This window comes from Diceros bicornis, chromosome 12, assembly GCF_020826845.1.
Source record: "Diceros bicornis minor isolate mBicDic1 chromosome 12, mDicBic1.mat.cur, whole genome shotgun sequence".
NCBI lineage: Eukaryota > Metazoa > Chordata > Mammalia > Perissodactyla > Rhinocerotidae > Diceros > Diceros bicornis.
Genome location: NC_080751.1, coordinates 32,007,734 through 32,524,585, shown reverse-complemented (window position 1 = coordinate 32,524,585; position 516,852 = coordinate 32,007,734). Strand labels below are relative to the sequence as shown.

At 38.5% G+C, this 516,852-nt stretch overlaps 5 protein-coding genes and 1 long non-coding RNA gene across 10 annotated transcripts; 3 read left to right on the top strand and 3 right to left on the bottom strand.

Moving 5' to 3' along the window:
- Nucleotides 1-17,319: 17,319 nt before the first annotated feature.
- GPR75 (G protein-coupled receptor 75) lies at nucleotides 17,320-27,957 on the bottom strand. Of its 3 annotated transcripts, XM_058551246.1 has the most exons (3): nucleotides 27,798-27,957; nucleotides 21,638-21,788; nucleotides 17,320-21,552 (listed from the first exon to the last, which is right to left on the bottom strand). In XM_058551246.1, exons 1-3 carry the CDS (start codon nucleotides 27,918-27,920, stop codon nucleotides 20,141-20,143), a joined length of 1,686 nt encoding a protein of 561 aa, XP_058407229.1. In that variant the 5' UTR covers nucleotides 27,921-27,957; the 3' UTR covers nucleotides 17,320-20,140. The 3 variants fall into 3 exon arrangements, with proteins under 3 accessions (XP_058407229.1, XP_058407228.1, XP_058407230.1); XM_058551245.1 differs by having other exon boundaries at nucleotides 17,320-21,788; nucleotides 27,798-27,932; XM_058551247.1 differs by having other exon boundaries at nucleotides 17,320-21,861; nucleotides 27,798-27,859.
- A 3,317-nt stretch (nucleotides 27,958-31,274) lies between these two features.
- Nucleotides 31,275-119,722, bottom strand: PSME4 (proteasome activator subunit 4). Of its 2 annotated transcripts, none has more exons than XM_058551242.1 (47): nucleotides 119,479-119,722; nucleotides 101,728-101,868; nucleotides 100,886-101,002; nucleotides 91,923-91,967; nucleotides 89,523-89,672; nucleotides 88,280-88,343; nucleotides 87,384-87,458; nucleotides 86,079-86,201; nucleotides 84,100-84,192; nucleotides 83,290-83,555; nucleotides 80,552-80,738; nucleotides 79,684-79,773; nucleotides 78,883-78,947; nucleotides 78,460-78,610; nucleotides 76,470-76,568; nucleotides 76,179-76,248; nucleotides 75,290-75,357; nucleotides 74,161-74,376; nucleotides 73,295-73,452; nucleotides 71,685-71,780; nucleotides 64,463-64,518; nucleotides 63,554-63,610; nucleotides 63,280-63,335; nucleotides 63,088-63,186; nucleotides 61,652-61,714; nucleotides 61,208-61,303; nucleotides 60,082-60,213; nucleotides 57,534-57,743; nucleotides 56,324-56,460; nucleotides 55,187-55,240; nucleotides 54,749-54,878; nucleotides 53,986-54,067; nucleotides 52,102-52,255; nucleotides 51,484-51,553; nucleotides 50,418-50,543; nucleotides 49,731-49,883; nucleotides 47,795-47,899; nucleotides 47,151-47,242; nucleotides 46,253-46,384; nucleotides 45,461-45,669; nucleotides 43,546-43,631; nucleotides 40,328-40,456; nucleotides 39,266-39,421; nucleotides 36,182-36,344; nucleotides 34,655-34,788; nucleotides 33,549-33,687; nucleotides 31,275-32,796 (listed from the first exon to the last, which is right to left on the bottom strand). In XM_058551242.1, exons 1-46 carry the CDS (start codon nucleotides 119,718-119,720, stop codon nucleotides 33,553-33,555), a joined length of 5,532 nt encoding a protein of 1,843 aa, XP_058407225.1. In that variant the 5' UTR covers nucleotides 119,721-119,722; the 3' UTR covers nucleotides 31,275-32,796; nucleotides 33,549-33,552. The 2 variants fall into 2 exon arrangements, with proteins under 2 accessions (XP_058407225.1, XP_058407226.1); XM_058551243.1 differs by lacking the exon at nucleotides 119,479-119,722 and adding an exon at nucleotides 116,555-116,720.
- A 351-nt stretch (nucleotides 119,723-120,073) lies between these two features.
- On the top strand, nucleotides 120,074-185,337 carry LOC131411971 (uncharacterized). 2 transcript variants are annotated; one of them, XR_009221680.1, is made up of 5 exons: nucleotides 120,074-121,203; nucleotides 122,317-122,426; nucleotides 131,231-131,339; nucleotides 160,431-160,614; nucleotides 184,903-185,337. It is a non-coding gene; the product is annotated as an uncharacterized LOC131411971 (long non-coding RNA). The 2 variants fall into 2 exon arrangements; XR_009221679.1 differs by having other exon boundaries at nucleotides 120,074-122,426.
- A 50,887-nt stretch (nucleotides 185,338-236,224) lies between these two features.
- ACYP2 (acylphosphatase 2) lies at nucleotides 236,225-413,898 on the top strand. Its single transcript, XM_058551252.1, has 4 exons — nucleotides 236,225-236,513; nucleotides 251,351-251,367; nucleotides 254,504-254,613; nucleotides 413,448-413,898. The coding sequence occupies exons 1-4, from the start codon at nucleotides 236,372-236,374 to the stop codon at nucleotides 413,560-413,562; spliced, it is 384 nt and encodes a 127-aa protein (XP_058407235.1). The 5' UTR covers nucleotides 236,225-236,371; the 3' UTR covers nucleotides 413,563-413,898.
- On the bottom strand, nucleotides 354,116-356,576 carry TSPYL6 (TSPY like 6). Its single transcript, XM_058551891.1, is given in 7 exon segments — nucleotides 354,116-355,281; nucleotides 355,284-355,378; nucleotides 355,381-355,432; nucleotides 355,435-355,901; nucleotides 355,904-355,985; nucleotides 355,987-356,437; nucleotides 356,518-356,576. Coding segments are annotated over 7 exon segments (1,383 nt in total). The 3' UTR covers nucleotides 354,116-355,104.
- A 17,906-nt stretch (nucleotides 413,899-431,804) lies between the features above and the next one.
- On the top strand, nucleotides 431,805-460,864 carry C12H2orf73 (chromosome 12 C2orf73 homolog). Its single transcript, XM_058550662.1, has 5 exons — nucleotides 431,805-431,830; nucleotides 435,376-435,586; nucleotides 442,001-442,154; nucleotides 459,425-459,540; nucleotides 460,349-460,864. The coding sequence occupies exons 1-5, from the start codon at nucleotides 431,805-431,807 to the stop codon at nucleotides 460,715-460,717; spliced, it is 876 nt and encodes a 291-aa protein (XP_058406645.1). The 3' UTR covers nucleotides 460,718-460,864.
- The last annotated feature ends 55,988 nt before the right edge of the window (nucleotides 460,865-516,852 follow it).

Sequence of the window (516,852 nt, the reverse complement as noted above, 5' to 3'; positions counted from 1 at the left end):
ATATTTATTATATCAATGAATTAGGAGAAACAGAATTACCCTCACATTTAGATTATATGTATAGGAGGGGAGGGAGTTAGAATTGTGAAAGGTTAGTGGCAGAAGACACTTTAAGAATATTTAGGCCAGGGGCCAGCCCTGTGGCGTAGCGGTTAAGCGCGCGGGCTCCGCTACTGGCAACCCAGGTTCGGAACCCTCGGCACGCACCGATGCACCGCTTGTCAGGCCGTGCTGTGGCGGCGTCCCATATAAAGTGGAGGAAGACGGCCACAGATGTTAGCCCAGGGCCAGTCTTCCTCAGCAAAAAGAGGAGGATTGGCATGGATGTTAGCTCAGGGCTGATCTTCCTCACAAAAAAAAAAAGGAATATTTAGGCCAAATCCTTTCTCATAAGAGAAAAAAAATTCTAAAAATCTGTATTGGAATAGTTTACTACAGATTCTTAAAAATAGAAGTCATAATTATTTCAAAATGTTTTTTAAAAAAAGTCAGCCTTCTGTCTTGGCTAACAGCTTCGACTTCTTTGAGGGGAGGGCTAGGCCAGGTATTTCCGTATCCCTTCTAAATCTTGAGTCTCCTATCAATAGTTGATGAAATCTCATTTGATCTCTGAACTGTTTGCTGCTACCTCTACTGTGCAGCCATTCTTCTATGTAAGTAGGCTGACTTCCTAAAAGGCACGGGAAGGGCTCCGCTACAATATGCCTAATGCACTTTGAGAAGTCTGTCTCAAAGTGGAGTCTCTCTCTATTAAGGTGGGTGCTGTCCCAGACCTACTAAACCAGATTCTTTAGGGCAGAGCCTAAGAATCTGCATTTTAAATATGCTTTCTGAGTCTTTTTATTTTAAATTCTCCGGTGATTGGGAATCACTGACTTAGGAACTTCACTTTTAACAACTGCAATCATACTAACCCTCCTGATTAGGGTTTTAGGGAAATAACTAGTAGCTCATCTTGATGGGAAGATTATGACATGGAGACATTTTTTTCCTTTTTCAGCTTTACCTGCTTGTCTTTGAGACACCACTAGATGGGGCCTGTAGCCCAGCTCTAGTTTTTATCCTTATATCCTTGATTAAAGAGACTTTGGCAACAACAAACAAATTATCCCAGCTAAACTGAGTAGTAAGCTTTGTGTACAGTCCCTGGTGAACTATCCTTTTCAGTCAGTCTGATGTACAAAGGCCTGACCTGGTTTCCAACAGTGCTTAAACTTGTACATAATCAGACCAAATTATTGTACCAGTAGCACCACAGATCTAACATAAAAGGGCTTAAGCTAAACAGGAAAATAAAGATTTAAATTTTGAATAAATAGGATTTGCAATCAGAGTTTTAAATGAAAATAAAATATCGGCTATCCTAGAATCTGATTTTAAACTTCCTAGTGTTGGGTGATTAGAAATAGAACCATCTTTCATATATATGTATGTTATAATGAGCTGTTGAGGTAGAAGTTTTCAAAATATGTTGGCATGGTGACATGGCTTAAAAGAAAATCCATTTCTCCATTTCTTTTTTCAGTTGTTTGGCAGGAGTGGTAGGGACACCATGGACCACTACATACCCAAGGGCATGCCTTATTTCATATGCTAGTAGTCTCAAAGTAGGTTGTACAAGCAGGCGAGATGATCCAGTGGATTATGGGAAGAAAATATTAGAAATTTTAATTTTTCATCTGCAAAAGAGGAATTAAGCTTCACTAATATTTAATAGGTGGACTGACACTGGTGTACACAGTCATTCATAAATCAGATTTTGTGTAATAAAACACAAAACATCCTGAGGAAAAGAATGGGCACTACATGTGTAGAGGAGTTGATGTGGATACCATCGTTATTCTTCATTTTTACTATGTTACAACATTGTAGATTACATTAATGCCTCCATCACCTTTCAGAAAATGGAATTGTCACTTTAAATATTAGCATCAAGACCACACATTATTAGGTATATAACCAATCACAATTAAGGTTAGACGTTAACAGGCTACTTTCACCAGCCGTAGCTCCAATCCTTGGGATCCTGGTGTCTTACAAGCCTTCTTGATTAGAAATAACACAGTATACTAATGTGTTTTTGCAGTGACTAGGAAGAATGAGCATGTTTTCTTCAGTGGCAGTTAGAAGAAACTACGGTTTGAAGATGACTGGAATTCCACTCTTTAACACGTAGAGAAAATAAAGGCAGGCCTGACAGTCTCAAAACTTACAAAATGGAAGAAAGGCAAAATTATTTACATCCACATCTATTTGTAAATTTTTAAACATTTTAGTATTTTTTATATTTAAAACAAAAAGTCTTCACCAGAAGCAAGTAAATCAAGCAGAACTTCTGAAAATGGTAACCATCTCAACTATCGAAGACATTTGTGAGACCGTAAGATCGTGCTAAACGTCTCAAGTCCAATCATGTCCTACATTATTTCAAATCTATTAAATTGCTTTCCAGTACCTTTCAATAGAATAAATTGTGCTTTGCCTTGAATTTAAGAAAAAACATAGCTTCCTATATATTTTTCTGAAACAAATACAATTTTCATTTTGTAAATATATAATACTAAAAATCAAACTTCCGGGGGCTGGCCAGGTGGTCTCGTGGTTAAGTTCGCACGTTCCGCTTCCGCAGCCTGGGGTCTGCAGGTTCGGATTCTGGGCGCTGACCAACGGCACTGCTTATCAAGCCATGCTGTGGCTTATCTCCCCATATAAAGTAGAAGAAAATGGGCACGGATGTTAGCCCAGGGCCAATCTTCCTCAGCAAAAAGAGGAGGATTGGCATCAATTGTTAGCTCAGGGCTAATCTTCCTCACAAAAAAAAAAAAAAATCAAACTTCCTTGAAAATTCAGCAACTTAAGAGTTTAAACCCAATAAGTCAAATCTACTGGCTAAATTCACTCAGTAATATAGCCAAACATAGTGAAATTTGTTAGGTTCTAACAGCTTCTGTGTCCTCAATAAAATACTAGTTTGCAAATTAGTCAACAGTGGTCCTTAATAGCAATAAAAACTAACTTACTCATTTAAGAATTCTATCAGAGCTCCAAATATTATCCCACAGATTAGAAAATGTTAATAGTTGGTAAAGGAAATTGGAAGTTGTTTTCCCCCTGGATTAGTTTTCCATACTTATAGTTATTAATATTCTTAAGCCATGTTGAAAGAAATTATTTGTAGGTAAATCTTTCATCAACCACCTCCAAGAAAGTGTTTCACCCCCAAAAAGCCAGTTGTGAACAATCTTGAGTCACTATTCCTTGAATTTCAGATGACAGGCTACCCCAGACTCTGCTTTTATAAATGATAAAAGTGATAGCTGCCACTTACTGAACATTTATTAAATACCAGGCACTATGCTAAACATTTCAGATAGCCTATGATCACATCCCTATGAGGTAGGTTTACTATTTCTAACTCACAGATAAGGAAAATGAGGCTCAAATTGTTGAACTAAGCTACATATAGGTGGCTGAGCCAGCATTTGAATCAATTCAGATTCTAGAGTCCATGTTTGTAAATAATATGGTATAGTGCTTTCTATTTGAGAAACATCTTCCAACCCATGAACCACTCTCTGTTATCTCCCACCTGAGAGAACATACCAAAGGACTCAGCAAAATGTCCTGTAAAATGAGGGAAATGATTGATTTTTGTCCTAGTAATGTATGACACATTTTTTTTCCAAATTTGTATCATGGAACACCACTAACTTTTCTGAAGCTAATGCAATCCACAAATCTGGCAAATAAAAATTCACTAGTAAGATTAAAGTGTCACCTTAGGAATTCTGGCTTGGTTAAATGCCATCAAACCCTCCCTTCATTGATAATCTTTTTGTGATGGTAAACAATGCAAGTGCAGTAGCAATTTATCGAGATCCAGATTGTATTTATGATTTAAATGGTAAAAATAATTCCTTCATCTTTTATTTATTGGAGTAAAGAATATACCTTATTTTTGTTTCTCCTCAGACCTTGCATGAAATTGACACTCAACAAATACTTGCTGAATAAATGAGTGAACCCTCATCCTCTCTCACCCACACCTTATAGAATCTTCCCCAACTACTCCAATTCCCATGGGTTTCCTACTAGTCCTCATTTTTCAGTGTTTGGTGCCTTGAGGAGATAAATATTTTCCTTAGTTTTACAATGGTTGGGAAAGAAAAAGGAGTAGAATAATCGCCTCATTCGGTCTGTATTCCTTTTCTTTTTTTTTTATTTTTTTTATTTATTTATTTTTCCCCTAAAGCCCCAAGCGATAGTTGTAAGTCATAGTTGCACATTCTTCTAGTTGCTGTATGTGGGACGCGGCCTCAGCATGGCCGGAGAAGCAGTGCGTCTGTGCGCGTCCGGGATACGAACTCGGGCAGCCTGCATCGGAGCGCACGCACTTAACCGCTAAGCCACGGGGCCGGCCCTGTATTTCTTTTCACTCAGATTCCACACCACATCATTTAATTAACTTTTTACTGACACTGCTTTCTCATGGTTCCATAGGTTGCTTGTCCTCCCTAATAAGAGTACAGTGTCTGTGTCTCCTCCTGTTTTATTTTCCCCACTTGCGGGCAGTGACTGAAGTGAAGTGCCTGATCTCTAAGGTCAAGAAAACAATTGAATTTTCAGTCTCCAACTCCATAAGCTGAAAACATTCCAGTTCTGAGGCTCAGAACTGCTCAAAGAAAGAGTCAAACATGGTTCTCTGTGAAGAACATAATTCCCAGTCATGTCTTTCCTCAGAGTAATATTCATAAAATCAGTTCTCACAATTTCTTTGACATACTTTGTTGCTAAAGCCAAACAAATGAGCAAGAAGCTTTCATAAGCCTTTGCTAACGTCAGATATGAAATGTGTTGAATCTGAAGCACTTACAGGTCATGAAACTTTAGTGCCATGGCCCCAGAAGACAGGCATAAAGCACTCTTTGTGAATTGCTCTGCTTTTTAAGGCCTATCTGGCCTCTGAACAAGCTACATTTTGCAAAACATCAGGCTTTGCATGAAAATCAAGATTCCCACATTGGGAGTCAATTGGAAGATCTACTCATCAGCATGCTACTGGCAGCTGAAGGTTCAGGAAAGTGTCAAAAGGGCAACCTTCACATAAATGGAACTCAGAAACAAACAGAACTCATCTTGGCACCAGCTAAGTGCATTTATTAAAAAAAACAGAATTATCTGTTTACTGAGGTAGAGGAGGGAAAATTCACTGATTTGTCCATAAGCAATGAAGTGATATTTTCACTTTCGTAAAATTAATCTCAAAGGCATTGGACCTAAAGAGACTGCCTGTTAACGATCTCTTATCAAAAGCAAAATTTCACTATATCTGCACCTTTATTCAAATTGTCATATACTTTAAAGAATTGATATCCTCCCTTCTATCCCTCCAAGACTAATAACCCCTTTTCTCCTTTAACTCCTGTGTAGTTGCTGAAGAGTTTACTTCCATCTTCAGCGTCCTCGGGCTTCATAATGAGCCAAGAAATTCCAATGAGAATGAATGCAAGTTGTCTGGCAGCTCCTGGGCAGCCAGGGTGGTCCCTTGGGAAAAGATGCCCTCAAAGCTGGTCCCCTAAGTCAGTAAACAGTTAAAAACAAGGCCTTTGGTCCTCCTAAACCAACACCCCTGTTCCCTTTCATTAGAGTCCTGCTGATAATCGTCCTGGGAATATAAAGAGGGATATGAAAAATAACAAACATGGGGAAATTGTAAGTCACCCAGCCCAGAGATCACTTCCAGGCTTCCTCCACTCAATCACTTATTACTCAATTCATTTATTCAACAGTTATGCACTGAAAGCCCAATAGGGCCAAGGACTGATATGATGCTGAACAAAATAGACAGTCTTTGCCCTGTTAAAGCCTTATTCTAGTGAGGAGACAGCATCAACAATTATATGTAACTGTTATGGACTGAATTATGTCCACCGCCCCCCCAATTCATATTTGAAGCTCTAACCCCCAACATGACTGTATTTGGAGATAAAGCCTTTAAGGAGGTAATTAAGGTTAACTGAGGTCCTAAGTGTGGAGCTCTAATCAGACGGGATTGGTATCCTTATAAGAAGAGGGAGAGAAGCAGAGAGCTCTCTCTCTCTCTCTCTATGCACACACAGAGAAGAGGCCATGTGATGACAAAACTAGAAGGCAGCCTTCTACAGGCCAGGAAAAGAGGCCTCACAAGAAACCAAACCTGATGGCCTCTTGATCTTGGACTTCTAGCCTCCAGAATTGTGAGAAAATAAATTTCTGTTATTTAAGCCACCTAGTCTGTGGTATTTTGTTATGGCAGCCTGAGCAGACTTATACAGTAGCATAATGTTGGGTAATGATAAGAACCATGAAGAAAATAAAGTACGGCATAGAGATAGATAATAACAGAGTGGAGAGCAATGTTGAATATGGTGACTAGGAAAGGCCACTGGGGAAGACCATTCCAGGCTGAAATATTTCTGGGGGAATTAATTCCCTAACATAGGAACAAAACTGAGACATGAGAAATAGCCAGAAAGCCTGTGCAGCCCAAGCACATTAGGCAGGGTACAAAGAAAAGGAAATGGAAACAGAGAGGAAACCAGGGGCCAGATCATTAGGGCAATGCAGGCCATGGCAAGGACTTCAGATTTTGGTCTAAGTGGGATGGAAAGCCACTAGAAGGTTTTAAGCAGGAGAGTGACAAATATGATTTACCTTAAGAGGGTCACAGTCACACAGGAAGGAGACTATAGAAGAGAAAGATTGGAAGCTGGGAAAACAGTTATGAGGCTGGTTTAATACTCCAGGTGAAAGATGATGGGGGCATGGGCTAGAGGGGATGAGGATGGAAGAGGTGAGAAACAGTTGGATTCAGAGTATATTTTCAAGATAATTCAGGATTTGTCAATAGATTGGAAGTGGTGTGCAAGAGAAAAAAAACAGCCAAGGACACCAAACTCAGCTGTGCAACTGGGAAATTGTGGTGCCATTCACTGAGATGATGAAACAGCAGGAGGCACGAGTTTGGTGGGGAGCAGGGTTGAATCAAGAGTTCAGTTTTGTGCGTGTTAAAATCTGAGATGCCTGTTAGACAGCCAAGTGGAGATGCTGAATAGGCAATTGGATAGCCCAGCATGGAGTTCAGGGAGAGGTTAGGATTAGAGATGTAAAATTGAGTGTCATTAGCATTTAAATGGTATTGAAGGCCAGAAGACTAAATATCATCATAATTACTGCCAGCATCTGCTTCTCAATTTACAGATCCATCTTTAGGGGTGGGGGAGGAAGTAGGGAGCTATTTTCCTATCTTTTTGCTCCTCCTTTCCCATTTTCACCCCCTCCAAGATTACCCCATCTGGCTTCAAGCGGACATTGTCTTCGATCCTGGAAGGGACTTTGGCTCTTCTGCATCTCATCACTTTGGGGCCGGTGCAGCTGGACTGGTGCACACTGAAGCACATTCTCCAGCTGTCTGCCAAGGCAGAGTCCTCCCACCGGTGGAGCTTGGCTGCTTTGCCCGTGGTTCTAAGTTCAGTCTATGCCTGGCCTCTCTATAAAGCCTGGATTCCTGATGGAGATGAGCAGCCCCCCACCCAACCCATGGCAATTTGCTTGCCTCTCTTCTCACCATCCCACAGGCCTGGTGTCTTCACTGACTCTTAGCCTTCCTTCTTCAACTCCAGAAGGAGAGCAGTGGGGCAAGTCTCTTTTAAGGACCATAGGCCTCTTTCCTTAATGGAAAATAAAACAACTGGTTTTAGAGAATAAGGGAGAAAAAGCATGTCTCTCTGGCAGTCAGAACTCCCACTATTGTTTCCATGTATACGGTGCCACTGAACTGTGAATGAAGAGAATGGCCTTGAAAGGGGAGACTCCACAACCTGGCCTGGCTAGATTATAAAAACTTATTTAAGAATGAGGTGTAACCACAAACCAGATCTGGAGGGAACCTGAGACTGCCAGCACCCAAGAAGTGCTACTGGTGGCCTGGAGGAGAGATCTGCAAACAGGTGTGAGTATCCAGAGCGTGAAAAAGGGAAGTGGTTTACAGATGCTCATTTTCAGGTCCCTAACACTGAGCTGTTTGAGAACGCTACTGTGCCTTCCTCTTCAGGACCGCATGCCGCTTTTTCTTTGCCGCTGCCGTTTCATTTCTGCCCCCTTCCCACTTTAGAAAAGAATTCCCACCTGGAATCTTATGAGGCCATTGCTCCTGATGTAAAGACTTGCTAACCAAGGAACTATTCAAAATATTCGTTTCAAAGAAGGATCCTTAAATTATTTATTAAGGGACCATAATTTGTGTCTTTCCCTAGCTTATACACACCATGTATCACCAATGCTAAGATATTCATTTTTTTCACATTGTAACCTCTCTGAAATTGGTATATGTTACCATCGTGTAAGCCCAGTGGTGTTCTCATTACCTGCACATGTGCAATATCAACAGCACCACAAGCAAACCTTGTGGAAAGGGTGTCAGCATATTGGAGCTAAGAGTGGAGCACTCTTATCTCCTAAGAAGCAGAGGTGTGGGGAGAAGGTAGAGAGGGGGTGATGAATCAGATGAGGTTAACAATGTTCCTAAAGCAGGAGACCAAAGAGGACTAGCTCTCTAGGTCACGCAGATGAGTTTCTAAATTTAAACCTACAACCCAGGGATACACTCCTTGTTGCCAATTCACTTTTGACTCCTACAAAGGCTTCTGTGAGGGCAGTCTGTACGGAAACACTTTCTTCCCAGCTCTGTTCCTTGTTTGCTAGGTTGCCTTGAGGCACTCTTCCTCTACATTGCTTCCCTTGAACAGATAGAGGTTTGGGAATAATTACAACAGTATTTATAAAATGAATCTGCTCTTCAAACGTTTGATGATGTGATCATTTCAACAGAAAAAAATAAAAGGTAAAACATGTCCCTTCTGATTATATCTATGTACAAATGCATGTTTATATAGTAATCAAGTTCAGAAATGAATTTTGAGTAATATCAACAATCTTCTTTTTTTTTTTTTTTGTGAGGGAGATCAGCCCTGAGCTAACATCTGTGCTAATCCTCCTCTTTTTGCTGAGGAAGACCCGCTCTGAGCTAACATCTGTTGCCAATCCTCCTCCTTTTTTTTCCCCCCCCAAAGCCCCAGCGGATAGTTGTATGTCATAGTTGCACATCCTTCTAGTTGCTGTATGTGGGACACAGCCTCAGCATGGCCGGAGAAGCGGTGCGTCGGTGCGCGCCCGGGATCCGAACCCGGGCTGCCAGTAGCGGAGCACGCGCACTTAACTGCTAAGCCACGGGGCTGGCCCCTCAACAATCTTCTTTATTGAATTTTTAAAAATACTCCCATAGAAACTCTCCTAACTAACCTCCACTTTAACAATCCAGCAACCAACAAGTTCTCTCTTCCTTCTGTAAACTATTCTGCAGAGTGCCCATGCTCACTGCATGCCAGTGGACTACTCTCTATGTAAAAGCACTTTTGCTGCCATCTCTCGCAGGATCAATCAGACAAAAAATATCAGTAAAGATATCAATTTGAAGTGCACAATCCATAGGCTTAAAATAATGGAACTATAGTGAACATTTTACCCAACAGTTAGAAAATATACATTCTTCTCAAGTACACTCAGATCATTTACACAAACTGTCCATACACTGGAGCATAAAGCAAATCTCAAATAATTTTCAAGGGTCAGAATCATAGGTCTCACTTTCTGGCCACAATGTCATTAAGTTAGAAATCAATAACTGATATATAATTTTTGGAGAGAATTACTTCTTAAAAATTTGTGGATCCAAAGAAAAAATAATAATGGAAATTTGAGAATACTTAGAACTAAATTATAAAATAATACTGTAGTAATACTGTAATACTGTAGTAAATGATACCATAGAAAATAATACTGTAGTAAATTGTATTATTGTTCCCAAAAGTTTCATCTCCACTCTGTGAAAGAATTACACATGCCAGCCCATTGTCATGATCTTGCAGTGCCCAGCCTGTGAGAAGATTTATATTTCCCAAGCAGTGACATCATGCTTGGCCATCTGACTTGCTTTGGCCAGTGAAATGTGAGTGGAGTGAGGAATGCCACTTCTGAGCAAAAGTCTTTAAGAGTCACTGCTTCATTCCTTCTGCCACAGATTGCATAACAAAGGTAACCACCACTTCAGCCTGGATTCCAGAATGGAGCAGAGTCACAGTTCACAGTCAACATGTAAGAGATAGGTTTTTGTTGTGGTAATCCACAGAAATTGAGTTGAAATTGCTTCTTACCACAGCACAATTTAGCTCCAGCTAACTAATACAAATGCTTATCAAAATCTGTGGGTTGGAGGCAAAGCTTCTCTTCAAGGGAAATTTATAGACTTTACAGACTTACATGTTTATATTAGAAAAGAAGAAAACTGAGGGCCGGCCCCGTGGCTTAGTGGTTAAGTGCGCGCGCTCCACTGCTGGCGGCCCGGGGTTCAGATCCCGGGTGCGCAACGACCCACCGCTTCTCCGGCCATGCTGAGGCCGAGTCCCACATACAGCAACTAGAAGGATGTGCAACTATGACATACAACTATCTACTGGGGCTTTGGGGGAAAAACATAAATAAATAAAATTAAAAAAAAAAAAGAAAACTAAAAATTAATGAGTTAGGTATCAAACTTTAAGTTAGAAAAACAAAAATAGAATGAACCCAAAGGAAGTAGAAGGAAGGAAATAATTTGACTAGAAATTAGTGAAAGAAAACAAATATACATAAAAGGGATCAATTAAACCAAAAGTTGGTTCTTTACAAAGACTAATAAAATTGTTGATATTTGGTAAGATGGACCAAGAAAAGGAGAGAGAAGGCATAAATAAATAATACAGGAAATGAAAAAGGTGACATAACTCAGATGCTGTAGAGAATAAACAGACAATATAGAGTATTGTGAATAACTTTATGCCCAGAAATTTGAAACTTAGGTAAAATGGGAAAAATTCTTGGAAAAATGTAATTAATAATATAATATTACTATATTGCATTATATATAGTAATATGAATATCACATCACATAAAATATAAGTGAACTTAAGATGAAATAGAGGGGCCAGCCCCATGGCATAGTGGTTAATTTTGGCATGCTCTGCTTCGGCAGCCCAGGTTCATGGGTTCGGATCCCAGGCGAGGACCTATACCACTGTCAGCCATACTGTGATGGCAACCCACATACAAAATAGAGGAAGATTGGCAACAAATGTTAGCTCTGGGCGAAGCTTCCCCAGCAGAAAAAAAAAAAAATGCAATTAAAAAACTGGGTAAGTTGTAAAACCATTATAGAGATTGAACCGGTACATTAAAATGTCCCCCCAAAGCAAACTATAGCACAGGTTGTTACAGGAGCATTCTATCAAGCATTCAAGGAAAAAAAATTCCAATCTTACACAAACTATTCTATAATGCAGAAAAAGAAATAATATTGCCCATGCATTTTATGAAAATAGCATAACCAGACAAGAAAAGTACAAGAAAGGAAAATTGCAAGGTCACTTCATTATGAGCATAGATGCAAAAATCCCAGAATATTAGCAAACTCATCCAGCAATATTTAAAAACCATAAACATCCTGACCAACTTGGACATATCCCAGGAATGCAATTGTTAACATTAGAAAATCAATTAATATATTACCATATGAAAAGATTAAATGAAAAAAATCATATGATTATCTCAATAGATTCAGGAGAATCATTCCATAAAATGTAACCCTTTCTCATAATAAAAACTCTTAACAAACTAGGAACAGAAGGGAATCTCCTTAACCTGATAAGTGTATCTAACGAAACCCTACAACAATCACTGTCCAAGATGCTAAAAATTTCAAATCAAGAACCAGAATGGGATGCCTGCCATTAACACTCTAGTTCAATATCGCACTGAACTTCCTAGCCAAGCACGCAAGACAAGAAAACGAGATGGTGTAAGGTTTAGAAAACAAGAAATAAAACCACAATTATTTGTAGATAACATTGCTGTCTACATAGAAAACCCAAAATATTCTTAGATAAATGATCAGAAAAAGGAGAGTTTAGCAAAGTGATTAGATATAAAATTGGCATAAAATTTACATAAAGTATTGCATTCCTATGCCTCAACAATAAACAGAAAATTAAATTTAAAAAAATAATTACAATAGCAAATAAATAAATACAGTTCCTAGAATTACATCTAACAAAAGATCTGCAAGACCTGTAATGAAAAATCATAAAATTTTATTGCAAGATATTTAAAAATATCTAAATGAGAGATATAAAAATGTTTATATATTATATTTGATTTTCATAAAAATGTCAATTCTCCTGGAATTGATCAATAAGTTCAATGAAATTCTCATCAAAGTTTGAGGAACTTGAAAAGCTTATGTTTAAATACATAGAGAAGAGCAAAGTCTTATTATCTACAACATTTTTGAAGAAGAATATGGTGGGTGAGGGAGAATAATATTGGTGCAGGAAAAGAAAAATGACCAGTGGAACAGAATAGAGAGCCCGGAGACCTGTGTATATAGGGAAACTGGATAAATAAAAGAGATGGAATTGCAAATAAATAAGGAAATTGGCTATCCATATGGAATAAATGAAAATGAATCCATCTGTTATACCATATGTTAAAAGTCAATTCTCCATGAATTAAAGACTTAAATGTGAAGGGCCAAACTTCCAAGTTTTTCATAGAAAATGTAGGATATTTTTATGACTTTAAGACAGAGAAGTATTTCTTAAGCAAGTTGCAAAGAGATCACACTAAATACCATTATCATCTCAATTTTACCTATAGGAAACTGAGGCTTAGAGAGGTTAAATAACTTGTCTAGAGTCACACAGCTAATATTCAAACCCAGGATACCCAATGTGGGGGCTGGCATTCTTACCCTCAGTGAGGTACAGACTCTTACTATGTGTTCCATACATCAGTTCCCACCACCCACACACATACCTTTTTTTTTCCCCCAAAGAAAATTCGCCCTGAGCTAAGATCTGTGCCAATCTTCCTCTATTTTGTATGTGGGTTGCCATCACAGAATGGCTGATGAATGGTGTAGGTCCACACCTGGGATCTGAACTGGCAAACTGGGGCCACTGACGCAGAGTGCGCTGAACCACTACACATGGGGCCAGCCTCACATACACCTTTTTAATCAAGCCTTACCTCTCACTCAGAATAAACTGTTCCCTCTGGTAGCATTTTATACTCCTCTTATAGCATTTATTTTGTATCTTGAATTATTTTGTTGGGTTTATAGTAGTCCCCCCTTATCCAAGGGGCATACATTCCACAACCCCCACTGGATGCCTGAAACTGTGGAAAGTACCGAACCATACGTATACTATGTTTTTTCCTTTACTAAGCACTTCTCACACACTGTGGTTGTAACTTCTGCAGTTTGAGGTGCAACAGCAAAACTAGCACGACTTTCTTTTTCCTTCTTCACAATTTCATGGATAGAAGATTCATTCTTACCATAGATCTGAGCAACCTCAGCATACCATTTTTTTCGTTACTTATTAAGTCAAGAACTTTCACCTTTTCACTTAAAGAAAGCATTTTACGGCTTTTCTTGGGCATATCGAATTGCCAGCATCACCACTCTTGTGCTTTGAGACCATTATTAAGTATAATAAGGATTATCTGAATACAAGCACCTGTGATACCATGACAGTAGAGCTGATAACCGAGATGGCTACTAAGTGACTAACAGTCAGTAACATATACAGCATGGATGCACTGGACAAAGGGAGGATTCACATCCCAGGTGTGATGGAGCGCGAAAGTGTGAGATCATCTCATCATGCTACTTAGAACAGCACGTGCAATTTAAAACTTATGAATTGCTTATTTCTAGACTTTTTCACTAATATTTTCAGACCTTAGTTGACTATGGGTAACTAAAACTGCGGAAAGTGAAACCACGGATGCAGGGGACAACTGTATTTACATGTGTATTTGAATATGCATAGAATAGGTCTGGAAATAAGCAGGAAATGTAAACAACTATTGGCTCTTCAGAGAGGATCAGAAAGTCTGGGGTTCAGAAACAAGAAGACTTTTCATTGTACATTCTTCTACTCTAGTTTTTTTCCCCCATGTTTGTATTATTTTTTCAAAAACAATTTTAAAATATTAAAAAATAAAATTACAGATGTCCTCACCCACATCAACAATTCGCTGTCATTTCATCTAGGATCTGAGATTGTTTTTCTGTAAGTTCTAACAAACGCTATAAGTTCTGTTTTGTTTTTGTTTTTTAATCATGAGTCTGTAAAAGCAGTCTTCACGTTGTAACCTTTAGGGTTATTCAAATAATTGCTGCTGAAGAGCATAAAATATTTAAGTGCAGCTTTTGTAATAACAAGAAGCAATATATTATTTTTCTCTGGAAAGATGTAACAAAACATTAATTGTAGAACACCGGTAGTGGATATACGGATGTTCACTGTATTTGTCCTTCAACTTTTCTGTATATTTGAATATTTTCATAATAAAATGTTGAAGGTGGGGTTAAAAAGAAACAAATACCCTAGACAAAAATAATTTAGGATAGCAGTGATTATGTAACCATCATAGACCACTTCCCACTGGCCCCATTGTATCCTATTGTATCAATAATGAAATATCAATCAAAGTTGTCTTGTAGGGGCAAGGGGCAAAAATTGCCAAGTCATACAGCTGGAGCATGCTCAGAAGATGGAAACCTTATCCTCAGACGACCCTGAGCTGCCCAGGAACCAAAAGTTCCCTAACTGCAGAACTCAACGTGAAGAGAAAGTGGAACAGGGAACCCAATAAGAAGTGAGGGGTCCCTTGATCTGTAGCACACTGGACTTATAAAACTGTTACACTCCCACTCTTCAATCAGATTCTGCCCAGTTACCATTTTGGTTTTTTTTGTTTGTTTTTTTGTGAGAAGATCAGCCCTGAGCTAACATCCATGCCAATCCTCCTCTTCGTGCTGAGGAAGACTGGCCCTGGGCTAACATCCATTCCCATCTTCCTCCACTTTACGTGGGATGCTGCCACAGCATGGCCTGACTGGTGGTGTGTCGGTGCGCACCTGGGATCCAAACCCGGGCCGCCAGCAGCGGAGGGTGTGCACTTAACTGCTACGCCACGGGGCCGGCCCCCTGGTTACCATTTTGTATAACTATTCCCAACTCCTTAAAAGTCTGTCCCTGTTTCAGCTGCAGGAGACAGATTTGAGCTTTGCCTCCTGTTTCCTTGCTGGTCAACCATTCAATAAAACTCTTTCTTCTCTCAAAAGTTGGTGCTGTAGTTTTAGCTTCTATATGCATCGGGTAGTGAGCCCTTGCTCTGTAACAATTACCTCTAGCAGTAGTGGGGCTGGGGTGGAGGGAGGAGCATGTGATTAGGGGTGAAAATAATAAACTTTTTAATATTAATAAAAAACTATATGCTTCATTCTGAGAAAATATACATAAAAATTCATTTCCAAAGGAAAAATGAAGGGTTGCAAGTTCCACTCTCAGTGCTGGTAGAATAGCTCATATTGGACCAACCTCTCTGCTGATAACTCTGGATAAAACACAAAAGGTTCTGGAAAGTAACAGAAGCAGCAGAAATTGGAGGGGAATTGACACTTGAAGGAAGCCCAGTGCACTGGGTGAGTTTCCCACTTTTTTTTCATGGCTTATAGCCTGAGGACAGGCCCCTATTAGAGCTGCATCAAGGCTAAAACTTGAAATAGAATCCTGCAGTTTTACCAGTTGAGAAATCAGAGGATGGAGAGTTCAGGGCACCCAGAACAGCTATTAAAATGAGAGAGAAGATTCTGACAAGGACATAGTCACAGAGAGGAAGCCTTAAACTCTGCATATAAATTCTGCCCAAATCCTTGGCTGATCCATGAACCACTGAGGCCAAGGGCAACTTCAAGGAACCCAGCTAAGGCTAAAGAACTGAACAGAAACTTCAGCTGCTTCCCTCCATTACTTTATAAAAGTTACTTATTTTTCTCAAACTATATAATACACTAGCTGAGGGCAAAGGGATAGGAAACAGGAAGTGGAGGAAAGAAGTTATAAATACCAACCACAGCTTCCTGATCAGGTACAGAAACAAGCAAGGACTGCATTAGCTCCCATATTTTTTTCCCTATCTTGTTACACACACACACGTGGTGTGTGTGTGTGTCCAGGAAACATTTCAACCACTTTCCTATTCTTACCCTCTCTGTTTTCCCTGCTACTTTCTGTAAGATGTGTTTGTTGGTGGTAAACTATATAATTTAGTCCTTAGGTTACAGAATATCAAGTTGAGATTTTTGACTGAACTGGAAGAGTAAAGAACATCACAGAGAAACAGATAGAGTGGTTGATCAGACTTTGCATCCTTCCTCTTCAGGAGAGGAGGCATGTTTTTGTTTAAATGAGAGAAGTTGCATTATTTCAAGTGGGAGTACGGCATTGTTGCTACTGCTGTTGTTCGCAAGTATGGCTAGAGGTGTAGATATAAATGTTGAGTACAAAAATGGTGGACCATTGTGAACAGAGTGGATTGGAACTCAGGATCTGTTCCGAACCTCCTTTCAGTTTACCTTTTTAGTATAATGGCACTTTCCAAAGTCGCCAGAAGCTAGGGTTTTAAATGCAAATTGGGTTCTGCCAACTAAATTTTTTCTGCAGCAGTGTTTTCATGTTCAGGAACTTGCTTTGGAGGTGTCAAGAAGGTTTGTTGTACAGGCAGTGGCATGAGAAGCAGCTTTCTGATGTCTACTTCAACAGGGTGTCCTTGAAGTCAAAAGTCCAAGGAGGCCTCCTGACGCCCTCCCTTCCTAGTTGTAGCAGAAGTAGCAGCTCTCTGGCTGGTCAGGCTGGTAGTGGTTGTTGTAGAATCTTTCCTGGAGACCCATAGAGCCCTGACTTTCTAATGATTTAGTAGACATCTGACTTCCTATATTCAATCCTTTTCTGCTTAAATTAATGTTTTCTGATTCTTAAAACCAAACCCTGATTGATAGATAAACTAAAAATTCCAAAATTCCATATCTTTTTCCAGATTAATCTCATTTTTAAAAAGTTTTTGAAATGTTTAGTCAGGTCTTTTCCTGCTGGGTGAGAAACTTAGTAAATAATTAACCTTCGGAGTTAATTATTCTTGGTTAGTCTGAGCATACATGCATGCTACAAAATGTGGTCAAACAAGTTACTTTGTCTCTTAAGGAAAGAACTCTCTCTGAAATTCAACCCATTGTTACCCATCATGGAATAATGATCACTGCTATTCCCTCATGGTTTTTAAATGATTGAACAGGAAAGTCATAGTATTGCAAACTGATGTTCAGAAATGTTAGGATTTTCAATGTTTTTATTTTCCAAACATTATTTTAAAAGAACATTAAAAGCATCAGAAGTACAAATCTGGCCTAATGGTTAACATCAGAACAATTATAAAATGTTTGAAATACATCACATACTTTGCATCACAGTAAAGCATTAAGAGAACTAATTATTATACCCTGCTAATTAGTCATAGTCAACTGAATTCTCATTACTTTTAGTTCTCATTTTAGCCCTTATGAAGAGAGAAGTTACATATGTCTATCTATAGCTATATCTTCATATAGCTATAGATAGCCATATAAAACTTATGAAGAGACAAGTTTTATCTATCTATATCTACATATAGATATAGACATGGAAGAGGGCTAAGAATCTAGCCCACCATGTATTTCATGCAAGTTAAATCAGTAATTTCTTGATGAGCATAAAGAGACTGAACACCACATATGCACATGCTTAGTTTTCTTTATGCTATAATTTTTACCTCCCAAAGATGGGTCAAGTTGTCTCAAACTCAAAAGTCACACAGAAAACCTGTCATTTTTAATTTTACAAGTAGAAATTACTTTTAAAAAATTCTTTTATTGAATCACATTTGAAATGCCTGGCCAAAAAAGAGATAGATACCTTAAAAAGTATGAAATATCTTCCTGATTAATGTTATTAATTATAAAGCTATTTGGCTTATGGGAATAAATATCAGGTTCTCAATTTAGACAAAAGTCTAATTCATAATTTGCCACAATTCCTCAAATGATCTTTGGAGAGGATATTAGATTTCTTAATTATTTGTTAAAAAGAGGTAATATACTAACCTATCTCATGAGAGTATTAATAAATGAAAACAGTGTTGTATTAAAAATATAAAAGCACAATTGAAATAGTCATAGTGACTTCCAAAAATAGCATTCAATTACAAAAAAAATGTGAGAAAGTGAATATTTTCTCTTCTGTTATAAAATTTAATAGCAAAAATAAAGGAAGAAAGAAAGGGAGAGAATGAAGGGAAGAAAGTTCTAAAAGGTGGCTTTAATGACAAATTAAAACCCATATGTCATACTTAAATCTCAGAACTAGAAATGACTGGTTGATGTTGGAAGGTAAGAGTTGTTAGCTGAGGCTGAGCAGAGTTCTAGTGGAGTAATTGCTCTGTCTTCTCCATGCCTCTCATGACCTCTGTATTTGGAAACATCCCGGGAGAGGATGCTACAAATTGAATACTTATCAAAGGAACAAAGTGCCTTGCAATCTGCAATAACAGTTCTTGAACATAATTTATAAAGATAGGTTTTGTATCGTGATGCTCATCTTGTGTCTAGCAGTTAGAGTTCCAAAACTGTAGTGAATATAAATGCTGTTTAATGAAAATATTTTTACATTAAAATATGAGTTTACAGTTGTTATGCTAGGAATCACAGAGTATGTGATAAAATTAGTTTTAGGTATAGAAATACTTAATCTGTTTTTCCTTACTGCCCATTTCCAGTTTAAGATTAATGGGAAAGAAATAACAACTAGTTTGAAAACAGCTTATCTTGAGAATTTTTCTACCATAGTAATACATAAACAAAGACAAAAAAATTTATTCCTCAATAGTTATGTGGATACTCTTTGCCAGGTTGTTAACAAACCATTCTCACACAGAAGGGAAGCATAAATCAGAACACTCCTAATCGCATCCTTATGTCTTCCTAAGCAATAATAAAGATCGTCAATCGCATACTTATGTCTTCTTAAGCAATAATAAAGATCGTCTAACACACCACAGCAGTCTAGATTGCTTCCCACATAACAACACCCGGACTGAGATGACCACAGTTAGCACCTACTCTTCCAGGAACAGCATACCTCTACCTTAGATGCAGTCCTCCTCACTAGGATTCTTGGGTAAGATCATTCTGAAATAGAATAATTCATTTTTAGCAAGCAAAAACATCTCTCTGTTTATAAAAGAACTACATAGCTACTCAATTTACACAAAATAATAAATGTCTAATAAGAAATGGTAGGGCCGGCCCCATGGCTTAGCGGTTAAGTGCGCGCGCTCCGCTGCTGGCAGCCCAGGTTCGGATCCCGGGCGCGCATCGACGCACCGCTTCTCCGGCCATGCTGAGGCCGCGTCCCACATACAGCAACTAGAAGGATGTGCAGCTATGATATACAACTATCTACTGGGGCTTTGGGGGGAAAATAAATAAATAAAATCTTAAAAAAAAAAAAAGAAATGGTAATAATCATAATATTATATTCTTGGTTGACTGCCTTATAAAAGGAAAGGTACCTAATGCCTGTGTATTTTTGGTAAGGATAGTTATAGATAATATATTTCTGATTTTCTGCTTTAACAATGTATTATTTATTCAAATAAGCCTGCTACCAAAAAAGCATATTGTTCCCCATTTCAACACTTCAAAGAATCAAAATTTATAATTGAATTAATACAAATAATACCTCAGGAAAGATCATATCTTAACATTCTTTAAAAAATCCAGCTCATATATACTTTGAAGACCCACAACACTGACTCAAATGATCATAATCAGTTCATTCTCTAACATAGTAGCATGATCATTCCTGGCATCTATTTAAAAATTTAGTACAAAAGATTGGAGCACAAGTCAGGGTAAAAATCTAAAGAATAAACTTTTACATCAAATCTTAAAATGTCAGAGAAAATCAACAGATGCTAATACTTCAGACAAAAGAAAATCATAAATGCCAACTGTTTCACTAAATCTTTGCTTTGATCTACCACTGGTCTCACAAAAGTGAAAAAAAATCAATTAGTATCAGAAACAAAAACAGTTTACACCATTTCTCCAGCCTCCATGACTCTAAACAGAGGGGACTGGAATGTGCTTGGCTGAAGTGCTGTCATATTCTTGCATTAAATCATTAGTGGTGTGATAATGCATGGCAACATATGAATTGGCAAATCCAAAAGAGTTTACTGGCTGCAAGTTACATGGGATGCTCTCTTCTTGGGATGGGCTGCTGTTGTAGATGCTGTAGTATGGTTCAATCCGAGTGTTGATAGGGGTAGAGCTGCTCTGACCATAGTGTTGATGTCCCGCAGAGATCTTGGGACTGACCACGCTTTCCCTCGAATGACTTGGGCCACACGCCTGGTCCACAAATTTCTTCTGGGGCTTTGGAGACAACATGTAAGCAGAGTTTGTTTCATGATGAGAGGATTTGTTTCTATTGACTTCGAGGTTCCCTTTTCCCATGGCTCGAAGTCGAGTCTTTTGTTTGCAGCAGAAAAAACCCAGGCCTATGTATTGGAGGCACCAGAGCACTTTCCTTCTCAGCCCTGCACTGTTCCGAGAATACATAAAAGGGTTTAATCCTGACTTGAAAAATATAAGGGTAAATCCGAACAGTTCAAACTGGTAAAGGATGAAGCTCCCATTGCTGGACAGAACCACCTGCACCAAGGAAATCCCCAGTGGAAGACAGCACACCAGGACTGACAGCACAATGATCACACAGGTGACCACCGCTCTGGAATCCTTAGCTGTGGAGAGGTTGACAGCTGATACCAGCTGGAGCCGGCTGGCTGCAGGGGTTGGCAGCTGGTTGGGACACTTGGTGTATCCATGGGTCTGAACATGCTGAAGTTTGTTGTAATTCTGGTTCCTGTAGAGAGCTGGCATAGTCCCCTGGATGGGATCTCCACCTCCCTTCACAGAGGCTCCCATGAAAGGCTGTGGTCTGGAAGCATCAACTGTGATGACGGGGGGGCATTTTCTGACTCGAGCATTTTTCCGCAGGGTCTGAGCAATCATGATGTAAGAGACAGAGACCACGGCAACACAAAAGGTGAAGTCAACCACATAGAGAGACAGAATGGCCTTCCCCTCTCCCGCAATCAGACTGGACATGGGAAGGCAGAGGTGGGACTTGCTGGTTTTCAGGGTGGCCAAGGTGGCGAGGGTGAAGCTGGTGGCCCAGAGAAGCAGAGTGAGGAGCAAGGTACAGGGAAAGGAGGCCGTGCGATTGGGCTGCTTCCCCAACACCATGCGCAGCCGGTGCAGTGCAATCACTGCCACCGTCTTGAGGGACATGATGATGAAGCCTGAACTGGTGAGATGGAAGGTGAAGCAGAAAGCATCCGGTATGCTACTGGCTAAGCTGAAGAATAACACAAAGATGAACATGGGGGCCGTCACTCCACAAATGAAGAGGTCACAGAAGGACAGGTTTAGGATCATGAAATCAAAGTTGGTTCTGAATTTCCTGAAGGCTGGATCAAAGAAGGACAAGAAGACAATGAAGTTGCCATAAGAGCCCAGGCAGAAGACAACCGTGAGTAGAAAAGTACAGGTTACCAGGGTGGCTGTGTGGATGAGATCCTGGAGGTCCTCCTGGAGAGCAGTGCTGTTTCCTCCCTGGGAGCGAGGCACATGTAGCAAGGTGGTGTTGGGAGCATCCTGAAGGTGGTCCGTGGAGTTCATCTTCAGAGAGAAATGACTCTTCCTTCTGTGGGAAGGGAGTCAGGGCCTCAACTCACAGATGAGCGATATGTGGCAAAAGAGGCCCAAGGCAGGAAAGCCTGCACACAGAAATGCACATCCAGAAACAGAAAGGAATTAATGTAGAAAGTGGAGTCATCTCATGATCTTCTACAAAAGCACTAGAATTTTTCAGCTCTGACCCAATGCATAGAAAGCATTTCTCCTCTCAAAGCTCAACACAGAAAAGACACAGACACCTCAAAATACATTCACCCAGCTAATTTTAGATTTTATGACAGTGGTTTTTAAACTAGTTTAAGTATCACCTGGAGAGAGGGTTAAAAAAAGCAGATTCCTGGGAAAACTGGACAGCCACATGCAAAAGAATGAAAGTGGACCATCTGCTATCGCCATTCACAAAAATTAACTCAAAATGGATAAAAGACCTGAAGGTGAGACCTGCAACTATAAAAAACATAGAAGAAAATATAGGCAACACACTATTTGACATTGGTCATAAAGGAATCTTTTCGGATGGCACGCCTACCCAGACTAGAGAAACTAAAGAAAAAATAAACAAGTGGGACTTTATCAGATTAAAGAGCTTCTACAAGACAAACGAAACCAGAATCAAGATGAACAGACAGGGCCGGCCCTGTGGGCTTCGCGGTTGAGTACGCGCGCTCCGCTGCTGGCGGCCCGGGTTCGGATTCTGGGCGCGCACCGATACACCGCTTCTCTGGCTATGCTGGGGCCGTGTCCCACATGCAGCAACTAGAAGGATGTGCAGCTATGACATACAACTGTCTACTGGGCCTTTGGGGGGAAAAAAGAAAAGATGAACAGATAACCCACCAGCTGGGAGAGAATATTTGCAAAACATACATCTGACAAGGGGTTGATCTCCATAATATATAAAGAACTCACACAACTGAACAACAAAAAAACAAACAACCTGATCAAAAAATGGGCAGAGGAAATGAACAGACACTTCTCCAAAGAAGAGATACAGATGGCCAATAGGCACATGAAAAGATGTTCAACATCATTAATCATCAGGGAAATGCAAATCAAAACAACACTAAGATATCACCTCATGCCCGTTAGAATGGCTATAATCACCAAGACAAAAAAGAACAAATGTTGGAGAGGATGTGGAGAAACAGGAACCCTCATACACAGCTGGGGGGAATGCAAACTGGTGCAGCCTCTATGGAAAACGGTATGGAGATTCCTCAAAAAATTAAAAATAGAGATACCCTATGATCCAGCCATCCCACTACTGGGAATCTATCCAACGAACCTGAAATCAACAATCCAAAGAGGGTTATGCACCCCTATGTTCATTGCAGCATTATTCACTATAGCCAAGGAGTGGAAGCAACCTAAGTGTCCCTTGACTGAACACTGGATCAAGAAAATGTGGTATATATATACAATGGAATACTACTCAGCCATAAAAAAAGACAAAATTGTCCCATTTGCAACAACATGGATGGGCCTGGAGGGTATTATGTTAAGTGAAGTAAGCCAGAAAGAGAAAGACAAACACTGTATGATCTCACTCATATGTGGAATATAAACCAACACATGGACAGAGAAAACTGTATTGTGGTTACCAGGGGCAAGGGGGGTAGGGGGTGGGCACAAGGGGTGAAGGGAGACATATATTTGGTGATGGACAAACAAAAATGTACAACCCAAAATTTCACAATGTTAAAAACTATTAAAACATCAATAAAAAAAAAAAAAAAAGCAGATTCCTGAGCCTCACTCTTTAAGAATCGGATGGAAGGGTGTGCAGATGTTACTTTTAGAAACACTCTGGTGCCAGACACCAAAGACACAAGAATATAACCTCTCCACCAAAGAGATCACAATCTAGTTGAAGGAGATCAACTTACCTATGTAATTACTGCCTAATACGGTAAGTCAGATGATAGCAGGGTGCTCTGGAAGTAAGAGAAAGGGAACCTAGTCCAACCCAGGGTGGAGGCTGAGAGAGGCTGAAAGGAGTCTTGGTGAGGAGGAGCTAGCCAGGGGAAAGGTGAGGGGCAAGGAGGAGGGGATAGATAGGCTGGGAGAAGGGGAGTAGGTCTTTGCAGCAGAAGGACTTGAGGGGAGAAAGAGCATGTGCTTGAAATTTAAGCAAGAGAGTATCACTGAAGTATCCTGGGCTCCTTTACATAACTCCCACAAATTACTAACAAATCCTTTCTTTCTCTTGGAAGGATCCTTTATTTTCCATTATTTATAATTTCTTCCTGCTGATTTCTTGGCCAACTCCATACCCTCCTTTGGAAAAAACTTTGTGTAGGACTACATTTGAGAGGGAAAAATGAAAGTAATAATTATATTTGAGATTTACAATGTGCAAAGCATCACTTTGTAAACTCCAAATTGCTATATAAATGTGAGTTATCATTACTTCAACAAGAATATCCTCATGATGAATCAGGAGGCATGTAGCTATTCATGCATTCACTCACTCAGTTTACATTTATCATGTGCATAGTCTATGCCAGCTTTATGCTAGGTCCCCTGGGTACAAAGATGAGGAAGACACAGCCTCTACTTTATTTTTTCTTTTATTTTTATTTTTTAAGATTTTATTTATTTTTTCCCCCCAAAGCCCCAGTAGATAGTTGTATGTCATAGCTGCACATCCTTCTAGTTGCTATATGTGGGACTCGGCCTCAGGATGGCCGGAGAAGTGGTGCGTCGGTGCGCGCCCTGGATCCGAACCTGGGCCACCAGCAGCGGAGCGCTTGCACTTAACCGCCAAGCCATGGGGCCGGCCCCAACACAGCCTCTACTTTAAAAGAATAACTTCTTTTTCTTCTTGCTCTTTTATTTTCTTAACCTTTTTTTTTTTCTATTTTGCAATGAGATTTAAAGTACACTCACACAAATCTCCTGTTGTTCCAAATCCCAAAGCCCTCTGTGGCCTGGTGCCCACCCTGCTCCCAAAGGTGTTTCTAGTGGGACAGCTGACGTTGTTCCTTGGAGACTGGTGTAATACTCTTGACAACTGAAAAGTACTTGCTTTAATCCAGCATTTTATGAATAACCAATGACACTGGGGAGGTCCGGGGGTGATGTTCAGAGTATTTAACCCCCAGCTCAAGTTGGGTCCCAGAGGCCTCCAGCTGTGCCAGGGGTTAACCCTTTAGTTGCTGGATCATGGGGTGCAGAAGAAGGGGCCATGTCAGTGAGGGCTATGGGCCACCCAATATAAATGTCTCTCAGCATTCAATAACAGGTATGGCTGTGCCAGCGAGCATCAGACAAATTTCAGTCCTGGGGAGATCTATACAACTGGTGTCCTTCATGAAGGAAGAAGATAACCTATTCTAATTCTCAATGGTCATATAGTGCAGATCATGACAATATGATGAATTTCTCTACTGGGAAGCTAGACCAACTTTTCTGTACTTTGCTTATAAAAGTTCTGTGAGAGAGAAGAATATGAATCCTGACCTTTGTTTCTTGATAATTAGAATTTAAAAAAAAATAATAATGGATTGCTTATTGTTTTCACTAAAAGATTGTGTGCCTGTTTCTGAACCCTTTTTGATACTCATGTAGTGAAAAACACAACCTTTTACTGTTTGTTTTTTTAATTGTTAATTGGAGGATTGGAGTTAACTGATGAAAAGAGGAGAAGAGAAAAACTTGGAGGAGGCAGGAGGAGCAGAGAGGTGATACTGTTGATAACAGCAAATCTCCCTGCCCCCATAGGCTTTCCTCTTTGGAAGTAGGGAAATGAACAGGGGTGAAGAGGGAAGCAGGAATTTGGTTTAGGGAAATTAGAAGGATGAAGAGTCTGGAACTAGGGTGCTAAGAGAAATGTCAAGTAAGTGGGTAATAATGAAGAAGTCGGATGATGGAACCCAAGAAGACCCCAGGCTAGGAGATGTTTGGAAAGCGAGTTGTCAAGGGGAAGATGGGGTGATGAGGCACCAACATTAGTCAAGGAGAAGGGGCAGGAGGAAAAAAGATTTGGAGTGGTTGAGGGGCAACTTTCTCTGTACAGTTATTTTTTTCAATAAATTTAAATTTTTTCAATAGATTAAAAAAAAGGAGAATTCTAGGTCAGGAATATAATTATCAGGAATATAATTACCACTATGCTAAACAGAACAGCAAAGAGTTCAAGGGAGGGATCTCCAGGTCAGAAGATAGTTACTGGAGCTATAATTTATTGGGTGGTTATTATATGCCAGGCCCCTATACTAGAAGCTTTACATAAGTTACCAAACTTTATTTCATTCTCAATATAATCCTATTAAGTAGGTATTGCAATCCCTTCCCAACTCAAAGTTCCCGGAACCCTAAATTTGAATACACACACACACACACACACACACACACACACACACACTTCTGTGTACCCTTTTGGCAAGGTTGATAATTATGGTTCTGGCATAAAGTAACTATAAATCACTCCTATTGGAATAATTAGGAAAAAAAAAGGAAGGAATCAGAGGCTGAGGAGAAAAGTGAGGAAAAGCAGGAGACAGAAGTAAAGGTTTTGGCAGAGAAACTTTAGGAGCTATAAACTAAATACAGGGAAAGTAAACCCAGGTCTCAGGACTCACTTCTGGGACTTTAAGAAAAAGGAGGCCGAGATCACATTTTGGAACAAAGTTATGACAGCCAAACTACAAAACCCAGTGATTTGGGGGAGGGCGGCCGTAAATGAATATCTACTTGCTACTCCTAAATATTAAATAAAGGTTACCAATGTTCTTTTTTTTTTTTTTTAATATTTTATTTATTTATTTTTTCCCCCAAAGCCCCAGCAGATAGTTGTTATGTCATAGCTGCACATCCCTCTAGTTGCTGCATGTGGGACGCGGCCTCAGCATGGCCAGAGAAGCGGTGCGTCGGTGCACGCCCGGGATCCGAACCCGGGCCGCCAGCAGCGGAGCGCGTGCACTTAACCGCTAAGCCACCGGGCCGGCCCACCAACGCTCTTTCAATGCAAGCACACAAGCTACTCTTTATCTCTGGGACCATAAATACATCCTGGAAGAAGATGTGATTAAAGTCATAAAATCAGAATAATTTTAAGTTGGAACACCAGCCTTGAGCAGGCAGGCATATTAGCCACAATAAGACGGAATGAACTCCTATCATATGCATCTTGTTACAACTGAGGAGGAGGGATCTTAAAGTAACTAGCAAGCAAGGCATAGAAAATGCAAAATGATTGTATAGTGGCAATGATTTGTCATTAAGATGGGTGAAAAGCCTTTGATAATCTAGTGTGCTATCTTAATATTTTAGTACACAAAATCTGAGCTTTTACAAGTCAACTCATGACCTGGATTCTTCCAACTCATTTTTTTTCCCTCACAAAGCCTTAAATTCCTCGAGGGCAGACATTTTCAGAGTGTAACCCTCACAGAGAGCAAGGTTCTGTATTATTATTCTCCCTATTGTATTTGTATTGATCAGGAAAACCTCAGGGAAGTTAGATGACTTGCCCAAGGTCACTAAGATTCAAGCCAGATTTATCTGATTTCAGAGCCCAGGCTCTTTCTCCCCAATTGAACTACCTCTGGAAGCCCAGAGCACCTGATGGGGTGGAGGAGGGTCAGTAGATGAGGGAGATGCGGAGGCCGTGGAGCTCCTAGTCTGGAGATGGGGATGGAGACTGCGGGGAGGAGGTCGACCTCGGCCAGGGGCTGGCGATGGGTAAGAGCTCCCCGGGGTGGTGCAGGTTATGGTAAGGAGGGCCTAGGCCGGGCCAGGGAAGCTAGTAAAAGCAGCGGCAGAGGGTTGGTGGAGTGAGGAGGACTCAGCCAGGGCACGGGCGGCGGGGGAGGGGTCCACGGCCCGGCGGAGCCCGGGAGCGGGCCGGGCAGGGGCGAGATAGCTTCCCCGCAGGCCGCGCCGGGAGCGCAGGTGCGCGACGGCCGGGCCTGGACCAGCGCAGCCGCGCTCCTCGCCATCACGCCGGCTTCCCGGGGCCCGGCCCTCCCCGTCCCCGCGGGGCTGTCCTCCTTGGGGGCCCGCGGCCTCTCACCTGCCAGGTGGCCGCAGCGCCGCCCCTCCTCCTCCATCTCGCAGCCCGGACCGTAGCTCCGGCCGCCGCCCGGGAGGATGCAGGGCTAGAGGCATCATCGCCATCGCCGCCGCCTCCGCGCATCCCGGGAGTCGCGGCAGACGGGGGCGCGGAGCGCAGTCACAGGGACGCGGAGGGCGCCGCCCCCTCGCCGGACACTCGGGTCTCGGCGCCCCGCCCGCCTCCCCGCACCCCCAGCGCCTCGGGGGCCCCTCGTGCCCGCGCCGCGCGGGTTCTCAGGCTCGCGGTTGTGCTGTTTCGGGAGCCGGGTTACCTGAGGTTGAGAGTAAGAAGGGGCAAGCGGCCTGGGTGGAAAGGTGGGGTCACCGATGGCACACAGCGACCCGCGGGGGCCTTGGCCTTAGAGGGAGGGGACCGTGGAGCGGGGCGGGTCCGTGGGCCCCCATGGGCTTCTCGCCCGGCCCGCTGCCCACCTCCCCCCATTCCCGGCACTTTCCAGCCAGCCTGCCTAGCTGCTCTCCAGGCTGCAGCTAATACTTTTTCTCCTAGATTACACTGGCGTCATCGTCCAGTTTGGTACTTGGAGACACAGAATTTGTAAATCAAGTCATTCTAACAGTTCTTAAATCAAACGAACTTGAACTTAATGTAAAATAAAAGAACCACACATTTTTTTTTTCTCTCAGCTCTCTGAAAGTATTAATGGATTTACTGAGGGAACTCAGCAAGAGGAATAACTACTAGGAAACGAATGCAAAATAAACTACCCATGCAAATAAAATAACCAAGCCAGGAAATCATGGACATTATCTAATACTGTGTTGAATGTAAAAAACCTTGAAATGCAATGGTGCTATGTATGCAACTAGGTTAATTTTAGTAAGCAAGAACACCAAACTACCATCCTCTCATTCTTCTAAAGTCCACATGTCCAAAATAATGAACTCATAAAATGATTTTAGTTTCAGAGCCATCAAGTAACATTCCTAAGTGTCCCAACCTGAGTAATTAGGATCTTATTACTTTTCTAACCTTCTCAGGGGTACTATTTAGAAATAATTAAAGAATGCTGTTTGAATGTCCTTTCCTTCACCCCGGTACCAGAAAACCAGAAAATTAATGCCATTCAAGTGAAATACCTAGAATAGTGCTATTGAAATCCCTATGTTAGCTAATAGTTTATCTTTTTAAAGAAAACAGTTTGGTACCAACAAGTACCAAAGACTTTGATTTATGCATATAACTTATCTTTCCCAGTTCCAGGTGCTTTCATCAAGAGAAAAACAAGAGGATTGGATAATTTATGAGGTAGACATTCAGTCCAGAAGTTGACTATGCTTTCAGAATTCTGTTTAGAAATAACTTCAAAATTTTCCAGTTCCCACGTAATGCTCCACTCCCCAACCACTTGCAATAGAGCAGTTCTAATCTATGTTGTCAGTAATAGTGACGTTGGCCCCAAACATAATCAACTTAGAAAAAGACGACTCCTTAGTTTTTAGAGTTAGCATTTAAAGTGGAAACTAACGGAAGATACATTCCTCTCCATATGAATTAGCTACCACATAAACGACTGCAGCTTATTTCCAGGCATTTGGCCATGTGACAGATAACAATAGGTTTGGGCTGGAATGCCGCCACTGGAGTTACACCTAGGGGAGAAATTATCCCATACTGAAGAAAAACCCAAAACAAAACAAAAAACCCAATTCACAAGTTGTAAAGGATTCTAGAGATCTAGAAGAGGAAATCAGGAACCACCCAAGTTCCTGAACTAGTTAGTACCATCAGCAAGACTAAAGCTATAGTAATCACGTCTAAAAAAACCACCAGCAAAATATGCCAAATTGGAAAGAACATTGGCTTAGTAGTCAAAAAATGGAAAATTTGCAAATAAACAAGCAGGGCTAACCATAAATGTTAAAATATGAATGGGCTATCAATTTGCAGGGAAACCAGCATTCTAACATACACTATCATTGGCAATGCAAATTGATGTGTGTGCACTTTGAGGAAAACAACGTATTAGAGCCATTAAAATGTTTACATTCTTGACCTAAAAATCTCACTACTTGGAATTTATCCTAAGGAAATACTTGAAAGGTCTAATCATGAAAGTATGAAAATGTTCACTGCAGTGTAATTTGTAGTGGAGACAACTGAAAACAACCTTGATGTTCAACAATGGGGGAATACTCAAAAACAATTACATGAGCAAGACAAATGCTCTTTGTCCATAAAAATAACTATGAAGACTATGTAGAAAAAGTTAATTTTTTCAGTAAAACAAAATTCCTCACTGGTCCTTTCTGTCCACACTACTATCAAAATTGGCCTGCAACCTAAAAGACTTGGCAGTGCCAAGTATTCTGAATATTTGAAAACAGCTTTCTCATCTTTTTTTTTTTTGCACCAAAACTTTTGGTCAAACACATTAAGAAGATAGGTGGGTACTTTCCTCCTAAATTTTGAAACAATTTGCAAAGTGTTTGTTTTTTAAAGGATCTGTTCAGAAACTAAACATTATTTATGAGCTCTCACAACCTCAAAGAAGATACAGGCTTTCTCTTCCCCTCACTTTTTACCACTTACCCCTCTCCCACCTAGAAACTTACCTTGACTCTCTCTTCCACGCCCTGAAATCAGCAGTGACTTCTGAACATCAGTCTGCTTCCCCCCCACCCCAAAATTTTTATTGTCTCCCTTAACACTATTCCTGCTCTGTCCTTCTCCATTCTCTTTAATGCAACATACATTTAAGAACCATCTTAGACAACAGTAGCCATTCAACCCCTTTTCTCTCCCTCCTCACTTTCATTCTTGAGGCCACTGGTAGAAAATTTAAGGAATTAAATAGTTCATGGTAGTAAGCAACTTCTAAATCTGGTATCAGAATCCCATGGGGCACATGTTAGAAACACAGATTAAGGTACCCGGTTTTTAAGTCGAGAGTGCGCCTTACCTTAGGAGTCTTCTCTAGTGGTTCTCAATCTTGGCTACACAACTGAAGCACTGTGGAGCTTTTCAACAATGCTGATGCCTGAGCCCCAACCAGAGAAATTCTGATTGAGGAACACAGTGGGTGCCCAGTATCTTACTTTTTTAAAGTTCCCACTTGAGGAACTTGCTAAGGCAGAGTTCTATACAGCTTAGTTAGAAAAAGCTGAAGTGGTCAATATGCTATAAAGCCTTGCTACTCCAAGTGTGGTCTCAGGACCAGGGATCGATATCATGAACTGGGAGCATGAATTAAAAATCATATCTTACAGAGGAAGACCGGCACTCAGGGCGAATCTTCCTCATCAAAATAAAATAAATAGTCACACGTGGCTATTAGCTACTGCACTGGACAGGTCTGATCTAGACAATTCACTTTGGTCAGAGGGTATGAATTTATGGGGCCAGATCCATGGATGCAAAAGGAATTCAGTGCCTATAGAACTGTCTTTTCCTCATAATGAAGACAAAAGCCAGGTGTTAAAAACAATTCATTTATTGGGTTTTAAACTAGTTACACAATTCAAATAATGAGTTTGGCACTACTCTATACAGAGATTACGCCTGTGTATGCTGACACTTAAATACTGTACCAGGACCTCTGCTGTGATTAGGTCTGCACTGAGTCATTCAGCAAGTAGATACTAAAAAATATACTGTAGTGTTCCTTTAAGGAAGACTGTACAGGGTGTGCTGCAAGATGACATTCACCAACTTGTGAATTACTTTAACCTAGAAGATACCTTGCATTCTATAAACTTGTCATAGGCAAACATGTGGTGTTCGCATTTAGAGATGCTCACACAGAAGTTACATAAAAATTCAGACATTCTAACGATAAATGAACTTGAACTCAAACCCCACACCTCAGCTTCTGTAACAGGAAAAGATAAAAGAAAATAATTTAAAAACAAAAAATGGCATTCAATTGGTACAAAAGCCAAAAATCACTATAATAAAGAGCTACATGTGAATCTTTACAAGTTAATTACACAATGGTGTGTAAAAGGTTGCATCTGTACAAAGTCTTGCCAATGCTATCTCTATAGTTTATACAGTCTTTTACATCTATATAACATTTATTAAACAAGTCAATTAAATATCAAGTCTTATTAGTCTCTCAACGATTCTGCAGGCAAAAAAAGAGAAGAAAACAAAAAGAAAAAAAAATTACAGATTTTTCACAAACACAGCAGTCTTTCATTAGGTGAACTGTGACAGTTTTTAAAGAGGGTCAAACAGTATTTGTAAAGAATTCAGGTAAAAATCAACCAGTCAGGGTTTTTATTGTTGTTGCTGTTTATTTTAAAATCACACATTGTAAAACACACACAACAATCAATCAAAAATTTATTCACCAAATCCCTAGTTTTTCAGCAACTGCTCTTCTATTCAGCACCAAAAACTCCAGTCTGTGGGAAGCACATGGACACAGATTCACTTCTGTGTCTTGGTCGAGCAATCCATCAGGTCCTTGGTTAGGTTCAAGACTTGCCCTCTTTTCCTTCCCTCTTCATGGCTCTCCAGACCCAAGGCTCTCAAGGCTTCAGATATATGGCCCACAGCCCTACTATCATCGAAACCCAACAGCCATTTGGAAAGAATTCAAAATAATTTGAGATGAATGAAATGACAGGACCTGTATTACAGATGGGTATTCTCCATTCCAAGTAAACTGTTTCTTAACGAGTTCCCAGACTCTGTCCAGTCTTGGATGCCATGATCATATTGGGTTAATTATTTCTAGTCTGAGCCATTGTGGCTTTGTCAGATGCCTCAAAGAAAAAGTGATCAATATTCTGGAAACACTCTGGACAAGTTAGGAAATCGAATGGCAGCTGAGAACCTGTGGAACGCAGACTAATGAGACCAAACACAGAAACCACCAAAATGATGAGAGCTCAACAGAGGCAGAGTTTGAAAACCTGCAGAGAGCCACCACAGATGGTACCTGAGGATCTGGAATTTTTGATGAAAAGAGCTTGAAGTGAGGACTACTCATCTGTATCAGGGAGAAAAAAATTTCAGTTAGACAATAGGACATCCAAATCTAAAAGCCCCATAAATAAAATTTTCTTTATTACTCCTATCTCAGTTAGAAAGGCTTCTGGGTCCTCCCTCTTTAATACAAAATGGATAATAAATACTTAAGAATCCAGAGGAAATGTTCTCACAACTGTAGAGAACCTAGAGTCCTCAGGGCAACTTAAAATGCCCAGACCGCACTCAGAAGGCAACTAAGAATAAGATTTCTTTTCTTTTATCTAACCATTCCCAGGCTACTAAGCCTACTCATTTTAAAGATTCCCCCCTGCCCCAAAGCCCCAGTAGATAGTTGTCTGTCATAGCTGCACATCCTTCTAGTTGCTGTATGTGGGACACGGCCTCAGCATGGCCGGAGAAGCGGCGCGTCGGTGCGCGCCCGGGATCCGAACCCCGGCCGCCAGCAGTGGAGCGCGCGCACTTAACCGCTAAGCCACGGGGCCGGCCCAGCCTACTCATTTTAAAGGTCCAAAGGGAGTCACGTCAATTCTCTGCTTAATACCTGAAGCAGAGAAGCAAGGAAAAACTCTCCGGGAACTTACCTTCACTGGCCATAGCAAAAGTTATGTTAAAAAAAATTTTTTAAACAATGACATCTAAGAATGTCAGCAAAAAGAAAAAACTTAGGAACACCCACTTGTCAGTCATCAAACCAACGACATTTGCCTGAGGATGTCAGACATTTTTCAACTCAGAACCTTGCTGTCTTACCTTTCTATGCATAATAGCATGGTGACACAAGGAGATCGGTGAGAACAAGCAGCTGGTCATCAGTGAATTGCTGTTTGTGTTCTTGCCAGTTGTCATGGTGTGTCCTTCGGAAATTGGATAAGGTCTTTTTTACGGTCATCTGTGGAGTAAGCAACCCACAGACATTTTATTTTAACCTCTCTGAACAACTAGGGTTACATTTAGGATACCTTTAGCTAAGTAACACCGAGTTTTATAGCACCGAGTGCTATAAAACTAATAAGCCAACCGTACTTTGCAAAGCCACCAAGCTCACTTCTCTAGAATTACTAGCTGCACTTTAGGACAAGCTACTGGAACTTACACCACATTATTATTTTTTTGTTTTGTTTTGTTTTTTTTTGTGAGGAGGACCAGCCCTGAGCTAACATCCAATGCCAATCCTCCTCTTTTTTGCTGAGAAAGACTGGCCCTGGGCTAACATCCGTGCCCATCTTCCTCTACTTTATATGGGATGCCGCCACAGCATGGCTTGACAAGCGGTGCGTCGGTGCGTGCCCGGGATCCGAACCGGCAAACCCCGGGCCGCCACAGCAGAGCGTGCACACTTAACCGCTTGCGCCACCTGGCCGGCCCCTACACCACGTTATTAAACCGGTTTCAATGTACCCTTACGTCTATTTACAAAGGTGAAAAGAACAAAGTCACTGGTCTTCTGAGTTGTTTAATTTAGGAACATAGGTGTTCACTAAATAACATCATCACAATTGCCTATTAAATATTAGCTCCCAGTTAGACACTTCCTAGATATAAAATGCTAGTAAAATAGAAGTATAAAATTTAACTATCCTCAAAACATTGATAATACTTTACTTCCATTGGACTGGGAAGGACAGAAGCTATAATAATTTCCTTGCTACCAAAAGATCTCAAATATACATGAGAGCAAGGTCTCTGCAAGATTTTAATAGTTATTGATTGGAAGACTTGGCCCTGGCAGGGGTAGTAGTAGTAGCTTTATCCAAGCAGAAAGTCCAGAGTATATAGAAAATTATTAGTATAAATGGTTTTTTACAAAACATCACTGATAACAGGTGTGCAAAGAAACTAACAAGGAAGAATTTTACCTCTATAGGCTGAGGATCGTTCAGATGTGCACTGAGATTCATAAGGAGCTGGGGCATCCAGGTGGGAACATCATAAGGACTAGAAAGAACACATGCACCAAGTCCTAGCACCCCAGCATGGCGTTTGACCAACTCTGCAAAGAAAACAGCAATATACATGCAAATATTTATAGGACTCGACTGCACTTGTTACAGTAAAATAAATTAGTTTTTCATTATGCTAGTTGTTTTCAATGTGTAAATTTCTGCATTTAAAATGAATCTGTATGCACACATGTCAAAAACATGATTTGGAGGCTGAACTAAAGACAACCTATACCTGTCCCTCAATGACAGCATAATTATATCTAGGTCAGAAATGTGTCATATACTTGCTAAAATTAACATAGTAATGGCTTTTTTGACCAATTCTTATCATATGCAAAAGTGCAATCCCTGATCCTAAAACAATCTCCAATCAATCAGACCCTACTTCTCTGGGTGTGACTACCTCCGACAGAATGCATCAGTTCATTAGGTAAACACACCATGTATGAGGAATGTCTGTATTTCTCAAAACAGAATTGCAACGTGTCTATATTCTACAGGCCTCTATTCTCTCTTTAGTGATAGAATGTGTGTATAGGTTTGTTAGTGCATTACATGTATATACATGAAACATGGTGGATAGGGAGTTGAAGCTAAGAATAAAGGAATTTGTAGTAGTCAGAATTGTAAACAATGCAATTTGGTATAACTAAGACTTAAACTGCTTTGGTACTTAATCATTAAAAAATACAGTTCTCAAGCAAAGAAATGAGAATATGCATTGGTATTTTATTGGAAATTGCTATGAGGTAACTATATAACATAATTAAGACCCTACTATAATCAGCACTTAAGAGCTTCATATTCCAAGCACTTCCTGCAAATTCAGTAAGCTTCCTGCTGACTAATGACCTTTCTGTGTATTTTCCAGTATTCTTGTGACTGTAGTTAGCAGTGGCAAGATCAGATGCTTCTTTGCAATCACATTTAAATTTCTCTTTAAACATGACATAGCGGTCAGATCTTACTCTCTTATCTTTATGCTCAATGAGAGTGGAAGCTCCTGTAGAGTAAGGCTCTTCTCACTCTCTCACCAAATACCTAGTGAAGTACTCAATAGTCCCCTCTCCAAATAAAAGCAAGGCTTGTTTCTTTCGTTTGCTTAGTTTTTTCTCTTAGCACATCTACACATAAGTTTATAAATTCTAAAAACAGGTATTTTAGACCCTCCAAAATAACTAATTCTGGATACTTCTCTTTATAAGGCGATTTCAGGTGGGTGGGTACAGACTTGATTTACTATAATAGTTATATGCAGCAGTGTACAGGTTCCTCTGTATCTATCTCAATTTTAGCTTTCATATTCCAGGTCTTGCCTTCTATATGCGCAGGGACAACTATTCCCAGTACCTAGTACAGACCCAGGCACATGAAAGGATTCACTGAGTAAGCCTGGTTAATTCCCAAAAGGATAAGCGTGTTTTCTACCAGCATTGTTACCTGCAGAAGGAATCGTATCTCCTAAGGAACCAGGGTCTCGCTTTCTTTTCTTCGGTAGTTTTGTTTTGCAAAGTTGCTCAAAATGAATCTGCATAGGACTGTCCATGGTAAGGAAGTTACACTGCAGCAACCCACTTAAGGTGGTAGCAGCCATTTCTCGAACCTGTAGAGATAATCACTTCTGTTAGAGCTGAGATCCTAAGCCTGGTGGAATGATGGAGGCTAGGAGGGTGGTATGGGATCTGGGGTGGGGACTTTCCCTGACATTTGTATGCCAATTAATTGTGTAAATGCCCTTTTGCAGTTCCTTAATAGAGATTTCATCAGATTCTCAAAGGGTCTGTGGCCTCAAAATGGATGAAAGCCACTATATTAGAGTTACAGAAAGTAAATGCTTAACTCTTTTATACAAAATTAAAGTTCTCTATAAATTATTTTCCCACTGACTGATAGTTCTCCTTATAAGGGCTACAACTGTAAAAGCAGTGCCAGAGCCTGACATTAAGAGAAATTTTTCCTAGACTCTACAACTCCTAAAACTACTGCTGCTGTTGTTTTTGCTGGTAACAAAGATAAAATGGACAACCAATTTCTATAACTGGCATATATCATAGAGATTTATATCCAGCTTACTTTTTATGAATTGCACAGGCTATTGTCAGGCTATAAACACGGTTTGTAGAAGTACCAAATGAAAGTGGAATGGGAACTCAAGTTTTGGGAAGACACAAAAAGCAATAAAGTTATCATCTCATATAATTCACAAAAATTTGTTCCAAATATTCACAAAGATAGGCCATAATAATTTGGAAAAAACCTCCAAAAAACACATGTTTTACTATGTATTCCTTCAAAAAGTTTTTCCTTAAATTTTTCCTTGTCACAGTTTTTGGGTACTTAACATTTTCCTTGCTCCTTTCATTACACTATTATAGGAAATACATTTTACCACTTCATATTTGGTTGCATTATTTCCTTTCATACCACAATTTATTTTTATACTCAACTACTGATTAGAATGCTTTCAACTTCTCACTAGCATGCTACAAAATATTATTAATTTATATAATTTTTCAATATTACAATATATTTTCTTAGGATAGATTCTAAGAATCGGGACTATTAAATTTCAATGTATGAACAATTTCACTGTTAATTTGGCTATCAGTTGCTTTTCAAAGAGCCAGTGCTAACATACTATGACACAAAACTAATGTGCAGTACTAGTTATATCTTACCAACACTGGTTATCATCATCATACATTTTTGTTTGAGGGTGGAGAGAACACTAAATTCAGAGTAGGTGAAAAATGTCTCCTTGTTTTAAGTTTGCAGTTCTCTGATCATTAGGAGGGGTTTGACTTTTCACTGCTGATTGCTTGTGTTGTTTTCATCTATACATATGTTATACCACCATCACTACCTACTCCACAAGGTCTTAACGATTTTCTTATGCTACAATGTTTTTCTCTAGTTTGAAGCTTGATCATTTAAATTGATGAGTTTCTAATATTCTTGTAGTCAGATTTGTCACATCTATTAACTTAAAGGCTTTTAAAGTCATCTCTGCTTGAAATTCATATAAATATCCAAATTCATTTCTCCTACTTTCTCTAATTAAAAGAAGGGGGGAGTGTATTTATTTACTATATCTGGAAGATATTTTAGTGTGAGATGTTCTAATTGATTTTTCTTTTTCTTCAAACTGCTAACAAATTACTCGAACACTTCCAACTGAATTATTCTCTTTCCCATTAGTAGGGTCTAGTTTTGGGATATTTTGTTCCAAGGGTCAATCTGTACATGTCTCTAATCAATTTTATAAGGTGACTAGTATTTAGCCTTTTTATCCATAAACATACTATTTCCCATCATTTCTAAAAATTTTTCTTTAAATCTAATGAAGTTTTCTTTAAATATTTCTCATTTAGATTATTACAGTTTTTTTCAATATCATCAATAGCTATAGTTAATTATACCAATATTCAGCATCACGTGTTTAAAAAATGATACAGTAGTTTTAATAAATGTCATGGTTATATTTATATTAACAGCTACGTTTGAGCCTAGCACATGGAAGAAAATTAAAATAATCTATAAAAATGTTCTAAAACAAGGTCCAGAAAAGAGTAAATTTTAATGTGATTGCTATAATAAAGTTAGGAAACACTGACTTTCAAGATTTCCATCTTTCCATTTCCACTCCTTTAGTTGAAAAAAATTTCTAGATAGCTGTAAATATTTTAATTGAAGCCTGTTGGAGTTGTTATAAGGACTGTGTGAGTACCCTAAGAAATAGACAATATCTGCTCCCAACCACGAGAAAGCTAGATTACAAAATGAATAGGTTCATTAGGGAGGAGGAAAAATTTCCATTCCCAGTTTCCTATGGATACAATCTATTTTCAGTGCTCTCAAATAAAATCTATAATTACTGGGAGTGCTCTATGACATGGAAAACCTATCAGGTCCACAAAATATAACAAAAATCTCAGTTACGTTCTCTTTACCTAAGGCCAATTTAGAAAGTTCTATCTTATTCCATATTTATTACAACATGCTTTTCACACATTAGGCTATCTGAAATAATAGATTTATCTTTTTGTAAAAATATTAACATAACCTCACACAAGTTGCCTTTAATTTCTCTACCAAGGAAAATAAAAAAAGGAACAAGAATCTTAAGACTACTGGATAAATAGCATCTATGTGTAGATTTTCATTCTCTTTTAACTGTCTTCATGCACATTCCTATTAGCCCTTTAAAAATCAGTAAGATAAGTAGGGTATTATCACCTGCAATTTCATAGATAAGAAAACTTTGGTTCGCAAATATTATCTGCCCAACTGCAAAGAGAAGCCAGAATGAGGATATGCCCAGTGTTTGTTTCCATTTGTACTATAGGAAACCATGATTAGAGGATCAAATCTAATCACAGAGGGCTTTATTAAAATTAAAGTTACTTTCAAAATTTACGCTTTAATAAAACACCTCTCATCAGTGTGTGAATACTTCTTAAAAGGGGAGCCATGATGCTTTCTTTAAATTTATTAAATTTTGATCTGTTATAACTTAAATTTTACCTCTAGCTGTTCATCCTCCAAAAGACTTATAACCAGCCACCTGATGTCTTTAACTGCATCTTCATTGTTTAGGAAAACAAAGAGGTTATAAAATACCATGGTCTGGAGGTAGGTCAATACTGTGTATCTAGCATGCCAAGAACTGCTTCTTGCTGTCTGTGAATGAGACATAAGTAGAAACAATGAAAACAGTGCTGACAAGAACATGAGATGACAGTGAAATTACACACAAATGATACAATATTCTAACATAATTCTACTTTTATAGGTATAGTTAGAGCAAGTGTGTTTTCTATTTCCTTCTATACAAAAGGTTGCACAAGCTATTTCAGGGAGAGTTAGTTATTCAGAACGTATGAATGGTTGAGAGTAAGGGAAAGGAACACAGACAAAAGTCTATTTAAAAGAGAGAATTATTTATAATTAATGATTCTAAATCCTTGAAATACACATTATTTCATTTTACTTTTGACAGTAGCAGGTTGGGTACTGAAAGCACAAAAGATTGAGAACTACTAAATTCCACTACAAAAAAAAATAACATTTTGGGTTGTTCAAAATATTTTTCAGTGATAATCAAACTTAAACATCTGAAAACCATGGGAACATGTCCATTTTTTTATATTACATAACACACACATGACCTGAATAAAGCTGAGCACATAGTATACTAAAACCACAGCCAGAAAATACACAATCACTTGGTCTTTCTACCACAGGTCAGGAAATAAATAAAATAAAGGGGAAATGTTAAAAAGGAATGACCATCCTCCTCCCTCATAAGCCCTCTGTATCCAAGGTGGTTCCATAATCAGCTCTTTGTGTATAAAGAAAATCTGAGGGTTGAGTGACCTGCCCAAGGTCACAGAATTTGGTGGCAGAACCAGGTACAGAATCTGGGTCTGTTTCTTTGGTCAACATATATCTTCTCTCAAACTAAAAGAAAATTCAAAATGAAAATAAATATCAGGTATCCTGTGCCCTGCAGTTGACTCTGAAATTCTCAGAATGGTAAACAAAAAATCTAACCAAAAGATAAAAACACTTGTTATACACTCTTACTTGTTTTAGCACCTGAAGTACCAAAGGCACTTGATGAGGGTAAAGCAACCCCTGAGACATTAGTGATAAACATAACTTTGCATCTCTTTTCAGTTCATCGTAGCTATTGTCATTTTCCACTGGGGCAATCTGGAGAGCAATAAAACAAACCAAAGACATGAATTGAAAAATAATAGCCAGGAAGTACAAAGGCATCCTTACATGAAAGAGATCACATTTTTACTTTTAACAATTTCTCTGGAAAATTTCAAACATATACAAAATTACAGAATAGTATAATGAATCCTCATGAACCAATCACCTCTTCAACAGTGGCAAACTCATAATACTTTCCTTTTTTGCTTCCTCCTTGGTTCCCCCTCCCCCAATTAAATTATTTGAACAAATCTCAGACATATTTCATCCATAATATTTTATTATGTATCCCTAAAAGGTAAAATCTCTTAAAAAAAATCTTTAATGACAGCACACATAAAAATTCATTACAGTTAAAATATAAAATATTCAGTAGTGCTCAAATTTCCCCAATCATTTCATACATGTGTTATTATTACAAATGGTTTTTTGGAATCTGGTTCAACAAAATGACCACACACTGCATCTGGTTGGTATCTCTCTCAAATTTGAAAGATTCTATTAAAAAAAATTTAAAAAGAAGCTATAAATTCCTCTCACTCTCTTTTAAAATTCTTTTTTTTCTTTTTGACAAGGCGGGGCATTAAACTGTTAACTTGTAGAAAGCTGCTCATTTAGTTAGCAATGGAAATATTTTACAGGGTCTTCCTCTCCTCTAATTATTGAGAAAAATAATTTTTCTGAAGAAATGCCATCCACAGCATGTAACCTTGTAAAAATTATCACAACATCTGCAAATTTTTCTCTAAGTTTGACATATGCAAAACTATTATTCTACAGTGGTGAGTTCTGATGAGCATTTAGTGAAGTTTGAAACTCAGGATAAAACACGTCCCCCCTCTCTCCCTGACCACCACCATTTGAGCTCTTGATAGTCCAAATTAAAATTCAGTTAAAGACTAGTAACAAAAATAATTAAGGTGCATATTTCACACTGTGCCCCCTGCTTTACAAGGCATTATCTCATTTCATCCTTGTTACAACTCTGTGAGGGATACTGATAACATCCCACACTTTACACATAGAGACAGTCTTTGAAGTTCAGCAGCTGTGCAAGGTCACAAAACAAGCACCTGTCACAGACAGGATTTTAAACTCGGTCTCTATTTACTCCAAAGCCAGTGCTCTGAAAACTATTCTGGGTTGGAAATCCTCTTCCCTTAACCTTGAGTAATATGGAGACTCTTAGACTAGAACACACAAATAACTGAAACTTTCACTTTGATAAATATTTCAAGGTTTTTTTTTGGATTGACATAAAATTGCTTTCTATGGTATAGGATAAATAAATAATACTTCATTTAAAATCTAATAAGCATCTCAAATATGTTCAAAATGGAATTTCTCATCTCATCTCCCACTATTTCTGTGCTCCTCCTAGAGTTTAGTAAACAACAACTTACTTTTAGACACCTCTCTTTCTCCTCACTCTACACATCTGATCTGTCTGCAAAGTAACTGTGTTCATCTGTGTTGCGGTGCCTTTGTACTCCACATCCCGTTCACCGTCGTGGCCTTAAAGTACACTCTCAACCTCAGTATTTGTCTATTTAGGTGAAATGTTAGGCCTGTCACTAGCAACTTACGCAACACAGCTTTCTAATGATTTATGTTGTTCATAAATTTCAAGTGGATTCAAATCATCCCTTCTATAAATTTCACTCTCATATATTTGCTTTGTGAACTTTTTTTTTTGAGTGAAAGAAAAGGAGTGGAATTGCAGCTATCCCAACATTCATTGCACATCACCCATTTATGAACATGAGATCACATTGTGTATCCACTGCATGTGGCAGCAGAAAAGATTTTAAGCACTACTGCCCTAAAGACAAACCCTATCTACACCAAGGACCTACAAAGTAACAAGGACCTATACATTAACAGCTACTGTTCACTTTACATCCCGAAAGATCTCAGAGGTATCCAGCGGTATCAGGCCCTACACAGCATTCTTAAAAATATTTAGTAGTGAATCCTTTGAAACTTACTAGTAGTGTTATCTTTTTGAAATTTCCTAAGGGCAAAGTATACTGAAACAAATCAAAAGTTTAGCATGCCATTTGCTAATCAATAATAAGGGCCCTCCTTCTTGGGGGAGGGGGTGGTGGTGGTGAGAGAGATTGGCCCTGAGCCAACATCTGTTGCCAATCCTCCTCTTTTTGCTGAGGAAGATTGGCCCTGGGCTAACATCTGTGCCCATCTTCCTCTACTTTTATATACGGGAAGCCTGCCGCAGCATGGCTTGATAAGTGGTGTGTAGGTCGGCACCTGGGATCTGAACCTGCGAGCCCCAGGCCGCTGAAGCAGAGCGCATGAACTTAACCACTATGCCACCAGGCTGTCCCCATGGGGCCTCCATCTTAAATGATAATAATTGTACTGACCAATAATTGTCAAGTAGTGGTGATGTTTTGTGCCAAGCCTTCCAAATGTACAGTGAGACTACACTGGTTTCCTAACCACAGCCAACCATAGTATGATTGCAAACTATAATTTTGGAAACTAATATATCAATCTGTGACTTTAGTTTTATTAGCTTCATCCTCCGACTAGATGAGTAATTAAAACCACCTCAGGTTATACCTTTTTATCAAATAAAATTTCAGTGTCATTATATGATTATCTGAGATAAGTTACTGCCTGCAGCTATTTGTTAGAATCAACTACAGTGCCATTTAACATTATAAAATAAATACAATATACTGAACATTTTGATCTTCAGATTTATTACACACTGAATAAAAAAGTCAGAAATAGCTATATTTAAACATTTCATTGTGGCTTTTCTTTTGGCTATCAGTGTTTTCTTAAATTATTACTTGGAAATTGGCTATCCATGAAACAATGTTCTGTCTGTACTCTTTTCATGTATCTGCCAAAATCCTAGTCTTACTTAACATTAGAAAGATATTTTAACAAATATTAAACCACTATCACTTCATGATTTTCCTGTGAGTATTCTACTTCTTAGAGATCCAACCAAATCATACAACGTCTGAAAACCTACCAACCACCAGATGATAAACAAAATTCCTTTTGAACGTCAGAAGGGGATGCATTCTTAATTTCAGCCATAAACTTACCTTAAAAAACAAAGGTAGAAGCTGAAGTTGTTCTTTGACTGCTGTAGAGAAGGATCTTCCCGCACTCGCCATAAGCCATTTCAATACTATTTGGAAACAAGCATGCAGAATCAGTCTTTGCTATCCAGGCAGTGACCACAAAGTAGAATAATAAAGTAATGCTAGTGTCAGACAGCCACTCTGATCACTCTTCAATGTTAAGAAAGAAATCATCTATGTTACTCCATAAATAAATTAAATACAAATCAGCAGTATGACAGGACCCACAATAAAGGGTGTCAACCAATCTAGGGTACTGAAGCCACTCTCAAAGAATGAATCAGCAAATTATTAACAGTCTACCAAATACCTACACTAAGTACAATTAAAACTAGCCTTCAATAATCCGTAAGTAGCAAAAGTGATAACAAAGTTAGTTGTTTGTACTTAGAATCCTTGAAGAATTTTTAGATATAAAAACAATAGGACACCTCCAATAACCAAGACAGTTTTGAAAAAGAACAGAGTTGGAGGACTCATACTTCTAGATTTCAAAACTTACTACAAAGCTACAGTAATCAAAACAGTGTGGTAATGACATAAGGACAGACATACAGACCAATGCAATAGACTAGAGAGCCCAGAAATAAACCCTCACATACATGGCCTATTAATTTTCAACAAGAGTGCCAAGACTATTCAATGAAGAAATGGCAGTCTTTCTAACAAACGGTGCTGGGAAAATGGATATCCACGAACAAAAGAATGAAGCTGGATCCCTATCTTACACCATACACAAAAATTAACTCAGAGTGGATTAAAGACCTAAACATAAGAGCTAAAACTATAAAACTCTCAGAAAAAAACTTATGGGAAAAACTTCATGATGCTGGATTTGGAGCAATGATTTCTTGGATGTGACACCAAAGGCAAAGGCAATGAAAAAAAACCAGATAAATTAGATTTCATCAAAATTAAAAACTTTTGTGCAAAAGACACTATCAAGACAGTAAAAAGACAACCCATGGAATGGGAGAATATATTTGCAAATCATATATCAGTAAGAGATTGATATCCAGAGTATATAAAGAACTACAACTCAACAACAACAAAACAACCTAATTCAAAAATGGGCAAAGGACTTGAACAGACATTTCTCCAAAGAAGACACAAAAATGGTAAAAAAGTAAATGAAAAGATGTTCAACCATTAATGATTAGGGAAACACAAATCAAAACCACAAGATACCTTCTTCACACCCATTAGGATAGCTATAGTCATAAAAACCAACAACAGGTGTTGGCACGGATGTGGAAAAACTGAAACCCTTTTGCACTGCTGGGTGGAATGTAAAATTGTGCAGCCACTGTGGAAAATAGCTTGGTGGCGCCTCAAAAAGTTAAACACAGAATTACCATATGGTCTAGCAATTCCACTTTCAATACCCAAAAGAATTGAAAACAGGGACTTAGCCACTTCTACATCAATGCTCATATTAGTATTACTCACAAGAGCCAAAAGGTATAAACAATCTAAATGTCCATCGACAGATGAATGAATAAACATTGAAAACACTATGCAAAGTGAAAAAAGCCAGACATAAAAGGACAAATAGTATGATTCCACTTATACGAGGTACCTAGGATAGGCAAATTCAGAGATAGAAAGTAGAATGGTGGTTGCTAGGGGCTGGCAGAAGGGGAGAACGAAGAGTTATTGTTTAATAAGTACAGAGTTTCAGTTTTGTAAAATGAAAAGAGTAGTGAAGATGGATGATGGTGAATGTTGCACAATGGATGTATTTGATGCCAGTGAACTGTAAATTTTATATTATGTACATTTTACCACAATAAAAAATATAGGAGAAAAAAGCCAACCACACAATCCAAATAAATGTCCGTTTTTAGGTGAGTTTCTACTCATTTTAGCTACTCACTAGTTTTTAAGAGTTTAATGCCTTGAGTTCGTTCATCTTCTTCACCAATTCCATTTTCTTCCATAACATGGTTCTGAATTTCTTCATCCACATCCATGAGGGGTTTCAATTTCTCTAGAATTCGAGCAGTAAACTCAGGGACACGAGGGGACGCCGTTGGCGCAGTGTTTGGCAAAGAAACATCTATCATGAATATGTAGGTCAGCACGCTGTAAAATAAAACATGTATAGTAAGAAGAGATCCTACATTATCAATAAAACTAAAGTTCAAAAGTTATGACCCAACCAAAGTAAATCTTCCCAAGACAATTCCTAGAGAGAGTCTCTGGTGCCTGTGCCTGTAATTCTAAGGTATTAAAAACTGGGCTCTGGGGGCCGGCGCAGTGGCGTAGTGGTTAAGTTCGACATGCTCTGCTACAGCAGCCTTGGGATCACGGATTCAGAGCTCAGGTGTGGACCTATACCACTCATCAAGCCGTGCTGTGGCGGCAACCCACACACAAAATAGATGAAGACTGGCACAGATGTTAGCTCAGGGCCAATCTTCCTCACCAAAAAACAAAATCAAACTGGGCTGTAGTGACTGCTCACCTCTGGCTTATGAGCACACGGCTGTCCTATTTTACATTCAGAGCCTCTTGTCTAGTGTCTCACACAAAATATAAAACAGCATTTGAAGAGGAGGACACCATGAAACTCAATAGTAATATAACCAGTATGTATTATTAGATATTAAGATTTAACAAAAAGAATTCAAGAGCTGTACCATACCACAGAGAAAATTGTACCTACCTTCCTATTCTTTCCCTGACATTTTTGTAAACCTGGGTGAGTTTGGGTTCCAAGTACTTCAGTAGTCTGTGCAGTAGCTCAGGCACTCTCCACTCTTGCTGGGCAAGGCCACCTTGTAGTACGTAGAGTCGACTAAAATTAAAGCACAGGAGAGTTGTGCTACAGCCCCTCTCTGCCTTTATACATTCACGGTATAGATTAATGATGTCTGTATTCCACTTAAAATTGTTTCATTTTCTCACCTAATAAATAATAAAACTAACAATTCAAAATAGCTCCTTTATGAAGATTTTATTATTTTTCCTAAATCATTTTCTCTGTATTCTCATTTCACCTCTACCACTATACAATCAAAAGAAATACTAACTTTAGAATACTTATTGAATAAATTTCTTAAGTATCAGAAGTTTCCTCACTAATTAAGAATAATAATTGTTTTTCTTGTTAACGGGATTATCTACATTTCTTTCTCTTGTCCACAAATTTTTTTCCAGCTCCTTATGCCCTACCAAGTATATTTTCCCTTAAAAGGATTACTCTCTTCTTTCCTAATAGGAAAGAGTGAAATAGGAGAAGATGTAATAAAGAAGTTAATATTGTCATGGTACAAAAAAGCACTCCTGGTACAAAAGATTTGACAGCAGAGAAGGCTGAACCTAACTTATGTATGAATTGCCCAGGTTGCCTCCATTTCTCCTACTGTTCCCAATTGAGAAATAACTCTATGTAGTATCATATGTTGTATTGACTTGGATCACACCATCTCCCAGAAGAAAGCAGTTACATTATCTAGCCTTTAGGAGTACAGACAGTTCACTTCCATCACACATCAAAAATAAAGATGTTATGTTTTGTTGTAAAATCTTCTGTTGACCTCATTAGTTTTCTTTTTATTTACCATGCATCTACAAAGGATCCTCCTTCACCACTCAATGGTGATTCCAACAACAGCTCAAAAAGCCAATGAAGTTTCCGGGGATCTCTACTTTCCTGTGTTGAAAATATAAAGTAACAATTAAAATAGGGGTCCTACAATTCTGTAAATAAATCAGATCTCATTATTTTAGAAATATTATAAATAAACATAAGTATATAGGAAAAAAATCAAACTAAAATCATAGGTGAGTCAAATCCAAATGTATTATCATAGCTCATGTTAGAAAAACTAACAGTTAGAAAACTGTTGTTAGCTAAATGGACTGTCTATTTAAACCAAAGCATACAAGCTATGGCCATATTTAGTATCAAAAATAACACCTATAACCTTGTATCATGTGGCTTTTACTATATTTAAAAGTCACATTTCCAGACATATGATTAGACTTGTCATTCAACCTAAAAATGCATTACCATGGCAGAGAAAATATAATAATCACTTAAGAGTTATCCCTCAAGGCTTATCTGAAAGGCTAAATAGAACCATCTCTCATTATGTAAGATGACAAAACTATGAACCAAATTTCAAGATTCAAGAGTTATTAAGAGGAACAGGAAAATGCTTGAATAGACGAGTTAGACAGAAAAGGAAGTGGGAGAACTTACACAGGATGTTGCTATACAAGTTCCCCAGTCATTGTAAGTTTCTACCGTAATGTTGGACAATGCGGTTCTAAGCAGAGGACACAGAAGCTCCCAAAGCTTCTCTACCTACTCAAAACAAAATATAGGGGAAAAAGTTAATAGTACTCAGAACATTTTTCTTCAACTATCTTCTCCTAGAAACACACACATACAAATACACAAACTGGTACCTCATTTAAATTATGTCTTAGAATGCCCCAATAATCCAGGAAGTAACTTCACTATATTATCATTATACACACCCAGGTATAGGTGAATTTTTTTTCCAAAAACATTATTCAGAAAAGAGGAAACACCTTATATGGCCTTACAAAATCTCTCATACTACTGAAAAGTTCTCTTTTAAAAATTTTGAGGGCCGGCCCCGTGGCTTAGAGGTTAGGTGTGCGCGCTCCGCTGCTGGCGGCCTGGGTTCAGATCCCGGGCGCGCACCGAGGCACTGCTTCTCCGGCCATGCTGAGGCCGCGTCCCACATACAGCAACTAGAAGGATGTGCAGCTATGACATACAACTATCTACTGGGGCTTTGGTGGGAAAAAAAATAAATAAATAAAATCTTTAAAAAAAAAAAAAAATTTTGAGTAACATACTACACTGGGCTGAAACAAAACTTCAATCATTTCTAAGTTTTGCAATGCTTATTGAGGCCACTTGACTGAATCCTAATATAGGAAGCAATAACATTTTAATACAATTTAGTATTAGCCTGAAGTATAATCTTCAAATGCCAAGTTCTGGATGATTATAGCCTTTAAAAAGTGTTCAGTTATACAGAGACTGCAAACACATGTGCAAGGATGCTTCTCACAGTTTAATGAGAACACAAATCACCTTGAGATCTTGATAAAATGCAGATTCTGATTCATTAGATCAAGGTGGGACCTGAGATCCTACTTTTCTAACAAGCTCCCAAGTGATGCCCATGCTGCAGGTCCATGGACTGTACTTTAGTCAAAAGGACCTATATAGGACAAATGGGGAGGGAGGGCTTGGGATAAAATTTCCAGCGGTAGCACCAGGCATTGATTAAAAAGAAGACAAAGAAGAAAAAAAGCTTTATCTTAAACAACTTATGAGGAAAGGAGATGTATTCTAGAAAAGAGAAACTCAAAAATGACAGACAGGATGACAACGATACATGTGACATGTTTAAATAAAATTGTTTCATGATATGTGAGCAGGAAACAGGCAATATTGCAAATTAAGATACTTTTATTTAATAAGTGATTTGAATATATATAACTAAATTAATATATTAAAAAGTGTCCACAGTCCTCCTAAAATTACGTGTAATTACGTTTGCCAAAAATAATATTTGCGTCTTTTCTTTGAGGAAATGGTAGCCAATCTTATATTCAGGCATTCTGGACATTTTAGCAGGTTATTTTCAGTCTAGAGCATTTTGCTAAGAAACTAACCTTAGTGCAGGTATATAACACTAAACCCTACAATTAAAAACAGGGATACTCGATAAAAGGGTGTCAAACTCAAACTGCCTACAAGACCAAATGAGTAATGAAGATGAGTGAGGAGGCTAAGAGAAAGGATTCAATGAGAAGAGAGAGTGCCTGATGAACGGAGAAGCCCAGGCGCAGCACCAGGCAACTGACGCAGCGCAATAACGTGGGACCAGTGTTCCAGGATCTTCCCATTTTTCAAGAGAAACTGCAATCTTTTTTACATGACCTATCCTGATTTTTTCCCTAATGAGGGCAAATAATTCAAATTTTAAAAGATACTGAATGTCATCTACAGACCACTAGTTTGTGATCTATACTCAAAAGCAATATGGAATTGAACATTTCATATATTAAGTATTACTACCCAGTGTGCTGGGAATTGCTACATAAATGGATAATGTAGCTTGAACAGGGAATGTGCTGTACAAATACATCACCTTTTCAAATGTCCAATGCTTAGAGCCTCTGATTAAACCAGCTATAATTTCTGCTACACATCGCTGAGTGCTTTCATGTGAATCTGCAACCAAACGTTCTAAATGGGGCTTCAGAACTGGCAGAAAGGCATCATCAAAATTTCTGAATATACCCTATCAAATCAAAAAGAAAGTTCTTTAGTACTCAAATGATTATCATCTCCATTATAGTTACAATATGCTTGCATTTGTTCACTACGTTACTACAGTGCTTAAAAAACTCCAAGTATTCTCCCCTTCAGAACTTAACTGCTTTAACAATGTCTGTAAGTTAAAATGAGTACCATCATTTTGCATATCACATTAAAATATAATCAATGAAATCAAAATTAATAATCTTTCTGACCTTAAAAATATCACACACACCTCAAAAAAAAAATCAAAACATCAAATGCATATAATCTTGTGGGGTTTTCTTGCTTCTACTATTAACTACAAATATTAAAGACAAATACTAAAAAGCTTTTTTTTATACGAGTCCTAGACCCTAGGACAAGATCAATATGATTAGCACAACTTCTAGGGCCATTTCAGATTAAGACAGCAGATGACAAAACTCAAACTTTGATGAAATACTTTAAAATTTATGAACCTACAAAGTGACTGTCACTAAGCTTTATGAAGAAGGTATTTATATAACACAGTTACCTTAAAGAGGCAAAAACGTCGAGGATTAAATTTATCTTTTCCTTTTCTGTCTTCTAAAGATAGAAAAGTAATTAACTGTTCCACAAATTTAGGATCAGAAAAATGATCAAATATAATCTGTTCTGCCTATAAAGGTAAAAAAAAAGAACAACTTCAGGGTTTAAATTCTACTTAAAAACATGATTCTGAAAACATTAAAATTCAACTGTAAAGTTTCAATACTCAATAGTAGGTTGTTATTTTTATTCTACAGAACCTTTAGTTCTCATCGAGGCTTTCTAGAACCAAAATAACACTGTCTCCTAAAAATGCGAAATCCATAAGAATAGCTAAAAGTTTTCCTTCAGATCTTCAAGTTAGGATTCCATTGCTCAAACTGTGAATTAAAACCAACAAATATTCTGCTTGGGAAATGAAGATAATGTTATCGTGCCACCTTGTGTGCAATTTAGGAAAATCCTCTAAATTGTAAACCAAACCTGAGCAAATTATTTCCGTATTTATAAAACATCAGAAGTTGAAAGGGAAACTCTGTTCAGAATTAGAAAATAAAAGCTACACCACCATTAACTTAATTGAGGAAGACATAAACTTAAAAGTCCTTAGTTAACTTTCAAAATGATAAAGAAATAGCTTCTAGACAGATTAAGGAGTTTACACTTTAATCTACAAACATCTATTTATTGAGTACCCATCACTTATGTGCAATAAAAAGCTAAAAGCCAGTCATTATCTTTGTCTTCAAGAAGCTTGTTAAGCAGACAGAACTGATATAAGAAACAAGCAGATAACTACATAAAGCAGTACCCCAGTGAGTGCTAAGTGGGGCGGTAACTTGAAAGTAACCTTAGACACAAAAAGACTCATGCTGACTGGCCCTAACAGAATGGGGGGAGGCAGGACAGGGGGAGAGGAGTAAGGGAGTACACATTCACCAAGATTTACCCCGTGCTATACCCTAATACGTGAATTTGGAAAAAAACCATGAACTGAGTTTGGAATAAATCAGTGGCTACAAGTAAGACGCAGGGTAAGTGTGCACGCATGGTGGAAACGGCGTGCTTACCTCTGTCAGATCTGCCCTGCTTCTGCCGAGCTTAGGCTGCTCTTCCACACCAGCATAAACAACCATATTCCTACACAGGAAGAGTTCATATGTGGAACACACACAGAAAAACATATGAGTTTCATGGATAGAAAGCATTAGAAGGCACTTTTAATGAACTCTAATTAGACGCTAAGTTTGGGGATACAAGTACATTACTAACAGTCTCGGTCTTAAAAATCTATCAGACCTTTGTATCCTAATGATATAAATTATTGGAGTAAACAATAAGAGATAAGTAAGTATTTCTCTGGGCAGGTTTAGGCATGTGTAGTATTAATGGGTAGGAATATAATTCAGAGCCACTATTAACAAACTCCTCAGACATATAATAGTGGGACTAAGGAAGTCTAAGGGTTTCAGCAGAAAGACAAGGAGAAAGGCAGGATTGAAGCATAGCACTGCCAAGAGCAAAAGAAAAAGAAGAAGAGGGAAAAGGAAACAAGCTGGAGATTGTGTATCTTTGGTGGCAGAGTACCTCTAACTGCTTCAAGTGCCTCTGAACCTCCCCAGAAATCCAAAGATGATAAAACAAATTATATCAAAGATAAACTGGGTGCATGGCAAGGTGCAACTTACCGTGGCCAGGTGTAGTATCCCCAGTGAGTTTTTTCCACAAAATAACTTGATTCCCATTCTTTTTTAGTTCTTGGTATACTTTTGCTATCATAATGCAACCAATGATTATCAGGCCTATCACCAGCAAGAATTTGGGTGGGTTTAGGATATCCACCTAAGGAAAAGACAATTACATTTGATGAACTTAAAAATATCCATGCAATAATTATTCTCAACTTTCACTCAATAGTACTAGTGTGGCTTTGTCGTCATAATAGGAGTCTATTAAAATGCACTCCTCTGCTACTGGTGGCCCAGGTTCAGATCCCGGGCGCACACTGATGCATTGCTTGTCGGGCCATGCCGAGGTGGCGTCCCACATATAGCAACTAGCAGGATTTCCGACTATAACATACAACTGTCTATTGGGGCTTTGGGGAGAAAAAGGGGGGGGGGGAAGGAGGAGGATTGGCAATAGATGTTAGCTCAGGGCTGGTCTTTCTCAGCAAAAAGAGGAGGATGGGCACGGATGTTAGCTCAGGGCTGATCTTCCTCACCAAAAAAAAAAAAAAAAAATGCGCTCAAGGCAAGACAACATATATTATGAGGCATTTCATACCAGAGGGAAAAAGATGGGATTATCCACTAATGGCGTTGGGACAGTTATTTGTGGGGAGAAAATCAAGCATGATCCACACTTCATTCCTTTCACCAAAATTAAAAAGACTAATTTTGTCAAAACTTTCTAGGTATGAATTAATTTCAGACTTACAGAGCTCAAAAAATTCCCATATATTCTTCACCCAGATGCCCCAAATTTTAACATTTTGCCATGTGTACTTTGACACTCTCTCTCCAGACACATGCATGCGCACATACTTGTTTTTTGGAACCATTAAATATTCATTTAATATGAGACCTACAAACATGTGTTTCAAGTGAGGGTAAAACAAGATTAGTAGTAGGGAGTATAAGGAAAGTCTTTCCTACATTTAGTTGACACCATTTTATATTGTTCTAAAATAAAGACGGTGGTACATAGCTATGCGCCCCACCCAAAGGTGGGGGTGGGGGAGAACTGAAGACAGCTATTTAAATATCACACGAGTTATCAGAGATAAAAAATTTGGTAGCCAAAGGAATAAAAATGATATTTTTTCCTCCAAAATTAAATTTTTTTTTTTCTGTTTATATAAGATTACTGTTTAAAAACTCTGATAATACAGTAAGGTAATAAAGAAGAAAATTAACCTTTCCCCTAATTCTACCACCCAGAAAGAAACTTTTTTTTTTTTGAGGAAGATTAGCCCTGAGCTAACATCCATTGCCAATCCTCTTCTTTTTTGCTGAGGAAGATTGGTCCTGGGCTAACATCTGTGCCCATCTTCCTCTACTTCATATGGATGCAGCATGGCTTTGATAAGTGGTACGTAGGTCCACGCCCATGATCCGAACCTGTGAACCCCAGGCCTCTGAAGCGGAGTGCGCAAACTTAACCGCTACACCACTGGGCAGGCCCCCAGAGAGAAACATTTTACATAGTGATGTATTAATGGTAATAATATTTTAAGCCTTTGAATTACAGTTTGATAAATAACTAGTATAATTGCTTAGTTGGTGAGACAAAAAAGCAGTAGATGACATGTTTGCTCAGAGTGTGCAAGAGGTACATGTATTATGAAGACATAAAAGGTCAATCTATTTTTATAAATACTTTTTATCACTCATTTTTACTAAGTCAACTGTCTTCCCTTTCTATTATTTCATACTTTGTATTAAAATCTTTCTATACTTCTATACTTTGTATCGAAAAATATTTGAGATCAAGAACTATAATTTATACACCTCAAAGAAATTTTCCAGTTTGACTGAGAACCGCTATAAATTACATTTGGCAGTACTTACTGATTTCATAGGGGTTGATGGTCAGCTTTTTGTGGGTTCTTTTTAGCTGTTTAAGAATACCAGCAACAGCTGAGATCGCCATCTAGAAAAGAAACAGGTAAGGTACATATAACAAAAAGTTTAAATCTCTTAAATGGTTGCCTGCCTTGGTCAAAGCAGAAGCTAGATTCTGTTTCTTTCAAAAGTAGAGACACACCTCACCCATTGACATCTGGTGGCACGGCCACATGAGTGCTAAATCTGACTTGGAATGAGTCATTCACAATTCTGATTCTTGAACCTTCATCCATGCTAGTCTCTGCCTAGAAAACTTGGATCCTTTCTCTGTTAAACCAATACCTGCTCATTCTTCAAATCTCAGCCTAACCATTTCTCCCTAAGGGTTTTCTCCAATGTACTAGGCTAGGTCAGTCCCATCTTGCACCCTACCTCTAATACTTTGTGAGTAAAACAAAAAGTTACATCCTCAGATATCTTCCCCTTCCTGTAACACTTCATACCTATAAGTAATTTTTCAAAGTCAGTCTCTTCCACTAACCTATCAACTTATTTCCTGCTATACCCCCAGGGTTGAAATGCAGTGCCTGAGCACGTCATGTATTTGTTGGATGAATTATTATCACCTCTGAACCAAGAGATGTAGATTTGAAATCAATACAATTCAACATATTTATTAAGTGTGTCTTGTTTGTGAAGAATTTAAAGGCTTTGTGTGAGGTAAAAATTCTTTAACCCAAGATTGTAGCTAAAATAAGGTATCTACCTTTCGAACTACAATTGCATCATGGTTGAGATTCTCAACAAAAAAACGTATGGCACGAAGAGGTAACACTCGGTCATCTCTCAAGAGTAGAGACAGAAGCCCAATGCCTATATGTTCAAATTTCCAGGGCCTGAAAAGGAGAGGAACAAACAAACAAACAAACAAACAAAATCACAAAACATATCACTCATAAAACCACTTAAAAAAAAAAACAACACTCTATTTGAAACATTAATTTTAAGTTTCCCAAGAATTAAAATAGGTATATTGAAGAACACTGCTCCTATCATTAGCCCCAAACTTCTCCTCTTGGTCTTCTAAATTCACGAATCAGACTACAATTTTTTGTGACACATGCATTCATGGCCTATAATAGTAGAAACCTCCTATTTTATTTAAGATAAAAGCTTCAAGAACTAAAAAAAATTTTGCACTTACAGATTTCTCTGCTCCACACCATCTAGCAAACTGTTTACCAAATTTTCATAGTTCCTTAAGAACAAAAAAATTAAGGTGAGATATTGCTTTAATACAACACTAAGATGAACATCAAATAACATAATATAAATTCAAATTCTGGCCAGATTCACCCTCCCTTGACTTCTCATCACCAGACTGTAAAGGACCTGGTGAGGAGCAAGCCAGAGTGAAAGCAGATGCGTGAACAGCGACACTGGGAAAAGACCATGAAAGCAGAGAGAAAACAAAAAAAAGTGCTAAGTACATTGAGCAACTCAACTATTCCCAAGCGGACATTCAAAAGTAAATTTATGAGTAGTAATCAGTTAAGAGTGGTCTCCTTATATGGCACTCCAGGTATACATGAAGTAGGCTATAATAAGAGTTTATTATTTCTACAGACATGTTAGAAAAAAATTCATAAGTACATTCATAAGGCAAAGACAAAATCAAATGAGGAAGGCTCCTGCTTGCTTGAGTGTTATTACTGAACCCCTGATGTGCTTTGGTTCCAAAAATGTAAAAAGAGTTTACAAATATCCTGATACCAAATCTGCATAAATTTGATCAAAAAGTAATTATTCTAAGAGCTATGAAGAGATACATGTGTTGAACTTGAATTCAGGATTTAATCACTGATATGTGTACTAAAAAAAAAAACAAAGAGAATTCACATTGCGCCGGCTCCATGGCTTAGCGGTTAAGTGCACGCGCTCTGATCTGGCGGCCCGGGTTCGGATCCCGGGCACGCCCCAAGGCACCACTTCTCCGTCCAATGCGAGGCCGAGTCCCACGTACAGCAACTAGAAGGATGTGAACCTATGACATACAACTATCTACTGGGGCTTTGGGGGGAAAAAAATGAATAAATAAAAATCTTTAAAAAAAAAAAGAGAATTCACATTGAAAAAAAGACATGATATTAAGATAACTTTAAGATGGTATTTTCCAATTCCATAGCATCCGAACAATAATTATCTCCTAAGATTTTTGTATTTTTTTCAGAATCAATGTGTAAATTTCATTAGGTAGTTATGGTGCATCTATATTTTAGAGATATTTTAAACCTACTATCTATAACGTTACCCATCTTGACAAGCAGGCATTCATAATTACCTTAGGGCATCAGCATTCTTTTCTTGTTGGCGTTTAAGTCCTTCTTTAATTTCCTCTGAGCTAAGCATTACCTGGTTTGTAGAGGGGTTTTTTGATTGTTGAAGTAATTCTGCTGTTCCAACACATGACTTTGGAATCTTATTAAAAAGAAAAGCCAGGGGAAAAAATGAAGTGCTGACACATACTACAACATGGATGAATCTTGACAACATTATGCTCAGTGAAAGAAGCCACACACAAAAGGCCGCATATTGTATGATTCCATTTATATGAAATGTCTATAACAGGCAAATTCACAGAGAAAGAAAGTAGATTAGTGGTTTCCAGGGGCTAGGAATATGAGGGAATGGGTGCTGTTACTGGGTACAGGGTTTATTTTTGAGTGATAAAAATGTTCTGGAATTAGAGTAGTGATGGGTGCACAACCCTGTGAATATACTATTGACTACTGTGAATATATAAGCACACAACATTAAAAGGGTGAATTTTTTGGTATGTGAATTACATCTCAATTTTTAATTTTTTTTTAAAAAAAGAAAGCATAATCTCATGACAGTTGCGAATAGCAAGACTATGTTTTATAGAAAAGGAATACATTTTTAGAGCAGTAGTTTTTAAACCAGAGGATAGATGTCAAACATAATCACTTTAGAGAAGAGGGGGCTTCAACTGCACCCACATCTTTTACCTATCCCCATTCCGATGGGTGTGTAAATATGCATTTGAAAATTCTTAGATGATCTGCTCCATCTTTCCATTTAAGCACCACTGAACCTGATATTCTTTACTTTTTCATTTGCCAAATCATCCAATTTTAATTTGCTTCACTATAGATTTTGAACCCTGTGGTCAATCTTTTGTGACTTTGGCTAGTATGAGTGAACTCCTAAAATATAATCAACTCGTTGAAAAATGAGGCCACGGACATAACACGGGATAATGGTAAAGGCAACAATGTAATAACTCTCTCTGGCCTCTTGACAGAAAACAACCTCCCTCTCTCCTGGCCACACTCCAATTTCCTACTCTACCCTGCTATCCACAGTAATCATCACCAAAGTACAAAAAGGAAACAGAAACAAATGCTTTAAAAAAAAAAAACATTGGAATCAAATACCAAGAATATTATTACCTAAAACAGAAATATAAAAAGCATTTTAACAAGGCAGTATTTCCACTAAAATTTGAATAAAAAAATGGTTTTGCTTACTGTGAAGTCCAAGCCAATTGTTTCAAATTGCCGATGAATCTTTTCTGCAAGATCATCAAACAGTCTCACTATTGATGGCTTTTCCAGGGACATTGCTTTGCTAAGCCCAGAAGAAACAATTGCTGGCCAAGTTTGTACAATACAGTCCCAATCATGAAGGTTTGCCAAGCATACACCACTGTGATTTCCAAGGAGACAATACAAGGCACCCTGCAGGAAAAAAATGATTTATATGGGAAAAATAATAGGCACCATTTAATTGTAGTCAACCCCATTACACGTTATTTTTAAATTTACTAAACTTTAATTATTTAAATGCTTGATACTGGTTAGTAAAATAGGTTCACACATTTAACATGTTACTTTCAGAAACTTGAACTTATTTAATTGTCATCTAGTAATATTTTCTCTAAGTCATTTAATAGAAGGTTGGCTGAAAGTACGGCTAATTAAATAATATAGAAAAATAAGGATGTTGTTTTTAAGAACAAAGCTTCCATTCCAATTCTATTCTACTACGATTATATCATAAAGGCCACGATGCGCCGGCCCCGTGGCTTAGCGGTTAAGTGCTCGCACTCCGCTGCTGGCGGCCTGGGTTCGGATCCCGGGCACACATCAACATACCGCTTCTCCGGCCATGCTGAGGCCGCGTCCCACATACAGCAACTAGAAGGATGTGCAGCTATGACATACAACTATCCACTGCGGCTTTCGGGGGAAAATAAATAAATAAATAAAATCTTTAAAAAAAAAAAAAGGCCACGAAATGCGCCACTCAGCATGTTAGGGCATAATGTTTTGAATAATTTCTAAAATAGCAGTTAACATTGGGTTGCCAAGTATTTTCCTAGGTATATAAACAGTAGATTACTTAATTATACTGTGTACTTTTTACTCATAAAAATTCAATTAATCAGAATGATTCTGATGACAATAGGTACCCCTTTTTAAGGTACCCCATTTTAATGAAAAGAGCTATTAGTACCAAACTAATAGCTGCAATTTCCTGAACATTCACCCTAACTCAATTCCAATCAGGCTTCTCATCCACCCTGCTGCACTCCACAGCTCTTTACAGGTTCTTATAAGGTCACTGGTAACCTCGCTTTTACTGACCTTATAGACATTTTTCAATTTTGATCTTACTTGACCTGTCTGATTGTCCATTTAAACTGCACTCAACAAGGTAAAAAACATAGCACACAATGAGTTACACCTTCTACAACACTCATGAATTACAGCTATATTGGGGGTCAGCAAACGTTTCCTATAAAGGGTCAGATAGTAAATAGTTGGCAATACAGTCTCTGTTGCAACTACTCGTCTGTCATTGTAGCATGAAAGCAGCCAGACAATACATAAAGGAATGGACATGGCTGTGTTCCAATAAAACTTTCCTTACAAAAAGTTAGCAAATGAGCCCATGCTATAGTTTGTTGACCTGTCTTCCAAATAAGCTTCAAGGAACAAGTTTAGTTCTCATCTTAACTCTCTCCAGAAAGCAAATGACACTGCTGATTGACTTTTCCTTCTGGAAAGATCTCTCCTTGGCTTCTATAATTCCTTCTCGTGTTTTGGTATCTTTTTAATCTTTCCCTTCTCAGTAAGATCTTCTTGGACTTCTAATGGAGTTTTCTCAACACTTGTCCCCTGGTCCTGTTCTCTTCTCACTCTTCTCCTAGGCTCTCTTACCCATGCCCAGAGATCTGAATTATCATGAACACACACTGAAATGGTATCCTTCAGCTCCAAACTCAGATGTCTAACTGCCTACTTGAAAATGCCTCTTAGCTTATGGGAACCACTTCAAATTAAACTTGTCCAAACAAACTAATTCATCATCTATGCTCCATGTTCTCTCTCTCTCTGATGTACCAAACAACCAGTTGTACAATCCAGAACCTTAATAATTTTGATACCTTTTTTCAGTCCCCTCATATTTAACCACCAAGTCTTATCAATTCTCCCTTCTAAATCACCTTCAACCAACCCATTTCTACCTGATGGTATATTTCACTTATACTCTATTGCTTCCTTGTGGGATATAGTATTCTCATCTGTGTCATTCCCTTCCTTCTCTGATCTAATCAGAGAAGCTTTCACTCAGTTGCTCAAACTTACCATGCTTCTTCCTCTCTCAGGCCTTCCTTCATGCTGATCACACTCCTCTAAACTTTTGGTTTTCCATCCCCCTCTCCCATAAGGCCAGCCAGGCTACTCATTCACTGGCACTCAACTCAAAACTGCATCCTACATTTTCTACACCGTACCACCAATCATAAACACAGGTAAATAAATAAATAATTAGGGAGGAAAAAAGACTAAATCTGTTTAAAGGTTAAGTGTACTGATGTCTTCAACTTACTTTGAAATACATAAAAAAAATAAGATGGATGGAGAGATGGACAGATATGTGATAGCAAATATAGCAAAATATTAACACAGACTCTAAATGGTGAACATATAAGTATATACTGTAGAATTCTTTCAATTTTTCTGTATGTTGGAAAATTTTCACAGTAAAACAAAACAAAAAACCATATACCTTGAACTGCTGTTGCGTGACATCTTGTCTGTTGGGCCGTAAGAACTCCAAAACCAAGGGAATGATATCTCTGCAACAGAAGTTATATGCTCCCAAGGCAGCAAAAAATGTTTGCTGAGCCTTATTTCTGACCTGGAGAAAGTATTATTAACAGAGAACTTTTATTAAATGGTAGACAAACTAGAAAAACTTTTAAAATGAATTATCAAAAACAAACCCAGGGTCGGCCCGGTGGCGCAAGCAGTTAAGTGCGTGCACTCCACTGCGGCGGCCTGGGGTTTGCCGATTCGGATCCCTGGCGCACACCGACGCACCGCTTGTCAAGCCATGCAGTGGCGGCGTCCCATATGAAGTAGAGGAAGATGGGCATGGATGTTAGCCCAGGGCCAGTCTTCCTCAGCAAAAAAAAAGAGCAAGATTGGCAGATGTTAGCTCAGGGCCGATCTTCCTCACAAAAAAAATAAAAATAAAAAAAACCAGAAAAACCTGATGCTTGTTTAAATGCTGTAATAAGAGAAAAATATATTAAAGCATATGCGTTAACAAAAATGAGTAAGTTATTTTTATCAAAAGGAAAGCATATTACCAACCATGTCCATGGTTTAGGTTATATTGGTTCAAATATTTTTGATAAGGAGAAACTGAATGGAACTGATATGTATTTGTTAAGTAATATAATCAGCAGATTATACCAAAGTTTTCATTGAGTTACTTTTGATGAGAACTCGAGTCAGATTTTCTGTTGCGTCTATACAAGGAAAATTAGACTCTCCAAAACACAGAACAACTTAACCACAATTCACATGGTGGCAGTGTCCTGAAATCCAAGCATAACGCCTAGGAGCAATTATATGGCCCTCATAATGTGATTTAATTAAGTGGCAGCAACATCACACTTAGCACTTTCACCTTTGATTAAATTACTTTCAAAATTTAAGAAATAATTACAAACAGCACAAATAAACATTAAAAAAAGACTAGCAAAATTAGCTTGAATATATTTGCAATTTGAAAGATATTTTCTCCGCCAATAATTTATTTAAACTCTCTTGTTAAAACGAGGATATTTAGATTGCATGTAACAAAACGGGAGTGGGGGAGAGCAGAGTGTTTTGACTAGCCTTACCTGACTGTATGAACTTGTAGATAAACGAAGAAGATCTCTGATCATATCTTGATGTATCTTTTTGTATTCACAACCCTCAACAGTTAGTGTTCGTAGCTGCAAAAACAGTGTAAATCAAATCTCAAAGTTTTTACTAAAAGTTTATTTAATTATGAAGTTACACAAATAAATATTCATCTGGAAAACAGTCATTTAAAAAAGTCATCATGGGGGCCAGCCCCATGGCATAGTGGTTAAGTTCAGCACGCTCCACTCCAGCAGTCTGGGTTTGCGGGTTCGGATCCCGGGCATGGACCTACCATCAGCCACTCATCAGCCTCATCAGCCATGCTGAGGCGGTGACCCACATGCAAAGCAGAGCAAGATTGGCACAGATCTTAGCTCAGGGCTAATCTCCCTCACCAAAAAGGAAAAAAGTCATCATGATTTACAAAAGATATTTACCTCATGCTGCAACATTACTCTGTCAATCAATAATGCTCTGATATGTTGTTTTTTCCCATGGAGCTGAAAAACAAAGTAGCCAACACATCAACATTTTCCATAAATGACAACTCAACAACGGTTTCCTCTGAATCCCTTAATGTAAAATATACTATTTCAGTTAATTTTGTGGCTTATAGTAGAAATATCCCCTTTAAATGGCTCATTCAACAGCCTGTTTTTCTCTGATAGTTTATTAATGGATCCATGCATGGGAGAGCAACGAAGTTGCTCCTTATTCAGTCAAATACTAAAAGTACAAAAACCGCCTACTAAGAAAATTGCTTGACTCTGTTACATTTATAAATAGCCCTTTCTGGGTAATTGCGTATGTTTACTACAGAATATATCTTTTATTTTTCTAAAAATTATCTTTTCAGCTCTCCTCTACCCTCAATCTTCCATGCTGTCACTAAAGGCAGATATCTGGAACTCAAGGATTGTTTCTCTTTCATGTCTTTATCTCATTAATCATCTAGTCCCCATAATTCCTTCTTTTTCAAAACACTTATCTCCATCCCACTGTCAGTGACTTGATTCAGACTGTATTTTCCATCGGGACTATAAGAGTCTGCCCTCCCTGCTTCCAGTCTTAATCTCCTACTACTAATTTTTCACACAAGTGGCAGAGTTTTTCAAAATTCATAGACTTGAATATGGATCTTTCCAATATTTAAATCAGATCTACTTAAAAACTTTTAATGACTCCCCCATTGCTGAATATAAAACTGAAACACTTTCTTGGGACAAAACTATAAATGACTAGTTTATATTACCTTCTGCCACTGTTCCCTAAAGCATGCCATGTCTGTATATCTCCTGCCCTTTTACGTGCCATTCCCTCTGTCTAAAATATGTAGCATCCCTTGCCTAAACAATGAACTTATACAACCTTTTTAGACTCAATTTAAACAAAAGTCTCCTATAGAAGAACACTGCTATGAACATCAAATGGCTGACGTAAGTATTCTTTCTTCTGTGCCCCCAGATTAGCTTGTACTGACTTCTGGAGCACAAAATAAAATAAAAGATATATTTTTCTCAGATCTACATAAAGTGCAATGCTTTAAAGTCATGCGTGTGGACAATTCCTATCTTTTACTCCTTCAGGTTCTTACCTGAAGGCAGCCTGAATGCTGCTGCCAAGTTATCATACTCCAAATTCCCACTGAGAGTTCAGAGACTATCATGGAAACTGACATAAGAATTAGCATCAGGAAAATACATTTTTTTCTAGGATTCTTTTGATTATACCACAATTTAATATTTTAAAATCTACTATTTTTACTTATAGGGAAACTTTCTCTGTACGCTGAACAATCGCTAAATCAGGAGGTTATATCAATATTATACGCCTTTAAAAAAAGTAATTCAGAGTTTTAGGTGAAAATACTGACCCGATTTTCCATTGATTTCTTTACTAGGTTAAAGCTTTTCCAACGGGAGTCAAATTCATGTTTGTGAGATCCTTGGAACTGCAAAAGGTCTCCAATAATCTGTGTCAAAGAATTTCAAATTTTATATTTACAAGTCATCACGTCAAACATGGTCATATTAATAATTATGCAACTATTAAATAACAATTGTACCTTTATGATAAGAAACAAGGACTTGGTATCATCTTCTGAATTATTAAGTATGTGGTCTATAATAGGAGGAAAAAAAGGATTTTTGTTAAAGTGGTTTGAAATACTATAGGACCACTGATATATTAGTTAAAAATCTATTAGTTAAGGAAAAAAACACTACCTAATATTCTCACCATTTAGAATAAAAAAATGTTAAGTAAAAGCACATATGCTATAGAATAAAATTCCTAAATATTTATTAATAAAAATAAGTTAAATGCATATATGTACTTACTAAGAAGTTTCCTTATGACTCTAGCAATTGCTTCTCGGTGGTTCTCTCTGGATAGATCTATTTTTTGAAAAATGAGAAAAGGCATTTTAAACACATTGACTGCTCCCCAGACTGTTAAAAGTTTATGTCAAGAAGAGATAATCCAGGAAAAAAACCAAATGGATCTGCCTTTATCACAGTTGGATTAGTGGCTAGGCATGATACAGAGTAACTTTTAAAATCTTCACATTTACAACTTACCCATAAAACTTGACTCAGCAGGCAAGGAGGAGAGGGAAAAAGCCATCTTTGCCAATATTTCAAAGACACTATTCACTAATTAGAAACCATAAACGCATAGGATTCTCTAGTTAGTTAGGGGTGACCCAAATCAAGCAAACAGAAATTATATCCTAGCAAATTAACATATAGAACTAACTGCAGTGTTAATCTAGCAATAAAGAAATGTGCTCAAGTCCTATTGTTAGGTACAGAACATTAAATTAACATAATAAAATATGTTCTACATAAATATTTATATAAAATTTTACTATGATAGAAAAATATAAAGATAGATAGAATATATAAGGGTTATAGTATTCCCATTCACATCAAGTATAATATACCAGTTCTAAAGCAATTCTAAACATAAATGAACATTACGATATATCAGAGTCTGCCTCTGCCTCTGCAGACAGAAAGCACCCAAATATTTATTTACTGACCCAATTTCTTTTACTGGCTATTCTTTTATAATAATTTTCCAGTTTCTCCAGAAAATGCAAAGATAACTATCACGTAATTAATATTCATTTATATATAACAAAAGACTACAAAAATTTTAACTACAAAATTATTCTATATTAACTCTTGTAGAGTAATTGACAAAAATAGTCCACACAGATTTACTCAAGAGTAGGATTCACATACCATATTCAAGTCCCGTACACAACTTTGTCTCGTCCAAGGACACCATACTCGGTACCCTGTACAAAAACAAGAGTGCTTGTATTTATTAATAATACCAATAAGAAAGACTAAAGGGAAAAGTGTCACTGCTAGAATGTTTAGATCAAAACAAAGATGATGCTCTTTTAACAAACACAGATTTCCCATCTTTAATACTTTAATTCTTTACTATCCTTCTGAAGATTAACGCTATCTGTTTCAGTAAGGACAATATTATTCATCTTAAAGATAATGTTAATTAAATTTAATGACTGTAGGGGGTAAAATTCACCACCCAAATGAACATAATACTGATATTCGATATTCAAGGGTAAACAAGCTTAAATCTGATAACATTTATACGAAGAAAAGTCAGCTGCTTTATAACGGTATAATAAAGCTTAAAACTAGATACAAAACTCACAAATTTTACTCTAGAATATTATAGCAGACAAGCTTCGTTAGATAATCATTACCCTTCCTCTTAAAATGAGACAAACTGATCTCTCCTACCATTTGCAGTAAAATGCCACTACATTTGAAGAAGTTCAGATGTAAAAACACTGCATTTCCTAACTAAAGATCTGCCATAAAGAATTATGTTACCAGAACCAGACCCAGCTAAACTCATTAAATGGTTAAAAATCATTTTTTAGGTAGGTATGTAAGAACAGATCTTACTGGGGAATATAAACCTTTATATCTGAAATCTAAATCTTCTTCAATGAAAACTATACTTTAATTTTCAACGTTTTACTTCAAAATATGAGATTCAATTCAATAACTTTTTATAAACAAAGAGACAATACTTTCTAAGAGGATGAACATAGGGAAAAATGCCAAGGAAACAGGGAGTAAGCATTTCCAATATAGGGCCAATTAGTAATAAACATAAATTTTATAGTTATTATTCACCACCCATGAACTATATACAGCACTAGTAATGCAGACAACACTGTTTCTAAATCAACATACCCCCATCTACATTGTATTTTTTTAAAAATTAAGTAAGTTATCTCTACCTTAATATTTGGTAGCTATAAATCCTGGGATTTATCTAAACGAGTAATAACATTAAGATTACTAAAATGTCAATTATTTAACTATGTTCCTCGCCATAATCTAGTGCCTAGGATGGCAACAATACATCTCAAGTTTCAAAACCAAGCCTACAGAGTATAAACAAAGAATAGTAATATTTTATAATACAATATGCCGATTTGCTTCGTAGAGACTTTCAAGATCAAATTCAAATTCCTAAAACCTGGTTTTTATTTTATAAAGCTCCAACCTTTGGCAACAGCTTGCAAACTGAGCATTCTGTAAAATTGTGTACGGTTGTAAAATATATATGTATCCAGAATCTAGTCAGTAAAAAATAAAATCAGATTCCTTTATAATGAACTTCAAAGGAAATACAACATCTCTACTGAAATTAGATTTCACCTCCAAAGAGAAAAAAGTGCTGCGCTCAAACAGTAACAAGCATAAAGCATAAGACAGTCACCCCTCCCCCCTTCCCTGGTAGAGCATGGGGAGGTGCTCGTCACAAGCTATCACATGAGAGTACATGTCTCCTCGCTGTTGCTGCGAACGTAAGTAGTTTTCTAAAGTAGGAATACAATTGTACCTTACCCAGTCCGTACCTAGTACCAAATAATATTGAACCAAGCATGCATTTTAATTGTCACAAAATTACTCTTCAAACAACATAAAAGCAATCTCTATAGTAACTATTCTGAATAATTTTTACTGTATCAAAAAAAAAAACCTATCAAAAAAAGACTATTAGTTGAGAATTTGAAATGTTTTTCTTGTATGCATTTTGGACTCTAGTAACACCAATTATACTGTGATAACATTTAAAAATAAGTCTCATCTAAGAGCCCTGATGCTAATTTTTAAAATCCACGTGTCAGTCTGAATTGTTTCCATATCAGAAAATTTGAAGAACTATTATCACTTATTCCAATTATTTTAAAATATATCAACCTGTATGAGATTTTAAAATATTAAGTAGTACCTTTAAATAAAAATAGGTTAGGCTTTTACTTTTAAAACCTGAATTAAAACACAGCTTCCATATCTCAAGTGTATAGAGGCATCTGTTTAGATATACATTTCAGCTTTACTTTATTTCTTATCCATCACAAGTTCCTTTTATGCTTATTTATCTAAGATTCAGCTTTAACTGTTCTTTTCTTATCTAATTAATTAAACTCCAATTGGATTGTTTTACACTAAATGTTTCTCAGCAAGTGTAAACACATATTTATACTAAATAGTTCTTCTGATCTTAAGAAGAATAATTTTCTAAAAGAAATCTCTATCCATTACCTAAGTAAGACTTCATGATTGTATCTCTTTGTGGCCGCATTAAAAGTCTACCTGTGCCGGGTTGTACTCTCTGATACTTAAGTCTGCTCTTGTAACTTTTAGTTATGTACATCATCTTAGCTCAACAGACTTAAAGTGCTATCAACACTTACAGATCCAAGTTTTGATTAAAAGCTACAACAGCAATATACATCATTTAAATCAAATACCATCACTCCTCCACCCCAAGTGAAATTCATTCTACTCATTCACTGGTTCATTTTACAAACAGTAATATAATTTGACCTCAGGAACTATATAAAATCCTGGGAAATAATTTCAACACAATATACAATAAATAATACCATTTGTACAATAATAATAAGGTTCAATCAGCCTCATAGCAACTAGATAGTACCAGGCCACCTAATTTACAACAAAATGTGTTCAATATTTGTGCCACTAAAAAAAAAGACCTATAAGTTTTCCACAACTATGTTATTTGTACCACTAGGATGGCAATCTTCTTTAGATCTAATTAGAGCAGAACTATGAAAATAACCACTGGTGGGAAAGAAAGGATGATGAAAAAGAAATGATTAGAACAAAAACAAAATATACACTACAAATTAAATATGCAAACAAATGCTAGATGAATTGTTATGAAACAACTGCAAACAATAATTCTTTCTGTCTGTGAGGGAAAGAATAATCTTCCCTTCCCAATCTTCCCTCCCCTCTCAAATGAAAACAAACATAAAAGTACAAAACTAAGCCACTAGTAGATTTTTCTTCCATTCAAGGTTACAACTGTTTCACAAGAGACAACTGGCCTATTTCTGTGTTCTGTTATCCAATTCAATCCTAGGGATCAATAATAGCTATAAACACAAATGAAAAGCTGGCTCTTACTCTATCATGTGAACAAAAGGCTGCTAAGTAAAGAGAAATCTTACATACTGCTAGGTTTAAAATTAACTCTGAGCATAAGAACTATTTCCATGTCTGACACACAAGCTTTTAAAAATCAATGAAAACAGTCAGAAGGTGAAATAAGGAGAAAACAGGGTTACTCACCGTGGAGTAGTAACTGTTTCCTTTTCTGTGTGCAGCTCCCCCAGCAGAGCTGGGTAGTTTCCTGGAGGTGCCAAGAGAGGTTAGCTAGCCCTGCCCCTCAGCGCATAACAACACATCCTTTCACATATTAATGAAATGGTCTCAACTCTTAGACCTTAAGTATGAATTTTCTTTTTGAGTGAAAAGTTAGTAAAAGCTGAGATCCTAAAAATGATTTAACTAAGAATATCTTAACAGATCTATCAGAGGAAAGGGGGCACAAAGTAAAGAAGAAATATTTGAGATGAAAAATGATGACTCCTCTACCTTGAGTAACCCTGTTTTTATAGATGTTAGTTTTTTGCAACCTGTGATAGCTGGTTAGACCTAAAAGATTATAAAGAGTGTACTGCAAAAGGAGAAATTAATGACAATTTGAGGATTAAAGGCAAGTGTCCAAAATTCCTGTGTGACCCTGGAAAGACATAATCCAACTTCCACATCTATAAAGGTAGAACTATGAGTATAAACTATACCACAAATATTTCTATTAAATCATTAACTAAACGTTCCAAGAGCAAAATAGAGATTCCATTTTAAGATTAATTCAGCAACCTTGGGATCTGACAAAACTGCTAAAAATTAAAATTGTACTAAACTAAAAAAGTTTACCCTTAATTACCCTCAGGGGACCTTATTTTACCCATGGAAATAATAAAATTTATAGTATGCACAAAATATTTAGTAACCCTACCATCGTTAAAGGCCAAAAAGTACAATGCAGATGCCATTAGGTATATCATTTACTTTATACTTAGAACAATGAACTCATCTAAGCTTTTTATTTTTTGTCAGTCTGCAATCACATAGCACAGAAAATTGGTTTTCACATTTAGTAGCCATTTCCCTGAACAATGCCATTTTAAGACTCTCCTATATACTCTATTAGGAACTAAATTAGATTTTCTTACAGGAAAACTCAGAACTATACTAAATTTCCACTTTTTCATTACTACAATTTTCCTAGAAGACAAATACTACTAATATATGCACAAGGCAAACTTAATAATGAGTGATTTGACAAAAAAAAATTAAAGCAGCTAGAATATTATACCTAATTGAGATTTATAAGTTTAAATTTAAAAAAAGAATTGTCTGAGTTGCTATGTGCTTCCAAAAACTGGTCTGGTATTTCAGAAAATGCATAATGTCCCATAGTACCATAGCCAAATTGTTTGTTATTAACAAGTGACTTCCTCAGGCATCTTCGGCATTACACTAAAGCATTTGTCACAATTACATGTTTCTTTTTCTCCCCCACCCGGTAAATTTTTCTCTATTTCCTTATGAAGCAATTAATGTTCAAAGTATAGAGTTTTCTTTTCATCTACTAGTTTCAAATTGACCTGCTGATCGTAATCTCCAAAAATTATGCTACAGATATTCTTTCTTTACGAGGCAGTGTGATTTAATATCACAGAACAATGGCACTATCAAGTGCAATTATTGGATTAGTTTTTTCAAATCAGTTTACATTTAGAAGATTTTAACAATTATTGACCTATACTAGAATAAGCATTTTAGAAATTTAAAAGGCTAACTTTACTTTAGGATACTTTAGTGACAACTAATTTACTATCTGCAAAAAAGTCGAAATGTTACATAAAGAAAATAAATGTTAAAAAGTCACACATTGCCAAAATAAATTAAAATGGCAGATGAAAGTGATACCAGTTAGAAACTGGTTTTAATGGAAAGGATTCTGTTAAGACCTATTTAAAAGCCCAGGGAAGACTTTATAAATTCCCTCTTTTGGGCAATTCAAAGGCAAAGGGCTTCTCATTCATCTTTACTTCTACTTTGTATCATTATTATGCTGCATAGATGTACATAACTATAAAGAACCCTAAACATGTGTGTTGTTCAATGATTAAAACAACTGAAGTTTTCCATTTTTATATTTTATTATTACGTATTATTAAATATGCAAGAAAACATTTTATATTTACACTTTAAAATATGTAAACATTATATATCTACATTAAATATAATTTTGTATCACTTCATTTTGTTTTATTAAATTTTTACTCTAAAAGTGAAAATCCAAAAACAAAACTTTTCAGTCTAAATTATCTTTCCTTCTCAACTTTTCTGGGAAAGACCTATAAAGGATACTCAGGATCAATTTTATAGTTTATAATGTATAGAATGTAGGCTAACTATCTATTTATATTCCATGGCATTCATAAAATTCTTATAACATGGTATTCTTTTCCTTATGGAAAATGCATTTCATTATATACAAACCTAATTGTCTTTATAACAACTAAATACATGGGACTTTTGTCCTGATGCACATTTATTTCAAAGGATAGAGGCTTTGCTTCAATTCACTATTTACTATAATATGCACATAGCATGAATACGGCTACATGCTGATACGAACTGCAACTGAAACCTCTAAGCCTCCTGAGCTGACCCTTCAGGAGTACATCCTAATGATCACTTAACACTAAAAGTCTAATCATATACATGGAAGAGACATGCTTTTCCTCTTAAATAAATTATTGCATTAAATGACCACACTTCTCAATTGTCAACACATTCAAGCACACCTGGACTTACTGATGCAATAAATTTGTTATGTATGCAACAGCTTCTTAGCATGCCATAAAAGAGTTAAGTTCTTACTATATTACACACTATTAAGATCATGAGGAAAATCAAAACCATTTCTGTAGGTATATCATTTTAAAATATTATTTAAAAGTAATCTCAACAAAAATGAATTTTGGTAAAATTGCTCATAATTATATCAGACTATAAAAGTGATAAAAAGAAAAAAGTTCCTTAAAAGAATCCAGCCAATTCCTATGCAAGCTTAAAGCAGATTTCTTTACCTGAAATGACCCTACTTCTCCCTCTTCCATCTAATGAGCAATCTAAAGTTCAATGCCTAGAAACAGTTTTTTGAGTGAAATAAAGTGGGAATTTCGAAAAAGTATGACGCCAAACAATGATTATACAAAATATGGGAAAGACAATCTACATTTTAAAACCACTCCTTGAAGGTTCTTAAGATTTTTGCTTCAAAATCAACAAATAATTCTCCCCTTGGTGTTTTTTGAGGGGACGGAGTTACTTACTCATTTTTATGTGATTTGCATTAACTTGCTCAGCAACAAGATGTCGATGTTGAGAGAAAATGACCTAAGATGGTATACTGAAACTAGCATCTACCTACTTAATAACTGAGCTAAAGTTACATACTGCTGATTTCCTTTAAACTCAATTTTTTTCAATTTAAATGGTAGCACTAACACTGGACTAAAATCAAGACATTCGATCAAAATAATAACACTCTGAAAAGCACTTAAATTCATAAAAGCACTTGGTAGATCTAAAAAGTTCAAAATTAAAATGAATAGCATTCAACAATTTTTACTAAAAAACACCAAAGTTTTTTTGCTACAAAATCCTTAAGATTGACTGCTGACCCAAAAAAAGTACTTTTCTTTCCTTTTTAAAGAAGAGTATTTATCTTAATGAACACAGTAAACTAACAGATGAACTTAATATCTCCAAGTTGATATTTTTAATCTGCTTAACACTGAAAGTTATTCTACCCTGGTACCATATGAAAATCTGAATAAAACCTTAGAGTTTATAGACCTAAATTGTGCTTCAGGTATTTTTGGCCTAACAATGACAAAAAGGTTAAAGTGATACAGAAACAACACCAATAGCAAAACCAGTGACTCATTATGCGACTAAGACTTAAAATGCCAAATGACAAATCAGCAAAATATGTAAAGTAGTTATTTTTACTTACAAGTTAGTAACCGGCTCTCCTTTCAGTGGAGGTAGGAGGTTTCCTGAGCCAATTAAACAGTTGTGCACTATAGTGAGACTCTGCAGAACATCATCTCTAGAAAAGATAAAAGGTGTTTTCATATTTTAGAAGACTCCAAATCCCTATTTAACAGAAAGCCTTCTACAGTCCAGGGTGAAATACAAAAATTTTATCAAGTGGGGATATACAAAACTAAGGCAAAGAAATGGCAAATGTCTTCAGTTTACCCACTTAATAGTGTCACCGATTTTAGGTGCCCCGTGAAACTCAAAGGTGGGTTTGGAAGCAATTAACTGTTTTCCCAAGTTGTTTCTTTTCCTTTTGTATATTAAGAAGATGTAACTACCAGTCATCCTGAAACTGACCAAGCCTTACCACAAGAACTATGCCCATGACCTTTGCCTTATTTTTAATGCAAAGATCTTTCCAGGAGGAGCTTAGGCCTCATTATGTGCAAGCACGTTCTCCAACTGAGCCTGTGCAAGTGAATACCCACCTCTCCCTTTTGAATATTCATTCCTCAACCGAAATAAAAGTTCCTGCTTCCCTTTGTTTGGGGATGCCATGACTTTGGAAATGATTCCTCATGGCCTCCTATTTGCTGCAAATACACTTTACTTTGTGAGACAACTTTCACTGGTGTAGAGTCTTAACTCACCAAGGAGGTGAGCTCACTTGGTTCAGTAACAATAGTACAAGGTAATTAAACATATTTACTGGTAATACTAGACCTGCTTACATTTAAACGGCTCTAAATAATCACAAGCAACAACAATCGATTGCCCTTGGTGAAGCAATTCTGAATTTAATCACCTGTTTACCCAAAGATCAATACCACTAACAAAAATGAAAAACAGCATTACAGAGGATCTTCCATCTTTTAAAAATCGACTAGCTAAACATTTACTCCAAAAAGCAGTTCAGAGTACTATATACGTGACATAAGTCAATCATACTTCTTCCTCCTCCAAGGCATTTCCTACTGAATTTGCTTATTAAAATTTCCTGGTATTTGGCACATAATAATTTTCTTACTACTATTTTAGGAACTATCAAAGATTCAAACTATGAAAGTCTAATGGTCTCAAATAATTATTTATTGTTAAAGTCACTTGGGAGAGAAAAAACTAATCTCCCACAGAGATTTCTCTAAGTAACATTAAATTAGTCAATAATATGAATTACTAAAAAGAAACAACCCAATAAAATGCAAGCTGGATCTAGAAAAACAAGCATTTCCTTTCAAAGGGGGCACATCTACACACATTTCCCAAAAGATGCACAAGTGAAACTGCTAAGGAGAAGGCACTAAAAACAAACTAGAGCTTTTCTACTTAAAATGTTTAAATATTTTAAACATTTAATTAAAATGTTTAAATATTTTAAATTTTAAACATTTAATTATAAATATGACAAAATTTGTTATATAAGGCTATATTAAATGATTTTCTAATTACATTTATGGCAGATATTCAAAACACACTGAAAATTAACACATCAGATATGCCATAGACAGAGAGAGAAAAAAAGACACAAAAAGATTTAGCCTGCCATCATACAACAATAACTGACTGTAAAGGAAAACTAACCTAGACATTTCAAGTTCTCCATCCCCACATTGCTGGAGTTTGACGAGCTCAGGCCGAAGGAAGGAGTCCAAAAGATAGAAGGCAAAAGCCACTTCTTCAGAAGAAGGAACATGCCATTGGATTCCCAGATTCCACAAGTCCCCTGGTTTACCCCAGTCCTAGAAAAGAACAGCATTTGTTCAGCAAGTTGAACAGTAGAAATAAGAACATATACATATAATGACATGAAAACATCATATTACCCCTTCATTATCACTCCTGGAAAAGGTCTCCCTGAAGAGCCATTCAAATATGAGTTTACTGTTAAAAGTAACAGTAAGCTTATGTGAGGCTACTGAATTCCCCAATAAAATTATATAGAACTGTGGCAGTTAGATATGGCATACCAAATCATTTCACATACAAACAGAAAAGAATAAAACTAGTTAGCTCCAGCACTATGTTGCACTTTCCAGGTCTAAAACATTCCAATAATAGTTTTGTTTTTTTTTTCTATTTTTTTTGTGAGGACGATCAGCCCTGAGCTAATATCCATACCAATCCTCCTCTTTTTTGGCTGAGGAAGACTGGCCCTGGGCTAACATCCGTGCCCATCTTCCTCTACTTTACATGGGACGCCGCCACAGCATGGCCTGACAAGCGGTGTGTCAGTGCATGCCTGTGATCTGAACCCGGGCCGCCAGCAGGGGAGCTCGAGAACTTAACTGCTACCCCATGGGGCTGGCCCCTCCAATAATAGTTTTAATAATCTACTTCAAAAATAAAGAAGTGACACCTTTATGTACAAGAAAAAAAATCCACGCTTTGAATCCCTTAGAAAAATAACCCAATATATCCCTGAATCCTAAAATATTGAAAATGCTTGCCTTGATAGGAAAGTATTCAGAAGGAGGCTTGTCAAAGCCACCTGGCACACTGCAGTACTCTGTAGGGTAGATAAGTGTGGTAGAACGAAGGAGGTGATGCAAAAGGTTACAAGACAGAGTGTAACCCTGCTTACAGGTTAAATGTAGGGTTCTTTGGAGAATCTTTACAAGCTGCTCCCTATAAAGAAGCAACTTCTTCCCATCCACTCGAGTAATCTAAAAAGAAGAAAAAAAACAGTTGAAGATATTTTGGTTAAAAGATCAAAATCAATAATTAATGCAAAGGTCAATGTTTGACCACTAAAGTAGCCTAACAGTGTTTCTTAAAATGACTTTAATTCATTTTAGGATTATTTTAATTATATTCTTTTTAGGATTATTTTAATTATATTCTAACAATCAATTCTTTTTCAAAATCCAAACACATTTTCTGGGTTTAGGCTCTCACATGCCATAGTAACATTCTTTTCAAAAGAGCGTATCTCCTTAAAGAGACAAAAACTTACTTAATTGGATTTATCTGTTCTTTGGTTCCCAAACTAACCAATAAAGGAAAGTGAAGTTTCATTGATGGCCAAATTTAGAATGTAGGGGAAAAAAAAACTGCCATGTTTCAAGTAATGAGTTACTCATATTAGAATTCATCAGTAAAAAGTCAAGCACAGTGTTGAATGTGAAATAATCAACAATTACCACTCCTTTGCTAAGAAGAGAATGAGATCTGACTTTTTGCAGCTATATCAAGAAATTTCCAAAACTTAAGACTTTTTATTTTTTTATTTTTATTTATTTTTTAAATTTTTTGTTTATTGCAGTAACATTGGTTTATAACATCGTATAAATTTCAGGTGTACATCATTATACTTCTATTTCTGCATAGATTACATCACGTTCACCACCCAAATACTAATTACAACCCATTACCACACACATGTGCCGAATTATCCCTTTCGCCCTCCTCCCTCCCCCCTTCCGCTCTGGTAACCACTAATCCAATCTCTGTCTCTATGTGTGTGTTTGTTGTTGTTCTTTTTATGTTTTAAAGTCAATTTTTCAGAAGAAGGATAAATCCTAAAAATAAGTCAACATTTTCATAGTAATATCTTCTTATTCCAAAGATTTACAATACCTCAGACAAAAGTTGAAGATTCCATAGTAACTCCTTGTCTAGCTCTTCTTCATTTAATACATCATCATCTAAAAATGGCAAAACAGTATGGGGGAAAAATATGTATCCAACTAAATACATCGTTTTTAACATTTATATTTAAATGTATTTAATATTTATATTCAGCTATTTCTAATAGCTGAAAAAAAGTCTCTTTTACAGAGACTTTTCATTTCTTTTTTTTTTTTTTTGTGAGGAAGAACAGCCCTGAGCTAACATTCATGCCAATCCTCCTCTTTTTGCTGAGGAAGACTGACCCTGAGCTAACATCTATTGCCAACCCTCCTCCTTTTTTTTTCTCCCTTTTTCCCCCAAAGCCCCAGTAGACAGTTGTATGTCATAGCTGCACATCCTTCTAGTTGCTGTATGTGGGACGCGGCCTCAGCATGGCTGGACAAGCAGTGCATCGGTGCGTGCCCAGGATCTGAACCCGGGCCGCCAGTAGTGGAGCGAGTGCACTTAACCGCTAAGCCACGGGGCCGGCCCCATCATTTTTTATTCATAAAGCTGAACTTGCTCCAGAGAAGGTGGAAACTCAATTTTCAAGAAAATAAACATAACCAATCAGGACTTCTGCTCCTCCACATCTCACAAAACAACTGATATTTTTGAAGGCAACCTCTGGATGGTTCTTGTATGTACGAAAATATTAATTTAATAAAGTAAAACTTCTAAGCTACCTGTCAACCTAGATGATATATTGTTTTGAGCAATTTCCCCCAACACTGCAAAATTAAAATATTGCACAGCTTAAAGAATCTACTTTAACCAAGAGAATCACTAGAATCACAGAAACCAAGAAAAGATTTTATCTAAAACTGTAAAGACAGAATAATAACCTATGACTTACTCATTGTAAGCTGAGTTATAACACCACAGCAGTGGGGAACAAAGAGCTTCAAAGACTCCTCTGGGCAGCACTGAAAACACATTTGTACAAATAAGTTTTTTTGAAAGGCACAAATATTGAACAAGTCATAAAATATACACTAGCACTATTTTCAGTGGCAACTAAGGGCTATAAGCAGCTACCGGAAGAACTATGTATTTTAAGTATAACAAGCATGTCTAAAATAATTAACCACGTAAACTTGTTTGTTATTGCTTCATTAATTCATCAGTCCAAAAAAAACAAACTCACCTTTACAGCAGCACGGCACATGTCTGCCACCATGCGGCCTGCTACTCTTGTTTCAAATATATGTGAAACAGAAAAATTAAAAACCTTCTGAAGGGCCACCTGTTAAGATATGTAAGAAATGACAATGTCTAATCAGCACTTTTAAGAAAATTAAATCTCTTATGAAATATAAAAGAAAATGATACTCAAACTAAGTAGGAATTTTTAACCATTTGAATTTATAAGGATTATGCTTAATAATATTACATTCAGGTCTACAAACAATATTTCCACAAGGCCCTAATGTGAACAAAACATTTGAGGCACAACATTTTATTTGCTACAGAAACACTACAAACAAAATTATAGCTGCTGGAAGCAAAAGCAATTTAATTATCTTGTTGGCTAATCCAATATAACAAACGAAATTTTTTGGACTATCTAATATTTACAGTTTGTCATTCTGACTACAAACTATAAACATCTATCTCTACTCTAAAAGACTTATAGCAGTCTATTTGATTTTACAATCACGTCACAGAATTTTAACTTAATTGCTGAATGAAAGAACGAGCTCTAGATGTGGGTTAACAATGCTGAAAATCCATAAACTCCTTTCAAAAGAATTCGGTTAAACAAGAGATTATTCATGCTAATTTTTTTATACTAACATAATCTTAGTAAATATTTCATGCAGTTGTAAGGCAGTTTAGCTTTTAACTAGGATAAACATATTAACAGTGATAATCTCAGAAGAAGGGAGAAGAAACAGAAATGGAAATGAAGTGTGGTCTTAAATACCGTACTGCACATCACAGGTATCAACCAATATCAAATAGTATGAACCAATATGGAATATTTACAGAGTACCTTATGAGGACAAACTATTTCTAATCCATCATAGTTTGCCAGATAGTTATACTTAGAATTTAATTTCTATCATGTGATGGCATAAACAATTTCCAAAACTCTTCTCCCAAATAATATTTAGTTGTAAATTTAAAAAATACAGTCGAGGGCCGGCCCCGTGGCTTAGCGGTTAAGTTCACGTGCTTCGCTGATGGTGGCTCGGGTTCGGATGCCAGGCGCGCACCGACACACCGCTTCTCTGGCCATGCTGAGGCCGCGTCCCACATACAGCAACTAGAAGGATGTGCAACTATGACATACAACTATCTACTGGGGCTTTGGGGAAAAAAAAATAAATAAAATTATAAAAAATAAAAATAAAAAATACAGTTGATTCTTGTTATTTGTAGTAATGTTCTATAAAACTGCTGTGAGCACTGAATTAGCAAATACTGGACCACTGTTTCTAAGGGAAATGTAGGATTAAGTTCCTACGAGCCTCCATTCACATTTTCATCAATTGATGAACTGCCGAATATATAATTTTGTTTCATGTTTCTGTTTAAAGACACCTTATATAATATATATATATAGTTGATTCATTAACATTGAACTCACAGCCAACAGCCCTGTAATGCATGTCTGAACGAAGCTTACTTAATACATGTTTTTTTCTCGGTTAGGCACATCACAACTCTCTTATGCTTACAACACTAGACAGTGCTTCAGCACTACTCTTGGGGCCATTTTAAACAGCAAAATCACCAACGAACAGCACAATGTGAAAAACCTGGCACTAAACAGATGCAAAAATGACACGTTTATAGTATGAGAGCTGAAACAAGAAGGCAAAGCGTCATCATGTTCGACCTAAGCTGGAAATATATACCACTCAAATTTTTAGCCACTTTTACATATGTCCGCACAAAAGAGTTACAAGTATTGATTTTGGGGTTACAAATAAATTTTAGCAAGTAGGTGAATTTGAAAATATGGAATTTGCAAATAATGAGGATCAACTGTATATCTTTTTCAAATTTTAGGATGGAAAGAAAGGATAAACCGGCATGATATATACACAAAGTAACTTGAACTTCAATTTTAAAACATCAAACAAAACTACAAGATTGGAATTCAATTTTTTGCAGCAATGCACTCTTACCATAAATATTTCTTTGGAACACTGAGTGAGGATTGTACTAAATGTAGAAGACAGACCTAATTCGACCAAACTCTCCAAGTGAGTCATTTTCTCAGTTTCTGTCTCTTCTCTCGTCTGCTCCAATGTGCTACTTTCTATAAGTCCAAAGCATCTAAATAGTCCAAACAAAGTATAATTTTAGCAACTAAAAACTGGATTAACATTTTTGATGATGATTAAAGTCTATTGTCATAACTATTCAAGTGATAGCTACTGAATTTGTACATGGCTCACAAATCAATCCTCCTTTTGTAACTTCAGAAGTATCATCCTTGATTAGTACTTATACACAGGTTGCAACGCAGAGAGAGATTAAAGTTGCTGGGACAGGACAGCCATTTTTTTGAATGTCAGATAAAGGACAGGTCTGGGGTACATGCTCACCTGTCCATAAACTGTAAGACAAAATCTTCAAATTCAGCTGTGGCTGAACAAAGCTCTCGTTCCACCTATAACGTCAATGTGGACAAAAATTAAAATAGCCTTCGACTTTTTTTTCTGTGAACTAACAAAACTCAGTTATGGCCAACAAAACAGATCTAATGCTACATTATTATACCGTGTACTGTGAGACACAGCACCATAATCGCATATCAATTTAGAACAACTTGATCTAATACGTTCTGGGAACCAAAAATAAGAAGTAATTAACATATTTTGTAAGGGCAAAAAGAGAAGTCAAGTAGCCATCTTTATTATCAATTAGTTTTTAAACTGCTGGTGTGTATGTAAAGGATGATCTCTTACTACTTAAACATGCAAATGACACAACTAGTAAAATGCTTGCAATAAAGACTAGTTCTAAAAGAACAAGACAGTAAAGAAGAAGATTTCTCTTCATTAGATACTGATCCCCTCAACAGCATAAGATAGAAAATAAACCACCACCACCTTTGCTTAACAAAACACTGAAAAGTAACAAAAAAAATGGAAATACACCTCTAGACGTCAGCTGTTTACAAAAATGGCCTATTTTCAACACACCTCCGTTGGTGGGTACTCTGTAGACTATCTTAGCAATGATGACCTGGCCCTCCATTTATACCATTCTAGTCACAAAATAGTAATTTTAGTTTGTTAACACCTATCCAAAGTTGCTTTTAAACTATCAAATATTACTATGCATATACAATAAGAATTAGAACTCAGTTAAACAATTCTTTTACAACCAGAAAGCAGCCTTACTTCTGTGAGGTCATTTCTTTCTTGCAGTACAGATGAACAATCTACTAAAGGCACCAGAGTGGAAAATGTTGCTATAAACTGGAATGTGATCTGTGGGAAGATGCAAAACATTTAATAGTAATTAAATAATTCCAGTTCAAAAATATAAGTGTACCATAAGCTACAATAAAGTACTCAAATAAATTATCTTGAGGGAAATAACATGACAATCTTTCTGGAAATTTTTCACTTAGAATTCAACATTTTAAGATTCCTCACGATTAACTGGCTTTACTTTAGTAATGAAGTTATACTAAATTTATTTTCATATAGTTATTTCTTAGGTTTAAGCAGAAAGTTCTCCAACCTCTTGTCACTGAGAAGTTACTTTGCCTCCCAACTAAAAATGTGACATTAATTAAAGGTAAATAGAGAATGCTAATGCAGAAGCTAGAGACCAGGAAAAAGGGAACATGAGCAATGTTCTAAGTCAGGAGAAGATGTATGTATAAGGGAGATCTGGCATTTTTACAGCCAGTAACTTTTATCCTGCCCTCCTCACCAGTGCAGATGAAGGGAAGTGCAAATGATCATATGCTATGATTTTTAATCTCTCTGCTTAAGGAAAATAGTAAATATATAATGAGCTTTAAGACATCATATGATCATTACATGCATACAGGCTACGGCAAATTACTTATGAAGGAAGATGTTACACAGATCAAGTAACAGTCCCCAGAGCTAAACTTGGGCATCTACAGATATAATTCTGTTACAATTACCAAATTTTACATTGAACTATGTTCTAAAAAGTACGTGAAGAAAAATTAACAGGATGTCCATTTACACAATTATAACTTATACAAACAGAATCATATATATGGCTCACCATGCATTTACTAAAGTCATTTGGATCCACCCCAGGCAATGCTCTCATCAACAGAGGTAGCATGTGTGTTGGACCTTCAGGAAACCATTTGCCCCCTGATACCAAGCTGCGGGCTACTCCAATTACACAACTTAAAGTAGCTGTGAGCTGGTGAGGTTCTGTTAAAGTCTCTAGTGCAGGATATGTTCTACGGTTTGAAAACAGAATTTAAAAAAATTTCCATCACCAATAATCATACATAACGTATTAAATATACTAAATTCATAAATTGCATTTCAGCTTAAAGGTTTGTAGCTAGCAGAATATTTTGAGTGAATATTTGCTCTCAAAGGTAACAGAATCACAAAAATAAAGGAAAGGTACAGAGACTAGATTGCATGTTTCCCCAAACCCCCGCCACCTCCCCACCTTTCTCCATGCAAATTCCACAAGGAAAAAAAGAACATAAACTGGTAGATTTTGCATTATTTCAGCCATTTTAATCCACATTCCACATTCCACTAGGATTGCATCTAATATAATGGCCAGTGATTATTAGAATTCAGAAATAACAAGTTATAACTGCTCTACGCTTCCCTTTTACAGGAAAAACAATCTTATTAAAATGTTGAAATTTCTCCTATTTTATACTCTTAAAAAGACAAGTATTTTAAAATTGAAAATCTGCTATCAGAAACATGAGAATATTCCTGACACTGGAGTGAATAAATTAGGGGGAATAAGACAAATGTAATCTTTAATCACTAAGGAAGTATTTAAGAGCTGAGAACATTCATTCTTGGACTCAGTGATTTCACTTTTGAGAATCTATCCTGTAGGGGAAAAAAACTAAAATGCAGTGAAACTCCTCTTATGCGTAGGAAAAAAGGAGGATTTATAACTGGATAAAAAAGTAACTAAACCTATGTTTTTTCCAAAACATACCAAGCTCTTCAACAAAGGCTGTCTTTAGGAGACAAAACTAAGTGCCTAAAATTTTTTCTACCCTTTTACGTTTTTAAAGACCTTTGCTTTTAGAAAAGAAAAAAAAATCTTCAAAAAAAGGTAACCATGCCACTTCTAAAAAGGACAAAATTACAATTGAAAGAGTCTCAAAAAATGTCATTATATTGTCAATTAAATGTTTATCTTAGGGCCCGGCCCGGTGGCTTAGCGGTTAAGTGCGCGCCCCGCTGCTGGTGGCCCGGGTTCATTCCCCGGCGCGCACCGACGCACGGCTTCTCTGGCCGTGCTGAGGCCGGGTCCCACATACAGGAACTAGAAGGATGTGCAGCTATGACCTACAACTATCTGCTGGGGCTTTGGGGGAAAAAATAAATAAATAAAATTATTAAAAAAAAAAAATGTTTATCTTAGCCAAGCATACATCACTCAATATGCTGATAGTGAATTTTTCTAAAAATTGAGAAGAAAAACAGGATGGATAACTGTATTTGTATTTATAAACTTTGCTCCTTCTACTAAAAACTTATCTCACCATTCATAATTAATAAGCTGGAAAACACTGAAATAAGGCAAAACAAAGAGGAAGTTAAAGAAACACCAAAACGCCCCAAACCAAAATTTTACTATGCAAGCAGCTGAAACCCCATAGAGGCAAGTGTCTCCTTTCCAAGGAGCATCAAGAGACCTGCCACTGACTGTTACCTTCTACTACCACATGGAGTCAAGTAGCAAAGAACACTGGGGGTTGAGTACCGAGAGGAAAGTGTCTAACTTCCCCACTCCATTTCCTAATTAAGTTCTATGTGCTGGAAGAGTTTCAGTGCCCCAAGGTTGCACAACAAGATAGGAGAAGTTGGGAAAGTGAGGTACAACTTAACTTGAATATTTATGGCAAAAAGGACAGGGCAAGAGAGCATAAGGAACTCAATTTAACAGATAATAGAGTCTTGTTTTGGTCAAGATCTTAAACAGGATATCCTCCTCCAAGTAAATGTGACGAACAGTGAGTCAGAAAACAGGCTGTTATCTGCACTCTACCACTAAGGACCTTGGACAAATCTGAGTTGTATGGAACTCAAACTGTTATTCTTCTGGGCTCTAAAAACTGATCTTCTTCTTCTACTTTTGACAAAGACATTCAGAGAGATTATAAAGCTAAAGTTCAGCAACAGACGAATAACAGAAAGTTAAATGAATCTGCTCATGAACACTCACAACAACTGAGAGTAGCTCTCCCTTGGAAAGCACACCAGTCACTATGACAGTGACTTGGCAAATGGAGAACTATTTTTGTTACTCTTTCAACATACAAAACAAAGTGAATTCAATAAAATCAACACTGTGATAACAATACACCCAACATTATAAAATACATGAAAATAATAAATATAATCAAATTTTCTTCTGTATCACTGATTCTAAGGAATAACAGAAATCCAAAATCACTTTCACTACCATGTTCTCAATATTTAGTGACACTCCCATTTTGATGAAAAAACAGCCAGAGCTCAATTTATGAGCAAAAAACTTAAGAAACTAAAATGTGCAAATAATCCAAAATACTTATTCATTTCAATTTTCTTTTCTCTCCAATAAAACTTTATCAAGTTACCAATCATTAGGTTAAAATGTCTTGCTTCTCCTCTAGAAACAGGAAGAAGCACCAAGATAGAAAAAGACCAGTCACAGAAAAGAAAAGATACCCAAGCAGAATAGAAGAGTAGACGTAAGAGATAACTAGAACAGCCTAGCCGTGGCAGAGGCTTCAACAAAACATGTAAAGCTACCCTTACCTTTCAAGTACAGGGGGTATTACTAACTCAGGTCTCATGAGTGCAAGATTCTGCAGAGCTTGGGCTGCTTCTAAACTACCAGTTTTGCTAAACATAGCCAAGAGGACAGGTTGAATAATGCATTGTACAAAGTCTGTAACATCTTGATCAGTAAGCTTATGGCTATCAGGCACCGGGGTTAACCAAGAAGGCTTCTTGTATCTTTCACGATGCAATCTTCTAACAACACTGTTTGGCAACCGCTGAAGTAGTTTCATTAACTTGTTCTGGGGACACAGAAGCAAAAAGTCCTAGGTAGATTCTATTTCCCACATAGATATTCATGGTTCCTCTCTACCCACCCAGAATTTTTTAAATAACAGCTCTTATAATTTATTACAAAGACCTGCACAGCATAACTGGATAGAATAAAATACTCTTACCAATTAATTATTGATAATAATTAATAAAAATGTGTTTCAAAAGTCAATTTTAATTTCTAGCACAAGAATCTTCCATTACATGAATAGCCATTTTAACCAGGCAACTTAAACAAAAAAAACCTGACAATAAAACTGAAAAGATGATTCCATGATTTTGTGGCATTTTTGTTGCCAAAATGTGGCATTTTGTCACCAGTTACCACACCAATATTATCTTATTTCTATATGTTCCATGAACACAGTAAATTAATTTGAACTTAATCACTTTTATATAGTCAAAGCTTATATGAAGGACAGAAAATCTATTATAAGTTACACAATAAGAAAGTCACGAGTGACCATATCTTGAAAAAGTCCAAACCCTAGAGTGAAAAATGGACATACTCACCAGCCAGCGCCCATTATTTGAAGGATGGTAAAAAGATGTGATGCTGTTAAACAAACCAGCCAAGTGTTTTTGCACTAGCTTACTTGGTCCACCCTGTTCAGATAAAAGAGTAAAAATATCAGTACCTACATTATACTATAAAATTGAAGGGGTTAACAGGTCCAAGCCTACATATAAATCTCTAATGTGGTTCATATTCATCCCGCTGACAAAAATCAATTCTCCATCTAAATAAGAGTCATAAAAAATTTCCCAATGAACTTCACACAAATCAATTCAAAATATTCTACCAAATATAAGGGGCAACTTACTGAAACCAAATTAGAAAATTTGAAAGGTATCTTTATAATTTAGGATAACAGTATCTTTCACTGTTCTGCAGTCAAATAACTTTCGTCACTAAGATTATCATCTTAAAATAACCAAGAGTGGTAACAAAAGGCATAAAAAGCATTCTTTAAATGATTCAAGAAGTGAATTTCTCATTGCAGGAAATGGAGAAGTGAGATTTACATAAATGCATTCAACTATTTTATTATTATTTCTAAATGTTTTAAATGATTAAACTTGTTATATTTGACCACATATTGACTCAAAGGAAAAATATTTTTCTTAATCTTTTACCAAAACAAACACACAAAACACCAACGAAACAACATAACCTGGGGCAAAAATGAGGAAAAGCTAGCATTCATCTTCTCAAGCTGAACAGCCCTGGGGATAAAGGACTACAACTTGGCCTTGAAACCTATCTGTCTCCAGATGATCTTCTTTCAAGAAACAGCACAGACTTAAGGTAGAATGTCACATTACATTAGAAACAAGTCTTCCTGCTGAAAAGAAATCTAAGATCACATTTCCCAATACAGAATAGAGACCATAAGAATTATGGTCTTAAGACCATAGCACAAAGATCACTAAGAGACCATAATAATTTCATAGCAAAATACCCACAAAATTTTCAAAATTCTAAAATTATAATTAGGATTGTTTATTTATTATATTCAATATTCATACTTAACACAAAGCAAAGCTACCAATGAGAACACTGTGTAGCACCATTAATTAAAATAAGGCTGATACTAATCACTATTTAATTCTGTGGCTCCTAAAAAAACAAGTTCCAACTCATTGCTTATGTAAGACAACAAACATCCAAATGTTTTTGCTCTTATTGAATAGTAGCAAGAAAAATGGGTTTTTCCTCTCTGTTTAATAATGAAATAGCAAAAATAGGAGGAGCTTGAATTTTTTTCTTTTAATCTTACAACGAAATTTAAGACAAACTTCTCACAACCGTTCTGCCTTTTCCACAGAAAACACCAACACAAAAAAACCAACCAAACAACATAACCTAGGAGAAAATATCAAACACAAAATAATAACTCAAGGAGACAGCTGTAGAAGCAATATGAATGACAATCGAGAAAATTATAGCATGAAGTTGTTCTAATATTCTTATTTTAAAGATTACATTGAAACCCAAGTGTGTGACTATATTTTACTTTCCTTCAATGATGTCAGTAAAACAATCCTTCATACCTCCCCTTCACTAAGATTACTTTGTTAATAAGCTTTGTGTTCAGTGTAATGTTTTAGGTGAACGCTGACACAATGCATTAATATTGAGCATATGCAGAACCCCGAGTTCTCATCTCACCTTTATCATTATGAATTTGACCTTGGGAAAGTCCTTTTACCTATGAGCCTGGTTCCTGGTCTGTAACACTGTTCCAGATATTCTGAATCTCGCAAAATTTTGACTCAATTTTTATGGTCCTTTGGTTAAGGAAATTTATACATTGTACATATGACTTATTCTGGGTCTGATAAACATAAGGTTACCACATCAGAAAATATCCAGGAATCAAGTGACCAACTAAGCCACTAATACAGGCTTATGTGATTGTACAGAATTTTTGTATGGTTAACACAAAATTTAGATGAACTATATAGAACAAATATAATGTATGACAAACCATCATGGCGGTGATCCATATCACAGCATGTCCTATATCATAAGCATTTGTTAAAAATCTTGGGACTAACACTTGACTGCTTCCCACCGGGAGGTTCAAGCTTCTCAGAATTCTTGTAAATATCTTTAAGAAAAAAAGAATTAAAAATAAATATTTACAGGTATCAAATAATTCTTTCCTTAAATAACTTTAGGGTTTTATATTAGTATTATTGGATATACTCTCATCAGTTTTTAAGCAAAATTACATACTGTTTAGTAATCTTTTATTCTTTAAAAGTTATATAAAAATATCTATACATATTTTTTATGACACTTTGAGGTCACAAGCATATGGGTATAAAGTAGCTGTATCGTGTGCCCAAAAACACACAAATGAGATAGTCAGACATAAAAAGGTCAAAACGTAGATAACTGCAGTTACACATGAAATATCTTGACTCCTTTCTGTCTCTTAAATGCACATAAAATTATTTTTCCTATGCTTTCATTCCATGCCAAGGATGCACAAAATTGAAGTATCTTCTAGAGGATTACTTTCCCTCTCAAATTTTTAACAACGATTTGATTTTTTTCCCACTAAGAATTTGCATTTTAATCTGCCTTTTAGTAACTGCATTTTAATACAATTAAATTTTAAATTTATATTTTAAATCTGTTATTACTAACACATAGGGGGCCCAAAGATGGAAAAGAACTACTTATCTTCCTTAGTATCTATTGGCCAGCAAACAGAGGAAGACAGCACAGGCAAACAGAGCCATTTGTCTCATGCTGCTCCCCAGCCCTGCTCTACTGTCAGTCTGTGCGTCAGAATCACCTGCACGCCCCACGCCAGCCCTCCTTAAGCTCCACGGGTGACTCCACTGCAGGTAAAACAACACTGAAGATGCAATGCTAAGAACACTGCACCTAGAGACAGTCTAGGAAAATATATAATGTGATCTAAAAAGTGGGGAACACTCTAGAACAGCAATCAAATACAATATACAAAATCTGGTGGAAGATATGAATGTATGATACCCTGAATACTATACTTAGTACTTTCTAAATTACTCACTCTGAAACTTACAGTTCATGTTGTGTATAGGTAAGACAAAAATCACACACTTATGATACTTTGATATGATCCAATTACTTTTTGAAAATAAGTGATCTGTCCCTGTAAATTATACATGTTTTTACTAATGGTCAAAATATATTTTATGTGGTACTAGGTATTAGCATACAAAACACATTTCTCCTTAAAGACATAAAGTTGATGTCAGGGCTGTTGTATGTTTTATGTTCAAACGTTCTCAATTACCTTTGGTACATATGGATCCCAATCTATGTACCCTATATTATCCGTAGCCAATCGAGCAAAGAGATTTACTAATTGCTGAAAGTAAACAAAAAAAGAAAGTTCAGTAAGTACACTTATTGTTTTTTTTAAGTGTCACAGTAACACCCCTTATCCATTTGTTCTATTCAGCAATCATTATTAGCACAACTTAATATATGGTTTATGACTCAGCTTTTAAAAATCTCCAAATTTAAGTTCTGATTCTTGACATCCACTTAAAATCAACTGCAGGGCCTCCCGGTGGTACAGTGGTTAAGTGCATGTGCTCAACTTCGGCGGCCCGGGGTTTGCTGGTTCGGATCCCAGGCGAGCACTGTCAGGCCACGGTGTGGTGGCGTCCCGTATAAAGTAGAGGAAGATGGGCATAGATGTTAGCCCAGGGCCAATCTTCCTCAGCAGAAAAAAAAACGAGGAGGATTGGCATCGGATGTTAGCTCAGGGCTGATCTTCCTCACAAAAATAAAATAAAATAAAATAAAACCAACTGCAGCTGAAATGCTTATAAAAAGGAAAATGAAAAAGCATCATTCACAATGCAAACAGAAAAACAAATTTTAGTCCAATAAGCATACAGAAAACATCCATTATGCGCCCAGCCAGCACCATGCTAGTGAGGGTACAAAAGGAGACAAACAAGGTCTTAACACTTCATGCATTTCACAACACATGTGTGTACTTCCAGATATTAATCAAACCAAAATAATGAAATGTCTACTTCTGTTAGAATACAGCTAACAGTAATCTTATAAAACTGATTATAACATGGCTAATAGCCAATTCTAAGGAACTGAAGCTACTTATCAAATGATCTATTTATTTCCAAACTAAAAAGTACAGGAAAAAAATGAGATACTTACCCCCTCCCACTGTGGGAGATTCTGCACTGAAACCCAAAGGCCAATTAATTCATCAAACCAAAGTCTGAAGAAGAAAAATGCTGTTATAAATAGCAAGTGATTTACAGAAAGTAGTTCAAGGCCAGGGATCCTTTGTATTTTTTTTAATCTATTATTCTTACTGATAATTACATAATCTAGAAAAAATAATACTGAAAGTTAAAAACTCAATGGAACAAAGAACTAATTTTGTCTGAACATTCCCCTTCCAATTTATTTATGCTAAAAAGAGTAATGTCATCAAATTTCTATCTCACTAGTAAATAATTATTGTCCACCCCTAACATTCGTACAAGTTTTTTCTGCCTCTCCCTGCCTTTCTCCTTTAATATTCTCCTGTTACTACCTGTTCTTGCAACTCTTCCTTACTTTCTTTTCTTTAATAAGCCAATGAGTAATTATACCATTACTAGCACTATAGTAAATGCTCCACAAAAGAAATGAGCCACAAAGTGTTAGGTGCAATTAGTTTATTAAGTTTTAAATGATTAAACTAAATTAAAATTAGTTTAATTTTTTAATTAAAACTAAAATTTCATAAATATATGGCTATATATAAAATTTCTGATTTGACGAAAATAAAAGATTCGACATCTCACTGTAGAAAACACGGGGGGAAAAACTAAGCACGAACCCACAACAGTGATGATTACTATTATCCTTCTGGTCTTTTTTTATACTGTTTTCTTTTTTCATAAAAGTACAGTCTAAACATTTTTCATTCTAGGGTTTATTACATACCTACAGTCATATAGAAAAAAAATAGTTCTTAAAAGTGGTGCAAAAACTAAAACAAGTAAAAGAAAAAAATATTATTAAAAAAATCCAAAAAAACCTACATGTGATGAGGGTTAAATCCAAGTTTTAGGAAAACACTTTTCCTTTCCCTAAACTCCATGCAATTTAACATTTCTATCACTGCCTATTTATTGATATTTTCTACTTCTTTTTGCATTTATTATTCTTTTCCCTCTCAATTTCTTAAATTAAAACCCTCATCTTACTTGATGTGATATACAAGCATTAATCCTTTATTTATAATCCCATGTTTAACTGTTTTAGCCTTCACACACTTCAAGTATAATAAACATAACGGCTGAGTTAGTAAAAATTTTTTTTTTACTTATTATTGCTTTACTAGTTTGCTTATATATCTGTATTTCCTTCTGTATTCTAGAATTTGTCAAGATATGTATATACTTACTTAAAACCTTTATGATGAAGTTCTGGAGGAAGGGAGGTAGGAAGAAATATTTCAAAATAAGTGATGGCCTTTTGCATTGTTACATCAAAAGGGCACATTAAAGGCCGCCATTCTTCTAGCATCTCAGCTGTGGCATCTGCTGGAAAATATCTAATAAAGGAGAAGGTTTTCATGTATCTGAATCATTGTCTAAAAGCTCTACAACATCAATATATGACTGACAAAAAAGGGGAGGAGGGAAATGGATTTCATAAGATACATGACACACTACAAACGTCAAATTAGCCTATAAGAAACACACATTTTTACAACTCTAAAATACATACCCATCACACTTAGCATAAGGTAAATTTTCTTCTTGTCTATGGGACTTAGAAAAATGCTATAAAGTTCATAAAACTCAGATAAAACACAAAGTCACTCAAATCACCTGTAAACTTAAACATGGTCGTTGTATTTCTTCTTCCTGTGTGCTATGTAATAGCAACAGAAAAAAATCTTGTCATAGAGAATCCAGTCTATATAAGAAATGGATAATCAATGAAGTGAGAAAGAGAACATCAGCCCAGGAATCTCTAGGCACCTTTGGACAAACCATTTACCCTTACTGGACCACAGAGTCCTCCTGTATATAAGAGAGGACTGGACTAGATGATCTGGTCCTACAGGCTCTAACATTCTACAATTCTATGAAATGGGCAGGAGCATCCCTGGGGTAGAAAAGATTTACAAAATTAAAATCTGAAGTGTGCATATACACACAAAACGAAGGTAAATGGATAAAGTGGACCCATGTATAATTACCAAATTCTCAGTAAGGGGTTTAAAATAATAAAAAGCATGAGAAATTCTGATTTGGGTATGGCCCAAAAAGTCAGGAAACTCCTCCAGATACACTTTTAGGTCTGGCCTACACATCATATTATTAATCCTATTAGATCTTTATACATCTGTGTTAATTAGAATCACTTCATTCCCTTATGTGAAAAATAAAATTACATTTCTAGTAATACTTCTGTTGAGTTTATCAACCATTTATGTGCCAGGTCATTGTGCAACAGGTTAGAATTTAAAAAAAAAAAAAAAAGCAGACTGTATTTCACCTTCAAAGATCTTATACATCAATTCCCCCTCCTAATTTTTCAGAGTCAACTGTTACCCTAGTAATCCAAAATAAAAGCTTGGGTGAGCTATAAATTACCTAAGACCCTAAAAACCAGCAAGTACTTCAGTGATGATCAAGTTTCCAGTGAGGAAACACAGGCTAAGAGGATAACTGCCCAGCACAAAATGACACAGCTCATCAGTGGTATATGACTCAGATGAGATCTTAAGCCTGTTAAAAGGGAAACATTTTATATCCTGGGAAACATTTTATATCCTGAAAATCTATTTGCCCAAGACTGAGCAGTATAGTAGGTCAGCACAAATATCTGATTCATAAAATAACTTTAACTCATATTACAAGCATATGATAAATATAGGGATTTCCATTCAAAAGACTTCACTGCATTCTTTTCCACTCAAAAGAATTCACTTTATCCACAGCAGGATAAGTTGTCTTAGAACAGCTTGATTAACAAGAATGAGAAAATAGTTCAAGCCCATAGAACTGGACTTCAATTAATTAAAACTAAATTCTATTCATATTCATCTTTAAACATCAGAATATGGGATATTTAAAGTCAAATATTCTACCGAAAGAGAACATACTAGAAAAAAGTATGGACCACCTTCTTATTATTAATTATATTTTAATGCAATACCTACAATGCTCATTTTGGAAAATATTTTTGATCTGAGTAACAATACTCTAGGAAATCTTTCAAATAAAGACAATTATACATAAATTATGGCATTCTTACTTTATAATGGGCAACTGGCACACCACTTAAAAATTTCTAAATTTATAAAGAAAATCTGAAAAGATCAGTTCAAGAATTGGCAATGAGGGCCGGCCCCGTGGCTTAGCGGTTAAGTGCTCGCGCTCCGCTACTGGTGGCCCGGGGTTCAGATCCCGGGCGCACACCGACGCACTGCTTCTCCAGCCATGCTGAGGCCGTGTCCCACATACAGCAACTAGAAGGATGGGCAACTATGACATACAACTATCTGCTGGGGCTTTGCGGGGAAAAAAAAAAGGAGGAGGATTGGCAATAGATGTTAGCTCAGAGCCGGTCTTCCTCAGCAAAAAGAGGAGGATTAGCATGGATGTTAGCTCAGGGCTGATCTTCCTCACAAAAAAAAAAAAAAGAATTGGAAATGATATTTTGTGCCCCATGACTAACTACACAACATCAGAAACTATTTATACCTTTAATTTCCTCTTCAAAGCATACTAAAAATGAGGAAAAACTCATAGAAACAACAAGAGGCTTTATAAATTAAGAAGCTACTTACGGTCGGCAGCTTTTCACGAGTGTTTTGAGGACATTTTCTACAGAACTGGGGGGGAAAAAGCCATTTGATAAATTAGGTTGGTGTATTTTAAGAACACATCTAATTCAATTAATAAATATCTCCAAGATACACTCATTTAGATATTATATGTGTACATGCAATAACAAATCCTTTTCTTTCATACAGACAGAATTGCAAGGATTAATTACCTAAACTACGTAACCTACTCTTTCCTTTGCCCTCATTTTGCTCTTTCTCTGCTGTGAACTTCAGGGAAGTTCCTTTACAGAAGAAAATTGGGAAAAGGACAAATCATTTTCAATCTTTACAAAGTAGGCAGCAATGACCACACTTATGAACACATCAAAAGTATGCTCAGTGGCATAAAGCTTCAAATACTAACTTTTAATTTTTATTAAGGTGCTTTTACATCAAAACACAAACAGCAGACATACGTAAATCTGGTGTGCTTCTATCAGCAACTGCCAGAAATCAGTTTTCTGTAACCAACTGATGAGAGTTCTACAATCCTCCAAGGCACCTTATTGCCAGCACAATCATCAAAAGGAGCAACAGCCACCTTTTCGACTAGTTACTTAAAAAGTTAGTTGAATAACATTAAAAGCTATTACTTATTTTCCAACTTGTAGGTGGCTCAAGTGAGTATATGAAAACAACATAAATATTTGTATATGAATTTATAATAAACATTTCTGCTTTAATGAAAAGGCCAACGTACACTGGTTTAAACACACAGGACCAGAATGGAATACTTAAAATATTAACTAGACCATCATCAAAAGAGTTCAAATGCAAATAAACAAAACAAAGGGGCATTGGGTAATTTTGAACTGGAATTTTAAAATAAATCTGTGACAGCTTACAGTATGATGTGTATAAGCAAAAATAAAACAAGTCCCCAAATCTCAAGAAAACTTATGGGGGAAAGGGATAGCTTCCAGGCAGTGCTTCCACCTGACACTTTCTCATTAAGTTTCTTGAAATTCTTAAGTTCAGAAGTCTATCCAACTTCTCTGAAAGCTTAAGAACTAATCTGCAAAGAAATTCCAAGGAATAACACAAACCAAACTCAGCACAAGTAGTCAATATATTATATAACCAAGAGAGAACACTATAATTTCATTTCTTGAAGTTGTAGGAATCCCCTTTGATTTTGAAACTACTTAGAAAAAAGTTAACTGAAGAGGAAACCAGGCTACAACTCACGAGGTAATTCTAAAATAAAAAAGATGACCACATGGCCAGAGAGCCATCATGAAGTGTTTTCTCTGATTATCAGAGAGAGGTTTCACCTCTCTCACAAAAAAGCTAAGCAATTCAGAAACACAGAATTTAGTTTAGAAAACATATAAGTTTGCCTGGTAAAAAAAAAAAAACAGGCAAACTTCTCTCTAACTATGGTTAAAACTCCCTGAAGACCACAACTATGATTTTTACTTCTGGGCGTTTCCAAAGTGCTTATAACAAGGCTATGTGTTCATATATATTTACACATGTTTATATTTATCTATTTACAATGCTCAAGAAACATCTTCCATCAGGGCAACAAAGAGCACAGATCTTTGGATCTTCTTTCAGTTTGCACTAAACAACTCCATTTAGAAACAAATTATAGAATTAATAGGCAAGATTTAAAGAACCATCAGTTCCAAACTAAATAACAGATCAACTTAAATGCAAATTTTAAAAAGATCATTCTAAAATGGTAAACTTTCTGTCCAAGGAAATAAGCAGAAGACCTATAACTCTACCAGTTCCCAAAGTCTGTGTTCATGTTAACTTCACATTTACTTTACTGTTTCTGTGGGAGTACAACACAGAAAATCTGCTATCTTCAGTGAGTAACTTCTACATTCTACCAACAAACTTTCATATAATGTCAAAATGATTCTGGAAAGCAAGTCATAAAATGCCGCATAGCTACATGTTTTCTCCAGTTCCCTTCACTCTTCAGAAGAACAGGAGGTGGGCCGGCCCCGTGGCTTAGCGGTTAAGTGCGTGTGCTCTGCTGCTGGCGGCCCGGGGTTCGGATCCCGGGCGCTCACTGACGCACCGCTTCTCTGGCTATGCTGAGGCCGTGTCCCACATACAGTAACTAGAAGGATGTGCAGCTATGACATACAACTATCTGCTGGGGCTTTGGCGGAAAAAATAAATAAAATTAAAAAAAAAAAAAGAAGAATAGGAGGTTAATTATAATACTTGATAGCTGTTGCTTTGCTCATTAGAGGAAGAGGATATGAAGGAATGTGATTTAATTCCTCTAAATAGTCCATTTCAACCCCTCCTTATATATAAGGCCTGTGCCATTGTATTTATGTTCTTTATCCAGAAAAGGGTACAATCTCTCTAACCTGTGATATCTGTATAGTGACCTTTTGTGATTCTTGTAATCGCTCAAGATGAAGGGAACAATGTTTCTGTTTAAAAATAAAATAAAAGGTTAAGGCTAGATGCTACTAGACTATATTTCACTAATTTTTAGAAGGAGTGAATAATCACCACACACGTTTCCAATTGCTGGAAATTTATAATACTAAAGTGATAATTTCAAAACTTTTTTTTTTTTTAATCAAAAGGGATCTACAGAGGGACTAAGCTTTGGATGAGTTTTCTCATACTCTATTCCCTTTTAGAAAAGGCACGTTAAGTTGAAAAGAAAGCCATAGTTTACCACGGAATGGTTCATAGCTTGGGCTTAGCAGTCAGACAGATCTGAACTTGAATATCAGTTTGGCTACTTACTAGTAGTGCAATATCATAGCCTCAGTTTTTTCATCTATATAAGAGCAATAATATCTACTTCTCATAAGGCTGTGACAAATTAAATGGCATAATGTAAAGAAAGCAATTATCTGGCCCTTAATTAAGCAAAATAAATGTTAACTATCATTATCATTTCATATTTAGCCAAATAAATTATAGTTTCAATCTCCTTAAGAATTAAAATTTTGTGCTCATTTTGCTTTTACATTTATTCTACTGCCTCTGAGTAGCTATTAGTTCATGTTTTAGGAAATCACATCAAAATAGGAATTTCCTTCCCCAACTGCCACCCTATTTATTAGGGCAGAAAGTAAGTTCTTGTCCCAGTTCTTGAGCTCGTCTCAGTTTCAACAAACGACTGTGTGATTTTTCCTCTCTGGGCCACAATTTCCTTATGATGACATTCTTGATGATTCTTTATGATGACATTAATAAAGTAAATGCCAAATATGTAGCAGAGAAGCCTGAGGAAAGCCAAAGGCTTAGCCTCCAGTTACTAAGACAGTGGACTTACATAAACCGGGAGGGTTATGCTTCCTGACTCCTTGGCCTTACCTACCTATCAGGACAATATTCACTTCTAAACCAGAGAAATGTACAGCAAATGATATATTCAAGATGAGAGTAGTGTGGACTGCCCACAGCCAGAAGTACTTTCAGCTTCACCTGACAATTCCTCAACTAAAATTTAATTTCAAAATAATCATAGTTGCTTTGTCATAAATGAGCTGGGAAACTGTAACACTGGCATATTCCATATACCTCTGCTTTAAACTTATAATTTAATGATAATATGGCATTTTTTTCCTTAAGAATGTGCCTAACACTTCATCTAAAAGAATTGAGTTTTACCTGCTTTCTCTAAATCTAAACAAATCCACCACCAGTTAGTCAAACACTATCCATCTTATATCTAATCTTTCAAAATCTAATATTTCTTGGTTAAATTGGCAAGTAGTCATCTTTCACAGTCACTTCACACAAAATTAGGGTCAAGATAATTTTACCATAAGAAAAGTATAAATAAAATATAACATCTTCATCACTGATATTGCATTTAACACTGGTTTTTCACTATAATTACTTAAAGAAAAAAGTATGCCTCTATGGCAAGTATTAAGAAATTGCAGGGGCCGGCGTAGTGGTTAAGTTCACGTGCTCCACTTCAGTGGCCTGGGGTTTCCAGATTCAGATCCCAGGTGTGGACCTACACACTGCTCATCAAGCTGTGCTGTGGCGGTGTCCCACATACAAAAAATAGAGGAAGACTGGCAACAGATGTTAGCTCAGGGACAACCTTTTTCAAGCAAAAAGAGGAAGCTTGGCAACAGGTGTTAGCTCAGGGACAATCTTCCTCACCAGAATAAAAAAAAAGAGAGAAAAATTGTAATAATCCTAACCAATCAGGTAAAAAAAAGCATGCATAACTGCTTTAAGTGATGACAAGCCTGATCATTTTGAACTAAGTATTTTTCTAAATCGCTTTAGAAAGAGTAGTTTCTAAAGATCACTGTAGCACAGAGACAACTTTGGAAGAAACACTATCCAAGTCATTAATAAAAATCAACCACTTATTCTCTAATTTCCAAATAAAAGACAAAACTAAAAAAAGCAAACAGAATGTTCCTCAAATACCATGTTAAAAAATCATTGCAAATACAATATTAATAACCATTGTCTATTAACAAAATAACTGTAAACTATTTTAAATTGCGACAAGTCCTCAGAGAAATTACTCTCATTGTTTCCTTATCATTTTAAATTCTGTAGCTAGAGATCATTCCTGAGCTGTTGGTAGTAACTTAAGCTTAGAAATGTGGCCCCATGTGCCAGAAACCCCCCACAGAGGTTAAGAACATGCCATTTTCTTGGGGGGGTATTGAAGGGGGGAAGGAGGGGGAACAAAGGAATTAACTCTATCTTAAGGATAAGAGCACCAATTCAAATGGTCCTTTGATAGATCAATAGAGAAACAAATACCATCAAGAACAAGTACCAGAATAGGGAAATAACAAATTTCTCCAGAAGGAGATTAATATGAAAAATGAAAAAGTCTAACACTATATGATCCCCTTAGAACACTATATACAGGGCCAGCCCCGTGGCTTAGCGGTTAAGTGCGCACACTCCGCTGCTGGCGGCCCGGGTTCGGATCCCGGGCGCGCACCGACGCACCGCTTCTCAAGCCATGCTGAGGCCGCGTCCCACATACAGCAACTAGAAGGATGTACAGCTATGACATACAACTATCTACTGGGGCTTTGGGGGAAAAAATAAATAAATAAAATTTTAAAAAACATTAAAAAAAAAAAAGAACACTATATACAAAGGAAAACTAGATACTTAAACATTTTTTTAAAAAGTAAATGAGTTATCTAGCCCCAAGCTACTCATGATGCAAATATGCAAACCTTTAATACCAAACAACCCACAAAAACTAAAATGACAGTGATGACTAAAACAAATTTATACACATAGCAATTCAAATATGAATTGTCTATGCCCATTTGCAAAAGCTGGTCTATGCATAATTCCCCACATTTTGTTAGCAGCAATACCCTTCATTAGTGTGCTGCCTACATTTCTAACTTGCATATGCTACTCCAATTAAGTTTATGGCACATTGTTTTATGATTAAAACCATGCCCGGAAGTTCAAATGCTTCTTTTATGAAGTAAACTATAAGCAATTCTTATGTTGCTAGTATCAAAAGCTCACAACCACCAAGCTCCTTTCCAATTTTGATTTTTCTATTCAATAAAAAACCCTATAAATTCTTTCCCCAGTACAAAGTAGAAACAGATGAGAATGAAAAGGGTCTTTTGCTCCTGAGGCAAAAAGAAAGCAGGAGGGCCGGAAAGAGAAGGAGAGGAAAGGGGGAGGGAGAGAGAGGAAGATAAGGGAAAAGAGAAGAAAGTTGAATAATCCTTGCTCCAAACAACAGAACCAGCTTTTTAAATCATGCTGAAATGCATGGCACTCTAAGCAGTGGTTTCAATAAGGACAAACAAATAAGGCACATGAGTTTAAGACTTGAAAGACAAACAGTTAACAAATGAAGCAACTCTTCACTTTTGATTATAAAAATAGTACTCTAAAAATAGTATGAACACATGCAGTCAGCTGACAAAACTGTTTCAAAATGTGTCAGAATACATCTAAGATGAAAATACTCAAAACAAAATACCAATTCCAAAAGCATGCCACATTAAAGGGCTCTTGAAGGGGGTTTCTGAAATAAAATGTTTGTTAAAAGTCATAATTTTATCCCTTGACTATAAAAGTTTAAAACACTTGCCATACCAGTGTGCTAAATAGAATCTTAAGTAGAAAAGTAAATTTAAAAATGTTTTAAATGATTCCTTCTTAGCAATTCAGTGGACAGAGAATAGCTCTGAGGAACAAGAAAGTAAAAGTACCATTGTATGGCAAAGATTTCAGCAAAGACACAATGTCTCTTCAAAAGACCAAGAATAGCCATGGTGTAACTTTTAAGGAAGATTTCCACATGAGCAAGGATGAGGTGAAGCTGCAGGAAGAGACATGGTAATAATATCAAGACACAGGGAAAGAACGATAACCACTGACAAAATTTCCAGGAAAACAGCTGGTATCACTGAAGAGGAAAGCCACAGATATTTATTAAATGACTACACAGGAGACTTTAAAGGAAGCGGCTGCCTGTGCAAAGGCACGCCTGTCAGGGCAGGAAGTATGACGCTTGGTTATGAAGGAGCACGTAAAGGACATATTAAAGAAGAGGAAACTACTAAAGAAATTGCCTTCCCTGCCCTATCATTTACCTAAGACTTTCAGAGGCAACCAAAAACACAGCCAGAAAAATTTCAGAGAGATAACTGATTTTTTTTTTAATTTTTTTTTTCCCCCTCAAAGCCCCAGTAGATAGTTGTACGTCATAGTTGCACATCCTTCTAGTTGCTGTATGTGGGATGCGGCCCTCAGCATGGCCGGACAAGCGGTGCTTTGGTTCGCTGCCAGGATCCGAACCTAGGCCACCAGCAGCGGAGCGCGTGCACTTAACTGCTAAGCCCCGGGGCCGGCCCAAGAGAACTGATTTTGAACACAGTTTAAAGGTCCCTGAAATCTATGAAATGGTGATTCTAGTCAAAACTTCAATAGGCTCATATTTTAAGAAGGCCCAGTCAATCCAGTCTGTGCCATGCTCCTGCCAACAGAAATACACTCAAAAGGAATCGTTACAACAAAGCTTTTATGTTAAATTTGGGGTTTTCATAATAAACATGCGTAAGAACACATTTGTACATTGTACCATTTAGTTTCATGATGAATTCTGATATTTTTATGGTTGAAATGGGTCTCCTTGTTTTAAACACATGAAATCTTCAGGAAATAAATGATTTCTGACCACTCTAATTGTGACTATTGTACAAAAACCAATTAGGGTCTAAGTTCAGGATCACCTATAGTAAGGTGTTTTTTTTTAACTCTTTCCATTTACATTATTTCACTATTTACCTATGACCTGAAAATCTTCTCAAGTCTGCCATCTATAGTTGTTTTCAAAGAATTCTCTGGTAAAGGCATAACAAAGACTGCTGAATAAGTGAAGCCTGAGGATTAATTGTGGATTAAATGAACTGAATTGGGGAGGCTACAAGAAGTGACAAAATAACATAAACATGTCTAGGATTGAGAGAGAAACCACAGAAATAAATCTCGAAAGACTTAATTTATTTATAAAAGAAAAAAAGGAGGGGCCGGCCCCATGGCTTGGCAGTTGAGTGCCCACGCTCTGCTACTGGCTGCCCGAGTTCAGATCCCGGGTGCGCACCGACGCACCACTTGTCCAGCCATGCTGAGGCCGCGTCCCACATACAGCAACTAGAGGAATGTGCAACTATGACATACAACTATCTACTACTGGGGCTTTGGGGGAAAAAAAAGGAGGAGGTTGGCAATAGATGTTAGCTTAGGGCCAGTCTTCCTCAGCAAAAAGAGGAGGATTGGCATGGATGTTAGCTCAGGGCTGATCCTCCTCATGAAAAAAAAAAAAAAAGGAGAATAATACAGGCATATAAAATGGTGCTCTTCAGGAAATGAGTATATATGTATATGACAAACAACTCTAGATAATGAGAGGAAACAGCTATTAAATACTGAAGAAAAAAATCCCTGAAAATAAATCTCAATCACAAATAACTCAAGAGCATTTTAAGCCAAACATGCTAAGATTGAGAAAATTAAGAGCTAGATCACAACTGGACAAACCCTTGTTAACAGGTAGAGATGACATTTTGCCGTCAAGTCTGAAAATCACTATTAACCAAAAAGGAGAGATGATCATATTGTACTCTGTAAATTCAGAATAAAATACAAAACATACCAAAATTAGAGATCTGGAAGAAGAAGGATGTACATACAAGAAGCCATAATCAGCAAGAGATTTATAATCTTTGCATGTTTAAACATTACTAGGAAATATAAACCAAGGACTGTGCATTTGAATAGTCTGTGTTCTAAGAACAGTCAATCACTGAACCGGATTGCTTCTTTCACTGGCAGCGTGTGCCCTCTGGTATGTGCGTGCTCCCTGGAATATGCAAAGCTCCTCTTCTGGAAGCATTCACTTTAAGAATTGAAACACATGTGGATATATTATGAAGAATGCCAGATGTGCATTACATTTAATGACAAAATATTAGATTTCAAACAAAAATCTCTCGCTTTCTTAGGTGATGTTAGCTGTTAGAGACACCTTGGTGGGGACTGGCCCCGTGGCTTAGCGGTTGAGTGCTCGCGCTCCGCTGCTGGTGGCCCAGGGTTCGGATCCTGGGCGCGCACTGACGCGCCGCTTCTCTGGCCATGCTGAGGCCGCGTCCCACATGCAGCAACTAGAGGGATGTGCAGCTATGACATACAACTATCTACTGGGGCTTGGGGGAATAAATAAATAAATAAATAAAATTATTAAAAAAAAAAAAAAAGAGACACCTTGGTGGGAAATCTTAAGTGCAGCTTCGGACATAGTTTAAAGAGGGCAACAAATTGTTTTAGCAGTCAAGTTACACAGAAACGAGCACATTAAAATGTATATTTGCTTGCTTATCTCAAATAACCAAATTTCTCAATTATGATCAACCTCCTAAAAGCCCCTAAAGTGCTCCCAAAGAAGTACTTTAAATGGAAATACTTACTTAGGAAACCAATTTAATCCCAGGTGCTCTGTCTTGGAATATAATATTCTTTCCACCATGTCATAAAGTGGTCTCCAAGGTAACTCCAAATCATCTCTTGAAAGAAGTTCTTTTTTCCTAATTAAAAAAAAGGAAATAAGGCACAGATGTTAGCCCAGGGCCGTCTTCCTCAGCAAAAAAAAGAGGAGGCTTGGCGGATGTTAGCTCAGGGCTGATCTCCTCACAAAAAAAAAAAAAAAAAAAAAGGAAATACGTATGTATGTAATGTGTATACAGGTACCTACTACAGAGGCAGGACAGCTATTAAACGTTTCTGTCATCATACTAGGTTTTGCTTTTCCCATTCATACCCAACCACTGGCAGAACACAGTATTAGGAAGAACAATGCACCAGATTCTTGCTGCTGCTTAAACCTCAAAGAGCACCAGGTGAACAGGAACATTTAAATTTGTGCTACCATTATTGTACATCAATTTCATTCTTTGCCACACTATCTATGGAATTCTTAATGTTTCCAGCATTGTGCTGGGTGCCTTGGGATAAGCAAAAGAATAAATGATCCCTTTCCAAGAGTCTTACAACCTATATAAGGGAAGATAATTGGTACAAATGAAATAATCAGACAACATATAGTTCGAAGGCTTCATGCAGGAGATGGTTTTAATTAAAAGGTTAATTAACACATATAGTTAAACATATGATAAAGTTTTCTGCAATCTTTTTCCAAACTGGCAATTTGGGACTTGGTCTTCTTACCAAAGAATACTTAGCCCTTATTCTCTAAAACCTTGAAGAAACAAACCAAAAAAATCTTAGCAGAAATCATAGGAAATTGACTTACTTTAACAAGTTGATCAAGAGACGGGCAAATCCCTGCATCATGCTGATTTCCAGTTTTGGAATTGATACCAGCTCATATAATAACTTGATAAAAAGAACATGATCTTCTTTGCTAAATTTTCTCCCATAAAGTCGAATATATCTGCAAGAGAAAAATCAATATACCCTTTAAAAATAGGTATGGTGAAACACCACGTTTGCTGCGGCATTATTCACAATAGCCAAGGTGTGGAAGCAACATAAATGTCTACTGACTAATGAAAGTATAAAGAAAATGTGGTATATACATACGATGGATATTATTCAACCTTTAAAAAGAAGAAATTCTGTCAGATGCTACAACATGGATGAATCTTGAGGACACTATGCTAAATGAAATAAGCCAACAAAAAAAAGACAAATACTGCATGATTCTACTTCTATGAGGTATCTAAAGTAATCAAACTCATAGAAACAGTGTAGAATGTGGTTGCCAGGAGCGGGGGGCGGGGACAGGGACAGGGAATTGTTGTTCAGTGGGCACAGTTTGAGTTATGCAAGATGAAAAAGTTCTAGAGATGTGTCATACAACAATGTACATATAGTTAACAATACTGTACTACACACTTAAAAATTATTAAAAGGATAAATTTGTGGGTTTTGTCACAAGAAAAAAAACGTTGTGACACTTGAATTTCAAATGCCTTTGGACCGGCCCCGTGGCTTAGTGGTTAAGTGCGTGCGCTCCGCTGCTGGCGGCCGGGGTTCGGATCCCGGACGCGCACTGACGCACGGCTTCTCCGGCCATGCTGAGGCCGCGTCCCACATACAGCAACTAGAAGGATGTGCAGCTATGACATACAACTATCTACTGGGGCTTTGGGGGGAAAATAAATAAAAATAATTAAATAAATAAATAATAATTTCAAATGCCTTTGATGTTAAGCATTTTATTTCCACTCATCATTACACATGAAAGAATTATTCTGTATTTTAATTAAGAGATTACCAAATAAGTATTATAAACAAAAGGCTTATAACGATAACTGAATTCTCATCAACATTTAATGACCAAGTGAAAAACACTGCCACCTTATTGTTGTATGGTCTTAACTGGCCTCTGGTCATAAGTAACCTGAAAAGAATTCCTGTGCCCCTAATTCCTTTATTAAGCAAATGCTCATTCAAGATAATGATATACATATAACTCCTGGAAACTACTTAAAAACAGCATGTCACAACACAATTAAAGGTAAACAGAACAAAATACAGATATAGAAGTTTACTGTTTTAACCACAAGAATCTTTGAAGAATGCATATGGCTTACTTAGAATCTTGAAACAATCTGGCAAGTTACATAACTTGTACTACTTGTTTCTAAAACCTAATTCATAATTATAATAAAATTAAATTACTACCAAAAATAATATGTATTTTACCTCAAAAGCATACACTTTCAATTTTTTAACTTTAGAGAACCAATTTAATCAAAGCAAGAATGACTATCATAGCATATTTAAGGATTCAGAAGTAACTAAAACTAAGTTAACAAAACTTACTTAGAACAAATTACTGGATACTTAAAATCATAAACTCCTTTGAGGAACACCATCTTACAGAAAATTAAATACATAAATCAACAGAAAAAATAGCATTAACATTCCTTAAACGATTTTCAGCACTTCCCCAACAGCCAAGATCAAAACTTAACTTTTAAAATTAGGGTACCTAACTGCTTTTCTTTTCCCAGAAATACCTCAAAATTCTTGGTCCGCTAAGAACACTCTTTTTCATTTTCTTAGGCTGTGTGTATTTATTCAGCTTTTTTCTGTCATTTCAAAGTATAATCCCATGATCTCACGTTGGTATTATGCAATCGGACAGTATGAGGGGCAGAGCAATGAGACAAGCGTTATTGTTTTGCCTCTGCCAGTAATTACTGTGAAAGTTTCTTAACCACTCTGGGCTGGTAAAGCAAACGGATTGGTGAAGACAATATATAGAGACTAAGCCCAGGGCTGCCGGAGGCACTTCAGGCTGCTGAATAAACATGCTACAGCCTCTTGAAGCCTCCCTCAATTTCAACCTAAATTTAGGAGTAAAAACTAGAATCATTTAAATGGTACTTTCAAATGAAAATAAACTATATCCCTAAAATATGGCAGCCATTTTTAAGATAAAACAGAAGAGTTCAAAGAGCATTCCTTGCTTTCAGCGGCTACTTCAGGCCTTGCCAGGACTCCAGATACCCCTGGAGTTACGTACTCACTCTTCCCTGTGACTAGGATACTTCTGTGGAAAAACTGGAGAAACACTGCTCTTAGCCCCCGAAATAACTCAGCTACAGCAGCCCATTGCTTTTACTGCAGTAGAAAGACGACTGTGTACTGAACATCAGGGACATAAAATTCACAGAGCTCAAAACTTAGTACTATGAAAAGAAGATACCAACAGGGGGATTCCTAGAGGAGCTAGTACTGCTGACAACACTAGAGATTTTAGGGGGATTACTCAGAAACCTTCTATTTCACCCTGTCAACTAGCAAATAGGTCTTGACAACCAGAAAGTGGTTCTCGTCTCAGCATTTCTCAAAATGCAGTCCCAGAAGATTTCTTCTGAAGAGCACAAAAAGTACTAAGAGAAGAACATTAATAATTAGTCTTCATTAAAATTAAGAACTTTTATTCACAATAACACATCATTAAAAGTGAAAAGCCCAGTCAGATACTTGGAATACATATATCGATGCAACGAAGAACTCATATCCAAATTACATAAGAACTCCTTCAATTCAATAAGAAAAAGACACTACTCAATAAAAAATGGACAAAAGACTAGGTAGGCACTTCTCAAAGACAACATCCAGATGGCTAATAAGCATATGAAAAGATACTCAACATCATTACTCATCAATAAAAGCAAATTAAAACCACAAGAAAGTACCACTTCACACTCACGAAATCAGGTAAAATTAAAAAGCTTAACAACACCCAGTTTTGGTGACAATGTGGAGAAACTGGACCTTTCATGTGTTACTGGTGGGAATATAAAGTGGTATAGCGACTCTGGAAAAACTGCCTGACACTACCTAGTAAAACTAAACAAAGGTCTAGTCGATGACGCACCAATCTCACCACTAGATATATGCAATGAAATACATACACCAACCAAAGACATGTACAAAAATGTGTATAAATCTCACAATCACCATGCTGAGGAAAAGAAGCCAAACACAAAAGAATGCCTATCGTATGATTCCATTTTAAAGAATGGACAAAACTAATCAATGGTGTCAAAAGTGAGCAGTGGTTATCTCTGGAGAAGGAGTATTGGTAGGGACCAGAGAACTTTATAGGGTGCTGAAAATATTCTACATCTGTGTGATGGTTCCATGAGTGTATACACATAAAAATTCATCAAGTTCCACCTTTAAGACTAGTGCATTCAACACACTTTATTGAATGATGCTATACGTCAATTTTTAAAAAGAAAGATATAGATAAAATGAGACTAGAAACATGAATGGAGTATAAGTTTATCTTTAGGGGAAAAATGTGATCAAAAGATCACTATATCAGAATTATGTACAGTAGCTGAAATGTACATCTCTGGGCTCCATCTTAGTTCTAGTCCATCAAAAATATTGGGAGTGTTAAATGCAATAAACCTGTAAAGAAAAAGAAAATTTCTTTTTTAAAAAGAAATTTTAGAAATACTGAGTGGAGGCTAAGGATCTTCATGTTTTAAAACTACTCTAGTTGATTATTCTGTATCTTTATGTTCAAAAATCCTACTTTAGACCATATTTAGAGACAGTCCATTCCTTTTTTCTAATTTATTTTCATATTAAATTTTAGAACTAAAAATTACTATTAGATGTCTCAAAACCCTGGTAACAGTCATGATTGAACTTTTGAATAGAATACTTCTTAAACTATCCAGAATATATAGATGACAAGTCATTATGTTCCATCCTCCCACAGAGGGGGAAAAAACAATAGAAGATAACACAAAAGTACTTTTCAACAGCTTCCTCCTCAAAACCTTACAGTATATTAATCAAATGTTTTAATTTTTAATCTCGAGTAAAGAAAGAGTGGCACACTAGGAACAGTAACTATTTAATAAAATGTACAATACTGCCGAGGTTTTTTCTACTATACATCCTAAAGATAGTTTAGTATACATTACAAGGAAATTTTAAGTAAAATATAAAATTAAACAACACTACTGAAATAAACTAAGAATTAGACCTTGGCTAGAAACTAAAAATATTGGTTTTCAATAAGCTTTATCATTCATCAGGTATTTTTCTTCAAGGCAATCACTAGGTTTCTAAGGTTCTAACTATATCAATCAATCAAAATGAACATTATTTTCGAGCAACATTAAAACTATTTGTAATTATAAAACTTGAAAGACACTTAGCAATGATATTTAACCTTAAGTAAATGCTTTATTTTGGTTAGTCCTACTCAAAACACAAAAAAACGGAATTTTAGTTTGAAAATTTAAAAACCAGAATTGAACTAATTTCATTGAAAGCACTTAAAAGTGTTTACGGATCATTTTTTTTATATCCTACATCTAGCAATATATCCTAAGTAAAAATTCAGAATATCAAAGTCAAAATACCAAAAAGTTTTTCAATGCACATTTTTAATAATAAAAACTTCCTGAAAACGAAATCTGAAAGTCCAATATAAGAGAATGGTTTGTTAAATTGCAGTTTATGCCTATAGACTATAATGTAGTAATTTAAAATTATGTTTTCAAAGAAATTTTTGTGGATGTGGAATGGAACATCATATAAAAAAGCAGGATACAAAACATACAATATAACTGCAACTAAATAAAAATATATAATTATGCAGTAAGCTTAAAAGATAAAGCAAAGACCATACAATGTTACCTCTGAGTGGTAAAACTGAGTGATTTTCATGTTCTTCTATATACCCTTCAGTTTAACTTTTCTAAAGCAAATAAATATTATTTTTATAATTAAAATCAACATGTAAATTTTGGTTGTAAAATGCAAACAAGTTTAAAATCAGGTAATTAATATTTCTGCATTTCTACTATTATCTTAATAAAGTATCCCTTATCAAAGACTACTAAAGGTCCTATTTAAAAGAGCATGGGAGGCAAGTTGCATGGTTCTCACTAGCGAAAAATGACACCAAGAGAGCGTGAATGGATGTTTAAATCCATTGAGTTCATAATGATACTAAAAAATATAAATACAAACAAAAGAAAACCTCACAGATCACACCTTTGAAGAATGCTAGGGAACCAAGTCATTACCTTAAAAACTGGTAAATAAACAGAACCAATTAAGCATTTATCCTGCAAAGATATCACTACTTTGCAGTTTCTAATGTTAGGATGGCTACTAACATCACAAAAAGGAAGAACCAGGGACTATGCATCTCCTGATAACAGTATACAATACCACCTATTACATAGTCTTGAAAAAGAAAATGAAACTTTATGTGCTGAATAACAGCAACAAAAGTAATCACTCTGCATCTTTAACATTTCAACCTGACTTCGACTAAAAGTAATTAGAATTATATAATTAATAAAGCTGACTTTAAAAGACACACAGAAAAATTGTGAACTTACAGAATCTATGCTCTCTCTTCAATCTTCTGTGGAACACCTATAAGAACTGGTCATAAACTAGGCCACAAAGAAAACTCACTTAATTCTAACATGTGGACATTATTCTGGCCAAATTGTCTAAAAAATAAATTAGAAAATATTAACGAAGTATAATAAAAAGTAACCAAATCATTTAAACACACACATGAGTCTTAATTAAACAGCCAGTATCAGGCTTAAGACATTCCCCCTCCAAGAGGCACTTCCTTTAAAATCAGAGTCAGGACAATAATGATTACTCTTACCGTTATTATTTAGCATTATTCTGAATCTACAAAAATAGGGCAATTGTTTCAGGAAAGGTAGAATAGTATGGTGTCAATGCTAAGATTATATCTAAAACATCTGAAACAATCAACCAAAAAAATACTACTGCAGAATATGTTTTTTTTTTTCTTTTGCTAAGGAAGATTTGCTCTGAGCTAACACCTGTTCCAATCTTCCTCTATTTTTTAGTATGTGGGCCACCAGCACAGCATGGCTACTAACAAAGGTCTGCGCCTGGGAACTGAACCCGGGCCAAAGAAGCGGAGCAGGCTGAACTTAACCACTAGGCCACCAGGGCTGGCCCTCAGAATGTGTTTTAAAATCAGCAGCCTTCCTGTATGGTACCCAAATAAAAAATAATGGTGGTTGAAAGAAAATTGTTCCATTCATAATACCAACAAAAAGGTTAATTAGAAATTTTTATAAAAGAAATGTGTAGAAGTTACATTTTAAAACGTTACCAAAATATAAAATATTTGAGTAAATGGCGAGACATAAGAATTTTTTTAAACGTCTCAATACCTGACAGCTAGGGCTAAATACAGCAAGGAAAACTACCATGGCCAATAAAATCCCTGAACAAGTCCAAAATTTAATTTCAGACAGTAACTTCAACTTCTCCCTCTCCCAAAAAAAAAAAAAAAAACCACACTTTTCTGTAGCTATATCATAACTATATATAGCTGTAGCTATATTCCTTCTGTCCCTAAAGTCTCACCAAATAGAAAAAAAAGGGGAAAATTAGTAGAGAAAACCAGAGGACCAGGAACAAATTACTTTGACTTTATTCCAGAACTAAGTCGTCCATCATCACATATAATATTAAAAGTGCAGATACAACTTCTCACTGCTAAAAACAGTGAGTGAGGGCCGGCCCCGTGGCTTAGCGGTTAAGTGCGCGCACTCTGCTGCTGGCGGCCCGGGTTCGGATCCCGGACGCGCACCGATGCACCGCTTCTCCGGCCATGCTGAGGCCACGTCCCACATACAGCAACTAGAAGGATGTGCAACTATTATGTACAACTATCCCCTGGGACTTTGGGGGTTAAAAAAAAAAAAAACAGTGAGTGAACAAATAAAACAAAGTGGATTTCTCATAAACCCACCTCTCCTTTTCCTTTCACTCAATTACCTGTTTATTCAAAAAGCATTTCTAGAGCAAATGACATGTCCAGGATAAGAGTATGATTCAAATAGTCCCTTTAGGCCAAGAATTCACAATCAGATAGGAGGAAACATCACATGTGTATGGAAAACTATACAGAAGTAAGAGGGATAAATGAAGTATTATTAGAGTTTTGTGATTCATTTTTTTTTTTTAACCAAAGTTTCATCACATATAAGTGGTCATTGAACTGAATCTTGAAAGATTAGAAAACCGTCATCACTCTGAATAGGCAACACAAGGTCAAGATAATCTGAGCATTTGCAGGAAGAGGCACAGGAGACAGCTCTAGGTAGAGGAACAGAGCAAGAACAGGGTACTTCCGTGGCTAGAAAACACAACCGACAGAATGTTCCTTATTCTCCCATTTCCCCTCCAAAGAGGTCAAGCTGAGGATTAAGAAGAGGATACAATATCACAAACAAATAAATAATAAAGGATATTAATTCCAAGTGACTTGCAGGTATGGAACAAAGGCAAGTTAGGTGTTATCTAAAGTGGAGAATGTCTTATGTTTCCATACTAGCTTGCTTTGCAACTCTCAACATTACAACCAACGCTGGATAGATAGAATATTTGATTTCAACACAGCAGCCAAGCAAGCAGGAGAAGCATCGTTCTAACAAGTTTGCTGAGAATTCAAACAGCTTCTACGTCAGTCCCCTGGGCAAGTCATTTAATCTGTGTATTTGTAAAATCTGGGTTTCCTTACAAGGCTATGGTGATCGATAACTGATTAATATACATAAAAGACATTCTGATTTAATTGTTCTGGAGTGGGACCGCAGGTACTAGTTGCTTTTTATAAGTTCCCCAGATATTTCACTACATTTGAGAACACTGTACCTCAGCAGCCTGACTGGAGCACAATATATGCTTTTTAAAATCTATTTATTTATTTATTTTTTAAATTTTATTTATTCATTTTTCCCCCAAAGCCCCAGTAGACAGTTGTACGTCATAGATGCACATCCTTCTAGTTGCTGTATGTGGGACGCGGCCTCAGCATGGCCGGAGAAGCGGTGCGTCGGTGCACGCCCGGGCCCCGAACCCGGGCCCCGAACCCGGGCCGCCAGCAGCGGAGCACGCGCACTTAACCGCTAAGCCACGGGGCCGGCCCTAAAATCTATTTAAATCATTAAAAATGTAATGCTAATATAATATGTTTCAAACTATATTTCTTTAATTACTTATGAGGCTAAATATACCTTAAGATGTTTGCTTACTACATATTATAATTATTTTCTTGTGAATTATTTGTTCATATCCTTAGAAGCATAGCTGTCCTTTAAGACTTTTCCTTCATGAAGTCTTCCCTCATCCCCAACCAAAAGTGCTATCTCTGTCCTGTCTGCCCCTTAATAGCTTGTACCAAACATGAGTATTTTCCACATTCCATCTCATACTATAGTTATGTATGTATACATTATTGTATTTCTTTAGATAACTGAAAGCTACTTGGTGGCAGGGACCATGCCGCTACACCTATATAACCCTCAGCTCTAACCAGAGATGAAACAAGGTGGACATTATGAGAAACATTTTTTCAACTGATTGGACGTACACGTATATCTTGAGGAATATACTAGCTTACGTAATTCCAAACAGCTCACCAAGGCTAATTCTATTTTTAAAAAGAAAAAAAAAAACTTCAAACTAACAATAAATATTTGACCAAATTAAGCAATTTGGCTTTAAAACATTAAGAGTAGGTTTCCAAAACACACTAAACATCAGGTCTATCATCTTTACCAATTGATGAAGACTCCACACAGACAAGGAGATCTGAAGTATACAGTTCTCTTTATCCTCATCCACCAGATGTTGAACAAGACTCAGTGGAATTTCAGCATATTGTATTTCAGAGTTATATTTCTTATGACATTAAAACTGACATGACAATTTCAAGAGTAATAAAGTCATTCACTATTAACACCTAATAATGATGCCTTTATTCTTTTCCCAGTTGTTTCTCTCTTGACACATGGATAAAGAGCATTCATTTCATGAAATGCTTTGAGTGTCACTTAAGAGCCAGACATGGCAACGTGCAATGGAAACAAAACAAAAATAAGTAACAAATGGTCCTGGAGCATGCAGCCTAGAGAGGGAGACAGGTAACTGATTATTTCAAGATGATGCTCTGAATACAGACTTTAACTCCTATATGGTCAACTTGCTCATATCTCTGATTAAATGACTTGCTCTGAAGTCCTCCTTACCTAACTAAATCCTACCTCAAGAGTGGCTCTCCTTCCCTGAGCAGTCTTCCCAGGCTCTCTAGCCCTAGGCGCTTTCCTTCTTCTGGACTCAGACATGTGGTTAAGAGCAAGCGCTCTGTGGTCATCAGGCAACTCCGCTGTAACAGAACCTCACTAAGCCTCATTCTTTCCATAGTAAAACTGGGATAATCAATGTACCTTCAGTTCATAGGGTTGTTTGAGAAAAATCGAATGAAATAATGAATGTAAAGCACTTAACAAAGCGCTGGCACATTCTGAGCCCTCAAAACACGACAGGTAGTATCTATGCCACTCAACAATCTATTAATGCTCTCCTGTAAGATCCCTCAGGTTACTGATCTTCTTAAACTGTTGCAACTTTTCATTTGCATGCCTTGTATCTTTATATTTCAATAAGTAAGTGCTGATTATATGAGCTGAAGTATAGAAACAAACCTGTAAAATCAGTAGCTTTCAAACTTTTTGGCAACAACCCACAGTAATAAATATATAACTCAGTATACACATAAACATACACATGTAACTGAAACAAAGGTCATGAACATTCATCCTTATTACTTTCAAATTCACTCTAATAATTCTAGTCTAGTTCACCAACCAACCAACCAACCAACCAAAAACCCAAAAACAAAAACTGGTCAAGATCTACTAAACTGATTTCATATCCCTTTGGTCATAACCCACAATTTGGAAAATTCTCTATCAACACTTATAAATGAACACATAGATGAAAAATTGTGAGACCCCCCCCTAAAAAAAGCACCAAAAACAAAGTAGAAAAAGTCTTAAGATATGTCTGTTAAATTATAATTTTTTTTAAAAATTACATTTCTAAATCATCCCTGAACTTGTTAAATGGTAACTTTTTCCTGTCACACACAAAATAGGGACCTCTGTTTGGTATATGTTGACAGAAATTTGACATTTTATTGAGATCTTTGGAAGTAACCTACCCTCCCTTAGAACACAAACTACCCTGACTAAACTCTCCAGTAATCTGCCTAAAATATAAACACTCACATGCAAAAGATTACGTTCATAAAATTTCTTGCTCTAAGAACTTCGATTTCATCCTTGGCTTAAAAAAGAAAATTGTCATAAAATGAAATGAAACACCCACACTTAGCCCAGAGATTACTAACACATTCCATTTAGACTGTCTACCATTAGAAGATTATAAAGCATTTTTAATAATTCTTGAGCAACCTCCAACTTACTTGAACTACAATACTATTCTCAAACCCATTTCACAGCTGCAATGATGTTATTTCCTTAGAAAGGGAAAAAGCCTTTATTATATTGTTAAACTCTAAAATTCAGTGTCAATAAAGATTCTGTCAACTGGTTTGAAACTCAAGGATGGAATACAACATGACATAAAATAAGATCTGACCCTATAAACCACTAACGTTAGGAAACTGACAAAAGTATACAAAGGCCAGAAAACTAAAACCACGTGAGTCAATTAGCTTTACGTGAACATCATAAATTAAGTTCCAAGTTACATTTACAATACTGGGCACATGAGTGTTATTTACCTCTCTTTTTCTTTTCTTTCTTTCTTTGTTTTGTGTTTTGGCAGATTATAATTTCCAAAGCAAAAACAGTATTGGAGTTGTGGATTTACTTTTCTAGGTAACACAATACAGTTTTAAATTTAAATAATCAATTAATTAAAATTCAGGGTCAAGGTATTATGAAAACATCCAAATTAGCATGAAAAGATGATGACCACTACCAAATTTTACAGTTCCTCTACCAAAAAATTGTAATAACTATACTCTAATTTTTTAATACTAAATATTTAACTATAGAAATTATTATAGATTTTTAAATCAAAGTCTTGGACAAACTCCCTGATGCAACCAATATAATCTACTTTCTTCTCTAACTTCGCTAAACCCCATTCTCCTATCCCCCCCACCTTGGGCTATGAAACACACCATTCTCTTCCTTAACCAAAATGCTCCTTCCCTACACTTTGGTTAATATATACTTTCTTTTGAACTTAGTATTAAAATAGACCTCATCCCAGACTCATTTTCTCCATTTTAACTGTAAAAGTAACAATTCCTTAGAATTGCGTAATGCTTTTGTTTACAAAGAACAAAAGAGTTAATTCTAATATTATTGAGTACCTATGAATGTATACACCACTGTACTAAATGCTGGGAGGGAAAGAGAGGTAAATATGGAAAACACTGACCTCAAAACAGCTCACAGGAGAAGGAAGATATGTACACAAAGAATACAAAACCATGAACAAGGGATCAAAAGAGAATGCACTAAAAGAGAAGACATGCTAAGCGTAGGCCGAATATGGAAGTAGCCAACCTCGGGATTCCAAATGGGAATATTTATACTATGTGCTGCTTTTAACATTCCAGTGGCAGTCTCAATGAACGTAGGTTTTTTGTTGTCATTTGCTTGCTGTTGCTTTTATTACCATGCTCTCAGCTTGCTGTTGCTTTTATTACCATGCTCTCAGCTTGCTGTTCACACAGTATGAATGAGATTTTGATCTAATTTTCTACAAAGGTTAGAGGGAAACACAGATTTGGATTTTGTATTAAAAAGCGGGGGGCAGGGTGGGAGATTCACTAGTAACGAGTCTCACTTAATAGAAAAAAGTTAACTTTCGGGTTCCACAATGAGAAAAACTGGTTTAGAAGTTGTCTGCTTATTTACTAATAAATAAGCGTCCCTTAAAAAACAAGAATTTGCCTCCATTTCACTTCAATTAAGAACATGTATTTCAAAGACAATTTTATTTCACAACACTGCAGCAACACCACTTGGGAAAATTGTTTTTAAATGATATGTTCAGATCTCAGAAGAACAATGAATATTATTGTTTCACTAATTTTCTTTTCTAACTGCTTTTCTCAGTGCCTCAGTGTAGGGTGTTAAAACACACTGGTAAGAATGAGAATTTTTTTAAGTAAGGTACTTAGAATTTATATTTTCTTTCCCCAAATTTCTTCATGGAGCTACACCTTGCCTAGTCTGTCCCTAAAGGAACAAAAATGTGCACGAAAAGAAAAAGCACACTGGAACTTCCCCAAAGGGCAGAATCCTTCACAGACATAACCCAAGTCCCAAAAACAGTGCCTGGCCCATACGAGGCACTCAGAAAATAATTTGTTCAAAGACTCCTGCCTCTACTACTTTGCGTCAAACCATGCGTTAACCTATGAACCTCAGTGTCTTTGTTTTTAAAATGGAAATTCAAAGGAGTTCTAGTTACCCCATTGATTGATTCTATGTCTCCAACGTTAAAAGAGGGAAAAGAAAGATGTCATAATATAAAAATGTTCACTAATGAGCTATTTTTTAATCTCTGTCCATGAAGTCTGTTTGTAGTAGCCTTAAACAAAACAATACAAATGAAATGGAAACTCAGGTAAAATCACAAATTTTTTTTAAATAATTTTATTTATTTTATTATCCCCCCCGCCCAAAGCCCCAGTAGATAGTTGTATGGCATAGCTGCACATCCTTTTAATTGCTGTATGTGGGACGCGGCCTCAGCATGGCTGGAGAAGCGGTGCGTTGGTGCGCGCCCAGGATCCGAACCGGGCCACCAGCAGCGGAGCGCGCGCACTTAACCGCTAAGCCATGGGGCTGGCCCTAAAATCACAAATTTTGCTAAAAAGCAGAACTTCACAAGGTTGATCAAAGTGATAATGGATTACTGTTCACTTTTTACGTTTGATAATTGTATTGGTATTGATCTTTTGTTTGTTTAATTCTTTTCCCTTAGAGATAAACACTGGAAAGACTTATGAATGAAGTAATGTGCTTCAACTATAATAGGGGTGATGGTGGTGGAAGGAACATGATTAGCCAGGAGTTGATAACTGTTGAAGATGGGTGATGGGTACATGGAGTTCATTATACTTTTTTACTTTGTATATGTTTGATATTTTCCATAATAAAAAAATATTTAAAGCAAAACAAATAAAAAATACTAGACAACTGTTCAAATCACATTTATTGACTAATGAGATTTAGGCAGAAACAGCCAGTTAACTAGTGAGGAGAAAACTGAGTAGGTGTTTTAAAAGAATGATTAAGAGATGTCCCTGGAAAATGCGAAGGCCTCAAATATTTTTTAAAATGTTTGACATGGCTATGAAAACTGAAATGGGTACATCTGTGGGGACAGGAGGTATATGGGAACTCTGTACTTTCTGCTCAATTTTGCTCTGAACCTAAAACTGCCCTAAAAAGTCAAGTTTAATTAAAAAAAAAAAAATCAAACGTGAAGGATAGCTCATTATGCTATTACACAACTTAGGAAAATTCATGTCTCCAAAATCACTTACTTCATTCATTTTGTTTTTTCAATGAAAAGTTAACTTTCTCACCACAAGAAATTTCTCCCATTTTTACTGTGGTCACTTAATAACGAAGACAAACCTTTTCTACTACTTTCTCTAAATGGTTCTCACTGATGAATGTAGTAATTTGTCAAGATTTTAAGATTCTTTTACAAATAAAAAGCACTTGTATTTATTGTGAACTTCACAATTTCAATACTCAAACATTAAATACTCTATTAAGTACATCATGTTAATAGACAACTGAGATTCAGTGGCGAGCATTTTCTGCTTTCCTTCTCAACACAGAGACGATAAGAATTTGGGTGCTCTAGTGGTCACATTGTTACTTTCCACAAGAGGAGGTCACTGTATTTGATAACTCCTATCTTGACTAAACTTAAGTTTCCAGTGGTTACATAATCCAATTAAATACATTATGTGGTTTCAACTGGGATAATGCAATTCATATCCAGGAAGGACACACAATGTTAATAATAATTAAACAAAGGAGCTACAGTTCAATTAGCAAATGAAATGATGCCTCACTGTAATAACAGTCATTTCATTATAAAACAGCACAGAATAGAACATTTCCTTGTAACAAACAAGGCATCTAAATTTCCTTCATAATACACCAAGCCCACATACTTCATTAAAATCAAAATTTTGTTAAAAAAAAAAAAAAAACGAAAGATGATCAGGGATGGGGTAAGCTTGCAGGAAATAGTAGCCCATTCACTTGTTCTCCGTCCTTTTCCCCTTCCCTCAGACCAATTTAAAGGAACACAGAGCCATAAAAGCCCAGAGAGACTAGAGCAGTGATTTTTCAAACCATGTTCTGGAGCCCTGAGCAGATTTCAGGCGTTCTATTATCAATGAAGTGTTAAAGAGAAAAAAATCAGTGTGGTTTTAGTCGGCCCGAAGAGTCCAATTTTGTGTTTAAGATTTTGCTTTCATAAAACAGTCCACCGCTAAATTTTAAGTTTGAAAAACCATTAATAGTCTACATTCCCACTTTCCAAAAGAGGACTCTAAAGCTAAAAGAGATTAAGCAAGACCACGATGATAACGTCGGCAGCAAAACCAGGTACAGATAAACTGAGGTCTTCGGATTACACCTCACTCACTGCCTCTTATGAAAGGCCCAGAAGGGCAAGGGAGAAAAAGCAAGTTTCAGGATTACCTTTCTTCAACTCCCTTCATTCTCTACATAGGCCACCCAGTTATGGACTAATACCTTCCACTTAGTGTCCATGCGCTGTCTTGACTGCTGTTTTCCAGAGACCACTAGTTGCTGCCTCTCTAATTTGTTTCCTGCTTCTTAAAAACTGGCCCTGTGATGTATTACATCACACAATCTCTCTTGAACAGGCAGTCCTAATACTTTAAACTGTCTGTACAAAAGAGCTTGTATTACACCACAAGGCCAATTTTTAAAATTCAAAGAACTAACCTTTCTTCACAGAAATGCTAAACACACCTGCAAGTCTTGAAATGGATTGAAACAGAATTACAATAACTACTAAAATTACGTAAAACTCAAAAAAGGGGCGTCTGAGTACCTCCCAAACTAGAACTTGACGATACACAGACCCATGACACCCAGATTAGGGGATCCAGTCCCAGTGCCTCTAAATAGCATCTACACTCTGGTCTTCTTTAGGAATGTATTTGATTTATGCAACAATTTCCAATACTTTACAAAGTCCTCAAACAATCCTTGTAGAAAGACACACACTGGCTTGAGGCTCTACAAGATAAAAAATAAAATCATAAAATATCAGAGCAGGAATGTTTCTCAAGAATTACTTAATCCAACCCCATCGTTTCACCCACAAGAATTCTGAAATACACGATTAAAGTAACTTTCCCACAGTCACAGAGCTAGTGGCAGCAATTAGATTTTCATTACTACTTTCCATTCTTCTACAAAGTACTCAATATGATCACTACTCAGGTAACTGAAAGCTATCATCACATGTTTTGGCATCATTTAGATGTAAACTTGTGCAACCACACACAAGGCTTAAAAAACAAGCACATCTATAAACAGGTCACCTTAACATGACTTAGGAGAAAAAATACATCCAAGATCACAACATGTCCCACCAAGTTCAAAATGTCTCATAGCGCAATCCCAAGAATCAGTCTGCAGCATTTAACCACTGTTCCAAAATAAAATTCTATCTCACAGCATTTCTTGCTGGTTATTTAGATATAAATGGTTTGGGATTCCTAGATTATTAAGCCACATAACTGCAGTCTTGCCCTAAACACCACAGACCGTCGCCACTGTATTTTTAGCCCTTTCTAGGTAAAAACTACTTATACATAATAAACCAAAAATAATAAAACTCTAGGTGCTACTCCGCGAAACTTAGTAAGTAACAATAAATATGTCAGAAAACAATGCTTACCTATACCTGTGTAGACTCTAGATTCCTAAATCCAATCTAGATATGCATTCACACACTGGTACATTTATACACTGTGCATCTAAAAGGAACTGCTTATGTCCCCCCGCAAATGGTTATTCTCTAGCAAGTCGAATCCAGGTGATAAAAATGGGGAATTACTGGAATGACAAAGTAACTTTATTTTTACTGTGCCCGAGTAACACAAACACACCTAGGAGGCTCACTTAAAAAATCATTTGAATTTTAATCATTTATAAAACATTTTTCTGTTTTGACTAAAAGTGGTTCTTATCCCTGTTGCATTTCTTTTCTTCCCAAGTCTCCTATGGATCCCAACACCACAAACTTCTATACATTCAAATCAAGAGGGCCATTAACCTTGACATTTTATGGTCACTCTTTGAAAAGGGCAAATTACGTGTTTGAGTTCTGCTTTATTAATTAAAAAGCAATTATTATTCCCACCACCACCACCAAATGGAGATGAGAAACCTGTCAGAGACTCCTTCATAAACGGCAGATAAGAATCATCCTGTGAGGAAATGTGGAGAAGACTATTGCGTTACAAAACCCTGAGTCATCACCCAGTTCACTCAGCAGATTTGGGTAAACACTGGATAAGTGACTTATGTCTTACGTGTTCACCCACCCATACCCACATGCATGAACATACAATGTTACCAGATTTTATGTACAGTTAACCATACAAGATACAACAAAATCTTTTTTTAAAAAAGTTCTTCTGACACAATGAAGATTCCCACCTAGCAAAAAGTCTCTAAAATCTTCCCTCCCACCCAGCTGTATTTTTACTCGCCCTTTCCCCCTAATTTCAGTGGCACTACAGTTTGCAGCTAGTTTATACAAAAAAAAAGTAATAAAAAAAGAATAGAATCCTTGAAACTGATTTACGTAATCTATATTTATCTGAGCGACTCAAAAATTAACACAAGCCCGATACAAATAACACCCAGGACAACCTGACAGCTCTCCTCTTTTCCTTAACGCTGTACGTTTCCAAACGAAATGTCACAACAGGAGCAATATACATTTTGCCGAGGTTCTAAAACTCAACATTCTCAACATTAACGTCTAGTGAACAGTCCAAGAATGCGCTGAAGTCGGATCTTAAATCAATCTTTTCAATCAAATCCACAAAGACTGAGCAGGCCCCAAAAAAGCAGAACCTAGAAGTTCCCGACGGCCTCTTTCCCATTCAGAAAGTTACCAGAGGCCAATTGAGGGATAGGAAGAGGCGGGGACCGTAGGGGAGGAAAGAACCGGAGGAAGCACCAGAAGTCAAGAGTTGCTCCCCTCAAAGACGAATCCTCTGTGCCTCCCCTCCCCCACGGGCAAAGGTCCAAGGAGCCCCCTTGGGGGACCGCTCATCTCTTTCCCTGGGGGCCCCGCAGGTCGGAAAACAACCTGAATCCTTGGGGAGAAAAAGCAGGGGAGGACACTGAGGGCTGGTGAGGACCGGGGAGGTTCCGTAGGAAAGTGGCAGGGAGGAGGTCTAAGTGCTTCCAAGGCTTCTGCCGTGACCCTGAGACGACTGCACGGGGACCACCGGCTCGAGCCGGGGCAGAGGTAAGGGTCCTGCGGTCCAGTGGGACAAAGAGCCGTCCCCCACCCCCGACGTCCTCCTGTGAGCCTCTGCCCCGGGCCCATCCTGAGGCCCGGGCACACTTACGTGGAGAGTTTCCTGGTCCAGAAGAGGCCCCCGGGCCACAGCTCTTGGAGCTGCACGGCCCGGCCCAGGTTGCATTTGATCTGGGCCAGCTGCAAGTCGGACTCGGCGTCCAGCCGCTCGGCGTAGGGCAGCAGCTTGTTGTAGACGATCTCCTTCTGCGGGACGAAGCCCCGCGGCTCCGGCCCGGGACGCCCGCCCGGCTCCGGGGGATCCCGGCCGCCTGCCCGCTCGGCCGGCTCCATGAGCCCAGGGACACCCCCCCACCCTCCCACCCTAGCCCTCCCCGGCCCCCACCCCTCTCCGGGCTCCGCCTCCTCCGCGTCGTCGTCGCCCCGCGGCCGCCGGCGGCCCGTCGTCCTCGGCCCGACCGCCGGATCCCCTCCCCTGGCCGGCGCGCTGCTGGCCCCGCGCGGTGCCTGGTTCGTTGGCTGCGGCAGCGGCCGCTCCGCCCGCCCCGCACCGGCTCCGCTGGTGACGCTGCAGCCGCCGGGCCCGAGGTTCCGGACGGGCCTCAAGTCACTTCCGGGGCGGGGCGACGGCGTCGGAGGAGGCGGCGGCGACGACGGGAGCTCCGGGGGCCGCGCCTTCCTCGCCGTGGGGCAGGCTCGGAGCCCCAACCCGCGGGCCTCACCGGCCAGGCGCGATGCTGCCCCACCGGAAGCACGAGGCCGAATTCCAAGCGATTGTCCTTCCTTACCTGGGGTCGTGTGACCCCTGCGCCTGCTCTCCAGGGCCCGTAGTCGCCGTGGCCTGGGGCGAGGCAGTGGGCCTAGACCCCGCAGGCCGAGTTTGTGGGATAACCTAGGTACTCTGTATCCATGCCATTCGTTACGTATAGATTTTTTTACTCTGTCCGCTTTGAGCCCTCGTCTTTCTGGTATTCTCCTGACCGCCCTCTTTCCAAAAAGGAATAGTTATTCGTTCAACAAATATTAATTGAACTACTATTTTGTGTGTCAGCCGCTACTTTTAGGTACTTGAGATGGAAAGTTTAAGAGCACCTGGTTTCTGTCCTCCAGGGACTTAAAGTCAAGCGGAGCTGTAGACTAGGGAATAAGTAATTACAAGACAATACTCTTAATTGCTAGTTAAGTACATGATGCCTTGGGAACACCTAAAGCGGAGTTCAAACTGGAGGGGGGTCAGGAAGTTTCCTGAAAGTGATACAGATAGTTGAGCTTAAGGGTTGGTTAGAAAAAGAAGGGAAGAGACGGTGTATTTCAGCTGAGGGAACAGCTCAGAGGCTGCAAGCGTGCCGTCTAGGAATTCAGAGAAGTTCAGAATGGCTGAAGATTGCTTGCAAAAGGGGAGTGGAAAATTGAGACTGAGAAGGAAATGCTAGGGAGTTTTTAAAGCTTTATGCTAAAGGCAACAAGAAATTGAAAGATGTTGAGCATAGGAGTGGCACCATGCAATTTACATTTTTGAAAAATCACTCTGGCTTTGTATGGAGAGTGGATTAGAACAGACAAGATTGGTACCTAAAGGACCCCTTAAGAAATATGACATAATGATGGCCTGGATGTCAGCTGAAATGATTTGAGAGCTACTTCAGCAAGTACAATGGCCTAGGCTTGGAAGTTGATTGTATATAAAGAGTGAGAGAGAGAGAGAAGAAACGGGATGATGTCAGATTTCTGGTTTGGAAAGCCCGTTAGGTAGTGAAGCCCTTCACTGAGAGAACATGGCAGAAACAGCTTTGGAGACAGAATGCGTAATGGATGCGTAAGTATTTTGATGTATGGATCAAGGGGGTGATCTAAACTGGGATATAGATTAGCGTATTGGTGGATTGGAGGGAATGAGATATATAGAGTATTGCTAGAAGATAAACTGAGGCATATTAAAAATTTTAAGAGTGTTTGAGCAGAAGTCGATTGGAATTGGGCAGGGCCAAACCAGATGCAGTTAAGAGTGCCAACAGGAGCCAGGGGAAGGGCATATGCTAGAGGAGATGTGGCAGCCAGGAAAGGAAATTATACTCGTGTTGCTTAATGACGGGGATACATTCTGAGAAATGCGTCGTTAGGTCATTTCATCATTGTGTGAACATCGCAGAATGTATGTATACAAACCTAATGGTATAGCCTACTACACACTAGGCTATATGGTACTAATTGTGGAGGATGACATGAGTGGAGCCATATTAAAATAGATCCAGAGTAGCTGTTTCAGAGGAATTTCCTTGCACGTCTTATTTTCTTTATCTTCCAAACTGGACCAAACCACCGACAATCCAAGAAATCAGTAAGGACAAGAATATACTGTTTGTAAGGACTGATAAAACTGGACTTTGCTGGTGACCGAATTGCTAACCAATCAGTGAAGTACAAGTTTTAGCCTTTTGCCTGATGACCAAATCTTAAGCGAATCAATGAAGTACAAACTTAGCCTTACCTCGTCTAGCACCAATGAACTCTTCTTTAAAACAGCTCACCTCATCCTCCCTTTTTCCCATAAAAACCTTAAGACCCTCTCCTGTAATCAGAACACGTTTTGGGTTTCTACCTGAATCTGTGCCTCCCTAATTGCAATTCTAATTGCTCAAATAAATATCTGCTGTTTAAACAGTAGTGATTTTTTGTCGGTCAGCATAGTCTTATGGGACCACTGTCAAATATGCAGTCTCTCGTTGACTCTAAGGTCGTGTCATGCACATGACTGTATTTGATTGGCTATAGCTTAAAGCCAGTTGGTATTTGTGATTTGTTGTTCTTAGCATTTAGATTTTGTAATCTTGAGGCATTCATAGGCTTAGATTTTGGTTTGTTTACGTAGACTGCCAAGGCATTAGAGCCATCTCAGTCTAATGGCCTTCTTGTTTAATTAATTTCACAGTATGAAAAGAACAGGGTCCTTGACCACACTCTGAGGAACTGTATATTTAAGGATGGACAGAGAAAGAGGAGCGAGACCCCAAAGGATACTCACAAGAAGCAGTCAGAAAGGTAGGAGGAGTTCTAGGAAAGGGAGCATTCCTAAAAACAGTGTTTCACATGGAGAAAGTGATCAATGTACCAAAGGTGGCTGACAGGTCAAATGAAAGGAAACTTGAGAAGGAGTTATTGGAGTTATTGATAAAGCAGATAAGAACAGTTTCAGTGGAGTGTGGTAATGGAAACCAGATTACAATGACAAAGGATGAATGGGAAGTAAATAAATAGAGGCAGCTAATGTGGACAACCTTTTTTAAAAGTTTGAGTGGGAGGAACACAAGAGAGATGAGGTAGCTGGCATAAAAAGAACTTTTGAAGGTGGGATATATTTAAATATGTTTAAATATTGATGAGAAGGAGCCAATGAAGAGAGAGATTAAAGATAATGTGGGTGAGGATGACAGTGAGTGGGAGGGAATGTGGAGTCATTGGCCCTTAGCAGTAAACCAGACTGTGCTTCCATTGTCAGAGGAGGGAAGCAGGGGAGGATAGGTGCAATTGAAGAAAGGTTGGAGGATTTAGTGGCTGGAAGTTGGAGAAGTTCTTTCTGACGGTTTCTTTTTTTTCTGTGAAGCAAGAGAATGAGAATGAAGGGAGGAAGAGATGGGTAGGAGATTTAAGGAGATTGGAGAAGTTTTAGAGTAGTCTCAAATTTCAGAAGACTGATGAGAGAAACAGTAGAAATTGCTTGGCAGTTAAGGCTGGAAGCATGAATTTACTGTCGTCCGTGGGCAATTTAGTGATTTTCTTCAATAATTAGCAGCCGAGGATTGTATGACATACAGGCTGGTATGATAGAATGACAAAGGAACAAGAGAATGTTATGTATGTTATTGGTAGTGATAGAAGCGGTGTTGGCTACCATTTGCTGAGCACTTCTCTCTGCCGCTGCTTTACCTACATTATCTCATTGAATTCTCTTCTCTAAATAGAGATAATTGACTTGAGAGTATTTGAAAGAAAGTAGTTAACAACTAAGTTAGTTGAAGTCTAAGTGAAGAGAAAAGAGGGCTGATAAGCAGAGTAGAAGGGTTAAGAGACTCAGATCCTGTTAAGTACAAGGACAATATGAAAGGATTAGCCTGAGCAAGGGACCTGGAAGAACAGGAATGTTTGGATTCAGATTTCAAAGAAGCAGTTCCAGGTGATGTCAACTCTCCTGGGAGTGGATGTCTGGACCGGAAATGTCAAAAGAATTATTAAGCAAAAGACATGAAGTTTGTTTCTGTTATTCTATATGAAGTTTAATAGAAAACACTATTGAAACCCCTTCAGGTGAGAAAGTTGGGAGACCTTAAGTTTCTCTGAGTGCCGTAGTCTACTCATCATTGAAGACAGTAACCCAAAGTCTGAGGTCAGTTTTCTCCTCAGACCAACTCCCAAGCATTTTTTATCTCTTAGAGCTGCCAAAAGATAACAGCCCATTATCCTTTCAGTCATACCCTGAGGGAGACATTGGTTTATCAGACCCCTCTAGGAAGCAGACTGTAATTGCCCTTCTTGGAAGACCCAGAAAATGCAATAGCCCTTCGTGGAAGGGCTAAGAAAGAGGATTCTCCTTAAGCTGGAGGAATTGGCAGGGATAATTATCAATCAAATATTTATGTCTTTAATATACTTATTGGCCCACTACTTGATAATCCACTTATTAACAGTGAACAAAAATGACAGTTATTAGTTTCATGCCTTCCCCTGCCTTAGTTTCTTTCTATATATGATATGTTTGGAGCTGGGGATATTATTTGTAAGTGGATGAATCTCTGTTGCCAGAGCATAATCTTTAAAAGTTTTTAAATTAGTTAGAATACTCATTCTAATATAATCAAATATCCAGACACCCTCTGTTACAGTTATTAAAGGCACAAGATTATTGGGTCTGAGAAATGAGGATTTTTTTCTAGTTCCTGTATGATTTTTTTTTTTTTTAGTAATTTTATTTATTTATTTTTTCCCCAAAGCCCCAGTAGATAGCTGTATGTCATAGTTGCACATCCTTCTGGTTGCTGTGTGTGGGACGCGGCCTCAGCATGGCCAGAGAAGCGGTGCGTCGGTGCGCGCCCGGGATCCGAAGCCGGGCTGCCAGCAGCAGAGCGTGCGCACTTAACCGCCAAGCCACGGGCCGGCCCTCCTCCTATGCGATTTTTAAGTTTTGAATTTTTCATCCAGAAACCCTTCTCTTCTCATCCAGCCATAAGATCCATTCACTTCATTTGAACTGGAGTGTATTTGAAGTTCAATTTTTAATAAGAAGGAAATCACAGCTAAAGGAATGAATTTTTCTTTGATTTTTATACAATTTTTCTCTGTTAGGCATTTTGCCGTTTTACTACAATGTAGCTAGATGTGGACTTCTTTTTATTTATCTTGCAGGAGATTTGTGTTTCTTGAATCAAAAGATTCATATCATTCGTCAATCATGCAAAATTTTCAACTGTTGTCTTTTTACAATTTTTTTGTTCCCCTTCTCTCCTTGTAGAATTCCTATTAGACATATGTTATACCTTCTCATTCTAGTCTCCATATTTCTTACTTAGATTTTGCAGGTCTTTGTCTCTCTATCTCATTCTGAATAACTTTATGAGATCTATTTCTAGTTCTTAGAATTCTTCTTTCATCTTTATCTGATCTGCTATTTAATTTGTCCATTGATCTTCTAATTCCATGATTATATTTTTAATTTTAGAAGCTCTATTTAGTTTTTTTCCAAATCTGCCTATTCTGTTTTTCATTGAGTTTTGTTCTTTATGGTTCCAGTGACTTCTTTAATCATTTTAGAAATACTTATTTAATTATTTGAGATAATCATATTTAGACATATTTTCTATTATCTTAAATTCTTAGCAGTGCTATATGTTTGTTGACATTTGTTTGTGATGGATCATTTACTTGTGTTTTATAATTTTTATATTTTGAGATCATCTTCAGATAGCTTTTTTTCTCTTTGGGAGTCTCGTGTGACCCAGAACGATTTTTTGTTTGCTTGCACCAGATTCACAGAAGTGTCACAGACCTAGTACTGATAAATATTTATGTTCGTTTTTCAGCTAGTGTAAATTTGGATTTCTGTCCTGTGCAAGTTACAGGCCTGGGAATTCAACCCTTGGAGAGTTCTGTTTTTATGCACTATTTTACTTCCAACTGCCTTAGGTCCAAGGCTTCAATTTCTATCTCGGAGCAGATATTAAAACCCAACTCACTTGCTGTTTCCAGATTCAATAACTCTGCCCCAAAGCTGATTCAGAGTTAACACACACTTATCACTGTGACTTTCCTTTCCTCTTTGTTTCTGGCATCTGGAGATTTTCCTTTTCTGTGTGTGAGCTCATCTATGGTTATCATTTGTTGTTGTTATGTTTAATGAAGCATTCATGTATAAGAGAGATTCTGCATTAGCTCAGGCTGCCATGCCAGTGGAACTGGAGGACCCTTAAGGAATGAACTTCTTTTTATTTATTTATTTATTTATTTTATTTTTTTTTTCCCCCCCCAAAGCCCCACTAGATAGTTGTATGTCATAGCTGCACATCCTTCTAGTTGCTGTATGTGGGACGTGGCCTCAGCATGGCCGGAGAAGCAGTGCGCCCGGGCGCGCCCGGGATCCGAACCCGGGCCGCCAGCAGTGGAGTGCGCGCACTTAACCGCTAAGCCACAGGGCCGGCCCGAGGAATGAACTTCTAACTCTAAAATATTAGACATCATTGGGATCAAAAGGGAGTAATTGTGGGTGATTAGGAGCTTTTTTAGAGTCCTCATATCACATAGGTGGTCGTTGATGATGCCTATCCACCAAGTTATATTTATTTAATGATTAAAAAATAATTTATTATTTTTAAAGTACCTATTTGATATTTAAATGCAAAAAGAGTTTTTCAGCACCACTGAAGCTCTTTGTGTTTCTTCTTTTTGACAAGCTGTGAATAATGTAGGAGGTTACAGCTTCCCTCATAATTAAATATAGTAAAGAGATATATTTTTTAATGGTAGTTGAAGAAATTAACAATAGAGTCAGTGGAGAGATAATAACTAATGCACAAAGAAGATGTATACTCTTTCCACCTACCCCCAGTTTTTATATGTGTAAATAGAACAGGCCTTGCTCATAGGCAGACAATAGAGTTGTTTGCATGAATAATTTGAATAGCGAGCAAGACACTCATACTTTATCTGATGCTTGAAATACTACCCTTTGCAATCTGTTTCTTTGGAATAAGCAGAATCTCTTTTGAAATTTACAGACTCATAAGAGGGGTAATATATCAAATCCCTAATTCTCCAGAATGAATTATATGTTCATTAATTCAATAAACCTATATTGAGTGGCTCCTGAGTGCCAAGTTTGAGATCATAAAATGAATGACACAGTACTTGTCCTCAAGGAGTTCACTATCTAATGGACTGACAGACAAATAAACAAATAAATAAAAATTGTAACCAAATGTCAGCTAAGATCTTCCTACCTCTTAAGATCTCTAGATAAAACTAATAAGCCCCCTGGCTTAGCGGTTAAGTGCGCACGCTCCACTACTGGCGGCCCAGGTTCGGATCCGGCTGCGCACTGATGCACCACGTACAGCAACTAGAAGGATGTGCAACTATGACTTACAACTATCTACTGGGGCTTTGGGGAGAAAAAAGGAGAAGGATCGGCAATAGATGTTAGCTTAGGGCCCGTCTTCCTCAGCAAAAAGAGGAGGATTGGCATGGATGTTAGCTCAGGGCTAATCTTCCTCACACACACACAAAAAAACTAATTCAAACTCCCTTCCACAGACTATGAAGAATTCAATGCCTCATCCAATAGTTCTTTCAGTTTTAGAGGATGGGGACTTATGTTTTTATGTTCGCTCCCTACAATAAACTTTTGCTTCTGCTAAACTAGTTCTGTTGAGTGATCATCTTACCATGAGGCTCCATTGTCCCTGTTCCAGTACCACTTTAACCCAAACATGAAGCTTTTTCCCTTAATTTCCACAATTTCCATACAACATACCATTCACACAAGGGTTTTGTGCATGTGTTAAGAATAAAAAGTAACCAACAAAGGGATTTATGTGCTATAAATAAAACAACTTAAAATTTAACATAAAATATTTCTTTTCCTAAAAGATCCATTTCTGTGTGGTTCCTGATATTATGGAGCTTACTGTCTAGTGGAGCAGTCAGACATTAAACGACTTTTCTACAGGTATTTAATTACAATTTTGTTAAATGCTTTAATAGGAGAAAGGGCACTCTGTGTAGAATAGGGAGACTTGGCCTAGACTGGGAGACCTAGAAAGATTTCATTGAGGAAGTAGCATTTGATGAATAAGAAACTGGGGAGAATGGTAATTAGAAATAATCTGGCTAGGAAAACAGTATGAGTGGAGGCTTAAGGTAGGGGAAGAACTTGGCTTGTCTGAGAAGCTGAGAAAAGACCAGGGTGCTCAGGAAGAGATGATAAGAGTAGCAGATAAGGCTGAGAAGGTAAGCAGAGTAAGATCATGTAGGACCTTGTACGTTGGGTTAAGAATTTTGGATTTTATCCAAAAGCTATTTCAGATATATAAGTATAGTGCTGTGGGCAGTAATCAAATACTTGGGCAAGCTGAAGGGGTAACATTAGGGTCTTGAAGTCTTGAAGTCAAGTGGATAGGTGTCTCCCAGATAGAGGCATCAGTATGTAGAAAGGCCTGGAGTTTTCAGTGGGCCTACTTTGGCCAGGGAGCAATGAGTACAGTGTGGTAGAGCACAGAACATGTGGAGAATGGCAAGAGAAGAGACAAGAAGGTAAGCTGAAACCAGATTACAAATAGTCGTGTATGCCTTCCTAAGGTGTTTGAGGTTTATCCTATAAGCAGTGAGTCAGGAGCATGACACGAGGAGCCTTGGGTTTAGAAAGATAACTCTGGACATCATCATCATTGTCATAACAAAAATAACCAGTACATTGAAGGGGCAACGAGTGGTGAACAGTGAGATGCTTTAGAGGTAAATGATGAGGGCTAAAAAATGCCTTGGTAGTTGGCATTAGGAACAAGACCTAATTTAAACTTAACCCCAAAACTGAGTGAGGAAATTATAGACCAATCCGATTTGAACATAGATGGAAAAACGCTTAACAAAAATACTAACAAGCTGAATCCAGAAGTATATATTAAAAAATAATACATTGTGGGGCTAGCCTGGTGGCATAGCGGTTAAGTTCGCATGCTCTGCTTTGGTGGCCTGGGGGTGGCGGGTTTGGATCCTGGGCACGGACTGACGCACCACTTGTCAAGCCATGCTGTGGCAGTGTCCCATATAAAGTAGAGGAAGATGGGCACAGATGTTAGCCCAGGGCCAATCTTCCTCAGAAAAAAAGAGGAGGATTGGTAACAGATGTTAGCTCAGGGCTAATCTTCCTCACAAAAAAAAAAAGAAAAAAAATACATCAAGATCAAGTAGGCTTTATCTCAGGGACACAGGGCTGGTTCAGTGTTACAAAATCTATCAATAAAATTGAAAACATTAATACAGAAAAATAAACATCTTGACAAATGTTGCAGAATGGATGTAGAAAAACCATTCAGTGCAATTCACTTGTTCATGATAAAAATGCTTATCAAATTAGAAAATAAAAGGGAACTTCTTTAAACCTGATAAAATTTCTATCAATCTCAAAAACAGTGAAAGTTTAGAAGATCCATTAAAATCAGGAACAAGACAAGGATACTAGTTGTATCAATAAATTGGGCCAAGTTATGCTGTGTTAATAAACAATCCCAAATTCTCAGTGGCTTAAGATTTACTATATTCCACTTCAGGTCAAGAGGGAGCCCTGTTCCACGTTGTCCTCACTTTAGGATCCAGGCTGATAGAGCAGCCACTATCTGGAAAATAGAACAGAAGTGTGTATAGATATTCACCAAAAGACATTCACTTGAATATTCATAGCAGCAGTATTCAAGAGTCCAAAACAAGGAACTTTCCAAATGCCTATCAACAGTAGAATGGATAAATTGTGATATATTCGCACAATAAAATACTACATAGCAATAAGAATGAAAAATCCACAAATACATGCAATAATATGGGTGAATCTCAAAAACATAATGTTGGAGCAAAAGTTGACACAAAAGAGCATGTTCTGTATGATTCTGTTTGTATAAATTATAACAGGCCAAACTAATCTGTAGTGTTAGAAAGCAGAATAGGGCCGGCCCCGTCGCTTAGCAGTTAAGTGTGCACGCTCCGCTGCTGGCGGCCCGGGTCGGATCCGGGCGCCCACCGACGCACCGCTTCTCCGGCCATGCTGAGGCTGCGTCCCATATACAGCAACTAGAAGGATGTGCAGCTATGACATACAACCATCTACTGGGGCTTTGGGGGAAAAAATAAATAAATAAAATTATTAAAAAAAAAAAGAAAACAGAATAATGGTTACCCTTGAGGATCAGGTACGGAAAGGGGCTATGAAAGGAGCTTCTGGGGTACTGGTTATGCTCTATTTTTTCATCTGGGAGTTGGTTACATGGGTGTGTTTAGCATGTTAAAATTCTTTGCGCTGTACACTTTTGATATGTGCCCTTTTATATATGTGTATTAGGCTTTTATATATGTATACAAAATTAAAACAAAAAGCAGCAGCTTCATGCTTCTTTACAAAGTGTAGGCTCCTAATTCCCGTTTAGCTTAGAGAACAAGGTAGGTCCTTCCTCTCCCTGCCTACGGCCACTTCATCTTGGACCTGCGGATAGTCAGTGGCGGACACAAGCGTCTGCTATGGGGAAAACCCTCATCCCCACCCATAAAGAGTGGGCTGCCTTTCTGGACTTAGTACCTGAGTCATTCAGTTTTTCAGTTGTTGCTTTGTTTTGTTTTTAAAATTAATCTTTTTATTTTGAGATACTTGTAGATTCTCATGTAGTTGTAGAAATAATACAGAGAGGTCCCTTGTACCCTTTACCCAGCTTCCCAAAATTGGTATCATCTTGCAAAATTGGTTATCATCTGTATTCCAGATTCACAATCAGGATATTTACATTGACATAATCAAGATAAGAACATTTCCATCACCACAAAGATCCCTCCTGTTGCTCTTTATAGTCACATTCACTTCCCTAACCCTCTGCAAATTACTAATCTGTTCTCTTATTTCCACAATTTTATCATTTCAAGACTGTTATATAGGGCTGGCCCCGTGGCTTAGCGGTTAAGTGCGCGCGCTCTGCTACTGGCGGCCCAGGTTCGGATCCCGGGCGCGCACCGACGCACCGCTTCTCCGGCCATGCTGAGGCCGCGTCCCACATACAGCAACTAGAAGGATGTGCAACTATGACATACAACTATCTCCTGGGGCTTTGGGGGGGAAAAAAAAAAGAGGAGGATTGGCAATAGATGTTAGCTCAGAGCTGGTCTTCCTCAGCAAAAAGAGGAGGATTAGCACGGATGTTAGCTCAGGGCTGATCTCCTTCACAAAAAAAAAAAAAAAAAGACTGTTATATAAATGGAATCATACAGGATGTAACCTTTTGGGATTGGCTTATTTCTCTCAGCCTAATTTCCTAGAGATTCATCCAAGTTGTTGCGTGTGTGAATAGTTTGTTCCCTTTCATTGCTGAATAGCATTCCATGGTGTGGATGTACCATAGTTTGTTTAACCATTCACCCACTGAAGGACATTTGGGTTGTTTTTGGCAACTCCAAATAAAGCTGCTATGAACTGTTGTCTACAGGTTTTTGTATGAACATAAGTTTTAATTTCTCCGGGATAAAAGCCCAGGAGAGCAATTGCTGGGTCATGCCGAGTTGCACGTTTTGTTTTGTAAATAAAAACCCACCAAACTGTTTTCCAGAGTGGCTGTACCATTTTACATTCTCACCAGCAATTATAGGAGTAATCCAGTTTCTCTGCATCCTTGCCAACATTTGGTGTTGTCACTACTGTTTATTTCAACCATTCTGGTAAGTGTGTAGTGATATTTCATTGTGGATTTAATTTGCATTTCCCTAATGGCTATTGATGTCGACCATGTTTTCATGTGCTTATTTGCCACCTGCACTTCCTCTTTGGTGAAATGTCTGCTCGTGTTTTTTGCCTGCTTTCTAATTTGATTGCTTGGTTTTTTACTGTTGAGTTTCGAGAGTTCTTTAGATGTTCCAGATACCATTCTTTTGTTAGATATGTGGCTTGCAAATATTTTCTCCTTGTTTGTAGCTTGTCTTTTCATCCTTTTAATAGGGTCTTTTGCAGAGTAAAAGTTGTTAATTTTGATGAGGTCCAGTCTATCAATTTCTCCTTTTGTGGGTCAAACTTTTGGTGTCAAATCTAAGAACTCTGCCTAGTCCTAGATTCAAAGATTTTTTTTTCTAAAAGTTTTATAGTTTTATGTTTTGCGTTTGAGTCCATGATCCATTTTGAGTGAATTTTTATACGAGGTGTGACATTTAGGTCAAGGTTCATATTTTTGCCTATGAATGTCCAATTAATTTAGTTTTAAATAATACCGTTTAAAGGCCTCCAAGAGTCCGGCCAAAGTAGCGGTGTTCCAAACCCAGTCGTTTCATTTCACAGTCTTTACTCACATATGCAGTAGAAAGGCACATGCTGACACCATCCATTCCTATGATCCACTATGAGCCAATGCTTGAATGAAAAGAGAGATCTCTCAAGAACCAAGAGTAGGTTGTATGGACAGTTCTTAAGTCTTTAATAAGTAATACAAAGAATGTATTTGACTAATTCTGCTAGAACACGGTCCTGCTAAAAATACTAATTTTTAGCCTAATTTACTTTATTCAGAAGACTTACAATAGTCAGCATCTGTAATTGTTTTTGACTACTCAGCATCTGAACCTACTTGCTAGATTTGGGAAATCCCCCATTATCTAGGTCTTGGTGAGAAGCAGGCTCCTACCTCTAAGTTCAGAAGCCTAATGGGTGAGATTCACCCTCAACTCACTTCCCTGACAGGCTTGTGACCCAGATTTGGCTACTATGTACTTTAAATCTTGAGCAAGTGATGCCAAGATGAAGGGATGCTGGATGATATTGGATCTATGGTAGCTATGGTATAGGCAATCTCGCATCCGTGGCGGTGTTATCAGGAGCAGTGGCTGCCTACAGTGACCACTATGTCAAACAGAAGAGATGGTATGCATTGGTGGTGGCAGCAGCAGATTATTTCTGCTACCCTGACTCCTTTGGTTCTAGCCCATTAACTGAAGATGTTTCTTACCATTTCTCATCAATTCTCTGAGTTACCTGACAGTTTCCAATAAATTCATCTTCAATTTACGTTAGCCAGAGTTGGTTATTGATAATAAAGATAACGGACATATCAAGAACCCTCACTGATAGTTTTCACAGATTAGTCTAAAGCAGTGGTTTAGAGATCTCCCACCCCCAGAGTTTCTGATTCAGTAGTTCTGAAGTGGGGCCTGAGAATAGAATTTGCATTACTAGCAAATTCCCAGATGATGCTGATGCTGCTGGTCAAGTGACCACCCTTGATCTTCATCAAGGTTGGTGAGACTTGATAGTATTCTCTCAAACAACTGCTCATTAGCGTTCCTTGTTTGAATAGACCACAATTCGCTTATCCGTTAATCTGTTCATGGACATTTCAGTTATTTCCACTTTCTGGCTATTACAAATAAAGCTACTATAAATATTAATGTATAAGTCTTTGTATGGACATGTATTTCCTTTTCTCTTGGGTAAATACCTACAGAAGAATGGCTGGATCACATGGTAGGTAGATGTATAACTTTTTAAGAAACTGCAAGCTGTTTTCCAATGTGGTTATGCCATTTTACATTTTTACCAAAAGTGTAGGGGAGTTCTAGTTGTTCCACATCCTTGCCTGCTTGGTGTGGTCAGTCTTTTTAACTTTAGCCTTTCTAGTAGGAGTGTACTAGTATCTCACTGTGCTTCCACTTTGCATTTTCCTAATGACTAATAATGATGAGCATCTTTTTGAGTGCTGATTTAGCATCTGTATATCTTTTTTTGTCAAGTGTCTATGAAAATCTTTTGTCCCCTTTTTGGCGCCTTATTTGTTTTCTTATTATTGAGTTTTGAGAGTTCTTTATATATTCTGGGGATAAATCCTGTACTATATAAGTGACTTGCAAATATTTTCTCCCAGTCTGTGGCCTTTTTTTTTTCATTCTCTTAATAGGCAGAGAGTCATTTTTGCAAAAATTATCAGGAGACTCATCAATTTTCCTAATGATCTTCCTTAATTGCTTGGTATTCAGATTATTTCTTTTTGAAGCACATTCCTTTTCTATTTTCTCTGCTTCTATTGTTAATTTTTTTTTTTTTTTGTGAGGAGGATCAGCCCTGAGCTAACATCCATGCTAATCCCCCTCTTTTTTTGCTGAGGAAGACCGGCTCTGAGCTAACATCTATTGCCAATCCTCCTCCTTTTTTCCCCCAAAGCCCCAGTAGATAGTTGTACGTCATAGTTGCACATCCTTCTAGTTGCTGTATGTGGGACGCGGCCGCAGCATGGCCAGAGAAGCGGTGCGTCGGTGCAGGCCCGGGATCCGAACCCGGGCAGCCAGTAGCGGAGCGTGCGCACTTAACCGCTAAGCCACGGGGCCGGCCCTATTGTTAATTGATATAACTATAGAACCTCACTTGTCAACAGCGTTGTGTGTAATTTGAAGAGTTCTCTTTTTTTTTTTTGTGAGGAGATCAGCCCTGAGCTAACATCCGCCAATCCTCCCCTTTTTTTTTGCTGAGGAAGACGGCCCTGGGCTAACATCGGTGCCTATCTTCCTCCACTTTATATGGGACGCCGCCACAGCATGGCTTACCAAGCAGTGCGTCGGTGCTCGCCCGGGATCCCAACCAGCGAACCCCGGGCCGCCGCAGCGGAGCGCGCGCACTTAACAGCTTGCGCCACCGGGCCGGCCCCATGAAGAGTTCTCTAATATCACTTTCATCAACTTCATGAAATCTTGTACCTGTTGCAAAATCTGCAGTTAAATTATTTTTTATTTATTTGATTTGTATTTGATTGATATTTTTGGATGTTTACCACAATCTCAAACTTTCAGTCAATGAGGATGTCAACTGAGAGGCAACTGAATGAGATAGGGTGGGGACAATAAACACTAGTGTTTTATATGGAAAAATATTTGATAGGGACTCATTTTATAAATGATCAGTTCATTAGAGAACATTTTTGTGTTGTTATGGCTTTTGCTTCCATATGCCAGCACAGATTTGTATAATAAATACTTAAAAACAAGGCCCTGCAAGGAAAGACCTCTTCCTCTCTTAATATTTCATCTCATGTCTTGATTCCCCACTCATTCATTCTACTTCAGGTACTCTGACCATCTCTTAGTTTCTTGATCAAGCCAAGCTTTTTCACAGTGCAAGAGCACTTACTCTTTCTTCTAACCTAATAAGTGGACCAAGAATTTAGATTTACTCTAAGAGCAATGCAAACCAAGATAAATTTTTAATGAGAAAAATGATATCATTTGTTTTAAACTTTCAGCAGATCTCTCTGACTCTGAATGGAGAATAGATTATACAGGGGTAAAAAAGGAAGGGAGACTAATTAGGAGGCTATTTCAGCAGTCCAGTGAGAGGTGATGATGGCTTATATCAGGATGAGATGATAGAATATGGTGTGAGAGAAAGGGAAGAGTCACAGATGACTCCCAGATTTCTGCCTTTGGTAACAGTGTGTATGGTAGAATCATTCACTGAGATGGGGAAAACAGAGGCTAGGACCAGATTTGCAAAAAAGCAATCGTGAGTTCCATACTGTCCATATTAAATTTGCCTAAAAGATCCTAAGTGAAGATTCAAGTAGGCTTTCGGATTTCTAGTTTCTAGAGTTACTGGTAGGAACTAGGCTGGAGATACAAATTTAGAAGTTGTCAGCATATAGATGATATTATATTTAATGTTAAGGGACCAAATAAGATCACCTAGAAAACAGTATAGAGAAGAGAAGAGAGTAAAACCTTGAGGCTCCAAGTAGGACAGAGCAGGAGAAACCAACAAAGGAGTCTGAGAAAAAGAAAGCCAGAACAGGGGCTGCCCCGGTGGCATAGTGGTTAAGTGCCCTTGCGGCGCTTTGGTGGCCCGGGGTTCGCAGGTTCGGATCCCAGGCGCACACAGATGCACTGCTTGTCAAGCCATGCTGTGGAGGCGTCCCATATAAAGTAGAGGAGGATGGGCACGGATGTTAGCCCAGGGCCAATCTTCCTCAGCGAAAAACGGAGGAGGATTGGCATGGGTGTTAGCTCAGGGCTAATCTTCCTCACACACACAAAAACACAACAGAAAAAAGGAAAGCCAGAACAGAGTGGTGTTACGGGTCCTCAAGACAAGCTCCATGTTCAGATACTCACTAGGAGGCTCACTGAAATCAGCACAGTTTTTCTCACGGCTAAGATTTATCACAGTGATATAGTAAATACACAGTGCTGGATCATAAGGGAGAAAAACACAGGTCAAGTCTGGAGGAATCCATGGGCAGGCTTCCTTATGCCTTCTCTCTCCTGTGAGAGGTCATGCAGAGCACACTTTTCTCCCAGCAATGAAAATGCAGCAACATATGTGTGATGTTTATGCCTTGGTGAGGCCATTAGAGACTCAGTGCCCAAGATTTTTTATTGGAGTCTGGTCATATAGGCACCCTCTGCATAGAAAAATTCCAGATTCCCAGAAGGAAAGCAGGTGTTCAGCACAAACCACATTGTTTATACAGTCTAGGCACAGTGAGCCATCATTATCAGTTAGAGAACAATGGGAACACTTCTGAAAATCAAGTTTCCAAGTGCTAGCCAAGGGCCAACCTTGCAAGCCCCTTCAAAGGATAGCAATCTCAAGCCTGCTATGTTAACTCTTTTCTGCACAGAGTGGCATCACAGAAACTACAAGAGGAGAATGTTTCCAGGGAGAGAAATTCCAGGAAGAATCAAGTAAGATAAGGACCAAAGTGGCCCATAGATTTGTCAATATAGATATTATTGATGACCTTGCGAGGCACAATTTCAGAGGAATGGTGGGACAGGGAAGCTGGATTAGGGAGGGTTCAAGAGTGACTTGGTGAGGAAGTGGAGACAGCATGTAGAGACAGGATATTTCAAGTTTTCTATGAGGGGAGGCAAAAGAAGGAAAGGTAGCTTAAAGAGGATATAAGTCAAGAAAAGGTTTTTTTGTGTGTGAGGAAGATCAGCCCTGGGCTAACATCTGATGCCAATCTTCCTCTTTTTATTGTTGCCTAGGAAGATTGGCCCTGGGCTAACTTCCATGCCCATCTTCCTCTACTTTATATGGGACGCCGCCACAGCATGGCCTGACAAGCAGTACGTTGGTGCACGCATGGGATCCGGGCCTGCGAACCCTGGGCTGCCACAGCGGAGCTCGTGCACTTAATCACTGTGCCACCAGGCCGGCCCCAAGAAAAGATTTTTTACAGGTGAGAGATACTAGCACATGTTTGTTTGGGATCAGAATGATTTGTTAGAAAGGGAGAGATGATGATGTGGAGAGAGAGGGATTCGAGAGGGAGGGGAAATGAAATGGTAGGAGAAAAGACTCCCTCCATTGAAATGGGAGGGAAGAAAAAGAAAGTGTACAGGTGCAGGTAGAATCATAGATTTGGGAATCAGAAGATGAGCAACTTCTGATGGCTTCTGTTTCCTCAGAAAAGTCTGAGGCAATGTCCTCAGTTGAAAGTAGAGAGTTATGGAAAAGATGTGAAAGATATGAGGAAAAAGTTAGGAATTTGTAGAGTAAGGGGGAAAACAGTTTGGGAAAGAGAATGTCTAAGATGGGAATCTGGAAGTAGAGGGGTCATGCTAGGGGTTAAGGCGGACTGTGAAATTATTTTCTACATGTTTTATTAACGAGAGGTGATAATTTGAATTTATATCATTGAAGTGTTTCAACCTCTTCCAAGATCTACTTCAAAAGGAAACTATTGTATTGCGTAGCAGTTAAAAATAGGAATGACGTGGCTGGCCCATTGGCATAGTGGTTAAGTTCGTGCACTCCGCTGTGGCGGCCTGGGGTTCACAGGTTCGGATCCCGGGCACGGACCTACGCATCTCTTATCAAACCATGTTGTGGCAGGCATCATGCTATTGGCAGATCCCACATAAAGTAGAGGAAGATGGGAACAGATGTTAGCTGAGAGCCAATCTTCCTCAGCAAAAAGAGGGGGATTGGCAGTGGGATGTGAGCTAAGGACTAATCTTCCTCACCAAAAAAAAAAAAAAAAAGGAATGAAATGATTAGGCCTCCAACCAAATAGTTTTTTATTAGCTCAAAACTACTTTAGTGTAACAATTTCATTCCCAAATTACTCTACCACTGAGCAACTGAAACTCAATGACCAACTAATCTCCCCCAGCCTAATGCACACGAAAAAATATACCTCTAACATTACACTATAACTTCCCCCACCAAACAAAACAGGAAGAGTGGTTATGTTTAGCTGATAGTGTTAGATGGTCTGTCATGTAGAGTTTCCGTTACATTCTGAATATGAAGTTGGTGTATTATGTGACAGTCCTTTATACACACTTTTTTTCAACCCTGCCATGACAGGCGCATCTTTCCATTTTCACAGAAATGTCTCATGAACATAAGATGTAAAGTATATTCAAAAGAAGCTTCAAGAATCTTAGCTGTCTTAAGGACATATTTTTAGTGCATATGCTGACTCTCATATTTACTGAACCCCAGCTGCAGCACTTGTCTCAGAGAACTGCTCTGCTCCTCCCGTTTATCCCATTATTACTTTCAGTTGTGAGATGAAAAATGTTCTCTTTAAAATAAATTGGCTCCTCTAAATAAAGAAATGTCAAATAGCTACTTCAGTCTCTTATTTAATCTCAAGTTAAATCAGAGAAAAGATTTCAGCATGTAGAAAACTCGTTCAAACCTGCAATGACCTTGGTGTTTTTCTCAATATATAAATCATTATTATCACATTTCTTAGTTTTCTAGCGCATGAAATAAACTTAGAATATGCCTTTCCTAGACACAATTAGTTCACTGCTATCAATTTAACTTTTATTTATATGAATTTTATAATGTGTAACTTTTCATGTATTTCCAAAGTATTTTTATATTAGTTGGAGAGTGGAGTGTAACACCTATGAGTGATAAAGGGGGAGAAAGGAGGATTGAGTAGGGAAAGCCTTCAGACTTGGATGCTGATCTGACAACTGGTAAAAAAAGTGGGGAGGAGACAGGATCGGACAGGCTCAGACTTTGATGTAGATGTAGCAAAGTCTCAGCCAACCCAATGGAGAGCTCCAGAGCAAAGATTGCCTGTTAGAGAAGTGCTGCATTGGGTAGAAATGGCTAGGCCCTAGTAACGCTGCCATGCTCAGTCACTGGCAGGGAACTGCACGGGAAGATGATGGCCTCAGCTTGAATGCTGCTGTGGTAGGTCCCAAAGGTGCTGCAGCTGGAGGCTATTAGCTGACTGCATTCTTCCAGCTGAAGGGAGATCCAAGCAACGCATCTTCATGCCTGCTGTTTCAGCTGTGCCTGTTTTGCTCATGTTGCTCTCCTCAAACAGTTCAGTTCAGATCACGGTTTGTTGCACAATCTCCTAACTCCTTCTTTTGGCCAGTTCCGCACCTCTTTGTTAAACACTGTTAGCAGATTAATCTCCTAAAAACTCATTTTTATCCTATTAGTCCTTTGCTTAAAAATATTCAGTGTTGGGGCTGGCCCAGTGACGCAAGCAGTTCAGTGCGCGAGCTCCGGTTTGGCAGCCTGGAGTTTGCAGGTTCGGATCCTGGGCACACGCTGATGCACCGCTTGTCAAGCCATGCTGTGGCAGCGTCCCATATAAAGTAGAGGAAGATGAGCATGGATGTTAGCCCAGGGCCAATCTTCCTTAGCAAAAAGAGGAGGATTGGCAACGGATGTTAGCTCAGGGCTGATCTTCCTCACACACACACAAAAATTCAGTGTTGGGGCCAGCCCGGTGGTGTAGTAGTTAAATTTGCGTGCTCCGCTTCGGCCACCCAGAGTTCTCAGATTCAAATCCCGGGTTCGGACCTATGGGCACTGCTTGTCAACCTGTGCTGTGTCAGGCATCCCACATATAAAGTAGAGGAAGGTGGGCACGGATGTTAGCCCAGGGTCAATCTTCCTCAGCAAAAAAAGGAGGATTGGCAACAGATGTTAGCTCAGGGCTAATCTTCCTTACCAAAAAAAAAAAAAAATTCAGTGTCTCCCCATTATCCACGAAATAAAGCCTAGACTCTTTAACCTGGTACTCAAGGCTAACACAAGATTGTCCCCAACCTACCATTCTGTTTTTATCTAACTTTGTGTCCTCTCTGGTCAATCCATGTGGGGCCTACTTGTGATCTCCCTAAAATTTCATTTATATTTATATATTTCTTGTTGCTCACATAATACCTTCTATTCCACTTGACATACCATGGTCCCTTCTATCTGCCTATCAAAACTGAGCTCATCTTTCAAGGCCCAGTATACATTTCCACTCCTACAGAAAGCAGTGTCTAACACGTCCTCAGAAATATTTCAATATATTTCCTACTTATTCGTATTTTTTCTTATTTTATTACTCAAGTTTTAATGTGAGCATGTCTCTTTCCCAGCTATACTGTCATTTCCTTTGGGATAAGAGGAACACGGTGTTGTTTTTTACTCTGCAAATACTCCATGATTGAATGAAGAGAGAGATGAATGAGGGAATAGATGGTAAGAAGCCACTACAGAAATGCAAAAAGTAGAAGACAGACAAAACTTCAGGGTGATATAGGAAAATGCATTGGGAAGTGAAAGAATATTCCATGTGACTGTTTTGTGGGAATGGATGACCTTCTTCACTGTCTGTTTATTTTTTAGGTACAGACCAGGGCAGAATTCTTTATGGAGATGTTTAGGCTATTTAGGGATGGGCTTTGGGGGAGTGTGCTGATCAAATACTCTTTGAAACTTATGAAAATTTGTATACATATGTATGTGATTTTTCTGGGAATAATGTCCATAGCTTTCATCTGATTTTCAAAGGGGCCTGTGATCATAAAAAGATTTAAAACCACCTGATGAGACTTTGGGGCTTTGGTAGAAGAGAGGTTGAGCAGGATTGAGTATGATTTGGCAAGTAGGAGATCATTGATAATCTTAAAGAAAATAGTTTCTGAAGAATAAAGAAAGCAGGAGCCAGATCTCCAGGAATTAAGGAGTGAGTGGGTGGTGAGGAAGTGGAGGTAGCAAATATAGATTTTCCTTCCAGAAATGTATCAGTGAATGAGGAAGGAAATATATGATAATTTGAGAAACAGTAGGATCAGGAGAAGGTTTTTTTTTTTTTTGGATGGGAGATACTTGAGCATATTTACAGAGTAAGAGGTGAAAAGGAGATAATTAATAGAGTAAGTAGGTGGTAAAGTGTCTGGGTAGTGTGATTTATGCTGTAGCAGCAACCTCAAAGGAACAGTCACTTAAAACATTAAAGTTTATTTCTTGCTAATGCAAACTCTATTGTAGATTGCTGTCCTCAACACTAAGACCCATCTATCCAGGCTGCTTCAATCTTTGGGCGGTATGCTCATGACTGGAGGGGAAGAGAGAGACTAGGGAGTGATGCAGAGGGATCTCACTGCTACCACTGTTAAGTGACACATATTACTTCCACTGATGTTTCACTAGCCAGAACTAGTCGCATGATCATGCTTAATGGGGAGGTGGGGGTGGCAGGGAATGTAGAAGAAATATGAAGAGGTTTAGTGAGCATATAGTTATCTTTGCTACATGAAGGGATCAAGAAAAAAGCAAAGGGAATTCTGGGAAGTTGCAGTGGCATAGTTTTTTAATATCCCCATGTCTTCCTACAAAAACAGACCAAGTTGGATAACAAAACCTATAACCCATGAACATCAATAACAAGTTTTGGTAGCAAAGTACAAGCTCCTAAATATACACAGGTAGGGACACATCGTGATAGCAACAAAATTCACATGTGGGAGGAGGCCGAGGGAGCAAAAACAAAACAAAACAAAACAACCAAAGATGCCTCCAAAGAAAGAGTCGCATTTCGTGTGTGAAGCTTAGAGAGTTCATCTGAGAGTAGCAGTCAAAACTGGGGAGAATCTTTGTAGGCTCCATTTCACAGATGAACACAAGGGAACTGTCAGAAGATTGGATGGTGCTAGAATGGCCTAGGCTCTATGCATTTGCAAAACCAACCTGAATTCCCTTCCAGAACCAAGCCCTGCATGAGAGGAAAGCTGCTAGGACAAGACATAAAACAGGTCACATTTTATAATCATCACAAATAGTTTATTAATTATAGAAACTCCAAATATGAAAATTCATCCCTTCATCTATTTTCCATACCAATTATATTCAGTAACATTGTCTGATCTCACATATAAAAGGGCTTGCAATGAGATTACATGCACCATTAAGACACTTCAGCAGTCAACACAGAGACCCTCCAAATTTGACCATAAACTCTGTTCCGTTAGAAAATTTCCAGGGAAAATTCAAGTCTAAAGATTAAAACCCCTTACAAATTAAAGTCCAAAGAAATTAATGTCTGAAGTCAAATTCTCTTGCTCTTGAGATTTCAACTTCAAAGAAATTAATGTCCAGATTTATCCTTTCCACTTCATATTTCAGTCAATCTTAATTAGAGGGGTTCTTAAGGTTTAAATAGGGTTGGAATTTCTTCTAAGCAGTTGTAGCTTGGACAGAAATTGTATTAGTTTAATGTCAGGTCTCTCTTTGAGTTTCCAGAGAGTCCAAAAAGTCAATAAGACACACAAAATTATTACAGCACTATCTCTATATCCATCAAATTTAGAAAAAGCTATTCCCCAGTCTCTAGTATAGTTATTCCAGGCCAAATTATGTTCTCAAAGCTCATTAATTGGTGTTGTCAAATACCAGGTCAGACACTCTGGAGTCAGGGGTGAAAGGGAGAGAAATTCTGAGTTTTAGCTTTACCTAGATGGTTGATCTGATCTAGGCCTCTGGAATCCATGTGAACATAAACTTAATTAGGAAATGTTAAATTTGGCATTTGAGTCTTCCATTTCTAGGGGGAAAATTTACCTATCCATATTAACTCCTCTCAGAGAGTGACATTTGGGATATTGTTGTCTTCTTGTGAAGCTTAGAAATTTGTAGAGTTTGAAAACTGTATCAGTCAGGGCAGGCTGGGTTATGCTGCAATAACAACCTCAACATCTTAGTGGCTTGAAACAGCAGTTTATTTTTCACTCATACCACACATCTATCTCGTATTGGCAGGGAGTTCTGTTCATATTGCATTCACCTAAGGAACAAGGACGACACAATCTCCACGGGTTTTTCCATGATCACCACAAGAGGGACAAGGGAAAGTGACAAGTTATGCCCTGGCTTTTCAAATTTCTGCCCAGAAGTAGCATATCTCTTCCACTCACATCACTTCCATTCACATTCCATTGGCCAAGCATGTTATATGGCTTTCTAACCTTGAAGGGAACATGGAAGAATAAGTGTTTTCCCTTTCAGTGCTACCTTTAGAATGAGCTCTGTCTACTAATCCTGCTTGTGTAATATCAGGTGAGCTGACAATTTTAGTTCTTGGCCATCAGTTGCTGTGACTGCTTTCAGCTATAGACTAGCTTAAACCAGTGTTTTCCAAACTTGTCTGATCAAAATAATCACCTGGATGCTTATTTAAAAATGCTGATTCCTATATCCTATTCCTGAAGAATCCATATTTTAAAAAATACCCTCTGTTAGGCCAAGGAAACCTCCTTCCTTGCATAGATGGGCTTTTTTTAAAAAAAAATGAACTTATTTTTTTAGAGCATTTTTAAAGTTCACAGCAAAATTGAGTAGAAAGTACAGAGATTTCCAGTATACTCCCAGACCCCACACATACACAACCTGCCCCACTATCAACATCCTGCACCAGAGTGGTACATTTGTTACAACAGATGAACCTACATTGACACATCATTATTACGCAAAGTCCATAGTTTACCTTAGGGTTCATTCTTGGTGTTGTACATTCCATGGGTTTATACAAATATATAATGACATGTATCCACTATTAGAGTATCATACAGAATTGATTCACTGCTATAAAAATCCTCTGTGCTCCGTCTATTCATCTCTCTCTTCCCCCTAACCCTTGGCAACCATTGATCTTTTTACTGTCTCCATAGTTTTGCTTCTTCTAGAATGTCATATAATTGGAATCATATAATATGTAGCCTTTTCAGGTGGGCTTCTTTCACTTAGAATTATGCATTTAAGATTCCCCCATGTCTTTTCAAGGCTTGATAGCTTACTTCTTTTTAGTGCTGAATAATATTCCATTGACTGGATGTACCACAGTTTATTTATCCATTCACCTATTGTAGGACATTTTGCTTGCTTCCAAGTTTTCATAATTATGAACAAATCTGCTATAAATATCTGTGTGCAGGTTTTTGTGTAATTTGCCTTTGGATAAATACCAATACCAAGTGCGTTTGCTGGATCGTATGGTAGAGTATGTTTAGTTTTGTAAGAAACTGCCAAGCTGTCTTCCGAAATGGCTGTACTATTTTGTATTCCCACCAGCAATGAATGAGAGTTCCTGTTGCTCCACATCCTTGTCAGCATTTGGTGTTGTCAGTGTTCTGGATTTTGGCCATTCTAATAGGTATGTTGTGATATCTCGTTGCTTTAATTTACAATTTCCCAATGAAATATTACATTGAGAATCTTTTCATAAGCTTATTTGCCATCTGTTTTTTTTCCTTAGTGAGGTGTCTGTTCAGGTTTTTTGCCCATTTTTAATCAGCTTGTTCATTTTTCTTATTGTTGAGTTTTAAGAATTCTTTGTAAATTTTGGAAAACAGTCTTTTATCAGGTGTGTCTTCTGCGAGTATTTTCTCCCAGTCTGTAGCTTGTCTTCTCATTCTCTTGATAGTGTCTAACAAAGGAGCAGAAGTTTTTAACTTTAATGAAGTCCACCTTATCAATTACTTATTTCATGGATTGTGTCTTTGGTGTTGTATCTAAAAAGTCATCAACATACCCAAGGTCATCTAGGTTTTCTCTTATGTTATATTCTAGGAGTTTTATACTTTTGCATTTTACATTTAGGTTTATAATCCATTTTGAGTTAGTTTTTGTGAAAGGTATGAGGTCTGTCTCTAGATTCACTTTTTGCTTGTGAATATCCAGTTGTTCTGGCACTATTTTTTGAAAAAACGATCTTTTCTCCATTGTATTGTCTTTGCTCCTTTGTCAAAGATCAGTTGACTATATTATTGTGGGTCTATTTCTAGTTTCTCTATTCTGTTCCATTGGTTTATTTTTCTATTCTTTTGCCAGTACCAGACTGTCTTGATTATTGTAGCTTTATAGTAACTCTTAAAATTAAGTAGTGTCAGTCCTCTGACTTTGTTCTTCCCCGTCAATATTGTGTTGGCTATTCTGGGTCTTTTTCCTCCCCTATAAACTTTAGAATTAGTTTGTCAACATCCACAAAATAACATGCTGGGATTTTGATTTTGATTGTATTGAAGCTATAGATTAAGTTGGGAAGAACTGATACCTTGACAATATTGTGTCTTCCTACTATGCACATGGTATATCTCTCCATTTATTTAGTTCTTCTTTGATTTCTTTTTTTTTTTTTTTTTTGTTGAGGAGATCAGCCCTGTGCTAACATCTGCCAATCCTCCTCTTTTTTTGCTGAGGAAGACTGGCCCTGGGCTAACATCCATGCCCATCTTCCTCCACTTTATACGGGACGCCGCCACAGCATGGCTTGCCAAGCAGTGCATTGGTGCGCGCCCGGGATCCGAACCGGCAAACTCCGGGCCACCGCAGCGGAGCACGCGCACTTAACCGCTTGTGCCACCGGGCCAGCCCATTCTTTGATTTCTTTCATCAGAGTTTTGTAGTTTTCCTTGTATAGATCTTGTACATATTTTGTTAGGTTTAGACCTAAGTATTTCAAATTTTGAGAGATGCTAATGTAAATGATATTGTGTTTTTTTATTTCAAATTTCACTTTGTCATTGCTAGTAAATAGGAAAACAAGTGACTTTTGTATATTAACCTTGTATCCTGCAACTTAGCTATAATTGCTTACTAGTTCCAGGACATTTTTTGTCAATTCTTTCAGATTTTTCTACATGGACAATCATGTCATCTGTGAAAAAAGGCAGTTTTATTTCTTCCTTCTCAATCTATATACCTTTTATTTATTTATTTATTTTTTATCTTATTGCATTAGCTAGTACAACATTAAAAAGGAATGGTGAGCGGGACATCCTTGCCTTGTTCCTGATCTTAGTGGGAAAGCTTCTAGCTTCTCATCATTAAGGATGATGTTACCTGTAGGTTTGTTTGTAGATGTTCTTTATCGAGTTGAGGAAATTCTCTTCTATTCCTAGTTTGCTGAGACTAGCATAGGTTTTTCATCTTATTCTTGCATTTGTTTCAGCTGGAAAATCAGCAATGGAAGATTGTAAAACTGCTGTTCATATTTCTAAAGCCTGTACCTCTAAGACTCTAGACTTTAGTGAGGATCAATACCTTTGCCAGATACTCTATGAAACACTGTTTCCTCTGTTTTTAAATATCATAAACTTCTCAGGCATGTTCCCACAAGGCACAGAAATTCCTGCATGCCCATCTACAACCACCAAGTTGCCAGTAATTCTTAGGGTATTTTCTACACCTTGGTCTGTAGACAAGCCTAGTGCATTGAAGTTTAATCCCTTAAGTTTTGTCCTTTACCCTGAGTGCCAATAACAACTGAAAGTTAGAACTTGTTTTGTTTTCTGAAGGGCATCCAAAACTTGAGTTGTAGTTTTAAAAGCAACAAATGCCTAAAAGGATCTAATGCTGCCACCGCCCAGCCTTTGCAAGTGCACAGTGTTTGCCTGTTTGTTTGGCCTCACCTTCCAGAGGATGTGGAGACCACTCAAAGGTTATGTGCCTATGCCAAGGGTCTTGTGGCTCTTGAGCCTTTACTGAGGCCTGCCTTTATAAAAATACCCACTCAGTTGTGGGCCAAGCCACCACAAACTGCAGTCTGTCCCTATGGTTAGAGTACCACATGCTCTGAGGCTTACAGCCTCTTTCGCAGACTGCAGCTGCTAAAAGCCCATACAACTGCCAACATCAAAACATTCTGCCCAGAACACTAAAGTTCACTCACACCTCTAAATTTGTATAGCTCCTCTAAATTCCCAGTTTAGGCTTTGATTTTTCAATATTCTTCAACATCTGCCTGGTTAGAGGCCCTCAGATTTCAGAGTTACACTCCCTTTCCAAACTGCAGATTTCTTCATGCCCTCCAAGGGCAGAGCTGGCCTCCTGTGCACCTTATGGTCAGGGAGAGAGCAGCTGGTATAGGCTGTTCAGGCCAGCATGCTGCCAAGAGATCTAAAGGCTGGTCAGAGAATGCTGATTTATTCTGCACAAATTTACCAATCAGGTGAGTCACTTCACTTCCCCTAGGGTAGAGTGAGTACAGAGGCAGAGATGCCAAGAGTTACATTTATTGGGTTCCCTCTGCATGGGAAAAAACAAGGGTATAGGAGAAGTATTCTCGGCTAACAGGGTGGTCTCTGTCTTCCCAGTGAAGTAGGAGACAACCTTATGTCATAAAAATATTTCAGGCAGGGGAAGATTTGGGGACTTGAGGAAAGTAGAGGTGGTTCAGGATAGATGTTGTGGGGAATGGAATGAGGACTCAGAGAAAGATTAATTATAAAAACACTTCCTGAGTAACTTTGATGGTCTAGAGTTAGGGTCCAACTAGACCCAGGAAGTAATCAAGGTTTGAAGCAATCTAGGAGCTGAGATGAAAAAAGTGAACAATGGAAGGGACTAGTACCCACTGGAGTAAGAGAAAGCCAGGGTGACTGTGGTGACAAGGCTCCACAGAGGGCAAGTGTAGCCAAATGGAATGCTGATACCACTAGCTAACATTCATCACATATTTAATATGTGCCAGGTTTATGTGGATTATCTCATTTAACCTTCACAGGAAGCCTGTGAGAAATTCAGGGCATAAAGAGATTAAGTAACTTGTCCTTGGTCACTCAGCTAGTAAAGGGCAAGTTTAGGATTTAAACCCAGGCAGTTTGACTCTAAAATCTGTAGCCCTAACCACAACACTACTGATTGAGGGTTGATGGAATTTATGTTACCCTGAGGATAAACACCAGGTTCAGTAGAATGAGAGAAGTGAGAAGACAAGAGGTGATGACTATAAATGGGCGTTTCAGTTTAAAATCTTGGAGGTTGCGCAGATTCAATATCTGAGGAAGGTAGGTGGCAAGAAGTCAATAAGGCTGAGAAAATATGAGGTCAGGTTGTTGGAACGTCATGGACAGGGATGTTGAAGTGGTCAAGGATGATGTAATTAGAGAGAAAGTAGGAAACTCTGGAAGCTGTCAAGGAATATAAGGGATATCTCGAAGGCTAATAGATAAATTCAATAGGGAAGAGAAGAGGGTGCTGTAAACTTTTGGCCTAAATATCCAAGGAGAGTATGTAATCTACTGCAATAGTGCACTCTCTCTCTCTCTCTCCTTGGAGAGGACAACCTCCCTTTATTTTAATTAGGAGAAAAGTGAGGAACAAAGGTGAAGGGACAAGTTGCACTGCTAATAATCAAGGCTAGTTAGTGACAAAGTCAAATGGAAGGTCTCAATAAATTGCTAAATCTCTGTTGTTTGACTTGTCTCGTTTTAACATCGAGACTCAAGCTATTAAATACCTAAGTCATCACTTATGCGAGTATAAATAGTATAACATTTTTATTCCCAGAACAAAAATATAACACTTTTATTCCCAGACGCCGCTTTTCTGTTTTTCATTTCAAAATTTTGATGTAGCTGACACATGTCCCATTTAAATGTAATTTTATTTCCTGGGATATTCTTGAATAAATCATTCTCTCTCGTTCTGTTCCCTGTCAGAAATAACATTCATTGGCACTGTTTGATGACATTTCAAAAATATCGCCTGCTTCCTCCTTTCTCAGTTTTGTATTAAGTTATCCTTCATGAATATACAGCATTTTTTGTAGTTCTCTCTTTCTCTCTCTCTCTTTCATAATAGGGGAATACCTCTGCTATGCAGTTCTTAATCTCTTTTAAAGTCACATATATTTAATGCTATATTTTGCTTTTTTTTTTTTTTGAAGGAAGATTGGCCCTGCACTGACATCTATTGCCAATCTTCCTCTTTTTCTTTTTTCTCCCCAAAGCCCCAGTACATAGTTGTAGAGTTGTTGCTCTTCTATATGGGATGCCGCCTCTGCAGGGCTTGATGAGCGGTGTGTAGGTCTGTGCCCAGGATCCAAACCAGCAAACCCCGGGCCGCCAAAGCAGAACGCACGAACTTAAGCGCTATGCCACTGGGCCGGCCCCTATATTTTGCTTTTTTTGAGTTCCTTTTTATTTCTACTGATTTGTCTTCTCCTCTTGGGAAATTGTGTCATTTTGTCACTGAACCAAGTGGGTTGGCCTCCTGGTGAGTTAAATAAGGCGCTACACCAGTGGAGGTTGTCTCACAAAGATTATTTACAGCAAATAATAGACCATGAGGAGTCATTTCCAAAGTCATGGCGTCCCCAAACAAAAGGAAGCAAGGACCTTTTATTTTGGATGCGGAATAAATATTCAAAAGGGAGAGGCGGGTATTTGTTTGCATAGGCTCAGTTGGAGAACAGGCTTCCACATAATGAAGCCTAAGCTCCTCCTGGAGAGATCTTTGCACTAAAAATAAGGCAAAGGTCATGGGCATAGTTCTTGTGATGAGGCTTGGTCAGTTCAAGATGGGTGGATGGTTACATGTCCCTTGAGTTTCTTGCTTGGTCAGTTTCAGGATGGTTGGTGGTTACATCTCCTTAACATAAAAACGAAAAGAAACAACTTGGAAAAAGAGTTAGTTGTTTCCAAACCCAGCTTTAAGTTTCTACAGGCACCTATTCGGTGACAATGTCTCTCCTTGGCCCTTGAATGGCTTCCCATCTCATTCAGAGTACAAACCAAAGTCCTCACAGTAGCCTACAAGGCCTGAAGTGACTTGGCCTTTCTTCCCTCTCTGACCTCACCTCTCCCTCTGCTCTAGCTGCACTAATTACTTGCCATGCCTTGAATATGCCAAGATGCTCCTACTTCAAGACTGATACTGTCTCCGTCTGGAATGGTTTCCCCAGATATGTCTGCATGGCACGGGCCCTCACCTCTTTCAAGTCTTTGCTCAAAATGTCACCTTCTCAAGAAAGCCTTCTCTAACCCTCTATTTTATTTTATTTTATTTTTTAATTTTATTTATCTTTTTTCCCCCAAAGCCCCAGTAGATAGTTGTATGTCAAAGCTGCACATCCTTCTAGTTGCTGTATGTGGGATGCGGCCTCAGCATGGCCAGGGAAGCGGTGCAACGGTGCGCGCCCGGATCAAACCAGGGCCGCCAGCAGCAGATGCCAGCAGCGGAGCGCGTGCACTTAACGGCTAAGCCACGGGCTGGCCCTCTGACCCTCTATTTTAAATCCCATTCCCCCAAGAAATCTCTATTCCTTTTCTCTGCCATTTTTTGTTAATATAACATTTACCATCTGATATATTTTAATGGATGTATTAGTTATTACCTGCACTGCCACACACTCAAATATGAGTTCCATGAGGAGCTTATTGAATAGTGCCAGACACAGAGAAGACTCTGCAAGAAAAAAAAATTTAATGAATTAATTTAGCAGTTAGCATGAGAAATGAGAATGTTTACTAAACAAAGTAACACAGCTGGGACTCTAGATAAGAATCTGTGGTTACGATGGAGCCTTTGAGAAGCTTAGTGAAATCCCGGAGGGCAGGGCACAGCTGGGGAGTGCAAACCTTTTGTGGCTGACCTCCTTCTTCAGCTTCTGGGCTCCTGTGGGGAAGATAAGGGTGGGGCTGGAATCATGCTTATCTTCCCTTAGTTTAGCTAAACTGAATTGAGGCTGTAGGATTGCATTTTACCTGTTGATCTCAAAGTTTGTGATACTATTCAGCTAGCTTCTCCATTCTCCAAACTGTCATAATTTTTCGGTAGGAAATCTCCTGTGGCTTTTACAGAAGTAAGACTATTTATCTCCCTGTCCTTCATCTCCTGTCATTCTTTCTTGATTCGTAAATCCCTTTCCTAAAGGTCTACTTCATTGGAGCTTCTAGAGAGCTTTTTGTTGGGTTCTAAATCCCAAACAAAGCACACTTTCATCTCAAGAAACAAATAGAAGTTAAAAAACTAAAAGCTCTTTAACTCCAAGTTCTATTTTCAGGCTGTTAGACTATTCTCCAATTCATCAGTGCCTGGAATCTGCAACAGCCGTTGGGATGATATAATTTTGCATATGTAGCTGGTTTAAAGAACATGTTATGTTATCGCACAAAATCGGGGTTCTCTTGCCCGATGTGCATAAAAAAAGCCAATTATTATGGCATCAGCCTTTGAGAAAAGAAGCTTAATTTGCAAGATTGATCTGCAAGGAGACACAAGGCATATGCTCTCAGATCTGTCTCCTTGATCCAGGGCTTAGGGCACAATTTCTGGGATGAAGGACAGGGCAGTCTGAAGTGTGAAGATAGATGATTGGAGGTAAGAAGAAGTGAGGTAATTGATGATCTGCGCAAGTGTAGTCAAGCTTCATCCCTCTTCACTGGATGCATGTTCTCAAGATGGTGGTGTTAGCATGATGTGAGGGTGGAGTTCTCAGCCCTTTGACATCATAAAGGTCACTTATTGGGCATTTGCATAGGCCCAGATGATGGGTTGGTGGTCTCAACTGGCCTGAACTGGACAAGGGGTCTCAGTTCCTGAAAAACTACTCTTTTTTTTTTTTTTTTTAAGATTTTATTTATTTATTTTCCCCCCCAAAGCCCCAGTAGATAGTTATATGTCATAGCTGCACATCCTTCTAGTTGCTGTATGTGGGACTCGGCCTTAGGATGGACGGAGAAGTGGTGCCTCGGTGCGCGCCCGGGATCCGAACCCGGGCCACCAGCATCGGAGCGCGTGCACTTAACCACCAAGCCACGGGGCCGGCCCAGTGAAAAACTACTCTTAATTACTCTGTTGATAAGATAGGGTCAGTTGAACTGGTCCTAGAGGGCCCGTGGTTACAGTTGGACTTGGACCCCTCTTCCCCCATTCTCCATTACCAGCTCTGAAGATTAACCCTTCCCCACACCTTGGATAAAATCTTGGGCAGGTCTCATACCCTTCAAGTAATTCTTAGATAGTAAAAAGTCCAGTCCACCTTAGAGGTCCACATTTGAGATAGTGTTGCTCTTGAAATGGGCAGGGACCCTTGTAATACAGGCCAATTTCCTCCTGCAGGATCCCACTTAGTCCAAGTCCCACCCCCACCTCCATATCAGTGTAAATGCAGTTTACTCCTGGGACTGCATCTCTCTCTCCTTCTGTCCTTCCCTCCCTTCCTCTGCTCTGCCATCTCTGGCTGATGTAGCCATAGCCTTTCACTTTTAGACTTTTCAAAGTGAGACAACAATTCCCACGTACGCCCAAATTCCAGGGGACACAAGTCAATCTCTCCAGTGACTCTCTTGAAAAGTCCCTCATTTGAGGGATAAGAACTCGCCTCTCCAGTCTCATGCATGTGGGGTGGGGGGAGGGAATGCCCAGCAACACTCACCTCACCATCTGCTTCTTCACCCTCTGAGTTTTTCACCAACTCATGTAGTCTGGAGGTGGATGATAGCTTAAGGCTGACAGAACTGGTTTCTCAATGTTTTAATGTGTTCAGAAAAGCACTTGCCTTTAGAGCATGGGAAGTGCTTGACATCTATTGCTCAAGCAATAGAGGTCTCAGCTCAACCTGAGAGTCTCTCCCACCAGTCATTTTAGCAGATCTGTTGGTCAATTTGCCTGCCATGCCCAACTCTCCCTCTTCATTTTGTTACCGAACCAAGTGGGTTTGCCTCCTGGCAAGCTAAATAAGACTCTACACCAGTGGAAGTTGTCTCACCAAATAAAGTGTATTTGCAGCTGTCAGGGAAGAGGGAGAATCTCTCCCCACCCTTTCCCTTAAGGTTCTTATGGCTGGCCAAATAATTAAAAAGGCAAGTTAGCAGCAGAAAATAAAACAAAGTTTAATGACATGTATACATAGGAGAAACTCAGAAAATAAAAACTGAACAATTAGTCATTCTGACTAAGTTGCTCGCTTAAGTATACTCAGCTAAAGGCAAGGAGGGTGTTGGGGGGTAGTGTTTTGGGGTTTCAGTGGAGAAGAAGACAATTCACATGGCGATGGAAATGCAAATGTTTGTCAGACAGCTTTTTACTGGGCTACCTGTAGAGAATGTGGAGAGAGGCAGAATTTTTGATAAGATGGGCTTGTTGGTGCCTTTCTTATTGCATCTGTTTTACATTATACTACAGCTATCATATGGTAGTGGCTCCTTCCTGGAACTGGCCTTCTATGTTAAATTCTTTAGGCAGTTTGGGAGGGGAAGCTCAAATGTTCTTCCTGAGTCTTCTGAGCCTTTGTTGTCTTCGGCTTGAAGTAATGCACATACCAGAGTGGCGCATGTTGGGGCGGCCTGCCCTGAACACCATCACAGCAAATAGGAGACCGTGAGAAATCATTTTCAAATCATTTTCAAGAAAGGACCTTTATTTTGGATGGGGAATGAATATTCAAAAGGGAGAGGTGGGTATTCGCTTGTGCAGGCTCAGTTGGAAAACATGTTTCCACATACACTGATAAGGTCTAGCTCCTCCTGGAGAGATCTTAGCATTAAAAATAAGGCATAGGTAATGGATGTAGCTCTTGTGGTGAGGCTTGGTCTGGTTCAGGGTGGTTGGTGGTTCCATCTCTTTAACACAATGAAGGGGAAAAAAACGATTTGGAAAAACAGTTAAATGCTTCCAAACCCACCCTTGAGTTCCTCGGGACACCTAGCCGGTGACAATTTCACTCACAGTTCCTGAAATATTATATGCAAGACTGTCTGTCAGGAAACAGATGATTGAACCAGAGATGGACTCCTGATCCTGGACCAATCCAAAGACTAGTCCAATCTGGTTCTTCCCTGAGAATCTGAACTGAGATTTAAGAGCCTGCAGTAAAGATGGTGGTAGATGCTTGAACTGAAAGTTATTTAGGGTCAGGACTGAGAGTCCTAATGGACAAACGGATGAGTAAGCAAGAGAAGGGATACAGGAAAGCATATAGTTAGAGAGATGGAGAGAGCAAAGTCTGGTGCCTTTCCGTTTCCCGGAGACATTCTACCATACTCTCTGTGTTTGTTTCTGTAAGATTCTATGTTCTTTTTTCATAGCCTCCCTTTTTACTTCAGCTGTTGAGTGAGAAATGTCTGTTCCTTGCCAACAAATGAACAGACTAGAATAATAAATATGTAAAAAAATTTTTTTTCTTCTTATTTTTTTTTCCTGGTGAGGAAGATTAGTCCTGAGCTAACATCTGTTGCCAATCTTCCTCTTCTTGCTAGGAGACAACATCCATGCCCATCCTCCTCTATTTTGTATGTGGGATACTGCCACAGCATGGCTTGATGAGTGGTGCGTAGGTCCGTACCCAGGATCTGAACCTGCAAACCCAGGGCTGCTGAAGTGGAGTGCACGAACTTAACCACTAAGCCACTGGGCCTGCCCCTATTTTTTTCTTTATGGCATGCTTTCTCTTCCTATTTCAATATAATGCCTCAGTGGATATCTTGAATTTAGAAGCATACCCTAATCCCCCGCTACTCACAGGACTACCTGAGGACCAGCAGTCTGGGCATCACTGGAGTCTGTTAGAAATGCAGAATCTCAGCTTGCACCCCAGACCTACTGAATCAGAATCTGCATTTTCAAAGGATCCCAGGTGATTTCGTATGCATATCGTAGCTTGAGAAACCCCACTGTAATCTACTGTATACACTTAGTCAAATCAATCTACCTAAAATACTGATTTCATCACGTCCCTAGAATTTTAAATGGTTCCCCATTGATCTCAGAACAAGTCAAATGCCCCAGCCTAACATTTAAGACCACATAAAATGGACCTAATTTACCTCTCTTGATTGTCCTGTATAGATGTCCTACTCCAGCTGAATTGGTCTACTCAATTATTCTCCAAATGTGCCAAGTGAATTCAGGGTCTTTGCTCATGGCATTTGCCTGTCTGGAATTTTCATTCCCATCTCTTTACACAGACCAACATATTTCCACATCTGTTCGGAGGCTCCTGCTGCTCAACCTCAGCTCACACGGCTGTTTAATCCTCTGAACATCTGTAGCTCTTAACGGGCTGTCCCAGTGTCTTTTTTTTCCTTTTTAATTTGTAGCCTCTCCCCCCTCACTAATGCTTATCGCAATACAGTGAATGTAGTAGTGTTTTGATTCATTGGTTACATATTTATTTATTTATTTATTTATTGGGAGGAAGATCAGCCCTGAGATAACATCCGATGCTAATCCTCCTCTTTTTGCTGAGGAAGATTGGCCCTGAGCTAACATCCATGCCCATCTTCCTCTACTTTATATGGGATGCCGCCACAGCATGGCTGGACAGGCAGTGTGTCCCTGCACGCCCAGGATCCAAACCTGCGAACCCCAGGCGGCCAGAGCGGAGCGTGCGCACTTAACTGCTTGTGCCACCGGGCAGGCCCCACATCTTTATTTATTTTAAAAAGTGTTTTTTAATTTAGAAGAGACTTGTTCATTTATAGGGCTCTAATTTCTTTGACTAAGCAGGGGTTAAGGCCAAACAGAAAGAAACTGAAAGCCCTGTGCTCATGTGCTTCTGTATTTGGAGGTGAATTTTCATCACAATCTGAGAGTGCAGTTATTTCTGACATTTTATTCCCCATCTTTGTAGAAAGACGTGTTCCGTATAAGCAAATGTTCTATAAATGAAAGTTCTAATGGATCTCTTTTAAAAATATGCCTAAGAAATTATTGGAATTGATGTTATGCATACACATAGTTTAGGAGTCAATTGCTTTGTAATTCTTCTTATGGAATAGTATTCCTCCCCATCCCCAACCAGCACTGTTGGTCCTTGAGCTTTAGCTGAGTGGGGAAGTGTAGATGCCTCATGTGCTGCCATGTTAAGTCTACATATGGGTTAGGCGGTTGGTGATGAGCAGGAGGAGTAGCAGTTATGAGTATGGGCTTCCATTTGTAAGCCATCTTCACTCTTCTCTCCTTTAGATCTGAGCTAGTAGAACATGGGAAGGGTGAGGAGACTCCAGATGGACCTGTGCTGGGACCAGCAATTGAGAATATTGTTCTTTCTCTATTGCAGTAGCTACATAGGCATCTGCCTAGATGTAAACTAGTGGTTCTCAAACCTGTGTGTGGATCAGTATCACCTGGAGGGTTGTTACAGGGCCCCACCCCCAAAGTTTCTGATTCAGGAAGTCTGCTGTAAGGCCCAAGAATTTGTGTTTCTAACAGATTCCCAGAAATTCCCATTTCTAACAGATGTTGATGCTGCTGGTTCAAGGACTGCATCTGAGAATCACTAGTATAGTGGGGAGGAAAACATCAAAAGGAACAAAGCCCAATAAGTATGAGATCTTACTCCAGGTTCCTTTTGCTATCTTTTTTCTTTTGAAGGTGTGAAAATTGTAATCATTAACTCAAATAAATGTTTTTAAATTAACAAAGAGAAAAGAAAGGCACAGTCTGTTGAAATAGAACTATTTATGGTTTTTGCTCTTTACAAACATCAATCTCTATCTGAGAAAAGATTTTTAATTTTTTAAAATTTGTTAATGCCAAGGAAATTTGTTTTGTTTTCATGACAGTGAAATTAGTAAACAATGATAGAGTTACTCTGTAGACTGCTTTCATCTTGTGTTCTTTTTGATGTTTTGGATAAAGTGATTTTTTACCCACAAATTGTTGGTCACATTATCTTTTTTTTTTTTTTTTTTTTTTTTGTGAGGAGATCAGCCCTGTGCTAACATCCGCCAATCCTCCTCTTTTTTTTGCTGAGGAAGACGGCCCTGGGCTAACATCTGTGCCCATCTTCCTCCACTTTATATGGGATGCCGCCACAGCATGGCTTGCCAAGCAGGGCGTCTGTGCGCGCCCGGGATCCGAACCAGCGAACCCCGGGCCGCCGCAGCGGAGCGCGTGCACTTAACCGCTTGCGCCACCGGGCCGGCCCCGGTCACATTATCTTTTTGCTGCTGAATTTTTTATGTATGCTGTTTTATCTTTCTGGTTTTTTTCCCCTTTTTTACAAAAGATTATATTGATACTAAGGGAGCTGACCTCAGTTACTTCCTGAAGAATGGAGTCTACAGTGGTTCTCTTGGAACAGTGGGATAAAGCGCTGTGCTTTTATGTTTAATGATCATCTTAAAAATCAAAATACATCTCCTGCTGACTGATAAAATTATAATTGTGCTGTAATTGCTTCCCTCTGGGAGAGGAAGTATCAATACAACACTTCCTCAAATGCTGTTAAAAAATAATGCTTTTAAACAAGATTTTAAAATATCTTACTAGTGACTATAAAACAGGGGGTCAAAAAAAATTTTTTTAAGCCCCAAATTATATATCCTGGTAATTGCTGTCACTTTGGAAGGTTGTGTAGTTATTTCAGTTATTCTGTCATTACCTAAAACAGGGGTCGGCAAACCAGGGCCTGTGGGCCAAATGTGTTCTACAAACTGTTTTTGTAAATAAAATTTTATTGGAATACAGGTAAGCGCATTCATTTCAGTATTGTCTATGGCTGCTTTCACACTACAGCAGCACAGTTGATTGGTTGTGACCGAATCCGTATGATCCATAAAGCCTAAAATGTTTACTATTGACCATAAAGCCTAAAATGTTTACTATCTGAATCTTTACAGAAAAAGTTTGCCAACTCCTAGCCCAAAATAGTTTTGGAGTTCTTATTTTGTTTTTTATTTTAGAGTCATGGAAAGTTTTTTTGAATAGCATTTATGATAGCAAATTTTAATTCCTTGGGATAGACTTGACTTTTCAAAAATACCAATAGTCATTTGAGTTAAAGAATGGTAAATAAGTTGAGTGTTCACATCTTCTGATGCCATGTTGTCCAAAACAAAATGTGGATTATTTAAAATAACCACACTGATTTTATTAGGAGTTTCATAAATAGGCTCTGAAGCGCCAAAGTAGGATTCCAAAAATGTTTGAGCAATGGTAGGATTGTTGAAATAAACATAGAGGCTCCCAAGGGGACTATTCTTTTTTTTTTATTATTTTTATTTTATTTTTGTGTGTGTGCGTGTGAGGAAGATTAGCCCTGAGCTAACATCCGATGCCAATCCTCTTTTTGCTGAGGAAGACTGGCCCTAGGCTAACATCTGTGCCCATCTTCCTCTACTTTATATGGGTCGCTGCCACAGCGTGGCTTGACAAGCGGTGCGTTGGTGCACGCCCAGGATCCGAACCTGCGAACCGCGGGCTGCCGAAGAGGAGCGCGCGCACTTAACCGCTAAGCTACTGGGCTGGCCCCAGGGGACTATTCTTTTAAGTCAGAAATTAGTTGGCTTATCTTTATTGCCTACCCTGCCTTCTTTTAAAATTGATCCTGAATAAAAATGTCTACGTGATTCCAAAACCACTAGACAAATAAGTTGTGCATTAGCTAGAGTCATGGAGTACAAAAGAAGTTGCTAGATGGAGCTTTTTATTTTACAACTGGGTTGTACGACCCTTAGAGAAATTGCTATCATCTTACATGTGCTGTCACTGAGCTTGCTTTTCCCCGCAACTTTCTATTCTGAAAAATTTCAAACATGTAGAAAAGTTGCAAGAATAATACGACTCATATATTCTTCATCTTGATTCACCAATTTTTAGCATTTTGCCACATTTGCTTCTCATTCTCTCCTTCCTTCCTCCCTCCCTTCCTCCCTCCTTCTTCCTTCCTTCCCTCCCTCCTTCCTCCCTTCCTCCCTTCCTTCCTTCCATTCTTCCTTCTTTTTTTCTTTTGCTGAATCACTTGAGAATAAGTTGCAGACATCATGACATTTTCCTCCTAAATTTTTTAGCGTGTATAACCTAAGAACATAAACCTGTTATTTCAAAGAGTTTTCATGAATTTCTAAGTGACTATGCTTTTCTGTTGTTTTATTTTTGTGGTTGATGATATCATTTTGCATTTTATGTATGTATATATGTATGCATGTATGAACATATATTTTATTATTCTTGAGTAATTACCTAGGAGTGGAATTGCTGGATCTCGTGGAAAGTTTATGCTTAACTTATAAGAAATTGTCACTCTGTTTTTTAGAGCAACTGTATCATTTTGCATTCCCATAGTCAATGTTTGAGAACTTCAGTTGCTCTATATCCACATGAACACTTGATTTTGCCAGTCTTTTACATTCTAATGTGTCTGTAGTAATATTACATTTTGGCTTAATTTGCATTTGCCTTATGACTAAAGATGTTGAGAATATTTTCATGGGCTTATTGCATTTATACACCATTTTATTTTTGGTGCAGTGTCTATTTAAATGTTGTCCTTGTAAAAAAAATAATAACCTTTGTATTTTAGAACAGTTTTTGATTTAGGGAAAAATTGCAAAGATTGTGCAGAGAGTTACCATATACTCTGCACCCAGTTTCCCCGATTATTAACATCTTATATTAGCATGGTGCATTTGTTGCAATTAATGAAATATTGATACATTATTATTCATGAAAGTCTATATTTTATTCAGGTTTCCGTAGGTTTTGCCCAATGTCCTTTTCCTATTTCAGAATCTTATCTAGGATATCAGATTACATTTAGTCATCATGTCTTTTTAGGCTCTTCTTGGCTATGACAGTTTCTCAGACTTTTCTTGTTTTTGGTGACCTTGACAGTTTTGAGGAGTACTCCTCAAGTATTTTGCAGAATGCCCTTCATTTGGGATTTGTCTGATGTTTTCTTCTGATTAGACTGAGATTATGGGTTTTGGGGAGGAAAACTACAGAGGTAAAATGCCATTTTCATCATATCACATCAAGGGTGCATACCATCAACATGACTTATCACTGTTGATGTCAGCCTTAATAACCTGGGTGATGTAATGTTTGTCAGGTTTCTTACATTTTATTTTTTTCAAAATAAGTTTTGTATTATTTCATTTTTATACATTTCCAAAATAATGTGTTTCTAAAATATTATAGCTGACCGTAATACTCCCAACCTCATTATTTCCTTCCCAAAAGTGTCCTTCAGTAGAAATATAAGACAGTTTAGCTAAGTTACTCTTTGATGTTTTCCAACACTTTTTTCTTTTAACAAGTCATTATGAGTGCCAAGTCTGTGCCAACGATTCTGTGCTGTAACAGTGACCACAACACAGTCTATACCCTCAAGAAACTCGTTGTCCAGGGCGTGGCCAGAGAAGTAAAGAGATAATTGCAATGCAGTATGATGTGTGCTATACTAGAGGAAATTTCAGGACTCTGGAAAGATGCCGTGTCTCACTGGTGTCTCAGAGAAATCTTCCTGGAGGAAATTAATTCTAAGCAGAGACCTGAAAGAGAAGTAATTAGCCAGATAAAGCTGGAGAGAGGATAAGGAAGAGTTCCAGGCAGAGAAAGTGGCTTCTTCAAAGACCAGTAAGTGAGAGACCATTGTATGAAGGGGTATTCGGGTAGGTTATGAGGATTAAAGCCCAAAGCAAGCTGATTAGTGAGACTATTGGCTGGAGAGATGAGGAGAGTCCAGAGCACAAGAAATTTACAAGTCACATTAAAGAGTTTAGACCAGTGGTTGTCTGCAGAGGGTAGATGGTGGGGGGGAGGGCAGAACTGTCTCCACTATCCCAAAATTTATAGGTTTTTTTTTTCTTCTAATGTAATCATGGCCAAGCATTTTTTAAATTGAATTGATGTTGTTTATGTTAATTACTTTTATTTCTCCTTTATATTAAAGTTAGTGTTATATTAAAATTATTTTAAAATTGTATATATAGATAGCTTACTTTCTCTATGAATTTCCTTTCAGGATAGTAAGGGAGGGATAATAAAAATTATTTGTTATATAACATTTTGCCTAATAGATTGAGAAACACTGGTATAGACCATGCTGAAGGCAATGAAGAGTCCCTGAAAGGGTTTAAGCAGGAGTGATGTGATCAGATCTGCGTTTTGGGAAGATCATTCTGGCTGTAATGTGGAGAACAGATTGGAAGGAACCGTCCTGGAAATATGGAGATGAGTTGGATGGCTAGTGCAGTAATCCAGGTGAGAAATGATGGTGGCCTGAAATAAGGTATTGGTCACAGAGGTAGAAAGAACATGATGATTTCTCCCCCTGGATTCTCTAAAGAGTTAGTTTTACTTTTCTCAGTATATTGGCTTTCAAGACCAAAAGAATGTTTGAAATTTCAAGCATCCTGAAAAATAATGGGGAAATATTTTATAGCAGAAGCAATTCCCATATTTCTCAAATAATATCAATAGCGTAATGGTTAGGAGCCCAGGCTCCGGTTAAGAGATTTGAATCCTCACTCTGACATTTAATAGCCCTAACTTTGAGCAAATTGGTTAATTTCTCTATGCCTCAGTTTCTTCATCAGCAAAATGGGGATATTAATTATACCTACCATGTTGTAATTCCGTGAGCATAGATATTCACTTCACCTACTTGTTATACCAGCCCTGACTCTGGCTAAAAAGAATTTCAAAAGCAAATTGCACAGTTATCTTTCAAGTAGTGGTTTTGGATTTATATTCAACCATCTACATAAGCACATTTTGCTCCATTTGAGACAAATTTCAGACAATTCTAAGATTGGAATGGCTGGCCATGATTAGAGGCCATAGAAGAGAGTGAAACTTATCTGTTGGCACCAGGCTTTAACCCCAAGGCAGATGTTTCCCCTTTATAATTTGTTATCATCCTTTAGGGCCATGAAGAAGTACCTTCCAAGGACTTGTGAATAAGGAAATAAGATTGCCCTCTGAGAATAACTGTAGAATCATGGCAGAAAAACATACAATTATCTGAAAGAGACAGACTGACTCAGGCCAGCTGAAATGTCAATAACTTGATTGAAGATATATTCATATATCTAAAGATATTAGTCAAAAAAGGATTGATTAGCCTTCAACTCCTAGATAAAAAAACATATAGGCAAAACTAGCAGTACTCATCCAAGCTCAGAGTAAAGGAAAGGAAGTCTTAGCTTTCATGTTTCTGGTTCTGATGGAGATGGATGCAGGGGTGACAGCTAATGGATTATTGAGGACTTTGATTCTTTTTATAAGATAATCTCAACTGAGATTGATGCTGTGGCAGGTATTATAAATAGTCCTTATTATTTTTTCTCTTCTTTTTCCTTGGGAATAGGACCTTTATTTTTCACTGGCACAAAGTCACCCAGAATAAGGACTGTACTTCCCAGCTTCCTTTGAAACTAGGTTTGGCTATATGACCAAGTGTTTGTCTGTGGGATGCAAGCTGACGTGGTGTGTGCAACTTTCAATAATTTTTGTTATAAGGAAAGAGCATGCTTTCCTTTACTTTTTCCTTCTTTCTGCTGGTTAGAATGTGTATGTGATGGCTGGAGATTAAGCAGTTATCTTGTGTGTTAACCATGTGTTGAGGATGGCAGAGCAACAAGATGGAGGGAGCCTGAGTATCTGATAATGGTGGATCTGCTACATTAGTCTTGGACTGTTTAACCTAGACTTTATTTTTATGAGAGATCATAACTTGTTCAAGTATACCTTGTTCAAGTTACTGATATTTGGAGTTCTACCACTCATAGCTGAATCTATTCCTAACTAATACAGATACCTCAGAGTCAGTATTAGTTTCCTTTTGCTGCTATGATGAATTACCACAACCTAATGGCTTAAAATAATACAAATTTATTTTATTACAGTTTTGGAGGTCAGGAGTCTTACTGAGCTAAAATCAAGGTGTCAGCAGTGCTGTATTCCTTCTGGAGGCTTCAGAGGGAAATACATTTCCTTGCTCTTTTTGGCTTCTAGAGGCTGCCTGCATTCTTTGGTTTATAGCCCCCTCCTGGTATCACTCCAGTCTCTTGCTTCTGCCATCACACCCCCTCCTGCCAGCTTGGACCTTCTTGTCTCCCTCATATAGGGATGCTTGTGATTAAATTGGGCCCATGTCGATAATCCAGATAATCCTCCCATCTCAAGATCCTTAATGTAATCACACTCACAGAGGTAGCATATTCACAGGTTCTGAGTATTAGGACATGGACATCTTTGGGGGCCTTTATTCTGTCTGCCACATCGTCTTTTAGTCCAGTTCCATATATACAATTGTCTACCTTTATTCCTATTACTAAGCAATATTCTGATTATGATTTGCTTCCCATTTAGGCTCTCTGTAGGGAGCAAATGCACAGATCATACAGAAATTGAGGTTTCTGTCCCCATGACAGAGCTTTCTCATGGTAAATTAGTAAAGTGCCTTCTGAGTATGAATTTGCCTTTCTTTGACTTTCTCCTTGACGTCACGGAGAAAATACACTAATTATGCCATAAGAGCATTCTGGTCCATGTGAAAGTTTAGTTTCTCATTGTAAATGAATAAAGTGGCATTTGGGTGTCTCTCTGTCTCTCATGCATGAGTCAATATCTCCAGGCTTGCACCCAGGACATTGCTGGGAGTGAGTTTCTGAGCCAGATACTGAAAACTGGCCAGATCTAATTGTGGTGCTGTGATGCTTCCCGCCCAGATCCTGCTGCCTTCCCTGGATGACCCCTTGACTACTTCCCTGTAAGGTCCCTCTTCACTGATTACTAGATCATTTGCTTAAAAGAACTTAGTCAAAGGTGTGTGAAGTAATGTCCTTATATGATATTTTTTAATGTAGACAAAAAAGTCTCTTGGAAAGTATTTTAATGGACATTAGGGTTGTTTTATTTTTAAAGTAATTACTGATAATATTTCTGACAATGTAACAATAAATAAAACCTACCTCTAGTTAACTAATGAAATAAATGATTAAAACATATGGTAAAATTGAAATCAGAGGGCTTTTAATTTTTTATTATTGTTATTTTTTTGGTGAGGAAGATTAGCCCTGAGCTAACATGTTGCCAGTCCTCCTCTTTTTGCTGAGGAAGATTGGTCCTGAGCTAAAGTCTGTGCCCAGAGTGCTTTTTTTTTTTTTTTTTGTGAGGAAGATCAGCCCTGAGCTAACATCTGCCAATTCTCCTCTTTCTGCTGAGGAAGACTGGCCCTGGGCTAACATCCATGCCTATCCTCCTCCACTTTATACGGGATGCCGCCACAGCATGGCTTGACAAGTGGTGTGTCGGTGCCTGCCCGGGATCTGAACTGGCGAACCCCGGGCTGCCGCAGCAGAGCTCACGCACTTAATCGCTTGCGCCACCGGGCCGGCCCCCCAGAGTGCTTTTTAACAAATGAATTCTAATGTAACACTTTTAAGCAAAATGGTTATCAATGATCATATCAGCAGATAAGATATTGGAAATATCAATTAACTATAGGAAATTTGCAGATTCTTTCAAGAATATTAAGGTGACTTAGAGCTAGCAGATTCTTTTTACCAAGTGCATCAAACAGATTGGGATAAACATTTCCCTAGGGTGTAACAATCTCCAAAACTTTCTCTCCTACACAGTGAAATGACTATAATTTAATATTCATTGTTACCAACGCCTTCCCTTACATAATAAAGAAATTAAAGCACAAAGTGGGAAAAACAAGCTAGGTTTATTGGGACAACTCTGGATCATCACTTCCTGGAAGGTAGGAGGACAGATTTATTCTTACCTCTGAGCCTCCTGATTCACACATTTGTTCTTTGTCCTCAACCTGGAATGCCCTTCTTTTTTGGCCTAGTAAACACTTCTTCATTCTCCAAGATTCACGTTAAATATTGCCTTCTCTGTGAAGGCTTCCTTGACCCTAAGGGGAAATTGACCCTTCCCATCTTCTGTGCTACCACTGCAAACTCTGTACTTTTTGCAAATATGTTTTCCTCTCCACCATATGGGAGCTTCTTGAGGGCAGGAATATATATTTAGTTTACTTATGATAGCACCTGCTATAGTACTATACCAGGCACTATTCCAAGCACTACATAAATGTTCAGTCATTTAATCCCCACAAGGTCCCATGAGGTATATATTACCCCCATTTTATAGATGAGGAACCCAAAGTACAGAGTATTAAGTAACTTAGTTTTATTCATCTCTGTTTTGCTAGCACCTAAAGCTGATGATTTGCATACAGTAGGCATTTATTCATTTAATAAATATTTATCTAATGCTTCATATGTCAGGTACTCTTCTAGGTGCTAGGATATAGCAATGAAGAAAGCTGACAAGAAGCCTTACCTTGTGGAGCTTGCATTCTGGTTGGCAGATATAGGCCAAAAAGAAAAAAAAACATAAGTAAAATAAATCTCTGTTCTGATAGCAATAAATTCTGTAGAAAAAATAAAGCAGGGAAGGGAAAGTGAGAATATGTGGGAGTTGCAATTTTGGTGTATTAGTCAGGGTTTTCCAGAGAAATAGAACCAACAGACCACATATATATTTTATATATATATATATAAAATATTTTACATATAATGTAAATATAAATTATTTTATGTATAATTTTACATATATTTTACATATAATTTTACATATAATATATATGTAAAATTTCTTATAAAGAATTGGATCATGTGATTGTAGAGGCTGAGAAGTCCCAAGATCTGTAGTTGGCAAGCTGGAGACCCAGCAGAGCCAGTAGTGTAGTTCCAGTGTGAGTCTGAAGGCCTAAGAACCAAGAGAGCTGATGATGTTAAGTTCCAGTCTGGGCACAGAAGAAAATGGATGCCCCAGATCCAAGGCAGGCAGTTGAGGTTCCCTCTTACTCCAGCCTTTTCGTTCTATTCAAGTCTTCAATGGAAAGGATGAGGCCCACCTACATTCAGGAGGGCAATCTGCCTTACTCAGTCCACTGATTCAGATGTTCATCTCATCCAGAAACATCCTCACAGACACACCCAGAATAATGTTTGACCAAATGTCTGGGCACCCTGTGGCCCAGTCAAGTTGATACATAAAATGAACAATTGCAGATGGGTAAACAGGGAAGGGCTCACTGAGAAGGTGACATCTGAGGGAAGGAGGTGAGTGAGTCGTGTCTGGGGGAAGAACATCTCAGGAGCAGTGAGTACGAAGGCCTGGAGGTGCCTGGAAGGTTCAAGGAACAGCAAAGGGTGGGGAGAGTGTTGCTTGAATGGCAAAGGCAAGGGGGAAAGAAGCAAGGGATGAAGTTGGAGAGGGAATGGGCAGGGAGCAGAGCATGTAGGGCTTTAAAGGAATTCTAGGAGTAGAACTTTTACTAAAAATATCCTTGAGCAGAGGAGTGACCCTCTCTGATTTGTGCTTTATCAGTATCACTCTGGCTTCTGTGTTGAGAAGAGTCTGAATGGTGTCAAAGACAGAAGCTGGGAGACTAGTTAAGAGGCTCCTGCACTAATTTAGGTGAGAGAGAACAGTAGTAGTAGTGGAAGTAGTGAGAAGTGGTCACATTCCTGACATATGTTGAAGGTTAAGTTGACAGATCAGATCGGGAGTGTGAAAGAAAGAGAGGCGTGAGGGAGGATTTCATGGTTTTGGCCTGAGCAACTGGGGAAGAGTAGACGAGAAACAGGGTTTGATGGTAGAGCAGCAGGAAGAGAAGATCAGGAATTCAGTTTTAGACTTGTTAAATTTGAGATGTGTTTTAGTAGTCCAAGTGGAGATATTAAGAAGGCAGCTGGATATATGAGTCTAGAGTTCAGGGGAGAAATGCAGGCTAGACACAGCATATACTAGATGGTATTTAAAGCCATGAGACTAGATGAGATCACCAAATAAATGAGTGAAATAAAAAAGACAATTGGTCCAAGGACTGAATCTTGGAATACTCCAACTTTTGGAAGTCAGAGAGATGAAGAGAATCCAACAAAGAAGACTGAGAAGGAGCAGCCAGAGAGGTAGGAAGAAGACTAGGTAAGTCTGCTTCTAAAAGCCAAGTGGAAAAGTGATTCAAGGAGGAGAGAGTGATCTTATTCTACTAATTGATCAAGTAAGATGAAGATTGAGACTTGGCCATTGGGTCATTGGGTATAGCAAAAGGGAGGTCAAGGTGACTTTGATAAGGGCAATTTAATTGGAGTGGATTGGATAAATATCTGACTGTTTTAGGTTTAAGACAGAATGGGAAGGGAGATATGGGAGATGGTGAATATAGACAACCTGTAGAACAGAAAGAAATTGGGGAGGAAGTGGGGTCAACAGAGGGTTTTTCAAAGGCAGGAGAAATAATGTCTGTAGATTGTTGGAAAAGATCCAGTAATGGAAGAATTGAGAGGAAAATTACTGGAGTGATGTCCCTGAGTAGGTGATAGTCAGTGGCGTCTGGTCTACAAGTAGAGCAAGCGACCTTTTCTAGGGGCACAGTGTTCATTTACAGCTGTGGGAAAGAAGCCCAGGACATGGCACTGATGCAGGTGGTGGGTGTTTACATGAGCTCTCTTCTGATTCATTCTATTTCATCAGTGAAATAGAAAGCAAGGCTGTCAACAGAGAATGAAAATGAGTGTTGAGTAGGTATTTGAGGTTTGTGGACAGAGAAGGTATGAAATATCACCTGGGAGAGTGGGAGAATAAAAGAGCCAAGGAAGTATAGTGGGATTGCCAGCAGCAATAAGGGCCCACTTGAGGTTTATGATCATATTAAAATGGGCTCTCTCAACATGATTTGGTTCTTCGCCAGCCACATTTAGCTACACAGATGTAGGCATAGACCATGGGGAACGTTGCCTTTAACAAGGATCATTTTTAATCAAGTGAGTATCTCCAAGTGTCAGAGAAGTCAAGGGAGCTGAGGGCATAGGCAATGTAATATAAGTGAATTTAAGCTGAGTAAGGAATCAAGTGAATGCATACATGAATGAATGATTTCCCCATTTGGAATACATTTTTTCTTTCTCATCCATTGATTCAAACCCACTTTATTCATAGTGGTCCTCATAAGAATTGTACCACCCAGGAACTGACCATGAGGTTAAGCTGGTAAATGTGCTCTTGGATGAGAATAATTTAAGAGAGGCAAATGTTATATCATAGGTCATGGTATAGAGGGCTTTTGCTGTTTAAGTTTTCCCTTAGATTGTTTAGAACTCATCTTCCATTCAAATATAAGCTTATTCTGGCAGCAAAACACTGACCTCTGGTAAGTGCTGGAGGATGACTCACAGAAGTTTCCACAAACATACGACTTTTTTTTTTCCTTTTTCTATTTGGCCAGAACTCAGTATGTTTATAAGCGTCTGGTAAATATTTGGATTGATCCTAATTAGGGGTGTGTGTTAAGGGGCATGGTAGTGAGGGGACTCTTATTCCCTTTGGGTGCCTATTTGGCTTCAATTTTGTATTCAGCAGATAGAGAGGCAACTATTAGTACCTGCCCTTGGCCAGGAGAGAAATGTTTACAAAGCAGAGTCTCCTTTAGTTCAAGGTGAGGGTCAGAGAGAACCCCAAAACAAAGTGTAAAGCCAATCAGCCTTTCTTAGCAACCTACCACACTGACACACCCGTCATTTCCACCTCCCTAAATTTTAAATATGGCACAAAATAAATGCTCTTTCTACTTCACTCTACATAACCATCAGTCCATGCATAGCATGGCCACTCCTTGGCCAAAGCCCTTCATTCCACGTAGTCAGGGACCTTGGTGAATATAGGGTGTGTGTGGGTGTGTGTGTACTATTTTAAAACTCGTGGCCTAAAAATAGTTGTGTACAAATAGAAAATGCATGCTTGGTGAGTGTAGGCTTGCCAGGCCCTGGAACTCTTAGCCTGGGATAAGTGTTCTTGTCCTGTTACCTGGCCATCCTAACCAAGGAAAATCAAAAGGAATCCAATAGGCACTCTTCCTCGGACCAGTGGTTCTCAACAAGGTCTGTACCACCTGTTAGGGTGTGTTCTGGAAATTGTGGGTGCATTTTTGGTTATCACAATGATTGAAGGCATGCTAACTGGTATGTGGTGGCTGGGGGCCAGGATTGACAGATGTGTGGAATAGTTCCATAGAACAAAGACATTGTCCTGCCCAACTTTCAAATGTCCTTCAGGGCACTAATGTGGGTGAAAAGCCAATTTATAATTATTTGAAAATAAACCCTAACTCTAATTTTATTTCTCCTTCATATTGCACTTAGAGGATTATGTTAATTAAAAAATTTTTGTGTGTATCTGGGTAGGTTATATCACATATGAATTTTATTTCAGGGCGGTGAAGGGAATGTTTCATTATAAAAAGGGGATAGTGGGTCTGATATGATTGAGAACTGCTGTTCTAGAAACTTGCTTGTGCCTTATCCTTTTCATGGTAAGTTTATAAATTATCTATAATCTCATCCAACCTTATCCATAAGAGGTAGGGAGGCGTCAGTCCCAGGAGTCCACACTTAAGTCCTACAGTATGAAGAGTCTCAGCTGGGGGCTGCCTGTGATTCCTCCCTCCTTACTTCATATTAGGAAGAAATTAAAGATAGGAATAGCCAAAATTTCTCATGGAAAAGGAAATCACAGTGAAAAGTTATGTGAGGATGGGAAAGTCTGGGGCTAGGCACCAAAGTAGGCGAAAATCCCCACCAGAGGCAGAGTTCATGCCTTGTCTGTCTTTTGTCCTCCACCTCCAAACTCTCCCCCACCACAGATATACACACACAACCCATTCCTGTCCCTAGAAATGTAAACTGCATGTCCCAATTACTCTATACACACTGCAAACAGGCTTCCTTTGTTCTCAGGATATGTGTTGGACGGTAAAAGGTTTACACTAAAACATGCCGTCCACCAAGCTCCAGACATTCCAGCTGAATGAAGGTGCCAAGTGAAAGATTTGGAAAGATCTTCAAAAGAAGATCCAGAGAGGCAAAGGGTTCATTAATCAGGACCCTACGATTACAAGGATCTGAGGCCTTTTCCCATCATTAGAGTGAAGCAGCTGCTAATAATCACAGCGGGAAGGAGCAGTGTATGACACCGTGATGTTATATGCTTAAAATTGCAGTGAAAATGGCTCCAGTTATTATTTTTTTAAGAGAGAAACAGACTAATTAAAAGGGAGGTCTTAGGGACCAACCAAAGAGAAAGCTTGATATTCAAAACTCATAAAATTATGGGATACTTTCTGCTGTTGACCATAATGTGAAATCTCAGCAAGTAAAACGATTGACTGAGAAATAAATGTTGTTTGTCTCCAAACTGAACATATGTCTCTCATGAATCCATGCAGTACCTTGTACAGTGGAGTTGTGGCTTGGACAAAATATTTGAATTAGGTGAAGGCATGGGGATGAAGGACACGATGGAGGGAAGTGATATGGTTAAGAGCAGAGCCAGCTTCATGGGTGTACAACCTATGCAATCACACAGGGCCCTGTGCTTGTAAGAGCCCTGCCTGCGTTTAATGCCCTATTGTCACTGTGTTGAAATTATTAATCATTTTTGAACAAGGGCCCCCACATTTTCATTTTGCACTGGGATCTTCAAATTTTGTAGCCAGTCCTGGTCAAAAGAGTGAACATCTGAGTCCGAGAGACCTGGGTTCAAATCCAAGCTCTACCACTGGCTAGCTGTATGATCTTAGGCAATGTATTTACCTCTCTTCATCTGTAAAATAGGAACCATAATAGTACTGATCTCATGGGACTACTGTGAAGACTAAAAGAAACAACATAGCAGTAGTCAGTAGATATTATTAGTGTCATCATCAATGACAAAGATCTAGATGATGTGGCAAAGGCACCAAGGCACCAACCAGTGCTGGAGTAGAACTGTTTTCTAAACTCATTTTTGCTAACACATTTCTGCTTTGGATGTGTATATTGACGTCACCATCCTTGTGGCAAGACAGGCCAAGATAATTTTCTTAATTGCAGGCTTCACTGACACATTTTGTGCCAGAACCGAAGGAGAGTAGGTGTTATTTCAGATCTGTGAATCATCACACACACTCATGCATCGCATATTTCTTATAGATTTCAAAGGGTTGAACTCCAACCAAGATAATGGAGACATTATTTTAGAATGTAGAAATATGCCCATATAAAGGCAACTTGCTATTGAAAATACTTCCTTCGCTGCGTGGGCCTGCTGAGTCATTTTATTTGCCATACAGTTCTTTAATGAAATATTCCCAACCAAAGTAGGTGCAAATCAAAAAAATCACCAGATCCATTTTACCAGGACTACATACTAATTATCACCTTGTCATGAATAAATTGATTGTATTGTATTAGAATATGGTTTGGGCGAAGTGGGGAATGAAATGTGGATGTAAGGCCAAGTGGAAGCGTTTTCTTCCATTTTGACTGAGTACCCCCTATTATTCCTTGCTTGTACTATAATTAAAAATAGTCTTTGGAAGAACTTGTCCTTTGAAAATTATTTTTGAAGTTGAGAACAAATTTTTAAAATGTGAAATGGATTTTTTTTTAAAAGGTTCTAATATATTAAATATGTTATGACTATTCTGCTCAGTGGAAATACCTCAGCTACCATACTGTGATAAGGAACTGCTCCCAAAAAGTTGAGTCACAGTTCTGGAAGAAAAACTCTTCAATTACTAGGAAGACAAAATTGCCCTTGAGATGTGGAAAGTGAGTTCTTTCTCGCAACCAAGGCTAGTGCCAGGATTGCGTGTGAAGGGAAAGTTGATCTTCCCCCTCTTTCCAAACATTTTAGCCTTGGGCTTCACTCCATCACTTAGGTCATTAAAGATAATCTGATAAATGCAGCATTATGGATTTAGGGAAGACTCTCTCTAATTTTATATCTGGTTTTAAAAAAAACTTATTGTGGTAAAATCTACATAACATAAAATTTACCAATACAACCATTTTTTTTTATTGATGTTTTAATGGTTTCTAACATTGTGAAATTTTGGGTTGTACATTTTTGTTTGTCCATCACCCCATATATGACTCCCTTCACCCCTTGTGCCCACCCCCCACCCCCACTGCCCGGGTAACCACAGTCCAGTTTTCTCTGTCCATGTGTTGGTTTATATTCCACATATGAGTGAGATCATACAGTGTTTGTCTTTCTCTTTCTGGCTTATTTCACTTAACATAATACGCTCCAGGCCCATCCATGTTGTTGCAAATGGGACGATTTTGTCTTTTTTATGGCTGAGTAGTATTCCATTGTATATATATACCACATTTTCTTAATCCAATCGTCAGTCGAGGGACGCTTAGGTTGCTTCCACTTCTTGGCTATGGTGAATAATGCTGCAATGAACATAGGGGTGCATACGCCTCTTTGGATTGTTGATTTCAGGTACGTTGGATAGATTCCCAGTAGTGGGATGGCTGGATCATAGGGCATCTCTATTTTTAATTCTTTGAGGAATCTCCATACCGTTTTCCATAGAGGCTGCACCAATTTGCATTCCCACCAGCTGTGTATGAGGGTTCCTGTTTCTCCACATCCTCTCCAACATTTGTTGTTTTTTGTCTTGGTGATTATAGCCATTCTAACGGGCGTGAGGTGGTATCTTAGTGTTGTTTTGATTTGCATTTCCCTGATGATTAGTGATGTTGAGCATCTTTTCATGTGCCTATTGGCCATCTGTATATCTTCCTTGGAGAAGTGTCTGTTCATTTCCTCTGCCCATTTTTTGATCGGGTTGTTTGTTTTTTTGTTGTTCAATTGTGTGAGTTCTTTATATGTTATGGAGATCAACCCCTTGTCAGATGTATGTTTTGCAAATATTCTCTCCCAGCTGGTTGGTTGTTTGTTCATCTTGATTCTGGTTTCATTTGTCTTATAAAAGCTCTTTAATCTGATAAAGTCCCACTTGTTTATTTTTTCTTTAGTTTCCCTAGTCTGGGTAGGCATGTCATCCGAAAAGATTCCTTTAAACCCAATGTCAAATAGTGTGTTGCCTATATTTTCTTCTATGAGTTTTATAGTTTCAGGTCTCACTTTCAGGTCTTTGATCCATTTTGAGTTAATTTTTGTGAATGGCGATAGCACATGGTCCACTTTCATTCTTTTGCATGTGGCTGTCCAGTTTTCCCAACACCATTTATTGAAGAGACTTTCCTTTCTCCATTGCATGTTCTTAGCACCTTTGTCGAAAATTAGCTGTCCGTATATGTGTGGTTTTATTTCTGGGCTTTCAATTCTGTTCCATTGATCTGTGTGTCTGTTTTTGTACCAGTACCATGCTGTTTTGATTACTATTGCTTTGTAGTATGTTTTGAAGTCAGGAATTGTGATGCCTCCTGCTTTGTTCTTTTTCTTTAGGATTTCTTTAGCTATTCGGGGTCTTTTGTTGCCCCATATAAATTTTAGTATTCTTTTTTCTGTTTCTGTGAAGAATGTCATTGGGATTCTGATTGGGATTGCATTGAATCTGTAGATTGCTTTAGGTAATATAGACATTTTAACTATGTTTATTCTTCCAATCCACGTGCATGGGATATCTTTCCATTTCTTTGTGTCATCGTGGATTTCCCTCAATAATGTCTTGTAGTTCTCATTGTATAGGTCCTTCACCTCCTTGGTAAGATTTATTCCTAGGTATTTTATTCTTTTTGATGCAATTGTAAATGGTATTATCTTTTTGAGCTCTCTTTCTGTTAGTTCATTATTAGCATATAGAAATGCAACTGATTTTTGTAGATTGATTTTGTACCCTGCAACTTTGCTGTAGTTGTTGATTGTTTCTAACAGTTTTCCAACAGATTCTTTAGGGTTTTCTATATATACAATCATGTCATCTGCAAATAGTGAGAGTTTCACTTCTTCGTTACCTATTTGGATTCCTTTTATTCCTTTTTCTTGCCTAATTGCTCTGGCCAAAACCTCCAGTACTATGTTGAACAGGAGTGGTGAGAGTGGGCAGCCCTGCCTCGTTCCTGTTCTCAAAGGAATGGCTTTCAGTCTTTCCCCGTTGAGTATGATGTTAGCTGTGGGTTTGTCATATATGGCCTTTATTATGTTGAGGTACTTTCCTTCTATTCCCATTTTATTGAGAGTTTTTATCATAAATGGATGTTGTATCTTGTCAAATGCCTTCTCTGCGTCTATTGAGACGATCATGTGGTTTTTATTCTTTGTTTTGTTGATGTGATGTATCACGTTGATTGATTTGCGGATGTTGAACCATCCCTGTGTCTCTGGTATAAATCCCACTTGATCATGGTGTATGATCTTTTTGATATATTGTTGTATTCAGTTTGCCAATATTTTGTTGAGGATTTTTGCATCAATGTTCATCAGCGATATTGGCCTGTAATTTTCTTTCTTTGTATTGTCTTTGTCTGGTTTTGGTATCAGGGTGATGTTGGCCTCATAGAATGATTCAGGAAGTGTTCCATCTTCCTCTATTTTTTGGAATAGTTTGAGGAGGATGGGTATTAAATCTTCTTTGAATGTTTGGTAAAATTCACTGGAGAAGCCATCTGGTCCTGGACTTTTATTTTTTGGGAGGTTTTTGATTACTATTTCAATCTCTTTACTTGTTATTGGTCTATTCAGATTCTCCATTTCTTCTTGGTTCAATTTTGGGAGGTTGTATAAGTCTAAGAATTTATCCATTTCTTCTAGATTGTCCAATTTGTTGGCATATAATTTCTCATAGTATTCTCTTATAATCCTCTGTTTTTCCATGGTATCCGTTGTAATTTCTCCTCTTTCATTTCTAATTTTATTTACTTGAGCCTTTTCTCTTTTTTTCTTAGTAAGCCTGGCTAAGGGTTTGTCTATTTTGTTTATCTTCTCGAAGAACCAACTCTTTGTTTCATTAATCCTTTCTACTGTTTTTTTGGTCTCAATATCATTTATTGCTGCTCTGATTTTTATTATTTCTCTCCTGCTGGCTTTGGGCTTTGTTTGTTCTTCTTTTTCTAGTTCTGTTAGGTGTAATTTAAGGTTGCCTATTAGGGCTTTTTCTTGTTTGTTAAGGTGGGCTTGTATCGCTATGAGTTTCCCTCTCAGGACCGCTTTTGCTGCATCCCGTATGGTTTGATATGGCATGTTATCATTTTCGTTTGTTTCCAGATAGTTTTTGATTTCTCCTTTAATTTCATCAATGATCCATTGGTTGTTCAGTAGCATGTTGTTTAATCTCCACATTTTTGTCACTTTCCCAGTTTTTTTTTTCTGGTTCATTTCCAGTTTCATAGCCTTATGGTCTGAAAAGATGCTTGTTATGATTTCAATCTTCTTAAATTTATTGAGGCTTGCTTTGTTTCCCAACATATGGTCTATCCTAGAGAATGTTCCATGCGCACTTGAGAAGAATGTGTAGTCAGCTGTTTTTGGGTGGAGTGCTCTGTATATGTCTACTAGGTCCATCTCGTCCAGTTTTTCATTTAAGTCTAATATTTCTTTATTAACTTTTTGTCTGGATGATCTATCCATTGCTGTAAGTGGGGTGTTAAGATCCCCTACTATTATTGTGTTGTTGTTGATTTCTCCTTTTAGGTTTGTTAATAGTTGTTTTATGTACATTGGTGCTCCTATGTTGGGTGCATATATATTTATAAGTGATATGTCTTCTTGATGGAGTGTCCCTTTTATCATTATATATTTCCCTTCTTTGTCTTTCTTAACCTGTTTTATCTTGAAGTCTACTTTGTCTGATATGAGTATGGCAACACCTGCTTTCTTTTGTTTGCCATTAGCTTGGAGTATTGTCTTCCATCCTTTCACTCTGAGCCTGTGCTTGTCTTTAGTGCTAAGATGTGTTTCCTGAAGGCAGCATATTGTTGGGTCTTGCTTTTTAATCCATCCTGCCACTCTGTATCTTTTGATTGGAGAGTTCAATCCATTTACATTTAGGGTAATTATTGAAATATGAGGGCTGAATGTTGCTGTCTTGTCACTTATTTTCTGGTTCTTTTGCATTTCCTTTGTTTCTTGTCCCATTTGTTTTGGACTGCCAATTCAGTTTGGTTGTTCCGTCTTATGATTCTTCTAGTTTTCTCTTTGTTTATCATATGTGGTTTTAATTTGATTATTTGTTTAGTGGTTACCTTGAGGTTTGGGCAAAAAATCTTGTGTATGAGATAGTCCATTATCTGATAGCCTCCTATTTCCTTATACTAAGTCAATTCAGTCACTTTCCTCTTCCCCTTCTAAGTTGCTCTTGTTATACCTTATTCTATCTTGTGTTGTGGCTGTGTGTTTACAATGATGAGGTTAAATTTATTTTTGGTGAATTTCTTCCTTTGATCTTTGAGTTTAGTATTTTAGTGGTTGCTAACCTATTCCAGTAAAGATCTACTATTTCTCTGATTTTGTCTACCTACTTTTCTCCTTACTCCAAGCTTTGTGTTCCCTTTCTCTTCTTTTTTTCAGGCCTGAGGGCCTTCTTGAGTATTTCTTGTAGTGGGGGTCTCGTGGCCATGAACTCCCTTAGTTTTTGTTTATCTGGAAGAGTTACTATTTCTCCATCATATTTGAAGGATATTTTTGCTGGATAGAGTATTCTTGGCTGAAAGTTTTTGTCTTTTAGTATTTTGAATATATCATTCCAGTCTCTTCTAGCCTGAAAAGTTTCTGTTGAGAAATCCGCTGAGAGCCTGATGGGAGTTCCTTTGTACATTATTTTTTGTTTTTGTCTAGCTGCCCTTAATATTGTTTCTTTGTCGTTGACCCTGGCTAGCCTTACCACTAGGTGTCGTGGTGAAGGCCTTTGTCTGTTAATATATATAGGCGTCCTGTTGGCTTCGCTTACTGGTATTTCCTGCTCCTTCCCCAGATTTGGGAAATTTTCAGCTATTATTTCCTTGAATAGGCTCTCTGTTCCTCTTTCCCTCTCCTCTCCCTCAGGAATACCTATAATTCTTATGTTACATTTTCTAATAGAGTCCGATATTTCTCGGAGTCTTTCTTCATTTCTTTTTAGTCTTAGTTCTCTCTCTTCTTCCATCTGGAGTATATCTGTATTCCTATCCTCTAAAGTACTAATTCTTTCCTCCATATTGTCAGCTCTGTTCTTTAAAGATTCCAGATTCTCCTTTATCTCCTCCATTGTGTTCTTCATCTCCATCAGCACTGATTGGTTTTTCTTTATGATTTCAATCTCTTTTGTGAAGAAACTCCTAATCTCATTTAATTGTTTGTCTGTGTTGTCTCGTATTTCGTTGAGTGTTTTTATGATAGCTATTTTGAAATCTCTGTCATTTAGTTTATGGATTTCTGTGTCTTCGGGGTTAATTTCTGGGTGCTTGTCATTTTGTTTCTGGTCTGGTGATTTCATATATTTTTGCATTGTGGTTCGTGTGTTGGTTTTGATTTTCCTCATCCTGGAAGTCTCTGGTTGCAATTTCCACCTGCCGCCACTGTCTGGTGGTAAAGGGCTGTGTAGTCTAAGCCCCCTGCGCTCTGCCCCAGTTTTTCTGCTGCGATCCGCAGTTTTGTTTTGTTTTGTTTTGTTTTTTCCCCACTGCGATCCACGGGTCCAGTCCAGTTTGTTCAGGTCTGCCTCGGATCGCTAGGTCTGGTCGAGCTGCAGACTCCGGGTTGCGGGGAGGGGGGAGCTCTCTCTTTTGCCCTCTGGGTCCCTGACGTGGGAGGCTTCTCGTTTGCCCCTCTTTATCCGCTCTCTGGGGTGCTCAGATGTTGATGGTAGCCCTGTGGCTCCTCTGAGCCCTCTGTGCGGGAGTTTCCCACTGGCTGAGAGAGCCCGAAGAGCTACAGTTTCCCGCCGAGGGCCGCCCCTCCCCCATCTCTGGGAGCCGTGCGGACCAGGATCGCTGCTCTGATGGGGAGGGAGCGGAGTTCTCCTTACCTCTCCCCACTTCCTCCGGGGGCCCAGCACGGTCAGCTCTCAGATGTGCGGCAGTGTGAATCCCTCCGCTCTAGGTTTTCACTGTCTGGGATTCCGTTGTTGGTCTGTGGCTGTTGCTTTTGTTGTATCTTGTGGGGGAAGAATTCACAGGAAAGCTCACTCCGCCATGATGCTGACGTCACTCCCCAATACAACCATTTTTAAGTGTACAGTTCAGTGGAATTAAGTACATTCACATATCTTGCCTTTTTAAAGAGGGCTTCAGTGCCTAAATCTGCAGTTATTGCCAAATCTTTATAGATAATTAGTTTAGATACTGACAAAAGGAAGTGACAGACTTGCCTCTACAACTCCCAGGGAGTGCAGCTTTAAGGTTTATGAGCGAGCACCACGTGCCAGGCAAGGGTGGGTGCCCTTCAGGGCTTAGCAGGAAGCAAGAGGGGACCAGAGGTTTTCTGAGATCATGCATGTGTCAGTGCCTGTCCTGGGATAGGTGAGAAGTAATGAGCTGACTAGTACCGTCCCTGGTCCTTTGTACATTCTCCCAACAAACTATAAGATTGCCTAACCTTCTCAGACACTTGCCTTTATTATTTGTTTCTTTTTCTTCCCTATAGGTTTATCCTTTCCCTCTATTGACTTCCTGTCCACATGTAAATCCCCTAAGTGTCTCCCATTTTAATAAAACAAAGAAACCAACCAACCAAACAAGATCCTCTCTTGTCAAAGTCCTCCCTTGTTACCCCCACATTCTTCTTTTTCTATTTGATTGTTCTTCTTTATATTTATTTATTTTTTGTGAGGAATATCAGCCCTGAGCTAACATCCATGCTATTCCTCCTCTTTTTGCTGAGGAAGACCGGCTCTGAGCTAACATCTATTGCCAATCCTCCTCCTTTTTTTTTCCCCCCCAAAGCCCCAGTAGATAGTTGTATGTCATAGTTGCACAGCCTTCTAGTTGCTGTATGTGGGACGCGGCCTCAGCATGGCCGGAGAAGCGGTGTGTCGGTGCGCGCCCAGGATCCGAACCCAGGCTGCCAGTAGCGGAGCGCGTGCACTTAACCGCTAAGCCACAGGGATGGCCCCTGATTGTTCTTCTCAATGTTTTTGTTTTTTTTCCCTCAAAACTACGTAAGCCAACATGGACATGTTTTAAAGTGTCAAATTATTTTCCAAGGCCTTTGACAACAAACAGCAGCCCCTGCCCCTCTGTGGCTTCTTATTCCCCAGAAACAGCCACTTTCTACTCTTTAAATGATATATTTTTTTCAAAAATTCATCTCCACATCTCAGAATAACATTCTTGTTCAAATTTTTCCCGCTTTGGCCATTGGGAGCTCTTTCAGATTGGCTCGTGTCCCTTTTGTTGTCTAAGCACTCACTTCCTTACTTTCTGGCACTATACTCACTTTTCTCCAAGCTCATCTTGCATTTGCCCTTCCTGAGCCCTACAATCAGCCATTTCTCCAAGGAGCTCTGGTTCCTTCTATTGGAGAATGGTTTTTAGAAACCAAGATCCGAGCACAGGTGTGCTCATTGCTATTGGGAGCGGGGGAGGGCACTGCTTCTAGACTTTCTTGGTGGACAGTGCTGGGAAATATATGCACGTATTCCTGTGTATATGCACATATCTATATTTATCTATCTACCCAATGTATATTAAATTAAATGTGAGTTCATGCTGATGCCCCTAGCTCTAACTTAATATCACAGAGTTTATTCTGCTTATCCCCTTGTTTATTTGTTACTTTCTTCCCTGACTGTGAGGAAACTGGCTCCTATTATCTGTTATTTATCACTTGTTCAACCCTAGTATAGATGGAAAGTACTTTCAAAATTCCTAACCTGTATCCCTGTAAGAAACTAATTTACAGACTAGAGTACAGTGTTTACGTACAATTCTCTTTATTTTTCACTTTATAGTTTCCAGTCAAGATATCATTTGCCAAAGCTACTTTAGATCAGCTCTTTCCCCACCCCTTTCAAAAAGGTTATGTCAGGCCGGTCCCGTGGCTAAGCGGTTAAGTGCACGCGCTCCGCTACTGGTGGCCCGGGTTCGCATCCCGGGTGCGCACCGACGCACCACTTGTCTGGCCATGCTGAGGCCACGTGCCACATACAGCAACTAGAAGGATGTGCAACTATGACATACAACTATCTACTGGGGCTTTGGGGGAAAAAAGGAGGAGGATTGGCAATAGATGTTAGCTCAGAGCCGGTCTTCCTCAGCAAAAAGAGGAGGATTAGCATGGATGTTAGCTAAGGGCTGATCTTCCTCACAAAAAAAAAAAAAGGATTATGTCATGCATTTGTAATACAGTTAGATTCATTTCTCAGTTTGCATTCCATTCTGGGATCCTCTATCATTCTAGTTGATTTTTTAAAAATATGCATACATTAAAGTTCACTCTTTATAATGTACAGTTCTGTGGGCTTTGAAAAATGCATGAAGTCGTGTGTATACCACCCCAGTGTCATACAGAACAATCCCATCACTCTAAAAATTGCCTAATCTCTAATTCAACTTTGATTGCTTTTATTAAATTCCCTTAAAGAGCTGTGCAATACTGTATCTTCCACCAGAGGGCTCCACTGGCTCACAATTATGAGCCACCCTCAACAGAGGCAGTAGAGAGATTTCTGAGATAGCCAACTGTAAATGGCTAGGGGCACCAGTTAGATCACAGTTATTGGGGAGTTGATGGAAGCTGGTGGTACATGGGGACAAGATAAATTCTAGGGGACAGTAGAGACAGTGATTAACTGGGGAGGTCTGATTGTATGGATGACTTCAGCCAGAAGGGAGACTGTGCTGGTTGTTGATTTATTGCTTTGCAGCTCCCTTCATTGACTAATCCGTTAAAATGGGTCTGGGCCCTTTAAATATTTTTCCTTGGGCAACTGGCACAATGTTTTGTCTGTAGAAGGCACTGGAGAGAGACATTGAAGGAGAAAGGGGTTTTCCTTCTTGGTTGTGATGGCTTATTAGCCAGACTCCTGGAGAGCATGCTTTCTTTTCCACTGTGCAGCCCAGAGTTAAGTGCCTATAGGGTGTCGCTTTTGCTGTGTGCTTTCTTCAGCTCTTGTCTTAAACAGCAGCTGTGTTGTTCGGAGCCCCAGACAGCACAGCCTTCACCCCAGCTCAGGTTGTTGCTCTGCATGGGCATGCAAGGGCTCCCATTGGGCTGACTGTCTAGTGAGCTGGATGCTCAAGCTTTGTCCTGTTCAGTGGCTCAGAGCTGCTCTGGCCAAGGCCATATGCAGAGGTGCACTAGGTTCCTGCAGAGGGAGGCATCTCCAGGTCCCGATCCGAGCAGTGTCCACAGCAGCAGCCTTCTGTGCACCCACCCATTAGCTTCATCTCACCTGTGTCCCAAAGAATTGTTTCCCATGGCTGTCCTGACATGGGCACCGTGCATTCCAGGCCTCGCACCTGCAGAGGCTCTCTAACTCGATCTGCCCCCCTGACTCTCTGCACCTGTTTCCCTCTGCATGCCCAGCCTGCCCTCCAGCTCTGGCTAGCCTGTGCCCAGAGGGTTGTTTCTGCTTTCCTGGCAACTCTGGGCCATCTCTGGCCTAGGCAACTTCTCTGCCGTCAAGTAGGCTGTGACTATACCTTCAAGGAGCTTTAAAGTTTGACTTCCTCCAAGTTTGTCTTTTTTTGGTTCTTTGCCTCAGTTCTGAACTTCAGCACCCTTTAGAGCTCTCATTCCTTCTTTATTGTCACTCTCCTTTCATTGCTTGATAATTCGTTATATTAAGCTTCCCCTGTTTAAATTACTCTGTGGGTTCTGCTCTTGATTCACCTGTGACTAATTAACATCTACTCTCACGGGGAGAGGGCACAGGTGTTCTTGGTCTTTTGTTAAATCTCATTTCAAAAAAGAGAAGAGAGCAATTTCCTGTCAGGAAACTTGATGATGATACCGGCCTAGGCTCCCTGGGTAGAGGGTCAAGTCCACATAGAAACCTTAACCAGTAACTCAAGCTCCAGGCCCCAGATCCCGGCTTGTAGCTCAAGGTAGCATTCTGAGAAAGGGAGTCTCCCGTGTGATGAAGAGGCAGCTGCTGAGTACATGTCATAACCTGGAGCTGGTAAGGGTGCAAAACGTTTGTTAGGCTTCTGCCTGCAGTGGAATAAGATGAATTGTTCTGTGAACAGTATTACTGATAACTGAGATGTAAAATTCAGCTTCTTTTCATTGAACTTGACACTTAAAAATGGCATAATAGCCAGATAGTTTCCAGATCAGGCACATTTTAATTTAAAAAAAGTTCTTTCTTTGCTTCTTTCTGATGCCTGCCAACACTGCATTTCAAAGTTTCTCTTTTAAAGAAAATTTCCTGGGTGTGAAAAGGAACTTTGAAGTTCTTATGAGATTCTGCTGACAGACTGGTTTTACTTTAAATTTCTTGAGTGTTCTGTTTCTCTTATTCTGCAGATAAGGGTCATTTTAGTTTGTGGGTTTTACTTGGTTGTGGTTTGAACAGTCTTCTTAAGATAACAGTACTGTTTGTTAACCATGCTCTAATTAACGGGTGAAGCTGAGGTCCTCCGATGTTCTGTAAAGATTTCCTTGGTTAACTCTACCACATCTGCAAATCTCTGATGATTATATCTGTAGCAATCTTGCTCAGAACACAAGGTGTATAAACAAGGTGAGATGCTTGCTCACAACCGCACTCCTACAGAAGGAAGGAACAAATAACTCATCTCAATACAGAAGACTTTTGTTTAAAGGATTTGACATCTCTCCCATTGTTTTGCTGTATCTATCCTCATAGTAATCAAGTGAGGTAGGAATTACTTTAGAGACAAGAAAACCAAACTAAATATATTAGGGAGATTTGTCCAAGAAATTGTTAGTGTGAGCCCTCAGACTAGAAGTTGTATTTTAATTCTCTGGCTAGTAATCTTTATTTAAATATTTATTAACTTTATCTTTTCTTTAGTATAAGAAAGAGCTGGCTATGCAAAAACTAGTTTTTCTTTTTTTTTTGCTGAGGAAGAGTCGCCCTGAGCTAACATCCATTGCCAATCTTCCTCTCTTTTTGCTTGAGGAAGATTAGCCCTGAGCTAACATCTGTGCCAGTCTTCCTCTGCTTTGTATGTGGGTTGCCGCCACAGCATGGCTGATGAGTGGTGTAGATTCGTGCCGGGGATCCGAATCCATGAACCCAGGCTGCTGAAGCGGAGCGCACCGAACTTAACCACTATGCCACAGGGCCGGCACCATAACTAGTTTTTCTTTTTTTTTTCCCCCTGGAGGGATTCGCTTTTTACTTTATTTTATTTTTTATTATTATTTTTTTATTGTGAAATTTTTGTTGTACATTATTGTTTATCAGTGACCATATAAGTGCATCCCTCCACCCCTTGTGCCCACCCCCCACCTCCCTAGCCCCTGGTAACCACCAGTTACTAGTTTTTCTTGAATGAGATAATTTCTTTTTTTTCCCCTAAGTCATCTGTCAGGAAAAATAAAAAGTATTTTTTATAATAATTCCATTGTAATAATCATAATGACAATAAAGCAATAACTTATATTTGCATAGCATTCTATTGTTTATAAAGCACTTTGACATATATGTTATCCAATTTCAACCCCTCAAAAATCTTTGCTTGGGGCCCACCCAGTGGCTTAGCGGTTAAGTGCGTGCGCTCCACTACTGGCGGCCCAGGTTCGGATCCCGGGCACGCACGGAGGCACCGCTTCTCTGGCCATGCTGAGGCCGTGTCCCACATACAGCAACTAGAAGGATGTGCAACTATGACATACAACTATCTACTGGGGCTTTGGGGAAAAAAAGGAGGAGGATTGGCAATAGATGTTAGCTCGGAGCCGGTCTTCCTGAGCAAAAAGAAGAGGATTAGCACGGATGTTAGCTCAGGGCTGATCTCCCTCACCAAAAAAAAAAAAAAAAAAATCCTTGCTTGGTAGGTGGGAAAAGTACTATTCTATTTTACAAATGAAAAATAAAGGCTCAGAGAGGTTAATTGACTTGCCCAAGGACATACAGTATGTGTATGTGGTTAGTATGTGGTTGAATTTGAACTCAGATCTATCTGACGCCACAACCTGTTCTCCTAACCATTCTCTTCTGCATATAACATAATAGCCAAAGACATATTAAGCACATCTGTTGTTCAACAAATTATATGCATCCAGAGATCTAATATGGCAGAGAGAACAAAGTTTCCAAGTGTTCCAGGCATGAATCTAATTCTGAAGTCAAGTAGAGAAAGAGTGGACCCAAACTAAAATTAAATATGTGTTCTATAATGTGTATTGTGATAAACACACAGGCTTATAATGTAGATATAGTACCCTCAGATATAGTACCCCCATATATATAATGTAGATATTATTACTTTCCTCATTTTATAGATGTAGAAACTGAAGTTCAGAGAAGTAAAGTAATTATCTAAACCCAGATCCCTCTGGTTCCAAAATATGTGCTCTTTCTGGATTAATATAATTGACTTCAAGAGAGATCCCATTTGGGAAGGTTCTTCAGGGAATATGGAGAAAGAGCTGGCCCTCTTCCACCAGCTTGACCACAGAATGAGGCCCTGCTTTGAAAAGGATTAGTGTGTTGTTAGAGAGGGGAACCAGGCAAGCCCCTGGTGGAACTAGTCATCTGTTGATCTGATAGGCAGCGAAGAAGACATCACCACTCATGCCTGGTGATGTAGGCAATGCTTCTGACTTCTTTGCCCATGGTCAAGGATACCAATCAAATAGAATCATGTATTCTTTCCACAGATTTGTCAACCTCAGTAGACCAATTTAAGTTTGATCATGTCCATTAGCAAGGGCACTTGTTCATTGAGTTTAACAGAAGCATAATTGCCTGCACTATTTCCATTTCTATTGCTCTCTTTAAAAAAATCTTTTGTGCCATCCCTGGTAGCCTAGTGGTTAAGTTCAGTGTGCTCCACTTTGGTGGCCTGGGTTTAGTTCCTGGGCACAGACCTACACCACTTGTCTGTCACTGGCCATGCGGTGGTGGCAGCTCACAAACAAAAAGCGGAAGATTGGCAGCAAATGTTAGCTCAGTGCTAAACTTCCTCAGCAAAAAAAAAAAAAAAAATTTTTTTTGCTGAGAAATTAATGAATTCTAGATGGTTAAATGAGCATAAAATGGAACCTCATTGTATTCTTTGACTGAATGGTGTTTCTCCCCGTGTCTATAATGGTGTATATTTTCAATGACACATTCTGAATTTTCTAGGACAGTTCTGATTTCAAGTTATTTATTATTTTCCCTAAAAAGCATTTCTGCTTATCTGGGTCTAGATTTTTTATTCAGAAAATAGTAAGTATATTTTATGTTGTGCCTGAAGTCATGTTAGTTGCCATCTGTTACCTATACTTTAACAGTTTTCTACTATATTACCTGTTGATTCCTACTTTAAGAATATAACGGAGCAGTATATGATGAATAATTTACCAAAACCTTCCTTACACTGAAAAATTAATCCCATCTGCAAAATTAAATGGAAATTATAGCTATTATCCAAATAATGCATGTAAAATAGCTTTCTAGTGTGTTCCCCTCCCCCAAGTATATGGCTTGGTAGGGAAGGCATATGAATTTTGACTTGAACCATAAACTACACTGTCTAGATTAATTGATTTCATGAGATAACTATGCAACCTGCCTCTTGCGGTTTCTCAGTGATGAAATTTTTCTTACTGTTCTCACATTTTGTTTTCCAGCTATAAACCCATACAAGTACCAGAGTTTGTTTTTGGCCAAGTCATAATCGTGAGTGAAGAACCATGGATGGAGAACATTTTATTTGGTCTTCAACTGCTTTCTTAAAATCAGCAATTTGCTAAAGTGAGTCTTCAACATAAGTACTGAATTTTAATGACTATCTCCCCTTTATAGTTCCTCAGAAGCCTTTGGTATATAAAATTATACTCAATATGGTAGAATTTATCAGTTAGAAACATTTTGAGGAGAAAATGCCTGTGTAAAGAAATGAATATTAAGAAAAAGAAATGAATATTGAGGCTGTTTGATTAATTCAGTTCTAAGATAGTTGTTTACTGTCGCATAGTCACTGACAGACTTTGTTCCGTCTATCAGAAAAGTACATTTTATTATGCTAAAAGTGTATTTACTCTAAATTATTAATAAATTCTGAATTTATAAACTTCTTTACTGTAATATATATATTTGTTGTTAGCAAAAATATGTATAATACTGTTGTTTATAGAATACTGAATATTTGGCAATTTATAAGGTAAAACATTGTAATTACTCACATAAATAGGAGTTAGAGCAGAGAAGGCTCTGACTAATGTAATGGAGTTGTGATCTTAGATGGATTGAGGGAGAACCAAGCCAAGGCAGAGCAGAGCAAGGGAGGCTTTTCATTGCTTATCAAATGCCAAACAAGAGGTAGTTTAGTAAATATGGAGTATAAATGAACATTCAGAAAACAAATATTTTAAAATCATATTTCATGCTTTGGGATATTTACTAATCATACAGGAAATAGGAGAGAATGTTTTTCCCGTTGCGAGTAATTCTTTGAAAATTCAAATATTGGTCGCTGAGGGCATATGGAGCAATGAGCTTTTCCTAAATTCAGCAAATGTTGGATCTCTGAAGAGAATTTGAACTAAAGAGAGTGTTGGCGTTAATGCATAATACAAGCATAGACGTGAATAATCTCTGATTTATTCTTATTGGTTTTTTTCTTGGAGGGAGTGGTATAAAATTTTTAAGTCAAAGTTATACAAAATATTAAATACTACTCCAAAGCTTATTAAAAAAAAAAAACCAATGCTTCCTCCCGTCTCCCAGCTGAGGCCTTTAAATCTTTGGCAGTTTTTCCTGATATATTATGCCTGTAGCTATACTGCTGTTTCTTGATTTATAAATTTTAGACTTTATCTATTAACTCCACACACATATACTTCCCTTCCTCTATCCTTTTAATATAATTCTAACCTAATTTCTAGTTAATTCAGTATTTACTGTTTACATTATTATGCTAGTGTTGGTCATTGGTAAGCCAAGTAAGTATCCTTTGACCACTTTTCCGTTGTCATACAACTTTTTGTTTTCTTTGGAGTAAAGAATTGCTTAGTTTTTCATCTTATCAGTTTTCTGTCAATCTAATCAAATGTTTCATTAGATTTTCAGATGCTTATCAATACTACCTTTAACATTTCAGCTCATCTATTGATTACCTCTGTCTTCCTGCTCCTGTCTGGACTGGTTGCTGCCTAGATTGTCATCCCGGGACTGTCGTCCATTTACTAGTTCTATGTGTGACAGTCCCTGTTTTCCAGCTCCCAGGTTTTCTTCTTTTTGGTTAGGTCCTTCATTTTGGTGGGATCCATCCTTCAGTAGTTTCCTGAGGAAGAGCGCCTGCACATCTTTGCATATTTACCCTCATTGTTGATTGTCACTTAAAGAGAGGAATAGAATTCTAAGATGAAAATAGCTTCCCCTCGGAACTGGAAAGGCCTTGCTTCATTGTCTTCTGAACTCCATAGCTGACGAGAAGTTTGATGCCTATTCTGATTCCTGGTCATTTTTTTGTGATCACCTCCTCCCCTCTTCCCCTAGACATTTTAAGTCTATTCTTAGTATCCTGAAATTTCATTCTGTGACTTGGTGTAAGTCTTGTTTTATTCATTGGGCTGAGCATTTAGTGGGCCCTTTTGATCTGAAATGTCATGTTGTTTTTCAGCTCTGGGATATTTTCTTGTTTGATTTATTTGATGATTTCTTCCTATCAGGTTTTTTTTTGTTTTGTTTTGTTTTCTCTTTCTGGAAATCCTATCAATCAGAAGTAGGACATACTGGAATGATCCTTTAAGCGTCTTATTTTTCTCCTCGTGTTGTCCCTCTTTTTTATCTTTTGATTTTACTTTCTGGAAGATTTCCTTGCTTTCATCTTCTAACACTTTTATTGAATGTTTTTGTTTGTCTTAAGACCATATTTTTAATTTCCATAACCTTTTTCTTATTCTGATTATTCCTGTTTTAAAACAACCATCCTCCTCTTGTTTCATGTAATACCTTCTTTTATCTCTGTGGTGATATCAATTACAGTTTTAAATAAAGTTTTGTTCTATTTCTTGCATTATCTTTGTTTTCTCTGGGATTTGTTGTTGATGTTGGAGGTTTTCCTCAAATATCTTGTAGTCATTGGTTATCTACTTATATTTTTAATAATCTAATAATTTTCTCCAAAGGTAGGTAGGGTATATTAATTTATTAGTTTAAATATATTTTAAATGTTTACAAGACAGAATTTTATCAAATTCTTTATCCACTCACATTTAATAATGAGGCATGAAATGCTGCTTTTTATACATGGGAAGTACTCATGCTTCTAAGTCCTTAACCTTTCTGAATGTCTGCGGGGTAAGTTGGCTGCCTGCTTCTTGGTATCCACCTTAGGTTTAGGATACTTAGGTTTTAGCTTCTTTTGCTCAGCAATATCTGTTACCATTCTTCCATCTGTTTCCTAGCTTTCAAAAATGTGTTGTTTTTTGTCTGATGATGTTCATTTCCTATCTGCCCTTAAGGTTTATACTATTTTTTGGTGGAATTTCAGAAAAAAAGAGGAGACAAAGACATCTAGTTTATCTGCCATATTTAACTGAAAGTCCCTTATTGGTTTTTGATTTTGGCAATCTGGCTCATGGGTATGAAGATGTCTTTTATGTCTCCGAAATATTAAATTAATAAAAATATGTTGGTTTTGACTGGCCAGCATTATTTTCCTCCTTTCTCTGGTAAAAACTTTTGCCTTGTTACTTTGAGCAAACTGCTCCTTCCTCAATCTGTGTGGTTCTGGTGGGGCAGCCAATCACAAATCTTCAGCCTCGTGACCACAGGGGTGGGCCTGTGATTTAATCTGGAAAATTGGTTTTGGTCTCATGGGAATATGACTCCTGAGCAGAGGGAAATGGAGACCAAGGGTGCTGATAGTGCTGAGTTTCTTATGGGTGACCCATGAAGGGATGCTTAATGATTGTACTAGCCTGGGTCCTTTGTTGGACATAACAGAAACCAACTCTGATTAGCTTCAGCAGGAAAGGGATTTCATGGGAGCATATTGGATAGTTCATGAAATTTATGAGAAGGGTTTAGAATTAGGCTCAGAAAATAATCAATTAACAAGTGTATTAGTTTCCTACTGCAGCTATAACAAATTACCACAAACGTAGTGGTTTAAAACAACATACATTTATTTTCTTTTAGTTCTGGATGTCAGAAGTATAAAATCAAGATCTGTTCCTTCTAGAGGCTTCAGGGAAGAATCTGTTTCCTTGACTTTTTTCAGTTTCTAGAGGCTGACCCTTCCTCAAATCCCTCCAATCTCTTGCTTTTATCGACACATCTATTTCTCTCATCTCCTCCCTCCCTTTTCTGAGGACTCTTGTGATTACATTAGGCCCATCTGGATAATCCTGGATAATCTCCCCAACTCGGAGACTTAATTTGATCCATCTTCAAGGTTCCTTTTACCATGTAAGGTAACATATTCACAGGTTCCAGTGATTAGGACATAGACACCTTTGGGGAGCCATTAGTCAGCCCACCACACCAAGAAAGGCTAAACAGCCAAGAACACAGCTGGATTATAGCAGAGCATAGTCATAACCCCCTACTGCTACCAACGTTGAATATGCACAAGCAATATTGTCAGTTGAGACCCCAGAGCTGTCTTGAGTCCTCCTCTCCCCAAGTAGGGCACTCATTATTCATTTGTCATCCAATTCATTCTCTTCTCTTCTTTAGTAATAGAATTTTCAGCTGGTCATGTGGCCACCCAAAATAAACACATTCCCAGCCTTCCTGCAGCTAGGCAGGGCCATGTGACTAAGTTTTGGACAATGAGGTTTAAGTGGAATTGTCTTGTGGTAGCTTCTGAGAACCTTCTTTTAAAAGATAGTTGGGATTTGCCTGGTTCTTTGTTCTTTCTTGCATTCTGCTGCCATCTTAGACCATGAGGACCAGGGCCACACCGTTTTGTGAGGAAGATCAGCCCTGAGCTAACATCCGATGCCAATCCGCCTCTATTTTTTTTTTGCTGAGGAAGATTGGCCCTGAGCTAACATCCATGCTCATCTTCCTCTTACTTTATATGGGATACCACCACAGCATGGCTTGACAAGCGGTGTGTCGGTGCACACCCGGGATTCGAACCTGTGAACCCCGGGCCGCTGAAGCAGAGCGTGTGCACTTAACTGCTGCGCCACCGGGCTGGTCCAGGGCCACACCTTAAGGATGGTGGAGAGTGAGTAGAATGAGCCTGGGCCCCAGGGAACTTCATGGAGCAAAACTGCTATCTCAACTCTGGACCTCTCTCCTTCCGGCTCGGTTTACTTGAGAGAGAATTAAAATTCTATCTTGTTTAAGCCACTGTTATTTTGGGTTTTCTATCATGTTAGTGGAACTTAATCCTAAATGATACACTGAGGGTTTCTTGTTCAGCTCTTCCTTCAATTGGGTGAGCTGCTCCACTATCCTTTTCTTAAACTCTTTTTTTTTCTTAAGTTAGAAGGATTTTGTTTCTGGGCCTTTTGGAAAGAATTGTACCGGCCAAAGGAAAGTTTAGAATGTCACATACTGATAGCATCACAGCAGTTCTCAACAGAGGAGATACAATATACACTTGGGAGATTTTGGAAACTTATAGACCCATTTTGGCTTGTTAAACTGATTGGAGGATGCACTGGCATTTAGTGGGCTGGGGCCAGTGATGTACAAGACAAACCCATACATCAAAAAATTGTTCTGCGAATTGAGTGAGACTTTTGAACATCTTATAGGACTTTCATGTAGGTATAAGACTTATTTGCAATTATCTTTGCCTAGAACCCAACTCTATTTTATATAAAGTCCTAAGTAGTTTTTATATATTTTTAAGATCATTGAACTTTCCAGGAATGTAACTACTATGTAAGCCAAGAGAAGATTATACAGTGTTTGCTGGGGAAGTTTACAAAGAGGCGTTCGCTATTTTGAAAATGCATGTCCCTGACAACAATGCTGGTCATGGTGTTTGAGTCTCCAGTGAAACATGATACGCATTTGTGGTTGTTGCATTCACAGTGATTCTACCCATAGGTGTAAACTCTGAGTGCCTAAGAGTTTACATTCTGAAATATATGTTACTTTATTTTGTGTATTTTATTTATCCTTTATTTTATAGTTAGATCATTACACTGGTTTAAAAAATATTTTGTGTAAATTATCTGTGAATTCCATTTCAGGATAGCAGAGGAGGCATTACAAAATGTTTGTTAGAAAAAGTGGGCACTGGGCCTGGTAGAGCTCTGGGCAATAAAAACAAGCACAATCCACTAGTGGAAGTAACGTCTGGGGGATGCTGAGTCTGTTTCCTGCAGGTGGGTGTGAGTTCTTTGGACCTGGGGGAGAGCTGAGCCTTGAAGGACTCTCTTGATGAGGCTCAGCGGCTTCTCTAAATGTCTCTTATTAGCCCTCAACATTACCTTGACTCTGACCAGCCAGATCATAGATTACTCCTGTCTTTCTCCAGTGGATTATTTTGTAACTGACCTTGCACACCAGCCATCTCTGTTCAGCCTCTAGATCGTTCCCTTCGTGACATTGGAAATCAGTATTTTTAGATACTGAATCCAGATAAACCTACATAGAAAAAATAAATCTGGTTCCACTTTTACTTCCTGTACAGGATATCATTAGCATACTTTCCATATGAACAGGGACTGTCATGTACCATATGTTATTCACCATATGGCATTATGCCCGTTTCAAGGCATATTTTAATATAGCACGAAGGCAAAAAAGTTTAAACTGAAATGTTTGCTCTGCCTTGTGGTTTAAACTTTCTGGTTATCATGAAGTCTGAGTAAGTTAGCTTTCTACATACATGCCACAGAATGAGCTCTTAATAAATTACCTAGAAAAAATAACTGAGCAGGAGAAACTTTGGGCAAAACAAAAATAAATTATTAGAATTTTAGCTCAATCTAGGCAGGACCTCAGAGATTTTGAGACTACAGGCCATTTTACTAGGTGGACAAAGAAGAAACTAGGAGAGAGCCTGGCTGACAAGGAAGTAGGAAAGCATGATTTCCCTATTCTAGTCATTAAAGTCTCAAGAATTAGACTATTTAAAGCACAATATCCCATACTGAAGATGCTTTCATTAATTCAAGAAAGATTTATTGAGGCCCCTCTGTGTGTCAGGTACTATGCTAGTTCCTGGGGAAATAGTGCTAAGCAAAGACCAACACAATCTCTGACCTCGAGGAATTTAAAGTTATTAATGTTTATTAATCATAATTTTTAAAAAACTTAAGATTGTAAGAGATAAGTACTCTTAAGGAAAGGAACCTAAAACGAAGGACACTGACTACCCTGGATTTTTTCCATTAGCCCTTCCAGATCCACCCTCTATCTTTCTGACCCTGCTCTGTGCTCCAGGAGGTAACCTTGGTGGCCTCCATCAACAGGCAACTTGGCCCTCTGGCCTCAGGTTGAGTTTGGCCAATAAGAGGCATCAGCAAGAGGTTGGAGGGTAGAAGCAGAGTGAAATCAGGCTATCTACTCTCCCTTCCTGCTACTATAGATTGACTTCTATTCTTTGCTGAAGGCCACAGCTGTTCTCTCTAAGTTCCAAGAACCCCCATCCCTTACCCCTTTAGGTGTGGGGTGATGTGGCCTTCCTGTTGTTGCTAGTCCAGGATGCTTTGCTACAGCTGTTTGGCTTCTTTTAATGGGTCCCCTATCTTTGTAAATGATCTACTCTTGAACGCATCTATGAGTGTGCCTTCCTTTTCATAACAGTACCTGGACTGATACACTAGCCTAGACCAGAGTCAGGTGAGGCTGCTGGTGAAGAAAGGAGTATTCTAGGCAGAGGGAAGAGCCCTATAGCAGAAATGTTTGAAAGAAGGACAGTATAGCTGGATCATAGAGAGGGAGGGGGTGAGATGATGCTGGAGGGGGAGACAAGGGCCAGATCATAGATCATAGGCTATAGTAGATGTTTTTCTTTCTTTTTCTTTTCTTTCTTTCTCTTTATTTTGGCTGCTCAGCATTTGAAACTCCTTCTTGTGTTTGGGGAATTTCCCACTTTAAGAGTCTTGATGGAAGGTCACTGGCCTCCCACTACAGAAGCTCAGCTCCAGGTGGCTAGGTGTGGTCACATGACCCAGCCTCAGCCAATCAAGGGCACCCACCCAGTATTTGGATCTAGAGCCAGAAGCAGAACAGTGAAGAATTCTCTTTTCATCTTGGCAGGTGTGGCAGTGGCTCCAAGAGTGGTTTCCAGGGTGTTGGCAGTGCAAGCTGTGGTGTGGCATCCATTTCCTCAGCTTGGCCCCCAGCCTTCCAGGTGGCTCACATCTTTTATAAATTTCTTTCCTGTCTGAATGGGCCAGAGTCAATTTCTTCCTAGTAGCAATATCTTTTTAATAAGTTTCTTTGCTACTTAAATCAGCCAGAGTCAATTTCTGTTGTTGCTAACTAAGAGCTCTGATAACTGAATACACTGTGGTAACTAAGAACATTGTGCCTTAATAACCACACTAAGTGCTTTGACCTTTATCATAAGAATGAAAGGAAGCCATTTAAGGCTCTTAAGCAGCAGGAGTGGAGTGGTGGCAGCGACAGGACCAAGTTTGCATTTTAGAGAAATCTCTCAGACTGCATCGAAGAGGGTCAAGATTAAATGTAGGGAGACCAAGAAATAGGTGATGTTGGCTTAGACTAAGGGGTTGCAGTGGAGACAGAGAGACGTACATGGATGTAAGGGTTGTTTAGCAAGCGAACTTGATGTGATTGGGGGGTTAAGGAAAAGAGAGGCATGAAGGTTAGTGCTCAGTTTTTTGCTTCCTGAACCAGTGTTGACTACATGAATTTAATTACTTTGTTTAAAGCCTTGATTGCTACTGAGGACTTAATGGCTGATCAAAATGATTTTTCCATCCTTCTATACTTTATATACATGCATAAAATTATTGGAGTTGGATGACAAATTGCACATAAATTGTCTTCAGATCCAGACTCTGAATTCAGACCATGTTTTAATGCTTGGCGACCATCGATGAGGAGAAACACAGTTGGTCTCTGAGTCACACTGTGAAGTAGTATTCAGTGCTGAGGATTCATCTGCAGTACTTGCATCAACACATCCTTGGGCTCTTGAAAGTGGGAGGGAAACCGTTTTAGAGAAGCCAGAATTGGACTGCCATCTGTTGTGCATGGGCTTTGCTTCTTACACATAACTAGTGAATAAAACATTTAACAGGCAGTTGCTGGAAAGTGATATGCAGCAACTCCATTCATGAGAAAACTCTAAATTTTGTTTTCTGTTTAAGGACTTTGTTTAAACGTCCTTCTGGGCTTGTTTATGCATCCTCAGTTGAATGAATTATTGCCTAAAGCCCACTATCATCAGCATTTACACCATGACCTAACATCCGGAAATTGTGAAACTATTTGTTGCTCTTTGGTGTTCATAGCCTCCTCAATGAGAGTCAAGCCATGTTTAATACCTCTTCCAAACTTGATTTATTTACAACTTTCCCAACCAAAGACATAAAATTTCTATTTATTGTGCACTTATTTTGTAGAAATTATTCTGCCAACCACTAATAAATATACATTTATACACCCTCATGCACACCATATATTTATTTAATTCTCACTCTAACTATGTGAAATAGATATTGCTTCCCCTACTTTACACAGAAGAGAATTGAGGCCCACATTTAGAAATCCTAATCTGAACCTAGATACGTGTTACTGGGCCCACGCCAAACCACCATACCGCAAAATCATCTGACTTCATTTGTTCCTCTCCTTTATTCTGCGTTCCCTCAACTGGTATCAATCCAGAATGTATTATATTGTTTTAAAATTGAAGACATCATGTTATACATTCTCATAGAGATAAAAACATAGACAAATACATTAATGAATAAGTAGAGTAAGGAGTTAAAGAAGTAATTAAAGGAATTGAAAATTTAAGAGGTTAAAAGAGGTCATTAATCTATGATCAGTCCAAGAACGTTCGTTGAACACTTTTCAATGGATTCCTCCATATGACTCCAGTATTATAAGTTAGAGTGAGAAATAGGATCAGAAACTTTTTTTTTTTTTTGCTGAGGAAGATTCACCCTGAGCTAACATCTGTTGCCAGTCTTCCTCTATTTTGTATGTGGGCCGCACCACTTCATGGCCACCGACAAGTGGTGTAGGTCCATGCCCGGGAACCAAACCCAGGCCGCTGAAGCAGAGTGCGCCAAACTTAACCACCAGGCCACTGGGGCTGGCCCCAAAAGATTGTTTGAGGGAAAACACTGAACCTGGAGTGAAAAGACACGGTTTGAATCCCGGCTTTGAACCCTAGATTTATTACCAGTTGTGTGAACTTGGGCAAATTGCTTGACCTCTCAGAGCCTCTGTCTCCTCGGGGGGTAACAACTTTGTTATGTAACATTTGTGGATTAAATGAGCAACATTTACAGAAATTATTTATAAACTATAGAGCATTATACAAATGCAGATATTATTGTTAACTTACTTGAGGACCTAAATGTTGAATTTCTGGAAGTCAAGTCTAGAGCAAATGATGTCTGTCTTCCTATAAGCAGAGAAACCTTACTAACAGCAACACCAATCATTAGGCAATTTTTATATTTGCTCGATTTTCACACTGTATTTTCTTCTAACAGCGATGCTGTGGGGCACTGCCGTTGTATAAAATTTATAGAACAGGAAGCTGAAATGAGGAGTTCTCCAGTGTCAGAGAGAGCATCAGAAATAAAATCAGGATCTAATTCTACCTCACACTGTGCTCTTCCCCTCTTTAGAGTACCTTTGTTTAATACCATTTATGGAAAAAAAATGTAACTTAAGCATCTGTGGTTAAATTTAGCAGATAATGTTGAAAGATGAGACTAGGAGAATATATTTAGAGAGAGCGCCTACTTAACATGAATTGTTATCTGCTAGGAAAAAACATTGGGTTTCAGGTATTCCTAGAGCTCAGCCTAGCAAATTATTCATCACTAAGGGGGAAAGTCTGTGATAACTGTACCTAAAATTCTTTTTTAAACATCTCAACTTTGAATTTATATCTGAAAGTGATTTATTTTTTCCTATGCAAGATGTCCCATACTTATGGGATATGGCCACACAGTGGACTAGCAAACCCTCAGAGAAAAGTAAAACTTAACAAAACAACAGATAATTACCAGTTCAACGACTCTTTAAAGTTAACATTTAAATTGTTTGCCTTTTCCAAATAGAGGCTGTAGCGCACATTGTTTTATTATTAGCCTAAATGCTTTGGTTATCTTAAGCATGAAATATTTTTAGCTCTGTTTATATAACCCATAAGATTTAAGTAAAACATTGAGGAAGGGAGAGTGAGTGTACATTGTCTAGTGTGACATTTCATCTTACAGGTGTATTTTGGCATGGAGGTTCTCCAGTTGAACGTGTCACTGACAAGCTGGCTCAGCTTATTCTTACACTATAACTGATGTTTCTATGTGGGGGGACATTAATTTCTTTAACACTCTTGGGGTTTTCTCTGCCCCTTTAGTCACTTCATTCTGGGAGAGGAGGGATGACTTGTTGTTGAATTTGAGAGAGGAACTGGGTTTGCATAGTCTATCCATTTGTAGTAGACACTATTTGGTATGCTTTCTTAGCTTACAAAGAACCCCTTGAATACTTCCTTGCTCCCAGGGATGGGTTGCAGGCAGCAGGGTGCCCACCTCCAGTCACAGGAGATGGGCCATTTTGGGCCAATGAGACTTTCTCTCTAGGGATTTGAATAAAGAGAATCAGTCTGGCCATGATACATACGTAAACTCAGGAGTTTGGGCATGGCCATTGCTTTCCTCCTATGTGGATCAGGAAGAGAAAGCTATTCTGCAGAAAGAGAAACCTCAACTAGGTCCAAAAAAGAGAACTGCCTGGGTTCTAATGGCTTTGCAGTTCTTACTTCCTGTTCTTTTCTGAAGCCTGATTGAATTCCTGCCATTGGGTTTGATGACACACCCGTGTCCTTATAATAAATCCTCTTTTTGCTTTTGCTAGAGATAGCACTAGTTGTTTTCTGTTACATGTGCCCAAAGTATCTTAACTAATACATTATTGAGTTGTGGTTAATAAAATAAGTAATCTTACACAGCCTGTTTGAGAAAGAGGCTGCTGGTACATGTATTTATTGGTATTGCCATTTTAAATGGTGTAATGCAATTTTGTTTTAAATATCCTTGTTTGGTTCAATTTACAAAACATTAAAATATGCAAAGAGAGCATAAAATATGGCCATGTGGCTGGGGCATCTTTAAGCAAACCTGGCCAGTTTTAGTAAATAGGAATATATTTCTAACTAAAGAGGGTTTTGTTGGGGCTGGCCCAGTGGCGCAAGCAGTTAGGTGCGTGCGTTCTGCTGTGGCGGCCTGGGGTTCGCTGGTTTGGATCCCGGGCGTGCACCAACGCACTGCTTGGCAAGCCATGCTGTGGCGGCGTCCCATATAGAGTGGAGGAAGATGGGCACAGATGTTAGCCCAGGGCCAGTCTTCCTCAGCAAAACAAACAAACAAACAAGAAAACGAGGAGGATTGGCAGATGTTAGCACAGGGCTGATCTTCCTCACACACACACAAAAAAGAGGGTTTTGTTATTTGTGGAAGAAAATAATTGAGTTAGTGAAAACAATTAATGAAATATTGATAGATGGTACACTTTGGGGATCAGGAGTAATCTAGTCAACCTTGTCAGAGACATCTATGAAATTCTTAAAATTAAGAAATAAATGTGGTATTTAATAGTGGTTTTTCTTATTAGGTATGGATTTATGCAAAATGGCAATTCTTATTGTGTCAATAATATAACTTATTTTATGTTATAGACAAATAGGTGCCCTTTGTCTCTTTGTTCATTAACATGAGTTGTGTTTGTCCACGGAGTGTAGGGATCTCCAAGATGTAGTCCCTGCTGCAGAGTCACAGGGAACTTGTGAAATTGGAAATCAGCTACATTCTGATTTGAGATTCCATTTAGTTGTATTTGCCATTGCCAGCCTATAGAATCTCTGATACTAAATGGTCAGCATCAAAATATGCCCAATGACAGAAATCAGAGGGATGAAGTATTCATATAACCAAACCAGGAGATAATGTGAGTCAGTTTTGTTATATGTGGGGCTAATTTGCCTGATATTCTCTACCTCCCCTCAGTTTCCCAAGAACTTGCATAAATACCTTGTACTGCCCAAAACAAAGCAAAAAACAAAGGGATGAATGGAAAGATTCATGTGTTTTCACCATATTTAGAAGCACAATAAGGGTGCCCAGGTGATGAATATGCTAGTGGGCCAGAAAGTTTTTGAATCTGTGTGACTGACATAATTGTAGTTAGCAAGTTTTATGTGTTTAAAAACAGTGGTCACTGAAATATGCAGATTTGAATAAAAGAGCAAATTGTGCTGGGAATAATTAATTTAGAATACTTCTATGGGGTAAGTTAAAGCTCATGATGTTTTACTTCTTAGGAAAAAAACACATTTGGAGTCTGCTCTACAAGTCTTCAATCTTAACTGACAAAATGTCTTGTAATGAGGATTCTGAAATCCTAATTAGAGTTAAATCATTGCAGTGATTTAAATTGGAGTTGAATGTGAATTAAGTGGTTTCATGAGAATGAATCTTAAACTGAATCAGAGCACACGAGCTGCCACTCCTCTACATTATATATTGTGCTTCTAAAAGTCAGAATCTTTCTCCACTTAGCTCTTTTATGTAAGATCCCAGCATGATTTAACATATATTATTCCAGAATTGACAAAGACTGCACCGTTAAGCCCTCTGAGTCCCAGAGAAACCTTTCTTTATAACTCTAGATACTTTACAAACTATACTCTAATTTTAAGTGATATCTAAGTGAAAATAAAATATAATTCAAGTTACCTTCAAAAGCTATTCTTTACTCGACAAATCTGACACACTTTCATGATAAAACACTCAATGAACTAGGACTGGAAAGGAATTTCCTCAACCTAATAAACGACAGCTACAAAAAGCTAATATCATACATAATGGGGAAAGACTGAAAGCTTTACCTTAAGATTTGGAACAGGACAAGGATGTCCGCTCTCAATACTTTTATTCAACATTGTACTGGAGGTTCTAACCAGGGTGATTAGGCAAGAGAAAGAAATAAGAATCATCTAGACTGGAAAGGAAGAAGTAAAACTATCCCTGTTTACAGATGACATAATCTTGTGTGTAGAAAATTCAAAAGAACCTACAGAAACTCTTAGAGATAATAAACAAGTTCAGCAAGTTGTAGTATACAAGATCAACATGCAAAAATCAATTGTATTTCTATACACTAGCAATAAACAATCAAAAAATGATATTAAGAAAATAATTCCATTTACAATAGAATTAAAAAGAATAAAATAATTAGGAATAAATTTAACAAAAAATGCAAAATTTATACTCTGAAAACTACAAAACACTTGAAAGAAATTAAAGAAGACTCAAATAAAGGGAAAGACATCCCATGTTCATGGATCAGAAGATTTAATATTATTAAGATGGCGATACTTTCCAAATTGATTTACAGATTCAATACAATCCCTATCAAAATCCCAACTGTCTTTTTTTAAAATGAAAATTGAAGCTGATCCTAAAATTCTTATGGAAATAAAAGAGACCCAAACAATTTTGAAAAAGAACATAGTTGAAGGAGTCACACCTCTTGATTTCAGGGCTTACTCCAAAGCTACCTTAGTCAAAGACAGTGTGGTACTGGCAAAGGCTAGACATATAGATTGATGGAATAGAGTTGAGATTTCATAAATAAACTCTTACATATATGGTCAATTGATTATTGACAAGGGTCCCAAGACAATTCAATGGGGGAATATAGTCTTTTCAACAAGTGGTGCTGAGACAACTGGATATTCACATGCAAAAGAATGAAGTTGGACTTCTACCTCACATCATATACAAAAATTAATTCAAAATGGATCAAAGACATAACTATCACAGCTAAAAATATAAAACTCTTAGAAAAAAATGTAGATGTGACTCTTCTTGACCTTGGAATAGGCAATGGTTTCTTAGATGTGACACCAAAAGCACAAGCAACAAAAGAAAAAAATAAATACATTGGATTTCATGAAAATTAAAAACATTTGTGCTTCAAAGGACACCATCAAAAAATTGAAAAGATAACTTATGGAATGGGAGAAAACTTTTGTAAATCTCATATCTGGTAAGGAACTTGTATCTAGAATACATAAAGAAGGACAACTCAATAATAAAAAGACAAATAACCCCATTAAAAAATGGGCAAAAGATATGAATAGACATTTCTCCAAAGAAGTTATACAAATGGCCGATAAACATGTGAAAAGATGCTCAATGTCATTAGTCGTTAGGAAAATAAAAATCAAAACTACAGGGATACCACTTCACACCCACTGGGATGGCTATAATCAAAGTGATGGACAATAACAAGTGTTGGTGTGGATGTGGAGAAATTAGAACCCTCATACATTGTTGGTGGTAATGTAAAATGGTTTATATATCTGTATTAGTCAAGCTTCTCCAAAGAAATGGCTCACGTGCTTGTGGAGCCTGGCAAGTCCAAAATCTGCAGGGTGGGCCAGCAGGCTGGAGACCCAGGGATGAGCAGACATTGCAGTTAGTCTGAAGGCTGTCTACTGCATAATTTCCTCTTTCTCACTCAGAGAGTTCAGTCTTTTTTTTTATGCAGGTCTTCAACTGATTGGATGAGGCCCATCCACATTATGGAGGGTAATCTTTATTCAAAGTGCACCAATTTAAATCTTAATCTCATCCAAAAACACCCTCACAGAAATATCCAGAATAATGTTTGACCACATATCTGGGCACTATCGCCCAGTCAAGTTGACACATAAAGGCCCCCCAAAGGCCTATTCTTCCCAATTTCTCATTGGTCCCAGAGATTGGTTAACTTTAGGAAATGGCATTGTTAATTTGCCTAAAAAGCAGTTCTAGATATAGCTTGCTGTGCACAATAAAAGTTCAATGGACAGTGTGTGCCTGACAGACTAATTAAGCTATTAATAGAGTTAACAATGGGGGTGATAAAAATAATTCCTAAGAATAAAATGACATAATATCCACCTCTAGAAGTTTCCTTTTGCATAAACTTTTTACACAACTAACGGTTTTAAAATATGTCCCTCATGTTGACATTTCTCCTTTTTATTAACATTTATATTTTGTGAGTTTCTGGTATCAGATATTGTGGGTTTTGCATTTTAAAAAGTGTTTTGATTTTAGATTTAACATTGCTTCTCAAACATTCATTATGAAAATGTTCCCATCTGGAAAATCATACATTTGAACACAAGTTAAATTCTTATTTCTTTGCACAAAGGCTGCTTACTTTTTTATATGTAAAATATTAAATCTGGTAGGGAGCTTATGTAAATGCAAGAAAAGAGTTCTGGAAGAAGATACACCAAAGTGATAATAATGAGGAGCTGAAAAGTGGACTCGGATTGAGAGGATGGTAGGACAAGTCCAAAGCAGACTTCAAACTTATCCACATTATATTAAAAATTGATATGGAGAATAAATGCATCATATCACTTGTATAATTAGCAATGAAAAAATTATGTGTCTGGTATGAGTCCCTTATTTTGCAGATTGCAGAGTGGAGGCTTAGAGAGGTTGAGAGGCTCAAGGAAGGTCACACTGCTAGTTAGTGGTAGAGACAGGACTAGAAGCCAAGTCTCCTGTTGCCCAGTCCAATGCTCTATCAAAATAATCTACCCAGCCAGAAATGCACCAAAAAGATAAAAAATGGCTTTTTTACATATATTAACTAAGAAAATATTAGCTAGTCTAGAAGTTTAGTAGATTTTTGTATAGAAACTCAATTGGAAGATTTAAGTTGAATTTTATTTTCCAGAACCAGCAGAAAAAAAGATTGGAGTGGCTTGGAAAGGGGACTTTGAAGAACTGGTGGGCCTGGAGATGGGTCAGGGAGGGAGAGAATGAGGGTACAGCAGCCATGTGACTAGGCCTGGAGTGGAGGTGGTGGACAGACCAAGATCCCTTACGAGTGGTTAAATACGGCTCCCAGGGAGGTGAAAAAGATAGCACTTAGCAGTTGCCGGAGTCCTGAACGTTGTCTTAGTAATTTTACTTCTGTGAGCATGAAGATTTAACTATCTCTATAAACTATTTCAATTTAACTCTAAACCTGAACCTGGATTTTCAGGGTCTTCTAGATAAGTGTTATTCAGAAATAAAACAGTATTTAATTTTATTAAGCACACACACATACATGTATAAATCAGATTTTCAATAATATCCTTTTCTTTGTAGACAAAGCTAGTACAACCTATCCTCACTTTGAGTTACTTTTTGATACATTATATTCTGTATCTTTGTTTTCTTTCTTGTCAAAATTTAAGGCACATTTTCACAAAATAGAACAAAGTCAAAGCAGAATTAGAGATTTTTAGAGTTGGAGGAAGCCCTAGATTCACTTAAACTAACTTAGCTCACCCAAAGAATTTAAAGCACAAAAGACCTGAGTTTATGACTCCCCTCTACCAGTATAAGCTCCTTGGTAAATCTCTCCAGTGTGTGCTCCATGAGGGCAAACATTTTTTTGCTCAACATCTTATTCCTAACTCTGTGCCTCGCATGTAATAGGTGCTCAATAAATATTTGGGCAATGAATGAATCCAAAGGCTAAATGCAAAGCTAGTGATGGAGGTTAAAAAATTCTCAGTGCATGGAATGTTGCAGTGTGGCTGAATAGTTCTTGACAAGGGCACAACCAGCCAGTACAAGGAAGAGAGGCCTGAGCAAAGGAAGTGGTCACTACACAGAGGAATGACTTATGAGGATAGGACGACTGTTAGAGTGTCCACCAAAATGGTCCTGCAAGGTAAGCCAGCCTTCAAGGGGCCTAGAAGGTATAGAACAGGGGAATCATCTGAATAGGGGATCTGTCTATGTTCTGAGTAAACTAAAGCTCAGAAAGGTTGTGACTTTCCCAAAGTATCAGGTAAATTAGTAGCAGGGTTGGGAATAGAAACCAAGTCCAAGTCTTCTGGCTCCTAGACTAATATTCTTTCCATTGTACCACTTCACCGTCATTAGAGACTGAGACAAAGTCATGAAATGCTAAACTAGGACTGTTCTACCCAAACCCCCCTCAGCTTACTGAAGCAGTAACTATCGTGCTTTCTGTCTCATCTCTGACACAGGAGAGTATGTTGTCCTACAACAGAACTCAATACTGAGAGTAATACAGCAGGTCAAACTGCTTACTGGTATCTGCTTCCTATTTATCACCCAGATTGGGAGTAATCACTGATAACAAACCCTGGTTGAAAGTGAAAGTTCTAAAGTATACACTTTAGGCCAATGCCAGCCATCTACTTTCTCAGTAAGAAGTAATAGCTTCCTTAAAAAAAAATTTATATATACATGTATTATATATATGCAATAATATACATATTAATATATAATACATATTAATATATAATACATATATACAATTTTTTAAAAAACTCTTATAGCTTTATTATCTGTACAACTAATCAGAAGCTATTCTTCTGGATCATCTTGGATGATCTATCTTAGATCATATCTTCTTTTGCCATCTTGAATAGATATTTATTTATTTTAGCTATTTACACATTTTATCACTTAAATTTTTCACTTAATTCATTTCAATGAGCTTTTTAACTCCTGATATCATAAACTGCATTTTGCATCCCACTCCGTGATGAATATGCAGTAGGCATGTGTTAATTGTTTGTTTTTTGAATAAATGGAGACTTAAAAGTAGAATTTATTGCAGTTTCTAAATTCATTTTGTAGTAGTATTAGAATCAAATATCCCAAACCCCAAATGGTCTTTTAAAATGAAGAGCCTTAGGAGGAGCTGGGAGGTGTCTAGTTCTTCTTCATCTTTGAATAAGAATTCCCTAACACTTGACATGGAATTGAGTCCATGGTGTGTTCCAGGGAGATAGTTATTGAACCGATGAATAACCATCTCACCTTTCTCATATCTTCCCTCTGCTAGACATTGTGGTCATCTCCCCAGCATCCTTTTTATCTTCACTATGCACCAGCCAGGAGGTTTGGTGAGGAGATTGACCCCATTCCAGTAATTCCATCCACCTTGAAACAGTGAGTTGTTCAGGTAATCCAGGAATCCAATTCAGGCTAATAGGTAGGAGCTTCTGTTTAAGAAGGTTTCTCATCCTTCTGAGAGAACAATGCAAAGCCAGCTGTCACTCCCCTTCTATAATTTTTTATTTATTTATTTTCCCCCAAAGCCCCAGTAGATAGTTGTATGTCATAGCTGCACATCCTTCTAGTTGTTGTATGTGGGACACGGCCTCAGCATGGCCGGAGAAGCGGTGCGTTGGTGCACACCCGGGATCTGAACCCGGGCTGCCAGTAGCGGAGCGTGCGCACTTAACCGCTAAGCCACGGGGCCGGCCCTGTCACTCCCCTTCTAGATGGAGTGGAATACAGGTGAAAAGCTGGAACTGCTGCAGTCATTTTGTCACCATTAGGATGATGCTGACACCATAGATGTCAAAGCAGAGAGTTGGAAAGAAAGGAAATCTTTGATGACATTGTTGAGTCTATGTCAAGTGATTCCCGTCAAACTAACCTTGAAATCTGAACAGGGGCAGATCCAAGTTTAGGTCTGGAGTGGTTTGAAGGTTATACAATTTTGAGAGTTCTCTTTAAGAAAAAGAATACAAGATTACAAGTGCAAAATTAAGTACAAATGTGAATATTTAATTAGAACGAGAAAAAAAATCACACTAAACCGTGAATTTTGAAAAGCTGACAAATGTGACAAATATCCCCAAATCAACAATATTTCTGTTTTATTACCTGCCTGACACATTTTTATGGTGCTTTTTCCTCCTACTTTTCGGGATGCGTTTTCTTTAACGTCCTTTTCATAAGACAAGTGCTCTTCATAAGACAATAGCATTAGAGAGATTTTGTAATCTTGGAGAGAATCCAGTGTTTCCTCTTTCACGGTTGATCAAAATTTATGTTCTGTTTCGATAACTTAAAAAAGTTTATTTTAGTTTTACAGAATTTTTGTAATACCGTGCAACTTGTTCAGATTTGTCAAATTTGGGAAACCATCACATTTTATATGTGATTTATAAGATTTCAGGACATTTCAAATTTTCTTGAGCAATGATACTATTAAAGCTTAAATCTCAAAGTGTAAAACTTAATACACTTTGAGTTGATCACATGTACAGTCATGTGCCATATAACAATGTTCCCATCAATGATGGACTGCATATGCAACAGTGGTCCCATAAAATTATAACGGGGCTGAAAAATTCCTGTTGCCTAGCGCATCTGGAAGAAGACACTCAAGAGGTTCATCCGTGACTGCAAAGAATTTGCCAAGGATGAGGAGTTTCCAAAAATCAAAAAGGCTGTGATTGAGATGGCAGACAACTTTAACCTGGGTGTGGATGAGGATGACAGGGAGGAGCTCCTAGAGGTGGTTCCTGAGGAATTGACTAATAAGGAGTTGTCGGAACTGGAACAGGACAGCATAGCTGATGAAGAGACAAGACAAAAGGACACTGCGGGAGAAGAAAAAGAAGAACCTTCAAGAAAATTCACAGTGAAGGGTTTAGCAGAAGCTCTTGCAGACCTCAACAGGCTCCTTAAAAAGTTTGAAAACATGGACCCCAACACCAAAAGGTTTTCATTAACAGAGAGAAATGTTCATGGTGCATTATCTGCTTACAGGCAAATCTATGATGGAATAAACCAACAAACCAAGCAAACCACCATGGACATATTTCTGAAAAGAGTGACACCTCCTCAAGAAGAGCCTCAGGCAGGTCCTTGAGGAGGTATTCCAGAAGAATGCGTTGTTACCATAGGAGATGACAGCTCAGTGCGTGTTATTGCCCCTGAAGACCTTCTAGTGGGGCAAGATGTGGAGGTGGAAGACAGTAATATTGATCCTGACCCTGTGTAGACCTAGGCTAATGTGTATGTTTGTGTCTTAGTTTTTAACAAAAAAGTTTAAAAAGTAAAAAAAAATTAAAAAATAGAGAAAAGCTTATAGAATAAGGATATAAAGAAAGAAAATATTTTTGTACAGCTGTACAATTTGTGTTTTAAACTAAATGTTATTACAAAAGGGTCAAAAAGTTAAAAAAATTAAAAGATTTATAAAGTAAAAAAATTACAGTAAGCTAAGGTTAATTTATAACTGAAGAAAGAAAAACCTTTTTTTATAAATTTAGTGTAGCTTAAGTGTACAGTGTTTATAAAGTCTAGAGTAGTGTACGGTAATGTCCTAGGTCTTCACATTCACTCACCACTCACTGACTCACCCAGAGCAACTTCCGGTCCTGCAAGCTCCATTCATGGTAAGTGCTCTATACAGGTGTGCCATTTTTTATCTTTTATATTGTAGTTTTACTGCACCTTTCTATGTTTAGAAATATTTAGATACACAAATACTTACATTGTGTTACACTTGCCTACAGTATTCAGTACAGTAACATGCTGTACAGGTTTGTAGCCTCGGAGTAATAGGCTATACCATATAGTCTAGGTCTGTAGTAGACTGTACCATCTAGGTTTGTGTAAGTACACTTGATGATGTTTGCACAATGACGAAATCACCTAATGATGCATTTCTCAGAAGGTATCCTCGTCATTAAGTGACACATGACTGTAGTTACCAATTGTGCTCAATGTCCTCTTTGTAGTGGCAGATTATGAATTTTATGTTATCCTCATTGATATCAGTATCTGGGGGGCACTGCATACATGTGGCTTCCCTCGGTTCTATTCATAGTACTGCTATAATTTGTGCCTATAAGCACAGGAATTCTGATAAATTCTATCTCCAATGATTTCCATCAAAGAAGAAAAAAAAGCCTGGTGCATTTTGAGTTATCTATGCTGCATCATTGAGTATATACCTGACGGGAGAGAATTTCTATTTTGACTAGGTATCTGCTTACACTTTCACACATCTGATGATCTGATCAGCGACGTGGTTCCCCTGTCGGGAGTCAGCTCAGCTGATTTCACTCACCCATGTGTGGTCAACTGGCAGGTTGACTGGCCACTGGATGATCTGGGATGGCCTGACTGGAATGACTGGTGTTTGCCTGGCTATCAGCTGAGGCAATAGGGATGATTAGGCCATGTGTCTCTCATCTTCCAGGAAGCTCACCTGGGCTTCTTCATAGGGAGTCATAGTTCCAAGAACCGTAAGAAAGAGCAAGCCCTTTGCTTGCACAAATGCACAAGCACCTTTCAAGTGTCTGCTTGCTTCACAGACGGGACCACAAGAGCCTCGCTAACCCTTCCCAACACTCAAACCATGCCATGCACCGGCCTGAAGCTATTCTCCCTGAGTCCTAACCTGATCCAACAGGTGCATCACAGTAATGAGGTGCAGGGATATGACCTTCAAGGATCTCTAATGATGGAGCTGAATTTTGAAATATAAATCAGTTTTCATTATTCCTGTTTTATGTCAGAATACATAATTTATACACATATGCAATTCTTTTATAGTGAAAGTACTTTCTTTTTTTTTTTTAATTTTTATTTATTTATTTTTCCCCCAAAGCCCCAGTAGATAGTTGTATGTCATAGCTGCACATCCTCCTAGTTGCTGTATGTGGGACGCGGCCTCAGCATGGCCAGGGAAGCGGTGCGACGGTGCATGCCCGGGATCTGAACCTGGGCTGCCAGCAGCGGAGCACGCGCACCCAACCGCTAAGCCACGGGGCGGGCCCTGAAAGTACTTTCTTGCTAAAATAGGATTTTTTTTATTTTTTTATTTATTTTTTCCCCCCAAAGCCCCAGTAGATAGTTGTATGTCATAGTTGCACAGCCTTCTAGTTGCTGTACGTGGGACGTGGCCTCAACATGGCCGGAGAAGTGGTGCATGGGTGCGCGCCCAGGATCAGAACCTGGGCCGCCAGCAGCGGAGCACGCACTGAACCGCTAAGCCACAGGGCCGACCCCTAAAATAGGATGCTTTTGAGCCAGCCCTAATGGCCTAGTCGTTCAAGTTCGGTGCTCTCTCCACTTGGGTGGCCAGGGTTTGTTTCTGGTCATGGAACCACACCACCCGTCTGTCAGTTGCCATGCTGTGGTGGTGGCTCACATAGAAGACATAGAACGACTTACAACTAGGATATACAACCATGCACTGGGGTTTTGAGAAGGAAAAGAGGGAAAAAAAAAAGGAAGATTGGCAACAGATGTTAGCTCAGGGTGAATCTTTCCCTGAAAAAAAATAAAAGTAAAATACGGGGGCCAGCCCGCTGGTGTAGCAGTTAAGTTCATGTGCTCTGCTTCGGCGGCCCAGCATTCGCAGGTTCACATCCTGGGCGCGCAGCAACGCACCACTTATCAAGCTATGCTGTGGTGACGTCCCATATAAAAAAGTAGAGGGAGATGGGCAAGGATGTTAGCCCAGGGCCAATCTCCCTCAGCAAAAAGAGGAGGATTGGCAACGGATGTTAGCTCAGGGGTAATATTCCTCACAAAAAAATAAAAAATAAACAATAAAATAGGCTACTTTTCCTCCGATAATCAAGTTTGAAACCTAACGTTCTACGTTATCATTGCCTTTCATGTCTTTCAGCTTGTTTTATATAGTTTGCAACCTGAATCTAGACAAGATTTTCTGGGACTGATAAACTTTCAGTAATTGAATTATGGGTTAACATTCTCATCTTGTAGGCAAAACCCAAGATCATATGTAAGACTGGTAAGTAATTACTATCTTTTCAGGAAAATGACAAGGGAACTAGAGACTTGCATGCTGTGTTGTCAAGGCAACAGCTGCCCATGTCTTCCCAGCAACAGGATCTGTTCATACGGTTATTGAAGCTAACATAAATGTTCGTCTGCCACCACAGGCCAGGGGTCAGTTTGAGAAGATGTCTCGCTTGAGGACCAATCAATAACTACATTAGCTTCCCAGACAGAGACCACAACAATGGTAAGCCATCTGAAGCTGATGCATTATCTTAATTTCCCATTATATTTGAATCTCTGATGGCAGCTCATCTGTTTTTCTCTGTTCAATTACATTTATTTGTAAGCCGTAAAGGTTTTAAATCCTACAGCTGACCCAGAATATTCGACTGGGACAAGTCCCAATGGGTTCAAGAGAAATCAAAGTGCTAAGTTTACAGAGAATTGGTGGAGTGATCAATAGGAAACAGAGGGGTAGGAAAGAATAGTGTATCTGGGAGGATGAAAAGAACCAAACACTGTCCTAGAGAATGACTTTCTACATAAGCATATTAGGAGAGATTGGCCTGCTGTGAAGACGTTGACATGAAGCTCCAGGGTTCTCCTGATAATTATAAGCCCCCCACCCTCCCAAAAAAGGGGCACAATTTGGACAGAATATGCTCTCACATCCTCCTGGATCCTGGGCAAAAACATCTCTAAAAAAACAAAAACAATAAACAAATTCTACATTCTAGGTCAAAGGTGGACCCAATGAATAAGACTCTCCTACCGCAAAAATACAAGAATGGTTTCTATGCCAGCATCCATAAGAGCCTGGAGAATATATCCGTTTAAGAACTGTCTCCCCAAGGATTAGATCCAAATCTTAGTATTTGGTTTATATTTTAACTTATAAATGACGCAGATTTGATTTTCTTCTTCTTCTTTTTTTTTTTGTGAGGAAGATCAGCCCTGAGCTAGCATCCATGGTAATCCTCCTCTTTTTGCTGAGGAAGACCGGTTCTGAGCTAACATCTATTACCAATCCTCCTCCTTTTTTTTCCCCCCAAACCCCAGTAGATAGTTGTATGTCATAGCTGCACATCCTTCTAGATGCTGTATGTGGGACGTGGCCTCAGCATGGCTGGACAAGCGGTGCGGCGGTGCGCGCCCGGATCCCAACCCCGGGCCGCCAGTAGCAGAGCGCGTGCACTTAACCGCTAAGACACGGGGCCAGCCCTTGATTTTCTGCTTATGTGTTTGCTGAAAGTACAAGTAACAATCACACTCATTTAAGCAAGAATTTTGATTAGTGTTAACCATTTAATAGTATTACTTATTAGGAAAAGAATAGTATACGAGTCAGCAAAAATGGGCTCCAGCTTCGCGACACAGTCAGTTGCTTGCCTTGCGCTGCCCTCTTCCTGCCGTCCATGTCCACCCCGAGCAGGAAAGGACCTTGGAGGCAGGTGCTCAGAGAATCCCTTACTGGAAATTAGATGACTGTATATTAGATGACACTGTTAAGTTTATGTCAGTTTTCCTAGATGTGAATATGGTATTGTGACTATGTAGGTGAGTGTTCTTATTCTTAGATGAGGCACGTGGAATATTTTGGGGTGGAATTTTCTGATGTCTGCAACTTACTTTCAAAAAAACATATATGGAGAGAGCAAAAAAAGAGAGAGGTGGGAGGTGGAGGGAGACAGGCAAATGCTGCAGAAGTTAACAATTATTTGATCTCAGTGAAGAATGTATGGGTGTTAATTGTACCATTCTTTTCCCTTTTTAGGAGATTTGAAAATTTTCAAAATAAAATGTTGGGAAAAAATATATAAAAAGAGTATGTAGTCTCTGACCTCTAGTGACTCTAGAAGTTTCTTTGAATCACTTTTATGTTTTCTGCAGAACTGGAAGGCTGACAGTCATCAAGGCCTCTACACCAGGCATCTGATGGTCCAGGCATTAGTTAGTTCAGGCCTTGTTCCTCTGAAAAATAGAAAGTAAGAAGGCAGGAGAGTCACCTTCAGGGAACAGAGGGACAGCCTGGGATGGCTGTTCCATTGGCTCACTGGCCTCACGAGTGGACATGGGAGGAGGCTGGTTAAACACAAGGTATTACTCAAAGAGCATTAGGAGATTGATATAGTTCGCCTTTCTATATTTTGCCGCATCATTTATTATCGCTTCAGTCTAAGAACCAGATCTGTTTCCCTGGTTTCAATGAGCAACTTGTTACACCAAAGAGCAGGAAATGCCATCATAGGAGTTTCTGATGGGAGAGACATGGTGTGTGTGTGTGTGTGTGTGTGTGTGTGTGTGTGTGTGCGCGCCGCGCGCGCATCTGCAAGCATCTGCACGCGGGCACATTTGCTTGACATCTGAAGCAAGTGCAGACTGCTACAGGGTAATGGATAAAATCAGTGCTTCCTAAACTGTGTTCCCATTTTTTAAAAAAACAATTTTGTGGTCAAATAAGTTTGGAAACACTGCATATTATCTTCTTCAGATTCAAAGCACATTAGTTTATTAAAAATTCTGAGAAGTCTCTCAAAAAAGAAGCATATCTAAACAACTTAGCACAGGACTTTCCAAACTTACTGGGATAACTATAGAACATTATGCCATAGGACACCGGGTCTAAAGGCAACCAAGATGGGCCCGCCTGGTGGCTTAGCGGTTAAGTGCACGCGCTCCGTTGCTGGCGGCCGGGGTTCGGATCCCCGGCGCACGCCGATGTACTGCTTCTCCGGCCATGCTGAGGCCGCGTCTTCTCCGGCCATGCTGAGGCCGCGTCCCACATACAGCAACTAGAAGGATGTGCAACTATGACATACAACTATCTACTGGGGCTTTGGGGGAAAAAATAAATAAATAAAATTATAAAAAATAAATAAATAAAGGCAACCAAGAGACCTATTTATTTATTTTTTCTTCTTCTTCTTCTTTTTTTTTTTTTTGCTGAGGAAGACTGGCCCTGGGCTAACATCCGTGCCCATCTTTCCTCCACTTTATACGGGACGCCGCCACAGCGTGGCCTGACAAGTGGTGTGTCGGTGCATGCCTGGGATCCGAACCGGGAACCCTGGGCCGCCGCAGCAGAACACGCACGCTTAACCACTTGCGCCACCAGGCCGGCCCTCAAGAGAGCTATTTAAAACAATCATACATTAATGTTTTCTACCAGGTTCTATTGTTATTAAATGACAATCTAGAAACAATTATTTTCTTAGAAGCAGGCTCTGTGCACACTATGATATGTAAGGTACAAACAGAAATGGCCAATTAGAGTTCTGGGAACCAATGTGACACGAATATAAATCTTCACTGAAAATGCGGCATTTAAAAATTACAGTATTAATTCATGGGAAAGTCCAACTGAAGAAAACACACTTATTTTGAGACACACATATATTTTAGAAATCAAACTACGCTTCTGTTATTTTCCAATCAAAATATTCCTAATCTTATTGGTGTTAACATGCCAATTTCATTATTTAATACTTTTCTTTGTGCTATTTTCTCTCACTTTATTGTTGCCCCCAGTTCTTCCTTAAAAGTCTTGCCTAAGACATGTGGATGAGTGAATACGTGGATAAATGGATGGACAGATGGATGGATAGGTAGCAGGATATTGAAACTGAAGTTTCAACCAGGACATCAAGATAAAATAGATGTGAAATGCCAGAGACACAGTCCCATATGTAAAATTTACACTGGAAGTTTTTCAAGACTCTTAGACAAATGAAGGCTATAACAAGGGGTGGGAAAAAACAGTGGTCAGAATGTGGAAATGTGGAAGAACTTTTTGGAGGAGGAGGTCTTTGGAGAAGGCTGTGCTGTGAGACATATCCTCTTTCGCCAAGTAAGGGGTGCTTCCATTAGACTCTTTGGAAAGCTTAATATGTGACGCCTACAGTTGGGAGTCATTGTGCAATGGGGTCTGACTCCTGTCTGGAAAGGTGAGAAATGACTAGTCAACTGTTTTGGTGGAGCCAGAAGAGTACTGCTAGGGTAGAACCAGACTGTATTCCTGAAATTGTCAGGGCAAAGGGTGCATGTATTTCCCTGTGGATCAGAGGAGCTCACAAAGGAGAGAAAGCCAGCCTGAAGTCATCATGGTCATGTCCAATAGGATTATATAGAAGAGTGGAGGGACTTCACCTTCAAGAGTAGGAGGCAAATTGGATTACTGTGGAATGAGTCACAAGCCTGTCTGCCCCTGCTATGATGGGAGGGACCCTGCAGGGCATCTTCAAGAAGCCCAAGAAAGTGATCAACCAGAGAGTCAACTTAGGTGTCTGGCAGGGACTGAGAGCACCCAGCCTCCCCTTTACTGCACCCTCTCCACTCCCTTGGAGGGGTCAGAGACTGGGGGGCAAACTGAGGTTGGGGTGGAGGTTGAGGGAGAGAAGCCAACCACAGCCCCTTTTCTCAGCAGGCTTCCAGTCTGCAACAGGGCCAAGCTGGGTAGAGAGAAGCGTCAACCTACAAAAACACAAACCAGTTTAAGAGGCAAAGCATTTATTTGGGATCAAAGAATTGCAATTCAGGGTGCACAGTTTCAGGTAGAAACCCAACGAGAGTCCCAATTACAGGAGAGGAGCTCAGGGTTTTTATGGGAAAAAGGGAGGAAGATGAGTAAGTTGTATTAAAGAAGAGTTCATTGGTGCTAGATGAGGTAAGGTTAGGTTTTTTCATCAGGCAAGAGGCTAGACTTGTACTTCATTGATTGGTTAGTGATTCTGTCCTCAGCAAAAAGTCCAATTCCATCCATCCTTAAAGACAGGATATTCTTGTCCTTACTGACTTCTTGGAATGTTTGTGATTTGGTCCAGTTTGGAAGATAAAGAAATCAAGATGTGCAAGGCAATTTCTCTGAAATGGCTGTTCTGGCTCTATTTTAATATGGCTCCACTCATGTCATCTTTCACAGAAGAATCGCCTTTAAATCAAGTTCAGAATTCTGTTAAAATCTTGGACTGGACATAAATTATTGAACTGAGACTGTGACTTAAAATGACCATAGAATGGTCTGTTAATTAAGACTGAGCTGAAAAATTATGGAGTCTGCCAGTGTTTTCATTTCAGACCAGGGGAAATGTTGTCCCCACTTAATACATCATAAAGAGTAGATGGAAGACAAAAATAAAGTTATGTTTGATCACACACATCCCTATTGCTCAGCTCCAGTGGTCTCGATTCAACATTCTGTTCCGCCTGGAGTGGCATTATTCTGAGACCCTGCATCCCACGAGTTGTCCACTCAACTAACTGCTTAGAGTGTTAGATAAGATTGATAGATAAGAAAGTAAGAAAGATAATATGGTAAGAAAGATTGACTGATAAAGTGAATTAACAGAACTTCTACTCTAATAATTTAGATATTTCCAGAGAAAACTAGAGATGCCCTGGAATGATGCAAAATGGAGTTGAAAATGTTGGTAATATCATTAGACTATGAACTCCTTGCGGCAAAGGACTAGTTCTCATTCATCTATACTTCCCAGTATTTAGCTCAGTTACCAGAACACAGAAAGAACTGATGAACTATTCTAAATGGTTAATGTACCTTGAACAACAGTTACTAGTCAAATCAGTACTGTTGATTTATTAATTATATGTTTAGGTAATACTAATGCTATTGAGTTTATTACTGTTTTTTCATGTAAGAATTTAATCTTACTAGTAATATCACTTTAATGTGTTCATCAAATCACCTAATAATTCAGCTTTTTTTCCCCCACTGAATTGTAACTATAAAAAGTTTGTGCACCCCTGCATCATTGCTTAATAACCTTGAATAGAACCACATGACGGGAAAATGTCAGGAATTCTCTTCCTGGCATTCAAGTCTGTTTACACTCTGCTCTCACCCCGCCTTGCCCCCTGATCTCCTGCTGTTCTTCTCCATGAACCTCTTTTCCAGTCAAACTGGGTTACTCGGCATTCCTACAAACAGTGCTTCCTCCCTTCATGCCTTTGCTAATGAGATTTCCTCCTGCTTGGAGTGTCCTTCCTCTTTGTCTTTGCCCTTTGCCCCACCTACCCTTGCATCTTAATAGATCCCTCACAACCCTGTCTCACCTGTACAATGATGTCCTGGGCTAGCCCACAATACAAAAAGTCAGGGACTTTTTCCTCTGACTCTTGTGGAATCTACCAGGCTACATCACTCAGGAGGCATTTACTTGTTAACTTTTTGTGTGTATTTGCATGATTTCACCATCGAGATTTTGGTGTTTTGTGGGTAAAGGTTTCTGTTTCAGACATTCTGATTTTCCTCACATTGCCTTGGATGTAATGAGCACTGACAAAATTTGTTGATTGATTTAAAATTGACTTTTCTATTTTAAAATAAGCAGAGAATCAGTACTAACGTTTCTCAAAATGTGACACCCAGAAGAGGCAGCCTTCAATGATTGAAAGTATGAGTGTTATTATATACCCTGACAAATTTGCAAAGCAATTCAAAGGAGTATTTATTGGGTGAATAAATGAATAAAGCAAACACCAAATATTGATTTAGTAGATTTATAACATAACTATATTGGAGGATGGGGGAAAGAATGTGTATATTATTATGGAGGGCACAGAAAGAAAGCTAAATCTTCATCTTCCATAGTGGTAGACAGTAAATATATAATTTCTAAAATTGAAAAAAGTCAACAAAATAGCAGTATAAATATGTTATTTAGGATCACAAAAGTAAGTAACAGAAGAGGTAAAAAAGTACAAAAAAATGATTGCCTCTGTGGGAGATCAAAATTTGGCCACCCTGAAATATGTCTCTTTACCTTGATTATTTTCTCTGATGGACATTTGACCTCCCCCACTAACTGCCTAAAGGAATTTAACTTTGGGTATGGACAGACTGGCAGGGTCCTCACTAAGCCCATTCTTTTCAAAGGTCTGTTTACCAAATATTTACGTTTGTAAAGGTATCTCCCTCTGTGTAGTGGGAAGAGGGGGGGATGAGCTTATCTGTGAAAACTCTTATCAGGATGGAAGACGCGACTTAAAGGTACATACTCTTTTTTTTTTTTAATCAGTTTTATTTATTTATTTATTTTTCCCCCCAAAGCCCCAGTAGATAGTTGTATGTCATAGCTGCACATCCTTCTAGTTGCTGTATGTGGGATGCAGCCTCAGCATAGCCAGAGAAACGGTGGGTCGGTGCACACCTGGGATCCAAACCCGGGCCGCCAGCAGCAGAGTGCGCACACTTAACCGCTAAGCCACGGGGCCAGCCCTGTACATACTCTTGATTACTATAATTCCTGTCTCCGGCCACATTCTCTATAGGTGGCCCTGCAAAGCATTGTCTGGCAAACATTTACATTTCCCTCTTCATGTAAATTGTCTTCTTCCCCTCTGAAATCCCAAAACACCACCCACCCCCAGCATCCTCCTTTGTCTTTAACTAAAGATAGTATTTAAGATGAGAATCTCTGCTATTGTGTTGAGAAACTCAGTGTCCCTGATTTATCCCATGTATACGTGTTATTAATTGGTATTATTTTCTCCTGCTAACCTGTCTTGTTAATTATTTGGCCAGCCATAAGAACCTTAAGGGAAAGGGAAGAGGGGGATTGTCCTCCTTTCCCTGCCCTTCTGTAGACCTTTATCTCTTTTTCCTTTAAGCCCCTATGGGAGCACATCTAACTCTCTTGATTTTTTTTTTTTTTTTGGTGAGGAAGATTATGCCTGAGCTAACATCTGTGCCAATCTTCCTCACCTTTATATTTGGGATGCCGCCACAGCCTGGCTTGATGAGCGGTGCATAGGTCCACCCCCGGGGTTCTAAACCTGAAAACCCTGGGCTGCCGAAGCAGAGCGCGTGAACTTAACCACCATGCCACTGGGCCAGCCCCTCACTCTCTTGATTTTAAATAGGTACATTTCCAGTCCTGGATCTCTCTGTTTCTGTTTCTTTTTATGACTTTAGGATGTGTTCAGCTGCGTAAACAGCTTACAACTTAATTGTTTAAAAACTTAGCTCATTTCTCTCCCTTCTACCTTACTGACAAGGTTTCTATAACTTCTGCATCCCTCCCAGGGGCATCATTTGTTATTCCTTTCTCTTCTTTCTCTAGTCATTCAACAAATATTTATTGAATGTCTACCATATTTCAGCCACTGTGCTAGACCCTAGATAAGTAAGTAGTAGATAAGTAAGCTCTCATAATCAAGATGATTCTTTCTCTAATATTCCTTCAGTCTACTTGCTTTGTTTTGTTTTAATTTTTGTGATCCCTTCCCTAAAACAGATCACAACCATTGGTTCATTGCCCAGGGAGAACAGTTAGAATTGTGTGCATTCTTAGGCTATGAACATAAAATTTTGGCAGTCATGTTGAGGTCTGGCCAGAGAATACGGGTCAGTCGGCACACATCAGTCAACACTATTGGGAAACAATGCGAAGTACATGCTCAACTGCTGATAGTGGGTCAGTGCATCATGCTTTAAACAACATGTGTATATTTCATTCATTCATTTGACATTTTTTGGTTATCTACTGTTTCTAGGAATGTGAAAGTAATATAATACACTGAGATCACAACTGAATATAATACAAGACCATTGCAATTTAAAAAATATATTTTAGCCAATCATATGTGTAAGACAAATAAGTGAACATAATGTGATACCTGTCCTAATAAAGGTATGGAAGAATTGCATTGTGCCTATGGGGAAAGAAGCACCCAATCTTACCTACCAGGGAGAGTCGTAGATGGAGTGAAGTGAATGTCTGCCAGGAGACATGTGGGACAAGAGGAAGAGTGTGCAAAGGCAGGAAGGGGGCCTGTCATCTTTGGGCAGCCGCAAGTGACAAGTAGGTGCAGAGGGGGATGGAGGGGGAAGGAGTGGAGAAGTAGGGAGGGTCAAAGTTGTGAAGACCCTAAACATTAAGAGTTTTAAGCAGTGAAATGGCATGCCTTTTAGAAAGATGTGGTGTGATGTGGGTGGGAGGAGTATGGGGAGATGGGAGAAAGGAGAAACAATTGGGAGGTTTTTGTAATAGTCCAGGTGAGAAATGATGAGGCGCTGAATAAGGACAGTGACTGTAGAGAGGGAGAATGAAGATGAATTTAGAAGCTATTTAGCAGGCAGAATTTATAGAACTTGGTAACCAATACACAGGGTGAGGGAAGTGGAGGACTCGAAGATGAACCAAGTTTCCAGCACAGGAGCTGGATAGACGAAGGAGGAAGAACAGGTTTATGAGCGAGGAAAAAAATCAGTTTAGTTTTTGAAGGTATTGATCTTGCAGTGCTGGGGGACAATGGATTAGAGCTCTCTTATGGGCACTTGTGAGTATGAGAGAGGTGAAAGAGAGACAAGGGAAAGGAACCACACCGCGGCAGGAATAATGGATGCCGATCATCAGGAGACGATGGATTTCAGCTTCATGGTGGGGCAGGGAAGAATACATTTGGCACCCAGCTGATCCCCAGGGCATCCCTTCTTTCTCACCTGCCCAATTTTGGTGGTAAGTAGACAATGTAGCCAACCTAACCCGAGTAGGGCTTGGTGACCATAGACTCAGACTCTTCAGGGATGAAGATCAGGGTTCCCTCACCCCCACTCCAGCTAAGCCACCTAGACCAGCGGAAGTGCGAGCTGAGGGTGAAGGGAATCTGGAATTGGTAGTAGAGAAGGGAAATAGTGAGTTTCAGCCCTGCAGAGGCAAGGACTGTGATTTAGTTCACCAACATTCTTGTTAGGTTCTCCAAACAAAGGAACCAACCAGAAATCTGAGGGAGGGCCGGCCCCATGGCTTAGCGGTTAAGTGGCGTGCTCCGCTGCTGGCGGCCCGGGTTTGGATCCCGGGCGTGCACCGACGCACCGCTTCTCCGGCCATGCTGAGGCTGCGTCCCACTTACAGCAACTAGAAGGATGTGCAGCTATGACATACAACTATCTACTGGGGCTTTGGGGGAAAAAGGAGGAGGATTGGCAATAGATGTTAGCTCAGAGCCCGTCTTTCTCAGCAAAAAGAGGAGGATTGGCATGGATGTTAGCTCAGGGCTGATCTTCCTCACAAAAAAAAAAAAAATTCTTTGTAACAGAAATCTGAGGGAGTTAATCCCAAATAGGGTGAATTTACTATAGGAAGTAAGTGGATCTCAGCGGCACAGGGAGTGGACTACGGTGGATGCCATGGTGCTCTGCTCAGATTCCCACTTCAGGACCAAGACACTCATTCTCCAGTTGTCAGAAGTATCGGCTGCTGACAACTTACCTCTGAGTCCTTTTTCTGGAATTGTCAGCTGAGGAGAGGTACCTTGTCTAATTTTATGTCCCCCAGCTTGCATCCAATGACTGGTTGATTGTGGGGTTCAAAGGCCCAGCCCCCTTGTCTCAATTCAGGACAGTGGTGAAGGGCTATCTCGGCCCCGGAGCTCCTGCTACAGAAGTTGAAGCTTCTGTAGCAACTGCATAGCAGGTCAGCTCCTCCTGCAGCTCAGTCCTGCTGCCTTCACTCCTCCAGAGTTGTCCCCAAAGCCTCCTGCATGCAGGTCTCTACCTCAGAGTCAGGGTCCTGGGGAACCTAACCTAAGACATTAGGGCAATTCAAATGAGCTGAATCCTCCCCTTTTATGGGAGAAAGTGAGCAGATAGTATCTAAAAGTGGTAAGATCGATACATAAAGGTGTAAGCATATTATCTAGAGTTACGCAGACAACCACCAGAAGAACTAAAAATAGAAATGATGAAAAAATATTGTCCTTGGGCCGGCCCCGTGGCTTAGCGGTTAAGTGCGCGCGCTCTGCTGCTGGCGGCCTGGGTTCGGATCCCAGGCGCGCACCGACGCACCGCTTCTCTGGCCATGCTGAGGCCGCGTCCCACATACAGCAACTAGAAGAATGTGCAGCTATGACATACAACTATCTACTGGGGCTTGGGGGGGAAAATAAATAAATAAAATCTTAAAAAAAAAAATATTGTCCTTGTAGAGTGACTGGGGGTTGATTAGGTGGGAGACTTGCTTTTCCTCTGAAGATTTTCTGAACTACTTGATTTAATATCATATGCAAACAGCACTTTCATTGAAATCTAATTTTAACATAAAAAAGACCCTTCGAAACAACTAGTTATGGAGAGGTAGTGGAGGGATGTAGCGAAGTAATAATGTTTGTGTTCAGAGGATGTGATCTAGAATTCAGACTCCGTCTCTGCGTCTGGTTAACCTGGTGTGGGTCAGACCCTTAGCTTTCTCATCAGACGAGAGGGAATGATGACATTGAAATAAAAACCACTCAAAATTATCATGAGATATAAATAAAATAATGAAAGTGAAAATGCTTATTGAAGCTATGAAGAGCCATATCATATGGGAGAATGAAATATCTGCTAAGAGTTATTAGCGATGTACAAGAGAATGCAAAAGAGCAGTTAATTCTGGCTGCAGATGAAAAGATCTCATGAAAGCTGATCTCTTGAAATTGGCCTAAAGAATAAAAGAAGATTTTGGTAGGCAGAGAAGGAGGAGTGAGGAGGAGGGAGACTTTATTTTATTTCAATTTTTAAAGTAATCTTTTTCAATTCTTTTTATCAAAGTAATGCGTGGACATAGTTAAAAAGCAGCTATTCAGAAGGGTTTATAATCTCCTTCACCTCCTTCAAATCTTTATTCAAATGTCACATTTTTCAATGAGCTGTTCCCTGGCCACATAACCTAAAATTGCAACCTTGGCCCCACACCTGATCCCTCTTACTCTGCTTTATTCTTTCCTCATACCACTTATCCACTTCTAACATATTAAACCATTTATTATGTCTGTGGATTATTGTCTCTTTCCCCTCACTGGAATATGAATTCCACCAGAATGGGAATTTTGATCTATTCTGTTCTTATCGCAAAAGTGCCTAAACAGTGCCTCACACATTGCAGGGAGGCAATAAATATTCATTGAATAAATGAAAAATATAAAACAATCTTGCCGGCACTATTGTTCCGCAAATCTCATCTCACTTCTCAGAGGCACCTGCTTTTGAAAAAATAAATAAAACCCAAACAAAACAGTATATTATTTTGGAAATTTCCAAACATACATAAAAGCAGAGAGAATGGTACAGTGAACCCCATGAACCTAGCTTCCACAATGATCAACATCTGGCCAGTCTTGTTTCTCTCTCCCCCTATATTTGGGGATAGGAAGGGTTGGCACTGGAGTATTTTAAAGGCAAATCCAAAATATCATGTTATTTTACCTAGAAATACTTCATTATGGCTCTAACTACAAAAGATATTTTAAAATCTAACTTCTGTGCCATTATTATACCTAACAAAATTAACAATTTCTTATATCATCATCTTATATCAGGCTCAGAATCAAATTTGCCTAATTGTTTCAAAATTGTTCTAATAAGGATCCCAGATGAACTCTCCACATTGAATTCAATTGTTTGTCTCCTGTCATTTATTCTGTAACTCAATTATCCCCCCATACCATTGATGTGTTAGAGAAACTAGGTCAGTCATCTCATGGAATGTCCCATATTCTGGGTTTGACTGATTGCTTCCTCATGGTGTCCTTTTAACTTGTTCTCCGGAGGTAACTACTTTTAACGGTTTCTGTTTTTAGTTCTTTTTGTGATTACCTTGAGATCTCTAAATGCGTTTTCTTGATTTAGATATCATGATGGGTACAAAATTAGCTCACTTGCCCTGCCTCCCTCCTTCCCTCTCTCCCTCCTCCCAACACAATTTTGTCACTAATTTCTACTTCCTCTATCAATCACCTCTGCTTTCAGACAATAGCCTTGAACCTCTGTCTGCTGTTCCATCAACCAAGAGAGCATCTCTTGTTGAGGATATTTGTGCTCGGTGGTCCCCTTCACCTGCTCTTCTTCCCTTTTACTTCCCAACCTCTGTCAGCTGCAAATTTAGTTCTAAGTTGGATAACCTATTCTTTTCTGTAATCACGATTTAGTCTTCTGTGCTTTGTCTATGAGTTTATTCTAAAATTGTAACAAATAAAAATGAACATTTACATTATTATGGCTTTTCAGATTTAGTTCACTAGAGAGCCAAAAAATACCCTTTGGTTTCCTCTTTCTGGGGTCAATGTTAGAACCCCTGTGCTAGTCAAAGAAGAATGTCTCTAGTGTCATGTTAAAATAGATTCTCATTTTTTATACTCCACCAACTGTACAAAAGCATGCCACACTTTAACCTGCTTTATATTTGGTCTATGCCAGTCTTGATATTTGAAACTTGGTTTGAATTGACCCTTCTATCATCAGCCTATTCATAAGGGACTGTTTTTTGAACAATGATAGAGGATAGTACCTAGTGTTTTCAAAAAATAAAAAACAGCCCCCTTTGAATGGGAAATGAGCTTGAACAGTCAACTCAAACCACATAATGAAAAGCGTTGAATACATGCCAACAAGTTTGGACTTTGTAGGCCTAGGAGGCTCTTGAGCATTTTTAACAAGTGCAAGGTACTTGGGCTTAAGCCTCCTTGGAAGAAATCTCCCGAAGAGGATGACCTGCCAGGGCAAGGAACTTCACAAATTAGCGGTTGTGGGGAGTACCATGGGTTGCCCCAATACTGCTTACCACGTCAGAGGGCTCTGCAGTCACAGGGCCCCACAGGGACTCCAAGGAACCCACAAATGGTTCCGGGAAAGAGCCGGCATTCGAACCCCTGAAGCTCATCTCTGGACCTCTGTAAGAAGCCCTGATCAACATCATCATTCTCTAAGAATGCATGCGAATCATCATTTATTTAACTTTTTTTAAACTGATGAATATTTGAGTAGATTCCAATTCCAATTTTTACTATGACAAACAACTTTGCAGTGACTATTGTTTTATTTTTATCTTTACATCCTTGCCCAATTTTTTACCTTGGGAGAAATTTATAACAGCAGAACTGCTGGGTAAAGCATATGTAATTTGTTTTTCTTTCTTTCTTTTTAAATTAATAGACTTTATTTCTTAGAGCAGTTTTAGGTCAACAGAAAAATTGAGCAGAAATTATAAAGAGCTCGCATGTAAACCCCTGCTCCCACGTAGTTTCCCCTATTATTAACATCTTGCATTAGTGTGGTTACAATAGATGAATGAATATTGATACATTATTATTAACTAAAGTCCATGGTTTACATCAGGGTTCACCTTTGTATTGTACAGGTCTATGGATTTTGACAAATGTATAATGTCACGTATTCACCATACAGTATCATACAGAATACTTCCACTGCCCTAAAAATCCCTTGTGTTCTATCTATTCATCCCTTTCTCCCTCCTCCAAGTACGTGTAATTTTTAAGGCTTTTGGAGTCTATAGTCAAATTACCCTACAAAATGTTTGTGCCCAACATGAAAATCATGTGAGTCCCTCTTTTGGCACATCATCAATAACACTACTATTTTTGATAGTATTACTATTTTTGATTTTAGCAAAATTGATATCTCATTTATATTAGGACAAATACAAAAAAGATATCATTGTGTTAGGACTCTTGGTTACAATGACAGAGATTTAATATAAGCCATCTTAAGCAAAATCGGGATTTATTGCCTCATTCATCTGGATGCTGGCTTCAGGGTAGACTTGATTCAGGAAGCTAATTGACGTTAGAGAATGTGCTGTCCTCATTCCTCTTCTATAGCAGACAGGCTTTTTCCAAGGAGGGAGATATGGTTACAGGTAGTTGTAGGCTTCTATCATCTCACCCATGAGGTCTAGAGGAAAGAGAAATCTTTGCTCTCTTTTGATTTAATCCTACATTAATCAGAGCTCATTTGATTGCTTTGATAGAAACCCAATTTAAGCTGATTTAAGCAAAACATATGAATATATTGGCTCATATAACTGAAAAGTCTAGGAAAGAGTTCTGCTTTCAGGAACAGCTAGATCCAGGAGCTCAAACAATGTCATCAGGACTTGCTATTGATATTTTGTCTGGCTCTCCTCTTTGTTGTCTTCATTCTCAGGCAAGCCTTCCCTGCCTGTTGGCAAATTGGTTCCTGGCAGCTCCAGGCTTAAAAGACTCAGAAGTCTCATGAGTCTCAAAGGGAAGACCTAATTTCTGATGGTTCTAGCAAAGATTCAAAGGAAGACTTTGGTTGGCCTGGTTGGATATTGAGGCAGCGGGATGAGATAATCTGATTAGTTAGGATTCGGTCATGTGCCACCCCAATACAACGGTGGGAGAAGGTGTTAGCTCCACCAAAACCACAGGTGTGATAGGGAGGAGGAAGGTTTGTGAAAGAGAAAAAGGGAGAGTGCAAGCTGTGCCAGCAACAAAAATAAAAATAAAAAGACGTCTATTACAAGTATCATCAGCCCTCTCAGAACCACATAGCTGGAATTTGGGAGAAAGATGTTTTATATCAAAAGAAGAGGAGAAAGAATAATGCATAGAAAAAAGCAACAAATGTCTACCAAATCATTGTTTTAATTTGCATTCACTAATAAACATTAATTCATATTTTTTTGGCCATTGATATTTGTTTTTTTATGAGTTACCTGTCCATTTTGCTATTAGGGCAATACTTTCATCTTATTGATTTGCAAGATATTGATGTTAACCTTTATCAATTATACATGCTATGAATATTCTTCCCAGTTCGACATTTGTTTCTTAATTCTTACACAACAATACAATTTTAAATTGCATATAGATCTATGCGATGGTTATTATGCTTTTATTCATCCTAATTCTAGCACTAAAGAGTTCTATGACTCACTCTGATTAGGTTCTGTGACCTAGCTTCTTCATCTGTAAAATGGGCAATAACTCTTCTTCCTATGCTTATAACATTGTTATGACTATCAAAAAACATTAATTTATTTCAAAGTATAGACCTCAAGATAGTGGATATGAAATGTTAGAGAGTAATGCTCTGAGTCAATGTTGCCAGAGCATATTTAATGGTATCCCATAGGAAGTACCATGAGCGATCCATTTACAGCTTGAAGTTACTCTTCTCGCCAAATAGAGCAGAATAAATCCCTCCTGCCTTCCCCCAACCAGCCAGGGCAGGCAGCAGGTGGAGGAAATGCTTGCAGCTACAGAAAACACAGATGCCAGAGCTTGCAGGTTAAAGAGAGCTTCAAGGCTCCAGGGCTAAACAGACCAAAGCCGGCCCAGGTTGAACGAGAAAGCAGGCAGCCAGTATTTTCCTGAGTGTAACTGTGGGTACGTTGGTGGTGAAGACTTGGCATTTGAAACTAACTTTGAGCAGTTCCAAACATACAGATTAAGAACTCTCTGCAAGTAGAATTAGGATTCTGATAAAAGATGTATCCTCATGCAGTCTGCTGTGGGACGAGAGTACTTGACCCGTGGATTAAGCAAAGTCTTGGAGAACAGAATCAAGATGGGACGAGAAAAGAAACTATTCCTTTGATTACAATGACCAAGAGTTTTCATAAATTCCTTCATGAGGAAGAACTGGAAATTATTATCAGAGCCCCCCACTATGTACCTTTGCTAGTTTATCACATATTTTTATTTATTTATTTATTTGAAAACATAGAGATTTATTACTTACAAGACCTGGAAATTACACAGCATACCTGGGGCCATACAGCGACGTCACAGGTAGAGAGAGTAGATTCTGCCAGACTATTAGATGCAAGATTCTGGGACCCGAGTGGCAAACCAGATAAACGTTCAGTTCTCCTTGCAGACCACTGTTTTAGGTTTATTTCAGTTTGGGTATGCTGCAGTTTATAAAAATCACTTTGAAAAGTGGAAAGCATCACATAAATCATTAATCACAATCCCTTAGATCTGGGGTTCACAATGCTGGCTAAACGTTAGAACTACCCGAGCGGTTTTTAAGAAAATGCTAATGTCTGGCCTAACCCCATATTAATTAAATTAAAATCTCTGGAGGTAGAAAAACCTTCCCCAAGTGATTAGAATGTGCAGCTAGATAAAAAGTGCTGCTAGGACTTTGTATAAAAAGTGAGGTCTAAAGTTAGGTCTTAGAGAATACTTGCAAACGCAATGTAACATGCCAAGCTGAGGCATGGTGCATCATTCAAGCATTCTTTTCCAAACCCACACAGTTTGGGGCATATTAACTAGTTGTTTCTGGAAGAATTTTTTTTTTATTCAGATATTTTTTTTTTGTGAGGTAGATCAGCCCTGAGCTAACATCCATGCCAATCCTCCTCTTTTTGCTGAGGAAGACTGGCCCTGGGCTAACATCTGTGCCTATCTTCTGCCACTTTATGTGGGACGCCGCCACAGCATGGCCTGACAAGCCATGCATTGGTGCGTGCCTGGGATCTGAACCCTGGACGCCAGCAGTGGAGCATATGCACTTACGCTACACCACGGGGCCGGTCCGTATTCAGATATTTTTAAATGTTATTAAAAAAAACTATTCAGATGCTTTGCAGGTGTTGAGGTGAACTAAATTAGCAATGAGAGTGAAGAGAGGGCATTTAAAAATGGGAGAAATTCATATGGAATTGGATATCTCCAATGGAGATTTTATGTATTTTTTTTTTCTTTTCCCCCAAAGTTTGGCTGTGTTAAATTTATAACAATGCTCCTTTGCCCCTCCCTCTCTCTGTTGTACTTACTTGGCCATATTTCTCCATGCCTGTACCTGTACGCCCAAGTGTTTAAGTTTTGATTTCCCCCAGAAGCAGATACTGTAACAAGGATTTTTGTAAGCAGTCTATATGGGAAGTATAGATACACTGTATAGAAACGGGGAAGTAATAAAGGAAGAGAACATGTCTAGTAGAGGATGTACTACTAAGCTGCTATGGCAAGTAGTGTCTATGAGGAAACTCTGAGAAACAGTGCAAAACACACACCTCAGAATTGTCCTACCTTGGCCTTTATATACCATTTCCTGGGAATCGTTATTTGAAGCACTTTGGGCCTGTTGTGAGTCCAAGTAATCTGGCTTTTGACAGTTCTGGAAAAAAGAATTCTTTTTTTTTTTTGTGAGGAAGATCAGCCCTGAGCTAACATCTGATGCCAATCCTCCTCTTTTTTGCTGAGGAAGACTGGCCCTGGGCTAACATCCGTGCCCATCTTCCTCCACTTTATATGAGACGCCGCCATAGCATGGCTTGACAAGTGGTGCGTTGGTGCACGCCCGGAATCTGAACCTGCGAACTCCGGGGTGCTGAAGTGGAGCATGTGCACCTAACCGCTGTGCCACCAGGCAGGCCCATGGAATAAAGAATTCTTAAGCACAGGGCTGGAGATCCTGACTGTTAGAAGTGGGCTAAGACACATTGAAAGTCCAGGGGATAGGGCAGCATTGCTGGGGAGAAAAATCACATAACTGAGCAGATTGGTGATATAAATTCATGATTTTCAACCTCAAATAAACACTTATTATAGCTGGCAATCCCACAATATTTTTCTCATAAGCTCATGCTCCCACTCTTTGAAAACTCCACGTCTGATAACTGCAACATCTGGATTACTTGTGGGTCTGTTTCTACTGTCTATTTTTCTCCTGCTTTTCTGTCTTTCAGTCCTATTTCCTGGCATGGTATTATTTTTAATTCCAGAAAAAAAATTAAAGGCTCTGGTTGATGTTATCTTCCTCTAAAAGATTTAACTCTCTTTTTGTCAGCAGTTAGAGTGAGGCCAGATCATATTGATGCCACCAGGGACTGAGATCATCTTTGGCTGTTACAGGCTGTGTGAAAGTTGGTCTATTTCCATTTGCCCTTATTCCTAGAGTGTCTGAAGGAGAATCAACAGAAGGCTGGGGGGTTTATCAGGGCCCTTCTTCCTCGGTGGGCCCTGAACTATAATTTTTCTCTACCCAGTACCATGAAATTGCCTAAAGCTCTGCTTATCTTTTTTAGCAGATGATTTCTGCTTGGTTTCTTGCCTTTTCGCCATTCACAGTTTAAGAATTGGTAAATGTCCTAATGGCAAAAGCCACGTTAAATGTAGGACCCACTTCTCAAGTCCTGGCTGCGTATGTTTTTCTGAACTCCAATTTTTGTTTCCCTGGATCCATGGACTGCTGAGAGCTCTACTCTGTCATATGTGCTACAAGTTAGCAGTAGGTTTTGTGGATTTTATTTTCTCCTTGAGGGCTCAGTCAAGGTCATCAGTTGAGAGAATAAAGGACAAGAAAGGAGGTGAGACAGTTGAGGTTACTGAAGAAGTAATGAAATAATCTTTAGAGAAGTGAGAGAAGACTTTTGCTTCGGGTTAGCTTGTATCAGACCACTCACCAGCTGAGGACGACTATCAAAACTGAATAAAAAACAAAACTCCAGATATTTGAAGGCATTGGAAAGGAACTAAAGCATCCAGGACAGTTGATGCTGCTTTTTCCCCTCTCAGAGAACTTTCTGATTTGTGACATGAGGCTTAGAGACTGAGCACCCTTCACTGGCTTCCCACTCTACTGAGAACAGTGACCAGGCTCTTTACCGTGGCCTACATAACCTGGCACATATGGTTTCTCCTTGCCTGGACTGACAGCCATGTTTAACGCAACCTTCCACCCTTTTAACAGTGCTTCAGCCACACTGGCCTTCTTTCAATTCCTCTTGCGTGGGAAGCTCAGGTTTTTCCCATGCTATTTCCTCTGCCTGGATTAAGTTCTCCTTTCTTCCTGGCTCATTCCTATACATCCTTCAGATATCACTTCTTCAGAGACCTTCCATGACAACCTATGCCCTACCCCAGCCCCATCTCTAAATTAGACACTACCTTCTCCCCAGCACACACACATAGCACACAGTAAGCACTCAGTAGATATTCACTGAACAAGTGAATGAAAGACTGCTTGAAGGTAGTGTGGCATAGTGGAAAGAACGCTGAATTTTGTCTCAGAAGGCCAGATTCTAGATGGGGTCTGATTCCTGGGTGATCTTGGTCAATCCCTTAGATGTTCTGAGGCTATTTCCTTGTCTCTAAAATAGAGATACTACCTGCCATACTTAGTTCACAGGGTTTCTGTAAATATCAAATGGGAGCTGGTACATCTATAAAAGTGTCTTAATAATTGTAAAATGCTACTGCAAATGTAAATTAGTGTACTGTTCACTGACTCAAAAGGAAATCACGTATATTCAATCAGCAAAATATGTTTTAAGTGCTGAATTATTGACAATTTACTACATTAATCGTCATCAACCTTTTTAAGGCAAGACTTTATAAATGGTAGTGAAAAGTAAATAATTCTAGATGAAATTTTTCCATATTGCAAAAAGTTTTCTATGCCCAGATAATCACCATCTTATTTACATAACAAGATATCTCTGAAACACCTGATCTTTACAGAAGGCTAATTTTATTTTTATTTTTATTTTTTTTGTGACGAGATCAGCCCTGTGCTAACATCTGCCAATCCTCCTCTTTTTTTTTTTTTTTTGCTGAGGAAGACTGGCCCTGGGCTAACATCCATGCCCATCTTCCTCCACTTTATATGGGACGCCGCCACAGCATGGCTTGCCAAGCAGTGCGTTGGTGCGTGCCCAGGATCTGAACCGGTGAACCCTGGGCCGCTGCAGCGGAGCGTGTGCACTTCACCGCTTGCGCCACCGGGCCAGCCCCCAGAAGGCTAATTTTAAAGGATGCAGTAGACGAGTATACTGGAAACCAAAGCACCTAGTATATAGTAGGAGTTCAACCAGCATTTACTGAATGAATTTTCTTATAAGTTTTGCTTTTCCTATGACATCCATATCTAATAGTAATTCATGGTCAAGATACTTTCCCATATTTAAGTGATCTGTTGAGTGAAGAGCCCTACCAATACTTAAACTGCTTATCATTTAAGGGTTTAGCATGCAACTAAAAGTATTTTAGAATGTGACACTGAAATGAGAGAGAACTTGGGTGGTACTAACATTCCCGAAAGACCGGAATAGTAATCATATCCACAGACCTGCCTTGCCTTGGATAGTTGGTAGGTGGCAGCAACAGACTGGAAATTATAGTTCGTTTAAACAATCAGGGCATTAGAAGGGTTCTTTTTCATGTTATTATCTCTTTAATTTTTTTTCAAAATAAAACAGAGTTGCAAAGCAAGTAGACAATGAAATTGAATAAGCAGGATGTAACTAATTTTTAGAATATAAATTATCTAAGCCTTTATGCTATAATCTCTTAACAGCAACTTATTTTTCAAAACTCTAGGCTTAGTTTCATTTCCATTCTTGGCTCGTTTTTTCTTACCATCTTTATTTCTTCTCTTTGTAAGCTCTGACAATTTTAATGCTTCTTTATTGGAGAAGGATGGCATATTTGAACTTTCATTCTGCCTAAACTTTGATCTACTCCTATGGTGAAGATTCTGCCCCTAGGCATTGCATTGGTCCAGGTTCAGTTACAGAAAAAACAATCCATTCTAGACAGTTTAAACAGAAATGAATTTAACATTGGGTTTTAAATGGCTTATGGAGTTGTTGGAAGGGCTAATGAAAGAGTCTCTGGGTCAGTGGTTCTCAACCTTAGCTTTGTATCCCAAGCCTCTGGGTTGCTTTTAAGAATATAGATTCTGGAATCCACTGCAGACATATTGTATCAAAAGCTTTGGGCATGTGTATGTGTATAATTAATAAGTTCCCCCCGTGATTCTTATGTGCAGCCAGGGTTGAAAACCATTTTGAGGCTGAAGTTTCAGGATCGACTCTCCCTGCAGAACTGGGCCACCAAGGGTGCTACTGACTCTTCTGCAATCAGGAAACCATGTGCCAAACTGGGAAGCTGCTGGCTTTAAAACTTGACACCATCAGGAAGCTGCCATGCTCTGGAAACTGCCACATCCGGGAAGCTGCCACTCCAGAACCCACCACACTTGCTATGATGTTAACTAGGAAAAATTGATGTCCTGCATCGAGACAGCTTGGTGCTCGAGAAGCTACAGTCACGGAGACCTCAGTTAACAATGCCGCAGAAAAACTAAGCTTCTCCATGATTGTGCGTATCACAGAACCAGCAGCAGAGGGCCTCCTCCTCACTCATGCCCTCTCTCCACAGCTAGCATGGTGCTTCTGGTGTTGGATCCTCTCTTACATAAGGAATACTAAATGCAAGAATGCCTACGGGATATAGCTTTCAACTTTCTGGCTCTACAGAACAAGAAAACAAGTTAGAAAGAGATTGGAATGGATGTTGTATACCAATCCAGTGATCCACCAAAGGCATCATGAAACAGATTTGTTTTAAAGACAGGAGAACCTTTGATGTCACACTAGCTCAGATCTGAGGGTTAAATGTGATTCACACCTTTCAAGGAATAAGCATGAGTGTGTGTGTGTACGCTAAAGAGGAATCAGAAGAGATGTCTTCCCCAGATAGGCTCCTTGCTTCCATAGGAAAAGCAAACCTGAGACTGGCTGAACTCTGAGCATGGGAGGTATTAGGAAGGGAAGGGTCTATGTTGCCTACTTTGTTCTGAGTTAGTGTCTGTTCCTTTCTCCCCTTCCCTATCTTGGTGCTACAGCTCAGAGCCTGGCACCCTATGTTCAAAGCCTGGCTTTGCCATTCGTTGCCTCTGCGATGTGTCCAAGTAGCATTATCTGTGATTAGTCCCCTTTTTATCTAATCTTAACTTTATCCGTCCCTTGCTCAAGACTTACAGATGCATATTTCATGCTTTCTAAAGCACTCAGTGCTAAATATAATGATATTTTTCCATAGTTTCCTCATTTCTAGACACGTTCTCATGCATTTTATGTATTTTCTTCGTCTAGAAACGAACTGTTTCTGTAACACATTCTTTTCATTAATTGAGTTATTATTATATTTATCTATTTGTGCCTCTTTATATCAGTTAAGATCTGCTTTAGTGCTTTGAAAGTCCACTGTTTAATCCTATCTTAGCCTAAGTATGACCTAGGAGTTTACTAAAAATTTAAACCATGTGCCCCTATACTGAAATAATTAAAAAATATATATATATATATTTTTTATGAGGAAGATCAGCCCTGAGCTAACATCCGTGCTAATCCTCCTCTTTTTGCTGAAGAAGACCGGCTCTGAGCTAACATCTATTGCCAATCCTCCTCCTTTTTTTCCCCAAAGCCCGAGTAGATAGTTGTATGTCGTAGTTGCACATCCTTCTAGTTGCTGTATGTGGGACACGGCCTCAACATGGCCGGAGAAGCGGTGCATCGGTGTGCGCCCGGGATCCGAACCCGGGCCGCCAGTAGCGGAGCACGCACACTTAACCGCTAAGCCACGGGCCGGCCCTAAAAATATTTTTTAAACTAACAATGCTGTTCATGCACTACAGTGAGAAATTATTTTGAAATGTTATGAAAATATATAATAGGATATTAAAATTGACTTTTGAAAAGCAACCTTTTTATTTTAGAACAGTTTTAGATTTATAAAATTATTATGAAGGTATACAAAGAGTTCTCCTATACCCTATGCCTATTATTTCCCTATTATTAATTTCCCCTATTATTAATATCTTACATTAGTGTGGTACATATGTCACAGTTAATGAACTAACATTGCTACCTTACTATTAACTGAAGTCCATACTTTATTCAGATTTTCTCAGTTTTAACCTAAAGTCCTTTTTCTGTTCTAGAAATCCCATCCAGAATACACATTACATTTCATCATCATGTCTCCTTAGGCTTCTCTTGGTTATTTCTCAGGCTTTCTTTGTTTTTTATGACTTTGACAGTTTTGAGGATTATTGGTCACATATGTTTTAGAATGAAAATGGACTCTTTTAAATTTTTAATTTTATTTTTAACCTTTACATAGAAATTTCAAACATACACAAAATTAGAGAATAGTATAATGAATCCCCATGTACCCAGGACCCAGCTTCAATAACTATCACTAATTTACTAAGTTTATTCACCTAAACCGTCCTACCTCCAATCCCTGAGGATTTTAAAGATGTCCCAAATGTCATTTCATAGCACCCTTGTATGTTTCAGTATATACCTCTGAAAGGTAAGGCCCCCCTTTTTTTTTTGTAGTGAGGAAGATTGGCCCTGAGCTAACACCTGTTGCCAATCTTCCTCTTTTTGCTTGAGGAAGAGTGATCCTGAGCTAACATCTGTGCCCATCTTCCTCTATTTTGTATTTGGGACACTGCCACAGCATGGCTTTATGAGTGGTGTAGGTCTGTGCCCGGGATCCAAACCTGTGACCCCTGGGCTGCCGAAGCAGAGCTCACGAACTTAACCACTGAGCCACTGGGACGGCCCTAGGTAAGGTCTTTTAAAGAAGTACACCCACGATGCTATGATCACATGTAACAAGACTAAAGATAATTCTGTAATATTTACTAGTTAACCTGTGTTCACATTTCCCCAACGGTCTCAAAAATGTCTTGTTGAATTTATATATTCCAATGGTCTCAAAAAGTCTTGTTGAATTTATATTTTCAAATCAGGATCCATATGAGGTTTATATATTGAATTCTGTTGATTTGAAAAATGGGACTTTTGTCTCAGTTTCAACTGAGACCTGAGACTGAAAATAATAGTTACACCCACATTTCAAGATGTGGTGCTAGACTACCTATCCTGCAAAAGGGATGTTTAAGACCAGTTTTAAGATCCTTAGCCCCACACCTACCTCAGGCTCGAGAGGATTTCTTTGAGGAAAGATTTGGGAGACCTGTAGCTTTTCCCTGTTCTCCCCTTTCCCACTATGGGAGAGAGAAACAGGGGGTTTGCCCTTCACCACATGCCTAGTGAGAGGGTCTTTAAAAGAACCACTTCGAGAGCTTGGCATTTACTCCTTGGAGCTAGAAGGGACTGGTATTTGACCTGTACTTGACTCATACCCATATTGAGGAAAGTAAAGAGGAAAGGCTGAATATAATGCCTGCCAAGCAGAGCAAAAAGAGGTGGTCGAATTCAGAGCAAACTGCAACTTCTATCAGTGGTAGGGCAGAGATATGAGTCCCCACAATTAGATCTGGTCCAGTGGTCATTTTAAAAGGGATCCCACCCATGTAGTCTTCTTGCTGGGGGCTAGAAGCTGTCTCAGCTTCTTTCTGTCAGAGGTTGGAGGTGTAGCATTCAGTATGGAAGCTGGGATGGGGGTCTGAGTGCACAGCCAAAGTCCAGGCATTGTCTATCGAGGGAGCAAAAGTCAAGAATTCCTGGTGGGTAAAAGCTCTGAGTGCCCCCAGAAAGGATCCTGCAAAAGAACTAATCAGCTTTGAATATCTACCAATCCCGAGGGCCCAAACTAGGTTCTAAAAGTACCTGTTCCTTCCAATTCTCACCTGGGAAGGGGGAAACTAAGGCAAGGGGAGGAATCAACCATGCTCCCTCGCCCCCAGCCTAAGCAGTACCAAACTGGGAGAGGAAGCAGCTGTAATGTTAAATGCACTTCTGAGTTTTGAATATCAAACTGGACTGTGATAAAGAAAAATGATTTCAAACCTGGGACAGAATTTCCTTCTGGGAAGAAATATGCTTTCCTGATAAAATGCTTAAGCAATTTTCAGATAAACTATAATGAGATTAAAGCCTCTTCTGGGAAACTAGCTACTTCCTCAGCTAACAGATTGGTGTCTAATGATCTTGAATCAAGTTTAGCAATAATTATCTAACCATTTCTTCTCCTATAAAGTATTACTTCCATGAGGGAATCATTAAATTTGTTTGTTTAGGCCTCTTCAATTGTGGAAGTTAACAATTTGTATTCTAAGTCCTGCTTTTTCAACATAATGATTACAAAAATATTTCAGGGGTAGAGATATGTTGATGGATATAGTAATTTTGGTTGTCCCTGAAATCAATTATACCTTAATATCAAATTTCTGAGAAATCACTCTCAACTGACCATCTGTGGTGACAAATTAGAGGTTTATACCTCATCAGTTCAAATGTCATTTTCACAGTGACTGTATTGTTGGTCCCTATTTCACAGGTTCTGGGTCATTTTTTGACCCAGGCTCATTGACCAGGGTCATTTTTTACCACCATATTATATAGGCAGGATTTTCCTTTTCTATCTATTACCTTAAACAGGATCCCACGTCACACATAAATTGTTTTAAAGGGTTCATGGAAGGGAATGATTTGACTAGGTTTTAATTTCAACCAGCAGTAACACAAAGCCTTGTTATTTCAAAGCTATTGCTTAGGTTACAAAATGAAAACTTTTCATCTAATTTAATCATGTATTGTATATGAAGGGCCTGCTTACATTTGTTTGCATCAGAAGCCAAATAATCATACACTCACACAGTGTTGGTAGTGGTATATTTAAATTGGTACAGCCCTTTGAAAAATGATGGCAATATGTATCAATAACAATACATGCTATACCCTTTTATTTGGTATTCTTACCTCTATCCTAAATAATTTAAAAATATGGGAAGGAAGCTACATGCATGAATATTTCCTTCACAATATTTTTTATGATAGTTAAAAATTAGAAGCAACCTGAGTGTGTAACAACAGGGACTTAGTAAGTAAATTTATAGTTCTACCCACTTAATAGAATATCATGAAATTATTAAAATATTCATTGGAAAGATTATAACTTGGAAAAAAAGAAAATAAAAGTTGAATTTATACTATGATTTTTAACTACTTAAAACATATCTATATAGTGAATACACAAAAATGATAAAGGTTGTGTTAGGGTTATGGATGATTTTTTTCCTTCTGTTTTCAAAAATTTCTCTAATTATGCATAGACATTTCTGTTATTTAAAATTAGCTTAAATATTAGCAACATTTGCTTAAAATTCCAAAGTCTTAGAATCACATGTTATTGGCAATCCATGCTAAAATGGTACATAAAAATTTCCGTTTGCTAATGTTCTGCTGTTGGCAGACACAGTAAATTTTTTAGCTGAGCAAATGTCAATTGTTGCTATAGCACCTCTAAAATTACAATAAAGCTACATAATAATTGGCAAGGGTACTCTTGGGTAAATGTGGAGAAAAGTCAAAGATTGATTAAGACAAGGAAAATGTCAACTTTCCCAGTCAGTGACAGAATCAGTGATAGTGACAGGCTCTCAACCCAGTTTGAGACCTTACTAGCTGGAAGGCACAGTACCAGTGAGGAAGACACTAAATAATTAGGATAAAATCTGGTAAGTACTTGCACAGGCGACTGAACAGGATAAGGGAAGAGGGAATAGGAGGAGGTATTCCAGATAAAGTAGATCCAAGAGCAAAGATTTTTTTAAAAAAAGGTCAAGGTGTGTTCAGAAGCAGAATAACCCAAAGCGTCTTGATTATAAGTTTTCTATAAGCTATAGTATGGGAACAAGCAGTGGAGGCTGAAGACCTTCCGTTTTATTCTGAATGCAGTGTAGAGAATGGAGACTCTGAAGATGTCACTGAAATGAATGACATAAGATCTATGTTGATTCTAGAGTCCGTATGGAATGAACTGGAAGGGAAATGAGAGGAAGACATAAGTTGTGAAGTCTGCAATAAACCAGGGTCTTCATTACATAAAATTATCTGGACTAGTATTTCCAGAATATACTTTACTTTAAATGACTTAACCACATTCTAACCAAGTTTTAGATGACTTTTGGTGTTTCCTAATGGAATTGGCACATAATATTGAATCAGACTGCAGAGGATTATTTTAACTCCGTGGCCAGAGGCAGAGAAAGACGTAAAGCTATTGAAGCCAACAAATATGTTGAGAAATGCAAATTCTCACAAAGTAAAAGATTTGGAATTCTAGAAGGCAGCAGATTATCAATAGCTGTATCCAGATTCTTTGGATTAAGACTTCAGAATAGCTCACCAGGAAGTAAAATTTTCTAAGTATAACCTTCCAGGCAACTGGGATGTTGCTGAACAAGGATCAAGACCATTAGAAAGCTGTGTAAGTGAGCAGCAGACAAGATGACGACCATTTGTTTTGTTTCCACTAGCATAAAGGGGTCAGATTTTTAAAGTTTCTTGCCCCAGAAAATATCACAATCCATTTAGAATACAGATTCAGACCCAAAGCCTTTCTGACTCAATAGAAGAGACGAAGAGGATGCAGACATCACCTTAAGAATTTGCTCAAAATCGCCAGATAGATTTGGCAGTCGCCTAAACATTTAATAAAAATTAACTCACTAACCAAATACCCTCAACCACCAAGCTGGCAGGTCTTGCATTTGAAAAACAATCATTTTGAGGTACCAAACTACTGACATCCAGGCACAGCATCCGGCTTTTATTTACAAACATGGAAAGAGGTGCACCAGGGTTAATTAAATGGCACGAAGCGCGTAGCGGCGCATCCTTCCCCGGGAAGCCGGTCAGGTTCCACCAGGAGGAGGGGGAGGGAAAGGAGGCCCCGGGCGCCAGGGCCCGCGCGGCCTCTTCTCTCCAGGCGTCCCGAGCTGCCCTCGCTCCAGGCCCCGCCATCTCATTTGCCGCCTTCCGACGCGTGACCCCAGCGCGCTCGCGTCCCGGGCCGGTGACAGGCGCGGGGTGCGCCAAGCGGCTCCATGTGCCCCCTCCCTCTCGCGGCCGCCGCAGTCGCCGGGCCCCGAACCCAGCTCCGGCTCCTCGGCAGAGGGCTCGCCGCCGCCATGTCTACCGCCAGGCCCCTCAAATCCGTGGACTACGAGGTGTTCGGGAGAGTGCAAGGTAGGGCACCCCTCTACAGTGCGCGATCAAAGAACTGTTGGGGGAGGAATGGACAAAGCTGCGAGAAGAGCATCCCATCTTGGGAAGCCACTTCCCCGTGGCGGCCGGGACTTCCGCTGGGCCATGACACAGCAGCCGCGGGGGGAAGGAGGCGAAGCGCGCCTGCGCCGGAGAGCTGGGGGAGCTGGCGGGGGAAGAGAGCGGAGGGGGCGAGGGGAGGAGAGCGGAGGACGCGGGGGCACAGGGGACAGGGGACAGGAGAGGGAGGAGAGAGGGAGGAAGGAGGGACCGCGGGGCACCTGAGCCGGCGGGCTGAGGGGGTGCTGGGTGCTGACAGAGAGAGAGAGAATGAAGTTGGGTAGGAAAAGAAGAGAGGCCCTTGAGCTAGTGGTCCCCGTTACATGCCGCTGAAACTACTGGGCTTGACTTGAATTTCACGAAGGACACCTAGATGATGTTTGAGGCTTCACTTTGTCGGAGATTATATACTTTTTTCTTTTCCTGTGTAGCACTTAAAAGAATTACTGCCTTATGTAATTTTTGTTTCGCCATAAATGTAAATAGTTCCAAAGGACGTAATGTCTGGCTTATGGTAACTATTCTTATTTCTAAATTAAAATGTTGAATCACTCTGAAGTTTATCCAATGGAATATAAATATGGTAGTAATTTAATATTTACCATCATTCATTTAAAATAAAGCTTCTAACAGTGGGAAATTTTACCTCATATCTTTTCCTTTTTTTTTAATTTATTTTTTTGTGAGGAGGACTAGCCCTGAGCTAACATCCGGTGCCAATCCTCTCCTTTTTTTGCTGAGGAAGATTGGCCCTGGGCTAACGTCCATGCCCATCTTCCTCCACTTTATATGGGACACCGCCACAGCATGGCTGGACAAGCAGTGCGTCGGTGCGCGCCCTGGATCTGAACCTGCGAAGCCCAGGCCTTGAAGCGGTGTGAGCGCAGTTAACCGCTTGCGCCACAGGGCCAGCCCACTTTTTCCTTTTTGAATTTGATTTCCATTCCCCTTCCCCACAGAATTTTATCCTGTTGTTGTACTTGAGAGTTTTATTGATCACCCTATCAAACTTTTCTGCAATATGTATTTATAGTATGTATGTGTATATACATACATATATACATATGTTTTATTAATTTATTTTGACTATAAAGCTCTTAATTTTTTTCTTCTGGCTTGAGTTACTATTGCGATTATTATTAGAACACGATTGATGAAAATAATATAAATACATTTAAAAGTATGATAAATATTAAATTTAAAAGGTAAATTGGTATTGGAAGTTTATTTCTTAAGGAGAAAGCTGGGGGTGTTTATGGAACATTGATTAAAGGAAAGGTTGAATTATCTCCTTTTATTTTGGTACTCTAGAGGTTTTTACACTTTGGGGCAGTGTACCAGGGTAAGATTTAGGGTGAGTGAGAGTATGTGTTTTGTAAAGAGACGAGCCTTTCTTTCAAAGGGTGATTGTGAAAAGGGGTGTAGGAAAGGAGAACCTCGGCAGACCACAGGTGCCTTCTTAGGTCGGTTTTAGGAAAGAATACACGTGGAAGTTGAAGATCTGGAAACTGATTCCCTTAAAATTATCCATGGCTTTGTACCCTTTAGAAAGTTTTTGGGTACACCCAGGGGTATGGTACTCTGGATTGAAAACTGCCACAATAAGTCATTGAAACACATTACATAAAAAATGAAAACGATGGCAAAGATCACCTAATAGAGTATTTGGTCTACTGGACAGAGATGGCAGTAGTTAAGGAGTGCGTGTGTGTGTGTGTATGCACATGTGTGACATTTACTGAATGTGTTCCATGTGCTGAACATCTTACTGTTATTTACTTAATTCTCATCACAATTTTTTGATATATATGTCTTATTCCTATTTTAACAATGAGAAAATAAGGTCAAGAGAGGTTCAGTAACTTGGAAAAGCCCAGAGTCGACAAATGGGGTTTGACCCTGCATCTCTCTAACTGTAAAACCTGCACTTTTCCTTTATACAATGTTTTTTGTTAATTTATAGTGTATTTCTATTGATTTTAACTATATAATTACATTTTTGTGCATATGAAGGTGACATGGTATATGAAGATGGATTTTGGGCAACAGTACAATTATAGGAAAGAGAAATGTATGATACATAAACCGTGAGGTTTAAAAAATCAGCTTTAGGACAATACCTCCTATAGTTTGCAGTTTGTTCAATGGAAGAGAGTACACGCATACTATTGATTTATTAAGGCATAGTATGTGGGACAAATTCACAATCACATATTTGCACATATATACACTGATGTTTGCTGAGAACTTAGGATGTGCCAAGCTCTGTACTCAATATTTTACGTGCATTGTCTCATTTAATCCTCAACCTTGTGACCTCAGCCATTTTCCTCATTTAACAGATGGAGAAACTGAGGCATAGAGAAATAACTTTCCCAGGTTACACAGTAAGTTAAGTGGTGGCACTGGGATTCAAACCTTGACAGTCTGATACTGGAGCCTATGCTCTAAATCACTATAACCTATTGATTCTCTTCTAAGTACCCTTACTACCTTTATTTTGCCTTCCTCCTGATCAAAGCACCAAACACGTGTGCACTGATGCAGGACATTTGGACCCGGCCATTTGGACCATTCCAGATGACCCTGAGGATTTTTTGTGGTCCTTTTGGCTCCAAGGAAGTTTGACCTGGTCAGTAAGCAGTCAGCACACTCAAAAACTACAGACTCTGACCCTCTCTCTCTGTTGCTTGATGGCACTGTCACTATTTCTGTATATCAGTCTGTGTCTCACAAAACTGCTCACAATTTTCTTGTGGATTACCTAAGGAATAAATAGAAACCATTAGCCTTTTATCCGAGTCATAAATTCTACATAATGTTTATGTAGAAATTGACAATAAATAATAAAAAATAAAAATTTTAATTTTAATATAAAATGGGCAATAATTAAGGGAACGTTGTAAAATTCACTTTTAATTTAAAAGTATGGAATAGTAAAATCTTAGTGAATACTGGCTTGTTAGAAATAATGGCTAGAAAAGTAAATTTACAATGGAAGAAGCTATAATTAAGAACATTTAATATGGACATAATATAGATTGATAAATAAAATTGTCATTGAAATATTTAAATGGAAAATATTCCCAAAGAAAATAGTTTCAATGACATAAAAATGAAGGTAGAAAAAATGAAAAATGATTTAACTGTCCTGTCCTGATGGAAAATTGATCAATGAGTTAAATTGGCTTAATGGAGTTCATGACAGAAAATATTTTCCAACCCAAAACAAGGTATGTTGTTATACTTCTATTTAGAATATTTGAATTTAAAACATACTTGGTGACAAAATGGCAGTCAAAATGTTCTAGGGGTCAAATATACCCTACCCTGTTCTCAAAACACACACCCTAATTTACAAACAGATTATATTCCAAGAATTAGTTTATAAATTGGTTATTTGAAATTCAGGAAAATACATTTATAGAAGTAATATTACAAGTAGTGGATTAACGTCTCAGACTCATCTGTAAAGTCTCCATATAGGGCCTTAGGCTGCTGCTACTTTCCATTGCTGTTTCTTTTGGTGTACTTTTTTTTTTTTTTTTTTTTTTGTGAGGAGATCAGCCCTGAGCTAACATCCGCCAATCCTCCTCTTTTTTTGCTGAGGAAGACGGCCCTGGGCTAACATCGGTGCCTATCTTCCTCCACTTTATATGGGACGCCGCCACAGCATGGCTTACCAAGCAGTACTTCGGTGCGCGCCCGGGATCCGAACCAGCGAACCCCGGGCCGCCGCAGCGGAGCGCGCGCACTTAACCGCTTGCGCCACCGGGCCGGCCCCGGTGTACTTTTTTTTAAAATACATTTTTTGTTTTAGAATAGTTGTAGATTTATAGAAAAGTTGGAAAGGTACTATAGAGAGTTCCTATACACCCCACATCTAGTTTCCCCTTTTAACATCTTACGTAAGTATGGTACATTTGTCACAACTGGTGAGCCAATGTTGATACGTTATTATTAATGAAAGTCTATACTTTATTCAAATTTCCTTAGTTTTTACCTAAAGTCTTTTTTCTCTTCCATGATTCATCCAGGATATCACATTATGTTTAGTTATCGTGTCCCCTTAGGCTCCTTTATGCTGTGACAATTTCTCAGACTTGCCTTGTTTTCCATGACCTTGGCAGTTTTGAGGAGTACTTTGAGGTTAGGTACTTTGTAGAATGTAGAGTTGGGATTTGTCTGATATTTTTGTCATGATAAGACTGGGGTTACGGGTTGGAGGAAGACCACAGAGTAAAGTGCTGTTCTCATCCTACCATATCAAGGGTACATATTGTCAATGTGACTTACCACTGTTGATGTTGGCCTTAATAACCTGGCTGAGATAGTGCTTGTCACGTTTCTCCACTGTTAACTTTCTCTTTTTTTCCCTTCGCTTTCCATCTTCTACTTTTTTATCTCCGCATCTCAGGAAGCTCCATGTTTTATCCCCCCAACCTCTGTTGCCCTGGGGGCTTTGGGATGAAGGATAGGGGAGCAGGGGACCGAACTTCTGTGTTTTTCGAGTGTTTGTAAATATGACATGCTTATAATGTTTCTATAAATGTTTAATTACAGTTACATCTAGAATAATATAATCTGAAAATTTGAAAGGGAAATTGACTAAGCTGTGTATAGGTGCTTTGATGCTTTACCAGCTCTCAGGTGAATGCTAACGACACTCGTAGAAATGGATTGTGGCAATCTGTTGGTTTACCTGTGCTTTAGAAATTTAAGTTTGTTTTGACAGTATTAACTCAGATTTAGAATAGGAATAGCTTATCAAACTATAGAAATAATAGCAATTTTCTTTAAGATTGCTTAAAATGAAAATTGGGCTGAACTATTAAATAGCTTTGTCAGACACCACATGATTTAGGTGTACATGTTTTTCCTTACGTAGATAGGTAAATGGAAAAGCTGTATTTTAGAGGTTGAAATTTTTAGTATGTTGAAGTCAAGAAACATAAGTATGGTTAACTCTAATTCCCTCTCTCATCTTTGTTCCCATAGCATTTCATTTACAGTTCTTTTTTTTTTTTTTTATAATTTTATTTACTTATTTTTCCCCCAAAGCCCCAGTAGATAGTTGTATGTCATAGTTGCACATCCTTCTAGTTGCTGTACGTGGGACGCGGCCTCAGCATGGCCAGAGAAGCGGAGCATCAGTGCGCGCCTGGGATCCGAACCCGGGCAGCCAGCATCGGAGTGCGCGCACTTAACCGCTAAGCCACGGGGCCGGCCCTCATTTACAGCTCTGTTCCACGTGTTTTTACTTCTCTTTAATCCATTCTGCTTTCAACTGCAGTGATTTGTGTACACGTATCTGTCTCTCACTAGACAATAAGGATAGTATTTTGAAGGTCAAGCTGGTAGCTTGTTTTTATATCCTTTCCAGGCTATGCTTCTGGTGGGGACTTCATAAGTGTCTTGAATTAAATTGAAGTGCCTGGGGATAGTTGGCTTGAAGAAGAAACAGTGGTGTGATGACTGTTTTGACTCTTTGAAAGATGCCATGGTGTGTGGCTCCAGGGGACAGACCCTGGACTGATGGTGGAAGGTTAAAGTGAGGCAGAATTTTATTCTATATAAATAAAGCCTTTCTAACAATTAAAGATGTTTGAAATCATTAAGGGCTGCTTTGTAAGGTAGTGACTGTGTGACTTCCTGCATTCAAGATGAAGGGGTACATTATAATATGAAAATGTGATTTTGCATGAAAGGATGACATTTAAAATTCATCATATGGTTTCTTTAAATATCAATGTTTCTTTGTGGATTTAAAGTATGATTTGCTTTGCAAATATTCCCCTCAGAGTTTCTCACTGACACATCTTTCCACAAAGTGAGGTACAGTTGCAGCTGATTGAACCTTGACTGAGAAGCATATTGTGCTTGAGTCTCTCATAACTGAAGGCACTGATGTCTGTCCCAGTTTCCAGAGCAGTGTGTCTGTAAAAAACCCACGTGTGTCATATCAGCTTCCCTTCTCTTTAGCAAGAGAGGTGGAAGCAGTGCGGGGAGGCCATGAAAGCCCACAGGAGCATCTTCTCCAACACAAGCCCTGTCCCAGGAGGGCTCTGTTCCAGCCAGTGCTGATAAACTGCAGAAAATGTCTCCATGTTTGCCTTTTCTTTCTGTGTGGACCTCCCTCTGTTGCACTGTGTGCTTCAAACTAGGGATCAGAATTCAGAAAGATTCTGAGAAAATCCCAAGTGGATTATGGAGCTTTCCGTGGTTAATGCCTGCATGGTTCACTGCTTCACAAAATTAATGGGCTGGTGGTCCTGACACCTCTTGATGCACATTCCTTCTAAGGCTTTAAAATAAGGGTTTTGGTTGAGGGGCCCAATAAATAACACCCTTCTTCATTATGTGAGTTATTGGCAAGTAAGACAAAGAATAAAGCAGAGTTTTGGGGATGTGGTGTATATCTTCAAGTAAGTGGACTTTATAATAATCTGTACTGCGGAAGTAAACACACCCACCCAGGCACAGGCAGGGCTGCACTGGGGCAGGCTTCCCTGATGGGCAGAGCAGAAGGTATGATCCCTGTCGGTAACTAGCTCCCAGGAGAAGGAGGAAGAGGAACCACCTGGGCTATGCATGTTTCTCCTTCCAAACTTACCTGTTAGATAAGTCACTGCATGTCCCTGAGGGGGAGTCAGGGACAGAGTAGAGGGTGGCCAGGAGTGTCACACTAATGGATATTCCTCCTCACTGATGGGAACTGTCACGAGGGTGAAGAAACTTTCTTCTCCAGAAATGAGTTGTACAATCTAGGGGGAGCTCAACTGTTTAGTTCTGGTTGCAGTACTTCAAGATGCTCGTCACCGTAGGGTTTTCTGGTGTGGAGTGGTGAAAAGTCAGGGAGCTTGTATGGTGAGCAAAATTGGAGAATGACTGCCCTTATTCTACAGGGAGAGGGAGGAAGAACTACATCACAGTTCTGTTTTCTGCTTTCCATTCTTTTGGTGACATTTAAAAAATTGTGATATGATTAACATAACATTAAATTTACCCTTTTAAAGCGTTCAAAACATGCCAAGTATACAGTGGTTTTTAGTATATTCACAATGTTTTGCAACCATCACCGCTATCTACAGGCATACCTTGGAGCTATTGTGGGGTTTGGTTCCAGACCACCGCAATAAAGTGAATATCACGATAAAGCGAGTCACACGAATTTTTTGGTTTCCCAGTGCATATAAAAGTTGTTTACACTATACTGTAGTCTATTAAGTGTGCAATAGCATGATGTCTGAAAAAACAATGTACCTACCATAATTAAAAAATACTTTATTGCTAAAAAATGCTAACCACCATTTGAGCTTTCAGTGAGTCATAATATTTTTGCTGGTGGAGGATCTTGCTTTGATGTTGATGGCTGCTGACTGTTGATGGCTGGGTGGTGGTTGCTGAAGGCTGGGGTGGCTGTGGCAATTTCTTAAAATAAGAGAACAATGAAGTTTGCCGCATCGATAGACTCTTTCTTTCATGAACGATTTCCCTGTAGCGTGTGATGCTGTTTGATAGCTTTTTACCCACAGTAGAACTTCTTCCCAAACTGGAGTCAATGCTCTCAAACCCTGCTGCTGCTTTATCAACTAAGTTTATGTCATATTCTAAATCTTTTGTTGTCATTTCAACAGTCTTCACAGCATCTTCACCACGAGTAGATTCTATCTCAGCAAACCACTTTCTTTTCTCATCCATAAGAAGCAACTCCTCATCCCTTAAGTTTTATTGTGCGATTGCAGCAATTCAGTCACATCTTCAGGCTCCACTTCTAATTCTACTTCTCTTGCTATTTCCACCACATCTGCAGTTACTTCCTCCACTGAAGTCTTGAACCCCTTAAAGTCACCCGTGACGGTTGGTATCAACTTCTTCCAAATTCCTGTTAAGGTTGATATTTTGACCTCTTCCTGTGAATCACAAATGTTCTTAATGGTATCTAGAATGATGAATCCTTTCCAGAAGATTTTCAATTGGCATTGTCCAGACTGATGAGAGAAATCACGATCTATGGCAGCTATCGCCTTATGAAATGTATTTCTTAAATAATAAGACTTAAAAGTCAAAATTACTCCTTGGTTATTGGGCTGCAGAATGGGTGTTGTGTTAGCAGGCATGAAAACAACATTCATCTCGTTGTACATCTCCATCAGAGCTCTTGGGTGACCAGGTACATTGTCAATGAGAAGTAATATTTTGAAAGGAATCTTTTATTGTATGCAATAGGTCTCAACGGTGGGCTTAAAATATTCAGTAAACCATGTTGCAAACAGATATGCTGACATCCAGGTTTGTTGTTCCTTTTATAGAGCACGGGCAAAGTAGATTTAGCATCATTCTTAAGGGCCCTAGGATTTTCAGAATTTTAAATGAGCATTGGCTTCAACTTAAAGTTACCCGCTGCATTAGCCCTAACAAGAGAGTCAGCTTGTCCTTTGAAGCTTTGAAGCCAGGCATTGACTTCTCCTCTCTGGCTATGAAAGTCCTAGATGGCATCTTCTTCCAATATAAGGCTGTTTTGTCTACATTGTAAATCTGTTGTTTAGTGTAGCCACCTTCATTAATTATCCTAGCTAGATCTTCTGGATAACTTGCTGCAGCTTCTATATCAGCACTTGCTGCTTCCCCTTGCACGTTTATGTTGTGGAGATGGCATCTTTCCTTAAACCTCATGAACCAACCTCTGCTAGATTGAAATTTTCCTTCTCGTGCTTCTTTACCTCTCTCAGCCTTCATAGAATTAAAGAGAGTTAGGGCCTTGTTCTAGATTAGGTTTTGGCTTAAGGGACTGTTGTGGCTGGTTTGTTCTTCTATCCAGACCACTAAAACTTTCTCCATATCAGCAATAAGGCTGTTTTGTTTTCTTATCATTTGTGTGTTCACTGGAGTAAAACTTTTAATTTCCTTGAAGAATTTCTCCTTTGCATTTACAGCTGTATGGCACAAGAGGCCTAGCTTTCAGCCTGTCTTGGATTTTGACATGCCTTCCTCACTAAGCTTAATCATTTCTAGCTTTTGATTTAAAGGGAGAGATGTGTGACTCTTCCTTTCACTTGGACACTTAGAGGCCGTTGTAGGGTTATTAATTGGCCTAATTTCAATATTGTTGTGTCTCAGGGAATGGGGAGGCCTGAGGAGAGGGAGAGAGACAGGAGAACTGCCGGTTGGTGGAGTAGTCAGAACACACACATTTATTGATTGTTTGCTGTCTTATACGGGTGCTGTTTGTGGCGCCGCAAAACGATTACAATAGTAATATCAGAGATCACTGATCACAGATCACCATAACAAATATAATAATAATGAAAAAGTTTGAAATATTGTGAGAATTACCAAAATGTGACAAAGAGACTTGAAGTGAGCAAATATTGTGGGAAAAATGGCCCCGATAGACTTCCTCGATGCAGGATTGCCACAAACCTTCGTTTATATAAAAAATGCAATAAAGTGAAGTGCAATAAAATGAGGTACACCTATAACTCCAGAAGATTTCCATCACCCCAACAAGCACCCCCTCCCCCACAGTTCCCTTTAGCAGTCATTCCCTGTTCCCCACTCCCCCCGTCCCTCCGGGAAGTCACAGCCAAGGCCTCCATGACTTCCTTGGCCTTTCACTCATGGTTTCAAGATGGCTGCTGTAGCTGCGGTCATTATATTCACTCTACAGTCAGGAAGAGGGAGGGTGCAAGGGCGAAACCCCTGGCTGAGTCGGCCCTGTCAAAGAGCTTTCTTGAAAACGTCAAACAAAGACTTGGCTTACATCTCGCGGGCCACTCCTCATGTTGTTGCCCCAAGTAAAATCAGAGTTCTGTTAGAAAGGAAGAAGGGAAAAATGGATTTTATGTAGGCAACTAGCAGTGTCTGCCACAGATTTTCATATATTAAATAAATTTAACAACATAATTATTTTATTTGGTATTCTTTCCCAAGTAGTGACACAAAAGGACACATTACAGGAAGACTTTGATCTCCATGGTCTCAGCCTCCAAACATTAGATCTACAACCAAGGCAACCTTTATCTCAGTCTTATTTTTTTTTCCAACTATCACTGTCTAAAGTAATGGGTAACACTTGTATTATCTACCTAGTTTGTCAAGCAGAATGAACTTAGAGTAAAATCATGTCTCTTAAACTTAAATGACAATCCTTTAGCTCTACTGTTTTAAGATTTGTTAATAAATGTGTGTGTGCCCTTACCATTCATAGTTACAAATGCAGCCACCATATCCTGCTCCCATCTCTTGTCCCAAATCCTATAAATTCTGTAAGACAACCAATTTAACCATTTCTTTTTTCAGTTCATATGGTTATGTCTTTATCTATAAATAACATGCTTACATTAGTATATTTTGCTTTGTCAACTTAGGCATTTTCTAGTGACTTCTTGCTACCTTTTATAGTATATAGTATGAAATACATAATACATATATATACTCAAAAGTGTTGGGGCCGCCCTGATGGTGTAGTGGTTAAGTTTGCATGCTCTGCTTCAGTGGCCCGGTGTTCGCAGGTTCAGATCCTGAGCCCGGACCTATCCATTGCTTATCAAGCCATGCTGTGGCAGGCGTCCCACATATAAAGTAGAGGGCACGGTTGTTAGCCCAGGGCGCATCTTCCTCAGCAAAAAGAGGAGGATTGGCAAGAGATGTTAGCTCACGGCTAATGTTTCTCACACATACACACAAAGTGTTTATGTGATATTTAGGTAAAGTTCTGCTAGAATCAACACAAAATTCTTACAATTCTTTCCAGCTTCGAATGCAGTACATTTATCATCATCACTTTAAAATTAAACTAATTCTAATCAATATGGTTGTATGTATATTTGCAATGTTAATATAGTGCATTATTACAGGAGAATAAAACATTTTACTTAAATATTTATCAGCTGGTTTTTCTTTCATTCATTTATTCAACAACCGTGTGCCAAGCTCAGTTCTAGATGCTGGAGACACAGTGGTGAGCAAGACAGAAAAAATTCTGCCCTAATAGAATTTACAGTGAAGATAGGAAATTTTTAAGTAAACAAATAAATACATAATCATATCATATGGTAATCAGTACTGTACATATCCAGTACTATACATACACACCATATGGTGGTGCATTGCTGTTTGAGATAAATTGGTCAGGGAATATTTCTCTAAGGAGATGACTTTGGTGCAGGGAATGAATAATGAGAAGGAGACAGCCATGAGAAGATCCGGGGAGAGAAGAGCATTTCAGGCAGAGGGAATAGTAAATGCAAAGGCCATGAGGCAGGAATGTGCTTGGCATGTTGAGGAACACAAAGGAGGCCAATTTGGCCGGAATGGAGTGAGCAAAGAGGGTAGTCCTAAAATATGAGGTACAAGCATTAGGAAGGGGCCTGGAAGCCCTGATAACCAGGATACATTTTATTCAGAGTGTAATGTGGTTTTAAGCCACTAGAGGGTTTTAAGCTAGGGAAGGAAGTGATTTGATTTTATTTAAGGAAAGAAAACTACCTTGGCTGCTTTCTGGAGAATAAACTGTAGGATGGCATAACTAGAAGCAAGGAGACTAGTTAAGGGGGCTATTGTAGTAGATTAGTTGAGAGATTATGATAACTTCAACTAGGGTGTAAAAACATTATTACCCATTTTTCTAGAAACAGTTGGAACAGAATTAAACTATTTTTTAGTAAGTCTTAAATGAAGTTTGAGGCTAGAAATAATTTGTAAAATGAGTGCAATGACATGGCTTTAAATATTTAACTATGTGTGGTATCCAAATATGCCATAGTCTTGACTTTGGGCCTTTGCACATGCTCTTCCAGCTGTGATGATAGTCCACTCTCATCATACTCGTTTTTGCTCGTCACTGAAGTCTCAACTCTAAAACCCATTTGTCAACAAGCCTGCCCTAAAATTACCCAAGACTGGGTCATTTGTCTGTCCTGTGAACTCCCGTGTGCATCCTGGTTTATGCATTTTGCAACCCATAATTGTTCTGTGTTTTAATCGCCAGTTTACTTGTTTGTCTTCCCCACTAGGCTGTAAGCTCCTAGATGGCAAGGACTGTCTTATTTACTCATCCCATTCTTTGCACTTAGAGAATTAATAAATATTTGTTAAGTGAATAATCGGAATGTTTAATTGTGTGCTTATTAGATCTATCTGAGTTGCCTAATTCTTAGCCTATGTCTGTGTGAAAAGAATATTTCATCAGTAGACTGGAGTAGATGACTTCCTTAACTCTGCAACACGTGGAATATCTAACTCTGCAACATGTGGAATATCTAACTCTGCAACATGTGGAATATCTAACTCTGCAACATGTGGAATATCTGTGTTGGATACCTCTTTTAAGAATTTCTCAAACCCCATCACCTTAAGCAGAAAGTCTTTTTGTCATCAATAGATGCTGGAAGGGCTGCCTGGGATTCATAAATGTTGAAGGGACGTTGCTCTTCACTGGGGTGCATGTTGTCAACCCCCGCTCTCTGGGCAGCTCCCTTATTTCTGGCCGTGAGTAGTAAGGGTGGAGGGAGCAATCTAAGGGACAGGCTGCCTGCGCTGCTCCAACTCCAGGTCCAATTAGGGCACAGGAGAAGGGGCTTTTGCTTTTTCATTGTCCGTAGTTTCTTTCATGTAATGCTGCTGACTTGTAAAATATATGAGGCAGCACTGACATGCAAGTACATGATTTATTGCCAACTTGAACTTGAACAGCGTCAGTGGGAAATGCATCAGATCCGCAGTACCCTGCTTGATTTGGATTTTCCTCTTTGTGATGCACTTCTTGACCTGAAATTTAAATCCTTTTCAAATCTTTCCTAGACCTTCCTTTAAGGTGGACCCAACTGTTGGTTTTAAGCTTTAGTGGCCGTAAGAATCACCTGGAGAGCATGGTAAAAACAGATTCCTGGACTCCACCTGCAGAGTTTCTGTTTCTGTAGGTCTGGGGAGGGGCCGAGGATTTGATTTTCCAAAAAAACTCTCAGGTGATGCTGGTGCTGCTGGTTCTTGGACCGCTCTGAATAGGAAAGAGCTGGGCCGTATGTTTCTGATTTCTGTTTACTTCAGTTGCACGTGCTTTCTTTTCATAATGCTAACATCACGGGGGCTGTTCACTGTTGAAGAACTCAGAGCGGAATAAGCACAGTACAGGCTTGACTGAAACCTTCAACTCCACCTGGGCAGTGTCTTCTGGGACCCTCTCACTCTCGGGATAAAATGACTGCATACTTTTCCATAGTTCTGCCTCTTTTCTCTCCTGTTTTCTCTCTTCTGCAAGGCCTGGTTGACCGGAAGTTTGCCTTGAATTTTCTGCTCATTCCTGTTGTATCTACTAGCTAATGTCTTTCCCTCCATCTGTATAACAGATTGCCTCTCTGATTCCCCTTCAGATCAGTACTTTCCACTCAGCATTCCTCCACATTTTATATGTATCTCTTAAAATATTTTTATAGTCCGACTAAAATTCCATTTGTGATATTGTCCTATCTTTATTGCTTTACCACTCTTTTTCTTCATTTTCATTTGGTACTACAATACATTATCATCAGGGAACAAATGATACCCCTTAGTATTATAAATCCACTTACAAAATTACTTAAAATTACCTAGGCCACTGATCCCTTCTGTATCTTCTTAACCAGGCTCAAATGCTGTATCTAGAAGCAATATCTTTTGACCTCCCTGGAAATTGGTTTGATTTATCCCCTGTGATTTCCCAGTATATTTGTCTCTAATTTTTTTTCAATTGAGGTGTAATTTAAATTCAGTAATGTTCACCCACTTTAGTGTACAGTTCAATCAGTTTTGGCAAATGCATACGGTCACGTAACCACCACCATAATCAAAATTTAGAGCAGTCCAGTCCCATCACCCTAGAAATTCCCTCGTGCCCCTTTGCAACACTCCTCTTCCAACTCCCAGCCTTTGGCAACCACTGATCAGTTTCCTGTTCCTGTAGTTTTGGCTTTTCCAGAATGCGGAGTTAAAATAAAAACGGAAATGTTTTATGACATTTAAACTTGAATTTAGTCCTTGTATTTAAAGAAGTAGTGGTCTAGGGGTAAGATTTGGCACTTTCACTGCAGCGGCTTGGCTTTGTTTTCCGGTCAGGGAACCACACCCCCGTCTGGCAGTTGTCATACTCTGGTGGCTATATGTTGCTGTGATGCTGAAAGCTATACCACCAGTATTTCAAATACCAGCAGGGTCACCCAAGGTGGACAGGTTTCAGTGGAGCTTCCAGACTACACAGACTAGGAAGAAGGACCTGGCCACCCACTTCGGAAAAAATTGGCCTTGAAAACCCTATAAATCCCAGTGGAGTGTTGTCTGATATGGCACTGGAAGTAAGAGGATGATGCAAAAAGACTGAGCAGGGTTCTGCTTTGCAGTACACAGGGTGCTGGGAGTCGGAATCAACTCCAAGGCACTAACAAATTTAGAGAAGAAATTCTAAAAGCCAAGGATAGATAAATTTTATGCCAAATATACTTAACTGTCCTTGTAATAAGTATTTTGTTTTATTTAACATTTTAAAGTAGAATGAATATGCGGTTTGGTGTTTTGTTATACTTTAGTTTTAGGATATTATTATTTTTCTCCAAAAATAATCTTCCTTTTCTCTTAAGGACATTTTTGAATACATTCAGATATTAAAAGTTTGTTCATTTCACTGACTTGGTATTTAATAAAATATATGAAAGTTAAGTTAGGAAATATATAATTTTTTTAAAGGTAGACAAACTGACATTTCTTTTTATCTTTCTTTTATACAGGTGTCTGCTTCAGAATGGTAAGTCAATACAGTCTGTTTGTTCATTTATTTTTTCCCGCTGTTACTTCTATTCGCAGAGATAGAGCACTTTTCTACTTAGTGCTAGTCTGTTGTTTATTCCCGTCCTTGACAGCAAATGGAGAAATATTTGTATTTCTTCAAAATTACTGGTTAAGATTTTTATTAAAGCCATCTTTAAAAAGTAGTTAATATTCAAAATATATAAAGGACTTATACAACTTAATATCAAAAAAACAAACAAGCTGATTAGAAAATGGGCAGAAGACGTGAATAGACATTTTTCCAAAGAAGACATGCAGATGGCCAACAGGCACATGCAAAGGTGCTCAACATCACTAATTCCTAGGGAATGCAAATCAAAACCACACTGAGATGCCACCTCACACCTGTCAGAATGGCTGTTATCAGAAAGACAAAAATAAAGAGTGTTGGCAGGGATGTGGACGAAAGGGAACCCTCATACACTATTGGTGGGAATGTAAGTTGGTGCAGACACTATGGAAAAGAGTATGGAGGTTCCTAAAAACATTAAAAATAGAACTACCATATGATCCAGAATTTCCAATTCTGGGTATTTATCTGAAGAAAATGAAAACGCTAATTCAAAGAGATACATGCACCCCTATGTTCGTTGCAGCATTATTTGTAATAGCCAAGATTTGGAAGCAACCTAAGTGTCCATCGATAGATGAATGGATAAAGAAGATGTGGTACACACACACACACACACACACACACACACACACACACACATACAGGAATATTACTTAGCCATAAAAAAGAATGAAATCTTGCCATTTGTGACAACATGGATGGACCTAGAGGGTATTATGCTAAGTGAAATAAGTCAGACAGAGAAAGACAAATACCATATGATTTCATTTATATGTGGAATCTAAAAACCAAAACAAATGAACAAACAAAACAAAACAGAAACAGACTCATAGATACAGAAAACAAACTGGTGGTTACTAGAGGGGGAGGGGTTGGGGATAGGAGAAATAGGTGAAGGGGATTAAGAGGTAGAAACTTCCAGTTAAAAAATAAATAAGTCATGGGGATGTAATGTACTGCATAGGGAATATAGTCAATAATATAGTAATAACTTCATATCATGAAAAAAAGTAGTCTATTAAAAACTTTACAGCCTTCCTAGTTTTTAGTTAATGTTTTCTATGAATTTCAAAAGTACTTCTCTTGGGGTGATTGAATTAAACATTTGATTAGGCATATTGAATATAAAAGTATGAGATCTCCACTTGTTCTGGATGGAAGAAACCTTCCAGGCAAGGGAATATATCTCGAATTGCAAAATGAAAAATGCTCATGTTGCATAGGGAAGTGATTCCCAGGGTTTTAGAAGTTGAAACTCCTTGTTGCCTTTCAAATTTTTATTTTTTAACATATTCCTTTCCTAAAAGTTAAATGTGGCATGTATTTTCACCTATTATCTGGGCTGGCAGTCACTAGATTAGGTCTCTATTCTTGACCTCTGAGAGTTTTAACGTGTTCCCACCAGTCAAGTCTCCGCATTTTGAGATAGTTCCATCCCCTACAGTTCACATTGTCTCCTTTTTCATTATTACCTGTGAGAGCTTGACTTATTTTCAGAAGCAGCTCCTACATCACTCCTAGTTGTAACTATCTCAGTTTGTGTTGCTTCATTTTTATTGAGGCCGTGCAGAGTTGAGATCTTGGTCACTGTGGCCTCCAAACAGGAGAAGAGCTTGTTTTTAAAAAGTCCTAGTAGACTGGATCCACAAGAATTTTAGTATGATATAGTTGAAATAATTCAAAATCAAATGTTGCTAGTTTTTCACTTGTCAGTAGCATAACTGAATTTGGAACCAGGAAAAGGAATTTATTTTTTAAATTTTTATTTATTTTTATTTTTTATTTTTTTATTTTTTAAAGATTTTATTTATTTATTTTTCCCCCAAAGCCCCGGTAGATAGTTGTATGTCGTAGTTGCACATCCATTCTAGTTGCTGTATGTGGGACACGGCCTCAGCATGGCCGGAGAAGCGGCGCGTCGGTGCTCGCCCGGGATCCGAACCCGGGCCGCCAGCAGCGGAGCGCGCGCACTTAACCGCCAAGCCACGGGGCTGGCCCTATTTATTTTTATTTTTTATGTTTTTTTATTGATGTCATAATAGTTATAAGATTGTGAGATTCCAGTTTTACATTATTATTTGTCAGTCACCATATAAATGTGTCCCTTCGCCCCTTGTGCCCACCCCCCCCCAGCTTCCTTCCCCCCGTAACCACCAAACTGTTCTCTCTGTCTGTGTGTTAGTTTATATTCCACATATGAGTGAAATCATGTGGTGTTTGTCTTTCTCTGTCTGGCTTATTTTACTTAACATAATACCCTCCAGGTCCATCTATATTGTTGCAAATGGGATGATTTTGTCTTTTTTTATGGCTGAGTAGTATTCCATTGTATATATATACCACATCTTCTTTATCCAGTCATCTGTCGTTGGACACTTGGGTTGCTTCCACTTCTTGGCTATAGTGAATAATGCTGCAATGAACATAGGGGTGCATAAGCTTCTTTGGATTGTTGATTTCAAGTTCCAGGAAAAGGAATTTTAAAAATCTATTAAGGATAATAGGAGAAATAAATGTACTTGAAGACGATTATATAACATGTGGCAAGTCCAGAGCCAAAAGAAAACATCAGAATCTTTTAATCAAATACTTTATATTGATCATAACTGGATATCTTTCTTCAGTGATTGAGAATCTTGGAGTGATCATCATTTGCAACACAGATTAACAATGTAATTTAGTGTTAGCAGACATGGGGACAATGCTGCTGAATTTTATGGATCCCAAAACACATCATGGAAACTGTTTCTGAAGTAATTCCCACTATCATTTTATTTTCTCATAAAGTGCTTGTCTTTACTGTAAAACTGGAATTTAACAAAAAATACCATTGAAGTGAAGGTTCTTGTAAACAAAGGTATTAACCATAGGTCAGCTGCACAGTTTTTAGCATAGAGTATTTTTTAGAAAAAAAAAAGTTGTTATCAGTTTAGCAGTTTTTGAGTGTTAGAATAAAATATGTTATGAATTCAGACTTTTGATGTTGGACATTGTCTCTCTTGTTTTCTCCTGAAACCAGTACACGGAAGATGAAGCTAGAAAAATAGGAGTGGTTGGCTGGGTGAAGAATACCAGCAAAGGCACTGTGACAGGCCAAGTGCAAGGCCCCGAAGAGAAAGTCAATTCCATGTAAGTAATAAGACTAAGAACACACTCACACAATTTATGAACTTATTTTAATGTTTCATTGGACAATAAGAATCGTATTGATGAACCAAATTTAGTTTATGTATTATAACTCAACAAACATGCTTTAGGCAGACCAGCAAAGAAGTTCTCCGAGTTGAGAGTGAGATTTCTACATTTAGGAATGAATTTCCCACTTGGGCAGGCCCTCAAAAAGAGCAACAGCATCACTCTCAAATCTGTATGAAATATGTTGTGTTAAGTCTCCTCTAACATGGGGGCAACATCCAGGGCGCAAATATTTCTCATCTGAAGTGGTCATGACAGAAGCGCAGTGCCTTAGGATGGTTCTTAGAGTTCTTAAAGGAGTCCTCAAGGCAAAAAGATTGCCATCTCCTTTTTGTTGTTTAGTATGTTATTTATCTATTGGTAATTTTATTTTTACTGTCAATGAAAGTGTGTTTAATGGGCTGTGTGGTTACCATAACCTGAGTCCTTGCAGCCCAAAGGAGACCAGATTCAGTAATATGGGAAAATGTGCCCTCTGTAGACAATGTGCTTTTCAAAGGCCTTATCTTTTCAGCTTCAGTATTTCCACTGCTCTCTAGTCTTTTTTTTTTTTTAATAAAAAAATAGCTAACATTTATTGAGCATTTGCAACATGTTAGGCAGTATGCTAAACACTTTACATGGATTATCTCATTTAATCTTCATAACAGATCCTGTGAGGTAGGCAGGATTAATTATAGCTAATTTATTTTATTTTATGCTTTACAGTTTATCTTTATTCTCCTTACTTAATGTTTTCCGATTTAATAGGCAATACTTTTTTGCCTTTTGTAATAAGTGAAGTAATAAAATGCAGGGAGGCATAAGAACAAAGCTGGTAAAACCAAGCTTTGTTCTTATGCCTCCCTCTCAACTTCCCTCCCCTTTATGTAACCTGTGCCATTGGCCTTGTGAGTACTTTCCAAAGCTTTCTCTTTCACTTAAAAATACTCAAGCATATGGTGATGGACAAACAAAAATGTACAACCCAAAATTTCACAATGTTATAAACTATTAAAACATCAATAAAAAAAATACTCAAGCATACATTTATAATTAGGGATTTGCTTGTTTTTACTGAAATAGAATACTTTATGCATATTTTTCTGTAACTAGGTTTTTTGTTTTATGGACGTTCAACGTCAGTAAATATATAACTACTAACTTTCTGTTTTTTCTGATTTCTTTATGTATAGGTAGATACCTGTCTTTGTGTGTAAAACCACACCCCACTTGAAAATTTCATAAATTTGGGGGTAATAGTTAATGGAAAACATTTCATAAAATGTGGGGTAACAGTTAATGGAAAACAATATTTTTCAGTAGGATTGTCACAAAATGCACAAAAGAAAAGGTTGTGAGGCTTATGCTGTACAAAAACAATAGTTCAATGGATGAGAAAATGCCAAATGTCTATAAGGTGGTTTGAGAATGGAGACTATGTGGAGGATGGATGCTCATGCCAATCATGTTATATCCTAATCCATGTTGTAGCAGGTTTTTGATTAATTTCCTCAAAATCAATGTAATCATATCATACGTTCTGTCCATTTTTGCTTTCCAATGACTGCACACCCCTCCTCCCCCACACACCACCAATAATCTATGTTAGCAACCTGTGTGTTTTCTTCCGCGTTTGTTTCCATGTTCATCTTCTCATACACACACCTGGGGTACACATACATTTTTGGGTGGCGATCAACATTTGCTTTTTAAATATGGGATCATGGTGTATGCACTTCTCTGCATCTCACTGTTATCATTCAAAAATACATCCAGGAAAATCCGTCCAAGTCAAATGGTATAGCTCTAATTCATTTTTTTTTTCTTTCTTTTTTTCTCTCTTTTTTTTTTTGTGAGGAAGATCAGCTCTGAGCTAACATCCAGGCCAATCTTCCTCTTTTTGCTGAGGAAGACTGGCCCTGGGCTAACATCCATGCCCATCTTCCTCTACTTTATATGGGACGCCGCCACAGCATGGCCTGACAAATGGTGCATCAGTGCGCGCCCGAGATCCGAACCCGGGCCGCCAGCAGCAGAGCACAAGCACTTAACCACTATACCACGGGGCCGGCCCCTCTAATTCATTCTTTTTAATGGCTGCTTAATATTCTACAATATAGATGTACCATTATTTATTACGTTATTGCTGGGAACTCATATTGTTTCTTGTTGTTTTTTTTTTTTTTCAATAAGAGCAATGCTATCATAAACATTTCATTGGTGATTTTATTTTTATGGTGGAGATTCCCAGGAGTGTGATTTGTTGGTTGGAGTGTCTGTGTATTTTTCATTTAAAAATATTTGTCAGACTGCTTTTCAAAACAGCAGTTAACAGTTTACATTTTTTTTCTCTTCATCCCATCGGCAATTGGTCTTACTGCTCTCTAACTTTTCTTTTATCTGATTGGGTGTAGAGTGTCATATTATTTTTTACTGTAATTTGCATTTCTCTAATTACTAGTTTGAGCATCTTCATGCTTGTGACTATGTAGATTTGTTCTCGTGAACTCCCTTTTCACATCCTTTACCGTTTTGCCATTGGATTGCTGTCTCTAGCCAGTTTTTAAGAGCTCTTTGTGTACTGGTGATGATTACTAACTCATTATCTGTTATCTCTTTTGTGAGTATTTTCCCAAATCTATCATTTGCCTATTAATTTTGTTTATGATAGCTTTTGCAACATAAATTGTTGTTAATTTTCATAAACTCAAATATGGTTATCTTTTCTTTCTGGTTATGAAAGATTGTGTTGTTTCCTTGGTTTCTTTCTAATGTTTGATGCTTTATTTATTACATTAAGCAATTACTCCATCTGGAATTGTTTTTTATTTATAATATGAGATTGGGGACTATTTGCTATGAGATGCATAGCCAGTTGTGCCAGCACCATTTATTAAATAATCACTCTTTTCCCACTGAATTGAAATACATTTTTGTCACATATTAAAATCTCATATAAACTAGATTTTATTTCTGGATTCCTATACAATATTCCATATTGATTTAATTATAGTGGCTATATAGTATATTTCCTTTCATTATTTTTCTTCATTCATTTATTTGCTTTCTTGGGCATTTATTTTCCCTCTAAACTTTAAGATATTTTTATCTATTAATTGGAATTATATTTTTTTTTTTAAAATAACTTCTCTGATTACCTTACAAATTATGCTTTTTAAAATAAACTTTATTTTGTAGAACAGTTTTAGATTAACAAAAAAGTTGTGAAGATAGTACATATGTTACAATTAATGAATCAATATTGATGCATTAAATTAAAGTCCATATTTTATTCAGATTTTCTCACTTTTTACCTAATATCCTTTTTCTCTTTTAGGAACTCATTGTTTTACTTGCTTTTTAATTGTGCATTTTTATGATATCAAGAGAATTGATATTAAATCTTCCCATCTAATAATATGGATATCTTTTCATTTGCTCAGATTTTAAAATTTATCCTTCAATATGATTTTATGATTGTCATCATATAGGTTATGTGCTTTTCTTGCTAAGTTTATTCCTAACTATTTGTCTTAGTCAGTTTGAGCTGCTATAACAGAGTAACATAGACTGAGTGGTTTATAAACAATGGAAATTTATTTCTTAAAGTTCTGGAGGCTGGAAGTCCGAGATCAGACTGCCAGCACGGTCAGGTCTGGTGAGAGCCCTCTTCTGGGTTTCAGAGTACTGACTTCTCATTGTATCCTCACAGTGGAAAGAGAGCTTGCTAGCTCTCTGGCCTCTTCTTATAAGGACACTAATCCCATTCATGAGAATTTTGCCTTCATGACCTAATTACCTCCTACAGGCCCTACCCCCAAATACCATCACATTGGGGATTAGATATCAACATATTAATTTTGAGGGGGGCACAAACATTCGGTTCCATAACAATATTTTATTACCTTTTTCACTATTGTGTATGGAATATTTTTCTTGTTTCTGTTTCTGGGTACTTATGCTAGAAGAGGGAAAGCCTAATGACTTTTATATATTTATTTTATATCATAGAGTTATCTTATCAAATATTCTCATTAATTCTACTAGTTTTTGTTTTTTGCAAACTATAGTCTATTGGATTTTCTAAGTATACAATTATGTAATTAGCAAAAATGGTGTATCTTTTTCTCAGTGTTTATTTCATTTGCTAGATGCATCAAGCCAATGTTGAATAATAATACCAATAGTGGGCATCCCTGTCTGGTTTCTGATTTTATTTGAAATGGTTTTATTGTTTCACCAAGTAGAATGATAATTTGCTGTGATTTTTGGTAAATATACCTTGTGACATTGAATTTCACTCTTGCATTCCTTGATTTAAGCTCTGATTGATCATAGTATGATTTAAGCTCCGATTGGTCCTAGTTTTGAATCATTGCTAAATATTGCTTGCCACTATTTTATGTAGAATTTTTGCATCTATATTTATATGTAAGATTATGGTTTCCTATTTTTTTCCTGGTACTATATCAGGATTTGATGTTAAAGTTTTGGTGGCTTCATAAAATTGTTAGGAAGTTATCCATCCTTTCCTCCATTCTGGAATAATTTAAATAACATTGGAATTACTGTTCTTAGGTTCATGAAACAAGTTATGAAATCACTTGGTTAAGTTTTCTCTCTCCACTTCAGCGGCCTGGGGTTCGCAAGTTTGGATCCCGAGTGTGTACCTACCCACTGCTCATCAAGCTGTGCTGTGGCGGCATCCCACATACAAAATAGAGGAAAATTGGCATGGATGTTAGCTCAGGGACAATCTTCCTCAAGCAAAAAGAGGAGGATTGGCAAGAAATGTTAGCTTGGGGACAATCTTCCTCACCAAAAAAAAAAAAAAGAGGGTATATTCTTTTTCCGAGGCATATGAGATTTCATGTATACATATGTTTGAGTGTGTTGATTATATTATTCAATTCCACTATTTTTTGTCAACTGAATCCACTTAATTGTGAAAGAGGTGTATTGAAGCCTTTCTATATAACTGTATTTTTATCAAGTTATCCTTACAATTTAATTTTTCTTTACGTTTCTTTCTGTTATGTTGTTTGATGCATTCGGGTTTATGATTGTAATCTTCATAAACAGTGTCTTTTTATTACATAGTGTCTTTATACAGTTTAATGACATAAACTGTCTTTATATAGTTTAATGCTTTTAAATTTACATTCTGGGGCCGGCCCCGTGGCTTGGAGGTTAAGTGCGCGCACTCTGCTACTGGCGGCCTGTGTTTGGATCCCGGGCGCTCACCGACGCACTGCTTGTCTGGCCATGTTGAGGCGGCCTCCCACATACAGGAACTAGAAGGGTGTGCAACTATGACATACAACTATCTACTGGGGGCTTTGGGGAGAAAAAGGGAAAAAAAGGAGGAGGATTGGCGATAGATGTTAGCTCAGGGCCGGTCTTCCTCAGCAAAAAGAGGAGGATTGGCATGGATGTTAGCTCAGGGCTGATCTTCCTCTCACACACACACACACACACACACACACACACACACACACACAAATTACTTTCTATCCTGCTACTCCTTTCTTTCTCCTACATAAGTCCTGGCATCTGGCAGACAAGTTATTCAACTTATTCTTCATCAAGATTGCCTTGGCTATTCTAGTACCTTTTTTTTTTAGTATTCTAGTAACGTGTAAGTTTTAGATCAGGTTGTCAAGTTCCACAAAACAACCTGTTGAATTTTTACTGGGATTGCATTGAGTGTATAGATAAATGTAGGGAGAATTTATGTCCCAAATGTGATAAATCGCTCATGTATTTTATTCTTCTCTAATTCTCTTAATAGTATATTATAATTTTCTGCATAAAGGTCTTGCATATTTTCCCCCAGGTATTTGAAGTTTTTTTTTTTTTTTTTTTTTTTTTTTTTTTTTTTTGTGAGGAGATCAGCCCTGAGCTAACATCCGCCAATCCTCCTCTTTTTTTTGCTGAGGAAGACGGCCCTGGGCTAACATCTGTGCCCATCTTCCTCCACTTTATATGGGACGCCGCCACAGCATGGCTTACCAAGCAGTGCGTCGGTGCGCGCCCGGGATCCGAACCAGCGAACCCCGGGCCGCCACAGCGGAGCGCGCGCACTTAACCGCTTGCGCCACCGGGCCGGCCCCGGTATTTGAAGTTTTGATGCTGTTATAAATGCTATCTTTTAAAGCCTTTTTTTCTGTTTATTGCTAATATATACAAATACAATTGAATTTTGTATATTGCCTTATTTCCAGTGACTTTGCTAAACTCGTTGATTCTCATAATTTGCATATACTTTCTTTTGAATTTTCTATGTACATGAGTCTATATATCATCTGAAAAATAATGAGAGTTCTATTTTTTTCTTTCCTATTCTTTACCTTTTATTTCTTTTTCTTGCCTTGCTATACTGATTAGGACTTTGAGTACAATATTGAATAAAAGAGAAGTGATAACAGGCATCCATGTCTTGTTACTGATCTCAATCTTTCAACATTTTACCATTAAATAGTATACTTGGTATAAGTTTTTTTTGTAGATACTATTTATCAGATTATTAAAATTCCCTTCTATTTTTAGAATCACAAATTGATGCTGAATCCTATCAAATTCTTTCTCTGTATCTATCAAGATGATGATATGATTTTCCTCCTTTATTCTGTTATTGAGACAAATACTGATCAATATTCTAATGATAATCAACATTATATTCCTGGAATAAACTCAAATTAGTCATAATTGATTTTTCTTTTTATATATTGTTGAATATTGTTGCCCCTAGTTTGTTTAATATTTTTGCATTTATGTTCATGTGAGAGAGTGGTCTGTAATTTTCCTTTCTTATGATGTCAAAATTACACAGGTCTCAAATTTATATAGTATTGGTGTTATTGTTTAAATGGTAGAATTCATCAGCAATTCCTTCTGGGCCTAGAGTTTTCTTTGTGAAAATGTTCTTAATTACAGATTCAATGCCTTTCATGGTTATAGGACTATTCAAATTTTCTTCTCCTTTTGTCAATTTTGGTAAGTTGTATTTAAAAAAAAATTTGTCCATATTTTTAAAAATTTCCAATTTATTGGCATAAAATATTTTTATTATCTTTTTAGTGTTGTAGTATTTGTAGCATTTGTTCCCCTTTAGTTCCATCAGTTGTCTGTACTTTTTTTAGTCTTTTTCTCAGTAGGTCTTTATCAATATTATTAGTCTAAAAGAACCAGCTTCTGCCTTTGTTGATTCTTTCTATATGTTTCTTATTTCATTAATTTTGCTGTTACAATTTTGCTGCAATTATTTTCTTCCTTCTATTTTCTTTGTATTTATTTTGCTGCTCTTTTTATAACTTCTTGAGATGGATGCTTAGTACATTGATTTTTCAGCTTTTCTTTTTTCTAATATATATTTGAAAAGGCTGTAATTTTCTTTCTAAGCATTGTTTTAGCTGTATCCCATAAGGTTTTTTTTTTTTTTTTTTGGTGAGGAAGATCAGCCCTGAGCTAACATCCATGCCAATCCTCCTCTTTTTGCTGAGGAGGACTGGCCCTGAGCTAACATCTATTGCCAATCCTCCTTTTTTCCCCTTTTTCTCCCCAAAGCCCCAGTAGATAGTTGTATGTCATAGTTGCACATCCTTCTAGTTGCTGTATGTGGGATGCCGCCTCAGCATGGCTGGACAAGCGGTGCGTCGGTGTGCACCCGGGATCCAAAGCCGGGCTGCCAGTAGCGGAGCACGTGCACTTAACCACTAAGCAACGGGGCCGGCCCTCCCATAAGTTTTTGTATATAATTAAAAACTTATTTTGTTCAAAATATTTTTTAATTTTTAGTGTAATTTTCTCTTTGATCCATGAATTATTTAGAAATATATTGTTTCTGAATATATCCAGATTCTCTAGATATTTTTTTGTTATTGATTTTACCTTATAATCAGAGACTATCCTATATATAATTTCAATCTTTTGAAGTTTGTTGAGACTCTTTATGGCCCAGTCCAATCATTTTTATAAAAGTTGTCTATGCCTTGCAAAGAATATATATCTTGTAATCGTTGGATATAGTGTTCTATATATGTCCATTAGATCAAATTTGCTTAATCATATTGTTCAAAACCCTTATTGATTTATTTTGACTGCTTGTCCAATTGTGATTATGGACTTGCTTCTTTCTTCTGGTAGATTTGTCAATTTTTACTTTATATATTTTGAGTCCATATTATTTGGTACATGCAAATTTAGACCTGTTGTAGTCCCCTGATGACTTAAGCCTTTTATCATAATGAAGTGTCCCTCTCAATCTTTAATAATGCTTTTAGCCTTAAGGTTACTTTATCTAATATTAGTAGAGTTATACAAGCTTTATTTCTGTGTGTGTTTGCATAGAATATCTTTTATTTTCAATGTTTCTTTTTCATTGTGTTTTATATGTGTCCCTTGTAAATAGCATATAGTTGAGTTTTGTTTATGCAGCCATATAACCTTTGTTTTTAAATTAGAGTGTTTAGTGCATTTAAGCTTAATGGAATTACTGATATATTTAGAATTAAATTTACATCTTACTGTGTTCTTTCCACTTGTTTTATCAGTTCTATGTTCCTTTTCTTCTCCTTTATAACCTTCATTTGGATTGACTATTCATTATTATTATACTTTTTCCTTCTATTAGTTTAGAAATTGTATCTTTTATTTCTTTATCTTCTTTTATTTCTTTTACTAGTGTTTTCCCTAGAGATGCAATATACAACGATAACTGATCAAAGTTTGTTATTAATTTATACCTTTACTCTCTTTTGTAACAATACACCCTTTAAGTCTCTTCATCTCTCTATTTATTTAGATGCTATTGTTGTGTATTTCATTTGTCTATTTTAAACCCCACAAGACATTATTATTTTTTTCAAAGTCAAATTTGGGGGGGTTTTCTATATATTTGTCATTTTTGTTGCTTTTTTTTTCACTTACCAATTCTCTGGGCTTCTGTGTAGGAATATTTCCGTTCTGCCAAAAGAATGTTCTTTAATATTTTCTTTAATTTGGGCCTGCTGGTGATGTATTACCTCAGTTTTTGTTTGTCTCTACATGTTTTTATTTTACCTTTATTCTTGAAAAATATCTTTGCTGCATATAGAATTCTAACATGGCAGTTATTTTTTTTCCAGAACCCTGTGAAGACCATTACGGTGTTCTGGCTTCCATTGTTTTGTTGTGAAGTCAGCTGTCAGTTTTACACGTTGCTTCTTTAAAGTAATTTAGCTGCATATAAGATGGCAATAATAGTAAAATTGCCAGTTTATAATTTGCAATAATAAATTTAACATTAAGCCAGTCAGTTGGTTTAGGTGCTTTTCTCCAGTAATATTTAGTTCCCTGGATACAGATGCAGAGAAGAGTTGAGCTAGGGTTCATCCAGGTCTGGTTGTTGCCAGCTACAAAGAGCAGAAGTGAGAGAGCAAGGACTAGAGGGTGTTTCCAAGGATGTGAATAGAGTGATGAATCCTGGAATCTAGTTTGGACAAGAAAAGCAACGAGCTAGGAGGAACTGATGGGTAGTGAGAAATGATTGCTTTATTGGATTTTTGGATCTAAAGAATTATAATAGCTTTCAGGAGTACTGTTTTGTTGCACAATGCAGTGCTAGAATCAGTGGAGTTAATGCAGAAAGGAAGGGCTGGAATGGGGGTTGTGAAACATCCTGATGTTTCCTCCCCCGTTGTGATTGAAGGTCTAGTGTAGGTGGGTTGTTTCACTGACTTTTTTTTTCCGTGTCTAGTGGTTCTGTATCTAGACTTCATCTGAGCGTTGCTAAGTGGAAATTCCTCCTGGCGTCTGAAAGATTATTGAAATTTTGCACATTTTGGTGTTGTCATGATTTTCTCTTTTTACATTTTTTTATTATGGGATTTTCAAACATATACATGAGTAGAAAGAATGGGACAAGGACCCCCATGTGTCTCTTACCCAGTTTCAAGAACGATTAATTTCTGGCATTTTTGTTTCACATATTCCTCCAACTTTTGTTTTGTTATTGTTAGAGTATTTAAAGCAAATTTCCTGCATCATATTATTCTCCTGTAAGTTTGCTTGAACAATATGAAACTACCAATGTTTGACAAAATTTTGACCTATAAAACAGCAATTTCGCATTGTTTAATCTAATACTTTACCATTTTTCTCTAACAGAAACTCTGTATACCTAGCGATATATTTTTCTAAATCCCACAGCAGATCTACCTCTCAATGTCAAGTGCGTCCCATAACCTGTCAGTTACACTCTCCCTGGAAGCTTCTCTTCCTCCCAGTCTGGGTCTAGGCCTGCTGCACAGCTGTCATTCTGGCGCTTTTGTTTGCTCCTTTTCCTGGAGCAGTTCCTGTTTCCTTAATCACATGTTTTCATTTCCTTGATTTATTCCCTTTTTTTGTGGAAACAAAATTCTCCATAAGCTTCCCAAGGAAAGGTGCAAGAGAAACAAAAAGTTTGTATCCTTGCCTGCCTTTGTTTGCCCTCATACTTGATTGATTGAGTTATAAAATTCTACGCCAAAAATCATCTTCCACTCAGCATTTTGAAGGCATAGTCCCATGACTTTTTGTGTTGCTGTTGAGAGATTTGACGTCATTCTCATACAAAGGATTGGGAGGTACGCTTGTTTACTCCTCTCAGAAAGCTTTTTAGTTGTTCAATTTATCCCTGTTTGTCTGCATTTTCACAATTATCTGCCTTCATGCGTGTTTTAATTTCACTTTAAATGCTGGGCTCTTGGAGGAGGAGAATTGTCTTTCTTTGACAATTTCTTTTCCTCTCTCCTCTTGGTTCTCCTCTTTTGAAACTTCCATGTGAACTTGATCCTCTAATTTTCAACTTTTCTCACCTAGTTTCTAAAATTTATTATTTGGGAAATTGTCTCAACTTTGTCTTCCAACTTGCCTATTACTTTTTTCTTTGTTTCTGCTGCAACATTTTAATTATGTCTACTTTGTAGCACCTTGTTCTTGTTTCTTTCATGTCTCTCTGAGGATATCGTGTTTTTCTTTTTGTTTTTTTCTGCTTTTGCATTGTTTCTGTTTCGTCTAAGTTCCTTTTCTTTTCTTTCACCCCTCCGTGCCTTTCTTTTTCTGTTTGTTTTGGTTTACTCTTTCATACCACAGGCTTTCTTTACAATCATATTTTCAGTAACTTACTCATAAATATGAACAGCCAGCCAAGAATAAACAGACTTTTAAGGAAATTTTCCAACATGTAATTATAGACTTGTTGGCTTGAGGAATGGTGGTGACTGGTGGAGAGCTGGCCTTTTTGTTGGGGAACCTCCAAGTGTGAAATCTGTAGGTCTTGTCTTCTGCAGTCCCTGGTACCTCCAAATCGTGAGTCTTGTGTGGGTTCCATGAGGTAAGCTAACCTGCTTCTCATTGTTTTTGCTTCTGCAGGTGCTGGGGCTGTGGCCTCCTTTGTTTTTCTGCATAGTTACTCCTGCATCTGCTTTCCTTCTAATTTGTTGAAATCTCTTGTTCAGGTTATGGTTTTGTATCAGCTAGGAATAATTTCAGCTGCTAGTTAGTAGAAAACCAGACTTAAAATGGATAAAATAAATAGGGTTCATTTTTCTCAGTGACAAGAATTCTGGAGATAGATGGTTACTGGCCTTGGTTCAGTAGCTCAGTGATATCAGGGCCAACATCTTTGTGATTCTCTCAGCCTTTCCCTCAGGGTCAAAAAAGGAAAAGTGTAGCTGCACATAATATCCACCATTAAGGCAGGAAGAAGGCAGGAAGGCATAAAGATTGTGTTGCGGGGCCGGCCCCGTGGCTTAGTGGTTAAGTGTGCGCGCTCCGCTACTGGCGGCCCAGGTTCGGGTCCCGGGTGCGCCCCTACGCACTGCTTGTCCAGCCATGCTGAGGCCGCATCCCACATACAGCAACTAGAAGGATGTGCAACTATGACATACAACTATCTACTGGGGCTTTGGGGGAAAAAAAAAAAGGAGGAGGATTGGCAATAGATGTTAGCTCAGAGCCGGTCTTCCTCAGCAAAAAGAGGAGAATTAGCATGGATGTTAGCTCAGGGCTGATCTTCCTCACAAAAAAAAAAAAAAAAAGATTGTGTTGCTTTTTCTGCACTTCCCCAAACAGACATCTACTTGAGTTTCATTGGCTTGTATAGGGTCATCTGGGTTTTTTTGCTACAAAGAGGACTGGGAAAGTGGTTTGGCATATTGATGCGCTGAACAAAATTGGTGTTCTCTTGGCCAAGAAGAAAGGGAGGGGAATGGGTACTAGCTAGGCAATGCATGATGTCTGTTACATCTTTCATATTTTGATGTTATCATTTTTAATAAGGTTCCAGGTAAAAGGAGATAAACATTCCATGTTTAATTGCACCGTGAAGATTAAGTCAGAAAATCCACGTAAAGCACTTAGCACAGTGCCTGACACATAATAAGTAATTGATAGATGTTCACTATCATTATATGACCCATGGTGTTCCATCTTTGTGCATGTTGTTTTAGTGGCAGCTGGGCTGCCCAGGTGGAAATGCCACCAGGCTCTGAGGTAAATGGGTCGTCCCTACAGAGAAACTGGGCTTAGAGAAATGAATTTGGTTGTCATCGGTGTGTGGATAGTGTTTAAAGCCACATACATGCATGAGATTATCCAGGGAGAGCTTGTGTGATGACAAGCAAGCAGGAAGCAGACGCCAGAGAATGTAAATTAAGCTTAACAAACATTATAAATTGTGATGTCATTACAAATAAAAATATTTAGATTTTAAAGAATGAATTCATTCCTCTAGCATCTACTCTCTGCAATATACTGTTTAAGGTACTAAATTATGAAAAAGTAAACAGTTACAGAAGTAGGTTATAAGGTTGGACTAAATGTGGTACATTTTTAGCTATATGAATATTGCCTTATTTTCTTCTAGTTATTAAAAAAAGACTTTTTTTTAAAGAATGTTATGACAATAAGCCACGGAAATCAGAGTTAAATTGTCTTTAAAAACATGGGTGTGGTTTCTTCCCAAGTTATTGAAATGTGGCATACACCAGGGACCATCATTTAGAGGTGCCCTGGCTGTGATTGTGGCAGCCCTGCTCTGTTCTTGCTAAGCAGCCAGCAGCATCCAGGGACACACTGCAAGTGTGTGTGTGTTTTCTTCCCCTTCTGTCTTTCATTTTCTCAGAAAAAATGACTGATGGCTTTCTTTCGCAAATTGCACTGTATGATTCCAATTGTAGAGGTAAGTTCTGCCAACATTTTTTGATGTGTAGGAACCATTTAGAATCTCTTGTTTTATTAAACCTACTTTTTTTTTTTTGCAAAATTAAAAAGTATTTTCTATTTCTTGGTATCATTTCAGATTAATGTATGGAGTTATGACACTGGGCATAAACCTTTGACCAAATCTACAGAAAATACATTTTTCTTGAAGACTAAATGGTAATTTTGTTTCAAAAAACCCAAAAAACTAAAAACATTTGTATTTGGAGACAGTGAGCCAATTTCTAAAATTAAAATTACATGTTGATTGCTGCATATTTTTAAAACCATATGTCATGTATCTGTACTCTGCACTTCAAAGGATTGTTAATGGACTGGCGTATGTATACAAGCGGATGATCAAATAGTTACGTGGTCTGGAAAACTATGTCATAATGGGACGAATGCTTGAAGGCATTGGGGATATTTAGATTACAGAAAAGAATACTTGAGGGAATCCTGATAGTTTATTTCAAGAATTTGAAGGGCTGTTACACAGAAAAGGATAGATGTCCTCTATTGTTCCAGAAGGCAATAATTTTGGGTATAGCAATGGGTGAATTTACTTATTTCAGTTCGCTCTGACAAAGAATTTTCATATAAAGGCATCTTATGTGTCTAATGGGATTTTATTAACAACTAAAAGTAATCTGTATCAGGGGTTGGCACACTATGGCCTTCAGGCCATATCTGGCCTACTGCCTGTTTTGTAAATAAAGGTTCATTGGAGCACAGCCACACCCATTCATTCATGTTTTGTCTGCTGTTGCTTTTGTACTACAGTGGCAGGGTTGAGTATTTGCAACAGAGGCTAGATGGCCACAAAGCCTAAAATATTTACTATCTGGCCCTTTACGGAAAAAGTTTTCTGGCTCCTGGGGTAGATATCAGACCACTTGAGTGTTGTAGAAGGTCTAACTCATTGGGTGGTAAGTTAGTGTAGGTGACCTCTAAGGTCCTGTCCAACTAAGATTCTATGGTCTATACAAAGTTGATGATATATACTTAAAATGTGTTCAGTTTAAGAGTCAGAAGTAGAATAGACATATTCATCAATGTAGTTGTATTTATCTCTTCCACAGATATTTAGCATTTGTATGAAATGTGAAATTTTAATAGCATTCTGCTTTATGAAATGCCGTTGTTTTGAATTTCTAGCTATTACAGTGGTGGACTGGAATGAAGCAACGGATTTTGTGAACAATTAGGTAGTGTCAGATTCAAAGTTATTTAATATTTTTAAAAATAACTTTTCTCTGGCAGACGGTTAGTGGCTTGAATTTCTATGTAACCAGAGTTGGTAGTTTTTCCTAACTTTTTCATCTGAGAATCGCAAAGCACTTTGCTAATATTTTTATACCTCATTCATCAAGGTCCTTCTTAAACAAATGGATGAGGTTATTAAGAAGGTTCCATTGGAAGTTCTATTTGTGTGTGTGTGTGTATTTGTGTTTTCCATTAGATGTTCTATTGAAATATACAAGACTTGGACATTTTTCAGAAGAACGAAAATTCATTGAGAAGCTGTAATTTTGGGAAAAAAACTTTAGTATAACCTAATTGATATAAATTATTCTGATGGGAAACTAGAAATATGAAAAATACCTACAGTAGAGTTGGAGTTCTAACATCAAGTTTAGACCTCAAATACTAAATGCTGAGTCATTTATTTTCCTTTGGAATATAACATCTTTATTAAATTACTTAAATGCATGGTTATTGCTTTAAAGTTTGCATTTTAAATATGTGAATTTAGTAAGATAATCATATTTAATGAAAGAAATGCATAGAGCAGCACTAATTAATTTTTAAAAATTTAATAGACTTTATTTATTTATTTATTTATTTTCCCCCAAAGCCCCAGTAGATAGCTGTACGTCATAGCTGCACATCCTGCTAGTTGCTGTAGGTGGGACGCGGCCTCAGCGTGGCCAGAGAAGCAGACGTCAGTGTGTGCCCGGGATTTGAACCCGGGCCGCCAGTAGCGGAGCGCGCGCACTTAACCGCTAAGCCAAAGGGCCAGCCCTAGACTTTATTTTTTAGAGCAGTTTTGTTTCCTCTATTATTAAAATCTTGCATTAGCATGGTACATTTGTTACAATTGATGAGCCAATATCGATACACTATTATTAACTAAAGCCCACAGTTTACGTTAGGGTTCCTTCTTTGCGTTGTATATTCTATGGGTTTTGACAAATGTATAATGACATGTATCCACCAACAGTATCATACAGAATAGTTCCATTGCCCTAAAAATCCCCTGTGCTCCACCTATTCATCCCTCCCTCCTTATCCACTAACTCCTGGCACCGCTAATGTTTTTACTGTCTCCATCATTTTGCCTTTTACACAATGTCATCTAGTTGGAATCATACAGTATGTAGCCTTTCACATGGGCTTCTTTCACTTAGAAATATGCCTTTAAGATTCCTCCATGTCTTTTCATAACTTGATAGTTCGTTTCTTTTGTGTGTGTGTGTTTTGGAATTTCTTTTAAAAAACAGATTTCAGTTCGGTGATAATTGTATAGCTTGAGTTTTCAAAAGTTACAGAAACGTTTACTTTTTAAACATAATTTTAAGACTTTGCTTTCTTAGAGCAGTTTTAGGTTTACTGTAAAATTCAGAGGAAGGTTTAGATTTCCCATATACCCCCTGCCCCTACCTATACAGAGCCTCTCCTATTACCAACATCACTCATCAGAAAGGTACAGTTTATACCAAGGGTGAACCTACATTGACACATCATAATCACCCAAAGTCCATAGTTTACTTTAGGGTTCGCTCTTGGTGTTGTACATTCTATAGATTCAGCTCATTTCTTTTTTTTTTTTTTTTTTTTTTTTTTTTTTTTTTTTTGTGAGGAGATCCGCCCTGAGCTAACATCCGCCAATCCTCCTCTTTTTTCGCTGAGGAAGACGGCCCTGGGCTAACATCTGTGCCTATCTTCCTCTACTTTATATGGGACGCCGCCACAGCATGGCTCACCAAGCAGTGCGTCGGTGCGCGCCCGGGATCCGAACCAGCGAACCCCGGGCCGCCGCAGCGGAGCGCGCGCACTTAACCGCTTGCGCCACCAGGCCGGCCCCAGCTCATTTCTTTTTATTGCTGAATAATATTCCACTGTATGAATGTACTACAGTTAATGAATTTACCTATTGAAAGACATCTTGGTTGCTTCCAAGTTTTGGCAGTTATGGGACTAACTACTTTTTAAAAAGTTGATACTGTAAATAAAATATACTTTTTATTTTTATTTATTTACTTATTTATTTATTTTTTGGTGAAGAAGATTGGCAGTGAGCTAACATCCGTTGCCAACCTTCCTCTTTTTGCTTGAGGAAGATTTTCCCTGAGCTAACGTGTGCCAGTCCTCCTCTATTTTGATTGTAGGTCGCCACCACAGCATGGCTAACGAGTGGCGTAGGTCTGTGTCCGAGATCCAAACCTGTGAACCTGGGCCGCCAAAGCGGAATGTGCTGAACTTAACCACTATGCCACGGGGCCAGCCGCTAAAATATATGTTTTAGTATTTATTATTATAAATTTTAACCTACATATAAAAATGTGAGCATAAAATGTTTTTTAAAAAGATATCTCAATTTTCCAAAAGCTTGAATTCTATTTCAGTCTACCCACTACAAAAATGTGATAATTTTTTTTTAATTTGCAAAAGGTTTACATGGTTGTTCTAAAAATTCAAATGAAATAGAATTAGAGTAAAAGATGCAAGCCCTGCCTGTCCTCCTAATACCATAGTCCTATACATTTTTCCCCTATGTGTATAAAAACATGTATATATGTTAAAAATACATATAATCCTCTTATTGTAAAAAAAACCCACAAATACCCATATAGTTACATTTATCTCTTTATATTTACAAAGACAGGATCATGCTACACCTATTGTTCTGCAACTTTAAAAAATTTCACAGTCCTGTATATTGTGGATATCATTTTATGGTGGTAAATGTTTTTTTAAATCACTGCAGAGTATTCCATTATATGGATAAATCATAATTTATTTATCATGCATCTATTACTGGATGTTCAGGTTGTTATAGTTTTTTGCTATTATGAATCTTGTTGCAGTGAGCATCCTTGTGTGTATATATATATGTATATCTTTTTCATTTATTCCACAAATTATTTATTTGGTACCTATTATGTGTGCCAGGCACAGTTCCAGGTGCTGGGATTCAGCAGAGAGCCAGAGATAAGGTTCAATGTCTTGTGTGGGGAGACCCACAACAAACAAACAATAAATAAACTGGATATTTTCTGATAGAGATAGGTGCTGTGAAGGGGGTTGGTTTTCCTACTTTAGATGGGATGGTCAGGGAAGGGCTTTCCAAGGAGGTGACATCTGAGCTGAGAGCTGTGTGGCGAAGAGGAGTCTGCCAGTGCATTGAGTCTGGGTGGTGGGAGCATCTGCCCAGTGCAGGCAATAAGGGTGCATGTGTGTGGGGAACCTGAAAACAAGAAAACCAACTAAAATCGGTCCACTTTTTATTACAGCCACGTGCTAGCAGTTCTAACTGATAAAAGACTGCTCCCTGCTGCTCTCCCCAATCACAACGTTAACATTACGTGTGTGCTTTTCCTAATATTTTTAAAGTGTTGATTCTTGGACATGAGTCAAAGGCTGTGTCCATTTTAGATTTAAACTTGGTGATTCACTTTTAATTACAAAATTATGAAGTATTTTTCAAATAAATGAGAATAAACTAAGGACTCATGGGTGAGGAATTATTGTTCTCCTATGTACTTCTGTAAGTAAACAATTGTAGGGATTTAGGTAATTTAAGTGAATCAAGCCAATTATAAAAAATTAAGAAATGGAAATTAAATAAAATCACCCCAAACCCACTGTTTAAAAACAAATACGTATAATATTTTGATGCATAATAGAAGTTTCTATTTCTCTTTCTCTCTCTCTCTTTCTCTTTTGCTGGGGTGCTCAAATCAAACTCCTTGTGATTTTAAAAAGTACTCAAATCAGGAAATTGTAGAGCTGCCAGGCTTATCTAAGGTCACCTAATATTTTAACCCCAATAAGATTCTGTTGGAACAGGAATCTCATTCAGTCATGTACAGATAGCATACCTGGGTGGTGGTGGGAACCAATTGCAGAACTGGGTCTCAAAAATAGTAATAAATCAGCCCCCTTATTGGATTATGACTTTTTGGGATAATTTTTAATAGTTAAAATATTCTATCTTGATAATTTTTTTCATTCACAAATATTGAGTATGTGTCTTTCCATGTCCCTTTGCTGGGTGCAGGGGTACAAAGATGATTAAAGGTATTGTGAAAAGTCCACAGAGTCTAACTGGAGAAAAGAGGAAAACAGGTGAATTCAGTGCAGGCCGGAAAGTGCAGGTTGGAGGCTGGGATGGAGTGGCGACGGGTGCACAGTGGAAGGGTGCTCCCTCCTGCCTTGGGGAGCAGGGCAGGCCTTGCCTCTCTTTCCAGCCTCTTCTGCCGCTTTCCCTCTCGCTGGCCTTTCAGTCCCTCTGCTACACCACGCTCTTCCTCCCTTAGGACTTTTGCAGAAGCTCCTCCCTCTGCCTGGAATGGATGCCTGTTTTTGTCTCCAAGCCTCGCGGTTTGTCCCCCACACTCAGTTCCCCACTCACTGTGTTACACCCTCTCACCACACGCTCTGCTTCTTCACATCACTTAGCACAGCTGTTACGAAGACTTATTGCTTAATATCCCCTGCCTCCTTCCTGAGAGATGCTATAAGTAATATTATAAAGCAAATGGCTCAAACAAATGGGGGTTTAGTCTTCTCAGATATAAAGGGAACCAGAGGTCAGCGGACATTACGCTCAGTCAGCTGGTCATCAATGTCAGGACGTGGGTCTGTGGGACTCTCTTGTTCTTTCCCTCATGGTTGTAAAAGGATGGCCCCGGCTTCCAGCATCACACTCATGCTCAAGGCTGGAGGAAGGGATGGCTCTGGGTCTGTTCCCTTTTATCTGGAAAGCGAACTTTCCCAGAAACCTCCAGCACACTTCCATGTGTGTGCCATTGGCCATCTCGAGCTGTAATCAGCTTTTCCAGCCACTGGGAAGGACGGTGAGTGTTTTGTGTTCATTTATGAGACGGTTAGTCAGGTGCGGTCACAAGAAGAGATAGAGAGGCTCAGGAAAAAACAAGTTTATTCTACTCACAGGTTCTAGAGACAGACGGCGCAGCAATGCCGTGCAGAGTCACAGGGGAAACACCGGGGTGGTCAGGAGGGAGGGAGGGGAAGGTTTAGGCCAGAGCCTTTATTGGGGTGTCTGTGGGAAAGGCAAGGCTGGGCAGGGTGAACAGTGGCTAGTTTGAATAATTCTGGAGGGCTTTGGGCTATAGGGTGGTCCCTAGTTGCCTGGTACCTGGCCCTGGGATGTTTAAGGGAGAGGAATATTGCCTCCTGGGATGCACAGCCTTTTATCTCCAAGCCTCGCTGTTTGTCCCCCACTCTTTCAGTTCCCCACTGACCGTGTTACACCCTCTCACCACATGCTCTGCTTCACATCACTTAGCACAGCTGTTATGAAGAATTATGAAGAATAGGCCCCATAGAGGAGGTAGGGCTCTGGATTGGTTAGTTGCCATATTAAAGGCAGGCTCAGGGCTGAGCTCTTTGTGATCTCTAAGAATTGGCTAGCCCTCGAGAGGGGCAGCCTCTCCCCAGCCAGAAAGATTTTTTAAGATATCAAAACATCGTAATACAGTCATGCATTGCTTAATGAGTAGGATATGTTCTGAGAAGTATGTCTTTAGGCAATTTCATTGTTGTGCAACCATCATAGAGTGTACTTACACAAACCCAGTTGGTATAGCCTACTATACACGTAGGCTATGTGGTACTAATCTTATGGGACCACTGTCATATATGCGCTCCATTGTTGACTGAAACATTGTTATGTGATGCATGACTATATACAGAAAATAAGAAATATATACAATACAGTGAGGGAGAAAGGGGTAATTAAGACTGGTGTTGGGTTCACCACTCAATGTCTACCACACCTCTCAAGACTCCTTAAGGGAAAGGATTGTCTGTCCTGTACTTCCTTGAAGTTCCACTGCCTAGCACTGTACCTGGCACACAGAATGAATGGTGACCTATATGTCAGAAAGAGAAGGCAGGATAAGGACATTCCAGGAGAAGGGACTATCAGGTACAAATGCACTGAGCTGAAAGAGCCTCCGTTGTGTGTTTGGGGACAAGTGACTAGAGCATAGGCAAATGACAGGGACTATTGGAAATTGAGGCTAGAAAGGTAGTTTAGGGTGAAACTGTGAAAAGCCTTGCATGTCATGTTAGTTTGTCGTTTATTCTGTCAGCATTGAGGAGTCATTGAAAAGTTTTAGGCCAGGGAGTGACACAGGATTTGTGGGTTAGGATATTAATTGTGTTGGATAGTTTGGGCTAAGAACTGGAGGAAGAGAGATCAGAATCAGGGAGACTAATATTGTATTGTGGTTTGATAAAGTAGAGTAAGAATAACTTAGGGAATTTGGAAAATGTAATTTTGAGGTCATCATCTAAAACAGTGATTCTCATAGTCTGACCCTGGACCAGTAGCATCAGTATCATCTGGTAACTTGTTGGTAATGCAAATTTTTAAGCCCCTACTGAATCAGAAGCCCTGGAGGTGGGTCCTTCAGGTTTTAACAAGCCCAAGGTTTTAACAAGCCTTCCAGGTGACTCTAAAGTACCTAAAGCTTGAGAACCACTAACTGGAGCAATAGTCATGTGGGTGGACGAGATCATCTGATCTGATGCAGCCAATCTGCATATTAAAATCACTTGGGGAGCTTTTTCAACTAGGTTGGGGCCCACAGCAGAACAACTAAATCAGAATCTCTGGGGGTGGGATCCAGGAGGTGGGATCCAGGCATCGATTTATTTCTCTTGCTCCTGGGTGATTCCATTGTGCAGCCAGGTCTGAGAACCACTGATCTTGTTTTTTTTTTTTTTTTTTTTTTTTGTGAGGAGATCAGCCCTGTGCTAACATCTGCCAATCCTCCTCTTTTTGTGCTGAGGAAGACTGGCCCTGGGCTAGCATCCGTGCCCATCTTCCTCCACTTTATATGGGAGGCCACCACACCACGGTGTGCACGCCAAGCAGTGCGTCAGTGCGCGCCCGGGATCCGAACCGGCAAACCCCAGGCCGCTGCAGCGGAGTGCGCACACTTAACTGCTTGTGCCACCGGGCCAGCCCCCACTGATCTTGTTTAACTCCTATTGATGAGAAAACTCAGGGCTAGAAGATGAGTTGCTCAAGGTCATACAACAAGTTCAGTAAGAATCAGTTTTTAAGCTGTCTTCTCCATGATGCTTTAAACACTATCCCAACTTTTCAATAATTTTCATAATTAAGATAATGGCTTCTAAACCATTCACAGTGACAAGTATAACTGCTGAATTTTTTAGAAGCAAAACAGGTTACAGACAGCGTTATAAAAAACAATTCTCCTTTAATAACAGTATTTCACACTTTAGCAAGTTATCTTTTTAATGAAGATTTTGTAAAAATATATATTTTCAACATCAGCAAAAGTAGAGTATAGATAAGATATGGTTAAATAGTACTTTGTTGTTTGTATTGTGTGTGTGTAAATAATAAGAACCCTTTTTTCAAACTCTAGGTGGAGCTCTTTGATTTATATATACATTGTTTTGTTTATAATTTTGAGAGTCTTTGTTTTAAAAAAGGAGCTATTTGGGATTTAAAAACATTACAACTTTGTAATAAGTATTCTCAACATTTTTCAGCTCTCCTTCTGGTTTTAGATCCATATAGATAAAAACTCATATTTTTGTTTCACTGCTTGACCAAAGAATCCAAGTCCAAGCGTGAGAGAGTCATTTTCAAATCCATCTTTAATCTGTATTGGTATCTCACAGTGTTTAACGAATAGGATATATTTCTCATGGTTTTTGTTTCTAAGTCTCAATGTTGAAATAGAATTTCTATAAGATGGGTTTCCTTTTCTGAAGAATGTGGGTAGAGAAAAACCTTGTAGATAACACAGTTGTTGCTATAGTAATTTCTTCAGCTATTTTTACCCCATTGTGTACAAAGGAGTGTTAACAGCTACCTTCCTGTAACATAAATGAAACATTTGGTTGCCACTTCTTTTTGTCTTCCCTCCTTACTAGGCAATATTCTCCCTTCTGTTGGGAGTGCACTTGAAGCAAAATTCTCAAAATATGCAGCATGTTATTTTTAGATGGTGTAAGCCAGTAGTTGTGGTTTCTGGACCAGCAGCATCACCATTGGCATCACCTGGAAATTTGTTAGAAATGCAGATTCTCGGGTCCCACCCCAGACCTACTGAATCAGAAATGCTGGGGGTAGGGGCCAACAAGTGTTGAACCACTGGTGTAGCCTATTTTGAAAGGGTAAAAATCCTATACTCACTGGTGTCTACATAAAAAAAAACTCCTGTGCAATCAGCTTAGCCCATTTTGAGGTTGTCCAGTGCTCTTTATTTTTTAAAGATTTTATTTATTTATTTTTTCCCCCCAAAGCCCCAGTAGATAGTTGTATGTCATAGCTGCACATCCATCTAGTTGCTGTATGTGGGACGCGGCCTCAATGTGGCCGGAGAAGCAGTGTGTCCGTGCGCGCCCGGGATGCGAACCCGGGCCGCCAGCAGCGGAGCGCGCACACTTAACCGCTAAGCCACGGGGCCGGCCCCGTCCAGTGCTCTTTAAATCACCTAGTGGTTTTGTTAAAAGGCAGAATTCTCATTCAATAAGTTTGAGGTGGAGCCTGCTACTCTGCATTTCTAACAAGCTAACAAGCGATGTGGATTTTCCTTGTCCATGGATCACATTTTGAGTAGGGAGGATATTGACCAGCCAAATAACATATTGAGACTACCCATGCCCATGTATGAGAATTACCTATGATTTATGAGTATATACTTTTGGTTTAGTATGTCTAAAGTCAATGAGTTTTTCCTTTTCAATCGTAGTGGGAAGAGATAGTTTCTGAAATATAATCCTTTCTTCTCTAGTTTAAAATAACTCGCCCTTATTAAATGCCACAAAAGGGTATTGTTTACCAGGTTCACTCTCTGAGACCCTCTATTAATCAGCAGCGGGCACACTTGAGGATTGCATTATTTTTTTAATTGAGAAACTAACTCATTCACAGCATGATGAAGTTAGAGGGAACATCCTGAAGTTTGGTGGTGTTTTCAGACAAAATAATTTCAGACAAAAAGAAGTGGTTCACGAATGTTTGGAACCATTCATTGAGTGCTCCATATTTATTGAGCACCTGCCATGTGAAGCGTTATGCTAGAGACTTTGGGAAATTGAAAAAAAAATAGAATAAAGTCCTTGACCTTGAGGAGATTACAATCTACCTGAGGCAGTGAAACCTATGCCGGTGAAAGATAATTACCAGTATAGGGAGTATTCTGTCAAATGGTAAAGAAGTGTGGTAGAACCTCAAAAGACCACAGGATAGCTATTGGCTGGAGAGCTTAAAACTATGGCGCCTGGGCGTTAGGGGTGGGTAGAATTTGGATATTCAGAGGAGAATGAAGGAGGGGGATTCCATAAAAGGTGAGGTGTCATAGGCCAAGGTGTAGCTTCCGGAGTGAACCACAGAGCACATGGGAACAGCAGACTAGTTCAGATTACATAGAGTCGAGACTTCTTGTCTAGGAGAGATTATGAAAATGAGCCAGAGCCAGATTGGTAAGGATTTAACTGCCAGGCTTATGTTTTGACTTAGTTCCTTGTGCACCAAGGAGCCATTGAAGAAGGCTTTGAGCTGGAGGGCAAATGAGCCAATCATAGTGATGATTTAGGGAGAATCATTAATAGACTGTGCGGGATTAATTGAAATAACAAAGACTGGAGGCAGAAACACTTGTTGGAAGGCCATTGCAATGGGTGGCCTTGGCAGTAGGCATGAGAGAAGACTGCAGAAAATATAGTGAAGAAGAGATTTGGCAACGGGGCAATATAAACTGAAAATGTAAATGGATTAAAGAGAAGTTAAGATAAATTAATCTATATAAATGGAAACTAGGGGCATTTAGGACTAAATGTCTGTCCTTTTGAGGTCCCCTCATGGCAAACAGCCTTACTTTCCAACTAACCATCTTGGAGACAGTGTATAGACTGGACAGGTTAAATAGTAGTATTGCCTTTAATGGTTTGAAATTTATATATTTATTTCACTCATATTTATCTTTTTGGTTTTGTATCTCCCTTTATGGTCCTCTGCCTTATTTCCTGCAATAATGAATATGTTTTGAATACTGCTAGTCACAAATTCCAAAGCTGGAAATCCATTGTTAGGTAGTACTTTCAAAACAATCATCTTAAATTTTTAGATCTAGGAAGGACTTGAGAAGTCATCTAGTATCACACACACACACTCTTACACTTTAAAGACAACAAAAGTCCTCTAGGACTTGAGGCAGAAGGAAACTACACTTGAAGGCAATGCCAGGTATCACCATGCCCCGTGGTTCACAGAGCTGTGTCAGATCTGATCACGGGTGCCTCAGGCTGGAGAGGAGGCTTAGTACCAGGAGAGCATTCTAAACCAGTCTTCCAAAGAGTCTCCCTCCCTACCCTGGTACAAGGGAAAGTCAACGCACCTTGCACCCTGGATGAAGGAATCTTCTAGCAGGAAATCCAGGTGGCTCTTTATTGACAATTACTGGCCATTTTGCAGATTATCTCTCCAAAAATCCTTAGAACCCATTTAGGATACTGAGTCAGAACCACCCAGCCTAACTTGTTGTAGAAAACACGATGCCTTACTACACCAAAAGACACTCATATGGCCCTCTATTCTGAGAAGTTTGCAGCTTTACATTCTAGTTTAGAAGGTCATCCAGCAAAATTGGAGCCTGATCTATTGATCTAGTGATGCCTCATTACTGTCGTTCTTATCTGGGTGCAGCCTCAATTATTGACATCATGCTGTCTGATTAGCCAGCCAAGGAGACCAAGATGTGTATATTCCATGTGGCCATGGTATTGCCTTAGAGCATCCAGAGGGCTATGTAAAGTCTCTGATACATGAGCTGATGCATTGATTGTTGCCTGTATCCTGAAGGCAAGCATTCATTCATTCCACTAACATTATGAAGTATCTACTATATGTCAGGCAGAGTGTTGGGAACTGTGGATACAAAGGTGAATAATATAGTCTCTGCCTTCCATAACAATGGACACTTAAATCAAGATTCTATAGCTGTTTGGCTTTTGTACCCCTGTCCTCCATACCACTCCCTCTCCTTTCCTAGTTTCACATTTGCCATCCCAGTGCCCATGGTAATGTGTATCTGACAAAGCTGACAGATGCAGCTCACAGGCAGGGAGGGCATCAGCCTCTCTTAATTAGGGACCCTATTTTTATTTTGTTTTTGTTTTGTTTTTAATGCTTGCAACAATTCCATTTGCTCTAGCCATCACAAAAGCTAGGTGGTAATCCTTAGGTTCCTTCTTCATTACTACATCTATTGACCTATGACCTTCTGCTTCCAGCTCTTGTTGAACATAAAAATACATCCAATCTATCACTACTCATTTCCTTACCGGGCTTTATTATATTTAGTTTGTCAAAACACTTTTGGATCTTGATTCAGTTATTTAACACATTCATTATTCCTCCCAGCTCATCAATTGAGAAATATGATAAACATCTTTTCTAGATCATTGTCCAGATAATTGATGATACTATTGAACAGGACAGGGCTCAGTAGCATGATTTAGAAACTTTCCTCCTCTTTCGCATATATAGACATGTTTGCAAAGATGTAATTCTTTTGGACATTACATGAAACAAATTTTCAAATGCGCAGAAAAGTGAGAGAATAACATAATGAATACCTACATCTAGATTTCACAGTTGTAATATTTTACTATAGTTCAGTCACATATATAGACACTGACTGATTTCTTTTTTCCTGACTTGGACAAACCAGGTGTAAAAGACATTTGAGGGACTGTTGGGGGACATTTGAATATGGGTATTTGTAGCATCATGGTTATGTAGGAAAATGTCTTTATTTCTCACAGCTGTATGCTGAAGTATTGGGGTAAAATATCATGATGTCCATAATTTTATGTACCATACTTCAGACTGTCATGAAGAATCCAGTGGGAAGCGAGTTGGGTAGGAGATACCTAAAGAGAGACAGAGTAATGGCTAAATGGCCTTTTGCCAGTCTATACTGATGCAATTGTTTTGAATCTGGAATATTTTGATAAGTTCTAAGTAACAAGTCAACTTTAAAAAATTACCACATAATGTGCTAACAAGAAATCTTCATCCTGTTCTTGGGTTCCCATGCCATCCCCGAGCCTCACCCTATCCCATTTCTCCACGCCTAGTATCACTGTAATTTATAATAAAAATTGTTTCTATATTTTGATGTAGACTTCTCAAAACTATTTTGTCAAAATGTCCACTTTGCTCATTGGCTCCATCAAAACATGCCCCAGACAAAACCACCACCGTGTCAAATCTGCTGCATCAGAATGTCTAATAAAGGAAAAAAGCAACATGAATGGTGAATTAGGGATCATAAAAAGTAATTGGATATTACCAAGGGAAGCATTATTAATATAATTTTAGACACATTACTAGAATAATATTTAGACAGGTATAGTAGAGTCAATTATTTTAATATATCTGCTGAGTTATTTAAAAATACATATATGGTAACCATTGAATTAAACTAAGGAACTCAGTGAGTTTAATAAAGAGGAAGATCTGTAAAAATGAATATAAAGTATCTCTTAGGAAAATGTAAAATGGATAAGACACTAGTACTATGGACGATGATTATTATAGATAATGCAGTAATTGTAGCCTGGCTGTGTCTATAACTATTAGAAATAAAATTTTAAGTATTGCCATTTTCTCGATGGCTGAGAATGACAAAGGCAAAATTTGTATTGCATGCGTTCATTTAAATGGTGTATAAAATGAGCAACCAAGGTGAAACACTGGTAAGATGAGCCAAAGCTTTATTTTTGGCACCAATTTCTGTTCCTTTAAACTTATTCAGATTTGTAAAACTTGATTTTGCTGTTTGAAGAACCAATTAGGAATATTACAGAAGAATTTTTTTTACCTAAATCATTTTACATGGTATTCTTTCTAAAGCATATTACACTCATCCCTTAGTTTTTTTTTTTTTTTTCCAAAGTGTTAGAAGCTATTTAGCAGAGGTTAACCTTTTCTTGACAACTCTTGTCTATAATTTCAGCAATGAATCTTCCAGGGCCAATTAACATGTGTAGTGCCATTTGTGCCAACAACAAATGGCCACTGTGTTCTTGAGTTCTTGTGTGTCTGTATGTTATTCTTCTCTGCTTTGTTGGATCTGCCTGGTTTTTATTTGTTTCTGTAACTTTTGGGGCATGCCCATGAGAGCCTTCCCCTCCCCCTACCCACTTCAATTTCTAATCTATGGATATTACTGACCTACATACACATATACTCAGCTTTATTTGGTTCCCACATCAGAATACTCGATAAACAATCTTCAACATGTAGGAATTTGATTTAAGACCAGCTATGATCTACTAGCTATGTTCATGTTACTGGTAGACATCTTTGACAAACAGCACACAGGAAAGGTCCACAAAAATTATTAGTTTTTTTCCCCTAAAGAAAAATATTGCTTTCTATTTTTTCTGGTGAGGAACATTGGTCCTGAGCTAACATCTGCTGCCAGTCTTCCTCTTTTTGCTTGAGGAAGACTGTCATTGAACTAACATCTGTGCCAATCCTCTCCTATTTTGTATGTGGGATGCTGCCACAGCATGGCTTGATGAGCGATGTGGAGGTCCGCACCCGAGATCTGAACTGGTGAACCCCGGGCTGCCAAAGCGGAGTGCACAAACCCAACCGCTACACCACCAGGCCGGCCCCTGCCTTCTATTTTTATAGGTTAATTTTATTTTCTAAGAAAATAATACCTGTACATATTTAAAAAGTCAAATAATGCTTAAAAGTCCAATAGCAGCCTCCCCTTTCCAACCCATCCCATCCCACTCCTCAACAACTGTTTTAGTGATTTCTTTGGGCATTCCTCCCAATTTCAAAATAATATACTTAAACAAATATTTTATATATCATTATTTTAAGATATTATCTATTGACTTTCTATTATTTATTTATTTATTTTTTCCCCCAAAGCCCCAGTAGATAGTTGTATGTCATAGCTGCACATCCCTCTAGTTGCTGTATGTGGGATGCGGCCTCAGCAGGGCCGGAGAAGCGGTGCGTCGATGCGTGCCCGGGATCCGAACCGGGCCGCCAGTAGCGGAGCGCGCGCACTTAACCGCTAAGCCATGGGGCCGGCCCTGACTTTCTATTATGATAGATGAATCTATTGACTTTCTGTTGTGACCGATGAAGATGGAACTCTCTTACACTACTTGTATGACACTGTCCTTCCCTCATTTCCCCGGTATGGTTACATCTGACTTCTGAATCAGCAGTTGTTTTTTATATTCTCAGAACTGTGTGTTCACTGCTAAGCGAGGTAGTCTATATTCCCCAAGAACATGGCACTTATGAGGCTGCCTTTGCAGGGGCCTATGACTTGCCTCCCCTTCTCGTATTCTTTTAAAGCCTGGGGTGGGCGGGGAGGGGGATAGTGGGGGGAGGGGGGAGGGGGGAGGGGAGGGGTGCAGCTGCTCATCCTCCTCCTAAGAAGCCTCAAGGAGGAATCTGGCTCCAATCGTTCATTTCTTCTTTTAGAATTTGGTGATATTTAATGATACTTGGTTGTCAATATTAGGCAATAGGAAAACTTTTACCCCCAAATCCTGTTACACTTTATTTATTTATTTACTTTTTAATTTTTATTTATTTATTTTTCCCCCAAAGCCCCAGTAGATAGTTGTATGTCATAGCTGCACATCCTTCTAGTTGCTGTATGTGGGACGCGGCCTCAGCATGGCCGGAGAAGCAGTGTGTCGGTGCGCCCCTGGGATCCCAACGGGGTCGCCAGTAGCGGAGCGCGCGCTCTTAACCGCTAAGCCACGGGGCCGGCCCAGTTACACTTTATTAAAACTTTTTTTTTTATCACAGAATAGACATAATCTGTTAGATGGTTGGAAGCATGTTCATATCTCTGGCTAGACTGTGAAAAGTCTTGAGGACAGGGATTGTGAATATGGCTTCATAAAGAATAGGGAACTTGAAAAGGACAGGTTAGGATTTGGATAGGCAAAAGGAAGGAGGATATGCTTTATACTCTTGGTCTCTTGACCTTTTTATGTGAAGCCCTGGACCTCCTGGAATGGAACGTAGTTATGCAGTCAAAGGTGGGAGGAGGGTTTGTGCTCCTGGCTAATGTTTTACTGCCCTTCCTATAGCTTATCAGTGGGGGAAATGGTGGAGTACATGAGGCTGCACATGCTGGCTTTTGAGGTTCATGTGTTGATTGCATATTCCCAAAGTTTCCTGCTGGCCTTCCTTCATGTCTGCTCTGTCTAGCCCCAAATATGGACCTTTTCAATTTCGTAAAACTACTTAGATGGGCTTTAAAAATAAAGAAATACATGAGCTCAGTTTTCAGTCTGACGTTTCCTCCTGTACTGAGGATATCGAGTGGAATAAGGGAATGTTATAGAGGAATGAGTTAACTGTTGTTTTTCTACTAAGAGTTTTCATTCCTGATGACTGAATGACTACATATTTTTTATTAAATAAATTTAGCTGCCAGAAAGTTATTACTGGCACAAATTTAGCAGACTATCTTGGTGTCATTTGTGGTTATATAAGAATTACAATGTGTTGTTTGTTGCTAAATACATTATTAACCTGTTTGAGAACAACCTTGGCAGTTTCTTTGTTCATGAAGGCCAATTTTCACTAGTAGAAGAATTACAAACAAAATTAATTGGGGAACTTCATTTTATTTCATGTAAAAGCTTTTTTCACCCCTTAAATTAGTGATTCTAAAAATTTTGAACTGGAAAATTTAATAATAGAGTAAGTAGATCTAAGCTTCTTTGGAAGTTGTACTTGGCAGTTCTATTTTTGGTTTCTTAGGAAACAAGTTAAAAACAGGTTTTTAGATCTTAATACATTTCTAATTACATTTCTTTCTTCTCTTTTGAGAGGCTTGTTTTTCTTTAATAAGGTGCTGAGTTCTTTGCCTGTACTCATTGAAATATTGGTTTTAAAAATTCATGTTCCCTCCAACCATAGTCATAAAAAATATATATAAATGTTTGCAGAGGGATAAGACAAAAGTCAGATGCTTTGGGCAAAGCTTTTGAAATTGAAGTTGTTTAGTGTGATCACAAGCTTTTATGTGAACATATTTGTAGCAACTGAAGTGATGGCCTGGGTTGAATTTCTTTCATCTCCCTAAATCATCAACCACACAACATGGGCGTAGAACCCATGACAGTGAATGAGTGTGGAGACAAAGCTGGCTTCCATACCTGGAGTAGGAGCAGTATGAGGATGAGTGGAGAGGGGAGGTAAGGTGGGGCAATTGAACTGGGATGATCTCTCAGCTCCTATGTCTACAGTTTGTAGTTCATGGACCTTGCACTTTGCAAGGTTTACATGTTACCTTGACTGATTTCCACTCAGTTACTCACATCTTTTCTCAGATACTTTAGAGATGAAAAGTGGGAGGAGAGAGGGGAATTTTGCAGATTAATTGCTGCCTCTTCTGGGAGTGTGAACCAAGGGAAATGGTGCAATCTCTCAGCCTGTCTGCCCTTTGACGCTGTGTCTTTTACATTAACCAAGTGGTTATTAATGACTCTTCAGCTGCTGTCACCAAGTTCCAGGGAGATTCTTATTGTCCCTGACAAACTGTAGAAGCATGGAGAGTAAGTATACTTTTCTATCATTCTTCCTCCTAATACTCCAAGCTTGGGGAGTCCCCATCTTCACATGGCTCTCTCCTTGTCATTCAGTTCTCCACTCAGATATCACTTCCTCAGAGAAGACTTTGTTGGGCACTCCATCTAAGCAGGCCTGGTGTCACACCCTTACTTTCACCATAGCACTTATTTCCATTGGATATTTGGTGTTTATTTGTTTATTCTCTATCTTTCTCTGGAATCTAAGCTCCATGAGAATTGAGCCTATATCGAACCTGACTTGTTCAATGGTATATCTGCATCATCAAGAGAAGGGGTTCAGCAAATTTTTTTTCTGTAAAGGACCAGAAAACAAATACTTTAGACTTCATGGGCCAAATAGTCTCTGTCACAACTATTCAACTCTGCTGTCGTAGCACAAATGCAACCATAGACAATGTGTAAACAAATGAACAAAGCTGTGTTCCAAGGAGACTTTATTTATGGACACTGAAATCTAAATTTCCTACAATCTTCACGTGTCATGAATATTATTCTTTTCATTTTTCCTAACTATTTTAATATGTAAAAACCATTCTTAGCTTGTGGGCTGTACAAAAACAGATGGCAGGCCAGATTTTGCCTGCCGGCTATAGTTTGCTGACACCTGATGAAGAACATTGATTGGCTGACGCTACCAGTTTATTATAATGAATGAATTAATCAAGTAGAGTGAAAGGGAGGAATTTTTCCATGAAGAAATCAATATATTTACTCCTAAAAAATAGAATGAGAAAATATTCCTATAAATCAATTCTTAATAAATAGATTGTTCTGGAAGGATAAGAATAATATCCCCTCTTTTGATGTCCTCTGGATTTGGCCTGGCTAGCAGAGTGCATGTTGCAAATTGAGCCTAAGCCAGTTTAGACATGCGTGACTCTTAGGTTCTTTTTGGTGAATAATAATAGCTATCAAAGAGGAGGTATGATTAGCTGCTCTCTCACAAACTTGCTACCAGCTAATAATAAAAGCAGATTTCAGGCAAAATTTAGGCACACATACAGGTATTTATTAATCAAGGATTCATTAATAAGTAGCCCAAAGCAGTTGGCTCGACCTTTCTCTAAGCCCAATGGAATCCTACTGCTCTGCTCTTTTAAGTGCTTCTACTTCATCTTGTATGCAAAATTCATTGCAGACAGACATGACATTCTTGGGGCAAGGAAGACCATGCAGTCAGAACGCCTCTGAAACCAACAGCTGGATGTGGGACCAATTAGAGGATCAAACCCCTAATGTCATCCCTGATGGTACGGTGTTACAATTTGCTGGATTCTTATACTATGTTTGCATGAGGATTGAGGAGTGTTTCTAAATCATTTGAGCCAATCCACATATTTTCCATACCTTTAATTTCACCAGTGATAATATATTTTGAACATTTACTATGCCAATTAACAAGTCACTAATTCACCAATAAAAACCTATTTTTGACAGAATATCATACTTGTTAGCAAAATGTCATTTATTTATCTGAATGGCAGAAGGATTTGTAGAAGCTGCCTCTGGAATGTTGCCTTTTTTATATAATGCCAATTGACTGCTCTGGATTGTGATTTTGGTAGCAAGTTACCTGACCACCCTCAGCATTAAAAGTTAAACTAACTGGCACCTTAAATATCACACTGATTATTCTGAAGTGTTAACAGATATTATAACAGTAGCCTACAAGTTCAGTCCCTATACTGTTCTATGGAATGTATAGGCAAGGGCACTGACCTGACCTCACATGTATCTGCATCCCAGTGGGAGTTACAAGGGAGGAGAAAGATTTGTTCTAAGTCTTCTAGGAGTATGCAAATTACCAAACAACAACAACTATTTCTGTATTTTTTTTTTTACAGTAAATTTACTGATTATCAAACTAATACATATTGTGATATAGATTCCTAGTTATCTGAGAATAGACAACTTTCTTTATTAATAGAAGCCTTGAATTTAAATTGTACGCCTGGGCCCCTAGCTTAAAGACCATATTTCTCAGCCTTTTTGAAGTTAATGTGGCCATAGAAATGTTGATGCAAATAATCGATAATCAATCTATAAATCAAAATTGGGATGAGGTTATTATGAGCCAGGTTTGAGGACTATAGCATGGGGCCTTCCTTCCTCAAGGAAGGAAGGGCACCAAAGAAGTAGGTGTACAGAGTGGTTATATACTGTCTTGGAACAAGGAGCATACATCACATATGATAGGAATTTCCCTTTTACAATAGTCGCAAGATTGCTTTGCTGGCACAGAAGGCGAGTGGTCACAAGGTGAGCACAGCAGGTTGGTAATTAATCCTTAGTTTTTAGGAAGAGATGCTTATCCTTAAGGGAATGCTGATATGGGAGAAGCTACATCTCTATCTTTAAAGGCATCATTCTTGTCTTTGGGACATCGTAAATGTTTAAAGCAGATGTACAATGCATGCTCAACAGGTCACCTCAGGCCCTTTTGGAAAAACAAGGTGAGGCTGAATTAGTTTTAAACCAAGTGGCTTCCTCATATACTCCCTGTATATCCTGTTGCTTTTCATTTATTTATTAGAAATAAATCCAGGCAGGGCCGGCCCCGTGGCTTACTGTTTAAGTGCACGCACTCCGCTGCTGGCGGCCTGGGTTCGGATCCTGGGCGTGCACCGACGCACCACTTCTCCGGCTATGCTGCGGCCACGTCCCACATACAGCAACTAGAAGGATGTGCAACTACGACATACAACTAGCTACTGGGGCTTTGGGGAAAAAGAAATAAATAAATAAAATTATTAAAAAAAAAAAAAAATCCAGGCAAAGGGATGTGAATGAAAATAGTGTGTGCAGTGTCTAGGATGTGCCCTTAAAGGGAAGGAACATGCCTTCTACTGCCTTCTTTCCCTCTCCCTGCTGGAATGTGAATGTGAAGACAGGAGCTGGAGCAGCCATCTTGGACCATGAGATGGAAGCCATATGTTGAGGGTGGCAGAGCAACCAGATAGAAGGACCAAGTGTCCCTGAGAGTTGTTGAGTGGTCATACCAGCTGTACACTGCTTGTCTAGACTTTTGCAGGAAAGAGAAATAAACTCCAACTCATTTAAGCCACTATTTCTCTCTGCTATAGCATCTGAATTGCTCTGTACCCTAATTAATGCAATACTCATTTTAGACATTTGGTACAACAGAAAAGTATATAAAAAACAAAGCAGGGGGCCAGCCCAGTGGCTTAGTGGTTAAGTACGCGCGCTCCGCTACTGGCGGCTCGGGTTCGGATCCCGGGCGCGCACCGATGCACCACTTCTCCGGCCATGCTGAGGCTGCGTCCCACGTACAGCAACTAGAAGGATGTGCAGCTATGACATACAACTATCTACTGGGGCTTTGGGAAAAAAAAAGGAGGAGGATCAGCAATAGATGTTAGCTCAGAGCCGGTCTTCCTCAGCAAAAAGAGGAGGATTAGCATGGATGTTAGCTCAGGGCTGATCTTCCTCACCAAAAAAAAAGAAAACAAAACAAAGCAGGAAAAAACTCAACCATAATTCTATCGCCTAGGGTCAGCCATTGTTAACTGACATCTTACTGGACACTGTGGCGTGCCCCCCAGACACCCCTTCAGGATGATGCGCTCGGTTGCTCAGTGCCAGGAGTGTTAGCTGCCAATGGCTCTATCCAGGCATTGCCCTCGGCCTCATGGGGCAGCCTGCATCCAATAACTGGTTGTTGAGGGGGTACCAAAGCCTGGCCTTCTTGCCTCAATGGGGACAACTCTGAAGGGCCATCCCAACTCCAGAGCTCCATGTCGGAGTGGCCAAGGCCTCTGTTGAACTGTATTATAGTTCAACCTCTCCCTCTGCCAATCCTGCTTTCCTCCCCACTCAGAGGCACTGTTCCCAAGAGCACTCCACAACAAACTTCCTGCATGCAAATCTCAGTCTATTTGCCAGGGAACCTGACCTATGACATATGTGTATATATTATTTACAACTTTGCAATTATATTGTAATACTGTGTTGCAAGCTGATTCTTCACTAAATATTGTGCTAGATATTCTCCATTTGCCTCTCCAGATCCACACTCCACCATTCTCTATCCAGCTCTGTTCTGGAAGGTTGACCTTTATGGACGCCCTCAGTGGGCTCCCTGCCCTCTGCCTTCCAGTTGGGTTCTGCCAGTGGAAAGCACTGATAGGAGATGAGATGGTGGGAGGTTAGAAACACTTGGGTATTTATTCCCCAGATCCCTCCTTGCCAGGCTGTGGGTTGGAAGAGGCATCATTCCTCTACCTAAAGCCACAGCTCCTGCCCTGAGGCCTTCTTCTACAGCTACAAGTATTACTGGATTTTGCTCAGGTAATTGCTCTCTCCCTGCCCTTTCAAGCCTAGGAGTGGTAAGGACTCTCCAGTGTTGCTAGCCGTGGGGTGCTTCACCATCTCATGCTGGATAACGGACTAAATGACCCTTTTATATTCCTTGTGTGCTTGTAATCCTGGAAAAAATACAAAGCATTTAGTGGAAAGGATTCGAAAGAGAATATAATTTGATCACGATGTAGCTTGCATAAGAATAGCACCATAATTGAAAATAGTAAGAGTAGGGTTTTAATCAAGGAAGAAAGTAAGCATGAGCTCTTCAGTTCTGGGCTGCTAGTTCTCTTCATTACTCGGTGACCCTGTATAAGTTCTCTGTACTTACGTTAACCTTCCTCTAGTATAACAAAAAGCACTGGAGTTGGTTAGTTCATTTGTTCATTCAGTGCATTCAGTAAATATTTATTGAGCACCTTCTGTGTTCTAGGCACCAGGATATGGCTGTGAACAAGCTGGATAAATTACCTAATCTCATAGCACTAACATGTCTCAAGGGAGTCACATAATTAACAAGTAAACAAATAAAAAAGATAATCATGACTACTGACAAGTCCTAGAAGGAAATAAATAGGATGATGAAAGAGAGGAAATGAGGCAGGGCACTTTAGATTGGATGGTCAGGAATAAATACAACTCATTTATGTGTTTATGGAAGTGGAGTGAGGGAGTAGATTGGAAGCCCAGCTTCATGACCTTGTGCAAGTTCCTCAACCTCTCTGAACACTTTGTCAGGCTGAACATAGATCATGATGCCTACTACTTACAGCAGTTGTGGAATTAAATCAGAAAAAATTGCTAGCACTGTAAGCATTACTTTTTGCCAGGCCATAAATAAATATTAATTTCCTTGTTAACCTCTTAAAATTATATATAATCTGAATTCTGTAATACCCATTTTTCCAATGACCTAACTTCAGGAAACTGTTCTATACATCTTTGAATCAATTTAATTCATCAAATATTTACTGAGCACTCTCTTTGTGCCAGTCCATGGTGATGTATAACGGTGAATGAAATAGACACCATCCCTGCCTTATCAGAATTCACTTCATGACCTTATTTGGATGTGACTCACAAAGCCATCTCTTGCCACTGGTTCTCCTGAGCAGTAGCAACAACTTTTCACCCCATTGGTAAGCATATTTTATGTTAAAATTTTTTTGTTGTTTTGAAATAAAATAAACATGCACAAAAAGTGCATAAAACATAGGCTGTAAATCTTAAAATCTAATGAGCCCTCTCTCACAAGACCCTAAATGCTTATTTATGTGCCTGCTATAAATTTCTACTATTCCCCCACTAAAAATAACAAAGGAAGCAGAAAAATAGAAGATGAAATTTATGACCCCATTTGGTGTCTGGACAGGCTTGCTCCTGGATTGTCTTGGTCTTGGAGAAGTACAGCAGGGATTCAGTCATGCAAAGTCACACATTCGTGGTGACTCTGAATTTAGAGCAATTTGTTTATCCAATTGGGAGTTGTTTTTTTCTTGGCTTATTTGTGTACAGTAGCAGTGCCCACATTGGTGCAGACCCACTAAAACTTGTCAAAGAGAACTGGCTGTATAGTTGTGGAAAGACCTCACATGGAAAGGTCAAAGAATATCTATATTAAGCCAACATCAAAATGATATTTAATGATGAAATGCTAAAGGCAAATCCAATTCAAGCTAGGAATAAGATAAGGATATCTGCTGTCACCACCATTGAACCCTACTTTGAGAGTTGAAGGCAATACAATAAGAAAAACAAAAGAAATAATAAATAAATTTGTAAAGCAGGAGATAGGATTATCATTATTTGCATTTTATAGCATTGTCTACTTAGAAAACCCACAAAAACAACAGAAAAACTATTAGAATTAATAAGAGAGTTTGATAAGAGGGAAGATACAAAATGAATTTGCAGGCCGGCCCCGTGGCTTAGCAGTTAAGTGCGCGCGCTCTACTACTGGCGGCCCGGGTTCAGGTCCCGGGCGCGCACCGAGGCACTGCTTCTCCGGCCATACTGAGGCCACGTCCCACATACAGCAACTAGAAGGATGTGCAACTATGACATACAACTATCTACTGGGGCTTTGGGGAAAAAAACAAAAAGGAGGAGGATTGGCAATAGATGTTAGCTCAGAGCCGGTCTCCCTCAGCAAAAAGAGGAGGATTAGCATGGATGTTAGCTCAGGGCTGATCTTCCTCACAAAAAAAAAAAAAAAAGAATTTGCAAAATTAAGTACCTACCATAGGTTCCAATGTGATGGACTTAATTTGGTTAACTGCCAGCATCTTTTCTTTAGGGAATTGCCTGTTCTCCATTCCATGTGCCCCTACCAACTCCCAGATACAGGGGAGGGTATGATATGCTGTTGGTCTGGTCATGGCCCCACACTCCCTGGGTACCATGATTCGTCTGGGGGATGAGCAGGTGATCCAAGCAGGACTAATAAGAAACGCTGAGAGAAAGAAGGCTACTTTATACTAGGGTTTCTGGGCTGGGATATGACTGGACTGTCAGCAGCCATCCTACCCTAACAGTGTTCTTTGATCCCTGGATCCGGCCATGAATAGGCCACATAAAACTCAGGACCAGGTCCTCCCCTAATCATTGCAGGGTCTGGGTACGAGTGAAAATGGAGGCCCACAACCATATGTTTATATGTAGAGTTTTAAATTAAGCTGTTAAATAAAATATGTTCTATCCCTGACCTTGATAAATAAATCTTCCAGTACAACAAAATAAAAAATGTAAATCAAAATTGTAAAACTATGGTGTCTATATGACCGTAAGTTGGCAAAATATAAAATGATTAGCTTAAATAATTATCATGCAAACCTAGGTGTTCTGATGAGGGGCCAGAATTTTAGAATGAGTGGTAATATAAACTAGTGCATGAATTATAATTTATTCTATAAAACTTATTTTCCTTGCTTTTGTTTCAGCAAAATCACTAATATTATTATTCTAATCAAGATATTCACTTAATTTTTGTTCTATTCACAATGATCTAAAATATTTTAAAATGTACCTAATTTGAATATACTTCATCAAAAATGTAAATTCAAGCAATTGGAAAAATTTGAGAGATTAAATGTTCTAATATATTTTCTAAAGACGTTATATATCTTTTAAAATATTTAATATATTTTCTAAAGATGTTATATATCTTTTAAAATATTCAAAGATGAGCTACAAATTAGAATTAATGAATATCAAAAATTTTAATAAAATTAAATAAATTTGAAGATTTAAAATTTAATCTTCTGAAAATTTAATCTTATTATAATTTAACCTTGTTATATTTTCATGAAAATAAAATTATTCTTAATTTTAGCACTAAGTGATCATCTAGTTATCAACGTAAAGAACTGGTATCACACTTTGAGCATGTGACATTTATACCTACATGTTTACACATTTAAGAGTAATATGAGTTATTTCCCTAGAACCGCAAATTGGAAACCAAAGAGAAGCAAGATGATAGATGCTCAGCACTTCCAGAAAGATCCTTAATTATGCAAGAATTTACTGCATTCATTCTATCCAGGAGGAAGGATTTGACAACGTAATTAATTTGTCATTTCTTCCACCTAAACCTTTCCGCCACTTAGATCCTCCCAGCAGCTGGAAGCGGTCTCCAAGGTCACAGTAGTACAACGTGTACAAGCAGTAGTTTTTTATTTTGATGACACAGGGCGAGAAATGTGGAGAAACATTTTCCAGAGGCCTGAACAGTGTTAGTCATGAGAGTGGATGTTCAGCATCACAGGTTGCATCTGTCAGTTCTAAGTGCCACACCCTGGGTAACAGAGGCGCTCATGCATTCTTTAATAAGTTTGTATCTTTGTAAGTGGGAGCCCTATAGAGTGTGGGCCCAGGGCAGGGGGCCTCTTGCTGGGTCTGGGCCAGTACTGCCTAGGACTCCCCAGTTACGTAAACCAATAAACTTTCTTGCTTGTTTAAGCTAGTTTAAACTTAAAAAAAACCAAAACTCCTAAATTATACAACTAGGTAGAAAATAAGAAAGAAAATAAGATCCTGCTCATTATAGAACCCTAAATAAAAATTATCTATAATTCAATAGACTTATGGAATAAGTAGATACATGTGCAGAACATACATGAAGAAAACTACAAGTCCTTACTAAAATACGTGTTAGAAAAGCAGAAAACTTGAATAAATGGGGAGAGGTGCCATGTCTTTGGATAAAAAGATTCAATATTATCAAGATATCATTTCATTTCAAATTAATTAATGCATTTAAAGCAATTTCAATTGTAGTGAAAATTGTGATTGTCTCTCAGCATCCATTCCATGCCAGGTCTGTGGGTGCCCCTGATTAACCCAAGCAAATAATTTTGATCCTATCCTTTTTAGTTGTGATTGATAGGAGAATGGATAGGTGACAGGATTCAGGCTAATGACACACAAAAAATAGTTTACTGGTGGCTTCTAGTCTTCTGCTAGATGTGAATGAGGATGCAGTGGTCTGGGTTGCTTCCGGCAGCCATCCTACACTCATGAGGACACCTAGCTGTAGGATGAACTTGACATAATGGAGAGCAGAACTGGAAGATGGGAGATGGAAATACACAGGTTATTAATGACATCAGTGGGGGCTGGGCTGGTGGTGTAGTGGTTAGGTTCACATGCTCCACTTCGGTGGCCCGGGGTTCGTGGGTTTGGATCCTGGATGTGGACCTACACACTGCTCATCAAGCCATGCTGTGGTGGCATCCCACATACAGAATAGAGGAAGAGTGGCACAGATGTTAGCTCAGCAATGATCTTCCTCAAGCAAAAAGAGGAAGATTGGCAACAAATGTTAGCTGAGGGCCAATCTTCCTCACACACACACAAAAAAAACCCAATGGGCCATTTTTTAAGCAATCTTGAAATTTGATCTACCTTTAGACTCAGAGTTATGAAAACCAATGAGTTCCTTTAATTGTTTAAGCCTCTTTGAATTGTGCTTTCAGTTTTTTGCAGCCTAGAGCATCTTAACTAATACAGTAATCATTATCTCCCAGGGATTTTTTTGTGTGTGTGTGAGGAAGATTGGCCCTGAGCTAACATCTGCCAATCCTCCTCTTTTTCCTGAGGAAGACTGGCCCTGGGCTAACATCCATGCCCATCTTCCTCTACTTTATATGGGACGCTGCCACAGCATGGCTTGAAAGCACTGCGTCGGGGCGTGCCTGGGATCCAAACCAGCAAACCCCAGGCCGCTGCAGTGGAGCGCACGCACCTAACTGCTTGCGCCAGTGGGCCGGCCCCCCAGGGATGTTTTTTTAAAGAAACAACGAAATGCTTTTAAAACTTATCTAGAAATATGAAAAATTTAAAATCCTACAGTAATTTTAGCATTATAATACTAATACACATATAGGCCAGTTAGGTCAACGAAATAGAATAGAAAGTACAGAAAAAGACCCTAATCCATGTACTTACTATATGATAAAGATGGATTATTTAATAAACAATGCTGAGACCATTAGTAACTCTTTGGAAAAATAATGAGTTAGTTTCCTCCCTCCTACTAAATAAATCTGTCTAGATTAAGAGTTAAATGTAAAAGATTAAACCATTAAAGAACTAGAAAAATATATAGATACCAAATCTTGGAGTTAGTGAGGTTCTTGTAAGCTGAAAGTCAAATAAAATGTGAAGGAAATGTATTGAAGTCTTGAAGTATTTAAAAATTTATATGTCAAGGGATACCATAAACAAAATTTATGGTCAAAAGGTAAATTGTCAAAATATATAGTTGAATTAAGTATGTTGTCAGTATAATATTAAATATTTGAATAAAACACTGACAAAAAAATCCAAATAGAAAAAAATGGCCAAGTAGTTCACAAAAGAAGAAAAACCATTGATCAGCAAGTATATGAAAAATGTTTAATATCCCTAGTAGTTAAGGAAATTGAATTTTAATGAGAGAAATTTTTTCAACCATCAAATGGCAAAGATTAAAAAAAATACTAGCACAACATTGTGAATGTACTAAATGCCACTGAATTGTTCACTTTAAAATTGATTTTATGTTATGTGAAATTCATCTCAAATTTTAAAAAAGAGGGAAAAAAAGAATGATAACACACAGGGTGTGATAACACACAGGTGTGTGGGAAAATAGCCACTCTCAGTCACTGCAGTTTGTATTGAAAATCGGTATGAAATTTTCTGGAAGACAAACTAGCAGTATGTAGCCAAAACCTTTAAAACGTTCATGCCCTTTCCTTTCACTCTGTAATTCCACTTACAGGAATATAGACCTAGGAAATAATTAGATGTGCATAGATTTATATACAAATACAGTTATTTTTAATGGTGAAAATTCAATTACAGTGTTCAATTATAGAGAATTGTTTAAATAAATTATAATATAGCCATATAATGAAGTATTGTTCATTCATTAAAAATCACATAACCAAGTAATATTTTTGAGATACTACCCCATGGGAGGAGGAGGACAAAGGGACATTGTCCTGTTTTAAATTAGATTTTTTTTTAATCCATGGGGAAACAATAGTCTTAAAAACCAGGATTTGTTTCTTAATATAAATTCTTTTTTTTTTTTTTTTTGAGGAAGATCAGCCCTGAGCTAACATCCATGCCAATCCTCCTCTTTTTGCTGAGGAAGACTGGCCCTGAGCTAACATCTATTGCCAATCCTCCTCTTTTTTTTTTTCCCCTTTTCTCCCAAAAACCCCAGTAGATAGTTGTATGTCAGTTGCACATCCTTCCAGTTACTGTATGTGGGACGCAGCCTCAGCATGGCCGGAGAAACGGTGCGGCGGTGCACGCCCGGGATCTAACCCGGGCCGCCAGTAGCGGAGCGTGCGCACTTAACCGCTAAGCCACGGGGGCGGCCCCAGGCTTTGTTTCTAAATTCCAAAAGCTCCTCTTTACATGTCAAGAGGAAAATTTGGCAGTCTGAGTGTATGCTTTTGCTATAAGCCAGAATGTGGGGGACATGTGATCTGATGTTGGTACCCCTCCCCTTCCTAAGGAAGGAAGGAAGCCTTTTAGGTCACTCTGGGTACAGAGAGCATCAGGAGTTTATATTGGAGTGTGTCTCTATTGCCCTCTTGGCATTAAAAACTTCGAGGTCCTGGGAAATCGGAGAACATAGGACTGGTACTCTACTTCCCTGGCACAGTGCACACGGCTTGGGAGCGGCAGGGCAAGTGTCTAGATGTTCAGCCTGAGACAGCCCTCACCAAGGGCCCACAGCCTGGTGACATGGGCCCAGGGGCTGCATATGAAAGAGCTGAGAGAACAAGTAACAGAAAGAGACCTGGGGAAGGATGGGGAGGCCACAGACCAGAAGCAAATAGCAAAGTCCAAGGACATACATCACATACATCAGGGCTGGCATGCTCCCACGGAGACCTGGAATCAACTGCTCTACAGCGGGCAGCAGTGCATGGTGCCTAGTGAGCAGAAGGGACATGGCCTCTCCGTGGAGGCCAGTTAGGACGCAGAGGCCACACTGGGAGAAGATGCCTTCCACCTCTGTCACCAGGCCAAGCTCTCCCTTGCACCCAGATGCCATCTTGGGGAAAAAGGAGTGGGAAGGGGGCTTTTTGGAAGGAAGAAAATATCCTAATAGAGAGTTTGAACTGTAAAATGATAGCATATTTACCTAAAGCACACTCTTTCAAACCTTTTAAAAATATTTAAATGCCTTTTAAAAAAATGAGTAATATGTTTACTCACTGTAAAAAGTAACACTTCCCCCATCATTCTTAGGGATGGGAGCTGGAGAGCAAGATGTGGTTCAGTAGAGAAACTCAATAAAGTTTATATGTTTTTCCATATTGGTTTGTATATTTTGATCTCATTGAAATAATTATATTTAAAATGTTTAAGGAAATTAGAAGATGCTCATTATATTGTTAAAAAAGCAAGCAGTAGATACAATGGGATTCTGATTTTCTAAAATAATAGTAATTATTATTATACACATAAACATGTAAACATATTAAAAAGCCTGGGAAGATATACATCTAAATATTAACAGTGAATGTTTCTGGGTATAGAATTCTGGGAGCCTTGCTAACACCCAAGTGTGGTCCAGGGACCAGCAGTGTCATCATCACCTGGGAGCATGTTAGAAATGCAGATTCTTAGGCCCCACCCAGACCTCCTGAATTAGCATCTTCGTTTTGACAAGATCCCCAGGTGATATGTGCACACCAGCGGCACTAGTGTAGACGTCATACTCCCGCCACCAGCCCACCAGTGTCCATACCTGAACGCTCTCCTTTCTCCTGTTCCCACAGACAGCCTGTGCTCATCTCAAGGGCAGCCCCTCCATTTGTGCTCTGGATCTTAACCCATCTGCCTACTCAAGGATTTTCCTCTTGCAATTATCTCCTCTCTCTCCTCATGGATCATTCCCATCAGCAAACAAACATGCTGTGATATCTCTCATCTTAAAAAAAAAAACAAACCCAAAACACTTTCTGGACTTCGTATCTCCTTACAGATATTGCCTCATTTTTTCTACTTTTCTTTTTCCATTTACAGGAAAACTTGAAGGACTTGTCTGTTGCTCACCATCTCTTCTTTCTCTCTTCCCTCACTCTGCACTAACCCACTGAAACTGCTCTTGCTAAGGTCACTGATGACCTCCAAGTGTTAGGTCCAATGGCCAGTTCTCTGTCCTCACATCTCACTCTTTCCTCTCAGCAACATCTGCATAGTTGATGCCTCATTTCTTGAAACTCTCTCCCCTCCTTGGCTTCCAGAACACCCCAGTCTCATGGTTTTCCTCTTGCCTTACTGACAGCCTTCTCAGTCTTCTTTCTTGGTTCCTCCTCATCTCCTTTTCCTTGAGAGGTTGGAGCACCCCAGGATGCATCCTCTTCTCCATCTGCAGTCCCATGGCTTTAGTCTCATCTATAAACTGATACATCCCAGGTGTATAGAGCTAGACCCGAACTCCAGACTCACATGTCCAGCTGCTTCACATGGGTGTCTAACAGGCATATTAAACTTAGCATGTCCAAAACTGAACTCCTAATTTTCTCCCCCAACCTGTTCCTTACCCAGTTTCCCCTATTCGAGCAATGTCAGCTCCTTTCTTACAGTTGCGCAGGTCACAACCTTGAGATCATCCATGACTCCTCTGTTTCTCTCTCTCCCCATTCTCACATTCATTACCAGATTCTCTTCTACTTTCAAGATATATCCAGAATCTGACGACTTCTCATCACCTCCTTCTCCTCCCCACCCCAATGATCACCTTAGTCCAAACCACCATCATCTCTCTTCTGGGTAGCCTATGGCATTAGATGTCAGACTTGGCTCCTGGTTTCATCCATGCCCCCAAGAGTCTATTCTCTGCGTAGCAGCCAGAGTGATTCTTTTAAGATACGAATTGGATCTTGACTCTCTTCTGCTCAAAGTAGTTCAGTGGCTGCCCATCTCAGAATAAAACCCAAAGTCCTTACCATGTCGCTCAAGGCCCCATGTAAACTGCCCTCTGCTCTCCACTGCACCATCATCTCTCTGATCTGATCTTCTATCCCATCCCCCTTGTTCCTTCCACTCCAGCCATGCTGGCTCCTCTTGCTATTTCTTGAACAAGCCAAGCAAACACTCTACCACCTTAGGGTCGTTGTACTTGTTGTTCTCTCTGGTAGGCAATAGAGCCTGGTGACAGTGCTTAAGAGCAAGACTCTTTGGAGCCAGATTTTCTGGGTTCACAATTCGGCTCTGCTATTTACTAGCTGTGTGACTTGCACAAGTTACTTAACCTCTCTGAGCCTCAGTTTCCTCATCTGTAAAATGGGAGTAATAATTACCATACCTACATACAGTTATTAGGAGGATTAGACGAATTTACCTGTGTGAAGCAGTTGGAATAGTGACTGGCACAGCAGTAAATGCTTTATAACTATTAACCATTATTATTCCCACAGGTATCCAAATGACTCGCTCCCTCATTTTATTCAGATCTTTGCTCAAATGCCCCCTGGTTGAAGACTTCTCTGAATACCCTCCCTCCCATTCTATCACTCTCTGTCGTCTTAGACCTGCTTCATTTTTCTTCTTAGCACTGAAGAATACCTGAACATATGTCTGTTAATTTGTTTATTATCAGTCTCTACCCACTGGAATATGGGTTCTGATGAAACAGGGTCTTGTTCATGTTGATAGTGTCTGGCATATGTAATTAATGATATAAAATCTGAAATCTGTCAAATCTTGTTTGTGCTTGAATTGAAGATCCCCAAATTTAAATCCAAGAAGTACTTCATGGAGAAATGAGAAAAATTAGGATATACACACAGAGCATATATACATCAGTACAGGGAGGCCAGCTCTTCTTACTTGGGAAGGAACTTTTTTTTCTTAATCTGAAAGTATATCCTTCCTCTTATACTGTCAAAACATTCTTTCTTTAATTAAATGCTTTTAAAATGTGGAGATGTATATACACACACGTACATACATATATACAATGGAATATTATTCAGCCATGAAAAGAAGGAAATCTTGCTATTTGTGACAACATGCATGGACCTTGAGAGCATTATGCTAAGTGAAATAAATCAGACATAGAAAGAAAAATACTGTATGATCTCACTTATATGTGGAATCTTAAAAAAAATCCAAGCTCATAGGTATAGAGAACAGATTGGTGGTTGCCAGAGGTAGGGGGTGGGGGGGGTGGGCAAAATGGGTGAAAGGAGTCAAAAGGAACAAGCTTCCAGTTATAAAATAAATAAGTCCTGGATATGTAATGTATAGCGTGGTGACGATAGTTAATAGTACTGGATTGTGGGGGCCAGCTCCGTGGCGTAGTGGTTAAGTGTGTGCGCTTGGCTGCTGGCGGCCTGGGTTTGGATCCCGGGAGTGAACTGAGGCACTGCTTGTCACACCATGCTGTGGCGGCATCCCATATAAAGTAAAGGAAGATGGGCACAGATGTTAGCCCAGGGCCAGTCTTCCTCAGCAAAAAGAGGAGGATCAGCATGGATGTTAGCTCAGAGCTGATCTTACTAATAAATAAATAAATAAATAAATAAATAAATAAATAAATAAATACCTTAAAGAAAATAATAATACTGGATTGTGTATTTGAAAGTTGCTAAGAGAGTAGATCTTAAAAGTTCTCATCACAAGAAAAAAGAATTTGTAACTGTGTGTGGTGATGGATGTTAACTAGACTTATTGTGGTGCTCGTTTTGCAATATATACAAATATTGAATCATTATGTTGTACACTTGAAACTAATATAATGTTGTCAATTATATCTCAATAAAAGATAATTAAATGCCTTAGATAGTAGATGATAGTTTTAAACATTTTCCTAGTATCTCAGTTTTTTTTACTGTATTTAAAAGTATCTCTATTATCTATATTTTTAATTGTTTAAAAAGTTGAAATATAAAGAGTGTGTCAACCTTATGACATTTTTCAAAACTAAAAAAAAATTTACTGATCTGTGAAATCCAAAAGTTTCAGCTCTGCTCAAACTACAAATGTAGGTAAGATATCCACTTCTATTGATGTAAGGTTCTGACTCTAGCAAAAACCTGGGAAGTCAAGAAACTTTGGTGCCACTTTATTCATTGTATTTTGCCTCTTATAAAAATAATAGAGGATTGGAATATTTTTAAAATAGGAGAAGAAATCTGGGTTTCAATTAGTGGTCCTTATTTTGAATAATATTATAGATGTGACTTTAACATGAAAACAGAACTGATCAAAGCCTTTCCCAAAATCTACACTTGGTTTCAAGTTCAAGGACTTGGTTTAAATTGTTTTAAGACCTCTTGAGGTCTTAGCTGTCCTTTAAAGAGGAAAAGAGGTTTATATTCCCTGTTTATCAAATAATGCACTTTTTAAGCTTTATTATAACAATATAGAGGATAATGGCAATATAGAAATAATAATAGGTACCGTTTGCTGAATGCTTATGTATCTGTTATCAGATTAATACATTTATTATCTCGTTTAATTTTTACAGTAGCTCTACAGAATGATAATGAATTTTAAACTTTTTTAATGGTTGAGGAAAGGGAAGTTTAGGGAGGTTGGAGGAGCTTGTTCAACCAGATACCATTTATATATTTTTTTTGTTTATTGCGGTAACATTGGTTTATGACATTGTAAAAATTTCAGGTGTACATCATTGTACTTCGATTTCTGTATAGATTACATCATGTTCACCACCAAAATACTAATTACAACCCATCACCACACACATGTGCTGAATTATCCCTTTCACCCTCCTCCCTCCCCCCTTCCCCTCTGGTAACCACCAATCCAATCTCTGTCCCTATGTGTTTGTTTATTGTTGTTATTATCTACTACTTAATGAAGGAAATCATACGGTATTTGACCTTCTCCCTCTGAGTTATTTCACTTTGCATTATACCCTCAATGTCCATCCATGTTGTCACAAGTGGCTAGATTTCATCGTTTCTTATAGCTGAGTAGTATTCCATTGTGTATATATACCACATCTTCTTTATCCATTCGTCCCTTGATGGGCACTCAGGTTGCTTCCAAGTCTTGGCTATTGTGAATAACGCTGCAGTGAACACAGGGGTGCATGTACCTTTACAAATTGGTGTTTTCAAGTTCTTTGGATAAATACCCAGCAGTGGAATAGCTGGATCATATGGTATTTCTATCCTTGATTTTTTGAGGAATCTCCATACTGTTTTCCATAGTGGCTGCGCCAGTTTGCACTCCCACCAGCAGTGTATGAGAGTTCCCTTCTCTCCACATCCTCTCCAACACATGTTGTTTCCTGTCTTGTTAATTATAGCCATTCTGACGGGCGTGAGGTGATATCTCATTGTAGTTTTGATTTGCATTTCCCTGATAGTTAGTGATTTTGAACATCTTTTCATGTGTCTGTTGGCCATCTGTATATCTTCTTTGGAGAAATGTCTGTTCAGGTCTTTTGCCCATTTTTTAATTGGGTTGGTAGTTTTTTTGTTGTTGAGATGCATGAGTTCTTTATATATTTTGGAGATTAAGCCCTTATCAGATGTATGGTTTGCAAATATCTTCTCCCAATTGTTAGGTTGTCTTTTCGTTTTGTTGATGGTTTCCTTTGCTGTGCAGAAGCTTTTTAGTTTGATGTAGTCCCATTTGTTTATTTTTTCTATTGTTTCTCTTGCCCGGTCAGACGTGGTGCTTGAAAATATGTTGCTAAGACCGATGTCGAAGAGCGTACTGCCTATGTTTTCTTCTAGAAGTTTCATAGTTTCAGGTCTTACATTCAAGTCTTTAATCCATTTGGAGTTAATTTTTGTGTATGGTGTAAGGTAAGGGTCTACTTTCACTTTTTTGCATATGGCTATCCACTTTTCCCAACACCATTTGTTGAAGAGACTTTCTTTTCCCCATTGTATGTTCTTGGCTCCTTTGTCAAAGATTAGCTGTCCATAGATGTGTGGGTTTATTTCTGGGCTTTCGATTCTATTCCATTGATCTGTGTGTCTGTTTTTGTGCCAGTACCATGCTGTTTTGGTTACTATAGCTTTGTAGTATATTTTGAAATCAGGGAGTGTGATACCTCCAGCTTTGTTCTTTTTTCTCAGGATTCCTTTAGCTATTCGGGGTCTTTTGTTGTTCCATATAAATTTTAGGATTCTTTGTTCTATTTCTGTAAAAAATGTTGTTGGAACTTTGATAGGGATTGCATTGAATCTATAGATGGCTTTAGGAAGTATGGACATCTTAACTATGTTAATTCTTCCAATCCAAGAGCACGGAATCTCTTTCCATTTCTTTGTGTCTTCAGTTTCTTTCAGCAGTGTTTTATAGTTTTCGGGGTACACATCTTTCACCTCTTTGCTTAAGTTTATTCCTAGGTATTTTATTCTTTTTGTTGCAATTGCAAATGGGATGGTATTCTTAATTTCTCTTTCTGCTACTTCGTTGTTAGTGTACAGAAATGCAACTGATTTTTGTATGTTGATTTTGTATCCTGCAACTTTACCATTTTCGTTTATTACTTCTAAAAGTTTTCTGGTGGATTCTTTAGGGTTTTCTATATATAAAATCATGTCATCTGCAAATAGTGACAGTTTCACTTCTTCCTTTCCAATTTGGATCCCTTTTATTTCTTTCTCTTGCCTGATTGCTCTGGCTAGGACTTCCAGTACTATGTTAAATAGGAGTGGTGACAGTGGGCATCCTTGTCTGGTTCCTGTTCTTAGAGGGATGGCTTTCAGTTTTTCACCATTGAGGATGATATTAGCTGTGGGTTTCTCATATATGGTCTTTATTATGTTGAGATACTTTCCTTCTATACCCATTTTATTCAGAGTTTTTTATCATAAATGGATGCTGTATCTTGTCAAATGCTTTCTCTGCATCTATTGAGATGATCATGTGATTTTTATTCTTCATTTTATTAATGTGGTGTATTACGTTGATTGATTTGCGAATGTTAAACCATCCCTGCATCCCTGGAATAAATCCCACTTGATCCTGGTGTATAATCTTTTTAACATATTGTTGTATGCGATTTGCTAGTATTTTGTTGAGGATTTTTGCATCGATGTTCATCAGTGATATTGGCCTGTAATTTTCTTTTTTTTGTGTTGTCCTTGTCTGGTTTTGGTATCAGGGTAATGTCAGCTTCGTAGAATGAGTTAGGGAGCTTCCCCCCCTCCTCAATTTTTTGGAAGAGTTTGAGAAGGATAGGTATGAAGTCTTCTTTGAATGTTTGGTAGAATTCACCAGGGAAGCCGTCTGGTCCTGGACTTTTATTTTTGGGGAGGTTTTTGATTACTGTTTCGATCTCCTTACTGGTGATTGGTCTGTTCAAATTCTCTACTTCTTCTTGATCCAGTTTTGGAAGGTTGTATGATTCTAAGACTTTATCCATTTCTTCCAGATTGTCGAATTGGTTGGCATATAGCTTTTCATAGTATTCTCTTATAATCTTTTGTATTTCTGAGGTGTCTGTTGTAACCTCTCCTCTTTCACTTCTGATTTTACTTATTTGTGCCTTCTCTCTTTTTTTCTTGGTGAGTCTAGCTAAAGATTTGTCAATTTTGTTGACCTTTTCAAAGAACCAGCTCTTGGTTTTATTAATTTTTTCTATTGTTTTTTTGGTCTCTATTTCATTTATTTCTGCTCTGATTTTTATTATTTCCCTTCTTCTACTGATTTTGGGCTTTGTTTGTTCTTCTTTTTCTAGTTCCTTTAGGTGCATTGTTAGATTGTTTATTTGAGATTTTTCTTGTTTGTTGAGATAGGCCTGTATCGCTATAAACTGCCCTCTTAGAACTGCTTTTGCTGTATCCCATAAATTCTGGCATGTCGTATTTTCATTTTCGTCTCCAGGTATTTTTTGATTTCTTCTTTGATTTCTTCGTTAACCCAGTCGTTGTTCAGTAGCATTTTGTTTAATCTCCACGTATTTGTGGCTTTTCTGATTTTCTTCCTGTAGTTGATTTCTAGTTTCATACCGTTGTGGTCAGAAAAGATGCTTGGTATTATTTCAATCTTCTTAAATTTATGGAGACTTGTTTTGTGGCCTAATATGTGATCAATCCTGGAGAATCTTCCATGTGCATTTGAAAAGAACGTGTATTCTTCGGTTTTTGGATGGAATGCTCTGTATATATCTACTAGGTCTATCTGTTCTAGTGTGTCATTTAAGGCCAATGTTTCCTTATTGATCTTCTGTTTGGATGATCTATCCATTGGTGTAAGTAGAGTGTTAAAGTCCCCTACTATTATTGTGTTACTGTCTATTTCTGTTTTTGTGTCTGTTAATAATTGCTTTATATATTTAGGTGCACCTACATTGTGTGCGTAGATATTTACAAGTGTTATATCCTCTTGTTGGATTGTTCCCTTGATCATTATGTAATGCCCTTCTTTGTCTCTTTTTACAGTTTTTGTTTTAAAGTCTATTTTGTCTGATATGAGTACTGCTACCCCAGCTTTCTTTTCATTGCCATTTGCGTGGAGTATCTTTTTCCATCCCTTCACTTTCAGTTTGTGAGTGTCTTTAGGTCTGAAGTGTGTCTCTTGTATGCAGCATATAATGGGTCTTGTTCTTTTATCCAGTCAGCCACCCTATGCCTTTTAATTGGAGCATTTAGTCCATTGACGTTTAAAGTAGCTATTGATAAGTATGTACTTAGTGCCATTTTTTAACTTTTTTTTTTTCTCAGTGTTTTAGTAGTCCTTCTCTGTTCCTTTCTTCGTCTATACAGAATTGATGGTCACTTTAGTTTGACCTCTGTCTGAAAGCTGTACTCTTTAACTCCCCTCCTCCCTCCTTTTATGTTTTTGATATCATATCTAACCTCTTTTTTGTGTATTTGTATCCATTACTTTCTAATCATGGAAATAGATAATTTTTCCTATTTGTGGTCTTCTCTTTTCCCCTTAAATCAGTCCCTTTAACATTTCTTGTTGCACTGGTTTCTTGGTGACAAACTCCTTTAATTTTTGCTTATCTGGGAAAATTTTGATCTCTCCTTCCGTTTTGAATGATAACCTTGCTGGGTAGAGTGTTCTTGGCTGTAAGTTTTTTCCTTTTAGCACTTTAAATATATCGTGCCATTCTCTTCTAGCCTGTAAGGTTTCTGCTGAGAAGTCAGCTGATAGCCTTATGGGGTTTCCTTTGTATGTAACTTGACATTCTCTTGCGGCTTTTAGGATTCTCTCTTTATCTTTAATTCTGGGCATTTTGATTATGATGTGTCTTGGTGTGGGCCTCTTTGGGTTTATCTTGTTTGGGGCTCTCTGTGCTTCCTGTATCTGGATGTCTGTTTCCTTCCTTAGGTTAGGGAAGTTTTCATCTATTATTTCTTGAAATAGATTCTCTGCCCCCTTGTCTCGCTCTTCTCCTTCCGGGACACCTATAACACGGATGTTAGTGCGCTTGATGTTGTCCCAGAGGTCCCTTAGACTGTCCTCACTCTTTTTAATTCTTTTCTCTTTTGCCTGTTCACCTTGGGTAATTTCTTCTAGTCTTTCGTCCTGCTCACAGATCCGTTCTTCTGTATCCTCTACTCTGCTTTTGAGTCCCTCTAATGAATTTTTCATTCCCAGTATTGTATTCTTCATTTCTGATTGGTTCTTTTTTATATCTTCCATTTCTTTGTTGACATTCTCACTGAGTTCATCTATTCTTCTCCCCAGATCAGTGAGCATCCTTAACACTCTTAGTTTGAACTCTCTGTCGGGTAGGTTGCTCATTTCTGTTTCACTTAGTTCCTTTTCTGGGGTTTTGTCCTGTTCCCTTACTTGGAATGTATTCTTTTGCCTCCTCATTTTGCCTCTTTCCCGGTGCTTGTGTCTACGTATTAGGTAGGTCAGCTACGTCTCCTGCTCTTGGATAGGTGACCTTATGTAAGTGATGCCTTAGGAGGCTTCCAGTGTGCTTCCCTCAGTTCTCAATGTTCCAGGGGTGACCACTATGTGGGCTACGTGTGTCCTTCTGTTGTGGCCTGTTTGCTCTCTCTGTAGGAGCCCCGGGAGGCTGAGTTATGCTCCTGGCCAGCTGTTGTAATGCTCAGCTGCTTGTAGTTGTTGTGGGCCCTTCAGTCTCTTTATCAGGTGTGGGGAGCCCCAGCACAGTTGGCTGCAAGTTCTAATACCACATTTGTGTTGCAGTATTTCTTTTACGTGAGTAGACCCCCAGCGTGGCAGGTTGTTAGGCTCAGGGCCTTACAATTGCTGTAAGCCTCCAGCCTATTAGGTCTCTTGTCAGCTCTCTGAGGATTGCAGCTGGGTGGGGCTGGCCTCAGGCACAGGAGCACCCAATCGTTTCAGGCTTTGGAAGGTGGGGCAAACCTCCTATGTGGGTCTTTGAGAAGCACAAGTCTTCTGCAGCTGACAAACCCTGCCGCCCACAGGTCCACACACACAGTCAACACAGTCCTGCCCTGTGTGAGCGCCCCGACCTCCCGAAGCGGACCCAGTCTCTCCACGGCGGGAGCCCCACACACTCCGCCCGGCCCCACACTCTACACCCGCTCCTTGTGCACACCCTGCCCGGCTCAAGTCGGCTCAGTTGCCAGGCTGCAGAGAATCCAGTCACCAATCTATGCAGGCCCACAAGTTGCCTGAGGGCTTGTTGTTGGGTGGGGCCAGTCTCTAGGGTGGGCTGCCTGCCCTGGCTGAGCTAGATTAAATTGGTGCTCTAGCGGGTGGGGCAGACCCTGGGTTAGCAGGCCTCAGGGAGAACTCCAATGGCGAACCAGATACCATTTATAGATGATAGGGCTGGGATGAGCCCCCAGGACTGGCTCCATCATGGGTCTGAATCATGTACATAATTCCTGAACTGCCACACACTTAATCATGATAAATGCCCAAAGATAAAATGTATCAAATAAATGAAACTTTGTTTTCTTTCAAGTGAGTTCTTGTTTTGTTCAAAAGGCCAAATTTTCATTTAATAATAATGATATGAATTTACACTGATGATAAAAATCAACCTCATATTTTTTAGCTGGTAATGGAGGCTGGAATGTAGCCTAGAATGATTGACAACTATTATTACACAATAGCACATTTTGGCGGAACAATGGCAGCAATTTGTGTGTTTTGTAATTAGGACATTATTGTTGTCTTTATATCCGTAAGTGATAAGTAGTAATATATTAGAAAATAGTTGACATTATGAATTGGGAGAAAACAGAAACATTCCCATTTATGATTCATTTGAAATTTGCTTTAAAATTGTATTATAGAGTAAAATATTCCATTCATTTGATTTTATTTGTACTATGTTCAAAAAGATTAGAAACCAGAGTTTTAAATACGCATGATATATGAAACCTCAAGACTGATCATCTTTTGCCTCATCAGCATTTTCTTTTGGGAAAACTGTGTAATGGGTTTTAGTCAATATTAAAGGAAGCAAGACATCAATATTTGACATGAAAAAATTAACTACACACTTTTATTGAGTTGAAGCTTTTGTTCAGCCCAGCTTTTTCATCTGTGAGGCATGCTATTCAAATCTTAAATGTACTTATTGATTGATTTTTTTTCATTTATCGGGAAGTCCATATTATTATAGTATTATATGAACATACAGTACAAATCATATCTATAGAATAGTACCATCAACTTCAAATTCTTATTTTCTCAACACTTAATTTTGTTATTTCTTTTCTTTCTATATTTAATCCATTTACTAGTTCTGCTAACATTTTTTGTTTTTTTTTCCTGTTGCTTTGTAATGTTATGATCAATTTCGTTGTCAATGTAATGTTTGATATCCCACCTGGATATGAAAACTGTGTAGATGAGGAATGAATTATCTTCTTTCATCTCCTTTATGCCTTATTAAAATGCTATCTGCACGGTGGATGGCCACTTGACTGTGATGTTACTTAAAGCCTACATATTCACAGTTAGTATCACTAGTGAAAACTCTAGGAGCTCTTTTAAGATGTTTTGTTTTCTCATAATGAATATTCAAGTGGAAGTAGGAAAAGAGAGAACCATATGCATTTGCCTGTTTTTGAGATCTCCCCAAACTAAGTCAGAATAGAGACCTAAAAATCAGTAGCTAAACTGCATCTCTCTCTTTTTTTCGTTAAATTTTCAGTGGCAGATTTTGATCTTCACAGAACGTTGCAGGCATTTGCCTACGGGCTGGTGTTTCTCTTCTGTTAGCCTTATTAGCTCCTTTGGGAATGCTGCTGTTGTCAGAGGTGGAGTGTTACATTCCCGTAGTGCTTCCATCATGAAGGGCAGTGCCAGGCACAGGCCAATTCAGTCAGCCTCCTGGACCTCAGCAGACCTGATTCTTAGACTTCTTTGTTTTACATAATCAACTGAGAGATGATATTTTAGTTATATCTTCTTTGACATTCAGCCATCTTTCATGACTTTGGTTTATAGATTTAATCTCTTGAGTAGGTGTCAGGAATAGGTTTAGCTGCATGTCACAGAAAACCCAAGTAATATTGCCTGAAACAAAATATGTAAAAGAAGTCCTGAGATATGCAATTCAATGCTTGCATGGCAATTCCCTGGTCACAAGGATCCAAGACTCTATCTTCCAGGTCTCCCCATAGTTGCAAGATGGCCTCCACAGCTCCAGCTATAACATACACAGCCCAGGCAGCAAGAAGGAAGAAGGGGCAAAGGCAAAGGGCATGCTTCCTGGCTGGGTCAACTGCCTATAAAGCATTTCCTTAGGAGCCTCATATCATAACTTGTGCTGCGTTAGTCGCAAGAAAGGAGGATAAATAAATTGTTAGCTGGGCACATTGCCATGTCAATTAAAATTGGGGTTCTATTACTAAGGAAAAGAGGCTAAATGTGTACTAGATGGGCATCCAGAAACTTCTGTCACACTTTGATATTTAACCCACTTTATTTTTAAGATTTGTCATTTTTTGCCAAGTGAGCCATGGATTTATGTTTTATATTTCTATTTCTATGGTCAACATAAAGACATTTTGTCAAGACTTAATTTTCTTCTTCTTATGTGATTATTTCAAAAGTTTTTTTAAAGGTTTGACAAATTACATTAAATATTTATTAAGCTCCTATTGTAATCAGGATATTGTGCTACAGAGGGTTTCTCAACCAGGCGCTATTGGCATTTTGGGCCGATCATTCTTCATTGTGGGGGGCTGTGCTGTACACTGTAGGATGTTTAGCAGGACCCCTGGCCTCTATCAACTAGATGCCAGTAGCAACTCCCAGTTGTGACAACCAAAATTGTTTCCACACATTGCCACGTCTCCTTTGGGGGGCAAAACTGCCCCCACTGAAAACCACTGTGCTGGAAGATAACCCCACATTTATTTGAATTGGCTGTTTGGTTTCCTGTAAAAGTATATCACTGCAGATTAAGTGTTAAACTTTAAGTGTCACTCACCATTGGTGTTATGAACAAAGTAGTATTTGTTAAGTTTCTTACTGTGTGTCAGGCACCATGATGAGACCTTTACGTATATTACCTGATTTAATCCTCATGGCAGCACTGCGTTAGTAGAAGGTGCTAATGATATTAGATGGTATTATTAACCCCATGTTACAGATGAGGAAAATGAGGCTTAGAGGTTATTTTAGCTTGGATTTCCCTGAGAGCAGAGCCTGAGACTGAGGCTTGGGTGTGGGCGGTTTATTTGGGAGGTGATCCCAGGATGCAGAGTGATGGAGAATGGAGGGTCAAACAGGGAAGGAAGAAGAGCAAATGAAGGGGTTGATGTTGAGCTGGGATCTGGTTACCACAGGGCCACCCAGGCAGCATACCTCTGAGAACCCTGTGAAGAGCCATGAAGAATGCATCTCAGAATTATTTCCCTCTCCGCACTCCCTAGGATGGGAAGAAGCTGGGAAGCTTCTCCACTAACTCTCCCATTGGTTACCCCTGGGGCCATTAACCCCCCTTCCCTTCACTGATAAAAGTGGTGACCAATATTCACAAAGACCCAGCCACTTTTCCCTTGTCGAGTGTTAGTTTTCCATCACCATGTAACAAATTACTATAAACTCAGTGGCTTAAAACAATACCCATTTCTTAGCTTACAGTTTTGTAGGTCAGATGTCTGACATGGCATTGCTGGGTTCTCTGCTCAAGGTATCACAAGGCTGAAAACAAGATGTTGACTGAGCTGAGTACTCATCTGGAGGCGCTGGGGAAAAGTCCACCTCCAAGCCCTTTCGAGTTGTTCCCAGAATCCAGTTCCCTGTGGTTGTAGGACTGGGCTCCCTGCTTTTTTGCTGGCTGTTTTATGGGGGTCACTCTCAGCGACTAGGTGCCACATGGCATCCTCCATCTTTAAGCCACCAACCATGTATTGAATCCTTTTTGTGCTTCAAATCTCTGACTTCCTCTCCCGCTGCCACTTAAAGAAAACAATTCAATGGTTTTCTAGTATATTCACTAAATGTACTAACAGATTGTGCAACCATCACAACTATCTAATTCCAGAATATTTTCCCTCACCCCAAAAAGAAACCCCGTACCCATTAGTGGTCACTCCCCCTCCCCCTGTACCCTCAGCTCCTGGCAACCACTAACCTACCTTCTGTCTCTGCCTATTTTGAACATTTCATATAAATGATATCATACAATATGTGCCTATTGGTGTCTGGCTTCTTTCAGTTAACATGTTTTCATGGTTCATTCATGTTGTAGCATATATCAGTACTTCATTCCTTTTTCTGGTTGAATAATATTCCATTGTATGGATATACCACCTTTTGTATATCCATTCATCAGTTGATTAACATTTGGATTGTTTCCACTTTTGGCTATTATGAATAATTATGCTGTGAGCATTCATGTACGTGGTTTTTGTGAACATATGCTTTTAGTTCTCTTGGATATATTCCTAGGATTGGAATTGCTGGGTCATTTGGTAACTATGTTTAACATTTTGAGGAGCAGCCAGACTGTTTTCCAAAGTGACTGCACCATTTTACAAAGCAGTGTATGAGAGTTCTGATTTCTCCACATCCTCACCAACACTTGTTATTGTCGCTTTTATTATAGATATTCTAGTGGGTGTGAGTGGCATCTCATTGTGGTTTTGATTTTCATTTCCCTGGTGGCTAATGATGCCGAACATTTTTTCATGTGTTTATTAACCACTTTTGTATAGTCTTTGCAGAAATGTCTGTCCAAATCCTTTGCCCATTTTTAAAAAATTGACTTGTCTTTTCATTGTTGAGTTGTAACAGTTCTTTATATATTCTGGATCTAGATCCCTATCAGAATGTGCAAATATTTTCTCCCTTTCTATGGGCCCTTTACATTTTCTTGATGTCGTCCTTTGAAGCACAAAATTTTTTAATTTGATGATGTCCCTGTTTATTGCTCATGCTTTTGGTGTCATAATAAGAAACCTTGCTTAATCCAAAGTCATGAAGATTTATACCTATTTTTTTTCTTCTGAGAGTTTTATATTTTAAGCTCTTATATTTAGATCTTTGATCCATTTTGAGTTAATTTTTACATATAGTATAAAGTTATGGGTTCAACTTCATTCTTTTGCAGTTAGACATCCAGTTGTCCCGGCACCATTTGTTAAAGAGACTATTCTTTCTCCATTGAGTAATCTTGGTACTCTTGTAGAAAACAAGTTGACCGTAAATACATAGGTGTATTTCTGAACTCTCAATTTTATTCCATTGACCTATATATCTATCTGTATGCAGTACTAGACAGTCTTGATTACTGTAGAGTTATAGTAAGTTTTGAAGTTAGAAATTGTGAGTCCTCCAACTTAAGTCTTCTTTTTCAGGATTTTTGGGACTATTTGTGGTCCCTTGCAATTCCATATGAATTTGAGGATCAGCTTGTCCATTTCTGCAAAACAGGAAGTTGGAATTTTAATAGGAATTTCATTGAAACTGTAGATCAATTTTGGGAATATTGACATCTTAACAATATTAAGTCTTCCAATCCATGAACATGGGATGTCCTTCCATTTATTTAGGTCTTCTTTAATTTCTTTCAACAATGTTTTGTAGTTTCTAGTGCATAGTTTTGCACTTCTTTTGTTAAATTTATTCCTAAGTATTTTATTCCTTTTGATTCTATTGTGAATGGAATTGTTAATTTTATTTTCAGATTTTTCACTGCTAGTGTATAGAAATACAATTGATTTTTGTATTTGATTTTGCATCCTGCAACCTTGCTGAACGCATTTATTAGTTCTAATAGTTTTTAGTGGATTCCTTAGGATTGTCTATATACAAGATCATATCATCTGCAAACAGAGATAGTTTCACTTCTTCCTTTCCAATCTGGATGCCTTTTATTTCTTTTTCTTGTCTAATTGCCCTAACTAGGATCTCCAGTATGGTGTTGAATAGAAGTGTTACGAGTGGACATTCTTGTCTTGTTCCTAATGTTAAAGGGAAAGCTTTCAGTCTTTCACCACTAAGTGTGATGTTAGCTGCGGGTTTCTTGTAGATGCCCTTTGTTAGGTTGAGGAAGTTCCCGTGTATCCCTAGTGTGTTGAGTGGTTTTTAATCATGAAAGGGTGTTAGAATTTGTCAAATGTTTTTTCTGCATCTGCTGAATTGGTCAGATAGTTTGTTTTTCCTTCTTTTTTTTAACATGATGATTACATTGATTGATTTTTTTAATATGTTGAACCTGGAGTACTCTTCTAATACTCCTTTTTCCTTCAAAAAAGGGTAAATGAGTTATTTTCTGAATCCTTGTAAGTCTGAAATTTCTCTCATGCAAGTTATGGATTATATTTTGCCTGGAAATAGGAATGCAGTCCCTTTTTCTTTAAAGTCTCTGTATATCTTTTAGGTTCCAGTATGTGAAAGATCTGGTGGCAGTCTGATTATTTTTCCTTTGTAAGTATCCTATTCTCACTCTCTTGAAGTCTATAAGCTTGACCTTTATTCCTGAAGTTCAAAAACTTCACCATAATATGTCAGTAGTGTGCCTTTTTTTTTTCTCATTATAACTGCTTGGCATTTGGTGAGCTCCTTTGATCTGAAAACTCAATTCTTTCTTCAGCTCAGTGAAGTTTTCCTATTTGATCATTGCTTGTATTCTTTTCTCTCTTTCTGGAAATCCTGGTGTTTGCATATTAGGCCTCCTAGATCTGTCCTCCATGCCTCTTACATTTTCACCAATGATTTACATTTCTTGGTAATTTTTGTTTTATGATGTGATAGTTCCTTCATCTTCCAGTTTACTAGTTTGGTTTTCAATATTAGCCATTTTACTTTCTCTGTTGGAACTTTAACCCCAGATTTCATGTTTCTTTTAGCCCCTCCCCTGGAAATTTTTGTAGTTATTCTCTCTGTATCTCCTTAAACATTCTTATTACATTTTTATTGTTTGTTCCATTAACTCGGCATTGGTAGAAGCTGCCTATTCTGTCATTCTGGTTTCCCTAGTTTGAGCTGCTAAGTCCCTTAGATGTCTATGAAGTTGCTTTGCTTTCTTAGTCAGAGAGTGTGTTCTCCCAGGCACCTGTGTAGGTGTGGTGAGTGAAGTCTGTTGGGCCATGGTGGATGTTGCCAATAACCTGTGGGAGCTGAGCTCAAAAATTGTGAGACAGCATCTGGGCCTAGAGAGGCCATTTTAGTCAAAGGCAAGATGAAGAACCAGAGGAAACCAGTCAGCATTGAAGGGATAAGGCCCAGAAAGAATAGGCCATCTGGGAGGGAGAGAGGGCTCAGTTCTTGATAGGGAGGCCTGCTGTTTTGTTATTGTCCTTGGTTTCTAATAAAACCTTTGTATGTCCTCTTGTGATACACGTTATATATCTCTTCTCTCCACCAACTCCTACCATACACCCACCCTCCATCCCTTTCTTGACATGGCTTGAGTTGATCTCTCTTCTCACATCTGGCAGCAGTCACACCGTTGTTGCTGTGGGATGCTTCCATCTCCACACAGGGCTCAGGAGATGGTGGGAACCCATCTCCTCCACATTCTTTCTGTAGACTTAGATATACCTTACCAGGTTTCTCCTTTTTAGTAATCTCTTCCAAATAATTTCATTCCTTTCCTAAATCTCTTTTTCTGAAATTCTCCTTCACTCCCTGAAGTTTAGCTTTCTTCTTAGAGCCTTTAATCTGCACAGATTTACCAAAGTGTCTTACATAATTGGGTCAGAGATATTTGTCTGCAGCTAATTTTGCACTTTTCATACAGGTTTTGCTTTAGGGTTAAATATATATCAATAATTATGAGTAATGTACTTACCAGACAGAAAGCACTTTTTAGAATAAATATATTTTCTAGATATTTATGGCTATATTCTCTTTTACTAATTCATGTATTTACTGTTCTAATTTACTTCAGTTGTCTAGTTCAAAAATCACAAACTGGCAGCTGTTTGTTGAATTCTACCTGGGGCTGATGCGTTCTGCTGGGATGGAATACAGTTGCTATTGTGTTGTTTTAATGTAAGCTTACCTTTTGATGGGGCATGCACGCCCTGCCTCGCCACCCCTCTCTTATATCTGACACTTCCCAATTTTTGTTAACTCTTCTATCCTTGAAGGCATTGGATTTTAAGTTTGGGACCTTGGGTTCAAGATGTCATTGTCATTTATTTGCTTGCAAATAGTTTCTTAAATATTTATAATGGGTGATATTGTGGATTAGAGGTACATGTCATGAATTGCAATTTAGATTTGTTATTTACTGTCATTGCTGGCTGTGTGTAGAGAACAACTGTGAATTGTTTTCCTATCCAATTAAAAAGCATTTTTTTCAAGCCGTATGATGTTTCTAAAATGTTTCTATCCAAAACATGTTAGTATATATTTTCATTTAATTAGATTGCCTGTCACTTTCTACAGGTATAATTAGTAAGTAGTAACTCTATTGTGTTTGATTCAAAACTAATGTACTAAAAGGCACTTTGAAAATAAGATAATCTGTCCTCTATGCTTTGACAGACCTCAGACTTATAGTTTTCACAAATGACATCCTTTATTTATACCAGGTGCTTATTAGCATTATATAAATTCTCTGTGATATTGGTGTCTCTTCTTTGTTTCCCTGAAACAGGTGTACCAACCTGTTTCACTTTAGTTCAATCAAATCCTCTGTGTAATCTTTTCCATAACTGAAGAGTAAATGAAATTCACTTACTTGCTCCAAAATATAATTTAGAAATGCAAACTAAATGTTCCCCTGTAGGGGGTGCAATCTGTTTTAAACTCTTAATATGTGTAACAAAAGCTATAAGCCATAGAGGGAACACTCATAGGCTCTCTATGTATCAATGCAGGTTCTTTTAGTGATTTGAAAATCTTGTAAATTTGATGATAGCCAATGTTTTCTCAAGTTGAAAAATTTGAATGATGTTAGAATAAATGCAATAAATTTATTTTTTGTTATGGTTTTGGGCATTGTATTAATCAGGGTTCCCTAGAGAAGCAGAAACAATAGTATGTATCTATAGTATACTAATATATATACGTATACACACTATATATATATATACACACACTATATATATCTGTAGATACTATATATATATGGAGAGAGAGAGAGATTTATTATTGTGGGAGCTGGCAAGTATGAAATCTGTAGGGCAGACTGGCAGGCTGGAAATTCAGGTAAGAGTTGATGTTGCAGTCTTGAGTCAGAAGGCTGAAAACTGAGGCAAAATTTCTAAGTGCAGTCTAGAAAAGGAATTCATTCTTCTTTTGGAAACCTCCATCTTTGCTCTTAAGGCCTTCAACTGATTGGACGAGGCCCACTCACATTATGGAGGGTAATCTGCTTCACTTAAAGTTAATTGATTGTAAATGTTAATCACATCTAAAAAATACCTTTATAGCAACATCTAGACTAGTGTTTAACTGAACAACTGAGCACCATAGTCTAGCCAAGTTGACACATAAAATTAATCATCACTGGCATCTTGCATACATTTTTGTCAATGTAGGCATGAACCAAAATTAAAGGTAATGGTAGCTAGATTTTTTGTTAGCTTTGATTCAATATTTAGTACAACTGTTCAATAATAAAGATACCAATTTATACCTTAATACTCTAAAGTCAAGTGGGTGAGACATGAAACATATAAACTATAAACCATACTTCTTATCAGTTTGCTCTTTCCATAATATTTTTGGGGTCAATCTCCTATAATAGGATCGTTCCAGTTTGTTCTTTGAAACTTAGCTCTCAAGTTCTTTGTGTGCATTCAATGTTGGGCAATCTTGAACACATAATAAGAATAGTGGCCAAAATGTGGATTAGAGAGAGAAGGCTAATCAACTTGCTATCCTGTGGAATTTCTGAAATCCTAAAATTGTTACAACACAGAATTTTCCAGGACCTCACACAGATCCACAAAATGCATCTTCTGGGTTATGTTCCTCATGTGGTTTGTGTGTGCCTCCAGCTCAAGGAGATGTCAAGCTTGCTTTTCCTTTGACCTCACATGATGCAGTTGGAGGTCTTCTAGCTGCACTCACCCTGAATTTTTTTGGGGGGGGGTCTCTAAGTTTTTATTTGTCTTCTGTAGTTCAATTTACATTAAAAAAAAATCTTCGTCTTTCCCCATATAGTCCTAAAGTGGTTCTCCCCCTCTCTCTCCTCTCTCCTCTCTCTCTCTTTCAGTTCTGATCTTGATGTTAATATATACTATCCTTAACCTTGGATTTCTTATTTTCAACTTACATGGCAGTCTTCATCTGTATTTTTTACCTAATAAGGAATATAGAGAGCTTACTTTTTAAACCCTAAAATGGTGAACGGAGTGTGTGTGTAGGTGTGCGTGTGTGCGTGTCTTTTTAATTGTTGGAGCTTGATCTCTACATGACTTTCCGTTAACTTGGCATCATGTGACCCCCGGGGTTGGACAGGAAATTAGTTTTTGTTCAGAATAGCAGGATACAACAGAAATTATTTTCTTAGCTCCACAACCTCTTTTCTGCCGAAGCACAAATTGAAATAGTGGCTTAGTGATTGACTTAACTCATTAGACAGCCTACTGATAAGAATTTATGTTTAGACTTCGGAAGGAAAGGGAGATTTTTTTTTCAGGGCTTGGTGTAGGTCCCAGTCACAGAGAAAAGTAAGAAGAAAAACTGTTCCTTGCATATAGTACTGAGCAACAGTCTATGTCATAAATCAAATTTTATAGGATTAGTCATTTGTCAGATTGTGTCCTCACACCATGTCACCTGATTGTGTGTGTATGGGGGGACATATGTGTTCACGGAGGCAATCCTTAATATAAACTTTAATAGCTTTTACTTTGATTTTTTTCCTCATTAAAGAAAAGTATTGAGGAAATAACAAAAACAAGTTTTTGCTTTTATTTTTTTTGGCAAACTCAGCTTTTCAAGCTGTTTATTTTTCCAGATGTATTTCATCAGTTCTTAAGAATGAAGCTAGGAATGTTTGCTGGCTTCTAGGTTAGTACCACCCAGAAATTTTTTAAAAATCTGTTTTCTTAAAATATGATATCTAGGAGGAGGTAGGGAATCTTTTCATTTTGTGAACTAGTAGATTTAAAAAATATATTTAATGCATTTTTAATGCTGCTTTGTAATGCAGTGTTTATTTAATTCCACATTGGCTTTATTTTCTCTGGAAAATTTGAATATACTGTTCATGTCATCTTAGAATTGTTTCTTATCATTCAGAGAACTTCCTACAGAGGTTAGCCTCCAAAGATATTGATACTTACTAAATGATTGTGACTATTGATCAGTCTACAACAAGTACACTTCTTGTAGAGTATTTCTTATGTAGTTAAAATAACTATATTAAGACATTGTTCTGACGCATTTCTTTGAACCAGACTGGAGTAAGATGAGCTGAGAAAATGACCTGGAACGGTTCCTTCCTTCATCTGGCAAAGATTTATTAAGCCTCCCAGTTGTGACAGGCAATGACGCCGTCCTGTCTCTTCAGAAACTGAGACTTTAGTGGGAGACAAAAATGGAAGCAATTACAATTCCGTATAGTGACTGTTACAAAAGGGGTTCCTTTTCCTGATTGTGTCCTACCATTTCTGGCTGTCTTCAGATGGCCTGCTACTTTGAGCTTTGAAGTCAGGGATGCAGAGAAACTTACTTTGAAATCAAGAAGTAAAATTTAAGCTGCCAATAGAGAACCATGGTACTATTCTCCTTTTCTCTTAAATCCTGGGGAAAACTAATGTATGCCTTGTAGCAGAATTCCTCAAGCTGAAGGAATTCTCTTGAAGAAAAATAAGATCCCTGTGAATTTCCAGTGTTGACTGAAATTATTATAATATTACTTAAATTACTTAAATATTACTTAATATTACTTAAATTAATATTATAATATTAAATATTACCTTAAATTACTTAAATTAAATATTAAACTATTTTACTTATATTGCTTATGTTACTTAATATGCACAAACATAAAACTACATGTAATATTTTATGCTTATAACTCTTGTACTAAATAAAACTGAAACGAATTTACAAATTAAATGTAAGTAGGACTACAAAACCATTGCAATTCAAATGAACATTACAATTCAACTTCAATCAACACGGATTTAATAGGGTGAATGACACTGCTTTGCTGAAATAGCTTTTGATTTGGGGAATTATAGTAGAAAGATGTCACCACAAGTCTAGTTCTGTGGCTCATCTGTTTCTGTATTTGGATTTTGATAATACTTATTGAACAAATGCCTGTTTACATAAGTATGTTATTCAAAACAATATTAATACTTTTAAGTCTCTAATTGGAAGTTAGGCTAATCAAGCCTCATCTTTAATAAAACTCTGACAGTGAGTAGTCTTGAAAGAACGCATTAGAGATGTATCACTTGGCAACTCTGTAAAGCTTCATCACTTGAAGATAAAGTTAGCCTAACTGACGTCTTCGTTAAATAGGTATCTGATGCAATTATTGCTAGGATCAGGAATAGAAAAATTCTTTTTTGCATACTTATGACCGTATTTACTTCCGCTGGATTGATATGAGTTGGCACAGTCAAAAGTGATACTGGATTCTCCCACCACTCTGCTTATTTGGACCACAGGGCCTTCCAGTCATACAGCTTTCAAATGACATTTGAAATTGACATCGACTCATTATACATACAAACTACTGCATAAAAATCTTGTGGCAGTACGCAGTTGCATGGGTCATCCAAAAGATGCAGACTATCTTTGAATTCCTTTTTAAAAGATTATCATAAAAATTAAAACAAAAATATTTTTTAAAACATCACCAAGAATTTGAAGACCTTTAACAATATATCCATAGATCTTAGTTTGAGAAATACTGCAATAGAATACTCAACAGTTTCCTAATGGTGAAAAAAAGACTTTGGGCTCCCAATCCAAATTTCTGTCTATTTAAATATATTTGTGAATAGTTTCTCAATTCTAGATCCACTGTTAAAGTATAGCATTACAGTGATATGTAAATCTGGTATCAGGACCTGACATGAATTTTGTATTATAAAGAATTTAGATATGTCCTGGGTCTTCAGAGATGAACCTAGCTGCTGTTAGCCCTGGCTCTGCAGGCTATGAGCGTCTTGATCTCCTCAGCTGGGTTGAAGGACTCACCATGAAGCCCAGCTTTGGTGTCTTCTATGTCCATTCCTGGCTATAGGCAGTGTTGCTGGTTCTATGTTTGAGTATATATTTTTTATTTTATTTTACTTTGAGAATTAGGATGTTCAAATTTTCATGTATTACTGGTTACATTTAATTTCTAAATATTAGAAGAAGTGATTTATTTACCAAAGAATAAATTTAACTCTAGTCTCACCAATTTTCTCCCCTACCCTTTCTGTGTTTCAAATATCTAAATAGCATCTAACATTTCTCTATGTATTGCATTACAGTGCCTTCTTTCTTCTACAATTTTAAGACTCATTATTTCCATCTCTAATTGACCAGAAGGGTAGGACATAATCAGTGCTTGAAAATTCAAACAGGGCAAACCTGTATCCTTCATGATGCCAAGAACTCTGCTTTATTCCTTTTTTTTTTTTTTCTAATTTATTTTTAGCTAATTTATATCTGGCAGGATTTCAATCCGGGGTATAACATGTTTGTGTTTGATAAGGGGCTGATTGTAAGCTCCACCAACTGCCTGCCATAGTGCTTGGCACATAGTAGGCATTCATTGTAGGTGAATGAAAGAAAGAATGAATGAATGAATTTGGTGTAGTAGTAGTGGTGATGGTGTGGCCATGTTAGTTTTTTAGCAGAAGCACATTTTGGATTGTTTTCTATTTGAGGCTGGAGATTGCCTTACTGATCTTCATATTGCCTGAGCTTTTATTTATTTTTGGAGATGCAGGAATCTTTTGGAAAATTTGTTAATTCCTCTGGCTAATGCACTTAGGATGAGCATGATCTTTGGATGACTAAGTGGATGGATTGCCTTTCACATTACAGGTAACAGCCGTCATAGATCATACATCAAATTGCACATAGAATTTCTACTTTGTTTTGCTTTTTACTTTGAGTTTGAGTTCACCTGTCATCTTGGAACCTCAGATGTAATCAGCTTTCCCTGCACTGCTGACTAAGAATGCATTTCCCTGTGCTCTGCTGGAGCTGGAATAATAACCCAGTTAGGATCATATCAGTAGTGGTCTGTCTTGTAGGCCTCTAGTATCTGCTTCCCTGCTCCCAGCATGAAAATAGGAGTGAAAACACTAAAAGAATACAAAGAAAATGGCTTTATTTCTGACATTGCACACTTCTTATTACATGTGACCCAGACAATAAGAGTGTGGAACCAAGGAGCCCATGTGCATTCCTCATCAGTCAATTCACCCACTGGGTCAGCAAATTTTCTTTTATGAAGTGGTTGTGTAATTTGTAGCTGTGCAGTAGCCAGATGCATTTTAGAAATCAAGTTTATTGCATTTTGACTAAAAGAGTAAATATATTCCCGTACAAAAATATTCAAAAAGTTATGTAAAGAAGAAAACTTAAATCTCCTGTAATCCTACCACTTGGAAATAACCACATTTTAATAGAAGCTACCTTTCACTTTTTTTTAATGTCTTGACTATTTTCACCACAAGAACTTAGAAATACTTATTTATTAACCAAGTAATACATATTTACTTCTAGAAAAATTAGAAGATATAGATTAAATAAAAAGAAAAATACCTGTTATAATACCATCTAGACATAGCTGATATTAAGATTTTGGTATATATTCTTCCAGACTTTTAATTGCATGATAAATTATGTAAATTTATGACGAGATATATAATTTTTTGTAAAACTGAAATCACACCATGCATAGTTAGGTATAATCTTTTTTGTGAATATTTTTCCATGTGAGTAACTAGATATCCCCGTGATAATTACTAACGACTGTGTGACATTCCATTGTATTGATGTATAAAATAAATAAATTTATTTAACAAAGCTTATGATGATGAAAATTAGGTTATTTTAAAAAATTCTTTTATAACTGTTTATTGTGAGGTTTGTACCATACATAAGTTTTACATTTTTATGAATCCAATCTGTCAGTCTTGTTATGGTTTCTGCCTTTGGGATCATGCTTAGGAATTCCCTTCCAATACAAATATTTTAAAATTATTCAGCTATGTTTTCTTCTAGTACTTTGGTGGTTTCTATTTTAACACTGAAAACTTTAAACAATGTAGAATTTATCTTACATATTCTGAGAAAGGAATCTAACTTTGTTTTTTTCTAAAATCCTTTGTTAAATAATTCATCCCCCCACTAATTTGAAATGTCAGTTTTGTCATAAACAATAATCCATATAAATAATTGGATCCGTTCCTAGACTTTTACATTTGTTTCACTGATCTATTCTTGTGCAAGACTCATACTGTTTTAATTGCTGAGTGTTTATAATATTCTTCAATTGATGTCTGGTTGAGCAAAACCTCTTCTTAAAGTTTTTTGGCTAGTCTAACAGCTGGTCATTTTCCATTGAGAATAATTTGTCAAGTTGCAAAACTTTTTTGCAGCTTAAATTTTTTATTGGAATTATACTAAATGTAAAGATTAGTTTGGGGAGATTGACATATTTATAGTGTCTTTCCATCAAATAATATAAACTATAGTGATTATAGTTAACAATACTGTATTGTATACTTGAAAGTTGCTAAGAGTAGATCTTAAATATTCTCACCACACACAAAAAATGTAACTATGTGAAGTGGTGGATGTGTTAACCTTATTGTGGTAATCATTTCACAAGATATACATATATCAAATCATTGCTATGTACACCTTAAACTTACACAATGTTATATGTCAGTTATTTCTCAACAAATCTGAAAAAAAACATAATATGCAATATATCTCTTCGTCTTATTTTTTTTACCGCTTACTGACATTTTTTAGTTTTATTCATATAGCTATTGCACGTTCTTGTTCATTTATTTTTTTTTATTTTTTTTATTTTTAAAGATTTTATTTATTTTTATTTTTTCCCCCCAAAGCCCCAGTAGATAGTTGTATGTCATAGCTGCACATCCTTCTAGTTGCTGTATGTGGGACTCAGCCTCAGGATGGACGGAGAAGTGGTGCCTCGATGTGCACCCGGGATCCGAACCCGGGCCACCAGCATCGCAGCGCGCGCACTTAACCACCAAGCCACAGGGCCAGCCCCATTCTTGTTAATTTAATTTCAAAATATTTTATCCTTTGTTGCTATTGTGAATTGGGGCTTTTTCTCATATTTTCTGATTACTGCTACTACAAATATATGTGAATTTGATTATATTTGTTTTATATCCTAATTTTTAATCTTTTTTTTTTTGTTCTAGTAGATTTTTATTTTACTTTCCTGGGTTTTCCATAGAGACAATCATTCCTTTCCATTATTTATATCTCATTTCCCTTTCTTGACCCATTGTATAGGTTCAAACCTAGTCTAGAAAAGTGTGGGAAGTTGTGATGATAACAGGGCTTCTTTGCCTTATCCCTGACCTTCAAAGAGAAAGACTCTAGGTCATCACTGTCCAGTAGAACTTCCTGCAATTATGGGAGTATTCTCCCCTTGTCCAATACATGTGGCCACTGAACACTTAAAATGTGGCTAATGAGATTGAAAAACTGAATTTTAATTTGATTTGATTTTAATTAAATTCAAACAGCCATCGGGTTAGAGGCTGCTATATTGGACAGCACAACTCTAGGTTTTCATTGTTAATTATGCTGAGTATTTACTTCAGATGGATCTTTAACATATTAAAGCAAGCTTAGAGTAAAGATTATGGGGTAAAAGTGAAATTATCATGTAGATAATTGTCAAACACATGCCTTTAGCAGGATGTGAAAGCAAATACAGAATAGAATGATGAGTGAGATGAGGGCTGAAGGAAAGCTTATTTTCATGTGTTTGTTTTATTATTAAGACTAAATATGGTCCCAAATCCAACTCTTTATTTATCCTCCCATACATGTACCTTCTTCTATATTCCTTATTTCTGTTAATATTGCCACCATTGTCCTAGCCCAAAACTTTATCACTTTTTTTAGTTTTCTCTCTTCCTTGTCTCCTAATACCCAAACACTCCTTCACTCACCTCCATTTCCACAAGGCTACATTTTACCGGTTCTTCAAGGTCCTTCACAAGTGTACCTTCTGTATGAGAGAACCCTTTCTTGATCTCATCAATTAAAAGTAGTCTTGTCTTGGGGCCGGCCCGGTGGCGCAATTGGTTAAGTGCGTGTGCTCTGCTGCGGCGGCCCCGGGTTCGCCAGCCCGGATGCCCCGTGCGCACCAATGCACTGCTTGGCAAGCCATGCTGTGGCGGCGTCCCATGTAAAGTAGAGGGAGATGGGCACGGATGTTAGCCCAGGGCCGGTCTTCCTCAGCAAAAACAGAGGAGGACTGGCAGATGTTAGCTCAGGGCTGATCTTCCTCACACACACACAAAAAAAGTAGTCTTGTCTTTGTTGAAACTAGTATTTAATTTATGATTTCCTTTTGTAGCCCTTATCCTGCACATTGTCTTATAGCTATTTATCAACATATCTATCAGATACATATCTATATCTATTGTATAGACAGGTTTTACAATAGGTTTGTAAATATTACAACAGATATACATATCTATTGTAACCTCTTTGAGGAAATAGTCCTTGACTGATTTGCCTTGCTATCCTACAAGGTCCCTCTGCTGGTGTGCTGCACATATGTACATGTGCTCAGTAAATATTTAGTAAATATATCACAATCCAACTTGTATTAATAGTTCAAATTTTGTGTCTTTTCTTCAACTGATAATTTTGGAAAGCAAGGATCACATGTATTTATTTTTGTATTTTCTGCATACTAGCACAATGCTAAGCATTGAACAATTGGTAATTGTTTAAAAAATTTTATTCATAAAAATAGTGTTAAGATATATCAGTTAGGATTGCCATTTTGCTGTATATAATAGAAATCCAATTAAAGTAGCTTAACCAAATAGGAGTTATTTTTCTCGAATGACAAAAAGTCTGGAGGTAGATAATCTAGGGCTGGTACAGAGGTGTCATGATGTCATCAATATCCCAGGTTTTTTCTGTCCTTAACATATAGCTTTTGTCCTTGTGATCATATGAAGATCTTCTACCTCCAAGTATCATATTCATGTTTCTGTCCCTTTCTATCAGGAAAACAGTAGCATTTCTGGAGGTCTCTACAAATAGACTTCTGGTCTTATCTCTTTAGTCAGAACTAGGGTCACATGGGCATTTCCGCCTGCCAGGGAATTTGGGAAGATGAGTTGTTTTTTTTTTTTAAGTTCCCTGTGCCCAGGGGATTATGCTGCTTATGATTTTCTTCCTGTCAACCATTCTTTTCTTTTTTTTTTTTTGAGGAAGTTTGGTCCTGAGCTAACATCTTTTGCCGATGTTCCTTTTTTTCTTTTTTCTCCCCAAAGCCCCAGTACATAGTTGTATATCCTAGTTGTAGGTCCTTCTAGTTCTTCTACGTGGGATGCTGCCTTGTGGCTTGATGAGCAGTGAGTAGGTCCGTGCCTAGGATCAGAACCAGCGAACCCTGGGCCACTGAAGCAGAACATGCGAACTTAACCGCTACGCCACTGGGCCGCCCTGAAGATGAGTATTTTTAACTGGATGCATTGCCATTGAAGCAAAATTTTAATTCTATTCATAAGGAAGAAAAGGAGAATGAATCTTGGATGGGCAACCTGGAGTATGTATCCTGAATATAGAATTTACACTTAAAGCCATTAGAATCTACAAGGGAATGATAAGATACAAGTGATAAGTTCAACAATCCAAGACAATTATGTAATAAGTTCCATATGCACAGACAACAAATGCATCAAAGATTAGAGGTAGAAGAGCTCTCTGGAAGATGGAGTAGATTAGGAAATCTTCAATATAAGATGTGGGACTTGAGCAGAGACTTAAAAGATGGGTCAAATATTATACAGAAGCACTGGATGCCTGTTTGGCAAGTGAGGAATAACATGCTTAAGATGTGTTTTTGAATCACTGGACCAGCTTAGCAAGAGTAATGCACTCATATTATGGGGCAATAGAAAATAAGTTGGGACAATATAATGCAAGGTTTTGAATGCTACCACGAGGAGTTTGGATTTGAGACTTGTTCAGATCTGCAGGTCTATTGGAGGTTTCTGAAAAGAGGAATAATATGAGGAAGAAGAATAGAAATGATGATATGTTGGAGAGAGTTTAAAAGAACAATTCACAGATTAGTTCATTAGAATTAATTAATATCTAATGCTGTATCCCCTACCCAGTAGTTAAGATAGTTCATAACACTTTTGACCAAAGCAGTTGGTCCTAAGGGGTCTCCACTACCTAACAGATATTTGATATTGTTATATTTGAAGCCCTGAGTTATAGAACAATGGAGCTCTAGAAATCGAATTTTCCATTAAACTTATTTTTTTATATTGCCAAGGAATTCTTTGTTTCATCACCACATAGATTTTAAATATTATGTCAGCATATTTTATCATATTACTACCCAAGTGTAATCTTTATTAATTAAAATAATTTCTCTAAGCTTCACTGAATAATTTATAAAATGATTGAAAACAGATTGGTGCTCTTTTGACTAAATGTACTTTTTTCGTCTGTTATTTTCTCAACCTAGAATTTTAATTTTGTTGAAAATGCTTAAACTTCAAAGCACTTACGTTGACCTAATGTTTTATTTTCCTTTTTACATCAATCTTAATACATTTTGCAAAGTTTCTTTTAAATAAGTAAGGGGTGTTAGAGCTTTCTCCAGATACACTTATGAATTTTTTTAAATGACAGATATTTATTTAACTGTAAATCTCATAAAATACTAAGATGTGTTATTTTCTATTTTAATAATGATATCAGTTACTTTCAATGGTTTGACATAGCAGTTTGAGTAAAGAGACAGTCTGATTCAACCAAAACACATAAAAATGCTTGAAATTATTTCCTATATAATTATAAGTGAACATCTGAAGCTTGAGTTACCTCATTTATTTAGTAATTGGAATATCAGAAATCTTCATCTCCATTAGTGCCTCATCTCTCCAGAATCTCCTCCTTAATTACCATAAGATGTTTTTCTTTCAGAGTCTCATTAATATGAATTCAACGCCATGTAGAAATAACCAGCATATAATGCAATTACACCCAACTAGTTAATATTTTAGTATTCATTGTTGGGTACTTTTTGATTGTTATTCAGCTCCCGTCCCACTGATGTTGTGTTTGGCCATGAGCTTGCTTTGGTCAATGGAATGTTAGTGGATGTGACATAAAGCCTTAAATATGCCTGCCTGGTTTGCTTTTAGTTTTGTATACTGGGCATTTGCCATGAGAAGAACTTTCCCAGGGCAGCTCCTGCCTCTTCAGCTTGGGTCCCAGAATGAACACAGGTGGAGTAAACCTGAGCCCAACCCACAGTGTGAAGCAGAGCCACCCAGCCGAGCCCTACCCAGACCAGCCAAGTTTCAGTGAACATACAGACCCATGAGCATGAGAATAAATGCTTGTTATGAGCCAATGGGTTTGGGATGCTTTGTTCTGTAGGATTATTGTGGCAATAGCTGACTAATACAGTCTAAAAAAACAGGTCTCTATGTTTTCATTAAGAAAAACCATAATTATACATGGCTAAACTATCAGCTCGTTGCTTTAGTAGATGAAAAGTAATAGCACATAACACTAATTAATTGAAAGTTTCTTTTGGCTAGTGGCCATTGCAAGTTTTATTGGGTAAAATGCCTGAAATGGAATTTGAGGAATAAGTTGTTGAAGCACTTTTTAAAAATAAACCTGGCTGGTACTTTAAATAATCACAAAATGGAATGACATAGGAGCCATGGGTAATATTTGTTGAGGGCCTGGCCACACATGTGCTTAGCATTCATATCACATCTTCTTCTTGTGGCAAACCTGTCAGTCAGTCAACACATATTTATTGAACACTTACTATATGCTAGGTATTGCAAAGTGTCTATTATCCCATTTTTGTTGAATGAAGAAACTGAGGCTCAGAAAAGTTAAGTGACTAGTTCAAGTCTCACAGCTTGGAAATGGCAGAGGTAGGATTTGACTTGAGGTTGGTCTGACTCCAAAGATCACACTATTATTGTCATTGTGTTCTTCATGTTTGGAAGGGTGGAAGTAGGAGAAAAGATAGAATTTACAAACTGATTTACCTAACATTTGTTGGTGCGCTATCCCTAATAATCAGTTGCCATATAGTCCAGATGTCACCTGGAATTGCCTCAGCATTCAGAAATCTACATTAATTAGCTTGGACCCCAGTGTTTTTATAGCCCCTGAAAGTTTGAAGCTCTCCCCACAATTTCTATTTCCCAGGACTTACACGCTTGTGGTCCTCCTCCTGTGTCTCTGGAGGCCATCTGGATTTGCCATGTCAGTCTGGGTGTAAAGCTCCACCCTTGCCGGTTTCTACAGCGCACGTCTTCACCAAGGATTTTTGAGTTTTTGTCAGGATCCCATTGTAAAACACAAGGTCTTCACCATTCTTTCCCTCTCAGCCTTATCCATTAACTGCAATGCCCCGCCCCTCCCCAAATTCTTCTCCTGTTTTACAGAATAGCTTTCTTCTTCCTTTGAAGCCTTGATAGCCCAGGCACCATAACTTTGGGAGTCACATCTCAACCCCAACTGGAGGATCAATGTGTGCATTCCTGTCTCTATCTCATTAAAAGCAGAAATAATGAGATTGTCTTGGGAAGACAGCAAAAATTGGAATTAGTCCCATCAGTCTGATACCTCGCACTTAGCTCAATTTTAATTTTTTAAATTGAATTTCGTTGAACATCAACATCAACAATTTTGTTCAGCTAACCTTAAATGGTGAGAACTGAAAACATCTAATATAAGAAAGAGCTACTCTTTTCTTCTTAGATTAGAAATAACATACTTAACTTTACATAACTAAGAAAAATCCTATCTTTAGAATTTTACTTACTTCCTACTTCTTTCCAAAAATGTAATTTACAAAAATTGCAGAATAAATCTGGGTGTAAGCTTTTCTGTACTTTTATCCAGACCACTTTTCCTATTAGCTATTCAGAGTGAATTTCAGGAGTTTGAGAGCTTGGTTTGTTTATGAGCCCAGAATTTAGAAACTGGTATAAATTTAAATCGTCTGAAGTAGTTGCTTCTACAACACTGTGTTAGAAATGGTTGAAAAACTGCTTTCTGCTTCTGGATAAGCCCAGCCTACTGTCTTCTCTTGCATAATTTGCCACTAAAATTTTAATGCTTCTCAGAAATATTTTTAATGGGAGAAAGCTGAAAACCAGTTGACCGAAAGAACTTTAGTTCTCACTCAATTCTAATATAATTTTAATTGGTTCATCTTTAATTTAGGAAGCAATTTTATAGTAATTTGTCAGACATGAGTTCCTTTAAATAAAACCTTACCAAAGATACTGCCTTAATAGTTTTTGAGGAACTCATGTCTTCTTATATTCCATGATTATAGTGGTACTGTTTTTTAACAAACTTTATTTTCTTTATTAAACAAAGCATTGCCTTGGGGCATATTTCAAACTTGTAAGCAATAATAAAGAGAATGAGTGCAAGATGGGGCAGATCCTGAATGTGAGATGCATTGGGAAGTGGGATGTCTCAGGATTCCACATGGGACCATTCATGTTAAGATTCTGTTTCTGTTAGTCCGGTCTTAATACTAGGGTTGCATAAAGAGCATATTATCTTTGAGTGACCTTGACCAAATTCTTTAACCTTCCTAAACCTCTCATTCCTTATGTGTTACATGGGGATTATGTCTGCCTTACCTACCTCAAAAGGTTGTGATAAGGGTCAGATAAAAACAATATATGTGAACGTACTTTGTATTGTGTAGTACCGACAGACGTTAGTGATTATGTTTGTGGGGCAAAAAAGCAGGCAGGATGGAGGAGGAGAGGAAAGATTGCTCTTAAATTCATTCCTGCAGTGTGGTTGAAAATGGATAGTCCTCAAATCCTAAACAGTTGAAAGATGGCCTGGGAAGGGACTACCAGCCTGGGGGCACAGCAATGACAACGCCCTTTAACTGGCCCTAGTGAATGCCAATTCTAATCATTTCAGGTAATTTTTGAATGTCTGCAGTGTGCTGGGTGCCATGTTAGTTATGAGGGATACACACAATGACAAGATGCAGCCCTTGCCCTCCAGCAGTTCCCAGTCCAGCTGTGGACAATACAGCTGTGCGTCTCAAGCAGGAGTGAGCCGGGAGAAGCGCTGAGCAGGGTGAGATTGGAGCAGAAAAGAAGCTGGTTATTGTGACTGGGTCCTGCATCTTTTTTCCATCATTAAATAGGGTGATTTAAAAATAATCCACCATGTTTTTCACCGTTTAAATCACATAGACAAGAAAACTATTAAGGGTATTTTAAAAGGTTGGCTACAAACAAAATTCTGCAATAATGCTTTTTTTCTTTGAATGGATGAGTGACAAGACTAGCATCTTCTTTACAGTTTTGTCATGTTTCGGGTTTCTTATATGCTCTTTTTAGGTTTCAGGGACGTTGTTATCACAATGAGGTTCTACTCGATTGCTTGTTTGTGTTCTTGTTTTGGGGCACTAACTCTTCTGGCATCAGTTTTGGCTTCATCTTTTGCATTCAAAGTTAAATTGCTAATGATATTTATCTTTGAGAGTTTTTAAAGGAAAAAAGTGAATAAAACATTATTCATACTAATGAGAGGACCCGGTGACAAAGATTACCCCCAATTAATGGTAATCATTTTTGGCTCTGGAATGCCTTAAGGATTTCTTTCCTCCTTATTTCTTCCTTAGACAAATAATAAAGTAAGCGTTCACTTTCTGAGTATACAACAACAGGGAGGGGAGACATTCCAGAAGATGCCAAGTTGTCTAAGGAAGCTAACCTAGGATGAACAGATCACTGCAGAAAATCCAGGGGGTAGAGGACTCTCTGGTGTTGAATTAAATTCTCTACTGTATCTAACTCATGTTTTATTCCAAGAGAGTTGCTACTTTGGTGCCTACTTTAACTTAAATATTTAGAGGAAATATGGAAGAGTTTGTGAGAAAATGAAGTCTTGTATAAACATGCTGGTCTTAATCGTTTGTATTTACTGCAGAAATGGCACCAGTGTGGCCTGTGCGCTCACTTTACCATAAATTCACATGATGTCCTGGATGCTTTGGGAGGTAGTAGCCAACCCCACACTCAAAATTCAAGGCAAAAAATATTTAAATACCCAAGTGAGTAAAAACTGATTCTCCTGGATGAGTCTGGACCCATCTTTTAAAGATGTTGAGCGTCTGGAATTTTTATGTGCATTTGTGAGGCCGCAGTTTCCTCTAACAGACAATCCGTTGTTATTACTGGCTGTAGGCAGTAATAAAGGGCAGAGTCAGGAAGGACAAAGAATTTACAGAACTTTCAATAATGTGTTGATGTCAGGAAAAGAGTTGAGCCATTTCTGATATGAAAGAAGCGTTAATTTTAAACAGCTGTGAATGTACTGTCTGTGATCCACTTCTGGAAAGTCACAGCAGGGTAATTCATCGGCCGTGGGTCACAAGATGAGTTTGAGTAATCAGTCCTTGAGTAAAACCAAAGAGAGGAGAAGTAAATACTGCAAGAGGTGACAGAGTTCAGCCCCAGAGTGGAACACAGAGTCTTCCATGATTTGATGTTCTCGCCCCAGGTTTAAGGTTGGCAGCTGCTACTTCCCTCCTTTAAGCCCTCACCACGCCCTTCCCACTAGTGAATCAACACTTATCAGTAACTATGAAAGCACAGTATAAAAATTACTCCTCAATTAGAGTTTCAGAAATGACATTGAAAATTATACAGCATTCCTACCGCCCAGGCTAACTCTTACTAGCACATGCATTTTGATGCTTAAAGACATGTGATGTAATTTTTCTAAATCAGTTTAGAATTTTTATCAATACATTTGGCTGGAATAATGAAAAGCTGCCCAAGTCTATGAAATTTGGTAAGTGCTTGTTACTTTGGTGAAGGTACATATATTCTGAAGATCTGTCTGCAAGCCATTAGATACAAATATTGAATGTGAGTTGAATTTGGAAGTTGACTTTAGGGTTCCAAATTGGACCGTAGCATTAGGATATATTCAGGTTTAAATCCAGACTTAATACCTGTGTGTGTTTAGAGTATCTTTTTTCAAAGAATGCGTAACAAGTTTTTCTTTTTCCAAAGGCAGTGTAGCTAAGTATTAGAGGTTTAGGGACTGGAGTTCTTGTTCGACTCTTCTTTATAAGAGTGTGGAGCAAATCACTTACTTTTCCTATCTCTCATCTCTTTAACTGGACTTATAAAATATGCACACTAATTCTGGCTCGCTTGTTTCTGAAGGTGTCATGCATGTAACACTCTTTGTGATAAAGCCTTAAAATATCACAAATAAATGGTGGTAGTGTAAGACTTTATCAACCCAAGGTATTGTTACGTGTATGAATAGTGGTACCAACATTGCATAGAATAAGAACAGACTCGTGTAAATGAATACTATATCATTTTATCTTTATTCTTATTCATATTTAGTAAATATTTATATTTAGGCTTATTTTATAAAAATTCCACAAATATTTGGAACTATGAAATGAGATGCAAATGTCCATAAATGTCTATTTTCGGATTCCACCTCTCAGGTCACAGCTTAAAAATTCCAGGGTTGAGGATCTAAGTGGCCTTGTAGGAATGGACCAGGCCAGTACTCAAAGCTACCACCATTTTGTCTTGATTTGGCGAAACTTCCAAATCATCTGCTCAGAAAGTTAAACCCTAGCTGCTCTTCAAGATAAGACATGATGACAGAGTGTCTATAAAAGTAGCATCTTATAGACGTGGAGAAGTATGAACAAATTCATGCTGGTTGAACAATAGCCTCTTCCTCTTTGAAAGGAAAGGAAGATAGATTCAAGTAATGAATTTTAATCTCTCATTACTTTCTTTTGGGAAAGTGATCACATTTACTATAAATCAGAAAGGAGGAATTTACATACAAATATGGAAGCAGATGAGAAATGAGTAGACGTATGGTATCAGGCAGATCTTCAGCATGAAGCAAGGTCTAAACATAGTAATACAGCCTATAATTCTGTAGATGGGTAGATAGGAACCATAATAATAACAGCAACAGCTAACATTTATGGAGTTCTCATTATTTATTAGACACAGTAGTATATATTATCTATAGATTTTTCATGTGTGAAGCAGGTGCTGTCTTTATCTCATTTTGGAGATGACGAAATCAAAGTACACAAAGATTAAGAATCTTACTCAAAGTCATACATAGCTGTGCTAGCTTTCAGACCCAGGGAACCTGATTGCAGAAACCACACTCTGAACCGGTATGCCATACTGCCTCCCATGAATTTGAAGAGTAGATTCAGAGAGCATCAATTGGTGTTAGTGGGGGAGGGGATAGTGTGGACTGGTGGAATATGGCCCTAACAGAGGCCAAGTTATGAATTATTTAGAAAATGGCCCAAATACCCCAAATACCAAGTTAATCCTAAAAAAAAAAAAGAGAAAGGTCCATTCAATAGTCATTGGGTATTGGGTATTGTGGGAGTCTCTCATTAAGTATTAGGGACCCACAACAAGGAAATTGAGACTTCACAATAAGAAACCCAGCCATGGGAAACTGGGGTACAAGGCAAGGAACCCACTCACAGTGGACTGGAGTAAAATCAGATGAAAAATAATTCATAGCAGAGGCAGGAAGATCTTGACAAAGGATTTCTTATGTTATGCCCCCTGCTGAGGGCTGGAGTTGGCCCCAGAGTCAGATGCATAGCTTAAGTCAAGTTAATTTAATGGATTCAGCTCAAAGGAAAAGGGAAGCAAGGGCAGTAGCCAGGTAGGCCATTACAAATTAACTCAACTGGTCAGGCAAAAGGCTAGTTTTACTAACATTATTTCTACACCATGGCAGCCCCTGCATCTATGGGAGATGGTGGGAGATCATGTAGCAATGACATTAAATATCCAAAGACTGTGGAACAGGAAGATGAATCTTTATACCATAATTACAAAATTTAATAGCATCCTTTCACATATATCTTATGGCCCAATCTAAGTGGTTATTATCTTATTATTTTTCTAAAAAACCATAGTATGTTACATACTGTAATACATTGATTGTAGAGTTCACTAAGCCATTTGGGAGGTGATTAGGAAGAATAATTAGATATGAAATTGTTATTTAATTATTCATATCACTTGTTTATTCTGTCTTATAATAACTTTTGGAGAATGTATATGATTTGGGGAGCTCTTGTTTTGTGTCCTTAAAAGGTAGAGTAAACATTCAAGATAGTAGTACTTAGAAGAGTCATTTAAATACTTTTCATTTGCTAGTCCTGTCCTCTATTTTGTGGAAGAAAAAAATTTTTTCATTTTTTTCTTTCATGTAGTGTTTATTCAATTGCCTCTATATTTTATCTTATAACAGCTTGAAAGACTATACAATTATCTATTCTTTCTAAAGCTCATGATTTCCTAGAGCTACTTGTTAAGTACTGTTAAAAATCTCCCAAAAATGTTTGTAAGAACCCAGTTTAGTTTCATTTGTTTTAGGAAGCTGTTTTCCAGATGGCTGACATAATATATGGTTGTTTCTATCTAAAAATATTTTTCTTGCTTAATCTGTGCATTTGTCATGTTTGGTCCAGTAAATAGCTTTGTTATTATGAAATGGGTCTGAGATGTACAAAAGAAAAAATGCTAAGATATAGAATGCATCCAGGAAATGCAATTACTTTCTATTATGTAATATAGATATTATGTATATCTATAATTAGATATATGTATCTAATTATGTATTAGATAATTAGATAATTATGTATCTATGATACATAGATAATTATGTATCTAATTATGTATTAGATAATTAGATTAGATAATTAGATAATTACATGAATTATGTAGAATTCATGTGATCTTTGAGTCTTATCTCACATTAGGGAATCAGCCTGAGAAGGAGAATGAACATGATCTTGAGGTGGGACCTGTGGTAAAAGCAAGAATCACCACTGAACAAGCTGTTAAGTCAGCTCACGTCTCTGAGTTTGTTTTCTGATATGTCAGTTGGGAATAATACCTATCTTGCAGGGTCCTTATGAAAAAACAAATGTATATAAAGTTTTGTAGGTTTTCAGCAAAAGCTAACTGTTATTACTCATTGGTACCTGAACTTTAAGACTATCCACTCCAGAGAGTTATATAATTTCAAATTATAAGAAACTGCTTTTGGGGGCTGGCCTGGTGGCATAGTGGTTAAGTTCGTGCACTCTACTTTGGTGGCCTGGGGTTTGCAGGTTGGGATCCCGGGCGTGGACCTACGCACTGCTTATCAAGCCATGCTGTGGCGGCATCCCATATACAAAATAGAGGAAGATGGGCACAGATGTTACCTCAGGGCCAATCTTCCTCATAAAAAAAAAATGAAGAAGAAACTGCTTTGATGTAAGAGACTGTTTCCTGCCTCCCTGGGCACTCCACACAGCCTGCTACACCGTTAGCTGTTGCTATCTGCGGTTGATGATGATAACTTGGTGGCATCCAGCACTGTGCTAAGTGATGTACATATATTATTTCGTTTAATCAGAGCAATCCTTTCAGGATTTTCTTTCCGACTTTCTACCACAACTTTGAACTATGTGTATTGTCTGTTGGAACATGTATTCTTTTGGCTTTTGTCAGCCTTATTCTGTCCACTGCTTTGCACTAATTATGGTACTTTAGGCAACCAAACTATATTAGTTAGAAGGCTTTGGGATGCAAATAACAGAGAACCAGAACTGATCTGGCTCAAAAAATAAAGGGAATTTTTTTCACACACACAATTGAATAATTCTTCACTGGGATTTATTTCTCTGTGGTTCTCGTCACTGTGTCTTCCTCCAGGGCTCCCCTCATTGATTAGAAATGGCTGTAGCAGTTCCTGGTATGACATCTTTATGCTACACCCTCCATAGGAATGGAGAGCTTCTATTCTCCCAGGCAAAACCCTTGGCTTCCTTTGACTGTTGCATTTGACACAGTCACTGGGAGCAAGGGGTTGGAGTGCATTGACTAGCTTATCCCTGCCCTTCCCTGAACCAATCACTGGACAAGAGGAATGGTGTTAAACTGCTTAGTTCAAACCTAGACCTGAGGTTTGGTGACTGTTACCCAAATCATAGAGAGGCATAACGAAGCAGGAGGTGAAGTGGTACTGGGAAGACATCTTTGTCTTGTTCCCAATCTTACGTGGAAAGCTTTCACCATTTTACCTTGAATTATGATATTTTACCATAGGTTTTCTTTCTTTCTTTTTTTTTTTTCCCAAAGATATTCTTTTTAAGTTTAAGGAAATTACCTTCACAGGCAGCTACGACTTATTTAAAATCATGAATGGTAGTTGACTTTTATCAAATGTTTTTTCTAAATCTGTTGAGATGATCATGTGGATTCTTTCTTTATTCTGTTGTGATAATGATACTGATCAATTTTTAAAAGCAACTTTAATGAGGTATAATAGCATACAGTAAACTGCACATATTTGTAGTATATAGTTTGATCATTTTTCACATATTTGTGTACCTGTGAAACCATCACTGAAATCAAAATAATGAACATATTTATCACTCTCCTTCAAAAGTTTCCTCATGCCCCTCTGTGTCCCTTCCCTCACACCCACTCCTCCACACAGGCCCCCAGGCAATCACTGATCTATTTTCTGTCACTATGGATTAGTTGCAGTACTGATTGAATTTTTGAATGCTAAACTAACCATCCATTTCTGAAATAAACCCAGCCTAATCATAATATTGTAGCTCTCTTTCTTACATATTTCTGTATTCATTTAATCTAATATTCTGCTTAGGATTTTTGCATCTATGTTTATAAATGCAATTGGGCTATAATTTTTCTTTCTACTAATGCCCTAGTCCTATCGAGGTTATGTCCTACCAAGGTATCAAGGTTATGCTGGCCTCATAAAATGAGCTGGAGTGTGTTTTCTATTCTCTGAGAATTTGTATATTATGGATGTTATACTTCCTTAAGTATTTGATTTGAATCAACCAGTGAAACCAATTGGACCTAGAGTATTGTTTGTGGGAAAATTTTTAATTATTGATTCAATTTTAAAAATAGATACAGAATTGTTCCCATTTTGTTTCTTCTTGTCCTGTCAGTTTTTGTAAGATGCATGTTTTCTTGACTTTTTTATGGAATATAACAGAGACACAGTAATGTGCATAATAAGCATAAAGCTTGATGACTTTTTTTACAAATGCACAATTTATTGATGTAAAGTTCTTCATAATATTCTCTTATTTTTTAATATCTATAGGCTCTGTAATGATATCTCCTCTTTTCTTTCTTTCTTTTTTGTTTTTTTGTGAGGAAGATCAGCCCTGAGCTAACATCCATGCTAATTCTCCTCTTTTTGCTGAGGAAGACCGGCTCTGAGCTAATATCTATTGCCAATCCTCCTCCTTTTCTTTCCCCTAAAGCCCCAGTAGATAGTTCTATGTCATAGTTGCACATCCTTCTAGTTGCTGTATGTGGGACGTGGCCTCAGCATGGCCGGAGAAGTGGCGCGTCGGTGCGCACCCGGGATCCGAACCCAAGTCGCCAGTAGTGGAGCGTACACACTTAACCGCTAAGCCACGGGGCCGGCCCTTTTATTTCTGATATTGGTCATTTAAGCATACTCTCTGTATTTCTTGATTATTCTCCATGGTGGTAGGGGTGGGGGGGTGGTTATAAACATGTTTGTCTTTTTAAAGAACCAACTTTTATCTTTGCTGATCTTCTATTGTCTGTTTTCTATTTTGCTTGTTGCTGTTCTTACATTTTATTTCCGTCCTTTTATTTTTAGATTTAAGTTGTTCTTTATATGACTTTTTGTTATGGATGTTTAGCTCATTGCCTTTCAGCTTTCCTTCTTCTCTAATATATGTATTTGGGGACATAAATTTTTCCTCTTAAAATACTTTTAATGCATCATAAATTTCCATGAAGATTCACTTCAAAATATGTTTTAATTTCCATTGCAATTTCTTCTTTGACCCATGAGTTATTAGGAAGTATATTTCTTAGTTTACAAGCATTATGGATTTTCTAAGCATATTTTGATTTCTAGTCTAACTCCTGTGTGGTCAAAAAATTTACTTTGTATGAATTCGATTTGTTGTAATTTGCTTTCACCTATGGTTGATTTTTAAAATGATCCATGCAAATTTAAAAGCAATGTGTATTCTGCAGTTTGGGGGTACAGTGTGGTATATTGGGTCAAAAATATATATTGTGTTATTTAAATCTTGTATATCCTTATAAATTATTTTGTCTGATGTACCTGAGAGAGGAATGTTAAAATCTATGACTTTTTCATTTCTCTATTTTATTTTGTCAATATTTGTTTAATATATAATTTTGGGCTATGTTATTAGGTGCATAAAAATGTAGAATTATTATCTTTTACTAAAGAACTTAAACTTTTATCATTTTGAAGTATACCTGTTTCTAGTAATGATTTTTGCCTTCAAGTCTCCTTTGTCTGATACAAATATAGTTTATATGCTATTGTTGTCATGCATTTTCATTTTATAGATACTTAAAATCCCCTAATTTATTATTATACCTATTGCTATATTCAGTTAAAATTCATTTAGGTTCATCCACATTTGTCCTTTTCATTGTATTTTATTTTTTCCTGCATCTTTGTGCTCCCATTTGGGAGCTGAATACACCCTTTACTATTTTCTTTAGAGTAAACTGTTGGTGAAAAATTCTCTACATTTCCCCTCTGAAAAACGTCTGTTTTTTACTTCATTACTGAGGGGTAATTTCACTGGTAGGGAATTCTAGGTTTACCATTATGTTCTGTTAGCATTTTGAAGATACCATTCCATTTTCTGTTTTTTCTTGATTGTTTTGAGAAGTCAGCTGTCTTCTGTTTTCTAACAAATATGTGTTCCTTTGAAGTTAATCTTTTTTTTTCAGTTTTCTTTTAACTTTGATTTTCAACATTTTTACTATGACATGCCAGGGTGTGCTTTTCTTTATCTCGTTTTAGGTTTGGAGAGCTAGTTGACTTGGTGGCTTTTGTTGATTTGGGGAAAGTCTCAGCTGTTATCTTCCCAAATGTTGCTTGTTTCTCATTCTCTCTTGGCCCCTCCTGGGTACCCTCTCACTGTCTAACTTTCTCCGTATACATGAATGCACCTCTGGCAACCTATTTGACCCCCTCCCCTGCCACATTGTCTTGTTCACTTACTTGTGTCTAACTACCTTGCTGATTTCCCTGACAACCCAAGCATGCTCTTGCCTCAGGGCTTTTGAAAATGTTGCTTCCTTAAGCTGTTTTCCAGATATGTCCAAGATTCATTCCCTTGCATGATTTAGATCTCTGCTCAAGTCTGGCCTTATCAGAGAGGCTTTCCCTGATCAAAATGATCACCCAGACCCGTCCTCCCCACAGTGTACCGTAACCCCTTACCTGGTTTATGTTTCTTCCTAGCACTTATTACAATGTGACACACTATATTTTTAATATTTATTTGCTTATTCTCTGTCTCCCTCCATTAGAGTAGAAACTCCATGAGAGAAGAGAGTTTTTTTGCTCACAACTATATCCTAATCCCTAGAATAATGCCTGGAGCAGAGTGGATGCTCAATAAATATTTATGGGATGAATGAATGAATGATTAATAGATAATGGATATAAGAAGATAGAGTTCTCTATAGAAAGTGAAGAAAGCAGACAAGGAGAAATACACTAAGCAAGGCTTTTAATTTATATTTATATTTTGTCTTTTGTATGTAAAGATAGTATCATTGATCATATTTCTATCCATCATTGTTACCTAAAATAGCAAAATGAAACATTAATATGTTTGAAAATATTGCTTTTATTAGTATAAATTAACTGGCATCTCATCATTTAGTTTTGACATGTGCTCCACAAATTTTTGAAGACATTTAATTTTAATTTTTTAAAAATTAAGCCTACTGGGGCTGGCCCCATGGCGTAGCGGTTAAGTGCGAGCGCTCCGCTGCTGGCAGCCCGGGTTCGGATCCCGGGTGTGCACCAACGCACCGCTTGTCAGGCCATGCTATGGCGGTGTCCCACATAAAGTGGAGGAAGATTGGCACGGATGTTAGCTCAGGGCCAGTCTTCCTCAGCAAAAAAAAAAAAAAAAAAAGAGAGAATTGGCATGGATGTTAGCTCAGGGCTGATCTTCCTCACACACACACACACACACACACACACACACACACACACACAATTAAGCCTACTGTATTAGTCAGCTTAGACTGCCGTAACAAAATACCATTGACTGGGAGGCTTAAACAACAGAGATTTATTTTCTTACAGGTCTGGAGGTTAGAAATCTGAGATCTGGGTGCCAGCATGGTCAGGTTCTGGTGAGGGCCCTCTTTCTGGCTTGCAGATGGCTGCCTTCTTGCTGTGTCCTCTCATGGCAGAGAGAGAGCTCTGGTCTCTTTCCTCTTCTTATAAGGGCACTAATCCCATCATGAGGGCCCCACGCTCATGACCTCATCTAAACACAATTATCTCCCAAAGGCTCCCTCTCCAAATACTATCACATTGGAGTTAGGACTTCAACATATGAATTTTGGGGGGGCACACAATTCAGTGCTACCAAATATTCACCTACCAAATAAGATGCATTATGTCCCAGTGAATTAATGAATAGGTACATTCAAGGCGCAAGTGGTTTTCATAGTGTGAAATTACTGTGATTGCACATAAAAGTTTATTAAATTATTCTTGCAAATTATTGTGAGTGCTTATAAGTACAAAGGCTAAATTGGTCTGCACCTGGGTACTGCCTGCTCTATTTCTTTCATGGTTTGTAGGGATATCTATTTATTGTGTAGCTTTTTAGGGACTCACATGAATATATCTTTTTTGTGTGTGTGAGGAAGATTGGCCCTGAGCTAACATCTCTTGCCAATCTTCCTCTTTTTAATACGTCTTTTTTTTTTTTTTTTGGTGAGGAAGATCAGCCCTGAGCTAACATCCATGCTAATCCTCCTCTTTTTTTTTTTGCTAAGGAAGACTGGCTCTGAGCTAACATCTATTGCCAATCCTCCTCCTTTTTTTTTCTCCAAAGCCCCAGTAGATAGTTGTATGTCATAGTTGCACATCCTTCTAGTTGCTGTATGTGGGACGTGGCCTCAGCATGGCCGGAGAAGTGGTGCGTCGGTGCGCGCCCGGGATCCGAACCCGGGCTGCCAGTAGCAGAGTGTGTGCACTTAACCACTAAGCCATGGGGCCGGCCCAATACATCATTTTTTTATGGGCAAAAAAACCTAATTCTGATCTTCTAAATGTCTTTTGTAAATTTCTTTCCCTAAATAAATCATAAATCCACCTATAATGCCTAGACCTACACACAGTGTGCAGTCATTATAGCTACTCAGAAAAGATCTAAGGTGCAAGTCAAAGCTGCTTGGCTGGAGAGACTTGACTTCCCCAGTAGTAAAGTTTTTACCCCACTGGCACCCACAGTACTTTGCCAGATTGCCTGAGGTCAGCATGCTTTCCTGATGTTCATGGGCTGTGCTGCTTTTCCAGGAATGTCTCAAAGGGATCCTGAAAGAAGGATGCCATACTGTGACATTCACTGCTCATAAGGAGAGCAAGAATGGCCTCTGTCTTGTTCTTTTAGTCAGCTTAAACAAACTTTGCTAGCTTAAAAACAAGAATGGAACTGATAAAGTCATCAACTTAGAGCCTCCCTTCATTGCCCATGTATATTTTTAGACTAGAATGAAGCTAATGGTGTAAAGATATGGTTCCTGGAAAGGTTAAGGAGGAAAGCATCCAGCACCCCATTGCTATTCCCATTCCTCAGCCCTGAAATAGGGTTCTTAGCATCCGATATGAACTAGAGAAGTATTTGAGGCTGTGTCATATGACCCTGTTAGAAACACTGTGCTCATAATGACTAAGAAACTCCAAGTGTTGTCTAAGCCACCAAGGTTATAAAGGGCACAGCATTATCACAGCTGAACTAAAATTTAATCTAATTCTACTTTACCACCCATGGTGACCTAAGAAGGTGGTATGGCAGACAAACTAGAGAGGCTCAGTCAGGGCTCACCAAAAAGCCAAACATGCTGTTTTCATGGTGGAATAGGAAAGAAGAAATCGGTAAATATTTCTAAATGTCATATGTTTACATATGAATTTCTTTATTTATGGAAGTATAGAATTCTTCTCTTGAGAAAACTAAGTACTTAAAAAATAATCCCTAGATTTAAAGTATTTATAACAAAAATCATACATATACTCATCAATTAAAACTTGAGTGTTCCCTAGAAGGAAGTGTGACTCCAGTGGTCCAGAAGCTGAGAGTTCCATAATTTGAAGTGGGAATTTCTTCTCAGAATGAAATTAAAGATATTTCTCCCTGTGTGGATCACGTGGATGACTGAGAGGGATCCGGGGTTACTGTAATGAAGGTGGGTAGGACTGAGTGCCCCCAGGGGTGGCTGGGGATGGGAGAGGGAGTGTCACCATGATCTCAGTGCTGCATTCTAGAAACTAAATTTTAGGTGAGGAATGAAGTCACAATCCCTTAACTAAGAAGAGCATGATGATAAACTAGACATCGGTTTATTAATTAATAGTGGAAAACACACCTTATTCGGGAATCAGTCTGCATGTGTACCGAAACCTTCTTGGCAAGCAGAGAATCAAAAAAGAAAATGGCCTTTTTTCAAAAAAGAAAATTGCCTTTTTCCAAAGTGAAACACTCCAAACTTATGTGGCCTGGAGAACTCATTCTTCTCCAGTCTAGAAATGTTTCTTTTTCTGATTAATAACTTGAAAAGGTTTCTCTAATCAGAGCTCCTGTACCATACTTAAAGACATCAATAGCTTTCTCATTCTCCAACTTGTAGTTTTCCCATCTTTATGGTCCTCAGAACTTTGACATTGGAGCATCCCCTGCTGATTATCCTACCTGTGACAAGTTAAAATTTCCAAGACTGGGGCTTATAGCACAAAGGGTGCAATTGAGACCAGCAACTCTGATGAGATGAGCAGCTCTCCAACAGATGGGGTGAGGTACACAGTGATGTAGGAGTCAGAAGACCTGGAGGCTAGACCTAGGGCTTCTATTATCGAACAGCCTGACCTTGACTATGTTTTTCTGGCTTCAGTGGCTTAAGCTGCAAAATAAGGTTCCTTTCACTTTTAACATGTAACCCAGATCTGGCACTTTATTTTAGTAATTCTAGAAAGAAAGTGTTTAGGCTAAAGGGATGAATCTCTGTTCTCATTGAGGTAAAGAGGTTTTGTACCATTTTTTTCTTGGTAAAATCTTCACTTTTAGTCTGGCGGCCTTTATTTGTGTTCTTTTCTCTTCCTTTGGCTAGCTGGAGAGCACAAATGTCATTGACATGGTCCAAAGAGTATATTCTTTTCACCCTTGGAGCAAGGAGTACCAGAGTGGAGCACCCCATCCCCTCCCCAAATGCCTGTGAATGACAAGTAATGAAAAACATTTTTTAATTAAGTCAATTCAATTATTATAAATTGAATTAATCTGTAATTTAGACATGTCATGGGAAACTATAATATATGCCAGCTGACCCTTATCCAAATTTCCATGGAAATAGCAATCTTATTATACACTATGTTCTTGGACTGTTCTAAAATTGCCAGCTGCTTTAAGTGTGATATTGAACCTAAATAGGAAACCTTCTACTAACAGAAGGTATTTGAAGTATGTACTCAGGTGCTCAGGAGGTAGCTTAACTTGAAAAAATTCACTGAAAAGATTCAAGGTGCAATAACCCTGGGCTTTCTCTCAGACTTCTTTAATTGAAACCTCTGATATTGTTGTGTTGTTTCTATCTGATGTCAAACAGTGGAAGAGATTGTAAAAAAGTTTTGTAGTTTTATTCTTTTTTCCTCTGTAAGATAGAGATGTATCTATTTCAGGAGATCATATTCTTCTCTTGAATGATCAAATAAAGTTCTTGTTTAAGAAATAAACCATATTCCAATAGTACCAGATTTATTCATCAAATGTATTACTGTTAAGAGGATGAAAATATTTCAAATGAAATAATAGTACATGGGAGAAGTTAGCTATGTATTTATAACAGGCCTAGAATAAGTGCAGACGCCATGACTATATTTCATGCTTGGTGAAGGTAACAACAGGTTTGCCATCTTCTTAACAGTTGAGTTAATCTCTATAAACCCATGCACACCACTATAGAAATGACTTTCACGGTGCAGTCACTGCAGTCTGCAGCAATTACAACACAGCATCAAATAAGATGGAAGCGACCAGGCTTGATAAATAGAAAATATCCTCCCAGAATTTAGTAATCCTGAGGTGACCTTGCCCATCACTGATGTCCTGTGAGACCATTGCAGGACAAAATTGTCTTACTTGTTTTGCCCTAGTGGTGTTGTGGTTACTGGTTTCCTCCATTGAAATGGAAAATAGGATTATATTTGACAGAATAAACGTACACTTGGCACTTTAGGTAAAATAAATATATAATCTGAAGTTAGTTAGCATCCTTCTTTGGCAAATCTCTGGATCAGTGATTTGCAACCCTTTGGTCTCATCCTTTCTCACCATTCTGAGAATTTGCTTGATGTGAGTTTACGTATTCTAAGTTTGGCATTTTTCTTTTGATTTTCTTATGGAATGTTTTTTTTTTACCATGTAGATATTTTAAAAATTTCATGTAGTTGTATTTATCAATCTTTTCCTTTATGCCTCCAGATTTTAAATAATAGAAAGGCCTCCCCACTCCAAGTTAATAAAGAAATTCTCTCTTGTGTTCTTCTAGTATTTTCATGATTTCATTTTTTTAAATTTAAATCTTTGCTCCTTTGGAATTTATCTGGTGTACAGCATGAGGCATGAATCCAACTTAATTTTATTAAAAATGTCTCTCCAGTTGTGTAAAGACAATTTTTTGAGTTGTCCATCTTTTCCTCACTTATTCCAGATGCCATGTTTATCACACACCAAATTCTGCATGCATTGGGGTCTATTTCTAGAATTCCTGTTCCATTCCATTGATTCATCTATCTTGTGTCAGATCTACACTTTTAATTATTATAGCTTTAGATTATTTTATAATAAGTGTTAGGAATAGTCCCCCTCATTTCTATTTTTTTTGGAGGTTTCCTTGAAATTCTTATTTTGTTTATTCTTTAATATGTACTTTAGAATTTGCTTGTCTAATTCTCTCTCCCACCCCTCTTCAATTTTTGGACTTGTTATTATAATTACAAGAAATTTCTAAATTAGTTTAGGAAGAACTGAGAACTGTGAGGTTGAGTCTTATCTAAGAACTTGGTATGCTGTTCCCTTAGTACAAGTCTTTGTGTCCTTCAGGAATGCTTTAAAATTGTATTCATAAATTTTACACATTTCAAACGTTTTTTTCTTTCTTAGATATTTCATCTTTAACCTTTGTAAATGGAGCCTTCCCCCATTCCATCTTGTAACTTGCTATGTTTGTTCATCTGAAATTTATTGATATCTATATAGTAATTCTATATTATGTTACCTTACTAAATTTTCTTATCGTTTATAGAACTTTTTCAGTTGAATATCTCAGGTTTTCCATAACAATCACAAATTGTGATAGTTTTATTTCCTTCTCTAAATTTTTGTACCTGTAGTTTCTTTCTCATTAATTGTACTGTCTAACCTCCAGTACTGTTAAGTAATAGTGGTGACAAGTGAGCATCCTTCTTTGTTCCTGACTCTACTGGGTATGCCTCTGCTGTTGCCTCAGTAAGCACAACGGTCACTTTGGGACCAAGGTATATTTTATCAAGTTAAGAAGGTATCTATATATTTCTACTTTATTGAGTTTAACTATATTTCTAAATAATAGTAAAGCCCCAGGGCTATGTATCTGCAGCCTCCCTAGCATGATACCGTCCAAACTCTAAAAGGACACTTAAGACTTTCTAGTTCACCTCTCTCGCATATGAGTAATAAATTCCAACCACAGGGAGATTGCAATTCCCTCCAAAAGTCCCCAAATTAGATTAGAAAACAAGCTGGAAGTAAAAATCACTGTCTCTTAGGTCTCACACCAATGTTCTTTTGAGTATATAAAACTCACATTGAAAATTTCTCTTATGACTATTTTTCTCTTCCACTGTGCTTTCTCCTTAAGATTTTTCCATTTTATCCTTCTCTTTCCATCACATTTCTGGTACCTCACATATGCTGTTTGGCTGTGCATTCTTCCCCCAGCCTGCCACTACTGTGGAGCCAAGTTTATCAAAGATTTCTAGACAGTGACATAATTTCTTCCCCACCCTAGAAGACCTCTGCTATTGGTCTTCCTGGACAAAGTGCATTATCTTCCAAATGCTGCTGGTTACTTCTAGAATTAAAGCAAACAGCTTGTTGGAACCACTGAACACCTGAAAATATGCTTCAGCTGCGACGGTGCCTTTAGCAAAGTGATTTGAACCAACAGTAGATGTGTCATAAATGCCGCTGTATCTTATATTCATTTGTGAGTGGTATTCAGATCTCAAAAGAAATTAGGTCATAATATGTTTACAATCTTTAAAGGAAAAAATAATTACATATTATTAGTACTGTACTTCTGATTTTGCACTTATCTTTTGTGTCATAACGTTCATTAATAAACATCAAAATTAGTAAATTTTTTTTTTTTGGTGAAGAGGACTAGCCCTGAGCTAACATTCAATGCCAATCCTCCTCTTTTTTGCTGAGGAAGATTGGCCCTAGGCTAACATCCGTGCCCATCTTCCTCTACTTTTTATACAGGATGCTGCCACAGCATGGCTTAACAAGCAGTATGTTGGTGCACACCCGGGATCCGAATCTGTGAACCCTGGGCCACCGAAGCGGAGCACGAGCACTTAACTGCTTGCGCCACTGGGCCCGCCCCAGTTAATGTTTTTTTTTGTTTGTTTGTTTTTTTGGTGAGGGAGATCAGCCCTGAGCTAACATCCATGCTAACCCTCCTCTTTTTGCTGAGGAAGAGTGGCTCTGAGCTAACATCTATTGCCAATCCTCCTCCTTTTTTTTTTCTTCCCCAAAGCCCCAGTAGATAGTTGTACGTCATAGTTGCACATCCTTCTAGTTGCTGTATGTGGGACGCTGCCTCAGCATGGCCGGAGAAGCGGTGCGTGGGTGCGTGCCCGGGATCCCAACCCCGGGCCGCCAGTAGCAGAGCACGCCCACTTAACCGCTAAGCCACAGGGCCGGCCCCCCCAGTAAATGTTTTATAGGCTAAGAGAATCTATATACAAATGGGAAAAATCTAAGGCATTTGGCAAATTATTTTAATTAATAATTTTATACTACAAAAGATAGTATTTCTATCCATACATAGTTATCAGATTCCAGAGTCAGACTTGGGTTTGAATCTTGGCTTTACCACTGCCTGGCTGAGTGACTGGACATAAGTAACATAATCTCAACTGAGTCTCACTTTCCTCATCTGCAAAATGGGGACAGGAATACCTGTAGAGTTGTGTAAGAATTAAGAGAATAATGCACATTAAGTGCTTAGCACAATGTTACCGTGATGTAGGGCCTTAATTAATGAGAGCTATTATTAGTACAGCCTATTGTTAACGGCTGTAATAAAGCCTGTTGTTTTTAACTTATATGAATTTATAGATTAAGGAGCAAATATCACAGTTTTGACTCAATTTAGATCCATAATTGCAAAACAGCTCATTTATCCACATATCCTTCTTTCTGAGAGTTAGAACTAAGGTACTTGTAGGGATTTGACTGAAGTTTCTGCTCTGGCTCTTCTTTCTTAGGATTATTTGGGCAGCCATGCCAATTAACACTTATCCAAAACCTCAAGCCTAAAAATATGTTATTAACTTCTTAATTAGGTTTTCATTAGCCCATTTTTATTTATTGACCATGTGATAAGTAGAGTAAAAAAGTACTACAAAGTACTAATATGATTCATACTCTACACAGTTAGAGCTATAAAGGACTCGGGCATCTTTTATTTACACATTCATTAAGTAATTTTGGAGTGTCTATTTTGTGCTAGACACAATACTATGCTCTAGGGATACATAGATGAAAAGATAGATCCCTACTCTGAAGAAGCTTATAGTCTAGTATGGTGTCCACAATGGAACTTAAAAGCCACCTCTTACAACAATATAAGCCTTCCCTGATACTCCTAATCTTCAGATGGGGGAAATAGTCCCCTTATTTGGTCCCATAGCACACTAGGCTTGCACTTAATTTGGCATTTCTCACATTGTACATTAATTGTCTCCTATGCTAGACTGTAGGCTACTTGAGGACAGGAACTGTTTCTTATTCATCACAGAAGAAAAAATAACTAAATTGTGATTTCAGCCCTTAAATAACTTAAAAATTTAGTGACAAAAGCATATATAAACTGCTAATATATATAAAGAACTAACTTCAATATAAATTTTTATGAAATAAATGCTACAAAGTATATGCTACAAGAGGTAGGAGGCTTTGGAGGTAACTTAAAGGAGATGGCATTTGAATAGAATTTAGAAGAGATGGGAGGATTTCCATAGGTAAGGAGATGGAGAAGAGAATCCAAGATGAGGGAACATCATGAGCAAAGAAAGGCACAGATGCAGGACAATGCATAGGCTGCTTAAGGAATAGCAAGAAGTCCAATGTGAGTGGACTTCAGCAAGAATGTTAGGCAGGGGCTTGGTTGTAGCTGACTCTGAATGCAATAGTAGTGTGTTTGGACTTTCTTCTGCAGGCAGTGGTGTGTTAAGAAGGATATTTGTGCAAAAGGGATTTGATCACTTTGTCAACAGTGTGAATGATGGGAAGAGACAGAGCACATTTCACAAAGGGCAGTCTGGAGATTTCCAGTAAACAGGAGATGGGGAAGTAAAAATAGATATGGAAGGCCGGCCCCGTGGCTTAGTGGTTAAGTGCTTGCGCTCCGCTACTGGCAGCCTGGGGTTCAGATCTGGGCGCACACCTACACACTGCTTGTCCAGCCATGCTGAGGCCGCGTCCCACATAGAGCAACTAGAAGGATGTGCAACTATGACATACAACTATCTACTGGGGCTTTGGGGAGAAAAAGGGGAAAAAAAAAAGGAGGAGGATTCGCAATAGATGTTAGCTCAGGGCTGGTCTTCCTCAGCCAAAAGAGGAGGATTGGCATGGATGTTAGCTCAGGGCTGATCTTCCTCACAAAAAAAAGAAAATAGATATGGAAAGGAAGAGAGCAATTCTCGAAACATTGTGCAAATGGACATGTCAGACCCTGGTCTGGAGTAAGCATAGAGGTTCAGAAAAATATTGGGGTTTTGTTTATTTTTGTTTTTTCTTTGCTTACTTTGAATTTCTTTTTTAATTTTTTTCTTATGCAAGTATATTTTGTTAAAGTATAATATACTTATAGAAAAGTGTTTTACAAGTGTACAACTCAATGAAGTTTCACAACTTGAATACACTTTTGTATCTGGCACCCAGATCAAGACACACCAGCCCTTCAAAATCCACCCTTAGATTCCCTTCCAGTCAATAGCTACCCACCTCCTTACTCATTCCAATATGAGTCTTCATCTCAAAGATGATGGCAGAAGCTCTGGTAGTGGCTAAGTTCAGCCAGGAATAGTATAGAGAAAGCAAGCCAGGGGGAGACCACAGAACCTTGTGGAAAGCTTATATTTAAGGGGTAGGTAAATTTTCAGATTTAGAAGAAATGATGTTTCAAGTCTGTTATTAAAAATATGATGAAAACTGTGTCTTTGGAAATAAGTGATTTGCCTGCAGTTTAGGGCAGAGCCCCCTAGAACCCAGGTGCTCCAACTTGTAAGTCAGTGCACTATTAGTTTAATACTCTAGACTCTAGTTTAATGCTGAATTAGAAAATCCCACCTTCCACCTTTCCCATCCTCATCTATCTTGGTAAGACAGACTAAACTTGAATTTTGGATCCCTTTACATAAATCCAAGTATACTATATCTCTTATGCTTCTAGCTACCAATAGCAAAGAGGAAATTTTGCCACTGGAAAATACAGGGCAAGCCATCAATATGGATGCCATTTAAAATTATAATGTGTGATATGAATTGATAGTAGGAATTTTAAAAAGCCTAATTTAATCTACCTTATATTTCAAAGGCAATAAGTTAATCTTATACATTAAATGTTTTTATATCCTTTATGTAAAAAAACAAACTTGCTGCATTTTCAACACTGAATTATCCTTATTATCCCGAAATACCTTGTTATATACAGAAATGGAAAGATTTTGCTCAAATAAGCCAAGCAAAATTATTTCATTACAATTTTACAGAAGATTTTGTTGCTATTAATACTGCAGTCTTCTATTGCATATGCCAAAGGTGTGGTTTGAAATTCTGTTTTTAACTCTTAAGTATCAAGTGAAATATTTATACCTCAAAGAGGGAGGCCTGAAAAAAAAGGATATGAAACTTTGATATAGATCATTTTAGAAAGCAAGTATACGATGGGGCCAATCCTCAGAATAGCATCATCCTTGCTGAACAACAGCACTAAATAATATGCGGATCTTAACATTTATTTGGCTGAAAGAACTGAGCTTTGAAAATGAACCATCACAAGCCATAATTAATGAACTGTTTACAGCTAAAAAACTCTGATAAAATGAGTAAGAGTACTATAAATACTAAAAGTTGATGGCCCATACCTAGATAATTGAACATTTTTATTCTTAGAAAATGGATTTTAGTCATTTGAATGTGCCATAGTGAATGATCCTATTAGAATTCTCATATATGGGCTCATAGCCTACCCAAAAAGATTTGAAACACATTTTTAATTGACCAATCATTTTCTAGCATAGAGGTTCAGAAAAATATTGGGGTTTTGTTTATTTTTGTTTTTTCTTTGCTTACTTTGAATTTCTTTTTTAATTTTTTTCTTAAGCAAGTATATTTTGTTAAAGTATAATATACTTATAGAAAAGTGTTTTACAAGTGTACAACTCAATGAAGTTTCACAACTTGAATACACTTTTGTATCTGGCACCCAGATCAAGACACACCAGCCCTTCAAAATCCACCCTTAGATTCCCTTCCAGTCAATAGCTACCCACCCCCACCGCACCCCCAAGTGTTGGGAGACAATTCTCATGGGTCTCTGATGTTTCTGCACATCTTGTGAGCAGAGACACTGTCTTTGTTCAGATTATTTTTTCAAGGATATCTGTGAATAGCCTTGGAAGACAGATTGTATTTCCCTCCAGAGGAAAGGGCAGGTTTGCTTATAGCCTTGAAAAAATAAGAGATTGTGTCTCTTATGGAGCAAAGTACAGGTGTACTTATTGTTGAGTATAACAAAGATAATGACTCCTTTCAAAGCAAAGGGCAGGCATGCTTACTTCTCATTACAAAAGATTCAGGTTCCCTAAACTCAGAGTTCCTCTCTTGCAATGCAACCCACTGTGTGTGCAGGTGTCTGGCTTTCTTCATGTGTTGGAATTACAAATTAGGCCTCAAGAAGCTGGTGCAAATATGGACACTGGCTATTGACTTGTCCTTTGTAAGAGCCTTTGTTTCTGACTCAGTGTCCATTAACTAGGCAGGCTAACTTGTTAGTTTGTAAGCAGGATAAAATCTCAGACCCTTCACAGTTCTTGATAGTAACCACTATTCTGCCTTCTACCACCATAGATTAGTTTACTTAAACTTCATATATAAATGGAATTATATAGCATGTATTCTTGTGTTTGGCTTCTTTTATCCAACATCATGTTTGTGAGATTCGTTCACATTTTGCATATAGGCATAGTTCTTTACTTCTCATAGTATTTCACTGTGTGTATATTTAAAAATGTGTTTATTTTTTCTACTAGTGATGGATACTGGGGCAGTTCCCAGTGTTAGCTATTAGAGTTGTGCTGTTATAAACACTTCTATGCATGTCTTTGTGAATATATGTATGCATTACTGTTGGGTATATTCTCAGAGATGGATCAGAGGGTGTGCACAGATACTGCCAAATAATTTTCTGAAGTATTTGTACCAAGCTACTCTCCCACCAGCAGTATATGAGCATTCTGGTTTCTCTGTGTATTTTTTTTGCCCTTGTTATTTTCCATCTTTTTAATTTTGTTTTGTTTTTTCAGACTCACATGCTTTTATTTTACCATCATGCATACAAAGAAATATAAATATTACAATGGTACATCTCCAATTTTACAGAGCAATCTCACAAGTATTTTCCCTATTAAGAAAAGAGATATGTCAATTACTAAGTTGTTACCAGGGTAAATTGTCAAGACAATCAGAGCCACAAATTTTTTGTAGGCTATTTTTCCATGAAGATAACACTTTCCAAAATCTTCAGTCTAACAAGAACAAGTTATTCAAATTATATTTCTAAAGATACAGTTTTAGCAGAAACAAGTTGAAAACTTATGAATATGTGCATATGTCTCTATATTGTACAGGAAAGAGATTGATATTCTTCCAAATGTTCCCAATTGAAAGCAAAAGAAAACCTATACAGCTGAATCTTCCTGGTAGGCAGAGAGAAATTGGATTTTACTAAATACTAGTAAAATTAAGGGCACAGTATTAACATTCCACATAAATAAGGTCACATGAAAACGACAGAGAAAACACCCAAAGCTGCATTGTTTGTGTTTCTTTAAAGAACCCTTCTCATAGTTAGTACTTCAACCAACTTCAATTGTCCCACCCCCATCCTGAGAAAAGTATTTTTCCTCCCATCACTGCTGACAGTGAGTATCCCTTTCTCGTAAGCTCTCGGTCAATGTAGTCTTAGTTCTAGGCCCAATTTTCCCCTGGCTCATTAGTGCCTCTGGCCTTTTGTTCAGTTTTCCCTGTTCAGGGCACCCAACACAATCTCTTTAGTTCTTCCACCCATTTGACCTAAAAAACACCTTTCATTTCATCTAGATTTGTCTTCCTTTAAACCCTCTAGGTTTTGCTAAAGGGGGGTGAGGCGCTAGGAAGAGAACAAAGGGGGCAATAAGAACTCTGGTAGTCTCCTTTACAGGAAAACCTCTCTGCCTCTGGAAATGATAAAGCCACGTTAAACTAAAACACCTGTTTCTGCAGATGTTTCTGAGCTGCCACTTAAAAAAAAAAAAGAGATAAGAGAGAGTTGAAAGAGAGAGAACAGAGATGAGAGATGTGAGATAGAGAGGAAAAAGTGTACACCTACCCTGGCACTTCATCATATTCAGGATAAAGACAGGAGGCAAATAAAAGTACCTAAATTTTATATGAATTCACTGTGAGGCTGAGAAAGCCTGGTACTTGGCAAGGACACCACCATTATCCTTGCCATGCAGATAGGGTCTAAGTTGTCACCTCAACCATTTGCCTGACAGTCAGTAGGGTTCCTGAGTGATGGTGGTGGTAAGGAATTGAGGTCTTTTAAGGCAGGAATAGAAAGGTATTTTATGTGGTGACAGGAAACCTGGCTCCACCACCAGTTCTGAAGATCCTTATTTACCAAAATCCAGAGAGTGGAGCTGCCAGTGGTTTGGAAAATGTTCATCCAGCAGGCAGCAGCCTAAGCAGATGGGCATAGCCAGCTGCAGGCAGCAATAGATGACTAGAGGAGCAGGAAGAAAAACGGAGTTGCATAAATCACATAGACCAAATGATCCACTGCTGCTGTCCCTTGACTTTATTAATGTCCAGCAATTGTCCACAGGCTACCTGCAGAACAGAGTGGGTAAAATAGGCTCCTAAACGTAGCTACAAATCCAGGTGGTAGTAACCAGACCAGAGGCCCTGGGAACAGACAGGGTCCAAGCAGTGCAGATAAAGGCAGAGCAATCTACAGCATCATCTGTTTGGTTTAGAAGAGTGAGAACCATGGTCATGCAGCAGGTGATGTTAATGCAGAGCAGCATGAAGATCATGTGGAAGTGGAGTAGCATAGCCATGCAGGTCTCAATCTTGAAGTTGAGAGAACTGAATGTCCAGAGGAGGGAAGGTGCAGAAAGTTCAGCAGAAAAAAAGTAAAAGGCATACCCAATGCTATTGTCAAAGCACAGGCCCAGCAGGAGGTGGTAGGGGACCTTGTGTGGGAATATTCCCAAGGGCAAAAGTTAACCAGATTGGAACCCAAAGGGCCTGGGGATCTCCACTGGCTCCCTTATCTGGTGAAGTATAGCTCTCTGGGCCCCTTCATGCAATAGGTAGTATTGCGGTGGATTTGGCCAGACGTCCTCTTTGATCATCTTAGCAATCCTGTCAGATTCTGGAAGCCTGTGGTCTGAAAACCAGTGCAGAAGAAGCTGCAGACAACGTCTGGGTTCCTGCGAATGAAGGACTGGGGTTCTTGGCCCGGGTGCCATATAATTGGAGTGGAAAGAGACACCACCTGACCTCATATTCCTTGACAATCAGCTCGTTTCTGAAGTATGGGTTTCGGGTGGAAAGAAGAACTTGAACTTGCAGCCCATCCTAGGGTGTCTGAGCTCCTTCACCTCCAAATTGGTTATGTGCCTTTACATCTCTGCATCTTGGCCCCTAATCAGGGCGGACAGCTGTGGGTGGTTCCGAAAGGCGGTGCCCCAGAAGCTGAGGATGTTCTGAATGATGTGGCTCCTCTGCTGCAGGTAGCGCTGACGCATCCGCCCGAACCTGCGCTCCCGCTGGAGGAAGGCCCTGTCAGCCTGAGCATTCACAGCGTTCAGTTCCAGCTGGACGGCCTCCAGGGGGTTCATGCGGAGATCCCCGTCCAGGGCCCCGGGCCCCGCCTGGTCCTGCACCTGGTCTGCCACTCTGTTCTCCACCACTGCCATTTCTTCCCCTCCTGGCGTCTCCTCCACTTCAGCCCTCTCCTCTGCATCCCCTGCTACCGAGAGGATGGCGCACCTTTCGGTCTTTGCTTCCTGGGCCTGGCCCCAGCCATCCCCTCAGATCCTGACCTCCGTGCGCCACAGGTTTCTAGGGCCTTGTCCCCACCATGGCCGCGCGTCTTCACGCTGAAAGCCATTTTTCGGGCTGCTGTCAGTTGTCACAGAGGCAGAGGCTGCTTCCAGGCCCCCTGCGGGTGGCAGGGCCTCCTCCTGCCCCGCTTTGGCTGCTACCAGACTGTGACCCCCGTCGCCTAGGATCGGGGGAGTATGGCCACAGTCCGCGGGGTCCTGGGGTGCGCCCCCCACTGCTAGAAGCTGAGGCGGCAGGAGTGCGACGGTCTCCAAGCTGCCCTCGTCGTTCTCCGCCATCACCTGTGTCACCTGCATTTCCTCTCGGAGCTTCTTGCACTGGTGAGGGTCCAGGTCTCCCAGCGTATGGTGGGGAGTGGTGTGGCTGTGTTTTTGGGGGAGAGGGATGCTCTCGACCCCACCCAGGAAGCCGACTATAGGATTGTTAACGTCTCCTTTCCTCACAGAAGATGCACTCACGCAAACCAGCTGTCTATGCCACCTTAGTCTCGTGACAACCACGCGTCAGTCTCGCGACACTCACCCTTCAGTCTCGCGATACTCACCCTACAGTATTGTGAGGCTCACCCTTCAGTCTCCCGAGAGTATGTTTCCATGGCCTGTGCTGTCGCTTTTGTTGTTGCCATTCCGGTGGATGTGTGATGGTATCACGTGGTGGTTTAATTGGCATTTCTCTAATGTCTAACGAATGGAGAACCTTTTCATGTGTTTTTTGGTCATTTGGATATCCTCTTTTTGGGAAGTGTCCAAGTCTGCTCCCTAGTTTTCTATGGGGTAGTCTTTTTCATGTTGGTTTGTAGGAATCCTTATACATGCTAGATACAAGTCCTTCTTCAGATATGTGTATCGCAAATATCTTCTCCCTCCGTGAGTTGCTTTTTCACTACCTTAATGATGCCTTTTGATGAACAAAAGTTTTTAATCTTAATATATTCCAATTTATAATTTTCCCCTTTAGATTAGTGCTTTTGTGCCCTGTTTAAGAAATCTTGCCTCTCCAATATCTTTCACATTTATATCTGCAATCCATCTGGAATTGTTTTTTGTGAATGGTGTGATGGAGTCAAGATTCGTTTTTACCATATGAATATCTAATTGACCAAGCACTGTTTGCTGAAAAGACGATCCTCTTCCCATGGGTAGGTTTTTTTAAATGTTTCCATCAAAAGTGACATATGTCTGCTGGCCCCCTGGCTTAGCAGTTAAGTGCCTGCACTCCACTACTGGCGGCTGGGTTCGCATCCCAGGCGCCCACTGTCCCACCGCTTGCTGGGCAATGCTGAGGAGGCATCCCGCATACAGCAACTAGCAGGGTGTGCAACTATAATATACAACTATCTACTGGGGCTTTGGGGAGAAAAAGGGGCGAAAAAAAGAAAAAAAAGTGACATATGTCATTGGCCAGAGCTAGTCAGATGGTCTTGCCTAGCTTCAAGGGGTCAAGGAAGTGTCATCCTCTCCTGAGCCTGAGAGGAGAAGGAAACTGGAAATATTGATGAGTGCTGTATCAATCATCACAGAGGATAACTTGAATAATGTGTAAAAGACCAGCAGAGTTAAGTCAAAGAAAGTAGAGAGAAAAGGTAAAAGGTAATGGTAAATATAAGGGGAGAAATTAATGAAAGACAATAGAGAGTATCAATCAAAGACTAATAGTGAAAGGAGAAAGAATAAGTAATATTTGGAATGAAAAATATGGTCACAGTAGTGATTTAAAGAAATATAAGAGAGCATGTTGGAAAGCTTTATGCCAATACATTTTCAAACTTGGATGAAATATATGATTTTATGGAAATGTATAATTCATCAACTCTAACTGAAATGCAGTAAAAACCTAAATAGACATAGAAACAATAAATGAATCAAGAGTTTGAAAAAAAAGTCTTTGCACAAAGATAGCATGAGGTTCAAATGGTTTTGAGATAAATACTACCATGCTTTCAAGGAACACATAATCTATTTCTTATTTATTTATTTATTCACAAATATTTATTCTGTGCCTATAGTGTGCTTGGCACTATTCTAGACCCTTAGGATATACTGGTGAACAGAACAAAGATTTCTTCCTTCTTGTAGTTTCCAGCAGAGGAGAAAGATAATAAATAATAACAATAACAAGTAAACAATAAAACATTAGGAAGTGAAAAGTACTTTGGAAAAAAGCAATATGTAGAATAGAGTAAGAGGAATGAGAGTTCTGGAGGTAGGGAGTGGAGAGCAGATTGTAGTTTTAAATAGGGTGGTTAGAGGAAGGAATAGAGTGGCTCATTGAAATGGTAAAATTTTGGCAAAGATGCAAAGATGAGAGAGTTAGCTAAGTGGATATTTTGTAAAAGAGCATTCCAGGAAGAAAAAGCTAAGCAGAGGCCCTAAAACAGGAGCATGCCTAGGGTGTTCAAGGAATAACAAGGAGATCAGTGTGCCTGGAGAAGAGTGAATGAGAGAGGCTAGATCAAGTAGGGTCTTATATGATACTGTAATAAGTTTGGCTTTTATTCTTAGTAAAATGGGAAACCACTGCAGAATTTTGAACAGAGAATATGACTTGTATTTTGCATGGATCACTCTGGCTCCTGGGTGAAGAATAGACTGTGTAGGGACAATGGTAGATGTGGGGATAGATGTAGGGTAGATGTAGGAGGCTATCAGAGTAATCCAGGTGAAAGATGTTTCTCAGACCAGGTGGTAGCAATGGAGGAGGATGGTTGATATAGTATGATGGTAGAGCCAGCATGCTTTCTTGATGAATTGGATATGGAGCATAAGAGAAAGAGAAAAGTTGAGGATGACTCCATGGATTTTGGCCTGAGCAACTAGTAGGATGGAGTTGCCAGAAGCAGAGATGGGGAAGATGGTGATGGAGCAGATCTTTGTAGGAAAAGGTTTGCTTTTGGACATGTTAAATTTGAGATGACTGTTGGACAACAGAGTTGCAATACCAATTAGGCATTATGAATTGGAGCTCAGGAGAGGTCTGGGATGGGGATACATATTCGGGAATAATCAGCATACATGATATTTAAAGCCAGAGGGCTGGATGAAATCACCAAGGTTGTGAGTATTGATGGACTAGCTCTGGGGCCTCCAAAATTACAAGGGCAGGGAGAAGGGGAAGAACCTGCAAAGGAAACTAAGGAGAGACCAGTGAGGTAGAAGGGAATCTGAGAGAGTAAAATGTGCTGGAAGCCAAATGTGTAAAGGAAAGTGTTCAACTGTGTGACATGGTGCTGATAGGTCAAGTAAGATGAGATCTGAGAACTGACCATTGGATTTTACAACAAAAAAGTCACTAGAGCACTTTCAGTGGAGTCATGGGGGGTTGGAATAGGTTTTAAAGGGAATGGGAGGTAAGAAATTGGAGACAGTGAATATTGACAATTCTTTTGAGGAATTTGCTCCAATGGGAACTAAAGGAATGGGGCTATCACTTGATAAGAACAGTTTTGGTGGAATGGTAGGGTGACAGCTTGGCTGTAATGGATTTAAGAGAAAATGGGATGGGAGAAAGTGAAAACAGCAAGTATACATAAGGCTTGAGGAGTTTTGCTCCAAAGAAATGGGATGAAGGCTGGTAGAAAAATTGGATCAAAGAAAATGTTTTTAAAATGGGAGAAAAAGAAGTAAGTGTGCCTGCTGATGTGAATGATTCAGTAGGGAGCAAAAATCAAGGATGTAGGAGAAAGAAAGGAGAATCATTGGAGGGCTGTCAAGTAGGTGAGAGCAGAGGGAATCTGGTGCTTAAATGGAGGAGGAGGAGTTGGCTTTAGGTAGGAGCATGACAAGTTCACCTATGGGAACCAGCAGGAAGACAAAGTATGAGGGTGTGCATGCTGGTGGTGAGTAGAAGTGATGGTGGGCTCTATGAGATTCTCTTCTGATTGCTTCGGTGTTCTCAGTAAACTAGAAAGCAAGATTATCAAGTGAAAGTGAGGATGAGGCAAGAAGCAGTGGGATTCGAAGAGAGAGAAGAAGCTATGAAATAGTTGTCTGGAGAGTAGTAGAGTGATTGGACTATGACATAGCGTCTGATTGTCAAACAGCATGAAGGCTGTGAATTCGAAGTGAGGCACATCAGTGTGGTTGTGAATTTTTCTTCAGCCACATTCAGTTAACAGGTGCAGCATGAGTAAGCAGAGTTGGATTTAGTCAGAGCTGAAGCAAGAAGGGCAATAATGAATACAATAATTGATCTTAGAATTTAAGCTAGAGGAAGAGAGGATGTGTAGGGATGCGGGGCAGTGAAAAGGTGGTCTGATCAATGGATTGGAAGACCCAGGGAATTGAAGGGCCACTGGGGTCAAGTACCAGAGTGAACGAGAAGGATGAGAGATAGTGGTCTAAGACTGACCTGCAGGGGATTGGATAGAATCCTACTTATCCATCCAAGTTGGGCTCTAATGAGGCAAATTGAGGATGAGGTTATTGCAGGGGAGGAGGTCAATAAACTAACAGACAAGGGTGGGAAGGATCACCTATGTGTATATTGAAATCACTAAACGATAAGACCAAAGAGAAATGAGAATGAGCTAGGAGCTAAAATCTGGAGCTAAAATCCTTGAGAAATGAGGGGGAATGACATGGGGGTAGCAAGAATGCAGGATCATAGGTGATTTAAATTCATGACAGGAGATTCCTAGCTGGGTCTGTATTCTAGGTCCAAGCTTAATTATATGGCAATGCCACCCCTGGCTAAAATCAGTGGGAAGGCAGACATCATAAGAATTTCATATTACTTAGTGTCACAGACCCTGTATTATACTATTTTCTCTTTCTCAAAGTGCCTAGAAAAAGGTTATACATATATTAGCCTGACCAAAAATAGGGAACATATATGTTTTTTAAAATTGGAAAGTGAGTAGTGATAATATTCTTTGGGTTCAATGTGAAATGTTATTTTCTTTTGAGGTCTTCCATTCTGCTTGTGTCTTAAAGAATGGACTAGCAACTCTTGAAAAGAACAAAATATAATTTCAACTTGGGGCTTGAAACATTCTGGCTATAATTTTTTTTTAAAGGGAGAATAAAGAGAGCTCGTACAAAATCTCTGAAATATCTAGCCAACTGGAGGCAGAAATAGAGATAAGAAAAGAGAGAAAGAGGGAAGTGGAAGGGAGAGAAAGAGAGAAAAAAAAAGAAGGAAAGAAAAGAAAGAAGAAAATGAGTAAAGAAAAACGGATGGCTTCTTGGGGAGAGTACAGTTTAGCCACAAATCTGTACATCATAGAATCGTGAAGTATTTAAATTCTCTAGGAAACAGAAAAGCATGATGTTTTAAAAGATAAACTTAATATAAGATGAATGAAGAGAGGCTGTGAATTGTATAGTCTTATTTTGACTCTTCAAATATTGTTGTTCAGTTCTTACTTGTTTTGAAAGAGATCCCTCACTCTCTTTTTTTTTTTTTTGTGAGGAAGATCAGCCCTGAGCTAACATCCATGCTAATCCTCCTCTTTTTGCTAAGGAAGACCGGCTCTGAGCTAACATCTATTGCCAATCCTCCTCCTTTTTTTCCCCAAAGCCCCAGTAGATAGTTGTATGTCATAGTTGCACATCCTTCTAGTTGCTGTATGTGGGACGCAGCCTCAGCATGGCCGGAGAAGCGGTGCTTTGGTGTGTGCCCAGGATCCAAACCCCGGGCCGCCAGTAGCGGAGCACATGTACTTAACCGCTAAGCCACGGGGCCAGCCCAAGATCCCTCACTCTTAAATTCTTTTTTTAAAATGTTTAATTTTGTTTATTTATTTTTGAATAGGAAATATTTACATGGCTCAAAATTTTAAATTTCAAAAATCTTCCTCCCATTCCTGTCCCCCAGTTACCCACTTCCCCTTTCCAGAGGCAACTAATGCTGCCATTTTTTTTTTTCTTTCATTCTCACTTTCCACCTTTATTTTTATAGGTAGGTAATATAAAATCCACACTGTCCTGAAACTTGCTTTATTTTCTTGTCAATTGGTTTTGGTGATTGTTCCAATTTAGCACACATAGTATTCTAGTGTATGGAATTCTTTTTTAAGGCTGCATAGTATTCTAGTGTATGGAAATCACAGATTTAATCTAGTTCCCTATTGGTAAAAATCTAGATTGTTTGTAATCTTTTGTTATGACAAGCACCTTTGTAATGTTTAACCTGTAATTATGATGTTTCCCATGTGTGGAAGTATATTTGTATAATAAATTCCTAGAAGTGTTATCAATGAGTCAAAAGGTGGATACATTCATAATTGTTATAAATATTGCCAAACTGCCCTCCACCAAGGCCAACTCTGCATGCGTGCCCACATTGTATGAGACTATTTTCACAAGGCTTTGCCAACAGTGTTATTACAGTTTTTGATCTTTGTCCATCTAATAGGTGAAAAATGGTATTTTTGTGTATTTTAAATTTGCATCTCTATCTTGTTATGAGTGAAGCTGAGCATCTTTTCATATGTGCAAGAGTCATTTATATTTCCTTTGGCCATGTTTTCACTGAGTTGTTAGTCTTTTTCTTATTGATTATATACATTTAGAAAATTAGCTCTTTTTCTCTGATATGATTTGCAAATATGTTTTTCCCCAGTTTTTTGTTCATCTTTTGGCTTTGCTTATGGTGATTTTTTTTCATGCAAAAATGTTGATTTTTATAAGATTGAAATGACCAATCCTTTTATTCATGGCTCTGACTTCTTTGTTATACTTAGAAAGGCCAGTCTCACTTTGAAATTACAACAAAACCAAAACAAGCCAAACCATGGTTTCCTCTAGTATTTTGTGGTTTCATTTTTTCCATTTAAATATCTAATATGTCTAGAATTTACTTAGTAAAAGGTGTTAGGTATGGATGCACTTTTCCCCCTCAGGTGGCTAGCCAGTTCTCTAAAAATCATTTATTAAACAATCCTTTTTTTTTTTTTGAGGAAGATCAGCCCTGAGCTAACATACACGCCAATCCACCGCTTTTTGCTGAGGAAGACTGGCCCTGAGCTAACATCCGTGCTTCTTCCACTTTATGTGGGACTCTGCCACAGCATGGCCTGACAAGCGGTGCATCAGGATCTGAACCCGGGCTGCCAGTAGCGGAGCGCGCGCACTTAGCCACTTCACCACGGGACCAGCCCCTAAAAAATCCATTTTTTAATCTCACTGATTTGAAATGTCATCTTTATCATACAATACATTGCCATTTATATTTGGGTCTATTTCTGGACTCTCCATTCTGTTTCATGCTCTGTCTAGCCATACTCCAATATGGTACTGTTTGGACTCTTTTAGCTTTATAAAACACTTTGACAGGTGGTACATCTAGTCCTCCTTTATTATTCTTTTTTTTAAATTGATGTCATAATAGTTTATAACATTGTGAAATTTTAGTTGTACATTATTGTTTGTCAGTCACCATATAAATGCGTCCCTTCACCCCTTGTGCCCACCCTCCAACCTCCTTCCCTCTGGTAACCACCAAACTGTTCTCTCTGTCTGTGTTAGTTTATCTTCCACATATGGAAATCATATGGTGTTTGTCTTTCTCTCTCTGGCTTATTTTGCTTAACATAATACCCTCCAGGTCCATCCATGTTGTTGCAAATGGGAAGATTTTGACTTTTTCTGTGGCTGAGTAGTATTCCATTGTATATATATACCACATCTTCTTTTTTTTTTTTTTTTTTTTTTTTTTTTTTTTTTGCTTTTTATTATTATTTTTTTTTTTTTTTTTTATTGATATTTTAATGGTTTCTAACATTGTGAGATTTTGGGTTGTACATTTTTGTTTGTCCTTCACCCCATATATGACTCCCTTCACCCCTTGTGCCCACCCCCCACCCCCACTTCCCGGGTAACCACAGTCCAGTTTTCTCTGTCCATGTGTTGGTTTATATTCCACATATGAGTGAGATCATACAGTGCTTGTCTTTCTCTTTCTGGCTTATTTCACTTAACATAATACGCTCCAGGTCCATCCATGTTGTTGCAAATGGGACGATTTTGTCTTTTTTTATGGCTGAGTAGTATTCCATTGTATATATATACCACATTTTCTTAATCCAATCGTCAGTCGAGGGACACTTAGGTTGCTTCCACTTCTTGGCTATGGTGAATAATGCTGCAATGAACATAGGGGTGCATAAGCCTCTTTGGATTGTTGATTTCAGGTGCGTTGGATAGATTCCCAGTAGTGGGATGGCTGGATCATAGGGCATCTCTATTTTTAATTCTTTGAGGAATCTCCATACCGTTTTCCATAGAGGCTGCACCAATTTGCATTCCCATATACCACATCTTCTTTATCCAATCATCAGTCGAGGGACACTTGGGTTGCTTCCACTTCTTGGCTATAGTGAATAACGCTGCAATGAACATAGGGGTGCATAAGTCTCTTTGGATTGTTGATTTCAGGTTCGTTGGATAAATACCCAGTAGTGGGCTAACTGGATCATAAGGTATTTCTATTTTTAATTTTTTGAGGAATCTCCATACTGTTTTCCGTAGAGCCTGCACCAGTTTGTATTCCCAGCAGCACTGAATGTGAGGGTTCCCTTTTCTCCACAACCTCTCCAACATTTATTTTTTGTCTCGGTGATTATAGCCATTCTAATGGGTATGAGGTGATATCTTAGTGTAGTTTTGATTTGCATTTCCCTGATGATTAGTGATGTTGAACATCTTTTCATGTGCCTGTTGGCCATCTGTATATCTTCCTTGGAAATATGTCTGTTCCTATCCTCTGCCCATTTTTTTTTTTTTTTTTTTTTTTTTTTTTTTTGTGAGGAGATCAGCCCTGAGCTAACATCCGCCAATCCTCCTCTTTTTTTTGCTGAGGAAGACGGCCCTGGGCTAACATCGGTGCCCATCTTCCTCCACTTTATATGGGACGCCGCCACAGCATGGCTTACCAAGCAGTACTTCGGTGCGCGCCCGGGATCCGAACCAGCGAACCCCGGGCCGCCGCAGCGGAGCGCGCGCACTTAACCGCTTGCGCCACCGGGCCGGCCCCTCCTCTGCCCATTTTTTGATCAGGTTTTTTTTGTTGTTCAGTTGTGTGAGTTCTTTATATACTATGGAGGTTCACCCCTTGTTGGATATATGATTTGCAAGTATTTTCTCTCAGCTGGTGGGTTGTCTTTTCATCTTGATCCTAGTTTCATTTGCCTTGTAGAAGCTCTTTAGTCTGATGAAGTCCCACTTGTTTATTTTTTCTTTTGTTTCCCTTATCCAAGTAGACATGGAATTTGAAAAGATCCCTCTATCACTGATGTCAAAGACTGTACTGCCTATATTTTCTTCTAGGAGTTTTATAGTTTCAGGTCTTACCTTCAAGTCTTTGATCCATTCCTTTGTCGAAGATTAGCTGTCTACAGATGTGTGGTTTTACTTCTGGGCTTTCAATTCTGTTCCATTGATCTGTCTGTCTGGTTTTGTGCCAGTACCATGCTGTTTTAATTATTATAGCTTTATAGTATATTTTGAAGTCAGGGATTATGATGCCTCCAGCTTTGTTATTTTTCCTCAGGATTGCTTTAGCTATTCAGGGTCTTTTATTGCCCCATATGAATTTTAGTATTCTTTGTTCTATTTCTGTGAAGAATGTGATTGGGATTCTGATTGGGATTGCATTGAATCTGTAGATTGTTTTAGGTAGTATGGACATTTTAACTATGTTTATTCTTCCAATCCATGTTCATGGGATATCTTTCCATTTCTTTATGTCATCATCGATTTCTTTCAATAATGTCTTATAGTTTTTGTTGTATAGGTCTTACACCTCCTTGGTTAAGTTTATTCCTAGATATTTTATTCTTTTTGTTGCGATTATAAATGGGATTGTATTCTTGAGTTCTCTTTCTGTTAGTTCGTTATTAGAGTATAGAAATGCAACTGATTTTTGTAAGTTGATTTTGTACCCTGAAACTTTGCTGTAGTTGTTGATTATTTCTAATAGTTTTCCAGTGGAATCTTTAGGGTTTTCTATATATAAAATCTTGTTGTCTGCAAACAGCGAGAGTTTCGCTTCTTTGTTGCCTATTTGGATTCCTTTTATTCCTTTTTCTTGCCTAATTGCTCTGGCCAAAACCTCCAGTACTATGTTGAATAAGAGTGGTGAGAGTGGGCACCCTTGTCTTGTTCCTGTTCTCAGAGGAATGGCTTTCAGTTTTTCACCTTTGAGTATCATGTTGGCTGTGGGTTTGTCATATATGGCCTTTATTATGTTGAGGTACTTTCCTTCTATACCCATTTTGTGGAGAGTTTTTATCATAAATGGATGTTGGATCTTGTCAAATGCTTTCTCTGCATCTATTGAGATGATCATGTGGTTTTTATTCCTCGTTTTGTTAATGTGGTGTATCACATTGATTGATTTATGGATGTTGAACCATCTCTGTATCCCTGGTATAAATCCCACTTGATCATGGTGTATGATCTTGCTAATGTATTGCTGTATTTGGTTTGTCAATATTTTGTTGAGGATTTTTGCATCTATGTTCATCAGCGATATTGGCCTGTAATTTTCCTTCTTTGTATTGTCCTTGTCTGGCTTTGGTATCAGGGTGATGTTGGCCTCGTAGAATGTGTTAGGAAGGGTTCCATCTTCCTCTGTTTCTGGAATAGTTTGAGAAGGATAGGTATTAAATCTTCTTTGAATATTTGGTAAAATTCTCCAGAGAAGCCATCTGGCCCTGGACTTTTATTTTTTTGGGAGGTTTTTGATTACTGTTTCAATCTCTTTACTTGTGATTGGTCTATTCAGATTCTCTATTTCTTCTTGATTCAGTTTTGGGAGGTTGTATGAGTCTTAAGGATTTATCCATTTCTTCCAGATTGTCCAATTTGTTGGCATATAGTTTTTCATATTATTCTCTTGTAATCCTTTGTATTTCTGTGGTATCCATTATCTTTTCTCCTCTTTCATTTCTTTTTTTTTTTAGCTTTGCATTTTATTTATTTATTTATTCATTTATTCATTCATTCATTTTTTTTTAAACTTTTTGTTTATTGCAATAACAATGGTATATAACATTGTATAAATTTCAGGTGTACATCATTATACTTCTATTTCTGCATACATTACATCATGTTCACCACCCAAATACTAATTACAACCCATCACCACACACATGTGCCGAATTATCCCTTTCCCCCTCCTCCCTCCCCCCTTCCCCTCTGGTAACCACCAATCCAATCTCTGTCTCTATGTGTTTGTTAATTGTTGTTATTATCTACTACTTAATGAAGGAAATCATACGGTATTTGACCTTCTCCCTCTGACTCATTTCACTTTGCATAATACCCTCAATCTCCATCCATGTTGTCACAAATGGTTGGATTTCATCATTTCTTATGGCTGAATAGTATTCCATTGTGTATATATACCACATCTTCTTTATCCATTCATCCCTTGATGGCCAAGGTTGCTTCCAAGTCTTGGCTATTGTGAATAACGCTGCAATGAACACAGGGGTGCATGTATCTTTATGCATTGGTGTTTTCAAGTTCTTTGGATAAATACCCAGCAGTGGAATAGCTGGATCATATGGTAGTTCTATCCTTGATTTTTTGAGGAATCTCCATACTGTTTTCCATAGTGGCTGCGCCAGTTTGCACTCCCACCAGCAGTGTATGAGAGTTCCCTTCTCTCCACATCCTCTCCAACACTTGTTGTTTCCTGTCTTGTTAATTATAGCCATTCTGACAGGCGTGAGGTGATATCTCATTGTAGTTTAGATTTGCATTTCCCTGATAGTTAATGATTTTGAACATCTTTTCATGTGTCTGTTGGCCATCTGTATATCTTCTTTGGAGAAATGTCTGTTCAGGTCTTTTGCCCATTTTTTAATTGGGTTGGTAGTTTTTTTGTTGTTGAGATGCATGAGTTCTTTATATATTTTGGAGATTAAGCCCTTATCAGATGTATGGTTTGCAAATATCTTCTCCCAATTGTTAGGTTGTCTTTTCGTTTTGATGATGGTTTCCTTTGCTGTGCAGAAGCTTTTTAATTTGATATAGTCCCATTTGTTTATTTTTTCTATTGTTTCTCTTGCCCGGTCAGACGTGGTGCTTGAAAATATGTTGCTAAGACCGATGTTGAAGAGCGAACTGCCTATGTTTTCTTCTAGAAGTTTCATAGTTTCAGGTCTTACATTCAAGTCTTTAATCCATTTGGAGTTAATTTTTGTGTATGGTGTAAGGTAAGGGTCTACTTTCATTTTTTTGCATGTGGCTATCCAGTTTTCCCAACACCATTTGTTGAAGAGACTTTCTTTTCTCCATTGTATGTTCTTGTCTCCTTTGTCTGGTTTATTTCTGGGCTTTCGATTCTATTCCATTGATCTGTGTGTCTGTTTTTGTGCCAGTACCATGCTGTTTTGGTTACTATAGCTTTGTAGTATATTTTGAAATCAGGGAGTGTGATACCTCCAGCTTTGTTCTTTTTTCTCAGGATTCCTTTAGCTATTCGGGGTCTTTTGTTGTTCCATATAAATTTTAGGATTCTTTGTTCTATTTCTGTGAAAAATGTTGTTGGAACTTTGATAGGGATTGCATTGAATCTATAGATGGCTTTAGGAAGTATGGACATCTTAACTATGTTAATTCTTCCAATCCAAGAGCACGGAATATCTTTCCATTTCTTTGTGTCTTCTTCAATTTCTTTCAGCAATGTTTTATAGTTTTCGGGGTACACATCTTTCACCTCTTTGCTTAAGTTTATTCCTAGGTATTTTATTCTTTTTGTTGCAATTGCAAATGGGATGGTATTCTTAATTTCTCTTTCTGCTACTTCGTTGTTAGTGTACAGAAATGCAACTGATTTTTGTATGTTGATTTTGTATCCTGCAACTTTACCATATTCGTTTATTACTTCTAAAAGTTTTCTGGTGGATTCTTTAGGGTTTTCTATATATAAAATCATGTCATCTGCAAATAGTGACAGTTTCACTTCTTCCTTTCCAATTTGGATCCCTTTTATTTCTTTCTCTTGCCTGATTGCTCTGGCTAGGACTTCCAGTACTATGTTAAATAGGAGTGGTGACAGTGGGCATCCTTGTCTGGTTCCTGTTCTTAGAGGGATAGCTTTCAGTTTTTCACCATTGAGGATGATATTACCTGTGGGTTTGTCATATATGGTCTTTATTATGTTGAGGTACTTTCCTTCTATCCCCATTTTATTCAGAGTTTTTATCGTAAATGGATGCTGTATCTTGTCAAATGCTTTCTCTGCATCTATTGAGATGATCATGTGATTTTTATTCTTCATTTTATTAATGTGGTGTATTACGTTGATTGATTTGCGAATGTTAAACCATCCTTGCATACCTGGAATAAATCCCACTTGATCATCGTATATAATCTTTTTAACGTATTGTTGTATGCGATTTGCTAGTATTTTGTTGAGGATTTTTGCATTGATGTTGATCAGTGATACTGGCCTGTAATTTTCTTTTTTTGTGTTGTCCTTGTCTGGTTTTGGTATCAGGGTAATGTCAGCTTCGCAGAATGAGTTAGGGAGCTTCCCCCCCTCTTCAATTTTTTGGAAGAGTTTGAGAAGGATAGGTATTAAATCTTCTTTGAATGTTTGGTAGAATTCACCAGGGAAGCTGTCTGGTCCTGGACTTTTATTTTTGGGGAGGTTTTTGATTACTGTTTCGATCTCCTTACTGGTGATTGGTCTATTCAAATTCTCTACTTCTTCTTGATCCAGTTTTGGAAGGTTGTATGATTCTAAGAATTTATCCATTTCTTCCAGATTGTCGAATTGGTTGGCATATAGCTTTTCATAGTATTCTCTTATAATCTTTTGTATTTCTGAGGTGTCTGTTGTAACCTCTCCTCTTTCATTTCTGATTTTACTTATTTGTGCCTTCTCTCTTTTTTTCTTGGTGAGTCTAGCTAAATGTTTGTCAATTTTGTTGATCTTTTCAAAGAACCAGCTCTTGGTTTTATTAATTTTTTCTATTGTTTTTTTGGTCTCTATTTCATTTATTTCTGCTCTGATTTTTATTATTTCCCTTTTTCTACTGATTTGGGGCTTTGTTTGTTCTTCTTTTTCCAGTTCCTTTAGGTGCATTGTTAGATTGTTTATTTGAGATTTTTCTTGTTTGTTGAGATAGGCCTGTATCGCTATAAACTGCCCTCTTAGAACTGCTTTTGCTGTATCCCATAAATTCTGGCATGTCGTATTTTCATTTTCATTTGTCTCCAGGTATTTTTTGATTTCTTCTTTGATTTCTTCATTAACCCAGTCGTTGTTCAGTAGCATTTTGTTTAATCTCCATGTATTTGTGGTTTTTCTGATTTTCTTCCTATAGTTGATTTCTAGTTTCATACCGTTGTGGTCAGAAAAGATGCTTGGTATTATTTCAATCTTCTTAAATTTATGGAGACTTGTTTTGTGGCCTAATATGTGATCAATCCTGGAGAATGTTCCATGTGCATTTGAAAAGACCGTGTATTCTTCGGTGTTTGGATGGAATGCTCTGTATATATCTACTAGGTCCATCTGTTCTAGTGTGTCGTTTAAGGCCAATGTTTCCTTATTGATCTTCTGTTTGGATGATCTATCTGTTGGTGTAAGTAGAGTGTTCAAGTCCCCTACTATTATTGTGTTACTGTCTATTTCTGTTTTTATGTCTGTTAATAATTGCTTTATATATTTAGGTGCACCTACATTGTGTGCGTAGATATTTACAAGTGTTATATCCTCTTGTTGGATTGTTCCCTTGATCATTATGTAATGCCCTTCTTTGTCTCTTTTTACAGTTTTTGTTTTAAAGTCTATTTTGTCTGATATGAGTACTGCTACCCCAGCTTTCTTTTCATTGCCACTTGCGTGGAGTATCTTTTTCCATCCTTTCACTTTCAGTTTGTGAGTGTCTTTAGGTCTGAAGTGTGTCTCTTGTATGCAGCATATATATGGGTCTTGTTTTTTTATCCAGTCCACCACCCTATGCCTTTTAATTGGAGCATTTAATCCATTGACGTTTAAAGTTGCTATCGATAAGTATGTACTTAGTGCCATTTTTTAACTTTTTTTTTTTTTCTCAGTGTTTTAGTAGTCCTTCTCTGTTCCTTTCTTCTTCTATACAGAATTGATGGTCACTTTAGTTTGACCTCTGTCTGAAAGCTGAACTCTTTAACTCCCCTCCTCCCTCCTTTTATGTTTTTGATATCATATCTAACCTCTTTTTTGTGCATTTGTATCCATTACGTTCTTATCATGGAAATAGATAATTTTTCCTATTTGTGGTCTTCTCTTTTCCCCTTAAATCAGTCCCTTTAACATTTCTTGTAGCACTGGTTTCTTGGTGACAAACTCCTTTAATTTTTGCTTGTCTGGGAAATTTTTGATCTCTCCTTCCATTTTTTTTTTTTTTTTTTTTTTTTTTTTTTGTGAGGAGATCAGCCCTGAGCTAACATCCGCCAATCCTCCTCTTTTTTTTTTTTGCTGAGGAAGACGGCCCTGGGCTAACATCTGTGCCTATCTTCCTCCACTTTATATGGGACGCCGCCACAGCATGGCTTACCAAGCAGTGCGTCGGTGCGCGCCCGGGATCCGAACCAGTGAACCCCGGGCCGCCGCAGCGGAGCGCGCGCACTTAACCGCTTGCGCCACCGGGCTGGCCCCTCTCCTTCCATTTTGAATGATAGCCTTGCTGGGTAGAGTATTCTTGGCTGTAAGTTTTTTCCTTTTAGCACTTTAAATATATCGTGCCATTCTCTTCTAGCCTGTAAGGTTTCTGCTGAGAAGTCAGCTGATAGCCTTATGGGGTTTCCTTTGTATGTAACTTGACGTTCTCTTGCGGCTTTTAGGATTCTCTCTTTATCTTTAATTCTGGACATTTTGATTATGATGTGTCTTGGTGTGGGCCTCTTTGGGTTTATCTTGTTTGGGGCTCTCTGTGCTTCCTGTACCTGGATGTCTGTTTCCTTCCTTAGGTTAGGGAAGTTTTCATCTATTATTTCTTGAAATAGATTCTCTGCCCCCTTGTCTCGCTCTTCTCCTTCCGGGACACCTATAACACGGATGTTAGTGTGCTTGATGTTGTCCCAGAGGTCCCTTAGACTGTCCTCACTCTTTTTAATTCTTTTCTCTTTTGCCTGTTCACCTTGGGTAATTTCTTCTAGTCTTTCGTCCTGCTCACAGATCCGTTCTTCTGTATCCTCTACTCTGCTTTTGAGTCCCTCTAATGAATTTTTCATTCCCAGTGTTGTATTCTTCATTTCTGATTGGTTCTTTTTTATATCTTCCATTTCTTTGTTGACATTCTCACTGAGTTCATCTATTCTTCTCCCCAGATCAGTGAGCATCCTTAACACTCTTAGTTTGAACTCTCTGTCGGGTAGGTTGCTCATTTCTGTTTCACTTAGTTCCTTTTCTGGGGTTTTGTCCTGTTCCCTTACTTGGAATTTATTCTTTTGCCTCCTCATTTTGCCTCTTTCCCTGTGCTTGTGTCTACGTATTAGGTAGGTCAGCTACGTCTCCTGCTCTTGGATAGGTGACCATATGTAAGTGATGCCTTAGGAGGCTTCCAGTGTGCTTCCCTCAGTTCTCAATGTTCCAGGGGTGACCACTATGTGGGCTACGTGTGTCCTTCTGTTGTGGCCTGTTTGCTCTCCCTGTAAGCACCCAGGGAGGCCAAGTTATGCTCCTGGCCAGCTGTTGTAATGCTCAGCTGCTTGTAGTTGTTGTGGGCCCTTCAGTCTCTTTATCAGGTGTGGGGAGCCCCAGCACAGTTGGCTGCAAGTTCTAATACCACATTTGTGTTGCAGTATTTCTTTTAAGTGAGTAGGCCCCCAGTGTGGCAGGTTGTTAGGCTCAGGGTCTTACAATTGCTGTAAGCCTCTAGCCTATTATGTCTCTTCTCAGCTCTCTGAGGATTGCAGCTGGGTGGGGCTGGCCTCAGGCACAGGAGCACCCAATCGTTTCAGGCTTTGGAAGGTGGGGCAAACCCCCTATGTGGGTCTTTGAGAAGCACAAGTCTTCTGCAGCTGACAAGCCCTGTTGCCCACAGGTCCACACACACAGTCAACACAGTCCTGCCCCGTGTGCGTGCCCCAACCTCCCGAAGCGGACCCAGTCTCTCCACGGTGGGAGCCCCACACACTCTGCCACCACCCCACACTCTCCACCCGCTCCTTGTGCACACCCTGTCCCGCTAAAGTCAGCTCAGTTGCCAGGCTGCAGAGAATCCAGTCACCAATCTATGCAGGCCCACAAGTTGCCTGAGGGCTTGTTGTTGGGTGGGACCAGTCTCTAGGGTGGGCTACCTGCCCTGGCTGAGCTGGATTAAATCGGTGCTCTAGCGGGTGGCTCAGACCCTGGGCTAGCAGGCCCCAGGAAGAATTCCAATGGCGTCTGTGTCAGCACGCCCACACCGGGCCACAACAGGCCGCCGCCAATGTCCCAGTCCCTGGAGAGGTCTCACGTCTCACTGAGATGCACTCAGGGCCTATTAGGTGAGTCTCTTGTCACCAAAGCACTGTGCACCTTTCTTTCTGGTGATTTTAGGTTGCTTTCTGAAACGGGTGAGTTTGTGTGTGGGCCCTTTAAGAACCGGTTTTAATTTCTTTGTGAACCAGCTTTTCTGGGAGTACTCCCCAATGTTTCCGTAGCAGGCAAAGTCAGATATTATGCCACTTGCCTGGATTGTGCTGGGTCCACAAAATGCCCACAGCAGGGGCACTTCCTGGCTCAGGGCCCTGCGCCTGCAGGGAGGCTGCATACCTTTGGGCTGCTCCCGGCACCTGTGAAGCTGGCAGCTTGTGAAGGCGGCGTTTTTCCTCTCCAGAAGGGAGTTTCTGCCTCTTCCACCTCAATTAGGATTGTCCGTTGTTGCAGGAGTTCCTCGTATCCAGTTTTCAGTTCTATCTCAGGGGTAATTTTTCCACGAGTAGTTGTAAATTGGCTGTGTCTCCGGGAGGAGGTGAGTTGAGAGTCTGCCTACGCCGCCAGCTTGACTTCTAACCTCTCCTCTTTCATTTCTAATTTTATTATTTGAACCTTATTCCTTTTTTTCTTAGTGAGTCTGGCTAAAGGTTTGTCAATTTTGTTTATGTCCTCAATGAACCAGCTCTTTGTTTCATTGATCCTCTCTACAGTTTTTTTGGTTTCAATTTCATTTATTTCTGCTCTTATTTTTATTATTTCCCTCCTTCTGCTGACTTTGGGTTTTGTTTGTTCTTCTTTTTCTAATTCGGTTAGGTGTAGTTTAAGATTGCTTATTTGGGATTTTTCTTGTTTGTTAAGGTGGGCATGTATTGCTATGAGTTTCCCTCTCAGGACTCCTTTTGCTGCATCCCATTTGAGTTGGTATGGTGTATTTTCATTTTCATTTGTCTCCAGATATTTTTTGATTTCTCCTTTAATTTCTTCAGTGATCCATTGGTTGTTCAGTAGCATGTTGTTTAGTGTCCACATCTTTGTCACTTTCCCAGTTTTTTTCTTGTAGTTGATTTCTAGTTTCGTAGCATTATGGTCGGAAAAGATGCTTGTGATGATTTCAATCTTCTTAAATGTATAGAGGCTTGCCTTGTTTCCCAACATATGGTCTATCCTTGAGAATGTTCCATGCATGCTTGAGAAGAATGTGGAATCTGCTGTTTTTGGATGGAGTACTCTATATAAATCTATTAAGTCCATCTCGTCTAGTTTTTCATTTAAGTCCACTATTTCCTTATTGACTTTCTGTCTGGATGATCTATCCATTGATGCAAGTGAGGTGTTAAGATCCCCTACTATTATTGTGTTGTTGTTAATATCTCCTTTTATGTTTGTTAATAGTTGCTTTATGTACTTTGGTGCTCCTGTGTTGGGTGCGTATATATTTATAAGTGATATGTCTTGGTGGAGTGTCCCTTTTATCATTATATATTGCCCCTCTTTGTCTCTCATTACTTGTTTTATCTTGAAGTCTACTTTGTCTGATGTAAGTATGGCAACACATGCTTTCTTTTGTTTGCCATTAGCCTGGAGTATTGTCTTCCATCCTTTCACTCTAAACCTGTGTTTGTCTTTAGAGCTGAGATGTGTTTCCTGGAGGCAGCATATTGTTTGGTCTTGTTTTTTAATCCATCCCATCACTCTGTGTCTTTTGATTGGAGAATTCAATCCATTTACATTTCGAGTGATTATTGATATATGAGAGCTTAATGTTGCTGTTTTATCGCTCATTTTCCAGTTCTTCTTCATTTTGTTTGTTTCTTGTCCCATGTGTTTCAGCCTACCAATTTGGTTTGGTAGTTCTGTATGATGGTTTTCTTAGTTTTCTCTTTATTTATCATATGTGTCTCTGTTCTGATTATTTGGTTAATGGTTACCATGAGGTTTGTATAAAATATCTCGTAGATGAGACAGTCCATTTTCTTTTTTTTTTTTTTGTGAGGAGATCAGCCCTGTGCTAACATCTGCCAATCTTCCTCTTTTTTTGCCAAGGAGGACTGGCCCTGGGCTAACATCCATGCCTATCTTCCTCTACTTTATATGGGACGCCGCCACAGCATGGCCTGCCAAGCAGTGCATCGGTGCATGCCTGGGATCCGAACCGGTGAACCCGGGGCCACTGCAGCGGAGTGTGCGCACTTAACCGCTTGCACCACCGTGCCGGCCCAATAGTCCATTTTCTGATGGCCTCTAATTTCCTTAGACTAAGTCGATCCTGTCCCTTCCTCTTCCCCTTGTAAGTTATTATTGTCACAACTTATTCGGTCTTGGGTTGTGAGTTTGTGGTTAAAGTGATGAGGTTATATTTATTTTTGGTGTTTTCCTTCTCTTTATCTTTGATGTTATAATTGTTTGCTAACTATTCTAATAGAGAGCTACAATTTTTCTGATTATGTCTACCTACTTTTCTCCTTGCTCAAGGCTTTGTATCCCTTTTCTCTCTTTTTTTTTTCTTTCAGGCATGACCCTCTTTATTATTCTTTTAAGAGTTTATTTCCTATATAGTCCCACTTGTGTAGTTATCTCCATGAGTTTTACAATTAAAAAAACTCTTTTGGGGCCAGCCTGGTGATGCAAGTGGTTAGGTGAGTGTGCTCTGCTGTGGCAGCCCGGGGATCGCGGGTTCGGATCCCAGGTGGGCACTGATGCACTGCTTGTAGAGCCATGCTGTGGTGGCGTCCCATATAAAGTGGAGGAAGATGGGCACAGATGTTAGTTCAGGGCCAGTCTTCCTCAGCAAAAAGAGGAGGATTGGCATCAGATGTTAGCTCAGTGCTGATCTTACTCACCAAAAAAAAAACAAACACACACTCTTTTAAAATGGAAATGTTAAAAAGTTTTAAACACGCTTATCGAGTAGCATTGTTATAATGCTGTCTTGCATTATTGATGAGAGTGTAATTGGCACTTCTTTCTAGAGGGCAATTTTCCGTTTCAGAATTTATAATGAGTTTACCCTTTGTTTTAGCAATTTTATTTCTGCAACTTATCCTATAGAATTATTTGCAAAACTGTGCAAGAAAATATGTTCAAAGATGTTCACTATAGTGTTTTTTATAACTATAAAAATGGAGAAAATAAAAATATCCATGATGGGGTATTTAAGAGATGGCTCTATATGTAGTGACATATAAGGATGTCTAATTTTAGAACAGTACGTGGAGTGGATCTCATTTTTTTTTGGTAAAAATATCATATACATATACTTATATAGACATGAACACACAAACATTTATATTTGTTGTACATTAAAAGAACATATACCAGTGTGTGGTGATGGGTTGTAATTAGTATTTTGGTGGTGAACATGATGTAATCTATGCAGAAATAGAAGTACAATGATGTACACCTGAAATTTTTACAATGTCATAAACCAATGTCACTGCAATAAACAAAAAATTAAAAAAAAAAAAAAAAGAACATATACCAAACTGTCAATGATGGTAGGCCTTGAGGGTGATGATGAATAACTTTTACTTTTTACCTTATATATTTCTGTAATTTTGAAATTAAACAACTAAAAAAAAGTTGCTTTTGCACATCGCTCCCTCACTCTTCCCTTTGAATGCCCTATCCCCTTGGCCCCAGTGGTTAATTCAGGCATGTGCAAATGACCCAAGCCCTACCAATCTTGACTTAAATTCTTTAAACAACTGTGTTTGCATAGTGATTTAGCATATAGATCTATTTTTCTTTGGACTAGACCACCCAGTTTAGAAAGCTGAGGGCCTCAATACGTTACTTTCTTAAGACTCAAAGAATGTTGGTAGACAAGAGAAGGAGATGTACACTTTGTTAATTTCCTCTGTTTCCCATAGAAAGTCCATTAAACTGCGTTTGCAAAGGGAATGGTGAAAAAGAGGCTTTGAGTGATTAACCAAGTAGCTTTACAGCTGCAATCATCTCTATTGCCTCTTAAAAATAGCATATAAATATAGAGAAGTGGGGAGAAAATATTTGAGTTACTAGAGTGTGGGTAATGATTTACCCTGGGAAAGTTAATAGTTATGATTTAATTATTTCTACTAATATAGTGCTCATACAAAGAAAATATACATTATGGTGCCTGATGAAACTATAAGAGGTGAAAGGTGTGTGTACGGTGCTCACCTGGCAGACTGATCCCAGGGTGGTACAGCCAGATGGCAGTGGTGACCCAAATCAGCCAGGGGTGCACAGAGCCTTCACAAAAACTTAAAAATATAGTATAAAACATTATGTAAAATATGTTTATATCTAAACGTTAAACATAATAATCATTCTAGCCTGAGATAAAATTAAATTATTAAAAATAATGAAATCGTTGGGCCAGCCCCAGTGGCCTAGTGGCACACTCCACTTTGGCAGCCCGGGTTTGGTTCCTGGGTGCAGACCTACACCACTCGTCTGTCAGTGGCCATGCTGTGGTGGTGGCTCACACACACAAAAAAGAGGAAGATTGGCAGCAGATGTTAGCTCAGGGCGAATCTTTCTCAGCAAAAAAAAATAATAACAATAATGAAATTGATACTATATCAAATGAATAAAATTTAGTTAATTGAGAAAAATTGAAATGATATTATTAGATCTTTTAAAAAACAGTGTGATCTTAAACAAAGTGCATTGATGGTGTCCTCACTGCAATAAGAGCATATTTTTTGAGCAAATTTCTTCAGCCGCTTTAAAAACTATTTCAGACTTTACACTAGCGGCAGAATGGTGAACAGAGTTTTGCTCTAATTCCTAGGATTTTCTTCTCAGCTGTCATTTTAAAATAATCTTTCTTATTATTTTTTTCTTTAGAAACAGCAATATTTTACTGTTTTGGTGCATTACATCCTCACCACACTCTATGAACTAGGTACTATCATTAGCCTCATTTTATAGATATGGAAACTGAGGCATAGAAAGAATAAGTAATTTGCTCATGGACACCTAGTAAATGGCAAAGTCAAGAAATGAACCCAGGCAATCAAACCCCAAGGCTCTTCCTCTTAAACACGGTAGGTTACACTCTGAGCCTGTCTCAGCCTCAATTTTCTCATCTATAAAATAGGGTCCATAATTCTTATCTCTCTGGTGGTTGCAATAATTAAATAAAATGTGGCGCTTCGGCAAGGGAGGCATTGACGCTGTCTTTATCTGTTTCTGTATTGTTTCATTTCTTATAATGAATATGAATTATTCATGTATTATTTAATCAAGAAAAAAAATTTTAAGGCCTATAAGAGTGGCTGGCACAGGGAGGCACCCAATAAAGTCGTTGTTATTATGTCTGAAAGCAAAGTCAGAGTTTCCATTTGACTTAGGGATTTGTCAGCTCCGGAAGCTTGGGTGTGAAGAGAAGAAATAAGATAGGGCAATAGCTAGAGGAGAATTCAGGTTAGAGGTTTTTACTTTACAATGAGAGGGCCTTGTACATCCTCAAGTGAGGGATGGTAACCAGTGGGAGGGAGAGCGAGTTGGTTTAGGCGAGTGGGAATTAACCAATGGAGCAAAGTCCCAAGGAGTTTGGAGGGGGCAGTCCTAGAACCTTGGATGAATTAACTCATTTTGGGGAAGGATAATAGTGACTTCTAAGTGAATCTACTCTGTGAATTAGAATTAGAATTAGGAATTAGAATCTACTAAGTGAATTGTTAGTAGATAAGCCCATTTTATAAGCTCGCTGAGGTAACAAAAATATTAAGATCATTCTGGAAAATGAGAACGGAATTAAAAGAACTCTCTGGTTCTCTTTATTTATCTACCTGGTTCTGGGGGTGTGAGAATAGGTTTTCTGAAGAGGAGCCAACAGTTTATTTTTCCATTTGTGTGTTACAATGGTAAAATGATTGTTGGCAAAAGAACATCTTTTCAAGCGGCTTCCCTTGGTGTAGGTCAGAGGGGCAACAGAAGGAGTTATTTCTGCAGCTGGGAAAAAGGTTCAGAGCTGTCTTCCTGGAATCGGCTCTCATTTCAGAGTCTAAAATAGATTTGAAATACTGTGCTATTTGGGAATTGGGGCCTATTCATTCTAAGCACATCTGTTGGTAGCTGTTGAAATTCAAATAAATTCAAATAAAGTCCAAGTAATGCTCATATTACACTTACCAATTTCAAGGAGTGTTTAAAAAACATCTATACAGAAAGCCTTCCTGCCAGTCACGGACACTGCCTAAGACACGATATGGAAAGCCTTGATGATCTGCCAGCCATAGTTACTTTAGCCTGAGCCACAACATTTAATTCCTTCAAAATGCCTGTACCTTCCTACCTGAACTTTTCAACTGAGATTCATTTTCATTTTCAAAGTTTAAATATGAACTATATGAAATATTTGTGTATTTTGATTTTAATCATTCTGCAGCCTTCAGTAGTTGAAATGAGGTTGTCAGATTATTAAAGTCATAAAGCCAGGATCAAGTAAATGCATTTTTCTCTTTGTCTTTTCTCCAATTTTAGTAAATGAAAGTTTTCATTTAGGTGCTGTGATTAAGGGACTTAGTACATATTTATTTATACACAATTCCATTCTATAAAGGATTCAAGGCATCTTTAAAAACGCAAACAGCACAGAAGAATAAAGGAACTTCCCTTTTTTCATTTAAGCAATGACTCTCTTATAATGATATTTGATCTATCAAATGTATTGAAAGAAATAGAAGAACCATTTTAACATAGTGAGTTTTTCTTTTTTTCTTTATAGTTAAAATTTTGACTAGAGTTTCAAGTAACATATTCGTATGTCATTACCTGAGAGTTTACAATGTTCTAAGTAGGTACCACACCAAGTACATTGCATGAATTATCTCCTTTAGTTTAAACCTCATAATTACCCTATGAAGTATTATTATTTGCATCTTATAGATAAGTGTATCTGAGACTTACAAATAAGTAATTTGTCTGAAGTGCACAACTGAGTCAGGATTCGAACCCATGTCTGTAATTCTGTTATTAACTCCTAATCTAAATTATACCTTTTTATGGGAAGTAGTGAAGGAAAAGATAAAGGACCTTAAAAAGAATCAAAATATATTATGAATTACAAGAAAAAAATTCATGTGTAAAAGATGAAGACATTTGTCTAAATCCAGGCAAACTTTAAAACAAGTATTATGGTAAAAATAAAGAATCAGGAAGGAGGAAGGTAAACTGATGATACCAACAGCCCAGGCCAAGGCTCCATAGATAAAGGTGTGGCAAAAATGGCATACACATGATGACGTTTAGGGTGTTTTCCTTCCATTCCCCAGCGCCTTTGGGAACATGAGTGCTGTCTATAAGGTTCTGGCACGGTGAAAGATCTTTTACTCTAGCAGACCTAATAGCTTATCATCTGACACTAATATTCCTGGTTTCTTCTAAGTCTTTGCTTTCATTTATAGGTTGAAAAATACAATAGGTGTTAGAATCTATAATGTTCAACAACTACTACAGTTGTTTCCTTCTTCTGTCCCAGTTTTATTTACATAAAAAATATTATTCATGATTCCACTATTCTATGTCAATAGTGATTTTCATTTGTGTCTTTTTCAATGTGCACAATAAGTGGAATTATTATTGGGCTCCCCTCTACCATTAAATAATAACATTTTTTCCAGTTCCCATAATTATAATTTTAATGGTTACATAATAGTCTATTGAGTTGATATAGTGTAGTTTATATTGTGCATTTGTTTGTTTACAGTTTTTTGCTATTATAAATATCCTTCCAAGAAATTATTAATATATATAATTTATTTGCATTTTTTGTATGTGAATTATATGTTTATATCCTTTGACCATTTACTTCTTGAGGTTTTAATATTTTTGAAGATTTGAATACATTCTTTATATATCATATATACTACTTTTTTATCATAATCAATGTTTCTCTTCTTTTAATTTTGTTAGTTTTTTATGTTACAATCATTTTTTTCCTTGATGTTTTTGAGCTATTTATCTTTTTCTTTGTGATTTCCACTATTTCCATAAGCTTTTCAAAGATATATCCCTCTCAAGATTTCATAAATATTTGATTCTTTTTTCTCCTAGCTTTGCTAAGAGTTATAGCAAATATTTAACTTTTTAATCTACTAGCGGCTTACTCTGGTATGTGGTATAAGAGCTGATCTAAATCACTTTTTGTTTGGCTTTGTGTTTAATTGTTAGCCAGTTATCCTGGCAATTATTAAAGTATAATTAGGCAATTATTAAATAATTATTATTTTCCCTAATTTTATGATACTTACACATTAAATTTATTTCTATATCCCACACTGTTTTAATAATTAATAGACTTTATGTTTTAAGATTTCCTGGGAACTAGATCAACATCATAACTCCTGGTTTCTTTGTTAGTGTGGAATTTTAATATTTAACAAATAGTAAATAACTTTACTTGGTGAAATTTGTTTTTCTATATATTTCCTATATTTCCTATAATAACATGGTATATAGTTGTTCATTTTTGTTTTATATATTCCAATACAATTTTGTAGTTTTCTTTACATATGGCTCATAAAATTCTTTATAATTTTCTTTATAAATATTATAGACAATTCTAAGTTTATTCCCCTCCCCTTTTGTTTTATTTGCTATTTTTTTTTTTAAGATTTTTTTTTTTTTATTTATTCATTTTTTCCCCCCAAAGCCCCAGTAGATAGTTGTATGTCATAGGTTCACATCCTTCTAGTTGCTGTACGTGGGATTCGGCCTTGGGTTGGACAGAGAAGTGGTGCCTTGGGGCGTGCCCGGGATCCGAACCCGGGCCGCCAGCATCAGAGCTCGCGCACTTAACCGCTAAGCCACGGAGCCGGCCCCTTATTTGCTATTTTGAATGGAATCTCTTCCCTTTTTATTATATTATTAAGCTGGTGGTTACCATGATAAAGCAAGCCCTTAATTATGGTAAGTTCATTATAAACCTGGTCACTTTCATAAACTCATATAGGCTAATAAATTTAAACAGATTTCTTAGGATTTCTAGACATGCAATGCTTTCTGCAAGTAATCACAGTTTTATCTCTCCCTTTAATGTATCATTCCACTGGCACAAAGTGAATATCCACTAAATGGCAGTTGCCATTGTTTGTGTATTGAAAAGAGCATTAGGCTGGGGAATCAGGAAACTTGAATCCTTCTTTCAGGTCCTCAACTAAGAAAGCCAACTATGAAGCACTTTCTGTGGGTCAGGCACCATGCTAGGCACTTTACAGAGGCCATCTAAGGCTTAGAATAAGCCTACAGAGTATGCATATTATTAAATATCATAGGTGAGGAAACTGAAGTTTAGCAGGTACAGTAGGCGAAGGCTGGCCCATGCTAGGCCCAGAGAAGCGATAAGAAACGGAACACCAAAGATCCTAACTGTGGCAGTGGGCCTGTGGCTCTGGAACCCTTGACCTGGCAGGTTTATGAAAACAAGCTGACTGCCTGGGGGCTGCATTGACCACTGAACTTTGGCCAAGGGTCTGTGAGGAACTAGGGAGGCATCGAGAAGCTGCATCAGCTCACTTTCATTCCTGTCTTGTACATATGCTTCGCGCTTCCAGCTTCTGGATCACAGTCCATCTAAGAGAAAGCAGTCTGTTCTTGTTCTTACCAGCCTTTCAACCCAGATCAGCTCTGTGAGGTCTGGCTTAGCTCAGTGGGTGAAGTAATTTATCTAAGATCATATAAATAGTGAGTGATGGAGTAAGTGGCTTGCTTGACAGCCAGTGGTCTTTCCATTCTCCCAGGGATGTCTACACCAGCGATGTGGTTTGGGCAGGTCGTTTCACCTCTCTGTGCTGTAATTCCCTCATCTGTACAATGAAAGAGTCAGGTAAATAATCCAGTTTTGACAGGCTGACTCTGTTGTTGAATACACATTACACACTTCTTTTCTTCAAGACTGCAAAGACAGAGACTATGCTTTCCACATCCTTGACTCATTCATATTGCTTTGCACATAAGTGCTCAATGAATATTTGTTGATGCAGAATCGAATGAATGAATGAATGAAACAAAGAACATAGTCTTAATGCTTTTCTCACAAGAGATTTTCAGTACTAGAACACAAGCTCCTGTGGGGGACCCTAAAATCTCATTGGTTCACATTTCAAATGTGGAGTCTTAAAAAGACTGAATTTGTCTTGAGCCTTTTCACAAGAAGATGCTTATCAAGAGTCAGCTGGTTTTCAGCTGAAAAGAACAAAGAACTGAGGTTAGGAAAGCAGGAAGCCTAGAAAGGATCAAGATGTGGGAGCTGTGGTAGACTTTTCCCTAACAAAGCTGTTTGGGCTATTTTTATCTTCGTGCTGCTGTTATAGCAATAAAATGACAAAACTGTGACTATTCAAATTTAATAAAACTAGAGCCTGTCCACACCCAATTTTGAATAAATAACAAACTATGAGTAGCATGCCTTAACATCTCTGTTTGGGCATGCGATAGAGAACTACTAAATCTTATGTTCCTGTCTATAATTTAAACACATAATGTTTTAAATGCACCCTTAGAAGATATAATACACTTACTTGTGCATTATTTAATAGAGTGTTCTCTTTTTGTGCCAAAACAATCCAAGAGAAAGTACACAGCCCTTGGGAGGCATAGAATCTGTGGATTTTGTAATTACTGATTTTAAACTTAAAATCTCATTGAAGTCATTAGTTTACATTGCTAAACATTTATGTCTGAAAACTTTTGAGCAGATATCCCAACAACCTTCCTGCCCCCTCCGCCATCCCCAGCCAAAGTGGGGAGAGAGAGAAGACCTGCACTGCCAATAGTTACAAAGGTTATTTTTGGAATAAAAACAGGAATTTGCAGCATGCACAAGTGTCTGGTTTTATCTCTTGAGCTTCACAAAGACCAGCATCATATTGAGACTTTAAAATTATTGTTCTTTGAAACTAAGGAAAAATCTGGGGAAATGAAACCTTTTTGGCTGAAAATTACTTAAACTTAGAATGTCAAATTTTTTTTACTAAGTTTTTACATAAAAGAAAGCATGGAGGGAAAAGCCGTAAAGTCAAACTTTTTTAATAGCCAGATATTTGCAAGAAAAGAAAACATTACATAAACCAAGAACAGTTTCTCTAACATGGATACAAAGGAAGATGACGTAATGGCAGCAGCAGGTTTTGCTGCCACAGTGAAGATCATCAGTGGTGCTTTCCATATCCTTTAAATATACTGAAATAGCTGCATTCAGTTGCAACCTGACGGACAGGCAATCAAGTCACAAATGTCTTTACTTTCAAAAAATTTTTTAAGCACTTGGTAATAGTGTTTGGCATGATTATCCCAGAACAGGAAAAGGAAAACATCATGTTAATTAAATTTTGGCAATAACTTATTCATAGTGTGGATAATTTTTACATTCTCAATGTTATTTTAATTTGCAAGAGAAGGGACAGGGCTCAGTTATAGAAAACGCCATGGCAACCTGAACTAAGATGGTCCTGAATTCTCTAGACTGTGTTTCAGCCTTCCTAATATTATTTTAAAGTTCTGTGCAAGGTAAGATATGAAAAAAGAAGAAGAAAAAACCTCCTCACCTAAATAACCTTGGTCTTAATAAATGCTCCAATAGTTTATTTTGACGAGTTAAAATGATCCAGCTCTACTGAATGACTGTAAGGGGGCTGTTCTTCTATATTTCTTCTGCATTTATTCAAGTTAAATTTCACATAAGCCCTTAAGTTGTATGAATTCAACTATATTCTCTAAAAGACATCCAGACCAATGTGATCCAAGAACAGTTTTCCGGTAACATCCGACTACTTGGATCTCATTATCTGTCGTGTATCTCACTGTGTCACTCCCAACCACAGGAAACTGAGGATTAGCTCTGTGGGACTATTTGACAGAGGTGAAAAATCTCATAAATACATTTTCAACAGTTTTTAATTTTGAAAGGGAACTAGTACTGCTTGACTATTTCTACCTTCTGGTATTAGATCAGGAAAGAAAACCGTTTTTTAACCTTTTCCCCAAAATCTTGGCATATGATACAAATGGGGAAATCTTCTAGTACTTTCTTTCGGCAACCCCTGGGATGTACTTCATGCTTCCTGAGGCTCACTCAGGGAGAAACTGATAGCTCTCAGAATGTGGATTGGCTTTGTATTTAACAATCCTCTTTCTAAGGAGTATCAAGCTCCAAGAAATGATTAAGCAGATTTATAGAATCTAATATATATTAAGTGAATTCCATTTAGGTGAATTTGGAAGGTATTATTTTATGTATTATTTTATAATGTATTATTTTATATTGAACATCCAAGCCCTGCTTGATTTGCCTAATAGAGTATTTGATAAGGACAAAATAAGTTCTGATTTAATATAATTTCATATGTTAATATTTAGTCAAACAATAAAATACATTAAGCATATCCCTAACTATATATATTATAGTAATTTACATAGCAATTGCTATTGGCTTTATATTTATATGTCACATATCCTTTTCTGGAAAAAAAATTGAAACTTAAATAGTTTACATGTTTGCCCTTTCTATCCTTGTTAGGAGAAATTCCTTTAAAGAAATTATAATTGCCCCAGGTGTGCTCTCTGCTTTTAATTTTTACCCCCTCTAATCTATCCTCTGTGGACACCTGGAGTTTTCATTCTGAAATATACAACTCTGTCCACGTCTTTACAGAAAAAGTCCAAATCCTTAGCAAGCTGTTGAAGGCCCTTCACCATCCAGCTAGGTCCTCAATAACTTATTTTAATCCATAAGCATCTCCCACTCAAAATGTCTGGTGTCTCCACGTTGTTAGTTCAGGTATTTCAGTCACCATTCTCTCCTTTGTTAATTACACATCATAAATATGTTAGTCTAACAGTTTTCAATATTATAAAACTTATTTACACACAGAGGGGAAAAAATCACTCCTTGCATTACTATGATGGAGTTACTAAACTCATTGCAAGGACTTGATACCATTGGTAAAATACTAGATATTATTTAACTCTGGATGTCATTACCTCCCAGCAAGAGACATTGTCAATAAAATTTCAGCATTCATTGTACTAATTTTGACTTTGATCATAAAAAGCAAATTTTATATTACTTTGTGTTCAGATTATTCTTGCACACAGAAAAAGAAAATTATTGTTATTATCTTAAGCATTTTCTCAGACACTTTCATAGTCTTTTATTAATTTAAAATTGATACATATTTATTGGAGAAATTTGAAAATAAGCAAAGAAAAAAGGAAAGACAGAAACTACCCATATTTCAGGAGATAATTATTATTATCACTTTGGTACACATCTTTCAAATATTTTTCTGCCTGGTCTGAAAATATTAAATGGAAAATTCCAGAAATAATGCATAAGTTTTAAATTGCACATCAGTTCTGAGTAGCATGATGAAATCTCATGCCTCCCCGTCAGTCCCACTCGGGTCATGAATCATCCTTTTGTCCAGCGTATCCAGGCATATATGCTACCCGCCCCTTAGTCACTTAGTAGCCTTTTCGGTTATCAGATCAGTTATCAGATTGCCTGTTGCGGTATCACAGTACCCATGTTCAATAACCATTATTTTACTTAATAATGGCACCAAAGCACAAGAGTAGTGATGCTGGCAATTCAGATATGCCAAAGAGAAGCGATAAGGTGCTTTCTTTTCTTTCTTTTTCTTCTTTTTTGTGAGGAAAATTAGCCCTGTGCTAACACCCAATGCCAATCCTCCTCTTTTTGCTGAGGAAGATTGGCCCTGGGCTAACACCCATGCCCATCTTCCTCTACTTTATATGGGACGCTGCCACAGCATGGCTTGACAAGCAGTGCGGCAGTGGGGCAGGGGCACCCGGGATCTGAACCTGCAAACCAGGGGCTGCCAAAGCGGAGCACATGCACCTAACTGGTACGCCACCAGGACGGCCCATAAAGAGCTTTCTTTAAGTGAAAATGTGAAAGTTCTTGACTTAATAAAGAAAAAAACATCGTATGTTGAGGTTGCTCAGATCTATGGTAAGAATGAATCTTCTATCCGTGAAATTGTGAAGAAGGAAAAAGAAATTTGTGCTAGTTTTGCTGTCACGCTTCAAACAAATATGTATGGGAAAAAATATAGTATGTATAGGATTTGGCACTATCCGCAGTTTCAGACATCCACTGGGGGTCTTGGAATGGATTCCCCCGTGGATAAGAGGGGACTACTGTAATATAATGAAGCCCTAAGTACCCAACTAGTATGCACATTTTAAGGCTTTTTATAAACAATGCCAAGTTTTTCTCTATAAAAAGGTTTTATTGATTTATACTACTATCTGCTGTGTATGAGTTTTACACTATCTTCATTTTTGTATTGTTGAATTTTATAGCTGCTGCATCCAACGTTATACATATATTGGTGATAGGAACGGAAAATGATAGAAAAAATAAGGCCCAGTAACTTCTGTTGCAATATGACAATGGCTTTAATCTAGCATGGTAATGTCAACCAACTTGGTGTAGCTTCCTGGTTCAATGTGTTAGGGAGAAATATCTGGGCTCTGTGGGGAAAAGCGCTAGGATTGATTAGCAATGTCTACCATAGGAAAAGGAGGGAGGATTGTTGGCATCCATGCCATATAGTTTGCTGATTCTGCTTTAGCTTATGTGCATAACAGCATGCTTTTGTACCATTCTTTTGCTTAGTAGCCATAAAGACCAATTTGGTTTATTAAAAGGTGATGAGACATTTCTATTTACCTATAGATGCCCAATGCCTGCTATTATATTGACAACTTTTCTGGAAAATAAGTTACTCTTTTGAAATGAATTAAAAAATGTCGGTACATATGTACAGAGGATGCTGCTACACCATCATTAGGGGAGCATGTGTGGGTTGTGTTCTTAGGATCAGGAAAGGATGTCATTTGCCCAGTCCCACAGTTCTACTTCACTCCAAGCAGGACCATGAATTTGTTGAAGTCTATAGTGTGGTTTGTGGTCATGGAACAGAGAGAAGCTAAGTGACTCACAATAAATCAAACCCCAAATTTTATCATTTGTAATGCCATGTTTAAACTTACTAAGCTAACCAGCCACAAGAAAACTATATTTAAAAACCAACATAAAGTACATAAGTATTTAAGAACTGCTGTTTCGTGAACCAATGCAACAGTAAATCTGGAAGGCATCTGGGACCAGGGGTCAGCAAACTGCAATGCATAGGCCAAATCCAGCCACTGCCTGTTTTTGCCAATAAAGTTGTATTGGAATACAGCTAGGTCCATCTGCTTATGTATTGTCTATAGCTGCTTTTGCACTATGACAGCAGAATTGAATACTTGTGACAGTCTATGTGGACCACAAAGCCTAAAACACTTACTATCTGGCCCTTTATAGAAAAAGTTTGCCAACCCCTGATTTAAACCTTTTCATTTTAGAGATGTGGAGATTGAAAAACACATAAGTTGTGTAACTTGAGAAAACAGCTGGCAGAATTCCCCAAATCTCCAGTATCAGGATCCAGAGCTACAATCCCTGAAGTTTTCTACAAGATAGAGCAGATTTTCACATCTTCTGGAAGTCCCATGCTACCTTCTCAGGCAGGGTGTCATTCCCTCCTCCATCACTTTATATGCTTACTGCAATGAAGACAGAATGACAACTCTCTCCTGTGCTCATACAACACTGCATACATTCCTCCATCATTGCATTTATCATGCTGAATTGTGATCTTTTGCTTTTCCCACTAGACTGTAAATTCATGGGGGACAGGGACCATGCCATATTTGTCTTTGTAGCCCAGATGCCTAGCACAAATTACAGAATAGATCTCTAATAACTATTTGTTCAATGGTTTACATTTGCCACCTCATCTTCTGTGGCTATTTTAAGATAAACTTCAACTATTGTAAAGATAAAATGCCAATGTTGTAGTTTATAGTTTTCCATTCCTGGCCAAGATCCCCCACTGAGACCCAGCAATAGGAGATGTCCAGAGCCAAACACTGTGATAGGAAGGTAACAAATCTCAAATCTTGTCACTGAATCTGCTAAGTAATGGCCCCAAACCTCAGACCCAATCTTGACCTGTATTTCTGGCAAACAAACAAGAACCAAATTAAGTCAAGGGTAGTAAGGATGGAGAAGAAGGGATGAAAGATTGTGAGAATCAACAGGACATCACGGTTGATTAACTGTGCAGGGTTGTTGAGAATCTATGACTCCATAGATTCTGTCAAATTTCAGAATGCAAGAGGCACACTGGATGAGGGAGGTATGGGTGGACAGGGGGCAAAAGGGGTGGGTGGAGGTGGATATGGTGCAATCAAGTGGGGAGACTCAGTAGGCAGTGAAGTATATGAATGTGGAGCTTTTGTGCCAAATCTGAGTTTAGATGAAATCATTCAAAGAGTAGATAGAGATTAAGAGAGCAGAGGATTAAGAGCAGAAGCCTAGAGATCACCAAAAGTAAGGACTGAACAAAATAAGAGGAACTCCCACTGAGAAGGATCTTCTGCAGACATAGGAGGAAGACAAATTTGTGGTGTCCCAGAAGCCTAGGGCAGAGACAAGGAGAAATGTCAAGTAAGATGAGGGCAAAAAATGTATGATGCTTTGGATTTGGTGACTTGGAGGTCTCTGATAATGTTCCTGAGAGCAGTTTCAGTGCAGGGGTGGGCTTAGGAAGCCAGATTCAATGGGTTAAAGAGTTAAGGAGAGAGCCGGCCCCTTGGCTTAGCGGTTGGGTGTGCGCACTCCGCTACTGGTGGCCCGGGTTCGGATCCCGGGTGCGCACCGATGCACCGCTTCTCCGGCCATGCTGAGGCCGCGTCCCACATACAGCAACTAGAAGGATGTGCAACTATGACATACAACTATCTACTGGGGCTTTGGGGGAAAAAGAAGGAGGAGGATTGGCAATAGATGTTAGCTCAGAGCCGGTCTTCCTCAGCAAAAAGAGGAGGATTAGCACAGATGTTAGCTCAGGGCTGATCTTCCTCACCAAAAAAAAAAAGAAAAAAGAGTTCAGGAGAGGTAGAGAAGAGACATTGAGGAGATTTTACTCTTAAGAAGCTTCAATTGTGAAAAAGAAAGAGAAATGAGATAACTGGAAAGTGGGTTTATATTCCATTGAATGGTTAGCATCATTGATTATTAATTATCTGAAAGGAATCTACCAGGTGTCAGGATTATAGAGAGAAAGTGTATAAAAGTCAAGTGGAAACGGAGAGGGAGAGGAATTTCTCTCTCTGAACCTAGGTCTCTTCATTTGTAAATGGAAATAATAATACCTTCCTCAGAGAGATGTTGGGAGGTTTAAATGAAATAACATAATTAAAAACATTTTGGAAATAGCAAAGCACTATTCAGAAGTAGATTACTCTCTGTATTATCAACTCCAGTTTATTATCTTGACTCAATACCTGATTAGTCTGTCTTGGTGACTTAGCATTAGAATCTATTTATAATTAACCTTGCCATTGCAGCTCAGAAATCAGGACGCAAGTCCCTTTTCCCGACAATTGGATATATTTTGATGCTTTGGATGCCAGATACCTTTTTTTTTTTTTTACTGTGGTAAGAACACTTAACCTGAGATCTACCCTCTTAAATTTGTAATTGTACAATACCGTGTTGTTGAGTATAGGTACAATGTCATTCAGCAGATCTTTAGAACGTATTCATCTTGCTTAACTGAAACTTTATGCTGGTTGATTAGTAACTCTCTATTTTCTCTTCCCTCCAGCTCCTGACAACTACCATTCCACTCTTTGATTCTATGAATTTGACTATATTTTAGATACCTCAGATAGGTGGAATCATGTGGTATTCCATGTCATTCTCTGTGACTGGCTTATTTACTTAGCATAATGTCCTCAAGGTTCATCCATGTGGTTACATGTGTCAGAATTGCCTTCTTTTTAAGACCAAGTAATATTCCATTGTATGTATATATCACATATTCTTTATCCCTTTATCTGTCAACAGACATTTATGTTGTTTCCTTATCTTGGCTACTGTGAATAATGCTGCAATGAACATGGGAGTGCTAATATCTCCCTGAGATCTTGACTTCAATTCTTTTGGAGAAATACCCAGAAATAGGATTGCTGGATCATACCCAGATAACATTTAATTCAGTTTATCAAATAAGTACCATGTACAAAGTAAATTGAAGGTGCTACCAGAATGCATATATCCAAGGGCACTGTCAATGGATGTTATGTGAATCCAATGTCTCAATCAATAGGCTGAGAGGTGCAAGTTATTAGCTTAATGATGCCCAGGAAAGGTAAGGATGGGCTGATATTGGAGGCCAGAACAAACTTCAGTTGGTTAAGATTCCTCATCTCCTTGAAACTAGAGTAGCAAAGACATCCTATGACAGAAATCACCAGAGCTAGAGTTTGGTGAAACTCTTGTGCTCAATTTTTTGTGATGTGGGAATTAATTCTAGGCTCTGGTATTATGAAGTAAAATTAAAACGCCGAAATCATAACCATTCTTGAAATGAGAGTGCTATAACTCCTGGTGAGAGAGCCAGGAAGGGAATCTTGATTGTGGGGCCATTTTCTAAGGAGTTAAATATAGATTGAAGTGACATAGAACCTAGAAGATTATAGAAAATGCTTTATCAAGTTCAATTTTTTTCCCATTACACAAATTCAATTAAATCTGTTTGAACAAGAGTTATAAAAATAGTAATTATACCCTACCATAATTATTTTCTTCTTTAGAATGAATGAGTTATAAGAGAAGCAAGCAACACAATTAGCAAGCTTCATTACTGTTAATTTTAATTTTTTCATTTATACATTAACTTATTTATATCCTATCTCCTTCCACAAAGGAGCTGAAGTGTCTGTTGCTATTCATTTTTTTTTTTTTTTTTTTGAGGAAGCTCAGCCCTGAGCTAACATCCATGCTAATCCTCCTCTTTTTGCTGACGAAGACCGGCTCTGAGCTAACATCTATTGCCAATCCTCCTCCTTTTTTTTCCCCCCAAAGCTCCAGTAGATAGTTGTATGTCATAGTTGCACATCCTTCTAGTTGCTGTATGTGGGACGCGGCCTCAGCATGGCCGGAGAAGCAGTGCGTCGGTGCGTGCCTGGGATCCAAACCTGGGCCGCCAGTAGCAGAGCGCGCGCACTTAACCACTAAGCCACGGGGCCAGCCCCACTGTTGCTATTCATTTTATGTGGTTTTATTCGTAATTCATTACCCAGGAGACCCAAGTTCTCTTGGAAATGAAATTTATGTTAATTTGAGTATTTTGCCTTGAAAATTTGACTTAAATAGTAAATCAAAATCACTTATGAAAGAAGAACAGAAGAATATCATAGTTCTACAAATTCCTCACAGAATACAACTCTAAATGCCAAGATGAGTTACACTCCCATGTCTGTTGGGGTGGGGATCCAGGGCTTTAAATAAAACAACTAAAACAATAAATGACCAGCAAATCCCACCCTCAGGGACGATGGGAAACTAAAAATCAGTGTTAGCATTTTCAGACAATTCCCAACCCCTCTCCCAATCCCTCTTTGTGTCCTCTGCCCGCTCCAGCCTGTATTTTGCTCTGCTGTAAGCAGATCACCCTGTTTGTCGTCAACTTTCAAGATCCTGGAAATTAATTCTGAGCTGGAACACAATTCTGCCTGATTTGGTCTTGGTTCAGGTCATATGTTTCCCCCCATATATTCCTATGAATGTTTAAGAAAAAGCACGAAATAAATACTTACTTCCTTATTAACAGAACAAAAACATTGGCTTGCTTGTAAGTGATTAACCAACTACCCTGAGCCAGTCACTCCCAGTGATACCCTTGGAAATGAGCATTTGATGGATAAGAACACCAGACTGGTGACAAGCTTTTCTGATGGAAATTTCTTCAAGTTGGCTTTATTTGTTTTCAATATGAAAGTAGAGCAGCATTTTGTGACTTATAATCAGATGATGATTATTCTCTGTGTGGGTATACCCACATGTGGTTATGTGTATACTTGTGTTTGTATATGCGTAGGAAAGAGGTGGAAGAACACACCTTAGACAGTGGCACCATCTAAGAGTAGGGCTACGAGGTGGTGAGGGGGAGCTTTCCCTTTCTGCTTCCTAAACTTATATCCTGTAAAAATGTGAATTTTGTGTGTGTGTGTGTGTGTGTGTGAGGAAGACTGGCTCTGAGCTAACATGCATTGCCAATCCTCCTCTTTTTGCTGAGGAAGATTAGCTCTGAGCTAACATCTGTGCCCATCTTCCTCTATTTTGTATGTGGGATGCCACCATGGCATGGCTTGATGAGTGGTGTGTAGGCCCGCGCCTGGGATCCAAACCTGCAAACCCCAGGCCGCTGAAGCGGAGCGCATGAACTTAACCACTACGCCAAGGGGCCGACACAAAAATGTGCATTTTTACAATGGGCAGGTATTACTGTTTTAATTAATAATTTAAGGAATAAAATATGATTATTTCTAACAAACAATAGACCACCACTGATTTGAAATCTTTTTTAATATTTTTCACAGCGGTGTTTTCAATGAAATGATTTACGATACATTTTGGGTTTTGTCCTTCTACTGCATGAACGATTGAAAATAAACAAAAGAAAACATTTATTCAAATGATTCTTATATACAAATCCTCTGTTAAGTTTGTGCATCTTAGCTCAAGGTTCTGATTAAAGACTTATAATTTAGTCCTGTCTCTGTGACAGGATTATAGCCTTTTAATATTGTTACTGAAGATCTTGTACAAATCACTCATTCAACAAGCTTATTGAGCACCTTCTCCCTGTCAGCCCCTGGGCTGGGCACTGAGGATAGATGTGGGCAGGTACACAAGCTAACCTTTATTGCCTGCTTCCCATGCCCTAAGCACTCTGTTTAGTGCTTTATATGTCTTCTAACTCCTTTCATCTTCACAACACCCCTTTATGGTAGAAATATCATTAACCCCATTTTACAGATGAAGACACTGAGACACAGAGAGATTAAGTAACTTGCCCAAGGCTGCACAGCTAGGAACTAAGGTGGCAGTCATTTGAATCCCAGAGGGCTGGCTCCGGCTCTGACTCAACAGCCCATACTTTTAACCCACAACTTCATAGTGCCTTCCAGATCATAAGTTCAGTGTAATCTCGTAGGAGGAGTTTTACATGTAAATATTTAAGTATATTTTTAAAATTGGAACAACTTGAATTTCCAACAATAGGATGTTGATTAAATACAATATGGTCCACTCATACAATGCAAGACTTGAGGGACATTTAAAATGATGATGTAGATATTGATCTATTGACATAAAAGCAAATTCTCTTCATGTTATTAAGGAGAAAAGATTATAACAGAACTTACAGTGTGATTAAACTTTGTGAAAAACTGTATAATTAAAAGCCAAAGCTGGACTCATAAAAAGCATCCAGGTCTAAAGTAGGCCACTAAGTGGTTCAGGTCAGAATATTGGGGAACAATCACTGATCACTGTGTTCTCCCCCACTGAGCTGGATAAAGCCTCACCCATCTGCTCAACACAGAGCTCCCAGGCAGCCTCTACCAGTCAATCCCAGGTGGTCCCTCCAGATGAATCCTCTTTGTCTTTTGAGTACTTGCTATCCTTGATTCCACTGCCTGAATCTATTCACCAAGTATTTTTCCTTGATGGTTCCCATTCTTATCTCTTATCTCCTTCTCTTGTCTAAACTCTATCCTTTTTGTACATTCTTCCTGTCTCTCCACTTGTACATTGGATCCTGGTTTTCTACTGCAATTATTACTTTCTTCTACATCATCACCTTTTTCTTTTCTATTAGCTCGCTTCCACAAACATACAAATACGTTCCGATATCTACGATCGTTTTTTAAAAGGTTTTATTCCTCTCCAGCTCCTGCCCTTTATAGCACGTCTCCTGGATAAAGCTGTAGATACTGAACCCTAGTTCCTCTTCATCCCCTCCCAGCAGGTTTTGCTCTCCACCTGTCCACTGTAACCTGGCTCAACCAGGTCTCCTTGATCTCCATCTTACCAAATCCAGAGATCAATTCTCAGGCCTTGTGTTACTCAAACTCTCAGCAGCCTGTGAGACTGTTGAGACTCCGGTTTTCTTGAAATGCTTTCTTCACTGGGTTTCTATGACAACATAGTCTCCTGGTTTTCCTCTTGCCCCTTGTGCTGTTTTCTGAGCCTATTCTGCTGGCTGCTCCTCTTTCTGACCACTGCTCTTCTCTGTCTCCATTCATTCCCCATGTGTTGCCATCTAGCCCCGTGGTATTAACATCATCTATAGGCCAATGAGTTCCCAATTTATAACCCCAGGTTCAACGTCTTCCCTAAATTCCAGACTCATATATCCTGTTGTTCACTTGGGTATCTAAGAGATACCTCATGCTTAACATGTCCAAAACAGAACACTTGACTTCCACTCTGTGCCTGAGACTGCTAGCTGCCCTCAGTAACCATTGTCCCCTTCTTCTATTGTAATACAAGTGATTTTTACTGGGCATATAGCCACTCAGAATAAAGCTGACATTGCCTGCATTTCTCAACCTCTTTTGTAGCTGAGTTCTGGCCAGTGAGATGTAATCAGAAGTATTGTGTGGCAGCTTCTGGAAAACCTTCTTAAAATACTAGATGCACATTCTTTTTCTGTTCTTTGCCTTTCTTCCATCCTGCAGCCTAGAATACAGATGTGATGGTTGGAGCCCTGGAGTCCATTTTGGGTGATGAGGAATAAGACTAGCTGAGTGGTGAGCTGGAAAGGTCTCTGAGAGTCATGGAGCTGTCACGCCAGTCCTAGACTCCCCACCTCCAGGCTTCCTTTACATGACAGAGAAGTAAACCTCTGCCTTGTTCAAGCCACTATTACTATGTCTTGCAGCTGAATCTAACCCTAACCAATACATTCATCTAATACATTCATCTATGTCTTTCATATTTTATCTTTTATCTATTAGAAAACAATCCTTCTTTCATATACTCCACAATTTGAAATAATTTAGAAGTAAAGGAAACCTTTTCTTATATATCATTCACTAAAAGTATCAGCTTAGTAGAAAAGATGATTTGCTTTTACACAGATTTGTTCAACAAATAAATTTTCTAGAATATATTTGTATTGAATGAAGATTTATAGTACTTCCATTTTATCAGGTTTTTAATGAGTTCTAATAAAAACCCATTTATGCTGCTCAGATTATACTCCTCTCCAAATGGATGATTTGTCATCATCTGATATTTTGGGCTGGTTTGAGCACTTTCATATGACAGGCCTAAAATAAAATACAACCTTCTCAATGCATAAAATCATGTCCAAATGTGAGTTGCCTCAGGCTAGAATATCAAGAATCTAAAATAAAATAAAAAGGTCAAAAAGCAATGTCTATTTATTTTATGGTAAAAGCTCAATAAATAAATATTTGTTGAATGAATGAGTAAAGAAAGAAATGGTATAGTCTCCTATAATTCTTCAACTATATAAAGTTATTGTGGTGATTTTAAAACAAGTTCACTTGACACTCCTCTCACTAAAAGCAGGGTCTAATTCCCCTCCTCATGAAGTGACTGGCTTCGAAGGATAGAATGCGGGGGAGGTGACACTGAGTGGCTTCCGAGACTAGGTTAGAATAGACAATACAGCTTCTGCCTGGCTTTCTGCCTCTCTTTTGAACATGTGCCTTTGGATCCCTGAGCCGATACACATGGAAGTCCGGCTCCTCTGAAGCTGCCATGTTGGAGAGGCCGAGAAGGCATGAGACAGGTGCCTGAGAAGCCCCAGCTGTTCCAGACTCCAGCTGATTGAGTGTTCTCAGGATCACCTGCCACACCCGTGACAGCTGTCCAGTTATTCCAGTCCTCAGCCTTCGAGCTACCCTCTGCATGGAGTGTGGCAGAGATGAGCTCTCCCTGCCGAGCTCTGCCCTAATTTAGACTTGTAAGCAGGATAAATATTGGTTTAAGCCTCTAGATTTGAGAGTAGTTTGAACAGCAACCATAGTAATGGGAACATTCCCCATTAGCACATTGACTCCCTATGTTGCTGTGAGAATATTATGGCTTGATTGCCATGGAGAACATTATGACCCTTCAGCACATTCCCTTTCTGGCTAATTCTCTCTGTGGCAAGGGGGCATTCTCGCAGTCACCTACTACTCCTGTGGCCATTGGTTATAAAGGGCTTTACTTCCTTCACCTTTCCTGAATCTAGGGAGTATATCAGAAATGTTGCCTTCCAAAATCAAAACAAATAAAATCACCTCTTAGTGATTTTAGAGATTTTAGAAGAAAACTGCCTTAAGATATGGTTTATAAATATGTTACAGTAAGTGATAGGTTTTTCCTTGTCTCTGCCCTAGAAACAAGAACAGACTGGAATGTGTTTCAGTATAATCCAGGTGACCAGAGAGTATCCTCAGTACAGGAACAAACTAACCATAAAGAAAACCATAGCCTCATTAACCTCTCTGAGGCAATAAGGTATAAAGTGAAAATCAGTGGATGGTGTAGAGTTTGTAAAAAGATAATCCATATTACCACTTCAATGTTTTCACTTCAGTGTTTTCTAGGGAAGAAGGTACTATCATTATATATTCCCTAGGCTAAAATATGCCTAGACTGAAGAAAGAGCAATCTACATTCCATCTCATTAGCATGCTTCCTCAATTGGAAAATTCTTATATAAATGGATGATATATTTGACAAATATAGCACCCAATATAAATGAATACGTGGCGTTCTATTTTATAACTTGATCATTTCAGAGAAAGCTTTTAAGATCAATTTCCTAGACCACTGAAGACCACTGGCGTCTCCACCAATGTAATGATGCCTCATAGGAGTCTACAGGAAGCTGCTAGCTAGTTTCTTTCTTTGATGCAAGTTTAGCTATAGCAGGAAATAGTGTGTAATTAGAAGAGACTCCCAAACATTAATCCTCATCTAGATGATTGCCAGGTCCAAACAGCACTTTCTAGACCCAATGTCAGGGAGTCCAGTTTCTTCCACACTAGGACCCATCTTCTGGCTTTAGCTTTGTGGTTGTAACTTCTGAGACCTCAGACTTTTAATTATATTTAAATGCAAGCATATCACACTTGGTGAGTTTGGGTTTATATGCCCAGTTTGAGCACCCTCATCTAAAAGTCATTTGGAAAACTGAATATGACAACCATCTACTATATAAGTAGTTTTCAATTCAAAAGAGGGAGATGTAATATAATTAACTGCATTTTTATTCTGGTGACTAGACATTCTTTGGTCATTTTATTAATAGTGTCAGAGAAATTGAGCACATCATAGAATGCAATATTAAAATTATGTAAAATTTTACCTTAGAAGGGGGATCATTACACATCTCTCAACCTCTTCCATTAAATCTTTTTCTCTCTTCTCCCTTTCATCCTCTAATCTTTCCTTTTTTCACTGTGTCACCTCCCACTAGATAGGCAACTTGAGTATATTGATGATGTCCTTTTATTTGTCTAAGATTCAGTAAGCTGTGAAAGTTAGATTTCTTTATGAAAAATACAACAGTTTTAAGTCATTCAACAAGAACACCTATTTAAATTTTTTGTTACTAGGATGACAACAGTACACTCAATTTTAGTTTTCAAAGCTTAGGCAGAAACACATTTATTGGGATTTAGCAATGACTTTTTTTTACCACCTGCAAAAAAATAATTAATATTAGGAAGATACATATTTTTTTCTTCACCTTCTATTTTGTTCTTTATTTTTGTAAAAGAAGGAAATAAGCTGGCATGTATTTTTATGATTAAAAAAAGGAGAACATTTTGATAGGAAATGGCTATTTTCTGAATCTCTGTCTATATAACAGACTGAAATCTATGATCATTTAACACATTAGTGCTAAAAAAATATTCAGAGTATGATATTCAAGTACCATTTGCAACCACTTATGAACTGAAACATTACAATGGCATTCTTACCTCCTATCATGAGCCTCCCTAAGAACTGTGTCCCATACTTGGATTTAAAGATAAAATGCACTCCTAAGGGAAAATGAGAATCTAAAAAGAATAATTTTTTTAAACGCTGGGAGCTTCAAAAGTTAAGCCATTTCTCTAACTATGAGACATACCCATAAACAAGAGTTTCACTATTTTGATTTCATGTCAAATATTTAAAGGCATTCTGAAAGCCCCCATCTTCAGGGTTAACGACATAGGGCAATATGCTTTGTCATAGACGATCCCTTTAAAACACAGCCCAACAGTCTTCTTTCCGTTAAAATGTTTATTTCTGATTTTTCACCCATTGACTCTCTTGCTTTTCCAGTGGTTCTTGTGCCATTAACTGCCTCTCCATTCAGCCTTCAGACTATTCTTTTGATTCAATTCTGCACAAATTATTTTCAAAGTGATTGTCAGACGCTTCATGAATTTGTCTTTCTGGCCTGTGCACGCACCTCTGTCCAAGGCTTCCACGAGACTGGCCTGGCCGGGGAGAGCCGATGCTCTTTCTCCACCAGCAGCCGCAGGAAAGCGCTGAGCAGGTCGGAGCCTGCCGCCCGCCACTCAAGGGAACAATCCAGCCCGGAGCTGCCCTTGCCTGGGTGCCACTGAGAACTCTCAGTCCCGAAGTTCAAGAGTTCCAGGTCACCAACAGGATGGCGGTCCAGGGGACCTCTGCCCTGAAGTTACATGTTTCTATGACCTCAGAATGTTGCATGCCTCCCTTTAATGGAAAAGACAGCTGACAAAGTCAGTTGTACAGCAAAACTCCATAAATAAATCTCCCCCAATAATTTCCATTTTAAAATCAAAGAAACAGTATCAGCAAGAAGAAAAAAAAAAAACCTCACAGCTTTAGGTGCTTATACATCACTTTGTTACCAACATGATTTAAAGTGATTTGTAAGGATATGTAAAACTATAACAAGAGAGCATACATTTAAAAGTGAAAAAGGATAAAAAACAAGGGTGGGCACATAAAGTAGAGCCAGGAACAAGGCTTAAAAAAAAGTCTGAAAATAATGACCTCTGCCCTGGTGGGTCACAGTTTGGCTCTTGTAGCTCTCTATCAGCTAATGGCATCACCCCAAAAGCTCGATTTGCTTATGAGCATTTTGGAGAGAGGTCAGAGTGAGGGGTGAGAATTACAGGGTGATTATACTGGCCAACTCACTTTTCATGTGGCTTCATGTAGGAGTAGATTTTAATATATCTGGAATAGAAAAGGTCCTAGACTGTGTATCCTTAAAGCGGGCCTCTTCAAATATTGTTCTTCTGAGACAAGGCGCTCGTAAATATTGGAAGGCATTGACTTCAGAATCAAGGCAGGCTTGGCTTGCCAAGAACAGAACCTTAAAGATGTATAAAGCTGCTGTGTCTCTCCTCTCTTTCAGAGTCAGACAGCTCAAAGATTGATCTATTCTTGCTGTCTCCATTTCCTCACTTCCCCCTCACTCCTGAAACCATTCCAATCTGGCTTCCACCCCCCCACGCTTCACTGAAGCTGATCCTGCTAAGGTCCCCAAAGCACTTTTCAATTCATATTTTATTTGGGTCTCAGCAGCATTTGGAATTTGACTTCTCTCTCCTTCTTTGAATACTCTGTGCCTGTAGTTTTCCTAACACCACACTTGGTGGTTATCTCCCTCTTCTCTGGTCATTCCCTCTACCTGTCATCTGTCTGCTTCTCCCTTTCCACTTGACCCTTCCATGTTGGTGTTCCTTGGGATTCTGTTCTAGTGCCAAGACCTCCAGATCTGAAAGAGTCCACAACAGTGTTGCTATCATACAGACTAGCAAAAAGAATTTCTCATCTGTATCCCATATTGTAGAATGTCATGAAGTTCTTGTTAAGTGAGTACTAGCAGTGGTAGACATGGTATGTTGCCTTGCTCCACCTCTGTTTCAAGCTCCCTCGGGTGCCTTTCCTTTACTACAGACTCTGGAGAGCTAGGAGCTATGTTTCCCTGACTCCCTTGCAGCTAGGGTTTCAAATGTGATTTAGGTTTCATCAATCAGAAGTCCTCACGTGAAATTTGAATTTGGAACTGAGTTAGGTGGGGAGAGAAGCAGCAGTGCCTGAGTCATCCATTTAGCTGGTGTGAGGATCTAGCAGACATTGTGTAGCTCTGGAGCCGACAATTCTGGTGGGGGCTTTCTGGTGCCTGGACTGCAGTTAGGGTAATGTGTTCATAAGTGCAGCGATTTCAATGGCAGCTTCCTGATTCCCAGCAGTTTCCCTAATGGGCCTATCAGAAAAAAATTGTCCAAGGCTTGGAACTGGAGATTAGAGGGTGTCTTTCGGGGAAGCTCTGGGTATGGTCTAGTGGAACTTTCAGGAATTTTTTGATTCTATACGTATGCGCACCTTTGATCAATTTTCTATTGACTAGTCTGTTTTACAACTCTATAAGGTACAAATTTACTTGTAGCAAACCTGTAGAAATACAAATACTTCTTCTCCACAGCAAAGCAAATTAATTATTTTTTGGTAGGTATACAATTGACTTTTGCCCCGAAAAGTTAACCCCAAACATTATTCTTCTGTTGCCCTAAAACTACGTTAGTATGGGAGCCACTAGCCCCATGTGGTTATTGAGCACTTGTAATGTGGCAAGTGTGAATTGAGATATGTTGTAAGTATAAAATACACACCAGATTTCAAAGACTCAGTATAAAAAAGTATTGTAAAATATCTCATTAATTTTATTTATCATTTATATAGATTATATCTTGAAATAATATTTTGGATATATTGGACTAAATAAAATGTTAAAATTAATTTCACCTATTTATTTTTACTTTCTTTAATGTGGCTTCCAGAAAATTTTAAATTACACACGAGGCTCACATTGCAGTACTGGTGGACAGTGTTGCCCTATAGAATTTTAACCAGTTTTGCATCTATTAGCAAATTGAGTTCAGCATTCCTGATTATATGTATGTATATATGTATGTATACACATATACGCACACACTTGTCTAAATTCTCCTTTGAACCAGACATAACATCTTCCAGTTCCCTCATTAACTGTGCTTTGAATAGAAATCTTTGACACATGTCATCGTGTATTTGCATGGGAATCACAGTTTTAGCATTTTATACTTTAGCAGCCAATTCTACAGAGTTGTTCCAACAGGCCCAATCTAGATCTGTTCTTCCAGCCTTCCAGTGATTTTATAAGGACCTAATTCCCTATATTAAATTCCATTCTAAAATAGCTAAGGTGGTTTTCAATGAAAACAGCACCCTGACTGATACAATAGCTAAAAATTATTGAGTGTTCACTATTTTCTGGATACTGTGTTAAACACTTGACACAGATTATCTCATTTAATCTTCCTCAAAGCTCTATGAGGTAGGCAACATACTCTCCGTTTTACAGATGAGGCACTGAGGGTTTTAGAAACTTGCCCAGGATGACTAGTTAGAAAGTGGTAGCTGGATTCACACCCAAGCAGAATGATCCCGAAGTCCACTTCCGTGACCACTGTGTCAGCATCTATTTTCTTTCCACTAAATAAAACGGAAAGAAGAGGTATCTGTCACTTTGTTGACCTGGGAACTGTGGCACGGCAGAGCAGCTAGAGGTTTCAGTCATGCCTTCACTTCTTCTGCCTTCTCTGCTCCCAGGCCCTTTGATTCAGTTGGCTGGTTCTCAGAATCCTGGGCATAGCTCGTGCTTGGGTAGCTCTTCCAGACTCTTTCCCAACTGAGGAGGTTGAATGACACGCCATTTCTGACTGCAGCTGAGAAGCAGCTCTGCCAAGAGCAAGAGGTTTTACTAGCGGAACTGCACCAGAAGTGTGTCATGTTGAGGGTCACAGATCTTGCTAACCAGGCTGTCCACCATCTTTGGCAAAGTCAGAGAACAATTCCACTGCAGTAACTGCTATTCAGGGCCGACTGTGTGTCTGACATTGCATTAGGCAATGTATGTACATTCACTTTGATCCTTTCAATAACTCAGTGAGGTGAGTAATATTATCCCCATTTTAGAGATGAGGAATCTGGTCTCGGGTTAATTATGGATGTCCTGGGATTCCCTTGATTATCACTGATCTCTTCACTAATCATGGGCTATGTATCTGACAGAAATTTTAGACATTATATCAAAATACCATTAAAATGCTCATATTGATAATAAAGTAGTATATCATATTATTTGTCTACATGTAACTGAATAAGGAAACTTGCTAAAGAAAGGAGAATAGCAAAAAAAATTATGTACTGTGCTTCCATTATTAATGCTACTTGGAAAGCTTGAAATGGGGAGGCAACTCAGTATTTTCCAGTATGCACCACATTAGCTTTTAATTCATTAGCCGCCTTTTCCTACCATCTGCTTTCTTGCTATGGTCTACATTTTATACGGGTGCTGCAGAGATATCCAAAAAGCTTATGCCACCCCACTTTAGTCCCAGGAAATAGAACTGCTATGAATTATTAATAGTATTGGATTTCTAGTGCTTTAATTTCACCTCTTTGTTTCAGAGAAGGATATTAGTTAAATGGAATTTTTTATGTTAGCCCAGGAGCGTACTACATTTTGTAGGAAAGACTAACTTGAGTTATAGAAAAGACCATCTTATGTTGATTTCCACTTCTACATATGATGGATTCTCCACACATCCACTCCCCTGTATCCTTGCTCAGTGATAGGTCAATAGGGCAGTTTTCAAACTGAGCTCTTCAGAGCCCTTGAGATTCCCTTGAGGTGCTCGAGGTGCAGCCGGAGGGGAGAGAGGCCTGAGGGGGGTGGTTTCTGCACCCGGCGCCGCAACCATTCCCTTGCTTCCGAGAAGCACTTCACTTCTGCTATAAGCATTAAGCTTTCATGCAAGATTATGTTGGAAGAAAGGATTCTGCTCTTTAAAAAGCTTAAAAATCCTGAAATAATACACCAAATACAGTAGTAGGTGTTTGTACATCTTTGGGATACTACAAAAATTGTCTAAAGATTTTGATTTGATGATCACGATATCTCTGAGCATATACAATCAACCGTGCGCTGAACTTGACTGAGACGTGGCATATCTTATGACTAGGTTTGCAGGAGGGACTTGGCCCTCCTACAGTGTAGTAATAGTCACCCTGAACTCTGAGTGAAGTTGGTTACCATGCTTATTTATATAATGAGTAAACTCACAATCACAAGAAATGCAGTAAAATTTGGGGGCTAGCAAAAATAAGTGAACTGATTCCACAAATAAACTTTGGTTCACATGCTTATATTCAGGTTATTAGGTCAGATCCATAGGCCTCCAAGTTCCTTTAAGTGGATGAATATAGTCATTACTTGTGTTATTTCACAGGGGACAGCCATGAGTAAAATATTTTATCATTTTTTGTAATAAGAGCAACTATTTCTTTTCCTTTCAAAAATTGTTCCCTATGAGATAAAATCAGAGTTAAAACGTTGTTCTCAGAGTTCCTTTCAGTGTGTGGACTGTATAGGACCCTAGAAATGCCCGCTCCTGTCATGCATGGAAGCTGTAGACCTGAAGAAGGCAGGCAGGTGACAAAGACTCAGTCATTCAGCATATGTTTATCGAGTGCCCACTATCTCCGGGCATCATGCTAGATGCTGGGGATACAATAATGAGTAAGGCTCCAACCCTGCCTTCTTAGAATTTGCATTCTACTGTGGAGGAGGCACATAACGAATACATGAACAATTATATAAACATAGCAATTATAGAATGTGATCATTTCCATGATGCACTCCTAGGGTGGGGGTGGGGCCCTGTTTAGATAGAGGCACAGAAGGGTCTCTGGGAAGGCAAAACCTAAGTGCATCTTAGAAGGCCACAGCTGGCCTCTTTGCTGGCTGCCAAGGCCATAAATGTGTGGCACTTACTGTATTTGATAGCTAAATGTGTGCCATCTGCACCAAAGAATTAGCGAGAATGCTGTGGAAGCCCTGAGGGGACCAATAGTTGGTGATGGCCTGAATAGGAACAGGAAAACACAGCACAGTTAATTTATTAAACAAATAGATTTTTCCTTGGTCATTTAACATTTATCAGCACTGTGTTTTATTCATTTTTTTAATGCATGGATGGCCTGAAGAATACTTAAAAGTAATACATGCAAGATCATTGTCCTTTGCCATTCCCTAAAAGATTGTTTTCACAACGGTGTATAATCCTCATCAAACATGTAAGAAATGCATCCCTAATGAAATTCCTTCTTATGTTATTACTTTATAATTCTTAAAGGCAACATGATTTTGGTAAAAGAATTAAATTTGACAAAAATTAGTTTCCTTTTCAAAATCTCTACATAAGGCATTTAAAATATACTAGAGTGAAAGGAGAATATGGTTATGAAGTAACATGACTTCTGTTAGTAGATTTTCCAGTTTACATTCCTACTCTTTCATTTTTACTAGTTGAACCTTCTTATTTTTTGTTTTTTAAAGCTGATCAGTGGGTCACGTTTCTTAAATAAAAATATGTGAAAGATATACGCACACAAAGCAGATTCAGATGTACGGCAGAAATATTAGACTTCAGTCTCTTCCAAGCAAATATAATTCGCCCGTCCTTCCAACCATCCCTTCAATATTTATTGAGTCTACGAAACTAATAGGTAAAACATGCTGGAGCCAGAGCGTTGTGTTATGATCGTGCTGGCCCCCTGGCCTGGTGAAGACTGTGATTCTCTCTTTCTCTGCATAGTGACTGGAGCAATTCTCTGAAAGGCATGTAAGTAGCCAAAATGTGGCTAGATAGCCTAAGATAAAGAGGAATTTGAAATTATCCAGTCAATGTGATAAAAATTGACTAACAGAATGAATTCTGGAAAAATATATGGGGTGGTTTACATAGGAACCCCAAAGAAAAGAAAAGAAAAATGATTATACTATTAAGGAAGTTCAGTAAGGTATCTGATGACAACAGTAGAGATCACTAGTTTCCCTATATATCAGTTTAAAAACATGATGGTTAAAAGGCACCTTGTTAAAAATAGCAAGAAAAATAGAACATATCTAAGTATAAATGTATCAAGAAATATACAGGATCTGAATTAAGCAAACTACAGAATTTTAATGAGGAATATAAAGACTTGAACAAAAGTAAGAGAAAATTGTTACTCTTGATGACAAAATTAAATGTTGTTAGAATGTCAGTTCTTGCTGAATTATTTTAAGATTTAAAAGGATTTGAAGGGATTGGACAAAATTTTGCTAAAATCTAGTAGACTATTTGAGACAAACAAGGACAATTAGAAATAGAATAATGAGCTTGGGGGGAGTGTAGGGACCACTGGACATAAAAATATATTCTAGGAGCCGGCCCAGTGGCGCAAGCAGTTAAGTGTGCGCGCTCTGCTGTGGGGGCCCGGGGTTCGCCGGTTCAGATCCTGGGTGTGCACCGACACGCTGCTTGGCAAGCCATGCTGTGGTGGCGTCCCATATGAAGTGGAGGAAGATGGACACGGATGTTAGCCCAGGGCCAGTCTTCCTCAGCAAAAAAAGAGGAGGATTGGCAGATGTTAGCACAGGGCTGATCTCCTCACACACACACAAAAATATATATATATACACTAAGGCTATAATAATTAAAATAGTTTGGTACTGGTTTAGGGATTAACCAAAGATATCAATGGAGCCAAAAGAAATGTCTAGAAAAAAGATCCAAACATACACAGTCATGTGTCACTTAATGACACGGATATGTTCTGAGAAATGCATTGTTAGGTGATTTTGCCATTGTGCAAACATCATAAAGTATACTTACACAATCCTAGATGGTATAGCCTACTACACACCTAGGCTATATAGTACTAATCTTTTTTTTTTTTTTTTTTTTGCTGAGTAAGATTTGCCCCAAGCTAACATCTGTTGCCAACCCTCCTCTTTTTTTTCTTTTGGCTTGAGGAAGATTAGCCCTGAGCTGACATCTGTGCCAGTCTTCCTCTATTTTGTACGTAGGTCACCACCACAGCATGGCTGATGAGTGGTGTATGTCCCCACCCCAGATCTGAACCTGTGAACCCAGGCCACCAAAGCAGCACGCACCAAACTTAACCAGTACACCACGGGGCCAGCCCGTATATGGTACGAATCTTGACCACCGTTATATATGAGGTCCGTCATTGACAGAAACATCATTATGCAGGGCATGACTGTGCGTATATTTAGTATATGATAATAGTTATGCTGGGGAAAATGTTTAACCATTCAACATTAAGACATCTTTTTCATATAATACAATCACATAATTCCAGATGGATTAAAGATTTAAATATAAAGGATAAAGCCATACTTTCAGTTAAAGGTGTTACATTTTTAACGTATGCATTTACCTCTGTTCCCTTCTAAACCCCACTTAAGTATGAGTAAAACGGATTTTTTAAAAGGTTTAAACACCGGCAAGAACAAAGAATGAGAAAGAAAGCTACAGCAACAAAACTTTGGAAAGTAGAAAGCAGATGAGCTTGTGCTAACGAAGACCTGAACTGTAAGCCTTCAGTGGGGGAAGCAGAGAAATGGCCCGTTTAACACAGTGGAAACCCCCAAGGCTCAGGCTGATGGGAAGTGGGTGGAGAGGTGGGGTTAAAAATAGGAGGACTGAGGGGCCAGCCCGTGGCTTAGTGGTTAAGAGCCCGCGCTCTGCTACTGGCGGCCGGGTTCGGATCCTGGGTGCGCACTGACGCACCGCTTCTCGAGCCATGCTGAGGCCGTGTCCCACATACAGCAACTAGAAGTATGTGCAACTGCGACATACAACTATCTACTGGGGCTTTGGGGGAAAACAAAAGGATTAGCATGGATGTTAGCTCAGGGCTGATCTTCCTCACAAAAAAAAAAAGAAAAGGAGGACTGATTCAAAATGTGTTTAATAAGCAGTTATCCCCCACCCCACACTGGGGAGCAGCTCCCCTGCCTGCCCAGGCGGAAGCCGGAGTTTGACCCTCTGGAGAGGGTCTCATAGGCACAGTTGAAAAAAAGATATAGTGCTGAAATCAGAGAGATTCAGTGCAAGTTACACACTGAATGTTGAGGCCTTAATTTTCTTCCCAGAGTCCCAGGACACACATAGCCAGATTTATACACTCTAGGCAAGATGTTTGATGTGTCTTACCTGGAGGATCTGACAAGCCCCAGAGAAAAGATAAAGATCCCCAAATCACAGGCTCCTCAATGAAATAGTTTATTCAATTCACTCTACTAAACCTAAGACCAGCTCTGCAGATGGCCAAAGAAAAGTCCATTCCCGATTGGGGGATGGAGAGTCCCATATTCCATCGCTTACTTCAGGAAACCTCTGATTGAATTGTTCAGTCTGCCCCTCAGATGGATTGTCCCTATTGAGAAGCCTTTGGCCCAGGCATTGATCCCTGGCCCCACTGGTTCTGACCACGCTTGCAGGACAGGCGCCTAAAGAAGCACATTTGCATTGCAAGCAGACATGTTTGCAGCCTCCAGCCATCTAGTCTAACCTCAAGGGCTCTCATTGCTCATCAGCAATTCTTTCATTTCAGTCAACATTTGTTAACTCCAATAGCAATTATTAACAACTTTTTCACTTTAATCCCTCAACTCTATTTCATCTCCCTTAATTTTCTTTGTGCGCGTGTGTGTGTGTGTGTGTGTGTGTGTGTGTGTGTGTGTGAGGAAGATCAGCCCTGAACTAACATCCGTGCTAATCCTCCTCTTTTTGCTGAGGAAGACTGGCTCTGAGCTAACATCTATTGCCAATCCTCCTCCTTTTTTTCCCCCAAAGCCCCAGTAGATAGTTGTATGTCATAGGTGCACATCCTTCTAGTTGCTGTATGTGGGACGCAGCCTCAGCATGGCAGGAGAAGCGGTGCGTCGGTGCGCGCCCGGGATCTGAACCCGGGCCGCCAGTAGCGGAGCGCGCGCACTTAACTGCTAAGCCATGGGGCCGACCCCTAATTTTCAGTAAATTACCTCACCTCTTATTTTACTAAGAAAATGAAGGCTATCTCACGTGAATGCCTTCTCATATCCAAATTGCTCTCCAATTTTTTCAACCCATTATCTTCTCCTCTGTACGGAGAAGATGTGTCCTCTTTCTTTTCTAAACCTAATGAGTCTACCCAACTCATGATCCTGTTTCTTCCAACCTGCCCTGGGGCCTTGTCCCACCAATTATCATTGCTTTGTCTTGCAACTTCAATCCATTCCCTTTGCATATTTGTGAGAATATGTGTAGTGGACACTGTGATGTGCCACTCAGATGCCCTTTCAGGACCGAAAGACTTATTCCCCAGATGCTGGGAGTGCTCCTGGAAGGTGGCCCTCAGCTGTCAGCCCTCTTCAGGAATTGCCTTGGCAAAAGGAATTCACTGCACTAAAGGTCACACCTCCTTCTCTGGGCAGCTCTTCTCCAATGACTGGTTCACGTTGGGGATACAAAGACCTAGCCCTCTCACCTCAACTCGGGACAACTCTGAAGGGTCCTCCCAGTGTCAGAGCTCCTCGTGTGTTGGCTGAGGTCTTCGCTGAGACAGCATCTCTGTCCAACTTCTCCCTCGGTTCATTCTTGTCTCCCTTCCTTGCCTCACACAGTTAAACCTGAGAGTACTCCCTACATGCTAATCTCTGTTTCAGAGTCTGTATCCCAGGGTACTCTCTCTCTGACAGGATGTCTATAAGTTATGGACATTTAAAATTTTGATAGGTAGTAACATGTTGCCCTTCTAAAAAGCTGTACAAATTTGCATTCCCATCAACAGTGTATAAAAGTGCCTTTTTTTCCACACCCTAACTGCCGCTACTAGATATTATCAAACTTTCAAATCTTTGCCATTTCATAACAGATGGTGTCTCATTCTTGCTTTATTTGTATTTTTAAAATTATGAGTAAGAGTTAGAATATTTTCAGATATTTATTGGCCATTTTTATTTCTTTCCCTTTCATCTGCTTATGTTCTTTGTCCATTTTTCTATTGGATGGTCATCTTTTATATATTGTTTTTAAGTGCTCTTTGTATAGTAAAAAAAAAAATGCTAAAAAGTTTTCCAGTTTGCTGTTTGTTTTGGCTTTGCGTAAGACATTTTTTTGACCATTCAAAAGTTTTACATTTTTAATTAAAGTTATCAATATTTTCCCATGCTTCTTGGTATTCTGTCATGCTTAAATTGGCATTCCCCATTCGAAAATTTGAAAAATTCAATAATATTTTCTTTAAAACTTAGCTCAAATGCCATTGCTATCACAAAGATGTCCCTGAGTACCTTGAGCAGAAGTTAACCCTCCCAATTCCTCTCCCTCTTTATATAAATCATGTTGTACATCATATTCTGCCTTACATTATAGTTATTTTTATTATTCTCCAAACTCTTCTATTAGACTGTAAGTTACTGGAGGAAAGAACCCTATTTTAAATATCTGTGTATGCACTCCAGTATCTAGGATATGCCTTGCATACTGTGCTACTTAAATATTTATTGAATTAACTGGTACTGTTTGATTATGTGTTTGTTTTTCACACTAAGGGTGAGTGACTATATATATATATCTCCCATCTCAATCACATCCTCACTAATTAGATATAAATTTGTGTGAAACTTTGTGACTAGTTATTTTTTGGCTAAGAGAACTCGTAGTTCTGCCATCTCCAGACCTGAGCCATACCTATCAAGGACTGGCTGCAAGAGCTATACATGAAGAGTGAGGCCTTAGGGCTTGCAAAGTGATAGGTGACCAGAACATTCCTAAGTGAGTAAGCAAGTCAGTCAAGATGGTTCCTAGCAACAGGGGTGGCATGTGTGGAGCCGTGGCACAAAGTGGCTCTCCCCCTGACACACACACAGTGTAAACAGAGCTGAATCACCCAACAGTGTGACCATTCTGCCCCTACCAATGGCGTAGATTCCTCCTTGGCCATAGGTTTGGCCTGTGAAGAAGTTCTTGATGGTGTTTAAGACCAGCTACAGATAGGTAGTCAGGCTCTCAAGTAGTTAAATATATTAAGTTATCAGCTCAGGTGGATTAGTCATTGCAGCTCCCATGCCCACTAGTCCTAGTCCTGGATTCACTGGTTCCAGTTCCTCTCTGCTCATTCTCTCTTGAGCCCATTCAAATATGGCTTTCACTCCACCCAAACTGCTCTTGTCAAGGTCATCAGTGACCTTCATGTTGCTAAACGCAATGGTCAATTATTAGTCCTTACCTTACTTGACCTGCCAGCAGCATTGACCTGGTTGATCCCTCCCTGCTCCCTGAGGGCTTCATTTGACTCCCAGGACGTGATTCTTGCCCAGTTTTTCTACCTCACTGGATGCTTTCTTCTCTTCCTGTGCTGATTCTTCCTCTGCTTGCTGAGCTGTTAACATTGGGTGCCCTAAGGTACAGTCCTTGGACCTCTTCCCTTTTCTATCTATATTCCTTTTTTTTTGGTGATCCCATCCAATCTTATGGCTTTCAATACTATCTGCAGACAAATTCCAAACTTTATATCCTCCAGCAAGACTTATAGATCCAGTTGCCTACTCAACATCTCATTTAGATGTCTAATAAACATCTCAAACTCTCAAACTTAACCTTCCAAAACTGAACTTCTGATCTTTCCCCCAAATCTGCTCTTCTCACAGTCTCTGCATTTCAGTAAATGACAACCCCATCCAAGTAGTTTTTCAAACCAATAACCCTGGTGTCATCCTTCAGTCCTCTCTTTTTCTCACACCCACATCCAATCTGTCAGCAAATCTAGTGACTATATCTTTAAAATATATCCAGAATCTGATCACTTGTCACCACCACCACTGCAAGTTACTTAACTCTTCTGTGTCTCTCCTTCTTCATCAATAACTTAGGAGTAAAAACTGACTATAACTTACAGGGCTAATGTGTAGATTAAAAGTAGTACATGTAAAGAACTTAGCACAGTGCTGAGCAAACAGTTAGTGCTCAATAAATGTTAGCTTTTATTATTTCTGGCCTTTATTTTCTAGCAGTTTTCAAGGAGATTTGACTAGTCAAATTGAAGCCATCAGCTCCTTTTCATAATAACTGAATTTTATTCTTCAACACACGCAATTTCCATTTTTAAGATTTCAACTAAATGAGTTGAAGAAAATAAAATGTATTACTGTGCTCATGGCTTAGTTTCTGAAAAGGAAGAAAAATGAAAATTTACCTTACCCAATAAAATTGTCACAAATAAGAACCAAAGAAAGGGTTAAATAACGCAATGGCAATTTAAATCACTGGAATTCTTCGGTAGCCTGATTAAGAATAATTTTCAGCTAATCAAATGACTTTAGCCTAGAGAATATTTTTAAATCAAGGTTATATGAGATTGTTACATGTGATATTGCACAGCTGTATACAGCACTAGCTTCACAACCTGAAAGAACTTTAGGGATATGAGGAAACTCACAGAAATAACAGCCATCACTTATGTAAAACAGCCTCATATCGGTAACCTGTAGTCCAACTTACTCTGTCATCCCAACTAATTATCCATGGTAGAAAGACCACCGAAAATCCTTAACAGTATTATCTGAGGTGTCAGTAATATTACAATAAGCCTGAATTATGTAGGAAGCATCTCAGGTAAGTACCCAAATGCATGGATTAGATATATAGATATCACTAATAAATTAAGAAAAATCATTGCACTATATAAACAGAAAAGTAGTTTCAGAACATTTAACTTGTCTCTTTAATGCAGTCACTTTGCTAATATATGTGGTAATAAATGGTTTTTGAATAGATAAGACAAAATGTTCATCTTTTAATATTTTATGAATATTATTTTAATATTTATGAAAAATCACATTTATTCTTTATTCTTTCATTCTCTCTGCATATATATATATATATATATATATATATATATATATATATATAAATAAATAAAATATCTACCATGTGTTGGGTAATGAGAAAAAACAATGGTGAATTGTTTTTATTACTTACCTCTTTGTAAAAATATTTTTATCCTTTTGCATACAATAGCTAGGTAATAATGGCCTTGGATGTTTTAAGAGTACGAAAATAACCCCAATATGAAATCATCAGGAGTTGACTGTGCTTAATTTGTTATTAGCTTTTCTTTGTCCATATTTAATTATATTAAACTATAGTATTCTGATACATACATGGTATATACAATGTAAAAAAAGTTACAATTCACATTATATGCAAAAGTTACTTAGTAAAAATAAACTCCCATTGTTACCTATTGTGGGATCATTTTAGCTAGTCCATATATACTTTATATGCTAATTTTTGTTTCTTTGTTTATTTTTTGTAGGAAGTCCTGGCTGAGCAAGGTTGGAAGTCCTAGTTCTCGCATTGACCGCACGAACTTTTCTAATGAAAAAACCATCTCTAAACTTGAATACTCTAATTTTAGTGTTCGATACTAATAGAAGAGAAATAAAAACCGTAATGCTTATATTGCACAATAGACACTATATATTCTTAAGTCTATTTAGTAGAATAATAGTAGCAGAGTAAGGTAAAAAAAGAACTGTCTGTTCTGAAAGTTAAATTATATATGTTATTAAAAATGTCTGACACTGAAATAGTTTTATTCAACTATGTTTTTAACAAGCAAAAACTTAGTATTCTAAAGAAAAAATGTCATTACAAAATATTTAATATGAATATTTAAACTTGTCTCATAGAATCTTTAATTCTAATGAATATTATAGCATGCATGTTATTTGGCTAGACATAAAATAATAAAGTTAACCATTTAAACATTATTCTTAGGTACTGTTGTCTGAATTGAATTCTAAAAACTTCTGAATAATAATTTGTTATTAAAGTTGAGTAATTTGTTTAAACACAACAAAATGAACAGTAGTTAGATATAAATGTGTATGATGATCAGTATAACCATAAAATAACATCAATAGTTAATTTTTAAAATTCTGGTTAAATGAGAACATGATTCAATACTTAGGTTGGAGCTACTTAATGCTTTCTATGAACTATATTGTTCTGTATAGTGAACAGAGTAGTAATGGCGACTGATAAGAACAATTCAGGATAGCAAACAGCAAGATTTGTATCAACACCATCATAATGGATGTCCTATTAACCAGAAAAGGAACTGGGAGTCTAAATAAATCATACTATCCCCTAAACTTGGCCTATCATTTGGGGATTTTCATATGTAAATGATAATTAAGCAACAGAGTATTTAAGGGAAGGTTCGTTTCTATATCACAGAATTATGCTATTGAGAAAGGAAGACCTTTAACTCAAAATAGTGGAATTTCAAATGTTGTAGTATATACTTGCAAATATCTTTCAATGATTTCCAAATTTTTATAACAATGGAATCCTTCAATAAAACAAAAATTTACATGGAATTTAATACATAAAGCAAGTGAGAAAGCACAACTAATATGAGTGAAATGGGGATGGAGGTCCCTGGAACCCTGCACACTTGGTCTCACTTTCCCTCCCGCATCTTGTCCTCCTTGGACAATTGCACATCCGTTGGGAATACAGGTTAGAAACCATCATTCTGTCTATGGAATAAATCTCCATTGCTACACTCCATGGCCTGGAGAAAGAATTCAGGCCTCTCTCCTCTACCTGCTGCAAGATTAGAAGTGAGAGAAGGAGATAATGGTGGGCTGACTTTGTTCATTTGAAAGGTTAACTCTACGGATGATGATATTATTGATGTCAAATATATATAAGACAACACATTAGGGAATGACAAAAATATTTTTTAAAACTTTCCAAATACACTTAAAATAAAGGAATAAACAACTTTTCTATTATTTTAATACCATCATCCTGTAAAGTATCATATGTGTTGAATATTATACAGGAGAATCTATTGTGATACTCCTTTGAGTTTTGCTCCTACTCCTGGTTCAAGGAAGGTAGACAAGTCTTTGTGTTCCCTTACCTCAGGGAGGGTTTTGGCACCAGATCCCCTGAAGACAACTTTTCTTCCAAGATTTCATCTTGAAGAAGGCATTATGGTGTGAGTTGTGGAGAAAGACAAACACTAGGCCTTTAGTGAGTAAAAGAGAAGCAGAAGTGGCAAGAGCCCAGGGGACAAAGAGATTATCCAAGACTTTGGAAATGGACCAAAGGCCGTGGATTTCCTAAAAGATGGAGACCTACACCTTTCTCCCCAGCGGCACCTCTGAGGAATGGCTAAACCTGAGAGGGGAGCAGCTGTGGTGCACCCAGGGAAGTTGGATCTTAGGCCCAGGGGCTCCCAGCCCTAGCAAGATTCCTGTCCCCAAAAGTGCTGCAAAGCATCTTGACTATAAGGGACCGTGGTGGCTTGGACAGCAGTCATGGTAACTGGTATAGACTGGAGACCAGAGAAGTCTTTCTTGAATGTTCTCTCTGCATAAGACCCTTTACATGGTCCTTCTGAAAGAATACAAAGCACTAGGGATGACTCCTGACATCTCCCTGACAAGATGGGGCTTGAAGTAGACTCAATTTGATTTAGAGAAAATAAAATAGACATTTCTTGCACGCTCAATTTGGAAACAAAATCTGTATCTCTTTACACATAGAAAGACTAAGTGATTTTAGAAAAATGTGATCTCATAAGTGACACCAATATGTCATTTTTTATTACCCTGATAGCCTCTGGTAGTTCCGTTCCCAGCTCTCTTTATAAGAAAATCACACTTTGCTGGCACAATCTTCTAACTGCACAAAGTGAATCACATTAGTCAGGGTTGCTTAATGATTAATACATAACTACTGGATGAAAAATATTGTAGATAATGATTAAAAATAGATGTTCATGGATGGATAGAAAGCAAGAAAAAAAAAGTAAGGCAATTAAAAATGTATTATAGAGACCAGATACATCTTAACAGTAAACTTAATATGTCAAATTTCATATTGAACTTACACAGGGAATTTTTAATTTACATATCATATTTTAGATAATAACAAACCTTGATAGGTTTAGTTTTGTCAGAATTAGACATTTTAAAAACCAAGAAAAAAAAATTACCAAAGATGAGTATCTACTTCAGTGACCATCAACCAGGAGTCTCAACACTCCACATGCCCACACCCTCCTCAAGAAGCCATATATTAGAATTAGGAGGTCTGATCTGTAAAAGCATATTAACTATTATTTTTCATATTTATGTAAAAAAATGCCTATCTTTTTAAAAAGCTAAATCAAGAAGTAAAGCTCAATATGGCTGGAGGGAATATGCAAAAGACAGACTCTTTACCAAGTAGGGTGCATAGAAGCAACAAGGGTGTGGGAGAGACATGAGATTTTTCTATTAGGAAGGGTATGGGCGTCTAAGCTTGAGAAGAAGCAATCCAAGTTTCATCTGAGACTGGGAATCTCTAAGAACAGGGGAATACCCTGCAACCTGAAGAATGCTTGTGCTTCAAAAGTAGGTGCTCCTGTTAACAAAGGGCAGAGAAGCACTGAGGGAGGAGCTCATAGGCGAAGGGGGGTGTGGTGGATATGGCAACAACACCCACTAGTTTGACTTTGCTGGAAACCGGTCACCATTTTTATGACTAAATTTCTACCGAAGGAGTTTTTCAGAAGAATGTATCTCTAAAGTCATAATTAGAGACAACAGAAAAACAGAATCTACTTCCAAAAATTAGCTTGTATTGGGAAATACATATATAGTCCACAAATATATTTCATACGGTAGCTCATCCTGGCCTCTGTTAACATAGATATCAAAGAATATTCACTACGTGGCTAAAAGGAAAAGATTTTCATGTCTGGAACTAATTTCTGGAACTGAAAATAGGCAGCATGGTATGGTAGAGAATATTCTGGTCTAGGAATCAGAAGACCTGCATTCTGGGCCCAGCCCATCCATTAATTAGCTTTGTGCCTGGGGTGCCCTCAACTGCAAAGTCAAAAAACTGAGCTAAATCAGGACTTTCACAGGATTCCAGCAATCTAGACGCCTCCCAGGAGGTGGTACCAGGAGAGCTACAGAAGGGCAGTGAGAAAGACGAGCAGTGTGATCTCAGCCCACGGCTCCAATCAGAGCAGCCCTACTCTCCTCTCTCGCAAGCAGTAGGATTCCCTTATAAGACATCTTTGAGAAGAATTTTCCCTCAAACAAATAAACAAAATCAAAAAACAAGATAATGAATTTAGTATCTGGGGTCTTCTTTTCTAAATTTGTCTAAGGTGCTAAACTCAAATGCATTTTCTATTCTCTTGATGACTTCTGTCAAGCCAGTGTGGTATGTATACTTTACCTTTAGTCATTTTCATTGAAACATGCACAATTTGTGAAAAGTACTCTTGAAAATAAATTCTTATTTTTCATAGTGACCTCCATAAATGTCCATTGTAGCTGAAATATTTCTGAGATTGATTTTCTGTTGTCTTTTGTTTCTATTTTTTTGTTAACTATATATATATATATATATGCAAGAGGAGATACAAATATATATAATTACTGGCTTAATTAAAATGTGTCTGATAAGCATATCTTGGAGATTTTAGCCTAACATTTAGAATGAAGTATAAGAGGTAATTTTCCTTTTCTTAACTGGTTCAAATGGTTTTTAATAAAACTGAAATCTGATAAAAATTATAAATATCAGAATGTAAAAGTCTAATTACTGTGTGATCTCATTAGCAGGTTTTTCTATAGAAAGTGGGGTTTTCCCCCTTCTAAAGAGCATGATTTTTGCTTTCTCCTCTGCTAGAAAGTCAGCATACATTCTTGGTTGGATGTCTAAGATACTTCTTTCATCCTCAAACTGTTTTTCTTTTATTAGTTTTATTTTCCATGTTGGCACAACGGACTCCGCAAGTAGCAGTGGATACAAGCCTCTAATATGGCTTCTTTTTTTTTCCTTCTAATTTTTTACAAATACTAGAAGACATATAGAGAAAGAGAAGATGCAGGAAATTCATTCTATTGGAAAATGGAGTTTCTGTTTCAAAACAGTTCTAAAATGCAAGGATTATAGTCAGTCATTTAGCCATTTGCAAGCATCAGGCAGAATTTCTACAGAATTCAGTGCAGATTAATCTGGATTAAGAACATGCTTGCAATGCTTAACCAGGAAATTGGCATCAAGTGAGTAGACACTATGTACCATTATTTTTGAGATGTGGTATCTACAACAACCAGAAAAAATGGAGCAGAAATCCTTCTTCTCCTCAGGTACTATTTTCTGAAGTAGCAAAAGAAGAATCAATTCTTCTCTCTCTTCTCTGATTCCAACTACCACTCTTTCCCCCACTGATTGGGACAACATAAGTCCTACATCACAGCATGGGGGAAGAGAAGAATACAGGCAGTGGCATATTGGGTAGTCCTTTTACTTAAAGCATGGAAGTTGAGGCAAGGTAGCTTCATAAGTGTTCCTTTTATAATTATTTATACTCTGAATTATTTTATACATCCTTTAATATGTATGATGTATTTCATAATTTAAAAAAAAATTTAAGGCTCCTAGAAATCTCATAGCAAAACAACAACAAAATACTGGATTGGGGCATGTCAACCATTCTAAGGGTTTATACCTGACAGGGATACCCTCTGTCTGTTGGCAAACACCAGTACAGAACCAAACTCTCCTCAATAAAAGATGAATAAACAGGAAACCAAAATTAGCCTTAAAATTCAAAAAAGCACTACAGCCAAGGCAAAAAGAACATTATCCTTTATCAGGGGAAGTACCTATCTCTAAAAGATATATATTATAGGAAAAAATAAAATTCCAGGAAACGTCTGCTATGTCTTCAATAGCATGTAATGAAAGTTGATCTTTGAAAAAAAATGCAGGGAGCTATCGGGGAGAATATGTGCAGATTAAAATAAAATATATAGATTAAGGAAAATTAGTTGAGATATAAAAATCATATTCTGAAGAGCAGGCAACACACCCATACACCCACACACTTAAGCTATGGACTGATTATAGGAAACTCCAAGGGGAACAGGAGAATTGCAATCCATTCTGAAATTAGTAACCATCAAATTAGTGATGTAGAGCTGTGGTTGCCAAACTCAGCTGATTATCAGAATTACCTAGGGAGCATTTTAAGTAGACTTATTACTAGGCCCCACACCAGACCTAACGAATCAGGATCTTCCATGGGTTTTGTCCCTGAATCTGCATGTTTCAAAATATCCCCAGGTGATTTTGACAATCTGGCAGGTTTAGGAAATGCTGGTATAGAGAATAAATCTGAAAAGTTCATCAGGAAAGTAGAGGAAAGAACAGAGAAATGAAAGTGACAGAGAGAATGATTACTTCGGAGGAAAGAGAGCACATATCTAACCCATCAATAAATCAATGATAGAAGTTCGTGGGGAAAAAGCTGGAATAATTGAAACAGAAGGAAAAATCAGTTATAATGGAAGAAAACCTTCTTGAGTTAAAGTATATAGCTATAAATTGTACCGTATAAAGTTTACAGCTAGGAAGGACTTAAGTTTTAAGTAAAAATTACCGAAAAGAGGCCCATACATAAAGCCTAGCTAAAAAATAAATTAATTATTAAGATAAACAAAACTCCTCTAGCATTCACCTCAAGAAGAACCTAATTGCTGCCCAGGAATTGTTCTGTTTATTCCATTCCATCTCCCACCTTCCTAGACAACTATTTCATACTTACTTCTCACTCAGCAGTAGCTTTACTTCCTATTTCTGGCAGAAAAGAACTTCCACAAGCTCCCACCATTGATTTACCCATCTACCCACATTTGTGCCCAAGCACTTCCTCTGCTTTCCTGCCTATTACCATAGATAAACCAACTCTGCTCCCAGTTAAGGCGATGCCTGGACCCCATACCCTCAAGGATGCTGCTTCTGCAATTCTCACTCCTGCATCCTCAATTTTTGTGTGTGTGTGTGTGAGGAAGATCAGCCCTGAGCTAGCATCCATGCTAATCCTCCTCTTTTTGCTGAGGAAGACCGGCTCTGAGCTAACATCTATCACCAATCCTCCTCCTTTTTTTTTTTCCCCCAAAGCCCCAGTAAATAGTTGTATGTCATAGTTGCACATCCTTCTAGTTGCTGTATGTGGGACGCGGCCTCAGCATGGCCAGAGAAGTGGTGCATCCGTGCACGCCTGGGATCCGACCCTGGGCCGCCAGCAGTGGAGCGCGTGCACTTAACCACTGAGCCACAGGGCCGGCCCCTGCATCATCAATTTTTGATTCGTATTGAATGAATCTTTCGCATCGGTCTACAAACATGCTATTATTTCTCCCTCTGTTGACCCCTTACAGATAAACTTCTCCAAAAAAGTTGTCTATACTCGTTGTAATCCAATCCCTCCATTCTTCTTGAACCTGTTTCCATCATGCTTTTGGTCCCCCAGCCATCTACCAACACTCATCATATTACCTCTAATGATTTCATTCCATTGTTGCTAACTCCACTGGTCAATTCTCTGTCCTCTTCTTACTTAAACCAATAGCACTTTTTTCACTTGGCTTCCCGCACATCACACTCTTGATTTTCCTCTTACCTCATTATTCAGAACTTTTCTGTCTTCTTTGGTGATTCCTCCTCGTCTCTCTAACTTTGGAACATTGCAGGGTCCCTGAGCTCCGGCCCCGAACATCTTCTTTCCTTAATCTATATTCATCCCTTTGCCAATATTATCCAGTCTCATAACTTTAAATATCACGGATATGTTGACAACTCCAAAATTTATACTTCCTATCCAGGCTTATTCCCTCAATCTCCAGATTCATATAACCAACAGCCTACTCAACATTTCCAATTGGACTTCTATTAGGCCTCTCACATTTTAATGTCCCAAACTGAGTTCCTGTGCTGCCTAGGCCCAAATTTACTCCTCCCACAGACTTCCTCTACCTTGGCTGATTGTTCCTCCTACAGACTTCTCCACCTCCACTGATGGCAACACCACATTTTGAGATGCTCAGGGCAAAAAAAAAATATCTCCTTTACTTCTCTCATGCGTTCATGCCCCTGTTGTCTCTATCCTAAAATGTCCAGAATTTGCTTAAAAATAATCCAGTAGGAGGAAGGAAAGAGCAGAAAGTGGGTGGAAGTATAGATAAAACAAGATTAAACATGAGTTGACAACTACTAAAGCGGGGACACAGGGGTTTATTAGACCATTCCCTATCCTTTTGTTTATATTTTCCATAATAAAAATTTTAAAAATATATGCTCGAATCCAACCACTTCTCACTAACTCTAAGGAGCACCCCTGATCCCAGTCACCACCACGTGACTATAATAGCCTCCTAACCAAACTCCCTTCTTCAGTCTGTTCTCAACACAGCATCAAGTGATACTGTTAAATCAGATCATGTTACTACTCAGCTCAAAACCTTCCAATTGCTATCTATTTTACTCTAAGTAAAAGCTAGAATCATGACAGTGGCCTCCTGGGCCCTATACAATCTGGGGTCCCCTGTCTTTGAGCTCATCTCCTACTACTGCCACCTTGCTCACTCTGCTCCAGCCACGTGGAACTCCTTGCTGTTCCTTGAACATCTCAGGCATCCTCTGAGCCCAGGCCTTTCCACTTACCATTTTCTCTGACTTAAGTGCTCTTCTCTCAGACATCCACTGATATCACTCCCTCACTTCCTTCTGGTCTTTCGGCAAATGCGACTTTATCAATGAGTCCTTCCCTGATCACTCTATTTAAATTGTCAAACACTCACTCCCCAAACTCCCTATCTACTTCTTTACTTTCTTCATGGTGCTTATCACCATCTAACTAATATTCCATGTTTTACTTTTTTATAATATGAAAAATCTTCTTGAAAAAAAATTTATACATTAGATTCCCAATACCTATTTTGGAATGATAACTGGTGATTTCACCAGAAAATTTTTAGAATTAAACTCTAATAGTATAGAAACTGAATTAGCACTTTACCCTTAAAAGTAGTATTTATCTCTGGGTAGAAATTTCTCTGCCAACAGAGAGTTTAGCAATGGATATCTCATTTTAATTTAAGGAAATCAGTTTTAAGTTTTCATGTTAAAATGAAATCAGTAGTTACTTTACAACAATAATATTTTGTCTGCACTGCAATGGATCTAGATAGGATTATTTGAAAGAAATACAAATAAATTCTCCCTAGCACATCCTTTAGTACTAAAAGTTTTGCTGCAATTAAAAAATTAAATACATTCTATCTCAAAGACATAACGGATTACTTTGAAAATATAAAAAGCAGTTAAATGTTTAAACTTGCAATCATTTATCTAATTGTATATCATAATTTTAAAAGGAAAAAGCTTTGCATTTCTGGTTGCATACAATTTAACAAACATTTTAATAAAGTAGAAGACGAAATTAGTTTAATGGACTTAAAGTGAAATGAATAAAAGATTTAATATTAGATTTTTAGAAAATTGAGGGGATATACTGTAAATTCTTTCAATCTGTCTATGACCTCCTTACTATCTCTCCTTCATACCAATTTGCTTGAATTTAGCGACAAGATCTCTTAATGGGCCCCATTAGTGCCTACAATATGCAGTCTGAATAATACATTTGAGACATCAGCATTCTGGTATTTAGGCTGTAGCTTAACTCTGATTTTAAAAAGAATGCCAATGTCCTATTCATTTTATTGTTTCACCCACTGTTTGAAAACAGAGTGGGAAAAAAACACATTAGCTATTTTCAGATGTCAGCAAATGTGGGTAACTAAATGTTTAGAGCTGTCAATCCACAGCACATCACAGGGCTTTAATTCAGCAGGATGTGTATACGTGGGCACCGTTGCCAGCCATGAGTTCAAACTCCTTACTAATACACGTTTAAATTCTCCCTAGCACATCCTTTTAGTACTAAAAGCTTCACTTCATTTAAAAAATTAACCATGTCCAAAGACAAAACTTGGGTGTATTAAATGGTATTCATGTGATTAAATTTGAAAATATCACTTTGAGATATGACAGATCATTTTAAGGCAACTCATGTTTTTCCAAACCATAATGTACATTGTTTTTTAAGTGCTGGCTATCCTTGAGTAGCTCATAATTTGACTAGGAAACAAGACATTCACAAACACTCCTTTAGAGTAAAATTCCATGGTAATAACCAAATGATGTTATGGTACTATAGTCTGTGTGGTACAAGTCCTAAAATTAAGGTCTGACATTATGTGTCGCTTGACATCTGATGAAATAGGGAGAGCCTCAAATGGCCTAACTGCAAGTTCTCTTACCCATTCTGTGCCATAGAAAGGTCCCCCAGCCAAACAACCCTCCTTACAAGGGACTGGATACACTTCCTGCTTGTTCCTGAGGAGCAAGTTTCAGTTCCCTGCCAGCCTGCAAAATTATTCAAACAAGCCAATCACATCCTCCAGTGGAAACCAGGGGTGACTTCATCTTCTTGATACTACAAAGCCTGCCTCCCACAGCCTCTGGTTGTTCAATCTGTTCTCGAGTCCCCGTGTGGCTCTGCACAGTGTGGTGTCCTCCTTCCCTGGGCTGTGAGCATATGGGGCTAATAAACTGCAGCCAATCCCATCTGTCCAGTGTTGGGTGTCGTGTGTTCAGCCATCCCCATAACCCCAGGACAGGAATCCCTCCCTCATTGACAGGGTGAATAGGAGGTGATTAGAATAGGCTATATCTCTTAATACTGTAAAAGGTCAGTTTTAGAAAAAGATCCTTCTAGTGGCTGTCTAAAAAGGTTTTGTGAAGTAGGCTGGTCTGGATGGAGAATGGTGTTAAGGATTTGGTTTTGCATGAGGTTTTGGTTTTACTTTTGGCATTCTCTGCTGAAGGAGTATATATAGAGAGACAAGAAATGATAGCAAAATGGCAAACAAAGTACTGATTTCATTAACTGGACAAGGACTCAGTTCAACAATGGAGAACTCAAGTAAAAGCTAGATTATAGAAACTGATTCAGGGTAGGAGGCCAAAGTGAACTCTCTTATTTCCTATACCCTCTCCCTTGAACTCTATACCCTCTCCAAATAGCTGCAAGATGATGAGTGACTGGTCCATCAGTTCCATCCAGCTGCAGGTAGAATAGAGAGCGTTGAGATGGCCAGGCCAGCTGAGACAGACCTTGTCTGGCTTGTCCAATTCCTGGAGATAGGAAGTACAAGAGAAGGCAACGGTATGCACCATCCCTGAGCATTGACCTTTAGTACAATGACCCCACCCTCTAGTGAAATGGCACCAATCAATGTCCAGTTCTGACAGTCTGCTGGGCAAGTTTGTTCTCCAGTGCAACGGAAGTGGGTAGAGAGAAAGATGCCAGAAATGGAGCAACGGTTTCTTTCTAACCCACAAACTAAGGCAAAAATAAGTTACTTCCCCCAAATAGGAGGGAAAGCAGTCCAGATAAAAATAATTATCTCTGCAAAGAGAATAAAGCAGAAATGAGAATGGTTTGTGACAAAAGAACAGACTGTTTGGACCAGAGGATCCAAACTGTGTTGCTGTGAGACCAATGGCGCCAGAGTGAAGACAGAGATTCACGCCTTTTGAGAGTGTGAAGTCCAAAGTCAAAAAAGGGCTGAAAATATACTCAAGAAAATATATGCAGTCTGATTAAAAATATGAAATCTTTCTTGCCTAAACTCCAAGGTCTCAGGACACTCCAGGAGTCCAGTCTCTGGTACCCACAGCTCTCAGTGAAAATTTCCAGAGGCAGGGAGAAACCAGCAGGCTGGCAGAGAAAGAGCAGGGACTGTCTAAAACTTGCTGCCATTGATTCAGGGAATGTCTACTGAGAATCAGCCAGATGCCAAGCACTGTGACAGGGGTTGGGCACACAGAGAGGAATGTGGGACAATCTCAACTTTTAAGACATTTAGATTCTGATGGTAATGCTGACAGATAACAAGTGGCTGAGCACCTACCATATGTCAGACAGCATACTATGGACCATCTTATTTGAGCATCACAAAAACACTATTAGGAAGGCAGGTACGATAATTACTACCACTTTGTGATGAGGAAATTATGGTTCAGAAAGATAAAACTTGTTCAAAGTCATGTCGCTAAGAAGTGGTTCCAACTCCAGGGCACAGTTTGCGACCATTATGCTACATTCCTTCAAATACTGAATGAGAAGAAAAGAGAATATTAAAAATAGGAAGTAGAATTTCAGTTCTATCTATATTCAGTTCAGAAAAAGACCGTAATGGATCTAAGTGAAAAGTGTAAAAAATTTTCTTAGAGAAAGTAAAAAAAGTTTAAAGAGTAGTAATCATAAGAATAAAATCACGTCTCACATTACTATATATGAATAGAAAATAATAAGTTTGGGATATGACCCCATGAAGTATGCCTGAGATAAAATTATATGGTTTCTATATATTTTATTTTATGTAAACTCAAGCATTCATTAGGGAAATAACATACTAGAATCACTATGTTTCCCATTAGTGAGGTTTTCTGTTCTCATCCAATCTAATCAAACCATATTCAGTTAAAGCAAAAGTGTCAAGTTAATTATTTGGTCCTATCTTCTACACTATTGGAGCCCATCTTTAGAGACAGAAATATGAATTTGGAGCAGATTATCTTGTGGATGAGCTTCTCAGCCTAATACTCTTACACAGATGAAATGTAGCTTAAAATGAAGATTAATAACAGGCTTAACAAACAAGCAGAACCTAAAATATAAACAAAAAGCAAAAGTAAACACAAGTTTTGCAGGACAGGCTGTTACTAAAGTGCACACTGATGCAAACTGTACTTAATACATGGGAGTTGCCTTTCCTGTGAAACTAGCCCCAGGAGGGTGAGGTTAGGACACTAGCATAGCCCAGCTGATGCATTTAATAAAGATGACGCCTGGCACTTGTTAAGCAAAGGCAGTTTAACCAAGCTCTTTCGTATGCAACACCCCTTTCACCTCGCTGAGGCGGAGAGGGTAGATGTTGGTATCCCATGGTACAAAGAGACGGAGGCTCAGAGAGGTCAGACTTGCCCAATTTGGGTTTCCGACAGGAGAGCCCAGATCCTTGTTCACTGTGGAAGCTTGTTACCCTCACCAACAATGGCTCGCAAGCTTCCCTGAAGTCCCCATGAGGCTGACTAGCCGTGATCCAGAGAAAGGAAGGACTGTGATATTTCCCATATCTATTCTCCATATGGCAAAAAACTGCAGAAATCCCAGATTTCTGTCTAATGCTGCCTACATTCTCTTAAAATATAGGAAAATCCTACAAGATTTCTTTTCCTGAATCTTACAACCTATTATTAAAGCCTCAGAGGTTGGTAGAGAAAGCAAAAAAAAAAAGGGAAACTTAAATCAGGTAAATAGTTTGCTCCCAGGCTTACCATAAGAGGATAAAAAAACATGGCTAAGTTTCCAAACTCTTGAAAAGCTTATAAATACCAAAATAATTAACTACAACTTGAAGCACATAATGCCATTATAATTACATAATGGAAAAAGGATAGGTTAGAATAATAGTTTAAAAGTGATGACTTGTGAAATGTTTATTTGCCCTACTATTTTGAAAAGGATGGCATAGGTCTAGGAGGTATTTGAGGTAACCTAGCCCTTATTAATTAAGTGTTGCACTTTTCTATTTAAAACCTCAACTGTGATTTCTTTTTATGTATATGAACTTTTAGGTCAATTTTTTCTTTAAATGGAATCTTAAGTTATCTCCTAGCTCGTCACTTTTGCTACAGAAGGAAAGCATGTTTTAATTTATCATAGGTCTACCCATCCATATCAAAATATTTACCATTGTTTACCAGTTCATCGGCATAGTCTGAGATTGTGGCACCACGTAGTCATGAGTCGGAGTTGTGGTGGTATGTGATTGCGTACTTACTCTTGGATTGTTATTGTTTCTGTTGTACCGACCATTGAATCCAAACATCAGCTCTCACTGCTGCACATTTGTCAGAATGCATTGTGTATGGTGGCATTTTACAAGCAGAGGGCACAAACTTTCACCACCTCCCACCAATCACTGAATGGTTATCATGTACTCCTTCCCTCTCACAGCCCTCCTGTATCAAAGGCTTCCACTCACAGACTCCCAGTACTCTTTCTTTTATTTTTACCCACTCTCCTACCATAGTGACATTAGGAAGACCCTATTTAGAATTTTATGTTCAATTTTTATCACCATGGTTTAAAGCAAGAGGCAGAGAAGCTAGACAGAGGCAATGAGGGATAAAAAAAGAGAGACTGATCTAAAAATAAATCCTGACTCGATCACTTTCTAGCTGGGTGACCTTTGACAAAGGGTAAGCTAGGCGAGGGGGTGGAAAAGAATAATAACTGAGGGCCCACTTCACGCCAGATGCTTTACATGTATCTTATTCAATACAACAACGCTGCAAGAAAAGTTCTTTAATCCCTACTCTTTTGGGGTCTTGTTAATTTATTTTTCAAAGATTAACAAGAGATATATTCAAAATCTAAAGCTCAAAGAACTTAAATAATTTGCCCAGAGTCACAGAGCTTTAATAACAGAGCTGGGATTTAAACTCAGGTCTAACTCCGAAGTTCAAAAAGCATTAGTTCCCCTGCCCTAGGGAAAGTACAGAGAATAGCGATTTGTATCATCAAAGGTAGATTTTACGGGCAGAAGTTGAAGAACTTAAGTTGCTTAGCTTAAAAGGAAGTTTTACTTACCATTTTTTGTGGAGATTCTCTAAGGAATTTGGTGAACAATTATCTGTGTCCATAAAATCACTTAAAAATTAAAAGTAGTATATACGTTGTAGGATATAAGGAAGAATTTTTCTGGGTCAGTCTCATTCATAGGACCTATTGAAAGCCAGTTACTTTTCTAGGTGCCGAGAATCTCAAATAAATAAACCAAAATCTCATGGTCCAATGAGAATAGGCTCAATAATTAGACAATAAGACATGGTAATGACCTGCAAGGAAGATAATCACATCTCTGGGATTCTTCAAATAGAACAAGGAAAATAGCCTAAAAAAGATGCTAGAAGACATAGAAAACCATCAAAACTAGACAGCTTAGACTAGTGATTCCTAACTTTTTGAGAATGGTAACACCCAACCATGTTTCATTTTGCATTGTTTCTTCCTCAAGAAGTTATATGTCCATAGCTATTCATTCAACAGATCTTTACTACATGGTCACTCTATTTAAGACATCACTGTAGTAGTAAAATGGCCCTTTACTGTTTTTACACCTAAGACCAGCTTTTCATTCGTCCGTTGGCTGTCCAGCTTCTTTATGGGTGACCATAGTTGGATTTTTTCAAAAAGAACCTTGAATCATGAAATTACAGAGGGGGCTAGAACCCTCCAAATTTATAAAACACAGCTTTCTTCCTTCAATCGGGTGAATTTCCAAACTAGCGATTTCTAACGATTTTGGAGTAACCCAGGCTGTCTGTAATTGTTTCGGTTATTTCAAAAGATTTCACAAAAATTTTAAGGTTTTTATTATAAATATAAACATACCCATGTATATATCCAGGATCACTTATATCAGAGTGATCTATATGATTTAAACTAGAGATTTTTACCTTTTAGGAGATAGAATACCTACTACTTGTTTTGTAATCTCTCTCTGTCTTAAAAGTGTGATATAAATCAATTAGCTTTGAACCTAGTTGAGGGAAAAACTCAGGGTCCCTTCTATATCTGTAATTCATTTGAACCTATCTATCTTCAAGGATGGGCAAATCTAACACTAACATTTCTTATTCCTATTGCCCTCAAATCAACGTATATTTTGGTTTGATAAAATTCTTATAACCTAAGGTAATGAAATAAAGACAATATAATGCATGTACTTGATGAACTTTCTACCATTCTAATTATAATAGGAAGAACACTAACAGCCAACTTTTAATAAGTGCTTACTATGTGTCAGGATAAGTTTTCTGCATGTATTTTCTCATTTAATCCTACAACATATGTATATGAGGCAATTAAACTATTTTTTTAAAAAAGAATTAAAGGTAGCTTTGGTTTATGCCATATTCTTGAGATCCTCACCTATGTCACAAGTACATCACTGACGAAAGAACTGAGAGGAAGCTGGATCTTCCTGAGCCACAGCTTTCTTACCAGGTTATACAACTGTACTGTTCATTATTTTTGGCATTTTCATATGGTTTGAAAAAAATGTGTTGACAATTTTCTGCATCTATAACATTTTGGATGAGCAATTTCCATCCTATTGTGTTTCCTCACATATGGTGTTCTAGCTCAAATAGCACTGGTATTTTTAACCTGCACAATGTTAACAAACTACTTCGAATTATTCTTCACTGACAAATATCCGAACTATCTAACACAAATGAGAAAATTACACATATTGTTTAGGCTAGTGTGTTCATTGATTTTCAGACATAAATTTTCTAATAGAATCACTATATTTTATAGCTAGAAGGGATCATAAAGATTATCTAATCTGGCTACCTCCTTTTACAAGTGAGAAACTACAGCAGAGAGGTTGAAGTGTCTCAGCTAGTTAGTGGTAAAAATCACTAATAGTCTAATGCTTCTTCTATATAAAAAAGTCAATAATTACTACAAAATTCACATTATTTTTCAGTGCCCTGCAGAGGATGTATCAATAATAAATAACTGGGACATTTTTATAATACTGTATTATCATCGGTACTGACATTTAACACTTGTGACTATCAGTTAAATAATGCTGTTATATATCATTGCTGTTCACAGTTTTTACTTGTGTGTATGTCTTGTATCCGTAAGTAGGTTGTGACTTCCTGGTGGTAGGCACAATTTCTTTTTTTAATGTTTCTTGTATCCCTTAATAAATCTACACATAGACAAACTGCTTAACAGTTGGAGAGACATTGACATAAATATATTTATATTTTAGACTAATACTACACAATTCAAAATAGAACAAAACTGTCATCCTGCATGGATGCAGGTGAATTTGTTGTTTTGGGAGGGAGAAAGCTGAGAAAATTCCTCACTTCTTATCAAGCCCTCGAGATTGTCCTTGAGGATGAGTGATTTTAGGAGCTTTAAGAGATTGGTGAAGATTGGAATAGAAATTAGAGGGAATGACCAGAGAGTTGAATAAGCCTTAAGACATGTGGTAGCATATGCAGATCAAATTGCTCAATAAAAATAATAGCTAATAATGACCAAAGACTTACTAGTGTCTGGCACTCCTCTTAGTATTCTGCTTGTATTAAATAATCTACAGCTCACAACCACCTTCGGTATTCTTCCCATTTTGTAGAGGAAGAAATTGAGACTCAGAGAGGTTAGACCATTTGCCCAAGTGAACCAGCTCCCAAGTGGCGCAGCCAGAATTCAAACACTGACTGTCCCCAAGGCCTACGCTCCTAAACACAGTTTGACCGATAGGATAAAACCAAGTAAGTATGTGGTGTTGAATACAGTGCCTAACATGCCCGGCTCCCAAGCAAAAGCTCAATAAATGTTCATTGCCCTGCTTTCAGGTTTTCAGCGCACTCTCCCCACATTTATTAACCCATCCACTCCTTACTCCCCAAACACACATGCATAACCACACATTCACCCACGCTCCAGTTTGTTTTTTTTTCTTTACCAAAAAAGTCCACAGTCAGGTGTCTAGGTAACTAGGTATCAAACTTCTATTCACATACTCTTCTTCCTCATAAGACGTACACTCACATATCTACAATAAGTCTTAGGACCAACCTCCACTCTCCCACATTTCTCCAGGTAAATGTAAATATACACAAATACTGACTTTGGGTTACAAAACACGTGGACATGCATAGCCCATATATAGCAGAATTCAACTCAATAATGATTTTTCTTTTCCCATTATCTAGGGAAATGCATGAGTTACCATGAGAAGATGCCAAAGACATTGGGCTCTGGTAGTGGAAATTGGGAGGCAATGGTGAAATGAGGTAAGATATTCCAGGGCCAGAAGGTGGACGCAAGCCATCCACTGCTTTTCCCAGGATCTTCCTCTTTTTGGATAAGTGCTACAGGTACAAGCCCCAACCCGCCGCCATTGCCTACAGTCCTCTGCGGCCGATGCTGAACCCCGCTCAGGCTGGAGCAGATGCACACACCGCGGGGAGTCTAATTTGCAGGAGTTGAGTGTTCCCTTGCTCTATTTTAATGCTTGCCGCTGGGCCAGGGAAGGAGGATTTGTTTGAAATCGTGGAGAATAGCGACAGCCAAGCTTTCTCATGCAAAGACCAGGCAGACCTGGAGCAACGAATCATGACTTGCCTAGTATTTAATGGTTCACGGGAAAACAAGTTTCCCTGCAGCCTGCCCGCACTTTTGGAACCAGCTGTGGGCAGCGCCGGGGCGGCGACCTGCGGGGCTCGGCGTGGACGCGGGCAGCGCCGCCCCCGGCACCAGCGCCGACGGCCGCGGCGGAGGCTCGGGGAACCGCCCCTCGCTGATCCCCTAGGACCGAGTGGGCCCTGAAAAGTACCCCGCCCCGCCCGATAGCGGGAAGGCCAAATGCAAACGCTCGGCGTCCAGGCTGGGGCGGGTCTAGGAAGCTCGCAGAGAAACCCGCCCAGACGCCCGCGCACCCCGCCGCCGCGCCCGCGAGCTGCGGAGCCGACACGGTCACTGCGCCTGCGCGCTTCGGGGCTCGCTCTCCGAGGCCGCCGTCGCTTAGCAACGTACGAGTCACAGTCACGGCCCCCCGCGCGCCCCTTTCCTGGCAGGGCTTAGTCCCTGATCCTCCCGTGAGGCTCCACGCTGCCTCTTGTCAGGCCGTAGGAGCCCATGGAGGGAAAGGAGGATAAGCAGCAGTAAGTGCTGGGGTTTGGTTTCCTCTTTCCCCTTCCGAAAAATATTTTCTTCCTTCAGGGGGTGGGTCCTCAGGCCTTCAGGGCTTTTTCTCTTCCAGTCTCCTTCCTACCTCTCATTTCTAGTGGTTGAGCGCTTACAATAGTACTTTTTAAAACGCACCGTTTACTGGGCACATACTATGTATCAGGCACTTTACATGCATTGCCTGGCTTAAAATTCTTGAAGTCATGAAGAATCATCCATTCCTTCTCACACCCCACATCTAATTTATTAGCAAATTCGGTAGGCTCTGCCTTTAAAATATATCCAGCACCCCCCCGCCCCCCATTCATCACTTCCGCTATCATCCCCAGTCTGACCCAACTACCAGCGTCTCTTACCTGGATACTGCAATCGTCTTTGCTGCTCCCTCTGCAGCCTCCTCAACACAGCAGTCGGAGTGATAGTTTTACAACATAAGTTAGATCAGTGTTCTCCCTTGGCCATTGCACAGCAAAAGCTAAGGCTCCTATGGTGGCCTGTGGGGCCTACACAACATGCCCCTTTTCACTTACTTGGCCTTATCTGCTGCTTGCCCTCTGATGCAACTCTGCTCCAGCACACAGGCCTCCTTGCAATCCTCTGCAGTGATTCTCCAAGTGTGGTCCCCAGACCAGAATCAGCATCACCTGGGAACTTATTGGAAATGCAGATTCTTCCCATCTCCCCACCGCAGACATACTGAATCAGAAACTCTGGGAGCAGGCCACAATAATTGGGTTTTAACAAGGCCTCCAGGTGATTCTGATGTCCTCTAAATTTTGAGTACTATTGAATGAAGGTATTACAGCTTATTATGACCTGGAGCCAAGGGGTATCTGCTTCCAAAGCTTGTATTTTGGTCACTACAACAGTGGTTCTCAAACTTTAACATATATGAGAATCACCAAGGGAACTAGTTAAAACAATTTCCTGGGAACCTGCCTCAGAGATTATGATTTAGTATGAGGGATGAGCCCCGTGAATTTGAATTCCTAACAAGCTGGCAATTGATGTTGAGGCTGCTACTCTGGGGACCACGCTTTGAGAAGCACCATTCTAAGGACAGGTACACTTCTGCTGCAGAGCTTTGGCAATTACAGTCCACTTGGCTGGAATGCTCTTCCCTCAGATATCCACTTAGCTGTCTCCCCTCTTTCCTGCCTTTTTCCATTGTTACCTTCATAATGCAGCCTCCACTCTATCTAAAGATGCAACCTACCTCCAATATACATGCACTCCTTTTCCCCATTCCCTGCCTTATTGTTGTCCTTAGCACTTAACACCCTCTAACAGACTATATATTTTACTCGTTATTTTATTTCTAGTCTGCCCTCCCCCACTAGAATGTGAGCTCTGTGAGGGCAGGAATTTTTGTTTTTTCACTCCTGTATCTTCAGTTCATACAGCACCAGGCACATAGATCAGTAAGTATTTGTTAAAAGAATGAATTATTCAATGTTATTCTCACATCTCTCGCGATAGGTATTACTGTCCTTATCATGCAAATGAGGAAACCAAGGCTCAGATCGCAAATGGCAGAGCTGGGATTCCAACCCAGGTCTGACTTCCTTCAGAGCCCACTAGTGTTTTTAACTGTGCTTTCCTTCTAGTAAGAGATTACTACAGAATCATATATTTCACATTTATGTATCAGTCTATAGCTACTACCACAAGTACTTAATCAAATGAATGCATAAGTATGTAAGCAAATAGCCACAGTCCTTTCCCCCAAGGACTGATTCCAGTACAAGTGTATTGCTGGGTTACAGCTATGAGAAGCAGATGAAAACAACTGCTGTCAGAAGTCTACAGTGATAAATCAATCACAACCTTGGAATAAATACTTAAATCTCTGGAAAGGTAATAGAAAAAGCCTTAGAAGTTATTTACACGTTACCAGTTATCAGTTTTTCCAGATCCTTTATAGAGAACAATTTTTGTTAGGATGCAGGGAACCGGAACCCAAGGTACTGAATGTTGTTTGTATGTATATTGGAGTGAGGGTTGGGCATGCACAGCTGAAACAAAGCCAGAGTAAAAAACAATTCCAGCAGATTCACCAGAAATATATAAATGTTATCATGGCAATCCATTTCTCCGCAACGAACAGGGTACTCGTCTGGATGGTGGGTGCATGAGGAATGAAACACGATCTTCACCTTCCTGGAACTTATTGACTAGTAAAGGGTATTTGTAGTGCTTACCAAAAACAAGTAAAAAAACTAGGTACATAAATTATAAATTGTGGTAAGTGTTATGAAAGAAATGAACAAAGTATGAAAATAGAGGTGGGGTGAAGAGAGGAAAATCTAGGAAAAGCTTCTGAGGTGACTTTTAAGTTGAGGCTTAAATAGTAATGAGCCAGCTGTGCAGGGAGCTGGGGAAGAGCCAGTCCAGCCAGGCAAAGGGCACGTGCAAATGCCCTGAGGGGCAAAGAGACTGGTGTGTTCCAGGAACTGAAAGTAGGCAGGCTGGCTGGAGAAGTGAGGGGAGAGAGGCTTGAGTGCAGTTGAAGAGGTTAGCTGGAGCAGGGTCACACAGGGCCTGCGAGCTACAATAAGGAGGCAATATTTTACTGTAAATGCAATGGAAAGCCATTTCAGGGTTTTAATTGAAAATGACACGACAGAGGAGATGGACCTGGCTTTGGTTTGAAGTAAGGTAGGGGTTATATTTTAAAGGCCATGTATGAGGCTAAACAGAACTACTCACTTTCCCTGTAATTTTGGAATCATACTCACTCACCTTCCATGGGTCAGGGCTTTGATTTTAAAAACTTCTATGTAAAAAAGTATTCGAATTCATGCATTTCGTTCATTTATTTTTCAAGTATGTGAAATTTTAAAATACTACCTTTTATAATGTCTATTACTCCTTATTTAAAAGGAGAAAAATTCTATAAAGTATTTCTTTAATGTTTTTTAAAAAGGCAATAATTTTCATTTTTGTACCTACCGGTGTAGTTATTAGAAGCAAAAAGTGATAAGAAATTGAATTAATTGTTCTGATGCCTGCACAGGTCTTTTCTTGAAAAGATAAATAATAGAGGTCATTTGGTAGCTTTTGTCAGTTTGCCAGGTGAGTTTTTAAAATTAAATAGTTATCTTTGTCTAGATGGCTGAATTTACTTGGTAACTTTTTAAAAAGATGAGTTAAGATTAGCATGTAACTTAGCCACATGAATAGGTATTGCAAACATGATTTGTAAGCATGATCAGATCATATTCTTTCTTTACTCCAAGCAAATGAGAGTCTGTACACTGTACTGGTATATTGTCATGAATAATTGTTATTAACACAAATCCCTTTATCTCTTATATGATTTAGAATGAGAAGATACCTTCTCAAATTTTAATAGCACAAGCCCCTTATAACTTAATAAAGCCTAAATTGTCTTGACTGATACTTGAAATATATTTAAATCTTATTTTATGTAATTATGACTCTCTCAGTACTGAAATGTTCATTGGGATATGATTTGGAATCATATGGGAATGATTTGCTATTTACTTCTGTTTTTCAGACAGCATAAAATAGAAGATGCTGGTATAGTGTATATATCTGAAAAACAAGAAGAAATCAAATATGAAAAAAAACCTGGAAAAAGTATACAACATTCAAAACCGTGTGTCGGAAGAGGACGTGTATATTATGCTAAATTCATTAACACAAATGCAAGAACATGCAATGAACCAGTTCCCTACATAGATCCCAAAAAAGGCCCAGAAGAGCAGGTTGGACGGATGTTTGTTATATACAGATATAGATTTAGATTCAGAAGCTGTTTTGCAGGATAATTTGGTCACAGACTATTTAAAGGGTGTGACATATCTCAGACTAAAACTTTTTATAATCTGGCAGTTAAAAGCAGTAACCTGGAACTATTCTCACAGAAGACTTTTGCATACAAACAATATATATACATATAGGGAAGGAATCCAAATAATCATTTTTCTAGATTGGGTCAGATTATAGCTACTCAGTAGTGCTTGGGGGTTACTGAGGACATCTCTTCTTTAATATTGTATTTGTGACACATAGTCTAATATAAAAATTTCCCATGATACTCAGTAATTCAGATACTTTCTATAAAATAATAGCTACCACTTATTGAAAGTGTATGAAGTGCTAGGAATGAACTAAGTCTTTTATATAAGCTATATCCTTTAATCTGTGCAACAATTTCTAGGAGATATTATTGAAAATATTTTACAGATGATCACATACTCCAAAGAAGTAAATTAACTTATCTGGGCTTACATAGTAAGCAAATGTCGCAGCCATATTTCTGACCCAGGACTGTTGATTTAGCCAAACCCTACTTTCATTCACTATCATACTAAATATATTCCATTATCTTTTTTATCTTTGAAGTCAGATTTATTACAATATATTTATTGTATTAGTTTCCTATTGCTGCTGTTACAGCTTACCACAAACTTAAACACTGGTTTAAAGCCATAGAAATTTATTCTTTTACAGTTTTGGAGCTCAGAAGTCCAAAATTAGTCTCATTGGCCATTGGCAGGGCTGACTTCTTCTGGAGGCCCTAAGGGAGAATCTGTTTCCTTGCCAAAAAATCATGTTTGTAGACTCTAGAGGCTACCTGCATTCCTTGGCTCATGGCCCCTTCCTCTTCAAAGCCAGCGGCATAGCATCTTTAAATCTCTCTCTGACTGACTCTCCTGCCTCCCTCTTCTAAGGACCCTTGTGATTACATTGGGCCCGCACAGATAATTTCCCCTTCTCAAGATCCTTAATTTAATCACAACTACTAAATCCCGTTTGCCTTGTAAGGTGAGGTGTAGTGGTGAGTTATGTGTAGTTGTGATTTAACTTAACATTTAAATGGAGATTGCTTTTAGTGAGCTCTCTTTATACTGATAACATCCCCTGTTCTTGTCATAAACCAAATAGCACACCATGGTTGTGTGTGTGAATGTGAGATGTTCTTGGGGCAGGGATTCTTATAGTCAAATATCCTTTAATATTATCTAGTACAGGGAAGTTTTAAGGCTATTTTATTTTTAAACAAACAATTATTTGGGATTTAAATTATCAAATTTGATAGACCAGCCCTACACTGGAGAATAAATCTGGTACAGAAATCCAGGTTAGTGAAGTTCTCATATTTCTTACAAAAGTTAATGAACGACTCTCCTGAGCTCTAGTTCAGTGGTGAATTTAAATCAGACTGGTAACTGAACCCATCCTTCTCTTGGAGACACTAAGGAAAAGAAGCTGGTAAGAGAATAGAAATAAGAAATGTAAAAATTGCGAAATTTAATCCAACTAATTTTCTGTTACTCCTAGTTTGTAGGTGTCTTGAAAAAATAAATGAACAACACAAAATAAGAACAAAGTCTTGCTGTCAGCAAGACTGGGTGACAGAGTAGCAGTAGAGTCTTTGTTTATTAGTGCTAAAAGCTAAATGAGTCAGGGACCTTTCAGAGAGAGTGAAAGTAAGTTTGAGATGAAGTAAGAGGATAGATCAGAGAGGTTGATAGTGGATGTGCATGAGGAGTAACAAAGAAAGACCAAAGAGGCATCACAGAATTAAAAGCATGCTTGATTTGAGTGTGGACTGAAGGGAATGTTCACAAAAAACCCTTAAACTTACTCATTTCCAAGTACCCAAGGAGTAATAAAGAATGCTCATTTCACATATTTGTAAACTTTGTTCTTTTATTTAAGATGACAGGTTTCTTTTTAAAGGTTAGCTTGGTTAAAAAAAATTGACCTGTTTATAGTAATGCTGGCTTTAAAATAAGAGTAAAGAAAATAAAGTTGCCTAAATATTTAAATTGACATATCTATTGTCTAATGTATTTTGCCAAGATAATATCTTTAGAACCTAGCACCAAATTGATTAATTTTGTTTACAAGATTTTTAAATGAAATAATCACTTATACAGTTCTTCCTAGGGACATAAAATTGGGGGTGCTAAAATAAGTAAAAAGGTGCTTTAGCTCAGTCATTTCCAATGAAAATTAGTTGGGTTGTCTTGTCTTTTTAAATATTGGTATTTTAAAAGAGATTATACAAGGGTCAATATTTTCCAAAGTATATATATTTGGTGAGGAGGATTGGCCCTGACCTAATATCTGTGCCGATCTTTCTCTATTTTGTATGTGGGACGCCGCCATAGCATGGCTTGAGGAGTGGTGTGTAGATCTGCACCTAGGATCCAAACCCACCAACCCTGGGCCGCCAAAGTGGAGCACACAAACTTAACCACTACACCACTGGGCCAGCCCCCCAAAGTATATTTTTTAGAGTACTAACCCTTGCCTATGTGCTCAATGAAATAAAGTTCCAAAGTCAAATGTTTTGGAAAAGCTGTATTTTTATGTAGCACCCTTCTCAGAGCTTCACAATTCACATTCGTATGTAAAGGTTCTGAGAAATCCTGTGATAAACTTGCTTAACATGCTTATCTCAATATTTCCCAAATTTATTTAACTATGGAAACCTCTTTTATATAACACCTATTAATATGCTACAGAACTTGTGTCCCACAGAACACAGTTAAAGAATAACTGTTATTGGGGAGATTATGAATTACTGAAAAAGAGGTATTTTTCAGTACTCCTGGTATCCACAGCAAAAGAGAGAATTTAGATACAATGTAACTCTAGTGTTTATGACAGCACTTCAATTTTTTAAAGCCGCCGAGCTCTACTAATAAAATGTGATTATCTATGTGTAAGGTGTTGTCAGAAGTCCATATTGCCCTAAGAATCCCTAAAGTATGATTTTATGTTGCACAGATGACCACCACCACCACCAGCCATCGTGGCCAGGCTGCCACTGTGGAGCTCGGCTTACCACCTCTCGCATTCTCTTAACTGGTTTCTCCAGGACGCCCCAATTGCTTTTACTACTTCTCCCCCGAGGATTCTCCCTTAATTTCCCAAAGAATGGGAAATAAGTAACGTTTGCTAACACATTTCTGAAGGCTTAGGGAGAAGATAAGTATAACATAGAGCCTGCCTCACAGTGGTTTCCACATGTGGCTGAGAGGCTCCTAGTAAATGGCCGTCAGGCCTTCCAGAGACCGCGGGTTTGTGGGAGCCTCGTCATCAGGAATCTCCAGGCACCTGCGTACCATGGAGCCCCAGTGACTGTCATCCTGGGGCAGGAAAGGAAACAGGCCTTGGGCTGGAAGGGAAGATTTCCTCTTCTTTCTGGGTCCAAAGTTTTCTACTGGGAACAACTATGTCTTTTGGCAAAATCCCCTCCACAATCTGCAACATGTGGTCTGACCCCAGAAGCCCAGACAAAGCAGTCACACTAGAGGACTTTTCCCAGTGTGATTTATTTCGTCATAAATAACTCCATGTCAGCCCCTCACAATCTGATGTAAGTGATGGTACACAGAGCAGTAGATTTGTATTCTCAGTCTTTCCCTTCAGCATGAGGTGAAGGAAAAAACAAGTCTCCATCTATATCTTTAATCTATAATCTCTTATGAGCAAATGCTTGGACCAAAAAGGCATGCACATGTGCACGGGCCTGTGCACACTTTCACTTCCAGGAACAAACCAGACTTTTTAGGCATCGGGCAGACTATCCAGAAATAGAAAAGATAAAAACAACATTTTTTGAACTATAGGATTTTATTCTGCAGAAGTGAAGATTCATCCAATTTACAACACTAACCAGAACACTTTCACTAAGGGGTCTTAAAGTCTTCAATCACACTTTAAGAAAAATTGTTCATTATTCCTGTATATTTGTGAAACCAAAGAGACCACTTTGGTAAAATTCTACATTCAAAAGAAGTCTTGAAAGGTGAATTGATAACTCTAAGGATAGCTTTTGTGTTACACTCTTGTTTAAGAAAAAGTTGAAGTCTGCCAGGCATTTCCTAGTGGTTCACTTATTCCAAAGCCACTTCCAGTAACTTAGGGGTTAGCAAAGTAAGTTTCTGGTCAACAAAAGGAGATAATATAAAGTGTACTCCTTAAAACCTTATCATAGAAGATCTTTCTCAGGATACTTTCTTAGAGCCTCTTTATTTTGCTTTTGAAATAATTTAAATAAGTTTGTGCTTATCTGGCTTTGCATTCCACAGCAGATTTGATGTCGCAATGTAGCCCAGAAATTAGAGGCATGCACAGATAGGTGGGGGTTTGAATTGTGGCAGCTCTGCTGCCTGCTAGTGATATTCCTTGGAGAAGTTACTTAATCTCTCAGCAGTTTTCTCATCTATAAAGTGGGGTACCTACCTCACAGAATTGTGGTGAGAATGTCAGAGAAGGTCTATGAATCCTAGACTTTGGGGCACAATACGCACTATCGTAATCATGGAGTAGAGGAGAGCTGCAAGAAGCAGGCCTTCTGACAACAGTAAGACGTGACTATTTTGAGCCAAATAGTGAGAAGACACCATCTGTTTAGTAATCTGTTCTAGAATTCCTAGGATCTACATCAAGTACTCTTAATTTTCATAATTCACCTTTTATCCCATTCTGAAAAATGAGGCATTAGCAGATCTCTCCTATTCTCCAAAATTCCTGAGTTCCTAAATTTCTTTGATCTCTGCAAACATATTCATTACCCTTGGTTACAATTTGTCATTGGCCTGAAAGCTCACACTCATTTAAAGTTGCAAAGTGAAGTCTCTTTCTCCAACTATTCAATTTAGTTTCCTCTTTGTTCTATGTTCAGCCCATCTTTTTCAGTTTGAAGATAATTTCTCTCAATAAATAACCTAAAGTTGAACAGTTCTGACATTCAGCTCTGAACAGTGTACTCTTCTCCAAATTCTTAGCCTTTCCTTGATTTCTTACTACAACAAATTTTTTTGCCCCAGAAAACCCTATTTTTGCTGCTTTTGGCATATTTCATGAATTTCTTCTATGTAAGCTTCTTGACAATCTCCCGACAAGTTTACTCCATTAAATTATTTTTTTGAATTTGATATTGTGCACTTCTTTTATGTGTACCTGCCTGTCTTTTTAGAAACTAAGCTCATTTGAGAGCTGACTCCCTATGTGGCTACGTAGGGTTCTTTAGATGCCTCTTGCTTTTTATATCAATGTAGCTTCAAGTGCATTGTCAGAATTTTACTTATTAGAATCTCATATTCATCCCCCTTGAATCATATTTTTAAAGTGTCTGACTGTGGAATCATAGCTGATTTTTTAAAAGGCTGATCTCCTTCCTTAAAGCCCAAGGGAGGTGTTTGATTATACCCAAGGTTACTTTCATGCTCTAATAATATCCAAGAACTCCTAGATGTCACAGTTGCCTTCTCCTAAGGTTCTCTTACTTCTACCTATCAATCAGATTTTTAAAAAATTTTTGGTTAAAATTAAGTCGAGTAATAATTCCCCTCAATGCTTTCTCAACTTCTAAGAGATCAAATTGTCATATGTGCTAATGAAGAATCTATCAGTTCTCCCTTTTCTGCAGACTTAGGTCAGGTTTTACTATCAAAAATTTAGTAACATCAGAGACATTTCCCCTTAGAACATAGAAGTTTTGCAAACTGAGTCATTAGTGAGTTATAAACCAATGTGGGTTGCAACTAGCATTGTGAAATGAAATTGAAGAGAAAAGCAAAAAAATAGAATAGAAAATAGCCGAGTGCACTGCATGAATAAGTATTGTTTTGTAAAATTTTTAGTTTTATGTATGTGTATGCATTGTGTGCTTGTGCGTGACATACAATGTATTTCATGGTGTGAGTCATGGACTAAAAACTTTCAAAAACAACCATCTTAGATGATAATACATTATTTGTATTGCCGTAATGAAAAGTATAGAACACAATTTTTTGGATTAAATCATGTTTAATATATACATACACATGTGTACATGTGTATAATAAAATTGTAGGACAAAACATAGATGTATAACTATTTTGTTGATTTTTACCACTCCATCTGTTGATAGAAGGTAGTTTAATAATGTAGCAGCTGTATTTTAGCTAAAAATAAATGATAATTCATTTTTAGGTGCCTTTTAAGAAATTCAGTCTTTGTGAAAATATATTTATTCCTAGATTTCTGAACTCTGTTTAGTGCTAGAATATCTAATAACTTGTTAACTCAAATTACTGAACATTCATAGATATCAAGCAGCACATGAAAATGTCCTACAGTATCCAATTTTGTGTTTCCAATTTTTTTCCATAAAGGGTGACTGGTGGTCACATGGTAAAGGACTGGAACATCCCTTCCAACCACCTTATGACACCAAGAGCACCCAGAGAAGTGATTTTCAAAAACCAACATGTCCATTGGTTTTGCCAGTCAAACACAGCAAGTTGCAAAAGCCTTCTTGTGGAATAGGTAAGGTTAGCAGTATAAGACCTCTTCTCCATTATCTCAGGTTATTGCTATCAAATTAAGATGTATTAGATGTGTTGGCCCTTCCTGAGAAAATTACTTCTTTACAGGAGTTGAAAATACACATACAGCAAGTGCAGCCCTTGACAAGTTTGCTCTTTATTCCTTTCTGGTGGACAGCTTATCTCCAAACACGTTTAATGTAACATAATAAAAATTGTACTGCTCATTGATAGCACCAGCCTCCAAGTCAGAAACTTAGTAGTGTTCTACTCCTTATCGTTACCACTAAATTTAAAAAATTATAACTATTGGGGCCGACCCAGTGGTGTAGTGGTTAAGTTCTTGTGCTCTGCTTTGGTGGCCCAGGGTTCGTGGGTTTGGGTTTGGATCTCGGGGGTGGACCTACACATGGCTTATCAAGCCACGCTGTGGCGGCGTCTCATATATAAAGTAGAGGAAGATTGGCACAGATGTTAGCTCAGCGACAATCTTCCTTAAATGAAAAGAGGAGGATTGGCAACAGATGTTAGCTCAGGCCCAATCTTCCTCACCAAATAAATAAATAAAATAAATAAATAAATAAAAATTATAACTATTAAAATAGTAGGCAACCGTATATGGAAGTATTTCTTGAAGTGCACTCTGAGGGACACTAGTTTTTTATGATGTTTATAGATACTGCTCAAAAAAATAGGGGCAGTGGTCAAATAAGTTTTTCAAAAACTGAATTTATAAAGTTAAACAGATTTTGTTTTTACTACAGAACTCTTAAAAACCCTTATTCTAAGCATAAGCAAAATGAATTTCCAAGAAGGGGAATAAAGAATGCTGTGTTTCCCCCACTTATTGACCACCTTACCCTTTTTCAGGAGAGCATCTCACGTGACTGGTATCCCACAAACATAATTTAGGAAATACTGTTACATAGACTATTAAAACATTTTCAGATCTAAAATTTATTTTACCTGACAATGTCATTATAATAAACTAAGACTTTAACATTTATTCCAGTTGTATCTGTTTCTTCACCCATGTCCTAATCATCTCTCCCTCTGGAGTAGGATTTAGTAAGTCCTAGTCATCTCTCCCTCTGGAGTAGGATTTAGTAAGTCTGAAATAACTGCAGGATCAAGTCAAAACAAAAATGTATTTATTGAGTATCCACTCTGGTCCTCACACCATACAAAAGATCATAAGCTAAATTTCAAATAATTTTCTGAACACAACAGTAGACAACAAGGATTACTGTTAGAGGTCAACAGTCTCTCACTTTAGCCTTGAAACTTGACCTTTAGATTGAAGATCAGGACATTAGAAAATGGTCATGTTCGGCATGCTTTCCACCTCAAGGGTGGTAGTAATGGAGAGGGATAACATTAGATAATCTGTAACAATGGCCTCTCCTTTAGAAAGGTAATGAAGTTTCTACTTCTGATTCAGGATGGTAGACTGAGCACAAACATCTAAATCCCTTGTCTCCCAAGACCCTATTAAATGACAACAAAGCAATCGACCCATAAAGGTGAAGAGAATGGAAGGAAGAACTTTCTGGAATGTGGGAAGAAATGGAAGCCTGTTAATGGATAAAAGAAAGCAAAGAAGCAAATAGCCTAGAATACCTAGAAGGAGATGCAGTGAAGAAGAGACAATCTGTCTGACACACCCCCAAAATAGCTGTAGGCTCAGTCAGCAGGCATAGCAGAAGGCAAGAAGGAAAAGGGGAGAGCTTGGAATCAGCAGGTTACTTGAAAGTCTGTCTCTTAAATAACTGCTCCAGTCATGAGTACTCTACCACATCCTAGCATTAAGACCACTGGAGCCCAATGTCTTAGCTAGAAGTCAGCTACCATACCAGTTACTGTAGTAATTCAAGCTGGTCTCCTGTCTTATTCTTAATTTATGAATGAACATCCAAAGGTTAGAATTATGCCAATTTTTTTTTTTAAGGTTTGGAGGAATTCAAGGAAATATCACAGAGCATAAAACAAAACAAAAACCTAGAAAATATGAGAGAATAAAAGCAGAATGGAGAATCAGTCTGGGAGGTCCAACTTTTCTGGAGCTCTAGAAAAGAGAAGAGTAAAAAGGAAGGCAAGATAATTATCAAAATATAAGATTTATTGAGCACATACTATCTGCCAGGCACTTTGTAGAACTTCCTAAATATTTACTCATTTAATTCTCACACCAACTCTATGCAATATAATAGTATAGTAATACTATTAATATTCTCATTTTTCAGATAAGAAAGCAAGCACAGAGTTTAAATAGCTTGCCCAAGGCTACACAGTAAATAATTGATATTTGAACCCTGATACTCTGACTCTAGTACCTTTAATAATAACCAGTACTCTACATGGCCTCTAGAATAAGAAGAAGAAGAAAGTTTCCCAAAATAAAAGAGAAGCATTGAAAAGGTCTACTGAGTGCTCCCAAGTAGGAAGGGCAAAAAGATACCTACTCATCATTATGAAATTGCAAAACGACAATTATAAAGAGAAGATTCTAAAAGTTTCCATAAAGAGAAAGAAAAATAAGTCACCATCTGAGGAATAAGAATCAGTATTGAATCAAGCAGCATTGATACAAGAGCATGATGGATTATTGTCTTCAAAGTTCTCAGGGGAAATAATTTTTAACCTAGAAAAGAGAATTTATTTGACCTGGACACTAGAATCTTTTTTTTTTCCAAGTGGCACTGGGCATTGGACTCACTGAGAAATAAATATAGTCCTAGCACAATATTTGGCCCTTAAGTGAACAAAATTCATTAATTATATTATAAATGCTATTTAGTAGTTTTCAACTTTTAGCACTAATCTGTACACGTAATATGGAAAATTTAAATATTGTTACAGAACAGAATTATGTTATCAGCCTTAACAATAAAATTGACAGAGGATGGGAAGCAAAAGAGAAATGTGCTAATATCATTATTTAACATAGGGTACTCAAGAGATGCTACCCAAAGTAGATGAAACAAGGAACAGAACTTTAAGGTTGAAGTCAAAGGAACTAATAGAAGAACCAATTTCTCTCTCCAGCACTGGCCTGTTCGCTGAACTTCAAGCTCACATATCCAACCATCTACTTAACATCTCTTCTCCTTTTCAAACTTAATGTGGCTGGACTAGAACATTTAATTACCCCCACCTGAACCTATCCCCCCACCAGTCTTCCCCATCTCGATAAACGCCACTTCTTCCTTCCAGGTGCTCAAGTTTTGACAACCTAGAAGTCATTCCAAAACTCGCTACCCTCTACATCCAATCCATCCGTAAGTCTTGACATCTCTATCTCCAAAGTATATCCCAAATCTTCTTACCAATGTATAGCAGCCACTATTATCCTGCTTCCTTTCTTTCTCCTCCAGAATGTTTCTACACCGTCATCAGAAGGATCTTTTACAAACACAAATGATATCACTCTTTTCCTGTAGGTCCTCCAGTTACTCTCACTGTTCGTAGAATAAGTTTCAAATTCCTCACCATAGCCTACAAAGCCCTATTGATCTACTGAATCTACCTACTTTATCTCCTATTGCTCATGCAATCATGATATGGGGATTTAGAGAAGGGGCTTCTAATTCAGGTCAAGGAGGCAGAGAATGCTCTCTGAAAGTCATGCTTTGTTTTCAAACTGATTTATGCCTGTGTACTTGTTATTGTATTTCTATAACTTAACTACATATTCTTATTGATGTAAATGATCCATAATCAATCTATAAATCAAAATTAGGTGACTTTATTATGAGTCAGTTTGAGGACCATAGCCCAGGAGAACTTTTCCACCAAAGAAAGAAGCTCTCCAAAGAAGTGGCGTGTACAGAGTGGTTACATACAGTCTTGGAACAAAGAGCATAAATGGCATGTGACAGGAATATGCCTTTTACTGCTGTCACGAGAAGCTTAGCTAGCACAGCAGGTCAATGGTCACAAGGTGAGCACAGCAGGTGGGTGGTCAGCAGGTCAGTAGACACGAAATGAGTTAAAGCAGGTCAGTAATTAATCCTTAGTTTCTGGGAAGAAATGCTTATCCTTAAAGAAATGCTGACATGGGGGAGGCAACATCCCTATCTTCAAGGGCATCATTCTTGGCTTTGGGACATTGTAAATGTTTAAAGCAGATGTACAATGCATGCTCAATAGGCCACGTCAGGCCTTTCTGGAAAAACAAGGTCAGGCTGAATTAGTTTTAAACCAAATGGCTTCCTCATATACTCCAATATATCCTATTGCTTTCCATTTATTCATCATTCTTATAAATTAAAATCTGACTATGAAAGAAAGACAGTTGTTTCTATAAAACATTCCAAGTTGAACGCTTTGGAAAGACTTCCTGAAAGATCAATCACTAACTTTAAAAAATGCTAATTGGTGTGGGCAAATTAACTATAAAAGAGCTGGAGTGAATTTTTTAAATCTTGAAGGATTCTGCACTCATTTTGCTTCAAATATGTCTTTAAGTTTTCATTCTTTGTTAAAGAAACAGAAGCTAGAGAGGATGCATTTGAGGTGTGGTTTGTGCAAGAAACACAAAGTGGAATTCCAATCAATGGATACTTCCTCAAGGAAAATGTCTTGGCACTCCAATAAAAATCTGGCGAATGAACTGGTTAAAATAAAAAGCTAAGTATGGTATATATAATTATCTATGACTCTTTGCTTTAACTGACCCTTTTGGTTAACTAATCAGTCAGGTCCCAGTCCTTTCTCCTAAGGAGCAGTCGCTTCTACTCTAATTCATTAAGGGATGTGGTGGAAGATGAGACCAGAGATAGGCGTGGTTCTAGGACTAGGAGGCAGAGCCCAGCCATTTCATAAGGGATTCCCCAAAATCAGTGTCTGTAGGTCTGTTCTGTTGAGCTAGTCAATTTTCCCAGAGAAAAATCCTCCAAACCTCTACCTGGAGTGGGTACACACAAATCTGAGAGTCTCTCAAACAGTCCTCTATTTGCAACTTCACCTGGTACCACATCCATGCTCCCCGCCTCAGAGGTATCTAATACCTCCAATTTCTGAGCCTTACTGGAAAACTGTGGCATGAACTGGCTTGATTTTTACCAAACCCCATCCCCACAAGCACTTAGCTTCCAGTGTTCTGTGGTCTACTCAAGTCAGTTGCCACTTATCCATCTGCTTCCAGCTTCCAAATTCATTAATATCTTCACTCACATTTAGTTCTCTTTTTTTCTTAAGGATTTAAGCCGTTTAATTTCTTTACTATCATTGTAGTAGGGTTTGGGGAGGGAATGGGGGAAATGCACATGTTGAATTTGCCATCTTTAACTGGAAATTATGGTAACCTTGTCACCATCAACACTTAACACCCCTTGGAATTTAATATTGATTCAGCACATATAGTTGTTTGATCCTAAGCCCATCATGTAAATTTCATCATTTTGTTTTGCTCAATTTATGAAGTGGGAATAATAATCTCTACTTTGCAGGATTGTTATGAGAAATAAATGAAATAACATGTAAAGTGCCTACCACAGTGCTTGGTACATAGTAGACCACAAATGGTAGCTATTTCTATTATTAATTATTACACTGTACTAAGTTAGGTGTTGACTTGGAATTTAGCTTTGGAAACCTGGCATGAAGGTCTCTTTCCTCCTCCTCCTCCCCTTCTTCTCTCTCTCTCTCTGTTCTTTTATTGGTATTTCTTATTGCCAAGTTCATTATTGTATCCCAGATGCTAGTACAATGCCCAGACACAACAAACATTTATTGATTAGTTTAATAATAATTACATATTATTCAACAGATTATTTAAGTTAGTCATAATATAATTTAAACTAACATACACACCGCAGTATAGGCCTGCAATTTATTTATTTTAGATGGTGTTTGGGTACTAGATAAAAATGATTTTAAAAATAAAATATTTTAGTGTAACATTTTAGAATATGTATATCAACTAGTCTGTAGATGCCAGATTTTATATATGTATAGACATAGAAAATGTGTATACAAACATGCATTTATACCAATTAAAAGTCATCTCATAGTCATTCTGTTCCATCAGCCCACTTAATTACGCCTGGTCTTTGGCATTTCAGCAATGTCATCTTGTGCTGACAATGAAAGTGCCCTTTATGTCTTGTTCCACCACATAATTTCCTGGCTGCCATCCATGGTCAGTTTAACAAATGGCTATGCTCCATCATATCTGAGTCCCTTTGAGAATAAGTGATTTATATAATAAAACTTTATAAATTGGAAAGGCTGATCTAATGTCTGAGGGAGGTATTTCATACTTAAATGAAACTTTGGCTGTTTATCAACTACTTGGTATCTTAACGTTCTTTTGAATTGCAAATTCAGATACAGTGGTAAAAATAATTTTCTAAAATAGGTTTTAGTTTGTGTTGCTGCTTTGGCACCAAGGTGTAACATAACAGTAATTTCTTGCTATAGTTATGTTCACATTTCTTTTTTTATTGTATTTTGAAAATCTGTGCTATTATTTTTACATTAATAATCTATTTTTTGTGTGTGAGGAAGATCAGCCCTGAGCTAACATCCGATGCCAATCCTCCTCTTTTTTGTTTTTTGGACATCTGTGTCCATCTTCCTCTACTTTATATGGGACGCCGCCACAATGTGACTTGACAAGCGGTGTGTCGGTGCGCACCCGGGATCCGAACCTGCGAACACTCAGGCTGCTGAAGCGGAGCGCATGCACTTAACCGCTGCACCACTGGGCTGGCCCTTAATAATCTTTTTATATAAGATCAAAATACTATTTAGAAGAATGGAGTTTCTAATAGGAAAATATTACTGATGAATGTTTTTTAAGTGGACACAAATAAAAAGTTATGAAAAGAAAATTTTTCAAAGTAAAAGCTGCTAGGTTCCCACCAATATGAGGATCAAGTTGTGTGTTTGAATAGTTCCTGGCTTCGTTGATAAAATATAGATGGCTAGCCACCAACTTGTTTGGTGTATCCTTGTTTAGAAAATTTCTATTTTAATTAGATAAAGTTTGCAAGAAACAGAGAGTGGATTTCAAACATTCTTCATGAACTTTGCCTTATTTTTTGTAAGCCTCATCTAACAAGACTTCTTTTAAGTAATTTGGGTCCAATTTGAATTTGTAAGTAGAGTAACTACTAAGAACTTGAATATCTTCTTTGATGTTTTCCCACTTTGATGTTCTTCACTATTGTGGGCCTCTTTAAAGGTCTCATATATTTGCATAAATAAACAGGGTAGTTATATCTAATTTGAATAGGTATAATATCTGGATAAGAAATTTCTATAATAGCTTAGATTACCTTTCCTCTCCCTTTATTAGTCTCCATGAGGAAATTTTTTTAAGTTATTATTTTTGAGATTCTGGGATGTTCTAGATCACTATTTAAAAGATGATTCATTTTAATTGATTTAATTGACTTCCTTCTGAAGTATTTTTGTTTGTCTGCATAACAAGCCACTCCAAAATTTAGTTGCTTAAAACAACATTTTATTTGCTCATGATTCTGCAATCTGGGCTGGGCTCAGCTGGGCAGTTCTTTGGCTGGTCTTGCTGGTGAGCACTTGTGTGGTTGCACTCAGTTGGCAGGTCAGCTGAGGACTGGACTCAGCTAGGATGCTGGAATGACCAGGCTTCTCCTTTTCCATGTGGCCTCTCCATGTGGTTTCTTCAGCAGAGTAGCTGGACTTGTTATATGGCAGCTCAGGTCTCCCAAGAATGCAAAAGCAGAAGCTGCCAGGTTTACTTAAGGTTTATGCCTGGAACTGGCACAGTGTTACTTCTGCCACATTGTATTGGTTAAAGCTAATCACAGGGCCAGTCCCCATTCACAAGGAGGGGACTGTACAAGGATGTGAATACTGGAAGGCCTGATTCGTTGGGGCCACCAATGTAACAGACTACTCCAATGTCCTTAAATAGTTCTTTCCGTGTAAGTTTAGGAATAGCCAACTCTTTGCCTTTCTTTGTCTGAAAATGTCTTTATAGTGCCCTCACTCTTTAATGAATGAAAGTATAGCTGGGTATAGAATTCTGAGTTTACAGTTACTTACCTTTTATACTTAGAAGATATTATTCCATTGTCTTCTAGATTCTATTGTTATGTCAAGTCTGCAGGAAGTCCAATTGTTAATACTTTGAGGGTAATATGTTTCGGTATAAGATCTTTAATGTTCAAAGGGAGCCTTCATATATAGAAAGAGTTATTTATAATTACTTCTGATTTAAATTAATATTCCAATTTAACAATTACAAATTTTAAATTTTCTTTCTTTAAGCCTTTAATTTTTAAATATTATATAAGAATAGTAACTTTCACTTGTTTTTTGATTTTTAATTAACTCAGTTTGAACAAATGAAATATCCCTTAACAATGACTCATTTACAAATATAGTCAATCAAATTCCATTAAAATTTTATACTGCAAGTTTGTTGATTTAACTGTATTCTGTTTTTCTCTTAAATACTTTAAATACCCAATGAGGAAAATTTAAAACTTTGACTATCAGAACCTTCCCAAACACTCTAAAAAATCTTGTAAATCTAATAAATTAAACCTATGAATATAGTAAATCCAGAAATATCAAACATTTTAATACTGTTTATAAACTTAATCATATTTCCCTAAAACTGTCAGCACAACACTAGCAAACTATTAGATCAAATTTTCTTCTGATATATTAAATAACAATTTATAGATTTAATTTTATTTGCTTTGTCATCTCTGTATTTAATCCCAAGTCTTCCCAGAATCCAAAAGACTTATCAAACATTCATTTTAGAAGTAGTATGTTAGTTGGTAGACTATTGGTTTTGAATATTAGTAAAGTACTAAAGTATTTGTTTTGAAAAAAGCTACTCTGTGACCATTCTTTATTTGTTACCCTACAAGAAAAATTATGCAATATGCTATTTATACTAAATCTGGTTCATGGCTAAGTATTATTGTGAAGATTAGAGAGGGCTTTAATGATGATAGACATTTTGTTCTATGCATTTCTCTTACTAAAATATCAATATGGTAACTTAAATTCATCATATTTAAAGTTTTCCTTACAGTAGGTGGATGTGAACTGTGTTGTTTGAGTATTTTTCATGTGTGGAAAATCACTGGCATTGGATTTTAAGCCAGGTAGGAAGCATATAAGTTTCCAGTTTGGGACAGATTCTTGTTTGCCCCAGCCGTTATTGCCATCTTAGGCAGCTGCAATGTTAAATAATTGCCTTTGATTATTTTTGACAAATGCCTCTGGGGAAAATGCTATTAACACTAGAAGAGGTTTGAGTCATGTTGATAAAGACAAACCCTGTGAATGAAGTTTCCAGAGAACTGCCAGCGGGGTTAAATAATGACAGTTCTCTGAGTTGGTGTTTGTGGGATGTTCTAAACCCAGTGGCTCCTATGGTTTTTACAATAATTTGGGGACTATTGGTTTTCAAGGCTTCTGCAGAGCTGAGGAGAGGGGCATGCAAACTGGGCAAGTTAAAATGCCACAAGGCTTGCTTTTATTACAAGGTTAAGCCATTTTTCTTGAATAAATGCTCCTTGGATTGTTTCAAGTCTTTGGCTAATTTCCCTAGTTCTGAGAAAGTTGATTTTGATGATTTTTGCCAGTGTTCTCATTGCTTTTATGGAGGAGCAGTTTTTCAGAGGTTCTTACTGTGCCATTCCCACTGATGTCCTATCCCTTTTAGTTTTCATGTTACAAATACTTCCTCCCAATCTACCGTCTCTCTACTAGCTTTGCCCACGGTGTTGTTCACTGAACAGCAATCCTAAATTTTGATGTAATCAAGTGTATCAAGTTTTCACCTATGGTTTATGCATTGGTGTTTATGATGCGTTTTCCTACCCTTCGGTCACAAAAATATTCTCCTAGATTTTCTTCCATAATTTTACCTTCCATAATTATGTCTTTAATTCTACAGTCCATCTTTACGTGTAGTGTTATATAGGGGAACCTATTCCATTATTCTCCATGGAGTGAAGTTTTCTGGATACCATCTACTAAACAATCCACACTTTCCTCGTCGACTTGTGGGACCTCCTTAACTATATGTTAGGCTTCCCTGTATAAATGGGTCTGTCTTTGAGCTCTCTGTTATGTTCCTTAAGTTAATTTTCAGTTCTTGGATCAGTACTAAAATGTTTTAGCTATATGATTTTTTAGTTTGTTTTAATATGGAAATAGCTTGTCTGATATGGAAATTCTCCATTCTTTGCTCTTCCTTTTCATAGGTGACCTCTCTATTTATGGACCTTTATTTTTCCATTTAAACTTTGGAATTTATGACATTCCTCAAAATATCCACCTAGAATTTTGATTGGGTTGTGTTGACATTATAGATTAAATTAAGAAAATTTGTCACCTTTATAGTAACATACCATCCTATCCTATCTGAGAGTATGGAAAGTCTATTCAGTTCTACTTTTGTCTTTAAGAAAATTTAAAGTTCTTCTCTATAGAGGTCTTGTGAATTTTTCGTTAATTTCTAGAAACTTTATACTGTATAATTCTTATTCCTACAGAGACTATATCTCATTTTTCATTTTTTTTCTAGTAGGTTATCATTATTATAGTGAAATGCTTTTGATTTTTATACTCTTATCTGCTTACCTTGCCACACCCTTATTCTCATAATTTATTGATTCTAGTGGTTTTTCTATTCAGCTAATTATATTTCCTACAAATGATGACAGTTTTTTCTTTTCCTTTGTAATCATTATACTACTTTTTTCTTTTTTTATAATATTCACCAGACTCTTCAGTAGTATGTTAAACAGTAGAATTTTAGTTCTGAGTTGTTATGGGTATTATACTTATTTTTCTGTTCTTTAGTCTTTGTCTTTTTAAGGAAACAAAAAATTTTATTTTCTTCTATATACCTTAGGCACCCTCCTTGATTTATTTCTATTCTTATTTGAGTTCTGCCTCTAGGAATTTTTCAAAGTAGGTCTGTTTTATGGGGAGATCTTTTGAGGCCTTCTTTGCCTCCCAATATTTTTTATTTTGGCTTCATAGTTAAATGACAGTTTGGTTGGATATAAAAATTCTAGGCTTAAAGTTCTTTTCCCTTTAATATTTTAAAAATATTAATCAGTCATCATTGTGTCCAATGTTATTGCAAAATTTGATATAAATCTGCTTCTTACTCATTTTTAGATAATCTACCTCTCCTCTTTGAAAGTATGTAGAATTTTTTCTTTGTCTCAGATAACCTTAAATTTCTTTATAAAGTGTCTTAGATGTGAGTTTTTCTTTATCTACACCCTGCAGGATTGGGAGGAGAGTGAGGCAAGTGAGAGGCCGAGGGTACAAAATTTAAGGAGGCATTTACTCCCAGGATCACGCAAGTGCCTCCTTAAATTTTGCATCCCATGGGCCTCACTTGCCTCATCTTACACCTGGACCTGCTACCCTTTTGGTAGTTTGTGAGCCCTTTCAACCTGAAGTCTTTGATGTTTCTTTAATTCTTGGTTTTTATCATCATTATTTCTTCAAATATTTCCTTCTATTTCTTCTTCTCTGTCTCCTGAATTCTAGTATTGGTGCTTCTACCATCCATGTCTCTTAGCTTTTCTTTTATTTTTTTATTATTTTTTTAATGGATGTTTTCCTTTTGTAGTTATACATTTTTCATTTTTCCATAGTATACTCTTTTTTTTATGAACTCAGTTTACATTTACCACTATTTTTTTTTTTTTGAGGAAGATTGGCACTGAGCTAACATCTGTTGCTAATCTTCCTCTTTTTCTTTTTTCTTTTCCTCCCCAAAGCCCCAGTACATAGTTGTATATCCTAATTGTAGTTCCTTCTACTTCTTCTATGTGGGATGGCACCTCAGCATGGCTTGGTGAGTAGTGAGTAGGTCTGCACCCAGGATCCAAACCAGTGAACCCTGGGCTGCTGAAGCAGAACACGTGAACTCAACCGCTATGCCACCAGGCTGCCCCCTCTAACTTTTTCTTTTATATATTTATTTCTTTATCCTTTCCTGCTGCCTTCAGGGAGAGCTTCTCAGTCTGATTTTCTAGGTCATGAATCTTGTTATTTATCTCATCTTTTCTTTTTTATTTCAACTATTATATTTTTTCATTTCCAAAATTTTACATGACTTTTTTATGACCTCTTATTCTTGCTTCATATTAATAATATATTTTATATCTTTGAGGATATTTGTTATGCTTATTTTAAATCCTTGGTGCATAGGTTCTAATAATTCTGCTTCACATAGTGTACACATTTTAAATTTTGTTGTCTTTCTTTTACAGTGTCTGTCTAGTTTATCTTAGGTCACGTTCCCTGTGGGGAATCAGCAGCTCTGTGTGGGCAAAGGCTAAAGACCAGGTTCTGGCTTGTGTGCCTCCCAGTGAATTTAAGGAAAGAAAAGGAGGGTCAGGCTGCAGAGTTTCAGGCCCCACAAAACCAGTTTTGACTATCTCCATTTGTTGCCACTGTTCTAGACCAGTCCTCTAGTCAGGACTCCATCCCTATCCCTTTAAACTCTTAAAAAGAGGCATCATTGAGGGCCGGCCCCGTGGCTTAGCGGTTAAATGCGTGCGTTCCGATGCTGGCGGCCCGGGTTCGGGTCCTGGGCTCGCCCCGATGCACCGCTTCTCTGGCCATGCTGAGGCCGCGTCCCACATACAGCAACTAGAGGGATGTGCAACTATGACATACAACTATCTACTGGGGCTTTGGGGGAAAAATAAATAAATAAATAAATAAAAATTAAATTTAAAAAAAAAAAAAGAGGCATCATTGAGAGAAGGCAATCTCTTGATATTTTTAATCCACCATCACTGACGGTTGCTGGGGGAATGGTGGAGGACGAAATGCCCAAGGGGGCAGCATGCAACCATTTCCATCAGCTACTTACCCTGGAGGGACTTCTGTGCTGTTCCTATATTACTAAGTTGACAACAGATGGCTAGGCAGTTGCTGCCAGTTTCTGTGGCCCTCAGGCAAGCAATGATCTTCCTGAGGTGATGTGGGGACAAGTCAAGAGCAGATTTTAAAAGTTCTCCCCAACCTATTCTCTCTTGGCCGCATCTGACCTCCCTACCCTTCAAGATGCCACCAACCTTTCATACCAGTTCACTAAAGTTTTTGGTTTTCTCATAGTTTTTTGATTTTCTCATAGTTTTTTGATACTCATCAGATTCATGCTGCTTCTCCCTTCCATGGTTTCCCCTTTTGTTAGGATACAAAAGAGCTAGTCTCTTGCCTAACTTTGAAGACCCTCTCTCATTGGACCCCAGCATCCTAGAGAATTTATAAATATTGTCTTTAATCCTCATAATTCTAAAAGCAAATTATTATTATTCCCATTTTAGAGAGGAGGAAATTGATTCTCAATAAAGTTAAGTGATTTGTCCAAAGTCACACAGCTAAGAAGTGTTGGAAGAGCTGGAATTTGAAAACGAGCCCATGCTTTAGATACTCCATTAATGCAACCTAATTAATGCCCAAATTTAGAGCTGCTTCACTTTAGTCAAGAAGTTATCAAATTATGTTTCTGAAAACATTAATGTTCTGTGAGCTGGACAATGGCATTCACCCCAAAATTGGTAGTCTTTTCCCAATTGGTGGAAAAAAATGTAAGTTATAGTTAGAATTTTCTCAATGTCACAGTTGTTGTCCATAAATTTTTATTAAATCTTTGGCATCACTGTTCTTTTGCGTGCTAGAAAATCCTAAAAGAAAGGTAATGATTGAGTAGAACATGAGTTTTGAGTGTCTGATCTCAATTAGAAATCAAGAAAATGTTATCAATTAGTATTTTTTTCCTGCTAACTCGGAAAAGATTGCTATTTCATATCATGTAATATATAAATATTTGAATACTCATCATTCCTGCTAGTAAAATTAGTTTATATCAATGTCTGAATATTGAATTGGATTCATGAATGCTTAATAAATGTGAATTTACTAACATATTTCTCCTTCTTATATATCCTCCCTAATTTTAAAGGCATGGTTTTTAAAAATTAAATTTTGTTTTATTTTTTAATAGCTAATACATGCATATGGTACAAAATTCAAATGGTACAAAAGGATATACAGTAGAAGTGTATCCACCTCTCTCCACCTCTATCCTCCAGTCACCTAATTCTCTCCCCTACAGCAACCACTGTTATCAGTTTCTTGTATATCATTCCATAGATATAGTAGATGTACATAACCTCTTATGTACATGTTTTTTATTATAAAGGGAGACATTTTTTATTTTTTCCTTGACAGAATTTTATACTAAACTAGGAGTTACTCTGATTCCTTACATAACCTTGTGTGCTGAAAGTAAAAATAAAGTGAGTTTTAAAAATCATTAAAAATATTAAACATAGGGAGACAATATAACGAACCCTTATTTACCCATCACCCAGACTGAAAGATTATTTAAAAGTGACTTTTAGAGGGTTTAATACTCTTGCAAATTTTTAGAACCTCTGTCAATGGGAAATGAAAAGAATTATGTATTCAACTACAACTGCAGCAGCCCTGGAGTTTTCCTGTTTGTTCTGTCAGTGTGAGTTGGGAGCAACTTACGCGTAAATTGCTTATAGATTTTCTAGTAGTAAAAAATAAGTTAATAAATAAATTGTACTCATGCTTTTCCTAAAACTTTGGTTGGTATCTGTGCAAGAAGCAACTCTAATAGTAGATTGTTTTTCATTTCTTTTACATTTTTTTTATTGGGGTATAATTAACATGTAACATTAGTTTCAGGTGTACAACATGATGATTCAATATTTGTATATATTGCAAAATAATCATCACAAACAGTCTAGTTAACATGCATCACCATACATAGTTACAAAATTATTTTTGTGATGAGAACTTTTAAGATCTACTCTCTTAGCAACTTTCAAATATGCAAAATTGTATTATTAACTACAATCCACATGCTGTACATTACATCCCCATGACTTATTTATTTTATAATTGGAAGTATGTACCTTTTGACCCCTTCACTAATTTTGCCCACCTCTCACTCCTGCCTCTGGCAACCACCAATCAGTTTTCTGTATCTATGAGCTTAGTGGGTTTTTTTAATTTTTGTTTTTATTTTTTAGTTTCCACATATAAATGAGAGCCTACGGTATTTGTCTTTCTCTCTCTGACTTATTTCACTTAGCATATGCCCTCAAGGTCCATCCATGTTGTCACAAATGGCAAGATTTCATTCTTTTTTATGGCTGAATAATATTCTATTGTATATATATATACAACATTTTCTTTATCCATTCTTCTGTGGATGGACACAGGTTGTTTCCATCTCGTGGCTATTGTAAATAATGCTGCAATGAACATGAGGTGCATATATCTTTTTGAGTTAATATTTTCATTTTCTTCAGATAAATGCCCAGAAGGGGAATTGCTAGATCATATGGTAGTTCTATTTCTAATTTTTTGAGGAAACTCCATACTGTTTTTCATGGTGGCTGCACCAATTTACATTCTTACCAAGAGTGCACAAGAGTTCCCTTTTCTCTACATCCTTGCCAACACTTGTTATTTCTTGTCTTTTTGATAATGGCCATTCTAACAGGTGTGAGGTGATATCTCATTGTGGTTTCAATTTGCATTTCCCTGATGATTAGTGATGTTGAGCATCTTTTCACGTACCTGTTAGCCTTCTGTATGTTTTCTTTGGAAAAATGTCTATTCAAAGTCTTTGCTCATTTTTTAATTGAATTGTTTCGGGTTGTTTTTTTTTTTTCTTTTTTTTTTGCTATTGAGTTGTATGAGTTCTTTATGTATTTTGGATATTAACCCCTTATCTGATATATGATTTGCAAATATTTTCTCCTATTCAATAGGTTGCCTTTTCATTTTGTTGTTGTTTTCATTGCTGTGCAGAAGTTCTTTAGTTTGATGTTGCCCGGCTTGTTGTTTTTTGCTTTTGTTGCCTTTGCTTTTGGTGTCAGATGCAAAAAATTATCACCAAGACTGATGTCAAGGAGCTTACTACCTATGTTTTCTTCTAGAAGTTTTATGGCTTCAGGTCTTACCTTCAAATCTTTAATCAATTTTTGAGTTAATATTTGTATATGGTATAAGAAGACAGTGGTCCAGTTTTCCCAACAACATTTATTAAAGAGACTGTCCCTTCCCCATTGTATATTCTTGGCTCTTTTGTCATAATTTAATTGGCCATATATGTGTGGGTTTATTTCTGGGCTCTCTATTCTGTTCCACTGATCTGTGTGTCTGTTCTTACACCAATACCATACTGTTCTGATGAGGATAGCTTTGTAATATAGTTTGAAATCAGGGAATATGATGCTTCCAGCTTTGCTGTTCTTTTTCAAGATTGCTTTGGCTATTTGGGGTATTTTGAGGTTCCATACAAATTTTAGGATTGTTTGCTCTATTTCTTTGAAAAATGTCATTGGAATTTTGATAGAGATTGCATTGAGTCTGTAGATTACTTTGGGTAGTATGGACATTTTAACAATATTAATTCTCCCAATACATGGACATGGAATATCTTTTCATTTATTTGTATGTTCTTCACTTTCTTTCATCAATGTCTTATAGTTTTCAGTGTACAGGTCTTTTACCTCCTTGGTTAAGTTTATTCCTAGGTTTTCTTTCTTTCTTTCTTTCTTTTTTTTGATGCAATTGTAAATGGGATTGTTTTCTTAATTTCTCTTTCTCATAGTTCATTATTAGTGTATAGAAATGCAACAGATTTCTGTATATTGATTTTATATTCTGCAACTTTAGTGAATTCATTTATTAGTTCTAACAGTTTTTTGGTGGAGTCTTTAGGGTTCTTTATATATAATATCATGTCATCTTCAAATAGTGACAGTTTGACTTCTTCCTTTCCAATTTAGATGTGTTTTATTTCTTTTATTTGCCTAATTGCTCTGGCTAGGACTTCCAATACTATGTTGAATAAAAGTGGTGAGAGTGGGAGTCCTTGTCTTATTCCTGATCTCAGAGGAAAAGCTTTCAGCTTTTCACCATTGAGTATCATGTTAGCTGTGGGTATCAGTAGATTTTTAAAGCCATTATTCAATTAATATTAGTTTTAAAAATTACTAGTAATTCCACATTTGGGCTAATTTGGTTGTTTTGATTTGGTTCTTTTCATGGAGAAAGAATGATGAATCCATTACATTTATTATTTAGATGTGTATAAGCAACCTTGAATACTTCAAAGAATGCTTAGTTTCATTAGCATTTTTGATAAAGCATGAATATTATGAATACTGATTATATTTCCATATACAAATCTAATTTTTGTCCTGACTTCACAAAATCTCTTTTTCTTAGTTCCGCTTGCCTCTCCTGATGCATCAGCAGAACTTCAAAAGAATTTTATAGAACGCATCTCTTTTATGCATCAATATGATGCCAGGAAAACTCCCAATGAGCCCATCCGGGGAAAGGTGAGACTATATTTAGAATAAATTATTTAATACTTTAGGATGGTAGATTTATGGTAGAACTTTAAGCCTTTTCAAGTCATAATCATTTTTCTCAAAATCTATTCAAAGAAACTAACATGGTTATTAAGAGGATAAAATCTCAACTACGTTTCATAGTCAAAATAAGAAATGATGTCATAATTTTGGATCACAGTCTTTGAAATTTGGTTTAAATTATTAAAATAATTCACTTAAGGTAATATCAAAACAGTTTAACTTCAGATAAACTGTTTGATATGTTTTTATGTGTGTGTGGCAGGGGCTGCATATAAGTTTTATAAAGCCAAACGGAAATGTAATAGTTAATTGCTGGATTTTTCCAACTACAAATGTTTGTTTTCATATTTCGCTATAACTAAGTCTTTTGTTGGAACTAATAGATATTTGGGATGCAATCATAAATCCTGTGGTCTATGAACATAGTTTCTATTGTATCTATAAAGCAAGAAATGAAATTTGATATGAACAGTCTTATGCAATCCAAATGATAGAAAGGTCGAGAATAGGAGATAATGAGATAGATGCTGCTGCTTTGACTTTTTGCTTTTCCCTTCCTGGTCATTTTCTGGTGCACCTTATTTATAATTTGTTTAAAAGGTTCACCAATAATTATTATGCTGCTGTCTTTAGTTTTGGCCTAAGGTGACAGCCAATGATGAGGCAGATGCCTGCCTCACCAGACTTGATCTAACACATGAACTCAGTTTACAGCTGCATCTTCTGGCAACTTGTGTTCCCTGGTTAACATCAACTTTATTTTCCTTTCCAGCGACATGGAGTTTTTGTGCAGACAGAGATAAAACCAGGAAGTAGGCCAATAGTTCCTAAGGGAACAGAGGTATTACTGAATGCTCCAGGGTCATGCTGGTCAGAACAGTCCGAAAAAACAGAGAAAGGAAACTCAGCGGAAAGCAAAATGATCTCACCCAGTCTCTGCCGACAAAATTCCCTAGAGCTGTTAGAGACTAAAACTCACTTATCAGAAACAGACGTCAGAGAGGCAGCCAAGGCTTGCCCCAGAAGTCCTGAGACAAGGGAGAAGACTGCAGACGTCTTTCAAACAGCTGCAGTAAATGCTCTGCTCACCAGGCACGATCCTTTAAATCCACCAATAAAAAGTCAGGATAAATCAGGATAAATGACCTTCTTCAGATAAAAACAGAATCCTTGGAATGTAGAGAAATTTCAGAATCACCCTACAGGCCCTCGCGTTTGCTTTTTCTGTTATCAGTAACCTCAAAACATACAATTTACACAAATGGAAAAATGAAAAAAAGACAATTAAAATATACCAAAATTTTAAGAGTGGGCTCCAATGAGTGATGGATTATGAGACATATTTCTATGTCATATTATTTATAAACAACTTTGTTTTGCACAAAAGTAAGTGTAATTAATGATTATAAAACTTGTAGAGGAAAGCCCCTAATAGATAGTCATTAGTTATGGCTCTGGAATCAAGCTGGGGTTGGAATTTTGGCTCCACAATATATATGAGCTGTCTGTCTTTGGGTAAATTACTTAACCTCTCTAGACTTCAGTTTCATCTGTAAAATTAGGATGATAGCAACTTCATAAGGTTATTGAGAATGAGATTATGCACATTGATCAATCAGTGATCAATGTAGTCACATCATCACTATTACTATAATTAAAATTTCAATTTCAGGATAATGTTCTCCTATAAACTTAAATTTTCCTCCTTAATCTAAAACTTTGAACCCCTCTATATACAATTGAGAGTGTGCAAATCTAAAAACATTTCTCCCACTGCAAGATACACATACACACACACACTCTTAATTCAAAGATCTGGGTACCTAAGAATATCAAAATATTTTCTAAATTGTTTATTATTTTACTTAGATCATTTCCAGCACTAACTCAACCTTTGCTTTTTGGATGAGTTTGGCATGGTTAATTCCACTAGCTATTCTGTTTGGTACATTTGGTGTGCCAATGTATCTACTAGAAGCTATGTTGTGTTTCATACCAGTGAAAGTAGGTAGAGTATCCCTCTGCTGCAAAAAGAGGATTTACATGCCTATTTACAAGGCTAATAGTAAACCCCTTTCATTACAAACACCTTGAAATGCTGAATAAAATGGAACAACAACAAAGTACCTAACCAAGCACACAAAATAGAGAAAACTTCATGTTCCAAAATAAAGAACTTGTGTATTTGTGTATCAATATATATCTTGAAGATCTTTCCTTGTCAACACATGTAGACTACTTCTTTATGGTAATAGCTGCATAGTCTTCCATAGTATAGATACATTATATAATTGGAGCAATAAGAATGCAAGCTTTGGTGTGGGGTGGGGGAGAATGTGGTGAGAGTTGTTAGCAGATTTGGAGAGGTCTTAAAGGCTAGGACTTGAATTTTAATCCACTTTGAAACAGATATGGAACCTTATGGGCTCCAAAGTAGAGAGCTGGAACTGAAACCTGCATAAAGCTAGAATCCTCGAATAGCTGGCTTATCGGTACAAGGCAGACTAGAAGAACTCCACTCGTATAACCAGGCAGACAGCAAGAAAGTTTACCTCTGCCTAGAGCTATAGATAGTGAATAAAATCTTTGTGAGAAACTAAAACCTCAAGCTTTTGCCACATTCTAGTTTGGAATATGAATTTACATGCAGGACATCTCATAGGGGACAACATTAACATAAAAATTAATCCTGGCAGTGTTACCACTGAGGTGCCTGACAAAAGCAAATGCAAAGCTCTCTTGGAGAGATATTTCCACAATCCAGAGAAAAAAATGGTCCCTAATAAAGATAAGGTCACAAACAAAAATTACAAATCACACAAAGAAGAAAATCAAACTGAGCAAGAGTCTGCAGTACAACAAAGAGCATGTATAAAACTTCAGAACTGGAGATATAGAATTAAAACACTTTCAATTTGAAGACTTTTGTCTTTCTTCCATTCTGGAAAATTTTATTCTGTAGCCTTTCTATTATTTCCATTCCCTCCATTCTCTCTCGTCTCTCCTTCTGGACCATCTACTAGCTGAATGATGGAATACGTGGATTTATCTTCTGTGTCTCTTAACTTTTCTCTCATTGTCCTTCTCATGCTACTTTACCACTAAGTAATGCAAGAATCCCTTAACACTAGCTTTCTACTAACTAATTTGCTTTTCAGCCATGTCCATTGTTATGCCAGGCAATCTACTGAAATTAAATTTTTTTTTTAGTATTTTTAATTTCCAAGATCTATACATGCTTCCTTAGTACATAAGACTCTTCCTATATTATGGATGTGATAGTCTGTCTTATTCTTCTTAGAATATTATAATTATGCTTAAAGTGTTTTGTTTGCTCTTTTAATTCTGTTAGTTTTTGTTTGTTGAGTGTGATGCCTCACTTTCTTGGTACTGCACTTTTTTCTCAAATGTTTGGTGATTCTTAGTTGTATGCTCTTCATGATTATGAGATTTCCAGATCCCTATCAATGTAAACTGTTTCTGTCTATTAGAGCCTGACTTTGGGACAGGGTTGGGGTATGTAGTCAGATAGGATCTGGGGATGATTTGTCTGGTGGGCTCTTTGATCCTCCTGGGGGTCAGTAGCTACTGAGGCACTGCCCTGCTTTTCCAGCCCCAGTGCATGATTCAATTCATATCACAGCTGCCTATTGCTTAGCACAAGCAGAACAAGGAGGGGATAACTAATTTGCTGTTCCACATGCAGTTCCCCAATTTTTCAAATTGATAAATGCCCCAGAGCCCCTTCCACTTCTTAATATCCATTGACTCTGCATTTGTAGTTCTACCAGACCCTCCTCCATAGCAGTCATCTCTCCACATGTGTTGGCTTTTGTTCCATTTAGTTTTGTTCCTCCAAACATTTGTTCTCTGGTGTTATCTTTCAGAATTTTTTTAAAATGTATTTCTTCTGACAGTAAGTTTCCTTGTTTTCCAATGTTATTGACCTATATTTTGTTATCTATGTCTATTTACTTGTATCTTTATGAGATTTAGTGGGCAATAAGCGGTAGATGTGTATGATCAGTCTGCCATCTTGAGTCAGTCTCTAATTTTCTTTTAAGTAAATCATTTGCAAACAGTACTTTAACCATTAGGAAATTGCAAATTCTCTGCAGCAGCGCTCACAGTTGACTGACAAACATCATTGAGGATTGACCCAGTCCTTCTGTCTTAGAGAATATCTTTTAGTGAGAGACGGAGGGTTTGGAGCCAAAGAACCCAGTTAGTGGACTACTACCATAGGCTAGGTTGGTGGTTCTCAACGTTTGCAAATATGAGGACATCTTGGGCCGGCCCCGTGGCTTAGCGGTTGGGTGCACGCGCTCCGCTGCTGGTGGCCCAGGATTGGATCCCCGGCGCGCACCAACGCACCGCTTCTCCGGCCATGCTGAGGCTGCGTCCCACATACAGCAACTAGAAGGATGTGCAGCTATGACATACAACTATCTACTGGGGCTTTGGAGGAAAAAATAAATAAATAAAATTATTTAAAAAAAAATACATAAGGATATCTTTTCTGCATTAATAAAAGTTTATGGTTCCTCACAAAATAGTAAGTGAGGGGCCTGCCTGGTGGCATAGGGATTAAGTGTGCGTGCTCCACTTTCGGCGGCCTGGGGTTCGCAGGTTCGGATCCCTGGTGTGCACTGACGCACCACTTGTCAAGCCATGCTGTGGCGGCGTCCCATATAAAGTAGAGGAAGATGGACACGGATGTTAGCTCAGGGCCAATCTTCCTCAGCAAAAAGAGGAGGATTGGCATTGGATGTTAACTCAGGGCTAATCTTCCTCACTCACACACACAAAAATAGTAAGTGAACTTTCAGTATCCATGCTGGAGAAAATGCATAATAACAGAATGCAATGGTGACTTCCAGCTTTAGTTCTCTGTTTTTTAACTGCTAAGGGTGTGTCTCTCCACAATGAATTCCATAGTCTGTTAAAGTTATGACTACCTGTTAGTACAAACAGTGCTCTTAAATTTCACAAGAATATTTGAATGTTTTCAAGTAGTTCCCTTATTAGGTATTTTCATAGAATGACAGCTTTTACCAGGACACAAAATTTTTTTCGGGTTACCAAACCAAACCAAACTAAAAAAAATAATCCTTCATGCAACTTAATATTTTAAAAATATCTTAATGAATGTGCTAATAGTTTTCAACCCTTAACTTTGCTTTTAATAATACCATAAATTTGTATGATGCATGTTAAGCTTCAGAGCATTTTCAAATCCATTATCTCATTTGATCTTTGCAATAATCCTATGAAGCAGGGCAAATAATAGTATGCCAATTTTACAGCTAATAATAGGCTCAGAGAACGTAAGTAATGTCTCCAAGTTTGCAGTCAGCAAGCAACAAAGCCAGGACCAGAATCTAGGTTTCTCAATGCTCTGTCCCTTAATTCCCAAATGTCAACCCAGAGATCAATGCTGACTCATTACAAATGAAAAACAAGGATAGTGTATGTAGTATCAAAGCAAATAATTTCAACACTTTTATTGAGAGATTGTAATTTTACTGCTTTTTGGGATTTAAAATGCTCTTTGTTAGGCTTCTTATCACTATGATGGACTAAGTTGATGTGGGAAGCACCCATCATTCATAACACAGATAAATCTTGATAAAATATAATGAAAACATTTGAAATACACAACTAAGCACTAAAACAAGAATTGAAATGCTCAGGTGCCCGAAATGAAGAGAACACTAAAAAGTAGTGAGCAAGAGGTGAGGCTTCATAGACAGCTGGAGAAGTAGGATCAGAAATTGAACTTAGGGACTGGGAGCTGAGGCCCCATGTACAGTGGAGTTAGCTCTGAGCACAGAGCCAAGATCCTAGAAGAGCTTTGCTGCTGTGGAAAGGATTCTAGAATATCTCCTCCCATTAGGCTGAGAATTAGAGGAGAAAGCAGATTGATTACTACCCAGATGACATACCTCCCAAACTGAGCTGTGCACAGGAGTGGGGGCCAAACGAATATTCATGAGTAGCACAGGAAACCCAAACCAAGGTAGCAACAAAAAAACTGGCTTGAACCAGGGAAACCCCGATAGGACCATGATAGAGACAAATACAAAAGTGCCCCATAGTAACAGTTTACAATCCTGGATACATGAGACACCATGAAAAGAAATACTCAAGATGAGATGGGGGAAAAAAATCTACCTCTCTATGTATCTATCTATCTTCCAGGGGAGGAAGTTAGCAGAATCCATGACCCAAGAATTACAGACAATAGAGCAAAGAGACTATAAAATAAATATGCTTAAATGATTCAAGACATAAAAGAATAAAAACTATATAGAAAAACCAGAACAGCGTAAAAAAATAATAAGCATATTTTGGGGGAAAATCTATAGAAATTCTAAAGATAAAACATATATCTTTTTTTAAAAACTTAGTAGACTAAACATAGCTTAAAAGAAAATCAGTAAATTGGAAGATAGAGCTGAAGAAATCTCACAGAATGCAAGACAAAAATATGAAAAGAAATATTAAAAAGAAAGAAGCACGGAGAACAGAATATTAATAAGCATTCCAGAAGAACATAATAGAAGGACTATGAGAGAAATTTATAATAAAAAATGGCTATGATAGAGATTACTACTTGTTCCCAATAACTAATACCCCCTCCACCTTATTCACAGAATTGCCCATTTTTAGCTGGGACTTTGGCTGCCCAGAATAAAGACCATATTTCCTGGGTTCCCTTGTATCTGGATTCACCATATGACTATGTTCTGGGATGTAACCAAAACATCATGTACAATTTCTAGAAATGTCCTCAAAAGGAGGAGGTAGGCCCTTCTCTGTACTTTTTCCTTCCTGGTAACTAGAATGCAGATGTTATGGTTTAAGTTCGAGTAGAGAATCTACTTGCTGAGAATGGTGGAACAATACTATAGAAGGGTCCCTGAGCCCCTGACATCATCAAACGGCACCTGGATGGCCTAATTTATGTCAGAAAGAAATAAGCTTCTATCTTGTATAAACCACTCTGATTTAGAGTCTTTTTTAAATCACTTGCAGCAGAATCTAATCCTAACTTACACAACATCAAATGTAAAGAGAAAAACCTTAAAAGCAAATCAGAGAGAAAAGAGATTCTTACCTATAAAGGAAAAACAGTCATAATGGCAAAAGACTTCTCATCCACAACAATAGATGCAAGAAGATAGTAGAGTAATATCTTGAAAATGCTAAAGGCTATAATGGTCAACATAGATTCCATGTTTAACTAAACTATAATTCAAGAATGAGGACAAAATAAGGACATTTTCATACATAGACAGATTAATAATAATAGCAAGCGCTATATAATACAATTTTACAAGGTAGTGTTCTCAGTGCCTTACATATTTTAAGTCAGTAATCCCCACAACAACCCTCTGAGATAGATACTATTAATATTACTATATTAGAGATGATGAAACTAAGATACAGGGAGGTTAAGTAACTTGCCCAAGGTCACACAGTTAGTAAGTGTTCAAACCAGGATTTAAGTGCAGGCACTCTGCCCCAGATTCCATGGTTTCAATCACTCACAGTAACCGAGTTTGTTACTCACAAATCTTCACTGAAATTACTTCTCAAGGATTGATATTGAACCCAGACAGAAAAAGTAGGATGTAAGCAGAAAAACAAGACAAATAAATCAGTAAATCATATTGATTAACTTATATATCAACTACAAAAGTGTTCTTTCATGAAATGAACTCATATTGGATTCTAGGGGATTTTTTCCCCTTGTAATGTCTTTATTTGGCAAAAGCAAATATTTGACAATTCTATGTCAGTTCCCCCCAAAATTTTGGTAATTTTCCTAGTCTTTAATATCACAAAGTCTGGAAACTATTGGTTCAATCTATTGTGCAACAAAGGGTATTTTTTTTTTGAAAAAGCAAATTTGCAAGGTTAACTACTAATGTGTCATATAAAAAATAAATTTATTGGTAATGGGATATTTTGTTGGGTATTTGAATTCATGATGTAAGGAGGACAGGCTGCATGTAACCATTAGTGAGAATAGCTATTCTCTTAGAAACATGGCCCCAGCAAAGGGCATGCTCCAAATCAAAATGTAAAAAAACCCTTTTCACCACAGAAATTCATGGCTAACTTATTAAGGTTTATGGAGAGAATGCTTTTGATTGATAAATTATATCAAGATGATCTATAATATTTCAGCCAGGAAGGCAGAACCCAGTGCTGTTATATGCCCACCAAAGTCAAAGATGTTCACACTTCTGAAAGAGTGAATTTTGTGAGAAACAGAGAAAATGTTACTCTTTACTTACATATAATAATTAATTTGCTTATTATAAAATTTTCTTCAAATGACTTTGTAAACTATCTTTTTGTGCGTGTGTGAGGAAGATTAGTCCTGAGCTAACATCCAATGCCAATCCTCCTCTTTCTGCTGAGGAAGATTGGCCCGGGCCTAACATCCGTGCCCATCTTCCTCTACTCTATATGGGACGCTGCCACAGCATGGCTTGACAAGTGGTGCATATGTCCATGCCCAGGATTCGAACCTGTGAGCCCTGGGCCACCAAAGCAGAACACGCAAACTTAACCACTAGGCCACTGGGCCAGTCCCTAAACTATCTTTTTTAAATCTATAGATTGAGAATGCCTAATCGTATACTCTTAAATAACCCTATAGGTCACATAATTTCCTTATTCTCTAGTCAACTTTGCACTAGAAGGAGACACCCCAAAAATGGTCCTGAGAGTTCTTAGCTATTTGTTTCACAGTCATAAGCCAATGAGTTGAAGAAATGTATGACCTAATGCAGTTTTCATGGCTAGAATCTTAATTGTAGCTCTAACAGAAATTGAATTTCCAGATTAAATTCTTCTGTAAAAACATTTTCATTATGTAGGGTATTTTTGTTTGGTTGGTTTTGTGTTTGTTTCTTTTTTTTTAATTTTATTTATTTTTTCCCCCAAAGCCCCAGTAGATAGTTGTATGTCATAGCTGCACTTCCTTCTAGTTGCTGTATGTGGGACGCAGCCTCAGCATGGCCGGAGAAGCAGCGCGTCGGTGCGCGCCTGGGATCCGAACCCGGGCCGCCAGCAGCAGAGTGCGCGCACTTAACCGCTAAGCCACGGGGCCGGCCCTGTGTTTGTTTCTTTATAGCAGCAGTGGCTTATATATTTTGTTGTGGTGGGAGCTGGGAATAGTGAGAAGGAACTTTTTTTTGATGAGGAAGATTGGCCCTGAGCTAACATCTGTTGCCAATCCTCCTCTTTTTGCTCAGGAAGATTGGCCCTGGGCTAACATCTGTGCCCATCTTCCTCTACGTTATATGTGGGATGCCTGCCACAGCATGGCTTGATAAGCGGTGCATAGGTCCACGACCAGGATCTAAACCCGTGAACCCCAGGCTGCGGAGGCGGAATGCATGAACTTAACCACTATGCTACTGGGCTGGCCCCCATGAGAAGGTACTTTTAAAGGTCAAGTTGTAAAAAAGTCCCTTGAAAGTCCCTTACATAGCCCATGACATACAATATACAAAATTTGTGTACAGTAATTCTTATATACACTGAAATATCGCTGAGCTACAAAGACAAAGGAAAATCCCTATCAGATGTCTGCCTGCCTGCAGGATTTCCTTCATTCTGTTTTTATATTAGGATTCTATAACCCTAGTACATGCTTGTGTAGTAAAGGATTAAAATTTGCCCAAAGAGAGGTGTGGCCTTTGCCCTTAGCTCTTGTAAGGTAACCTCTAAGACCTTGGAATAGCCTGCCTGATGAGAGTGTCTTTGTTTACCTGGGGACCTTGGGCCACGCCAGATGGTCTATGCTAACAATGTGATTTATTGTGGGGAATCTTGGGCCATCAGTATTAGTTTGACCTCTGGAGGGACTGGAGACTAAGGATAGCCATGCGGGCAGTTAACCATGATTATATGACCAAGCTCAATAAAAACTGTGGACACCAAAACTCAGGCAAGCATCCTAGTGGGCAATATTCCATGTGTATCATCACGCATTATTGAGAGAAATTAGCACTGTCCACAACTCCATTGGGAGAGGACAACTGGAAGCTCATGCTTGGAACTGGACATGTGCCCTATGTGCCTCTCTTCTCCACTGATTTTAATGTGTATCCTTTCACTGTAACAAACTATAACTGTGAGTAGAAGAGCTTTTAGTGAGTTCTGTGAGTTCTTCTAGCAAATTATCAAACCTGAGGGTGATTTTGGGACTCTCAAACTTGCAGTGGTGTCAGAAGTGAGGATGGTCTTGAGGATACTCAGACTTTGCAATGCAATTTATTTGTCGTGAGGATTAAGCAAGATGATGAAGTCTATAGTGAAACTCCTTGGTAATGTGGAATCTCTCACTATATTAGATGGAGTTGGAATGTTTGAGAGAAGTTAATAAATTATATTTGTTTAGCTCTAAAAATGTTCCCAAGCACTTTCAATCAAGAAATTCTGAAATTTTTAAGGATAAAATATTGACTTTAGTATAATTAATCTCAGTAATGGTACTAAGAAATGGCCAAAAGAAGAACTCTACATCAATCACTAAAATTCTCATTTCTTTAATCAATCCTATTAAAGGTCCTTTATGCCTCAGAATAGTAATCACTATTTCTGGCCTATGGTATAGCACCTTCCTTTACTGACTTCCTTAAACTCTGCCCACAGCTTCCTAAATATTCCCTTTATTAAACTCTCCTCAGTTACCCCCCCCTAGTGGCCACGATTTCCTGGCCGGACCAGACCAATACAATGATTGGCACTAAGCACACATGTGATCGCAGAATCTTCTCAACACCGAGCTCCAGGTTATAACTATGGATTGATTACAGTTGACACTTGAAATACATTTGTCATTCCTAGATTTGAGATTTAATGATATTCCTCTTGGTTGGAGCCTCTACCAAGAATCATAAAAAAAAACATGCCTTATTATTGGACACTTCACTGCTCTCTCACTTCCAATTCACTGAGGAACAACTCCTAACACCTCAGTTATATCACTCTCAGTGGCCTCAGTGATGGGAATTTTGGCCCAATATATCTGTCTGTTAATATAACATATCTGTCTATTAATATAACTTTGACAGCCACCAAGATGCCCTGTGACTCAATGAACTTCTGTGTCACACCTCTCTGTGTCACCTGCCTCTATATCCCAAATGTCCTCAGAGACCAGGCAGGTAACCTAAATAAAGCAGTGGTATAAACAATAGGCAGTTTTGATTTCTAGTATGTCAGAGTAAAGACTTCCAAAAATCCACTCCTTCATAAAAGAAATGAGAACACTGGCAAAAATTGTCAAAATCAACTGTTTCAAAACTCTGGAAATTAACCAAAGGCTTACAATTGGAAGAGCATTTTTCAGTAAAAATGACTGAATCTCTGTGAGAACAGTGATCTTTGCGGTGTTTTAACTTCCCTCATACCCATCCCACTCTCAAAAAGAATAAAATACTTAGGAATAAATGTAACAAAAAAGTACAAGACTTTCACACTGAAAGCTACAAAATACTGTTGAAAGAAAATAAAGATCTAAATAAAGGAAAGACAGTGCATGTTCATGGATTGGAACAATTAATATTGTTAAAATGCCAACACTCCCCAAACTGGTTTAAAGAGTCAGCACAATACCTTTCAAAATCCCAGGTGCCTTTTTTGCAGAAATTGAAGCTGATCCTAAAATTCACATGGAAACTCAAGAGACCCAGAATAGCCAGACAATCTTGAAAAAGAACAAAATTGGAGGGATCACACCCCCAGTCTCAAAACTGACTACAGAGTTATACTAAATCAAGACAGTGTGGTACTGGCATAAAGATAGACAGATAAATGAAACAAAACTGAGATTCCAGAAATAAACTCATACATCTACAGTCAATTGATTTTCAACGAGGGTACCAAGACAATTCAATGGGGAAAGAATAGTCTTGTCAACAAATGGTGCTAGGCAACTGGATAACCACATGCTAAAAAACAAAGTTGAACTCCTTCTTTACATCTAACAAAAATTAACTCAAAATGGATCACCAATCTAAACGTAAGAGCAAAAACTATAAAACTCCTAAAAATAAAATATAGGTGTAAATCTTTATCCCCTTGGATTGGGCAATGGTTTCTTAGCTATGACACTAATAACACAAGAAACAAAAGAAAACATAGATAAGTTGGACTTTATCAAAATTTAAAACTTTTGTGCTTCAGAGAACACCACTAAAAAAGTGAAAAGTCAACTCACTGGAGAAAATATTTGCAGATCATATAAGAGACTTGTATCGAAAACATATAAACAACTCATAAACTCAACAATGAAAAAAATGCCCAATTAAAAAATGGACAAAGGATTTGAATAAACATTTCTCCAAAGAAGTTATACAAATGGCCAATAAACATACTAAAGATTCTCAACATCATGGGTCATTAGGGAAATTGAAGTCAAAACCACAATGAAAAACCACTTCACACCCCCTAGGATGGCAGAATCAAAAAGAAGACAAGTGTTGTTGAAGATGTAGAGAAATCGAAACCCTTCGTCATTGCTGGCTGGATTATAAAATGGTGCAGCCACTTTAAAAACAATTTGACATTTCTTCAAAAAGTTAAACACAGAGTTACCGTACGACTCAGCAATCCCACTCTTAGGTATATATGAAAGAAAATGGAAAACATATGTCCACACAAAAACTTGTATGCAAATGTTCACAGCCAGCATTATTTATAACAAGCAGAAAGCAGAAACAACCCAAATGTCCATCAATTTGTGAATGAATAAACAAAATGCAGTATACCCATACAATGGAAGCTTATTCAGCCATAACAAGGAATGAAGTACTGATACATGCTACAACATGGACAAACGTTGAAAATATTATGCTAAGTGAAAGAAGCCAGACACAAAAGGCCACAAGTTGCATGATTCCATTTATAGGAAATGTCCCAAACAGGCAAATCCATAGAGACACAAAGTAGATTAGTGGCTGCCAGGGGCTGGCGGTGGGAGAAGGGGAACAAGGAGTGACTGCTAATGGGTACGAAGTTTCTTTCTGAGGTGATGAAAATGTTCTGCAATGAGATAGTGGTGATCAATGCACAACCTTGTAATAAAAACCGCTGAATTCTACACTTTAGAATGGTGAATTTTTATTCCATGTGAATTTTATCTCAATAAAGTTGTTATTAAGAAAAAAACAGACAGTAGGCAGTGCTTGAACCTATAGCAAACTAGGGAGTCCAGGTTCCTTCTAAAGATATCGTAACTCAAAACCATTTTAAATACAGGGCTCATCAAATAAAATACAGACTCAGACCTCAGGGCCCAAAAATGCTTCCTCTAGGAAGGTCTTCATCTCTTCACACCAGCCTTCTTAGAGACATTGGCCTCCGACAGGGAAGGGGACAAGATGGAGGGGGCTTTCCCTCTGAAGTGGGCTATCACCCCCTTGGTCTCTGGCATCTAGGACCTGGTCGGGAGAGCACCAAGAGCGAGCCTGGGTGTTTCCCTAGCCATGCTACCGCCGTCTCTGGGCACCGTGCCTGACCTGGGAATACTGATTCCAACTCTACTTCCCCAGGGCCGCTCAATCAAGTCTAGCCCAACTGTCCTTCCAATTTTCTCAGAAATCTTGAATCCTCTCAAAACCAAGTCCCAGCTTCCCCAGGAGCTGCCCAATCACTCTAATGTTCCTTATTCACCTGTGGAGATACTTATCTTATGCACATGAAGCACACCTGGCCGCAAGAACCTTGAACCATCACACCGGGTCACAGAATAATATTCCTCTCATAACAAGCACTTAAATCCTCAGTTTACCAAAAAATAAAATAAAATAAAATTGACACAGACAAAACTTTCAAGAATTTGTGTGTGGGGTATGTGTGCGTGCGTGTGTGTCTGTCTGTCTGTCTGTCTGAGGTGAAATGATCCTAGATTATACACGTTTTGACTAATGTCATCTAACAGTATTCCCTTCTCAGGCAGCTAAAAAAATTCTGAAAATCTCTGGGAAGGCAGCTTGGACCAAACCTGAACCAAAAGCTCAAAAGTCTGATTTCTAACCCCACAGCAGGTCTTGGAGCAGGTCATCTCATCTATATAAACATCAATTTTCCAATCCGTGAAGTGAGAACAATCACATTCAGGTCTGCCTAAGTCACAGGTGATCTTAAGGATCAAATCTGAAACGAAAATTGATTTGAAAGTGCTTTAAAATTTGTAAAGCAACAGACAGATGTGGGCTTTCATTATCTTTGAAGTCATGGTCCTATGAAAATTTTAATAGGCAAATAAAAATGGGTTGTTTAAATAACTAGGATAATTCCTTGGTTACAGTGAAGTATTATTTTGAAGCGAGAAAAAAGAATACTACTGAGTGCATTTATTTTCATATATATTTTTTCTATATATATATAAAATATTTCCTTCCTAGGCTACAGGGTAGTTTGTAAATCAGTGTCATACTGACATTTCTCATCACACCAATCACACCAAAGTTGCTAGAGTTGTTAAAAGAGTTCAGTGATGACAATGAAGGGTGTCCCACTGCAGGATGGTCGAGTGGCATGTTGCTTTCTCTATCGTGCTTCTACCATTATTGACAGGAAATTCACACAGGACAAAAGACTTAGTAATTCTATCTTAGTTTATTCCTAAGATATGTTATATTTATGTGCATTATGAAATATGTTATATTTCAGTGCTGCCAGCCATTTAAAAAAAAACAGTCAAAAGTACATTTTCAGAGAAGGAAGAGGGAAAGGAGGTAAAAGTCGCTACCACCTTTACAAGAATGTTGTGGCAATCATGAGACGTTAATTATAAAAGATACTTTGCATATTCCTGTAAAAGTACATTACAAATATTAGTTATTATTTTAGTGCTTTAAAAAAAAAAACCTAAGTAAAGAAGTGTAGCAAGTTCGTTACCCAGATCTGTTGCTGCATAGCTGATGTAATGTTTTTGTGGTTTTGACATCCATGATCCCACCCTTCAGAATCTGAACTGGGCAGGAACCCAAATAACTTGTTGGAAACACACAAATCTGTGAGTAGTTCTGCCTGTGACTCTTCCTAAGCTGACCCTGGTCAGCTTAAACTGTGGCAAAAGGTGAAGTAGCCCCACTGGTCTTTAGAAAAAGAAAGTTCTCTTTCAGAGGCCGCTTCCCTTGTGATATGGGTGGAGAGGAGTCCTGGGTGGGAGGCTGGGCTGGGACCCACCAAGGCGAGACAGGGTTCCTGCCGTTCTTGGGAACACCCTGGAAGCCTTGAGAGGTGAGACACGAAATCTGGAGGGACAGTCTGCCGGCCAGCTTTGGCCCAACCCGGGGCCGCCTGCCAAGTGAGCTGTTTTTATTGTTAGCAAATGTCACTCCACCCAAGGCAGGATTTTCAAAGATTCCTTAGACGAGTGGGAACTTCTGGTTGCTCCTTGTTTTCTGAAGTGTGTTATGACAGGCATTTGATCTGTTCCTCCTTTGAAATTCAGGAAAAATTCCTCAGGGCCTAGAGGGTGACCTTTAACAGAGAGCAGTGGACACTGTTATTCCTTGCCAGGCAGTTTCAGGGTCTCTGCTGGGTTGACAGATTCATTTTCTCATAGACACGGCAATGTTTTAGGCTGTTCAAGGAGGAAGAGAAAACCATCACTGTTCTGAATCTCTCCTTGTTTGATTTTGAGCCCCCCAAACAGGACGATGGGGCGGGCTGAGATTGCGGCAAGTACTGAGCTTGGGCAGAGGCCCAGGGAGAGAGGCTGGGCCTGCAGGTACCACCCCCGTGGGCTGACAGCCTACACCAGGGTGCTGGCTTGTGCTGGATTTTTAGAGGAGAGGCGGGCCTGTCATTTGGTATTCCCCTTACAGCCATCTGAGCCTCTGCCTCTGGCCAGAAAAGGGGGCAGGAACATCTGGGCCTGGCATCTGCTCTGGGGCTGGGTCCCAAGGGAGCGGACGCTACATTGATGTGTCCAATCCAGGGTTCCGATTGGCTCTGGGGCAAGGGCTATACCCCACCCTACCCCCATTCCAGAGCAATTGCAACCGTTTGGAGATTTCAAGCAGGGAGGCCTACAGGAGTCACACCTGCTGTCACAGTTGTCTGCTTCTTGCTTCTATTAAATTTCAGACATGCCGGTGGTGGGCGAGGGCCAAGGCAGCCGCGGTGGCGTCTCCTGGGAGGACCACATCAGCGCCAGAAACACAGGGGCTTTGCCAGGAAGCTAATCTCACAGTGTGGGTGTGCGCAGGAGTGGGCCCGAGATGAGCCTGCTCCTGCCTGGGGAGCAGCTGCCTGCCTGGGTCTGGGGAAGCAGGAAAGCAGGTTTCCGAGTTCCAGCGCTATCCCCTTCCAGCTGTGTGACCTTGAGAATGTTACCTAACCTCTCAGGGTCATGTTCCTTCATCTGTTAAATGATGAGAATGCGAACAGCTACATCAGACAGTCCTAGTGACGAATAAATGAGATAATACGTGTGGAATGCTCTGTAAACAATCTTGGCTGCTAACATACATGGAGGGTGCTGTGTGCCTGGTACCGTTCCCTGAACTTCACGTGCCTTAACTAGAATCCTCACCAACTCTTTGAAGTAGGTTACTATTATTATACCCATTAAAATGGGGTAACAGGTAAGGAAAATGGGGCACAGAGATATTAAGTAACTTGCCTGTGGTCTAACTATTACTAGACAATGGAGCTGGTATGTAAACCCAGGTAGTCTGATTCCAAGGCTGCCCTCTTATCTGAGCAATAATACGACAATGTGGGAAATTTCAATGTGCATATTCATCTTTGAGGCTTCCTTCTTCCTTAACCTAATATTCAATCAGTTGCTGAGAGCTGTAGAGTCTACTAGTATCTCATATTTGTCCTCTTGTTTTTATTCTCTCAAACTCGTGTGGTGGTTTTAAAACATGGCCTGAAACTTTTTGACACTCCTCTTATTGAGAGGAGGAGTCTGTGTCCCCATTCCCTTGAATCTGGATGGGCTGGTGACTGCTTAGACCAATAGGCCAAGATAGAGGTGATGACGCCAGACTTCCGAGGCCAGGTCATAAAGGCCATCCTTCACTGGTACACTAAGCCACCGTGTAAGAAGTTTGACTTCCCCGAGACGGCCATGTAGGGAAGGCCACAGGTAGGCATTCCAACCAGCGGTCCTGGCTGAGCCCAGGCTTCCGGTCTTCTCCACCAAGGTGCCAGATATGTGAGTGAAAAAGTCATCTTGGAAGTGACTCCTGCAACTCCAGCTATTCCAGTCCCAGCCATGTGACTCACCTCCAGTCTTTCCAGCGGAGGCCCCCGAGTGGGGAGCAGAGACGAGCCATACCCACTGCATAAGAAAATGGTTATTGTCGCTTGCCACTAAGTGTGGGACATTTATTGTATTGCAGTAGAAAACTGGACACTCATTACATCCCAAACCACACTCGTCCCTACCGCCTATGGGTCCCCCTCCTTTATTTCTGCCTTTCAGTTAATGGCATCGTAAGTCACCCAATGGGTCAGAAACTTTCACATTCCATCTCCAATTAGTCACCAAGTTCTGTTTCTTCCATCTGTTTCCCGTTTCAACTGCTTCTTATTCAGGACCTTACCACTCCACCCATCAACAGGCAACAGTCTCCTAACTGACTGTCTCCTCGAGCTCTCACCCCCTGTCTGTTCTCTGCAGTGCCGCTGGAACTGGTCTCTGCAGATTCATCTAGGTCTGATCAGTCTCAGTCTTGCTGAAAACTCTTTAAAGGCTCCCCAGTCCTGCCAGAAGGACTCACAAGACCTTCACAGTCAGGCAGCCTCTCTCCAGCCAGGCATATCCCCAGCCCAATGCCCTGTGCTCACACCTGGAGCTACTCACTCTTTCCAGAACATGCCAGGCACATTTATGCTTCTGTACCTTTATACATGCTGTTCCCTCTGCCTCGACTGCCCAAGCCTTCATACCTCCCTTGTGTAACATGTTTTTATTCCTCCAAGGCCTAGCTCAGACATCACCCTCTTTCAAGCTCCCCCTCCACCAACCCCAAGCAGAACAAATCGTTCCTTTCTGTACATCGCATTGTTTCCCACTTTCCCTGTCACTTTTGTAGCACTTACTTGTGGCTTATTTGTCTTTAACTCTGCTTCTCCAGGGAGGTGGAGTACCATGTAGCAAAACCTGAATTTTGCTGTACAACACGCATCTACTATGGAGGCTGCCTGGCATCCAATATGTACTCTATCAGTACTTCTAGGATTTCCACTGCTGCTGCTCTAATTCACAGAACAGTCTCCACCCTAATATAATTTGTCTTCTTAAAATACAGCCCCCAACAGGTCACCTCCCTTTCCAAAATCTAGGTGGCTCTGCAGTGAATGAAGACGGAAATCCTTAGCATGACGTCCATGACCTACACCTATGACTTTGGGCTGAAGGAGACTTGGAGTAATGATCAAACAGTTGAAGTTGCCCAATAAGTTGGGTGGGTTAGTGTATTGCCCACTTCTGTGGTGCTTCTGACCCTCTCTCCTCTTGTCTGTATCCAGATATTCTCCAGCATGTCACTGTCTTCAGTTTTTTAATTTCTACTCAGATATTTATCTTCTTAATAGTCTCTTTCTCTAGACAAAGTTTATTCTTCCATTCCTGTATTCTGTCATTGAGTCTCTGCATCAAGTCTCAGGAATGCCTGTGAGGTCATCTTTATTTCTGGGTGTTAGAGAGCAAGTTCACTTTCTTTATTGCCCATCACCTGGGCAATGACATATAGACACCTGAGATCAGAAGTATTGTTTCTTTCCTCCTTTCCAATGATCTTAACCAAAATTTTGCTGTGCAACATGCCTCCTGCAATGCTCCTTTCTCTCTTATACTCAATACTCTCCACAGTAACTGGTTTTACAGTTTTATCAGAGTATTTCTTGCTCTACACTATAATTCTTACAGACGGAATCCTAAAATGCTGAAAATCGGTCTTTTTTTCCTTTTCTTTCATTCTGTTACGAGATATTTCAAGCAATTATATACCCGTGTACTGGGAATCCTATTTAAAACAAGGTAATTGTGTAATTAAATTTGAGTTATCTGGTTGAGGAATGATATTTAATAACTGTTTGGACATTCACAGTTCCTTTGGTCATCGATGGCATTTAAAGTAAAAAGAAAAACTATCTCAGGGCAAAAGGAGCGTATGGATTTTAATATTTTAGGTAAAGGCAAAATAATGCTTAGAGAACCAACAAATATATCTTAAGTTTCTCAGAGAATAACTAATTGCTTCCAATATAACAGCATAGTTTGTTTCCATTTAAAGAACTTAAACATCAACCAGTTCACATGTTGGTCCTTTTAGAGGAATGTTATACACATGATCTAAAACGTATGTTAGAAAGAGAAAATTGGGATAAGCCCGAGTTTGAAAGTAGTGGTCACTTTTCAAACACAGAGCACTTGACAGATTTCTAATTCTTTTTCTTTTCTTTTTATGTGGCAAATAAAGACAGAATAAGCCAGTGCTAAATTTTGGCTCCAGAGCAATGATGAAATGTGCACGTCAAGACACCCTATCCGTTTCCCGTTTGGCTCGCTCACTCCATTCCCTGCATGTCTGCACGCACAGAAAGCTCAGGGCAGCTTTCTACTTTGCATTTTCCTCCCTGATCTCTAAAACGCATTTATTAATCTTATTGGAAAAACATTTTTTTTTGTTTTGCTTCCACACTAGATAATAACATATCTAGTAAAGTATTAACAAAAAATGCTAGCTATCTTTTTATGCTATCTTTATGCTATCTTTTAGCTATCTTTAACTAATCAGTTAAACTTTTAAGGCTTCTTTTTTTCCTTAAGGCTTTCTATTTACCTTATCAGCATTTCAAAATATCCAAAACAAGACCTTAAACCCAGAAGCCACGCAGGAACAGATCAGATTTATCTACAAAAGAATGTAAAATCTTAATGTGGCCAAAATATAACTTTAACAAAGTTAAAAGATAAATGGAAAAGTAAGGGAAAATATTTGCAGCACATAAAAAAATATTAATATCCCTAATATATATATAAAGATATAAAAAAGCTATATATAAAGAGCTCATACAAATCAATAAAATAAAGTCAATGAAATTAATAGGAAAATGAGCAAAGAGCATGAACAGGCAATTCAAAGAAATACAAAAAACGAGTCAAGTAATCGCAAAATAAGAACAAGATACAAGCTTTCACCTGAGATGGGCCAAAATTTAAGATTGTTCATACAAAATGTTGGTAAGGATGGGGGGAGGGAATAGGTACTTTACCATAATATTGTGAAAGTATAAATAGATACAACTTTTTGAAGGTCAATTTAACAAAATCAAAATTGTAAATGCACATACATTTTTACCCTACAATTTTATTCTTTGATAGCTATCCTACAGAAATACCTATATAAGTAAACAAGAGCATATAGGTAAGGATGTTTATTTACTATATTATTTTAGTTGCAAATAATTGAAGAAAACTTCAATGTTCTTCAATAGAGAGCTCTTTAAATACATTATGGTACATCGGCACAATGGAATTCTCTATTGTTCATTCAAAGTATGGGCTGGATCTTCTCCAAGATATATTGTGAACAGAGTAAATCACAAAACTATTTACATAGATAGTGCGATCCAATTTTTTACCTAAAAATTTTCAAACCATGAAGATGCGTGTGTGCGTGTACGTGTGTGTATGAAGTTCTGGAAGGATACATACCACCGTGTGATTATCCCTGGAAAGTAGGGATGAAAAGGCAACTCCCTTTTCAGCTTTATACTCTTGAATATTGTTTAAAATTGTGACATGAATTGCTTTCTAAATTTTTAATGAAAACAATTGAAGAGAAACAATATCCAAAGAAATCCTAACCTTAACTACATTTCTCTCATGAGTATCAACCCACCAAGATTTGAGGATCCCTAAAAGACCATATTTACCTTAAAATGTCAAGTTTACTTTATGGCCCTTTCTCTTGGCACTAGAATAGAGACATATGATTTTACATTTGAGGCCACGAGTTTCACTTCTGACTCTCTTCCCAATTACTCTGTCTTACTCATTTCCAGATACTTTATTCCTATGGAGGTAAATCTGACCCTTGATGAAGGTCGCCCAGAATAAACCAGCGTACACTCACTGGGGCAATGGGCTGGCAGTGCCCGGAATCAGGAGTCATACAGAGTGAGTTAAAGAATGCCAGCCAGACACCATGTCCCACAACCAGCTGTGAATGTGTGTTCACACACCTCACCAGCCAGGGCTGCCATCTCTTGGCCATTAACATGAAGGCCCAGCAAGCAGAGTATTCTGAGAAAAGCATTAGCCACACTGCAGGGCTTCTGTCACTGTAAGCACAAGAAATCAGGCTTGGTTTTCCTTGAGGGCAAAGGCGCTACCTTCCAGGATCACTGCCAAGCTAACACAAGAGTCTGTGTGCCACAATTTTGTGAGTCACCGAGTGTTCTTCTGATGTAAGGAGTCTTTACTACTCACTTTACCAATGTTCAACAGAGTTTCCATTTTCCCGACTTCCTGGCCAAGTCTCTATTGAGTGGATAGCACTATTGGGCTTACAGAAGATATTCATTAGTCCTTGTGAACTGTTGATTTCCTTATAAAGACAATTCATGACAATATCTTATGGAGATAGACCAGTGTTGTGTTGGTGAATGTTTAACAACTGGCTCTCCTGGAGAAACTATGCCCTGGTTTGTAATATTTACCGATTTCCATAGTGTGGCTACAACTCCCATGGCCAATTTCAAACTACCAACAAAATTACACTGACAATTACAACTGAATTACACAATTGGAAAGAGACGCACATAATAGCATACCATTATATCGTATTACTACCTCAAGAGCAGAGGTAATAGAAAAGTATAATAAAATAATTAGAAAGTGATGAGTTGTATGTAGACATTTGTTTTTAATATATTTAATCATAAGTTTATATAATTTAATTTCTCATAATGAATGGGTTTAACAACTGGCTCGCACAATTCCTGAAAATTTAACATCTGACTCTTGCAGGCCAATACAAGCCGGCTCCGACACACCCCTGAGACTACCACACTGCAAGATATTATGGATATTCATTTTACTGGAAAAATCACAGTCATTATTTCCTTAATGGGAACTCAAATCACCCTATGTTTTGGACAATACAAATGTCTGTTTGTATGTAGGGACATTGATGCGTATGTCTGTATTCACGCTTCCTTGGCCTTGGCGTCAGGGTTGGATGGTGTAGTAGAACGGAAAGGCATGGATATTGTAGTCGAATAGGTTAGTACTGCTCTGTGTCATGTGCAATTTAATTAACCTTAAATTGCCTCTTAATTTAGTAATGTGTATTACCTATGAGATTGTTGCAAAAAGAAAGAGGTAAAGAATATACTTAAACACAGAGCAAGTATAAGGTTTAAGGATTGACATATGTAAAACACTTGGCACATAACAGGAGCTCAATACACTTGAGCACCTTTTCTCTTGAACAAGCATCTCCACAGGTCCCCGGGTAACTGATCGGAGCTATTTAGAGAGAGCTGCAGAGCTGGGCAGCATCAGGACACAGCAGGCTGAACCCGGCTCTCCTTTTCATTTTACCTGATTTGGGAATCAGGCTGGGAAAACACTGACTTTATCATTCTGATGCCTGGCAACGGTATGTAGTTTAATCCTGCCAATTAGAGTTGCCATTGTGGGGCAGAAAATTCTAGATATAGAACTGTCCAGGATTTGTGGTGATAATATTGCTTTGGGTCACCAAGGTTGGATAACCAGTGCTACTCATTCTTGGGAACAGTCTTGGCCTCACACAGCTTAGCAGCCTCATGAGCTTATGGAGGAGGCTAGGCCTGCACCTAAGTGAGTCGGAACTGAGTTAAAAAAAGTTTTTAAACAGGAAAACTATGTAATGCAACAATTTGAATTCTTCCCTAATTAACTGATCAAATCACATGCTTTATACATGTTAATGGATTTTTTAGAACACCAGAAATTTAATCTAAAATGTATTTCAAACAATATTACCTGAAACTATGAAACTTCTAGAAGAAAACATAGGCAGTATGCTCTTCGACATCGGTCTTAGCAACATATATTCAAGCACCATGTCTGACCGGGCAAGAGAAACAATAGAAAAAATAAACAAATGGGATTACATCAAACTAAAAAGCTTCTGCACAGCAAAGGAAACCATCAACAAAACGAAAAGACAACCTAACAATTGGGAGAAGATATTTACAAACTATACATCTGTTAAGGGCTTAATCTCCAAAATATATAAAGAACTCATGCATCTCAACAACAAAAAAACTAACAACCCAATTAAAAAATGGGCAAAAGACCTGAACAGACATTTCTCCAAAGAAGATATACAGATAGCCAACAGACACATGAAAAGATGTTCAAAATCTTTAACTATCAGGGAAATGCAAATCAAAACTACAATGAGATATCACTTCATGCCCGTCAGAATGGCTGTAATTAACAAGACAGGAAACAACATGTGTTGGAGAGGATGTGGAGAGAAGGGAACTCTCATATACTGCTGGTGGGAGTGCAAACTGGTGCAGCCACTATGGAAAACAGTATGGAGATTCCTCAAAAAATCAAGGATAGAACTACCGTATGATCCAGCTATTCCACTGCTGGGTATTTATCCAAAGAACTTGAAAACACCAATGCATAAAGATACATGTACCTCTGTGTTCATTGCAGCGTTATTCACAATAGCCAAGACTGGGAAGCAACCTAAGTGCCCATCAAGGGATGAATGGATAAAAAAGATGTGGTATATATACACAATGGAATACTACTCAGCCATAAGAAACGATGAAATCCAGCCATTTGCGGCAACATGGATGGACATTAAGGGTACTATGCAAAGTGAAATAAGTCAGAGGGAGAAGGTCAAATACCGTATGAGTTCCTTCATTAAGTAGTAGATAATAACAACAATAAACAAACACATAGAGACAGAGATTGGATTGGTGGTTACCAGAGGGGAAGGGCGGAGGGAGGAGGGCAAAAGGGATAATTCGGCACATGTGTGTGGTGATGGGTTGTAATTAGTATTTGGGTGGTGAACATGATGTAATCCATGTAGAAATAGAAGTATAATGATGTACACCTGAAATTTATACAATGTTATAAACCAATGTTACTGCAATAAACAAAAAATTAAAAATAAATAAAAATAAAAATAAAAAAAATAAATAAAATTGGGCAAACGATCTGAACAGACATTGCTCCAAAGGAGATATACAAACGACCAGTAAGCATATGAAAAGATGTTTAATACCATTAGCCATTTAAAACATGTAAATTGGAAAACACTGGCAATTCTCAAAAAGTAAAACATAGAATTACAATATGATCTTGCAATTCCTCTCTTATGTATATATTCATGAGAAATGAAAACACAAGTCCACATAAAAACTAGGACATGAATGTTTGTAACATTATTATTCACAATAGCTAAAAAATGTAAACAACCCAAATATCTAGCAACTGAGGAATAAATAAATAGAATATGGTATGACCACACAATGGAATATTAGTCAGCCATAAAAATGGATGATGTACTAATAGCGTTATAACACGGATGAACATTGCAACATTATGCTAATCGAAAAAGGCTAGTCTTAAAAGAAAACATATTGTACTCCATTTATTGCATTTAATTGTCCAGAATAGACAAATCTTAAAGAAAGTAGATTAGTTGTTGCCCAGTGCAGGTGGGATTAGGGAGAAGCAGGAATTGACTACTAAAGGATATGGGATTTTGATGGGTAATGAAAATAATGTAAAATTAATTGTGGTGATGGTTGCACAATTCTGTGAATATATTAAAAGCATTGTACACTTTAATGGGTGAATTATATAACATGTGAGTCATGTCTCAATAAAGCTATTTTAAAATGCAAAAAAATAAATAAATAAAATAAAAAATACATAAACAAACAAAAAAAGTTTTTAAACAGGAAAACTATGTAATGCAGCAATTTGAATTCTTTCCTAATTAACTGATCAAATCACACGCTTTATACATGTTAATGGATTTTTTAGAACCCCAGAAATTTAATCTAAAATGTATTTCAAACAATATTCAGGAGAAATTACAAATATGCAGAAATAAAGAAATACAAAGTGTGCCCAGCTTTCCCAGGAAATAGAGCATATTATAATTAACAATAAAGTGCAGAGGTACTGGTTTGAACAACAACAAAACTTAGTAACACATCTAAAAACAGACTAAAGCATATATAACAATTCACAAAACAAGATATATAGCAATTCACAAAACGACAAATAAAAAAGAAGGATTCAATATAGGAGGAAAGCTGGGATGCCCTGCCCTCGCTGGACCTATTCAAATCAAACTCCCTTTTCACGTCCCAGCCCAGTTCCCAAAGGCTTCAGTAAACATTTTTGGGTCCACATCTTCCAAATTCCCACAACTATACAACCTGTTATCTCTACCACTCAGTTTGTACATTTGTCATATTCTGGACTGTTCTCCTTTGCAGAGATTCAAATTGTCATACCTTAACATCTGTTTCTGAGGGCAGAGAACATGTACTGTAATTTCATGTAAGCTTAACGTAACAGGCACTCAGTTCATGAATGAACACATGAGCCAGTGAAGCAACAAATGAATAAACAACTCTGGATCTGGGCAAAGCACAATCTCTGAGGTGCTCGGTTTCCTCATCTGGGCTTCCACAAGGAGAACACATTGATTCAACTTAAACATGGGGCTTTGGATGAATTGGAGGAAGGTGGTCAAAAGGTACAAACTTCCAGTTATAAGATAACTAAGTGTTGGAGATGTAATGTACAACATGATGACTATAGTTCACACTGCTCTATGATATATTTGAAAGCTGCTAAGAAAGCAGATCCTAAAAGTGCTCACCACAAGGAAAAAAACATTTTTTTGGTAACCATATGAAGTGATGAATGTTAACTAAACTTATTGTGGGTATCATTTCACAATATATGCATGTCAAGTCATTATGCTGTGTACCTTAAACTTATACAGTACTATATGTCAATTATATCTCAATCAAACTGGGAAAAAAAACCTGAGGCTTTTGCTATAAATGTTGTTTATTGGCCTGGGGCCACTGGGACTGACATCTCTGACAATGATCTGGCTGCTCCTAACAACTCCTCCTCATCCACCTGGATAATAAAATAGCCAAGAAAAGACCCCCAGTATTCATCTGAGATCTTATCCTTTGACTTCTATTTTTTTCTCTAGTTCATAACTCCTCTAGGACAGTGTTTTTCAGTGTGTGGTTGTTGAATCACCTCATCAGATCATGCGTGGCCCTGGGTAAATACGCAGATTCCGGGGCCCCATTTGCAAGCTATTGGATCAGATTCTTGAGGGTGAGGCGAGATGCATCTCCCAGATGACTCACGCACTCTAAAGTTTGAGAATCTCTTATTTAGAAGAGAAGAGAGGGAAGGCAAATAAATGTGTTGCATGCTCCCATATGCCATGGCGTTGTATTTAAGATGCCTCCTTTGATTTCACAACACCACTGAAGTTAGATTTTATCATTTTCTTTCAGTGATAAGTCTCAGACACCAATGTATTGATGAGACAAATTGCCAAAGGCCCCACAGTGAGTTAATACTAAGGCTGGATTGCAAAGCAAGTCCATCTGACTCTCAGTCCTCAGTTCTTTCCACGACAACACACTGCTTGCCCTACTCCTACCGAGGGGGCCTTCCTATTTGCATGTATTCAGGATCCCAGGTTCCAGCTGATATTTTCTATAATGACCCAAAACGACCTCTGAGATGCTACTCTGCAGCTCATTTACCATAAATGCTAACAGCTCAAAAAGCTCCTGGGAATTTCTCATCCACCTGCAGATGCTACAGGGAGCCACGTGTTTACACTCTCTCATGCAACAGCAATACCACGTGAGCTGGGTAGGGGTCCTCCACACCTGCCCCTGACACACACACACACACACACACACACACACACAATTACACCCTCTCCTTAAAGGACAGGCACTCCATACAGACATGTGCTGCCATAGGAACATGGGCATAGAATACGTAGCTGGTTCTCCTCTTTCCTTTATAGATATTTTCAAAACAGTGTTTCTTTGGTGATATCTTTTTTAGGCTCCTTGTTTCCCTGACTACAGGCTGAGAAGGATGAAAAGCCTCTGGATGCTTTTTAGTAGATCTTTCTCCACTGAGCTTGGTGGCTGAATGACTGTACTCCTAGCCCCGATTCAAAGTCTATTGTATTAATTATATCATTCATCTGTTTGCAACTGAATCTCAGAATACATTTGCATAAAACACATCCCTGCTCAAGAGTTTAGGATCCTGTCCTCCTCTTGCCTGTGTTAAGCTCAAGCTTCATTCCTGCTCTCAAGCACTGGTGTTGCCCCACCCTGCCCTGCACAAACCTTCCTTTGCCACCTCTGTTCCAGACCCAGGTGATATTTCCAACCTCTATGCCTTCGTTTATGCTGCTTCTCATGTGAGGTTCTAATCCAATCCCTAACTAATTCCCCATGTGATTTTGAGTATGTTGTTAAAACTCTCTAGGCCTGTTTCTTCATTCACCATAAAGAGACTCCAATTGATCATTGGAGCTACCATTTACTGCCCTAAGTATTTTACATGTTTTCTCAAATTCTCCTAATCACCAGGAGAAAGGGATATTATTGTTCCCATTATATAGGTGAGAAAACTGAGACTGAGAGTGGCTAAGTAAATTGCCCAAAGGTACACAGCTAGTGAGGAGCAAAGAAGGAATTAGCACCTGTGAAAGGAAAACTCCTTGTTTTCCTCTACTACTCTACTCACTTCTGTGATCAGATGTGTGGGGTTTTTTTCCCCATACTGACCAATTCTCCAACACCAGTTGGGCATCCTGCAATTCAATCCAGTTCTACACTATCTACCTGGAGTTAGTGTTCAGATCCCACAAGTTAAGGGCTCTGTACCACAACACTGCCCCCCTCAATTCAGATGTCAATTGCACAACCCGTGTTGTTACCTGCACTTCTGACTGACCGGCTATAAATCGGAGTTCCTAAGACCCCCTCCTCATGTTCGATGATTTGGTGGAATGGCTCACAAACTTCAGCAAAACACTTCCATTTACCAGTTTATTATGTCATAAAGGATATGATAAAGGATATAGATGAACAGACAGATGAAGAGATACATAGGGCGAGGTCTGGAAGGGTCCCACACACAGGAGCTTCTGTCTCCGTGGAGGTTGGGTACACTACCCTCCTAGCATGTGGATGTACTCACCAAACAGGAAGCTCTCTGAACCCCATATCTTTATGGAGGCGACATCTTCTAGGCATGATTGGTGATTAACTCAGCCTCCAGACCCTCTTCCCTCACTGGAAGTTGCAGGGAGTGGGGCTGAAAGTTCCAACCCTCGAATCACATGGTTAGTTCTCCTGGCAACAAGCCTCCCATCCTTAAGGACTTTCCAAAAGTTACCTCATTAAAATAAACTCAGCAAAAAGAACTCTTGAAAAGAGCTTGTTATAAATAACCAAAGACACTACTGTCACCTTTATCTGTTCTTGTCACTTAGGAAATTCCAAGGATTTCAGGAGCTCTGTGCTCAATATATATTTGGTCCACAAATTATTTGATACTCCTCCCTTCAAGAATTGGAGCTTAATTCCTCTCCCCTTGAGTGTGAGTTGGACTTAGAGATTCTCTTCTAATGAACAAATATGGTGAGTGTGGCCATGACTTCTGAGACTAGATCATAAAAGGCATTAGAGCTTCCTCCTTGCTCTCCCTCTCTCTCAGATCACTGGCTCTGGGGGATGCCAGCTGCCATGTTGTAAGGACACTCAAACAGCCCAATGGATAGGTCCACATGGCAAGGAACTGAGGCCTCCTGCCAACAGCCAGCAAAGAACTGAGACCTTCTGCTGACAACCATGTGAGTGAGCCTTCTCGGAAGAAGATCCTCCAATCTCATTCAAGCCTTCAGATGACTGCAGCCCAGCCAAATCTTGATTGCAGCCTCACGAGAGACCCAAAGCTAAAACCACCCAGCTAAGCTGCTCTAGAATTCCTGGCCCACAGAGACTATCAGTTGTTTTAAGCTGCTAAGTGTGGGGCAATTTGTTACACAATAGATAACTAAGATACAGGACTAGCTACAAAACATCCCAAGCAATATTTCACACATACTCTTTTTTCCTACTCATATACCTTGAAGTGAATGATTCTGAAGCTCTAGAAGGCCTCAGGATAGAAGGAGCTAGCATCCCTGAGTCACTTGGAGGAGAGGTACCCTAGAAAGCCATATCTATTGTGTTAAACCACAGGCTTGGGGCTTGTTTGTTGGAGTAGCTAGTGCTACTTCCTCTGTTAATCCACCCTCCTTTTTACTTTTCACAGCATTTGTTTTTCTTTACCTCATATGATATAATTATTTGTATAAATGTCTTTTTTCCATTCTAGACTACAAGTTGCTTTCTTTTTTAAATGAACATCAAATGAGTGATTAGAGGATGGTCAGCAGTATGTGCTTTGCCAGCATATCTCATTTAATTTTCACGGTAATCCTATAAAGTGGATTCTATTATTATTCTGATTTTTCAGATGTGGAATCTGAGACAGACAGATTAAGTGACTTGCTCAAGATTGCGAAGCCCAGAAGAGGCAAAGCTGACAAGTGTTCTGATTCCCAAACTCGAGCTCTTAGCCACTCTGGTCTGGCCCCCACAGGGATCCCTGCATTCACACAGCGCCCGACAAAGTCTCTTGCATGCAGTTGTTGTTTAATTAATGTCTGTGTTTGTGTGAATAAGCGGATGAACAAATGGTAAAATATTGAGGGGAAATGTCATGAAAGTTCACAAACAATCAAAAAACTCTGTGTCCTGAAATCTTTTTTTTTGCTCATACAAATGCCCCTTTCTACTTGTATGCATCTGAACTTTAGGGTGTTAGAGGCTAGGACACAGAAAGAGATTCATTCATTGGATGAAAAGCATACTTAGAGAATACTAAGAAATTCTTCATAATGTCTACATTTTTAGACAGCCACAAGTGCTTCAGGACATCAAATAAATTCAGGACTTTTCTGAGGAGCCGACTCATTAAGGAAAGCTGCTGAAATCCACAGGCACCTTGTAAGGAGAGAACAGTAACCAGTGTACCCACGGGTGCCTAATTCTCTAGAAACCTGCGTCCACTCACGGGGCCTGGCCGGGGAACCTCAGCAGCATGACAAAGACCGAATTGTTCTCTCCAGAACAACACGATAATGCAGTGGAAGAGTGGGTGCCCTGTGTACCAAGGAAAAAAGGCAGTAAATGAGTCCTTGGCACCACCACAACAGGTCAGCCTTAACAAAGATGGGGACAGAACTCTCTGCCAAAAAACCAGTCTCGGCGAGCTGGCTCTATGAGGGAAAACTCTATCAGATTTAAACTAAAAGCAGCTAAATTTCCAAAATATGCAGCCAGTGCACCACGGGAAAAAGAAGACTATCCCTTTCTACAGAGGATAGAGAAGTAATGAATAGTCTCAAAATCTTTTAATGAAAGCAAAGCCCAGGTCTTCCTTTCTGATTTGTTTGGAATTAACATTAGCTTCAAGTCACCGTGTTTCTGCCTTAAGTTCATACCTGTGTCTATTCTAGCTCTCCCAAAGGAAAACTTAAACTTTCCTTACGGTAAACTTTTTTCTGAAATGAAAAATGTTGAAAGTGGTTAGCTTTGAGGAGAGAAAGTGGTCTTGGAGCAGGAGGGAGACATTTGTTTTCCATTTTTACCTTCCTATATTAATTTTTTACCAAGTGTACTTATTAATTTTACTTTTTTAATGTTAGAGTTGGGTCTTCATTTTTCTATTATTCTGTTTCAAAAGTAATCAAATATTATCTTTTGTAAGTTTTATGACTACAAGTCTCTGCCCTAAAACAACACTTATTTTGCCCATAAACAAAAGCCTTGCTTCTCAGAGAAAAGTCCACTCAGTGCATGTTCCTTGGAACATAACATTACAGAACACTTTCACTGAACAGAAAAAAAAAATGTTATTGGATTTTTCTGTAATTTTAGTATTACTTAAGATGGCATAACTCTATATTATTCTTTTATATAGATTCATGGTTTCTAACTCAAGGTGATTTTTCCCCCAGAGGACATGTCTAGAAACATTTTTGGTTGTCATAACTTGGGGGATGGGTCTTGCTGGCATCTAGTGGATAGAGGGTCAGGGAGGCTGCTAAATATCCATAGTGCACAGGACAGTCCCCACAACAAAGAATTGTCTGGTCCAAAATGCCAATAGCACCCAGGTTGAGAGGCGTTGATGTAGATACGATGATTCCATTGTACAATAGTAGAAATTGTGTAGAAAGCACAAATTAAGTTGTGCTCACAGAGTAACTGACTAGATGGGAGGAGGGGGAAAGCATCTCTTAACTGTTTGGATGACACACCAAGTGTGAGGTTGGGATTGGCCAGATTTGGGGGCAGCTGTTTGTGTCTGTGGTTCCTAGACATACAAGGCACTCGATACATGCTTCTAAATAGAGTTCAATCTATTCTTTATTTTTCATTCATTTATTTAACAAATATTTGTTGAATCTCTGCCATACTATCTGGTGGACACAACTTATAAGAGAAATCACTCACCAACTATGAGCACATCTGTTCTTAATACAAAAGGGAAGTACCCAGGCCGTGCCTAAATATGACAAGAAATATTTTGGCCAGGATATGTCTTTGGAGAACTGAAATAAAATGAGAATGAAACTGAAATGTTAGATATCTTACACGTTAAACATGCATACAATTGATTTCCAGCATGGCTGATTTTGTCCTGCAGTCATTATAAATAAACTCCTCTCTCGTTGGGAAAGCCAGGTCCTCAAAGGGCACCAATTCAAGGGGCTAAAGGAGGCTAAACAAAGCAAGTAAGAATTCAGGCCTGGGAGAAGGATGGCAAGAGCCTCTGGTACTTTCACTTTATATTTCTGCCTGGTCCCCGCCCTCTCCAGTCGTCTAAGCACAGGAGGTGCTCTGGGACTTCCCTTTGCAGCTAGAATAGCCGGAAGGACATGAGTGTGTAGTCCCAGGGGCTGGACTTGGCTCCTCACTCTGAATGGAGTCATTAGGAAAGTTTCCGAACTATCCCTCTATGAGCAATCATGAATCCACGCTTAATTCTCCCCCATCAAAGGAAACCTCATAAAAATATTCTCCCTTAAAGAAACCCCGGCAGGATGGATTCTCTCAGAGAAGTTATAATAGTTTTAAGATTATTGATCCATGAACAATTGAATTCTTTGAATTAGTGCCTAAGAACACAAAAAAGCCCCTGTACTTTTTCACAAGTCCCTGTGGAATTTCCCATTCCAATGAAAGCAAGTTATGTTTTTTTCTTTTCAAATTTAGCAAGAGCACCATTTCCAACAACCAACGTAACCATTTAATACAGCTTTTTTTGGTTTTGTTTACTTATGATTCAGAAAAATATTTTCTTCTAATAACAACAATAGAAAAGAAATGCAGCTACAAAGTACTAAGATCAGAGTAATATATTTGCAAAAAATATATCACAAATGTAATTCCCTCCTATTTTTGGTTGCCTTCAAGGAAAACTTTAAGTTGGAAGGGCAGCATTGATACCAGCTCAACTGGGCCAGAACTAAAGCTGACCCAGCGCTGGCCAAACCCACTGAGCTGTGTCAGAGCAGGTCCAGCCTGACCTCCCTGCTCAGCAGGCATCAGACGGGATTCTGTCTATCTCAGATCATTCCAGCTCTCACTGCTCCTCGTTGACCCTGCCTCTTGCCCCCAGTGGAGCTTAGTGTAGTGCCCAACTCCGCTTCTGTAGGTGGCCAAAGCCCTGGTCAGGGCCCAGAGCCTACCGTCAGTCTCAAGGTTTGGAGTGCCCTGATCTGGCCTGGAAATAGCCCAGACCACTTGGGGCCATAGCAGTGGATGCTGGGTCCAAGACCAGCCAAGGAGTCCCAGATCAATCCCACAGCTACTCAAATCCAAGGGCTCTGACTGGAACCAGAAGAATTATGGGAATGCAGCAAACCACGTGCCTGGCTGCCTTCAGCCCTAGGTCAGTCACAATAGGTGTTCAGAACCCCTCCCTGGTCCCGTGTAATCAATCAAAGACAGACAACTTCCACTAAGAACTAAAGACTTGGGCAGGCTGTCTGGCTTTAAATCATGCCTTGTGTCACTTTGGAACTATGGAACGAGTTAAACCTCAGCATGCTCCTCGACTGTAACTCGTTCCAGTTTCTCAATGAGAATAAAGAAAACACCAGAAGTTATCCATCAGTAGAGCAATATGCGGCACGCTGAGCTAAGTACTGCATTTTCACCCTTGACTCAGAACTTCCTTTCACTTACAGATCTTGCAAATCCTTTGTTTTGTTAAATAATGGCACACACATTTGTTTTTGTTTATTTACTCTGTGCTGGGCAGTGTCCTAAGTGCTTTATAAACATGAATGTATTTGTATATATGCATTTATATATGTATATATAATACGTACATTTATCAGAAAATGGACATAGTATGGGGTTGCATAAATGTCAACAAAGGGTGCACTTTTTAAAAAAGTTTTATTTGTGACTGAATTTATTTTTTAATATTTTTAATTGCTGAAGTAATATGTGCCCGTTTTAAGAAAGTATAAATAGATAAGAAAGTTTTATAAAGAAAAAGTGAATAATCTTGTCCCCTTCCAGATCTATCCTCCTGATGTGACACCAATTGGTTACAGAGTTGGGTAAGCCTTCTGAAGAGAGTACTAAAAAATATTTTTAGGGCCCACCCAGTGGCGCAAGTGCTTAAGTGCGCACTTTCCGCTGCGGCGGCCCAGGGTTCCCCGGTTCGGCGGATCCCGGGCGCGCACAGACGCACCGCTTGTCAAGCCGTGCTGTGGCGGCGTCCCATATAAAGTTGAGGAAGATGGGCACGGATGTTAGCCCAGGGCCAGTCTTCCTTAGCAAAAAAAGAGGAGGATTGGCAGAGGTTAGCACAGGGCTGATCTTCCTCACACACACAAAAAAAATGTTTTTAACTGAAACCCAAGTTTCAAAGCAAACGATTACATGAGATAAAGAAAAACCTTCTTTCAAGAAAAGAAAAAATTAAGAGATGAAGTGGAAAACAAGATAAAGGAAAAGACTCATGCCCTCAGCATGGAAAGAGGCTATAGCATAGCTGTAGTTGTATTTTTAAGTTAATGCTGTTGAGGTAGGAATGGTGAAGAACAAACATAAGTCAGTGTAGACCCGGGAGGATGGGTGGAGGGGACAATGTGAAATTTCAGGCCTTCCATAATTGATCAGAGAGTTTCTAATAGTTACAGCTAGTGAGCACCTAGTAGTTCCTTTCAGCAGACATCTCAAGAGTTTAGTCACATGTCCTTTTGAAAATAGTCCAGTTGCCTTCTGCTCATATACCAAGGACCTTTGGGATTTCATTTGAACAGTCTGCCAATGCAATAAGGAAATCTCATCCCTCTTCCCTGGAGACAGGAATCGAGCGGCCTAAAAGGGAAATCTGGAAATAGTTTGTCCACTGAGACTCAGCATCTTCCAACAACCTCCGTTCTCCCCTGTGATGTGTGCACGGGACATTTGGCCCAACCTCCAAGGAGGCTTCGAAGCCAAGGGGTCTCACAGGTACTCTGGAGAGCGAGAGCTAGGGCAGTCAGGCCAAAGGGGTTCTTTGTGGAACTAAAATGCAGCACAACATAGCAGAGAACATTCTGAGTAGAGGGATTAACTAGAAAATAGAGAAGGGAATAATCAGGACAGAAAAATACTGTAAACTCTGCAAGGTCACCACTGCAACCCTCGGCATAAAGTGAAGGCTTCAGTCTCCAGGGACCACCCTCCCAGCTGCAAAAATGTTACAGACTGAGCATCTTTGTCTTCTGAGGAGACCAAAACAAAGATCAAATAATGGAGGGGGCGGGGAGTGGGAATATAGAACTCCACAGCTCACGGACCTTAACACTGCATGGGATCTGGAAGATTTGTTGTATCACAAAGTAATCAGTCTCTTGGTCTTTCAAAAATACACGTGTTAATAGTTATTTCATATCCACCTAGAGAACTCTTATCCTCTGTCCATAGCTAATTAATAATTCTTCATGAGGGCATGTGTCTTGACTTAAACTTCAAAGTGTTGGAAATAATAGTGGGACATAGTTAAGATGCTGTTTGTCTTAGGCAGCGGCTTGGCACCATGGCTACACATTAGAATCACCTGGAGAGTTTTAAAATATTGATGCCTGGAATCCATCCTCAGAAATTCTGATTTAATTGTTCTGAGGTAAGGCCAGCTTATCCACATTATTTATAGAAGTTGCCCATGTGATTTGAATGTACAGATAGCTGTGAGAAACACAGATGTAGGATCATTGGAATCCTAATCCTGTCCTAAATAAGCACCGCTTCCTGTGAGGTGCACAGAGAAGAAAACACAACAAGTAACCCTTTATCAGGAGCTTCAGCCCCAAATCTCACCCTAGCATTGTAGCGAGCTAGGCTGGGCCTAATGAAGAATGCTTTTGCATACACCTCAACAGCCAAAACCAAAGCCAACTAAAAAAGTAACTCTTCCTCTCCAGCCCCAAGTCGAAACCCAAGCCTCAGCTGTTACCACGCCAAGAGGGACAGCCACGGCCACCAGCAAAAAGCAGGAGAATAAATAGGACACATTTACAACTCATATTTTCAACCAAGAAAGGGTTAGTATCCCAAAATAGAAGGAAATACAAATCAATAAGAAAAAGGCAACAATCCGATGGAAAAATGAGCAAAGGATATAGTCAGTTAACAAAAGAGGAGCCTCTAAAAACCAATAAGCATATGAAAAGATGCTCAGCTTCTCCAGTAATTAGGGAAATGCCAATTATAATGACAAATGAGATAGATGCCATTTCACACTTATCAGAACGACTAAAATCCAAAAGTTTGGTAATACCAAATGTTAGCAAGAATGGTGAGCAACAGAAACTCTGATATACCACTGATGGGGTGTAAATTTGCACAACCACTTAGAAGAGCAATTTTGCAATATCTGCTAGTGTAGAAGATGCTCATATCCTTAGGGAATCAGTTCTCCCTTCAGGTGTATGCTGTGGAGACAGGTACGGAAGGAGACACATGCAAGGGTGTCCATTGCGGCACTGTTTGTAACGTGAATAGGTTGGAAGGGTCAATACCCACAAATTGTGGAACAGATAATTGTGGTTTCATCATTATACAATGAAATAGTATACTCAGTTAAACTGAATAAACAATAAAAATATTGTTTATTTCAGCACAGAGTAATCTAAAATGTAATGTTGAATGAAAAGTGCAAATTAACAAGTCATTTTCAGTATGATACCCTTTATGTAAAATATTAAAACACACAACCAATAATATATATATACTCATGAACAAATATGTAGGAAACGTATAAAAACATGAGCAGGAAAAATGCATATAAACAATAAGAAAGTTATTACCTTTGGGGAGGGGTAATATCTCCAAAGTTGAGGTTGGGGAGGCATTTCAACTGCAACTAAAATGTTTTCCTTTCTTTCTTTCTCCTTCCTTCCTTCCTTCCTTACTTTTTTGTTGTTATTTTTTTAATCTGAAACAAATGTGGCAAAATGTTAACTTTAAAACCTGGATATAGGTAAATGTGTGCTGTTATATTTTTATCTGTATCTTATTGTACATTTGAAATATTTAACTTTTTAAAAACTTTTTAAGGGGGAAGAAAAAGAAGCCACGAGCATCTCCTTCAATAGGAGATTTGGTGTATTTCCTCTCTCTCCCTCTAATACTGAGACGGCAAAAGAGCTGCAGTGCAGAAGCCTGCTGCTGGCTGCCAGGATCCACTTGCTGATGGGAGTGGAGACTTCAGGGGGTCCGGGGGGGCCCATCCCACAGCCACCACATCAGGCTCATGCTGCAGCATCAATGTCTGTTCAGTAACTCCGCTTTGGGAGAGATTTAATCTGACTTCCAGACTAACACAAAAACCTGGAGTGAAAGAATCTTTTTGCTTAGTAAATGGTGTTTTATGTGGGATAACTATTTGAGTTGTGATGTGTTTCAAATGCTCTGGCCCATATAAAAGATCAGATTATGAGTCATTCACGGGCAAGTCAAGGGAAAATTGGGAGCAGCTGGGGAACCAGTACTTTGGGGCATCTGATGGATGAGGAAACAGAGACTAGAGAGGCAGAGGTGCTGCTCAGAGCCTGCAACGTGGCCATCGCTGGCACCTGGGCCCTGGTCTCTGACTCCCTGCCCAGTGCTGAGACCCCAGGCTGTCAGGGTGTTCCTTTCTATGGACAGGTGAAACATCCTTTGGGAGAAAACTAGAAAAAGTTGAAGCTTTTTGCCCATCTCTTTTTCTCTCTGTAGTGTTGTTTTGTTTCTACATTTAAAATTTACAGAAACTAAACTATTATACATTTTAGGTAACCAGTGTATTTGAGGAGCCTCAACATGAAGAAGGAAATATAAGAAAATGGCTTTATATTTTTTTAATCACCTCTTTCAACCACATCCAGTCAAATCATCCTTTCCATCTTTAGTGTCATTTTAGACAGATTTGCTATCTCTCAGGTCACTTGAGTTATTAAAATTTGTCCAAACTAATTCATAAGGGATTCAAAGCTTTTCTCTCCTTCCCTGGTGTAGGCTTGGAGTGTGTGTGTGTGTGTGTGTGTGTGTGTGGTGTGGGGGACAGGACCTGGCTCTGATACTGCCAGCCCCTCCCTTCTCAGGGCTTAGCTCTCTTGCTGGGGGTTTCGAGATGGACAGGGGAGGCTTAAGAAATCTGCTCTGTGGCTAGTGATCCTCTGTTGGGGAAGAGGATGACCAGTATCACACTGTTTTGTTGTGATTCTTTCTGAAACTGGAGGCCTCTGTTAAATTCAGGGCCACCAAGAGCTTATATGGTGCCTGGGCCAATTAGAAACAGGTACCCCGAGGGAACATTCTGGAGGGGTGAAAATACTTTATACCTTGTCCTGCTCTCCCCTAAGGCATCCACAGGAATAGTCCAGGCTCTTCAGTCAAGTTCCTCAAGGTCAAAGTGCCGCAGAGAGCAGGCTGTTGGAGAACTCACGCCACACACGCGTGGACTTGCCTGGCTCCATTGCCATGCAAGGTTCGAGGCAGCAGGATGCCTTCCCTGATTCAGTGTAGCTGCCGGAAAGAGACTGAGTACCTCACAGACTTGGCTAAGGCCTTGCTTTCACTCTGAGAGGAATCTGTTCTACTCAAGTAAACGAAGGACTGGCCGTTGCATCCCAACGAATAATTTATCAGTAACTGCAACAGTGTTCTTTCAGTGGGGAGCAGGGAAAGGAGGAAAAGGAACAACGGGCCTCACCCGCCCAGGTGGTAATGTCTAAAGGTGGGAGAGGAGACAGTCAAAGCATTTATTCCAAAAGCCATTTTGTCCTGTTTGATTGTAGGGAGGCAGGAAAGGAGTGGAGGGGAAGGAAAACAGGACTTTTCTAATCAAAGAACTTTATTTTTAAGAAAAAAGCTTACCCAGGTAGTTACCTCTGAGGGCAGGGTGGTCCCCTCACCTGACCACATCCATTCCGTACAGCCTTGACCTGTCCCCACCGATTCGCTTCTACAAAGGCTTTAGGTAGCAATTCTGTCTGAGGCTGACCTGTGTTTTAGGCTCCTCCCTGCCGAGGGAGCTGTGAGCATCCCACCTGTGAAGGGAAGCTGGCCTTAAAGAGAGCGTCGTTCGCACCAAATGGCAGGTTTGTTTGGCTCCTTGGACCTAGTCAAGGATCTTCCATTTCAGATGATACTTGACATATCTTAATCCCTTTCAATTTAGAGACATTAAGCAGCTAAGGCTTCACTTCTTATGGGCTCTTATTTAAAATAGAACTTTAAAACCTTAGAAGGGTCGCCATACATATCTCCAGATAGAAATTGATTTGAACTATATAGATCTGGAAATAATCCATGGGATACTGTGGTCATACACTGTAATCCATGTATTAATATTATTTCAATTTTTTTATGTTGCTGAAATGTTCAATAGTCGATGCGTGTTCTGTGCTCTGAAGATGTTTTCAGTTTGTATCAGTCAGAAGTTACAGAACTGAAAGGCAGTCGATATAAATTGCACTTACACTTTGTACATGTAGCGGCCCAGCTTCTGTCAAACATTGAAAATAACACTCTGAGGGTAAGGCAGGATATCCAGGGAGAGGTTTTATTTCTTTATAGGGTCAACAAGCTGCTTATCTTTTTACCAATTAAATCATGTATTTATTTTATTTTGTCCCTCTTAGTTTAAATTTTCATGGTATTAATTTCTCTTTCAAATGTGCAGTCATTATTTATATCTTATGTAATTCATGTTAGTTAAAATTCTTCTCCCCTTAAAATATTATCATAAGAACCAAAATATAATGATCTCTGGCTTTCTATTTAAGTTGTAAGGAGCAACCTGGTTTGCAATCCAGAGGTGAAAGGATGAATCACAGTCATCTCAGAAGAGAAGCACATGAAATATTTATAATGTGGGCAGGTCAAGGATAAGTGCACTTGAGAGTAATTGTATGTAAGCAATTAGCAGGATGCACAGCCTAATGATATAGAGAAAGAGTGACAGTTCCAAATAACATAAGCCTCTCTGGCTAAATATACATCTTCCAAATGTCTCTGAAACATTTCAGAATGTCTATCATTAGCAGTTATCACAGTGATGGTTTTAAAAACTGCCATGTCCCTTTGTGGAAGTGAGTGGCTGGTTCATTTCACCCATCTGGTTGTGACTCAGGCTCCAGGTTCCCATTAGAGAAAATTATGGGGGTTGAAAAATGTGAGAGAAAGAGAGGAGAGAGAGAGGGAGAAAGAGAGAGACAAAGGAGAGAAAAAAAGGAGGACGAGGAGGAGGGGGAGAGAGGAAAAGGGAGGGAGAGAGAGAGAGAGCTAAGAATTCCAGGAACCCAAACAGAAATCCACCACTGGGACCCCCAAGCTGCCACTGATGTGACGATGCTGGCAGATCATGGATCATGGTGCATTACCTCAACTTACCACTTTGGATAAGTTAGCAGAGGCATCTTCTCTAGAGGTACTGAGAATCGATGAAGAGTGCTGAATCTCTTTTCTTCATAGGGAGTTTTAAAGCACAGAAACTTCCTGATTTTCTCTCCTGCACATCCTTGCTCCTCACTCAAAGGGAGGTCAGTGAAGACCTCAATGTCCCTCCAGCTGGAGCTGTTACTGCTGTTGCTCCTCGAGGCCCTTCAAGGAAAATTCTTCCTTCCCCAAGGCAGTTCATATGTCTTTAGCACTCATTCTACTCAAGGTGTCTATGAGTTTTCTCTGTATCTTTTTATATTTTGAATAATTTATGCTGGGCTTTTAAGCTTTTATATGTTCCGTCTCAGATTGTTTTTGTGACATAAAGTGAAAATGCTCACATTTTCTTACCCTCATTTAATTGATCTGGTTACTTGACTGTAAAGCACATTGTTTTCCGTTCGGAAACATAAGCAAGATACTAATATTCCTACAGTCTACCTGGCTGTCTTCTTCCTCTCTGTGGTAGATGTGCGTTGTGTCAACTTAGCCAAACTGGGACTACATTTCCCAGAACTCTCCTCCTTGCACAGTCGGCTTGGGTCAGAAGAGAAATTTTGTTTGAGATACAGAAGGCAGCAAGGGAGCAGCCATATTCTTTTTGTGCTCAGAAGGTTGATGCAGGCCCAGGGTGCTGTTGCCGCTCACACATGTCATCACAAATCTGGGGGCTCTACTGATTGGCGTGAGGCAGTACCTAGGCCCACAGCTCCTCTAGCTCCCATCAGGTCTCCTATGTCACCTTCTCTGACTCCAGGGCCGGGTAAACTCTCCTCCTTGGGAGAGGGCACCAGCTTGTCCTATGGTTCCCCTGTATCATAGACCTGGAGGTTTGCAGGGAGTTGAGTCCAATTTGAGCTCCAACCATTCATGCAGTTTCTGCCTCATCTGCTCATGTTCCCATTCATCTATGCTTCCCCTACTTGACGCCCTTCTTTCCTTCCCAACTGCCTTCCTACAAACTTCAAGTTCCAGTACCAGAGGCAGAAGTAAAGACTCACGGAGACTGTTTATCCAGCTCCCACAATTGCATAAGGTCAAATCCCTAAAATAAATCCCTTTTTCGTTATGTCAACCCTAGTGATTCTGCTTCTCTGATAAAACCATGATGGATACACTAACTTTACTTGGTTGGGTGCATTTTGGCAAACAAAAGAAAAAAGATTTAGGCTACAACTGTTAAGGTCAACGTTACCTGTCCCTTAGCCTCGCCTGGATGGGAAATCCGCAGCACTTAGACGTTTCTCTTTGGGTCAAACACCTGGTATTTGAACCAGTAGTGTCATTAGCCTCCATCCTAGGGCTCAGAGCAGGTTAAGGTTTTTTCAGTAACTTTGCTTTAGGTTCTGTGACATGAACAATGCCAAGACGGGTTACTGGAGCATTGAGTGTCCAGGGTAAGACTTTCACCTTGGGAGTGCCTGCTGTCAGTGTTCCGTCAGAGCTGGGAAGTTCAGGGCACACTGAGGCCTCTGATCTGGCCAGTCAGCCTCCCCATCACATTACAGGACATGTTAAGAAGAGGTCTTCTCAGGGAAAATAGAAATCCCGTTGGGTAGCCAAACAGTGAGAATGTATTTAACTCTTCTACATGGGTGGGGTGGGTCTGTTGATTTTAAAAGATATGTTTTAAATTATGAGAGTTGCCCAGAAGCCACAAAAATACATTTTGGTTACATGCTTGTTTATGCACAGAGAGCTGGTGAGATCTGGAAAACACTTTAGGAAATTCTCAGTATTGTTCCCATGGCCGAACTTTCCTGAATATAATGTCTTTTTTTTTTTTTTGAACATGAGAGTTTCTTTTGGATCAGACTTAGTTATAAGGGTCATGACTTGTAGAGGATCTTAAATAACCCCAAACTTAGATGAACAAGAGTAGTTTTCAAACACAGCTGCTTGACAATGGAGATTGCCAATGTTCTTTTTATGCAAGGAAGGAAAGGATATCTTCAGAAATCTGTTTTCTTTCCTCTGGAGTTTGTTTTTCACTCAGTCCAAGAAGGAAGACTTATTTTTTGTTAACCCCAAATAACCATTTTTGAAGTAATTTTGGGGCAGTCTTATTGCCTTAATTGTCTTGACACCTTAGCTAAATTATGCTGGATTCACTCTGTGTAAGTTCAAGCAAATAGAGTCCAGCTGGGCCTACAAGTGTTCAACTAATGATCCTGACAGGAAAAAGGTCATAGAAATGGAAGCCCAACATTACCCAAATAAAGGAGATTACATCTTTTGATGTTATCTTCCACGTCCAGGTTTATCAGTGTGGATCATTAGAGCCTCGGGTTTCGCTGGGACATAGCAGTTTGAAGATACACAGGGGCTCACGCATGTAGGAGTATTAGGGTGTTCATATATATGACCTATCTTTTACCCATCTGAGTTCAATAATAATTAAGAGCTAGACAAAGTGTGAGATAAATGAAAATCAAAATCACCAGCTCTATTACTGAGAAAGGCTAAATTAGAGGACACAGCCTAGTTGTGCAATAACAGGCTTGTTCCTGACTGCCCGCAGTCATAAGCACAGCTGGAAGACCTCAGTCCTCATTCATAGCGTCAGGGACTGTTCCTGCATGATCAGGGACAGATGAGTCAGGAGGTCCCAAAGGAGAGGGGGGAGGAAAGGAATGAGCGGCATGCCAAGTTCCTGCCTTCAAAATCCCCCGTCAGAGAAGTCACTACTCTCGTGGGGAGAAGAGAGTAAGGGGTGGGGAGAGAGGCCACAATGTTGTTCTAGGGAAGTCTCCACAGGGACACTGCTGCCCTTCCTGGGCTCTGCCGCTGTCCCCTAGCAAGTTCCATCATGGCTCCTGGAGCCCTTAAGGAACCCAAAGTGGCCCAATGGTCTTTAGCAAAGCAGGAGAGAATGTTTCTGTTCTTTTTCTATTTTTGTGGCAGCATCTTGCTAACAGAATCCCAATTTTGCTCAGGCTGGCAATGTAACAAGCTACTTTCTTCCCCAGCTTCTCTTGCACTAAGGGATGGCCATGTGACACAATTTAGACCAATGACACATAAACAGAAGTCTCTTGAATTTTTCTGTGAAATATTTTGCTTTCCAGATTTTAAAAATATATATAGCTAGTAGTGTCCTCCCCTCCCACTCCCTTCTTCCCGCCTTGGATTGGAAATGATGGCATTGTAGCCATCTTGTGATCGTGAGGAAGCAAGGATGAAGATGAAAACTGGCACATTAAGCATGGTGCAGCAGACATACGGAAAGAGATTAGGTGTCTAGTGGTACTATTGATCAGCTGAGCTAAACAAGCATCAGCCTACTTCTGGGTTTCTTGTTACGTGGGAAAAGAAAAACAAATAGAAAGATGTTCGTATGAGACACTTTGAAATGGGTTTTCTGTTACTTGAAATAATTGCGATCTGAACTGATAGCAACCCTATTTCCCCAAGCAGCTTCAGGAGGGAATTTCATGAAGCGGTAAAGGATGAAGGATGCTCCTCACCTTCTTTCTCCCAACCCCCAGCCAGCCAGAGCATCCAAACCAACACCAGTGACCACAGGGATGAAACATGTTGTAGTCATTTCACCCCTACCCCGTCATCATTTCATAACACTGTGGGGCAGAGTCTGTTTCTTCCTCTTATCACTTTATATAAATTTCACTCTCACTGCCTATACCAAGCCAGGGATTTACCGCCTCATTGACAATAATCAGAGTCCATTCTCCTGGCTTTCTTGTTTAACCTAAGGGTCAGCTAACTTGCTACATCATCTACCATCTAGAAAAAATAGGATACGTGAGAATTGTGTTTCTAATAAAGAATCCATTTATAACAAGCTATTTTGTCACCAACTTTTCCACCTTTTAAGCAATCAATTCCCTTCTCAGCAAACTCAATAACTTGTTATCATCTTCAAAGCCAGATTTGTACTGAAAAGAGACAAAGGCTGAGCTGGAGCCTCCAGATATTAGATCAATAAAAAAATCACATTCTCACCTCCTAGGTAGAGCATGCTCAGATCCCAGGGAGCTCCATTTTACGTAATTTATTAGTATTCTAAGCTAATGAAAGATGTCAGAGGATGTAGGGAGGGAGAAAAACAACCACCATATCATACTCTAATAGGCTGCTTTGGAGACATACAAACTTGAAAAAGATTACAAGCCAAAAAGATATCTGGATTCTTGTTTTATTTTAATCAGAAATCTTAAATAATATCTTTTCTACCAAGAAATATTAACAGGTCCAGGGAACCTTGCAACAAATAAGTACTTAATGGGTTACTGGTTTTTCACTTCCTTCTGTAATGTTCCATAACGTTCTTTTAAATTAATCTGTAAATTTGTTGTAGTGTTTTCTGTGACTTTATGGTTTCTATACACTTGGATAGCTCTGTGTGCCAGTGAGTCTTATTTTTGTCTGGCTGTATCAATTAGAATGTGTATCAGTTACAATGTATTGAGCTGCAAGTAACAGAAAACCTAATAGTGGTTCAAACCACAGGGACATTTACTGTTTAATTATCTTGAGGCAGTCTGTCCTTAAGTTTGTTCAGTGACTTGGTGATGTTGTCTAGTACAAGGAGACTTTCTATCATGCCACCTTGTCCTCCTCGGAGTTGGTGATGTTGCAAGATGGCTGCCACAGCTTCCAGAATCAGTCCTCATAAGCAAAAAGGCAGAGCAAAAAGACAAAGGCAAAAAGGATTTTTTTCATGGGACTCACTTCTTTACCAGGGAGGAAACTTTTCTACAGCAGCACTCCAACAGGCTTCCCTTTGGATTTCATTGTCCAGGAATGGGTCACACGGCAAGCACTGGCTGCCAAGGGGGCTGGGAAATCCTATATGGCATTTTCAACCTTTTGTATAGGAGACAGGCAAAGAGGAAGGACGTTGGGAACAGCTGCTGAGTAAGCCATGGACATCTGCCACAGAGTATAAGCTTTTAGAGATCAGCAATTGCATACCTTTGTTTGCTCTCTGTGTTCTTTTGTAATAAAATAAAAATATATCAAAACAATAATACCAGTAAATATATTCAAATACTACTTGAAAAAAAAATCACCCATAATTCCATCCCCCGTTACAAAATTTTTTTGTGTGTATTGTCTTCTACTCACTGTCCATAGTCCATATTCATAAATATTTTTACCTACTAACCTAATTTTATATTCTTTTTTCATTTACTATTATGTCATAATCTTTTCAATTTTTCTATATATTATTCATATTATACTTTTTAATGGAAGAATAATTTTTCATTAAGATTTATATATCACAATTTACTTAACCACTTCCCTATTATTGAACTCATAGATGACTTTTCATTTTTTGGCTAAAATTGATTATACTACAATAACATCTTTGTGCGGGTAAGTTTTATCTGCTAGTAGATTATTTTAAGTGCAAAAAAAGATGAATATTTTTATAACATAAAATATTGTCATACTCTCATACAGCCAGAATGACTGTTGTAGTTTAAAATTCTACTAGTGGTATATATATATATATACACACATACACACACACACACACACACACACACACACGTTTGCAAATTTAATCACAGCCTCACCAGTATGGTGCTATCATTCTTGAGATGCTTTTATTTTTTTGCTGATTCACTAACTATGAAATGTTACATATTTTATTTCCATTATTTTCCTTTTTCCTGGCAAGGAGATCAAAGGACTAAACCAGTCAGGGTGGATCTTATACGACCATAGTTGGAGCAAGATAGTTTCTTCGCCAGACCTAAGTTAAATCAAAATGCTAATAGTCATTTGAAGAGCATCTCTGAAGAGTATGTGAGGAGAGATTTTGGCTGATTTTTATTTTCTAGCTTGTTTTTTTCTAATTATAAATTGAATACGTATTACTTTGATAAAGAATATAAAGCAATTACAATATATTATTTTGCTTTTAATGAGTTGAACTCTGATAGTACTGGCATATGTGTGTAAGTAAAGAAAAGGGTCCCTACAGGTCACCAGAACATGGAGAGCCCAAGACAGGAATACAGAGATAGATGTACAGCCATGGCTTGAGGAGTCCACGGAGACCACAGCACAGAGCAGCGAGCTGGTGGAGCAGACAGGAAGCTAGAAACAAGGGCTTGGGAACAGCTGCTTCTCACATGTCCTGAAGCAAGGCAGGAGACAGACCAGAGCTTTAAAAGGCAAAAGGAAGAACAGATTGTTTCTTCGATTGCTGCCAAGGTGTTTTCTTACTGTTATTGTTTCTTCTTGAGTGAATTATCTATTCCCATCCTAAAACATGCCTTTGTAACTATAATATTGATTTAGTCATTCATCCTATAAATATTTATTGAGCACCTCCTATGTGCCAACCATTGTTGTATGCACTGGGATGTAGCATTAAACTAAACAGTAGACAAAGTCCCTAACCAGAGAGGAAGGCTAACTGTTATGAAGAAATGAAAAGAAGGGGAAGGGCATAGAGAACATCTGGGAGGAGAGGGAACCTCTCTCTCATATTGCAGATTGGAGAAGACTTCTCTGATGAGGTGACATTTGAACAGGACCTGGATGAAGTGAGGAAATGAGATGTGCACATGTCTGGGGGAATGGTTTCCCACGACCGACAGAAGAGAAAGTGAAGAGGTCCTAAGACTGAAGCATACTGGATGTGTTGAAAAAAGAACATGTTCAGTGTGGCTGGAGTGGGTAAGTGAGGGATAGAGTGGTAAGAGATGTGTTTGGAGAGACACCAGGAAGCCGGATCCCGCAGGCTCTCCTAGGCCCAGGTAAGAACTTGGGATTGTGACCCCAGTCTGAGGAAAGGTAGTGGGTTTGCAACGACTTAGATTAAAGGAATCACAAGTTGCTGTTCAGTGAATAGATTGGAGGGCAGGGGATGTTGGAGGCAAGAGAGAAAGCTGAGGCCAGTGGAGGTTATTGCACTCATCCAGGTGAGAGCTGCTAGGGGATTGGACTAAGGTGGAGGTGATAGAGCTGATGAAGAGCTGTCAGATTCGGATCATTGTTCGGGATAGAGCTGACAGAATTCGCTGGTGGATTAGATGTGGCATGTAAGAGAAAAGGAGGAATCCAGGATGACTCCTAGGTTGTTGGCTAGGTGAATCCGTAGTGCATTATACTGCATTTGGGAACACTGGGGGAGGGGCAGGTTTGGAGGAGAAAATCCAAAGTTCAGATTTCTTAAATTTGAGCCTAGGTATCCAAGTAAAGATAGTGAGTCAGTAGTTGAATATATTTGCAGTTCAGAGCACAGATGGGTATTGGAGGTTTCATTTTAGAATTATCATCGTATAGGTAGTATTTAAAGCCGCAAGCCTGGATGAGAGCACCAAGGGATTGGGTGCAGGTGGAGAAGAGAAGAGGCTCTTCATCAAGTGGATACTGGGAAAATGAGGAGGATCCAGCAAAGGTCACTAAGAGGGAGTGGCCAGAGAGGTGGAAAAAGAACCGGGTGGGTTAGGGGTCCTGGAAGCCAGATGAGGAAATTATTTCAAGAACTGTTTCAATAAACTATGTCAAATGCTACCAAAAAGTCTAGTGGGATGAAGACTAAGAATTGATCAGCCGTTATGCTCTGGAGCTTGGTAAACTCTTAAATCTCTAAGGTGGATAAAAAGCCATGTAAAGCAACCCCAGCAACCATCTCTCCCTGGGCTATTTCAAAGTGACATGGACAGGAATTAGATCTATCTTTACGTAAGTAAGGACCCATCGGCTGGTAGCTGGAAGTTGCAAAAGTTCTAATTCCTTGTTTGAGAAGTATGCTCAGGTAGTCCTGAGGTTGTTCTGAGGACTAAATGGAAAATAAATGCAATGTATGAGGCACAGGGTCTGGCGCAGCATAATCACCCAATTATGTCAGTGTTAGCTATGATTGTAACCCTAGTGAGGCTCATTTAATTTTTAGCTCTCATTCCAGGCTGTTGCTTAGCAGTGTTCCAAAGATAAGCACTAAGTCTTCTGGAAATGATTGAAAGTAATCACAACGTCTTAGAGCTGAAAGGACTGTAGAGATTAATTACTCCATTCTCTTCACTTGACAGATAAGAAAACAGAGATCCCACAAGATTAGATTTCTCAAGGTCACCCACCAAATTAGTCGTAGGACTCAGATTGGAACACAGGTCCCTCAATGCTGAATCCTTTAGAATTATTTTCAGTAAAGCTCATGGTGGGATAATTGAACCCTCCACGTCAGGGGATCTTTTTCAGATAACGGAAGCTTGTTCCTTTTAACCACCAAAACTTAAAAACAATCATCATCATCATCATCATTGTTACTATAGGTTAAAAAATCTTCTACTGCTTTTGATTAAACTGTTCTTCTACTGTTTTGATTAAAACACTTCTCCTGTACAATGGAGTTATTTCAGCCTAGAAGATTTGAAATCTTTAAAGTCAGCTTTTCTTGTTACCTTATTTCTTTACCAGTTAAGGTTTGAGCAGTCCCCTTGACTTGTAAAGCAAGTGACAACTTCATTTGATAGTGTTATAATATTGTCAAATTGATCACTTGATATTTTCTGAAATAACAGAAATATAAGGAGTTAAGAACAGTAACAAGCATATGATTCTGTATCTAAGAGCATCCACCTTTATAAGTGTACATTTATTTATATTACATATACATGTAGAATTGTAAATGTATTATTATGGAGATTTCAGTGCACAATGCAGATCTGAAACTCATGCAGAAATTAATCTTAAATGAGTCTGTTATCTCTCCTTCAGCTCTTCAGAGTACACATAGAGTTCATATATATAGTTAGTTATTGAAATAATTTGTATCTCTGTAGCATTTTTTTCATAGAGAAGTTCTGAACATCACTTCATTAAACTCCCAAATACTCCTATGAGAGATGAGGCATCAGACATTATTATTCCTATTCTAGAAATTTGAAAAACTAGCATCTCAGAATGTTAATATGCCCTGAGGACATATATGAACAGGAACAAAGTCCCTTTCTCCCTTGTCCTTCTCACCAGGCAATCTTTGAGTCTCTTCCAGGAGCCTCAATTTAGCCCTCAGTATTTTCAGCTGTTTCAGGAATAGACCCTGCCAGAAAATAAAGCCCCCTGATTCCTGATGTTCACAAATCTACCCTCGACTTCTCCCATCACTAGTGACCACAGACTTAGCCTCTGCCTGCCTCTAAGGTCATGTGATCTCTGTTGCTACAACAACCATGAATCCATCACATTTCACCATTAAATGTAAATTGCCAGTCACTTACATTCTATCCAAACTTGTTAGGGCAACTGAGCTGGCATCTCTAGAGAGGGGGTTAGCAAATAACAGACCAGCAAAGGATTCCTTCTTGCCCTATCTAGATTTTGCTGCCTGTGAATGATGAGAGATATTGTTGGATGTTGGGCATGTGGAATGTTCTGGAGGATAACAGGGTAGTCGGGAGGATTAAAATTTAAGGAGGTAACACATGTAAAGTGCTTACCAAAGGGTCTTGTTCAAAGAAAATGTTCAATAAATGTTAGTGGTTGTTATTATTAGTATTTGCAGGTTAGCTGGTCGAATTTGGGAAACGCTAATAATCGTAATCATGGTCACCATTTATTAAGTTAGAATTAAATCTCATGATAAGGTTACAAGGTGATTATCATTTCCCCCATTCTACTGATGAGAAAGTGGCAGACTTAGGATTTGACAAAGGTTTCTCAGATTTTAGCAAGCTTGTTCATTCATTCATTCATTTATTCATTCATTAACAAATACCTACTAAGCTACTGTGTCCCAGGTACTGAGCTGGGCAAAGAGGTGAACAAGACAGACTTGGTCCCTGTCCTCACAGGACTTGGAGGATAGACAGGTGAAACTCCAATGTCAAGATGTCCCATAACCCACCCTCATTCTTGCCCTGCCACCTTGAATGCAAACCTCTGCCTTTCTCTTCATCCTCCCAAAATAAATCCATTCTATTAGGCCACAACAACTCCTCCATACCCTTAATTACCAGCCAGACAACATAATGAAAAGGGAGATCTGATTTATAATGACACACACACACACATCACACTCACAAGTTTTCAAACTTAAAATGATTAGGAACTACGTAATGTGACTTTCAGAAAGAAAATTAAAAAAAAAAAAAAAGAACACTTCAAAAACTTTTTAGAACATTTAAAAGATAATAAAGTGATTCAAACAAATGGAGAAATAGAGTCAATTCCAAAGTGAAAACTTAATAATATTAAGATGTATGTACCAACCAATTTGAATTTGAGTTTAATTGAATTTGTAGATTTAACACTGTTGATCTAAAGCCCAATAACTGTTTTTAATCCAAAAAATTACTCTAAAATGTATGTATAAAAATAATAAGAATACCATCAACGGGGAATATAGAAAAGCAGTGCAAGTTTCTGCCAATATCAGACATTAAAACCTACTATATAATAGAATAAGGATTAAAATAATAGGCTAACTAGATCATAAGTTAATGGAACGAAATAAAGAGACTTAAAAAGGCCAAACAATTTACAGAAGTATTTGTGTGGAATAAATTGAAGTACAACTATATAAATTAATATATATATTATATATAATATATATAATATACACTTAGAATATATGTATCTATTACAAAATAGTTTTTTCAAATATAAAGAGAGAAGAAAAATGTGTGGCAGACACTTCTCATTGGCTGATTCAATAGTCTTTCTCAACTCCCTTCTCCCTTGCTGTCTTCTATTATAGAAGTAGGAAGAATTAAATACTTTCCTAGCCAGCACTGCAGCTAGATGTAACCACATGATGCAGTTCTGGCTAATGAAACACAAGTGAAAGTCTGCTGGTAGGTTTCTGAGAAGATTTTTGTTTTCCTGATAAAAGGAACTGATGTGGTTCTCTTCGCCCTTCCTGCCTGCTTTGAATATAACGTTCTTCCTACTATAGATACAGACGTGATAGGTTGAGGTTCAGCAGCCATGTTGGAACCATGAGATAGTAATCATGAAGGAAAGGCCAAGAAAATTTCAGAGACTCCAGCCCCAACATCACTGCGACACTGAAATGATTGCAGAAGCTACTACATTAACCCTGTTTTTAAAATTTTCTGTACCTTATGATGTTTTGGCATCTTAAAAGTCTTGCTGGCCGAGGAGAGACTGTCCTTCCAAGGCTAGCTAATACTTAAAGATGGTAAACAACTTAAGTGGGAAACACACTTCTTACATACAAGCCAAGTGCCCCCTTTATTTAACTCTCACACACCAAGCAAATATTTCCCCTGCCCAAAATCATCCCAGAGCCAGGTACCAGGCAACTAGAAACCACCCTTATAGCCCAAAGCCAACCAGAATTATTTAAACTAGCCAATCTCAAACTGTTTTCTCTGCCCTGCCTTGCCTTTCCTGCAAAAACCCCAATAAAGGCTCTGGCCTAAGCTTACCCTAGTTCCTGCTTCTGACCAAATCTTGCTGCTTCTCCTGTGATCCTGCCTGGCATGGCATGCCCTCTTCCATCAGGACATGTAAGTGTTAAATCATTTTTTAAATGGCATTGATCTCTCCATGTCATCATTCAGTCACCTCTATAAATTAAAATCCCACAAGTACATTTCAGGACAGCTACCAACCTCTGGACATCTTGTAAAGTAGGAAGACTAAACCCTTACTTGTTTAAGCCACTGTTATTTGGATTTTTGTTACTTGCAGTCATATAATCATAACTGATACAAGGAATATTTGATAAGAGGTATTGGAATTAGTGATAGCAATTTTAAAAATAGCTAAGTACTCAGTATACTCCAGATGGATTAATGAGTTAATTTTTTTATTATAAGACTAGAACACTGAATAAAAGATTTAGCAGATCTGTGAGGAAGAACTTTTTTTCTTGAAACTAGAAGGAATCGTAAAGAAAGAAAGTGATAGGTAAATACACATATAAATTTTAAACTTCTGTTCAATGAAAAACAGCAAAAATATAAGAAAACAAAATACAGAATATGAAAAAATATGTATCATATGTGACAGACTATAGGTTCATATGTAAAATATGAAAGGAGCTTATTCAAATTTATTAGCTATATTTCTTCACTCTGATAGATAAATGGGCAAATAATATGAATAAGCAATTCCCCCAAAGAGAAATGGAAACAGTAAATAAACACCTGGGAAAAGATTCAGCCCTGGTAGTAATCAAAGGAATGCAAATTAAAGCATTGAAATGTCATTTGGCACCTTGAAATATCATTTGACACCTACTAAATTAGCATTTTTAAAAATGATGGGTTGGCAAGGTAACAGTGATATTGGTGGACTCATTCATTTCAGGTGGCACTACAAATTAGTACCACCTTGGAGAAAGTACTAGGGCAAGCATGGAGAAAATTTCGTGCCTTTTGACCCAGTAATTCCAATCTTTGCAATTAGCACTAAGGAGAATAATTCAACAGAAACAAAGCGACACACTCAGCCCTGTTCTTTAGAGTCTTAGCAATTCAATTAACACATATTTTACACCTTCCACCTGCCAAGCAGAGACAACAGCAAGTCAGAAATTAAGACGACACTGTAGATGAGCTCAGGGGGCTCACAGTCTGGCGGAGGAGTCAGGTAGGCAAATAAATACATTACCAATGGTGCAATAAGTCTGGTAACAAGAATAGAGATGAAGTCAGACGAGATAGATTTTTATGATGGGGGTTCGTGGGGTAGGTGAGCAGACAGCAGGCAGGGGTAGAGAAAAGGCTTACTGAGGGGACAAGGTGAAACTCTAGGTGAAAAGGCACAGAGAATTAAAATAAGTGCAATTAGTAGTGCAGTTCTGTGGGAATAGATTCCAGGAGGAAGTTTGTGGAAAACCAAGATATGCGGTAGAGAGGAAAGAGAGATTTATTGCCCTTGTTTGACAACTATAATAGCAAAAAATGAAACATTCTTAAATAACCAAGATCGGAAATATCTCCATACAAATTATGATACACAGTGGACCATTATTCCACCATAAGAATAAAAATTATGAAAAGTATATGAGACACTTAAAAACATTTACGATATGCAGGCAGGATACCTGGGGAGAGAGCAGCTGGCCTTGACAGCCCTGAGCATTGCTCCAAAATTCACCTTTGTTCCGTTTTTCCCTCAAATTTTTTTTATTGACATATAATTCGCAAGCTATAAAATTCACCCATTTAAAGCATACACGTCAATGCTTTTAATATATTCACAAAGTTGCGCAACAATCACCACTATCTAATTCCAAAACATTTTCATCACCTGAAAAAGAAAGCCATTAGCAGTCACTCCCCACTCCTCCCCGCCTTTGGCAACCACTAATCTACCTTCTGTGTCTATAGACTTGCCTATTCTTCACCGTGCCCTTTGAGAAGCCTCCCATAGCCCCTGGGAACAGGGGCAACACCTGTTCAATGCTTTGGCCCCGGTGCAGATACAGGCCCCCCCCCAAGAGTGCAACTGACTGAACACAAGTAAACACCACCTATTAAAGGTTCAGACATGGGCCGGCCCCGTGGCTTAGTGGTTAAGTGAGCGCGCTCCGCTGCTGGCGACCCGGGTTCGGATCCCGGGCTCGCGCCTACGCGCTGCTTCTCTGGCCATGCTGAGGCCGCGTCCCACATACAGCAACTAGAAGGATGTGCAGCTATGACACACAACTATCTACTGGGGCTTTAGGGGGGAAAATAAATAAATAAATAAATAAATAATCTTTAAAGGTTCAGACATAACACAAGGGAATTAAACCTAATCATGTAAATCTAGAGAATCTGCCTTACAGAACACGTGGCTTGCTCTGTGGGGCTCTCAAGACTCACCATCCTAACTTGAGCCCCTCCTCCCTGAGGTGAGCATCATCTTAGCTCCCACCTCCCAGCTTCCCTCCTTGATATCTAGAGCCAAGAGAATAGAACCAGTGAAAACCAGAGTGAAGAGAGCATGAGGGTGAGGCAGGAAGCACACCTTCTTGGGCTAACACACCCAAAGGAAATCTGGCGGTGCATTTTCATTTTTCCACAATGGCACTTGCAGGAGGTGTGGTTAGTATGGTGTTGGTCTCCAGCCGCCTTCACCAAGCTCATTATCTCTCTTCCTCTCCAGCCTTATCTCCTGCAGGACACTGTTTTGTTCCATTCCCATTAAAAGCTTTGGTTCTCTGTGGAAATGACCACAGATGAGTTTCCTTGCAATTTGTATTTGCCGTGTTTTCCTGACCAGCTAAGGAGGACGCTGCACATTTGATGGTGAAGTTTGACCTTTTTTTTTATGCACCACGGCACATTCTCTTTGGTGGTCTCAGCAGTTAGAAGACCTTACCTCATTCTTCACAAACTACAGCAACGATTCATCACCCCATTTCTCCCAGTCCCGCATACACCTTGGCGCAAAGATGGGGATGAATCATAGCATTGCATTGAAAGTGCAGACACAGAGGCAGCTTGGTGATGTGTTAGGAGGAGCACTGACCAGGGGTCAGGATATGTGGGTTTGGGTTTAACCTCTCAGGTTCTCAGTTCCCTCATCAATAAAGTGAGAGTTGGAATAGAAAGAGGCCCCAGCAGTTTCCACTAGATTGAAATTCCATAGTTTCCCTAAATTAGTAAGGTGTAGACAAGATCTCATTGTTCAAGAGATGTCTGGTCTCAGGGTCCTTGTGAGAGAGAAAAGAAAGCGAGGGAAGGGAAAGGAGAGGGAAAAAACAAGAAGGGAACATAGGGGAAGGGAGGCGAGGGTTCAAGAGATGATGGGAGGGAAGGGGACAAGAGGAGATGGGAAAAGACAGAAGGGGAGGGGAAGGGAGGCACAGGAGGGATAAGGTGAGGACAAAAGGAGGGAGGGAAGGGAGCAGAAGAGGATGAGAGGAGAAAGCAAAGGAGGGAAGGGGACAGGAGAGGAGGGATGGATGGACAGGAGGAGAGAGGAAGGGAACGGAGAGGAGAGAACAGAAATAGGGAGGAGACAGGAGGAGAGAAGAGTGGCAAATTAATAAGACTTCATTGGTAAGAAGATAGGAAGACAGGAACGAACATTTCCTATGTCCAATATCAATTCTCAAAACCACCTTCAAGGTAGGTACCAATGTTGCTCTTTCACCAGTGAGGACCTGAAATTTCAGATTCTTCGGGACCCTTTCCTGCATGTTGAATGAGCAACACCTCTCCCCCAAGGGATTTTGATGCAGTTGGACAGGCTTTGCAATAAGCTGGGCTAAGTAACTTGGCCAGAGTCTTACCCTGAGTTAATCACAGTGCTGAAATTCAGGCTCAGGTCTATCCAGTTCTGAGACCTGTGTTCTTTCCAGTTTACTAGGCTGAGAAAAGAAAACACAAAGAGAAGTGAGGAAAGGTTTCAGAGTGGATACCTCTCCACGCGTGTAATAAAAAATAGGCTAAGAAACCCTCTCAATGAAATCCACCCTCAAAAAAAGAGGAAGAATGAGAATGTCAGCATCCTCTGCCTTCACGAGGAAGGCAGAGTGAGTTGCTCCCTTAGTCTCTCCCCTCTAAGTTATAACCTACGACATCCATTGACCAACAAAGGACTCTCTGCACAGCACATCAGAATGCCTGAGAGATCCGTGCATTCTATACATCTGAAGGTGGGTGGACTAGACCTCCTGGAGGCAGTGGAACCAGGGGAGAAGCAGGCAGCTCCTGTGACCAGAGGTTCCAGGATCGGCGGCTACGCCTGAAACCAGGGTCCCAGGAACTGAGATAATGCCCATGAACACAGGCCCCAGGAATCCAGGCAGCCCACGCTCCTGGAGGCACAAGGAATCACTGCAGGTCCGTGACTAGAGACTCTGGGAACCTGTAACCCAGCCCTTTCCCCATCCCCCCAGCAATGGGCCTCCAACACCAGCCTTTCCAGCAGCAGGGGCTGCATTCAAGACCCTAATACCACAGCAGTGCCAGCAGTGCTGGTACCCTTGTGGCAACACTTGTGGCTCTCTCCCCCTCCCACAGCCTCTTCCCCTCCCACAGCAGTGACAGGTGGTGCCCACCAACTGAGGCTTCAGGAAACACAGCAGTGCCCAAGACCCACCCTTCTCCCCCTCTCCCAGAACAGTGCCTCCAACACTAGCCCTTCCAGCAGCAGAGGCTGCATTCAAGACCCTGATACCCCTGGCAGCAGCAGTGGTGCCCGTGACCTGAGATTCCAGAAATCAGGTGGGCACCTGAGACCAGAGGTTGCAGGAGCCACAACACCACTCGAGGCTCATCCCCTCCCCCTCCCCCAGCAGTGGCAGGTGGTGCCTGCAACCTGAGGCTTCAGGAGCAGCAGTGATGCCTGCCATCCAGCCCCCAGTAGCAGCACTCGCAACACCAAGCCTACCAGCAATGATGGCTGCATACAAGATCCCAGGCCCCAAGCAGCAGTGATGACACCCATGAACCCAGCACCTCTGGCATCGGTGTTGCCAACACCCCTAGATGACCCGAGAGCAGCAGTGCAGGCAGTGCATGCAGCAGTGCCCAAGCCCATGGAAAGCCTGCAGAGAGCCAGGTAACAGTTACATTGGAGACCACAATCCCAGTCCCCACCAGCTACAGAGGAGACCATGACCCCATCACCCACTCCACTCTCCCCCTCCCCCTAGCCTCAGTAGGGGAACAATAGACCCAGGCAACCCCAGAAGCAGCAGAGGTGCTTGTAGCCTGGTGATCCCTGTGGTGACACCCATGACTGCAGTGACAACCTAAGCAGCAAGGTCCCAGCAACCTTGGAGACACAAGCAGCACAAGGAGGGCACTGACAATGCCTCTGGCAGAGGCAGTGGAGGGTGGAAAGTGCAGGCTCTCAAATACAACCACAGGCAGCTCAGAATCAAAGTAAACAAAGCCATATCCAAATAACTAAGGTGTTTAGTACCACAAATATACCAGCAGAGGAAAAACTCAAAAAGCACCATAAAGAACTACAGTAACATGGTAGAACAAAAAGAAAATGACAACTCTCCAGAAACCAAATTTAAATTCATGGAAGATTGTGATCTAACTGACAAAATTTAAAATAGCTGTCATGAAGAAACTCAACAAGTTACAAGAAAACTCAGAAAGACAGTTCAATGAGCTCAAGAATAAAATGAATGAACAGAAGGAGTGCTTCACCAAAGAGACTGAAACTCTAAAAAAAGAGAAAACCAAACAGAAATTGTGGAGCTAAAGAACACAATAA

Bases quoted from the DNA above. Each gene is read 5' to 3' on its own strand.
- GPR75 (XM_058551245.1), bottom strand. From the start codon at position 27,901: ATGGCGATGATGCCTCTAGCCCTGCATCCTCCCGGGCGGCGGCCGGAG. The intron at 21,789-27,797 runs GTGAGAGGCCGC...CCCTTCCCACAG, and splicing joins GCGCTGCGGCCACCTGGCAG to AAGGAAGAGTCATTTCTCTC.
- PSME4 (XM_058551242.1), bottom strand. From the start codon at position 119,720: ATGGAGCCGGCCGAGCGGGCAGGCGGCCGGGATCCCCCGGAGCCGGGC. The intron at 101,869-119,478 runs GTAAGTGTGCCC...TTTCTCTTGCAG, and splicing joins TGGACCAGGAAACTCTCCAC to ATATATTCGACTTTATGGGA. The intron at 64,519-71,684 runs GTAAGTAAAAAT...GTTTTTGTACAG, and splicing joins GGAGAGCCGGTTACTAACTT to GGTACCGAGTATGGTGTCCT.
- ACYP2 (XM_058551252.1), top strand. From the start codon at position 236,372: ATGTGCCCCCTCCCTCTCGCGGCCGCCGCAGTCGCCGGGCCCCGAACC. The intron at 254,614-413,447 runs GTAAGTAATAAG...TATTTTTTGTAG, and splicing joins GAAGAGAAAGTCAATTCCAT to GAAGTCCTGGCTGAGCAAGG.
- C12H2orf73 (XM_058550662.1), top strand. From the start codon at position 431,805: ATGGAGGGAAAGGAGGATAAGCAGCA. The intron at 435,587-442,000 runs GTTGGACGGATG...TTTTCCATAAAG, and splicing joins AAAAAGGCCCAGAAGAGCAG to GGTGACTGGTGGTCACATGG. The intron at 442,155-459,424 runs GTAAGGTTAGCA...TCTTTTTCTTAG, and splicing joins AAAGCCTTCTTGTGGAATAG to TTCCGCTTGCCTCTCCTGAT.